Source organism: Leptosomus discolor, chromosome 3, assembly GCF_034619465.1.
Source record: "Leptosomus discolor isolate bLepDis1 chromosome 3, bLepDis1.hap2, whole genome shotgun sequence".
NCBI lineage: Eukaryota > Metazoa > Chordata > Aves > Leptosomiformes > Leptosomidae > Leptosomus > Leptosomus discolor.
In genome coordinates this window covers 62,315,761-62,892,476 of record NC_141393.1, presented here as the reverse complement: position 1 = coordinate 62,892,476, position 576,716 = coordinate 62,315,761, and the positions used below count along the sequence as shown (strand labels likewise).

At 43.2% G+C, this 576,716-nt stretch overlaps 2 protein-coding genes across 5 annotated transcripts in view; both read left to right on the top strand.

Moving 5' to 3' along the window:
• Positions 1-228,601: 228,601 nt before the first annotated feature.
• NEGR1 (neuronal growth regulator 1) lies at positions 228,602-498,225 on the top strand. Of its 2 annotated transcripts, none has more exons than XM_086462209.1 (8): positions 228,602-228,644; positions 228,710-228,902; positions 354,538-354,770; positions 397,917-398,042; positions 414,380-414,511; positions 440,019-440,139; positions 445,587-445,738; positions 498,101-498,225. In XM_086462209.1, the coding sequence occupies exons 1-8, from the start codon at positions 228,602-228,604 to the stop codon at positions 498,223-498,225; spliced, it is 1,125 nt and encodes a 374-aa protein (XP_086318335.1). The 2 variants fall into 2 exon arrangements, with proteins under 2 accessions (XP_086318335.1, XP_086318336.1); XM_086462210.1 differs by lacking the exon at positions 228,602-228,644 and adding an exon at positions 470,103-470,144 and having other exon boundaries at positions 228,733-228,902.
• Positions 498,226-567,132: 68,907 nt separating this feature from the next.
• Positions 567,133-576,716, top strand: part of ZRANB2 (zinc finger RANBP2-type containing 2) — an 11,206-nt gene continuing 1,622 nt past the window's right edge. Inside the window, exons 1-9 of one of the 3 annotated variants that reach the window (XM_086463360.1) lie at positions 567,133-567,219; positions 567,621-567,673; positions 567,822-567,930; positions 569,198-569,280; positions 570,819-570,895; positions 572,103-572,240; positions 573,094-573,266; positions 575,257-575,336; positions 575,431-575,517. In XM_086463360.1, the coding sequence (XP_086319486.1) occupies positions 567,164-567,219; positions 567,621-567,673; positions 567,822-567,930; positions 569,198-569,280; positions 570,819-570,895; positions 572,103-572,240; positions 573,094-573,266; positions 575,257-575,336; positions 575,431-575,517 (856 nt within the window). In that variant the 5' untranslated portion in view covers positions 567,133-567,163. Of the gene's footprint in view, positions 567,220-567,620; positions 567,674-567,821; positions 567,931-569,197; positions 569,281-570,818; positions 570,896-572,102; positions 572,241-573,093; positions 573,267-575,256; positions 575,337-575,430; positions 576,488-576,716 lie in introns of those variants that run through there. The other 2 variants (XM_086463362.1, XM_086463361.1) reach the window with 2 other exon arrangements.

Here is a 576,716-nt window from a genome sequence, read left to right as displayed (position 1 = left end):
AGACCTTTTACTGAAATGGACTAATACAATATTTATATCCTCTGCAGCCCAGCTTCCTCTAAAACTTTGGCTTCAGCTGTCTCTTGGGTACTATTTATCTGTTGCTGGTGATGTCTTACCAAAGGAGAAGCAAAAGAGCAAGCAGGCAAAAAGTTTAAGAAAATGATCTAAGGAAAAGAAAAACAATATAAGACTTTTTCATTTGTAGGGTAATATTTATACGTTATGCTGCAGTAATTTCTCTCCTGATGCTGTCATTTGATCCCAGAGACATTTAGGTTTGATGGTTTAGATGCTATGGGAGCTTAATTAAAGTCAGTTACATACATGCACAAAGAGGAGGACAAGAAAAGAGAAATAAATCTGGTTTTGGTGTTTGGGGCCCAGATTGACATCTCCTGGTCTCAGCAGAGGGGATACCCAGGGTTTCTCTCTTAGCCAATGATGCTGCCTCTGGTCTGCAGAAATCCCCCTACCCAGGTAGCGCTGGGGCATCCCAAAGGACTCGCTTTAGTACCTACAAGCAGGGGCTTTTTCCAGATAGTAAAGTAATAATTTTCTGTACCAATCAGATGGTGCACCTTTAGCACCATAGTTCCTTGATAAAGAGAAACGTGTTTGCAAGTGGCACAGGTTGCACAGAGAAGCAGTGACTGCCCCCTTCCTGGCAGTGTTCAAGGGCAGGTTGGGTGGGACTTGAAGCAACCTGGTCTAGTGGAAGGGGGTTGGAGCCTTTAAGGTCCCTTCCAACCCAAATAATTCTGTTCTTATATTGTGCTATCCTTATGCACTGTCCCTGTCGGCAGCACCTCCCTTGCAGTGACAACGCCATCTCAGGTCCCTGACCACTCCTGGTGAGATGCAGCAGCCTCAGCCAATCTCCACTCGGCATCTCAAACCCACCAGTTGGTACGTCACTGTGCACCTTTCACACAGGCTTAACCCCATCTCAATAGAGAGTATCGTCATTTTAGGCACTTCATCCATCAGCAGCTCTAATTTTCTTGTCTAAAGCCACAGACATCACGTGAGAGACAGCAGCTAAGCTGTTACCTGGCTGTTCAGCTGCTGTCTGCTCGTTCATTTTAATGGGGAATATTTGGGGGTCTGTTAGTGAATGCAGCCCAGAGCTCCCTCTCAGTGCAAGCCCGCTTCCATCAACAGTATGTCCGAGTCAGCTTGTGAAATGATTGCTGCAGCACTCCCCATACAGAACATTTCACAGACTGGTATGAAAATCCTGTGGCTGTATTTGTGTGCCGTGAACCTTTGTGCAAGCAGAGAGTTGTGAGGGATGGCCGCTGTTTGTCATAAACAGTTGTGAACATTTGCATACAGTTGAGAATATTTAACATGTCACCAGAAGGTGTTTTTATGATTGGTCATTCGCTAACTACTCCTATGTAAGGGTCTGACCCAAAGCCCATTAAAACTAATGGAAAGACCCTCAGTGACACCGATGGATCAGCTGACTGATCTGCCCAGAACATTAACACAGCCCAAAGCTGTTCAGCAAGATGATGATGTGTTGCTGAAGCCAAGAGAGAGTCTGAGTGCGTTTTTTCGGCCTGCAGCCCAGTGATTTCTCTCTTGGCGATGCTGGCCACTGCAGCCAGGACAGCTGTAGGCTATCCGGCCTTGGAAGCCAATGCAAGGATCATTAAAGTCGACTTTCAAACTAAAGTTCAAAAATCGGGCAGCACAGTGGATTCTGATTGGGATTTTCAGCACGCTCAAGGCTGCTCAGCAGAGCACTGAAATAAATAAAAGGAGAATTAGAAAAGAAAGGAGAGTTTGAGGAAAATACTGTTGTCTAATGTTGCAGATTACTTACTTAGATGCTGGAAGGTCCTGGTGTTTGGAAACTACCTACTGAGCAGGAATTTTGGCATGTGGTTAGTTGCTTTTTATGTTAACTTGATGAAGAAAAACTTTCCACTGTTTTGTACCGATTTTTGTTTGGCGACATTTCATCATTTTAAAGGTGAAGCATATATTTCAGCAAGTTTAGGAAGAGGAAACAAGCAAATATTTCAGTAGCGTTACAAAGATATTTCAGTTCTTGTCAATACTGTACTATTGCCCTACGCCCTGTGAGCATAATTGCAAGTTAATACATATATGAGAGATGGAGCTGAAAAATTGTTGGACTATTGATCATGTTATGAGACTTAAAATGAGCAAAGAGACTCTTTCATGGCAGAAGACACTGGTTAATTTTAAAATATAATATATAAATGGTTCCCTGGCTTCTCTCTCTGAAAACTGGTTTCCTAAAGCAAAGCTAAGGGCAGTGCTCTGGATGGTTTCCTGTAATGACAGAGAAAGGGCAAAACACTGGTATGAATCCTAGCAAGACTAAGAGGTGTCACTGTTGGTGCTACTTGGTGTGTAGCTCACCTACCAAAACATTGTCACCTGGGGGCATTTCTCCCATCCTAGGGTGTTTGAGACATTGTGAGAGGCTGGTAGGTAATTCCCCACTCCAGCAGTATCTTAGACATGGAGAAAGATCCTCAGGTGACCAAACCAGCACCAAATACCTCTGTGAGGGTGACTGAATCCCTCATCATCCGAAACACAGCTTCCTGCAGCCTACCCGAAGTTGCCCACTTCTGCTGGTGCACAGAGAGCTGCATTCGGAGGCAACGCGTGGGCCGGCTACTGCTGGATTCCCAGGGAGAACTTGCCTGAACTCTGCTGACATCCATGATGGTTGAGTTACCAACTGAGGAGTCAGAGGAAGAAGTAACTTACAGTAACCTCACCCCTTTTAATTCACTGTTTTCCTTCAGTTACTCCTTCTTTCACTCATGCAGACTTGGCATGAATGCACTTTAAAGACCTCTCTGGCTGAGCATGGTGAGTGCGTGAGATGATGAGAGATGGTAGAAGGAAAAAGGGCAAGAGCCAGCACATGTAGAATGAATTTGGATTAATGCCTTTTCCATAGCAAGCTTGTACAATACTTTGCCTGAAGGGTAATTCTTTTTGACCTGAGATGCTAGCATGTGAGTCAATTTTATTTTGTCATGAGTGGGATGTATTTCCTCCTTCAGTTCTTGGAAGCTTTTGCTTATTAAGTAACAAAAATGAGTTTCTCAAAGAGTCTGTCAGGAAATTTCTTACTTCCACCCTTGCTTTTTAGCCATTCCTGCTACCCACCTGGGGTTTGAAAGGCAGATGCTGGCCAAGGCAGACCTTTCCGGGAGGACGTGCATCAGGCTGTGGTGCTAGTGGGGAGAAACATTTGTCCACATTGTCTGCTGTGTGAAAATGATTCAAGGGTTGATTTACTGCATAAGCATTATTGTAGTTGGTCTTTTGAAGAGTAAGCCAAAATAGCTTTTAATTTGTGGTAACCTGGGAAGCACACAGTGCCAGAAACCTTGACAATGCATTTAGAAAAAGTAGCAATAACCACGAATTCATGTTCACTACTACGATTTTTACAACCAGATCATTTAAACGTATTCTGAGCAAAAAGATGGCATGTGAACATCGTTAGCAAGCACATTAGTCATCTGAAACTGCCAAGCAAAAGCCATCAGTGGTAAGAACCATATTTGATAAGAATAGTATTTGCAAAAGCAATCTTTTGAGGACTTGGAAAATGTGAGCATTTAGATGGGGTTAGTTTCACCGATTGACCATAAAATTCTTACAGATGATGCACTTACATCAGCTGTGTCTCTGCATCTGGCACTTGCTGTGCTCCTGCATGGTTTTTGCTGGATGAGCACAGTGCTGTTTGCATTTCTTTGGGTGTCTCTTTAGTAGGTCAGCAGTGAATGAGGCACTCGACATAAATAAATATATAAATAAGTGCTGATTTGTGCCTGTCTGTCCTTCCACTATTTATTTTCCATCCTATTTTTATTAACCTTACTCTATAAATTTCCCTGGGCCCATACTGGCTGGGTGTGATAAAATTTTTGCTGCTACTTCTGTCACTTCATTCTTCACTTTTACAGGTTGCTGTTATTTCTGCAGAGGGCTTTCTCCTCCAGTGCAATTTTGCTTTTAGTGGGTCTTGTACGAATTGTGCTGGGATCTCCACCTAAAGGTAAAGGGATTTTCCAGAAACTCTTTGTCGGGAACGTGAAACTACACCTCATGGGAAGTACACAAAGCCAAATACATGAGCATGGCATAATTTATTTGGTGCGGACGTATGGGAGGTCTTGTTTAAATAAATATGGCCTTATTGTGAAATACAACGTGTATCTGGAGAGTCTCGGGGCACTCACAGTTGGTTTCCACGTCCATTGCACAGCCAAGCCCTGGAGGGAAGGAGCTCCAGAGCAGAGGTGCATGCAGAAAGCCCCTTTACCACAAATACAATACACTATGATGCGTACAATAAACATCAAGAAGTGATACTTACCCTAGGAAGGAAAAAAAGGGCAGGCAAAGCAAACAGCATTTGATGGCTCATTTTCTCTTTCTCCGTGTTATAACTCCTTTTCATGGTCTTAAACAAAACAGTATAGGCTTTTTTTTTTTCCCCAGAAAAATGCACCCTAATAAGTAAGTGGCGGCTCAGCCTGAAAGTAACGTTCAGCCTTGAAAGTAATACGTTTAAATGATTTCCATCATTTAATATTTATTCTATTTGCACAGGGCCATTGTTATTAATGACACAAGGGTGTGATCAAGCACGAAAATGATTACTAAAATTACATAAAATTTTATGAGCAATATGGTGATAAGAGACTGCATATCTAACGCCAGAATTGGGGCCCCAGACACAGAAAACAACAGTCATTTGTATTTATTTATTTACAGTGAAACTGACTGTTTCTCTTTCAGTGGCACAGGAAGTAACATCCCCCCTTATGCTCAACCCAGACCCTGTTTCTCCTTCTGTTAAATCTGAAGTCCTTTTTTGTTTAATTTCTTAAACAGAAGAGCTACTCGCTCTTGCCTCTGCTGCAGTGACACACAGACTTTCCACAGCTAATGCTGAGCACTCTCACTGCTGACTGACGTGCCCGTCCCATTGCCAAGATCTATTTGGCAGCGAGAAATCAGAGCAGTGAGCATTGGCACGGTGGCTCGCTCCAGCTCCTTGTGGCTGTGGCATCCACAGTGTCACTGTGCTACAATACGCACCTGCCCGAATTTGCATAGTAAGAAATGTTTGCTTTAGGTTCTGTATATTCCTGTGCACACAGCCTGTATTGTTTGTTTTGAGGCTGGGGAGGGGCTGTGTAATACCAGTTCCAGGCTGATAACGCTGTCAGGTCTCATCCAGGCAAATTGTGGAAGTGAAGCCATAAACCTTTAAAAACATAGGTTTATAACACAATTTTCTACAGACCCCGAACCAGAGGGTAGTGGCAGATACTGCTGTAAACCATTATACCTGTTTCTGTGCACATACACAAATGCCCATCATAGATATAAACCAATTCAAAGGGCTTTTGACGTTGGCTCTTAGAACTTAGGAGTACTGAAATTAGGAGAATTTCTCCATGTTGGGATGAGTGAAAGGTGATGCATGCTCTGCCTCGCTTGTTGTGGGGATTTAATACCAAGGTGTAATTTGTCCATAACTCCAATGCGTACCTCCTGTGGCATGGCTATATTTGCTGCTCACGGCTATGAGTGTGTTTGCGACAAGGCAATGCTATGCAAAGTGCCTTGGAGGGGTTTCTGCAGGTGCTTCCTCCCCTGTGGTCTCGGGGTGACACTGAGATCTGTGTACACCACCAGGCCAAGGGTCTTCCTCTGGCTCTAGCATCTACCAGGTATCCATGTTTTCCACACTGAGACCATGAAACATGATGCAATGCTGGTTTTACATCCCACATCCTATTTTGAGTGTAACAAAATAAGGTGCAAAATTTAAAAATCTAAAATGTTAAAAAAAAAAAGGTAAGTCTGGTTGTAATATTGAAATTTTCAGAAGAGGGGGTTGACTTTATAGATACCCCTTCTGCAACCTGGACCTCTGCCCTGAAACTGGGAGAGGGGAGGAAAACCAGAGGGTCTCAGTTTGTAGAAGCACTTTGCATCACACTTGTCTCTGCTACTGCCCGTTCTGTGTCTGACATCTCCTCTTCAGTGCTCAGCCTTCGCAGCGGGCCAAGTGGGGCTGTTGTGAGCTTTGCTCTTGAAATTATCAGCACTCAGACAGAGCGGTATGTTGCACTAAGCTCCCTGACCTCATGGCATTATCATAAAATAATCTTTATGCAGAATCCAGCTGCCTCAGCAGTTCCTGCAGGATGTCGTACTCAAGGTATCTGGGCTTTTAGTGTTGTTTATAATCACTTTCCCTTAAACTCTTGCAAATTTGGGTCATTTTTTGCTTCTGGTGTGAGTTGGTGTGTCAGGTTTGAGCAGAGGTGGGTAGCACCTGAGCTGCACTGATTTCGGACTTTTTCCCCTGAGGTTCTGTCTGTGCTTTCAGAGGAGACCGAAATGAGGTCTGCCTGCCAGCTGAAGCCCCTTCCTCTTCACAATTTTTGGGTGCGAGCCTGCCCTCCTGCAGCTGCCTGGTGGCTCCCTGCCTTGGGGAGCTCATGGACCCCCTGCAGCAGCGGCTGCCCTCAGGGACAGGGAGCGCCCTGAGACCAGTATCCTCAGGTCCCTTAGGGAGTGCATCTGTCCCCAGGGAGAGTGGAGCACACGCCGGGAGTCCACCTTCCCTGTCCCCTCTGCCTTCATGCTGTCTTGGTGCTGCTGGTGCCACTTGTAGGGATCGTCACGGCCAAGACATGTGGATGAGCTGTGTGCAAAATCTCATGGATAAAAAAGAAGCGTTCTAGTGAATTATATTTGATTCATTCTCTTTTTCAAAACTGGAGATAAAAGATGTTGAGCTACCACCACAGTGAGACGCTGCAGGCCAGAATGACATTTCAGAAGCCTGTGACCTCTTGAGAAGTGGGATAAGGTCTGTAACTGCCAGATCAGTTGCCGGCAGCCTCACCACCTCACCAGTTCAACAACTTTCTTGCAGGGTATGGTCTGTGGCCAAATTCACCATGGCACGTGCCGGCCTTTTCTGCGCCTGTCCCTGGCCCAGCACTGGGAGCCCTAGGGAGCCCTGGCCTGGGGAAGCCCCAGGAGGGGGCTCACCTCCCTGCAGCCACCCTGGTGGCTCTGGGGCATATATTGGTATAATCCACAGCTGGGATAACCCATGGCTGATCTCACTGGTGGAGCAGGAGGGGATTTTCTTTAGATGCACGGGCTGATGAGCAGATTCATTTCATTCAGGGATTTTATATACTTTGCGGTATGTGTACTGATGTCTTTAGATGTCAGTGTGGTGCCTTTCTCTTTGCTTCCCACTTGCAGTGGTTTAAAGCATCCTTTCAGGAGGGGAAACAAACAAAATTTGGCAGCAACACACGGATTTGATCGCAGGGGTGTTCTGAGTTTTTAGCAAAGCTTTGGAGAAATCAGCCAATCTTGCAGCCATCACCTCACAAAAATCAAGTTTTCCCCGCTGTATGCTGGGTAACTGGAAGATTTACTTAAATAATCTTTATGGCCAGTACTTCAGGTGGCATAATGGTCTACAGCATTCCTCAGCAAAATTCTGATTTTAACAGTACTAATGCAACTAATTGCACTCTTAATTATTCTTATTTGTAGTTTCTGGTGCTGCTAGCTACAAAGTCCCAAGCAAAATTTTGTTGTATTAGCTACTGTATGACTTAATCCTTATTTTGAGGAATTTACAGACTAAATCCATACTTTATGTCTTGATTGTTTTTAAAAAAATGTAGAAATGTCAGCCCCATTTATAAGAATGTAAATGTTATGACGTGCTGTCCTGCCTAGCCTCCGTGGTCTCCCACTGCTGTGAGTGGACTTTGCTGCTATGGCTCTTTGATTATTTATTCAAGTAACACATGATAAAATAAACAAGACATCTGCTATGAGTACAGCATGGCTAACACTCCAGAAGGCTCCAGCCTTCATCTTTTTTCACTCATCATGCATAAATTGGAGGATGAAGGGCATCCAGATTTTATTTTCCTATTTCCACATTTTGAAGAAATGAAAGCTGATGGTTGTGTTTTCTGTGATGACACCAAGACATGGACTCCACCCCAGAAACCAGCTTTGCTGATGCTGCGGTGCTGCTCGGCACTGGGGCTGCCCTTGCATGCTCTGCTCCCTATGTGTGCAGAAAGGCTAGGAAAAAAATCTTCGGATTTCAGTGTTGAATGTGAAACCTGAAATCAATACGCTGTTCAGGTTAAGAGATTGAAACTGGGAAACTTCAGGAGCTGGAAGGTATTTTCAACATCTATTCATCTGCATTGCATGAAGCTGCAAGAAATAATAGTTTTGTTCTGCTAAAACTTTCAAGGTTTTGGACTTTGTTGTAATTTCACTTTTGAACAAAAACTGAATAAAATATATGAACCAGCACCTTGCCCAGGGGCTCTGACATTCCTTTCGAAGGAGCCTTCTCTGTCTCCAAACTGACAACACACCAGCTTAGCAAGGTTGGTGTATCATTGCTGATGCCTTGGTGAGGTTTCTAAAATTAAGTGGCATAAACATTCCAGTAGCAGTTTTGATGCTTCTATAAGCATCATTTTCTGCCTTAAATCGCTCGTGTATCTCAGTTATCTTTCTCTGAAATGAGTGGAGACACGTAATGCTTGCTTACGAATTTTGCTATCTACCTTGTGTATCAATGAAACTCATTGGCTTTGATAAAGCAACATATTTGTTGGAAACTGTTTCATCGCAGGTGTTCCAAGCAGTTCTGCAGAAGGGACTCACCTGGTTTTGTGGGTTTTTTTTTTGTTTTGTTTGCAATTTTTTGATACTATTCCTACTTTTTATATTTGCTTTAGATATCACTAGTGGCATTTTGAGAGCCTACAGTACGTGCTTTCCCTCACAGAGGTGTGGTACCAGTGGAAGAAGTGGAGAAGGACTGGAATATTAGGAAACCCGAGACTAGGTCTTCTTTAGAGTCAAGTGCACAAGCGGGCCCAAAAGCAGTGCTGGCAGGGAGGGTGGGATCAGCCCTTGCCGGGCAGCGCACACACAGGTGCACACACACACACACACACACGCACATGCAGTGTGAGGGGACTGCTGGAGCTGCTCAGCGCACCCTCATTGACACCGCCTCACACCATTTAAGAGCTGAGAAATTGTGAGCGTATTGAACACTGAATTTTCACAGCACAAAGTTAGCAGAGATGCTTCTGTAACCGATAAAGTGGGAAACTTCACAGCATTGAATGGTCCTCAGACTCACACTTCCACGTGTGTCACAGTCTGGTGTTAATGTACTTTGAGCAATAACATAAAACGTGCAAGAGTACTGGCTGGGCAACAAAACCTGCCAGTTTTTCCTGTGCTGTCCACACTGTTTGCTTGCCCTGGGGGTTCTCAGCTCACTGACGGTGATGGAGGGCTTTGTAACAACAGGGAACCTGGGAATAAATCAGGGACAGTCGGGTTTGTGATGTGGGTGCCTGAGGTTTTCCATATGGGAACCAGATCTTGCTAACCAGGAGCAATGTCCAGTCTGGACAGCCTTGGTGGCATTTCCAGAGAGAGGAGGTGGCATTTAAAAATATTGGTGGGTAATACGTTGAAGATGGAATAATTATTTTAAAAATCATGGACTAATATACCAGGATTGAATAACTGTGAAAAGCAAAGCAGATCCAGTAGAAATGAAGAATGGGATAAATTAAACTTAAAGCTGACTCAAAAGTCATGAAATATCAGTGTCCTCTTTAAGATCTAGTTTGAAGTAAACGTATTTGAAAAATTTTTAAGGTTACCCTAAGAGCAGCACTTGATAAAGGAAATATGTGGAAAACATTATTTATTTTCATCTGATATTCATGCTAAGGTGCTAAGGGAGTCAGTAAATTAAGTTTCTGAACATCATGATAGCAGATTTTGAAAACTTGTAGGAAAAAGTGTGGGAGCCAGCAAGCCAATGAATGTAGAACTAATATTTCCAGAGGAAAAGACAACTGATCCCAAACAGGTGGGTAACTGGTTTCACTCTCAGGAGACTGGGCATATAGTGGGAGGAGACCCCCGTCGCCCCAGCTCCCCGGCTGCTGACACCTGGCTGCGGCTGGAGCATCCTCCTGTAGAGCAAAGCCTTCGGGAGAGAGCCCAGTGAGCACCGGTGCTCAGGGCAGCTGCTGAACACACTCCACCAGGAATGCTGGGGAGAGGCTGGTCAGTGCGGCCACCCCAGCAAAAGCCCTAGGAGCCCATTTGTGCCAGAGTGTCCTGGGAAAATAAATATTTATGAGGACAAGCCACCAATTGCCAACTTATCCTGCAAATTATCAGAGAATTGAAATATATTGTGGAAGGAAAAGGTATTTTCTGAAGACCTTTCAAGCACAATGCCTCATTCTCTGCAATGTTCATCTTCAAAAACTAAGAATGGGGAAGGATTAATGGTCCAGGAGCCTGAGAATTCACACTTCCCAGAACAAAGAACAAAGACGTTAAGCTTGTCTTCAAATGTCCCTGTTTTCTACAAAGGAATATAATTTTGCTTCTGTCATCATTTCAAGAAATACTTTCTCCACAACGATTTCGTTTCCAAAGTCAAAGAGTTGAAATCTTGCAAAAAAAGGAGGAAGAAAAAACCCTCGCATTTTCTGAAAAAATAAACCAGCAACACAGGCTCTTATTTTGCTGGCAGAGGCAGAACTTGTTTGAAACAAGAAGAAAGAAGGAGAAGCCGAACATGTTTCAATTAAAAAAACATTATTAGCTCACAAAGGAAGAGATAAAAAAAGGGTTGCTTTTCAGGAGAGAGACGGGGCTGCCTGCTGCAAGCATGCGAGGGATGTTGTGGGGGTCCAGAGGGGAGCGGTGCCTGCTGCCCAGCTGGGACACTGCTGGCTCAGCGATGGGGCTGCTCCGGGCTCTGTCCCGGCCCTTCCCAGGTATCGCTCTCTGCCCAGCCAGGCTCAAGCAGGGCTGCCCCAGCCTGGAGGATGTGGCTGTGCATCCCGCCTGTGGCTGCAAACTGGGGAAGGGAAATAACATGAGGACCCTGAAATGCCCTTATTTTCTTTATTTTCTTGGTCATTACTGCAGCATCTGTGGCACTGAGCCTGCTGCTGGCTGTAGCCTGTCATGCTGCTTGGACTGTGAATAAAATTGTTTGTCTGCATTTGGAGTTTGTTTCCAAATGCCTTTTGCCTGGCAGTGGCCAGAGGGCTTGAGAAGAGCTGTGGTGGTTCTCAGGCTGCCGTGGAGAGGACACTGAGGGGTGGCCTCGGCGGCCCCACCGCAATCGCTCCGACCAAGCCCTGTGGTGGGGCAGAGGCAAAGGAGGGTCTCTGCAATAGGTGCCTTACTGTACACAAATGTATGAGCTTTTAACCCACGTGGCATAGATTTGTGGACAAAGCAAGGTCTCACTCTCAGGCAGAGCCCCTGTTGATCGCTTAGCGCGTGTTCAGGCAGCTCATCATGCAGAATTATTTGGACCAAAGGGAAATTCAAGTGAATCATGTGGAGCCATGTAAGAAATGAATCAAAATTGTACTTACTGCTCATATTAAGAGCAAACAAAATGTAAGGAAGATGCGCTGGCAGCATCATGCACTTGATGGTCACCAGACATCTCACTTCTGTGAATATCTCATAATTTCCAGGCACATGTTGTGGGCATATAAATAAGTAATAATATCTCATCTGGAAATAGACACTTAGGAAAGAGCACTTCTCAAGCTGTAACACTGTTATGCAGAAAAAATATTTTGGAGATAACAGCCTGACAAGTAAAATGCTCATAGATGTCCTGGGCAGGCCAATGAACTCTGTGGCTTTTGAACTTTATTTATTATGAATAAAAAAATGAATCTGACTCTTCTGAAATAGCAAGTTACCACTGAACATAACGAACACCAGAGCATCTAACAGGTGGTGACAAGCTTGACTACCGAGCCGTCATTGTTTAAACTCTTGCCATGCAAGAGCCACCATGTTAATTTATCATTTTGGACAGCAGTACTTGCAAGAATGACACCGTTACAGTGTCATATGATACTAATCAGCTGTCACTCATTACTCTTAGAGTTGTCATCTCATGGAGGTGGCACATCCAGGAGGACATGAAGTGTCAGCAGTCAGAGCACCCTTGTTCTCAGGAAAGTGTGGATGTGTGCAGAAGCACTTGAGAAGGCACCAGCTCAAGAGGAACACCTTGTTTCTGCTGTTGTACCACTGAAAGGTTTGGCTGCGCTGGAGGAGAGATAAGCTGTGCGACTTGCTTGCCTTTGGTTGCTTTTCTCCCCAGAAGGCCTCCTCCTTCACAGGTCAGCATGTACGGTCCTTTTATCCTGTTGTGAGTTGTGAGTCCACATGCCACGTGTGCTCCATGGACCGCTGTGTCTGGATAACGAATGAGTAATGGCTGGCTGCTGACTGGCATGAGCAAAGCAACACAGTGCTGGTGGCATCAAGGAGGATTTGTCTGTAGCGGGCTTCTGCGGAAGATGTGGGCAGAAACTGTGGCTCTTAGTGTAATAAACATGACTTTAATTCCCCTTTCCCTGTTCCTTTCCAACCTGAAGTCTTCTGGCATTTTACCCAAACAACATTTTAACCAGAGTTCTGCATATTTCCCCTAGACCAGAAATGCTTAAAATAATTACTTAATGTGTAGTCAGAGTTAAATATTTATAATCGAGGCTGTGAACTTCTCTAATCCCACAAATTAAGCAGACACAATGCTAGTGAGTGCTTGAATGAGTGGTCACCAGGAAGGCAGCGATCAGGCTGACCTGAAAACTGTATGTTGTTTGACCAAGAGTTCCCACGGCCTTGCATAGTTTTTGCAGGCACTGGGTTTCCAGTGACAAGTGAAATGTTCTTCTAATCCACTTGAGCAAGTCTTTTGAGAAGACCCATCTGCCCCCTGTCCTCAGGGCAGAGAAAGTCTTTGCAGTGCCTTCTTGTCACAAACTTCGGTTCTTTTTAGATAGAGTTTTTATGATTTTACACAGTTTTGGGGTTGTAATAGGGTCATTATGAACTTTATGCCTCGAGTTATAAGATAAAGAGATGATTACATAGAGCTGAACCTCCCTCCCTTCCTGTCTCATATAACTGACCTGGCACGTTAATTTTAATGCTCTTCTCAAAAAAATATTGATGGGTTTTGCTCAACTTTTGGAAATGGCAATGCTCTTTAGGGCAAGAAAGGTGGAACCGGCTCCTGTCTAGACAATAAACAGGAGTTTTTGTCTGCTGCCCCAGTACTTGTGTATAAATTAGTCATTAGCCTGTGGTGGTGGAAATGTTCCCATTTGCTTGGCAGCAGAGGGATTCAACCCTTGCTTCATGAATTCTTTATCGCTAAAACTTATATATCATGTAAATTAACGACCAGTGCCTGCAGCTTACAAATGAGAACGGTTCATGTGTTTCATGGACACCTTTGAGAGCCTGTGGTCAACAGCCAGGTGAGGAAATTAAGACACCTTTTGAAATTTCAGTTGGGAATACTTGTTCTTCCTGAGGCTTCTCCAGAATTTCATCCAGCTGTGACCTATTCAGACCTCTGGAGATCATCTAGTCCAGCCAGACTCTGGGGTACAGAGCAGGAGTGGCACACACACCTGGGGCCCCTGTCAGACCCTGGTGCAGGCGGGGTGCTCAGGCTTCAGAGGCTCTGGTTCTGCTGCCCTGCACCTGAGGCCAGGGATGGTGTCTCTGTCCTCATCCTCATGGTACCGAACCTCCTACGGGTCCTTCTGCCCTCTGTGGCAGGAGATTGCTCAGACCCACATGGACAGCTCCTGTTCATGCTCCATTCTCATGCTGCCCACCACTAGTATCTTGTCCCTGAGCTGCTTGGAGAGTTGACTGTTCACATAGAAGAGCTCCAATAGCGGGTTAGAAATAGTTGCCTTACTGAAATATGGCATGCAATGTGCTGTATGCAGTTACATTAGCAGGTCCCTACGTCATTAGAAAGTTGAGACACCTACGGATTCTGACAAGGAAAAATTTTAAATGGCTAAGTCCATGAGAAGTGGCAAAACTACCCTAGATTTGGCTCTCCTCTCAAGGAGGACTTGCAGGTGCCTGCTGTGAGCATCACAGGGCTCAATGGAATTAATAAGTTGTCTGTTCAGGCAAGTACTTCACTGAGACATGGCATGCTGTGCATCCAGGTGTGATGCTGCTGTTGGTTTTGGAGTAGAATTCACCTTCAAGAAGTCTTGGAGCGTTTGTTGATGCAGAGAGGTAACTCTGCCTGCTTGCTTGCTGTTAACCCACTGCTTCTTCAGATCCACCTGTTATCCTCTTGTGCACTTGAACATGTGTTCTGTGTGCGCTGTTGTAGTCCAGCTGAGGGATTCCACACTCAACATTCATCACTAATGTTGGCTTTATGGATTTCTTTCCATGCTGGATTTTAACCTCTTGATCTTTACCTATCCTGTTCCATCTTAAACTGTAGATTACAAGTGTTGTTTATATGAATCCCAGCAGATATGTTCTTTGCAACATACCATCAGGCACTAAAAACCAGACTTGATCGTGCTCTCCTGGACCCTCAGCTTGAGTTTGGGAGCACCATTCTCTCTCCTGTTTTGCAATAGTTTCTTTTATACTATTCTCAGCCACTTTGGGGCTCATTTGTCCTCTTTTTGTGAGGAGCCTTTCTTTTCCTCAGAGTACCTGGTGAAGCAGGGGAGAGGTTCTCCACTTGAACCTGATTTCAGCCATAGCAACTTCTTATCTCCTTCTCCCATTGAGGTTCTGAAGAAGTAGGAACAATCCAGAATCCTGCTCAGCCAGACTGGGAACAGGAGAGCGTTGCCCACATCCCTCTCAAAGACCCTCTCCCCTGTCTCTGCCTCGTAACTGCTGACACCCCTGGCTCCCCACTCTGCCTGTGGGCACGGCATTCCTTCTCACACAAACTGTTCTGTCACTGCCGGCACTGTGTTTATGGAGCATGTATTTACCAGAGCGGAGTGCTGATGACAGGGAAAACTGCAGAAGATTCACCACCTTTAAATATGCTAACTACAAGTATTTACTTAATTACTAGAAAAGCTGCTATTTGTACATACAATCAAATACAAACTGGGCATGGCAGTTGCATATTTTGTCAGCCCGTAGGCTGCAGCTTACCTTCTCTTCGGCAGCTGTTAACCTCTGTGTTGTAAACTGAGTCCCACACTGCTGGTGCTTTTATTTTACTGCCATAATCTGGATGGATTCTCACTGATAGCCATTGACTTGTTCATGGCAATGGAAGAAAATACAGGTACAGACCACCAAGATTCATTGTGCCTGTGTGCCCTCCCAGTCTAGAATCTGTTATATTAGTTGCTCTGAAGGTGGGTTTGAGGAAAAGCACAGTGTGACTCTTTTTGCATCATCAGACGTTTTGCCATCTTCTCAAAACCTCATCTCACCATGTTTGGATTCAGCTCCCAGCTCTGTAGTAGGAGGACAGCTTCTAGGATACAGGTAATAATCTCCCTCCTTTTCTCTCTTGCTTATTGTAGGGTTGTTTTTTTTTTAACCACCAACTCAAATTCCCTCTTTGTACACGTATTTTCTCTACAATAAGCCTTGTGGAGGTAGCATCTTCGAGTGTTTAGTTTAATGATGGGAGCACTGAGGCAGCTCTGTGGATAACTTATTTGATTTCAAAATGATGCCACATTTATACGTGGAAAACTTTAAAGAAAATTAAACTCATTAAAAAAACCAACATAAATTGTTTTTGCAACAAAGCAATTAAGAAATCTCGCCTCTCCAGCACGGTGGGCAACATTCTAAATAAAATAAAGCCCAAATTACCTTTTGCTGGAAACAAAGTAAGAGCTATCTCTTGTCACTTAATAAGAAGTGGAGGTTTTTAGAATTAACACAAAGATTTAGCAGCTTCCTTCTATATGTGTTGCTAAGCATTTTGCTGAAATTGCCTCAGAAAAAAAGCAAACAATTCAAAAGAATCACATCTATGAGAGGGTTTGTTTTTTTTTCCCCCCAACTAAATTACCCTGCTTTACAGAATGCAGGAAGGAGTCAAGGATTTTATTTTCTTCCCCCAATGCATGTGTATACAAAGGTTTGATAGGGTTTGGTTTTGTTTTATTTTATTTTCATTGTCTTAGCTTCAAACTACTCCTTAAAACCCCCACGTTTCTATGGGAACAAAGGAATAATACTGAATCAATGGACTGCAAAATATGGGGCCTGTCCTATAAATCCCGAGAAGCAGGTTTTATTCATACCAACAGTCCCTTTGAACACTGCAATTACTCCCATAGATAAGAGCTTTCAGGACCGGCCCCGACATGAGAGAACGACACCATGGCTTTGCCTGATGGAGAGCTGATGTTTCTGCGATGCTGGCATGCCGGAGGGGAAGGCGATGCCAAGGAGGATGCAGGACCCAGTTGGATGAAGGGGCAGGGAGGAATGCCGGTACCCAGGGATCACTGCTGACCTGCTGTCTCCTGCCCTCCTGCCTCCCCAGGATGCGCTGCTGTCTCACCCTGCTCCCCCCTGGGGGTATGCTGGAAGCTGAAGGGCTCTGCCATGGCTGCACCCTGGGATGGGCCGTTCCCATCCCCTCTCTCGCATGGGGGGTGAGTGCTGTGGAGGGACAGGGTGTCACTGCCCAGTGTAGTGGCACCATTAGATCATTTCCCCGGGCTCTAACAGCAAAGTCAGAGTGGTCTTTCCCAGGATGTTGAGCGTATCATTTATGAACTGTAGGTACATAGAGAAAATGTGGATCTACTGAGATTTTTCTATCAGATCAAGCTGTTCCTGCCCCACCTTGGGAAGAACCTGACACAGCTCTTCTCGCTTCTTGGCAGGGCCTCTGATGCTCCAGAAAGAGCTGAAAAAGGGTGTAACACATTTAATTCCTCTCAGATCTCCACCGCCAGCCCTGCCACACATGCTGTCTGTCTCACGTGTCGCCCCTGCTGTCGAGGGGACAGTGCTGAGTCCAGCCGGCCATCACAGAGCAGGCTGGCCAGCCCATGCAGCAGACCAGCCCTGCAGTCCCGCAAACCCGATCCGTGCAGAAAACCCCTTCATTTGGCTCCATGTGTCAAGAAAAACAACTCCACATGAAAGGGCGATCAGCTCCGGAGTGGGAAGCTGTGCAGCTTGGGCTGTGCAAGCCTTTGGAAGATGGCCAGTCCCATAGGGTCCCTCCCGGGCCTACTTAATTGCATGAAATAAGATGAAAAGACAGGCTAATGAGAAACCCCATCTGCCAGCCAGCTAAAATTAAGGCTGCCTTCTTTAGCAAAATGTGCTCAGATATCTGTATTCTTTTAATATCTCTTTATATGGCCGAGTAGGTTTCAGACATGTAGCGGTGCCTGTCTCAACTCTGATTTTTCCTTTAGCTTTCCTAGTCTGCCCCTGAACAGTAGGGCAGGTGGAAAAAAAATGGCTAAAGGATTCTGTTTCAGCATGAACTGATTTAAGAGAGCATCAGCTAATAAACACTGCAGTCCAGCCTGCTTATTATTACATTATATTACATGATTCAATGATTCATGATATCACATTGGTTATGGATGCGATATAGCAGGTGGTCTCATGGCACTTTTGAACTTTCTGGAAGAAACTAGGACAGAAATGCAAAAGAAGAAAATTCTCAGAACAACCCTAAGGGCATTTATATAGGGAAACGATATATATAAGGAAAGGTCTTTTATTTTACTTGGTCTGCCCTGCACTCCCATGCAACTTCTGTGCCCCTAAGTTGCTTACTTGTTTAGTTTAACTTACTAATTGCTCTACTGATGTTCAAGGAAAGATGCTTCTTGCTGCAAAGATTTGACAACCAAATGCCCATATCCTGAAGGCTTCAGTCTGAGGCTGGAGTCCGGCAGCAACTGATCTGTATGCAAACTACATCCATGCAAACTACAGCCTCTCTGAATGCATATGCTAGCAAGAACAACAGCAGCAAAAGGCTGCGTAGAGGCGTAAGGACCTGGGCATATCATTTGCAAGAAGGATGCAACATATTATGCTAAAGCCTGACATGAGCCTAGGCTTGCCACCTACGTAGCTGGATACTGATCTAAGTTGGAGTCATTATTATGCGTGCACCATTTGTCTTTCTATTAAAGTCAAACCCAGCTGATGAATAGAGTGGCATCTTAATTTTCCTTTAGCCATCCATTGTTGTAAATCAGGAATCACTTCAGTAAGTCAGCAGAAGTTATAGCAGCTAAAGTCATGGACAAGAAAGGAGAATCTATAAAACCTTAGAAATAAATAATTACCAAACAACTCATAGTACTTCAAGATCATGCAAGTACAAATTCTTAAAGCAAATTGCACACATCTTTGGAAAACATATATTGATTTTTACCAGGCCAATTGAGAAATAAATGTCTAATAACTTTTTCATGGATTAAGACTGAGGGAAAATATATTTATTCTCTCTCCACAACCTATCGTTCAAACAAAGTAGTGTAAGTTAATCAATCTTGTGATAATAGTTTTCAGGATAACTGCTTTATTGAAACCCAGCTTTCTTTATTTTTCCATACAGCAATGCAAAAGAGTCAGGTATGACAAAAATAAAATTACACTGTTCTATTTTTAGATTGTAATTTTTTTAGGGCCAGGATTTTGGAGGTTTTGGTGGTTCTCTTTAAGAATACAAATTTTCTGCAAATTGAAAATGTTTCTTTGAAAGTGATTAAGCCAAATTACTAACTGCAGACCTTACATCAAAGGTTTTATCAGCCCTGGTGAATGACTAAAGTGATGAATGAGTGTATATGAGTGAACGGTGAATGACGTATCTGCATGCCCAAGCAGTATAAACTTCACTTGAACATTCCAGTTCACTTTGTCTCAAAGCAGGATCAGAAGCAGGGAGGGACTTTAAGTCATGGCAAACAGCTGAGTTACCAGATTTTTCTGGGGCTAATGCTTTTGTTCCCTTTCCTTTGCCCCAGGAGGACCCGTGCAAATGAACCCCCCTACGCTAACATAAGGAATTCATCCTTCAGGAGGGGTTGTGTGCAGAAAAGGGAGAAAACTTGGCCCTGGCCGCTGCAGATGGAGAGAAAGGCTGAAAAAAACCCCAAAGACCCACTTAAAAATTAAAGCTGAGATTAAAGTGAAGAACACTGGTACAGCTGAAAGAGCCTGCACGATATGATAAGAGCACGCTTTTAAGGAGTTCTCATTTTTGTGAAAATTAGTTTTGGATCCTCATCAGTGTATTCAGGAGAAAAATATTACTCTTATGTCTATAGAACAGAGATAAAAAGGAGATCTACTGAAGGAGAAATAATGAATTTACACTTTTAACATTCACTCTGAGGTGCAGAAGACGCATTACTCCACATTATGCCTATATTAGACTTAAATAAATTTCATTATGAAAACAAGATTAGAGGAGAGCAATGCAATTTGAAAACATCCCGTACTTATATGATTGCTTAAAATAAAGAGCTTTGAGGGTGGTAATACATGGTCATACTTTTGGATAATTATATATAAAACATATATCAAAATGATGTAAAGGGACAGCATTTAACTACACAACAGCAGGAGGATTCAGAGCTGCCTTTAACTCCTACTGTCCCTAGCTCTGCTGTATTACACTGGCAGCCCTGGGGTTCCTGAGCTGTTTGCAGTCCTGCTGCCTCACGAGAAACAAGGAGGACGAAGCCCAAAGGCCACTGCTGCCCACCCTGCTACCCTGGGCTCCAGTTGTAGTGTGAGTTAAAGGGAGCGTTTGGTTATGTCAAGCTGCGTAGCTTGGTGGAATGTTGTCCTTATCTCATACATGGTGATATTAAAGCCATTTTTACTGCTGTCCCACCCTTCCGTGTGAACTGTCAAGCTGTGTGCTTTTTAATGAAAATGCTGAAAAAGTCAGTGGAGGTAGTGTACCATCCCATTACTGAGCAAAAGATGTGATACATAGCAGAAAGGCTTAGTGCGGTGACAGATGTTGTGATTGTATACGATGCACCATCAGAGAAGCGATGTGCTATCATTCTGTGCTCAGTACTCTTACAGTGCTCATACAGTGCTCATCAATAATTTTTATTATACCAAGGCCCATCCACCCACAGCAATAGAACCTTCTGCAGTCAAAATAATGAGCAGCCGCAACTGCTCACGTATAGATAATCTCATAATGCAAACACAGCAGCCATTTTCTTCTCCCAAAATGTGTTGCTTTGCAAAATTAATTCACATTCTTATTATACAATGTCACTTGGTACCAGCATTGCAAAAAGCTGTCTGCTTTCTGGTTGAGATCCTTGCTTATTGAAAAATATTTGGAATCATGTGGCAAAACATCTTCCATAGGATGTGCACTTGTTAGAAGTACACTGCTAAGTTTTTAGCTAATTTTTAGTAGCCATTTTATGCAACCTGTGTGTACGAGCAGGATGGAAAATGTAACCTGCTGATTCTTAAAATGTTGCTTCTGGAATTTTACATGTCTCAGATAACCAGCGAAACAGACTACCAGCCATTATTAAATACCAGGAAAGGAGAAGGGTGGAAGCTAGGCTGGAGCAGGGAAGGACCCAGCAGTGCCAGGGCAGGGTCTGCCCCGCCTCTGGGGATGGGGACACGTGTCTCCATGGGGCGAGGAGGGTCCCAGCCGTGGGGTGAAGAGGGTGTCCCCAGCTCTGGCTCTGCGGGGCTCGCTGTGCGCCAGGGACCTGCCAGAGTCCTTCAGAAACTCTTTCTGCCCAAAATCTGTGAGGAGCTGTCACGAATGAGCCTGATCAGCTTTTGTAATTAGTGTGCTTTTACAGGACCTAAGTACAACTCTAAACATCTAAGTTTAAATGTATGCATCTTTCAAGTGCAGTAACTTCAGCATGCTAAAGTTAGACCTTCTTTAATTAAACGTAAATTCTTATTTCCTCAGTTTTATTCAGGGAAATTCTGGTTAGGAATACAGCAAAATTTAGCACTTCAGAGAAACAGCGGAAAATAATTTAGAAAGAAGAAATAAAAACTAATTGCGCTTTAATAAAAATGAAGCAACATCCTGTTTCAGCAAGATATGAAGGGGCTGTATATTTGCATTAAGTACTGAGCTGCCTCAGGACCATGAGGAGACTAATTCTGTGTGAAGTGGACACGCTTCAGAAAGGATGCATTCCTAGCATCCTCCTTCACATCACTTGTGATTCTAAACTGATAATTAAAAGTTTATAAATGCAATTTATTTATCACTTGGTATTTTCCTACATGAGAGGCTTCAAAATAAGTTTTCACTTTGCTAATATTCCTACTTTTTCTTCTTTGGCTCCTCTTGTGCCATGCTTCCCTGGCCTGAAGATGAGCAGAAGCATAAAAATATGATGCTGCAGTAAAATGCCAATGCAATATTATCTGAGTTCATCTGGCTTAGGGGTTTCAAGCTGATCAAAGCCTTTAAAAATAATTTTATTGAGACAACCTATAATAAAATTTGCAAGTTGCGATCTGGGCTTGGGAGAAAACCTGTGCTGCAGCAGGGCAGGAGCAGGAGGCGTGGGGCGGTGCCGCCGGAGAGATGCACAAAGTGACTTGGGGTGGGTTCTGCTGCGACCTACTTACAGCTCCTCCAGCGTGATGCTTGGTGCACGAGTTGTGACATGCCAAAGAGTAAAATTACATGACAGCAGTAGATCTTAAGCTCACACTGAATAATTTAACTATGAAAAAGTGAAATCAACCTTCCTCTCCTGGAAGTCTATAGTGAAGAGAGAGAGTGGTACAAGAGAGAAGGGGGAGGAAAAATTTGGTCTTGAGAAAACACAAGCCGCTATTTGAGGAATTTGAAGTATGTAGAATAGGTTATTTTTATAGCTTATTTAAGTTTCCAGAATCTTTCAATCAATTAGTGACACACTGATGTTTTCAGAACAAGAATATTTCAAATACGTCTTTTTAACTATTTTGGCTACAACATACTAAGGTATTTTATTTTCACTGCCAACTCCAAAGAGTGGCACAAAAGACAATAGGCACCTCTCCGAGTGCAGCATTATCAGAAAAACGAATTTTGGTGTTTAAGGAGTCAAAACTAAAGTCAGCTCACTCCTTCATTTCCATGCCAAAAGGAATGTGTATGTCTTTACACACACATGAAGGTATAATGGCAAAAGGCTTTAAGAGAGTACATCGGGTAAATTAACTGAATGTTCTTCTTGAGTACCTAATATGCATGCTGTGATGTAGATGGCTTACTAGGAAAGCAAACTGCATTTAATTGAAGGTACAGAATGGCCACTGACAGTGTGGTGGAAGCTTGGAGGCTGGTTTAGACAGACCCTGCACTCCCCTCCAGATACCAGTTTGATAAAGCCCTGGTTTGAGATGGAAAATTCTTACAAGCTGGAGGAACTACGTTGTGGTTCAAAGTGTATCAAAGGCCTCCAGACTCACATAACCTACCTTGTTTTGCTAAAAGCCTGTTTTCACCCTGTGGCCCTTCCATCCGACATTGCTGACAGGTGTGTCTACCCTGCCATATTGTTTCCCTAGGCAAAGACGAGGACAAAACGGTGCTGCATGCAGACATTCACACTGCATCGCCAGGGCGGCGGGACGCAGGGCACGCTTGGCACTGCCTCAGCTGCCCGACACAGCCCCTCTTTCTGAAACTCGGTCCGGAGAGCATCCTGCTTCCCCAGAGCCGGGTCCGAGCCAGGGTTCAGTGGGAAGGGAAGGAGCAGCAGAGCAGCGCTGTGCTTGGGCACAAACAAGTGACCCAACCGTAAGAGCTCTGTGCCGTCTTAAAACTTGAGCAAGGTCTCAAATTGAGCTTGGGCTAAAAGAGTTTTTTCCCAGTCTGGTTCCTCAGTGAGCCAGGATAAATATGGGCAACTAGCATGGAAATCTTAAAAAATTCCATTTATTCTTTGGAGTACTTGATGCAAAATGCTTATAAAGAGCCCATTATCCCAAATACACTTATAAACTATACTCATGCCACGATGAACAAATACAGAAGACTGTAAAATTACCCAAATGTGCAAAACTTATGAAAGTCCCAAAGAAATGAAAGAAAGATCTGACTGCAATAACTGCTTCAGCCAGCTCTTCTAAGTGCACTGGCTGCAGCAAATAGGCAGTTGCCAATATTTATGATATTGCTCTATCTCTTTCTTATTCTTCTGGATAAGCCTACCTATCATTTGAGACTAACATCAGTAGTAAAGCCCCAAAATCTGTGTGAAACTGAAAATCACTGCAGCCAGCTCTATTTATTACTGCCGGCTGTTAACAAATCACCTGCTCGATGCTTTGATTCACTGTCTGTGTAGGCACTGAATGTGGATTGACTGGTTTGTAATTCCCTTGGCCCCTCTTTTTAAAAATAAATACTCTTGTTCCTTTCCCAGTCTGCTGGGACAGCCGTGAGCTCTTGAAGATAATCACAAACGTAAGTGATTGCTTCCCCGAGTTCCCCAGGTTTGCCTGGGTAAATGTCACAAGCCTTCCTGCCTTTGATTAACATCTCATTTGATTTAAATATTTATTGATCTTTTATCTCCCTATTTTGGTGTAGATTCTTACCATCTTGCTGTAAAGACGTGACTGGCCACCAGCAGAGCAGTCAGTCAAAGTCAGGTAAAGCCGTGTGTACACGAACATGTCCTCTCCCCATTTCTGAAATTCATTCTTTTGTGCAATAAACAGGTGCTCGTGTGTTTCTGGTGAGAGCTGAGAAGGTCATCGGTATCAAGTCAGTTAAGCTCAATTATGTTTTTAATTCCCTGAATGTTACAAATCTTTTCTAATTGCAACAACTCTTCAATTAAACATAAAATACGCTCTTTTAGGCAGTACTTTCCAAACATTCAAACATGACTGTTATTTCTTTTCAGCTATGCCATCCATGTGTGATGCAGAATTTCTGTCCAACAGTGTTTCCAGAAGCGGTCTCCAGGTCTTTTTTCCTTCACATTACACACTAAGTTAGGAAGTTACTGGCGTGCAGTTGTAAATAGCTTATTTTTAGTTCATTTTAACAAGGAAATAGTTTTAATGCACTTTGGTATTTATGCAAGGGTTATCTAACAAGCAAAATAATTCATTTTTCTATGCAGGCTTTCAGCCTATGGCTGTTAGACAGCCAAATGAAAAGCATCCCATCTGGCAGGTGAGCTGAGTGAGTAATTTGCAGTGAGTTTTTGCCTTGATGACTTTACCTTCTTTTGGTTCAAGAAATGTCTTCAGACAAACTACAGATTTCATAAGTGTCCAGAATGAGCACAGACACTATGTGCATGGCTAGCTTTAATTGTGTAAGTAGCTGAGTGACATTTATCGGCCCAGATGTGTCTTTGATTTCCTTCTGCCATAGCTTAAGGCAGAAATAGAGAAATATCATGGTCGAATCCAGAACATTATTTGCATACACTTGGACAACGGATTTTCCTATTTACTGTCCATTTAAATTTAAAGACAATTTAATTAATGAGGATTAAAGAAATGTTTTTTTATTATCTACATGTAGATAATTTCAGATATATAAAAATATTTGCACATATGTGAAGCAAGAGTGGAAGTAAGATGAGATCTTGAGCTATTGCACTTCAATTGCCAAAGCACTAGGAGAGGAAAATAATTAATATCTGCAATATATATGGGCTGACAAAATCTGAGCTAAATGTAATGAACAACATAATGATATAAATAATATAATTACTACAGTACAGTAATATAAATTGTATAAATAATTTAAACATAAGTAATATGGTAGGGTAAATGGTATAAAGAAAGGAGAGCAGTAAGGTATTGCTGTCATGTGTTCAGTAGCAAACCCTCCGTATTTGAAATACACAAGAAAGCCTTCTCAGGCAAGGAGCATTTTCCTTTCCTCTTGCCCATGCCCCTGTGAACCGTCGGGCCAGCCTGACCTGCTTTGTGAAGGGGTTTCCCAACCTGGCAGAGCCAGGGCAGCCATCCCAGGGAGCACCCAGGTACCTGTCCCCCCAACCCATGCCGCCCCATTGGGGAACGCTCCCGGGCAGCCCTGGGCGTGGTGCTGGGGCGGCTCCTTGGGGAGACAGCCAAGGACATGAAGACATCTCCCCATTACCCAGAAGGACCATCCCCGTGCAGGGTTGTTGCTGCGGTGGTGCTGGTGCTTCATTGCCTTGCAGGACACTGGGTAAAGAGTAAGTGTTTATAAGTTTGGAGCCATATTCTCTTGCCTGGTTACTGAGTCTTTTCTTAACCTTCTGAGTTGGGAAATATCAAGGAACAGCGTTATTTCCTTGCCAAATAGGCCATATATTTTGGAGGCTAGACTGCATTTTCAACGCTATTAAGAAGAAATAGTTCTTCGACAGTTGTATTAAAAATGGTGACTAGTGCAGCTCCTCCAGGGTTATAATACTGTGGGGTTGGTTGAAGGAAAAGGGTAGGTGAGGACAAAAGGTCAAATTTGTCACGCATTTTCAATGTCAAAATTCTTCTTCAGTTTTGTACAGGGAGCTATAGCATTTATTTGGTTTATTGCAATCATCTGACTTTTCTTTCTGTTATGCCAGCAAATACTAAGGAATGAAAACTTTTCCCATCATTCGGTTCACATTGCTTTTTATATTCACCAGACAACCATAATACAGGGCTATCTCTTAACAAACAGGGGGATTTTGAAACCCAGATTACATGTCCATGAGAAGCATCCAATACTGTGTTATCCTAACACTGAATGTACAATTAGGACATAACACTGTGTCCTTTTTCTTCATACTCACTGATGTTTTAATTATCGAGAATCACTAATGTAAGATCTGCATGAGCAAGGTCAGTGTTACGGTCCTTAGGTCTCCAGATAATTTTCCTTAAACTTGGCATTATCTGTGAGAATGTAAATGGACTCAGCTCCAGATCAAAGCAGAGTTAAAGAGCTTTTTTTTCCCACTTTCTCTGAGAATTAAAAATAAAAGAAAACTTGATGTTTCCTCTTAAGAGAGGAAAGCATTTCCCCTCTCAGATCTTTCTCCCCGTGCAATCCCACATCTGCAGACCTTGCACCTCGATGGGCCGTTCTGCAAGGCACGTCCAACGGGTCATGAGTAACACCGCTTGTCTCTTCACCGGGGCAAGCCATGGTGGAAGATGTCCTCTCTTCAGCTACACACTGCTGTCACTTTAATTATTTTTGTCCTTTCCTGGTGGTATGCATTATTTTGACTTAGCAACAATACCTTTCTGCCCCGTTCTGAGCTGAGACCTGCTCTCTAATGAAGAAGATGAGAGCAGGCTGTCCAGGGGGGCTGCGTGAGCTCTGTCCTCGCAGATGCCCAGAACTCGACAGAGGCAGCCCCCAGTGCCCAGGTCTAGCTGGACCCACTTGAGTGGAGGCTGTGCTGGGGACCTCCGGACACTCTGTCCCACGTGAGATCTGCTGTGACTCTGTATCCGCCTGCCTGGCTTCCATCTCCAGTGCCATGGGCAGTGGATGCCCGGTTGGTCAAGGAGATGTTAAGGCTCCCTGCTAGAAAGGACTTCTCAAGCCCAGAAAAGGCTGCTAGTGTCAAAGGAGGAAAGAATAATCCATAAATGCCAGTGGACATGACTGACCAGTGCCAGTTTGGGGTGATATACTCAGTTTTCTGTTTCATTACAGCGCTCTGACCACTACACCTTCTCTGCAGCTACCATTTCAAAAGATGTAGCTCTAAAACCGTGGAGGAATGATTACATACACAGCTTCATTTGTATGTAGATGGGTACCATATGTCTTGTTGATTTGATAGTGTAGCTGTTTCCAATAAATTGCATTTATTTAGACAAAAATAGGGAAATAAATGTCAATAGCCATGTGTGGGAGTGCTGGCATGAAGAAATGAACCTTAAAAGTGCATGGTCCAAGAACCTAGGCAAATCTGGTCTGAAAAGAGAGTGGAAGCACAGTGACATTTCAGTGCTCCTTTTAACACTGCGACAGCAACAGGCAGCGATTACTTTTGGCATTTTCCTGCAAAATGATGTATTGGTGATAAAACATTGAAGTATCTTAGATTTTCTGCTTTTTTGCAGAGATTGTTAAAGCACCAAGGAGCTTTTGCTGACTTTCCTTCAAGAAGAAAACCAAAAGTGATAATAGACCATGCCTTTTAAAATAGGAAGTATATTCTTGGCTCATTTGACCAGTACAAAACCAGAAGAGCAAGTTTCCATGACACATAAAGGGTAATAGTTTTGAAAACAGGTCACAGGTGAAAATATGAACATGGAAAAGAAAACTACCACCATCCAAAAAAAAAAAAAATCGTTATTCACACTCTTAGCAGAGGGAAGTAAGCAAACAGGTAACTTAATCACACTGTATTGAGATTTGCAGCAACTAACACCAATTTCCATCTCTTCTGTTGAATTTGCTCTCCATTGCATGGATCTTCATTGCTGAAATCTGGTGTCTCTTACCCTGCTCTCACATGTCGAAAGCTCTGTTATTTTCACTGGAATTAATCTGGATTTGTGATCTTGTATCTGAAAAGTAAATAGGTGGTAGATCTTATTTGTTGTCGTAGATACAGTAGGATATTTTGAGATGAAAAATGATAAATAGTCAACACATCTAACATGCAAGCTGTACCTGCACCAGAAACCTAGCTGGAAGAGTTCTTTCCATTCCAGTTAAACGGCATGAAGATACAATGCCATTTTTGTATCTGCAAATTCTGAACATCAGCCTTGCAGGCAGAGGGATTACTACTAAATTTCATTTGAAAAATGCACAAATGAACCAAATAATTCAGAGAATAATTTCAAAGGGATCATTGCATTCAAGAGAAGTGACCCCAAACAATATATAAAGCAAAAAGGGGTGAAAGTCATTGGTTTTATGATTCACTCTGAATTATCCACACATATACTGCCCTAATAAAAATAACAGCTTTCATCAAATTTAAGACTTAAGAAGGATGATAATAGTTTTGCAGTCTGCTTTTCTTTATCACAGACCATGGAGTGTCACCTAGGACACTTTGCTGTACACAGTTTTGATGTATAACACTTTACATGTTATCTGAGGCTGAGCACTGGAGATCTGATAGTCCTGCAAATTTCTCCAGGTGTATAATCAACAGGGATATTTTCAGTGATAGCCTTTATTAGATTATTGTGATGGCCTTGTGCTGATTTTTTTCCTGCGTGGGTTTCTCATACACATTTGTTGTTGAATATGTAGTGACTCCAAACAATGTCAAAAAAGGAAAGCAAGAGCATAGATCTCTGCTGGCAATTTTTCTAAGCTTTGCTTGAAACCACCAAATATAGCGACATAAATTTACTTAGGTGCTGTTTAGCGAAATTTCAAGTGTGGCCAACAGTGATTTGGGATATGACTTGATTTTCTGCATCATATTCTTCTGCTTCAAAAGCAGCAGCGACTGGAAAGCAAGCTGGGTTGTTTTGGCATGCCTGAAATAGCTCATTCTCTCGCCTAGCATGCAAAAAATTTAAATCAAACTCAGGAAGGAATTTAAGTTAATATTATAATGCATTTTAAAATATGTCTCCATCCTTTAAACGTTCACTGACAACAATATTGCTCTATTGCTCATAAGACCACAGCAGAGTCTTCTTTCCACTAAAACCCTTGACAAGGTTCCCTCTGATTTCAGCAGAAACAGTAAGAGCAGGGTAAGCCCTTTAGTACATTCTTTTTGGTTGTCTCAAGTATTAAATGCCTGGAATCAAAATAACTCCATATTTAGGGGTGCAGCCCCCCAGGTTTCACCACGATACTGTGGGTGTTTCCAACTAGAGCCGAATTCAGCCTTCCTGTATGCCAGCACTCCACAGACACCTGCACGCAGATGCGAGCAAGGAAAACCAGCTCTACGCTGGTGGGCTCTGCTGCCCCAAGTGCTCCTGCATGCAGGGAGACCTGATGATCAGAGCAAAGCCCTGCAGCAAAACCAGAGGTGTGGTCAGGCTGCAGTTGGCTCAGTTTGTTTTCTATCATAAATGCAATGCAATTTCTATTTTATTATTGTTTTCTGTGTAAATGCAAGTATCCTCCATAGTAAAGAACACAAACTTCTTTTTTTCTCCTTAAATTCCCACAACAGTATTACTGCATTTTAATAAAATCATAATGAATACTGATGTTCTTAGAACCTGTAGTTCCCAGGCACATGTTTCTGCATTCAACGGAGTCAAAAAATAAAATAAAAATCCAAGCCAAAGGTGCCCCCAGCCCCAGAACACCAAGCTTCAGAGAAGGAAATTTAAAATGATAGCTGTTCTCTACATAGACAGATACATTTTCTAATTCAGACCAACAAAAGATTCTTTTATGATTTATTTAGATGCTATAACTGTAGAAGTCACTGGCAAATTAAGCATAAAAGCGCAGAGGTGTGGGGAAAAGTCTTTATATTGGAGAAATACTACAATAAGTGATCTACCTGAAGTGCAGTCTGGGTTCTTTTTAATAGAGTATTTACCATTAACTTTATCCCAAGTGGCCAATTACTGTCCTTTTTATGTCCTTTTATTGTGAGACTCAGAGAACACTCTGCAAGCAAACCCCTTCTGATATTCCTTAGCAATTATTTCTGTGATTACATGCTTTTCTTTTCTTCCATGTTTGCAGTGTCCATGGAACCTCAGAAAGGTAGAGCTGTCACTCCCTGAAGCATCCCCATCAGCAGCAGCACTGGTGCTACATCAACATGCTCTGGAAGTAGCGTAGGAGCTGCTGGTACCCATGGGGAGCAGCTCTGCTCAGCACTGGCCTTATTCTAAAGAGGGCAGAAGCCCTTCATCTCCACTAGATTATCCCAGCCTGAACCTGGTCCAGCTGGAGTGCATTAAGCCTAGCCCAGGGTGGGTTGGTCTGTGCCTCCCTACCTGCAGCTGAGAGCACCTTCCTGGATTTGGGCTATAAAAGTGTTTTTCATCAGTCATTTTTCCCCTCATGTTGTTATCTGGAGGTAGGACAGTCTTAGCTGGAGGTTTAAAGTAGGTAGCACATCCTCCCTCTCTAGATCAGTTTCCCCTAACTGATGGGGAAGTTACTGGAGTAGTATGGGCTAAACAAAAGTTTCTGATATCAATGGCTGTTCACTATGGAGAAAAGAAGATCCATAAGACCTTGAAAAACTTTTCTGATACATAGTAAATAATAATTAAAAAATCCTTTTACTTAGTGCCATCTTGACCTTTCTGCTTGGCTAAGCTGCTGTTTTAATCTATATGTAAGTTGCTATTTCTGTGTGTGCCTGGATGAGCAGTGTTCTGAAACAGTATGTGTGCCTTCATCTGAGAAAAGTCCACAGTGTCCTCAAGCAGGTGTTGGACGGCAGGAGAGCCAGGATGTTGAATGTTAGAGGGAAGGAAATAACAATCTAAGTGTGGTATTAGCAAAGATATTCATCTTCAAGGCACCATGTAGTTGTACTCAGTAAATAGATATTATGTGTTAGCAGTCATTGCATTACAAAACCCTTGCAGCAGCTTCATTATTGCTTTTTGTTTTGCTGATTGCACATTAACTGTCTCTGTTCAACCACCTGGGTGTCTGGGCACTCACTCATTCTGCCTGTGAGAATGGTGTCTGGGTTAGAGGGAAGGGTGCCAAGTAGGTTCTTGACCATGACAGACATGTTCAATAAAGTGGATCACCCTGTTGAAATGACCTCTCTACCCCGATCCATCCGATAACAAAGTTAAAGCACATCACATCCGCATTCAGGAAACCGCTCTATGGGAATGTGTTGATGTTTGGCTCTTCTCAGAAAACAAGTAGAGATCTCGTGCTTGGGGTTCTCTCGCAGCCGATGCAGCTAGCTGGAGTGTTCATCAGGTATTCATCGTTTATGGTGATGATCACTGCTACCAGAGGGATATCCCATCTTTAGTAGTTTGTCCTGTGCAATCTCCAAAGGCTGCACAAGAAATGAGCCACACAGGGCTGTGAGATGTGTGTGTTGGAGAACATTTATCTGAAATTTGTGTTCTTGTAAAAAGCAAAACTACAAAATACAGGAGAGCAGCAGGAGAACACCTTACTCTAAGTGATGTGGCTTAAATACGAGCAGCTTAAATACACATGTTCAAGAGCTGGTTTGGCAAATCCACTCTGACCTCATTCTGTTCTATATTCATGTATGTTATTTTCTGATTCCAAATTTTGACCTTGGTGGCAATATGGTTTGCATAAATACTATGTAAAGACAAATGCATATACATGAAGACAAATACGAAGTGCTGCAGCTGTTTGTCAGTCTACTTTAGCTTTTGACACACAGTGTTTATCTACAGCTATTCTTGTCTTTTTATTTATATTATCTTAGCAAAAAAGACTTTTTTATTAACCAGGACTCCAACACAGATTAAAAAAAGACAGTGCCCAGCCTAAAAAACCCAACAACAAACCCACAAAAAAAAAAATCCCAACCCTGCATATCACCATAGTTACCTGACAAAAAACCCTTCATGTGCTCAGTAGGACTCAGTTACTGATGGGGAGGTGATAATATATTAAGAGATACCTTCTGTTTTTAATATGCACTTATGAACTATTCAGTTCAAAACAAAAAAATACATACAATGAAAAATGCTTTCATGTATCTGTTACGGAGTGTTCAGATTTTAAGAAGCATGCCTGTAATTTCATGTGCTTGCAGATAGCAGGAGGTCTGTGATTTACAATAGCAAATGGAATTTAGAAAACATGCCAGAAGAAAACGTGTCATTTGCAGTCTATTGTTCTAAAATTATCAATTACTAAGCTATGTTTCAAGTTTGTTAGCTTATTTTATTGTTGTCTTTAAAAGCTCTTGAAGATGGACCAGGAAAAGTAATCCACATGCTTGTGTCTGTACCCTATAGGGTGACTTTGAGGTGCAAGGAAAGTCCCCTATGGCTCATAAACCTCTATAAGTTGTCAGATTCATTAGCACAGTTAATCTTCATCTTATTTCTGTGCAGACAGAGGAAGTAAGCAACAGGTATAACAATTATATCATCAAGTCTTTAGTATGTTCTTACATTTTGAGGTGCGGAAGCCAGCAGCTGCTCACTCCAGGGGAGGAACTGCAGTTACCTGGGGCAGGGAAAGCACTGGAGGAAATGGTCTGTAGGGATACACGGGGTTTGACTGGGGCTGGTATTTGTTGTGTGTGCAGGCTTCGTATTCCTGTGCTCACAGGTGACGAGGCAATGCTGCCTATGTTGACCCTCCTTCGGGGCTTCTCCTGTGGTTAAGTCCACCTCCCCATTGGGGCGTGCCCTCTGCAGCAGTCCCAGCCCTCTCTGCATTTGGCCAGCTTACAAGTTGTTGGGTCAAAACAATTAGGGAAATTTTGGAGACTGCATTCAAAAAGAAAGGGAGGAAACAAATGTCTATTTAGGAAGGGGAGCCCCATGGATGGGTCTAAAAGCTTTTCAGTTTGGGTTTGTTCTGGTCCGTTACCAGCATATTCTTTAAAGCAGCTGAAGCTCCTGACCTCCTCCACCCTGACTACAGGGCTAGTGAGCAGTCTGACTTCATCCCAAAGGGAGGTAGACCTTTGCCTGGATAACCAGGTGTGTAGATATGCATGCACAAGTCTGTCTGCACAGCCCATCTCGTCAGAGTCTGTCCTTCTCTGATCATGTACCTCCTACACAACGCACCAGTTTAGTTCAGCTAACTGTCCAAACACGTGCTTTAGGAACTTTTAGCACAAGAACATTATTCATGCGTCTTTCCCTCAGCTCACAGCAGCTAAGCAACATATTGTCTGTCCAGAGCCTGTTTTGTCTTTAGTTTTTCATATTGTGACTAAGGGAAATATCTGATCTTGCTTCCATTACAAATAAATTTAAAGTGACTTTAGATAATGATGCTAAAACCCTGGCTATACCTTTTTTTTTTGTGGGGAGGGGCAAGAATTAGGGGAGAAATTGGTGTCTAGAGACCCTGTAGGCTGCACCAGTAAGGAAGTTTCTGAAGACTCTACTCTCTGCCTCCCTCTGGAGCACAGACCTTGGGTGGTCTCTGCTGGCATCACTGCTGCTCCTGGCTGTAGTGGCCATGGGAGTACCCTGAATCCCCAATGGGCCTGCTCTCAGTCTCCTGCGGCAGGGTCAGAATGCTGGTGCTACTGGCCGTGGGGATGTGGAGTGCTGGTGGGCCAGCAGCCCCCCCCAGGGATGTCTCCTTAGTGCTACCCCATGCCTGGCACCTGGTGCTCCAGTTCTGATCATTTCTTAAGGTCCTTGTTGTGAGTTCCTGTCCCCTTTGCCCAGACCCACCACTGAAAAATTTGCTTGGGCCTTTGTAATGTAGAAGCAGCTACCACATTGTAACGTGGCTCTCGTACAGGCATTTCACATCAATTGGTTTGAAGTTCAGCTTTGAAGTGTAGCCATGTAATGAAGCCCTGTTCTTACGTGTGTATCACAAGCTTGCTGCAAACTTGGGGTGTTATCTCTGCTTCACAAAAATGTAAACAGCAGGAAGTCAACAAATCTCTAACAAAACAGGATTCTCCTGAGCTGAACCTGAAATCTCTGTGCTGGAGCAGAATGTTTTCTGAAGTGTTTAACATGAGGAAATGTTTTTAAAGATGAGCAAAACCAGAAGCTCACTTTAAGGTAAATCATTTGGGGGGGGGGGGGGGTGTAACATGTATCCCCTTGTGAGGATGTTTTCTGGGGCCATAGGCCAACAGAGAGGACGCTCGGGGAGAAGGGAAGACTGCAAAGAAAAAATTCCCTGGAGGTTCCCAGGCGAGTACCTGAAATTACCACGGTTCCCCGATCCCTGGCTGAGAAATCCTGTGTAATGTCATTATAAAGGAAGAGGATTCTGCTTGTCCTCTTCTTCCTTACAGAACAAATACCGAATTGGTCCTGCTGGAGAGCTTGTGCAGACAAAAAAAAAGGAAACCATTCTTGATTCAAGTGTTTTCAGAGCGATTCCTCCAGAGCACAGTGAATCAGTGTGGAGCCGCAGCAGTCTTGTCCCTGCAATGCTCCTCAGGACTTGTACTAGGAACTCATCTTCTAAAGATCAGATTCTATTTCTCAGCAAAAGATGTCCCATCTGCCACATCAAATTTTACTAATGGTGCTATTATGACTGTGAGCATCACTCTACATGCCCAGAATCCTGTTGTGAACTTCTTCTCCTTGATCTCCAGGCATGAGAGGATTTGCTGCCTCTTTGGTCTCCATCAGCAGTCACGCTGCCAGCTCCCTAGGCGCTGAGACATCACACTCACATCGCTGTTCAGGGGGCCTGGGATTGTGCTGCCTTCGTTGCCTGCCACGGCAGTATAAAAGCACTTGTAGTTCTTCCCGCATTCACATCTAAAACTTGGGAGGAAGGGTAAATGCCCTTTGCTTACACGGTTTTGATTCCAGGCACTCAATGTCTGACTTTAATCTCTCAGTTTTTCTTCTTGGAAAAAAGAAAAAAAAGAAATCCCAGCTCTAATGTACCCACTGCTGGGGGTGGGGGGAAGTGGTTTTTGCCATTTCAATTTTATTTTAAATTAGTGTCTCTGTGCCCTGGAAAAAGTAATGCTTTTCTGAAGTGTTCCTTACACAATCCTGGGACTGGGCAGCATGGCTTGGCATCTTACAGTGGACAATACGAATGCAAATAATCGACCAGAAGAGCTGCATGTGACCAGGGATGGGATGTGAACCTGCACCTGCATCGCCTCCTTCGCCCCTCTCTGTGCGCAACCCACGCTTGGGGCATAACATGGCAGAAATACTGCAGGAATGAGCAAATAGTTGACAGGTCTGGTTCTTTTTCCTGAATCGAGCAGGGCGAGGGGGGGTGTGTGTGTGTGAAGCTTGATGCTGTGGCTATCCTTGGCTGGTGTACATTGCCTTTCCCCTCCAGGGAGAGGCCCACAGGGAAAAGCTATTTGGGGTGGGGCGAGCATCCCCTGTCAGACACGCAGGGCTCAATTTCACGTGCTGTTGAAGTAGTGATGTGGAAGCATGCAGCCGGGTTCAGGCAGGACAAGGATCTCCATGGCTGGGACAAGGTGGCAGGCCAGCTGCTCCCTGTGAAGCATCAGGAGGGTGCAGCGAGCCAGGAGAAGCAGGTTTGGGTCAGGGCTCCCACATCACTGGTCCCCATGTTCCGCACCAGCCTCGGTTCCCGCTGGGGTGGGTTTGCTCATGAGGAGGTGCTTCCCAGAGAGTGCTGGCTGTGCGCAAGTCACAACTTTCAAATGTAAACCTTTTTGCATTTACTTTTATTTACCAACGCCTGAGAACATATTATACCTTATCCCACTGCAAATGGTAATTATCCATGGAAGGCCATTTTTAGTTATCACAATTAAAAAATAAAAGCCATCTCAAATGTCTAAATATTGACTTTAATTTCAGCCTGTGACATTAGGAGACATTCTCTCCCACCTCCAAGCAGAGGACTGTGATTTAAGGTGCATATGAAGATGCATATTTGAAGTGCATTCTCCTACAAGGACAGGCTGAGAGAGTTGGGGTTGTTCAGCCTGGAGAAGACAAGGCTCCAGGGAGACCTTAGACCGGCCTTCTGGGACTTAAAGGGGGTTACAAGAAAGGTGAGGACAGACTTTTTAGCAGGGCCTATTATGATGGGACAAGGAGTAACGTTTTTAAACTAAAAGAGGGTATATTTAGATTAGATATTAGGAAGAGATTCTTCACCGTGAGGGTGGTGAGACACTGGAACAGGTTGCCCAGAGAAGCTGTGGGTGCCTACTTCCTGGCAGTGTTCAAGGCCAGGTTGGATGGGGCTTGGAGCAACCTGATCTAGTGGAAGGTGTCCCTGCCTGTGGCAGAGGGGGTGGAACTAGGTGGTCTCGAAGGTCCCTTCCAACCCAAATCTTTCTGTGAATCTGTGATCTACAGCACAACTCCGGTAATTAAAAACGGCATTACTGCTAGAGCTCTTGTAACTGAGAAATACTTAAAAGGATCTAAAAATCAGACTGAAGCTGTTTCATTATTTTCCTTCTCATGTTGATGCTGAAAATCTGGCAAGCTATTAAAGGTAACAGGATGTTGTAGCAACGCCATTATCTATTGCTAGCTGAATCTATTGAAAAACAAAGCATACATTAAACAGTTTTAACTTTATTCTAGGAAAAAAGTAATCCTTATTTTGCTAGTGTGAAAAAAGTGTTCATGGTTCAAATGTAGCCTTTAACCTTTTCCCCTCTTTTACTTAATCAACATTGCAATAGCTGTTGGTGGCATAAATGCCCCATACAGTGAAAGAGTATGCAAATCTCTTAGTGATCAATACTTTTACTGTAATCAAAATCTTTAAAGCTTACAATCAATTTTAAAAATTAAATCAAATCCCTTTATTTTGATAGAGACCTTTTCCCCCCTTCATGTACGTACCCATTCCTGGTGTTCCAGTAAAGACTGATCAGCTCTAGGCACCTCCATGCAGGGTAAAACTTCCCATAAAAGCACCACCTGTAATGGGGTGAGGTGCTTTTCAAAACCACGTCATCTCATGTAACCTCTCAAACACAAGTATAAAGGTCTCTGTGCTCTTCCCCTGCCTTTCAGGACAGTAGGAACACCTTTCCTGGTCTTATCCAAACATCAGTGGGACCTTTGAAACAAATTTATAGTGGTTGAAAAGTCTAGAAGTCAAGTGGTGGTAAACCTCTGTTCATAATTTATTCATTATTTAAAACAAACATCGTGAGGACTGTTTATAGGTTTCATTAAATATTTGTGCCTCATCTAGATGTGAACGCTTGCGCAGTGTATTCATTGAAGGAATGGGAATGGAGCACAGAGGCACACAGATAGTTTTGCAGATGAGTTTCTCTGACTGCTGTGTGCTTCTGTGTCCCATATTTTCCCATAATTGAATCACAAATTCCTTATATCATCTACACGGGTGATTCTGGATCACCTCCACCAGTTCCACCTTCCCCCTTTTTGCTCTCAATGCTCTTTGCACTCTCCAAAGTATACACAATTTCATGCTTAACAACTCCTGCCGTTAGAAATTATTTATAATAGGATGTACATATTTATGAGATACTCTCAGGGCACTGCCTGAGAAAGCTTTCCAGCTGTGAACGCTTGTCCACCCTCATGTAGGCTGGAGTCTGGCCATCCTCTGCCAGGAACCACGAACACAGTGTGGCAATTGTGGCGCACTAGCTGGGAGCTTGCTGCTAGAGTCCAGGGTCAGCGTGCATGGTGGCTCACCTCCTTCCAGCAGGATTCAGGGTGAAAGTCCTGAGGCATCCCATCTTTAGCAAAGACCTGCCCTGCAGAGCACCATGTGGACTTTGAGCAGCACAGGCTCTGTCCTCAGGGCATGCGTTTTGTTCAGCAAGCAATTGTAAAAGATTATCAATGACCGAACTGCAGAAGAATCTTTCTAAAAGAAAAAAAATGAGACTAATTAGTAGCCCACTTGACCTTGAAAAAGATCTGGCTTGGTCCAGCAGCTGCTGGCCCACAGGTTCACTGTGACCACATCGTGCTGCTGGCTTCCTTCTGGGTTTGTAAAACTTCATGACTGCGGGTGACTGCAAAACCCTGAAGCCTGTCTTCCTGCCCATGCATGCACTTATCTAGCAGATTCATAGGGATTCCTGCTGACAAACTTCCAAAAAAAGTATTTCCATGGTGCACATGGTCATTATTTTTTTCCTCTTAATATCTAAGCTGAGGATTGCATCTAAACTGGAGTTTGAGCTCTTCTCCATGGACTTGAGCAAATTACCCCACCTTTGTTACAGAAACCTTGTATGTATTTCAAGACTGCTGTACCCCTTCTCCTCTTTCAGTTAAATGATCCTTTTCAATCTTAATAAACAATCTTCTTCTAGATCTCACTATTCAATGTTCAGTGCCCAGAAATGACTGGACTGCTTCAAAAGCCTACAGTATGTGGGTACTCCGCTGCTCTTCAGGCTATATTGCTTTGCTTGCCTTCTGCGTGTTTCATGCTATAATTTCTTCCAAGGGAAATGTATTTTTGGCCATTTCTGAAATTTGAGTGTGTTACCTGGCCTCTGTTAATAGCTCCTAACATACTAGCTTTGCAATTCCCACAACCTACTAGCCCATAGTTTGCAGATTTAAAACAAAAAGATTAAAGAAACTGATGTAGGATGCATGGCTGCCAAGATCTGCCCTGTCTGTTCTTCTGTTTGGATAACGATTGTTATTCTCCCAGACAGGTTTCCAAGGTCTTTCCCATCTGCAGTGCAATGGCTTCATCTGAGCGGTGTCTGCCTCGCTCAGGAGAGCACCCCGCTCAAGGCACAGCCACTTCTCACCACGAGGTACGCCACTCTGCCTTGGAAAAATATTAGAGTGAATTCACGCTTGCTCTTGACAAATCGATGTTGACTTTTTATTTTCCCTTTTTTTCTTTGCAAGGACTTACAGTTGGTGCAGTTGTTTATTCCAGCATTTTTCTGGTAACTAAAGTTAACTTTCTGCAGGTTATGGCTCTTCTGTTGACCTTTTGTGTCTGTGCAAGGCTTCTTTCCCATGGAAAGTATAAGAGGGGAATTAAATCTCAGCACGAATCAGGATGACTTAACATCTTACTCACTGTTCTTACTGACCGACAGTCACGTAGAGTAGGAAGGAAAATTTTCAGTAACTTTAAACTTCTCAGTCAATCTTAGACTTGAAATTTGATGAGGTCAAATGGGGTCTCTTATAAAACACCAGATTAAGGATTAAACAAGTCAGAATTATTTACTTCAGATAAGTGGAGATGTGAAAGAAATGTAAGAATGATCTTGCCAAAGTTTGACTTGTGAACTGAATTCAGCGGAAACACATTTCTGCAAAACAAGCAACACAAAAATGAGTTGAAAAATCTACTGCCATACTAAATTACAGTTATGTGTTCTAAGCAGCCTGGGAATCCAGTTTTGAGCGTGCAGTGGGGGGAGGATTTTAATGCAAAACCTGGAAACTCCATCATCAAATTCAGACTGTTTTCAAATAAACCTGAATACTGGAATTTAAGAATGATTTTTCCTCCTGCAGCCAACGCTGCCAGTCTGTCCCAGACAGGCAGAAGAGCTGTTTGGTTTCCCTGGGGGTTCACATGCTGGTTTGTGCTTGTTATGAACATGTGGCCAGAGAACAGCAGTGGTGTTGGACACTTTGAGGAGGTGGGAAATGGGGAGGTTTGAGTGCGCGGCTGAGATGGTTGGAGTACTGAAAGACCAGTGTCCCCTCAACAGCCACACCCTGGTTAGTGCAGGCATTGGGGCTGGTAGTGCAACACTGGAGAACAGCCCCAACGGGAACAAGCACAGCCCTTCCCCGGGGAGCTCTGCTCCCATCAGACCAGCTCAGCAGTGCCTGGCATCACCCCTGCTGGTCTGCTACCCGCATCCATGTCTATCACGAGATTGGAACAGCTTTGTCCACAGAGCAAGCCTCAGAAGCCAAGTAAGGTGGTGTTCCCAGACCTGCTGAAGGCAGGCGATGGCAGGAATCTTCTGGACCCTAAGATTTTGTCGAGCATGGTGGGTCTGAGGGGCCTGTGAGCAGCTTGTCCATACAGCCCTAAACTGCCCTAAAACAGTACGCAGCTGCTCGGGTCATCCAGCGCCTCCAAATCTGCTGTAGGAACTTGTTTCTCTGAGACCTGCGGGACTGGAGTCTTGCTCTGGAGAGCTTCTCAGGATCAGTCCCTCTCCTCCAAAGGCCCCCACAGCCACCTCTCTCCTCCTCAGCTCCCACCTGCTACTTGCAGCAGCTTTACAAATGAGAGAATTACGCAGCCGTGTGCAAATGCTCGTAAAAGCATCACACATAAGGAAATTCATGTCATTAATCAATTGCATAAACATTCATGTCAGAAAATGCAGTGAAATATATGCAGAACCCATTGCTGCAGATTGCCTTCCACGCAATTAGAAGTGCAGAAAAATGTGTAATAAGTATCAAATGTGTTTCCAAACAATTAAGGAGAGAATGAAACTTCAGTGTACTCTCAACAGGTTTATAAAAAATGTGCAGTGTTATGAATGTTAAAAACGATGCACGCATCAATTTGCATACATCCATACATGCTATTATCTACATTAGTATGGTCAATAAATGGACTGCAATCTTCTGTGTAGCATGAGCAAATAACCGACTCTTGCATCTACACCTTCTCTTAATGTTTATTCCTCTTTGTCCCTCATTTGTGCATGAAGGCAGTTTGCTGCTCTCTCTTGAAACTCTATTAGATGTGCTGGGAACAAGGTTAACTGGGTGAATTTGTGTGTCCTCATCCAGGCATTCCTAGGCAATTGAATCACAAAGTTTGCTGGATGTTTTGCAAGTGAGAAAAAAATACCATTGTGTAACGCGTAAGATGACTACATTTAAGTGCTCTTACCTGTTCTATAACTCTTCCCTTTCTCTAATAATAGAAACACATTTAAGAGTCCTGAAGAGACTTAACTAAATTTCTTTTTTTGTTATCATAGGCACTTCAATCACTTTATTATTTTTTCACAAAGAGCTATATGGAAGAATTATACTAGAATTGCAATCGATAGTGCTGTGGGAAATATACATTGGCTTGGAGTCCAGGGTTCACTAGCTGGACCTGAGAAAGAAGTTATATGCTTGTTGTAAAGAGCCTGCATAGAGAAGGTGCAGAATCCTATCTCTTATTTAGAATTTCATTCAAGAATTTAGTGATGGGTTTCCTCACAGGCATGGACACGTTTTGCAACTCAAGCTAGGTAACGCTAGAGCTATAGCATCATCCTCACACTGCTGGCAGTAAGGGGTGCTCGGGGTGCTGGGCGCATTAATTCCCAGGACATTTCTGATGCACGTCTTTCTTTCAGATCAGCATTTGCTGCCCTGTATTTTGTCAATAGATGTATCGATGATGTTCTGGGTACAGCAAGTAAGGTAAGTGTTGCCAGGAAAATATAAACTCCTAGTTGGAAAAGCATAGACAAACATTTAGGTATATATGAAGGTTTCGTTCAACTCCTAATTATTTATTCAGAGAGTTTGGTTCCTTCTCCAGAGCAGAAAGCAGCTTGCTCTGGTTATTTATGGCTCTGACTCTGCAGCTTGACCCTTGTGGGTGAACCTTGTCCCCCACGTTGCTCAACGGGAGCCCTCACTGCATGGGCTCAGGAGCCCTTCTAGTATAAATATGTATGTCTGAGAACTGAAAATACATCTTCAGGGAGTACTTGGGTGTGTGACTGGGAAATCTGCTCACTGTTAATATTTTCACAGCAAGAGTTGACCTGTAGATCATAAGAAGAAGAAACAAAAGGGATGCAAAATATGGCTTTACTTATTTACAAATGTGATTAATTATCTGCAAGCAAATTTTGTTGTCGCAGATCTTATTTCCGTTTCTCCCCAGACACGCTGAGCCTTTTTGTGTTCACACTGGCAAACACATAAACCCTCCAGTCAGATGACATGTGTCACTTAAACCCACCCCAGATCTGGATTTGATGTATGTCAACACATTTAAAGTTGTTAAATTTAAAAGGAGTTTCTCTGCCTTCTCCTCAGTTGCCAAGGGAATACAGAGTATGTAATTTGGCTTTTAAAGCCAAACCCAAACATCACCGGGTTATCCATCTGATGGTACAAACATATCTGAATATTCATTTGATGTGTGTTAGCAGACCAATATTGATGTTTTACCAAAAGTTCTGTGACTGTGGACGAGGGTTTAGGGAGCTGCGGAGGTAAAAACACTGTGCTGGCTGCCAGGGGAGTGAGTTGGATGTGCCTGTGCCTCTCGGGTAACTCCTGCTGTACCTCCTTCGGTCTCAGCACCCTTAAGTGGTTTCAACCTCATCTGCAGCCCAGTCCTGGCATTCCCGAGCGTTTTGGGCTGAGGTACACAGGTCCCACCAGGCACCTTCTCTCCATGGGGTGCCTGCTGCAGGGATGTCAGTGCCTTAGCCTGGGTCTCCACACTCGCCGCGGAGCTGGGCACAGTCATGGGGCTCTGCCTTCCCCGGGAGGGTGCAGGGCTGCTCCTGTTGTCAGGTGAGATGAAGAGCCATGTCAGCAGGGCATGGTGGTGTCCCTGCCTGGGAGAGGGAGAAGAGACATGCAGACAGTAGGGAATGAGATTCACAGGTGGTGCCCTCTCCCTTTGCAAAGTCTACACGAAAGCTAATGAAATCTGTGCTTTTGCCATTATCTTGCAGTTTATAACACTGCATTTAGAGCAGATTAAATCAAAGCATTTGCAATCTGTCACTAATTTTGGAAAGAGGAGGGACAACTGAAGAAGGGTAAGCCTGAACACTTCGCTCCGAGCAGTATCACAGGATGTTCAGGTGCAGGTGGCCAGACTGACTGATACCCACCAGTGCTGCCTGCAGGGACCAAGGGCTGGAGGATCAGTCCTCTCCTTCTAAACTCCGTCCTTCTGTTTTCTGGCAAACACTGAGCTCTGTACAGCCCTGCAGTCTGGTAGACGTAGCTTAGTCACTGCTTTATTTTTGGTTCAGGAGAAGAAAAGCAGAGCATCTTGCATATAACAATCGCCCTAACCAAAAGCTATCTTTTGGAAAGCAGACTATTAGGTTAGATCAAATTAATAGTGAAATTAAAACATTGACCAAATCAGTACTTTGTCTGCCATTAACAACACACTGCAGAACCACATAGTCTGCACCGTCAGATATAATGCTTTGGCAGTGCAGAAATTTGCAAGACCTATTCAATCAAAACACCACTTCAGCTGCCTTTTTGCCATCCAGAGCTAAAATATAGATAATCTAGAACAAGGTATTTGGGCTGCAGCAAACCATAAAAGCCTTTGGTGGAGGCAATGGGATTTGAGCGGATCAGCTGTGTTTCTCGTTTCCACCATCTTGCTGCACCCACACAGACCCACCATGTCGGCCATTGCACTTCTAACAGAGGAGGGTTGAACACTCTTAAATAGATACATACAGTTTCTTAGCTGTGAGTAAATTATTGTAACTGTTTTCAGGTGTACCTCATAGAATAAGGAACAGATTAAAACTAAATCAGGAAAAAAAGTTTTTATGTAACATGCAAACAGGCTTTACCAGACGAGAGAGTTGCTCTTTGCAGTGGGGGTGCTTGTACCGGCTTTAGCCTCTCCTGAGCGCCTGTAGAGATGTAACAGCTTTGTGCTTTAAGTCTTGAGGAACAACTTTCATCTGAAGTTTCTATACTTCAATGTCAATATTAACGCATGGGGAAATTATAATTTTTATTCAAGTTTATTTCATTTGATGTATTTCTTCGGATATATTTTATTTGCTGTGTTTTCAAGCATTTCATCTGTCAGACTTCTGCCTCCTCCTAATTTATCAGCCTGATACTGGGGAAAGGCAGAGCCAGAGACCCGGCTGGGGCAGCAGGGAGGGACCAACATAAAATTTTTCTTTGGTTCCTCCCTTGGTGCAGAAGGAAATACTGATTCATTTTTCATACATGTGTGATTTCTGGCCTCCTATTCCGTATTTTACCATTGCTCGTGCATGTGATTTTACCATTGCTTGTGCATGTGATTTTACCATTGCTCGTGCATGTGTTTGCTTTTATTTCAATGTATATTTTTAAAAGAGAACCATGGAAACTAAATGAAGAAGAAAAAGACATCAGTGCCACATTATGGCTGAGATTTTACACACATAAAAGCCCTTAAGTAGAGCTGTGTAAAACTCATTGGTTTCACTTCACAGGGGCTTGTGACAAGATTTGCTCTGGCTTTTGAACTACCTCAGCCTGCACCCTCTGAGTGCTGCTGTGAGATTCAGGGCTGAACTCATTCACTATCTCAAGGCCAAATTTAATCAGGATCAGTTAGTTGAGACACCTCTGTCATCAGCCCTCTCTCAGACTGCCCTTTTCACATGTTTTCTTCACAAAAACATATTGGTTTCTTTCAACAATAACAATACCTAATTTTTCTAGATATTTTATGGACCTTAATGAATAATTTAAAGAATTGTGAATTTATAGCAAAAGATAAAGGTCATTTGCATGATACTGTTGCTAGTGCTTCAGTCTCCTGTGAGTGCAATTTAGTCACAGATTATGTTTGTACCAAGGGGGCAAATAATTCTCAGTGGATCAGTTGATAGCTAGAAAATCAAGCCAAAAAAGCCACAGGAATATCTAAATTTCCTGATTGTAAGTATGCAGTATAACCCCTAATGTTATGTTTATAGTATAGGGCGTTAGTTGGTAGGTTGGGTGCTGCTGGGCATGTAAATCCCATATGATTTTCCTCTCTGTTCCCCCCTTCTCTGCAAGGTGAGCTGTCGTGCTGCTTGGCTGGAGCAAACATGCCTGCTATGGGAGGTGATGAGTCGGCACCCTGATCTCTGTTTTTCCTCTTCTATTTTGCCAGCTTAATCCATTGGTAAGTCACTTTACAGTGGCTAGTAAGTAAGGTGTAACTCAAACCACGTAACCCTCCATGGAGAGCATCGTGGTGGGGCACGGGGTTGCCCAGGATCCTGGTCTGGGTGACGCTGCTGTCTCCACCTGAGACTCCGGCAAAGTGGGATAGGTGGGAGCTGCTTCTGGGAAGTTTCCAACTAGTTACCTGCTCTCTGGTCTGGCTGCCAGAAAAGGTGATGCTGAAGAAAAACTTCTGGAAAAGGATAAAGAAGATTTTAAGTTGAAGATGTCAAAGGGGACAGAACATATCAGCAGGCAGCAACTGGGCATTTTCCAGCCAGAATGAGTTTGTAGCACTCAGCAGGCAGCCTGAGTGCAGCTTTTAGTGAGAAATTCATATTGTTTTCCAGAGAAAATGTTTTTTCTTTCTTCTGAGTTTTTGTTTGCTTTCTAAGATATTATCTACAGATATACTTAATCACCTTTCTAGCAAAACGTATTGACAACGAGGTGCATTGTGGTGCTGTTCCATCCTATCTGCTGCAAGGAAAAGCAAAGATGTGGAGGGGGTAAACATGGTGCATATGCTCAGACATGGCTGAGACACAACACAGCTGAACACAGAGAAATAAGGCTTCAAGACACATAAGAAGAGAAGGATCCTCAGTACACAGATGACAATATTACACTCTTGGAAAATAACAAGAAAGCTTTAGCAATCACACTGAAAAGAAACAAGGCTTCTTTCTTAGAGAAACTGTGACAAGTTTGGGAAAAAAGAGAAGAGAGTGGCACCAGAGTGCAAGACAGCAGGGGCACTTGGCACGGTGTGCCTTGCAGCCACGAGGAACGAGGAGGAAAAGGTGCCTTTGTGCATAGCAGAAATGGCAATGGGGGTACAGACAGCAGTGAGAGCAAACCTGTCCTGAGGGAATGCAGAAGAGCATGGGAGCTAAATGTGCTGAAGAGGCTGTAAGTAAAATTAAGAACAAGGGAAAGAAATTATCTACATGTCTCGGTAACAATCAAAATCCTGTCGTACCTACTTAGGGACAGTAATGCTTAGAAACACTTGCATTGACATGATCAGATAGCTTGTACATAGGAGAATTAAATTAACCTAGTTGAATACTCTGAGCTGTTAATAATAATTTTTAACATACCCCAGAACAATGGGTCGATTCCTAAGAAGAAGAAATTATATTAGTATCTGTGCTTAAAAAAGGGTAAATCTAAAAGTTCTGGTAACCGAAGACTGGTTGTCAAGCCCAGAAATAATAATGGAAAAACTCGTGTGAGATGTCATCACTAACGAATCCTTCAGTTCTATTGTACAATTAATGCCAAGGAAAGTGGTTTTATGAAGCATAAGTCTTACAGAAAATTGCCATGGGAGATGATAACTTTGCTGACTGAAGGTAACTGTCACAAAACAGGTTTCCTAAAATAATTCAATTTACTGCCCCAGGCACCTTGAAAAAATTGCCTTATACTCGGTAATGCCTCAGAAATTAAATGGATTAAAAACAGTTAAATGATCCAAAAATGTAATCAAAAGCAGGAAGCCATCATTCTCCAGTGTGTTTCTAGCAAGTTGCCATAGGGATCTCATCTTAACACAATACTGTGTTGCAGAGCTGATACATCAGTGAGTGCTAGTAGTCTGGGTGGCAATAGCTCAGCCATGCGGATTAGCTGTAGTGGGGGGCTCTCATGTGGGCATCTCACTCAGTGGAGCCCAGTCTGGGGCATAAGTGTGGAAAAGATGAGGAAAGTTCTGGTAGGAAGGAGGAGGTGTCCAGGAATGCAGCAGAAGTGAGAATTTACAAGAAGGGCATGAGGAAGACCCAGGAAACTGCAGACCTGTTAGTCTGACCTCAGCACCAGGAAAAGCTATGGAGAAGGTCCCGCTGGGTGCTCCTGAGAGACATTTAAGGGACAATGTAATCGTCAGGCACAGCCAACACGGGCTCACAAATGGAAAGCAGTCCAACTACTTGGATATCCTTCTACGAGAATGTCACCCATCTCACGGATGAAGGGCAGGCGGTGGTTGTAGTCTTTCTGGTATGAACCTCCATTGCTGAAGTAGTTGAGAGGGTAAACAAGACCTGTGGAAACACAGGCAGGATGATATTGGGCAGGAAGAGTGAGGCAGCACTGCCTGTCACTGTGGCGAGCGAGGCAACGCTGCTGGACTCCACGGAGCATATTGTTGCCCAGCTGTTTGGAGAGAGATGCCAGATGAGGTAGGACCTGTAATGTCCTCCCATGATGAAATGCCCGATGGAGGTCTTCCAGGGATGTCTGACAGGCAGTAGGGAAGCATCACCATCGTCTGCAGGTGCCCCACGGAGCCTCGGGCACCGGCACAGTCAGCTGCAATAGCTAAAAACCAAAAGCAGCAAACTTATACCAGGAACAAGAATATTCTCATTACCAAAAGCAATTAGCAGCCAGAAGAGCTAACCAGGGGACCCAGGGACTGCACACTATAAGGATCCTCCAAATGAAAACTGGGGACTTATTTGGAAGCAGTGCAGAAGCTGGAACAAACAGTCATGTGTTATGAAGAAATTAGTAGATGAAGTGCAGATCACATTAGATTATCCTAATGGTCCCTTCTGGGTATGAGTTTAATGAAAGAATATGTGGGGTTTATTCCTTTATTAAAAACAACAGATTCATCTAATTTGATTAATTTTTCACCATCTTTTGCATTTAGCGCAGTATCTCCCTGGCAGATTTAGCCACAAGCCAGCTCTTTGCTAGAGGACACCAGCAGAGCTTTGCTATCTTCAGCTCTGGACAGAGCTCCTCATTTTGCTCATGCCATGGCTATGGCTGAGTGAAGAGCTGCATTTCTGCTCCCTCGAAGTTTGGAGGTTTCCAAAGAAAAGAACAACACCCCCCACCCCCCACCTCCCCCATGTGAGGGGGTGAAGGTGGTGAAGCAGAGGTGGCTGCCCTAGTGCAAGCCACACCAAGAGCACGGTGGGGGCCCTGGGATGGGGTCCACCTCATACCTGGCATGCTGTACACTAATACATCGCTTCCCACCCCAAGTCCTGACCGAAACCAGCACCTAGACACTGCCACAGTCATTGTTATTTGCACTAAACTGGCCCCACAGGTGAGATTCCATTGCTGTCACTAAATTATCCTTTTACACTTCGGTTGTCGTTCTGTTTTTATTTTCACGGGTTACTTCCTGCTCCAGTAAAAAAATTATCTTTCCTCTGACGATTCAAAGTGCTCAACCCCAAACCTATAAATTGATGATCATTACTAATGGAAATGGCAAACACCACCCTGAAGGTTAGATTTAATTTTATGGTTATATAGACAATGGTTAGATAATGCAATCTGGGAAAATATACCGAGATTAACAGTATGCTCTATGCAAGATTGAAGAGAAAAAGCTAAAAAGCAGTGAACACTGGCCATTTACTGTGGAAGTGTCTGTAAATGGCAGGCTGGCAAGGGCAAGGGATTGCATGGAGGCTTGGGGATGCACCGGCCACTGTGGCAGGAGCCAAAGCTGGAGATGTCCCATGGAGAGCTGTCCAGCTGCTTTGGTACCATGGCATAGCTGAGAGCAGAGGAGCCCTGGCCCATGCCCTCTGTGCCTTTGCAAGCCTAAGCTGGTTTTCACCACATCCAGGAGCACCAACAGCCAGCACCATCCCGGGAACTTTGCCTCTGCTGCTGCAGCCTGTGAGAGCCGCCTGGCAAATCTGTCTGCGGCGGTGGAAGTCCCTGCTGAGGAGTGATGGATTACCTCGACCTCATCACACACCACCCGTCACGGAGTGATGAATGGCCTTTTATCTGCTAATTAGGCAAAGGGGACAATACAGGGTATTAGTTCTCTTGTGAGTATCGAATTAAGAAATCTGTCAAACAAAACGACACATATAACAATTACGTGGTGCATTTTGAGTTATTTACTTGACAGTAACATTAATGGAGGTATCACATATAAGTTCTCTGAATCTTTCAAGAAGCCATCTACATGAGGTCTGCTGAGTGCAGTTCGCTATGATTCACTCAGCATCCCCTCTGACATGGCGAAGGGAGGAGGAGCTGTGCCCTTGTTCTGTGCTCTCCGCATCTCCTCTCTCCTGCCAGGCATGGACTTCAAGTCCTTTTACATTAGCTGCTGTCACGTGCATTGGTGACATCGTGCCCATTTCTCAGCAGAGTGAGAGAGGAGAGACTGGTCCCATCTATTGCATTTGATGTGTGAGTTTGTCACGTGCTGGTCACAGAAAAAAGATGTTTGAGAGAGGGAGTGCCATCCTGGGCACTGCGTTCAGACTGACCTGCCAGTCCTTGGCTTGACAGGAAAACTTGGCAATAAAGAGTCATCATCAAAAATCATTATAATCCCATCCAGCTTCCTGACTGAAAACTTTTTCCCTCTTATGCTATTCTGGGAAAATCATCTTTGAAAAAGACAGGCCCATCTGCAAAGGCAGCCCAGTGCGTATAACCACTGCAGTGCAAAGGAATGAAGCACATCACAGCCTGAGTGAAAGCTCTAATAAGAAAATAATCTTGCTGAGCTAACATTGGCACGCTGGGCTGGCATCGCTGATGTTGCCGGGTGGGGAAGCTTGGCATTTGGCTTGCCTTTTTCAGCACCCGGGTGCGGTCCATCTGTTGGTGTGTGGGTGTGTAGGATGCACCCACCAGCACTCGGCCGGAGCTTGGCTCTGCTACAGTGTTGTGCCAGTCCCGGTCGGTGAAGCTGCCGGAGATGCTTCTCACCCGTATCCTACCCAGCATTGGGTGTGCCGGGCTGGGAACCTCTGGGGCCGGGCTCCCCCTTGGTGCCTACGACCTCGGCACCATGGGGGCTGTGTCCAGGGCCATGGGGGCTGTGCCTAGCACCTCCTGAGAGCACGGGGGAGGCGTTGGAGGGCACCACCAGCCAGGGTCTCCTTGTAACCTTGCCGTGCACCAGCGGTGGCTGGGATGCTGAAACTTAGAAGGACGCAGTGCAGAGCTAGAGCTCTTTAAACAGTGGGGGTTATTTTTCTAAGGGTGTGCTCCAGCGTTGATTTATTCTGAATCACCGCACCCAGCTGCACCTTCCTCTTCATCAAACATCCCAGCCACCACATTTCAATGATCTGACTCCAGTCTTACTCTTCCCGAAAGCTGAGTGCCAGCATTTTCTCCAGGTTCACTGGCAGGAACCAGGCATGACCTCTTTGTACACCAGTTCTGGTTTCAGGAAGCCACGTGGCATTTGCTTGCTTGAGAATTGTTGTAAACCAGGTTGTTGTAAACCATTGCCAGACCTAGACCAGGAAAGCTGAGAAGTTTCTCACAGGCAGTGCAGGGACTGCTCCTGGGGTGTACCTCCTGGCAGCAGTGGCCTCACAGGGAGACCCCCTGCCTGGCCGGGGCACTCCCAGCTCTCTCAGCCAATGGTTTTGCTGTCTGAAATATTTTTATTTTCTTTTCTTTCTTTTTTTTTTTTTTTTTTTTTAAAAGAAACAATATCATATTCAAATAGAAAAATGAAACCAGAAGAGAAACATTTTTTTATTATTTTTTTCTGTGCTCCTGCTTTTCATCTATAATTATTTTCACAGCCTGGAATAAATTCACACTGGATTCATGGGAAAGCACCTCCTCATTTGTAAAAAGAGTGATAATGGCTGAAGATCAAAAGAGCAAAAAGGTTCAACCTGGGACACTCTCCTGCTGTGAGAAAACCCAGTGCTCTCCTTACTGGAGTATACACCAATTTACAGACTTTTCTGTCTTGTCAACAAAAAATGTCTAATAGGGCCACATAGGAAATTTGTGCCAACGCAATCAAATTCTCTTTGTAAAAAGAAACCAGAAAAGGAACTTTCAATAAAAGCCTGCCAGAGAACACTTCAGTATTGAAAGATAAATGCAGCTTGCTTCGGACTGCATTTACCCTGGCTGGTTTTGCGTCTGCAGGGTTGCCAGCCCGCTCTCGGGTGGCAGTGCCGTGCTGCTGCCCGTGCTGGTGCCGGTGACGTGGTCACCCTGCAGCCATTCAAAACCTGGGAGACGTAGGTTACTCGTTTAATATTCTCATGCCAAATCCGGCTCCTTGGACGATGTGTCCTGCTATTCAGTGTCTGACCCAGCTACTCCAGAGTGCTCGTGAAAAAAGTCTTGAACAGTAGTTTTGTGGGTCACACACACGAGCTTTCAGGAATTCCTTCAGAGGTTTTCATTACCACTTGCGTACACTCAAATAAAATATATTTTGTTTGTTTAAAGTCTCAGTCATTTGAATTTTGAAAATATTATTAAAAAAAATTTTCCAAGCCAGATTTCTTTTGACAATTGTATCAAGAGGATTCGGATGGTGCCAAGTTTTAGGTTTTTGTACGCTAATTCTCAATTGTGCTTTGCAGACACTGATTTGCTGACAACCATCTGTTTCAGCCCAACTTTCTTCCTTAAAGTCAGCACAAGAGAAATTAAAATATCAAAAAGAAATATTTCAGAGGGAGTGGGAAGGAAGCAAAAAACAAGGGTGCTGAAGCTGTAAACAGCTTTTGAATTTAAGTTTAGCTTAAGTCCCTTTTTATAGCCAATTTGCCTGTGGGCAAGCTGGAGACGGCTCCACCGTAAGCATCGCCCGCATCGCCCGCATCGCCGCACACAGGGTGCAGCAGCTTGCAGCGGGCACGAGCATTTAGCAAGAGGTATGGAAACGCTGCTTGAGTTTCCCAGCGGTCTTCCCAAGGGCTTGGGGAAGTTCACTTTCTCTCAAATGGCCTCCATCCCAAGGTGGCTTCATTGCCTTTCCAGGTTTCCATGTATCCCCCCCCCAAACCCTGTTAGGAAGCACTGCTCCACTGGGCGTAGGTGAGATCTCAAAGGTAGAGAAGCCTCGTCGCCGGAAGAGACCCCTGTGTTGCTTTTGGGATGTACGGAGCTCTGGCCGGCTTCTCTGCCTATGATCAACTTACCCCATGACTAAATTAACCATTTATAATTAAAACATTGCTAAAAAACAGATGGAACATATTAATTAAATGTCACGGTTGGCTTCCCGTAGCCTTTTCATATTGAATTCTAAGTTGAATACGTAAATTAGAAGAAGGAAAAGGCCTTTTTACAGGCTTCACAGTACCCCCCATCCCGAGGCACTGGAGAAATCGTCTGTGCTGGCAGTGGAATGGGCGATGTCCATCCGGCGTGGGTACGGTGCTGCGCAGGCGAGCGTCAAGCTGTGGTGCTCAGCACACTCCCTCCGTGCTGTCATCAGGGACGAGTGGGAACCGGGGCACAAACACCAGCCCTAGCCTCTTTATTTCAGCTTTATTTCAGCTTTGGTAGTGCTTTTGCTTGAAAAGTGATAAATAGCGTGGCTCAGACCTTTTGCTAAGAAAAAAACATGAAGAAAGAACAATGAAATTCATTCATAAAGTGTTATTTTATCCAATTGCTCTCTCTCTTTGGAATAATTTTGTGAAAGACAGAATTACTGTCACTGTGTCAAAGCATTATTTCCCTTGTTAAAACAAGGTGCATTATGCCCCATCTTTATGAAACAACAAAACAGAGTTAAAGGGGTTTATACATGTATAGTATATGTTTAAGTATATGTAATCATTGATTTTTGCTGTTGCTGGAAAATACTTGTGTGAGCACAGGTGACCCCTATGCCGGGAGCAGAAGGGAGCAGTTGGGGTGCTGGGGGTGGAGCAGTGGGGCTGCAGGTCCCGGCACGGGGCTGCACCGAGGGGCAGCTGGGGTGGGATGTGCAGCGGAGTGCTGTGCCTGCCCCCCGGCAGATCTGTGCATGCCGCCCACCCCCCTGCCGCCACCCTCCCCCTGGATTTTTTCCAGGAAATGCAGAGCTTCTGTCACCTTTCAAGATTGACCTTTTCAGATTTATTAATACACACTGTGAAAAATATGTGAGAATATGGATTCAAATGAATGAGCAAATGATGGAAATATCAGCTATATTTTTTCTTTTTGCAGAACTATATTGCTGTAAGCATTAAGACTTGCTGGTATCTACGTAGGTCAGGTAATAGCCTGACTCAGATAGCCCTGAAAATCTGTCACACTTATTTTCCCCATGAATTCCCAGTGGTCCATTGATGCTGAATGCTGCGTAACAGCTACAGAAGTTGGTTCCCATGGTGTCTGGGTTTGATTTACCACCTTCTGGAGTGCTGGTAAATGCCATCATTAATACACTTATCTGGTTTTATTTTTGTTTGTTTCAGCAGCCACTTTTGCAAAGGGGGCACGAAGCAGCCCTGGGGCAGGGCTCCCCCCGGCTCTCCGCAGCCAGGACAGCCCCCAGCCTCGCAGGGCACTGGGCCAGCACTGCCAGTGCAGGCCCGAACTGGGGCTAAACATGGGGAACCAGCAGGAGAGGGAGCAGAGCGCTGTGTCGTCCCTTCAAACAGACCCTCCGCCTTGCCGCTTCCCAGATGAGGGCATCACCCACCGACTTTCAAGTGGATGTTTAAGGCTTTCTGTGCACAAACAGTGTGTGTACGTATGAACTGTTAGTCGTGCAAATATGGACCGATCTGTCCTTAAAATAGGAAAGCCAAGGTTGCCATCCCTGTTGCATTCAACGCTCTAATTCAATATTCTTTATATCCCTAATATAATTTTACTGCCGTGGTTTGGATTTTTCGTGAAAACAAAATATCAATACATAACAATAATAAAAACAAACAGAGAACACTTCATCATCAATAAAACGAAACAAAGACTCCTGTGCTTCATGCAAGAAGAAAATAAATGATGGTAGGGAATACAGAGTCTCACAAAAATGAAGTCTGTGGGAGAAAACTGCTCAGAGACATATCGGATGAGGACGAAGAAGGACCCTTGCAAATGGAAGGTGCCCTCCCGACATACAAAGCTGAAACCTTTGTCAGCATCCCCATCAAATAGCTTAACCTCATTACAAACAGTATGCCGCTCCATTTAGAAAAACAAAAGCATGGAAAGATGAATAACGCTGTCACTAATCAGTGTGAAACTGTTAATTTTAATTGAATTACAGCAAACTTCAAGTCAAACAGATAAGTCCTAATCCTGTAATGCGTTAATTCTCTTTCTAATATTTTTCTAATATTCTAAACCACCATGTTACTTACACTGCTTAATCAATTTCATGATAAATTTGTGAAACTTTGATAGTGTATTGTTGTTTTAAAACAAATAAGGGGATTGCAATTTCAAAGGCTGTTGTAAATGCAGCAGTCAGTAAGCGAAGCCCAGCTATGCCTGGGGAGGGACAGCGGCCGAGTTCATCGCAGAACTGGGCGCCCAATATGCTGATTTGGTGTGAAATCCCTTATGCATTCCTAGCAGGGCTTTATCCTCATGCTAGCACAGCCGCGGAGCAGCCTGGTCACAAACCAGAACACACTGAAAATGTGTTAAATGGTTCCTACCCCATGCTTCTATCTGCAGGAATGCCAGTGTTGTCCTCCAGCTGGGGTCTGGGCATGTGTTACTGGGGTCTAAGCATGCGTTAATGAGGTCTGAGTACATATAACTGGGAGCTGAGCAGGTGTTACTGGGGGCTGGGCACCGTTGCTGTAGGTCGGTATCACATCTCCATCCTCCATAGTTGGATGAGTTTCTGTTCCTCTTCAGTCAATTCACAAGTGGACTCTGAGCCTGCAAAGTCTTCGTAAAACAAACAACTCCACACTTCAGCAGATGTTTCTTCTTTTTAGATCTTGGATAAACGTCGTGGCAAGCCCTTTCCTGGCATCCTCTGCAACAGGGATCACAATCAAACTGTAGAACTCATGACTTGGTCCTACATCCACAAAAAACATATGCTGTAAAAAAAAAAAATTAAAAAATATGTGCTGCAAATCGGATGGAAAACATCTTTGTGTAAAACATTTTCCCTTGCTTTCCTTCACACTTCCCACAGCCAGGAGTGTGAGCACAACTGCCTGCAGACCACTGGCAGCAGGTGCTCTGCTACCCCTTTGTGCTGGTGCTCCTGGAGCAGATGCTCCCTGAATTAAGTCCTAAGCACAGAGGATTTTGGTGCTCCTTAATTGGTGTGGGACCGTGTGTCTGCCATCCTCCTGCTGGTGCGGAGCTGGGAGAGCTGTAGCAGGGGTCCCACAGCACTGCCGGCGCCAGCCCCCGCATATGGCCCGTCTGGGTGGCTCGTCAGGTGCAGAGAGTACAGCTTAGGAGGGCATCGTGCCCAGCTTCTGAGGACAGAAACCTCGAGCGCCTCAGCATGGGCCTGCGAAAGCTAACCAGCTCCGGATGCTTTTCTAAAAGGCTAACAGGAAGCCACAGATATGCCTAAAGCTGTTCTTAATCCTTCCATGGAAGACGAAAACAGGATTTCTGCTGTAAGAACAAAAATAAAGATGATCTGGGTTTCCCAGGTGGGTTTTATTCCAAGTTCTTGCAGGTAGTTTTTCCTTGAGAAAAAAATACAGACTGCTGGATTTCCCAATATTTCTTTTGGAGGAGGTTCTGCGTATTTGCTACATGCAGAATTGTTGCCCACAGGGCAGGCGAATGTCCCGGTGGCATGGCATGCTCGGTTCCAGTGCTGCCGTGCGTGGCAGTCAGTGGATGCGACGGGGGGGACTCAGGGCTGTTTGACCCACTGCTGGTGTCACTGGGCCGTGCCAGGGCTCCGTGCGTTACCAGCACTTCGCCTGCTGAGCTTGGGAGCTGCACTGGAGGCTGAGACCCCACTCGGCACTGTGGACCCCCGTGGCACTGGGAGGGCTGGTGGCTTTGCTGGGGGGCTCTCGGTGACTGGGATTACCGGGACGTGTACGCTTATCCTGGGTTGTTCTTGGTAATGAAGCATTGAGCTTTCTTATTCAATATCAGCTCATCTGCTATTTGCAAGGGAGGATTTAAAATCTTTTGAGGCGCTAAGGCATGAATGTAAGCTACTGCAACAGGATTTTTATGGTGATAAGGCACAACTTGCAGGCAGAGGCATCCAGTGCTCTGGACTCCTCAGACCTTTATTCCCTGCGGGCTTGTGCAAAACTTAACAGATTTCTAGAAAAGGCAAAGCTTGCAAGAAACAAAAAGACTCAATTAAATCCCTCTCTTCCAATTTATTATGCCCCGCCAAAGATGAAAACAAGAGTGTAGAGTACAACCAGAGGTGCACACAGAAAGCTGATTTATGCCCCAGACTTGGGAGCAGCAAGTGCCTGAGAAACAGCAGACATTCATAAGGAGTGAGTAATCTCTGGGAGAGCTTATCCAATAACTCAAACAAGATAAAATAATAATGCCTGCAACAGGCATTGGGATTTTTTTTAATGAATTTATTTTATGCACTGTTCATAATCCGTGTTCATTCCATCTTCTAAAATTAGGTTTATCTGAACCAAGTTCAGACGAATATGTTTATAAGACTTGTTTATAGGCCTTTAGAAAAACTAAATGTTTAGTATTAAATTATAAACTTGAGCTTTACAGTCACGAGGAGAAAGATGCCTGTCATTCCTGCCGGCAGGGCCAGACCCTTCTCAGGATGGGTGGCTGCTGCTCCGCTGCCTGACCCATCATGGCCTCCCAGCCCTGGGCACCAGCCACCACTTGCCCAGGCATACACACCACACGTGCACACACCATGCATGCACACATGGAAACATGCACACACGGAAGCGTGCACATGCACACACACACTTACACATGCACAGGTACACAAGGACACGTGCATGCACACACCTCTACACACCTGCATCTCACACTTGTACACGCACACACACACACACACGCATACATGCACACAGGTGTGCACACACACGCCCCAGCTAGTCTCACACAAGATGAGTTTTGGGCTGCTTTGTTGCCTTCATTATCAAATGCTTATCAGTTGGTGTCTCCTTTCCTTATTACCTTCCCTGTTAATTACTATTCCCTTTGAACCAAAATGCCTCAGACGCTTTCATACCCTCACGTGAACCTAGGTGGATAAATAAATGTACCCGCTCCGGTGCTCTACTTTAGCAATGCATTCATAGGAATAAATAAAGGAACATAGGTGGAAGAATTACAAGTCCAAGTGTCCTTCACCCAGCTGCTCCAGAGACAGCTTATTTGTGCATTACGCCTTACTAAGGCTAAATGTAATGACAGTCAATCCCTAAATTTTCTTTCCAAAATGTGTGTGTGAGAAATGCCTTCATACCTCATTCAGAAAGGGAAGCCAAAATGGGTGAGTTATTTGACCTGTATTAATTTTGACTATTTATGATCAAGCCCATGACTGAATATTTTGAGATTTTTCAAATACATTTGTGCATAGGATAAATACCAGGGAACTCGTATTTCCTTCCAAATAACCTCCGCAGAGTAAGATGTTAAATTTAGTGATTAAATTATTCATGGTATGATATTCTCTTGATCTTAATCTTTGACTTTTTTATGCCATGCAGCAGAATACACGCTGAAGACAAAAATTTTTCAAGGCTGCTAAAAAATGTACCTTCAGGGGCAGATTAGACCAGGAGAACATGGAGTACGTGAAGTGAGGCCCCAATAGCACCCACCAGTGGTGCAGTTAGTTCCTCCCTCCACATACAGTGGCTCAAGGCTGCTGTCTATACCAGTGTAGATGGGGTTCTCAGGGCATTTGTGGGTCTTAAGTCCCATAAGAAGCCTCATGACATTTTTTGTTGACTTCCTTGGCACTAGCTTTCACCTCATTGGTATGATTTAGCGTGTGGACGTGCCTCGAGGTCTACAGAGGAGGCTTTTGCTGTGGCTGCCCCATGTCCTGCAAGCAGCTGGTTTGCTGGGGCTGGGAGGCAGCAGACACACCAATGCTGCCTTCAAGACAGGCAAGAACCTGGTGGGCAGGTCAGGTAGGATCAAAGGAGCTCCACTGCATGCTGTGCTGCTACCTTCGTTCCAGGAGAGCTGATTTCAAACTAGTTTAAATATCTCCATCCAATATTGCAGTCAAAGACCTGTCCCAGATGATTATCTGGAGGCCTGCAGCTTTCAGACTTCTCCTGACCCTTGACTCTGCACTAGATGGCATGGTCTGGTGCTGAGGACAATTTCCCTCGTACGTGACTCCAGCCTGGATGGCAGCTATAAACCTCATCGCCACAACACAAGTGCTAGTCTCTGCCAGGGGAAACACCATCTGCATGATTTCATTAAAGCCAGTGCTGATCACTGGTGAGAAATGTGTCTCTTTTTGGATTAAGGCAATATTAACACTCAAAGCCAGTTAAGGACACTGTATATGTGTCTCTGGAATGTTATAGAAGACTGCCTGTGTCGGGAGTGGCAGCTAATTCACCTGGGGAGATAATTTCCAACCTAGCTCTCAGCAGACAGATCACACTAATAAAACAGTTTCTTACCATTGCTCCCAAGAGGCTGCTCTAGCACACTGCTGCTTGGGGGTCCCCAGCTGTGGTGCTGGCAGCAGCAGCCTCATGTCTCTCTTCCCATGCCGCGAAAGACAGGTAACACTGGGTAGAAACAGCATCTTGAGGGTGTGCGTCCATTTCCCACAGGGAATAGCAAGGCTCTGGTGCAAAAGTTCAGCTGGCGCCTGAGTTGCCCGTACGTTTCCCTCCCTGCAAGTCAACACGCGCAGGAGCCTAGGTCTGTTCCCGGTGAGTATGAGGAGCGCCGTGGATGCAAGGCTAACAGTACACTATTTTTATTTTTTCTGTGGGATATCTGCATTAGCATAAGGCAATTCGGCCACTTGGTCTCACACATGGGCTGGGCTGTGGCTTTCCATTTGGCTTCTGGGTACATGCTCGGTCCTGCAACCCCCTTTTTGTGTCTCTTCTTTATTTCACATGCATGATGGGAAGGGAGCCTTGCATAGAAGGGGATTTGCAATACTGAGCACTAAGCTTCTGACTAACCCATTTTGTGATAAATGAATGGGGGGAAAAAAGGAATCCCTCTCCACAGCCCTTCTGTATGAGGCTGAAAGAGGGTTTTCCAGGAAGCCTTTTGCAAGTCTGTCACCTATCAAGTGCAAAGTCCAGCAACAGCAGAGTTCATCACAAAAGGTAATACATTTCTCTCACATTTTTCTCCAGGCTCCTCCAGCCCATAGCCATCCCATTCATCTCCTCGCAGTGTTTGCCCCTCTGCAGGGCTCCCCAGATGACTGCATTTGGCTACTGGAGTTTGATTTACAGACCGCATTCCCCTGTCCCGCCAACACATAAGTGTCAAAAACTTGCAACTAGCAGATACAGGCATTTTGCAAAATGCATTCGGGCATATCTCTTTAGAAATTAGCTTGTGCTGGGAAAGACCATAACACGTCTGTTCGGGCACCGTCATGGGCTTTGCTTTTCTGACAGGTAGAAGTTCATCTTTGAAAAGTTGGCTACCTACATAGGGGGAAGATTCATTTTATGCAACACAGTGAGAAACAGGAGTGTGCATCCAGAATTTATGCTTTTAAATAGCAGACAACTCTCATCTTGAGTCAGCTCACCACCTATTCAGCTGCAGACCAAAGATCTTCCTTTTCTCCTGACATCCTGCCTCTGCTGCTGTTGAGTTGAGCAGTTTTGTTGAGTTTTGTTTGTTTGTTTGCTTATTTTTGTGCTAAAAGCTTTGAAAGAACTCTGTGGAGAATCTGTGCACTCCAGTTATGATATTATCTCATGATTTAGGATGTGGCACAACTTTTCTGGCAATATGGAAATCATGTCTTGTTAAATTGAGGGTTTAGTTGTGTGAGTCAACAGATTTAATTTCTTGGGTAATAAACTGCTCTGAAATGATTTCTGACTCATCCTTTTCTTGCTTTAGAAGATGTACAAGGATTGCAGGAAGCCCATGTTGGTGAGGATCCTGCACTCTGCACGGAGGAACACCCACTGTGCTCAGCCACTCGCCCCAAAGCACTTCATGTTACTCATCCTCAGGGGCAAGCAATATTTGCACATGAAATTGAAGCAGCTGAAGCCTGAGGTGAGTATATTCATTGCTCACGTGGTGTCTGATCAATTGTATCAGTGACTTCAGGTCTCTGCTCCTTGTTTAACTTCTCCAGGAGTCTTCAAGGCTCTTTCAGCCATTCTGGCGGCCCTCTTTCAGCTTGCTCCATCAGGAAAACATTTCCTTATGGCTCAGAAGAGACACCCATTTGTGGGGACAGTGTACAGTGCTCATCGGAGGCCAGCGCAGGATTGCCCTGCCCAGGTTTGACACTGGATGATGCACTGGACGGTGCCATGTGAAGCTTTTCAAGCAGAAGTGAGAGAAGTGTGACAGACAGTCAGCATTTTTAAAACATAGCTCTAATACCCTGAGTTTTTATTTCTCTTCCTGGTTTTAGTTTGGGTTTTTTTTCCCACCATTTTCTAGCTGCCTGAAAAAAAAAATGTTTCTCGTACAAGGCAGCTATGCCATCTTTCTCCCTGTGCAAGGCTGATTTAGATGCAGATGGAGGCCCACTCCTAACTTCCCAAGGATAACACAAAAAGTTTCATTTGAAATCCAAACTGCCACCTAATTTTCACAGGTTTTGCTTTTTCCCGTTTCTCTCTCTGCTTTGCACATGTGTACATACACACCCATGCAGGTACTAAGGTAATTTAATCATCTGCTTCAAAGTACACTATGCTGATTTTTTCAGCATACCTGTGTTCTCCTTTCAGGATACGAGATGGTTGTTGATGCAAGAGGAAGAAAAAAATCCTCCATGGACATGCAAAGAGAATTCAAACAGAAAAGTGTGATTCTGAGGCACATTCAGCTTCCCTAATGAAGCTGACCCTAATGAAGAGCCATCACCTTGCAGAGTCTGACCTCTAACCAAGAACTTTCCATCCCAAGGTTCTTTAAACTGATAAGATGTAACAGCATTAAGAACACATTTATCATCTCGTATTTTCTCTCCCACCTTCACAGACATCCCAGATAAGGCAACGCACTGACGAGTTATTTATGGTCAGTGTGACCATTAGCTGTACATGTGCGTGTAACGTATAGTTTCTGTAATGGGACTATAAATTGTTTCAATTATTCATCTTTGCTATATTTACAGCAGTGACACTTTTTAATATTGCAACTTCTTATTCATCTTTGCTAAATTTACAGTAGTGACATTTTTTAATATTGCAATTTCTTTTCCTGCAATAGGCAGCTACGGGTGTCTGTCTGACCGAGATGAAATTCTTTGGGAAGTGATGAGAAAAGCTCAGTTCAGTTAACTGACAAAGAGATCTTTATGCAAGGAGCTTCCCAAAGTAGATAATGAAGAAATATGTGCCTGTTTATGTATGCAGCTAAACCAGCACAGATGACTCACCCTTTGATCAAGAGTCATTTGAAGTAAGGAGCCGCCTTTAAATGAAGCAAAGTATCAATGTAAATTAAAACAGGGAAAGAAGCATGACATGTTGGTCCCAGACCTACTATTGACTCCACTAAGAACAAGATCAGACTCATTATGTACCCAATTAGCCAGACCCAGCACCAGGAGTCCACGCAGGGTGGAGGGAGGGTGGGGGGTGGCAGCGCTCACCCTTGGCGACGGGCACTGGCAGTTTGAGTGCAGCCCCTCTGCAGCCCAACCAGCCGAAGGCGGCGAGTGATGCTAGCCCAGCAAGGTGACTGCTTGCCATGCCACTTGCCAGGGCTTTCCCATGTCCCCTTGGGAAAGGCTTACCCCAGACTTATCCTCACCTGTCAGCTGGGAACGAGATTAACCTTTATCTGAGTTTTAAATGTATATCCTCTTGCACAGGATTAATTTAACCATAATTCATTCTAACACAGTGTATGGAGAGGCTAATGGACAATGATGTTTAGAGCAAGAAGGGTGAAACAGAACGTTGATGGTTGCACAGCCAGAAGACTAACCATCTACTTAAGTTTCTTTTTTGCTTCCTAAATGCTCACACTTTCTCCTATCAGACATGTACTTCACATGTTCCTCTGCCCACATCAGTCTGTCTTGGCCAAAACTTTACTGATCATATCTATTACCAAGAAACTATTACGGAATTATTCCGTATAGCTCATTTCCAACACAGAACACCCAAAGCTTGGAGGGCTTACGTGACTCTTCTGCCTACTGTGGATTTGCCATTTTGATTTCAAAATAGCAGCACAGAAATGTAGCACTGGTCCTACCTAGTCACCCTAAAGGTTAATTTCAACAGTAATTTTAAGAAAAGAATTGCACCAAGGTCTCTTGCAAAGCAGTGATAGAATTGGAAGCAGGTTCTCGCCAGCAGAATAATCCCAAACACGGGCTTCGGTGCCATGGGTTAATATGAATGCCAGAGAGGGACGAGTCTTTTATGATCATCCTCATTTTTCTGTCCAATTTTATAACCATTCCTAACGAGCTCTGAAGCTCAGGCAGCAACACAGTTACATAATGACAAAGACAGCTCATAAACAAATAGGTTTGAAACTCCTGAGGGGAAAAAAGGGAACGTGCTCTGTGCTGGCCTGATCTCCAACTTTCTGAAGTAGTTCTGAGTTTTTCTTCTATCTTTAATTAGCTCTGCATCAAAAGGAACGCTCCAGAATAAGCCTCAGTATTCAGGAGTTATATTTATTAATAAAAAAACAAGTGATAAATATCTTGTCAATTAATCCGAGATGTATTAGGGCATACAAAGAAGTGACTGATGGTTGAATATCAAATCTACCAGTACTATCAGCCCTCTGTCTCGCATGGTGACAAATGAAGGTACCAGAACTGGTGAGATATGATCACATTTTTATTTATTGTTTGCTACCGTATCCTGTCCCGGTAATGGAGTTTTAAACAAACGGCAGCATGCTTATCGGCATCCCCGCCAGCCTGCACAAGCAGGGCTCTGCGCCATCCAGCCTGGAGGGGACAAGGGAGCAGCAAGGCGCCAGCCCTGGGGAGCCCAGCCCAGCCCAGTGGAGGAGTGGGTCGCGGGCAGGAGGCATGGAGCTGGCATCCCTTCCCGCAGTGGGACCAGCAGCAGGGCGGAATGGAGATGCAGCTCAGCGCCCTCCACTTTCCTGCAAACCTGCCACTTTTCTAACTCGAGATTTGCAGTTTTTCTGAGGCACGGAACAAATCCTTCTCATTATTTTCAACAGACATTTCCGCTCTCTCAGCAGGGTTTGTTTCTGCCAGCACGTTTCTGAGAGCACGGATGGTTAGAAACTCAGAGAGTACCACAGGCGTTCAAATAAAAGAAAATAAGAAAATGGGGCACGATGCTAGGAACTTTCTTTAGAGGGAAAGCTTCTAAAGCTTAACAAGAGAGAGGGAAATCAGGAAGGACCTGGTCCCGCAGTGTGGTCCTGGGGGAGAGCTCCAGCTCCAATGTTGCAGAGCTGGCAGGAAATTTGACTTGAAATTTCATCCTCTGGTGAAAAAAAGTTGTAGCAACAACCCAATTGGCACTGGCAAACAGTGAAATACAGTGAAATTGCGCTTTGTGTTGCAGACCGTGGGTAGGTGGGTGTAACTGCAGGAGCAGCACGCGGCTGAGCACTGCAGTGCTTCTTCCCCTCGGCTCTACCTGCCCGCACGCTCCGTTCCGCGATGGCTCCTCTCACGTGCAGGTGCATGTGTGTATGTGTGTATGACATCCACAAAAAAGTAACACAGTAGCCAAGTCCTGCAAAAGCAGTAAGAGCTTGGAAAGCGGCGGAACAGACTATTTACAGTGTTCTCTATTTTAATGTCAAAAAGACATCCCCAGCACGGTATTGGAGAATAGGAATTTCTGCAGGATTTGAAACACTAACAGAGATTGTAATTCTGATCAAGATGAATGACCTGTACTGATGAAATATTTTTTTAAAAAACTAGTGAAGAAACACAATGTCCTAGAATTTGGGAAACTTGAGATAAATAGGGTGCTCAGGCAGAAATTATTTCTATGGAAAATACAGTAAACAGACAGATCTTTTTACCAGAAAAAAAAGTGAATGAAAATATTTTTTTAGTTCAGAAACACACAGAGGTATCCTTAAATACTCAGTCTAAAACAGAAATGCTGAAAATATTTGGGAATATCAAATGAAATAAACTGGAAGGTTAAAAAATGTATTTATTGTGCTAATGAAAGTACCATCAGGTAAATGCATTCAGCTGAGACACTTGAAAGTTTCAAGGACAAGTTCAGGTTGGGTTTGTGGAGTTCTTGTTTTGAATTTAATCTCTCTAATTATTTTAATAATTAAAAATGTTCTGCTAAAGCAGGTTGTAATTAGCTAATTATTTACACTGTTTATGTTTCCTGTTTACTTATGCATTTTTATTATTCTCCTAAACTTGAAAAGAAACTCTTCAAAAGTTGATGTTTCCATTTTGAGGTGTCTGGCCTGGAGGGCTCGGGGCACTCGCGGTTTCTCTTTTGGGGACAGAGTCCTGTCCTGCTGTGGGACACCCTGCACAGCCGCGGCCACGGCCACAGTGTTTGCCCATGCAGCATCGTGGTCCTGCCCGTGGTGCCTGCTCCTGCAGCAAGACTTTGGGCTGGTGCCATGGGAAGGATCAGACCCGCATCGAGTCTGTCATTAACGCGATAGCTATATGAAATTACGCAGCTCCTCATTTGTCTGTGCTAAAAATAAACACTGAATAGATGTTTTAGTTAATGGGTAAATATAACTAATTGATATAATTACAGTTAGGGAAAGTGGTGAGAACTTGGGGCAGTGTGAACCTCATTCATGACCTTTGCTCGGGGTGATGAAGACCCTCATTTCCCCTGCCTCCTGCCAGCCCCAGGCTGCTGCTCCCTCCCCACTGGCAGGGATCGATGCCCTTGCAAGGCAACGGTACAAGATGGTACAACAGGAGGAGAACCAGGCCGAAACACAGTGTTCTCCTTGGGTGTCAGCTGCGGAAGCAGAAACAGCCACCAGCCCCCCCTGGCTGCACAGATCCAGAGGGAATCGATGCTTTGTAGCAGCCGTCCGAATGTCCCACAGTGGCCACGGGCTTTCCTGGCTCTCCGGTCTCAAAGGATGAGCTGAGACCACAGATCTTCCACTGGGCACCTTCTCCATCCAGGGCAGGAGACTTTTCCTCACTGAGCATGCTGCTCCCTTCCAGTCCAGCAGAAAAGTCTCACTGACATTATCTGTCCCACGCACATTGTAATGGCTTTTTCCCTCCCTCTGTGCCAGGAAGCTGGGCATTGCCTTGATAAAGAAGATAAACAGAGAAAAACTGGCTATCCGGCTTTTTTCCTTATCTACATCCCTGCTGATGCTGTTCCGCAGCACTTATCACTGCAGTACCCAAGTGCGGGAGCAGGGGCACGGTGCGGAGGAGCTCCCACAGCCCCCACTGCTTGTGAGACCCCCAGGCTGGCACCTGGTTGGGGTGTTCGAGCTGACGCTGTGATCCGACACTGGTCAGAAAGCAGAGGTGCTCCTTCTCTTCAGGCCCCGTCCTGGCCTCCCGATGTAAGGTTTGCACAAAGACATCAGGAAACTGCTTCTCTCCGTCCATGTTAAACTCTTGAGGAAGGGTTAGATCAAATGGTGTATCCCACCTCAGGCCAGCTGTGCATCTCACACAGCAGTGTCAAAGATCAGAGAAGGAAGACTGGAAAAAAGGATACAAGAATGAATTTCTGGAGAAAACAACATGAAATAATGAGGAGAAATGTATCCATATACAGAAAGCTTTAGGACATTTATTACTAATATATAACAAAGACAGTTAAACATAGATAAATGACAGCTTTGATGAGCCTTTATTGCACAGTTCTTTGCGCCTCATTAAATATGAAGAATAAAAGAAGAATAGAGGACTCGAAAGACAAATCTGCACACACTGCTAGTGAATGATGAGGAATCTGAAGACAAAGAACAGGATTTGTCACATTTGAGTCGCCACTGTTACAACAAGTGTTTGTGCTTACTGGGAAGTGAGCACAAATGCAAAGGACGAAGTACAGACAGGAGGTAAGTTTCTTGGTCGTTGCCTGGGGGAAAGGAGCCCTGGGCAAAGACAGACATAGGACACTCACTACTGGGCAAAGACAGACATAGGACACCTTCCAGCACTGGAGGAGAAAAAAAAATGGCTCATTGTTATAATTCCCCTAAGCCATAAGATTGCCGTGTGCTCATCGGCGTTCAGCCTAACATTCTCAGTCTCATCAGTGCCGTAATGAGAGAGACTGTGAGGAGAAAAGCTAGTTAGGAGCAGCCAGATGAAAGGAAAGGTCTGCCTTTCCACGTCACTGTGTCCGCTTTAGAGCCCATTCACTGCCCCGAACTGTCCTCTCCCGAGTGATGGCACGTATCACGTTGATCAGCGTGCTTATTGCGAGGCTCAGAGCATCTAACTGCGTGTGTTGCTTCTGCGTCATACACCAGGGGCCTCACAGATGACAGTGTCGCTGGTGACAGCACTCTGCTATGACCTTGCAGGCTGCAGCCCCCAGCAGCACCTCTGTTTCTGATCCCCCTGCTGAAAGGGCAGCCGGTTAATTGGGATGTTTTCTAGCTTCATTTTGAGAGCGGCGAAATGCTCCATTTTGCTGGCAGTCCAGCCGGTCGCAGCATCACCAGGATGGCTCCTGCTCGGGGACGCTTAGCACAAGCCCTCTGCGCCAGGGCGTGCTGGAGATGTTACAAGCAGCCTGCAGAATGCCGGGGTGCCAGGCCAGGCACAACAACGGTACCAGCAGTACAGGAGATTCCCATGGCACCTTGCAGGAGGGATGGCCCACATCACTTCCCTGGCACATGACACCAGAGAGACCTTCCACTGCCTTTCTGATTTGCACCCCTTCGCAAGGGAACGGTCCCCGTTATCACCCCTGCAGGATATTTCCCTAGCTACAACTTCTCTAGCTGCTCCTAAAGGTTTTTGGTTTTAATGCGGGATTTTTATTTTTCTTTTGCATGTGGAGTTCATTTATTTATTTGCTTGAGAAGATTAGAAAAGTCCCAAGGGAGTGCATGTTCTTACTCATACCCATTTCCTACCTAGAATTACATTACCAGCAGTTTCTGTAGCCTTCCTGGGGTTTAAAATTAAAACAGAAGATGAATATTGATACCAGTATCCTTCTCCTTCGTGCTCAAACAGCACACACGTCACTGTCACCTATAGGGACAAGGAGGAGGGAGGCAGCCCGTCTGAGTCGGGCATGGCTGGTTGTGTCTCCCCTGCTGCGTCTGCGCACGGACTGTGCCGCAGCCGAGCAGGCATTGACTGTGCCAGCGCCATGCCATGCTGCAGGTTTCTGTTGCACCAGCCCACCATGCACCCAGACCTGCCTCTCCTCAGCCCCCACCATAGGCTTGTGCCCATCCTGGAGAGGTTCACTGGCCTGAGTTGGACCAGCTGAAAGGGGGAAGATGCACAGCAGGGTGAAAGGATGGCAGGACTCACGGGTGCTCTCCCTGGCTGATGTCTGCTTTCCCTGATACTGTGGTTTCTATCCTGTGCTCCATACCAGTCTGGATCACCTGTGTTAAATAATTCACTGACTCCCAGACCCTACAGCAGCTTAAGAGCTGTATCACTTGCCAGGGTCACCGCATTACTGTCTCCATTGCTTTCAGATTCAGGCACTATCCTCACGTGGCCAAGTGCCACCCAGGTGAGCAGGGCTGCAGGTGGCTGCCACTGAAAGTCCCAGTAGATGTCTGTCTTAGGGCATGAAGATGACTTTAAAAAGCCAGAAGTAAGTGAGCAGTAGCACAAGCCGCATCATACAAAGAAGTGCAGGTCAATGCCAGTCTACAGAGGAGATGCTGTGCCACAGGGGCAATGGGCAGTGGTGTTCACCCTGCAGAGAGGTGGGGAAGGGGCTGAACCCTGGGCAAAGCCCCGGTACCAAGCTGGGAACGGGAGCAGTGCTGCTCTGCTCTTGTCCTATGTTCCCTCTTGAGCAGACAGAGAGCTGATTTGGCTTCAGGACTGCAAATACACACCACCAGCATACATACAACCCTGGGGAAAAGTATGCACAGCAGAGTAAACACAGCCAATACCTCTGGAAAGCAGAGGGACTCATATTCCTTCATGGGTACAGTCTGCTGCTCTTCAGAGAGGGTTAAACTGCTAATTGACTGAATGTCTTGAAAACGACACTTTGGTTCCTGACGCAATCAGCCACCCTCAAAATGTTACCCTGGTCAATTAGGGACATGCTTCCCATAATGCTTATGAGCAACACAGTGCAGCAAATCACTCTGAGTGATTAAAATCAAACCAACAAACAAAACAGACCGGCTAATGCCCATTGAAATAACTGACATTGCACTTGAACTGCACTACTGGACATCCCCCTGACTACCATAAGCACCTTTACACATTAAATATCTTTGAAACTTGGTGCCCAGGCTCCTGCCCAGGGCAGGGTCCCTGCTGCCAATGCTCTCTGGGCTGGGGTACAGACTGCTCTGTTGATGTGGTTGTGACTGTCCTTTCAGAGACAGGGTGAGTGCAGTATTTGACATCATCTGACTCTCACACTCACCAGAATTCACTGGTTGCTCTCTATACCAGCAAGCACTTTCCTTGCGTGAACCCAGCATCACCTGTACCTGCAGTTCTGCGCCATGTCCCCACGAGAACCGTCGGCGAGCAGAGCAGCCTCCAAACCCAGCACTCCCTAAAGAGTCCAAACCTGTGGGAAAAACAAAGGGCCTAGATGAGCTACCCAAGACTTGAGTAATAAATTAAGGGCAAGAGACGCACTTGTGACAGAGACACAGGGAACTGTAATTGCTGCTACCCACACAACTGAAACTATGCAACTATTCAGAAGCAAAACACGTGCTCAGCCCTGTCCTCTTGCAGCTAATTTTGAGGACTCATTACGTAGGAAAACGTGCCACTAGCTCATAGCTGCATTTCAATGGAGCAGCGTCGATTTTTTGCCAGAGAGAAGAATTCTCCTTTGGAGTGCTGCTCCTTTGAAGGATCCACGGCAGTATATTATCTCTGCATATGACTGCACCAAGTCAGGTCTTCAGTGTCACCCTGAGCTTGTCCGGTTCCAATTTTCACAGACAGTAATGACAGGGCAATGGAGTGGTGCTATTTGAGATGAATTGAGACTGTTCTGGAAAATCCCAAAGTCGGTGGTGAGATCTAGCCAGAGGGGATGACCCTGGATCTTTGCAGTGAGGTGGGTATCAGCCAGCGTGGGGGTCCCCGGCAGACTCCACCTGCCAGTGCCATGAGGCGGGGGCTGGCCCCTGCAGGCATGCTGCTGCAGTGCTGGGAGCAGGGAAGAGCCCCTGGTCCAGGGTCCGAATGAGGACAGTTGGCTTCGGGACGGTGCACACACAAGGGAGCAGTGATCAGCTGGGGCGGGTAGCTCTTCTGTGGATGAAGCAGCACCCTGTGCACTGCTACTGCCAGAGCCAGGCAGCAACAGGCAACGCTTCCGATGGTGGCAACACTGCCGATGGCAGCAACACAGCCATGGGCAGAGAAACGCACACACGCCGCCCTACCCCTCTGTGCACTGAGGTGAATCTGCACGATGAGAAAGGAAAGTGATACTCCAGCCCAGCAGGGTGGCTTTCTGCAGGATCAGTGCATGGGAAGGGAGAGAAAATCTAGACACTTGAGAAGCTGTCACTGCCCGCCAGAGGCAGGATTTCCTGCAATGCTTCTGGGAGTTTGGTCCCTTTCACAGCCCTACCCTGGCTCCTCACCAGCCAGACACCAGCTGTTGGCACAACTCTTGTGTCCCTGAGCCTCAGGCACAGGTATAAGCGGGGATGCTGGTGTGGATGGGGATTCTGGGAGATTCGCAGCCTGCCTGCTGCTTCTGCAGCTCTCGTGCCCCACACGGAGCATGGTGGCTGCACCAGGCTCCTGCGCCTCACCCCATCCCATCCTGCTGAAGGGCTTTCATGCTGAGAGCACTGCCCGGGCTGTTTTGTCCTTGTAAATGAGAGAACAGTCACATGATCATTCGATCATTGCACTCGATTCCCTTGCAGTATCAAGGGAATGTTCTTGTTCCTAATTACTCAGGGACTTTGTTCACACGCTCCTCCCTGGCTCTCCAGCACCAGCCTGGCAAAAGCAAGGGTCATTAAAGTCTTGCCTCATTAAAGCAGCAGCCCTGCCACAGGTTCTACTTATCCTCATATGCATTTTGAATCTCACTTTTTTCCCCTTGTCCCCACTGTGATTAGTCACTTATTTCCCTACTGATTCTCTAATTTTCCTTAATCCAAACAATCCCTCCTGTAATATTTGGGCTGCGCATGTAACAAACACCTCCCTTCTGACGCTACCCCATTACCTCCCCATCTCCCAGCCAACGTGGCAGAACACCAACCTGCGGTGTTACTGGTGTTTCTGGCCTGTGGGTACCGCCTGCTGTTGGGGCTCTTCCCCACCACCTTGCAGCCCTTCGCACTCAGCCACACCGGCCAAGCGCACTTGCTGGATACCGCTGCGCTGGCCCTCTGGTACATCTTTCCCCTCAGGGTACAAAATTATCTCTGCCAATTATTTTCTTTTTTTATGAAGAGAGTCACAATAACAATGTTTCTGTGAATTGCTTTTGCAGATAAATAGAACAGGCACTGTTCCTGAGGCGAGGAAATAATTGTACACACCTAAATAGGTGCTTTCCCCTTTATCTCCCATGTTCTCTTTCTTCCCTCAGCTATCTGACGAGTTTCCTACTGCTCATTTCACACTCTTCCTCCTCATTCTGTTACCCAAGTTTGGTTTGCTCATTCTTCTGGTAATCCAGCGAAGCTCTCTCTACAAGGGACGGAAGAAAGGAACTTTTAATTTTTCGCAAACTGCTTGTGGACTCTGAACCCATTAGGGTAATTCTGCTCACTGAGCCTCTGCTTTTGTTCTCCAAACAGCAGGATAAGGGCTAGATTCCCCAAACATAAAGCTCTTCCAGGAGGACAGGCAATGCAGCATCCACCACATTGATGGCTTGGGGCTAGAGGAAAGACTCTCTTCAGCGTGAAAAAATGGAAAACACATAAATGCGCCAGGCATTTTGGGGTATCTCTACTAATTATGTCCCTTTGATAAGATGCATATTAGACCTCATCTCTGGTGAATGTATTCACCACTGCAAAGCAGTGGTCAGGTCAGAGTTAACGTTTCTGCCATAAACCGTAAGTCTTAATCCAGCCAAGTTTTTGGTGCTTTCAGCAGGGCCATGGTGAGGCTCAGTTGCTAGATGCTGAGCACCTGAGCATACCCCACTAGGTAGCCTGCTGGCATCCAGAGATTCAGGTGGCATCAGGAGGGAGGACAGGTTGTTTTAGAAGCTGCGGGAGAAACATTTAATTTAAAAAAAGATGGAATAACTTGTCACACGAGTTTTCGCCTGTGTGGTGGTCAGTCTGTTACCCCCACACAACAACCTGCTGTTCAGTTTCTGTTTTCACATGATTGCAATTTCTTTTGTACAGTCAGGCTGGCTTTTCTCCTCGTTTCATCCTTTTATTCTTTTTCTTTGTGCCTGTCATTTCTTTCTTTCCTTCAGGTTTCTTCCACTTGTCTAATGCAACACCTTTGCCATTTCTACCTCTTTACTGTCTGAACCCTGTGTGCCTGTAATTTCTGTTTTCGAAGCACTAATCTAGGGGAGGACGGGGTCTCCAGCTCTGCTGCATTTGCATTGCGCTGCAGCCATTGTGCTGCTGAAGTGGAGGCTGACCGGGGCAGTGACCCCACCATCATCTTCTGGCTGTTCAGTACCTTGGTGCACTTCAACAGCCTTCCACAAATAATCACATTAACCCTCGTGAAATGTGTTCTTGGGAGAAACCCTGTGCACTTTCTCACAGCAGAGCGCTGAATTCATTTATTCATGAATGGCATGGCAGCCATAGCTGTGCCCACGGGTTTTAGGCAGAAGTTTCTTTTGATTTCCTGTTTCATAAACAAATACTCAATATGATGGTCTCTATGTTAAAGCAGAATAATCTCATTTTATTTACCCTGTAGGCTTTCTGGATGGAGATTAAAGAGGAGAAGAGGTGTGGGAAGAGAAGTCTCTGCAGAGTTCAAAAAAAGAAAGAATGAAGACGTAGAGCATCTCTGGTCAGGAGGCTGTTCTGTATCTTCTAGTCATTGATATGCTGTATGCATAAATTGCATCATGTGGAGTACGCTCATCCTTTTGCTGTTTAAATTATGTATGGATATAGATATATAGATAAAATTCACTGTAAGCTGGAGATGCTGATTTAGGCTGGAAAAGCCTGAACACTCATTAAAGAAAAAAGAATGCTTATGATACATTTTTCTTCTAAAGGATGTTATTCAGTTAACGCTGGTGTGGGCTAAAGGCTCGTCATACACACATCATGAATACACAAAATTGCTGCGCTCTCTGTATTCAGTTTTGTCTCAATGGCGTAACTGCATCACGGTGCTCTTACATCCGAGTAGAGGAGTGTCGTCATTAGCATTCACCCTTCCTCCTGCCGAAGGAGCAGTTGATGTGCAGGCTACAAAATGATCCTGTAATTCAATTGCTGGCACATTAGGGTTTTTGACATTAAGACTTGCACTATAAATTCCAATTCTGTATTCTGTCAGTAACTAACAAATGCTGAATTATCTCCTTCCTTAGACATACACCATTGGAATCCATTTAAAGTGCTTAATGATGTATTAATAAAGCATGATTTTCCAGCAGAGTTTCTGAACTCCAGCCACTGGCGCCAGGACCAGCGCTGCCAATCAAATTAGAGTGTCATCACTCCTCCGTAAATAAAGGTTAATTGGATGTACGGTACGAAAGGATCAGGAACGTAAGACATATCTGTGGCAGGTTTGTTCTTACTTCAAAGTCTGATATTACATCCTGCTTCCCATGCACACTGCTCAGAGGCTGTTGCAGCTTTTGTGCCTGTTATTATGGATACTGCTGGGTAAGCGTATTCTTCACATTACTTAGGATCTTTGAAAGAGTTCACAGACAAAATCTTTAGTAGATTCAGCACCCTTGTGACCTCCAGATTTCTACAGAGGGTGGGGATCTGAAGAAACTCTCATCTTTAATTATTTTCCTACAAGACATCTACAAGAACGTTTTAACAGGGGCTGGTGAGCTCCAAGTTAGAGGTGTCAGCCATACTTCCATGGGCAACAGCATCCCCTCCCAGCCACAGCTCTCCCTATGCTGTCTGATATTCGTGCCTTGGCGTGGGACAGAGCGTACCCCTCCTCTGCAGACTGCCTCATGCTGTGCAGCGACGGCGGCTTCCCAGGGTCACCTCCTCTGCTGGAACTCTTAGGGCAGTGCCTGTGCCATGGCTCTGAGATGCTCCTCACCTCCCTGCTGCCACGCCACCTGACACTGCATCCCACTCCACTGCCTGGCGGGACAGGGCACAGGGCAGCCGCCTTGACAAGCCATCCTGGGATGGTTCATGTGTCTCTCCAAGGAGCCTGTTAAAAAAACATTAAGAAATCAGTAGCCCAATAAGCACAAACCTACATTTATGTTAAGTAACACACAGTGCAGCATGAGCTGGAATTTCATCTCAGTGCATCACGGGTTTTGTTATGGAAAAAGTCCATCCTGTTTTTCAAAACCCATTGATGTATCTTAAGTGCCTTTTCTCCTTCAGAGGCTCTCTTTCAAAATCCTGGCTTTTGTTTAGTCTTTCACTGCTAATTAACCCTCCTGAGCTATTTGCTCCCTGTTCTGCTCTGGAGGCCTGACCTTTCATTGAAGACATCTGATATTTTAAAGCTCTGATTAAAATATTTCCATTAAGTGCTTTTGCAATGAACAAAAGCCTTTTGACATGAACAAAAACATATTATCTGAAATATTTGGTTTTGCCAAAATGTATCAATTTGCCACAAAATTTTATCAACTGCAATTAACAAAAAATATCTTCAATTAAAAAAAATAACTCTGCAGTGGAAAACATTTATAAATGCTCATTTGAAATCTAGCAGCAATACCAGAAATTAAAAAATACAACTGAGTTAAAAATACCCATGTAACACAAACATTGGTTTTGAGCATCCTTACATTTCAATCGTACCTTTCAAAGGATTCACAGCTGAGGCAGACCCGTAGCTGGTGTTTATCACAACTCCCATTCTAGGAAAGCTGCCTGGATTTTTGCCCTTAACTCTGAGTCTTTGGGTTGCGAACCATCAGTGGGGGAGCTGCCCCTTCAAGGCTGCACATGCAGAAATGCTATGGGTTAATAACAACTTTGGTAGTCCTTCTCTCTTCTGCTTTCAAATGTGCATTTACTAAGCTGCTCTACAAATCTAATGAACTAATTTTTAGTAAAAGTAAGCCTTTGAAAATTGATTGGTTGATGCTAAAACATTTCCAGCTTTATAGTATCACATCGTTAAACAAAATGAGCAGAAGTCTGACAGTGGAACAAAAACAAAGGGATGACTCCAGTAACAAAGGACAAAGAGACAAGGAAGGCGCTGTCTCCTGGTTTGTAACACAATGCTGATGTGCACGGCTGTTGTGTGGTAACACCACACCATTGGTGCATCTCACTGTCGGTGCTTTTCTTGTGAGACACACAACGCTCATAGATGAGCAGGTTCATGGGCGACTGAGAGTACACACGAGTCTCCCACCCATTTTTAAGGAGAGATGTAATTTGTCCCGTGTTTTCTGCATCATTGATATATACAGCACACATTCTGCAAAGATAACGCAAATCAAATGCAACAGTTTCAGGTTGAATTCAGGTTGACTAAGTGAGATACACCTGCCTGGGAAGCCCACAGTTGAGTTTCTTGGTTTCCACAGATCATGGGTACCGCGCAAAGGCACGAGGTGAGCACATAATCAGCAGCCATGTATTTCAGATACTCTTACCATATTTCAAAGGGTCACCTCTTTTCCCCTAATATTTCAGGGCTAGTGATTGACAGGCATGCATGTGATGGAGCAGGGATGTTGGCACAGCAGGGTATTGGTCAGGCACCCACCTTGTGTTCTTTACCAAAAGCTTCCTCTTTCATCAGCTTTTTTCTCCATTTTCAAAATTTCCCTGCCCTCAGCCATGCCAGTTGGGTGTCTATCTCCTCTGACTCACTACTGTGAAAACTTCAGCATTTAGTCATGTGTCCAAAGTCTGAATTCTGGCTGCTCCTTGGGATGGCAGAATAGCCTGTGTGTGTGAGGGGTTTAGGGCTCAAGGATCCTTAGTGAGAAAAAGGCTTGTTCAGAGGAGAGGGTAAATTTCTGTTAGCTTCACAGATAAGGAACGTCTTTAGCAGCAAAGGTGACATGGTCTGGCACAACACAAAAACTTGGACAAGTCTGGCCTCATTTGCCTTCTTATCACACCACTTTCAATGGAAGAAAGGCAAGTACCAGTATTATCATACAGAGCTTTCTGCAAGAATGAAAAGTAAGTATTTTACCCCAGTTCCAGGAGCAGGCGGTGCTGTGGTAAAGTCACAATCTGGGATTTTGGCTGTCTGGACTCATTTCTGCCACAGTTTGACAATGCCTGACAACCAAAGCATGCAACCATCCTGTGTAGCGCTCTTGGTTACGTCCCTGAAAATAAAAAAAAGCAGTTGCATTGCCTTGCCATTCTTCAAATTTTGGTTAGTGCTACTTTTTAGACTGTTAACCTCTCAAGATCGAGGTTGCATCTTGCCAAATATTTGTGCAGCACTACCCTGACCTGCCTGGTAGCCACTGCTGCCTCTCCAATACAAATGGGTAACATCACCAACAGCCAAATCACTTTGTGAGGGTCATGGTGAGCCCTGACCACCGTACAGTGACCACTGCACACACAGCATTTGGGGAGATGTAGTAAGAATTAGCGAGCACCTGCCTCCTTGTCTCATCTTGGAGAGAGAAGCACCATGGGTAGAGCGGCAGAGGGCACAGGTCCTCGGGCTGGAGGATGCTCCCTGCCATGGTACGTGCCGTGCCACGCATGCTGTCTGTGCTGCAACGCTGGCTACTTTCCTGCAGAGCACTCGGAGATAGCAAGAAACATGTTAAATCCTCCAGCCATGCTGGGAATGAAAAAGGAGATAAGAAGAGTCAAGTAGAGTGGAGACATTTTCCCTTACCACAGACTCTTTGGAAGCTGAAAAATTGACTTCCATTTCATCCATTTTAATGTTGAAGGGTAGGCTAGCCACGGCCTGACTTTAAGATTGTCAGTGCTTTGTCATCCTGACACCGCAATTTCAGAATATATGATGGGAAAGTCACATCGATGCCAGATCCTCGGTGAGATTTCAATGACGCAAAACTCGCAGGGTTCGGAGCAAAGGTCCAGGGCATCCCTTCCTCGCTCCCCCACGCACATGCACTGTGGCAGGGCAGCAATATCAAAAGATATTCTAGTGAGTGCAGTTAATTTCAAAGAAAGCTGGTTTTAAAAGCACACACCCATCCTTACTGCAGCTTCTTTGTCAGTTCTGCTTAGAGCTCCTCTAGGGAAAGAAAACTGTCCATTTCTCTTACAGGGTATCTGAAGACAGGCTGAAGTGTCAACATTTAGGCCCCAAAAGTCACTCAAGTTTTATGCATCCAAATTTATGTTCCAGTTTGGACTGTTGCCAAGTTACCCAATTTAGAATAATTAACAATTTTCAGGACAGGCGCATTGCTGGTTGGACCACATCGTGATGCTAAGCAGCGCAGAGTGGCCCATCAGGACCTCTCCCACCAGACCCATACTCTGCCCACAGGCGTTTGCGTGGTAGCTCCAGCAGGCAGCGAGACCTGGAGGATTTTCCATAGCTGCCAACCCCAGAGGAGAAGCAGCACCCCACCATGTACATCCATAGGAGCCACGGGACTGTGCCCGTCCCAGAGCAGGTGGGCTGCAGGAGCACCAGGACCTTGACCCTGCTGCTGGCTGAAGCTCCAACATCCTCCGTAATGCTGAGAAACCCATCAGACTGGGGAACTGGGTCTCACTGGAAACGAAGGCAAGTTCCCTGCACTTCCCACTCCCAGCCAAATGGCTGAGGGGAAAAAAACAAAAACAAACGTGCCTGAGTAAGAGAAACGTGGCAGAAGTCTCCCTTTTTTCGGTTCTCCAGCTTTCCTACAAGACGGCCCAATTCTTGTTTAGTTGCAAAGTACGCCATACCATCTAACCCCAGAAGAAGCGTCTGCAGAGCAGTGCTTGCACGCAAGGCATAGAGGTTGCCGCAGTCACCATCTCTGGTCTTTCTGTGGCCTAAGGCTTTAAAGAAGCCTGACTAATCCTGAGCTGGGCCCTGGTGACAACCTCCATGGCAGGTTTGCTCACAAGCAGTGCCAGGATTTACACCAACAAACTACACAGCTCCTCTGCACATGGTTTTGTGTGGAAAGGGTCCCGAGACACCTGCAGGGTCTGAGGCAGAACTTGCCCTCCAGCATCAAAGCCTGACCTAACCAGTCACTCCAACGATGGTTATGGTGGGACTTTCACAAAGGCCCTGGGTGGAAGTAATGAGTCTCACTGCTCTCCTTGCACAAGGAATCAACGTGCTAATGATCTTCTGCTGGAGCCACCTTCTCATCTCCCTCATTTACTTTTGGCATCCTTCTCAGTAGTACATTTTGGCATGATCCTGTTGTCCCACTGTATGGTTTCTGCCTTTCCCCCAATATAACTTTATTTGTATCATATTCCCAAATCAACAGGATTTCCCTTACATATTTCAAAAATTACAGTTTGGTTAGAGGAGGGTGGTTTCAGTTACAATCTTTTTATGTATTTATTTTTTCTGCCTGTGATAGCATGAAAGACAGATAAGTAGCTGAAATTCTTTATGTTTTTTCCTATCATTAAAGTCCTACTATTCCAGAGAATATAAAGCACAGTCAACAGAATGTCATCTACTCTTTAACCATCATTTCAGGATCATAACACTATCATTAAGAACGTGTTTCAAGTGTATGTGTAACAGCTTAGGGATTGTCATCTGTAACAAATTCTTATCTGGGACTTGTTTAAAGACAACAATCTGCCGTCTTAGATCATATTAGATCAGTGAATACCCACTACTCTTTGGAATTAGATTTGTGTAAGGAAAGATTAGCCTTGTATAAGGTAATGTTACACTTTGTTGTTCTGAGCTATACTAAATGTAAATCATGTCTGAGATACAATAATAATTCAAACAGGAAATGCAAAAGAAAAGACATAAATATGAAAAAGAAAGATAGGATATATAGGAATATAGAGCATTTGAAAGTTGTTTTGAAAGTCAAATACATACCTTTATTTACAATGCTCTGATACTATTCAGGTACCCAATGAATTTCTGTGAAATAATATCGTATCTGTGCCTTTATGAACAGCACAGCTGGAGAAGAATGTGAATAAGACAGCAATAACTCAGAACTGTCAGAGAAGCACCCCTCAAAAAGAAGCACTACCTCTTACAATTGTACAGTGACACAGAAACCTAGAAGTTTTTGTAAGTTCCCTTTGGAGAACGAGCTGAAGAAAGGGTTCCAGAAATATAGCTGGCTAACATCTCAAAAAATAAATAATGCAACTCCATATTTAAATAGTGCTTTTATAAAAACTCAACTAAAACTTAATTAAAATACAACACAAAGACAGAACACTTTGATTGCAAGCTTGTTATCCGCAGCTGGTAGACAAGCCCTTCAAGCAAAGGATGCTTTCTCCAAACAGAAAGCCTACCTGCACCATGAAGACACAGACACAGTGCTCACCCGTAGATGGCTAAGGAACAACGTGCTTGAAAAACGGCATGTGACGCAGGCAAACGTAACCTATCTGTTCCGGCGAGGGGAAGTAGCAACGCCCCAGCCTGTCACTGAGGAAGGCAATGAGCTCCTGGCAAGAAAAGGAGCCTCTCCTGAGAGCAGAAATCAGTAAAGCAGCCCGGCTTGAGCCAGCTGTGGAGAATTAACTGTTTTCCTCGAGGAGGTTATAAAAGGGGTGTTGGCAGGAGGTGCTAGGGTGTGTGCTGTAGGAGCAGGCAGGGTGGCCTGGGGCACTTTGTATGGTTGTGCAGTTAACATCAATGCAGGTAGCACATGGTCATGTGAGGCTCTGATAAGTGCATGGTCTTAGTTCAACTTGACTTAAAGCTATTCTTCATTCAGCCTTAAAATGTACTTGAGACACCGTGAAGATATTTTAAATTCACCCTGTAAAGTTCTTGCTGTACTTCTTCTTGTACTATTGCTGATGCTGCTTGTCCTGTGCACACCTATTGTGTGTTGAGTCTTGCACCACGACCTATGTGGTGCTAGAAAAGCAATCTGCTAGAGCTTCAGCAGGCCTTGCTTCTGGAGAGCTCTGTACTGCTGGAGCTGGAGAGGCTCCTAGTACAACATGGGGAAGGAGGAATAGCAGGGAGCACTGGGTTATCATGAACTGCAGCACATCGCCTGCTTGCCTGGTCTGCAGTGGCACAGGAATGGTTTGTCAGCAAGGCTGGCCCATCTTCCTAGGCCTGTAGTGAAAGTCTTGTCCCTTTCTTCCTCACAGTGCCCTGCACAGCCTCCTCCCTCGCTGGTGGTGAGGGGGTCTTGCAACAGCCGGTAGGGTCCATGTTGCTCCCTCGCAGTCCTCTTTTCTCGGCCCTTGGGCTTGTCCCTTCCCAGCTTCGTTTTGTGGAGTGTGCAGCTTCCATGCCTCCAAGGAGCTGTAGCACCAAGTAAGAGCACAAAGGTCTGGGGAGGGTCGGTGGGTCTGCCTATGGAGTCGTATGTAAAGGATAAAGATGTCTCTAGCTCTTACTCTGACAAAGGGCCAAATGCTGCTTTTTAAAAACTATTTCTTGTAACACAAATTAATCCCTAATGATGTACAGTTTGGGTTAGTATAAGCACTAACCAATTCTCCTGTGTATCAAGCAAATCAGCCTTTCCCTCTCTAAACAACAGTTGGTACAGATGTGTAAATAGAAAATGTTGTTTTGCTTCTCAAGGGATCTATGTTTTGATAGAATAATACTAATAGTTTCCAAATGTATTTCAGCCTTAAAGCATGTGTATTTCTGGAAAGATCGGCTTTCTTTACAGGAACACAAAACCTCTCAGCAATTACCAAGAAAAGCTGACTCACTCTTTAGGACTTCTCCGTAAGAGCCAAGATGGAGCTCTGCAAGTCTCAGGCTGAGAAAGGCTGAGCTCTGATGCAGCAACCTCATTACTTACGGAGCTTTCTAGATCTGTGAAATCATCTCGGTATTCTTTAATATTTCATGGCAAGCACTGAGCATTCACATGTGCAATGCTGGAAGGACACTGCACTTGGTGCCGAGTGTTACAGGAATAATGGGGTAGACCAGCAAAATGGGATGATTAGAAAATGTTTCTATGCATCTAGGACAATCCGAGACGTAGAATTGATTTAGGAATTTAATATGATACTGGAGGAGTTGGGTGGGTTTTAAGTTATTGAAACCAAGGTTATTTAAGCTTGGGCAGGAGTTAGCACGTCCTGTAGTTAGCACGCAAAAAGGCTGATGATAGCATTCTGATAGTGATGATTTGGACATTGCAGCTTGTGTGATTTTGGCTCATAGTCAGGGTTTGAACCAGCTTGGGTATGTGTTGAGCTTCACTTCTAAGCTAGAGCCAATGGGATGGGGAGGGGGAAGTATCCACTAGTGGAGCTGCTTCTGCTGCGCTTGCTCAAGAGAGGCAAACACAAAAGCAGCTTAATGCTACCTACAGCTGTGAAATGATCGGAAGGGAGGAAACGGTAGCCGGGTCCTGAAGTTGGTTATCCTTTGACTCTTTGGAAAAGTCTAAAACTAAGAGTTATTATTTCCTGATCTAGTATACTATGCCATGTGTAATTAAGCCAAAATTTGAAGTGGATTGTTAATTTAGGATATGGCTAGGGTAGGTCATATAAACCCTTCCTACCAAGACCCAGGCTGTCTGTGTTCCCTGGGGTGACCTGGCCTCGCAGCAAGCAGATTACCTGCTGTGCTGGGACACAAACATCTAGCTAGGGTAGCTACAGAGAGCATCACCACATGCACAGTTGCTCTGTTTGTAATTCTGCTTGGTGGCCACCATCTCATGGTCTACTAGTGTCTTGCTGAATTTCTAAGAAACTACTGTGAGTGCAGGCTGTAACTGTGTCCATTGTGACCTTCTAGTCATAGGTGCCACCATCGCTCTGGTCTTGTGGTTTCATGGTCTCAGAGTCCTTTGAGAGCCCTGTTTTGGAGACTGCTTTCAAATAAGACTGGGATTACTCATCCCTAAATAGGTAATATCCATGCGCGCTTATGCGCAAACAAAGAAACTCTTGGTTTCTGTATTTCCCCACAGGGTGCTCAAGCGTGCTCTTGCTCATCCCATTCTGCGACATAGTACCAGGGTCTCATCCTGTCTCTATTGCCATCAGACGTGGTCAGGTGCTTTGCATCAGGGAACTCTGGATGGAAAACCTTTCTGTAGTGGGGTAGAGCAGCTTCAATTCTCCTCCATGAGAGCTGGCTAATCCTGTATCTTTAGCAGACCAAGGCCATCTATTAGGCTTCGAAAGAAGCCGATTGTTTTCCTGCAACTTGAAACAAAGGCATGGAGTGGTATTCCCATGTTTGCAGACAAAATCTTTCTGACCAGATGGCAGAGCAACAGGAGAGGCTTTGGGCAGCTGCTGCTCCCCTGTAAACCGGAGGGACAAACAGAGGGTGGGCGTCCGGAGAGCAAAGTCTGCACAGGACTCCAGGGTGGTAATAAATTAGAGGGAAGAGTTGGAGCAAGGCCATGAATGAGAATTTAATTGCTTACTTCTTGTGTTTCCTGAGACTGGATTATACCAGCCAGGAGTGCTTTCTGGAGGAAATGAAAAGCTGATACCTGGTGAAATATTGCTGTGAGAAACTGCATACGAGTCCTGTATTGAACAACTCCTCCATTAATAGAGGTATGTTGTCTGAATCTATGTTTTGAAATTTGGATGCCCTGAGTATTTGCTCAGTAATAATTTATCACTTGAAGAACACTGCATAGAAAAGTCTGGTCAGACTGTGACCACCTTCTACTGCTGATTAATAGAAGATCAGGTAGGCAGGGCGTGCTCAAGAATAGTCAGCCCAGATATCCAGGAGGGTATTAGGAGGTTTGTGTGTGTTTGACCCCCATGAAGTTAACAACAGACAGAGGTGACTACTTGTTCAGTCTGCTGAACACTACAGACCCATGATCCACAGTCCTTAATAACCAGCCCTCTCCAGCATGCATGCGGAGGTGAAACATAAGCCAAATGTTCACTCTGAAATGTCAGGGGTTTTCAGACTTTAGTGTGTTTTGGAAATGTTTGTCAACTGCCCACATTTTCTGGCTTTAGGGGCATCAGGAAGCAGAAGGACTGATGGAAATAGCTTGCCAGTGCTAAGAAGTACTGGATACTTGACTAAAAAGAGAACCTCTGTCAGTAGACAGGTTAAAGATAACATGCGATATTGGATCTGTCTTCTTACTGGTTAACTAATGAGTCGACTGGTATACTTGAGAGACAGTCAGCATTCTAACAAATGTCTTTGCCATGTCTGTGTCAATTCTCTCATAAGGTCTCTCAAAAACATCGTGCTCTCCTTTTCAGTAAACTTGGCTAAGCATTTAAGTCTATCTCTAATTTCTGTTTTATTTTGAAGGGTTAAAGCAAGTCAGAACTTCTGTTCAGGATGTACAGGAATTTTAGGGCACTGTGAAATATGATCTGTGTAAGGAGGCTTTTTATAACACATCTTTTCAGCACTTTGAATTTAATTGTGTAGCAGTGTTGCACACAGTGTCCAAATTTGATGCCAACTGATTTGGGTCGTTTGGCTGGACCATTTGAAATGCTGGTATGATTCTGGTGCTATTGCAACATGAAAATCTGCCTGGTGTTTTAAAACATATAAAAAGTAAATATTTTTATGGCTTTTCTCACCAGGCCTTTAGAGGTTTGAAATGCAAGCTATCTGGACCTATTCCTCCTACAAAGTCCTTCCTGTCAGGGATTTTGTGGTGATGTCTATATTTTTTCTTACCAATTAGAAATCAGTGTTAGAAGATAACATTTTCTTGTATTTCTTCTAGCTGGAAGCTTTCTTTCTTGATTACGGATTTTCAGGCCTTTAACAAACTAACTATAAAATAATTTTCTCTTGTATCTTCTCATAAGCATAGCTCATAACTGTCCTTAACTTTGGGCAATTATGCTTCTGACATTGTTGGAAACGCTTGCACAGAGAAGAAGTAGCCAATGGCAAGCTTAGGTGCCAGGGGTTTGGATTTCACACCAGCTCAGCATCTCATCCTTCAAGCTTGATTTCTGTGGTTGGCAGGGAGATGGGACCCCACTGGTGCCTTCCTGCACATGTGGAGGAGTGCTCCCTGTGAGGAAGGTCAGGCTGTGGTCTTGGCCATTGCAAGGCTGAGAACAAGGGGACACCCTCTCCTTCGCCCAAAGGCAGCACAGCTGTGCAAACTGATTTCTAGATATCAAAGATGAGAACATAAGTGGACTCACTTTAGTGCTATTTGTGTGAATTTTATTCTTTAATTGAAAAGAGTTGTAAAACCTTCATACAACCTTTTTCTGAGTTAGGTGCAGGCAAGTAGAAAATGTTCTGTATCATCGCTTAAAAGTATCCTACCTGCTGTACCTCGCTCCCACAAATAATTAGAGGAGAAAGTGGTAATTATATGAATATATGATAAGAGCATTTGGCTTAGACAACACTAGGAGAGAAACTATAATTTAAGCTTAATGTTTACTATAAAGCTGACCAAGAAAATGGAAATTTATGTAAATTCCAATATACAATTTATAAGGTTACAGAATATGTGGGATGCACATGTTTGCGACCAGCTCTTTAGGTTCGACTAGCTAGGTTGATTTTCCAGATTGAGCAGGTGCTTTCCTTTGGAGACCACCCTCTCAAAAAGAACCTTTATATTTTAGGAGAGTAAAAACAGTTACTTGTGACTTGATTGAAACTTCCCATATCTCCTACTACTTATCCCAAGAAGAGGAAGGGAGGAACACACTCAGTGGAGTGCTTTGTGGCACACAGAGTGACCAGGAAGACAGATGGGGTATATACATTGTGCAGGGGTCCTGTAGGTCCCCACTTCATCTTGCCTTTCCTCATAGTCATCTTGAGTGGCTGGGGGGTTGAGCAGATACTGATAGACTACAAAGCACATAATTCTGAGTCACTTGCGTAATTAAACACTAGGAGCCTTATCAGAAAACACAGGAGTTTCTAAGAGGCAGGGTAGCCAATGCATTCTGGGCCAAGATTTCATGAAAAAATGCACGTTTCTTCTCTTGTAGGCTATAGGTCAAAGTCCTGTATGATTTTGGGGTCAGATTGACAGTGACAAAGAACAAAAGTCTTTCCGCTGAGAGCACAGGTGATGGGAAGGTTTGCAGTGGGCTCGGACGTGATGGGAAGGGCTGGTGGGTCCAGGCTGGCACGGTGCTGCTTGTGCTGGTGCTGGTGGCGGGGGTATGATCCAAGCACCCACGCACCGGCAATGAGATGAGCAGTAGCAATGTGTGCTTTATTAGATTACCGCTGTGTAGGAAGCTAAGAGTTTCTCTCATTGTTTATTCCCTGTTATCATTTATTCTCAAATGCAAGAAGGATGTGTTTTGAAAATAAGGTGAAAACCAGCAAGTCACCTTCTGAAGCACGGTCTATTCCTTTGTGTTTTTAGCTGCACCTGCCGACTTCAGCAGAAAACATGAGTTTTCACTTGGTTTTATTCTTTTCAGGAGCAGCAGAAGCTTTGGAGGAGTGAGTGGGCTGTATTGTATGTTCCAAAACCCCCACAGGTTCACTCCTACTCTAATTCACATTTGCAGAAAACTTCAACTTATTTGAAAATAGTGTGATCAGGTTGTAAATTCCCAGTGTGGAGCTGGCTTTTGCCCCCGTTTACATCAGTATCTCAAGATCAAGGCAGAATTTAGCTCTGGGAAGCTTAACTTTTGGTTTGAACATGAGCCAGAAAAACATCACACATATTTTGACCCAACTTAAATTTTAACGGTGGTGACAAGGAAAAGCAGACTTAAAACTGTGTTTAAAAATCGCTGACCATCAATAACCATTGTATGGTTTGTATCTGCATTTAGAATCAATTCATAGAATATAACTGTGGGTTCAGCTAAATCCTGGTCCAAATGAGAATTTTGGTCTTGAGAACAAGACCTTGGCCCTTTAAGGGGTGATAGGAAAAGTAACTTCACGTGTTTTTAAAATAACTTTGTGTAACTCATTCTTTAATCTGCCAATTTCCATTTTCATAAAAGTCTTTTCTCCACAGTTATTAAACATCTTTAAAATATAATTTAAAAAATGTAATAACCTTTGTCATCTGTTCTACAGCTTGCCTTCAGCCAGTGCACTACTTGTGAATACAGAATTTCAAATTAAATTTACTAATCTCATGGAAGAAGGACACTTTAGAAAATATTGCATTCACAGTTTATACTGCCACAGCAAGCTAAGAACAACTAATTCTATCAAGTAACAAAATAAATTATACATTCTCTCTCCTGGTTGAGCTAAAATATTTCACAAAATTATTGAAAACCTTCTCATGTAAAACTGAAGGAAAATACCAATTAACCACCCAGTGTCTGGCTGCAGATGAAGCAGGGCTGGTTGAGAGTGTTTCGCTCTCGAGGTAATGGGACAGAGGCTGATTATTTCTTGGCAGACGAGGCCTGTCACAAGGCAATTGAGAGAGACAGGAGGAGTTCTTGCCCACCTTGGTGGACGTTGTAGATGCAGGTCTGCGATGTTCATCCCCTTGGGCACAGCAATGCACAAGTGTCCTCCCACTGGGTTCTGAGGCGGTGGTGTAGTCTCGACCAAGTGGAGCTCCCATGGTGGTAGCATGTGGGAACGTCTCCAGGGGCTGCTTAAGTGCTTCTGTTTCCAATACACAGCATTCATTCATGGATTACAGGCAAATTAAGTTGTGCTCTGCAAGAGGATTTCTGCAGATAAACACATAGACATAAAAAAGTGTATATGTATATACATTTATATATATAAAAATATATTGCATGACATATTTTTAGATATATAAATATGTCTTTGCATACTGCAAACCGACAAAATGTGTATTTGCCACAAGCAGGTGTGATTTAAAGACAATACCATTTGAACGTACTGTGATCAAAAGGACTGATTCCCTCCAATTGAGTTTAACATCATTCCAGTGATGCTGAAACCTCAAAATCTTCTATAAAGTCAGGGGTTTTTATTTCTTTTCTTGCTGTATAAACTTACAGCTATCTCAAATGCAAAGAAATGCACAGACCTGCCAGTGTGCTCTCCTCCCTGCAGGTCCTGTTGGCACATTGCTGGGTGCCCGAGGCCAGCTGGACCACGGCAACCCCCTCCCTGCCAACACATCCCCTGCATCCGGGACCAGCCGGTGCTCCGGGGGACTGCAGTCTTTGATTAGTATGATATGTGGTTCCTGTTAAAAGTTAAAGAGGTTTCCCAGGGACATCCCAAAATCTCTCTTTAGCATCAGAAATGTTCCCAAATGTTACAGGAGAAGTTGGTCCAAGAGACTACAGCTGCTAGTGTGGTGGCATGTGTGGGATCTGGTAGTGACTGGGGTAGAAAAGAGGTGAAACCCTGATTCCGATGAGTTCAGTGGTGACTAGAAAATTTAAAAAGTCATTTCGGGCTGTAAAGAGAGTTCAAGAAGGGAAATGGGTTCAAGACTGAGTGACACATTCCTTCCTTCTTCCTTGCTCTCTTCTAGCTATGGGGGGGGGGGGACTTTAACTTTTCAAGCTAATGCTCACTCTGTGTGCTCCTGGTGATCTGGAGTGTCCAGCTTGGATTTTCCTCCCCAAACAGACCCTTTCAAAATCAGAGTTTTAGATGGGTTGTCACCTAAAAAACTGGGGTAGTGTTTTTGAGCTCCAGTCAAATCTACCCAGCAACACACTGGATAAATTTATGTATGCTACAATGTCATTTAACAAAAATCTCAACATACATGCACATTTTGTCCATATAATAGGGGGGGAAAAAAGGCTTTTTGCAGGGGGAGCTTCATAGGAATGAAGTCAGAAAACGTAACCCAGCAATGTCAGCCTTTCCCGATACTGCTCTAAGAACTCCATTTTGATGTGGTTGTCTTTCTGTCCATGCTCAGAGTAAATTGCACAGAAACCAGACAGAAATAAATGGGGAGGAATCAGCATGCTGAAAACGGTGTGCTTTGATTTGTCTTCCCATTCAGCCTCTACCTGTCTGGCCTCTGGAGCTGACCTTTATTTAATTGGGACAAGGCTGGAAGGATCACTAGAAAGCATCAGGTTCCTGTGTCTATTCCACCATCTATTTGTGAGGAGAGGATTGTCCATGGGGTACAGCTACCGTTTACCAAAGCAGCTGCCTGCTCCTGTCAGGGCTCTAACCGGTGCTTCAGAAGAAGGTGAAATAAAACTCTCACACACCTAGAAAATTGAGCAGTGCTGCTCACTGAGGTGGCATTTGGAAGTGTAATCTTCAGGTGTTCTGTTTTGAAGGAGAAGATTTGTTAGAGGCAATTTCCTCGCTCATAGCCCTGTCCTGCAAGCTCCCTTTGCAGCGAGCTTGGAGAGATAAATTGTGAATGGAGGGAGGGAAGATCATGCATCAAGCAGGCACTAGACGTAAGCGAGCAGCTCTTTGGACAAACACTCTGGTGCTGGTTGTAGGCATCGCTTCCATCTGTGTGCTGGTGGCAATGCACGGCAGTGGATGCACAGGTGTGCATGCTTCACCTCACTTGGGCACGGGAGGAGGTCACCTTTCAAAATCAGCTTCTTTTGTGTTCCCCTGCTCTGGCTGTGGCTCTTGCAGAACAGATTTTTTTTTTCTTTTTCAGGAAAGATGCTTGAAAGAATTTCTTTAGTGAAATGCTTTGGGGTTTGTAATCAGAATTTTTTAATGATTCATGTCATAAGTGCAAAGAATTTTGGCTAAAGTAAAAGGTAACATTTTTTAATCATCAACATGCTCATTATTCGCTTCCCACTCTAACCAAGACAAGAAAAACAGTAGCTTTCTGATAAAAAGAAGAGGATCCATCAGGTCCCACTCACTTTTCATGAACTAAGAACTGATGTCAGTGACTGTCAGATTCAAGTGATTTTCTCCATAAATCTCCTCTTTACTTGCAAAAAGGAATCATTGTTCCCTAACACTGCACAAGCTTTTTGTTCAGGTTTGCTGTGTATAAAATTTAATGAGAACCGGCACAGAACACATCAAGAGCTGAGCATGTGTCAGTTAGGAAATGTGTGTGTTTGAAAACCTTTTCCTATAATTATCTACATTTCCAGTTACCTACTCGGGGATGATGAGGGGAAGGGGGCTGGGCGCTCACTGAAAACAATAGCTTCCCGAAAGTGCCTGGCTGCCAGAATTCTGTATGGCTGGGGAAAAAGGCAGAAAGGAGAAGGGGCTCGGATGACTCCAGAATCAAGTGTCCCCAAGGCAATCTTGCTGCAGCTATGTTTCAATTTGAAGTGTTTGGGTAGCGTTTCTTGACTGGCTGCTGTTGACTACACTAATTGTGATAATCTGTTTTGTTGCCTGTTGATCGTCCCCATCTGCTGTATCTCATTCTGTGCTCTGACCCTGTCCTGGGGAGCTTGTGCTCCATCATCTTTCCATCGCAGCACAGAGCACGCAGCACAGTGGGGTCCTGGGCGCAGCTGGGGGATCAAGGATGGCTGCAGGATGAATGATGATCCTGGTGAGGACTGGGAAAACAGTGGCATCACATGGGATGCTTACAGACAAGCCGATTACATATTAGTGAACGCACATGGAGTATCAGTGCCCTTATCCACCTATGCACCCAGCACACTGTACCCTTATGAAATACAGCATGTCTTAATCTGCCTGTTCCCTGAACAGTCTGTGGTGAACTCTTGTTGTGCACACGGAACTGCGATGCCTGCCGAGAGCCGCGTGTCTGTGCTCTCATGAGGCTCGCTGTTCTGGGGCACAACAGGTATTTTCGGAACCCTCGTTTGACCCTGCATAGACTGAGGTCTTCTGTGTTGGCTGCGACTCACCAGCCTGAGTAGTCTTTAGACCTGCACTGCCGTGAGGGGAGGAAAACAATCTCTGGTTTTGCCTTCATTTTGTGGAAGAAATAACCACTTTGGCTTTCATGGGTTTAAGCAGAAATGTATTTTTTTCTTTAGGGACATATCTTTTCTAAAATATCAGTAGCTGGGCTTTTAGATCATGGGAGGGATGGATGCAGCCAGGCTGGGAGCTGCTCCCACCATCCACCACCCCTCCATGCAAGGGAGAGAAGCTGTTATCGAGGGGTCCCTGGTGCTGGAGTCAGGCACAGGTTACAACAGCACCCTATGAAGAAAGTGTCAGCATCATTTATAGCCAGCAGACACCATTCTTAGCATTGCTGGCCTTAATCACGCAGGGATTATTTTACAGAGAAAAGTTCTCCTCTTTTCTCCCCGTTATTTGTCTCTGCCTTCAGTCATCTCTGACCTACTATTTTCTTCATGAAACTCAAGTACCTTCTCTCTGGGACATCAAGGGTGTGCCGATCACCTCCCATCCTGCCCACTGTCCTAAGTGCAGTCACACAGAATAACAGGGCTCTCTAGTTTCCGAGTGTTTCTGATCTTCCTAATCCTGCATAGATAGTAGTAAAGAGCAAAATTGTTCAAGATTAGCTGGAAAACGTTCATATGTGGCTTCTAAAAGGCTAAATGTTCTTTTGACGTTTATAGGTAACTACTCTCACTGCACAAGTCTTTTACAAGTATAAAATTCATCTTTTGTGATGTTGTGATTCATCATCTTAACTCTTATTTATGAATATTCTTTTAAAAATGTCAAGATTCCTCCGCTGTCTTAAAAGGCAGAAAGCAATCAAAAAGTGAAGATTACAAGCAAAAGGATGTATTGCAATTTTTTAATGACATTTGAAGCAATTTGAAGTTCATTTGACTCCTTGCTTCTACAAAACACTTGTCCTAGATCGTTACTGGGGAAAAAAAATTTGCATCTGCTTGAAAGCTGCTCTTCAAAACCCAGAGGTTTGGCCAGGCCTGCGGACAGAGATGGTGGTGTCTTGTGCCTGGGGTAGTAATCCGTCCTTTCCTTGAAGGGCCACCCAAAAGACATTGTGATTTTGAGGTTTCACCCTGTTCCTTGGGTATCACAGCACCCAGGGCTGAAAATGGTGGGGATGGAATGCATGAGGGCAATAAAGTGTTTTCTTCCCCACCTCCGGCCCCTAAAGGAAATGGTAAATATTTCATCTAGTTTGTGATTGGCTGCCACACTCCAGTAGTTCAGCAGGTACAAAAATAAAATGTATAAAAAGTGACCTAGGGACAATTAAAACACCAAATATGAAACTGGCACAAACCACATCGAGCCTGAGAGGTGCAGCGGCCGTTAGCTTTCTCAACTCTCACATCTATGCAGCCCACTTCGTATTTGCGTTGAAGTGACTTCTGAAATGTTTACCAGTATCGCGTTTTAAGCTTAATATTAAATTAATAGAAAGAGAAAGAGGTTGTGCCCATAATTTATGTTTGGCATTAGGGAACTTGCAGCTTGTCAATAGCATTTTGAATTTTTCTTTCCAATCTATTAACTTGTTTAATTTCATTTTAACCTTAAACAGTTAGGGTTGGTAGTCACCATCAACACTAAATTAATATTGCTGTTTTGCAGGTCATTAATTGCTATGGCTGAATTGCACCAGTAGCTCAACAAAATAAAATTCTGATTTTAACATCTCCCAGGCAGCCTATCTGGAGCAATGGGTTACGAAGCTGCGTGAGGTTGTCTGCAATTAGAACCAAGTGATCTTTATGAACTGGCCTGCTCCAAGCAAAGCACAGCCAGTGTCATTCTCAGGTCTCTGATTTACTACATTTAATTTGTTGAAGTGTGTACAACAAAGCAGAGGTAATTTCCCATACAGGGGTAGGGTGTGAGCACAGTGAAGCCTAGATCGTAAATAATTACAACCTCTTTGAGATGCTTTTGTGCAATGACGTTTTATTGATGTCTCTTCCTGATCACTCTCCATTGAGTACAAGAAAAATAAAATGGGCTACCAAATGCCTAGGAAACCATTTCAGAGAGATGAGCTGAACGTTTCCGTGTTCTCTAAATTTGACAGGGTGGTGAATGCGTAAGGGATTGTTGCTTCCAAAGGGAAGGCATCGCAGTAAATGATGCAAATTGGCAGGATTACAGAATATAATGAATCCAAAGAAGATTTTAAAATATAATTGGAAAGGGTGTCAAAGGGAAAAAAAATGGTTAGTCTGTTTTATCTGTTATTGGGACTTGAGCTTACATCTTATTAAGAAATTTACCCATGCCAGAGAAAAAGATGAAATGTATCACTGACTCCTGTGAGTGCTATTACTGAACGATAAACTGTGTGTAGGGGTGATTGCAGAATTGTTGTCGTGGGTTTTTTTATTGTTCTTTAATTCCTAAGGGAAGAGAAAATCTGTTTCTTAGAAAATTCTTCTCTGCGTTTTGATTTCTTCTGCATTTCCTTATGCTAATCAGCCTTGTGTGATGTGAAGTATGATTATGGAAAGTGAATTAACTGCTTCAAGCTGCTGTGTCTTCTGCCTGCAGAAATAACTGATAACGAGCATCACTGTGCGCTGAGTCTGGCCTTTCCAGGGGCAGGGAGCCCAGCACCTCCCTTCAGGGCAGCCTGGGATGGGGCTGGGGACGTGGCCGTGTGATCATCAGCGTGTCACTGTGACCAGAGAGCAACGCATCACCTTTTCTTTTGGTAGGGATATACAGAAACTGAGGATGCAGGTAGCTTCAGAAATCATCACATTAACTGATGTTGTGCTGCAGGAACTAGCCGAAGTGTGTGTTGCCCATCACAGATAGACCCTGTGGTCCCTGAGCCAGCTGGCGAAGCTCCCCTTCAACTTCGACTCTGGGAGTTGCAGATAGAACTGGCTTCCCAGATCACCTCTGCTGAAGAAAGAGACCCTGCATTTATTAATTTGAAAGGACAAGAGAAAAATAATTTTCTTGTAACAAGGAGATGTGGTAAAGGGTGACTAAATAGAAATGCTGAAGGCACTTAAATAATAAAATGAAAACAAAGATTAAAAAATGTGTCTTGGAGAGTTGTGTACTGAATCACTCAGGTGCATGCAGTGTACGTTGCTTCTTGCAGCACAAAAGTATTTTAACTGATTAACATGCTCCAGTGATTTTTTTTTAAACCTGTTGTTCTTTAGCTTGGGCCAGTTCTGCGATCTTGTCAGAAAAGAGGTAATAAATATGCAAGATTTTACAGACCATTAAAGAAAGTGCTGGGCTAGAGCAGAAAAATTGCAAAGTGTTCAAATAGGGTTTAATTGGCGGCTGTTGACAGCAGCAGTTCCTCTAGACACAAGTTCAGGTGCCTCATTCCCAGCTGGTTTGGAAATTGTGTTGGTAGTTCACAAAAGTGGTTGGTGATTGGCTCCAGTCGTGCCCACCATTTCCTTCAGCACCGTCCACACAACCTGTCAAAGGTTTGAATGTTCACTCTCATCCTTCTCCAGCTTTGGAGAAGGTGATTGGAGTTTCTTACTGGTGGTCATAAATAAACAGAATTATGGAACAGTGAGGCCTTCAGCATAAAAATTAAAATATTTCATAAGGCTTGAATTTATTCTCATTGGTTTTTTACCTCTTGAGTACAGACACAATGTTAAATGGACCTGTGGTGATCTCTACCTTTGTTACAATAACTATTGCATAGGAACCCTTATGGGAACTCTATATTTCACAGGCGCTTTCCAGAGTTTTATATTCCCTTTAATGTTATGTATTTTAATCCAAAACAAGCAGACAGACATGTTTCTGGTGTTAGAGCAGTAAGATCTTTGAAAACCAAGGCAACTTTATCAGAACTTATTACAAACTCTTAAACTCTCTTGCTTGGTGCCACAAATGCTCTAAAGCAGAGGAGCAGTTGCACAACAACAAGTTTCAGCTGTGCTTCACAAGGTCCCTCCTGCAGGGACCCTCCTGATGTGTCTCATGTTGCTGATGAGCTGTTTGGATGCTCCCCACTGCACACCGCAGGTGCTGACAGCACCGCAATCCCCTGTGGCTGGGCTGACCCCGCTCCGGCATGGGGCACGGCTCCCTGTGGGTGCCTGGCATCGCCCAGCACAGCCCCGTGGGGACCAGCCCTGGCCGTGTCCAGCTGAGCTGCCCGCCGATGCGGTGCTGCACTCTGGGCTTTAAAGATTTTATTGAAGTCTGTTTCCACTGGGAAATCCGGATGAGGCTGAGATTTGTTTCATTAGGAAAACACAAATGGAAATAAGATAAACCTTTACAATGTGGGTCTAAGAGAGAAATGAAGCACACCGTGGCTGCTGTGCCGGCAGCAGCTTTGACACGCAGGTCTCTTCGCTCTAGTCATTTGCAGTCATTGAAATGACAAGTGTAATTTATTTTTTAGGCCTGTAAAAATTAGCTATACCTTAGAAAATAAGCATACTATGTACTCAATATAGCAAGCCCCGTACAAGGAAATGACACAACCTTAAAACTGCCCTTCAGGGAGCTAATGCCTTTGCAATCCAGTTTTATTGGATAGCTGCATCTATTTAAACAGCTGATATATTAGTTCCTTATTGGGTTATTTTTAGAAAAAATTTCTGTCAAAGATTTGGTTTTATTCTGTCTGCTTACGGTGCATAATTCCTCTTCATTTCCAGCAAAATCTTGGGAAAACGAGGGAGGGGAGGAATAAAATCTGTCTGTAATATTTCTGCTATTTGGAGAGAAGCCGACTGGGCACGCTATAGAAAGGAAGATGTGGATGATGTTCATTGGCTTTGGGGGACATCGGACCTTTTGGCAAGCAAAAGTCTGAATAACGTTGGTGGCAGAGTAATAAGTAAGAGCTCAGTGTACGTAAAAGGATTTAACCGATAAAATTGGCTTCATGACAGCTTTGATGAAGTAAAAGGGGCGAGGGGAGGCATGGAATAGCCTGACACTGGTGACAGCGAACACCAGCACAGTCAGGGGTCAACAGCTCTTGGAGCAACTGCAGCCTGGTGCTGGTGAGGACGAGCGGTGGTGGGACAGCGGGGACTTGGTGGGACAGCGGGGACGTGGTGGGGTAGAGACGGTGGCACAGCCGGCACCTGTCGGGCTGGCGGGGCCCCTGGGAGCTCTGCCCTTGCACAGATGGGGATGTTGTGCCCTTGTGTCAAACAGGCAATTTTGACAAGAAAAGTTATTTGTTATAACACCAAATGAAGCTCACATTAAAGAATAATTTTTTCACTGTCTCTTGAACAGTTAGGTTAGAAATTGACTCGGGCCTGTTACTGCTGCTTAAGAGGCTGGAAAAATTGATGCCTTACAGCCCACTTTGCATTCAGGGCATAACTTCCGAAGGCAATGTGTGAACCAGTATGTGCATCAGCTATGTGAGGAAGGAAAAAAAATACAGTGAAATTTTACCTGGCTGTCATTTGTTATGAGTGACAGGTAATAGTATTGATAAACAAAGTTAAACAGTACTAATATTTATTCATTGTGTTCTAATTTTTAAGCCACCTACCACACCAGGGGTTTAACCCTGACTTGTCTTTGGCTGAGATCATTTCTACAGAGCGCAGTAAACTGCCTGGACCGTAACTATCATTGTAACCGCCACCTTGGAAAAGTTAAAGAAACAAGCAAACCTCATTGCTCTTTATCAAACAGATCTGGAAAAATGATGTGATCAAGTTCAACCAGCTCTGCTCTAAGTGATTTAAAAGTAAATGATGAATCAAAAGAGAATTGCAAGTATGCTGGCACACATTCTGTAGTACAGACCGTTAGCCACAGTGAGTTCCTGGTACTAATAGTGATGGTCCTGGATGTCATTAAACAATGATAAATTAAAGAATTGAAAACAAAATCTAGACCAAAGATGGAGATGGGGGGGCGGGGGGAGGGGAATGCTAAGTATGCTTTCAAACTTAAATTCCAAGTAACTTTTTAGAATCTTTTTTTTTTCCTGGAACCCTTAAGGCTAGCTTGAGAATACTGGGGGTGTCCATGAAGCACAAACCCTCACCTCTGATTAAGCGCTGAAGTAACAAGTGACTCAGCCAGGCCAGTCACCTTGCTAAGAGGCGCCTACACGAGCTGGGTCCACATGAAGCCGTCGTGTCTCAGTGAGGTCCAAAGTCACCCGTGCCCAAGCAATGCGTCCGCAGCGTGCCGTGGCTCAGCACGTTCCTGGCTCCGCCCAGCGCTGGGCTCCGAAGTGGCAACGGGTCAGGTTTGATTCACTCATTGCTGGGTCAGGTCTGCTTCACTCGTCGCTGTCTGCCTTCGCTCCCCTTCCCCGCACAGCAGCAGTGCTGAATGGCTAAATGGGGCTTAAATGTGCTGTTTATGCAGGGGACAATGAGTAGCAGATGCCCTTTGATAATGGTAATGTTGATGCAGACACTGCCTTGAAAATGTTCCTGAAGTTGCTGAAGAAGCAGAAAAATGTGTGTTTCTTATTTGAATGAGTTTTACCTTTTCTATCTAGAGACAGTGTATAGCTGAGGAGTCTCTCAAAAATGCCAGGATCCTGAACAGCACCATAAATAGATTCCCGAATCAAATGTAAATTAAGCTTTCTGCTACATTTCTGTAATAATCTATCCAAAGAGAAGCAGAAGCTAAAAACCGTAATAACAATAGGATAAATTATACAGTCCCACAATTTTTCTAGCACTGCTGTTAGTGTAACATCAGATTGACATTGTACCTATTTTTGTTTTTGCTGCTGGAACAGTCTTTGTCACAGAGAGGAGGCATCCGAATTTCAGTATCTAATATATTTTGTGAAATATATGGAGTGCTGCACTAATCTGACCTTTTCAGAATTTTTCATTTCAATTGGCTGGTCACCCCAGTCCTTTGCAACAGGTTAGGCTCCCCTTTTAATAGGAGGAGGAGGAGTGCAATGGTCAAGCATTCAAAATACTGAATATTAAAAAGGTCAACTGAGTATGGCATGGCAATGTGAAAATGAGACAATACAATCCCAGATACCTCATTGCAGTGACAAAAATTATAGCACGAAGAGAAAATGTCACAACATGAATCCATTTCCAGGAAGGGACGGGAGCATGGTGTAGAATGAATCCGTCCTTGCTGCAAAGTTAAGGCTGTGTTCCTGCAGACTGCGCAAGACCTTTAGCAAAATGAAGTTGCATGTGTAATAGTCGCAGATATTTCTTCACGATCAAATCATATTCGTGCAAATCATGCTCTGAAATGGCCACAGAAACATGGCAAATGTGCAAATTCCATATTATTCCATATTTCCTTTTTTCCATGTGTTGTGCTATCCTGGGGACCTCTCTTTCCTAAAGAACAGAGGCAGATGAGTTTAACCACTTGCTCTTTTCCTGTTTCCAGCCATAGGAGTGAAAATAAAAGAAGATATTAAAAAAAACAGAAAATAAATTTTTTAAAAATCTAGTTTTAGGGGGGAAAAGAACAAATCTGAATGGTTGTAAAATATATTTTTTTTATAGCAAATAAAGCATAAGCTTTTGCTTTCAGGGCACAGCTGGCACGGCGCTAGAGCCCGCTAGCCCCACACCATACAACACATCGCTCAGTCCAAGCACAGCAGAGCTGAAGGTGACTCCTCCGCTTGAAGAGGTGGCCAAGCCTTATGCCCGCAGGACTCTCCCGTTTAACGCCTTTCTTGGTTCACTCTCTCTTTTTCCTTATCAATATTCAGCAGCTCTTCACTTTCCATTTAAAACATTGGAGAACTCAAATGGTATTTATAAAAATTCACTTGTAAAATTTATTGGGCTGACTGTAACTGCACAACCACCGTTTCATGCATTTCCAGTGTCACAAAGAAGTACTTTGGTAACTATTTATTTTGCCTTGAAAAGATAAGTCGGTATACGATAAACATAGATCTGAGGTACCTGACTTGAGGCACCCTAGTTTGCAGATGCTAGCTGATGGCTACAAGGAATTGCTGTTTTAAAAAACCCAAACCCCAGAATTAACATAAATAACCTTCAACTGAAAATGGAATTTCTTCCCACCTGAGGCAGGAAGAATTAACTCACAGGAATCCTATCCAGCAATAAAAGTGCTTTTCTTTTGTACCCTCAGAGAAAGAACCAGCATTACAGAGAAGTTAAAAGAAGATGTCCCAGCCATGTGGTTTTATTACAACCTAATGGGATTGCACTGCCAGGCTGTGAGAGACCCAGCGTTTCTTTCAGAGCACTTTAAGCTTAGCAACGTATATTTTTGCTTGGACAATTACAGCTAGCAATCATTCTTGATGGAGGTCATATCTTGTCACCATTTGCATGTACAGCTCCTGCTGTCTTTGACAAGGTCTGAGTAAAATGGATGGAACATAAAGCCCCAAATTTGGCCTGACTACCCAGCAAACTGGCATAAGCATAGCTCAGTTCATGCTTCTGATCAAGCACCATGTGCAGCAGCCTCTTAACAAATAAAGCAACCAACAAAAAAGCAACACAAATTGCCTCTCTGCTCCCACCTCTGGAAGCAAACCTGCCTGTGCTCGCCCAGCACAGGAGCCGAGCGTGGACCGAAAGAAGGGCGACAGCAGCGTCGTTTGGCTAATCTGCTCTTCGTGCTCACAGAACGTTTTTACAAATGGTAAGATCAAAATTACTGGCAGAAGAGCTCCTAAAAGCGTCTTGGCTTTCCAAAGCCACACTTACCTGATATGCGACAAGGACCCCAGTGGGCTGTTGGTGGTGATGGTGGTGCCAAACCTGGGAAGTTTGAGCCAGATGTCAGGACGGAGCAGAGAAAGGGATTTCCTGAAGCAAAAGCAAGGGGAAAGCATGTTGGCAAATGGGAATAAAGTAGTTTTATAGAGATTTGGAATTTAAAATTATTCAGAAAAGGTGCGATAAAGGTAAAATTTATTCATGTCCCTCCTGCGGAGAGCTAAACTTCCTGTTGAACCGAGGGGCTGGAAGCGCTCTCTGGTTCACTGCCGTGTTGCCCAAGAGCTGCGGCTGCAGGGAAGAAGCAGCTCCCACTCTCCTTGAGTGGGAGGGAGTAACAGCAAGTAATTCTTGGCCCGTGCAGCTGTGGGGATAAAAAGCAGCAATTATACTTCAGAGTACAGCTAAACGGTGTCCTGCACCGTCATTAGCAATAGGTTAAAATTTTCCTCAAGCCTCTGATCCCCTTGCTGGTTTGGATATCATGAAAATTGGATCTGAAGTACTCTTGGTCATGGCTTTAAATAAGTAAAACTCCAACGAAGTGATTAGAGAAAGCAAAAATAAGATCTGAAACAGCCCATGCCTGCCTCTGCGCAACTGAAAAATATTTCGGATGGGACACGCGTGTCCTGCCTGCTCAGGGTGCAGAATAACCAGCACCAGGGGAGAGAGGCCAGTGTGAGCAGTGCCTCGGGGTAAATGGCGTGAGATGTTCTAGGAACAGTATTCCCAGCAAGTGCTGGTAAGCGCAGTAATGCTAATCCTTCTTGCTATCCCAGCCCATGTTAGAGCAGTTCAGGTGCTTTTATATTAAACACACTTACCAGGGACTATAGGTTCTTCAACACAGTGTTGATAAGTACCATAAAATCCCCAAAGCATTGAAATAATGACTGAAAGAGGAGCTCGGCTCATCACCTACTGACGCCTCTCTCCCTGAAGGCATGGAGGAGGTACTCCTCGTGCCCTCCTTGCAGGGCTGAGCAGGGACACGCTCCTCACCTAAATCTCTTCGGTCTATTTAGGTTTTTATGGGCCATAACCAACACTTCAGGGTCCATTTGCAAACTAATGTTCAGAAAATGGATGTCCTCAATCTCTCCCAGGCTGTGGTGAGGAGCCCTCCTGGAGAGCCAGACCCAGCCTGGGAGGGTAATGGCATGGGTGTTTCCAAAACGCAGTCCTGAGAATACAAACCAGAGAGGTTTACACCCAAAATAAAGCTAACTAAATATCTAACTAGATCCAGACACAAAAAAGCAGATGTATTGTGTTAATAAGGATTGCTGCATCACCCACGCAGCCATGGGGACATCCCTGGCTGAGGCAGGGTGTGTGCCGGCGGAGCAAAGTGCTGGGCTGTGCCTGTCCCCCCGCTGGGGCTGGCCCTGGCTGGCCCCGCACCCTGCTCCCCTCCTCACTGGCTGGGGGAGACAGAAACACACGCTGGTGGCACTGGGGCACTGGGCATCCCCGTTGTGTCTCCCTTGGTACCTCTGGTATCTCTCTCTTCCTGCACACACGTGTGTGCAGATACAGAAATACATGTACACATACATATATATATAGGAGCTGACCATCCCTCTCTCTGTCACGTCTGACACAACTTGCTACTTTGCTCTGTCTGTGATGGCACAACGTACCACACGTTGTGTGTTATAAGGGTATTTCGTTCACTTCTTACAGATCCTCTACTGTCCCAGGTGCTCCTTGATCCAGCTTCAATCCCATTTTCCAGACTTGGGGCTAATGTTAAACACAATTGCACTAAGTGACTCATTCTTCATTTCCTGCCATAATAATTTTTAATAGGTTTTTTTCTCTGTGATAAATGTTACATGGTAGGGTTTTTTTCTTCTCCCTTTTCAAATAAAGTATTTCTGGTTGCTTTTTTTAAACTTTAAAACTCCCAAAGCATCAGCCACCATTTGGCTCCCCTGAGAACACGCTATCAGTTCAAGTAGCTTTGGGCACCTGGGGGAGAATAAGGAAAGCCACAGGTATCCCCAGGGAGGGACGATGTTCGGGAGGAGGGAACAGGTCAGTGGGCAGAGCTGGGCTCCGCCAGGGCTGCAGGAGCACGGCTGGGGCTTGCAGTCCCACACAGCCCCTTGACACAAGGGGGAATGGCTGTCCTGGGGGAACCATCTCCCTGACCTTCTGCTGGCTCATTGTGAGACTGGGCCAAGCTCTCCACAACTCACTTTGTTTTAAAGTAGAATTTCCAGTAAGCCTGGTGATAGTGGGAGTTACTCATCACCTCTGAAAGGTGTAGCTGTAGGACCTCAGGTTTAGGAACCTACTTTGGAAAGGGTCATCTGGGTTGTAGTGCTAACTCTTACCTCTCGTTACCAACAAAAACTCCTTTGAATGTTGCAGGCTAGTGCTGTCTCACAAAGATGAGGATTGTTGACAGTGACAGCAGGGAGCATGGGACATGTGAGCTGGCCACACCACGGCCGTACCCTGGTACTGGTGGTGCAGGATGGCTCCTCTTCTCTGTCCTCCTCTGCCTTGGTTTGCCTTACATGCAAATTCTGCTGAGCAGATGCACGCTCCTTGCATTTTGGGTGGTTCCCAAATAATTGCTTGTGGTGGTGGCAGCCACAATATTTTGCAGAGACTTTATTGTTCTGCTTTTCAAAATGCAGGATGATAATAAGAATTTTTTTACAGGGTGGGTCTGATCCAAAGTCAAAAAAGAAAAAAAAGAGAGAGGCTTCCTAGCCCCGTGAGAAGACTTCAGATCAGGCCTTTCTAAACCATTCCCTCGCTTCTCTGCTGGATGTTAATTATTACAGCTTGCAACTCAAGAATTTTGTTCTCAGTCATATCCTGGTTTTATTCTCAGTATAGCTGAATGGCAAATTATTCCTTTGCTCTAATCACAGTGGGGTTAGGATCTTTGGTATGCAAGTGACAATATTAATTGCCTGGCGTGTGGTCTTCTGAAGAACAGAAGTTAGAAAGAATGATTCCACACCCCAAGTCATTAGAAGAACAGTGCGATTCATTATCTGTTTGTTATTATTACTAATGACATAGTAATTGACTCCATACTAACAATAAATATCTTTTTATAAGCTCAGTGTTTTACTTACCAGGCCTTTTAACTGGAAGGCAAAGGTTTGTGTCACCCTCAGCTGAAGCACGCTGGCACTGCCTCTCACAGGGAGCTGCCCAGAGCACCATCTCAGAGGCCAGTCCTCTACGTTGCAAGAGTGGCGCTCTCGACGCTGTGCATTGGTGTCAGCCCATGCCGTGTCTTTCTTGGCTGTTTCTGTGCTGCAAGCGTTTTGGCCAGTGGTGCATGCTCAGGCCCCGGCAGAACAAGGAGGTAAAGCAGCTGAGTCCAGGCTGGGCGGTGCCTTCCCAGCATCCTGTCCCCCGTCCTCCTGTCAGCTTGGTGACCAAGGACCAGCTCAGACATGCACGTACAGACAAGGGGAAGCCCTGTCTAGCCTTTCCCTCAGTGTCTCCAGGAACAAGACCTAGCAAATAAATTTCTTCATAAACATAGATATTAGATCTCCCTTGAAAACCCAGAGCATCGCTGGTCGATCGTCCCTTGGCACTGCCATTTGCAGCTAAGCTGTCTTGAAAGCGCTGGTGACCGCTGGCCAGAGTGGTGCTGTTAGATCTCAGGGAAGCAGGAAGCTCCTCTGCGTTCAACAGCGCTGAAAGGGACCAGCCATGGCTCCTGTGGGGGAGACAGCATGGGTCATTGCTTCGGAGTTGCTTCTCACCGACCCTGAAGGTTTTCTCCTGGTGGAGAGGATGCATGTCAAGATCTGGAGGGTGCAGCACTCACGTTGTGAACACAACAACTCACCAAGCAGCTTGTAAATCAAGAGTCATTTCTAGAGGGAGTCACAGCTTCTTCCACCTCTGGGCTACCCGAGGCTTATGCAAACAAGCTCCCAAGACGAGGCTTTTGTTGTTGGGCTTTTTTAAATGTCCAGGAGAGTGGGACACCGTCCTGCTGCTGAGAGCATTGAGAGAAGACCGCTGGATTCCACACCTCTGCCCTGATCTCAGTGGCAATCTGCTCTTGGAAAAACCATATTAAGAGACATTTCAGCACTATATCCTCTTGTTTCCAGTCACAGGTGTACCAAGACAATTCTGGTGGTGCAGTGGAATACAAAATGATTTATTAATGACTGGAAAATCTGCACCCTTGAGTATATCCCAAAGCAAGTTTGAAGTTATTGAGGCAGGGTCACTGCCATCCACTCTATTAGCAAGACCTGGAAAATAGGTATTTTAACTTTAATTGAATTTCATGTAAGTTGCAGCCTGGCCTTTAATAGAGAGGTTTCATTTTAATTTATCACAGACCCAGGCATTTGCTTTAGGCTCTTGGATTTAGTCTCCAATGCTGTTGAAGACGTTTCCAAACCGCTTTCCATGTACCTGTTTATTAACTGTGCTGAAAGCCAGATCAGGAGCATCCCTCCCTCCAGTTGGCAGTACCCTGCTCCTGGAGCCGGGATGAATCCTCACCGCATCGGCATCAGCTTCTGCTCAGCCCGAGCCCTGGGCTCCTCTATGGCAAGCCAACAAAAATGTCATGTCCAAACAAATTAACGGAGGAGAAAGGCATGATTGAAACTGAAACCACAGGTGGAATTACAGGAGCTGACCGTGCATTTTTAATACACATATTAAATTATGCTATAGAAAAGCAAGTTAACATCTTAAACATAGTGGAACTGTTTTTAACTTGTTTGTTTAGAAAACAAAGATCTACTTCATATTACATTACATTGTTGAATTATTTATTTACAGCTCAAAATACCTGTGTTATTTGTGCTAGCTGCTATTACAAATACCGAATTAATGTTCATTTATTCCTCCACTTATGTTGTGGAGATTGTATTATGACTTTATCAATTGGCTTCTTTTTTTTTCTAAAGAAACTTATTTCAATCCAATTTCTTATGTCATGTTACAGATAAATGAAAGCAAAGGCCCCCCCTATTGTATGTGAAATCTGTAATACCATGGCTCTAGAGTAATGCCTTAAACAATCAAGCTAAATATGTCAAGGGACTTTTTAATACGCTGCACTGATGAAGCAAGAGTATTAAATTTATTCAACCATGAAGAAGGCTTTGATTATCATACACCTCAGCTGTGCTGGTATGTGTTGACCATGAGAAAAAAAAATAAGAGAAAATGAAATGTGATTAGTTCCTGATGGGGTGAAATTCCTTTAATAGGCGTAACATGGAGGGAATTCATATTAACAGCTTCCATCAAGAATTTTTTTCATATCTACTCCACAACACAATGACTCAGCGTCTCCAAAGTGTGATAACGTTCTTATCAATACCTGAATGGAAACATATGGCATGGTGCAATTATTGCTATTTGATTGTTTGCTCAGTGAAGTGAGACAGGTATTGTGCACATCGCTGAAGCCCTGTAAACAGCCACACCAATTTTTACTCTGGAAAACAGAAGTGATGATTGCTTTGTGCCATTTTTTTGTTGTTGTTAGTGGATTTGATTGTGCAGATTTGGAAAATCGATTAAGTTACAAGATTTTAAGCTGAAGCTTAACAAAACCCTATTTTTAAGACCTTAGTAAAAAAAAAAAAAAAAAAAAGCAGTGAGTGAGACACAATTATAATATGCATAAGCCGTTGTCAGTAGATGGAAAAATTGTGAGAAAGTTTAAAAAACTCATTATTAATCACCTGGCTTTGGCAGCACCACAGTATTCATTTCCCTGTTTCCTGGGCAAAGGCTGGGTTTGCAGAGTACAGTGATGTAGCTGAACTACTTTTAAGAAAGGGTCTAGTGCCCACGTGCACCGTACAGACGTTTACAACTGAACTATTACAACTCCATGTTTTGCTTCCCGCTGCCTCCACAGTTATCTCACACATGCTCGTGGCGAGCACCTGTCAGCGAGGAAGCACAGAAATTTCACAGAATCCACAAAGAAGTGCAAAATCAAGTCTAAAATGTTCAGCATTGTTAATTTGCGTGCATCGCTGGCAGAGGCAGAAGCGGTACGATCGCAGTGGAAACGTGGAGCCGGAAGAGAAAATAAAATTCCCTTTGGGGGGCATCGTACCGAGGGCTGGCTGCCTGGGGGACAGCCGCCCCCATGGCCCTCAGCCCTTCTTCACCCGCATGGGGCAAAGAGCACCCGTGCCCACAGGGTTCGGGGCCTGCCTGGCCTGGAGCACACCCTCCCCAAGGCAGCAGTCGGGGAATGCTCCCCGAACCCGATGGAAGCGGAGGGGGAACAACTGGGTTTGCCTGGCTGCAAGATCCCTCGGCAGATACGACACTTCCCACAGCAGAGAAGGCTCCGTGGGGAAGGAGCCGTAATCACCCCCCGTTGCTTTGGCACTGCAGCTGCTTCTTACAAGCAGCTCCGCCCAACCCCACTGTCCCGTGCCAGAGCACAGGCGATGGCAGCGTTGGCTGGGATGGGCAGGGCGGCTGGCCAGCCAGCCTGCACGTCTCTGCAGCGATGCTCCGCTTCTGCTGGCACATCAGGCAAGAGCTGCAGTTTGTGAAGCCTGCTTGGACCCAAGGGCAGTACCGACAGCAGACTTCACCAGGCAGTCCAATTTCTTTGGTTTCACCACCAAAACATGTGCCTTTTGTGAAGAAGGCAATGTACCCCTAGCATGCTCTCCTATCGATATCGATGCCTTGGGCAGACTCTGGCAGAACTCCCCTGGAGCTGGGAGAAGCTGGGGCGGTGGGAAGAGCTGGGGGCTGCTGTGGAGGTGAGAAGAGCTGGGGGCTGCTGTGGCAGCGAGCAGGGTGCAGAGACAGTGGGGTTCACTGCCCCGGGGGGATAAGCAACTGCAAAGGGCAGAGGTCATGTGCCTGCAAATATGGGTTACATGTCAAGCTGACTTTAAATTTCTGACTCCAGCTAAAAGTCAGAAAGAGCATTTAAGACACAAAAACAAACGCAGCTTCACCAGCAGAAAGTCTGCTGAGTGGTTCGTGCAGAGTCTGCCTGGGAATCCTTCACCCAGGCTCTCAGCCGGGGTGAGCCAGGGCAGGTGGTGCATCGGCTGCCAGGACAGACCCGGGGCAGTGAAACAGGGGGTCCCGGCTGCGGGAGTCCCTCCTGCACCAGCAGAGCAGCACTGTGACCGCACCCAGGGTTTGCCAGCTGTGATGCAGCGCCCACCAAAACGTTGTTCCCGGGGGGTTTAGTGCTCTGGGGAATATGCGTGGTCAGTACAGTAAGGGTTTTTGAGGTCTTACATTAAAATGTGAAAGTCGAGCTGGATGGGTGATGGGGTTTATGCAAATCGAGTAACATCGAGCTGGCTGCTCTCTCCGAATCCCACGTATGACAGATGAGAGAGCTTGAGAACTTGTGTATTTTAATGGCACTTGTGCTGAAGATGATAAATGCAGTCTTCACCCAGCAACTTCAAAGTTCACTTTTTTTTTTATTATAGGAGGGACATGCATATGGTTAAAAACACCTGCAACATTAATAACACTTCCCTGCAAGAAAGATTGATATGCACAGCATAAATACTCACACAGCGTACATAGCTTCTGGCAGAGAAGTAGTGTTGCTTTTGCCTTCAATATTTGGGCTGAAGATTGAAGCCCAAGTGAGTATTTTTTTCTTTTATTTTCAGAGTGTGCTCCAAAGCTATTATTTCACTTGCACCTTGCTGATGACTGCACAGATACCACGTAGCCCTGCCAGCCCACGAGAACTGCGTCACGGTTTCAGGCACTACAGGGATAGAATCGTGGCACAAGCTGCTCTTTGCAACACTTGAGATGCTGAGAAGCTTGGAGGGGCTGTGTTCCCATCAGCAACAGTCCCACAAGTGCCCTTCACACACAGGCAGCACGGTTCAGCGGAGCACAGAAGAGGAGTGAGTTTTGCAGGACCTACACTGTAGGTACTTTATTTTCCAACAACAACAAAAACTTTCTTCCTTGTGCTTGTGAGGAAGTCATTTAGGATTTAATGAGGCTGCTGACCCCAGCACACCATTCTTGGTTAGCAGGGGAAGCCAGCACTTCTCTTACTGGTTCCCAGCGGGACCACAGGAAGGGCTCTGAGCTTTGGCCTGAAAGGGCTCACTATTCAGAGGCCCGTGAAACATTTCACAGCCTGTTCACTCATTTACCTCATCGCTCAGGTGTTGGACACCAGGTGAAAAATGGGAATCTCAGATTTTCACAGCTCTTCATGACATCCTTCCTCACTTTTGAAGATTTTTTTAAGTGAGGAAGAGCATCATCCTCAGTGACATTATGAAGATAAAAGCAGATGCAAAGGCAATGCAACTCGTAAGCATGGGAAGATCCGTATCAGTTCCCACCAAGCCCCTCCAGCTTGACACCTGCAGAGGAGTGTAAGAGCAGAGCCAGCCGCGCTGCCTTGGTGTGAACTCCCCACACATCAGGAACATGTAGCTTCGAGGTCCTCTAAACCTAGGTCTTTGGTCTACTTGTCAAGCACATCTACTTTCTTCTCTCTAAATGGTTTAATTGCTCCTGGAGAGCTCATAGCCTGTTGGTGTCCTCCATACTCCATGGCTGTTTGCCTCTGATCACGTTGCCCTCCCTCCTGTTGATACTGAAATGAAACAGAAATACAGATTTAAATCTGTTGGATTTAATATAGGATTTTTTCAGCTACATTTAAGAATTAGTCTTCATCTTCAGCTTTGTAACAACACAAGAGGAGGCAGAGATGCTTCTGAAGAGATGCTTATAGGTGTTTGCCTCTGTGAGAATGTTTCAAACAAGTACTTTTGAACAAAACCTTTGCAGATCGTCATTATGTAAAGCTGGATGGCCATGGTACTTAAGAGATGGACCTCTGATCAAGGACGACACAGCTTTATTTGCTTCACCATGCAGAGTCCTGGCAAGGGGATTGCACTTTGTCAGAAGCTCTCCCCTTGGGCAGAGGTAAAGTAGAAGGAATGAACTGGAGAAAAAACTGACAGAGAGAGGATCAGTAGGAAAAAGCCTCAAAGCAAAGGCTCAGGAATGGTCGTGGAGCTGTCCCCTATTTGAGTAGTATTTATATAGGTAGTAGAACAGCAGGAATCTCTTGATTCACAAGAGCGAAACCTCCATGATATTTCCTCCCAGTGCAACAGTAATTCAAGCTGGACGAAGCTGGGATGGCTGTGTCGGAAATCCTTCCAGTGGTTAGGAAGGGTCGGTGCAGGTGGGCGCAAGCGGGTGTCCTCGCAGGGCAGGTGCGGGAGCCTAGGGCAGGTGGTGGCTGCTCTCCTGGAGTCCCCTTGGAGTAAATACTAATGGCGATGTGCCGAGCAGACGCTGGATCTCATGTTATCTGTAAGGAACCCCGTTAATATTTCAGCAGGATTCAGACAAAAGCAGAGATGAAAAAATGAGAGATTTACAGTATCATGGAATAATATTTGCTGATTGAGAGGCATGCGGCTTTTTATAAAAAATATGGAGGACATCATTTGCAACTTGTTCTCGTGAAGAGAGAAGTCCCATGACAGATTTCAAATCTTTGGCACGGCTTTGTAACTTTATCAAAGAGAAGCATCAGAGTGAGAACTTTGTTCTGGAAAAAAAAAAAAAGGCAGAAAAACAATCAATAAAAACCACAACAAAATATAAGATCAGGATAATCATGTTTTACCATCAAAAAGGTACAGGTTTTGTGCCTTTTGTGATGTTTTCTTCATGACAGTTCGGTCTCAATGGCACAGTGAAAATAACTTGCCTGTCTTGTGATTGACAGGAAATTTAAATGCCAGCAAGCAAATGCCAGTAGGAAAAAAATCTTAGCTCACATATCATACACCTTAATGCAATACTGGATCCAACCGGTTTCCTTGTAAGTTAATGGGCAATTGGACCCATATGGCACCCAAAAAAATGCAAATTTGGGGTTTCAATATGTGGAGAAGTTACCTGGGAAACTGTCTACATTTAGTCACTTATCAATATTCAGTTCTATTGCCAAGACAAGATAAAAGAATGAAATGGCAACTTGAGAGCTTTAGATAAAACAGGCCAATAAATGCATCAAGAGAGAATCTAACTCTGCAGCACTTTCTCCTGATATTGAGCTTCAATCCTGACCAACGTTTCAAAAATAAATGTCAACTGTGTTTTCTGTAATAGCAGCACTGAACAGTCATATATAAACACTATTAATATCGTTGCCTTTCTCAGTCTTTTTTTTTCTCTCTACATGTTTGCTTAAAGAACTTATAAGTATTTATCTCCCCCCTCCCTCTTTTTTTTTTTTTTTTTGTGAACACCTTTCCATCAGTGTACCTCTGGATGAATTACCAATGAAGCAGCAAGGGCATCGTGGATGCTGCTGGGAGTTCAGCTGAAAATGCTTGGTACCATAAAGACACCAAAAGTGAAGTACGGGCACCTCTTCCTGGTTCAAGAGTCAGTGGCTCCAAGGAGACATCCAAGAACAAGAAACATCTGCTCAGAAACCAGTATATGGCCCGAGCACTATGTGGGGAGCATCACTGAACCAGCAAGGACTCAGTCAATGATAAGTCATGGAGGCTTGCACTCTGCAGTGTTCTTAAACTCCAATTTTTAGGCAGCAGTGATCCCCAAGGAGGGACTGCACTGTGAGGCATGCACTGGGGAGCTGCTGGTGTGTGGCACGGCCCGATGACCCCTGGGCTGAGTGCAGGGATGTTTCTCTTCCATCTGGCAGAGGGTCTTCAGTGCCCCTGGGAATGCCACATGGGGCTGGCTTTAAAGCAACTGGTGACGTTGCTGTTGTGACCAGAACAAGGTAGGGTCACCGGTAATCCTTAGTTTGCTGAACACCAGAAGGAAAGAGGAAAGGAACAATGCCAAAGGCAGAGTGATTATTAGCTCATTATCAGCACCTAGCTCGGTATTGATTTCTGCGGCACGCCTGTGAGTAACAGCCGAGATGGCACATTGCAACAGAGAACGTGTACTTATCCTGATTTCCTGAAAAACAATGTCATGCTTTAGCAAAGTGGAGCCAGATGCTCCTTTCCAGCTGCAGGAGTGGCCACAAGAGTCTTTGGTGCTGGACTACATCCTGGTCGCTGACTTAATGATGTGCATCTACAGGACCCTGCATTCAGGCAGGCAGACTTTCCAACGACAGAAAAATAATTGTTTTCCTTGTGTACATTTTGATGTGCTGCTTGTGTGTGCTGGCACAAGTCTCTCATTAGTGACAGACTGTCTGTGACTAAAGAATGGGCAAAAATACTTTCTTTCTGTCTACTTTATCTGTAAAACAATAAAAAAACTTTAATGATAAAAAAGGAAGGGCCAACAGCCTGCTTTTGCAACACAGACTTTTTTATTATGTCTGAGACTGAGAATGGCTCTTGTTAAGAAATACTGGTTTATTGCAGCAGGCTGGGAGATGAGATAAGAGCGAAATACCAAACACGCAGGGACAAACACAGAATGTGTGAAAAATTGGAATGATAAGGTCTTTGGAGCGGGTTCCTGCTAAGGTGATTGAGGTGCAACACTGCAGCATATTTGCTGGAGAAGTTGAGGGAAATTGCAGTATAATCAATTAAAATTGGTGCCACTGTGCCTGGACAGAGCTGTCAAAAAGCAAAATATAATAAATACAATTCTTCTCTACTTTTTGTCAAGGTTACATGACTTTGCAAACAGACAATGCAGCTGCAGAACACACCCTGCTGCCAGCACCCAGAGGGGTACAGCACCGGAACAGCCTTTGTGTGGATTAACTTTACAGGGGGACTGGAGAGGGACGGTGCTTCCTTGCAGGGAAGGGATTTGCTCCCCGGGGGATATTCTTGCAGCGTACACCTCCTCCCAGACAGGCTGAGGTTTTGGCTTGGGGGATTGACTTCCCGCCCAGCCCCATCCCAGCCCTGCAGGAGACTCTGTCCCCAGCCGGGTGGCAGTGACCGGGCCCCTGGAGCCGTGGGACAGCCACTGTCACAGGGACCTCCAACAGACCCCACTCTGCCAGCGAAGGAGTGCCTCACCTGAAGGTCTGTGGGCACAGCCGGGCCCACCGCGAGCCTGAGGGTGGACTGAAATATCTGCAATATGGCCTTTCTGGAGCTGATGTTGACGCTGGGCTGTGCTGGTGGTCTGTGGCTGAGCACAGGTGTGCACCCCGGCTTGTGCTCGCCCACCGAGCGTGGCCAAGGCACTTAAATGACGTCTTTTTTCCTCTCTCAGTCTCTCTCACCAAGTGAACTCTCATTATTACTCACGGTTTGGTGGCGAGATGAATTGGTACTTTAGTTAATGCTCCCATTATGCCCACACAGAAATGCTGAACAAAGCCTCCCCGTCCCTGGCACCACACTAATGTTATTTCTCAATTACTTTTTGTTAAGCAAATATGTAGTGTGCTTTAAGTACTGCATCCAGCAATTATGCTGAACTCTTCAGTGCGGCGTGATGGCTTTCCTACAAACCCTCTCATTACACCTGTCACATGAACTTCAAACACTCGGCAATGCTGTCGGATCGTGGCTGAGAAACACAGAGCTGCCTTTTACACCCACCACCTGTTAGGGAACATTTGGGAGTACAAAATTGAATGAAATTGAGGCATCCCACATGGAAAAGATAGTATATGGAATGTCTGCATTAAATAACCTTGTTTGGTTTTGTTTAATGAGATGAAGTGCAAACGTTTGATACAGGTACGCACATGTGTCTTCTGGAAGGTTTTGTTGTTCACACACACAGCTGCAAGTTACATGCCAGGAGCTGTTGATGTTAGAAAAACAGTATCTTGGTTCTCCTTGTGTCAAAGCATGATTTTAGATAGAATTCTAACAAATAATGTCATTTCTCATTCTCATTTATTTTAGCAAATAATTTTAGGGATGACTGAATTCTTTCCGGAGAATGCTGCTGCTATATAATGGGACTAATTAAGAGATTTTGGATATAAAAAGTATTCAAATACTTTACAAGACCAACTTTAATTATGCACACGACTTCATGGAGAATTTTCTTCCCTTTTGCAGATACCCAGATTACTCAAGTGCAACACTTTCTCAGAACTCCCTTCCACCAAAGGAAAATCCTGGGGCAGTGGGGATGTAGCCCTTCCAAAGAGGATTATTTAAGTTTCTGCACTAATGGCAAGGCCAGGAGTTTCATTAATTCTCTCTCATTCCTTTTGACTGGTAGGCAAAGCCCAGTTCCTTAGATAGACATCGCCGATTTTTCTCTCTGCAGCATCTAAGTCCTCAGAAGAGCTGAGAGATGCAAGGTTCTGTTTATGCCTCAGCTACAGCTAACTCAGAGGGTTCGGATACTTCAAAGGTTGCAGCTGATTATTCTTTGTGCGTTAGTTACATTTCCAAGTCAGATGATTTTTTCAGTGAAAAATTCTATTGTCATTTAAATCAAGTTCATTTTAAAACATCAAATAAAGTTCAATAAAATTTTGTTTTTAAAACACTGAAATCAAGTATTTCAGTAGAGTTGACATATGTCATTTCAACAGTTTTAATGGAATGATTTTGATCTTCAGTTTCCAAATAGCTTGGCCAAGTGAAGACATTAGTGCTTACACTTAAAAAAATTAAGGCTTTTGAAGATTAACATCATCACAACATTTCAATTTCATTACAGCAAAATAGTTTTATTAATTCAGAATTACTTTTAAATGTCTTAGAATGTTTATTTCTTTTTATTCAAATTTTAAGATAGAAAATCAAGACACTAAAACAGCAAACACAGATCCTGCACAGATATTAAGTGAATTATCATTTATTAAGTCCAAACCAAATTTTGCTTTAAAGTCAGTGATGATTTAAAAGCATTAGCCTTAATTAGAGTAAAACACGGGTGATCCAAAACAAGCTGTGTTCAAATAATTTGCTTTAAGTTACGTCATTACTAAAACCATTATGCTGATGACAAATGGGAATCCAATGGGCATGCAAGCGGGAGCAGGGTGACTACTTTCTTTAGGTTTGCATAAACGCTCACAGGAAAGGCCATTCCTGTGCCGGCTCTGCCTCTTCCCAGTGTTGAACTGCTCACTGCTCACCAGAAAGAAACCTGCGGGAGGTCAGACCTTGCAGTGGAGGGGCAGGGATGCTCTGCTCCCTTACGGGGTGCACGGGCAAGGGCACCACACCACGGGGACAGCCCTACGTACAGCTGTAGAAAGCAAGGGAGCAGGAATAACAGCCCTTCAAGGCTGCTGGAATGAAAATGGATGGTGAAGCAGTCCAGGATGAGCAAAGCCCTTTTTTTCAGTCTGTATGTGTTGATCCCGCAGCCGAACCTCCTCCCTGTTGCTTGCAGCCTGCCGGCACCGTGGCCTCCAACTCCCTGGCATGCCGGGAAAGGGAATTCGGCCAACAGCTCCCAGTGCAAATCTGCCCGCACTGCTGTCCACAGACTTGATTTAAACAAGTGTTTCCAAGAAATTTCACAGCAGGAAGGGACATTCCTCCGGCTAAAGTGATTACATTGGCAGTGTCTGATATCAGTGAGGTGTTGCTTTGGGTCTTTACTGACCCTATCAACGATAAATCTGGCAAACGCTGGGCAGCGCTGGAGGCAGGCAGTGCTCAGCCTGCTCAACAGCTTTTCCCAGGTCTGCTCAGACGAGGGGTCTCTCACTAAGCCAAATATTTTAAGAGAAGCCTTGTGTACACCTCAGGAGAGCACATCTGACCGCAAGCAATGCCAGCACAGTGCACGAGCCGTCCTGGGGCGGTAAGATAGTAACAGTAAGTGAAATAATTCTGGCAATCTGGTACACAGAGTGCCATTTTATCTTGATCCTCAAAATCTTGTAGCTGCTTAAATGATAAAGAATTATTTTAAAATACTACCTCTGAAATTTTTAAATAGAGGTTACCAGTATAAGCAAGCTTTTTCAGGGTTTGGCCTGTGGTTTTTGATATTCACATGGTATATAAAGTTTATTGATAAAGACAAGTTGTAAAATTTCTGTCAAGAGTTTGTTCACCGAGGGACTGACGCTTCTAAATGAAATAGTAGACAGTGTTTATTAATCTGAAATATTTTTAAAACATTTTTTGTTTGAAATGACAGTAAATAGTTTCTCCAGCACTTTTTTCTATTGGAAATGTTGATAATGATTTTTTTTCTTTTTTCAGAGTCCCGCTTTCCCCGCAAGGGGAATGCAGTTTTTTAAAATGTATGCTGCGTTCCTGGTAAATACATTTTAGGAGCACTGTGTGCACATGAAAACCCCCCTCTGCATTCATATATGCCAGCGTATTATAATCAAGGAAAGGCCATAGTCTCTGAAGTACTAGAACTGGCAACTTCAAACCCTGTTTTTCCGTATTTTAATGCATGCCCTCACGTGCCTGGTAAAAAGGTCTGTGTAAGTGGTTGTTACCCCTACAGGAGGAAGGTGCACACGTGAATAGGACAGGAGCCAGGGCTGGCAATCGGCCGAGGAGGGTGGCTGTGCCATGGTGCTGTCAGCCGCTGGCCACGGGGGGCTGCGGCTCCCCATGGCCCGCGGAGGAGCTGCACCTGCTCCAGCCTCGGCAGAAGCGCTCGTCGGAGTCGGGCTGATAGTGGAAATTGATCGCCAGCTTTCCATTAAGGCATTTGTGCCATTATGTAGCTTCCTAACTTAATTAATGGCTTGAACTTTGAGTTCTCAGAACCTCATTGATTTGGGAAAATGTGCCCTCTCGGTTTACAGAATACAAATCACACCTGGCAGTGGTTTTTATTAGCTCTCTGCAACCTCGGAGTGTACCTTATGCCATGGGAAAGGGGAGGGATGTGCATGTATCTGGGCTAAGGAGGTGGAAAGGAGTGGAGATTTGGCCAGCAGAAGGGGGGCCTGGCCTTTCTCACATGCCTGCTGTGTTTGGACAGGTCCGCATCTCCTGCAGTAAGCAGGGTTTGAGAGATGTTGGAGGACCAGACCTCCTTGCCAACAGCAGCTCTCTGTTTTTCATGCTCAGCCGTTTTGAAAATAATAATAGTTATCTAAAACACACAAAGGAAAAAAGTGTCCTGAAAACCACTTCAGAGAGTGATGTCTGTCGGGGTTTTCAGAAAGCCTGAAATAGGCATGTATGGTCTGTTCCTGCTCACCTCCATATATAGAAGGCACCTCAGAGGCCCTGAGATCATGAGGGTCCCATAAATGCCAGTAAAGACCATGGAACGAGTTGAGTTTATGAGAAAAGAGGCAGAGACCTGTGCAAACAGCTGTGGAGGCATCACCCTTTGCTGCGCGTTAGGAGGGAACGTTGTCTGATGTGCTTGCTTTAGTACCTGAGTGGTGTGCTGTTTCCTATCAACTGCTTACCCACTTCTACATGTGCATGGGGGAAAATAATGAAATTTGCTGCTGCATTTAATGTCCTGTCTTTTTAGTATAATCTCACAGATGCCATTTGTGATGTTTGGCTGGAGCCTAATAGGTCAGGGGATTTTTTGGAACAATCCAGACCTTCAGCTTTTTCTTGCAGCTTGTTGCCAGTGTCCCTGAACCACATCTCCATCACTCTCTAGGACCACAACTCCATCACCTTCTGTCACAGTCCACTGAGTGGACTTGTGGTAGTGTGTTTGCTGTGATCTCGAAGCGCAAAATTAAGGCGAACCACGCCAAAGGGGTTTGCTTCAATCAAACAGTGAAACTTCATTGTTTGCCCGTAAAGCAGAGTGCGATAGGTAAAGAGGGTGAAAGGAAAGGAGAAAGTAAGTGAAAAGAGGAAAGAGATCGATAGCTACCACCATGGGTCCAAGGTGTCCCTATGGTCCCAGGTCCAGGCAGCGTCCCGTCGGTCCTAACGATTGCCATGATCCTTGGTGGGGAAAGCTTCCAAAGTTTGGGTACTGAGGAGCCCTTTTTTATGCCAAGTAGCACCCCTTGCTCCTCCTCTGTATCTACACCTCTTCTTGGCTCCATTGATGCTGATCGATCCTTCTTGATAACAGTTCTTAGGCTCGTCCCTGGCACCAGAAAACGGCACAGCACTCTTCAGCCAAAACAGAGCCGTCTTGCCTCCACGAGGCTCCCTCCTTCGGTTGTTATCTTCCCTCTCAAGGTTTTCTAGAAGGGCAAAGCAAATACCAGCACTCATCCTTTTGCTGTTTTCTGACAGATGAACAAGTTGCTCAGCTCTCATTCTTGCTCTGTCCAGGGCATAATGATCTTACAAGCCTGGCATTCCATTCTTGGGATCAGCAACTGCATCTCAGGCAGGCTGCTGCAGACTCATGTCAAGATGTTAGCCTAACTTTTGGGGTACCTTACTGTCCATATCCCTGATGACAAGGTTGAGACAATGCTGTTTTCGGACCGACTCTTACACCTTCTACTGCTGACCTCCAGCCCCTCTCATAACAGCTCCCTTCTCCTGCCCTCTGCCTTCGGCAGCCTCACACTGTTCTCTCCCAGCCCCAAACTTTTCCTCATTTGCAGTGGGTGACTGCTCAGATATGTCATACATATAGGCCAGCCACAGTGACCGAGGAACACCATAGATGCTGCAATGGAATACAAGATCACACTGGAGGTGATAATGTCTAGCTACCCATGACATAGTTATCACAGTCTGTTGCAAAGGTCTCTAACAACAGGGTTTACCCTGCTTCACTTTGCTGGAGGCATTGTAGGCTGACAAGTGACCTGAAAACATATTCTCTATTAATTTCACCCCATCACAACTAGTAATTTCTCTCTCCTATGAATGTAAACAAATCTCTCACATTCTTTGTGTTTATGCCCTTCCATTACATTTATATGCTGTTATGCCCCTTAAACATATTCTTCAAGTTGATGCAACTCTCAGGTTTTCCTGATTAAGTAAGAAGTGAATGATGAGCAAGAATAAAGCCTCCTATTATGAAGTAAACTGAAGCGTGCGCTAATTACCGCACACGGACATCCTGATGGAAGAGTGGTGTGCAGTGACACAAACACGGTCTCCTGCAGCCCCACACACACGGCAAAGGAAGAGAGACAAGGTGGGTGTCCTGGTGTCCCCTGCATGGAGGATGAGCACTCAGGCCAGTATGATTTAAAGGTGGTGATGAAGTATAAATGACGGGCAGTAAGACATGCACTTGAGATGTAGTAGACCAGCACAGCAAGGAAATAGAAAAAATGTGCCTTTTGTACAATTGCACAGCTATGAGAAAATATATTACTGCTTCCTCAATAGAGCACTCTGAGAAACAAATTTTCTCCTTCTCTAACAAGGTGTTTTCATGGCTAAAGCTACTGATGTCTCCAGCATCTTCTCTACTCACAGATGTGCTTGTTCCCCATCACCTCTTTCCTTAAAACTGGGGGCTCTGACCTGCCTGTCCTTCACCCCAGGGCATTGTGCCTGCAAAGAGAGAAAGAGCTCCAGTACCTGTTCCAATATAAAGAAACTTTTTATACTGAAATTTATTTGTTTGTGCATAGGATGGTGGTGCAGGGGGGCTGGAGCCAGCAGCCCCCAGCACCCACCACCACCAGCACCCCCAGCCCTCCCTCCACCCCTCTCCCTGCCCTGCCTGCCACGGCAGTGAGGGGCAGCCCCAGCCCACAGTACGCCCGCGCCCAGCGTTGGCAGGAATTTCCTCCTGTTTGTCAAATATTGACTCAGGCTTGAGTGAGCTCCCGTACACCTCCCCAGGCTGTGTGCATCCTCCAAGGAGGCGGAAGGTGAAGGAGGCAGAGACAGGCAGCGGCACCAGGGCAACGCCGAGAGAGCTGCAGAAAGCGAACAGGGAGGGCACAGACGAGGCCACATACCAAGGGCTCAGCTTTCTTTGCGCTTGCACAAGAACAAGCCTGTGTTCACCTGATGCACAGTCAGAAAGGACAAAAGAAGTAGAGCTTCAAAACTAAAATAGAGAAAACAACCTGCTCTTTTAAAGCAAGTGGCAAAATTACTGGGTGATGCAAAGGACTGAATGCATGCTGCATAACAACTGGGTTACCTTTTTAGTGAGTGACAGCAGCATACCAAATTATTAACGTTTCAAGTGAAACAGAACATTGCAGAGGAAAGAGAGGAAAGTATTCAGAGCTGTAGAAGAGAGGCTGTCTCCATTGCCAATGAAACGAAATCCCATCTCTGGGAAGGCTCTGAGGATCCTGTTTGATTTCCTGTTTTTTTGTAAAACTCCAGTACCAAACACAGCATGCGTCACCCAAGGGCGGATTTCTGAGGACTGCAGCACTAACGCACCAGTCATGTCAGGGTCTCCCAGCCATGGGGCAGCACCAGTCCTCAACCCCAGCCCCCCGTCAACGCAGGCTTCAGCAGGGGGAAAAAGAGGTGAGGAATGCCGTGAGCAATTGGAGGGCGAGCATTTTGGAGGAAAACACCCACAGACACCGGTCTGTTGTTTGCATATGCACTGGGAGTTATCTGTGAAAGGACTGGGGATGCCACCATGCTGACGAGCAAGGTGAAAGCAGGCTCCGTGCATGCCCTGCCAGCGCTGTGGGGGACGGCTGAGCCTCCTGGCACATCTGACAGAGCATGGTGCTCCAAAGGCCGGCTGTGCCGTGTCTGTAGTTGTGCTGCAGCCTGTCTCAGCCTCGCAGTACTTCAGCTCACCCCACCTGTTGCACACCCGCTTCCATCTCCGGAGAGCGCAGCAGCATGTGGCAACGTCCCAGGCGGGAGATGTGACCCTGGAGGGATGCTCTGTCTTCTGGTGGGATGTTCTGACCTCAGCCAAAGGCAGAACCATGGCTTCTGCTTCTCAATCACCAGCTCTGCCAGCTTGCTGCTGCCAATTCTTACCTTGTAATTTGTTTTTACTGGGCAGCTGCCAAGAAAAATAGTATCTTAAATGCTTTGTATAGCACTTCTTGGCTTTATTATTAGCATTACTATTTACCGGCTTTCAGTGCTCTGTCTGCATTTTTCCCCTAGGATATTACTGTCCTGGACACTGCTGCTTTGCATAAGCAGGAAAGAGCACTGACCTTATGAAATTTCTGTGGTGCCTAATTTATAGCACGTTATCGTGACCATTTCAGTGTTATATTTGCAGATCAACCTTTGCTCGCTTTTGATTTCTGTTCCTTGAGCTGGTTTTCTCAACTAATTCATCAAGAACAAAAAGCCCTTTAGTCAACAGCCTATTGACAAAAGATAAATTTCATTTTTAATGCAGGCAAGGTCTATAACCAAAAGTTACAGAATCATTGAATCACAGACCGGTTGAGGCTGGCAGAGACCTCTGCCGGGGCTGTCCGCAGGGCCCTACCCAGGGTGATGCTGATCAGCCCATGCCATGCACATCTGTCTCCCGCAGCCTCCGCTCCCTCTGGGGGGAAGTGACACCCCAACAGCAGACTGCAGAGTCCTGGTGGCCACGGTGAGGGGATTGGGGCGATCATTCCCTGAGTGGGTGAGCCCCAAGTGGGCTGACACCGATCTTTAGCAATAGGCGCATTCATAGCTTACTTGGCACATAAACATGATGTTCTCACTGTTGGATGGCTCGCTCTGGAGCCGTTCATAGAATCTCCCACTCTTTATATGTTTTTCCTTGACAAATAATGAGGCTGTCAAGCAAAATTTTGTTTTCAATATAACTAGTAGTTAAAATAATTTGGTCAAACTCTGCATTTATTATATCAGCAGAGATCTGATATAAATTTCCACCCATTGGTAGGCCTGACTTTTTTTTTTTCTGACAATATTCTGTCTTTTTATGTTATTCAGGAGACCCTTTCTAGCCATTGCAGGCAGTGCCCTTACTGCTGGGACAGAGCACCAGGCAGGTGTGCAGGATACACGATCTCAAAGGCTCAGGTTAGGGTATGACTGGTCCCCCATGCCCTGATGGATCTATAAACTGCTTTTTTCCTTCAAACACCTGAGGCTTATGTCAAGAGAGAATTCTTCCCTTAGCCTTTAAATCCTTCTACCTACAAAAAGTGACAGCTGCTGATGAAATGACAATATGAGCCAACCAGCGATGGCTGCAGGCTGTCAGTTGGGATAACTGGAGGGCTTGGAAGGTTTAATTTCCATTTGAAATTATTTTATATGGGAAAACCATGAGTGATAGGGTTATAACAGCAGCTGACAAATATGACCACACCACTTCACGTTTGTTTCCCGTTAACTAACTCTCTGCCTTTCTTCCTCTTAGTGTCACATACACTTTTGGAGTCATGTTTCAGTTTAGATCTTTAAACTTCCTGGTGAAGAAGTACTCCCAGTGTTCTCTTTCTGCAGAGCAACAAATACAGAGGGTCACCAGCTGACACTGCTATCTGAAAACTGTAATTCACTGTCTTGATTTAATCTCTGAGAAAATGGGTAAGCATGATTGCACATGACAGCCGGATTCCCTCTGTTGTCAAATGCATCCAGAATAAGGTGCAGTTTGAATTATCAGAAGGATAAAAATGTACCAGACTAGTCAACCTCACCATAAACTCTGTATTTTTCAAAGTTTAATAAAGTAGCCTTTTACGAAGTCTCATTCAAATGTCCAGGGATGCCTCTGGAAACCAGCAAGCACCTCTTCAGCAGGCAGCAATGGTTCCAGTAAAGCGCCTCTATTCCTAGTGGGGCTGGAGGTAAGGGGGAGGCTGCGCCAGTGAAGGACAGTGAGATGGTCTGGCCAGCCCGGCACGCAGCCCAGCTTCCAATTGCCAAAGGTCCTGCCCGTCCACCCCTGCCTGCAGCCACCCGGCAGGGTCAGGAAAGACCTCCAACTCCGGGGGTGTTTCCACAAGGCTGAGATGGCAACGACCCCCGGGAAAGTCACCTTTCTCAGCCAGTACTACTCTGGAAAGGGGTTTGGGTTTTGCTTTTGTTTTTTTCTATTTTATTTGAAAGTTTGGTACTAGATTTAAATATCACCTGTTTCTGCTTTCTTACAGCAAGCTTCTGGTTAGGAAAGGCCTGCAGATTTTAAGGGCATCTATCTATCTCGTTTCTTCCATTTTCCAAGAGAAGGATTTTGATTCTGTAGTAATCTGAGCTCAGGGGGCTTTGGAAATGAGCAATATTTGAGCCTTCATCTTATTTCTGTTGCTTAGAGTGAATATCCCTTTATTTTTTTCTTGTGATTCTGTAGCTAACGTGACGTTAATTGTGATTGGAAAATGATTGAGCCTGTGAATTGTGAGTCTGTTCTCTCTTAACAGCATAGCAAGTATTGCTTTGATTAGATTGCTCTCTTCTTTCATTACTTAACAACTCTAAGCTTAAAAAGAAGTTAGAAGTGAATAATATTTGTGTTGAGGGACTCTTTCCTGCACGCTAGTGAACAGATGTATGAAAGACAAACCTGCTTTTATGCACAGCCAGAGCACTGTCTCCTCTGCAATTGCTTTTCAAGAAATAAGAGTAAGGATCTGCTCTCGAGGACTAAGCACAGTGTTTCCTGTCAATCTGCCCATTAGGACTCTTCTGTTTGCAGACCCACTGTACAACATCTTCCTATTTGAAATTACTTCAATGGGAAGAATAATTTTTTTTTTAAAAAGTATTGCAGGAGAGAGGCCTTGTGGAGTTGCCATCCCTGGGGAGAAAGGTGGGGAGGAGACCTGCGACCTGGGGGTGGCAGATGGATATCTCCCTTGCTGGAAGAGAGCACTGGCTCCCCGTTTCTACTGGGCATCCAGGGAGAATAGTTCCTCTCTAGTGCAAAGTAACTTTCCCACTAAGAAGTACCATCTGTCAAGTAATAGCTGTGGAAATGTGTTGATTTAACTTCTTACCATTATCTTAACCCTTGCTCATGATAGAGCAGCCCATTTAAATTCCTACTAAAGCCGTGGTGTGAGAGGTAAGACAGGCTTTATGCTGCTACAGCTATCTCACCTTTTGGGGGATGCTCATCCCAAGCAGGCAACGGCCTTCTGGGGGTCCTCCTCATGTGAGAAGGCAGAATCAAAGAATGACTAAGAAAAATCAATTAGACAACTGTTTGTTCAATAATTTTCTTTCATAACTGTGCTACTTGCTTCTCTCTGTGCTCCTCACATTTTCAAGCAGCCACCAGTCAGTGCTGAAAGGGTGACCAAGCCTCTCCAGCTGGCCAGCATGGAAACATGCTCCCTGGGTGCCTCCTCTTACCGTACGTTAATTAGTGCAGATTCTGTGTCTTGATGTATGTTACAGGGAGTATGAGGGATCCACTGGAGGCATATTTTTGACACCATATGACAATCCTGTAGATCCATCCTATATTTTCTTTATCATGTGTAAATTAACAGTACTTGTGCACCTATGCATCACTCGCCCAGTGAGCGCTCTTTTAAAGCATGTATTTAAAAAGAAAGGTGACTTTGGATCAAGATCCCGTAGTCTTTTCTGTTTCTCCAGATACCATGAGAGTTAAATTATCACAAGCCCATTTGAAAAGACGAGGATCCACCTCCGCGTGCTGCAGAGAGGTCTATTTGCCAGCTCAGGGTTCATGGCTTTGTGCACTCAGCAAACACCCGGAAGGCTGAAAACTAGGTCTTGATTCCTGGGGGAACCTTAAAAACTCTTCCCACCTCATGCGGCTGAAGTGCAGGGTGGACACTGTTTGCCTTAGCACACCTGCAGCTATTGCAGTATGATTTATAAGGAATTGTTTTAAAACGCTCTGCTTAGAAAAATTAGTATCTTGCCTGTTAGGTTTTTTTTTCAGAGTCTGCACAAATGCAATTGAAATGATAATTTTAAGAATTTAAATACAGCAGAGAAACAGCAATGACATTATCAAATTATAAGTAAAGATCACTTATTTTGTTTCAACCTTTATAGTGAAAATAATTTTCTTATTAAAAAAAAAATCAAAGAGCTATGACTATTTTCCTGGGTTTTTAAAGAAGTAATGAGCAGTAAATTCAAGCAATTATTCACATACATTATTAAATGTCACTGTTAAACAACTGCACACTATGAAGAAGAAGAGACATCAATTCAGGGAGGAAACTTTGGGCCGATTTCATACTTGCCAAATTCTCCTTCTTCAATGTGATGTCTGAATAATTTTATGCACAGCATTTCAAACAAAGGTAGAATTTTCTTGATATGTATCTGACTATGAGTTTAATTGAAATGCTTCTTACAGCATCTTATGTGTTAATTCAACCAGCAAAACCCCCTTATGTGCTCCTAAATGATACAAAATTAGATCGCATATCACATTTTAAACATGATATATACTGACACTAAAAAAATTGTATCACTTTTACCAATTCACTACCTCAGAGTTTGCAGTCGTCTTTATACCCAACAACAATTACTCCAGCAAGGGCAGTTTTCATTAAATGTCTCTCTTTAAAACCAAGAAACAAGGTCAAATATCCAAGGTGGAACTGTCCAGATGTTTTGGAGGGGGAGGACAAAAGATGCCTTCAAAGTTTTCTGCCAAGTGCTTTATTACTTCTGATGATAGTACTTAAAGGTTAATCAGAGTGGCAACATGTTTTATATATTACATTTATTTCCTAGTTAATGTATTGTTATTAGTACTTAGAATTTAACATGTTAAACTCTACATTAACAGGAAACCAAAAATGCAGTAAATGTGATCCAGCACAAAATTTTAGAAATTACCACACAACCCTGTTTTTTTCAAATAAAAACATAGCATTTATTTTCCTTCCAGTTCCTGCTTTTCTGCTATTACAAGTCCATCCGTGCAAGAGGATGCAAACTGCCTCACCCTGGCACAGGCATAAGCTCAAAGCCAGACAGCTGTGGAGCTGATGGGGGAACACAGAAAGCCCCATAGGGTTCACAGGGGCCCTGACAGGGATTTCAAAATAATCAAGGAGAAGAATGGTTTCAAAGCTATGCAGCCTTCATCAAGGTGATGACACAAAATGTCCCCCCAAAATGAGGTAAGTTTTAGAAAATGAGTACTCCACGATCTATGGGTGCATTTGGTGTGGTTGCTGGTGATTCAGAGAGAGAGGAACTACCGAAGAAGGCGGCAGAACCAGAAGCCTCTGACAGCAGGAGAGGACAGAAAGCAGAAGAGTCTGGAATTGTTATTTCCTGAGGTCACTAATGGCTCTGAAAAAAATTATGGCCTGAGAGACCTCAGACCCCTACAAGTGTCTTCTGCTGGGGACACTGTGCTGGCATGAGGAACCTCAGTCTGAGGGACATAATTTGGAAATCTCCTGGTGCCAGTACAACTCTGGGCAACTCTGGTACCCCTGAGCAGAAGAGGAACTTTTCCAAGTAATACAGGGAAAGGTTGTATCTGGCCTCATTTATCAATTAAGGAGAAATTTATACCACCACGAGAATTTGGTGCTAGCTTAGATTCAAGCAATCACAGTCTGTTTGCAATAACAAATGTTATTAAAATGAAGTCCAGAATTCATAATGTAAACAAATCATTAAAATTTTGAAAACAGTTATGATCCATTTTATAAAAACACCCTGAAGTCCTCAAAAGGTCACTGGATAGTATGATCAAGAAAGGCTACACTGCCTTAAAAAATATCAGCAAAAGAAACTTCAACAGACCTACAGGAAAACTTCAGTTATTTGTATGAAAATAAAAATGGAATGATGGGAAAGTGAACAGTAATGAATATGCATGAGGGCTAGAAATCCAGAATAATATTAAGGACAGAAGAAAAATCAGTATCTAGCAGGAGTCAGAAGAGTAAAAATGGCTTTTCTAATGAATGTTATGAATAAAAATAATTCCAGTTATGGGATTAGTGTATTTTGAGATGGAAATGGAAACCTTTTCAAGTGTAAAAGGCAGGGGAACCCAATAGCTGTAGCAGATCTACACCTGGGAGAAAGCCATACCGTAGGAAGGTGAAGCACTTCTCAAGCCAGTATTAACTCCAGATGCACGTTAGAAAGATGCTACCAAGCCTGGACTTTAAAAGCCAGAAGCTCCAAATAAATCAAAATATTTTAATGGATTTGGCTACGGGGCTCTCTGGACCCTCGTTGCTCCCTCGGGACTGGCATGGCTCAGGTCGTGCCGGCATGCAAAGGGCACGCAGCACAGCAGTGCAGGGCTGCCAGACTGCCAGCGGTGCTGGGAAAAATAATAGGACAGCTGATAAGGGACTCAATTAATAAATTGAGGAAGGGTAATATAAATAATGCCAATCAAGTAGGGTGTACCGGTAATAGATCCTGTCAAACCAAATTGACATCTTCTTTTAATGAGATTATGAGCTTGGTTGATAAAGGTAATAGTGTTGTTGTAATAGATGTCTGTACAACATTTGAATTGGTACCACATAACATTTTAATTAAGAAACCAGAATAATATAGAGTGCACATAACAAACATGCCGTGCATTAACAACCAGCTAACTGGCGGTTCTCCACACATGATGGTGTGCTTTCCAAATGAGGTGCTCTGGTTCCAGGTGCTATGGCTTTGTTGGTACAACCGGTTGCATGAGCTGCTGCACATGGTCCTTCTTGGCCTTCTGATCTCCAGATCACACTGTTTGGAACATGTTTCTAAAGTTCTGATAGTTGGAGAAATTATTTAGAGAAGACTGTGCTCTTTCTATCTCAGATGTCATTATTGTACAGAGCTTTTTCTTTCTTTTTCAAAGAAGTGAGTGTTCTCTGCTTCTTCTTGTTTACATTATCCTGATCCAGTGGGATTTGTAATGTATATTACCTGTTGGTTTTAAGAGCAGAGGATCCACTTTTTTATTCTTCCAGCCTTTGCTCTGAAGATCATTTTCTGTCACGTCAGGCAAACTGGACCATCAGATGGTGCGGTGGAAGCAGAAATGGGATCTCAGAGGGAGGCTAGTGAACCAGGACAGGGGGTGTGAGCACTGTGCTCTAGGACTATGTTTGTGGTCTGCCTCCAGCATGATTTCTCCATGTTTTCTTTGATCTTGGTGCTTTACCACCTATCCTGACACCTGTACACATGGCTTTTCTCTGAACTCCTGCAGTCTGGAGTCTTCAGCATCCCAGTGTTCAGCATCTCAGTCCTCTCACAGACACCTTTGATTTGCTCTTTGGTCAGGAGCCAAGAATTGCCTTCTCCTCTTGCCAGCCTACAGCACTCTTCATGGAGACAGCAGTTACAGTGGGATTGTTAGGGTAGGAGGGCTAATGTCAGTTTAGGTACCAGTGCTGTAGGTCTGGTATCGGTAGCTTCCCACAACATAACTGTGGGATTATTGCTGGACACCAGAACATGTGCCTGAAAAACCCACAAATGCCAGACTGGTCGTAGCAATGATTACAGCCGTCAACTTGCTTTAGAAGTGTGAGATAGACATTAGTGCCGAACAGAGCATGGGCTCTGCAGGTTTCTGAGAAATGCATGTAAAAAGGGTGTTGTATTATTTTCCTCAAGAAAAATCTAGCACAGAATACCAAAAGAATACAACAGAGGGATGTGTGAGAAACGATGGCGTGCCTAATTTTTCTCTATTTGTTTTGTTTTGTTTTGTTTTAGGGAGTGACTCTTATCATACAACTTGATACCAACCATGAAAGGTGTTGAATGCAGAGAGCTCTTACACAGTTATTTTGATATTGTACAATAGCCTTAATAACATTAATTTAGAATTTTATTGCTCTAAAGTTGTTTCATCTTCTGGCTGGATGTTTCCAGATGATGAGTATGAATCTGGATCTATTATTATGGCAATGCATTAGACATACCACAGCCTTCTGTTTCTCCATTTCTGAATGCTTTTTTTAATATATATACACACACACATGCATATATAAATACACATATAGCCTCACACACAAATATTGATGCCAATGCTCAGTACCTGAGCAGCCCTATGGACTTAAGAGAAACACCCAAATAGCAAAGTTCATGGCAGAACTAACGCTTTTGTCTCCACCTAATGCACTATAGCAAACAGACAAGGATATATGGGAAGTCTTCCAAACATGTAGGAAGTTTTTGTTACAACTACAGCACAAGAGACTCTGCAATAAAATCACAGTGCTGTCACTTCATGCGGTGCTGCGAAAGGTGGTTATGAAACTGGAATGCACATTGCTGTAAAAGGCATTAAATACCTGTCATTTTTCGCCAAAATACAGTTTACAGCATTTTGCTGCAATAAAAATAATCAGCCCAGGATTTCTAAACAATGAGTAGCAATTCTACCTCGGTGTTTGACTGTCCACCTCAAATCTCCTTTACGGTGGCTGATTGCAGGGGCATTTCTGGAAATCTGAAGTCATTTCACGCTCAGCATCTACAAGCAGGAGTACCCCAAACCACAGCTTATCTTTGCAAATGTTGTCTTTAAGGACTGTGGTAAAAATTACGCACAGTGTGAAGGTCTAATTTTCTGAATGACAGCATAAATCATAACTGGAGGCAGTTGCTTAATTAAAGCTGTGCGAATAAATGACTTTTCAATGTTCTGGCAGTTCCAAGAAATCCAGAAGTCATTTCAGGTCAAACAAAATGGTTCATTTAACCCATTTAACCCTCTTTTGTATGTTTTGTTGCAGTTTTAAGCATTCCTTAAGCATTTACCTCTGAAATGAAAAGATATATTGAAAGACATTTCTTAATTAAAATAATGAAAATATAAGCTGAAATTACTTAAAATCAAAAAACACACATCTCTGAAAAGTAAGTTTTGAAGTTTTGGTCTAACTTTATAATTTCCTAATGTAAAAATTAAAAAAAGCTGGAGCAAGTTTATCACCCTTTCTTTGTCACCAATACTTTCTTCTCTGTCAAAACTCCAAATGTTCTGAATTCCAGCTACAAGTACGTGGAGCAGGATGGAGCGTGAGGCTGAACCAGCATCAGGATGAACCATGGCTTCTGTTCCACACTTGGGAAAGGGATGTCACAGACACTCACTGGGCAAACACATAAAAAGAAATAAGTTTAAACAATGACTTTTTAGGAAGAAAAATGTGTGAGGGCTTCTACTTGAAATATTGACAGTAATTAAAGAAAGAACTGACAACAAATTTTGGAATCCCTTAAGGAGACAGTGCTGCGGTCGACTCTAGCACACATCCACCCACCACCCCTCCATTCTCCACCACTGACAGCATGGCAGAAAATGGCGGCAACCAAAAATGATGTTCAACGTGCTCAGAAATGGCTTTATCAGGAAAAAAAGGAGAGACAAAACATGTTTTGTAAGTTTGAAACTGATTGGCAACTCCATTGCCCCTAATGCAGAGAATACTTGAAGTGGGAGTGAGGGCCCCAGTGCTCCTTCCTGAAGGTCCCCTTGCCTGGCAGACGGGACGAGGATGCCCAGGTCTGTGCCAAGACCCTCCTGGTGCACCCTGTCTTGCAGGGTCTAGACTTGCCTTTCAAACCTCTTCTTCCCATATAAGAGCATTTCTGTTGGTGTCAACTGTGACTACGCTGTAAAGAATAAAATGGAAACAAGGCAGATTGTCATATAAAAAATGAACAGATGGGGAACCTATACTTAGAAAGCAAACAAATAAAAAGGGTAGGGAAGGAGGTCCTTGAGTGTGAAAGGAGAGATTTTCGTGACGTCTGGCTCAGCAGTGGTTCTTATTCCTGGGCAAATACAGGTAGGTATACAAATGGTAGGTAATGCAAATTGCCTACACCAGATAAAATCTGGTTTTGAGATAAATGGTAAACCCTACACATCCCAGCGATGGCGATAACGCCTCCAGAGAGAGGCCAAAGTGGGAAAGACTCACGTGTGACCCCAATAAACGTCTTGTGATGAAAGTGTTGATTTAGAGTGGTCACATTTCCAGGCTCAGTCGAACATTTTACTGCCTCTCAGCTTCCCAATGTGCTGGAGGAGGCAGGAGGAATTCCCAAATAACATGCTATTCATTTCTTCCTGACATCGCAGCGCGATGTTTAGTGATCTATCAATCTCCTATTACAGAGCATTATTATATTCTACCCAGGCAGGCTTCCCCCCGCCTGTTATTTAGAGTGGACCTCTGTCCTCTGCTTCTCCTAAAAAAGCTTAAAAGAAGCGGCAGTGCTATATTTAGAGCCAGCCCGCCTCCCAGCACCATCTTCACACATGAAAGCACAGTATGATTTGAAGAAAAGTGTTTTCATTTTAAACAGTTTCAGAATCAGAATTACCAGAATGTGATATCATTTTACACTATAACAACAGCCCCGCGCCTGCTGCTCCTGCTGGTGTTTGTTATCTGGGTTTTATACCTCCATTGGACATGTTAAAAGCAAGGGGCTAACAGCCAGGCTTCTTGACATGTAACTGCTGCTGTATTGAAAAGAAGGAAGAGAGGAAGCAAACCAGAATTAGAAAAACAAGAAGTGCTCTGCTTGTGGAGAACTAGCTCTTACGCACCAAGTTGCTGCTAACTACAGAGTACTACTTAATATTTTTCCGATCAGTGATGTTGTATGATTGAGCTCATCTCCAAGAAACTATGCTCCATCAGAAAAGCAAACACATTTTCATTGACTTTTAAATAACTCTGAACATTTTACAAAAATTACATGCATTGCTATGAATAGATGTCATACATTTTTAAGATTCAAAGGCTCAATTTTTAGGAGGTTTACACTTTTCTTTTTCCAAAACCCAGTGATTTCAAGGTCAATTTTTTGTTTCCTGTACACACTAAACGAACTCATTCCCTATTGCATAGCTCATTCGTGGCTTTGGGGCTGACCACCATAATTCCATTTTCATCCTAATTCAGCAAACTCATTTTTCATACACTTAAGTCTCCTTGACTTCAGTGGACACTAAGCATTACCTTAAATTATTAATGCATTTAAGTCATAGACTGAAGTGAAACCCTAGTCAGTCAAAGGAGGACTACTGAGAGTCACCTGTATGAACCCCTCAGTTATGGCAGGATAAGTGCAACCCTGTGGATGTCATGGAAAAAAACCCTTTTTTTCCAGGTTGTTTTATAGGGGCAGGGATTTTAGTTCTTTTTGGAAAAAGAAGAATGGAGAAAAGTAAAAAGGGGTCTGAGAGATCAGGTCATGAGGCTAATTTTGCGAGATAGTCAACTAGTTTTGCAGAACAAAAAACTTTCAACAAAAAGTGCACGTAGAGCCAGGAAGCAGCCAAAAAGCTGAAAGCTGAATTTGTGGTACGTGACAGAAATGTGATTTCTCAATATAAGAACAAATAAAATTTCAGAAAATGTCAGTATTTCTGAAATGTATCATCATCATCTATGTACATTTTGCGTTTTCTGAAACCACATGTTGAATGTATATGCTTCGACAGCTAACACATGAACAGTTTTTACTATTTTAATTTTTTACATATTCACATGACAGCATTGAAATATAATTGCAAATTCATGTATCTTTACTACGTCTAACCTGAAATTGCACCGAAATGAATGACTGTGAAAGATTAATGGCACAAGCACTTGCGGTAGGATTATGAAAAGTGATATTTCTGCCTATACCTCATGTGCATATTTATATGGAGGATGCCATAAATATCCTTTGGAGAAGCTGGCATGTCTGCACAGGCTGCTGTTCCCAGGCCACACAAAATGGATTTACCGTATGTCCTGTTCACTCCCTCTCCCCCCGACCCGTGCAACAAAAGCTGACGAGACTGGGAGGCTGTGTCGCTGCACCCTGCTCCCAGAGATTACAGCTGCTCCCCGGGTTAGTGACTGTGATTGAGGTCTTGTGAACAATTCGTGGTTATTCAGGACAAATGACTAGAGTTGGAGAACCCCAGCTCTTGTGTTCTTCATGACCTCAAGACGGCAATGGTGAAATGCAACAGGAATTTAGCAGAAGTTATCTCACGTGGTGAGATCTTTCCTGAGATGAACTTACATATGATTGTGAAGAGCAAGACATACAATCTTGGTTAGCATGCAGTGTCAAGGCTTCTTGATAACACAGTCACAGTATGACACTCTGGACACCTCTCTTGCCTTTGGCCAAGACCCCTAATGAAATCTCAGTCTTCCTGTGGGTACACTTCTGGTGTACACTGCCTGCCATTATCAACATTTCACTGCAACAAAAGAAATCAGCAAGCTGACAAAGACATAATCGTAACATTTATAATTACATCTACATGCCCGGAAAATTGACACCAACGCCGAGAGTGGCTGCCTGCTGTAGGGGCGCCAGATTTTGTTCTGCCCCAGCTGAAGCCTAGAGCCTGGGCATCATCCCTCTCCTCTCTTGCCAGTTTTGTCGACAGGAACCATCACCAACAGGAGTGTTAGCAGGCTCTGGAGAAGATGACTGCAAGGAATACTGCTCGTGGCAATCAAACCCTTTTCAATCCATCAGTATAAGCTATTTTACTCTAAACCTCTTTAGAGCCTCTCAAGGAAGGAACTTCTCACTCATAGCACTTTTTTCCTCAAGATGCCTTAAGTTTCCGCATTCCCACAAGCACCCACTCCCTGATCACCCATCTGTAGTTTGCTCAGCCCATGCCCTGCTCCCGGAGGTCTGGGCGTCCTGCTGTCACCTGCACCCCGCACTGCCCGAGGACCGCACGGCCAGCAGAGCAGCCTTGGCATGGCTGTTGGCTTTCTCTTCCACTCAACAGGACCTAATAGTTAAAAATTGCGACTCTGGCCAGGGTGGACTAATTCAAGAATTACCAGTGCCACAGAAGGTGCTGCCTGATATAAATTCCAGGCAACTGACAGATTTGTCACCAAACTGAGCACCTTACAGGGCACTCAGTGCTAAATAGCTGTTTGTAGTGGCCTCTCCAGAGCCTGCTGCTAGTGCATCATCACAGCTTTTGCCTTTGGTCTCTAATATTTCATGCTCAAAGACATTACACAAATAAGGTAATGCTCCTGCTTTGCCCGGGGCTTACATTAAATCACAGTCTTCAAAGACACCTGGCAACTGATGTACGGGAAACACAAGGGGATCAACGGCCGGCTGGGCAGGGAGGTGACTGCCCTCTTGGGGTGCAGCTGTGATGTGGCTGTACGGAGCAGTGACCCTGCTTTCAGCGGAATGAATATCCACCCACACGGCTCTGTCATATGCACAGACTCTATTTTTTCATGCCATCCTTAGTTCTTCCCTCTTCCTCACTGATACAGGCTCATGCAGGAGGATATTAAGGACATTACATTTATTTGCTATTTCAGTGTCCATACACAATAGCCTAAACCCCCAAATGTTCACAATTTTTACCTTTTACGTGAAAAAAAAATGGGCTTCTAGCAAAAGGCAGAAAAAAATGGACTGCTCATCAACAGGCAGAAGAGAACCTCCATTTTTTTGCCGTACATGTTCTGGTCATATGTTCATATTGCAAGCAGCAGGATTTAGCCACAAACTCATTTTCCAAAGCATATGTTCACTCCCTATATATTACGCCATAAATTTAACCTGCTGAGTCTAAACCAGACTAATTTGATAAAATTAAGCACCCAAAAAAAGTGAAGTAGCATGAAAAATAGCTTCAAGGGGTGTGTGAGTTAACCTAAGCCATCTCCCACTTTAACTTACAACTTCATTTAGCTCCTAGACATGTGACATCAATTTGACCTCAATTAAACCCACTTGTTCCTATTATTCTTCACCTCTGCATTTGGCTCTTTGTTTTACAATGCAAGCTGATACATTATAAATAACACCAATTATTCTCTGTGTGTGCTGATGGATTGAAGATGACATATGGCCTGGTGGAGGGTGGTTGGAGGAAAAGGGCCAGATATGGGGAATCTGGAAAAACTCTCTATAGTTAAGCACCGTTATCTCTGCCAAGTTACGGAGCCCAGGCATGCTGCTCTGACTTTAAATGAGGGAAGTGACTGCCGCAAACTCAAACACAGTCTTAGAGACAAAGTTGGAACATTCATCACGGTGGTAAACATCTGCCAAGCCTCATGTCTTCAGTAGGTCACAGGACTAGACCTGCACTGGGCAGACATATGCCCAATGTTCTTGTTCAAACTGGTAGGGAAACCCAGCAGCACACTTTTATGAGGTTTCAGGGGCTGTGTTGCTTTAACACGTTTCACGTCGGTCTGCTTTCACAAACGTGGCAGCAGAAGAGTTTCAGTCTCTTTGCCTATCAAAAAACCCAGTGATCAAATGCAGTGTCTGTTAGCAGCACCAGATACAGAGCATACAGTCCGTGATACTTAATTTTTTTAACAGATTTTCTAAATAAATTTTTTTACTTCTAATAATGTATTTTTACATTGATTTCCTCATTAGGTCTTCTGAAATACAGTCGCTCTGATGTTGTCCTAGCTACAGAAGACATCTTAATAACACAAAAAGATGTAGATGGCTTTTAGAAAACCACCCCAAAGCAGCTTCTTTTGCATGATATAAAGCAGCACAGATCCACCAATAGAGTCATCTTGATTTATTCTGGCTGTAATTCTTGACCACAATATTTAATGGCTTTTATTAAATATTTAATTATGCTTTTCAATACTTTCCTTGATCTCTGCCCTTTTCTCCTGGGACGGGTTCCCAGGCAGCCAGCACTGACACTACTTCTATAAGAATATTAAAAGTTTATAGTGATTTTTATATCGGATGATCTCAAACTGCTTAACACAGTGGAAAGTATCAGTCACCTCGCCTTTGAAACGGAATACATCCTCCACTCTGCTCGGAAAACATTATCTGCTGCAAGTTTTTCAGGAGACAACTAAGAATCCAGGGAAAATGTGGACAGAGCCAGAGGTTAATTAATCAAGCATGAATCTCGCCAGGACAGCGAGACTAACCTCACTCCGTTCTTCAGGGAAGGTGCCATGTGATCCTTAAGTACTGCAACTCATCTGAGCTCCTGTTTTACTCCTCAGCTAAAGAGAGCCCTTTACATCATTATGGGTTGGACTCTGTCTGAGACTAAATGATGCAACAGGCTAAATGTGTGTTTATCCTCCTCCTTTTCCAGCCATAATTTGCTACTTTGAGTCTAACTAAGTGAGAAGCTTTATTTTTCTTATGATACAAGCCAATGTCTTAGAACAGCACCCAATTAAAAGAAGAAATATTTTTTTGCACTGCAGCACACGTGCATGAGTACAAATGGTGCCGGTGATTTTAAAGGCTGCAACAGGCTTCTCTTACCGATGGTGTCTCTGGCTGTCGAGGGGAAGCAGCCTGACACTCGAAGGCAAATAACCGAATGTGTTTCTGATAACGATGTGGTTCTGAAGCTGTGAATCAAGGAGGCAGTTTGGCATGCACTGCTCTTTCAATATGCATGAACTGAGGGACCTCATGTTAAAGTAGCGATTTGTTCTTGGCTTGTTTTAGGTAGCCCCTGTTTTCCATAGAGTGCTCCAGCATCCCAAGGAGTCTCTTTAGGAACTCAAATGCAATTTGGCACCTGGAATGTCCTCATATTTTATTTAAACAACAACATGCATCTTAATTTTTTTGATATGTGCAATGCACATTGATATGCCAGAATACTGAGGAGAAACTGCTTTCTGGTTTTCAGCAAGGAGATTTATGGGTAGGGTGTTTATGTGGCTGCCTTTTTGCGGGACCTTTTGAATGAGCACAAAACCCTCCCACTGCTTTCTTTCAGGTAGGAACAATTATTCATGGTGCCGTTGCCAGTTCACCAGAATTACCATGGCTGGCCCCTCACAGGGGCATGCTCATGAGACAAAAATCACCATAAGCACTTGTCCTTGTCCTTTGAGATCTCTAGAACATGCCACCACAAAATGTCACAAGCTTTTATTTTGAAAAAGCTCTTGTTTTAATATCTGTTGTAATTTGAAGCAGACGGGTGAAATCCCAGCTGAGCTGGAGCCTAAGAGCACGTGTATGTCTGGATGGAGCCCCTACCATCAGGTTACTATGGCATTACATGTTGACAACACAGAAATCAATTTTGACAAATGACTTGCTTTCCTAAACCTGTAGCAGTTCAACACTAAAAACGTGGGCAGACAACATGTGGCATGAGCCATGGAGCCCGACCAGGAGGAATCCAACCAGCTGTTGCTTCCTGCTCACAAGTAAACTGATGTTGAATAGAGTGAACAGGTCTTACTTCCAGATAGAAAACTCTGAAAGAATAAGAATCAGAGTTGCACAGTGAAGATCAATTGAAATATACTGATTTTCTTCCATGCAACCGTGAGTTTTGATTCTGTGTACATACATAAATAGATATTTAACTGCAAGAAACTATTAGTTATGAAATCATAGGAAAGTTATTAAATGGGACTGGCTAATGTTTACAGAATGTGCTCTTCTGTACCGGTCTGATGTATCGATACACAACATACTGATATTTAGGAATCATAATTTAAAAATTCTATGTGGATGACAGCACAGCTATTGGACTGAAGGATGAAGTTTAAACTTCACTCCAGTGTCACTGAAGGATGTTGATACACCTTTGATGACTAAACCAGAGCAAGCATGCCAATGAATGAAGGGTCTATCCGTCCCCTCAGTCAAAACTATTAGAACTACAGAGGAAATTAACTTCAATTTTCCCATCATTGAAAGGGATAGGACAATTTTCAGTAGTCCCCTAACCTGACCTCCAGAGGGCTGTGGTTCAGACCTGGCAAGGTGTCTGACTGCCCAGGCCTTGGCGCTGCACTACAAGCCTCAACTCTGTACACCTGGTGCAGAGCCCAGAGCACCCAGCTGGCCTGAAAATGGGTGGATGGTTCTACTTTTGAGGATGTGTTTCGGGTGAGGCTTCCAGAGTGCCTGGGGGCATCTTCATGCCCCAAGCCCCTCAGAAGGTACCCAGGATAGGGCTGCAGTGGCTGGGAAAATCCTACTCATCAGTGCTGCTGCCCAGCTTTATAAAAGTGGATTCTGAGTTTAAATTTACTTTGCGGTCATTACAATGCTGTTTCATGCGGTACGTTTGCCAAGTTTATACCAATAAATGACCTACACAAAGCCATACTATTCTAAGAGAAGTTTTACCAAATTATTTTTAAAATTTAGACTCTCCACACTGTGCATGTACATGTTGCGCAGCTCTTGGAGTCAATCAGGCGGGGAAAATACAGTTCAGTCAAGGACATGTTCTTGTGTTTTAACATCTCTCATTTTCCCAATTCCCATCCTCTCCTCATGTTCTCTATAATCTTTTTCCGGCTCTTATGCCTTTCACTTTCAGGAAGGGCTAATTTAGCTCAGTAACACTCTTGTAAAGTGAAGGAGAGGAAAAATGAGAAAGCCAGGCATAAAGATGGAGTTACATACATTCAATACATAATGACTATACTTAAGATGTACTTAAAGACAATGGGCAGCACCTTCATTACTGTGTTATTGCTTCCTACAGCAAAGTTACCCCATCACTGGCAAATAATCCCAGAATCTCACTGTATAGTGATTGTGATTTTTCTTTCATGAATATCACCAGCATACCATGAAAAGCTGTGAAAAATTTTGACCAAAACTGCAAATAGCAAAGAAATTCTACATCCAAGACCAGTAGCTTGTTCTTCTTGGAACAGCAAGAGATCTCGAAGGCTTTTACTCAGCACTAGAGTGACTGTCACAGGACAAGGAATTGGAGATGGAGCAGTGGCTTAAGGACTGAGCATTTTTCTTTGATCCATTCCAGTTCACCCCTGTCTCTTATTGCAGTTTCTTGTTCATTTTTAATTTAAATGTGTGCTTGACAGAAGTGTTAAAAATGTCACAGAAATAAATTGTCACTGATACATTTTTAAATTTATGTTTGCTTTAGAAGAATTGTTGGCAGGCTCTGAGATGTTCTAATGCTCGTCTCTCTCTTGAAATCAATCAGCTATCACAGCAAGAAGGTGGGACCTTCCACATCTTTAGGAATTATCTTAGTTCTGCTCTTGCTGGGGAAAAGCATGTGCATTGACTGCAGGGGCAGAGACAGGATATCAGTGGAGACCTGTGAAAACCTGAGCACTTGGGATTGTTACATGGTGTTTCCATGCAAGAAGCATCCATCCTTCTCTGGGTGCTGGTGGGGTTTTGCCAAAGCAGAAAGGGGTGCAAGGTCAGCACAGAGTGGGTCTGTGGCTGCTGCTCAGGACCAGAGCCCTGCTCAGCCCATGGCTGCAACTCAGGAGGAAGGTCCGTCCTTCCCAGTATTCTATACCTCCCGATATAATTTTCTTCATTGAATTTGCTGACTCACTTTCTGGACAAAAGCCTGTAACCACGACAGATCCTGCAGTGAGTTTAAACCTCCACTGAATACCACTGGGGATTTTCGCAGTAAAAGTTAAGTGCTGGGGGAATGAGTTGGACGTTGTGTACGTGCATTGTCCAAAAGGCACAAGAGCTTCATAGGTCATGTTTGGGTGTCAGTAGGAATTGCAAAGCTCAAGTTATGCCTTAAGTCAGACATCCCCACCTTGGCAATGAGGGATGAGGACAGCGGGCAAGCATGAGTATCTCTTCCCCTAGGGCAAATGCGGCTGGCCGCTGTCCCCTCGTCACTGCGGGGTATGCTGCCGAAAGCACTGGCACAGCACTGGGGCCCGCTCTGGTGATTAATGATCCAAAATCACTTCTCGTCACTCCTCTGCTGACATTACTTCACTCGCTGGTCACTAATCTTCCATGATATTGCAAAAGCTTGCAGATTTCAGAGCCAATTTGATATTAAAAAAAAAAAAAAAAGTGAGAAGGAAACTGATAAAAAAGCACAGCAGAGGAATGATGATATTTATGTTATGATGGATGAAATGAAGCTCCTATTTTCATTGCAAATGGCTGGACATATGGACTATAATTGGGGAACTTTTAAGCAGAGATTTCGGCTATATCTCACCACAGCAGTTAGTATAGCTGGAATGCCTGACAAATGAAAAATAGCATTGCTTCTCACAACTGCAAGGTCACCAGTAATTGATAGTTTGAATACATTTACATACACTTTTCTCCTTCTCAGTGAAGAAAACATATCAATACAGAGGTGATTTTTGTGAGAATCTGATGTGTGCTGCTCCCAGAGAGGGATGAGGCGCAGGCAGAGATGTCTTCAGCAGCAGGGTAAGGCAGCGGGGATGAATTCTGATGCTTTTGTCACAGACCAAAGGTGGAGCAAACCTTGGCCACAAAAACCTGGGCAAGGCCAAAAATCCAAAGGCAGAAGCAGAAGGCCCACCATGACAACCCCGGCAGGACCACCACCAGGGAAGACAGACTGTGAGGCTGCCCAAGGCAGTGAGCCGTGGGCATCAGCGGCTGAGCTGGGGCTCTCCTTCCAGCTTGATTCAAACGGTACCAAATCCTTCCCATCCCCGGGCTCTGTCTATTTCTGTTTATCTTACTGCCGCTGGGCCTGGCTTCAGTTACAGGTGAGGTGGGAAAAAGGACGAAAAGGGAGATGGGTTATGCCTTTGTTATCTAAGGACACGGGGTGGGAAGTCAAAACCCACAGCTTGGTCTCCTGTAACTCCAAGAGCTGCTCAACAGGACAAGAGGTGTGATGCTCTGTCTACTCCCTTCTAGACTTCATGAGGAACGAGAGAAAATGTGACTCACAAGAGTCTGTCCCTAGGTAGGATGTTATTTCACAGGCTTAAAACGTGTACATGTGTTCAGACTATGAAATCATGAAGAGTACGTGCACACTTGTCACGCAGCAATAGCTCTGCAGGTGTCAGGGGGGACGTGCTTTTGCTGGCAGGAGTGTAACCCACCGTATAGGCAGTGTCCCATTGTCAGCATCTGCATATTTTGACTTAACTAACACAAATATGAGAAGGGTCCATGTCAGAAACAAAACAAGCTTGCCAGGTCTTGGCAAACGTTCTAAAACCTGGCTCTAAACACACACACAGGGGAATGGTCTATCTGCAGTTCGTGCAAGTCTTGTAGGCCGGGCTCCTGTGATACGGGGTTGGGGCTATGCGCTGCGGTGGAGCTAGCTTCCGAAGCACCCCCTTCCAGCGCCTGCCCTCACAGACAGCTATTCCATCAAAAAGCTCTCAAATCTGCAGGCCCAGATATGAGATTCTTCCTGTTTGCATGGGATCACAGATGTGATACCTCCCTAAGCTGTAAAAACATACAAGCTGGCATTTTGAAAGGCAGATTGAATAAGAATTTTGAAAGTATTTGTACACCCAAACTCGTAAAGTGCCATGGGAAACTGCTGCCACAGTCTCTATCCAAACACTTTTTAGCCCAAATCATAATGAAATGCAAAAGAAAGGAAATGAGAAAATTTGAGGAGTGCAATTTGCCTATTGCTTTGTAGCTCATATCTACAAATTGCTTAGTACAATTTTGTTAGTTACACTGGGAATGTGAGTGTGCATGTATTTTGCTTAGTTATTATTATTTCTAGCAGAAGAGAGCCCTGTCACGTGTACAACCTGCAAGTCCCAACCGATAGCTATTAGTAGATCAAATCCCAGCACTATGAGGAGCATATTAACACCACAATTTTCAGGTACAGCTCTAATAACACTTACTGAAAGACAGCACAGTGCAGAGAGCTGTAAAGTGCTGCTGCTAATGCCCCGACAAACCGCTTCCCAAATTGTTTTATGGAATATTCATCACTCTGTGGAAATAATGCAGCTCTCTGAATTTTATTATCCACCTTTTCTTCTCGGCCTTCTCCAGGCAGGGTGGTTTGTTTACACTGGTCTAGATCTCAAGGCATCCCTATTGACCATAGACCAGCTGACCAGCTTTTGCAATATATAAAGCATCTCCTGGATATAGTGCCCTTGAGTTTTAATTGCATGCCAGCCGTCTAATCAAAGAATAACAGTTAAATGGCACCTTTCTATATTTGGACAGAGCTGCAAAGACAATGTACAGACAGCACACTAAAAAAAAAGTAAAAGAAAAAAGTGAAGTGGAGCAGATGTGGTAAAACAGGTTGTCTTAGATGCTATCTGACCTGGAAGCCGTTGAAGTCAGACTTCTGCCCACGTTCCCTCGCTGCAGAAGGGGAGAAGCTCTTTCCTTCCCCGCCCCCTCCCCTCGGCTGCCTCACCCACTCCATTCCCTGCCATGCTCACCCAGCTGTTGTCGGCTTTCATGGGTCAGGCCTGGCCCCAGGTGGTTGCTCATTCCTGCCATCCCTGCTGGGCACAGCGGGTGCTACTCCCCTGTCCCGTCTCCAACCCCTTCCCCATCCCACCCCTGCTCTGCAGCAGCACCCCGCCAGCAGCAGTTCAGGCACAGAAGGGATCCTCCTCCCACCCCTCGGCAGCTGCCAGCTGCTCTCTCATTTCCAAATCTTTCCCTGGGCAGGGTTTTGTGTGAACGCAGATTTCCTTTCCAGCTAACAAGGCCCACACAGTGCTGCGAGATGTCCTCGAGCTGTCATACCTTTCTCAGTGCCACAGATTGGTGTCCTCACAGTTTTCATACACCCACCACCAGCCCATGCACTATGCCTGTCCATAAGGCTGCATGTGGACCTTTGATACATGCCGTGATGCATTGCACTTCTTTTCTTTCCTCCTGAATTTCATTCACTTTGAAAGTTCAATTTCCTGGCAACTCTTTCAACTGCTGTGGATTTATGCTGTGGGTGAATTTAGTGCTAGCAGCAGAGACCTCTGAGCTCTGTTTGCGCCTGGGACACAATAGACAGGGGCCAGGAAGGCTTCCCCCGCACTTTTGTGTGACGGAGCTGCTGCAGGCCTGCAATTCAGCATCCACGGCTCGCTGGTGCAGGGGCTGCAGTTGGGCTGGTAGTGCCAAATGCTGACGGTGGATGTGTGCTTAATCTGAGCAAAGGGGAGGAGGATGAGGCCACCAAATGAATTTTCATTTGCAATCAAGATCAAGACCTGAACCCACCTCTTCAGAGACAAAGGACAATTGTCTTCAACCACTGTGGTATCCAGCCTCTATCGCTTGGTAATTAACATTGTCCAACCATCCATCAATTACTTGTTGCTAAATTGCTGTAGATTGTTTGCATTCCAAATCTAGTGACCTGCTGCCGTGCAGTTTCCATACTTACACCCATCAACATAAGTGCTCACAGAACTGGCAGAAAGGGCTAACTGACAGCCGTCCATCAAAGACATTGCCCATAATTTGTCTGTTGCAGCGAACAGCTCATCCTGGAGTTCTTAGCTAGAGGGTTTCATAACTCATGAAAGGACTTTATCTTACCAGGTGACTTTTATGTGACTATGGGAATAGCCGTCTAAAGTAATGAAAAGTCAGAACCGAAACAATTCACCGCCTTAGATCAACTTTGTGAAAAAATTGATTATTACTCTCTGAAGTCCTGGCACGCCACTGTGGAAAGCTGCAGTACTCACGGTATGATTGTCAAATACAGCTGTCGGTGGAGGGAGGGTTGTTTTTTTCTTGCAACGCTAGCTGCTAGTTGAAGTACAACATCTATGATTCTCTAGTTTTTGTTAAACAGCAACTGAAAAGCAGTGCCTCTGTGGCAATCAGTTTTTTCTTGAGCTTATTGAACATCTGAAGGGTTTTCCCATTAAACAGGATCAGTTTCCAGAGCTGTAAAATGACACAGCAGTATGCAAAACACGATGAGTATTTTTGGCAGGGTGTGTAATATTTTAGATATTATGAACCATCAGAGATAGCTTTATAGATAATAACTGCACATCTGGAGTGACAATGGGAGGAAGGATGCTCCGAATACTTGGGGTTTTACCTTCCCATTCCCACTGATTTATTCCAGTGTCTCTGGGCACACCACTGAGTACATTTTCCTTGACTTGTTGAACAAAATTCTGCCTTGATGGAAAACTTCGTATGAAAGGAAAGCTGGTACAATGTTAGCATATTTGTTCTCATATAAGCATTTGGAAACCCAAGAAATATTAATATAGAGACACTTTGAATTGTCTGGTTTGTTTTCTCTGGATGCAGAGGCAAAAAATTTAAATAGCAAATGTTTGAGTCCACTGAGGAATAATAAATCTACATGCTAGATGAAACCTCCCTTTCTTCCCAAAAGCTGTAGGTAGAGAAATTCATATGTTTTACACATCACTAGATGACACCCGTTGAAGTCATTCAGAATGACGTGGCTTTAGGCAACATACATTTTAATTTATTTATACGTATTTCCCTTGATGCTAAGTTTCATAAGAGCCTTTACATAAAGTCTTGATAGTGACTTAGGTAATAAAGCAAAAGATCATCTCTGGAGGAGTTGCTGTGGGCTTCCTGGAGGGCACTGCTGGCCTCCAGAGCAGGGAGGTGATTCCCTGGTACAACCACTGCTCACCCAGGCAGCTAAGAGATCAACCACAGAACTGCAGGGCAGTGGCAGGGAGGTTGGCCAAGGCCAAGATAAAGTGTGGTTGAGGTGGTTGTAAGGAAAATGCAAGTGAAAGAAGAAGACAAAAAGGTGCGTGCAGAGTGTGCAACAGAGCATGGAAGTCCCAAGTGCTCTGAGTCCTGGGGTGGTGGTGAGCCATGGTGCAGGGCATAGCAATCTCCTTGGCACTATGTAATGCCTGGAAATGCTAAACAGACCTTTGTGCCTCAGCTAGGCATCATTCTCTAGTGATCGGTGAGCCCGTAACTCAGTTCTGGGCCATTGCGGCTGCTCGTTATCCTGGCTGATCAGATCGTAACACAGACGATTTGAATGCTTGTCCAGTCCACGCCATTATATAAATTATTTTCCAATATTATCCCAGACAGAAATACAGCGGCATATAAGGAAACGTGGATGCTTTGTACAAGAGGGTCATGATAGATAAAAATGATAATGGGTACTGTAGTGCCATAATCAAAGTCTAATTGTCTCATTAATTAAGAGCAATATTCGGTTATGTATTGGGTTCTAGAGCGATTATGACTCAAATGCCTACTAAAACGTGTGGATTTATCTTCTGACTTGCAGTTTTCAGCCAGGCAAAGCATTTGGTGGAGGTCAAACAGTTCAATTGCTGCTTTAAAATGTAGTTGAACTTTAGGCATGAATAATCATTGATCTGCTGCTTAGCTCATCAGCCCTCGGACGCTGCTGCAGCGTGAGGGAGTCATCACAGAGGCTCTAATTGCTGTCAGCCAGCGCAGGGAAACCTCCTCGCTCCCACAGCCACATCCCAGCACCCAGCTGCCAAAAATCTGGGCCAGGGATGAACAACTGGGGCACCTCAAGGAGTCCCAGACCACTTGCTGCTCATTTATCCACCATTCACAAGCAGTTGTTTAAGTGCAAACACCTAAAATGTCTCCCTCCCCCTCTAGTTTTCTGACACTGATCCGGCCAATTTCAAAAGTTCCCTGCCAAATACGAACCGCTGGTAACACTGGCTGTTCTGGGGTAATTAGATCAAGATTCGAGCAATTTTGCTGTAGGGCCTGAACCCAGATCATCCTTCATACGTCTTTGTGCTAGATCTGTCTTTAAATTGGATTATAATGAGCTTGGAAGCACTATTAATAACATGGCAAATCATGGGAGAGCATGGTTTTATTTCATTGGTATAATGCGCACAATCGTGCTGCTTTCGCTCAGGCAAAGTAGGTGATTGCCACCAGTTTCAACCTTTTTTAATCATAAAAATCAAACAGTAGGATACATGAGTTTCTAAAAATTAAAAATACTTCAGCTCCTTTGCAGTAATAAAATGGGTTTAACACAGGAAGTTTAATAAACTATTTCGAGACGGCATTACTTAGTTTAAATATCATTAGGCTCCTGCCTCTGGAGGTTATTTTATTTAAATGTTGTAGTTTCTGGTTTTAATAAAAGATCATTCGCCTCACTTCAGGTGGGGCGAGGTGGGCCCGGGACACCCGGCCTGCTGGGGGGCGGGGGGAGCAGCCGGCGGGGCGGGCGCCACCATTTCCCTCCAGCGGGCCCCAGGGCGGCTGGGTGGCCTCCCCTGCCCCTCCGGCGGTGGGTCAGGGCTTGTGCCCCCAGGCCGGGGGAAGGCAATATCTGCCCGAACGAGCAGCTGCGGCCTGGCGGGCCCGGCCGGGCCGGGGCTGGGGATCGGGGCGCTGCGCCCCGGCTCTGCTGCCAGCCCTGCCCGAGGCCTCCGGCCCGGCGCGGCTGGGCCCTCACCTGGCCGCACAGCTGTGGTGTTATTCTTACTTATTTTCCCATGGTTCATCTCACACGAGGCAGAAAAAGGGGTTTGATTTACATCTGCCTTTCTGGGAGGTTTCCCCCACCGAGGGAGGAGGGGCAAAGAGAATAAACTCACTATTCTGTGGTTTGTGTCTGTTTCCACGCTTCATGTCATTTTAACCCCTACAAGGTGCGCAGAGGTGGCATTCGCCTGCGTGTGGCCATGTGTGGGGATACGCTGCCGCAAGGGTGAGGCTGGAGGGGATGGAGCTGGAAGTGCTTTTAATGAGAGGCATCAGCAGTTTTGGGAGGACATGTGCCAGGCTGTGCAGAGCTACCAGGGACCTTCCTCAAGGCTCGTTAAGGAGACTTCTTTAAACTTTTGATTAATGACTTTGGCATAGAAAGAGGGAGTACACTGAGGAAATTTGCTGACGATGCAAAGAGGAGAGATATTGTCAATGCAGGAAGGGGCCGGACTGTTGCACGGAATTAACAAGATGACCTTAAGCACTGGAGTAACGTAATTGGGATGAAGCTTAATAGTACGAGATGCAGGAACATGCACCTGGGGTCTCACCGCAGGCACCAGAGCTGCAAGTAGCTGGAGGAGCGGGGGAGGGTCACGCTGCCCCGCATGAGGCTCTCATCGCCCTCAAGGACCAGCGTCGCCCACACAGTGCACTGGCTCCAGGCTGCAGGAGCTTGCTGCTTCTGGAGGATGGGGGATGCAGAGCTTTATTGGGGATAAATATCTGCAGAGCCTTACTGGGAATAAATGTCTGTAGTTTGAAGAGGACAGGCTGCAGGCACGTTGTTTGCAACAAAGGGCTTTGTTAGTGATGATTGGCTTGACTAGCAAGCAGTGTAGGGTAAAGCACAGTGGTCAACTTCAAATCTGTAACCGATTCTGATTGGTATCATATTCTATAGATAGAAAAGAAACATATATGACATTTATTCTTCTTTTCTTATTTTATTTTAACTAAAACCTAAAAAGGTGTGAAGTTTCATTGCATTTCAACTTTCTGGAGCAGTTGAGAAGATGGTACCATTTCACAAGCTGTTTCAGTCAGCCTGAATCCAGGTTGCTGCTGGAGACTGAACCCTGCTTCTTAGTCCTTTTAGAGAATACCCATTTCTCATTGCTTTTCTTCTGATAAAAATGTCAAAAAGAGAAATAGAACATAAACAGAAATGCTCTTGGTTTTACCCTTCTGTAAAGAACAAATGTAAATCGAAAAATAAAGTATTTGGATGTCATGGAAGATAGAGATCACACATACTCTCTGTTTGTGCTAGGAGGTACGTGTGGAGCAGTGGTTTTCGGTTGGGTGGTGTGCCTGAACTGGGAGAGGCTGCAGAGGAGGAGCTGCAATTAGGTCTGAATTTTGAACCAGCAGATGAAGAGAGAGGCTGAAGATGATGGGCCTGTTAATCCTGCATTTCCAGTGATCAGTGAGGGTCACAGGAAAGGCTCCATCAGCCTTCGGAACATGTCCCTTGATGGTGCGTGTGTTGCAATCAGAAACCTCCTCCTAAGTGTCTGGAACGACATAAACACCAGCATAAGAGATTTTGCTGTTTGCTTTTTCTCACGTACAGGGATAAATATAGACTGAGGAGGGTGAGAGACAGTAAATTAAAATTCTAAAAGAAAATGTTTCTTTCCAAGTTGTGCCTCTTATTGCTGTGAAAAAACATTGAGAGCATCCAATACCAGAGACAGGGTGCTGATCCAGACAGATATGGACTGGTTGGAGAGCTAGGGTTATTTGGAAAATAGAAAAGCTTCTCACACCTAAGACACCATTCTGGGCCAAAGCAGGCAAAAGTCATCATCGACCCACTCCTCCGAGGAGTCGGGGGTTTGGGCCAGCACACAGGTCCAGCTGCCTTCACTCCCCATAGCAGCACAGCACTTGAATGAGGATGCAGTGGAGCGATGCCCTGATGCACACACAGGGCAGCTTTCAGCTCTGTCCCTGCTGTACTTTTATCTCACCTTTCATCATATAGCCAGTAAAAAGATAACTTGGTTTTTCACAGCTTGACCTGAATCTGCAAGACTGGCAGAAGTAAACATCTTCTGATTTCCACTCCGAACAATTTGATATGCAGCTCTGAGAGAGTCTAAAAAAAGAATCCTTTCATCTTCATTTCCTGAAGTCATTTTTTTACCATATTCTAAATTCATAGATAAAACCTCAGACAATTTTATTGGATTAAGAATGACCACAGACAGCACAGAGTGTCTCCCCATGACATGAATATGCTCGTAATTGACATATTCGTTCTGTTTTTTTCTCATGAGGCTGAGATCACTGTACTTACTCTGGTGCAGACTGTCTCTTTGTATCTCCCTACACGCATGTGTGCACAGGTATATGTTTATCTCTAGTGGCAAAATCTAGCAGAACAGTAAATTATACTTCTTACTAGGGAACAAATCCACCCATAGCGTTGTGTTCTCTGATTGCTTTCCTGCAAAAGTGAAATGTGGCCCAAGCCTAAGTTGCCAAGAGGATGCGAGACACCCCATCGCACGAGGTGTTGACTTAGCAGTCCTACCGCGTCCCCACAGCTGGTGCTGGCCGCAGTGCATGTGCTGGAATGCAGCTGGGGGTGGTTTTGGTGTTAACCCGAGTATTCTTACGTATTAATAGAAGCTGTTAACTGCTGTCCAGCCGCGTGAGATGTCTGTCAGCTCATTTTTGAAAAATCAACTGCTCTACTTAATTAAATGACAAACTAACCCATAACAGGGTACGTTTGTTGACTTATTTCTACTTTATTTTCAGAACTTTGAGAAAGCTCTGGTGCCCTTTCCCGACAGTACCAGACTCCTTGTCTACCCAAAATGGTCCTGAATGGCCTGTGATCCCTTGCCCAGCTAAAAAAATGTCATGTCCAGCCCCCTCAGAATAAATAAATTTCATATCTGAGGGAAAACTAAAACTCTGGGGAAAAGAGAAAGTATGATAAAAAGAAGGAAAGTATGATAAAAAAACTATGATAAAATCAGGATAAAAATTTCTTAATTCAACTCTGCCAGGCAGGAGGTGGATCTAATTTTCACTTTAAATAGACTCTGGCTCTAGCTTTTATTCTACTATTTAAGAATAAGAATAATTACTATAGTAACCTCACAGCCTAATAGTACTGACTGCCTGCAAAAGAAATCAACCCTACAATTGGATCTGGGCAGGCTGGGTTGATGGGCTGAGGCCTGCACTTCGGTCACAACAATCCCATGCAGCGCTACAGGCTTGGGGAGGAGTGGTTGGAGAGCTGTCCAGCAGAAAAGGACCAGGGGGTGGTGATTGACAGGTGGCTGAGCATGAGCCAGCAGTGTGCCCAGGTGGCCAATGTCATCCTGGCCTGTATCAGCAATAGCGTGGCCAGCAGCAGTAGGGAGGTGATCGTGCCCCTGAACTCAGCACTGGTGAGGCTGCACCTCGAATGCTGTGCGCAGCTTTGGGCCCCTCACTACAAGAAAGACATTGAGGTGCTGGAGTGTGTCCAGAGAAGGGCAATGAAGCTGGTGAAGGGCCTGGAGAACAGGTCTTATGAGGAGCAGCTGAGGGAACTGGGGTTGTTTAGTCTGGAGAAAAGGAGACTGAGGGGAGACCTTATCGCTGTGTGCAACTACCTGAAAGGAGGTTGTAGTGAGGTGGGGTCGGTCTCTTCTCCCAAGTAACAAGTGATAGGATGAATTGAAATGGCCTCGAGTTGCACCAGGGGAGATTTAGATTGCATATTGGGAAAAATTTCTTCACCAAAAGGGCTATCAAGCACTGGAACAGGCTGCCCAGGGCAGTGGTGGAGGCACCACCCCTGGAGGAATTTAAGGGATGAGTAGATGTGGTGCTGAGGGACATGGTGCCCCTGGCAGTGCTGGGCTAACAGTTGGACTTGATGGTCTTAAAGGTCTTTCCCAACCGAAACGATTCTATTCTATGATTCTAATGAGACTTGGGGTGGAGTAAGTAACAACTTCTTACAAGTAAGTGTGTCAATATTTTGTTCAATAAGTAGATTATTATCCCTATTTCAAGAAAAACTGGGAAAGAAAGAGTGGTTTTTAATCAGTGACACATCTAGCAGGGTATAAAAAGAACATTTTAAAAATACATTATTCCTGAGTTGCTTTGACATGACCTAACTTAATGGTGCATATGTCTTCTCAGTCATAACTCACAGTGTAACACTTTGAAATCAAACTTACCTTGCCTAGGGACTGTTCCTCCTTCTTTAGGGACTATTCCTCCTTCTTTTTCTCCCGCCAACACCAAGTGGAGCTCTGCACACTTAGGCGGACAGCAATACAATAACCTCATGAGTTTTCAGCATTATGCAAATGTTCTTTGAAGAACCAGAGAACATACTTCTCCAAAGCCGGTCTGATTCACACATCATCTGTCTCAATGAGGCAACTGGATTTTCTGCAGGTTGGGAGGATAGCTAGTGCTTCTCCTTTCACGTCAAGTCTGTGGCTCAAGTCTGGATCGAGAGTTCCTCAGGGTGGACAGAAATGCTCATGTTGACTGCACGGAGTTTTTGGGTCATCTCTTACTGTCTCTAATGAGGGGAGGATTTGGGGATTAATCGCAGTGCTTTCCCTTCCTTGTCAGCTGTAGAAAAAGGACTGAGAGCAGGGGAGGGGAAAGAGCTCCTTTCTGACCTTTGCTGGTAGTTAATCATGAAGTACAAGAATTTGTTTGCCCGCAACCTTGAACAGTGATTGCAAATGATCACCTAGAGATAGGCTTGGGGATTTTTTTTCCACTTTTCTTTTTTTTACTCAGTAGTAATTTTCCTGGCTAGCTCTGGCTGTCGAAATTACATTTGACTTGAGTTTCTTGGATCTCCGCAGTACTGAAAACCAAAGAAAATTATAGGATAGTGAATTTTGCATAATTTCGCTCATACTAAGAATTTCCAATTAGCAAGGCATAAATTGATCCTCTCTGCTTTAATATCTTGGGCTTTTTTCCCCTGCATACAGATAACAGCTGAGTTTTAATTTATTTTAATTCTATTACCATACATAACCATCATGCACTGTGATAAGTATCTCTCCTGTACATAAATGCCTTTGAGACCTACCCATCAAGTACTTATTTAACCTCATTGTCAATGGAAATAATAGCATTTACTGTATGTGTTTATTTTGCCTCATTTATAGGGCGAATTAACTTTTTTACACAAACACACCGGTACTTCTTTTTCTGTTGACATTCTTCCCAGTGAGGCTCCACTTTCTAGGTTGCATTCCCTAAAGGTTTTCTACGTCTCTGTTAGTGTACCACTCAGCTCATGTAACCAGATTTTTCTTCTTAGTATTATTATTAAACATCATTAAAATGTGACAGGAAGTTTTACTGAGGTGAATGGGATTGGATTCTTACAGGAAATGCAGCGTATTTAAACTATGATGTGAATGAAAATTCTGTCTTTTAGAAAAGAAATGCTAAGTTGCTACCTAAAAACATGTGTGCTGCGTTATCTATGGTATATAATGCTGAAAAGAATGAAAGATCTTTTGTTGTTATTTTCCAACTCCTTATGACAGCCTTTTTAGGTGTGTTTCTGAAAAATTATGCAAGTTAAACCGAACTACACTAAAAAATCCTCCAGTGTGAGTGGATATTTTTTACTATGAAGATAAATCTTATCAACTGCAGTTGATAGTAATTATAGACTAATGATAAAAACAAGACCAAATTTCTCAGGGTAGAGGACATTCTTACTGTGACACGCACTTGGGAATTCATCAGGCTGTAGGGAGGGCAGTGACCAAAGGTGTTGATGATATGATACGTCATCTCTAAAGGCAAAGGCATGGTCCTGAGCTGTGCCAGAGGCCGGTGGGATCCTGGTGGGGGTCCTGGCAGCGACCAGCCATCATCACGGATAGGGCTCACCACAGACGCCCCCTTGAGATACTGCCACGTCCAGCTGAGACTGGAGGTAATCAAATGGCTGAGCAGCAACCATCAGAAGATGGCCAGCCACCTAGGGTGTCCTGTGGGGACAATCATCATCCAGCACAGCCGGAAAGGTATTAGCTGGGAGATGGGAAAGAAAGGTCCTTCTGAGCCTTCTGTAACTGGGTGAAAACTGACGGGATGCTCCTCTGTCTGCCTGGCAGCAGTTGTTCCCTTCGGTGGCTTTTCAGGTGATGCTGCTCCCAGCCCATTTCTTGCAGCCAGGCAGGCTGACATCAGCGACCTGCGCTGTGCTGTGCAGCATTAAGGAAGGAGGGACCCTTTAGAAGGAAGTATGGGTTTCATTTACTGAGGTATTCCACTCGCATTCAGCAAAGTTTGTGTCTGTATTCAGGGAGATTGTCACCGATCGTTGTGACGAATACCTTGCAATCATGGCACTAGCCTTTCCTAGCTGCCCAAGGAGCCGAGGACAGCAAATTAGTTAATTATAGATCTAATTAAAATCTTCCATGTTGGTAGTGGATGCACTTGTGTTTTGTCTTCACCATTGTCGCCCCTGAGCCACGTGCAGCCCCGTGCATGCTCCGGCTGCCACAAACGGCACCTCTGAGGTCTGCGGCTGAAGGGCTTGGCCAGGGATGCACCACAAACGGACCATGGTTTATACCTTTTGGGAAAGAACATTTTCCCCACAGAGCTGGACTTTGCAGCTTGGGTCGTAAGGTGAAATGTGCATCTCTGGGATTTGGTCTGTAACAGGAAAAGTCTTAAGAAATAAAGATAGATTCTAGTTGTACTTGATATAACACCTATAAACGCTTAAATGCAGCTGAAGGAAGGTAGCCTGAATGCAAATGCTTGGAGCAGATACACATCCATGCAACAAGAGGTATAATACAACTGGCATCTTCTGCATGTGGAAATGGGAGAGATTGGCCAACCTGAATGTTTTCTTTTTTGGAGACCAAACACATTAAGCTTTGTCTTGGTGGTGTAATTTTTCCAGCTTTTTCTCTGAGTTGTCACTAAGGGAAGAGAGAGGAATAGAGGTAAGAATAAACCACACCGTTCCTACAATATGCGTTTTTACCTCTTTTGTTTCCCTACCCACTCTCCATGGCTTCTGAAAGAGAGTGGTTTTTTTCCCCTTTCCATTTAAAATCTAAAAGTTTGAGAAGTTTTTTTCTGCAAATAATTAAGCATGTTCATGCATTCCTGGGTCTTCACCTCTTGTCACAGAAAAAACAAAATGGAAAATATAACCATATGGAGGAGGCAGTAATAACAGGATAAAATACTGTTGACCTCTTATCACTTTCACTTGAAATTAGCATTTATTTTTTTTTCTCATTTGATGCACTGTCATTACAGGGTATGTGTGTGTTTTAGTATTTTTATTAATAAACATGGTAATTTAACAACCAGGTTAATGGCAGTTTTAATGAGAAAGAATGTTAATTGGACAGGCTGGGGGATCTTTAGGTGGCTGCGATTTTTTCCTTGGAATTTCACTCACCCTGTGCTCGAAAATACACAGCATATGTGCCAAGGGTTGGGGGTTTGTTTAAATGTTGACAGTTAATGCACACAGCTTGTACTATTTTGTTTCATTTCACAGAGCCTTTTGCACAAATGCGGATTCATGCCACCCCAGCCACGGGATTTACAGATTGCTAAATCTTAAAAGGTTTGCATAAACAGGCGTCTTGCTATTGATAAGACAGACAATGTGACCATCTGTCTGTCTTCTGCAGCCAAATGAAAATGACATAAAGTATGGGTCTTGTCATTTAAAAACTAGTAATTTCCCAGCTCTTGTTAGCATTAATTTAAGCTCTCATGCTGCAGTGGGCTGCTTGGCAGGCAGTTGCTGTCCCAGCATGGGCACGTCGAGTCCTGGCATGGCCGTGCACTGACTGTCCCAGGAGAAGGGCACTGGCACAGGGGCTCCGTCCCTCATCTGTCCCCTCCTGGGGCCGCCCCCACCTCTCATCCTTGGCCTCCTCCAGACAACTACTGCTCAGCAGCTTTCTCCTACCAGCACTAGCAGCATCTCCAAAATGCTCCAGAAGAGCGACTGCTCAGAGCAAACCAGAGCACAGCATGCAGTGGTAATTGGTTGGAGCCTGTGTTCTGACCGAAGGCTGAAGATCAGGCTGTGTCCGTCCCTGTCCTTTTCTGCAGACAACTTCTCTGCGCATTAGCCATGTTGCTTCATGAGCTCGTTTTTGACAGCATGTGCTAATTGCTCTGGCTGCTATTCAAGAGCAGATCAGTGTGGAGAGGAGGACCATGCTGGTCTCTGGGAGACTCAAGCCTTAGCCTGGCTTTAAGCTTGCTGAGCCAGCAGCCAGCCCATTTCATCCCGGAAAACTTTAGGTTCAAAAGGCAAATAAAACCAAACCAACTAAAAATTCCCCACAAAGCAGATTTATGGAGCTGTTTGTACTTAAGAGACGGTGAACAGACAGCAGCAAGTCAGATTTGTTGTGGAGATATGCCGACAGAAGACAGGTTTTCTCCAGTGGAACAGGAAATCACCAGCTCTTTAAACCAGCTTGCGAAATGAGCAGATTTATGGTGATTGTGTGATAACAGTCCACAGTTTATACTGTATAGCAGTTATTTCAATATTGTCTTAATGCTGCCATCAGAACATCACAAACAGTAATGGTGTTTTCCGGCTCACCATAAATCTTGCATGGCTAACAAAGCGAAACTGAAAGTTTACCACACACACAGACAGCAATTCCAAGCTTACCTCCAAACTGGTAAGGGCTTTTTATTATCCAAGTATTGCTGTGCACATGAAATACCAAGGACCTGTGTTCAGATTACCTGTCATCATGCAGGGGACATGGAAAGACAATCCTTGTCATCGTCGTCCTCCTCCTCTCCTCCTTCATTATTAGCTGATCTATGTACTTTGATGTATAATTGCAGTAGGAGCACTGTGCTGACACGTTAGCTGAACACTAACTACACCATTGCACGAGACATCAGGAGTCTTCAAATTGTAGTAATAATAATAACGATAGAACTTTCTACAGGTCCTCTCTCATTCAGACCCATGATATCAGTGCTGGGGCCAGCCAAGCGTGTGCAGGTCCCACCTGAGTCTAACTCCCGCACACACCGAGCACCTATAGCCCCTGCAATTAAGGGACAGTTACAGGGTCTTGGAGGCAAAACTCCACAAAACTATTGTTATCTCCAGCTCCAAATGTTGAGAGCAATTGCTTCCCTGTATGGCTGGTGGTGTGCCACAGCTATGCCATAACTCCCCTGATGGGAGTGAGCAGCAGACCTCTCCATAAAGCTGCAGATGAGCGGTCTCTCATGACAGCAGTACATGAGGCTTTGACTCTGAGTGGCACCAGGCACTCCCTTCCAGACACCTGATTTATATCTTTAAAACCAGCCTCAAACAGTTTGCTAACACATCTTTTATCTCACAAAGGAAACATCGCACACTGTTTTACTTGCTGCACCGCACGGGTGGCCACTTAGTGATTTGTTCATGTGCCAGCTCCATCGGTTGCGTTACGAAGGAAAGGTGCTTATCCCTGACACCACGCCCTGCGGGCACTAGTCACTGCCCTGTGCCTCCCACCACGGTGAGTCCCACGGGCCCCAGGATGGATGGAGGGTTTCTACAACAAGCGTTTGCATTTTGACTGACCAGCCCCAAGAAATGAGGCTAGCACCATGCTCTCTGGGTGTCTCGTGCTCTTTGAGATGCTCACGGAGCTTAGTGTGGCCAATAGCCCTTCAAAGGCACATTTTCAGCTTCAGTGTTGGTGTTTTTCTTGTTAAGTTCAAAGTAAATCTTATTTTCCTGTTTTTAAATGGTGATGTAACTTCTTGCTGGCAGCGTCTGGTCTCCTGATTATCTTCTAGTACAAAATTCCTTTGTGCTGAAAATCCTTAGTGTAGCAGCTTTATAAAGCTGTAATAAGTATGCAGGCGATTACATCTTTGGGTAAGCAAGAGTGAGTGAGTGGAACACGTGGACTTCTACACAGACAGCAAAATAAATAAATTAATAAGTACAGAATCTTTGAATATGAAAAAAAATTGTTATAAATGCAGTAAGGTTCCCCAATGACCAAACTTAAAGTGGAAGGATCGGGCTTATCCATGCCATACCAAGAATTATTTCAAAATGGCGAATTCCAGCGGTGAGAAAACCCAGTCTGAGGCAATGCTGAGGGATGGACACACTTCCAACCTTGCAGGGTCACAGAGTTTCAAGGCAGTGATGAATAAGGCTACTAGTTTTCATCCAAGTTTTGTTGAGACCAGTTTCTAGGGATTAATAGTTTTGCAAATCTGATCAAGCTCTGTGATTGCAGACAAGGCGATGAGAAGACACCCTGGAGGTCAGCCTTCTGCCAGGAGAGGCAGAATGTATGAGTTTTCTTCCCTTGGTCTCATGGGCTTTCCCTGAAAATGTGCGTAGTCCATGCCCAACTCTTGCTGATAGGAAATATTAAATAATAAAAAAAAGATTTATCTTGAACTCCACCTCTTTCCTGAGCTAAGGTGCTGTCATTGCTTTGGGTTACAGAGAACAGACCCAGGCAGAGCGTGCACCACTCCTCTAAGGCCGGCACCTTTGCTGTGGTCCTAGCACTGTGTTACCACCTTCCTTCACCTTTCAGCCCAATTAGAAAATTTGGTCTAAAAACGGATCTCTTAGTTTAACATCCATCGGTCTGAAGCTCAGGCACTGTGCATGCAATGGGTCAAGATGTGGGTCAGGTGCCTCCGGGTCCCGGGCAGCAGTGTCTTCCCTCACCTCCAAAGCCTTGTGCTCTGCTAGCATGAGTTGTGCACAGAGGAATAATGCAGAGGACTTGGAAGACATCCACTCATACCCTGATACCTGCCTCTCCACGCCGAGGGGGTACGAAGATTTCAGTGTTCAAAGGCACCTGCTGTCTTGCATGTCTTTGTTTCTTTACACGCCCTTACTTTTTCACTTTGAAATTTGTGTCTTTATAGCATCCCACTTTGTGTTTCTTCCCTGCTGGTTTCAGTCAGGTTTTAGAAGTGGCCGTATGCTACGATGTGTTTCCCTTAACTGATTTTAAAAGTAATATATGACTTTAATTGCCTCAGTCATTCCAAATGGCATAAGACTAAAGGCAATTGTGAATGCAATCAGCTGGAATAATTTAGTTCACTTCAACCTTTTCTTAATCTTCCATTTTTAACCTATTGTCTTCCCTCTTGAAAAAGAAAACGGTAGATTATATTAACAAAAAGCTGTATGGCACCGCAAAGGTAAGATAAGCACTGTCTCCATCCCAGCCACTCTCTGAACAACCAGGTCCTGTTAGCTGCACTAGGTACAACTGATTTTTTTCAAAACTAAGAGCTTAGGCAAACTATTCAGTCAGTAAGTTGTGAGCCGGGAGGGTAAAGAAAGGATAGGAAAAAGTTTGAAACCTTGGAAAGTATTTCCAGATACCACATGCAACGTCTTGAATGGCAGTTCATGTTCTCAGTGGGCAGTCCTGTGTTTTTCAGTTCCTGCAGAAAGTGGTCCTGCTTGGGAAAGGGGCGATGTGTCGGCCAAGTTCCTAGTTCAATGCCGACAGGACAGTAGTAGGCCCATTTTTCACCCTGAAAAAAAGTTATCTGTCAAATGCCCCTTCAGAGCCAGCAAACTGGCACCAAAAATAGCAAAACAGGATCCAGTGCTTTGTAGGGCAAGCGCTAGGCCAGGGTCTCCATGAAAACACACAAAATGGAGACAGAGGAGGGACCCCTCACCCCTGGGCCAGGTAGGGACATGCTGTGTCAGCTGCACCTCAGTGACAATGAAAGACAAAAGTGCTAAATGTTTGCAGTATTTTCTGCCCTTAAACCAATGACTGGGGGGGGAGGGGAAGACACATATTTTTTTCTTCCTGAATAGATTTCTGTGCTCTGGAGGAAATTCTCCATGGCTGTGCTGATCGAAACTCGGGGTGTTGTGGCAGCCTCAGGGAAAGCCCCCAAACCCCTACAAGTGCCACAAAGGCAGAGTTTGGCTGCTTTTCCAGGACTTCTGCTCCAGCAAGCCCCTGGGCAGTGCAAAGACAAAAGACGTGGGACATCACCCAGTTACTCTGAGCGGGATCTGGTCATTTTAGGACAAGCAGTGCAGAAAATGCCAGTTCATGTCCACAACCTCTACAATCCCTGTACTCTGCGCTGAGAGAAGGGCATGAGGGAAACCATGGGTACAAACCCACCTCCTGTGCACTGTGGGAGATGCCTGTAATCAGGTAATCTGTCAAGTTTTATGTTACAAGTGAGTCTTTCTTTTTCATCGTGGAAGATTTTTGCTGACTTTTTGTTGTGAATTAAAGTAAAAGAATATTATTTAATCAAGCAGTAAATGATACAAAGTTTTCCGAATTCATCCAGACTGAAGCAGATCTGTTTCACTTCAACTAAACCAGGTTTTGTTTGGCTACAGAGCTGAAAAAAACTATCGTTTGCTCAAAAATATTTTAAACCTGTTTCTGTTTTCCACCTCTGTTGAAGACTGCCTCCATAGCACCCTATGTATCTCCCAGGCAACCCAGCCATTCTAAAGGAAATATGGAGAAAGAAACTTACTTCTCCAAGACACATTTACACTAGTTCACAAATAAGTGACTTCTTTTCTTCTTACAGGTAGCAATCCCACACTCAGCATCTGGCATGTTTTCCCAGCCAGAGCCTCCCCAGCAACCCAGCCCCGGAGAATCTGCAGGTGACCTCCTGACCGCACAAACAGACCCGCAGCTCAAACAGGAGTCTTGGAAGATGCATGAGCACTTCACCAGCAGAAGCACTGGAAATCTTCATAGCAACAGAAAGTCTTTAGGACACATAAAAAAGACATGAGAAGAAGAGGCAACTGTTGAAAAGAAGTTGGTTTTCTTTTTAGCAGGTTCAAATGGGACTTTCTCAGAAATCTGCATTTTAATCCAATAGAGGATCCCCTTCAAAGCTTGGCTTTCTTCTGAGCTATGTTGTCAAAGCAAACTCACAATTTCAGCTGATCAGAAGGCAAGAAAGAAACTTCAAGTGAAATGCCCAGAAAATTAGATTAATCAGACTTGATAAGAATCAAGTGAGACAATTCTGCAGTGTGAACATGACTGAAAATTGTAAGATAACTGATAAAGTATTCCAATGACAATATCTGATTAAAATAAACAAGTTATTATTTTCACAATAATTTGTTTAGCAGTGTCACACTATGCTCTGAATGAGAAAAGACAAAAGCATCTTTGTGATCTAATTACTTTAAAAAATCCTATTACCATAACAATTTGATCCAACTGTTTTTGAGGTGTCCCTGTTTAGAGCATTCATCCCTATGACAACAGAACTCTTTTTAAATGCTTCAATTATTTTGGGACAGAACATCTTTTGAAGGAGATGTCCTGGTATGATATGCAAAAATTTCAAGAATAATTTAGGAGAAACATAAAGTTCAGAAAAATCCTCTAAAAATAGCCCTGAGCCTGGAACACAAATGTGAAAAATTCCTTCAAGTCTCAGTTACAAAATATGATAGCATGAGGTCCCAAAAAAATCTAGTTTTAGCAAAATGTCAAGTGGAAATGTGTCTTTGGGCACTGCCCAATAGTAAATGATGTGACTTCACTATTTAAGTACACGCAAATTAAAGATGCCTAACATTTCCTATTCTTACGATTTTTTTTCGTGGATCATGGATAGATATTCCATTGGAATAATCTCTAATACATTGATTTAACACTTTATTTTGAGGATTTCTGAAGTAAAAGTTCAATTTTCAGCTAAAGATTAATCATGCCAACTCTTTTTTCCAGAAAGACAGAAGAAAAGGCCAAAGCAACAAAATGCAATTTCCAGCCCTTCAAGTACAAATCCTAAAGCTCGTCAGCTTTGCAAAGTGGTACCATAAAATATAATTTACTATGGAATAAAATTAAGCTAAACTAGACATGGACCACTTGCATGCTGAACAGGACTCCACGCAGAATTTAAATGACCACTAGTTTGGGATAAGAGTTAATTTGAATCAATATTTCTGTGCATTTCTGTATGGAGCAGGCTTTAAGAACCCCCTCCCCTGGGGCAAGGCCAGAGGGCAGAGCACTGAGGGGATGAAGGCTGTGTCCCCTAGCAGCCTGACCCTGGAGCGTGTTGTGGAGCTGGAGGGTTTCTGACCGTAGCTCTGGCAGCAAGGGCAGGAGAGGCTGAGATTGGCTATTCCTGTCCTCATTCCAGCTGAGAAGCAACTGATGCTTCTCGCACTGCTGTGACCAACCTCTCCCTAACTCTCACGTTTTCAGGTGCACAGCTGACAGGGAGTGAGAGCAGCACACAAATGTCTTCATTTTATTCCCGAAGCAGTCACCTTCATAATACTGAAGATGTTCACATGTTCTTCCTGTGAAATGTCTTCTTTCTCCTCATGACCTTTTCCACAAATCAACTCTCATTAATTACCCTGAGTTATGATGTGATACGATCATTATTTGCTGTTTAGGTTCATGCAGCATATTTATTGCCTGGTCTGTTTTACCCACTAATAGCAAAAGACAGCTCAACGCTTTGCAGCCGAGTGTGGCGTGGCATTTTCACATGCAGGAAAGAGGGTATGAGGGGAAAAAGAGAGATGACAAGCAGTATGTGAACCTTGGTTTTGCATTCAGATTGGGATATTGGATCCATGTGAATTAAAAATAAAAATGGTTTGATTGTTCTTCAAAGTAGGGAAAGACTTGTGAAGAAAAAAACATAAAATGAACTGTGAAAATACCCGTAAAATGACCAGGGAAACACCAGAACATGCTAAAGGAAATTCACCAAGCACAGGGGACTGAGTGACAGGGGACAGGGGACAGCCACCCCAGCGCCCTGTTTCTGCACCTCCTCCCTCCGCGCTGCACAGCCTGAACAAGCAGCCGGACAGCAGCAGGACCTGCATTTCTCCCCCGCCATGTTCACTTGATGAGCATCTCTGAAATCCTGATGATTTCACTGTCATTTTGGGAGGTGAACACAGCTGAATCCCTGTTGCAAGTTTAAAGACCAGCACTACGGATTCACTTTTGCCAGATTAGGTTGATTTACAATGTGCTTTAATGAAGTGTGTTGCTATGGTGAGGGTAGTTTCAAGGGCGTCTGTTAAAAAAAAAAAAAAAAGGCAGCAGAAGTGTAAATTGTCCAAATCACATCAATGAGAAACCAATTTCTAGTGTTGCACCATTTTTTTGCCAGTTTTGGCTTAGCTGAATTAAGAGCAGCTCAAGCTGGGAGAGCAGAGAGGAAGCCCTTCATGAATTGCAGCAGAGGAAACGCAATGCTCATGTCCAACTTTTTGTCCACCAATACCCCCATGTCCTTTTCCACAGGGCTGCTTTCAATCCCTTCATCCCCCAGCCTGTATTGTACCAGGGATTGCCCTGACCCAGGCACAGCACCTTGCACTTGGTATTGTTGAACCTCATGATGTTTACACGGGCCCACTTCTCGAGCTTTTCCAGGTCCCTCTGGTTGACAGCCCATCCCTCAGGCATGTCAACCACACCACTCAACTTGGCGTCACCTGCAAACTTGCTGAGGTTGCACTCGATCCCACCATGTCATTGATGAAGATATTAAACAGCACTGGTCCTGGTACAGACCCCTGAGGGACACCACTTGTCACCGATCTCTGTCTGGACATTGAGTCATTGGTCACTACCTTCTGGATGCAACCATTTAACCAATTCCTCACCCACCGAACAGTCCACCCATCAAATCCTTATCTCTCTAATTTAGAGAGAAGGATGTTGCAGGGGTCCATGTCAAAGGCTTTGCAGAATCCCAGATGACAGATGACATCCATAGCTCTTCCCTTGTCCATGATGTAGGCACTCTATCATAGAAGGCCACTAGGCCCAAGGCTCCTTAATTAACTTTTCTATTGTGTACCTTGATTAGATTACTTTTCTGCCTCTAGGCTACTTCTCCCGCTTTATAACCTCCTTAAAATGCAGTTGCATAGCTTTCTAAGTCATATAGCATGATAAAAATGAGTTTTAACAGTTTCTTTCAAGATTTATAATATCTATCTTGCTATACATGACATAAGCAGAGGAAAAACAAGACTGATTTGCAAAACATGGTCAGGTCCCAAACACACTCCTGCAGTTTTGAGCCTAGGAACTGTGTTTTAGCGAACAATGATTTTTTCACTGAAAGAGTTGTCAGGCATTGGAACAGGCTGCCCAGGGAGGTGATTGAGTCACCATCCCTTAATGTGTTTAAAGGTTGTTCAGATGTGGTGCTTGGAGATACGGTTTTGGGGTGTACTTGGTAGAGTAGGGTTGATGGTTGGACTCAATGATCTCAAAGGTCTTTTACAACCTGAATTATTCTATGATTCTATGACACTTCAGGGAAAATATGGGTGTAACAAATAAACAGAGCTGAAATAAGAAACAGACATTTAGGCATCAAATGTTTTTGTGATGTGATTGGCTTGTTTATTTAGTGATTCTTTGTGGGAAACTCCAGCCTCTCTTCCTGGAGCCACTGGGGTCACAGCATGTGCCATGAATTTGGCAAGGCTGATAGCAGCAATGCGGTGCTGTTGTGAAGCCAGCCCTGCTCTCCTTCTGATGCAGATCTGCTTTTTTTGCAGATATTTATGCCACTCTTTGATTCAGTGTTCAAACTTCCAGCAGAACTTTGTCACGTGATCAAACTCATTATAAAGGTCAAGGCATTTGCAACATAAAAGAGCAAACATAAAGGTCCTTTTCTTCCTGTCACCGCTGTCAGGTAGAGGTCACAGTGCTGCCAAAGGGATGCTGAGATTTCAATGAAAGTGATGCAGCTTTGGTACGGCCGGGCTGAGGCATCTTCCCTGTGCGCTTGAAGAAAAGGAAAAGAAAGTCCCCAATCCCCTGAATAGTTTCCTTGATGGCTTTTGCTGTGTTGCAGACTTAACACACCACTCATACCATCAACAGCCTGGTTTAACCTGTGCAGGGAGCAGCATTCAGTCATCGCTTTGGGGTATTTCTGTTATTAACGCTCACTCCTTTTGCTGTCATTGAGACTTCAGTAATAGTCATATCCTTGACCAACTAATTTGGAAAGGTCAAGCCCAAACTCAGAAACACTCATTAAGGTTTTATTGGCTATACACTCAGAGCAAAGACCAGGACAAAGCCAAAGAATTTCTCTTGAATGTGGGCACTTGCATGCTTCAGTTCAACCAGCCTCTCGCCTAGAGGCATTTGTTCTCTTCCAGCAATGTATGCAATTTCATCAGGTAAAATTGAAAATCCCACTGATGCATTTGCTACCTTGACAGTATAATTTCTCACTGTTTGACCACAAATTCCATTTAATTCATTCTAGGCTCATGATGGCATGTAGCACACCATAAGAGGGGCTGTTTCCAAGTGTGCCCTTAATACTTTTTTTCCCTTGCCCCTCTGAAAAACTCTGATAATTTTTACATGTTCCCTCTTGTGCTTTCTTGCATAATGGAAGCATTCAAATGGGGGGATCTGCCCCCCTCCAACCTGAGCCTGCCTGGGTCCTCCAAATGTAACTGGGACACTTCTCCAAGTCCTCAGCCTTTGCCCACCAGGTTTGTTCAGCAGGCGGAAGGTTTCATAAGGCATGCCTGGCTCCTGGAGCAGGAGCTCCCTTGGCCGTCTTCCTGACAGCCCCTTGATGCTCTCGCTCTTGCCCTCCAGAATGCCCCTCGCTCCCCACTCCAGCTGCCAGTGCCTGCCTCCCAGCAGAGCATGCCACCCCTGCCATTGGCACTCTTCCCTGGGCACCCCTCCCCACGTCTCTCCTTGCCCCGGCTGCCCTTCTCAGCTAAAAGCCCCTGGGCTGAGCTGCTTCCAGATGGGTCCCAGGTGCAGCTGGGACTGGGAAGGGACAAATTCTCATGGCAAAAACTTTCTGGGAGAAGAACAGGTTTCCTCCCAATAACAGAAACATCCACATGAAAGCAAGCACATAGGACCCCTCTAACTTCTGTCCTTATTTACCTCTGTCATTTTACACGGTCGCACACACCTGCTTCAGTGTTTTCCTTCAGAACAAACGTCTAACACAGATAGAGACCTTGTTATCCTGAAGATGTGAAATAGCAAGGCTGCTTTAGCTGTTGGCTATCAAACTACTGGAATGAAAATCTGGAAGCTACAAATCTTGGAAAATACATCTCAAATTCACTAAGAGATCTGCGTTTCCATAAAGCACTATGATTCCACCACTTAGGGATAATAATCTACATTGTTCTCAGAAAGCAAGATGTCAGTAGCATAAACCAAATAGGTAATAGACACTTCTTAGGCATCATGAGGATAATGGCTCCCAAGACAAAATGAGGTGGGTTATTTTTGATCATTAAATACTCCCGAGAGTTAAGCAGTCACCTGGTTTTTAATCCAGACATTGCAGACCCAAAGGAATTTTGTTTGAGTGTGACAGGAGCGGGAAAGGTTTCTGTCTCATGAAAATTCATTGGAAATTACATTAGTACTGCTAGGAAGGCAATAGCATCTAGCAAGGGTGGATGCAGTGCCTCATCTGTATATGTCCTGTTTACTAAAGTCTCGGTCTATACCGTACTAATGCTCCTAACCAAAAGACCACGGTATGTCGAGGAGATAGTGACCCACACAGCAGGGACATGGGGGCCAGGGCGGTGCTTAGCACACTGCATGGTTGCAGGATGGATGCCCTTGGGTAATCCTGATAGAGGAGCCTGAAGCAGCTCCTGTTGGCACCGGCGCTTACACCACCTGCCCGGCTGTGGCGTTATCTTACAGCAAAGCAGCACGTTCTCTTGTGAACATCCTTTTGTTTGGCAGTAGAGATGATGGACAGGGTTGTTTTCTCCTAGGAAAATCCTGTAAGAGCTCTACAGACTAAAACGCCAAGGCACTTCTCCACTGATGGGATCTCGCAGCCTGCTGTGTCCAGGTGGGATGTCTGTCCAACACTGCCATGGGTCCCACCATCTGAAAGGACGTCAGATTACCATGCTATCTGCGTTTCCCTGCTAGTGTTTGCTCCAATAAATAGTATCTTAATCCATACATGATAGAGTCTGAGTACCTTTACCAACACTATCCTAATAAACCCCGGCACTGGCACATTACAGGGACTCACAATTATTAGCATGGGGTAACAGTAGAAAGCCTTGGAAAGCAGATAATCAATATCAGTAAACTAGTATTTGAAAAATAGCTTGTACGTGCTCAACTCATGTAATAGACCAATTAGACTAATTTTAAAAATGCTTGTAGTGTTTGATTTGCTCTGTTTTCAGGAGAACAGAAGGGAAGGTGGGATTCTCTTCAGCCTGGAGGACACAGCCTTTCCTCATCTTCTCTGACGTGATTCATGGCTGTGTGCTTGCTATGCTCTGCCTTCCCTCTGTGTTACTTTGACCTATGCATTTCCAGTCCTTCATCAGCCACACATGCTCCAGGCACATCCATGCCTGGCAGCAGAGCGGCTATGATCCATCACTCGGTAAATGCACAGCTCTCGCAGGAAAGAAAAGAGAAATCTTCCTGGTGTGCAGGTCTTGGTGGACGTATAGTTGGGGTCAACATCCTTTCAAATCGCTCACCACCTCCTTTTATACCAGCCCTTTCTGAGCCCTGCTAGTCTAGCAGAGGTGAAGAGCTTCCTTTTCTTTTCAGGAAGGAACCACAGAAAAAACCCGCAGACATACATTAAACTGCAATTCTTCCCTATCATGATAGTTTATTCTGAACTGACATAAGGAATTAAAGCAACACTTCTTTTCTTTTTTTTTCTTTTTTTATCTGCATTTCTTCATAAAAGAATTGTTTATACCAGACTTTGCTGATCAGATATAGAAAACAATAATCTATTTTTAATCAATGAATTTAAAATTGTATTTGCAACATTCCGCTTAATTACTAACTTTGCGCCTACCTTAAAAGAAATCTGAACACTGTCTGCATATTTAAAGCACAAGCTGGGCAGCATTCCCATCACACATCGCCACTGATGACCACTGGTGACAACTGATGATCAGTAGCAGCTCCTTCCCTGACCCCAGGGCCGGGAAAGCAGCAGCACTGGCCCATGTGGGCTCGGTCCCCAGGTTAGTGTCACTGCTGGTGTTCCCCCTTTCTCTGACCACATGCTCCAGCTGCTGCATCACCCAGCGAAGGGTAACTCATCTTTACTGCTCCCCCCATCGGTATACGGTGCAAACGAACAATATGGTGACAAAATCAGCTTTTTTAAAGTAGTTATCTTTTTCTCTCGAGAGTATGAACAAGTGTAAGAAGCGAGGAGTTTTGCCAAAGCCGTGCGTGCATCTCCCTACCTCACCCTTTCCCGTAGGTCGGTTTATGGTAGCGCAGGTGCCTTGGCCTCTGCTGAGTGGGCGCCATGTCCCCCAGAACCATGCAGCCTGCAGGAGGCTGCCAGCTCTCAGTGTGACGCCCTGCAGGCAGGCTATTCGCCTGGACACGGGTCCCAGCCAGCTGAGACAGGGCTTGAAGGTCTCATCTTAGTTTATTTTTCCTATGCTTTTTAATAGAAAAAAACAAAATTCTACTGTATGAGAATACATACTTTATTTAAATCAGTACATATTTTTTTATATAAAGGAAGATAGAAAATTGGGGGGCTGTACTGCAGAAGTCAAGTAAAAACAGTCACTAAGTCAAATGCCTTCCAAACGTGCAGTGACTGATAGTGGTAAGTACCAGCATCTCCTGATCTCTTGATAAACGAGGCCAATCTCCAAGTGCAGCAGTTTCCAAAAGCAGTGGGCCCACCCAGCCGTGCAGCCAGCTGGGGACAGCCCCAGCACAGCATCCAAGGGCTGCACCAGTGCGGCAGGGCGGGCGCCGTCCCCACCCAAACCTTCGTCACAGCGTATTAACTCCAGTGATGAGTAACACGTATTGGCAAGAGGTTCAAGGGAATTCTCATTGCTGATGCCCAGGCTGTATTTATTCTGTTGGTAAAGATGAGTCTTCATCCCTTCAGGACTATCCATTTGACATCTGTTATGTCTACAAGAACTTCTTCCTTCAGTGCTGCAATAAAGAGCAGCTTTATAATTGACTTGAGTCGAAGTCAGATCACCCTATATCCGCACACATGAATAAAAGATTGAAAAGAGAAGCAATGACCTCAATCTATTCTCCAAACTTTCATCATTACTCTCCACAGCTCGGGTCCTCTTCTTTCAAAGCTTACCCTGAATTTAAAATTCACAGCATGTGCACAGAAAAAACCCCACAAAACCCTAAATGGCACAAATCAACAAATACGTTGATGCATTATCAAATTAAAGATTAGAAATAGAAACGTTTCTTGTAAAGTATAATCCTTGCCTTGATCCACGCATTTAAAAAAATCAATAAAATAATGTGCAACAACCATGCAAGGCTTCTTTTAATGACTTGTGTCTTAATAAATACCATATTCATTACAAACCTCCATCAAAATATATTATCTGCACTTGCCCATGCTACTTTTCCTTGATTAGAAAGCTTCACCTTGCTAAAGCATGAAAAATGGATAAGAATGGGACGGAATACAAAAGGGCCACTTATTATTTGTCAGCTGGCAAAGTTTGCCCTTTTAAAGCAGATATCAAAATTTTAAATGTGATCTTATAATAGCAGCAGATTTCTTCTGGAGCCATCTGTGACAGATGCTGGGGAACTGCAGAATATTTGGACACTATTGTATTAATATTAGAAATGTTGCATCTGTCTTTCTGGGCTGAGCAGCGATTGCACTGCTGGCTCAAGACAATGAGGAACACATTTGTGGGAGCTAAAGCCGAGAGGGGGTAATTAATGCCTTTCTCCAGACCTTTAAAGGTGCAGGCAACAAATCACTTGAAATTACAAATGACACACATATGCTTCTACCCTTGGAGAAAACAACAAAGCAGCTATGATGGGAGACGTGGGCTGGAAGTGCTGAGGTTCTTGCCGGGGGAACACTGGGGACCCCCCAGCCATATGGATCCTGTTAAATCTCATCCTTGGGGATCCTGTTAACTTAAGGGAAGAGCTCGTAGTACTTACTGCCTCATGGCCAGACTTGGTGCATGCATCTGTTCCCCGTGCCCCATGCCTAGGCGCCGTGCCCGCTGCCATTGCACCCACATGGCACAATGTGCAGACCCGTCCTTGCACAGCAGCTGCATTGGGAGTCAGGTGTGAACCAGAGGGGTCTGCGTGCAGGTGTGCTGGAGTCCCCGCGAGGCCGCGAGAGGGCACAAAGCTGCCAACCTGACTATGCCCTAATGTGCTCCACCACATTTAGTGTCCCCAGGGGACATCCTCTCCTGGCACCTCTCCCAACACATATTGAGGATCCCTGAAGGTCTCACCATGTTTAAGGTGCTGCACAGATAAGCTGAGACAGACATGGCCATATCCAGCAGAAATTCCTGTGGGACTGCAATATTTTGCAATTGTACTGCTCTACCATCCTCAGTATCATCTTCAACTGTCAGTCTCGAAGCTTGATTGCAGAGCAGAGCATCCAGGATTTAAACAAGTCTCCCAAGGGGTGTCCTGGTCATGTCTGGAAGGGAAACAGTGCCCTGTATTTACCCTGTGCGGCCCCTTGTGCCAGGGCTGGCACATGCTTTCCCCGTAAAGCTGAACTTCCCAGTGGCAGCAGAAAGTTGTCCCGAAGGGCTGGACACTGCAGGCATGGGGCGCAGCCTCCATCCCATGTGAGCACTGATGTGATGGTCCTGTCTGCCCTGTGCCCCAGCGAGGAGGGTGACGGTGCTGTGTCCCCATGCCCCAGTGAGGAGGGCGGCTGTCCCAGGTGAGCACTCCCTCCCCGCCGCAGCATGGCTCCAATCCAGCGCCTTCACGCAAGGTGATGATAAATCACCAGGTTTGTGTTTTCACACTGTGCACGAAGTGTTTCTGCTGGTTTCTGCACAGCTCCAGGAGTGCCTGGAGCATTTCTTGTTAGTGTGATACCTGGGAAAAATATGTGTGCATGGCTTCTCTTTATATTGTTTTATTCAACTTCAGGTAGCACTCTATCCATTACTTGAAATAAGAAACTCTCCCTGTTTGCTTACCTGAAAATCATCTGACTCCATCTTTCCCTCCTTGATCCACAAGCACAAACACTAGGAGACCTAATTTCGTCAAGATATTTACCAAAAGATTTAGTAATGGTTGGATTGGATTTATTGAAGAGAGACGGCATTTTTTATCTTAAACAATACCAGAACCCCTTCTCTCCAGCTGCCTAAACCAATTGATCTGATAATAAATTCCACAAAATGAGCAAGCTGCCAGTATCAGCTATGTAAAAAACCCAAACTGCCCTCCTGAAATTAAACTAAAAGTAAACATTGTTGCTACCCACATGATTTTACTGCCTTCATCAGCAAGGTCTTTTGGATAAATTCTTCTCATCTCTGCTCGAAGGACTGCTCACTTTCTCCAGAGAAAGAAAATGCCCAAGTTTACTATTTGGTGTCAAGTCCCTGCATGACAGCTGAGCCTGGATCGAGGCACCGGACATTGCTGCTTTGACCATCGCGTCTTGACCACCGCAGGGATGGGGGCCTGTTTTCTCGCCGCGGTACAAGTTAGCTGAAATTTCTTGAGAATCAACAAATGGCTATTTCCCTGATGCTTCATCCCAAGGAGATGAATTTACATGAATAAATTAGCAGAATATGCATGTTTCAGAGAAAGCACAAAGTTGGCCATTTGCAGGGAACTACATGCAAATTCAGTGGAGAATACAGAATTTAGCCTTCAGCCTGCTTCTCCCTTTGAGCAGATTACCACTTTCATCGGCAGATTACCGCTCCCCTATCACAGACAGCTGCCGAAGCGTGGCCGACAGCATGCCGGGGCAGCGTTATCTGCGCCGCAAGGTGAGCAGCTCCACCAGCAGTGCCAGCCTGCGTGGCCCAGGCAGCCAGCGGGGAGGCTTTGATCCAGTCGGGTCTCCCTCAGATTCCCGAATGAAAAGCCTCCTGTCACTGCCTCCGAGACGGCAGATAACCCGCTCAGATCTGTGAGGATGCACTTTCGATAAGTATCTGGCTTAAACCTTCTCTAAAGCATTTTTGAAAAATTTGAAGAAGTCTCCAAAAAAGAAAACGCAAATAAATAAAGGGTTTTTTTAAAGGCAGTGAAGGGGATTAGTGTGAGTCACACCCCTTCTGCTTGTATTTGCATTCAGCATTCTGATGGCACTTGACTCTGAAATCATTCCAGTAAAGCGGAAAATTAATATTCTAATATGTCTGCTTCTCCAGCAACTACAAATAAGTTAAGTGGAAGTAGTAGAGAAGAAATGTTTTGGTATTAACTACGTATATGAATATTTATTGTAACTTGCCATCAGACATCTGCCTATCAGGGTGCCTGTTCACTCGTAGGTACTGTGAAACACTGTGGGAGCCACAGCAGCAATTATTTTCATGTTGTATAGAAAAGAGATGAACAACTAATTTCTGATAGTCTTTTGATTAGCTTTTACCACCATTTTTTACCTGAATATTTTTACCTTTGACCCCCCAGAGCCACAGCCCGGACAAAGCAGGGGGTTTCGCAGGCTGTGGGTGCCCAGAGCCAGGCCCCCATGGAAGCAGAGCCTCCGTGCCCCCAGCCAAGGCACAGTCGTGGAGACAGGTGGTCAGGGGGACAGTCACAGGGACAGCCACAGAGATGCAGAAAGCCACAGGGACAGCTGTGGTGACAGGAATGGGGACAGCCATGGGAATGATTATGGCAATGGCCATGGAGATGGAGACAAGCCATGAGGACAGCCTCAGGGATGGGGATGGCCACAGGGGTGACCACAGGGATGGTCATGGAGAAAGCCACAGACATGGGAAAGGAGACGGGGGCAGGAGTGGGGATGGCCATGGGAACAGGGACAGCCATAGGGAAGGCCATGGGGTTGGCAAAAGAGATGGGGATGGCCACAGGGATGGCCATGGTTCTGGGGACAGCTGTGAGGATGGCCACAGGGATGCCACAGGCAGTGTGTCCAGGCTCCCAGCTGCCAACTGCCCCAACATCCTGCACTACCATGTCTCTTTGGGCTGCGCTTAACTTTAACTTCTGCTCTTTGTGAAATTAAATGCCTCCAAGTGCCAACAGCAGAGACATAAACAGAGCAACAAGACCCACCTGCACCGTGTTGGTGGTTGCTCAGACAGGAAACCCTGGTAGAGGTCTTCAAACTGCAGTGTGCTACTTGGAAACTTAGTTGCTTGGAAAATGCATGAAGCCTCACTTTTCTGCACGAAAAACAGATGCTTATAAATTAATAAGAATGCATAAGTTTATATTTTCACTGGTATTTATAAATATTTATGTTTGTTTAGAGCAGTCCCTTTTCTATAACTTTGCCTGCTACTCTTTCTGTAAACCTGAAAGCCTAAATATTTATAGTGCCAGTTTGTGTCTTTAAAATTAAGTTTAATATTCACTTAATGATTTATGGTAAACATGCTGTGGGTGTAAATGCTTTCCTGGTCATTATGTTTTAGAGTATTGATTCTGCCTACCTGGAGTCCAGCTAAGATCACAGACATGTTTCCACACTGGTCTAGTCGGCCACGGTTCCACGCAGCCCCTTCTCCACTGGGATGGTGCTAGGGGTGTTCCCTGGTGTGGCCAGGGATCGGAGCCAGCTCTGATGCGGGGGGCACTGCTCCTCCGTGGGTAGCCTGTCCCCATTGTGTTGTAAGAGAGGAAAGAAAGGGAGAAGTGGAAGAAATATTGGGTATGGTTCATAAAATATCCGTGATGGTGGTGATGGTCAGACTCCAGCAGGTGCCAGAACCAGCATCGTCAGCTGGATGGTGGAGTACCACGGTGCTGCTGTGCGCTGCCATCCTTTCAGCTCCCTCTCTGCACTTTTTGGAAGGCAATAGCAGTATGGGATGAGTCTTCAGCAGATGGTGGGAACACTGACAGGCACCGGTGCCCAGTGTGCAAGCTGTGGGCTCGGGCACCTTTGCAGCACCAGAGAGAGTGCTGCATGGGAGCAGGGGTCTGCAGAGCACTGCCGCTGGGCCCGCTCCTCCGAAATTAGTTATGCAGCTCATCAGCTAGAAGTTAACTCAGCATAAATGCTTCAGCGTAGTTCACCTATGTCCATATTTTTGTGTGTTTAGAGGGAGAATTTCATAAGTAAACCAAAGCAGGGTTTCAGGCAAAAGGAGGTCTGCCCTCCAAGACACACAGGGTAGATTGCAGTGGAGGAGCTGAGCCCCAGGTAACCCCACAGCACTGCAGCCTCCTTCAGAGCCTGTGGGGCGCTGGCGTGAGGTCTCTCTTATTCATAACATTAAAATCGCTGAGGTGTAAAATTACAGGTGTCGTTTCAAGCACAATGTATTATCTCTCTTCTCACAAAAGACAAAACCCACTGGGCGTACCAAGGTGTCTATGTGCTTTTCCTCGTCTGGCTGGGGTGGGCGCTGGGCCAGCGGCTCTCTCAGCCACCCTGCAGCCCATCTCCCTCGGTGGCCAGGGACCTCCTGCAGCACAAACCTCGGTTGCCCTCAGTGCCCCAGCCCCAAACCGCATGCAGGCGTTCTCATCACAGGACAAAGGCGGAAATTCAGAAGTTACAGAAGCAAAAGGAATTGTACAAAATCTAGAAAATGCTGGAATCTAACGAGGTTTTGAAGCAGACTTACACCACTGGGTCAATAAGGCAAGAGAGGAAATTTTCATGCTTTTTTGTTTCCCCAGAGGTTTCAGAGAGCATGGAGCAATGCCGATGCCGGCAAGCGAAGCAGCAGTGCCTCCAGTGGGTCCTGTCCCCACCTTGGTGGCAGCGGAGTCGGGCACCTGACCTCCAGCAGAGACGAACACCTCGAGTGCCACTGGCAGCCTGTCTGCTTCACCCACCGAGCGGACACAGACCGCCTGCTTTGTTCTTATGCTGGAACGAGCTGACCCCACTGGAAGCCGCCGCCCAGCAGGCAGCGCCCGACCCCCAGCCCGGCAGCGAGGAATGCTTGCGCAGCCCCTCTGAGAGCCGTGACCCACTGCAGGCAAACTGGCACACACAGCGAGCTGGCACCAGGCGCTCTCTTGTTATGAAGTAAGCTGGCACTGTAAGGTTCTTTATAATTAAAACACAATCTAAAAAATTCTCATCTTACGATGCCATTAAATAATTATGGCTTATTCACATTTTTTTCCATATTTTAATGTTTGCACTTTGTGATGACTGAATATACAGTAGGAGTGAATCACTCATTTCCATGTATAAAACTTGCATATTGTAAGGCTGAATTATTCATATTATTCCTGTTCGGCCCTATTTCTATTTACATTCTTGATACTGAAAAATATTCTTCAAAGATGAATTTTAGCAATTAAAATTTAAAGACAGAATTTGACAATGCACATTATTAAATCATCACAAACCAGGACAGTAAAAATTAAAAATGTGATTGGTGTCAGCTGGCGGTGATGTTGTGAGCTGTTTCGAAGTGGGTCACGGTTTTCCAAAGTAGATTTAATACAAAGTTTGGCTTTTTTTTTTTTTTCATTTTTTTCTTTTTTTTATAGTATCGATTAGGGTTCTTGAGCCCATGCATTCACCGGTGCTTGCTGAGATCCGCGTCCTGACACCTACCTGTGCCCTTGGGGGTGCCCTGCCAGTGCCCTGCCTGCCCTTGTTGGCTGTCTCAGAGCTGCTGCAAGCACGGCGTGTGCTCCCAACCCAGTGCACTTCTTACATACGCGTTTGCCCCTTGTTTTTCCTGTCCATTTGGATACACATTCCTGCAATAAATCCAGGAGAAAGAGTGAAATTCTGTTAGTGAGCAGAATGGAATCGCTCTCTGCTGCATTGCCCTGCATTTGTAACAAGAAAATGCCTGAAATAATGAAGGCATTCCTGTTTAAATGTGCATCATAATGTGTGAATAGGTTATTTTAAAGGCATCCTGGACTATGTAAAACGTTTAAAGTCAAAAACTATCTTTGAAGGCAAAGACTCGAGGAATGTGTCAGTGTTGCGCTGTAGCTCTTGTTCCAGGCAGAGCGACGCAGCGTGCTGAGCGAGCGCGGTGCTTTGGCCAGTCTTGCACCCCCGTGTTCAGACACTCGCAGTCCCTGGCACTGCGGTACCATCCAAATCTCCCCAGCGAGGCTCCTCTGTCTTTACCAAGTCTATGCCAACTGCAGCCATAGCTTCATTTTTAAAGCTGAAGGGCTAAAAAAAGCAGGGTTTGATTTTCACAAAACAGGCAAGCTGACACCCAGACTCCAAAATTCATCTTTTGCCCAGAAAGCACGTTTACACGGGGCTGACGCAGAGCTGTGAAAGTCAACATATACATGTTCAGCGGTGATGGAACCAGCCCTGCCGAGGAGCTGGGTGCTGATCAGATGGATTTTGAGGCTAGAAGGGCTCGTTATGCTCATGTATTCAGACACCCTGATTAACACGGGCGTAATAGAATAGTGGGATTAAAAATGATGGGAAATGATTATATTATGTAAATTCAATCTATATTTAAATTGTGAATGCACAGTTTAAAAAAAAAGTGGAAAACAGTAAAGCAGAGCCTGTGACAAGCAGGTTATGTTTTGTTTGTTAGCTGCAGGGCTGTGCACTCTCTAGGGTAACAGCTCCTCATAGGAGCAAGTGTTCTGACTGGGAACAGGCGCTGGTGAGGAGGGAGGACTGTGGGTCTCCTCTCCTGTAGAGCTCTGCTCACAGCGTTGGGGTCAGAGCTCTGCTCTTTCACTTCTGATATACTTCCCCTGTTTCATAGTACTGAAAAATCTTTTCTATATGAACTTTCCTACTGCCGTGGGGAAAACAGTGCTGCAGAGCTTCCTTTACGTCGGTATTTCTGCCCTGACAATGCAGAGGTGGTTTAACCAGCTCTCACCCCTCAGTGCCTCCACGCAATCTTGCAGGCTCATGCAAACCTCTCTGTCTCACTTCAGCTTTGAGCACCAGGGCTCAACCTGTCTCAGGACCCTGCCCAGGCCCACCAGCCTGAGACCTGACATGCGACATCATCGGGCTTGGAAGGAAACCAGGACTCAGACACCGAGCAGCAGCAGGATCTTGCAACGTCCGTGTGATGAGCAGGCGTACGTGAACCTGCCGAAATTTTACACAGATCTCCAAATCCTGCCAGCGTGCCTCGCTCTAGCTTTGATTTCTTCTTTCAAAGAGGAATGAAGCCATTCAGAAGTTAAGTGCCTTGAAAACAACAATAGCAATGGTTCACTGCAAAGACTGTGACCTCTAAATCCACTTGGATGAGGGGAAACCTGGGACCTTGCCATCCTCAGGTGCTTTCTCATGGGCTTTCCAAAGGCTTGCTGGAGGAAGGGCGAGTTCCTCCGCAGCTGGAGATCACCCCTGCTCCCAGAAAGGGTTGTGCAAGAAATAGTGATAATACAGCAGCCATAACAAGCCATAGAGGGAGGGAGGGTGCATTTTATGTAAATTTAATCAAAAACTCCTCAGAAGTAATTGGCTGAAGTGATTGGGAAAATTGATGGTGCATAATAACGCTGGAGACTTTCTGCCCACTCCTCCCCAGGCACGAGTGGCTGGCATGCCGGTGGTGCAGCCGTGCTGGGTGCCGGTGCGGGGATGGCGCGCTGCCCGCTAGCACACCGAAACACCCCATCTCCCCTCCTGCGAGGCAGCGCTGAGGGAGGGCTGTGTAATTAGTCCCCCCCAAGGTGAGCCTTACATTTGCCCAGTTCCTGGCTCATCTCTTACTGTGCAGGTGAGCAGCAATGAGGTGTTGCAGCTTTTAACCCAAAGCTGTAGCTCCTGTAGCAAGCTCCGTGTGCAGGCTCTGTGCAGGGGATTGGTGCTTTGTGGACACCACTAACCTCTCTGGGTTTGGAAGTGCCCAGCGCTTTCCGGGAGCACAGACAGTTCGATGTGCGAGTCTGCCTTTTAACTGAAGATGGGATTCTGAAAACAGATCAACTTTTGGTTCTGTGTGTTTCATAAGTGGATGTGCAGAACCAGGGAAGAAACTGAGCTTTCTGCAAGCTGAACAGAGATCTGAGATGGTGCTTCTCAAGAAGGCCATGTACATCTCTGCAGACCCTCTGTTGCTCTTATAATACAGCAAAACAAAGCTTGCCACACACTTTATCTCAACAGCAGATACACTTCTCCTTAATACACTTACAGAGTGAGTTTTTCCCATGTTTTATGCATGCTTTTATTTTATCTGCACCCCCAGTGAGCCTGTGACCATTGTTATATCCTGAGTATTATTAATCTGCAGTCTCTGTGACCCTAGCTTTTCTTTCACTGCTGACACTAGTACTTTGGATGCTTTTCTATGTTCATAAAATCTAAACTGCCCATTCTGTTTCGGTTTGGCCACAACTGGATAATTTTCCTTGACTGACAGTAGCTTGTCAAGGGTTGATGCAGCGTCTTCCACCAGGTTGAGTCTCTGTCAGCACTAGTTTTTTTGCAGGCCGCAGTTACGAGCAGATCTAGTACCAAACCTGGGCAGCCAGAGCTGCACCGCAGCCTCCTTCGACAGCTCTTCCCATGCCGTATGTCAGCTCCTCTCTGCGAGATTTAACTGCCAGTTTTTACCACCAGTAAGTGTTTGCGAACCAACACATATTGGCACAGTACAGGTGCTCTTCCTGCCCATCCCCACAGGAGCTTCTGCCTCACAGGGGTCCTCACTGGGTGCAAGTGCCAGCGGGGCAGTGCCAGGCTCTTCCATGCAGCTCTGCCTATCTCCTGGTTTTCTCCTGCATCCTGACCAGGTTTTCCTGGGGCCTGCGCCCAAAAGGAATGGGGTGAAATGAATAAAAGTGGATTTCCTTTACCTGTGACGTGCAGTACCCAAGTGAGCCAACACCACTGCTGGTGTGGACGTGGCTGCTTTCACTCCATTGTCTCGCTTCATCTGCCAGACTGGCCTTAATAGGAAGTGAAGGCTGGGGTTTTCTCTCTCTTTTTTTTTTTTTTTTCCAGAAGTTCAGATCTGAAAAACCCCACTGACAATGTCCCCGCTGTTCTGGCAGGGATGGGAACAGGGTGCAGAGGAGGATGGTGTGTGGGGACCAGAGAGTGGGAGCCCTGCATCTGGCAGCCAGGCTGTGAGGGGGATCAGCTCAGGGCTGCCCTCATGGTATATAAACACACGTGTGTATGTGTAGGTAGGTATATAGCATACACATATATCTATACACATGCTTAATTATGCTTCTCTCCACAAAATTGGTCAACATCACGGTTAACTCTGTTAACCTTTCCAGTTGCTGTGAAATCAATGTGTTCATGCAAGGACAGATCCCAACCAGGAGTGCAGACGGGATTGGGGCAGCTGGCTGCAGCACTGGGTGGCAGAGCCCAAAGCCCTGGGTGTGCCACAAGTGGGATACTGCAAACCTGTCCCTGGGCTTTTCTAGTCTCCTCCTTTTCTCACCCAGATAGACTCTGACATGATCCACCTGGTTATTAGCAGCAGGTATTTGCTGCTAATGTTTTTTTACGTCTCCATAATAATGTTAAGAAATACTGAAATCTCTATATTTAAATTGCCGTGGTAAAGTATAATACATTAATCATAAATAATTTATATGATTCTGTCCTTTTTTTGTCAGCACATCTCAGCAGAGTCATAGTAACATCCTTTCCACATATTACTCTGTATTCTCTTATAAAAGAAAAACGAAGAAAAAAAAAAGAAAAAGAAAACTGGGCGAATATTTCTTTTCTCTCTCCTACTCGATAGGAACAATCCCCTGTAGATTTCCTCAAGCCAGTCTTTTAATTTTACGTAACACTACCAGGTGAAGTAGGGAGAGCTGCTGCGGGCAATTTCAGCTGCTGTCAGAAGCGTTGCCATTAGTGTATCTTGTTTTATGCTGTTCAGCTTACAAGAATAATGACAGCAAATGCACTCCTGCTTTCAAGCGCAGGGTTGTATCATCCATAGCATTCTACTCCATTTCATGGAAACAGCCAGGTGTAATTTTAATTCATTTTCTGCCATTATACCTTTTTTGCTGGATTGTTTATAATTCACTCCTTCTCTACCCCTTGTCTGCCCTCCCACACGAATGAGGCTTTGCTAGCCCTCGGGAACCCAGCTGGTCAAGCAGTGGACACCGCTATCAGCTTTGACGCTGATTCTCTTGCTATATAAACACCCGTTTTCTCGGCGTGCCACGTTAAAGTGCTCACAGCGAGGTCAGTGATAGCCTTTAGCTCCCATCCTGGGAGGCAGAGCCCTCGATGTGCATAAGCAGTGGCCGGGAGCTCTAGCCACGGCTGCACAGGCAGAGCTGCCGGGAGAGCTGAGACGGGGAGCCCTGCTGCCCCCAGCACCCACAAAAAGACACTCCCTGTCCTGGAGAAAAAGTCAGGTATTACCCCCCCACACATCCGACATTCCCTTTGCCTCAAATGGAAATGAAAACGTTTCAGAAAGCTAGCCCTTCCTTCGGAGTGAAAATGCAGGTTTGGCGAGCTGTAATTGCAGAGCGTCTACTGCCTTTGTTCCACAAAACCTTTGGTGACGATAAGCCCCCGTAGAGAAGACAGGGATGGAAATTTCCAGCAGAGCTGTGGGAAGAGCTGTTTTTTTGTGCTTGTGACTTTCAGAGGCACTTTGACAGACCCTAAGTTGGAAAGCTAAAGTTTGTTTTCTTTTTATACTACCCACAGTACCAAAAAAAAAAAAAAAAAATAAAAAATCCAGTCTTCAAATCTTAGGAACTTCTTTTTTACCAGCAATAGTGGGAGTTGCATGCCGGGGTGAAGAATAGTGTATGATCTTACAGTACATTTTAAATAGCTTTTGAAACATAAGCAACCTTAATTAACATTCTTATGGTGCTGGAATTATAACAAGAAAAGCAATTTAATCTGTAAAACTCTATTTGTCACAATGACAATGATGAACAGAGGAAGAAAATGTTAAGGGGAAAATAGAAGAAGGAATGAAAAAGAAAGGTAGAGGAGACACATCTCCAACGGTTATTAAGTGGGTGATAATAATATTTTTGGAGAATGATGAAGACAAAGTGAAAACAACTGACCGTTGAACTAAGCCAGACAATTGGGGAATTCCTCTTTCTCCAAGTCCTTTCTTCTGTGAAATGCTTTAATTCCAGTCTGCTTTCCTGTAATCTTCACACAAACCGAAGTAGATAAGAGAACAATAACGTCGCGATGAAAGCCAACTAAAACAATTCTTTAATCTTCTGGCTCACCTAAATTAATGAACATCTTTGTGTGTCTGTTTATGGAGTGGCAGAGTTCACAGCAAAGATTTCCTTTATTGGTTTTGAATAGCTTCAAGGACACCGATGGCACTCAAAAATAGGGAACTGTATCTAAATAGTGATCGTTTCTTCCAACCTCTATCAAGCTTGGCTCCAGTCAGAAAGCCCCGGAGGCGGAAGATGCTGAGCAGTGGGCTGCAATGATCAAAGCAGCAATCTGAGGGAGGCACGGGCGATTGGAGATCAATTTTTCAACTCCAAGAAGCAGGAATTATGCTATTTAAAAAGAGTTTCTTATTTTTATTTTTTTTTTCCCCACTGAACATGGCTTCAATTACTTTTTACTCTCAGGCTTCTCTGTCTTGAACTTTTTCTCACCTGACAGTTGACTCCAAAATGAAAAATAGGGACTCCTACATAGATTTTGGAACATTTCTCTTAAGTCCAGTTGTAAAAATATGCTGAAATGAGATACTGCCTTGGCAGGCTTGCAACAACAGATATAGAAAGGCAAGCAGCTATGGCAGTGCTTTCTTTTCAAGGGGGTTCAAAATGCACTTAATAAGGTGCAGATGGCACATGGTACCTGAAACTAGGGCAGTTTGTCTTATTCTTTGCTGATTTTATGGGTCCATAAACTGGACATCAGTGTCCAAAAGTTTCAATTTCTATTGCGCTGTTACGGCCAGCATAGGGAGCTGTTATTGACTTGGAGAGTTTTGCGGACCCTGAAGTTCTGCAGCAAAAGAGAAAAGCTGTAATTGCACCCAAAGGGACCAAGCTGCCATGCCCACAAGCTGCCTGCTACCCACCTCTGCGGAGCCCCGCTCACTGAGAGCTCCTCGGCGGTGGGGCTTGGCTCACACACCCCAGCTACTTTGGTTTTCTCCTGCTTTCAGCTTCTTCAGGCGGTGTGTTTGTACCACCCCCGCTTCCTGTACGTGCTCAGTTCGTGTCGCAGCTGCTCAGAGACAGTGCCTTGCTTGGCGGCTTTCTTTTCCTGCCCCCATGAAGCAAAACCCCTCCAGCAGCAGGCTGCGGCCCTGTGCTCCCACACTGCCGGGCTGCGTCAGGCATCGGACTGGGAGGCCTTTCCCAGGTGATGAGAACACGTCACCGGAGTGCCTGGCTCTGGCGTTCCATCGCGTGCTTATTTACTTGACTGCTCTCAGTTTGTGTTCTGTGCATCAAGGTATGCTGCTTCGTTAATGCAGCTCCCCAGGGGCTCAGCTCAGGGCTCTGTAGCATCTCTACGACCCCAACGGCCTCAGTTTTGCCAGCAACAGGGGCTCAGTTGTCACTGCTTGCTGGTACTGATCCTGACTGCCCGTCTTTATTTATTTATCTGATTCTGGTTAGCCTGTCTGATGGAAATGCACGGATGTAAACGTCCCAATATTTATTTTTAAACTTAATGCTCCACAGAAGGATTTCTTATTAACGGGAGCACCTGGCCATAGCGGCATTGCTCACTCTTCTGAAATACAGATTGATGATGATCGCGTTGCTTTTGCAGATGCTGCCGCAATGTTTATTCGAGTGATGTCTTCCATGCACCATGCATCATCTCTAGCTAGAAAACTAAATTACTCTTTAATAAATATTTTGCCTCTAATGTCTTGGTGTGAGGAGATTTATGCACTGATTACTTCTTTCATCTTATTTGTTTAAGGAGCTCTTGTTTACAGAGCCCCTGACAGAGCTTCTTGAATTGCAAACTGTGCCAGACTCTCCAGGCTCTTTTATCTCCTGCACCAGACGTCACCTGCACCCACTCCCTGTGCTCCACAGCGACATCCGACATCCGAGTGCAAAGGGGGCTCCTGTCCCTGGGAAACCTCCTCTGTGCCCTTGCGGCACTGGAGAGCTTCCCTTCCCTTCCCTTCCCTTCCCTTCCCTTCCCTTCCCTTCCCTTCCCTTCCCTTCCCTTCCCTTCCCTTCCCTTCCCTTCCCTTCCCTTCCCTTCCCTTCCCTTCCCTTCCCTTCCCTTCCCTTCCCTTCCCTTCCCTTCCCTTCCCTTCCCTTCCCTTCCCTTCCCTTCCCTTCCCTTCCCTTCCCTTCCCTTCCCTTCCCTTCCCTTCCCTTCCCTTCCCTTCCCTTCCCTTCCCTTCCCTTCCCTTCCCTTCCCTTCCCTTCCCTTCCCTTCCCTTCCCTTCCCTTCCCTTCCCTTCCCTTCCCTTCCCTTCCCTTCCCTTCCCTTCCCTTCCCTTCCCTTCCCTTCCCTTCCCTTCCCTTCCCTTCCCTTCCCTTCCCTTCCCTTCCCTTCCCTTCCCTTCCCTTCCCTTCCCTTCCCTTCCCTTCCCTTCCCTTCCCTCACTCTGTGACTTGCGGAACAGCCGGTGACAGGGAGCACACGTTACTCAACAGGCAGCTCCTCGCCCTGCCTGCCCTGCACCCGGTCCTCTGAGCACGGGCATTAACTGCCGTATTGCTCCTCTGTGGTGGGTTGACCCTGGCCAAAATGCCAGGTGCCCACCAAAGCCGCTCTATCACTCCCCCTCCTTAACTGGACGGGGGAGAGGAAAAAATATAACAGGCTTGTGGGGTTGAGATAAGGATAGGGAGATCACTCAACATTTACTGTCACAGGCAAAACAGACTTGACTAAAGGAAAATATAATTTATTACCAATTAACTCAGAGAGGAGTAATGAGAAATAAAACAAAATCTTAAAACACCTTCCCCCTACCCCTCCCTCCTTTCCTGGGCTTAACTTTGATCCCGATTTTTCTCCCTCCTCCCCCCCAGCGGCACAGGAGGGAAAAGAGGGAATGAGGGTTGGGGTCAGTTCATCACTCTCTTGTTTGCTGTCACTTTGTCCTCCTCAGGGGGAGGATTCCTCACATGTTTCCCCTGCTCCAATGTGGGGTCACCCTCATGGGAGAAGGTCCTCCATGACTTCTCCAGCGTGTCTTCCCACAGGTTCAGTCCTTCATGAACTGCTCCAATGTGGGTCTCCTTCATGGGGTGCAGTCCTTCAGGAACCGACTGCTCCAGCGTGAGCCCCCCTCACGGGGTCACTAGCAGCAAACCTGCTCTAGCGTGGGCTTCTCTCTCTCCACGGGCCACAGGTCCTGCCAGAAGCCTGCTCCGGTGCAGGCTTCCCACGGGGTCACAGCTTCCTTCAGGTATCCACCTACTCCAGCGTGGGGGCCCTCCATGGGGTGTAGGCAGTCATCTGCTCCACCGCCCACGGGCTGCAGGGGGACAGCCTGCCTCACCATGGTCTTCACCACAGGCCACAGGGGAATCGCTGCTCCGGCGCCTGGAGCATCTCCTCCCCCTCCTTCTTCACTCACCTTGGTGTCTGCAGAGTTGTTTCTCTCACATGTTCTCACTCTTCTCACTCGCTGCAATTACTGCTGCGCAACAACCTTTTTTACTCTCTTAAATACGTTACCACAGAGGCGAAAAATGCTGTTGCTGATTGGCTCAGCCTTGGCCAGCGGCAGGTCCGTCTTAAAGCCGGCTGGCATTGGCTGCATCTGACATAGGGGAAACTTCTAGCAACTTCATACAGAAGCCTCCCCTGTAACCTCTCACTACCAAAACCTTGCCCCGCAGACCCATTACATCCACAGACAGAAATTGCTTTTAACAGCTGCCCTCATCTGAAAAATACCTTCCTGTCCACCAGTGCTGTGCTCATGGTGACGCTGGTCTCCCACATGTAGATGCCATTATTTCAGCACTTTGTTGATTTTACTGTGGATTCTGAAACCTGTTTATTCTTCAATACCGAAGCTTTCCAGACTTTGCAAAGGGGTTTAGCCTAAATAAGGAGCAGGGAGCTGGATTTGGAGAGCGACTCCAAAGATGCAGTCCTGTCATCTGTATGATTTCCTTGAACATTTGACCTGCTGATTTCACACAAGTACATGAGATTAGTTTCTGAAATGGCAGTCTTTAAACTTCTTAATTAAATTGAGTAAGCTGAAGTGTTTAATTAGCACAGAAACTTTATACCATGTTAGTCTCCATTATATCCTGTTGTGTTTTTTTTTTCAATAATGGAACAGATATTGTATTTCATATATTAGATATAATTAAATAGCAAATGCTATATCTTCTTAAGGAATGTAAAGCAGAGACTATACTTATGACATGGCATGAAATACGGAAGAATTTATTATCAATATTTTTAAATACATTCTCACATTTAGAGAATTTTTTTAATCCTAACCAGTGAAAATTGTTTCAAAGTACAGCAAAAAGAAAATGTGGTACTCTGATTATAGGGACTGCAATGACGAGAAATAAGTTTGTCTTCCCTTTTCTGTCACCTGCACGTGCCTTCATGGTCTTTGTTGTCTCCTACAACAACTGCTGTCCCGACCTTTTAAACAACCAGATGCGATGCACGGGGCAGGGATATGGACCTTGAAGCTGCCATCATGATTGTGTGTGAAAAATGAACCAGGACCTTTAAAGGCAACAAGCGACATGGCAGACTGCTGGGACACGGTGCGTGCAACGGGTTTGTGGGTGGTCACACCTTCCAAAGTAGGTCTTTGATCTCCAGCTGCAAGGCACGGGACATGAAACAGCAGCCTGGGCTGCGCACTGGCCGTCAGAGGCTCCAGGGACCAGACAGCACTGTGCCAGGCTGAGACACCCTGCGCAGGGCAGGGGACAGTGCTGCTGACATCTGTCCTCATCAGCTCTAATTAAGCACAGCGCCCGCGTGGGCTTTCTGCAGCCAGTTACCAGCACTAGCTCTGCCTTTGATGGTTGACTGCATTCAAGCCATAAACGCTGCATTTTGGCGGATGAAACACCCCTCTCCGCTCGGGCTGTGCAGTGCTGGCAGTGAGGTCTTGGGGATGAGTGGGAGTGGGACCAGCTCGGCCATGAAGTGCCCTGGGGAGAAAGAAACCCACCTTGATTTGTCCACCCCTTTTAGGTCTTCGCTGTCCAGTGAGGTTTGTGCTCCCCACTGCTTGCAAGCCGGGGAACACCGCAGCCAGACTGCTGTCTTTGGGGAAAGCTGTTCTGACTGAAGCAGCCCAATGTGCCGTTTAGCCAAAAGGATGCTGGGGAGCCTGGGGTCCTGTTTAAGCTAAGCCCCAGCTCCTTCCACATACTGTGGTGCCTGTTTTCTGCAAAACCCATGGGAGGTGGGATCTTGAGCTCCCCGAGGCTCAGTAACAACCAGGATCTGCATCCCTGGGCAGTTCATCTTTGGCTGCATCCTCGTGTGATGTCCCCAAGGCACAGGACATCTTTCTGCCCCCTCCCCAGGCCTGTCCCCTCCAGCAGGGACCTCCCCGGGCTGGGCAACCAGTGCCCGAGGGTGCTGCTCTGAGGAGGGGCAGGGTGAGGCAGTGGGTTGCTGGTGCTCAGGCTCAGCTTGCTTCTCCTCCCCTCACTGCTTGACCAAGGAGATCACATGTATTTCTAGGAGCTTTTCAAAGGGTATCGTGGCACCCTTTTTTAATGGGGTGAAGCAGACAGGGTAAATCCTGTGCATCGACCACCTGCAAGCAACAGCCCAACCCCAGCTGATGCCACGGCTCTCATCTGAAGCGCAGTGAACGCCACAGCTACACCGGTAAGGAAAAATAATCCACTTTCCCGCTTCGGCTGGGCAGGCCGTGTATCTGATAAGGCAGCGGATGGTGGGGCTGCAGATCGACTGGCCAAGGCTGTCTCTGGTTTTCTGTCCCTGTGTGTTTGCAGCAGAATGCGACTATGGGACTTGTGCTTTGAAAAACATGGACAAATTTTAAGTGTCTGTTATTAAAAGGATGTTTGTTTCAAAAAGCACTGCATTAGTTTGATGATTCCATCACGGGATATGGTTTGGCGCTCTGTGGGTTAATTACTCAGAGTTTCAGGTTTGATTGATTTTTCTTTCTAATTTACATGTATAGAATAATGTTTGTCAGAGTAAATTTAAAAGGAAAATGAAAAATTTGGGATATTTTTAGTTTGGCTAACAAGGCACTACAGGCATGATGAGAGCTCTAAACATGCAAGTAATCCCAGGTTAATGATCTCATTCTCACCTTCAGGTTAATCATATAGACAAATAGCAAGACAAATCCTGGAATACTTATTTGCTGCTGAAACAGCAGAGGAGCGACAGAGTTGGCTTCCCAGAAAGCCACAGCACAAACTAAAACCTTCCATGGTGGCACTTTAAGGTGGCACTGCTTTTTTGTGTTGGTTTTTCATTATTTATATTTTACTGTAGAATAGGTATCTTACAAGATTCTTACATTATTTATTGTTTTGTAGGATGGAAATTAATTTACATATATTACTGGAAGGAAGTCCCCATTGGTAAGACTCTTGCTAGGAAAAGGTTATTTGTAATGACCAAATTTGTCACTGTTTGGAATCTCATAAAGGTCACAATAGAAGGTTTTCACTTGCTTGAAATAAAATTCTGTATTTTAAAAAGAAATGTGCTTAACTTTCATTTCATAGAAATATCAAACCTGTTTGCACTATAATTTACTTTTTGAGCTCTTGACATTTACCCAGCTGCCCGTCTCTGGAGAACAATCTCTTGATTTGGCTGGGAAGTGCTCACAAGAAAACTGCCAGCCACAAATTAGAGTGTGACTCTGTGTGAAGCACCCAGGTCCTGCCCCTCACACAGTGACCCCAGAAAGCGCCGCGCTGGTCATGTGTGCCCCAGGCTGGGGCTGCTCCCTGTATCGACCAGCCCTGGACGGGGCGAACACGGGGACCCCGGGCGGGCACTGCCTTCCTCATCGTTAAATGTTACCGGGGGAGCGGAGTGGGACAGCGTGCTGGTCCGTGTGGTGGTCCTATTCGGTGTATGAGGAAGGGAGAAAAGGGTGTAAATGGGTAAAAAGCCTGGAAGACCTCCTGTTTTATTCCATCCAGGGAGCAGCAGCTTTTGACCATCCCCCAGTGCCAGAGGGACACCTTTGGGAGGGACGCAAGCCACTATCAGCTCCCACTGCCTGAGAAGTCATTGGCCTGGGGAAGGCTTTTAAAATAATATTTTCTTTTCATGACAGACACAACATGCAACGCATCTGACACCCTGTACCGGGTGGAGCTCAGTCCTCTACAAAGTCATAAATTTTTGAGACTGTTTGCTGTTTTTGTTAATCAGCTGTTAGGGTCAAGTTTAAATTATAGCTTTTTGTGATAACCGGTGGGTTTACAGCAGATGAAGCATTTTATTTACCTGTCATCATTATCCTAACAGGATGCTCACACCCTTTGACAGGCCTCCTGCTGTGGGTGGCTCTCGGCAGTGGAGCCAGGTGCCTCTGGGGGGGATGGCACCAGCTTCCCACCAAGGGGATCGGGCCAGCAACTGCTGAGGTGACTGCAGCTCTGCAGCAGCGCTTTGCTGTTGGTGAATATTGTCTTCGTCTGATGATGGAATTATTTTTCCAGCAACCTGAGCCTTTTAAATAACAGCCTTTCGAACTGTGTATCAGGGTATCGGAGGCAGATGCGTCAGGGCTCAAATTGCATTACCGATACAGTAGCATGCCCAGGGAGCAGAGCCACTCACAGTGGTGTGTGAGGAGTAACAGCATTTAAAAGTCTAGTGCTGGGTTAAGAAAAAAACTGAGTTAATGTGAGGCTTATTTAAACCGCACAAGCAAGCTGGGAAAATGGGATCAGACCCATGAATTCCACAAGTGCATCCATGTGAGGTCCCATCAGCTAAGGAAGGAGAAGACAGAAGCTTTATGCCACCACCCTACATCCTCAGTGCCAAAACAATAGCTGTTTTCTCAGGTTACTTATTGGAGGGTAACTACCAGCACCTGCTAATTAAGCAGTTCACTCTCAATTTGTTCCCAGCCTGCCCTCCACAAACATACCCTGCTGCTGCCTGGGTGGGCCTTTGCCTTTCCTCCTCAGGAAAGCCACTGGCCCAGGGCCACCACACCAGGCACTTGCTCCTGTGAGAGGTGGTGGCATCTCCTGGCCATTGCTCTCGCCTTCTGCTCACCTGCCCGCTGGGACCCCCATCTGCAGGGTGGTACACAAGAAATGGGTGGAAAGAGCAGGAAAATGTCCCAGCCCCGGCAGCAGCAGGGACCGTCCTCCCCACGACAGGCAGCAGCCAGGCAGACCTCCCCCATGCCCCGCTCCTCCCTCCGCCCGTCAGCCCCGGTCCGCCGAGGAGGTGGCGGCTGCGGGAGGGCCAGTCGCCTCCTTGCCCTGGGCCAGCTCCAGGTGCTGCCCAGCAATCACCACCACCCGGTCGGGGGTGTGTCGGAGCTCTGCTCGACCCCTCGGCAGCGCAGCCCCCAGCGGGCCGCAGCTGCGGGCTGTCAGCGCCCCCCAAGCGCCATAACCCGGGGTTTCTGGGGCAGAGCGGGGGTGGCTGTGGAAGGCGCGAAGTTGCAGAGTGGCCTTGGAGCTTCCGGAGACTTCGGGAGGATGAGTTCTGTGTGTATTTATTTATTTATTTTTTTTTTTAATGCTGGCTGGATTGGTCTGGGGGCTCAGAAGGGTTCTAAATAATGAATAATGTTCAAACTGCCTTTTCCTTGTCTGAATAATGAATAAACAAAAAGTGAATAAATGCTTGAGCTGCCTTTTCCTTGCTTAGAGGAAACTTTTGCCAACATGCACGAATGAGAGGTGTTAAGTAAAATGAAAGCTTTCAAGTTTTATTTAAAAAAAAAGTAAGGTTGAAAACTATGACCTTTTATTAAAAAAAAAAAAAAAGTAGGATTGAGGCTGTGTTTTAAAATTTAACTGTATTGCTTAAATACGTGAGGGATGTGTGCACGCTGGCTGATCTGTTGTTCGTTTTGCTGGGAAGATGATAAAATGCCGGTTTGCTCCTCTCCTGGTTTAACCTGGTGGCACTCAGAAAGGTGTACTGGCTTGAGTTTAGGTCAGGTATAGTCCAGGAATCACACCCACGTGCGCTAGAACCTCATTCAGCCGTCACTGTGAGCGTAGGGTAAATAACTACGCCAGGCAGGTGTTTTCAGAGCTGCCCGGGAGCCGGGTGCAGCAAGCGGCCCCCCCTGGCCCTGTGCCCGCGGCTGCTGGGGGGTCTCAGGACGGGGCCAGTGAGCTGGAGTGAAACTGCTGGGCACGGACCGATTTTCTGCCCGTACTTTCATGGCTTCAAATGATGCAGTGTTTTTTTTTTTTTTTTCCCTGTTCATTGATACGAGTGGAACTCGGGTAGCTCCTCCGAGGAGCCCCAGGGGCAGGAGGGAGCCGGGGCCCGGCCGCCGTTGCCTTCCTGGGGTGACCCCGGGCTCGGGGAGTGGTGCCGGGTGGGGGGTGGTGGGGGGGGTGGTGGGGTGTTCAGCCTTTCTGCTGCAAAGGTGTCTTTCTCAGCTGGGTCTAATTCTCCCCACGGACTTTCCGAAGGGCCCGTGTCTGGGTGGAGGGGACGGGGGGCTGCAGGTGCGGGAGTCGCTGCGAGGGCGGTGCTGTGCCCGCTGGCCAGGTGTTACTGGGGGCGCTTGGTGGTCCGGGGGCCAGGCAGGGCTGGAGGCACTTGGTGCTGCTGCTGGAACCGCCGGGGGTGCAGTGAGCCCTTCCCCAGCAGCTCTGCCCACCTCCCTCCTGGACGGGGCTGTGAAAATAATAACTAAACCCGTCAAGAGCTTGCCTTTCAGCAAGGTGGCTCCACAAATAAGCACCTGTGACGCACCTGGGAGGTAGGAGCTACATCCAAAGGGGGCTCAGGGTAGCGTCTTGAAGGTACACCCAATTAGGTTAGTCTTTTCCCTAAAATGCTCCTATTGGGTGTGGGAGAGAGACGCTTTGAGTCATTTGTGTGGGAAATACGAAACAATGTCTCTCATGAAAGACTCGGGTCAGACTCTGCAGTGAAGCACTTTATTCAACGTTCTTGCAAGAGCGGGTGTCCTAGCTAGTAGGCACACCTGGTGAGCACAAAATGGTCCCTTTCTATTTTCCCTGCGGATTAGGAACTCCAAGGTTCACAATCTGTCTGAATCGGCTCAGGTAAAGTTCTGCCCCTGTCTGCATCTCCCACTATTCTATTGTTACCTCCTAACCCCATTTATTTGTTTATTCCCCTCTATGGTAAAATTTCAACCCTACTCGGCAGCTACTCAGCGGTTCATCCTAATCATTGACTACAAAGCCAATTCTCACTAATTTTAATGCTGAGGCTCTTTGTTTTATTTCCTGCCGCATCAGCTTTATACTGCAAAAACAACATTGATATTTTCCACATTTGCTATTTGTTAATTCTGGGTGTCTTCTGCCTCTTGCAGGTGGGGGAAGACCCCTTCCCTGGCTGGATGGGGGTCCCTGGGTCAGCCGGGGCTGGGAGGTTAGAGCTCGGTCTGCTCTGCCCAGCGCACGAGAGGGGACTGCTGCTCCTGGGGAGGAGGGTGGGCTGCCCATGCTGGTCTGCCATGAGCAGAAAAGGGTTAAACAGCCCCAAAACTAGCTGATGGGGGCTGGGGGGATCTGAGCTTGGCTGTGACAAAGTGGTCTCAAACAAAGGCAGCAGGAGCCTGGAGACAAGGGAGTGGTAACCTTCTGCATTCATATGTAGAGTTTGTGAGGAATGCCTAAGGGATCTCTCACCTCTCTGCAGTTTCTTCTTTGTCCTGGTTTTGTGTGTGACCTGGCTCCTCTCTCAAAAAGAGTGCGAGCTGCAATTCTCCACCTGGCACCCTGTTCTGCCCCAAGCTGGAGCAAACCCAGGATCTCGCCTCTCTGTGCTGGTTGGTTTGTGCACACCGGGTCATGAACCCGGATTTGGGACAACTGGGCTGATAGAAGAGAGGGGAGTGAGAACTGTTGGCTGAACTTGTTGCTTTTAGCTGAGTTTATGGGAAAACTTTCATATGTTGGCAGATACGTGCCATGCTGGCTGTTACAAAGCCTGGGAGATGTCAGAAGACTGTAAAGCCTCCTTTGTGAGAGAGGAAACTCCTGTTCCTGGATTTCGAATGTGTGTTGTCCGTTTCTTGTTTGTGTTTGCTCCCTGGGTCTCTGGCCCTGCCATCACTGTGAGCGGGTCAGGCCTAGCATTGCCCAAAAGATCTCACTTTAAAGCCTTATGGATGGTGTCTCTGCTTGCCTCGGCAGGAAGCTATCAAGCATAGGCGCTTGGCCTAGAAAAAAAGTCTGGGTGTGTATAAATAACATACATACTGTGTGTTTGTGTGTATTGGAATTATGGCCCCAAAGTTCTTCAGGCACTTGAGAATTTCAATATAAATATTTAGCAAGTATTTTTCCACTTGGAGAAAAACCACAAGGCTATTCCTACCCCACCTTGCATGTGCTGTTATTCTATGTGAGCTGTTGAGCATCCTTTTGAATATAAGGAAAACTCTTTTGGAAAAGGTGGGTTTGCTTATTTTACAGCAAATAGCTACGGTGTTCACCTTGATACCAGAAAAAAAAGCAAAACCAAGCTGGCTTCTAACCAAGGAGCATGGCAAGGGTTTCACCAGTAGTTTTGCTTCTGCACACCATAAGCTCTTAAACTGGAGGGGGAATCAGAGACCAAGCCCCCAGCTAGTCTCCAGCGTCTGAAGCACTGGAGGAGCACAGCCAGTCTGTCACAAGCCCCTGCAGTGCCTGTCCCATGGCCCTGCTTCATCCCTTGTGAAAGCAGCATTTTTAACAACCCACAATGGACTCATACAGGGCTGTCAAACCCAGTGTGAATTTTATCCTCTAATTGATGTGAAAATCTGGTCTGTTTTTAACTGCCAAACTATACCTACAAAAAGTCTTGACAATTCTTTAGTGACATCCTTAATCTAATATTTGTAGGAACAAAGCCAATAAAAAAGAACTTGTTGTTGTTTGGAACAACGCAAATTGAATATATTGGGTGTTAAAGTTTGAGCTTAATGAAGAAAAATAATTTAGTGTAAACAAGTGGTTTGAGTCAAAAGCCTGGGGATTTCAACAGGCCATTGTACATCAGTGAATGATTTTAAAAGTGACTGAGTTGTCTGAAGGCTTTGCAGCAGTTTCCCAAAGGGCTGATCTGCTCCAGACTGTGCACTTCAGCACGGGGAAACAGAGCGTGGCCTTCCCAAAAGACACCATGTGCTCCTATCTTCAAGCTTTCACCTGGTAAACTTCGTGGGCTACTTTATTTAATTAGTATAATTAATGTGCTATATATGTAGGTATAAATATTCATGACAGGCAAATATAATGTGTTGCTATATTTATAGATCCCTTCCATTTTGAAGCGGCCTGTCAAGTGATGGAATCAGCTATTAGTGCTTGAGCAGCTCCACTTTCCTCTCACCTTCCAATGAGGCCTCCTGTACAGAGTGCTGACTGATGAGGGGGATGAAGGAAAGCCTAGTATTTTCCTACAAAACAGTTAAAGCAATAGCAAGGTGAAGGGCCAATGTTCTGTGCTTAGTTACTGGGGGCTGGCCCAGGGCTTGTTCAGAGCTGGTTTGAGGTCGCTGCTGCTGAGTTCCTACTTCTCTTCACGCGATTGCATCCTGAAGGTACTGCACGAGCAGCGATGCTGTTCGGTTGCCTGCAGCTTTCAAGTCCTCTGCTGTGGGATGGCATCACAGCCTGCCTTGGGAGGCTGCTCTTATGTGAGCATGCCAGGCTTAAACTGAGCTGTCCCAGGCACCCGTGGTGGAAAACACTGCAAACTCTCTAATTCACACTGGCTTCTCAAATTCCTGGTCCACAAATGCAGGAGACCTGCTGTACGGCCAGCAGCCTGACCAAGGTTATCCAGGAGATCTTTGCTAGCCCTTCTGTCAGTCCAGCAGTTTTTCCATCTGTGTATCTCACTATTTTGGAATGGGAAGTTTAGAGCAAATTATGTGCTAATTATAGCACTGCTTAACATCTATGTCTTCAGACTGTTGCACTCAGGAATAAGACTGTCAAAATTATGTTAACAAATGAGAACGTGTCACGGAAAAAGAGCTCTTCCTTGCACATGTTTTATATAATATGTGTATCTTCGAAGTCATTATTTTGGCTAAGAAAATGATTCCTTAATACTTTACCCTGAGGAAAAATATGTAAAGATTTATGGTTGAAGTCAGTAACAAAAATCTGGATGCCAGGGCGAGATGCATGGTTTCATTAAGTGCAATTCACTGCTGCATGAATAGCCATCATAAAGCCCTTTTAAATAACAGTTTCAGGAAGAAAGGTATGAAAACCTTGTGTTAATAGTTAAGCGGCTCAAGCTGAACTCATGGTCAACCATATATTATTCTCCTGGTTACATACGGTCGTAATTGAGGTCAAGGGAGACTGGGTCCTGGCATGATGAGGTGGGTTTTTTTATTCTTTGCTATAAAGGTTGTTTTCTTCCCATCTAGTCAATTGGTTTTAAATTACAAGGTAATCTAGCAAAGAATTTGGCATGAAGATATTAAGATATCTTCAGAATGAGTTAAACTTCTTTTGTCAAAGTATTTAGATGCTGCCGTGAAGCGCAGAATTAAATGAGAAATGTTTAGTGTCACTTGTGCTTTGTGCTCTCAATAACTGGCTCTGACTATGGCTGGTACCTGCCCTGGCAGAGAGCCTGTTAGCCCTAGGGCAGGTCCCCTAGCTGGAGTGGCTGTGTTTGGGGCTGGATGGCAACTGGCCCTGCGACTTGTGCTCGAGTCTCTTCCATGGGCAAGAGTCTGCTTGAGGGTTGTTAAAAGTTGCTTTTGGATGAGTGACGTGCTGGTTAGGTGGAAGTTCAGTTGATCCTGTTTACTACTTGCTTTCCCCCAGCCCGTACGAGAGCGATGCAGGTGAGACCTCCAATGCCCCCCTTTGGAGCGAAGCTGGAAGGTGAGAGGTGGAGGGAGGTTGGGGAAGGCGGCAGCAGCAGCTCACCCCTGTATAGATTCTGTGGTCACGGCTGAGTCTCTGCCTGTGATCTGTGGAGCGAGGACCTGCAAGCTTTGTGTGGGTGCCAGCACATTAGGCACAAGGGGACGCGATTTGCCTGCTTGCGTGGGACACACCGAACTGTAATTCCTTCACTTGTACTGCTGTCTTGCACACAAAACACAGAAACTGCCCTGTGAACCTCTGCGATTATTTTGAGCACTGAACGACGGCATCCAGGGGAGAAGGAGAGGTGCTGTGCAGCAGTGCTGAGCTGGGAGGCTTGCCTTTGGTCCAGCACAGGCGTTTCCCACTGGGAGAATGCGGCAAGGTAGAGCTTCGTACAGTTAAACACTATAGTGGGGAAGTTGGTTGCTAGTGGTCAGAGAGGTGTGAAAAATGTGGCTGTTGTAGGCCAGCCTGCCTAAACTTGCTTCCAAAGCATGCTCTTAGCTGGATTGTGGGCTTCTTGGAGTAAAGGCTTTATTTTTTAATGGGCTCTGAGCCCTGTCAGGGCACTACAATAAAAAGTAATAGAAAAATGTAATGGTGATGCTGTGCTGAATATCTCAACTTCTGTAGGCTTAAAGTTATGAATTAATATGAAGATGGAAGTTTGCCAGTTGTCTTGAGTTTTAATGGAGTTTACTTTTAAATTTTTATTTTTTTTTAAATGGGGCGTGTGTGTATAATTCCTTCTCTTGCAAACTGAGCATTTGACCAAGAATCGGTCAGGTCGACTAAATTTCTGTTTGTGTTACCGAGAGAGAATACTATTGGATCGCATAAGCTTTACATAAACACAGGAAAATAAACGTGAAGTCACCTAGTCTAGCCCTAAGGCATGATCAAATACAACAGAGCTGTTGTGGAGTGGTGTCTCTTTAAAAATCTCCAGATATTATACAAAATCCTTCAGTCCTCCATACCCTTGCAATTTATGCTAGCTAGCTTGAGAGGGCTTTGGAAAGGCAGGTATATATTTGAACATTTTCATGTACTTTTGGGGCTGGCTTTTGTAAATGCTTCCTTGGTATAAAAGTATATTTATAATTTGCACACATTATCGGTATTTTCTATGAATACGTATATATGCTCTTCTCTATGCCTGCATAATTCCCACCACTGTCGCAGGAAGTGGAGGGTTTCAATTTCCAGTTTAGTGTTCATGGATCAGTATATGGCTTTCCAGGGGACTGTTTTTATGTAAGTAGAATAAATACATACAAATGAGAGCTCTAAATACTTGAAAGGCTAAAATATCTTACTCTTAATTTCCAAGAGTCATTTCTCTCTCTGCAAATGCTTTTTTAGCGTGCACGTATCCTCCTGTTGGCTCTCATCGTGTGGCAGACGTCTCCATTTGCACAGGGAAAGAGAAGGGTTAATGCCCCAGAACACTGCTTGCATAATGCAACTGGGAGCTCACTTAAGATATAAGTTGTGGGCTTTTTTTTTCCAAAGGTAAAGTAAGTGCTGCAAAAGGCCTTTATGACTCAATCCCTAGCTCAGCAATCTCATTGCGCACTTAATATTAGTTTACAAGCTGCAGGTAGTGGGTAAGTGCTGGAGGTGAAACAAGCAGGTGCTGCATTAGAGCAGGTGGGAGGGAGCAAGAGCTGAAACAGCTTCTGCAAGCCACAGAGAGCTGCCCTAAAATCAGCATTAGCTGGGCACAGCCCCACACCCAGAGTCTCTGGAAGCTCAGCTGCTGGTGAGTGATGAAATGAATGATTTTTCTAAGCAAGTTCACATCTCCCCTTCTCTATGTGAATTTAAAAGCAGATTTCTATCAGTTTTGTTGCATCTGATGATAACAGAGAAACTTATTCGAATCAACTCCATGAATTCTTGCAGCAATCCTTACTTATTTTGTAAGACAGGGCTTTGGCACATGCAAGACTTTGGGTTTAGTCCTCTTGAATATATAGCGCTGGCTGCTGTACAAACATCTTGCAACTGCCGCTCAAAAGGATGTTAAAACCCAAAGCCCACCCCTCCAAAGCAGGACTGGTTAGCTGGGGCTGCCCAGTCGGCCCCAGGAAGACCCTTGGTTGGTGGTGGGGTGCTCCATGTGTCCACCCTTTCCCTCCCATGCTGCCTGTGGAGAGCAGGATGCTCAGCCTGAAGGATGTGGTGTCCATCAAGCTTGTGGATACCCTGTGTCATGCTCCAAAACAAGAAGTAAGGGGGTTTTCTATGTAAAGTGATCATCTGAGCATCTGCCTTTTCCGACCTGACATGCCCTGTGAGTTTTGCCATGGTCTGTTTAACTTATTAAAAGCTCATTGCTTTTCATTGGTTTGTTTAAGGCTGCAGCAGTCTTCAGCCGCTGGGCAGAGAGAACTGATGTGGTATTGGCTCATTTTCCTGAGAGGTGTTAAAGTGCCTTTTAGATACTAAATAAATTCCTTCTGGAGGACAACACTGCATGTTCCCCAAAGCACGTGTGCAGCCTGGGAAGAGAGGAGCTCCAGGAGTGACACAGGTGGGCAAAGCTGCTTTTCCTTCAGATGTGTCACTCCTGGTGTTTCTAATGCCCAGACTGCAGAAAAATGGGGATCACTGCTCAAGAGAGTCACGATATGTTGTGGCAGTACCCTGAAGGGTGCTGGGGAGTACAGGGTTGGCACGGGCCAAGCGTTGTTGGTTGGTTAGCCCTGGTTGAAGCCATTGCGATCCACAGCACCAAACCTGCAGAGAAGTTTAAAACGCAGTCAAGCATCCAGCAAATGACAAAACGTACAAATTAAACCTTGGGAAAAGCGATGTACTTGGAGCTGTTGGCCTAATTCCACAGGCTTTGTTCACAGATGGTTTTATTTAGATCTACGAGTTAGTGTAAAGTGATAAAAGAGAAACACTTGCTGGATAAATAGCAGCACCAGAGCTGGGACTGTGTGAACTCTCCAATTAAACTTGACAACTCCTTAAAAAATTTAATCCCACAGATGCAATATGACAATTCCCAAAGTGTAGAATGAACATGGTATGTTATATTCAGCTGTTTCTTCATAGGACTGTGCCGGTCGGCATTGTGCTTAAGTAGTAGAAGGTGGAAAAAAAATCAGTCGACACGTTGACACCATATGTGAAAGCCCGTTTGTGACACTAGGGTGTAAATCAAAATAATTTGGAACTTAAATGTTTACCAGTGGGCTTTATTCTCCTTCTATTTTACTGCTCAATAAGGGCAGCATCACCAAGACTCAAAGAGCCTTGCAGTAACTGACAAAATGTCTCATCAGAAAATTTCGAGACAAAAAGAATAAGCCAGGAGATTGGTTCTTACCTGCTATGGGACAACTGCCACTGTTTTATAAAGTACGCCTTAATTTACCTCAAGTGTTTAATTTAAACTTTCCAGTAGCTCTGGTTTTGTGTTCTCCCCAGGTGTTCAGCTGTTCAGTATAGTGATTAATTGGGCAGGCATGATTTCTTGTATTTAGACACCGCTTGAAAGTGGAAGTGAGAAAGGGATTGTGCCAGAAGGGTTTTGTCTATCATTAATAGAGCAGATTAGATGGATCATGAAAACAATCTTCTCATTTCTGAGAGTCATTCTGGTCTCTTGCTCACTGGGAGCTATGACTGTGGTGCTCAAAGCCCTGAGGTACGGTGTCCCCAGGGCCGCTCTCGGCAGTGGAACACCATGGGCTTCCAGAAATGCAGGTGGAGGCTTCTGACGCTGTTCTTGTGCTAGCATGGGTGGTAGTGACACTAGTTCCAGTTCATTTCTACACAGACAGAAACCAAAAATGGGAAAAGGTACAAAATGCTGATACGATTACACCATTTGTATGATGAAACCACTTCTGCTGTGCTTGGCAGCATGTTTTAGTACAAATTCTATGGGAAAGCTTTTTTATTCTGCATAATACTTGAAAATATGTAAAAATAACATAACCAGTCCTCCCCTCTCCTTCATCCTGTGTCTGTAGGTCTTGCTTAATGGGAAAAATTGGAGAGGAGGTGAAACAAAGTGTTAAAAAAAAAAAGGGGGGGGAGAGGGTAGTGGTAAGCTAGTTTCCTGTTATCTAAGCATTATTAACAGGAAGGGATTTGACTCTTTCATGAGAGCTGTTCCAGATGTCTGAAAGGGATGACATTGTGAAGGGGTCAGCGTGCTTCTGGTCTGAAAAGCAAAGTGGTACCAAAGGCAGGAAAAAGGACTATAGTTTGTTTGTTTGTTTATTTTGTAATGGTCAAGCTACTTCATCTGAAATTCAAGTATGACAATAAATTACCCAAAAATCATGTATTCAATAGGCAAAAGCCTCTCTCTCCTTGTTACATCTCTTCTACACTCATCAAGTGACTTGGACTTAAATATAAATGTCTTCCAGTTGTTGTGAGAATGGTGTGAGGTCTATTACAAATGCAGGGGAGTTAAGCAAGCAGCACTGCAATCTGTATTCAGATTAACATCTCATTTACAGTTAGAAGTGGTATGAAATACCTGGAGTCCTTAGTCTTTTTTTCCCTGTATGTTTATTTTAAACCTTGTTTGTGTTAAATGCTAAGGATATACTTGCTACTGAAAGTTAAGCATAGCAACCGTGTGACAAAATGAGGCATCAAATAACAATTATGATTCTGCATACTGCTGCAAACTCAGAAATAGGTGCCGAATGCATATCACAACCTGCCCTTCACGTTTTCTGAAACAGCCACTGCTCCATAAAGTAAATACATGTAACTTGGAGAGTATTAGCTTGTTCATCCATCTCCTTATTATAATTTAATTGGTGTAGCAATGTTTTACATATCTTGGACTTAATGACTTAGTAGTAATCAGGATAATTTGCATATTTGGCATAGAGAAACTAAGCTGGAGAATTTTCAAGGTATCCTGGGTTTAAAAAAGTTGTAGTGTTTCTGGGCCCACCTTCTGCAGTAAGTGGAGGCTGACTCCTTGTCTCCCAGTTGCAGTTTGGGTTGATTAAAATGAGCCAGATGTTATTTACGTCTGACAGATCATGCTTGGTACATGACCCACTTTCTGTGGGTCTGGATCAGAGCATCATCTAAAGTCCAGGCATTGGGGCAAGGCTTCATCTGGTTTTAACTCTTGCAGTGCACTAATCCTCTTGCTGAGAGAGCCCCAAGGGAGGAAATGCCTGCTGCTGTTGTGCTTTCTGTGGGTTTTTGAAACTTAACTTCCCGTGCCAAAGCAGACCTGTGATTTGGGTTGTCTTTGGTAATGGGACACTTATCCTCTGGCCAGATAGACTGTTTATTGTAACCAACGCCATGTCTTAAAATGAGGCCATGAAGTAATAAATCACATTAATGTGAGGTAGTTATGACATCCAAGAGTGCTCTGCAATTTTTCATACGTATTAATTATCCACAAGAAGTGTAGCTTTAAAATTAGTTGTTTATCAGTACTTGCCAACTCTTTCAAATAACAGCAACTAGAGTGTTGTTTTCATTGGAATAAGACATGCATGTTGTTTTAGGTAGGGTTTGACATCACTAGGAAGGTGTCCAGAAGTTTGCTTTATTCCTTTCCCTATGGTGATATTTGGGGCGTGGTGGTGGAACTTCTGCTATGGAGAGGTGACACGGCCGAAGTGCTCGGTGACATTGAGAAGGGCAGATCTGGGTATGGGTCTGCCTTGCTGGTAGATGCGCCGTAGCCACTGGCATCAGGAGGCAGCGTGCTGCGGCAGGGCACGGCGCTGGTGACGTGGACCCCACTGCTGCTTCCCTCTTTCACCTCCCCCAAAGGGGCCAGAAGGGTCTCACTGAGCACTGGCAGCAGACGCCAGGTAGGTATTGGACCTTGTTGGGGAAGCTCCTGAGAAGCTGCTGCTCATGTGATTGGTTTCTTTCAAGCACTTATTGAACTTGCTGGAAGGCTCTTGGGCTTTGAGGTCTGGATGGGGGACCTTCTGCAGAAGGTTGCTATGGCAGGCATGGCTGCTCCACAGATGGCTGAGCTCAGCCTCCAGCAATGGCTAGTTTTCCTCACAGGTGTTTGTGTGTGTTCGTATCTTGTATTCCTTAAGGGTGCCGTGCAGCGCTCACGGGACAAATGTCATTGTACCTTGTTTCAAACTTTTAAACCTAACTGTGAGGTTCCACATTAACCTTTCTCTAAAATCTCCTTGCGTCTTCCCACGGCACACTTGAGAGCGCACTGACACACTCTGCATCACCGGGACGTTTTCATGTCTACACTCAGAGTGATTAATTGCTGTAACCTACACTTTTAAAATGCAAAGGCAATTAAATAAATCTTTTTATGTACACTCCTTTCCATATGAATCAATAGATGTTAAAGTGTCTCTAAAGCCTTATTTATCTTGCATTAAATCAACTGTAATTGTAAAAACATTCCACAGCATCTGTGATCCAACTGTTGTTGCCTGTTTGATCCTTTTCAGTCACTGTTAGGGTGTGAGGCTCTCATTCAGGCATAGTTCTAGTTTTCATTAACTTCTTGGATGTATAGCTGTAATAGCTGCATATGCAACCATTAGCCAATAAACTAGTTGAACAGGAAAGAGTAAAGTCTGAAAATACGCTTTCCTCATTGCATTTTTAAGACCTGATGAAATTTAATTTGTTTGGACCACTGATTGAAGTTTTGAGCCTTGCTTCCAGATCCCTCCATTTGTATTACCCAGCTACCTGGAGCATGAGTAAGACTGACAGCTCTCATTGAACTGGAGGGTCCTGCTGGGGTCCAGCAGCTTCTCTGAAATGCCTGTATGTTGTACTTCACAACACATTAAGATGATGAGGCTGAAAAAAAAACCCCAAAAAGCTAATTCTCATGGCCTTAGGGCAGGAGGGTGGGTTCATCTCCTATTAAAACTGTTTAACAGTGCACAACTGCCAGAGATGCTGAAAAGGGTGAAATGTCCATGTCTGTGAGCTCTTAGCAGCTGCATTAAAAGTATACAGACGCATTTCTTTCCCTGAAGGAGCATGTACTGAAAAGCCACAGCTTATGCGATAGTTTTTTAGAATACTTTCAGCTGTTTTGCAAAAGAGAGACTATGCGTTGGCTTTGACAGTGTTAATTGCTATTGGAAGGAAAAATAAACTCTTTGAGTAATTACAGTTAACCCCTCCATTACAGCCAGCTTGGTGCAGAACATGCAGAAAGGAAGGGAGAGCCAAAACCTGCTCTGACGGGAGGAGGGGTTGGGAAGGAAACAAGAACTGGTGTCCTTGATCCTATGAAAAATGAAAATGGGGTCGTTGTCTTGGCTGTTTTTTGTTTTCCCAGAATACTGTGCACGCGCTAATATGCAGGTACCTCACAGGAGGGTGAACAAGCTCTAAGCCTGGGGGGGAAAATCGGGAACAGTGTGTGGAAGGTGCCGCATAACAGTGCCTGTGGGCTGTTGGGCTGCAGGACTGTCTGGCAGCACAGGCTGCCCCTTCCCTCCGAGCGTGTCTGCTGGGGCCAGGCAGGTGTGTAAGATTGGGGTGCAGATGAGGCTCCCCAGGAGCACAGCCAGCAAGGGTTTGTTTTGGCAATCCCTTGAAGTTGTACGCATTAGGATGTAAAGGGTGATATACAGCACCATCAGCTGTCCCTGCTCTCCTGCTGCCTCCGAAAGCAATGTGTGGAAGTTGGTGAAGATGGTATTGCCCTCAAGACAGAAATGCAAGAGATTTCATGTGGCCTGAGAGATTTGTGTCCAGTCAGCTGATTTAAATAAGGGTTCAGTCTATGAACCCATATGACAACTCTTTGGAAAATAAACACAAGAAGTAATGAGTCATCCTCTACTTTCCATCCCTCTTTCTTCAGAGGGAGGGCTGGGGTTTCAGAAACAAGCATAACAGTATTGAATCCATTCGCCAAACTTTGCTGATGACTCCCTGTTGCTGCTTATCAAGAACTGGCGAGTGTTTCTGAACCAATTGATGAGCTCCTGGCCTCCTTCCAGTGTTGAGTGTTGGTCTGACTGGTCTCTAGCTTTCTAGAGTCCCCTTTCTCCACTCCTTAATCACAGATATTTTTATCTTTGAGTCCTTTATGATCTTCCTTGTCCCCTGCAATTTCTTGTCTACTTTGTGACTCTCTTGGAATGAATATCATTAGATTCCAAAAGGTGCTTAGTGTGTTTCAAACCTCCTTATTTCCCCACGTTAGCCTAAGGGCCAAACCTATGCAGTTAAAATTAATTGCATTATGCATCTGGTCATGATCCACAATTTTTTTTCTATGAAGTTTTACCTTTTAAAAAAAAGTACAGATTATTTTAGATTATTTTGACCCTCTCTGGGCAATCATTCAGTAAACAGTGAACCTACATTTTGCTTCATCGTCCTTTTCTAATATGTACATAGGTCCCAGATAGGTGAGTTTAGGCACCAGGAGGAAAACATGCCCAGCAGCATGGAGCTTAGTGCAAGCTAACCTGCTTCCCAGTGCAGGCACACTGCTCAGACATGATGCTTGCTTATACACACCCCCTATTGTTAAGAGGTAACAAAGAATACTATCTGATATTATGGTTATTTTAGGAAAAAATATTTCTTAGATAGAAAATACATGGCACTTCCTAAGTCTTAGCAATGATTGACTTCTTCATGTGACACCTACAAATTGAAGCATTAAAGATTTTTATGAAGATGAGACACAAATAAGGGCTTTGAGGAGAAAACTGATGGGTTTATTTTATGTGTGGCTTTCAAATTCAGACTCATTCATGCCTGTCTGCTCCCTCCCAGTGAGCGCTTTGAGGCAGGAGGTTTGAGCTTCTGCTGGGCTCTAGAGCAGAGGCTGGTGTTTAGAAACTGGTATACACAATTTTATATCTATACAGCTAATAACCTGAAATGTTAGAGGAATGTGGTTATCGCTTTGACATCTTTGCTGATGTTCTCTTGATGAAGGCACGTAGGAAGCTTAGTGAATGAATTATATAAAAATCTGTTAAAATTTGTGTAGGCTGACTCATCGAATGCTTCATTTCTTTACTAGTGAAAACACTTTGTGTTTCCATGAAAAATAAAGAACTCTAATCCAGCTCAGCCAGACAGTCTAAATGGCCTTCTTATTAAGCAATTAATGAGCAAATAATTTGTGGTTAACAATTTCCTCAATTTAACGTGAACAAATGATACCAGTGGAACTTAAATGCCCCTCTGAAAATGACCACTGATATGAGTTACTCAGATCCTTTCTACAAGTAACTGCCTGTCTGACAAATGAAGAGTTAGCCTGGTTACTGGAATGTACTGTATGATTTTTTTCATTTTGATTCAAAGAGAACCATCTGGAAAAAAAATCAAAACAACCCAGTGAGGAGAGAACAGAATGCTGTGGCTACTGTTCCCTTGGCAGACACCAGCTGCCTGGTAAGGGACAATTTTTGGACGTATGGTCTTCAGTGCCTTAACTTGCCTTCACCCAAGCTTGCATGACTGGGCTGAAGCTCATAAAAAAAGAGGGGAAAATGACACTAGCTGGACTAACATGCTGTGCTGGCTTCCTCCCTCCTTGGGGGAGGACCTTCACATGATGGGAAGAAGCTGGTTAAGGAAACCAGGCTGAAATATCTAGGATGCTGCTGCGGAACTGCCCAAGCTTTACTGCAGCTGCTAACACACAGTAAACTTGCCTGGGTTACCCTACTCTGATGAAAAGTCTCTACGGAAAAGATAACTCCTTACACAGAACATTTTTAAATAGCTCCTCCATGTTGCTGTCGTGTTGCTTTGATAAATACACATTTGTTTTTAAGAAAGAGTCCAATAACTTTTTATCTCTAATTTTTAATTCCTGCTGGAGCAGGCTGTGAATTCCTAAGGTTATTGGAAATGGGTTTAACAATCTAGACCCAACCAAGATCTTAAGTCTAAGAGTGGGTGAATTTACTCCATGACAATAAGATGTTGTGTCTTACAGCTTTAGGAGTAATGTCAGAGAAAGAGGACTGAGCTACAGAATAGGAACATACTATGCAATTTTTCCATGTCTAACTTGCATGGACATGTGATGAGACCATAAATTATCTGGGCATGACTTGTAAATGTATGGTTTATGGAATTTAGATCACGAATTCAGCAAGAAACTCAGAAAGCGTTAGTTTCTTTGCAGTTCAAACTCTTGTGATACTTCTGCTTTGCATTATCACATGCAATTGTGTACTTGAGGCAGCTGAGTCTGCACTCCCAATACACAGCAAAAATCCTTCAAGTCTGAAATTGGAACTGATAGAAATATCAATGGCTTAAAAAAGCTGCTTATTTGTCTGCACTTCTCTGTCCTAGATAATAAGTAGACTCTTGGTAGCAAGAGAGGAATACATGAATATCATGTTCATATATGCTTTAAAAACACAGAACCAAGAGACAGAAGAGCCCTTTGGGTCTCCACCTCTGTTGTGAACAGGCCTAGGCTGTACAATAGCTGCCTGGATTTCTCCAGTTTATCGGGGATTATGAGAAATCCTACTGGATTTCAACCCTCAAGTCCTCCCTGTACATCAATATAAGCATTCCTGGAGCAGGATGCTTCTCTGCAGTGTTTGCTAGAATGCTAGGTTTGCTTACATATGGGTGAAAGGATTTGTATCTGATCTTAATGTCATCTTCCCGGCTAATAAAATTCCAGTTGTTGTTTTTCCCTATGTAGTAACCCATAGCTGTGTTTACCATACGCAGTGTCTATTGATCTGTAGCCCGGTGTCCCTGGGAATATCCCAGGGTCCCTCTGTACATACCAGCTAGTGCTATCTGCGTTCATCAGATGGAGGCTTCTTTCTCCTACATGTGAAAGCAGCAGTGTGACGGGGAGGAAGGATGCGTGGTCCTGCTGGTGTTCCAACAGAAACGGGGTTTAGGCTGTTGAGGTCCCTGCGAGCGCTGACGGAGGTGGCTGGGGAGCAGTGTTGCGCAGGTCCTGGCTGCTGGGAGGGCTGGGCAGGGGGAACGGTGGTGGTGTACAGCTCTTCGGTTGGCCTGACCGGCGCATGGACAAGGAAAGGTGTCCGAGGCTGCCTGTACCTCTGCCTGCCTGTGCTCAGTGTTTCGGGTGGAACAAGCCATGCGTGTGCTGTGCCCAGCTTGGACAGGAGCATTTCTGCTGCTGGAGAGCCAGTCCTTGGAGCTCTGCTCTGCTTGCGCCACCCCTGCTCGGTCACAGCAAGGCACGTAGCTGGGTTGGAGGCCTGTGCCAGAAGGAGCAATGCCGTACCAAATACCTCATGGTGTTAGCATCAGCCTTCCAACAGCTCCTGTGTCCTCTGTCATGGCACACTTCCTGCAGGAGTGAACGCAACTCCCTTACCCTTTGCTGTCCTGCCAAAGCACTTGTAAGACCAGAACTTGATCCTTCAGAATTCAGCAGTTTTTGATGCCTTGAGCCGTGTTTTTTCCTATGGACAATAAAGAATGGTTTACCTGCATGAAGTTTATCTGGGAGGTAAGATCTGCCTGCCAAGAGAAGATTTTCAGGTCCTTATTTTTATTTTTTTTTTTAATGACATAGCTTATTAAAAAGCTCATTTTGGTCATTTCAATTGGCCTTCACAGGTTTAAAAAAAAAAATAATAAAAATTTACGTGCTTTAAGTACTGGAGAGCATGAAAACTTTTCCAAAAGTTATTGTATTTAACTGAAGACTCTCATCTGTATTGATGGTCATATTATACCATTTTTTTCTAACAAGTTATGTAAATGTAACAAGTTTCAAGTTGTTGCCTTACAGTGCCGATATAATTCTACTGTATTTCCCTGATTGCATGTTATTCTATACTCTTTTAGAATATTTTTGTTTGATCTCTTGAATGATAATTACTATCACTTCTTCATATGGTGTTCTTAATTTGTATCTCTTTCTTCTTCAAATCTATTTCAGGCTGCAGAAGGAAAAGGGTATTTTTCCCTCCAAAGCTGATGTTAACTAAAAGCCTTATTTGGCTGTCTAAAGCTAAATCGCATTCCGTCAACAAGTTAAAAACTTTTTTTCTTTTTAAACTTCTTTTAAGAAATAAATAATACTTATTGCTAGATATTTTTTCAAACAAACTTGCCAGCTTGCTGCTTTTAAGATGTGTTTTCCTCAGCTGAAAATTCTGGAGGATGCTCAGATGATTCTGCTGATGTTGTCTTAAACACTCTCGTTCAAAGCTCACTTCATATCATGAAAGTGAAAAGGCAAGTTCATCTTGCTAACAGGGTAATGTGAAACGGAAGTATTTTGCATTTTACTGAAATTGTATGCAACTCTGCAAAACAGTATATGAAAATAACTGCTCACATTTGAAGAATTGGTTCCTTTCAGCTACTTTGATTCCAAGCCATGAGTCCAAATGTGTAGTGGAATTGGTTGTATTTTTGACAGGAGGCACAACAGCTTGCTGGGTGTCATCCCTCTTGCCTCGACTGCTTCCCCTTTGCCTCACCCTGCTGAGAAGTCCTTAGCAGCCTCCTGCAGGGTTGGGATGCAGGAGTCCTGTCTGTGTCGTTGGCGTTGACAAGCCCTGCTCAACTTCTGTGCAAGCTGGAAACAATTTTTTTTTTTTTCCTGAAGTGCTATGAAGCTAACTTCAATGAGCATAGACTGTCCTCGGTTCTCAGAAAAACAAAGCCACATTTTGCACTGAAGTGCCTTTTCTTCATCTGCGGTAGGGAGATTGCAGATTAATGAAGTTGAATCCAGACCAAATCCATCCTGCCTTCGTGGTCTGATTGTACCTCAGCCTCTACACTTATCTCTGTAGATACAGCTAGCAGCCTGGTGTTTCAGAGGAGGTAGTAAATCTAGCAGGTCTGTCACAACACTAAATCAATTCTGCATTTGGTAAAATAGATCAAACTCTCCGTTGCCTTTTCAAGACTGTGCAATGTGGCTCTGGGCTGTGTTTTGGTACTTGCTGTCCTCTGTTCCTCCAAGTTTCCTGTCTCTGGCGTTTGCTGTGCTGGATCTATTACTGGCTTTAGGTGTTGCAAAGGCGCCTCCTTGTCACTTCTGCTCTGCCTTAAACCACATCCTTTGAGGATGCTCTGTGGCCCTGCTGCCAGTGCTGTGTTTCCAAAGAGGTTATTGCCAATGGTTTTGTGTGTTTAACAAAGCAGTGCATCTGATGGAAAAGACATGATGGGTTTAAGGTGGGTTGTGTTGAGGTCATCTTTTTTTTTTTTTTTAACCACAGCTCAAGCCAGCACACTTAACTGCAAATTCAGACACCCAGTTCGTTGTCACCCTGTTTCATTATGCTCCATGTAACCCTCACTATCGCTGAAGTAGAGTTGTTATGTGAAGTAGTGTGATGTTTCTGTCACCCCTGAGCCTTCCAAAGGACCTGTTGATATTGTGTTGGGCAGGCAGGGAGCTGGCTGCCTTTTCCTTCCTGTGTACCCCCTCTTGCTTCCCGTATTCCCCCCCACACACACATGGCAGCATCATTGGTGGTTGGAGTACACTGGCTGCTATGCTGTCAGCAGGAAGATGGGGAGAAAAATAGGTGCGAGTGGGCTGCTACTTCTCTCTGGTATAATAGTGGCATTGCAGGAGTGCACACGGATGCAGAACCGGGCATGGGTAATGGAGTGACACTTGGGTGCAGCGAAGGGTGTGGAAAACAGGTTGGTGGTGATGTGCTACAGTTGAGCTGGCCAGCACCAGCATACCAGACATGTGGGGAGGGTCAGAACGAAATGCTGTAATAAACGAAGACGAGATCAGGAAGGAGAAAATTGTGTTTGTAAGATAAACAGAGGAACAAAACAGCTCAGGAACAATCTTATTAGTAAGCGAGGACTTCTGCAAACAGCCCTTCTTGAAGGGGGATCTGCACAAGGCAGACTCCCCAGCCTATTTGAAGGCTGCAGCTCGGACAGCCTGTCTCAGTGCTGGGGCTGGGCAGGTCAAAACTGCCTGCACTCCTTCCCAGGGAGCGTTGTTGCCCCCAGCCCTGATCTCTAAACCGCTGAGCTCCTCCCTGTGTTAGTTTTCTCTTCCACTCTGCTGTTTTGGAATCTTGCTTTTCTGATGATTTTAAAAAAATCTCCTAATTCTCAGCCTGAATATGTTCTTGTCTACCTATGGCCAACATGCTGGTGTCAGTGATATCTCCTCAGTCGTCCTTTTCCCTGGGGCTACCTCTGCTGCATCTCAAGAGAGCACAACCATCCTCTCTTCCATACCTCACGTTTTTGTTTGATTGCCTAAAGAGAGAGATGTTTTTCTTCCTTGTATACCAGTTGATCCCAGTCACTCCATCCCTGTGACCAGGGTCAGGATCTGGCACGGGCGGGTGCACCCCTGGGCTTTGCACCTTATGAAGTTGGGGCAGCACCTGCTTCCCCTGCTCTGGACGTGCATTTCTACAAGTCCTATCTTAAAATGCCCATAAGGGGTGTTTCTAACAGCCCAGCTGTGAAGGAGTCCCTGGCATAGAGAAATGCACGAGGAGCATGTGATTCCTTTTAAAGATATACGTTAGTCACTGAGCAAACCCACAGATGGATCAGTAGAAAACAAAAGCAGGTTTGTACTTGCCTGTATAAGTGTAGATCACTTATGAATCTTAATCCGTGTGAGAGGGAAGATATAAAACAAAACAAGACAAAACAAAACACCCAGAAAGGCATAGCAGTCAATCAGGTAGTAAATAATAAATTTACTCCTTTTAGATTTATTTTTTTTAAATTACTTTTAATCTTGCTTTCAATAAGAGAAACTAATGCTAACAGTATATGATGTCTGCTGCTCAAAATCCAGACTTGGGGGCATGGGTGGGAGAAAGCCATTCCTGGGCTTATGTTTTATGTTTAAAATATCTCTTGCTGCTGTTAACAATTAAGCCAAATTACAGCCTCAACCAGCTGAAGGAATATTCTGAGGAATACGAGTTTCTCTGCCCTGTACGCATTCTTTGGGCTTTATTTCAAACACAGAGCAAGGCAGTAGCAAGCTAACTCTGTTTCCTCCTACAAATCTTTACTCTGAGTCATTCTTGTTTGCTCCCTCCTGAATATTTTGTATGACATCGTATTTACTTAGTTTTACTTCTCATATCCCCGTGATTGTTTTGTAGGGCAGCATTTAACCCTTGAACGTGAATAGCCGAATTATGTAAATTGGGTAGCACAGTTGCACTCTGGCTCTTCTATTCATGTGTCGCAGAAAAGCAGACTGTCTTCAGCTGAAAATACTGTTCCAAACTTTCATGTATTTAAATGTTTTTATTTTTCTTAGCTGGCATGCTAATTTTTTGTGGCCACGGACACAACTTATTTTAGTGTGGATCTTTGCTTTGTTTATTTCTTGGCCGTTTTAGGTCAGTAACCGTTATCAGAGTCTATCAGTGGTTATTTGGCTTTTTAAAAAATGCATATTGTAAAAGTGCATTTTCGTGTCTGTGCCAGGTAGCCTTTGTGATTTTGCTATGAAGTACTAAACGTGAAGATGAAATTTATGAGCAACCACCTCAAGTCTGGAGGCTAATAGCAAGACAGAGCTGTCACAGTAGAAATGGTGTGAATAAACTTGCTGAACATGGCAGTGGGCTTATTGCATCTGTTTCAGACATTGACCACAAGTAAGGGACAGAGCAATTCTTTTCAGAGATATTTGGGTTCTTTTTCTCTAATTAAAATGATTAAATGGTATTTAATTACAAGACTTCAACTGAGTCTTTGTTACATCTGACCAACCAACTTACCTGGATTATCACCTGTTTCCACCTATGATACCATGCATACGGGAGCAGACCTGGTTCCTGAATTTCAGTGTGCAGTGTATGGTTGAGCTTGCAGAGTTATTTTATGTGCACTGCACCTCTGCTATTGCTTTCCTGTTGCTCATGGAGCACCTCTTCATCAGGGAAGAATTTAAAGTATTAGTGGTTGAGATCAAATGACCTTTTCTGGGGTTTGCTTGTGTGCGTTAGGTTGAGAAATGAGTCGGTATTTGATTTCTGCCCACCCCTCCCACTGCGAAACCTGAGGACAGTCTGTTGGTACCTCAGCCCCACTGGTGCTGGAGCCAGTGTTTCTGGGTGGAACCTTGTGCTCCCCCTGGTACGGGAGCTAGCTACCTGCAATTATGCACTTGTAAATTGGAGGTGTGCTACTAAGCTACGCCTTTCTCCTCAGTGTAAAAAGTCCTCAGAAATGTTTTTCAATATCTGTATTTAAGATAAAATCTAAATATAGGTAGGGGTGTGTATATATACATATGTATACCTACACACATGAAAATAGGTAGATCAAAGTTTAAAAAACTATTGCAAATAGATAATGAATGAAGACTGCTAGAAAAAGGATATATTCTGATCCTTTAAGTCTAGACTAGAGTTCATGAAGCGGGAAGGAGTTGAAAGACACATGTCACAGGAAAAGTGTAACTACGCTCAGGGCTTTAAATGATCAAAGCACTCTCTTGAAAAGCCTGTTGTCAAATTTTGATGCTGTGTCACAGCTCTGTGTCAGTCCTGAACTGAAAACAAAATATTGATGGTACGAAAATTTTGGAAGTACGAACAAAATCATCCAAATTTAGAAGGTAGAAACACAGCTGCTTATTAGGAGTTCTTTTCCCTTAAAGTATGCATTTTATCTGTCTAGATAGTGTTCACTACTGCAGGTAAAATGAAATCTGTGCATATTGAATTGCCTCTGGCTAGCAAATGTACTTCTGGGTTACATAATATTTTAAGCAGGTAGCACAGAACAAGTCTGCTAGTCAATCTGTCTACAACTAATCAAGCATTTGAAACATACTTCTGACAAACTGATTTTAAAGGAAAAGTCACTTGCCAGTCACTAACAAGCATACAGACAAATTAAAGAAGTGATGTCTAGAGCAAAAATAAGAGGTTTACAGTGTGATTTCTAATAAAAAAATCAAAGCTAGCTTGTTAAAAAAGATCGCTAGTCCATGCACCCGCTTGCTAAAAAATCCATCTATTGAGTATATTTTTAATGAGGCTATGGATTTCATGACTAAGAACTACAGTTTGTGAAGAGTTTTAGTTTCAACATCTGGATTTGGTCAAGGTAAGCATTTTGTCTCATTTTGCTATCTGCAGAGTGGGCTTGGTGAAAAATGCTTCCCTTCTGTCAAGTGTCTTAAGATTTTAACAAGAAAAGTGTTAACTAGTACACCTGTGTTCAAGGACTGAGCTTTAAATAATAGTTTCTTTAGTACTTCACAGTGGCCTTCTTTGAAATTTGCTGCACCACACAGAACAATAGAGATTAATCTTGCTGTAGCGTGCAGTCGTTTTGCAAGTGCAAATAATCTTCACCTGTTGTTACAAATCTTTTTTTTTTTTTTTTTTTTTTTTTTTTTTTCCACAGTGCTTTAGTCGGCATGACTTTGTGCCAGAAATACAGTTGTATGTCCTGGTAACTTCAGAAAAGCTCTTGTTTTCCCTCCTTGGGATGTGAACCTGACCTGTCATGTCTGAATATCATTTGTAAGGTTGAAGAGCAACCTCAATAAACATGGGAGATATTTGTAAACTCATAGAGAGTAGAAGATTAGGTGGGAGAAAAGGGAGCGAATATACAGTGTCTGCTATTGCCTGTGGAGGCATCTCTTCATTCCCTGATGTTCAGATTTGTAAGCTCAGCTCATGGTTCCTTTTCTTGAATGATCATATAGCAGTGTCTAAAAAGACTTTCTTAAATATTTAACATAGTAAGAAGGTCTCATCTTCATGGATGGCTGTTGTTTGCAAACTCAATTATACAACTCCTACAAACTTGTATTTTTAAGGCTGTTTGACTGCAGCACCCACTGCTGTTGGGCTGGAGGTTGCAGGAGGAACGTAGATGATGTTGGAGCGTCTTCTGCTCTTAATTGCGTAATTTATTCCAGCCACTGACCTGATGCAGGAGGCTGCAGATGCGGTAATCTTCAAGGTTTGCTCTAGAAAGCAGCAACTTGCTGTTGAAACACTTCTCCTTCACAAACTCCTTCTGCAAGAAGTTTGGATGTATCAAGCAAAGCCTCATTTAATTTGTTTTCAAACCACTAGAGATCAGGGTTATTGCTACGATTCACGTGCTACGGTGGTTATTTGGCATAAACTGAAGGAAGCCATCAATTACTCCTCTCTGAATACAGGTGCGTTTGGATGTCAGGACAGAGCTCCTTTTCTAGCTTTGTCCTCTAGCAAATTTCTTAGGTTCAACAGGGAGCTAAAATCTGGAATGAATGAGAACATCTAGAACCACTGGTGCTGAAAATCAACTTTTTTATTCCTCCCATCCAACCTTTAATATACTCATATGTTTCTTGTGACTCCTCATTTATTCCAGACCTCAAGTGGGGGTCACTAGAGAGTTGAGCTGCAGAGGCATCTCTGTGATTTACTTTCTCCTTGAAGGGAAGCTGGTGTCCACCTCCAGCTCACACCGCGCACACACCCCGGTGGTCCCCTTGCAGCTGCACCGTGGGCAGCTCTGTCTCCTGTGAGCCCTTGCTGGAGGTGCTTGGGCACTGAAATAGTAAGAGCATAACTTGGCAACATAGGGGCTATCATACTAGCTGTAGCCATGAATGTTTCAAAATACTCAAAGTACTTTGGGCTTGAAAACAAGCCATTATTGTTACCATCTGTTATCCAGCTGCATGAAGGCAGTTGAAAAATGTGTACATTTCTGTTCATTTTAATAAAGATATATTAAAATACTCAGAGGAGACATGCCTTTAACCTGGAGCAATGCAATAAGCTGTGGAGAGAGTTTGTTTTTATATTTAATTGATGTGGCTTCAGTATTATAATGGATCAACATTAAAGGCATCTAGAGTTATTAATGTTTCTGGTAAATATGTAAGCTATTCTGCTTTTATCCACACAGACACCTAATATGAAGGCAATCCATTTTCTATTGCTCTCTTCACCTGATCTGTAGCACTCTGCTAAGTACTGATAGCATCAGAGCAGATAATGAACTCCCCTTCTGAGAGATAATACTTTTTATCATATTGACAAATGCAGAGACTTTATGAATAGGTTTTTGTATTACTGCACAACAACAAAAACATCTTGTGGAAGATCTTGTGGATTTTATACCTGACAGCAGAAACAGATGAGTACTAGGGCAGTGGGGATGGCAGGCTCATTAGTATTTTGGGAGGGTTAGAAATGGAGAAAAGCAGAGACACGGAGACACAGCGGTTGCTGGGACACACCCCACAGCTCCAACTCTCCCAAACCTGTGAAAGTATTATTGCGCGGCCGTATTATTCTTGTGAAAGTATTATTGACTTGTGAACAGCCACACACAAAGTTGGTGGGCTTTACTGTACGCAATCCGTGACCAGCAATACACGCCACAGTGTTTTGTCTGAACCTTCAGTGAGATACCAGGACATCTAGGTATCTAAATACTGGTGCAATGTAGTGTCACCAAGTATGTCTCTATACTCCTTTAATAATAACCTATCCTTTCACAGTAAACTAAACTGTTAAACTGGTTAATTACAATTTAAAGGTGTTATTGCCAGTATAAATCTGGCTATTATCTAGGCAGTACCTTGCCAAGAGATTATTATCTTTTTTTGGCAATGCCTCTAGTATAGATAAGGAGATGTTTGTTGCCTCGTTGGCTTCTGAAAGATGGTATTACTGTCAAGAAGTCAGTTGTGCAACACTCCACTAACACAGAATTGTTGATCAATAAAAACCAACAAGCCGGATTTGAATTTTATGGGATTAATTTTTAACAGCTAATATTAGCTGTGCTACCAGATCAGGTCCCAGCTTGATTGTTCTGACTGTATCCAAGCTGCTTCTATGGAAAACAATCTGCAACAGTATTGTGAAGTGAGCTTATTTAGTTTATCTGTCTCTTTTTAACTGTGAAAAGTGTTTTTCTGTTCTTTCTACATTGTTTTCCCCTGTGCAGCTGCAGAACTTGCCCTGATCTCTTTGTATGGTTTCTGCAAAGATTCTCTTAATGCTCCACAAAGCAGTGTGATTTCTACAGCGTCCCTTAGAAAGACTGTCCTGTTACTGTTGAAAACAATACTCAAAATACAACAAAGTGGGTTGTAGAAAGCTAAGATTAGGGTTAGAGTGTAACCAGTGAGAGATCCCTGGTCTACATGATAAGTTTCTGGTGTTAGCAATGTGGTGCCTAGTACTAGGAAGCTAGTGGTTTGCGTTTTCTCTGCTGTTTGTGAGCTCCAGACGGCCCAGGTCTCCCTAGCCCTGCTGCTGTGGGTGGAAGAGATGCTCAAGAGCTGATGTCCCTCCCTGCTCTGCCTCAGGACTGATGCTGCTGCTCTTCTGGCAGGCCAGCGTGGCGACGAAAGGCACAGCAGTTAGGAGTGTGCAGCACTAATCTGATCTAATTGGAGGCTGTTGCCCATGTTTGCCTCCCTGCAGTTGTGCATAGCCTCCTGAAGAAGACTTTGGGAATTTTGATGGAGCTACCGCCTGTCACAAGTTGTGTGCTAGGCGCTGGGCAAGGGACGTGGCTGTGTGCGAAGGTGGACTTGTCTCTTCAAAGGTGATCCCTTCCAAACAAAAAATAAATGGGAAAAAAAAAAAAGTTACAATTGCATATTGATTGCTTTCACTTTGTTGCATGTCCCTGCAATGAAAACATGATCAGTCTGTGCTGCACTGACTGTAGAGTTGGGCTTAATGCTGCTATTTTTATTTTTGTCTTATTGGATACTTCCTGGGTAAGGTGGTGCATAGTGTTACTGAAAAGTTGCTCTAACTCTTTCCTAGCTTTTATAGAAATAATCCAAAACACTGGATCAGATTCTTTTACTATTTCTAAAACACTTTTCCTGTATAAGTTCTCCATCAAAAGAAATGAAGTAACTTGTCACTTAGCTTGTTAAAGGACAGATTTTTAAAATAGTTTTTGCCACTTATTCATGTTTGAAATACATATTGACACCAAAGATCAAAATCTTTCTGGAATTTGAGGGGGGAAAAAAATCCACTTTGAAATTCACCTGTCAAGCATTCATACCTTGTGGGATCTTGAAGACTTATGAAATTTTCATTTGATATTAACCTAAATGGTACCTGAGAGAGGAAGGAGCAACCCACACCCCCTTGGCTCCCAGGGGCATTTGGCCATCTCTCCTTCTAGATTTCGAGGGCTGTGGGGTTTTATCCAGGTATCCTGTATCATGATGTTGACATCCAAAGGGATATTCAAAAGGATAATAATATACTTGTGTTTCAGATAGAAAACACGTGTGGCCTATTCTGGAACATTTTCTTTATGTCAATCCTGAATTAATGAAAATGAGAAGATAGTTATAGCAAGATTTTCCAAAAAAGCGTGTTTTTTCCTGTTTAGAAACCTCTGGCAAGGGTCTCTTGCAAGAAGAGAAATAAGACTGATGGAGCGTAAAGCCAGAAAAATATAACATTGACTGTACGGACAAAACCCCTATCCACAGGTTCATAATACAGCTTAGTAAATAAATTACAGCCAAAAAATATTCAGGATCTGAATAAAATTAAATAAATAACATTTGTGCTGCGAGCTGATAACCTACAGCAAATTAAATTGGCCAACAGAAATCATAATGTATCAAACAAGTTGAAATTCTGTCCGTAGCCAAATGCCACTAAAATTTTGCACAACCTTCATCAAAATGTCTTTTTTTGTTAAAAATAGTTTTCCGTAAAAGTGCAAGCCACCTCTATATGATGTTGGACCTGCCTTTCATTTCTGTAAATCATTCCCATTGATTTACTCTCTGTGCTCTTTGGAAAAGAGATTTCACTTTTTGTATATCTGTATGTCTTAGGTTACAGTGTAAAATGTGCCAAAAGGAAAAAAAAAAGTATTCTATTACCATCTTCAGGAGCTGTTGAGACCAGGTGGGGCGGTGCTCCCTGCCTCCCCCCTCTGGACTATCTCCTGTTACTGGGCACAACAATGCCTTATCGCCTGACCCATCGATAACTCGCTCCTGGGCTATCTCCTGTTAATGGCCCACCAAGGAACTGCCTCACGACTCCCCATCGCATTGTGAGATGCTCCACCCGGGGGGAAGGAGCCAAGCAGTCCATGCTAAATAAAAACTGAGATCTCAAACACCCTAGCAGCCTTCTTCCACTGTATTCCCAGAGGAGCTTTTCCCCCCACTGGAGTTCCAGAGGACAAGAGCTACCTACCTACCACTGGACCTTCGGAGGAAGACCAGACTCTTTTACCTGATTGCTGCTTCCACAGAACTGCATCCATCACTTCAGGAGGACTGCAGCCAGCATCTTATCGGACTGCTACTGCCACCCTAACAGGGTGTCAGGTTGTATTCCTGACTCTGTCAGTGTAAACCAGTGGGTGGTTTGTTTTTTCCCTGCCTTGTGTTATATATATATATATTAGTGTGATAGGTAGAGACACGGACAATTTAAAGTGTCAAAATCCAATGCAAATTTTATTATATTAGCAAGCGAACAAGAGCAAAGGCAGCGCTGGGCGGCCGGGGAGTCTGCGCTCTGCCAACGGCTCGCAACTTCCCGCCTCGTGTAAGCACATTATATACAGTCTCATTTCCTGCATTCGTGATGTCGCAATCAGGTCGATACTCTGCGCATGTTCCTTCTGTTGCTGGGGGGTCTTTCTCTGCCTCCTGGTGATCCTAAGGATGAAGGCTGAAGGTCTTCCTCGTTGCCCTGTGGGTGGACTTATGCAAGAATGTGACTACTCAACCCCCTCAGCTACGGGTCCTGTTGACTTATGCAAGAATGTCCTTCTGTTGGGCTATCAAGCCTTGCGGGCACATAAATCTTCCATCCATACCTTCCCATACAGGTTTAATGAACAAAGCACAATATGTTACTTATTACATTAGTAAAGAACTGTTATTCCTATTCCCCATATCTTTGCCTGAAGGCCCGTTAATTTCAAAATTATAATAATTTGGAGGGAAGGGGGTTGCACTTTCCATTTCAAGGGAGGCTCCTGCCTTCCTCCACAGACACCTGTCTTTCAAACCAAGACACTCTAACATTGGCTGCTGGTAGTCGTAATTGGAGTTGGTATTTCATAAACATATTGCAGTGGTTATGTTGTGCTGAGGGTTAGCTACACATTCACAAATGGTAGATTTAAATGTCTTGTATCAAATATGCTTGAGACTTACTTAGCTATTAAACCACAAAATTTCAGTTTTTAACTGGAATAATGAGAGAAGTAAGAGGTCTAGGTTTCCTCTGGCCACAAAAATCACAGTTAGACCTCTTTTCTTTTTTCCTGTCACTTTGCCCTGGTATTTATATTTGCCTTTTTTAAGTAGTACAACACCCCAAATTAAGGGTTGACAACTTAATTATATGTGATTGATATGCTTATTTTGCGTGAATCATTACCAGAATGCAAAGTGCACATGCTGTTCTCTTTTGCATTTGCCATTTGCAAGCAGAGGCAGGAAAGGAACGCGCTCGGCTTCCAGAGCATCTGCCAGGCTCCTACAGTGAAAAAAGGTGAGGTAGTCTTCCTGCGGCAAGGCCAGAAATGTGCCTGGTGAAGTGGCCAACCTGGAGACCTCTTCACCCAGCAGAGTCTCTGAACATGAGTTGCTCTGAGCCCTGTACTTCCAAGGAATGAAAGTGAATTGGCCTCATAGATGTGGGTGTGGGAACTGGGCACAAGGAATTTGCTGCGTTCCCTCGCAGATGCAAACCAGAGCAGAAGGAACGATGCGGGTGTTGGTCCTCTGGCAGGGTCTGGGAGCAGCTTTTGCTGCTTTCTGAAAGATAAACCCAACCCAGCCACAAACCTGCACCACTTCAGAGAAGCTGCGCACAGCGAGTGCCAACAGTCCCAAACAGATAAAAACCCCAAAACTCATCCACAAACTTCTTCTGACTTGAGTTGTCTGAGCTTCACTCAAACTCACTTCACCTCCTGCCTTTCAGTGAATTCATCCTGTCTGCCTGGATTTGCTCAGCTCATAACTTTTGTTATATGGTGTTTGTCAGCAGGAGGTTTTTCTCAAATGGCTGGAACGTTGTCTGTAAGCAAAACCAGTAAAGACAATACTTTTGCTGAAGGAGAAATGCCACTTTCAGAGAAGGGCTGTAACATAATTCGGTAACAAGCTGCATAATGTCTACAGAGCTTTTCTTAGTGTTGCTGCTTTAAATGTTTAACAGTTTGGAGGAGGGTGAAGCTATTTGGTTGCTTTAAACTTCACTCATGTCTGCTTTAAAATGAACGGATGGAATGTGTGCAGTGGTTGCTGCAGCAGAGTTAGAGGGAGGGAGTTTAGTTTTAAAGCTGGTTTGAATGCTTAGTCCGCTCTGAAGGCATGTCACTCCTTATCCATCTGATGTCACACATGGGATATCGGTTGTGACACGGGCTTTATCTTCTCCTGGGAGCAGAGCAGCTAACACTGAAATTTTAGGCATTGTTCCTTCTAATAAATGAAGCAGTCCATAAAAAATTAAGTAACTGCCGCTAAATTGTCAAGACTTTCATGCTTTTTCTAAGCCTTTCAAAAGGCCTGGAACAAATTCTGGTACCCTGTTTGATCTTCCTTCCAGCCACCACAACCAGAAGAATGAAACGTGTGCCTTTCTCAATAATTCAGGGCAGAATTATTATGTTTCTCACTAAAGATGTACATCACTATGCAGAGCTGCTGCAGTGTAAAGGGTCACACAACTGCTGAGACCAAACAAAGTGTGTGTTGCCAGAAAAAGGCTGTGCTAAGTATGCTGTCGCTGTGGCTGACAAACTTAAATCTACTCTAAAATTGTCTATGAAACATCTTTTGCACTAAGGAGTGTTTTGAATAATATGATTCTTCGAACAAAATGGCAAGCACTTGTTAGAAAAAGAATTCTGACCAAAAATGCTCAAACACCAAAGTTTGATAAAAATGCTCTACCAAAGTTGTCAAACAATGTCTTGGATTTCTTTTTTAAAAGAACATCTTCCTTTCATAAATACAAGCACCACCACTTACCTGCTAAATAAACTACTACAGGTATAAAGTTAGAGTTCTCTGCTTCAGCCTGTTTGAATAAAATCGGTAACAGTATTCTGATTTCTAGACCTCGAGAACCATGTGCAGGCTGGAGTGGTACTTCCAGAGTTTACAGTTCTTGTGTTCTTTGTAATGATTAATTCAAGCTTCATTTCAGGTGTGTGTGCACCTCACTTTTCTGATGAAAACATGATAAAAGGTGTCTGATTCCTCTGCCTCCTTTAGGCAGTGTGGCTGCCGTGTGCTCTTACTTTCAGTGGGACTTAGGGCAGCAAGGGAGGAGCTTTCCCTTTGGCATTTTCTGACTCTCAGCAAGTAGAAATGAGACTCCTTTTTATCATAATGCAACAAAGGTTAGTCTGTTCTAGGATTAAGTGAACAGAAATTTCTAGTTGATCAATTTTCATTCATCACATAACTGGCTAGCCACTGACTGTTCGGAGGAGGCTAGAACATTAGCCTAAATTCCTCTCCTTGCTCAGCTGTCGGTTGTGTGCCAAAAGCAGAGCTATATTTACATATGCTGCTTAAACTCCCTGTGAAGATGAAACACCCCTTCCATGTGTTTACTCACTAGGAGGCTTGAAGCACAGACTGTGGGTAAAGTTTCGTCAATTCAACGTAAGAAAATACGGTGACTGTACAGCTACAAGCACATTCCTCTTCTGATTTGTTTTTGGTTTTTTTTTTTTTTTTTCACCAACATTTGTTTAATTATAAGTTTTGGAAGTAACTGGAAACAAATTTGATGGACAAGAGGTAGTGTTTTCTTGAAGCAACATACAACTAAATTAGCATATTTTAGATTTCTGGTTGGTTTAGGGTCAGTATTCTTCTAGTGATATGTGCCTCTATACATACAGCTATATTAACAAAGGCTTCTTAAAGAGGTCTGGGTAACAGCTTACTCTATCACTTCTTGATTTCCAGACACTGAAAATAAACTTTGAAAACATTTCCTACTCAATATTGCTTATATGACTAAGACAGTAGAAATTTAAGAATTGTACTGATCTTCAAGTACATATGAAAACATAAGCAAAGGTGAATGTTTGCCAGGGAGAGTGGAGGAGAACATAATCAGGTAACAAGGTTTCTCTAAAAACTGAAATAAACCAATATGTATATTGGAAACTCTGGTGTTTAAGACAACTTCTGAAAATATATTAATGAAATTGTATGTCTGTTGAAATTGTTTTCTTGAGCTAGTTTCTATTGAAATGCGGCTTTTTTTTGCTTTTGATTTTGGTAAACACCAAAGATCTAGTTTGTATGCAGTCATTACAGGAACACCTGTATCCTATGTAACCTAATAGGCTTTGTTTTCTTTCCTAGGTGGCCCAGCATATTTTAAATCTGGAAGTGCTTCAGTATTCCTTTCCCGATTTAATTACCTGCTTTCCCTTGAGGATAACCTGTAGTGGGGGATGTAAGAAGTGACCCTCTACTGAGCAAAGGAGGAAATGTTCAATGGATGTTTTCCAGTACTGGCTCCAAAGAGGGACACTTGTTCTCAGGGGACGCAGGGTGCTCCTCATGACCCCTTGTTGGAGAAGCTATTGATAGCCAACAGCTCTGGGCATGGGCGAGCTCTTGCATGTGCATGGTCGTGTTCCTGGCAAGGTCTGGCACTCTGTGCCTGTCTGCAGCGTGGAAGGAGCTGATGGACCGAGACTTTCCATCCCCGCTCATCAAGAACCCAAGGCGTGCTGCGGCACATATCTCTAGAGCGCACTGGGGTGCACCAGTGTCCTCCTGGCTTAATCTGGGAAGGGCATTGGGTTTCTTTGATGAGAGAGCAAACACCCTTGGAGGAACAGACTGGGGAGGGGAATGTACGTGGCCCGTTAACAAGCAGAAAGTGGAAGTGCATGGGCCCTTCCTCCATGGATGTCTCTTGCACAGGTAAGAGGGACAGGAGTGAGCTGGTCCTTCTCGGCCTGTACAGTTTGGGATGGTGTTGCTCTGTGCAGATGACATAAGAACACCAAATCTGCTGCCAGAGGACCACTGTCTGATGGACTGGCCAGTGTCCCACTGGGAAGGCTACTGAATGGGATGTGCAATGGCAAAAAATGTTCAGCCCTACAGCGAAGAGAGAAAGACCAGTTCCTGGCTCCAGAGAGGCTCCTGTCCTCTGCTTCGCTTCTTGTGCCACCTGAATGGAGACAACAGTCACTGCGACTAGCGTTCTGGTAAGGAGGCTTATTTTGCTTTTACAAATGTATTTCAGTAAAACATAGTCACTGCACAGCAGGAAAGCACTGGCAGTACTTCCAGGGAACGCTTTTCTATCCATGTGCTACTCATGGGAAAACCTTTGGGGTTGTGTGGCTGGTGTAACCCGTCATTGTGTCATTGAACCTCTCCGGGCTCTGCTGAAGCCAGCAGCTCTCTGGAGGCTTCAGCCAAGGCTTTGATGCAGCAGTTTCATGACTCCTGCTGCAGACCAATATTACTCTGTGAACAGCGCTGTCTTCCATATGGTGCCTTCTGGGTTTGTTAAGGAGTTAGTCCACTATACCCTGAGGAAAGGTTGTGTTGCTCCATGGTAGTCACACAGCATGAAGCTACTGAATAATGTGTCCCTCAAAAGAAACAGTCCCTTTGCATGAGTAGAAAAGTGATGATGTGATTATGTAGTAGGCCTTTGCTGTAGGAAAAAATGAAATTTGTTGTTCAAGATAATCGCCCTTTTAGATTTTTTTTTTTTTAACCTTTGAAGAAAACGGAGAGGGAACAACTTGGCTCATAACAAAACTGTAAAAAAGGAACAAATATGCAGACAACTGGTATACTTTCCTAGCATGAACGAATGAGTGTTTTTATGGATTTTTTCTGGAATTGTGAAAGGGGATTCTGTGTTTTGATCAAAATACAGGTGTGATAGTAAATGTCAACTACAAGTTTTTTGGCCATACTCATATCCAAGCCTGATCTGCTTCTGAGACCTCATAACAAGCAACAATTTGTGCATTATTGTATTTGTTTACGAAGGGAAATATTTTGTGATATTTTACGTCACCTATTTTACATTGTTGTGTGTTGAGGCAGGGGTTTTGTAACCTCTGTGTTTTATTGGTATGTACAGTTAACTTCTTTGTGTTTCCATTGTTGAAACTTGTTATTTCCTGGGTTTGTGAGTTAAATAATTTTGGTAGCATTATTTAGTAGCATGATGTATTTATTCTAGTGTCTAACACTCCTGTTTAGATGTTCTTTGCTGTCCCCCACGGTTTTGTACCCCACTTCATTACTATCCTTTCTTGGTCCACTGGTGCACCTGGGTACTTCAGATGTTTTGATTATGCATTAATACAGAATGATTCTTTTGCATAAGAGTAGAAGTTCCGTCTACCAGCTGAGTCAGTTGTTCATTACTTTTTAAATCTGCAAATTCGCTGCAATCCCAAGTTTGGTTTGTTGCATTAACTTCACTCGATCCACCATTCTAGGCGGAACTGAGTACTCTGATGCCAGCATAGATAAATCTTGTTTAATATTTCTAGTTTGCCTGTATGTGATGCATTGAGCTGCAGACAGCTGTGTGTGAGCTTTCTGTCAGGAGCCAGGGCTGCTCCCATCGTCTCTCCTGGTTTTCGTGTTTTCCCTTGCCACATGCATTAATTTCTCTTCTCCACCAGCACAGTAGTTTGTAGGTTTCTTGGTGATGTGGTACTTTCCATTTGAATTTCGCTAACAAACATCTTTAGACTTTGTACCAATACATTAGGATTCCTGTATTCTGGTGCATCATAACCTCTGGGAATTGTGTGTGAATGACACATCATTACTCTTGTACTAGAGGTGTTATTTCAAACTGCTATGACTGATTACTAACAAATGATGAGAATTTGAACATCAATTACCAGTTTTTGCTCTGGGCAAACCCACTTTTCATAAATCTTCTGTGGTTTGTTTCCTGGAGGGGGTCAAATGCTGCTGACATTCGTCATAGTTGCTCATTTTTCTGCCTTTCTGGGTACACCGATGAGCCACAATTGGTTCTAGAATTTCAATTAAGCATTGAAATTATGTCCCAGATTATTTAAAATAATAATTTTTACTTTGTTTAAAATGGTTCTTTTCTTGTTGATCCATCAGACTCAAACATTTTAACCTTGTGCACATACATAAGTACGAGTAGAATGTCTCTGCCCATACACCAAAAAATTGTATTGCTGCTTAAAGTTTACCATCATTGTTGTGATTTGTTCTTGTCTAGAACTTGGTTTACTTCTGTATTAGTCAACTATACATGCTGTAAGTTCATCTTCCTATTGTGATGCTTTCCAAAAACACTAGTCATGAAAGCCAGTAATTATTTTCTAGAGACAAATAGGTTAAGTGAATGCTGGATTTGAATATCTAATTTAAGTTCATAAATCTATGAAAAAAGGAAGTTGCTGTTGGTTTTGTGCCTGGAAACATCCGTTCTCTGAATGCATGGGTGAGAAATACAAAGCACCAAGACGCGATGTAGCAGTACTGAGGTGGCTGCTATAGTACCAGTCGGCATGCCACATTGTGGGTTTTTGTACTTCAAAATAGGTACCAAAAAATTGGAAAGATTAAGAAAAATTATGACAAAGAATGGTTCAATGTCTGAAAAACACACCTTTACAATTATAAGCTTAAAGGTAAAGGGTGAAGAGTTGATTCTTGCCTACCAGCACCCATGTGGGAAAGATTTCTGATGGTACCATGAATCTTTAATGCAAGGCATACCAGGAACAATGGCAGCAGCAAAGATGCCTCAGAAAAATTTTGAAGATGTTTGATGTTTCCCATATGAGTGACCTACCTAGGGTCATCTTCGATTCTCAGACGTGCAAATTTTGTTCATTTACTTTAAATCAAGGTGTAATTTCTCTGTAGAGGCAAGTGCAGTTTCCCATGACTTTGCATTTCGAGATCAAATTCTTAGTGTCTAATAAAGGATAAGCTCCTGTTGCATTTTCTCTCTCAAGTGAAGCACTATAGAGTGTCTCTGGTTACTTCATTTCATAATGTTGGTAGGAACATAGTATCATTTAGATCTTTGTCTTTATGTCAAATCTGATTGAAATCAGTCAGCCAGTTTCAAAGCTGTTCACGGTAGATAAGCACACAAATACAAAAGTATCTGGTGACATAACCCTCATTTTTTAAAAAAAAAACTCGAACAGGATAAAATATGCCAAAGCTTAAACAGGTTTATGCTTGATGAAAAATGTTTTGTGGTGCTATGGTCAGGCATTTTATTGATATTTTGGTTCAAAAAAATAGTAATTTTAAAAACTCTGGGTAAGTTAACAGAGATGTTAACTTCTAGGACAATAATATCTGACTCGGCCTTTTAAAGTTCCTATGATTTGGATTTAGATTTACTGTTTAAAAATGTGCAAATGCGTCTGTTTCATTGGCAGGTGTTATAGAGGTGATCTTTGAGGGGTTTTTGGAATGCCTAAAAATTATTATTTTTAATTGATGTTGAAAAGCTTCTCTCCAAAATTTAGCCTTTCAGAGTGCTTTATCTATACTGCCTTCAGTAGTAGTTCCCATGTTACATTGGAACAAAATTTAAGATTACACCTTTTGAGTCCCTCTGCACAAAGCGTGTGTTTATGTGTGTAAGCATGTGTTTATGTGTGTAAGCATGTGTATACAGATAAGTTCTGTAGGAGAAATAAGAAGTATGTGCACTGGCAAAGGTATACTTTTTTTATGAATTAGCATATTTTGTAAGTCTACCGTATCCTAGCAGGTTGTGGTTCGTTTCTTGTGGCTATTTCAATTTGACAGACACAGTTTATTTTTAAAATGCCATGCTGAGGATGTAGTGTGAATATTCAAAATATGAGCCATGCTGCTTGCTTGAGAACGGTGGGATAAATTATTTTCTGTAGCAATTAGTTTGTAGCTCTGTTTGTTCTGCTGTTACATCTCCTCTCATACAAATTCCTTACTGTTCAGAGGGATAATTGGTCTCTGATAATGTGACCATAAAATTCCATTTCCATTCTTGACCATAAGCATGGCCAAAGTTGACTTTATTTTCATTGTTTTATTCATGTGTTTTTCCTAATAATGTCATAACTCGATTCTTATTATTGAATCCAGACAGCGCAGGTGCATTTCACTTAACACCCCTGTGAGAAGCAGAGATTGATTTTTCAGGAAAGCGATCAACCTTTCTGATGGCTGGTTTACATCCACCACAGCCACTCCTCGCAGGTTCCGAAACCCCTGTTGCTAGTCAAAAGGAATGACTGATATGCAAATATTGTTTCCTATAGACTCCAGCAGTGCTGTGACTCAAGCATCAATTATGGAAATGCTATAAGGCATTTCTTTGTACCATCGCTCGGAGATTTACAAAGCTGCTATCTGGAGATTCCTCAGGTTTTTAATCTTAACACCTGGGGAGAAAACATGCAATCCACACAGACTCCCAATCTGATATTTTATTAACAAGATTAAATGAGTAAGCTAAATTATACATGTAAATCAAATAGAGAACAGAGTCAGATAATATGAAGTCAGCACATTAATCAGTTTATCAGGTTGGTTTATTTGATAATGCAGTGATCAGTGGTCTTCATATGCTCTATCCAGCATGCTGCATACCACAAAAAGTTAAACTCCTCCCTCCCCTCCCTTTAAAAACTAATTTCATATCATATCAGTTCTCCTTTTACTACAGGATAACAGATCTTGTGAATGAGGAAAGAGCATTATGGAAATCTGCTTGATTTTAGGAAGCTTTATATTTTCCTGCAAAACATTTTTGTAAAGAAAGCTATTACGAAAGCTGGGGAGATAAAGCTGCTCTGGAATGGATGTATGATGGTTCAGAAAATCCTATTCGGTGCCATTACTGGTGGTCACTGTCAAAATAGCATGATGCACTGACTGGTGCTGTGCCTTTGGGGTCTGCCTTGCAGTAGTACCGGGTTGAATTTTAGAGACACAGAATGGTGATGGCTCAGAGGAGCTTTTCCAGGGTGTGTAGTACAACCTGCTGCTCAGAGCAGGGCCGGGCCTGGAGTTGGATGGGGTTGCTTAGGTCTGTGGCCTTGCCGAGGTTTCCGTGGTGGAGTGAGACAGACCCAAGTGACTCCATGCTAGCAGGTGCGGTGAGCACTGCCGAGCAGCTAGAGATGTTCCAGAAGGCATCAATGAGAACGATTGGTGGGGTATCAGCATAGACTGGAAGAATTTGGTTGGATTAGCCTAAAGAGTCAAAGAATAACGCTTTTAGATGAGCAATTTGAACATGACAAGGTCTCATGTATCGAGTCGACTAGTGTGTATGCTTTAGCATGCTTTAAAAAGAAAAACAAACAAACAAGAGGTCCCATAATATTATGCGGGAGATGACTATGTCCCAAAGGAAAGTGTGTGAGTCATACCCTGGGGCAGGAATAAATCAAATTTTTTTCTTTTTTCTTTTATTTTCTTGATCATAAAATAGGGCGTGGGGTCCCCTTTTTGTAGTAGGAAAGGCTGGGTTGATGACTGTAATACTGTTGGAGGCTTTTTGCCCTGCCATCAGGTCCAGAACAGGGGTGGTGATCATCAGGCAGGAGAAGGAGTGTCTAGACTCTTCTAGTCCCTCCTGCTTTGCATACACAGTGCCCGTCCTTCCACCCTGCAAGGCACATGAGTGTGCAGCGCTTCTCTCCCAAGGTCAAAACGTTTGCGTGAGATGTCAGAGGTTGTTTAGACAAAACACTCCCTGATGAATAAATAAAATCCTAACATGGAAGAATGATCGTGGGCTGTTGCGTGCAGATTCGCAGGTTGTCCACACTTGTTAAGTTCTGACACGTAGCACATCCTGTCATGTCCAAGTCTGACTGTAACAGTGAGAGATTCCCATACAAGCCTTTGTAAACCAGGAATGTCTCGGTTAGGAAATGTGATTTAAAATCTGGTAGTTTTGGTAATGACTATTCTGCACATCTCCAGTCTGAAAAATACCAATGGAACAACTATGGGGTTTTTTATAAGTTTGAAATACACTCCATTATATAATCCTTAGGCTCATAAAACAGTCTTATATTTGCAGCAAGGATACTTGAAAAAATGTTTGTGCACTTCCTTAACACGAAAAAAGCTTTTTGTTTATAAGCACTACACCACATTATTAAAGTAAGTGTCTTGACTTGTCTCTAGCGTGGAGAGTTGCAGATTGTTGCACCACAGACTCCAGATTTCCTTCCGCTGCTCTGCGTCCGACCCAACAAGGGGAATATTTCCTCACTGTAGAAGAGTAGCCACAAGATGTTATTTCTAGTAAGGCAGGATGCTTGTGTCTTGTCACTTGCTGCTTTTTTTCTGAAGTTCATTTAAAGCTACCTCTTTGCTTAGCAAACTCCATTCTTTGCCCTTGTGAATCAAAGAGTTCTGAACAATTAAAACCCCCAATATTTTCCGTGTACGTTGGGAATCTGTGTCTTTGCAGAGTTCTTCAGTCTGAAGCTTCTTGTGGATGTTTTCAAACTGCATTCGCTTGTGTGTCTTAAAATAGGAAAATGTAGGCTGATCACAAGTTGACAGTATTATCTATGTATTTGGCATCAATATTAGTGAGCTTCTGTCATTGGGCAATTATTTCCATAGTATACCATATGGTGAAGAAAATGTTTTCATTCACCCACACATGACTAAAGTTTTATTGATAGCCTTGTACTGTGTGCAGTCTTATCCCACTGAGGGTTGGTTAAGCCAACCAAGAACCTAAAGACGCACGTATGCTTCTGTCAAGCAGGAGGGCCTAGATTTCAGAAGGAGTATTTTGAGTAAGTGTAGCGTTTTTGTGCTTCCCTTGGGTTAAGAAAGCTGATTTACGAAGTGCTGGATCAGCACTGCTCTTCCTGATGTCTCTGTAGATGCTAAAGAAGAAATTGTTCCACTTCTTTTTTTTCTTTCCCCCCCCTGCACTGTTGAGTCTTCCTGCTGGAATGATGGACAGAAGATGGAAATGACTTCTGCCTCATGGCTTTCAGTGCGTATCACTGCACGTGTAGCATGGCTGTCTTCCCACTGCAGCAGGGGAATGCAGCACAAGTCAAGTCGTCTCAGACATGAGAAAATCCAGAGAAGTGACATTAGGAATGTCACGTGTCTGAGAGAGGTATAATTAGAGCTTGTGTTTTATAAATAGGCACCCATGGATTCACTCCTCCTTGGAGAATTCTTTATTATATGCGTTTTCTGGTGTCTCATATAGGCTGAGCTTGTTCTGCAGCCTTGTTCTGTCGATTTAAAAACTCAAATAAGATGATGACTCGAATCTATGGAAATTAGAATTCATTTGTTCTGGTGCTAATAGAACTACTGGCTTACAGCTCGTAGGTGCTAGCTTAGATGATGGCACACCAGCGTTCTCCTAGTTTTTTGAAGTATGGGAAATAATTTCGTAGAGTATTTTACTGAGCACTTCTCTACTTAGTCACGTATTAGACTGTGTGGAAAATGGAAAATGCATTTTATGGAGATTTCAGCATTTGCTTTCAATTCTATTAGCAAAAAACTCCACCGTGGTGCCATGAATTCTGAAGTTATCTGTGAAAGAGATACTTATTTAAAAGGAAATTTCTGTTGATTTCAATACTTGACAAAATCACTATTTCCAGTTTTCATGTGTAAGAGATTTAAAAAATAAAAACTATATATCGGAAAGGAGATGTACTCTATTTAAAGATGCGAAAGCCCTGTGTCTGTGTTTGCTGATATTTATCCCTTCCTCACCTTTCTCTGCACCCCCCCTTCTCAAATGAATTTTCAGGGAATGCAGTTATGTGAAGCCTTTTCACGCAGTAATGGATGATCCAGTGGGATTGATCTAGATAGCTCTTTTACATAGCGGTTCTGCAGAAACATCAGAAATTGCTCTTTGAAAACTAAAGCCGACAAATTATTTGGATGCCTTGGGTTGTTTGTTCAAATTTTAGGCAACTCAAGACACTTTTTAAGAACATAGAGCAATGGCTGGTTGCTTCTTGGAAGGGTTTGCGCTACAGCATAGTAATAACTTGTTGTCCTTGTTTTCATGATGTTTTTGCTGCAGGAGAGAAGAGCAAAAAAGCAGATATCTGAAAGAATATTCTCTGAGAATGTTAATTACCTGAAAAATCCTAAACTAACAGAAATTATTATTTTTTCTGTTAAAGATTTTCAACTAAAATTAAAAAACTAGTTTTGCCTCCAGAAATGCTTTATTCCTTACCTGTAAGTTTCTGCAGTTCTTAGGCCAGTGTAAAAATGTTTCAAAATTCCAAAGTTTGTCAGAAAGTATTTGTGACAAAACATGACTAAAAATTCAGTGTAGGGGTGTTTTGTTTGTTTGGGACTTTTTTTTACATCCTATACGCATCCCATCATCCTATATGCATCATGTGACCATCTCCCCCCCCCCCCCCCCCCCCCATTTACAATGCCTATCATCTGTTTAGGAAGCAGAAACAGGTTTTATTACCTGGGACCATATCATGACAAACCTCAGAGGGCTATTCAGATGCTGTGGATGATGCTAACCAAAGTTGTTTGGCTTTTTCCATAGATGGAAACACTTTTAGAAATACGTCTCTCAAAAGCAAACAAATGTATATATGGAAATTGCCCGTTTGATTCTTACAGCTCTGTAAAAGGATTTTGATTAGAGCCATTAACAAAATGACAGGACAGGAGGCCTTCCATCACCTCAGGGCGATTGTTTTGGAAGGTGACGCCTAAGTTGAAAATGCTGCTGCCATGGACATTGTTGGGAACTCAAAACATGACATGCACACCTGAGCAGATCATTCCAGCAGGGTCCTGCATGGACAAGCAGCGTATGGTGGGGCTTTGCCCGCAGGCTGCCGGTGACCCATGGTGTGTTGGGTCTGCTGCCCATGAGCTTTTCCCCTGTGACTGCGGGCTCTGTAACACTGATCAAGAGCACCGGTTCTCTTGGGGTTTATTCCAGTCATGCATCTTCCATATTTTGTCTCTAGCATGAAGGAGTGGTTACAGGAGAGTTAAACACACAGAAGGAAACGAAGCAAAAAGCCAAGTGTGAAGTTTGTTGAATCAGTCTTGAATATTTGTGCAAACTGTTAAACGAATACTTGCAAACAACAAATAAATTTAGCTTTTCTAAATGGCTCTAAACAAAAATAAGCAGTTGAATCACAAGAAATATCATATGTCCTTACCACTGCTGTGTTTGATATACCTAGCTCTTTGAGGTGAAACCAACAAGCTAAATTAGCCAGATGCAGTTCACACTAAGCTAGCTAATGTACAGGAGTTCTGCCCTCCCTCCTTGGAAATAATTTTTCTGTGTGTGTATACATCTGGTGTGAGATTTTTTCTTTTTCTTTTTTTCTGCAAGCTTCCTAGACTTGGGAGGAGGTGGGGAAGATTCAGATGAAAGAATTCAGTCTCTAGAGCAACACTGATTGGCATAACTGCTATTGACTCCTGACCTGCTCTTTTTTTTCCATTGATCTGCAAATAGCATGAAAGCCAGGGATATGAATCTAAAAATGAACAAAACAAAATAAAAAGCTTCATCCTGGCTGTTGTTGACTGAGATTTATACGAACTTTTGCAAAATTAATAGGATGTTGCTGAGGAAATGTCTTTTGTCCTTCTTATTCAAAGAGGAGCAAATTATTTGATTGTTTGTTAATGTTGAGGAAAAACAACATCATGTGACTCATTAAAGGTTACAGAGCTCTCCTTAAAATTAGATCTCGACTATTATATCACATATCCCTCTGGATGATCTGAGTACTTAATGTACCAGAACATTCAAAGGGCTTCTTACACTAGACAACTGGGTGAAGTTTTTCACATATGAAAACCGACTCCCAGGTGGTTACATGTCTTCCTCCTCTTGATACCAACATACCATACTTGCAAAAATTGCATCATAGCTTGGAAAGGTATTTCCCTCAAGGTCAAAAAAATGGCACTGAGGATCACAAACATTCGTAAATGTTCTGTCTCAAAAAATAATTGATTTGGCAAATGTTGGCTGACCTGCTGTAATAGAAATATTTCCCATGCCTGTTACAGAAGGAACCATGTTTCACTCTAAATTGTAAGTTTGGAAGATGAGAGATTGAGCTGATGCATCTGAACTCTATTTTTTTTTTTCCTGTTATAAAAAGAATGGCATCATCTAGTTCGGGTATGTAGCATGGCTAAGATAAAAGGAAGAGCAGAAAGCCTTGAGAAACAGGTGTGGGATTTTTTTTAATTGTTTTGTTTTGTTTTAACTTTCCTACCCAGGAAGTTTAACGTGAAAAATAGTGATGCATGGACTGTTTTGGGAAGTAGTGGAAGGGTCTATTTTTGCAGCAGAGAGGAAGGATTACATTGCTCAGTAGCTGGTCTAAGCCAGTCTGCTGTTATCAGAGGGAAGGGAAAGCAATTACCAGTTGTTTTGGCAAATGGAAAAAAACAAAACAAACCAAAACCAAAAAAAAAAACCCAAAACAACAGGAAAAAAAAAAAAAAAAAGGAAGATGAAGCCCTTGAGATGCTCTTCTCAGAGCAATGGAATGGAAGCCATGCAAAGGAGAGGTGGCTGTTTAATTGAGTGCAGCCTTGGAAGGAAGAAGTGTGGGGAACAGTCATAGAAAGGTCTCCAGGACTCACTGAAGTAGTTTGGTGCTGGGGTTTGTCATCTATCTTGCATACAAAACCTTCACAATATTTCTCCGTACTTTACTCTTTTGAATTGCTGCCATTGTGACAAGGGCATGCTGATGCGTCAGCATAGTCCTGGGCAATTGGCTCTAGATGGCCCTCTTTGAGCAGGGGGATTGGGCAAGGTGACCTCTGGAGGTCCCTGTCAGCCTCAGCTCTACTGTGATTGTGGACAGTTATGCAGAAGACAAAGTGGCTCTTGGAGCTGAGATATTGCACAGGTGAAATATTAGAGAAGAAATTAAGACCAAAAATGGGTTACTGCAGTTCCTCTGGAAACAAGCATCATGAGGATGCAGTGTTTGAAGAGCTGCTCTGATGCCGCTGACAACAGAACTTGATGTGTGATGGTAAAACTCATACCAGAGAGCTAGGCTGGCAGGACACTTACAACTGTTTGTCATGTGACATTTTGTGGTTGCTAACTGCAAGAACATACGTGTCTGAAAAGGTCCTACAGGAGATTATTGTATGTGATTGAATGTGGGATGGTGACAATGTGAGATGTGGGAGGGCTCCACCCGTTACAACTCCCTGTTGGTGAAAGCCACTAAGGCTTGCAACTGGTCTGTCCTGTGAGCAGGCCCGCTTCAAAATGCATGGTGTTGCCTAAAAAATATTCCTAACGAAGTTTTTGGTACAGGATGTTTGACTTCTGCTTGCAGGAAGTTCCTGCTGGCGTGGTCCCAAGGGATGGGTATTGCATCCCACGGCAGTTGCACGTATGCTGGCAGAGAAGATTGTCTCACTTTGGAGTTGCATTTAACATGAAAAAGGCGTTACTGTATTGCAGCGATAGTACTGACAGTGAGTCTTCCACATCCAAGGTTTGTGAGCCAATCTCTCTCTCTTCCCCCCTCTCTTTCCTTATCAAGGAAACTCTGTAGTATAGTGCGCCGCAGAAGTAGAGGAAGAATTCCCTTTTGTGTACAGTAGCAGTTCTTTTGGCAGCTGGAAAGATGTAATGCAATGGGATGCAGTAAAGAAGGGTAAAGCTTCTAGGAGAAGGAATACAGGTTTATCAAAAGAGCAAGCATTACAAGTATCATGATTCTTCCAGATTTCTTCACTTGGAATATTCTACTCTCAAATCCTTCTGATGCAAGTTGCAAGTAGGAAAAAATGGTGCACCAGAAAAATACATACTCTGGCAGCTGATGAAAGGGGGAAGCTCCGCGGAAAAATCAGTGTGTGTTGTACCACGGACTGGCAGCATGGGGTGTCAGAGCCGCTGTGAAGGAACAATTACAGCATTATATGGGCCAGATGTGCATGAATTAGTGTGAGAATGCTTCAAAACTGCCCTTAATGTCATAGCAGTTGTGCAATTCCGTTACATAACAGTGCATCACTTATGCAACTTCTGTCAGACTGGCGGGAGTGATTCTGGTGTGAGATCGGCCTCATCGTGGAGAGGTGCAGCCTTGTGTCCGGAGATGAACGGTCAGGCTGGAAAAGGGGGCATTGGGGTGAAGCAGCCAAGCAAACAGGAGTTCCTCACTCAGTGGTGCTGACAATGTTTTGAGCGTGCGTTTAACACGCTGGAGAAGACCACGGAGCCGGGGAAAGGCTGCTGATTGTCGTGTGTCTGTAGGGAAATAACCTGTCAACGTTTTTTTGCTCCTTTTTTCCTGCCCTTGCCGCATGTCTCTAGCTATCCCGACAGAATTTTAAGAAATGCAACGCCGGAGCGGCCGCCCCCATATTCCAGAAAGGCCTGGATGGTTTCTTTGGCAATTTTAGCAACTCCCGAGGGGGGGTGGGGAGAGAAGGAAGCCTCACGGCGGAGCTGCTGGGGCCATTTCCAGCGCCGCTGCCTTCAAGCCGACTTTGCTGGCGTTTGGCAAAGCGGTACATTTGGTACCGAGGAGCGTTTTGGGATGGGGAGGGGGGGATGTCCTGGCGAGGGGGCGGGACGGCGGATCCCGGGGAGAGGGAAGCTGGGGGTGGGGGGGTGGACCGGGGAGGGCGGCGCGCATCCCTCCGCCGCCGGGACGGTTGCCAGGGCGACGGCTGCGTGGCAACGGGTTGGCAGCGGGGGCCGCCCGCCGCCGCCGCTGCCGCCGCCACCGAAGCCGCCGCCGCCGCGGCGCGCAGAGCGGGCGCGCTGCCCTTCTCGCTAGATGCTGCGGCGGCCGCCCGGGAGCAGCCGCGCTCCGTTCACCGGTACCATCCAGGGACCTCCGCTACCCGGGGGGGCAACGTTCAGTCTCCGCCGCCGCCGGGCCCAGGGGAAGCGCGGAGCGGTGCGGAGATGGTACCGCTGGTGCGGAGCGCCGGGGGCTCCCACCAGTGGCTGGCGATCGTCATCCTCGGCCTTTGCTGGTTCCTAAGCCCCGGGCGATTTGCGGCTCCCGGTGGAGATTTCCCCGGGGCGACCGTGGACAATCTGGTGGTCAGGAAGGGGGACACGGCGGTGCTTAGGTAGGAAGACGATCGCGGTGGGCGAGCCGGGATTTTTGGGGCGGGGGGGAATTAAGGAGTCGCCGGACCTCCGCCGCAGCATCCCCGAGAGCGGTCGGGGCTCCCGGTGGAGCGGGCTCCGCCGGGAGCCCCGACCGCTCTCGGGGATGCTGCGGCGGCGTGAGTCCCGCTGCGGTGCTGGAAGTCCTATTTTTTTCCCCCATTTTTAACTCTAGGGAAGCACGAGCTTGATGGATAGAAGTTTGGAAAATCGCTTTGCTGGCTTGCAAGGATGCAGTTTGGGCTGCCGGGATCAGTTTGGGGTTCTGCGGTCCGAGCATTGAGGGGCTGAGGATTCCGCCCTGTCAGAAGTAGTCGCGTTGTTGGGTTGTTTTTGGTGGTTTTTTTTTTGTTTTATTTTGTTGTTGTTATTTTTTTTTTTTTCCTTTTTACGTTTTCATATTTCTTAACGTGGGGAAAGCTAGCTTTCCGCCATCAGGAGATTACGTGCTCACCATAGCCCTGTGATTGCTTCTCCTCGTGAACCTTGCTCGCAGCATCTTCTCTTCAGTCGGGTTGACTGGAGCAAAATTTGTTTACCAGTAGTGGCACACCATACTTAATCTACTTGAAATCCTTCTTTCTGATTTGTGTTCATTAATCCTCTGGCTTGATGTGATTATTTCACCCCCCCTGCCCAGGTCCTAACTTTTTATTTGTGCTTTGCACTTTTGTCATGGTCTTGGCTATAGTTCAAGAAAAATACGTTTTCTTGTTAGCTGGACTATGATTACAGTGGGTTGAACCTCCTTGCTCGTGATAAATCTCTGATTTAATTGGCAGTAGTTTTAAGCTATGAAGTATCTGACTATTATTTTTTGTTGGGCTGTCACTCACTTCGGTCTCCATATCACAAAGTATTTTAGCCATATGGATTTTTAACGATCTACAGTCTGCTGTAAAATGTTGCATGAGGTGCTTTCAGTAGGAATTTGGAATTGCTTTATAGCAAGTCAGCCTGCTTCTGGTGTAGTAGCTACTGAAAATACAGTAGATGTCTGTGTAGGGCAGCTGACAAGTATTTTTCATGTATACTGTGTATTTTGAGATGTCCTAAAGTCCTGTGCTTTCTGTCTGCAGAATTGGAGCATCAAAAGAAAATTTTAAAAAAAGGTCTTTTTTTATGCGTACTGTTTCAGACTTAAAGATTCCAGACAAAGTAACTTGGTGAGTTCGTGGGCCCTTAAGACAGATGGTCAGCCAGGACTAGGCATTACTAGGACCTAAACAAATACATGTTTAGAACTACCTTATTAAAAATTGTGGAATTACTGTAAGGGTTACCTCCTGATGGGTTTCAGCTGGAACACATTCAGTTTTCTAGGCCTAAGATTGTGTTTGAAACTTGGTGTCTGTGCAGCTGGGTAGGTTCCTGAAATGAAAGGAGAGCTTTAAGATTACCACATTACTTTTGTCTCACAAGGGAGGGAGAGTGTCTGTTCTGTAAGGAGATGCTGCTAAAGGAAATGGTAACATCACTACTGAAGTCTGGAACAAAGCAATTAGATGGTGAAATAACATACATTACATCCACTTCTTCATTCTGCTTGCTCTGTTATTAACTTTTTTGGTTTCATATGCCTTTTGTAGGCTTCCTTGCAAATCGGAGTTTATTTTGTTTTCAGCTGTTGCAACTTGAAAGGGGAAGTGTAGGATCACTACAGGAGAGAGCGCTTTCAGAAGAGTATGCAGAAGACAGGTAGAGCTGTTTATCTTGGGTCTCTCACTGCACATTGTCACTGTTCCTCCTGAATTTTTCCTTACTGGATATTTATGACATAAGTGTATTTCAGTATACATTAAAATAATTGCTATTAGTAGCCTAAGTACTGGAAGCCAGCTATTTATTTAAATATGAATTCCAGTGAGCTGGATGAAGCAATTTGGGTGTTAGAAAAGGCGCTTTTCTCCTTCCAGCTCTGTAGCCCTCTGAATTTAGCTCTTCTCAGTCACTGTACATTGCAGCATCCAAAGTTGGCTGCGCACTGTAGTTCCCAGCCTCTCATGTCAAGATGGCCATCAGCTCCCTTCTGCTGGCACATGTTGATTCACCTCCCAGCTCAGGCTTCTCTGGTGTTATCTGTTCTCCAGCAATGAGGGCTTCAAAATTTACCTCCTTACTTTGTTATGAGGACAGCACCATGCCTAAAGCATCTAGCGTTCTTTTTTTAACTAATTAATACTAGAATATGGGAGTAATTCCCCTGGCTTTGAGTCGGCGTTTTCGTGGCTGCAGAAAGGCCAGGGTGATGTCTGTGATGTGCATTCAGGTGAAGGCATCCCCGAAGGAGCGGGCACTGCAGGGTCGCTCGGTGCACGCCCTGCACCAGCTCCCAGAGCTGCTGTGCCGCTTCTCAGGGCTTTCCCTCAGCTCTGCAGCTTGCTTACACATACGCTGGTGCTCCAAGGTCTGTGTGGAGTGGGAACAAATGGGGTTACCTGCGTTGAGCTGAGGCTAAGCTTTTCCTTGTGAGGTAAAATATTAGAGAAGAAAGCACAGTCTACCCCAATGAAGAAGGTGGCAGAATGAGCGAGCCAAGTTCCAGCCCCCGTTCCCACATTAAGTTTTCATTGTCTTGACTAAAGATGAGGAAGAAAGCCTCCTTTAACTGATTGAGCTTTCCAGTAAAAGCCTCTAAGTGTCAACAAGAAGTAAAATAAGTAGCACGGCCATCTTGTTTTAAAATGGTTAATTCCTGTGAAAATGTAATGAGTCAATTTAGCACTGGATGCACACAGCGTTTTTCTAGTGCTGTAGGAGCAAAGCTGCGAGTGCTGCTCCCTGTCCAGTGCCCTCACTTGGCCAGGCCCCTGCCACACACTGCAGGGCGGGTGCTCTCCCCGTCCCCCCACCGGACTACCGCAGGGCTGGGCCAGGCATCCCTGGTGCCCAGGCAGCACCAGGTGCCCCTGGGTCCCCCCTGGCCAGCGCTCCCCAACTTGGCAAAGGGCACGGCACCCCGCACCTGCAGGTTGACTGACCAAAGGAGCAGTTTGCCAAGAATGTCACTGTTTTGGTACAGAAAACAGCTTAGCGATTATTTTTAAAAGAAAATCTCTCATTAGCCAAGGTGTTCTTTCTGACAATGAGTTATTTCTGTAGTCTTGATAACACCCGGTACTTTCTGCTTGTTTTCAGTCAGTGGTTGATCCATGCAGTCCCAGCACTGTTTGTTTATTGAAGTTATGAGAAAGGGTATCAGTAATGCAGTTGTTTTGTGTGGCAAAATAATTCTGGGACACCATTTCTTTTCAGGAGTATAATTCTTTGCTACATTTTTTTCTATATCCTTCCCAGGGAACCAGTTAAGATTTAATGAGGATGCACGAGGAAGGAGAGAGCAAGTTATAAAAACATTGTTTTATTAAAAGAATAAATTGCCACAATGTAAACTGCTAGAAATACAGGAAACAGACTTCATTTTCAGAACTGGGTTTCTCTAGTGACCCTTTCTGAGACCTTCTGTACAGAGAGGAATTGCCGTAGGGTTGCAGCATATCCATAACGCCAACAGCAGGAGTGGCAGTTTTGGAGCAGGAGGGTTTTAAGAGGGGTGAGAAATGCAGAGCAATTTGCTCGGAGCAGGTAACCTGTTCCGCTTCCATCAGTGCTGATGCTGGAGGGTTGGATGCTCAGGGAGGATGAGGTCCACCTCCACTTGGGTGGGGGCTGCTCTGTCCCCTTCCTGCTGGCCTTGCGTGGAGGACGTGGGGAGGGCAACCAGAGAGCCGGGATTGCAGCGAGCGGCGTTTCTGCTTCTGTGAGAAATAAAAAAGAATTTCTCTCTGACTTTCTGTGCCGATGCTTATCTGGGTTATGGCTAATTTGTGTGTGTGGCCCTCTTGGCTTCATGTATCCAAGAAAACCGGTATATCTCTCATACATACCTCATCTGCAATTTGTAAACAAAATCCCCTGAGGTATCTAAATGTACAAATCTGAGGATGATCAAAACACCTTTCTCTAGAGGCAAAGTTTTTTATCCTGCATTTTATTTTTCTTAAAGCTCATAGATAATAAAAGCCAGTTTACCCGCAAGTACTTTTACGTTGTGTGATCATGGTAAATTAAGTTTTAGAAGCTGACGCTTTTTTAGGAAAAGCAAAAGCTTTTTTTACCACTATGTGATTATAGAGTCATTTATGAAATATATGCTCTTCAATATGTAACATAATGTGAATTCTTCACTGCAAAGAGTTAAACCTCGAGCTGAGATCCATTGGATTGAGGTTCCCAGGGGCTGCCAGTGAAGAGCAGGAGCAGTGGAAAAGCAGATAACCGTGTCTGGTTGTGATTACAGAGCGTACGTTGGTTCTTGTCAAATGTGGCTGGGAAAAGCAGGGATTGGTTCTAGGCCAGCCTTGTTAACAGGTAGATTGAACTTCATCCACGTGTTTTTACTCACAGCAGTCTCTTTTATTCATCCGCTGTGAATTTTGTCTGAGGTTTAGGGCAGCCAACAGTCATCTGGGAAGGGTGATTATAGGAGAAGATTGGTTTTGGTTTTGGTCAGAGGTCAGGAGGTTTGGGGTTTTCTGGTTTGTTTTCTAAATTTGAAATTCTTCACACATAGCCTGGCTGCTTCTCTTTCCACCTCGGAGAGTTTCAGGTCTGTCGTGTGCAGTCATGCTCTCCCCTGCCTCGGAGACTTGAGGTAGTCATCAAAAGCTTCGTGTGAACCAACAGGTAACACGGGACGGGCTGTGCTGAGCAGCTGCAGATGAGCACTATCTAGGAGTCTGTTTTACTGGAATGGTTTCACCAGTATTAAAGGGTTTGGGCACGTGGCAGACAGCTGATCTGAAACACCGTCCATCTCCTTCGGTGGCTTCATTTAGAGATACTCTGCTGCTTCTTTTCCATAAGTTTTTCCGCTGGTGGAAGAAGTTGCCATCTGGGGAATGGGAAGAGCAGCTCCTGGCATCCTCCGTGTCTCTCAGTGCCCTTGTCTGGGAGAGCTGGTGCTTCAGCCTCAAAGGCAGCGAGCGTGACTTCTGCCTCCCCCGAGAGGTACCGAGCTTTTTGACCACGACACCCCTGGAGTGGCACAGGAGGCATGCAGGGCAGGGTGTCAGAGAGATGCTGTTTCTTTTGTGGCACTGATGACTGTGCTTCGCTATGGCTCCCTCGAGCTTCGCAGAGGTCACAGTTCTCGCCATCTACTGAAAACGTCTTTCCCAGCTGTGTGTCTTCTCCTTTGCTCATATTGGAAAATGGGATGCTGCCTGTTCTCCATCACATGGATGTTGATGGTTTAGGGGAGAGATGTCCACCTAACGTTATTTTTCTAAACTAGGTCCCTTTAGGGGTACCAAATGCAGGGTCTCGGAAATCAGAGATGAAAATCTGGTTTGAAACAAGTTTAGCAGCAGCAGCCAAAGCCACATCTCCTGCTTCTCTGGCTTTCAAAACATGCTGATTTTTCAGTCTGGACTTCCCCTTTCCCAGTAAAGTAAATCACTGCCTTACCATGGGTGCAGGGGAGTCCTGGCCAAACAAAACCTTGCTGGGACCATTTCCAGTTCTTGCTTATGCTTCCCCTGACTACAGGTGCTCAGGAATGAGATGACAGCATTATGGTCATCCTCATGTATTTTGTTTTGTGGAGGCTCCTTGCCAACTCTTCTTGAGCTATGAAATCTCTGAGGAACATCCAGCTGCTGTGGTCACTGAAGGTGCCTGTGTGTCTTGAGCACCTGTGTCGTGCTGAAGGTCAAGCAGGCTTCGACTCCAAAGCTGTTCAGGTCCTCAGGGGAATGTAGGTACCTAATTCATATTTAAATTGCTGTAGGGGGCGAGTGACTTCTGGGGATTGGGACTTACTTTCCAGTTTTGCCTTCTCTTCCAAGAAGAGCTGCCTGTTATAGCCAAGAGTCTTTGCCAAAGGAGCAACAGCAGTCATGGAAAGCCAATGAGACATCTGCTAAACGTCCTCTGTCTGTTGACATTTGTATTACTGAGAATTGGGTATTAGGAATGAAAGTTTTGCAGTATGAATAACAGGAGAATATCAAGTGTATACAGCATATTTAAATTTTAAGACACTATATATATTCTAGCATTACAGTCCCTCTGATGTGTGTCCACATGCCGGTGCAGGTACAGTTGGGTGCACCCATATATAAACGCGGATATGTCTATGGGGGGGAATGGGTGGTGTAACAAATATAAGAATTTTCTTCTTTCCTTTATGATTTTAAAAGGTGTATTTCTTGACTTCCATACTCTTTTGGTATTCCTGTGCTGTTCAGGGTCATAAATTATTTGGCTATGTGAAGCTTTGTTCCTATCTCTCTGAAATGTGACACTGGTACGTGTAGACATATGTGCACACTCCCCCAGAAAATGAAGTTGTTGTTTGGCTAAGACTTTCACGTTTCAAATCCCTGCCAATTATTAAACAAGCACATTATGGCTTGCCTCTTCTCTGTGAAGTAATAATAAATAAATTCAGAGTAAATTAAAATAATTTATCATTTTAAGTGATCACAAATGTTTTGGATGTTATGCAGAGGAGCTAACAAAACAAGGAATTGGTAAGGAATGAAAACCAGCGTTTGTTCCAAAGGGCTGTTCTGTTGAGGAAGAAACAGAGACTTAAATTACTTTCTTCTTGTCATCTTGCACAAGAGTTGGCTGCAGCCGATATCCCAGGGAAACAAGTCTTGGGGGCTCAGGCTGACGCGCTGCACAGGCCAATCAGCGACATGCAGTACTGGCTTACCCCGTCTCTCCTGGCAGAAGTCTGACCCAATGCTGTGCTCAGAAACTGAAGTCTGTGCTGCAGCAGGCTCAGGGAATCAATCTGGAGACACTTCGGAGCTTTTGGAGACTTGCAGAGTGGGGTGGGTACTGGGAGGCTTGCGCTCCTCTGAGGAAGGCAGGCAGGTCCCCGCCGTAGGCTGGCATGTCCTGTCTTGGCCAAGCAGGCCGGGGAGCACTCATGTGCTGGCAGGCTGTTGCCAACCTTGTTCCTTCTCCCTAGCATGGCTTTGGCTGATGCCAACTGCTGGTCCTGCCTGTGTACAATAGTACTTCAATATCACAGGCCATCCTTTCAAAGGATCCTCCCTGGTGCCCCTCTGCAGTGGGGCTGTCGCTTTTTGTGGTAAGGGAATGAGAAGAATGAACTAGGTGATGCACAGCATCCTTCCTGCCACTCTGGCTGCTGAGCAAGCACCGCCCCGCTGCTGGCAGCCACCCCCTTCAGAGACCCTGGTGCGGGGCAAGGAGCAGTGCAGTCTGAGGAGAAATGTGATTTTTTTTTTTTTCCCAGGACTAGAGGTATTCAGTGAGATTTTGCAGGTGGCAGCGGCAGCAGCGGACTCACCCGCGATGAGGTAACGCTGCCTTGATCGATCAGGTAATTGATTGTATCCATCCACAGGCTGCTGGTACCAGAGCTGCTGGCTCCTTTATCCTGCTTCTTCTGCGAGCCGAAAGGATCCACAAAGATAAGGTTGAAAGACAAACTTTTGTCTCGCTGTGAGGATGCTGTTCCTCAAAAGCAACATGGGGAGAAATGTTTGTTAAATACCCCTCTGCCCTGTTGGCAGGGGAAGGGGTTCAGAGTCCTCTGCAGCCTCTGAGCAGAGACAGTACATAATCCACGTGATTGCGTGAACAGAAAGGTCCCACGTGGAAAGAGGAAGGAACTCATCAAATTTACAAAATATTTATTTCCACCAACACGACCCAGGCACCAGTTCAAGGTTCATGGTAACCCAGTGATGTGCTGGCCGAAGTTTGTAATCACTGGGGTGGTTCCTGCTCTGCATTCTATCAGTAGTTGTGCCTCCACTGTGTTGTCGGCATGGTGCAGCCGTCCGAAGTCCTCGCTGCCAAGCCAGCCCTGGAGCAAAGACTGTGTAGTGGGGCCACAGTGACCCTTTTCTGGGGCTGAACCATTATGCTGCTGGGTACGGGGGTGCCATCGCACCCTGCGCTGCTGGGTACGGGGGTACCATCGCACCCTGCATGCAGCGTGGCAGAGTACAGCCGGAGCAGACCCTCACTCTTGGTGCTGGCTGAGGTTGTGGTGCTCTGGTGTTCTGTGCAGTCGTGCCAAATGCCACTCACCTTTATCCTACCGTATCAGAAACTATCAGGCTATCTTCTTTTAACTTTTTTTCAGATGTTTTTCAACTTGGCAGAAAAAATATTTCTTCCTCTGACTGGATGCATGGTTTTTTTCCCAAGATTGCAGCTGCCAGACACCCCAGAGCAGACTGGATTCGTTAGTGCACCTGCATATGCATGTAGGTAGATATGTAAAATAAGCCAAATAAAATGTTCAGCTGTCGCGGTAGTTTTTCTCGTACCCTTTCTGTAATACTTTCTGTGTATGCAGCAGCATAGGGAGCCAGCAGGTGCCTGCAGGAGCTCTGGCTGTAGCTCTGGGCTACTGTGGTGTGTTACTTGCAATGCCAGTAGAGATTTAGTGGTGACTTACGCACAAGAATGGCCCACCAGTGAGTTCAACTCAAGTTTTGATTTTTATACTTGCAAAACTGTTAACCAAATCTAAGGTGGAGTAGAACATGCTCTGTTTTATAACAGAAAAACAGTCAATCTATTTAAAAAGCTTTTCCCTTGGCAACAGCAGACAATCTGGTGGTCAGACAGCCAAACAGCTATCATCAGTCATGCATAATTAAAACAAAGAGAGTATCCAACTGTTAGCAGTAAGAGTTTTGTCTTGGAAAAAAATCTCATTAGCATACAATACTTCTTGCAGAAATCTCCAGTAGCTTTTCTCATGCAAATGTCAATGTAAATGAAGGAAATTCTATATATTTATCTACATATACTGTATTTTTTCTGTCCTTATGTAAATACACAGGAATCCGATAACTGTCCAGTTTAATATAGCATCTGTGATATGCGTGCTAAATTTACATAATGCAATTCTGTCAAAAGTAGGCAGGAACCTTATTCCCCTTACAAAACATAGGCATACATAATTTACTGTACAGTTGTATGCCTTTGCTATTTCACTGGCTTCATGTTAAAAAATGTTTTTAAACTGAATATAATTCACCATCATAAAACAGTTCTGGAGACTGAAGTCCTCCCTTTTTGACTACCTGGTTTTCACTTGATGCAAGTGCTCCTGTTAAATTCATTCTGGGTGTGAAGAAGACGATGCAGACCTCTGTCCTTTGTCTCCCTGGAAAGGACTGGCTGACAGGTTTGCTGTGTTGCACCACGCAACTGTCCAGGCTTGCTTGAGGTACTGCTAAGTACGGAGGAGATATGTTCCTGTAGAGCACAGTCCCAGTAAGGGGCTCCAGAGCCACTGATGTCGGTGGCACGGTCCTGCTGTCAGTGGAGAGCTCAGAGGCTCTCAGGCAGGTTAGCGATAGGAACTGGTGGGGAGTGGACCAGGAAGGAGTTATAACTGACTAGTGAAAGAAGAAAACAAGGCTTTGAAACCACGCTCCCGTGTCTTACTGGCTGGAAAGGGGAGCATCTGTACAGCACAGGTCTGGAGGCAAAAGGGGCTTTGCTACTAGCTACAGACTCGGTGGACTTATTAAAGAAAGAATGACACAGAGGACAGTTCTCTCCACGGAAACAGGCTTGAAGAAGGGAAGGGGAAGCTTCAAATGAAGTTCTGGTTGATTTAGTGTGGTTAAGGTGTATGTGATTATGCGAAAATAAATAGCGGTTCCATCCCGCCTGGCCTCAGCAGCAAACATCTCTCAGCTCCTTGGGGAGGCTGGGCTGGGTGCCTGCTGAGGATCCTGCCCTAACCTGCTGTGCAGATGGGCCCTTGTTAGGTGTCCGGGAGCATCCACCAAGCAGCAGGAGGCTCGTGATTCAGGGTGTTTATTTTGTTACATTTCTGATACATAGTGAAAAAGGGTACTTCGTCCACCCATCTGTCCGTCCATCCATCCAGCCGCCTAGTAGCTATTGGCTTGCAGCAAAATCATTACTTTTTCTTCATCACAGTAGTTGAATTTCTGACTAAAATAATTTATATATAGGCATACATATGTATTTTTTTATAGACTTACTTCTGGGGTGTTTTTTTATATTAAAGCTGTTCATTTTATGTAGAAGTTGTAGAATAACTTTTAAAATAGAACTGACTCCTCACTCCAGCACGCTGGCATGCCTCCTCAGAGGTACCGTCGGTGCCTGCTCTGGAAAGGTGCTTCCTTCGGGTTTGGTGGTGGCTGCACACTGCCTGTGAGAAGCAATACTCCTGGCAGCTACAGATAACTCCAGTAGCCTCGGGGTTATGATGAGGGTAGATACCATGTGAAAACAGGAAAATGTTACAGAAGAAATGGTTTTGTGCTGCTGTGGAACAAAAAATCTGCTGGAGTAAATGAAGCAGGATTTTTCTAAACCATGGAATGGGGCTCTGAGCAACCCGGTCTAGTGGAAGGTGTCCCTGACTGTGGTGGGGGGCTTGGAGTAGGTGATCTTTAAGGTCCCTTCCCTATCCATTCTGTGATTTATTTTTTTTTTCCACTCCCTTTCTGCTTGGCCATGCTGGTTGCCTAGAACTTTCTCTTCCACTTGTCTTACTATCCTGTTGTAAAAAAGATGACCCATGTGCCAGTAGGCTTTATATGTGGAAGAATAAAATTCATCAGGACAGATGAATGTATTTAAAGTCTGAGCAGGTAGTCCAGTACAACCCTTGTGTGAAAACTCCAATAATTTTTTTTATCAGGTTTTAATAAGCTACCAGCTTAAGCACTGAAATATCTATGAGGAGGTTTTACTTCCATTTTACCAGCTCTGGGGTTTAATAACAAATGTGGAAGTTTGCAGAGACATGTTAGAGCACTTCATTCACTCAGGATCAGGAGCACAGGAACAAGCGGCAGGTGCTTGTTCTCTGCAATTTCTGGTTTGTTTTAATTCAGGAAAGTTTACTCTTTTATTTTGAAGTAAGAGACCTGGTAGCAACAGAAGCACTCCCAGGAATGCTGCACCAGCCCAAAGGGTAATGGCTCTGAAGCAGCCAGTCCCACTGCTTCACTGTCCCCAGCACATGTGCTGGTCTGAACTTGGGGCTGCTCCTTCAGGGAGTCAGAATGAGGGCAACAGCCTTCAAAACTGGTGCAGAGCTTTTTCAGCCTTGGGACGGGCTCTGACCAGAGCAGGCAGGTCCCATCACCTGTGTACGCTGCAGGAGTGTGGGTGGCTGGGTGGGCACAGCGTGGGCTTTGCAGGGCATTGCTGCAGGGCGGTGCCCAGGCGCCAAAATTCTGCCCCAAGCACTTGCTTCCTCCGGTCATTTTGGCGTGTGTGCCCGAAACTTTAGCCTGGACTCTAGATGTTTATGCGCATTATGTGAAGTCACGAAGGCGTCTGGTCTGGGACATTCAGCTGGGCAGCTCTGGCCTCTGCGTCTTCTGGTGTTTCGTCATGGTCTCTCACTAGTCTGGAAAGCTCTTCGTGGCTGTGAATCACCAGCTGGTGGGCACTTAGCCACTGGGAGGGGAAACCCTGTGTAAGAGGTGTAGTGTGTGACAAGGAGGTGGCCAGCAGTGCTGCCGAGAGCAGGGTGTGAGGAGCTGGCTGGGACACAGCCTTCAGGGGAAACGGTGCTTCTGCAGGCAGGCTTCCTGATAGTGAAATACCAATTTAGTAGTTATAATTACCAGAAATAAGTTTAATGGGGGAGGCTGTAACCAGATGCATTGTGCTTGCCCATTCTCTGTGATGGCGATGCTAGCCACTAGAAATGTTCAACTTGACACAGGAGCTCCAGACATAACCTTGGCTTTCAGTAAATTGTGGTGTCACTTAATTTTAAAATAGAGCTGTAAAGGCATGATGGAAAAATGAAAATGTTAAATATTGCAGCCAATACTTTTGATAAGTGGAACATTGTGGTGTTGGAATCAACACATTTTATGTTTGTGACACAGTTCAAAATAAAGTGTATATTATTACTGATGTAATTTAACATCAGATCAGATTCTCTGTATCGTGTGTTACAGAGCAGCACGATGGTGAGAAGTTCCCATGATCGGCTGTGGGTGTGAGAGCAGGGGAGGGTGCCTGCGTGTGTGCAGAGAGCGAGGTCTGTGCCAAGAGCACTGCTGTGCTTGATGACAAATGGAAATTGTCATTGTGGCTGTGTACTGCATTTTGGAATCACAATACGCGTCTCGGCACCTTCCCAGTGGAGGACTGGGGTGGTTAATGCCTCTGCAGTTGCTGCTTCTGCTTTTCTAGCCCTGGACCTGCCAATACCGAGACTCCTCTGAGAGACCATGTGTCTGTGGTGCTTCTCCTGAGTCTGCGACGCATTGCCCAGCCGGTGTCCTGGCTCAATGTCCTTTACATCAGTGGTTCCTGGCTCATGAATGGGCTCACAGGTTCTCTGATGAGGCTTCAGAAAGGTGCAGGTGAAGCAGACCGTGAAGTCCAAATTAATGGGCTGTACTGCACTGAAGACTCGGCAAGATGTGGAACTGCTAATTTTCTCCAAATAGACTGAATAAAGGTCAAGAACTTCTTCCTGACAGCAGGGGAGATGAGGAGAATAACTCCTATGCCATGACCCATGGAAGCATACATGAGAATAGCAGAGGTTTGGGTGCCTTGGAGGAAGTGTGAAAGGATGGATAATTTTCCATATAGCTTTTCTGGCAGTTCCAGGAAACCCGGAACTGAAGATGTCAGAAGCCAGCGATCGCACCGAGCTGTTGGGTTATCCAGGAAACCCGGAACAGAAGTGAAGATGGCAGAAGCCAGTGAACACACCAAGCTGTTGGGTTATATGCCGTGAGGGGACGGCAGCCCGCAGGGCTCTGATCCGTCTGGGCTACAGAGTGTGCGTGGAAGCATCATCCACTGCCAACGTGATGTTCACCCAATGACTGCTGCAGGAGCTGGAATACCCTTTTTTGGTACCCTGTGCTTCGTGGCGGCACTGGTGCTTTGATACTGAAAGGAAAATGTGGAGTTTAACCAAAGATGAACATTTAAGTAGCACAGCTTTCAAAGAGTTGGTCGTTTGTTTTCTTTTTTTTTAAATTCTAGAAGTTGTGTTGACTCATCATTGTGTCAGTCCCCCAAATCATGCCTGTGTAAGCATTTCCTAATGATTTTTTGGTTTCTTGCATATAAGTGAAGGTAAACTTAAGGAGCAGAAGGCAACTTGTTCTACCAGATTTTTCAATTGGTAAGATGCTTTTAGTTTAGTTACAACAGAAATTGGGAAATGGTCCTAAAAGAGGTTGAAGAGTGTCAACACACGTTGTAATAAGTTACAGGCGAGGTTTCCCAGGCTTTGAATGCTTAAAGTCTTTAGGAGATTGAATGCAAGTCTCGGTGAAATCCCAAAATAATTCCATGTCCTGAGCTGAGGCCGTGAGAAGTTTCCAAAGGTGGTGAGAAGAATGGATGTCTTTGCAAAAATAAACAGATAAATAAAAGCGTTGTCTTTTGTGTTTGTCTACTGTGTTGTAAAATCTGAAAGGCTGAGGTCTTTTCTGCAAGATAAATGAACCCAGCTTTACTGAAAGCATGGTATCAATAGGTAACTCTGTCAGGTCTAAAAGCAATTATTTCAGTGACTCTGTTCCTAACGATCATAATACAGCAGTTTTTAATGAGGGATTTGGATCAGATGAACTAAATTAGTTAAAAAATGAGCACAACTGTATATGAAGGTCTCAGAAAGGACTCACATTATTAAATAGACTTTATTTTAGGATCTGTGCTTATGAAGTATTGAGTTAGCTTAGTTACGTATTTTAATAGATGTAATGAAAATCTCAGTGGGAGTTAAAAATGCAGTAGTTTTCCAGGTATTGTGTTGCATCCAGAATAATGGCAATAATTAAAACATTTATTTGTATAACATTTGTGCTTAATATTTTTGTTTATAAATTTAATATGGTGGTACAATATCTACAAAATTATTGGTTAATTCGTTAGAAGTATGTATGCATTTATCTTGGTAAGTTTTGTCATAATTATCTTGAATTTATCATAGGAATTAAATCAGTAAACTGGCAAAATCATGTACTTTTAAATGTATTACATAGAGAGAAGGGTTAGTGTTTCACTGACTAGCTACCACTTCAGGTTGTCTCGATATAAGTTAAGTCGTATTGCAGCACTTGGGGCAACCTGCTATGGTTGGACTCACCAGGCCACTTCTGATCACACTCCCACTTCAGCAGTGCAATGCTCTTATAATTCTTGTTCAAGACAGTTATTAAGTAAATTTAAAATATTTAAAATGTCATTGAAATGCTAATATAAACAGTGGGAAAAAAAGACTGATTAGTCTAAAGTTTTCATGTAGGTATTGGGGGGGTCTCTCATATTGCAGTTCTTGTTTTATGATGTGTAAATAGACTTTTAGGTGCTGTGGGAAGCCACCGTGACCTTCAAAATCTTAAGTGTGCTATAACAACATGTGAAAGCTGACTTGTGTGTCTCTGCTATAGAAATGATCATTATGTTCCTCTTGACAAAGAAAATCCCAGCCTTTACCATCCAAGTTACTTTAATTCTTCAGGAGGTTTTTTTGTGAGGCATTTTAGAGTGTGAATTTACATCATGTCTTGAGAAATGTAGCGTACACTGTCCAAATAATCCTGAAAAATTCTTCAGAAGATGTTGGTGTGTTGAATTACACCATGCTCCATTAACTCTGGAAGTCCTTTAGGGCTGTTTGTGGAGAAAGAGGGGCCGTGAAGTGAACTGTGGGTTGACAATTTGACTAGAAATTGGAAGATTAGCATCCTGACCCCACCTGAACAAGACTATCGCCCTCCAGCAGTCTGCAAACCCACGCTGCTCGGTAGAGAAGCCCGAGAACTTACCTACTAGTGAGACACTTACTCGGCACTTGCCTGGCCTTTCCTGAGAGGGGCTGTTTGTTCTTTTTTCATTCGATAACCCTGCGGTTAAAAGACCACTGGGCTGGGACACGAGCAAGGGGCTGGTGTGGCTCTGGGTGGGAGTGAGCCAGCAGCACTGGGTCCAGCTGCTGTAGGGGTAGAAGTCAGATGAGAGAAGACGATGGGAAAATGACCAGTGGTGGAGGGGCTGGTCACCACAGCTTTGGTCACATCCACAGGAGACCGGGTGATGAGTAAATATGTTATGAAAGTGGCCTGATTATGACAAGCTTGCCCCTGGCTGGAACAATTGGACTAGAAAATTGTACTAGACTTTTCATTCTGAAACTATTAAACAGCAGAGGAAGAGAGAACAAAATATATCTTTTGTCACAACTGCTTTTTTTTTAGTACAGTCTCGCACATGGCTGGAAATTAGTTTACAATTGATTTAATTAGTTGCATTTAATTTGTGACTGTTTTTTTTACCTGCGTAACCCTTCTTTATGTTACGTTTCTGGTGGAGTGAAGGTGTACGTGCTAAAGATAAAACCCAGCCTGCGAATTAAATTTGGATCACGTGGTTGTTTAGGGTGGGCCACAGCTCGGAGCTGCCCCAGGCTGGGGGTACATGTTGAGCTAAGCGTCCCACGGGAGCTTTTGGGGGAGCCCCCAGCGCAGCACCTGGCCCCGGCAGTGACAGAGGGTGGGGGGTTCACACAAAGCAAAGCGGGAGGAATTTTGCTTATAATCCCCAAGAAGAGGTGGAGCAGTCCGTGGTGCCTGCAGGGAGTGCGAAGGCGTGAAGGGGTTAGGCACTGCAGGTGCCCTGGAGCCTGCACATGAGTATCTGTGACACACCAAAAGCTGTTCAAAATTTAAAGTTGAACTTGGGGCGCGGGTGTGGAGTGGAGAAGACCTGAGAGTCTTTGCCATAGATGCTGTAGTTGAATTTTTTTGATATTTTTTTTTTTTCTACACAATGCTGCTTGCTGTTGTCAGGAGATTATAAACCCAGCAGCCCTTGCCCAGGCTGCAGTGGCGAGGGGGAGTGTGGGCAAAGCCACGGTGCTGGTGCAGCCGCGTTGGGCAGCCTGGCGTGGCCAAGCCCCGCGTGCAGGCGATGGTCTGGTGACCTGGGCAATGCTGGGGTCATCTCCTACACATGGCAGAGCTGGTTTTGGATTTATTTTCCTCTTTCATGCATTACATCCAAATATCTGATTGTGATTTTGTTTTTTTTTCCTAACACATTTGTGATTCCTTCGTACTGATTTTATGGATGGGTAATGGACTTAAAATGCATCTTGGTTTTGGAGGTGTAAAGTGCACTTTCTGTGATACCCATCTCATCAAGTGCAGTAGTTTCGTGTAAATATTTCAAGTTAACATGCATTCTTTGATAAATACCAATAAGGCTTAAATGGTGTTATAAATAATTAATACCTTGGGATGCCCGGCCTTTCTAAATAGATGTAACTGGCATACCAGGGTAGATTTACTACCTGCATGCTATTTTTTCCTGTACCTATGGCCTTCTCTCCCCAGCAGTAGTGCACCTTTCCCTCCCTGCCATCTATTTTAGCATTAATCTTTGCTGCAGTGAAGCTATTCATGCCTAGGGAACACATTATTCTGTTTATGAAAATAGTTATAGCCCTGAACACTGAATATGTATTTGGGACTTAATTCAAATAACTCTCAAAACATCACATTTCCAATGGACTATGCTGATACCTGCTTTTTTTTATATTAGCTAGGTAAAGTGAACAGGGAAGGAGAAAATTTCATATAACGAAATTTATTTTTAATTCAAATATGATACTTCTGGAATGACTGCCTGGAAAAGCATACCTTTTAGTATTTTAAACACATCCAAATACATTTTCTTTTTACGAGATTAACCAGGTGAAGGATCAGAAGGAATATTGTTTTGAAGTGTTAATGAAAATAATGCTTGTGTTAGAAAAGTGAGATATGACGTTAAGGATGGTTTAGTGCATTTACTTCTGTGAATTGAGGAAACGCTAGCTCACAAGAGGCAAGTCCATCCAGAAGCCAAGACCCAAGCACTAAGTGGGAGGAGATACTCAGATAGTCGTCCATAGAGCCTGAATGGTATTTTGATGTCAAATGTACAGATAGTTGACCTACTTGTTAGAGCTACACTAAATCACGAGGGGAATCCATTGTCTCACTAAGATTACAGCTCATGATAGAATATTTTTAGGGTGCAATGTTTAGAATTGTAAGTGCGTAAACCAAACCTGACCACCAAACAAAACTCAGGCATAAAGTTTCAGGTGTTCACTAAATACACATATGTTTGAAACTCCTGTGATTCTTTTTGGGGAGGCAAGGGGGAAGTGGAATAAGCTGAGATTCTTAACATTTTTTGCAAACTTTTTGAATTCTTAGATGGAAGGTAATACGTTGTAATAGTACAAAGTAATATTATTTTTTGTAGTAGCAAATGATGTGTAGTGTTTACTGGTGATCAAAGTTTATGTTACCTAGAATAGAGTCTCTTTGCAAGTGTTTGCTGTCTTTGGAGAGGCCTTGGCACATCATTTGTAAGTTAGAAGCAGATAAATTACAATATCCAAAGCACATCTGCTAGTAAAAAGTTTGGGTGCAGAAAAGCAATACAAATATATTCATAGCAGAATAAAGGATTCCTTTTTCTATTTAAGAATATTAATTTGACTACATATGTATGCTGTTTCATAATATACATCTATACCTGTGTGATGCCAGAATCAAGAATGTTCTTTCTTGTGCTTCATCTCGATGAGAATCAGTGATCTTCATCTAAAATAACAACAGGCATTCAGCAGGCTGATTATTGAAGTTGTCAACCCTTTTATAAAGTTACAGCATCTTGTACATCAGTTACTGTAATCAGTGGATAATAAAGAGCACCACTCAATTAACAAATAAGTGCTGTTGGTGGTACTGAAGTATAATTTTGGCCATTTTTAATAGATGATGCCTTCGTAGGGCTGGCTGTAGTTATTAGAAGATAATAAGTCTTGGGAAGGAACAGTATTGGCAATGTGCAGCTCGAGTGCCTACTGCTGCTGATTCACTGCTGGCGCTTGTCGAGCACCCAACTGGGCAGCAGACAGTGCCCCAGGGTGGCTGGGTCCGGGCCAGGGAGCCCAGGCTGATGGGCGGGTGAAGGCGTAGTACCGGGGGGGGACTTGTCCTTTGCACAGCCTCACCTCGTGCAGAAAGGGACCTTCCCTGCCTTCTCTTCCTCTAGGAATCATGTGCTTATATAAGTTTTGTTGAGTGGTTTGCTGTTTGGGTTTTTTGGGGGGTTTTTGTTTGCTATATGTTTGGGGGTTTTTTGTGTTTGTTCTGGCAGCAGCGGACACCACTGCAGATTAAGAGTTATTTTCTGAAAATATTTACTGTCGGCAACCCCCTGCCCCCAGCAGGCTGAGGTGGAGTTTTCCTGTCTCGCAAAGCTTTACAATATTGTCATTATGAAGCTGGTACTGGGGGAGCTGTACTTTTAGCGTTCACCTGTCCTTAACAGAAAGTAGATAGTTCCTGTACTGTCTCCAAAAACATTTTTGCTAGCAAAGAAGTTCTTTAAATAGTACTCACTGAGCGGAGCTGCTAATTTGTGTGACAGCTTGATTAAACGTAACCTGGTTCCACACTTAATTTATTTTGAAACTGTCCAACATTTTCATTCTATCCCATTCATTTTAAATTAGTAGACTAGCTTGATTAGATTATTTAAGAAAAAAGGTAATTTTATTATCTTCAGTTGTGTAAGTTCAAATCCATACTGTAACGTTTTCTGAAAGTGGTTGTAAATAACAAAACTGTTTGCACCAGCATAAAGATCTATTGAACCTGTTAGTGTGATGCATAAGAAAATGAAGAATTAGGTCTTCTAATTATCATCTTTAACTTCAGCAGAAGCTGGGTTGCAAATTTGGCTCCATATTACAATCTATGTTCCTGAGTGTGTGGTTTCCAGGAGAAATTAACCTGAAAAGATAATATTGAAGAGTGCCTTTTACACGGACCTTCAGGAAGACTCCATTTCCAACAGAAAGTGATTTTTTTCAGCTACAGGAAGTGCTTTTGGAGCGGGTTTTGAATTGCACATGAGATGGCAAGAAGGAATCGTTTTGACCAACTGATGACGCTGATACAAGTTAGTGTCTTTATGACGATATATGAAAAGCAAAAAAGAAACAGTCACAGTAAGACACAAAGACTGGTGTTCATTATTCTGTTTGCTGTCGTCTTAATACCGAGTTTTGTGAAGGCAAATCAATTTGTCTGTGTCTGTTCTGTGTGAAGGCTTAGTGGAAGGCATGCTCTTCATCCTACAGTTTCCAACCTGAGGTTTTCAAATACGTCCATGTCTTTGCTGCCCCGTGAGTGTTGTGTGGATGAAGCATACGCAGGTGTAGAAGGGAGAGTCTCAGGTACACTTTCAGAGGTGTAGAACTCTCTTTCGCCATGGATCTGTTGGAGAAATTGGCCACAGCTCTTTGCTTTCCCTTACGCTGGGGGTGGGATGCACCACGGTCGTACCAAGTCCTGCAGGAAAGTGTCCAGGCAAGATCTTTTAAAATTTGTTTCTACATTCATATAACTAGCTTCGCTTTCCCAAGCAAGACTTGTATAGCAGTTAACAGAATATTTCAGTTTTCTTGTGAAAATGGACCCAATAGTTTAGGTTATCTGACATCTGTTCCACAAAGATGTTTTCATGAGTATGGCTGTGAATCCTTTTCTTCGGTAAAGATTATATTTGACATCATGAAATATATTCTGATCACTGGTTAGAGTGCTATTGTCATTATTAGTGTCTCAGCACAAGAACAAGAAAGTGTTATAAATAATACTTTCAGAGTATTGGAAACCATAGAGAAGTTTCAGTTTGCAGTACAGAGAAGGATTCATGGACAGCGCTGAATACTTCTTTTTTATTTCTTAGTCTATACTAAAATTGTTTTGATTATTCATTGACTATACTAATTAATTTTAAAGGCTTTTTAAAAACTGTCTTTTGGTAATATCTTGAAAATAATCAAAGTGCCACGGGAGCCTATGGGTTATTTGCCAAAGTAATTTTAGCAATTAGAGCCTAAATATTTTTTATTTTCCTGTGCCTGAGTATTTCTGAAAACAGGGAAGAAGGCTTTTGAAACTTGTGACCTGCTGATCAGTCAAACATGCCGAGACTTTGGCATTGCCGTGGAGCTGTAGATTGAGCAGGAAGGAAGAACATCACTCCAACGCCAGTGACGGCACTCCAGTTTTTGTCCAGTTTCTTTGCAGTTCTTCAAGGCAGCAATGATTTTTAGATTGGTTAAAGTAAACTTGGTATGTTGAGTGCTGATTGTTGGCTTTGGGGTTTTTTTCTTTGCGTAGAGAAATCAGAGAGAATACTGTTCTGTCTGAAAGAGTAAAAGTAACAACAAAACATAAAGACCAGATGTGCTGCGAAATATGATTGATACTTGCACTAATGTTTTATATGAAATATTTGACCAGGGTGGGTTCACCTTGCTTAACTGCTGGAGTTTAATTAAATTTCCTAGATTAGGACCCTAATCTACTGTTTGAGCTTTTCTAAAAGAGAAAAAGAGCAGGAAATGCTTTCAGAGGATGACCTGGCTACCTGAAATGTGACTGTGAATGTCTTGCGATGGGTGGGATGGTCTGTGTCATTGTGGTAACCCAAGAAAGTCTTTGTTAATTTGTGGCCTCTGAGACTGATGGGCTAAACAAGGTGAACCAATCCTAAACCCGTAAAAACACTTCAGAGACAATCACATCCTCCTGGCGTGATATATGGCAGGCATGAAAATCTCAGATCTGCTGAATATTATGTGAGCAAGTAGTTCAATATAGTTCATGGTAACATTAAACCTGAACATGTAGAGGGGAGACAGGAGTTTTGCCAGAACATAGACAGTTTTCATTTTTTATGGTCTATCACCCTGCTGTAATGCCACTAGCTGCATTAGTCTTGAAATCTTCTTCACTTGTGAGTCTCTGTCCTCTTTTGGTTGTTTTTAAATTATTTTTATTTTTTCCTTTTGAAGAGTGCTGTTCCACACTTCTGCTGTGTGGGCAGGCCTTGGATCCCCTCAGTTACTCCCTCATTTCCTGTTTCTCTGCTCATGAAAACTGAACTTGCTGTCTCTGTGAGGATGGCACGCAGACACATTCTCATTTCGGATTTGCGTCCTAGATTTGAAAACTGAAATCTCCATTTTATCTTCTGAAATGTCCCTGTAGATACCTACCGAGGAGCTCAAGCATTACATTTTTTAAAAAAGATCACAACTTTTCATTTCTGCCTGTCTCCAGTAAATGCCTTTTCAACAAACCATCCTGCTGCTGAACCAGTAGCCTGGCTGTCTGCTACCTCTCTCTTGCTTCTCCTGTCCATGGTCGCTCCAAACCTTGCTGATCTTTCCTGCATAATATTCCCATGAAATGAAAACTCCTATTTGGGCTTTTTCATCTTGATTAACAACTTGTTTTTCCTTCTGATTTTAAGAAATGCCATCTTGCATTCTGACGTTTCTCTAGAGCTCTGTGACAAATACTTTTTCAGACCATCCCCTTGGTATCCTGCTTCAGTTTCCTCTAGTTCCCGCTCTCCATCTCATCAGAAGTAACGTAGTTGCCTTAACATTCAGGTTATCAGGTAGTAATAACCAGCCATGAAAATGAATGTCTTTAATTTGGCCACTGCCCTGGATGTGGCAGTGACAAAGACAGCTGATTGTCTGTGCTGGAGAGTAAGGCACTCCATAGGTCTTCATTTGCTGCTCTGACTGTGAGGTTTATGGTTACGGAAGGGAAAAAAATGAAGACAGAGAGGAGAACGTTTTACGTTTGCATGAGAGGACAAAGACATGCGGCACTAAATATACTTCTAAAAGATAATTTATTTCCTAAATCACTTTCACTTTTGGATTTGAATAGTAGTTAAGAATGAGAACCACCTGCATTTAGTCAGGAAGTGAGCAAGTGTTGAAGAAAATACTAAGGGCATTTTAGTAAATATTTATTTGTGATAGATGTGCATAAGTGAAAGAGAGAATTCAGCATTCACTAGGGCTGAAACCATCTCATGATGTAATTTACAATTTCCAAATTTATGAATATATGTATGAATGGCTGATACAGACTCTACTCTGAATACTAGTAGTTGAAGGTCATGCCACATTTCATGGGAAAGCTAATTTTCCTGACGTAGATGATAAGGTTTCACATTTGATCTTTATGTAATGATTACTGGAGCATTTTAATATTCTATTATTGTGTAAATAAATGTAAATATGTAAATATTTTTCTTACACTTGATGAAGTAAGTCTGTCTCTGTTATGTATCTGAAAGCAGAAGATGTGCTGATCCCAGTCATGTCTATGAAACCATAACAATGGGACAGGCCCATGCTGGAAAGAAATGGTAAGCTGCCTGTCTTTGCAGCATTGTTCAGGTTTTTCAATCAATTCTCCACTTTTGGGAGGAAGTGTACTGATGTCACTCGGGAATCATTAAATGGTTTCTGAGGCAGATGTTGTACATTTAGTTATGGAGGGTGACCACCTGTGAGCCAGCAGATCTGGATGCTCTGAACCTTGGAGTGAAGACTTGGTTGAGAAGATCACCAGTCCGTAGATGTTATTCCATAGTTACATACAACAAAATAATACTTCAGTGAATAATCCAGCAGATTCAAGTAGTTAACAAAACCGTTTCCATACATTTTTTACCTTTTTTTTTTTTTTTTTTTTTTTTTTTTTTTTTTTTTTTGTGAGCAAGGAACTATTTCAAATCTGCCACAGTCTTTTGAGATTTGTCACAAGGCTACCTATTCCTACTGGTTGGTTTAGTACTCTAAAAACACTTGTTTCTTAAAAAAAACCCAAAGGGCAAGCTGCAACTTTCATAAGGCTGTGCTGAGTGGATTGAGGTCTGGATAGTTAACAGACCTGAAAAAACCCCATCAATGTGGAGTCAGCATTGAGTAAGGGCTGAAAGGGTATTTCTGGTGGGGTCCTTCAGTAATGAGCAAAGGGAGCAGTTCTGCTTCATGTTTGTGTGAATATTTTGCAATTTGATGACAGAATTTGAAAATGACAGAGTGAGGAATGGAATAGGATATAATGAAGGGGAAAGCTGCTCAAAGGGAACATCTCAATAAGCTGGATCCATTCTAAAACCAGAGTTTATGCTGGGTCCTAATATAACACTGTGGCAAAACCCACCCCAGCAGGATCCAGAGGTGTGCGCGTTTGGAGTAAGGAATAGGAGTGCAGGTGCCTGGCTGAGACAGATGGCAAGATGAGATCTACAGTTCTGGTGCATGTTTTCTCAAAGATGCTGAAATAGCAGAAAGATGGCAGAAGAGAGAGAAAAACATTATATGCGAAATAAAAAATATTTACAGGGAGAAGCTTAAAGAACTCAGTCTAATTAGTTTAGTGGAACAGAAATAGGCAACCTCATTGTGTTGAAGAATGTTTTTATGTCAAAAAAACCTCAGAAAATTCAATCTTGGCAAAAAAATGTAATGAAAACTAATGACTAAAAGCTGAAATGGAACAATTTCAACATAAATGCAAAGCAAGTGTTTTATAGGCAATTAGCTACTGAAATCGAGAACTATGAAAGAAATCGAGGACTTGCCTATTGTGGCTGGTGGCCTCTCCAGAAGATGCATTCAGACCCTTTGTTGAGCTGAATAACGTCAGAAAGGTGGATCTTTCCTTTGACATAGTTACAGGAGATACTGCCTTTTACCCAGGCAAAAGGAGTGAGGTGTTCTGTTGAACCTCAGCTCCCCTTGGCAGCACCGTTGTCTATCAGTCAGAGCAGAGAACTACCATTTGCTCATTTGAAAATTTCCTGTATCTAGACATTTTTTCAGAGTGCTGCTGGGCGTCTCTGGAATTAATTCAGTTCTTTAAGATATATTAAATTAATATTTATTTTTAATGTTAAAAATCTAATTTCTTTAATGACCTAAATAAAATCTGTTGTGTGTAGGAGTGTGACTGAGAATATTCTAATGTAGGTTGTGAGCATGGAAAAAACACAGAACGTGTTCAAGAGCTACTTGACCTTTGCCTTGTCCTTGTCACACCTGTGGGTTGCACAGTGCAACTGTGCTGATTTGAGCTACCTGTGGAGTCTACCTAGTAAATGAAAAGCATTTCTGTGCCTTTCCCCCCCAGTTATTTAGCAAACAATTTATTCACGTGTCCTCTGTTCACAAACCCATAAATCTTTTCTATAAGTAAACAGTTCAATTTATCTTTAATAGTCAATTTTATTTTTAGATTGTGACATCTAGTACTTTTTAGAACCGGTGATTTCTGTCAGCAAAAAAAATGATGCCTTTATATTCCCGTGTGATGGGTTCCTGTTTCATTCCAGAAAACCTGGCAGTGTGGATGTTTCCCTGCTCCACCAATACAGCTTCCTGAAGAGTGTTTGTATAAATTATTTCACTGACAGCTTTCAATCCCCTAAGCATATTAAAATATTGCAAGTAAAAAAAAAATGCCTTGAGCAGCAACCACTGTTCTGTTCTTATATTATTTTGGGGGCTTTTTTAGCTAGGCTTTGACTTTGTCGCCTACCTGGATAATGAACACCAGGAGAGCAGGCTGCTGCTGCCGGTTAGCTGAGCGGGCTAATTGGATGGGACTGCATTGGTGACAATTAGGAGGAAGAACAGCAGAGCAGATCAATATCCTTGAGAGCAGACTTGATGTCCTTTGGGAATCTGTGCCATAACAGGGCTGCCATCTTACCGAGAGATTAAGATACAGGCGATTGCTGTTGGTAATTTATTTGCTTTAACTTCTGTAACTATCAAGTATCAGATGTATAGTTCATAAAGTAAACTGCTTTAAAGGTTCAAGTGCCAAATTTTGACTGATCGTCTGCCAGCAGTTTCAAGATGCTGCAGCGATTGTGTATTTGTATTGTTTTTCTCTGTAAGAGCCCAACGTTACAGGCTGGATGTGCTGCTGAGTGTTGCCGTTGTGGCGAAGGTATAGCTGCTTTCTGCGCTTTGAGGGTGCCCAGTGTGCTGATGTGAGATGGCACATTCTCGATGCCTAATGGGGCTGAGAGGAACCTCCCAGCCTGTGCCATCGCACCAGGCACAGGGATGCCTGCCACAGGTCCAGGGCAGGAGGGGGTGTCCTGGCAGGCAGCGCAGGCCAGTGCTGTGCCTTTGTTCGGGCAGAGTGGTGCTGGTGGGAGGCAGTGGTGGCTCGGGGCAGGACGCAGCCTGATAGCCCTGGCCCTGGGAAGACATGGCTGATAGCCACCCCGCAGATGAGGCACGCAGGTCCCTGTCCTTGGCTCCAGGCCCCAGAGAGGTCTTGCAGCAGCTCCACGCTGTGCTCCGCTCCATCTCTTGCAGCTTAGAGAGAGGGAGCCCTTTGACTTCTGCATAAGATGTCCGTGTGTCTTTTCCTGTTTTCACGTGGAGCTAGCTCACTTGGGACCCCTTTTTCCCCATGGTACCATCTCGCAGTAGCTAACTGCAGTCCTTTGTTATGGTAGCCAATACGTAAAATTAGTTTGTGTAAAATTATGTAGTCTGTTCGGGCAGAGACTGCAGGAATGCTCATCTTTCTGCTCACTCCATTGTGATGGATTCACTGTCTTTGGGGCTGCCGGAGGTGTATATGAAGTTCTGTTTTTACTGATCTGGTCTTGTTAAGATACTGGTCAAGAACCCATTTTCCTGACTAGCAAATGGCTGCTGTGAAGTTGAACTGTCTGGGCTGATGGAGGGTCGATCTGTACATAGTCTGGCACAGGATGAGTCAGGTAAAACAGGCTTGAAGATTTCTGCATATTTTCAGAGTTAAAAATATTGTTAGAAGTTTTCAGAAAGTTTCAGCTGATGTTCCAAAGAGCCTGCAGTGGTAGTGATAAATCACATTGTGGGATCCTGACAAGCAGCACTGGGGTATTTCGAGGGTGATACAAATCTGCCTGCTTAACTGTTCCTAGCATTACCCAGGTTTAATGAAGATATCCTATAATCTTGAGGATCCAATTTACTAACTGTCACTGTTAATGTAATCTCTATAGAAGTAAAACTCCAGGTTTGACATTAACATGGACATAGACAGAATTCATTTCAGGTGAGTGTAAAAATTCAGTCTGTGAGGTACCTGCGACTGTCACAGGTGAAAATATTTGCTAATGAGGTGTGTATTAGTTTTGGACAGGTAGAGAACTCCCTTAGTCTCTTAATTTACTTTGAATAATTCATTAGATAGCACTCTTCACCCATGACAGTCATAGGTAAATCCCAGACTGGAGCTGCTAATTAAAGTTGCAAGACGAAGGGAAGCTACTAACGAGATGCTAGACAAGTCCTCGAACAATACAGAGGCAATTTTGAGCGCATAAAGTTTTATTGTTGGGTTTTACATGAGGACAAGGAAATGCTGAAGAATTTACACTTGTTACAACAAATAATTAGAAATGTGTGTGGATGTGATACGGGGCTGAATGAGGGGACCACTCTTCCACAAGACCAGCAGGTACCTGCAGCACATGGATGGGTCCTTAGGGATCATCAACATATTGGTATGAAACATTATAGGATATTTCACATTTAGTTGTTTTTTTTTTTAAGGAACAATGAATCTATGTGGATTTTGTTAGACGCATTTATGGATAAATATATCGCTAAGATATGATCCATGCCTGCTTAACAAAAACTTGTTCCCCATGTGATGATCTGTATGTGCACTGTTGTTAGGTGTAAATAAATCGTGAACTTTTGAAATGAAAACATATAGATACAGTCTTTGATAGCAGAAATTAATTTTTCTTGTTATTTCTTCTACAATGTGAAATTTAGATGTTTCCAAATTAATGTTTTGTTGAAGAGCATAGAAGATTGCATCTGTCTTGTTCTTGTTGTCTGGCTGGTTCAGCACACAGAAGTATTTGATGTTGCAGTACATTTAAATATGTTTTATGTTAAGAATGAGATATCTAGAAATCTGTATGGTGATATGGAGGATAACGTTTAATTATTATTTTCCATATATAAAATACAGCACACTATTCAGACAAAATCAAATGTGTTAAAGCCGTTTATTTTATTAAAGAAAATGTCTCATAGGAAAATCTGTATAGCAGAACTTCACTGAACATGGGAAGAGTGTGTGTGCGGAGAGCAGTGTCTAAAGGGAAAATACCCATAATCTGTTAGATGCCAATCCTGCTTACAGCATGGCTGTAGCAGCAGCTCTGGCCTTGCCAGTGGTGGGGCAGGAGTCTGCAGAGACCCTCTGCAGCCCAGCTGGTTCCAGTCACTGCAGAACGAGGTACTGGGTGTACTTGGGTTGTCACCTCACCAGGGTCTGTCTCTGACTGCAAACCCCATGGAAGGCAATCCTAGTCCCTCCAGTTGCTTCTCGCCCTACACAGCTGGTGCAGCCACGCGGGGGGTTGAAGTGGGAGCCCATCTGGCTTCAGAGAACAAGCAGCGTGCGACACCTTCCCTGCTAGGTTCTTCCTAAACTGGTTGTTTCTCCAATTCACTGTTCAGCCATCCAAGACGTGAGGGCTGGCTTGCAATAAAGCAAGAGTGAGACAAAGCCTTGGACTTCGTGCAAGGACAGGACCGCATTCGGATGCTGCTGTGGCTGAGGACTGTGTTTCAAAACACCATGCCTGTTTGTAAGGGTGTGAGATCAAAGAGCAACATGCTAGAAGGGCCGTACACAAAGTGTTTGACGTAGGAAAAGTGCAGTGGCAGTGGTAAGGATGTTAAGGTTACCAAAAAATTCATCTTGTCTTGGTGAAATACTTGGTAAAGCAAAGAGTTTTAAAGAGCTTCAGTTTACCAGCCACAGCAAACCGAGTGTTTGGGGGAGAAAAAAGAAACATAAACTGCTGTATAACTACACTTAGATCGTATGCATTAAAATGTAAACCTCTGCATGAATTCTGCATAAATGCTTACCTGTGCAAAGCCCTGTCATGGGTCTGAGTGCAGAACTATGACATTAAAACCATTTGTTTAGTGCAAGTTTCCATGCCTAAGGCCTGAAGTGGTGACGAAGCAAACTTCCCTGCAGATCCCCTTTGGCTTGATGACTACATTCCCTTTCAAGAGAGACATGTTGTGGAAACATTTAAATAACAGAATTGATAGCAATTTGTTCGGGGTTTTTATAGCCTTCTTGGATCTCCTGAAAGATGCTGAAATGTTTTCTTTCACTTCAGTCTTACTTTGACTTTGAAGCAGATGAGATGGGGCTGTATGCTTCAGCGGTGACACTATTTAAAAAGAATCTGTGTATGTAAAGTACTTAACATACAGGGAAGGGAGGAATAGTAAAGGGTCTATGAGCGTTTGATGCTGCCTGTTCTTCTAAGCTGGGATCAGAGGTGTTAGGAAGCAGCCTCCAGGAGAACATCCCGTCCAGCCACTGCGCTGGGCAAAGACACTTCCCATCCGCTTCCCATGGCGCGGAGGGGCAAGCCAGCAGCAGAGCCAGCCGGTGTGCGGGGTCCTGGGCACAGCTAGCAAAATGCCCCCTTCTCAGTCTTGGGAGATAAAGGCTTCCCATTCAAACCCATACAATACATTTAGCACGTCTTACTCTGAGCTCAAAACATGTGGATATTAAGTACAGTGGTGAATGATTCCTTATAGCATCCCCTTGATGCTGACAGAATAACTATTAGTTTTCTCTTGTTAATGAAGAGGTTGACAAAGGTGAGGTATATTACTATATTTCAAGGCCTGTTTTAATTCTTCTAGAACTCTTATTTTCCAAAAGTAATCTTTAGAAGACATATAAACTCATTGCCTTTTCACCCCACAGCATTACTTTCCATTTAAACGATGTCTCATCTGCTGAGCTGCAGTATTAATGTCTAGCTCCACTTAAGTTGCACAAATTATGGTGTTGAACAGTGAAGTAATTTCAACGAGTGGGCAGTGCGGTGGTTCTTCATGGTACAGCCTTATGGTACAGACCATGCCCACTGCTTTTAAAGGTCAGTTTGTAACTCACCAGTTTAAACTGTGCTGTCCCCTGGCAGACAGGGCTTGGGGTAGCAAACTGGGGAAAGATCTTGTGCGGTAGCTTATTTCCTGTGAAAATGAGAAAACATTAGTGTTGCACCTTTGTAATAAAATATGTTGAATTGCAAATGAAAAACACATAGTTGTGATTTATAATGCAAGCAGCTCCTGCAAATCAATACTGGCTATATAAAAAGAGTTCAAAATGATAATACAAATTAATCCTAGAGAGAAATATTCATAATAGTCATGATACACTGGTTTCTGCCAGTCACAGCTTGATTGCATTTACAGTTACATTTGTGGTACTCTTGGTAAATCCATGATTGGAAGATAATGCTCACATTTGAATCAGGTACATCTCTGAAAAAGCCTTAAGACCATGCAATGCAAAATAAACCCCACACCTTGCCTTTTTGCTCAGTTCCAGTTTTAGGGATGAGGGGTTTTCCAGGCTTGGCCCAGCAGGGACTTTGCACTCTAGCAGTGTGCTTCAGCAAATCAATTCCAGTCCAGGGGGAGGGGCTGGACCTCCAGCTTCACCTCCTCCAGGGCTTTTAGCCTCCTTTGACCTCAGCAATCCATAAGCGTCTGCTTCAGTTTCCCAGCAGTATATTAAAAAATAATAAAGTCGATAGCTGGAGCTGTCGATGGGAAGGCACTCTGGTGCCAGGAGCTGGGTGAGCTCCTCCGGCCAACATCCTTGGCTGGGGGAAGCAGCAGGGCTGGGGTGGAGGGAGGGGGCAGCATCCCGAGGAGCCGGGGGTCCTGGTGGCAGCATCCCACAGGGTACCAAATGGTACCAGAGGAGAGCAGCTGCGGGAGCGCTTTGGGTTCCCATCTCCAGAGCTACACAAGCTGTATTTCACCAATACTCTGTGATGGCAATCTATTTACCTAGGGCTCATCTGAACTGAAACTTCATCAGAGAGAAGATCCTTTCCGTAGGGCTCCTAAACCAGCACATAAATAAGCACAGGCAAGAGGGGCAGCATATACATTCCTTTTCCACGCCAAAATGCAGTAAGGCAGCGTTTTGATGTGCAGGCACTTCATGAGGCGCTCTCTGCAGTCTGAAAGAAGCAGGGCTGCTTGTTGTAATCAGCCGGCTGCACTACATTGCCACCAATAAGAGCCTTTCAAGGACTGTGCAATCATTTGCCTTTCTCCTTGGAAGACGGACTGGTTTGGTTTGTGATCTGCTGCTCTCACATGTGAAAAGGGACAGATCTCTGCCCATGGTATCCCAAGAAGAAACAGTTTGCCTTAATCTGAAATTGAGATCTTGGAGATTGTGCCTTTCCCTTTCCACAGGCTGTGGCCCTCCTGTTTTTTTCATATTACCTAGAAAAGGAGGTTTTCTGTTGGTACTCGTGCATCAGGGGTACGTATTTTCTGCACATTCCTCGGGATGGCCCATGCATCGAGGAGAGGTAATGCTTTCAACAGGTACACGTTCTCAGTTTTCACCAAACTGGCATTATTTATGATAGCAGAAGCAATTTTTAACTTCCCTGCTCCCCTCTGGTATCCCTGCAAGAGCACAAGCAGAGTTTCAGCCCATGGGAGCCCTTCCGCCGGCTGCAGCCTGTGGAGCGGGGCCATGGAGAAGGCATTTCTGACAGCTCAGTATTATGCAGTTTCTTCTTTCCTCACCGTATTTGTTTCATGTTGGTTTTAGAAATTTGAACTATTCCATGTGGAAGCTACTCTCATCCCAAAGGTCCACTCTCGTCAGCTGTCCATGTACACCTGGATGGGCTGAGTTAGTGTTTATGATTTCTAAATTACTATTGAAGAATAGATTTTAAACAACAAAATTCCTTCTTTTTCTTTCTTTAAAGCAAGCAAATGATGTTTGGACAATGAATTAAATACTTGCAGAAACCCTACAAAAGCGTATGAACGTTTGCAGATGTTTCCTTACAGGGGCTTTTTTGACATATGTTTTGATATGTGACACATTACTAAATTTACACAACAACCTCAAGCGATTTCTAAATCTAGGCTTTGCTGCAAAACATGAGCCTATGCCAGCACCTCTACAAAATTCAACCTCTAGTGAATATTTTATGTCACCTTCTCTTTTTATCACATGCTTCTGAATTACTTTAGCTTACCTCTTACTATGGTCTCCATTGAGATCTGAGCTACCATGCTTCACCTACATGGTTTTCTAGGGGTGTATTTTACTTTTTTCTCGAGGTCGGTGTGTGGGGGCAGTGGATCTCGGCTGGCCTTAGCTGTGGGCAGCAGGATGCTCCATGGCATGAGCCCCTGGTCCACAGGCTGCAGGGCACTGTGCTTGGCAGGGTGAGCGCGTCCCCGTGCTGGGGGTGAAGCAGGGACACCCTTGCCTGGACCGGGTGCATTGGCCTTTGGTCCTGCCCATGAGGGCAGGGGCACAGTGGGGCTCGGCATCCATCCAAAGGGAAAGCTTGGGAAAGAGCTTCTCCTGTCTAAGTGCTGCTAATAGTTTTGAAAAGATGAAGTTGGTATCTTCTCCTTCTTTTTCTTCAATTCTTCTTCTTAATATGAGGACTTTTATTTTCTTGATTCATAGGTTATCTAAATATGAATAGGTTCACATCAATCAGCACTACTAGTACCACAAAATGAATATAAATGTTGTGTTCAGTACTTTGCTAAAAGGATGAATGTGTGTCTGAAATGTAAATCTGCCTTCTGCAGTCTTTTCTTGTGACTCCTTGAAGCCTAACTCCTTAGGTTTGGGTTTTTTTAGACATTAATCAGTTGTTTTGGCCTAGACTTCTAAATCGGTTTGCAAAAACTTATCTGTGGTGTTATGTTAATTTCCAGCGGATGGAAACAATCAAGAATTATACAAAGTATACAAGTTAGAAATGAGCAGTCTTTGATTGTTCCCTCAGATGAATGTTGGAAATGGATACAGCCTGTTAAGATTTTCTATTTGTTCAGTGACCAAGCATTAAATTGCACATGGCAATTTCTTGGTGTTCCTCATACTAGCATATTCTGGAGCACTGGGGGAAAATTATGGTGCGCTCTTGGTAGTTTTAGAAAATGAACTGAAGAAAGATCCAGTACCATTTTGCACCGTGCGGAGGCTCCAGGGAGAAAAAGAGCCTGCATGCTGGTGCACATACAGAAAAAAAGAAAGCCTGCTGATTTCTGGCAGCCACCATTGTCATTAAGGTACCAAAGGTGAAATTAAAAGTTTCCTGTAACTCCTAGTTGTAAAAACAGAAAAAAATGACTTTTTGAACCTAGAAACCTCCCCCTACAAATCAGGGCCCGTAAGTGCTCATTCAAAAGAAAAAAACAACCTCTAGTTCCAGTTTGGCCCAAAGTAGCCCCAGAGTTACCCCCTCCTGCTCAGACATTTGCTGTGGTGTCAGTGGGAGATCTCCCTCATTGACCAGTTGGGGCATAGACCCGTGTTTTGTCACCTGGGAACCAACCCAGCTTCGGTTGTGGGGTCACGCCTGTGCCTGGGGTGTGCCCTGGCGTAGATGCCCCCTCCTGCCTGGGCAGAACCATGGTCTTGACTTCCCAAGACGTGCTGCGTGTGCGTACTGTTGTGCTAGGAGCGCTACTGACTGATGAGAATCATCTCGCTCCAGCATCTTGGTTTTTTTTTGCGATATCTTTACAAATATTTGTATTTAAAGGTTTCTCATTAGAACTAATGACAAGTGTGCAAGGAATCATTAGCAGAAAATGTGATTATTGCATCCTACATTTATAATTATTTAAGTCTGTATTCTTGACAAATAAAGCAGCTGACCTTTTATTTAAAGGGATGACTGGTGTTAGTAATTAAAGTAAGATACACTAAATATAATGCATCTTCAAAGTATTCCTGTGTAATTTGTCTTTTCTTGCCTCATTTGAAAACCTTTCTTGCTGTTTTTAAGGTTAGTCTTCTAAGGGTTCTGAGTAACTGAAATATTTTACTTCTATTGAATTGAAAAAATAATTTCCTAACCATAATCATAAAAGTTCTTGGAGATATATATGGTACCTTTACAACATGGGAAATCCACTTTATTGCAGCACCGTTATAAATTAATTTTTTTTTCCCTAGATGATGTTGGAAAGAAAAGTGACCATAGACGGTACTCTAGAAGTCCAAGAGCTGACACACTGGACTTCCACCACTGTAAAAAAAAAAGTGCATTTTCATCTCTCTTGAGCTGTCCCTTCTCCCCAGGACACAGCAGCTGTGTGTGTACGTGGGCAACTGAGATGCTGCAGAAATTCCTATTTCAAATCAAAGAAGAAAATACATCTGAATAAGCTGCATGCAGTCTTCAACAAGGAGCCGTACAGCTGATACTGTAGCTTCAAGGATGTTTGCTCATTATAGTTACAAAGCTGTAATGTATTTTTAATCAAATTGACAGTTTGAAAATCTGGAGTGTTTTGACTTCCACTTCCAAAAGACAGAAAGTCACTGCAATGATTTTACCCTCACAATATTTGTACGTAAACTTATTTTTTCCCGTTCAGTAATTTAACTTGTCATAGGTAAAAGACAGTATTGTTGATACACACTGATTTTGCTGATTTTCATGTTGTAAACCAAATACACTTAAACATGTTTGTGTTCATGAATTAATTCATTTCTGTCATAGGCTTATGACAGTTATAAAATCAGTATTCCATAATCAAAGTCTTCTCCCTTTCTGAAGTTTAAGATAGTGAAATCTTTATGCCATAGAAATCAGAGGGGACAGGATTCTGATATCTGATTTTATAAGTAGTGGATGTCTTTGTTACTTGATTAGGAACCCACGGTCTTTCAGTCTTTAAAGAAAAAGGAGAAGTTTTTCCCTCCTCCTTGTCATCCTTGCTGTCAATACACAAAAGCAACACAATCCATGTGAAGTATATAACAAAACCACAAAACTTTCCTGCCTTCTTTGAGAAAAAAAGAAAAATAAAACGATGCAGCATTAATGCAGACCAATAATTTTCTTCACATACCGAGTATTTCTTTTCAGCTGGCTGAAATTGTGCTTCAACACTCCCTGCTCTGGTGATCGAGAAGGTAACAGCGATGAAATCCTGTATCACCAGGTGCTTGCTGTAGTTCTGGTGCAGTTTTCCCAGGAGATTTTTGACACTGCTTTTGCCTCCACGATGGGCAGGAGATGGTTGCATGTTTGCTGGCATGTCTGATCAACTCTGGGCTTGCTCGGGAACCAGGGTCAGAGCTCCAGCCATAACTCTCTGGCTTTTTAAGGCTCTTCAACTCCTCTGCCCTTCATGGATGAAGGCTGATCTCCAGTGGTGTCCTCCATTCTCTCCTCTCTGCCTTCACTTTCATATAGAACTAATTGTCATGGGCATTGATTTAGTCTGTATGAAGGGAAGGTTGGACTAGATGACCTGCAGAGCTCCTTTCCAAGCTAGTGGTCCTAATCCATACAGCTATGTATTCCAGCGAACTCCAGCAAATTATTTAGTTTTATTTTCATGCAGTAGATGCTTATCAAGGTGTTAGAAGTGTGAATTCATGTTCTGGTTTCATGCTGATGTCCAAGCCTGCTCAGGGTCAGTCACAACATCTGTAGAGTATTTTATCAACTGAGATCAAATGTTGTTGCTACCCTTGGTTAAGTGTTAAAATTCACAGTGCTTTTTTCCAAGAAATGTCCAGAAGATGTTGTTGAGTGCTCTGCCTTGCTGGAAGAGGCCAGACCTTACTGTGGGCGGCAGGAGAGCTCCAGCTGGTGTCAGCAGAGCTGGAAGGCACTTCTCAGAGTTACTGTCAGTGGAAATATTAAGCAGGTCAAGAACAGAAAGAAAATACCATATTTCTTTGAGAGAATCTAAGACTAGGTTGGTTTGCAATGTTTTGGAAATCAAATTACTTCTCTCATCATATGAAGAGAATTGCACTCTTCCTTCTCCAAAAGATATGTGTGATATCGAAAAAGTGTAATGGCATTAAAGTTTTCACAGTTAGTATTGCATATTGCAGTTAGCAGCAGGGTGTGCTTATCAAAGTACACATCCTGGCTTACTTTGACGCTCTTAATAAGAAAAGCATTCGTTTTGCTGTGCTGAGCCGTAACAGAGCATACCTAAAGGAGGACAAGCTTTTTGCCATGAACAAGAAATGATGATACAGCAATGTTAGGGCGGCGCATTTCATGTAAAGATCCAGTTGGGTCTTGTGTGCTGTGTCTGCTGCAGCAGTGCCCGGCTGTGTAACACAACTCTGTCCTGCAGACCAGGCTTCTCAAAACCACGTGTGGAAGTGCCTAATTTTCCGGCAGTTCAGTCCTGAACTGGGTGTTGACTTAATTGTGAAATTTATTAATCCAGCACCACAGATACCTTTATAATCTTTTATATACTTCCTGACTGAATCTGGAGAGGATTTTTTTAAAAAATAATTTCAGTTCTTCACGAGGTTCCTGCTAAGTCTATCAACTAACTCAGAGTACTGGGAAACTTTGGGCATTTTCCTGTAACCAGATCTTGGCTCTAAAATGCTGCAATACTGTTGAACTTCTGGTCTTCTCTCTCTGTGCAGCATCTCCCTTGGCTGTGGACAGGGACTGTCCTAAGGACTCTCCATTGATGACTCATTGGATGGGAATGTTGAGCATTCCCACCGTGCAAATTCGACTCCTTCCTGAATAGAATTTGATCAGGAAAAGAAAATGTCACGTTTCTCTGTAGCACAAAGTCTTCGGTGACTGTTGTTTACAAAACAGTTCAGAAATTATTAGTAACTGTTCATGTTGGGTGACTAGCTGTACTTGTACTGCCTTGTGAATGCACTCGGGAAACAAATACCTCAATAAATGATGAAGCACTGAATTTTCTGCAGTGAAGGCTTCCCATAAGTATTTTGTGAGATCTTGCATTTGTTTTCTTCTTTAATTTTTCCCCACTTAGGCACAAATACTTATGATGAGTAAAGGGAGGAGAGCAAGTGATAGCAAGACTATTAATGAGAAAATAGATTTACTTCTGTAACTCTTGCAGAAGTGACAGTAGAAACAGAGCAGTGGGGCCACAGCAATCAACAAGGAAGGGCTGAAGTGGAACCATCTCGCACCTAGGTGAGTGCATGAGGAAGCGCAGGTGGGATGGCCCTGTGGAAAGGTCCCTTTGCCTCTCTGGGATGTCAGTATGCTGGGCGCCTCTCCGAAATGCCTCAACACTAACCAACACAGGACGGGTATCAGACAGGAGGAGCTGGAAGTCTGTGCTGGTGCAGGGCTATGACTTTGCTGGGGTCGCAGAGATGTGGTGGGATGTCTCTCACAACTGGGGTGCCACTGTGGGGATCCTTCCCCTCTACCCAGCACTGGTGAGGCCACACCTGCAGTCCTGGGTCTAGTGCTGGGCTCACTGGTACAAGAGAGACATGGACATACTGGGGAGAGTCCAGCAAAGGGCCGCTGAGATGATAAAGGGACTGAAGCATCATCTACTATGAGGAAAATAAAATATGTGAGACAATGTCTATCTTCACTTGCATTGCAGTCAGTGAAACTGCAGCGGTTTAAAAGACACAAATTTGTTTATATTGCTGGATATTATTTACACAGAGCACAAAGCCATGCATTATATATTACACCAGGGCAAACCATCCTTTTCCTGGGCAGAAATCTGGATAATTTTCGCCAAGTCCATCTGTATCAGAACTTAAGAAAAAAATGCAGTAAGACACACATCCTTGTGAAAGGCATGCGCCGTGAAGCTTGGAGCATGAACGAATGTTTTTTCTAGTTGTAGAAAACACTGTTTTTCCTCACTCCATCTTAGCTCTCTGCCTCTGACAACTTTTGTCTTTTCCCGTCACATGGTGTTTGCAGCGAGTGAGAATTCAGATGGTGAAGCATGCTGTGAGACAGCCACAGTCCTTGTCTTTTTCAGCTGGCAGGAACAGGAGCGTGCTCAAGAATGATTTGCCTTAACAGCGAGTTTTTAAAATAGCTTTTGTATTTTCAGCCCTTCATCCATCTGAATCTTGTGGGTTTGAGGTGTTGCCCATTTCTCGTGCCCATTAGTGGGGCAGCAGCAGGGCGCTGGTGGGAGCATTGTGCATGGGCAGGCGTGATGCGGACCCCGATATAAGGATTTTGGCTCACACAATGCTTTTTTCACTGTATTGTTGCATCTTTTTCTTCATGAATATGATTAGTAGATTTCCCAGAGCCTTTCAGATTATTAACATGGTTTGGATCAGTTTTCCTTTTCTGATGGTCAGTCTTATTTTTCATACCTCCTACTTTGATCCAGGTTTTCACTTATTGCCTAATCATTATTAAGAGATGACAACAAAAACATCTTGTGTTATCTTCCTCCTCTCAGTGTGAGCTCTCTTTAGCTTTGAAATATTATATAAAAAATAAGATAAGCTTATGATTGGGCAGCTTTTCTCTATGCAAGACCTTTTTTCTCTTAACAAAATGGGCTCTGCAGTTGTTAGGCATTTCTAGATCCTTTCTATTTAAACTGCTGATGTTTTCTGGTAGTAACCTCTGGATACCAAAGCTGTTTGCTTCCTATGCTGTCACGTATACAACCAAGATGAAAGGCAGAAATTCAGTATCTCATAACTTGTCAGTATTGCTACGTGCTTTAAAACTCTCTGAAGCTGAGTCATCTTACATCAACATTACATGATTGCTCTGGGACTTCCATAAGAAACAGTGGAACTAAGGCCACTGGAGATGTTTATGGTCAGGGTTCGGTGGAATGCAGGTGGAGGTGACCCCAAAGCAAGCAGAACAAGCCTCTGAGACTAGGGCTTCTCATTCTTGAGAAAATCAAAATGAAGCGAAGTCATACTCCTTGTTACAGGGGGGTTGCAGCACTAAGAAAACAACAGGGATGCATCAAAGAGGAGACGGGAAAGGAGAAGCACGAGGGGTGAAGTTGTGGCTCACAGTCATCGGAAGATGGGAGGGAGAAGCCCCAAGCAGAGCGCACTGCAGGGTCCCTGCAGCGGCTGTGGGCAGAGGAGAGCAGAGCTGGGGACACAGTGGGAGAGCAGAGCCAGGGACACGGTGGTGGGTGGGTGGGCTGTGTCCTGCCCACAGCGGGGTGCAGGGAGGGGGCAGCTGCCAGGGGCTGGGCTGAGCAGCTCCCTGGCGGTGGCTGCGGTAGGTAGCCACAGGGCTTCGGTTTTCCTTCTTCTCTGTTGTCGTGCTCTTTGGCTCATTGAGATACAGCGGTGCTCACAATTGCTCATTTAATAAGAATATAGTGGGCAAATTCCTTTAAAGAGAGAGGGTCGGGCCGCTGTAAGGCTCTGTGCTCGACTACCCCTCCCACCGTCTGACAGGCATGTTGCTGGGACATTGATTATGCACAAATGTGTCTATTTAGCTGCAATTTCTAGCTGCTTTCAGTGGTGGGATCCATGGGGAAGGCAGGAGTGCAAACATTATTTGCTCTCCACAGGGTAGATACCTTTTGTGTTGCAGGCAGTGGTGGAAAGTTTGTGTGTGCGTTGCGCTTACTGGCGAGCGCTTGGATCATGAATGTGGTTAGATTGCCTCTAATTGCCTCAGAGATGCCGTGACTCGTCTCGTTACTGCCAGCTCCTGTTTCCATGGGAGACGGTGACTTCTGATCCCGAGAACTTGAGCTTAGACATATTAATGGTGTTTGCTTATCGTGCGGTAACAACTCCATTAACGCACGCCAGTGCAGAGCGGGTGCACGTGCCGGCCAGCTGCGACAGGCTCAGGGCCCTGCAGGACCCACACTACCCTGAGACAGTGCTGCATCAGGAGATCAGCAATGGGAAAGGGAATACATGCCCTGAGAGAGAGAGGTTGCAGCATATTTTTGGGGAAAAAATGGTGGGTTTGTTTAATTTCCACAGCAAAGAAACACAAATAGTTTAAAAAACTGTCCAACACTTTCCATGACCTTTCCATAGTTACGTTTGGAAAATCTGTTTTCTTGGTAGTAGGTTCCAAACATCACAAGCTTTCCTGCACTAGTTAGCGGCACTTTGTTTCCAGCAGACAGTTAAATAGCCTTTTTCTTCAAAATTGCTGGCCCAGAAAAGGAGGTCTGCAGGTACCTGTCTGTAATGATGTGTTGGATTTGTCAAGTTTTAATGTACTGAAATTCAGAATTAAAAAGCGCTCATAGACCAGCTTTCTGTAAGGAATCTTGTCTCAACTAACAAATAAATTGTATATTTTTAGAAGAAATTGAAATTTATCTTTTCTCCATATCTTTTTTTTTTTCCTTTGCTTAAAGCATGATTGGTTTTTAAAAACAAAATAATTTTCCTAGCCTTTTTTTTTTTTTTTTTTTTTTAATGAAGGCATATGAAAGGGTTGTATTTGGGAAAGCAAAGCTCCTAATTTATCTTCATGTTTAACCAATCTTCTCCTTCATAAGGTATGTGAACTGCTTATCTGTAATTGTTCCACTATAAGTAAAAGAAAGAAATCAAGGAATAAACCAAACAAATTGTATGCTGAGGCTGTAGGAGCAGAAATCCTATGATCATCCCAGTGGTACACAAACCCTTGGTTTCTGGGGGGGTCTCGTGCAGCAGCTGTTTATAGATGGGGTGGGATGTCAGGCTTCAGGAATGGACCAGAGAAAGAGATTTTCTCTATTGCAGATGACAAAAATCAAGTTATCCCCACACCCAGGGACAATGTTGTGGATAAAATTACATTTTCTGGTTTGTAATAGCAGGCGTTACATTTTTGTTGTGACTTTGCGAGACCCCAGCATCGCTGAGAAATGCCATGTGAGCAGCCACGGGGTGATTTGGGGTCACTGCTCGCCTCCACTGCCTGTGGCAGACACTCCCTTTCGCGGGGCCCTGGTTCCGTGTACCCCTGTGGCAAGTCATGTTTGAGCATTGCAGGTGCCACGTGAAGGCAAACCAGCCTGATTTCTGGTGATTTTCTTTCTTCTTGGCAAATATACTCAGCTGAAGGAAGTCTTTGACAATGCAACTCTCGGAGGCTTTCTGGATCCTTCTCTCCCTCCTTCTTTTTCTTGCTGCCAGCACAGGGAAGCCTATGCCAAGTGGGTGCTTGTGGCCTTCACCATCCCGTCTGTTTCCTTTTTCATCATTAGGCATTATCATTTCTAGGCAAAACCTGCACCTACCGTCCCTAGTGCTGCTGGGTTTGGTCCAGTTACAATCTTGTCCCAGTGAAAAACTTCAGAAAAGTTTGAACTTCCCAAGCATCCTGAATCCTTAATTAAGGCGGGTGGTGGTTTTACATGAAACGTGGCGTAAGGTCAGATGTGTTTTGGTGGTCGTGTCTGAGTTCCACTTTGCTAGCCAGAATTTGATGGGTTCTGAATGTTGGTTTAAAACCATGAGTGAGAAGTATCCATGCAAACCCCTCCAACACCACGGTGGAGACACAAGCATGTCTGCTGAGCATGGTTCTGTAGCCAGCCATGTGCCTGGCACTGCTTTGGTGATGCTCATGGAGACATTTGGTGCTCGTGTTTGCTCTTAGATACACACAGCAGGGAGGTCTTTATCAGATGAAGTCTGTACAAGCAAGAACAGAGATATCTAATAAATAAAAAAAACAAAGGTCTAAAAGCTAAATGTGCCACTGAGCTTTTCCATATGGTTATTTTCTTCTACAAGACTCGTATTTGACCCGTGATTGTCAGAGTGCTTACAGCTTCACCAGGAGATGCTGTGATGCTGCCGCTCCTGTCCTCATTTTTTAATCTTTATAATGCACAGTCTCATTTCCAAAGGTATTTCCAAATCTGTTACCAAAACAAAGTGAAGAACTATTCGAGCCTGGGTTCCTCTTGGATGTGCAGATGCTACAGAGCCCAGACCCAGGCACGGGGGGGGGGTGGGGGGGTGGGGCTGAAGCCCATGGGAACATTGCAGCTTCTCTCGCTTCTGGTTTGTGCCATTAGGAGACGGGTTTCTGACTCTCAAACCACCCGGGAGAACAGCTGTGCTGTTGTCGTCCAGCCTGGTGTCAAGTAAAACAGTTCCTTTGCTTCCACATGCACCCCAAATTAGTTACAGCTTTGGGGAAAAAAGTAGTGGAATGAAGACAAGCAAGAAAAACATTTCTTTCTCTCCTCTTCTGTCTCAAAATATGTATGTTTTTTTTTTTTGTTTAACTTCCTTTCCCAGCTGAACACTTTAGGAAATTTAAAGGTATTTTTGATACAGTATTCTAGTGAGAAAAGTTATCACCAAATGGCCTGTTCTTTCAGCAGTAATATCGTTCATGCATCAGCATCTGCCTCTCCATCCGTGGTAGCAGCTGTTTGAGTTGAAAACAGGAATGAAACCTTGATGGTTTTGTGCCCCGTACCATTGCACCTCACACTAGCACAGCCGCTGCGCCTGGCCTGGCTCTCAGGGGCAGCTCCGAGTGCAGGGTGACTCTCCAGAGGTGGGGTAGCCTGCGCTCGTGAGGACTTTGAGCTGCTTTTGCTTGGAAAAAGCAAAGGTGGGTGGTTTTTATGTAAATATTTCCGTGTAAGATGTCTCTAAAATGAATGAGCTCTCCAGCTGTGATGGGATAGCATCATGGAGGGCTGGAGGCGAGGCATCAGTCTGGCGCGGGGCACTGCGCAGGCAGCGGGCGCTGCAGGGGTTTGTCTCCCAGCCCCACATGAGGTGAGCAAGGTGCAGAAGTCCCTCATCTGCAGTGCATTTCAAGATCATCACGTCCCTGTTCGTAACAGGCTATCGAAGTACAGTTAAACACTCCCCTGAAAGGCTTTACAACTTTATTTTCCCTCCTAAACCCCTGTAGTTTTATTCTGAAAGAACTCTGATGTTCACAGAGGTAGCCAAAGTGATTTTTCCTTGTTAGAGTGAAACCTCATTCTTCTTTTGTGGCTTTTTCATGCTAATTTTGATCACTTGCTTTGAGAAGATTCAGTTATTTTTATTCATACTCTATTAAAAAAATTAAATGGTGCAGGCTAAATATTATTTTGAAAAATAAGGTGTGAGGAATTGACTGTGATTGCACAGCAGTGAAAAAATCCACTGTTTCATTGGAAAAATAATACGTATGTTTCAGTTCTGCTGTAAGTAGCAAGCTAGTCTTATTAAAGCAATCTAACTGCGTATATAAAAAGGGCAAATATTAGTTGAAATTCTGCAAAGAGGAACTGGGCTTACATTGCCCATCGCTGGCAAAATGTAGTTTTTAAGCTTAATCTGAATTCTCTTTCTCTCTCTGAAAAGTGTTTAGTATTCCTTGGAAGCTCAATTGATCAAGGAACTCAGAGTTTAAAACCATCTGAGCTGTTTTTACGAACGGGTTTTGCAGATGACAGATGAAGTCGGGATGTTGGCTCCCGCCACAGCCCTGTGTCAGCCCGGCTGCACCGTTATGGATCTTCCTTTCCTTCGCTTCTGCGTTTGCTCACTTACTCATCGTGTGCTGGGGTGCGGGAATGAACAAAATCAATGGGAGTCATCAGGATAGTACAGTTCTTTATGTGCATAGCAAAGAATGAAATCTGGTTTGCTGACAAAGATTTTGATTTTTTTTGACACAGATTTCTCCTGTTTGCTGTTGGTGTTGGGCAGCAGCTGTGCTCCCCATGCCCTGTTTTTAGAATGTGGAGAAGTGGTCATTGCGAACAATAAATGACAGTCAAAGGGCGCTGAGCCTCAGAGCTGCATTCCTGCATGGCGGGTTCCAGCGGTGCCCTGGGGGAGCATGGGAGAGCCCAGCCTCGACCCATGCTCGGAGCCAGCAACGTGGAGCAGCTCTGCAGTGGGGCTTTGCCACCTGCCCACGTCGCTTGTATGTAGTGCTAGTAGTGATGGTAGAGATGCGGTTGTGAATGAGCCATACAGCTCTTCTGGCGGTTTGTCAAACTCCCTCAGTATAAAATATACAAGTTTTAAAGTCTAGTGTATTTGCCAAGTGTTAATTGTTAAAAATAAAATCTGTCTTTGGATTATTGACTAAGCCACCAATTACTGATTCAGTTGCTCTTGAAATAATGTCCTTCAAATAAATGGTGGTTTGGATGTATTCAATAAATTATTGTCCTTTATTGAAAGGTATTATTAGTCTCCCAACACCATTTAAATATCAAAATTTGTAATGAGCCATTCTTAGTATTAAAGATACTGTTCACTTAGTTAAATCTTAAAGCAGGATTTTCTGTTGTGGATACCTAATGTATATATCAATATTTCTGTAGTATGCAGCATTGAAGAACAAAAGCTTATTGGTGCACATCTTCCATGTATCCTCTACAAACCCATGACTCTGTATCTTTTTGGAATTAAGTTGTTAGAAATTTGAGAGAAATAGGGAACGTAGACAGAAATGAGCCCTTGAGAGCATCGTACTTTGAGAATCTATGAAAGGAAAAAGAGAAGTTTGACAGTGAGGAGTCAAATTTATTAGGCAGATATTAAAATAAATTGAGACATCTTCTTTGACACAGAAAAGTGTCTGAAGTGTGAAACAGATTATCAGATGCAAGGGCTAAATCTGCCGAGTGTTGATGATGGTATTAAGGTCCCGTCCGTCTGAAAGTGAAAACACAACGCGGTGGGAAACCCAGATAGCTACAAGCTGAAATTTCCAATCTGGGCTCACACTGAATCCTCTTCGAATTGTGTTCAGTGTTTAGATTTGTCTTAATATAGAATATTTTGCCCTTTTATTTTTTAACTTCTGCTCGCCTAAGGAATATGGGCTTTTTCTGCTCTTGCTATACTGTTTATACTACCCTTGACGATGCACGCTACGGATAACCTACCCCATCTCTCCATATTCTACCCATGTGAAAGACATACAGCTGCTAATATAGAGATAGACTAGTCTTCAGTTTAGAAATGGTATTATGTTACCAGAAATGGGGAAGGATCCAGCAATGTGATAAATTAAAAAATTGCACATTATCTAGGGGAATTGCTTTATCGTTTCTGTACAACTTACAACCATTTTGAGTGGAGTTACTTGTGTGCTGCATTTGAGGATTTGGACCTATGTAAGTTTGATTGTGGCACTAAGATTATGATAATTAAAATACAATGGCTTATTCCTTTAATTTAGAATATTAAAAAGACAACAATAACTTTCTTGATAGACCACATCATTTCATGAAAAGTAACTTTTTAATATGTTTCCATGCTATGTATTTTTAAACCCAAGATTCCTGAAGAAGTTAAATTGTGATGTTGATCTCATGTTGACATGCTTAACAATACCTCTTCAGACATGTTGCAAGACATGGGCTGAATGGAATCATGTTGTCTCAGAGCCAGTTTTTACTCTACATCTTGACCACAGTTGTATCTTGTTCTTATTTGCGCATGCTCTGATAAAAGCAAATTTAGAACTGCTCAATATTTAGGTACTTTCCAAAGCTCCACGGAATTTCTCATGTAAGTCTAAAATACAATGTATGTGCTTTGAAGCATTGTATTTAACACCAGAATAAGAAATTCTGGACTGGGAAATTTGCAATGATCAAAGAGCTCACTCAAATGTGACCCAAAATTTACCTCATATAGTCTTAGAAAATTCTATCTTTTTAATCCAGTTCCCTTTCTCTGCAATTACTTTTAAACATGGTTAGTGCAAAGATTTTCTATTCCAATCACTTAAACCACCATCATTAATGGAGAAAGCTCAGCCAGGATTCTTTTTTCATTATACATTCCTTTAAAAAAAAATAATAAATTGCTTTTTCTTCCCAAGTCAAAGTGTGTCAGTTACAAATTCATGGTATCTTTCCAGGTTGAAAGGCTTGTTCTTCCTGACAGGTGTCAGGTTCACTGGTGATGCAAATTAATATTAAAGGACAATAAATGAATGACAGAGGAAATCTTGAAAATCTTCTCAACCTAAGACACTCAGCTGTGGGCTTTTAATGCCTATAAAATATGAATTGCAACTAGGCAAATTATTGAAGAATTCAGAGCATTGATATGCAAGGAGAACAAGAAGATCCAGCTGACAGGCTCATATGAGACAGACCAAAGCATTTGAGATGCCACCTGGACATATAAATAGCTCCCTTAAAAGAGTGGTACTTGGGTAGTTTAGTGTAAGTAATAAAATTTCAGTCTTTATTACTCGGTTATTACTTATTACACTTCACAGCTAAATTATTTTACAAATATGTACCTCTGAATGCTACTGTTTGAAAAGACAACTTTTATCATAAAAAACATGGATGTGTATTTGGGATTGAAATTAAACAGAGAAAACTGTGCTTATTACCCAGGGCAATCTAGCATTTTGAGGGTGTTCCTGTGGCTCAAACAAGTTTTAGCGTTATTTTTTATGTTTAACATTGCATTTTTATTTTAGCTCAATGGTTTCCTTTACTGTGCTGAGATGAGAGTGTGTCATGGGCTTCAAACCCCCTTGGCCTGCGAGAGGAGTCTTTGCTAGTTGGTCCCAGAGGAGTGTGCTCCCGCAGGAGCAGTCTTTTGCTGTGAAGGCAATGTTTCCTTCATGTGAAATGATTCCCTCGTGTATGACGCCTGATGCATTATTGCTTCAGGAGTGTAATAAATGTAGAGGGTGAATCAGGTTGCATATGCATGCAGGTTATAAATGTGACAGTAAGTGACTCTTCATGATAACTGTGAGACAAGACAGAGGAAAGTACTCATTATTGGCCGTTATTGTACCTGTTGAATTGCCAAGCTCTTATTCGTGTTTTCTGAAACGTCTTTCCAAGCGGTGCTGAAGACAGGAGTCATTCCCTGCGTACATGCGTACCTGAAACATGGAAGCAGATTCGTAGGGCTCCCAGGTTTCTGCATGAGCCATCATGCAGAGAAACTCAGGAAGGGATTCAGAGAGGCGATGCACAATGCCTGATGCCATCGGGATACAGGTTGCAGTGTGGAGGTGCTGGGCTCATTAGAGACGTGCACAACTCGCCCTATCAAAGCGTGTTTCTTTGGGACTTCCAGGCATCTGGTCTTCTGTCTGACATGAGAAACTTTCAGACATCCACATAATCAAATTTTGGATTTGTTCGTATTTATTCAAGGCAGATTTTTCCAAGCCCAAAAGAGAAATTTGTCCATGGAAATTCACATTTGTGATGGTTTTAAGACATGCTCATATATCCCATCTTCAACAGTTTCTTTTCTATATGTTCGTAACGAGGATGGAGGTGGATGCTGTACAGACAGATCTTGTGCCTGGCCACAAGGTGTTTTAAGAAGATTATGAGCCAGGAGTATTGATGATGATATTTGTGTCATGTCCATAACTGCTGAGCTTTTAGTTCAGTTTAGTGACAATGGTAACATGACCTGTTAGGTCTTTGCAGTTACCTGAATGCTGACACCTAAAGCAACTTAAAAACCGACATGTATCTTGCTACATTTCCCTCTATGCCATCCCAGTAAACACAATTGCAAGTCACAGGAGTGACACGGTCAACAGGCTGTGTCATTTTTCATAAGAAGGGAAGCGTTCATCATCTAGCGTCATCATACCTTGTTTGATGAATAAATTCAGAAGATCCTCTTAAAACTCCAATAATATTTCCTGTATGACCACACCATCTCATAAACAGTGTTTGCTTGCACTGCCTCTGGGCTGTCTTGCCTGTGTCTCTCCATATTGCCCTGCTCAGTTTCCCCAGGGCTAAAGGAAACCAGTGCAACCCAGAGGGTTGCAAAAAGCTTTTTGACACTGCCTTTTTTTTTGGGCTACGATCCTCAGTGTCCTGCACAGGGAAGCGAAGGCCAGTTCGAGGAGTGCCAACTGCTACTGGCACAGCTTTTCTTTAAAGCAGAGATGCTTTAAAAAGATGACTCTGTATTTCTTACAAAGATGGCTGTCTGAAGCCCATTCATAGAGTTAGTTGGTACAGAGTCTTTACATTGATTCATCCTTTTTTTTGTTGTTTTTTTTTGGGGGGTGGGGGCACTGGCTTTTTTATGGTTCCATTCACCCTTTTTTTTTCTTTTTCTGTGAATTTTTAATTATTACCTCAGCAGCACTGGGAAAAGCTGTAATTGTCTGAGTATTGCTTACAAAGATTTGCCTTTGTTTGAGTCCTGTGGTACTTTACTGCTATAAAGTCCAGTATTGTAGAATAGCACAGGAAAATTTAGGTTGAGTAATTTTTTTAGAATCAATAAATGCATACACGACTGCAGCTGCAGAATTGTTTGAAGGTTTACGTACCACATCCATCATTTATACTGAAACTCAGATATACAGAGCTTTGTTATCTCAGCTCTCATTCTGGGGCCAGGACTGGTCTTGCTTACAGAAAATAAATTTATTGACATTTTAGTCTGTATCGATTAAAGCACAGCTCTTCTCTGGGCATGCGTTTTCCTGTATTTTAACAAGAAAATACAATGGATAATAACCTGAAACAGTGGAGAGATTTATTTAAGTGACAGCCCTGGGCACCTTGCAAATTCATAGGTCCGTAGCACGCTTGCAGGTTTTAATTTATCTTACACTATATGGGTGAGAGCAATAAATAATAAATAATGGGGGAAGTCCCTGCCCGCTGACGGGCTCTGTAACCTGTCCATGGCTGTTCCCATACTCTTCCCATGCAACAGCCCCTTGTTACCGTGCAGCCCTGTGAAAAAGAATATTAGATCGGTCCATAAATTTCTGTTTCTGTTCTCAAAAGTAATCAATTTTCAAGGTTTTACATCATATTACCTTTGAGTGTTCTGTTTAGTTTTTCCTTATATATTTTTAGTGGCGTAACTCTTAAATGGCTTCTGGTCAATACTCCCTTTTCGTTGTTGTTTATCTTTTCTATGAAATACAATTAATTAATTATAGCAGGGAAAAAGTCCTCTGAAATACAGTTTCTGTGTGTGTTTCTCAAACATATCTCTTTAGTGAGACAAAACAAAATAAAGTAAAACCTAATATACAAGAAAATCAAGCCTCATGGAGGGGAGTGCTTTGTTTCCTTGGAATTTCAACGTAAGCATGCACACAACTAATCCCAAATGATAAGAAATAAACAAAAGTAAACATTGTGCCTATTTACCATAGCCCTCATTCTGCTTTGACAGGATGATGCCAGCTGGACCACGTTTTGCTCTGGCAATAGTAAAGACCGTGGTGGTGAAGCATGAGGTGCTGCTGCGTGGGCTGTCTCGTCAGTCTTCTAATTGGGACGGGTGGGTTGGACTCTTGTTACATTCAGGGTCCTTGAGGGGTTTAGGGTGCACAAGGGGTATTTGGTGCCCACCGGGCAAGCAGTTTGGCTTAGGAAGGCTTCCAAAAGACATCTTGGCTCTGCCTGTTTGTCACCCCTCCTGGTACAAAAATGAGTTATTTTCTCATCCTTATGTGTTAATCACACCCAATTTAAAAAGCATGAGGTCTGGATTGCAAGAGGTGAGAGATCAGGACATTTTATAAGCCACGTTTTTTCAGCAGTAAACTGGTATTCCCAGTCAGGATGGCGCAAGTGTCACTGGGACGTGCACGGCTCCTGCCCAGGTGTCGAATAAATGTTTGGTCTCCCCAGCTTTCTTGTCGGACCACTGCATTAATGTTAAACGTTGAGGAGATGAGAGCCTTGCGTCCCTTCCCTTTCTGCCATGGACAGACCCTTCAAAACGACACTGAAATTCTTACTGAAGTGATGGCCCCATATTTCATTACATATGCAAATCAGGTAATTACTTGGTGGTATGCAATCGCATGCACATTTTTGCATGGGTAATTCTGAAAATTGTACCTCAGGTGCTAAATGTTAATCTTTTTCCACACATGGCACTCAATTATTTATTTTAATACACTTTTTTCACATACAAATCTATGTGTGCCTAGACACAAGCAAAAAATTATATCCCTTGAAAATTCAACACTGTTAGATTGCAATTTCCCATAGGAGGGAAGAATAGTTACTTTTATTTTTGATCCATGGTTTGTTTTATAATAGGAATAATCACTTGGAAGAATATTTGCAATAAAAAAGCTTTGAGATTGATTAAATGCCTTAGGTTCCTCTTGGCCATTAACCAAACTTGGCAGCCATTTATTGCTTTGAACAGTGCAAGGCAGAAGAGATAATCCTTTAAATATAATAAGTCCCTTCAATATAATGAACTGTAAATACTAGTGCGGTGATGTAAAAGTTATGTCATGTAGTAATGATACATTGGTAGTAACCAATGCTCCTAGTTTTTGAATTTCTTACAAGCATAAATTGTTTACTATTTATGTGCAAACAATTTTTAGTCAAAAAAGATCAACCCTTTTATTTTGTACTTAACATAAAAAAAAAAAAAAAAAAAGAAAGAAGTGATTGGAAAAAAAGGAAAGGAAAAACCTAATCTGCTGGTATGGGGCCTCCCACCCCACACCCCCAGGACAGCGCTTTTATTCAGATCACTGCAAATCTTCTTACAACATTGTTTCCCTCACCAATTTCAGAGAACAGCTCTTTAGTTAAATACTGCAGAGTCTCTGGGATTAGTCATAATTTCCTTTCTGAGCGCAGAGTTGCAGCTCAGCAGCTGACTGGATTCTGGTCCCTTGGTAATGGCCAAGACCTATAGTCCTACAATCAAAAGGTGCCAAGAAACACCAATCAGCGAGCGTGCAGTAACGAACCTCTGTGATTCATGTGGATGAGTGGTATTTTGTGTTATATTGTATTGCATTACAGCAAAAGGCTACAAAATGTTTTGAACGATGTGTGAGGCTGCGTAAGAAACAAATTTAAATGCAAACAACCCCAGAAGCTGTTCCCATCACGGTGTGGCAGTGGACCACATTCTGGGCTCCCCAGGTACCTGTGCAGCATCTCGCCTTCCTGTTCCAAACTGCCCCAAACTGACTGTTTTCTTTTTAATTGCAGACGAAAAAGACCTTTTCGGAACATGCACCAGAATTTGTTTATTAGAGCTTTGGATTTTTCTAGGCCACTTGCTTACCCTAAATATTTTTCCTTTCTAGTCTCTGCCTGTTTACTGATAGACCCAATTAGTCAGATTTCAATCAGCGCTGAGCTTTCGCCCCCAGGTTTAATGATGGCTTTCTTTGAAGCCTGCGTTGTTACATCTGAGAATCAGGCAACCGGTCTCTGTTGCCTGCTTGAGAGAGCTATACAAATTGCTTTATGCAAGCGTTTGTTCCCTGTCATGCTTTATTTGACATCTGAAGGGTCCTGCTTCTTGTTCAAGGCATTGGTATGGGGGCTGGAGTCTTGGTGTTGGAGCTCCGATAGAGTTCAGAGTAAGGGGTAGTTCATGATGTTATCAGACAGAAGTCATCCATGACAGCAATTTAATCTGCTTCCGAATGCCTGAAGCGTGCTGCACTTCCCAGCGTGACCTCTTCTTCTTTTGTACATAGTGTTCCTAAAACTTTGCCCCTGGAGTTCCGCTAATTTTTTTATTATTATTATTTTTGGTGTAGACCCTAGCCATATGTCTATTGATAAGTACGTTTTTCATTCTACTCAAACAGGGCCTAAAAATACAAAATTTTGCCCACTTCCCAAGCATCCTTCTATGTATGGACACAGGCCTTTGAGGACAAAGCACCCTGCTGTTCATGTTATTGCAGAAGCACACATTCCCTTTTTCTGATTGTGGGAGTTGCTGCTCCCACAGAACCCCTGGAGCCAGCAGAAGAGCTGCTGTGCTCGCCACCCCCTGTGCTCCACTACTCATCCATGAGTGCAAGCTAAAAAAAAACCAACAACCGAAAGTGGCAGGTAAGAGGATGTAAGGATCTGTTTTATGTAAATTCAGTCCCAAAGTTCACCACTAATTTCTTGCGGTGGTCAGCAATGCCAGCAGAGTGTAATGGCCAAGGAGACTTTGCTGCTACTGCTTGGTGAATGCAGCACTGGCTGGCTGTCGCTTCTCGGTGACAGATTATCTCTTGTCCCATAGCTGGGCTAGTCATGGACTAAGTGACTTGCAGGAACCTAAATCTGGTATGCTCAGCAGCCCAGAGCAGGCTCAAGGGAGAGTCTGCCCAGAGGAGCCAGCCTGCAAGCTGTTCCCTCAGTGCGATGTACCGCATTGTTCTTAGAAGGCACTATAACTGAAAATATTCAGGCTGAGGAATGAAACAAACAAGCAAACAAGTAAAAAATGGCCTCCTGTTCCCTGTTGTGTAAACATTGTGAATCAGGGTGAACAAGCAGTGGGGTGAGCGTCATGGCCCTGGCTCCACAGGAGGTGGGCACCGTTGGTTGACCAGGCTGGCAGGGAGGTTTCTGGGGTATGTGGTTGTGTCCCTGTATGCAGCGCCGCGCCCCTTGCTGGAGGCTGGAGCAGAGCTGCAGCCTCTGGTACCAGCCGTGCACAACTTGTTTGGGCCTCTCAGGTAAGGTCACTTGCTTTAGGCACAGTGTAAAATCCTTAATGTAATATTTAGATAATCTGGACAGAGCGAGGGATTAACTCTCCAGTAAGTGCCTCTGCCCTTGCGTCAAACTGGGGACTCCCTGACACCCCCACGCTTGCTGAGAGATCCCTGTAGCAGCACGAAAAGGGCTGTATCTCTAAGCTTGTTTCTCCTTGACTTGCGGGTTTGTTTGGCCACCCAGTGCCTCCTGAGCTGTGTGTTACCCATTCCTTGACTGGTGTCACTTTCCAGCACCAAGGGTACGTGCAGCACTGCTGCGGCGCCGCCGGTGAGCGCTGTCTGCCTCCTCCGGCGAGACACCTGTCTCCACCTGTCCAAAATATCCACCTTGCCCCTCCCTGCACCTCATTCTCAGTGCTTTGTCTCATGGCTCAATCTTTTTTTTCATGTTATATTTGTCTTGACAATCTTGATTATTTATGGTAGCAGACTGACTGCCGGAACTGAACGTTCCAGATGTGCAGCACTTTCAGTGCAGATACATTCCTGCTCTATGCAGAGACAATTTTGCACATTTAACATAAAACATTATTAAAATATCTACAATGCTACCAATGAAATTCAAGTATGAATAATAATAATTAGGCTAGAAAAAATCATAGCTCTGTGGCATAGGTAATGTTACCTGTATTGAATCAACTTGAAAAGCAAGATCTATCAAAGTGATGTTTTATTTCTTTTATATATTGACAATGGTTGAAATAATGGATAAAATTCTACATGTAGTAGTTCAGTTTCGCATATGGCAATCTGGGTTCCTCCCTGAAGCTTCTTGTATAAACTAAAATTACTGGATTTAAGACAAATATCACCTTCAGGAGGAACAGTGAGAAGCTTTGTTTTCTGAACACATTGTGTTCAGGCTTCCTTCATTGTTGGCCATTACGGTGCCACTGCAAGATTTCAGTCAGCACAGCCCTCTTACAAGGATCCATCGACCGTTGAAGATGGTACGTGCTCCATCCTCTTCCCCCAAACCAGAGATGAGTTGCCTGCACACAGGCCTGCTCTGGTCCAGGGGACAGAGGTGCTCGGCCGCAGCGCCGGCATCCCTTTCTCCCTCTGAGCAGATGCAGGGTGTGCAGTGTGGGTTTGCCATCGATTTGGCAGGAGGAGTGATGGATGGGATGGGGCAGACTGGGATTTTTCCAGCAGCAAGGTCTTCACTGGTGTGGGACTTGATGTGGCTGGGCCGTCACAGCCAGCTCTGGGCCAGCAGCTGCCTCTGCTCTCAGGAGGGCTTTCACTTGCCTATGGCTTTCTTCGCCAACCTTTAACATGGGAAAGCCTGTCCTTTCTAGATAAGTTTTCATAATTAATTTTTTACTTGTTACTTCATTGTCAAATATGTTGTTCCCTTCAAGACTTAGTGGTGACCACTGGCTGGAAGCGTTTGTGTTATTTTGAAACTTTGGAGATAGAAAATGTATTGATTCCGGGTCCAGAAAATACATGGGAAGCCTTAGAAGTTGTTTGTCTGAGAAATTAAAGTCATCACCCAGAATGGACAATATTTACAGTATCTCTCTAGTTTTATTTCACAGCCTCAGTGTAAATCCTTACTTCTACACAAATTTATTATTTACCTTTGTCACTGGAGACCTTGTCTCACGTTATTTATCATATATATTGTGTGTGATTATATTTCAACTTCAAATTATTACTGGCAGATATGACTATTTCTTGGCACCCCTCTTTATTACACTTTGTACTTGGCAATTCATTTTTCCTGATCAAGTCAGTGTGTCAGACATGCAGGTTTCATGATTTATTACTACACTTCAATATTTTTTGTCTTGAGTATACAGCTGTTCCCCAGCTGTTATTTTAGCATGTATCTTACTTTTAGAAGGTTTTAACTGTACTGTAAAAGCTCTAATGTAATTCATCTTCATAATCCAATGTGATTATATTATGTACTGTAATCACTGCTGGTAGTCCTTTTGCTCTTCTTTTTTGTTTTGAATATGCGTATAACAGATCAAATGGCAAATATTTCTTGCTCTACTTAGTTGGAACATCAAAGAAAACTCTAATTTGAGTTCAGGTAGTTCAGAGGTCAAACAACCAGTACTTAAATATATAGTAAACGGTGAGCAATAGCATTGTGGCTGTCATCAGGGAGATTATGTTCACACACAGCACTAGTGCCTGTAGTTTAATAGCAATTGTTTAAAGGCGTGTTAATTGCTATAAGCATTATCAGATATGTTTATTTAAGTACATCTATTTAATTTGGGATATAATTTTTAAATTTGACTATACCTTTAGCTGGTCATCCCACTTCAACCTGTGACACATTCACGGAAATTCTTCTGTGAGAGGAAGGGTGGTTTTCCCCTCTCTAAGTGTTTAATAATTCTGATTACGTTATTCCACATACAGTCAAATGCTGCTTGATTTGTGCCTTCAGTGAAAATATCGGATCCAACCAGTTGCAAATGTCAGTTTTTCTGCCATATTTGATCTTAATCCAGGGGCTTTCTGTTTGTTTGTCCCCATGATGCTGTTTGGTGTGGGGTTTTTTCAGGACAGTGGGCTTCCCTTAGCAAGAAAAGAAAACAGACTGTTTGACGATGAGGATGCCTGAACAGCGGGACAAGCATCCTAGGCTGCAGTGACTGTTAATGGTTTTGGTATTTGCTTTACACCGACTGCATGTAGAAAGAAAGGATTTCTGTCAAGTTATCTCTTCATCTTCATAACTTTTTCTGCTTTTCTGTTTATAACATTAATGCTAATTGTTTTCAACCATACAGTCTTAAAAAAAAAAAACCAAAAAACAAACAAAGTGAGGTTTTTCAGATGGTTTTAGGGCTTGTTGTGAGCCAATAGGTCCACGACGGTGCATCCTGCCGGGCAGGCGCCAGCCTGGCTGTAGTTCTTCATTTTTGTGTAGTCCCGTCCTGGTCATTGAGTGGTGGGGAGCGATGTGAGCTGAGCCCCAGCCTGTTGTCAGGGGCGCAGCCCTTCAGAATGATATCTGGTCTCGAAGCAGGTATAATGGCTTCGCTCACGTTTTGGGAAATGGGCTCAAATGCAAATTTATTACATTTTCTATTAGGCAGTAAATGTGATCTTGTCCCTTTTTGCATCTCATGCAGAATACTTCATATTTAACGAAGGTGTTTTCTGAAGACTGTCGTCAAAGTTCCCATTGTTGTTTTAAAATATTTTCTTTATAATAGTTACTACTGACAGGTTTTATTTCCACAGCTGGCATGAAAAACCATTGCATGAGGGTGGGGCTGGTGTGGGGGCGAGTGGCAAGCTGTGCCGACAGGTACTGCAAAAGCCAGCAAAGCCCGTGCCCCTGGGGCGGATTTTGGGGGAAACGTTAATGGGGGGGGGGGGGGGGGGGCCCAATACTGATTGGCCGAGTTGCATCTGTTGCCACTGGCCTGAGGATCTGCGCCACAGAGCCTGGTCTCAGAAGAGCCAGAGCTCCCTCTACTTGCAGGCAGTTTATAGATCGTGTGAATTACAGCTGCGTTGGTATGTAAAGGCATTGCACGTGAAATGTGTTTAGATCGGCGTCTGTTTTAAAGATGGTAACTCTGAATAACGGTAAGAGCAGTGAGAAAGCAGGATAAATGTCATCTTTGGAACTGGACATAAGTTTGAAAGTTTCCAATGTATGGTAAATGTTTCCAGTAAATTTGAAAAAAATATGGAAAGGTACTTACCTTTATCTTCATTGAGAATTAAAAATAATTTATAGTTTGTAAAAATAGTAATATATTACTTTGATCAATTTAAATTAGTAGGTGGACCAAATTCTAGTCTAATGTTGATTAATTTGGTGATGCTTAATGTCAGTTCAGGGTACTGTCCGAATTTCTTAAGTTAGTTTTTTCTCTACCTCAAAGTATGAGAGAAATATCGTGTGGAAACAATCTTGTTGTACCAGATTGGAACTGACTCATGTGTTAAACTTAGAAGAGGAGTCTTTCTTGTGCTTTAATTATACAAAGACAGTATGTCTGCAGTGCTGTCACATTGTGTTCGGTGCAATGACTTGTCTGGGTTGCTATTCCAGTAAATCGGAAGTAATTGAGCAGGGATTATCCCATGGCAGTGGAAACACAGCCGCTCCCTTTGTTAAGCCAGCTCTACAAAGACTTTTTTTGTGAATAAGCACAAAGTTTTTTAAAAGAACTGAGACTCAAACCCGCAGCCTCTCTGCTGAGCGCTCAATCAGCGTAGTTATGCATGTGCATGCAAAGGCCCGTTCGGTGAAAACCAGCTCCTAAGGGCTGGTGAGCTGGAGAGGAAGATTTCGGTGTATGCATCAACTCTGGGATTTCCCATTTGCCAACACTGCGAGAGTGGTGTATTATAAATGCGAACAGCTTGCCGAGAGCTGGGGGGGTTCTTGTCTGGAAACAAATGAAGTCAACGTGTTCTGATAAATTTGCAATGATACCTAAGAGCGGGTTTATTTCAAACACAATGCAGCTTCCACGGGGAGAGGGATACTTTTTTAATTATTACTTTCTTCATGAGGTAGAGAGATTTGTAAATGGGTTCTTGTGAGATTCTTTGCAGCAACTTGTCGACGTCTGATTTTTGAAACATTTTTCTGGGGGTGTGTGACAGCTTCAGCAAGTTACTAAAAAAGTGCACCTGTGTTCACAATAACCAGCCACTTTCTTTATTTTGAGAAAAATTAAATAAAATCCATATAGTTATGTCATTCTGTACTTTCCCATGCTGGGACTGTTTGGGAGTGGCAGCTTCTCCAAAGATACAGGTCTGTAGAACACCAGTCATCCACTGGGAGAAAAACGATGTCCCTTGTTATTACAAGCAAAAAAAAAAACCAAACCCTGAAAGAAAACAAACAAAACCCAACCAAAACCCTAAAACATACCAAACCAACCAACTAAACAAACAAACAAACAAACAAAGAGAGAGACAGCATTCTGTATGCGTTTTCAGGAAATACTATATGTAAACTCATATTTTCAGGCTTAGGAAATAAATACTGTTGAGTTAAACGTATACTTGTTTTTCAAAATATGCAGTAAGAATTTAAAATACTGGTAGATGGTTATGTAAAAGATTTGTGTGATCTCAATAGATATTTGTCATAAAAGCTGAAACCAGCAGCCAGTGTACTGGTAGTGAACTGAAGGGAAACGCCGTGACATACCGGTAGGCAGCAGTTCCCTTTCCCATCAGAATTCAGGTCAGGACTCCGCAAAATAACAGGAATGGGGCACGGTCCAGCACTGCCGAGCACCGCAGGATGGGAGAGCCACTCCCCAGACAGAAAGGAGGAGAGGGGTTGCCGGCAACTCACACCAAACTGTGGAGTGCCAATTCATATTCGTATTTATAATGGTTATTAATTGCTCAGTTTATAACCCAATTTACAAAATCTCAGTGGAATGGTCAGCTTAATTAATCAATTTATAACTGCTCTGCACTGAGAAAGATTAAAAAGGGAAAGACATAGAAGAAAAGAAAAGAAGATGAACACAAAGATGTGTCTTTCAAAAGTTGCTGCCCCTAAGTATTTGAATATTCAGGTTAATAGTGTTATGCAGCCACAGTGAGTGAGGGCTGTAAGGATGCTTGTCGGAGTGGCAGTATCTTAATGAGAGACCTGACAATAAACCTCCACAAGGGGCAAGCTTCCTGAGTCATCATCCCTTCCAGTTAGAAACAAATACACATACCAGTATATAAGATTAAATAAATACGTGTATTTGAGGTAAAAGATTACCTCTCCTTTTATCACCGAATATTCAAAATTTAGTTTGGTGTACTCTAATTGACGGGCTTTTGCAGGGCATTTGGTGAAGTTTAAATGCACCAAAATTTTGAGAAATCCATCTGGTCTTTGCTCTCCACAGCTCATGGCTCGCGCGTGGCTGCCCAGCCCAAGGTGGGGCTGGGGCTGTACCCCCGCCCTCTGCAGAGCCTCTGGGAGGTCTGCAGCGCAGGGCCCAGAGCCCCCTGTGTTCCAGGGTGCCGGAGCAGCCTGACCTCGGCAGGGCTCGTTGCGTGCGGTGCCGCCGCCAGGCCACTTGCGGGCTGTGGGGTGATGAGCCTTTGATACCTTAGCCGTGTCTCACTCTACCTGCAGGAGGGCAGCTGCGGGAGTAAAGGCTGAGGGGGGATGTGAGCTCCACTGTCCCCGTGCCACTTTGTTGGGTGAAAGCCAGATCGGTATGCCTGCTTGTGTTGGACTATTTTCAGGCAGCGAACACTATATGCTTTCTAATTTCTGTGGTCCGTGTACCCGAGAGCCACACTGTCTTTCTACATCCAACTGTTGGTTTCTTCCGTCTGAAATACATTTACATGCCGGTAGAAACATGCTGTTAGGTTTATTGTTGGCTTTTTGCCATCATGCTAGAAGTGACATACGTAACAGTAGAAAATAGAAGTCTCTTGGAAATGCTGTTTAATACCCAGCCACTCTATTGTGACTTCTGCATATTGCATAGATGATTGTCCTTTGCTGTGGTGGATTACAAGAGGGCTTTACGAAGGCTTGCTCACCCAGAGGAGCCCGGGCAACCCTTCAAGGCAAAGCACATCTCCTTCAGGAACTTCATCTTACTTAACCGCTGAGGCTTTAAGAAAATCAAGTAATAAAATGCGAGTGCCCTTAGCCTTTTTTGTGGATATAGTGGCTTTTGACCTCAAGGTGCTTTTCTCCTTGTCATATAACGTTGCTGTATTTTAAGGAGAGCTCCAAGAGTTGCATATGGCAGGTCTGCAGGAGGACTGTAAGTGTATTATGCATGGTACTACTCTCCCAATGAATGACCTCAAGGGCACTGTGCACCATCCGTATGTCCTCAGCAGACTAGTAGAGATCTCGCTGATAATCATGAAGAAGATCTGATGTGTATCATTCTGCTGCTGTTCCCTTGCACTTCTCTTGAGCATGTGGGTTCCTGTGCCCAGGCAAACTGTCACTAGGTTTCAGAGTTGCCTGTAGCTGCCGATGGAGCACACGGCAGGCAGGGGCAGAGCGGGGGCTTCCAGGCAAGCATGCTTGGTCATCTGATGAGGAGTAAGGTACAATAACCTAACTAGAGCTGGTTTTAGGATACAAAGTCAAAATTGCTGGTAGAATGTCAGTATATAGAAGAGTGGGAGCGGAAAGAAATGCCTCGCCTTCAGTTTCAAAGTTTCGGGCCACTGGCTTTGCAGGCATTTCTGATCAGCTCCATGTCTGTTGATTTGCTCAGTTCAGCCAATAAGGATTCTCCCCCACTCACCTCCTGCCAGGGTGTAGGATGCCGTGGTGCTGCTCACCCACGTAAAAGCAACCGGTATTCCTCTGTTCAGGAAAGGATGAGAGAAAATGCCATCTACACAGCCTTGGCTGCACTCAGGAAGTATGAGAGTCAGGAAACAACGTAGTGCCATGCTGGAACATTCACATTTTCAATATTTGTAGAAGAACTTAGGGAATTTGTTTCCTGTTGTGAAGTGAGGAGTGTATAACCTAAGGCAGTGCCACCTCAGATTTTTATGTTTGAAATTGCAGCAAAAAATTGAAACAGGGAAGAAAACAATCAGAAAAGGAACTTCCACGAAGCTGACCCAGCTCTGGTGGATGGGTTACTGATCCACCTTCAGTGAATCTTCTCGATAAATCATCCCTTCTCCTAATTTTCCTTATCCATTAAACACAGTTTTCCAAGAATAGAGGAGTGTTGCAAGGAGAAATATTAATGGCTTGATATTTCTTAGACAAAAAGAGTTTTGGAAGGTAAAATACCTGATATGTTTTTTCCATTTTACAATTATTTTTCAGTAAATTACCAAAATAATTTTTTTCTGCTTTCAGTTCTCAGATATCTCTGCATGCATTATGTAGAATTCAACTGTATATATTAAAAGATATAGCCTTTGTGTTTATGACCCTTTTGTAGTTTAGCTTTGTTTTTCAAAAGTGAAAATATGCAACACAGTATGCTGCTCAGTGTGCATCTTATTTTCAGGTGGTTTGTGTCCTCTGTAACTTCAGTCTGGTAAATCCATCCTGATTGCCACCGGGGTTTTCGTTTCCATGTTGTGCTGCACAAATTTAGATGTGTGGTGCTGAAGGATGCAGGTATCACTTTTTTTTTTTTTTCAGATTTAGATAGGCCTATGAGAGTCATTTGTGACGTGCAATTTAAATTGGGAAGTAACTTGTTTTGGGTGACGTGAGATACAGTTTTCTCCCATATCGTACAAATTATGAAGGAAACGAGCTTGAACAATGAAACCCAGCAACAACAAAGTCAGAAAAGTTTATTATATCTGTTGCTTTCACAGAAGTCAAAGCTTTCCTTGCATAAAAGCAGCATATTCTAGAGAGAATTAGTATGCCCTGACAGTGGTATGGTGTCTGCACAAATACAGAGTGTGATTATGGCATGATTTGTCATTCTGGAGCTATAAACAGTCTTCCTGCATGCATGCAGCAGTGATAAAAAAATCAGGGTTTTTTTATATACGTATTTTTAAAATATATATACATATATATATTTAAAATCCTGCTGCAAGATAAATCTGCTGTGAGGAAGCAAACGGAAGGCCGTCCCTGCAGAGCCGCTAGCCTCTTGCCCGATACGCTTGGCAATGGTGCTATGCCCATATTCCCACAAGCTGGAGCTGCTCGGGTACCGCTGCCACGGGGTGGCACCAGGGGCAGGAGGACTTTACTCAACTTGCCAAAAACTGTCTGATTTGTTGGACGCATTTAAAAAATTACCAGGGAGTGTGGATTTTCTAACCAGTTTTTGATTTGATAACAAAAAGCACAGTTAGGAGCAGGCTCCTGCAACTCTGCATTCATTAAGCTTCTCGGGATCTGATTTCACCAGTTTCCTGCCTTTTCTTTGCAATAAAGGGGGAAAGTCCCATGTCTGGGAGAGTTCATTTCTAAACACAGGAAAGCAGTTTTGGCGAGAACTGTTTGGGTGGATGGCATCTTCTGGTGACCACAGGCCTGACCTGCTGCCCCTATTTCATCACGCCCTTGCTGAATGGGTCAACCTGCCTTGTACCTGGCATTGGTTTTTCTTCTGTCGTTGGATGTAATTTTAATAAAATATGATTTTGTGTGAGTAGTGCTGACCACTGGTATTTTCTGCACAAGCAAAGAAAGGATTCCTGGGAAAATTTAAAAAATGTCGTGATGGCGCCGTATCCCAAAGCTTTCTGAGGAGAAAAATCCCGTTTTTATGGTAGTTTAATTGTTTGCAAACTGGTTGTTTGTGGAAAGGTAATTCAGCATCAAGAATGACTAATGTGAGTGAATTGCTGTGCTGAGCACAGAGCAGTTATTTACCATGGTTACCCTGGGAGACGAAGAAAGGTACAATTATTCTGAGAGGTACTGTAGATCCTGTTTACTTTTTATTCTTACCGTCTTTCAAATATGCTTTTCCCCCATTTTTGTACAAAAAAAAGAACAAAACAATTCTGGAGCATAGTGTTGGTCATTAAAAGGCTTGCTGGTGGCCCGGGGCTCAGCCAGAGAGGGCTGGCAAGTGATATCTGTGGCCGGTGCAGTGTCATCCAGGAAAGCCACCTTCTCCCTGGCTCTAGGTCTGCGTCAAAGCTCTTCTGGTTTGACCCCGCATGTTCTGCTAAACTGAGGAGGATGCAGGCTCTGATCTGGTACCACAATCTGCATCCTCTCACCAGTTTGCACACTTTGGTTCCCGCAACACACAGTGTATTTCAGTGGCAGAGGAACCTTTGGGGTGTTTGGCTGAGAGCGTGCTTTGAAAAATAGCAGGGGGGAAACACGTCTTAACACATTAATAAAAAAGGCATAATGACACGATTCCAAACTGCTGTTGTAAGTGATGATAATAGGTATTTTTGCTGGGACACTTTCTCAATTTATTCTGTGTTTCAGAGACCCCAGCACCAATTCTTGTATGTTTTCGTGTCTTCCTTTTTGTGTCCAGCCCTTCCACAGGGAGGCTTATCATCTTCTGCTGGAAAGAGCAACATTTCTCTTCCTTATGCCTTCTCCTTGGTGTTACCTGGCAGCCTGCATTTCTCCTGTCTTGTGTCTGTGGTCCCTCCCCTTTCTCTCTCCCTTTCCCTTTCCATTCCCTGTGCCACTAATATTTGCAGACACTTGCCTGGTTCTTCTGGAGAAGAGCAGTCTGTCACCACTGACTGCTCACAGCTGCCGTGACAGGGGCAGGGATGGATGCAGGGATCCCCTAAAAGCTCTCCTGCGTGGCCTGTGAACTTCTTGCTGCTGAATGTACAGCCTTCATTCTGGGCAACCCTTCATAGGCTTTGGCCTTCTTTGTCTTGCATCCTCATTTAGCAGGCATGGGTTTGATCAGTCTCACTAAACATACAGAAATAAAAGGGTGCTTTTTTCCCTGAAAGAGGAAAAAAAAAAAAAGTCACTGCATAGGAGCAGGTTCGTGGCAGAATTTCAAAGGAGTTGCTCTCTTTGGTGGCCCTTCTTGTTTGTCCTGAGCATGTTATAGACATCAGAACAGAGAAAAGGAAGATTAGTTTGTCAAGCAAATAAAAATTACTGGGTCCTGTCCTCTCTTCTGCCAGCAGGAAGTCAATGGTTAATGCTGTAATTAAGTGACAGTTATGATCCTTTGGTTTTTCATAAGTGCCTGGGCCATTTCTGTTACAAAATACTCTGAGACAGAATAGAATAAAATAAAAGAATGGGTTATGACTTTTGCTTCGCTTTTATCTTTTAGAAGTTTTGTTTTAATATTTAACAATATTTTAATATTTAATATAACTAGAGCTTTTAGATAAACTTGTTATTGTAGACCCTCTGGTGTGATGCTGAGAAGCTGCCCAGCTAATGGGATTATTAAAATGCTTGATATGTTGTTGTTTGGCTGGTTAGTGATAGACCTGTCAGTGAAGAAGGTGAGTCAGACACAACCAGGTGTCTGCTCTTGCTTCACAAAGCTCCTTTGTCAGCCACTCTTTGAAAAGTTTGGGCTTTGGACAAGAGTTGTTTAGCTAGTTATTGTGAATAAGGATAGAGGATATTCTTTTATCAAAGGCCAATGATGAAATATGCTTTCAGTCACCCTGTAAAAACTGTAGGTACGTGTGGATATTTTCTGCCTGCAAAATGATGAGGACTTGTTCTTCCAAATATTTTTCTGAGCTGTATTTCTTCCTGTGCAAAACTCAGACCTGCATATGGAGTTCTACCATCTTTTCCTTCTTAGGAAAAAAAAACCCAAGCCATTTCCCAAAAAACAAATTTATGTAACAGGAATAAACGAATTATTAGTAGTTTTATACCAGTTTGCTGCTCTGGGTGTTTGCTGGAGTCATGAGATACAGTTCTGTGGTGCCAAGCTACACACAGCTTAGGAGAAGCTGATCTCCAGCTGCTTGTTTTTGTGGTGGTAAATTTATGGATGAAAGTAACTGTGCAGTCAAGAAACAGAGTTGAATGAAAATCTCCTTGGCTTTCTTAGTGCAACATCTTCTATCAGGTTGTGATCATGCTGATAGGCCTGGTTTGGGGGCTTGTGGATTTTTTGTGGCTCTTTGCAAGCCAGGATTTCACACTCCTACTGATTGCATTTCTCTGACCTAGTGCTGCGGTGGTTTGAAAGCCTGTGCAGACACAGCGAGAGAAAAAAAAACTGTGAAATAAAAGCAAATCATGAAACTCAACCCAGATTTTGTGAAGGATCTATACATCCCACAAATATTCTCACATTTGCATTTTATTGAGGTATTTAAGTCACTGAGGCATTGAACATATCTTCAGCTGTACATTTGAAGGACAATGAGTATGGGCAGCAAGTAGATGTTAGCGTCTGTATTCTCTGCTCTTCCGCCACCTGTACTCTGAGCCAAGCACAACTGGGGTATCCCTCACCCACACGGGCAAGCACAGACACAGCAAGGTGCAGGATGCGAAGAGGGAACTTGGTTTCTCTCCCTCCACACACTCTGGGCTGCTCCTGTCCTTCTTCTCCAGAGGGTCTTCATGAGGGTCTGTCCTGGCTGCCCCACCACCTCCCCCTGTCCCTTGTTCCTGTTTTGTTTTCAGTAGCTGCAGGGAGGAGTGAGTGGTTGTTCCTTCGGAGACAGACTTTCTAAAAATTGCACCTCCAGGACTTCGAGTACAGGTTTTGGTCCTATTATTTCATGTTTGGTGGAAACAAAAGAAACCAGAGCCAATGTGAGTATATGTTAGATGAGTATGTATGGGGACACTTCCTGAGTACCCATCATAACATGGCCCATCAGTAGAGCCTTCTAGAGAATTGTAGAGTGAAAAAGTCACATTGGATGTATTTGCATCACTGCTTGCTGAAATTGAATTTGAGTGGCTGAGCACATTTCTGCTTTTTACTGTGATAGAGCACAACATTTGAAAAAATGTGATATAAAAGTCTTCAGGCCTGTTACAGTATATAAAAGATGCATTTTTCTCCTATGCCAGACCAGCTTTGATTTTTTCATAGCCTTTCTAATAAGTATTTTTTCCTATTAGTTTATAGCTACTGGAATTCATTCTTTCAAGTGCTGTTGGTCCTTACACTGCCTCCAGTCTAGTGTTAGCAAAGTTGTGAGTGATTTAACTGTAATTTACTATGACAAACTCCAGGACTGATCTCTGTCTGACATTTTCAGGCTTAAGGAATTTCGAATAGTTTTAAGCATATATTTTATTCCCCAGGTATGGAAAACAGAGAAAACTACAAACAGTTGTTATTTAAAATGCAATTGAAAACAAAGCTAAAAATAAAAGAAAAAGATAATAGTTACTGTTCACTCTTTGTAAGCGAACGTGAAATGAATATGAACATTATGTGCATAGTGGCAAAATACATCTTCCTTTTGAGATAGTTTGCTCTTCTTTTCTCCCTTAATGTTTTTGATACTTGGAACAGTACATACACATGTATACAGGTACATGCATAAGACAGCATGTATAAAAACACAGGTATGTGTTCGTATGTTCCCCTTAGACTAAGCCCAGATGCTGGAGGCAGAGCTCAGCATGGGCTGATGTGGTTTTCCACATGGCAGCAATCGGGTGGCTTCTCATCCCGAGGCGAGTGTGCTCTCCAGCAGGACACTGCAGCACGTTGCGTCCCGTGCAGCAGGCAGACTCCCTCACGATATTACATCAGTATACCCAGGCAGGTTGTAAAAAGGCTGATGTCTACTGATGACATGAAGGCGGCCGATCTGGACTCAGGAAGGAGTAACAATATCAATTCCCACCGATTCTGGAAAAAGAGCTTAAAGACCAAGAAGGTCCCTTAAGAGCTCTGTGTCCCTGGACATCATCAGCTCCCCACCAGTTTCCAGAGGCTGAGCATGCCAGCTTCAGGGCTGCTCGGGACCCTGGCAGACATACAAAGGTGCTCTTCTTATCTGAAGAACTGTTTCCAAGATTTGAATCTGTCCAGTTTTGTTAGAATTCCCCTTATTTTGCATATCTTACTGGTTTTAATTTTGATAATTTTTTCTTGGTGAAAATTACATTAGTTAATGACTCTCCTATATCTTTTTCAGGTTTAGGCACCAGCTACAGATCGATAGTGGCTCCACCCCAGTGCTTTCCATTGCATACTCTCTTTGCTTCTCCTCTCCTAAATATCAGACAGTTTTCCTACTTGTCTTGTAAAGAGCCATTCTTAAATCTCCCTTCCAGTCAATTAAATTCATTAATTAAAAGAAGATAAAGATCAGTGAGTAAAGGCTGAGCTAATATATGCTTAATGCATTGTTATATCGTGCTTTGTCAAACACACTAGTAATTGCTCATTTAATTTATTCATTTCAGCATTACTGATTTTTGGAGGCAGTTGTCATTTTTTTAACGTCTGCTAGTTGCATATCAAGATGTCAGTTTATTATGCTCAATACATTATCTATGACTTCAGTTTCATCAAAACCTCTAATTGATATGACAGTTCTCACAAAAATTTGGTCCTGATCTGAGAATTATTTCAATCTTAATATGAAAAGGCAGCTCTTTTTGCCTAAGGGTTTTATTTATATGTCACCTTTGCATAACTGCAATGTCATGGGGACTCTTCCTCTCTCAGCTACTTCACTTTTCAAAGCATTGTTGAAGAAAGTCACAGCCTTTATAACAGGAGGTCAAGTTGCGAAGTCCTTCAGATAACTTCTCCTGGCATGTTGTATCAAGTCATTTGCTTCTTTTCCTCATTATTTGTGTGCAAAGGAACATGAATCACCACACTGCAAAGCAACCTAGTGTCTTCAACAGCTCCTGTATCCTCCAGAGCAGCTAATAAATCTCAAGGGCTATATATGTTTGGCCATGGGGGAGAAAAATAGAACATTTCATGAATGATTTGAGTCCTCATGAAACCTAAAAGCAAACAGAATTGCACTGGCAACCGTTGAATAGTAACGATTTGAAAAGCTTTAATAAATGTATAAATTGAGGAAGGCCTGCCTAGTGCTGGAAGAAGAATGTAGGCTACTGAAGAACAAATTAACTCAAATGCCAGATCTTATCCCATCTTCAGAAAATATCTAGCAAAAGCCTAGTCCGCAACTTTACATAAAATGTTAAAACAATTAGTTTTACAGGAGATTAAAAAATATTAAATGTATGGCAAAAATGTCAGTTTCTTGAAGGTCTTTGGACAAATTGATTGTTGGAGACCAGTGAATTCAACATTAGGATCCAATGGTGAGGAAAGCTGGGAAGGAGGTTTATAGCTAGAGTCATTCTAAATTAGATATTTTCTCATAAGGTTTTCATAAAAGGATTTGATTATAAACTTCCAGCAATAGGTTACGGAAATTGAATGTGTATGCACATACATGTGTGTATATACATATACACAAATATACACAGACATTATGCTTCCACCCTACTTTTTTCTTTAAGTGGATCTAGGATGCTCAGAGGTCTGTACACAGGAAGTTTTGCTGTAAATGTTAATGCACCATGTTGGAGATTATGCAGAGAATTTAATCACTTTTGTGTGCATGGGGCAGCTGTAGAACGCTTTCTTGTTTGGCATCTGTGAATTCATTGTTTTCTTAGCCTCCTTTGTCCAGATCTTTAAGGAAGATCCAAACCCAAGTGTTAACTAGCATTCCCTTTGACAAACCAACCAGTTCTTTCAATTGTTTCTCACTGGTCGGGTTTCTAGTCATTTTTGCTGTCCTCCAGGTTCTCTCTACTTTGTTTTCCTGGTAGCATGGTGATGCTGGGGCAGGGCAGGCATGAGCTGGCTCATCGTCAGCCCACTGCAGCTGGTGGGCAGCTTGCAGCAGCTGCAGAGCCGCACATCTGCCCAGAGTCTGCCTGGTCTGGAACAAAAGTCTTGATCCCAGGATAACCATGTTATTGACACGTATCGGCTTTTTTTATAATGAGGACTCAGACTGTCATGTAGTCTTTAATTTCCATTATGATACGTGCACGTACTGCAATACATGTGTAACAAGAAACCGGTACGAGCCTTCCCTCTCGTTCTTAACAAAACAGCAGCAAAACTGGACAGGACCTTCGTTTGCAGGCAGTAGAAATGGCACGCAAACCAACCCACCTGCTGGTTTGCAAGGGGAAACCAGGAAAGTCTTCTGAACTTGTCTTATTGGTGCTCTCACACTTGCTTAACATAATTTTGGGGGTTATGTGAACATGCACGAGCTCCTGTTCAGTACAGCCTGGAAGGGTGGAATGGGGACAGAGGGGTCAGTTTGGGTGTAATTCAGAAAGCTAGAGAAAGCAAAGGGCAGTGAATCAGAAGACATAAAAAAAGGAGAAATAAACATAAACTGAATTAAAAGACAGTCAAAGGGAAGATACTTGTATCTCATCTTCATTTCTGTTAATCTGTTTTTTCTTCTGTAATTTATATAGTCTGTCTCTAGAGCTTTACATTATTATTTAGATACTGATTTTGGCCTAGAAACTTACCTGTCTGATGTTTTGTATGGCTGTAAGAAGCTGTAAACCACCCTTCGAAATACCTGATATTCAGTCATTAGGCATGACTAAATATTTAATATTTGGAACTAGTTAACTGTTGAACAAGGGATTTTTTTAATAGTGAATGTTGCTGGTTTATTCATTCTCCTTTTTTAAAAAAGAATTTTTTTTTTCCAAATTACCAAACAAGTCTGGGTAAAACAGTTACCAATAAAGACACATATGGGTAACAGTTTGGAAGACTGCCAGTTTTGCTAAAATGCCATATGCCTAGTTGGCTGTTCCTTGTAATTCTCTCTAGCTTTCATCAAAAATTATTTGAGCTGAGCTACCTTGTTTTGGATATTTACTGATGAATGGACTTCATTTTGCTTATAACTGGCAATGGTAGCAATCAAGACAGAGACGATGGTCCAGTGCAGATGATGCTATCCCAAGAATAAGAATTATTTCACAAATGTTTATGACAGAAAAACAAGAAAATGCGTGTTAAAAGTAGTCTGTGGTGGTGAGAGAAGTACTTGAAATAATCTTAACCTTAGGTTACCGTGCATAAGAGCATCATGTTTCATTAGAGAACAGCAACGTGTAACGATGCTGTAAGAGAAGGAACAAAGCAGTGTCCTGCAGGAGTTATCACCAGCATCTCCTGCTCCATGCACTGACCGAAGCAGGGACCCCGTGAGATGTCCTGAGACAAGAGCTTTTTGGATGAGGAATCGCTGTGTGTTGTCCCTTCATGGAACCTATTGTAGTTGTAAGAAGCTGATATTTTTACCCTTATTCTTAACAAATATAAAAATCCTTTCCCTTATCTGTGTACCTTCCCTTTCTCCTCAAGCCAAGGAAGCTGCTCGCAGCAGACGGCGAGCTGCAGCTGGGGTGGGCTGTGGGGCTTCTCTTCTGCTGCACCTGCCTTGGTCTGCTAATACAGCTGACAGCCTGGCAGAAAGGAGCATGAGATAACCATCAAGTGTTATGAAGGTCCATGATACTAGAGGAGGGTCTATGTATTGATGAAGATCAACAGCAAAATTGCTTCTGCTTTTGCTGTTTCTTGTAATGTATTTCTGTGTGATGTCAGGGTATGAACAAAAGCAAATCTTATCCGAATTTTATATGAAATTTAAGCGAAAAGTTAAGAAGGGGTCACAGGCATATCTAAAAATAGATTGTTTCATGATTGCCTTTGGTTGGACTCCATTAACTTCATCAATTTTAGGTTTTTTCTTTGAAATTAATTCTCAGTTCACTTCTAAGTTTATCAGCATTGATAGGCTTTTAAAGGAAAGAGAACAGTAAGAGTAAAGTGTTATGAATAATAATGGTAAAAGTAGTATAATAAGTTTTGAAAAAACATTGGCTAGAAATGAGGGCTTGCATTACAGGTAAAATGCAGGCGTCGCTGCTGGTGTCTTCAAGAAAGTACAGAGTCTAATTGCTGTGGCTGTAACTCAGGCTGGTGAAGAGACTGTCCCTGTCAAGGTCACTGATGTTGTGCTCTGAGTGTCAGGCTTTGATTTATCTTGCACTGCAATATTACTCGAACCTGGGATTGTACACAATAATTACAGCCCGTCCACTTGGCTGGTGTCACGGTGCTCTATGCATATTGGCGTCTTGCAGATTCTTGAGCCATGTTTGATCCACCTCCCGTAGCTTTCCATAGTTTGTTTTGTAACAAAAATGATTGATACGCCACCTCTGTACATAGTTTTTTATATCTTGGAGGTGGATTACATCCAAGGTCACCCTAGCACTGAAGACTTCATTCTGTGAGCTTGTTTTCTTTTCCTGTTTTACCATTGGTTGTCTTAATCTGTTTTCTATTAAACCAAAGCGTGCTGCCTTTATTGTTGCTTTTTGGGGGGGGGAATAGGTACTAAACTGCTGCTGGAAAAATAAGAACATTCAAACATCAGCTTAGAAATGTGTACATTTTGTTTGGTCTCTCATCTGCAAACACAATGTGTTTTTTTGTTCTAATTCTCACTTCCTTTCTATTAAGAAACAATTTAAGTGCTATCGCTTTATATTGCTGCCAGTTTTCATGGCTTTAAAAAAAAAAAACGCAAACAGGTGCAAAACCTTGCAGGAGCCATCATAGTTGTCTAGTGGTTCACATAAGCTACATGCAGCCCCTGCATATTTCTGGAAATTTTACTAGTCTTAGAAACTTCGAGAGGCATCCTTCTGACATATGGGGAACCTTTCCTTTTACAGTATTATATTTCTATTGTGATCATGCATTACTGGAGTTGAGCTAATAGTGAACGTGGGAGAAAGCTGGTTTTCTGACACTGAATTTGCAGGGAATGGCAAATGGAGTACTTTCACACTTCTTACCTATTTCAGGGACACATTTTAGCAAGTAAGGCTGGTAAGTGGTGTCCTGTGTCTTCTGCACCTTTTTCCCACCTGTTGAAACATTCTCATTTTCCTCCTTACCCCCCTTCCCATGAGGCTTGCCCACTGGGAGGAGATGCTGGGGTCAGGAGATGCTGGGACCAGCCTGGAGCTGCCTACCTGCTTTGAGTTTTCAGAAAGCCTGACCGTGTTTTTAGCCAGATGCCACCTGTCCAAAGGAGATGGCAAGGGCTGAGTTGCTCCTGGCTTTTGCAGCTTGGAAACACTGACAGGGTCTCTTTTCTCCTTTCCATGGAGTTCTTCTCTTCATTGAACCTCCCATCCTTCAGTCAGATTTGATGCAGATGGGCAGGTGGGTTCAAAGGTAACTGAAAGGGACAGGTAGATGGGAAAGGGACAGGTAGATGGGTTTAGCACAATTCCTGTGCCTGGTTTTGTCAGGAAATGAGGTGGAAATGATTTCTACAGTCAGTTTATGTGAACACTATGAAAAAAAAAAAACAATTTCTGTGGAAATTGGGAAAGTTGCAGCATTTCTCCTTTGAGTTTCAGAAAGCTCTTTAATTTGTGTGGCAAATTTTTCCACTTGCAGGGTAATGCTCTTCCTTAGTCCACATCTGTGCACAGAAGGACTTGTGCCAGTTTGTGGAAAGAAGAAACGGAGGTCTGACAGTCACTAGATTTGGCTTTTATCTGAAGCCAAGCCATGCAATCCTCCATTTCCATTCCTTAAAACAGGGAAAATTTTATTGTCCGAACATGAAGCACCTGAAGAAAGATGCTTCTTAGTGCAATAATGCTTCTGTTGCTATAGAGGCGTGGCAAGCCCTAACCCCTTAAAGTGGTGCTTCAGCAGTCTGAGATGCTCTGCTAACCTGCACTGATTGCTGGTAACCACTGTTCTTCTGATTTGTTTACTGATACTGGATTTATAAGGCAGATTGTCTTTGGTCCCCATAATGAATTGTAAAGTGATGCCAATGTAAGATGTGAGGTTGCTAATTATATTTACCCAGTGAATTGAAATTACTGGAGTGTCTGTTTGGGACCATTTTGGCAAATTGATTATTTGTAAGTAATGAGAAATGTGTATTACCGGAATTTTTCTTTTAAATTATTCCATTACAAGGAGGAGTTGTTATAGGATGAAGTTGTCGTTATGTAGGAAAAAAATGAACATGACAGCAGTGCTGCAAGCTTAGTGATTGGAGTAGATTAAAGAAATGATAAATGATAGGATGCAGAGTAGCAATTCAAACATTTGACAGTTTTTATATAAAAAAAAAAGGCAGTTAATCTTACATTGAAATCTCTGGTAGAATTTTCAAAAGTTCTGGAAGCAAGCCAGGTGGCATCCTTAAAAAGGAGTGAAGTACCCAATTCGTTTGGACAAGGGCAGCCATGAAATAAAAGATGGATGCTGAGAGGTCTCTAACACTGCCTGCTGCAGATGACATTTTCGTAATGTGAGCCCAGAGCGCTGGGTTTGATGGACCGAGACTGAGATTGATGGGGAAAGAGGGCAGTATTCAGGGAGACAGACAAAGGGCTGCTGCAAGGGATATTTTAATTCTCACTGAAATGAATGTTGGCCAGTTTGGGTCCGTGCTCTGCCACGGAGACCATGACTGTGCAATTGGTTATGTCTTGCTGCAGCACAGGTACAGGGTCTGATGGCGGGTGGTTGTGAGCCTCGGAGGAGCACGGATGGCTTTCGTTGCCATCTGTCTCTTGACTAGAGAAGAGGACTGCATTTATTAAGTGGAGCAAGAGTCGTCTAAGACGCCACAAGCCAGCAAGGGTGGCACTGCAGAAGCAGCAACCTGGGGGCAGCAGCTGCTGGACCAGCAGAGCCTGGGGCAGCACCTTTGCGTGCTCTGCAGCTGGGCCAGCCCCCCGGCCCCAGGGTCACAGGTGGGAGCGGGTTTGTGCAGCGTGCGTTTTGGGCACTGGTTAAGGCACGCGTGGTTAATGAGACAGGCATGGAAAGGCCAGGTGTGGATTCATCTTGGTCTCCATTTCTGGATAAGCGAATGTTTGGGAGCGTGACCAAAACACTGTCAATATTTTCTGTTGTTGTTTCTGTACTGAGAGAAAAATATCACATAAGTGCAACAATATACTTCCATAAGCCACAATGTGATTTCTGTAGATATTTTGCAAGGTACGTTTGGATTAAATCCTGATCAAATAAAACCTGTTGTAATTTCAGTGAAATATATATGACTAGTGAGTGACATGTTACATGCTCACATGGAAAAATTGATCTGCAATCCATGAGTTTAAATTGCCATGCCAAAGACCTGAATAGATTGCAAGTTTTTAAACATTACAGCTTGCTCATGGGTCATTCATAACCACAGAGTAATTGTGGAATACATTGTCTGGATTGAAATATTTGCCTAGTTAGCCACATAGTGACTGAAGTTTAGTATTTCAGATTAAACCTTCTGGAGGAATGAAAGATTTAATCCAAAGTAGTATGAAGAATCACGTTTATTTTGCCAGACTAGTTAGCTAAATGGCTTTCCTTCAGTGTTGCATGTGGTCAAATACCACAGTAACTACTCATTTTTAAATTAATTACTCTTGATTGAAAATGTGTATTTTTTGTATTGCACTAAAACAACAAAACACTGCATGAGTCTAGTTAGTGGAGAGTTTGGATTCCTCATAGCTGTTTGTTCTGTAATCCCTAATTATAGCATTACGGTTATCTTCTCAGGGAACAAAAGCATCCCTGTGACCAGAGTGCACAGTCCCAACAGCCTGGCAATCGAAACAGGGACATCCTTTGATGTTGTGAGTTACTTGGTTCTGGAGAGGAGATCATTCTGTGTCAGCCCTTCATGAGAGCTAACAGAGGCTTAACAAGTTAATCTTTTATACCCTTATTCTTGAAGTGTGTCTAAATCCTTTTCTTTTGTCTTTGTACTGCATCTAGTGGTTTAAAAATACCTGAAATTTCTTTATTACAAAGGCACAAGACTTTTTGATTTTTTATGTTCTTAGATGATTCCTTTAGAAATGTCATTCTCACCTTCAAGAGGTACAATGAATGGCGTGTATATCTCAATTTAGGAAACAATCCTCAAAAAAGGAGAAGGGCAGACTGAAAAAAATAAGCTTATGATGAACTTGCACAAGTCTTTGCAAAAGAAAATGCCTGATTTGATTCCACACCAAACATGCCTTTAGTCTCAAAGTTGGAAACACACAAAGGGATTGTTGGTAGATGGACAGAAATATGTGTGATGGTGACAGTCGAGGTTTTAAAAGAGAAGTGATGAAAATGTGATAGCCCCGGGCCTGGTAGAGGTTTGAGTATGAGACACTGGAAGTAGCCTTAGAGAAAAACTAGTTGGAAAATAGGGGTTTGGATACGATTTGATGACTGTTCTTTCTGGAAAAAAAAAAAAAACAAAACACAAAACCAAAGAGAAAAGCAGCCCCAAAACCAGTAGTGCAGTGGTGCAATACGAAACCAGATTCACCAGATTTGTAAGAATTTAATCTGTTTATAGGGGGGCAGTATAGGCCAACACAGTTATTTCCTGCAACACTGGACTGTACTATGGCAAACTCCTGAATCCTGGAAACATCAGTGTGCAATTCATTAACAGCTGTGTAAATGTAGTGTGATTGCTTTTATTTAATTTCAGTGAGAGAACATGCTCAGGCCTGGCCCGAACATAGGGAAATTATGCTAATGACATACATTAGAAACTAATTTAAAACATAAATAATGTATTATTGACCATAAGATTACACTCAAGCTTAGATTTGTTTCTTTCTTCATCATTTTGCTGCCGGGGCAAATTAGCCTCGTGGGAGGTTTAATTTGGGTCCCTTTGGGATCCTGGACTCTGGCAACAGAAATGAGTCGGGTTCCTCAAAGCCACATTCCCATGCAACTTCATGCATATTTTGAGTGACATAAAGTTTTAGACAAGTGTCTGAGCCTGCTTGCTAGCCTCAGCAGGTAAGTGATTGCCAAGAGATGCTGAGCTCCTTCTCTGCCGCGGCGTGCCCGCACCTCTGTAATGAAGTGGGTGCTTCCGAGCCAGGTTCGGTGAAAACCATTCTTGATTCCACGTCCTCTGGGCTTGTGCACCCCAGGGCTGTGACAGGTGAAACAGGGGTTGAAATTCTCTGATAATAAGGTTGATGCACCAGCTCCATGTGATGGGCGGACCTTGAGACATCGATGCAGACAGGTGACAAATCCGGCACCCAGGAGGTGGGAATTGCAAATTTAGAATTGACCTAATATCCAGACTTTGAGAACAAGAAGTCTTGGGGTAAATATCAGGAGTTTGTAGATTTAAGTTACCTAACAGCCTTGTAGGATGTTATTTCATTTTTATTATTAGAGCCTCAGTGATTTCTATTGCTTTTGATGGAAAAGTGATGTTTCGGCACTAGCGGTCCCCATTGGTGGTCAGACTTTTGTCCTGGGCGTTGCTTGCCAACTAGGTGAAACCACTCTCCTGCTCATGCTAGCATCGCCCGCAGCAGGTAATGGCTGATGATGACCCTTATCACGGGCCAATGCTCATAGCGTCCGATGCCGTGGCCATGAGCCCGCAGTGGCAGCAGGGACAGGACCCTGACCCAGCCCCAGCCCACTGCTGCCTGGCACAGACAGCCTGTCTTTCAGCTGATGAGGAAAGCACAAGACCTTTTTTCTGCTCTCTTTTAGTTGCCTCCTGATGACAAGACCAGATTCCCCACTGTTCCTTTGCTTAAGAGTATTAAAGCAGCACCAAAACTTAACAGGGGGCGCTCGCTGAGCATCTGGCAACGGGAGATGCTTTGCTTTGGACCATACAAAATGTTGGTTTTCTGTGTAGGAAATATTTTTTTGAATAACTGATAGGGGAAAAAGTATTATGTTCATGCACACGCACCACTGTTTTGTTTTGTATAAAAATGTTTGTGGGGTGGTGTTTCGGTGGTTTCTGTCCTGAGAACAGCACACCTGCTGTGCATTGCCTCAGGATGTAAAATTGATGTTCCTTCCTCACTTAACATTTATTCTTTATTCATTACTATTGATGACTTGCTGTAAATGAGATGAATAATTTGGTGCTCTTGCCCTGCTGCACAATGTGAGAAGGGCACATGAAGTGTTTTACTTTGCCATGACAAGGAAGTTAAGTGTCCATTGTGCAGAGTCAAAAGTTTAAAACTAAAAAGAGGGAGTCCCTTGGTTTTCAGGAAACAGGGAATTAAAATGCTTGTGTGGCTGTGGCTTTGTGCAACACTTATCCCCCACTCGTATCGCAGTGTCTACATGCCAGCGGCTCTTACAGCCAACAGCTTTACAGTACGTAATTTTTAATTGTAGTTAATAATAAATTAGTCGTTGTGGTTGAACTCAGGAGTGAGGAACAGCCAATTAATGGACAAGATTGTCAGTGTAATCCTCCCAGAACTGGTGCTTTCTTAGTTCCAAGGTAATGAACACAGAAAGTACATCCCTGCTGCATTGTATTGTTTGTTAGAATTATAATGGTTTTTGCTAATAATTGTAATTGTTTATCACAGCTATTCACTTGTGCTATGTAGAAATGCACAGACAACCAACTAATTACTTCAGCCGATGAGCCAGAGCGAAAGAGAGAGTGCTTAGGGCGCTGGGTTCCCCTTTCCAGCAATCTGTGTAATTCTATTTCATTTCATAACATGCCGGGCAGGTGCCACGTCAGAGTGTATAATTGCATTACGAAGTCCACTGCTGAAGTGGGGCTTGTAACTTAGCCCTGGTGTAGACACCTTTAATTTCAGAGTTCTTTGAAAGTGGAAGATCATGGCTGGCTAATTCAGCATGGCAGTCTTTACAAGGCTTCTCCCAGTCTCCTGCATCAAGGACTATCTCAGTTGACATTGGTCAAGTCACCACATCAGCATTGCTGTCTCATTAAACCCACAACAACGCTAAATATTCTGCCAGGAGTATTGGAAATATAAATTGCTAATTTGCGTCAGAAGCACAGAATAAATCCAGGCTGTTGTTGTTTCTGCCGTGGTGGCTTCAGAACAGAGTTCACGTGATTTCTCCAAGAGGCTTTCTTGGAATGGGAGCACAGGTTTAGGTCCTATATTTCTGCATCTGAGGAATATTTCAACTTTTCTTGACTTTCTGAAACTTCTGCTAGTAATCTGAAAAGACTAGCCAATCTTTTAAAGTTGTTTGATAACTTCTCCCTACCAAATTGCTTGCTAACAGTATGACCAATTGAAAGAAAAAGATTAAATTGCACAAAGATAATTTTCAAAGGTGGTGATAATTTACCCCATCTCTTCCAGGTCTGGCTGGAAATCAGATTGTCAGCTGCCATCAACATGCATAGTCTTCAGGCTGTAGAGCTCATGTGCTGGAATTTGTGCATTTGAAATCAAAGCTTTGCAGTGCTAGAAATGTCATTCTAAACTCGTCTTTTTTGATATTTTCTTTAGGAAAGAATCCATTCAAACAGAAATGTACCAGAGAACAGAAATGAAATGTCATCTTTTATATTTTTAAAACCTTATATTGTGGGGATGTACTACAGTTGGTATAACCCCTTAGACCGAGAAAGTTTCTGGACGTCAAGAATTTTGCCATGGAACATTGTATATTGTCTTCCGTAAATGTCACTCTTTGTGCACTCTTGCTGGACTGAACATCGAAATATGAACTCACATGACAACTCCTGCATATTAATATTTCATTTGATGTTCATAGTACTTATAATCAGGATTAATTCGTTCAGTCTGAGAGCAGATACTATGCACTATGGGAATTCTGAATTATTGATTTTTGAGTGTGAGAATGAATGTAGCTGTGCCATAGTGCTTCAGTAAAACCCAGAAAGGGGGTGAAGGTGAGGAAGGACATCTCCAGTCCCAGCATCTGGAAGGACATCTCCAGTCCCAGTATTGGGACCCTGCACGTTTCCAGTGCCACTTCCCAGCACAGGGTGCATCCTCCTCCTCCCGCCCAGGGTTGCTTATTAGAGCAGTTTGGACCTTGCTAACTCTTCTCAGCCCTCCAGCCTCCTGGGACCTCCAAAGCTGTGTGTCTCTAGTCCCAAGGGAGAGGGCAAAGAAAATGAAATGAAATGAATGCAGCCTCCTCCTCAGGCAGGGCAGGAGCCTGTGAAAATGTTTTGGCTCTCCAGCAGATGCCTTTTTCCACTGATTAAGTAGCAGAGGCTGGACTCCCAGCTGGGGCACACAAATGTAGATGTCTGGAATAGGTCACGAGAACATTTTCTTAGCAGGTCTGCGCTTTGGAAAGAAATCAGGAAAATGTTACATTGCACAAAACTCTTCCTTCTCGAGTCGTGGCTGATGAGCTGCAACTTCACGGCTTTCTGTGAGTGTCTTGGGGAAAAAAGAAAGACTGAATATGAAATACAGCCATTACAAGAGAAATTTCAATTTTGCAAGGGCTAGAAAACAGCATTAAGCTATAATTAAAAAGTTATTGGAAACCTCCACAAGGCTCCAATTCAATTTAATTAATGCAGCTCTACCTCCATCCGAAAGGCAGTAATCATTACAGTGGCATTTCAGAGGTTGCACAAATCTGGATTTTACCTATTTTGAATGCTAAATGTAATTATAATTTTCTCATATCCATCCCGCTTTTCTTAGCAGAAGTTAAAATTCTGAAAAACTGGACTTTATAATGGGTTCCTCACTACTCATCTTTGCGCTAGCCTGGTGGTATCAGGGAAGAAAATTTTAAAGCTTTATGCAGAAAATTTCTGCTTAAAAACAGGAGACAACCAACTTGTGCCGGTCTGCATATTAATAAAAAGAAGAAAATGGGCTGTTGAAGCCAAGAATTAAAAACCACTGTTGATTAGCTTCTTCATTAACAATCAGTGTGTGTTATTTTTCTGTCAGACCTCTTTCTTCTACAGGCTTTCAGAGACTGTGTCATAATTAGAAGAGCAGAGATGGAAAGAGCTTTGAAGGTCTTTGGGCAGAAGCACTGTAGTTTTCATGTTGCACGTACTTTTCACATTTACCTTTGGGCTGTGATTCTCAAAGTGGTCCTTGAGCAGACTTAGCATCTTCTTTATGCTTAAGTAAAGAAGGTTTTTTTAGGATGAGTGCGTGAAATTCAGAGGGGCCGCAGTGGTCAGTCGGAAGGCTGGGGAGCTCCCCCTTTTGGGCAATAAGGGTTTGTTTCTCTTTTGTAAAGACACGGGGGTGAATTCTTACCATATCATGGGCTGCAGATGGAGAAGAGCATTCTAAAATAAAGCATGCGTTTTTGCATTTGTATTTTTTTATAAACCCAGAAGACCTTATGGCATTTTCCTCCTACAGCTTGCCAAGTTACCAAACTGGAAATATGATCGTAACTTATAAACAGTGTAAAGTATATTTGTAGTGATATGTTTACACAAGTAATAGGTTTGCCAAGTTGCATATATTTTGGATTTCACATCTTAGTTTTTTAGCTTAGCACATGTCTCAGAGTCATATCCTACTGCTGGAATGTATAAGTTAAGATAGAAGTATGCAATAGTCAATATGTTTTCATAAAAAAAAAATATTCACTTAATGCAGGCATCATTTCCTGGAGCTGTAACTTTTCTTTCCCTTTGCAGATTTTGTTTTAAAATGGTACGTTTAGAATAGTTTGCATTCAGCTCACCTCACTTCAGTATAACACAGAGCATCAGTTATCTGGGGTTGATACTTGCTGTCATTTTCTTCCTGTCTAGATTCTAAATTACAAGAAAAACACTTTTCAATTCAGCATGATTTTTTAAATCTGGCAAAATAACCCTAGCTGTAATTTCCACCCCCCAAGTAAAAGCATATCAGCATAATAGGAATTTGCAGTATGTTCAGTCTGTAGTATATCGGTTGGTATATCTCAGTGTAATCAGGAGAAATTTGCGGCTTTGCAAACTGACGTTCTCTCCTCCGCTGACCGACGTACAGCATTACCTTCCTCCCTGAGCCCTCTCCCGCGCGGCGGGGCCGTGGGCAGGAGCAGCACCAGCCTGGTGCTGGCAGAGCAGAAGCTGCAGCAGCTGGTTGTGAGGGACTAGTCTGCAGTTTGTCAGCATCAAAGCGAAGGAAGCTGCTGGGGGTGTCAATTCCTATCGCGATTCCGTACCAAAATCCCTTGTGTTAGTAAGGAAACACAAACAGCTTTTATCGTTACCACATAAAGACGATCAATAAGCAGCTCTTGGGTCACATTTCCCAACGTAATACAGACAGATGTGTGCTGTTGCCGGCCTCTGGGTACTGGTATAGACTTTCCTAATTGGCAAACCTGAACTACTGAAGGTTCATCCAAGGTCAGTAACAGTCAGTAAAGGTTTTCTGGTTTTTCCAAGTATTGATATTTCCCAAGCCTAGCACTGCTGGTATTTCCAGTATTATTTTATGTGTGTGTGCAATTAATGTATAGGTATTTTGGTGCTTTGCTGAAGGTTTTAGTTTCTTCTATGGTGAAGCCCTACTCTGCTAGCAAGCAGAAGATCTCTCTGGGAGAGGGGAGGAGAGCCCTGTGCCTGGCCCTGCTGGCGCTGGGCTGAGCTGCAGAGGAGGTGCTGCTGCCTTCGCTGCCGGGGCTGGGAAATGACATTTGCGAGATAAACGTAGTAGGAAAGAAGTGCTGTGTGACTGATGATGAATGTTGTGTCAATAGTTATATCCACGTCTTCGTGTTTAATAGGCTTTGATGGACTTTTCTTCTATTAATTTGTTTAATTGCTTTTCAAATCCATTTATGCGTTTGGCTCCCACAACATCCTGTAGTAATGAGTTCCACAGTTTAATTATACTATGTGAAAAAATTCTTTATTTTCTTTGTTCTGCACCTACTGTTTAATTCTTTTCTAACGACCCTTTGTTCTTGCATTTTGAGAAACAACAAATAGTTGTTTGCCATTTTGTGCTTTTGCTGCCGTACATGGTTTTCTATATGTCTGCTACGCTGTCCGCTCTTTCCCAAACTGAATAGTGCTTTATCTTTCTTTGAATAGAATCTCTTCCAATAAGTTAGCCATTCCTGTCACATTTTTCATAGCTTTTCTAGATCTTCTAAATCCTTTTTGAGGTAGGACACCAGGTATGGGAACTGAGGCTCTCCCGTGGAGTTTTATTGGTATAACGACATTTTCCATTGTCATCTGTGCCTTTCTGGATAATTCTTGCCTGTACCTTTGCTTTCCTTCCCAGCTCCTGAGTGCTAAGCTGATGTTTAAAAGCACCTATAAAGATTCTGTCATCTGGGGAAGTTTTCTGAGTGCCACTATCTAATTTGGTGACCTCTCACTTTGCATGTTCTGTTAGGGCTGGCTGGATTGTTTTTTCAAAATGTTTAATTGGTTGCTGTTGAGCATGTGTCTGTCACCGTTTGGTCTGGCACCCCTCAGCAGCACGCTTGCCCTGCTGCTGGAACACGTCGTTCCCCTCCGAGCTCAGCGGTCGCAGGTGATGTCCTCACAGTGGCCGGAGTCCCGATCTCCAGATGACTGTGTCTTCACTGCTCTGTTATCTTATTAGCTAAACTGATCAGGGCTCTTCATTAGCGTACAGATGTGGTGGAAATACTGTCACCGTCTGAATTTAAGTGTATAACTAAATTAGGCACATGTTTAAATAGATAATCCTGTAACCTGAGATAAGCAACATTCAAAGCATGGAGAAGTATGGCCAACATGTGTGCAACCATCCCTTCCCCAGTGTTACATGGTTTTGCTGTGATATACGTGGGGAACCCACATGGGCCCGAGGACCTAGCAACGATGCTTCAGCATTAAGTACTCTGGTAGTGAGTGTAGGCTACAAGGTGGATGGCTGTGTCACCTGCTCTCAAACGGTTAAGCATATCAAACTCAAATTATGAGTAATAATTTGTAATACTTTAAACTACGGGGGGGTTCAAATCGATGATGGCAAAATGTATTTTCAGTGCCTGTATGGAAGGAAAGTAGTGGGACTGTGACAAATGAGGCAATGTCTCGAGGCAGCAGCACAGGAAGGGGAGTCCCACAGTGATGGGCTCTGCTCTGCGCGCCCTCGGGGGGTTCCCCATCCCTCTCTCCTGCACAGCTCCGCTGCTCCAGACCTCTTCTCCTCCTCCTCCTTCGGGATGGCGTCTGTTTGGGTTTGCGTCCTGCTGAAAAAAGGTGTTTGTGTGACGGTCGGTCACGACTGTCTCTGCTTCATGGTGAGCTGCTTTGCCATGGGTCTTGGCTGGATGGCTGAAAAGAAACAAATCCTCATCGGGTGCATTGTGTGCCCAGTACGAGCAGCAGATTCAGCTGTGAGAGTATGTGCAATGTAACAGTGTGGCTTTTTCTAGATAAATGTAACCCTGCGTGTTCATCAGTGCAAATCCACCCCTTTATTCTATGTTATCATTGGTGAAACGGGACCTAAGGGAAGAAAAAAAGAAACTGGTAGCTGCTGTGAGAGTCAGTTTAGGGGAAGAGGCTCAAAGGGAACGATCAGGGGAGGCAAAGGGCTGGAGGATGCAGGGGTGCCCAGGGTACCACAGAGCTGCCACCAGCCGGGCCAGCCTACACCCTGCTGCAGCAGCACCCGTGGCCTCCCTCCCATTACGTCCCGTGAAAAGAGAAGGGAAGGATGACTTGAAACCCGCCTGCGTTGAATGAGATTGTAATCCCTTCAGTTACACACCTCTTCAGCAGAGAGGGTTTTTCAGAAAATACTGCCTTATATCACAGGGAAAACAAATCATGACAACAATTACTTGCTAACAGAATAAACTGTCTGTGTTCGTATATATACATACGTACATATATCCTGACAGATAAAATAATAACTGTCTATTGTAAGAAATAAAAGTAATGCAAAATCTTTAACAGAAATTAATCCTTTCAGATGACAAAGAAATTAAGATCAGGCCACCTAAATTGATGGGATTTCTGCCAAAGCCCTTTAAATGCAGTGTACTGTCCCTAATGCACAGGCAGGGTGAGTAGGTGGCTCTTAGTAAGTGCTAAGAGGTAAGAGATACCTCTTATGACTGATAAATGTTGAAATTATTGTAATGCGATTCATAATGAAATAATTGGAGGTTTTCTTCTTTCCCGTCACTGCTTAGGTGAAAAGTACTTTGGAGAGTCTCCTGTCCATTTTCTAGGGTTAACAGATGGAGTGGCAAACCAAAAGTCTCAAAGCATGGCTCTGAGGCTCTGCATCCAGTTAAAATATTTCAGCATGATGAACTTCAGAGCCTTTTTTATATTTTTCAAGAAATGTCAATATTTCTATATATTCTGAAACTAAGTTCCTTTAATTTGGTGAGCTTTCTGCATAATGACAATTGTGAATTTGGTTGAAAATTCTCATCAGTTTAATGACTCACCAAAAAGGGCATGATTATCTTAGGAAACCACATACTGGTTATTTTAACTCAATGGTGCCTTTAGGTGATTTGTTCCTAAACCTGTTTTCTCTTACTCATTTATTACATCTTCACATGTTCCAGCTAATCTAAAAGAAACCATAAAGATCGTTAAGATTCCTGTTTGTGCTTTGAATACAAAAGGAAGCATGGTAAAAGCGGGCTGGGTGGCAGGGGACCACCTTCCTTCCCCCTCCCATCCTTCACTGCAGCCAGTGGAGCTCCTGGGAGGGTGGCTCTGGAAGAGCAGGTGTGAGGGTGTCCTTCATCCCATTTTTTAACTCTTGCATGAGCTGGAATACGTCTCCGTTTCATAGTGAAATCATAGGTGTCCCCAGTTCTGGAGGGCTGCTGCAAGTGAAGAGTTAACTGGATCAACTCCTGTTCCTGACTAGACAACTATAAATAAAAGTTTATTAAAACTGACTGTAAATGATGCAAATCTCTCATTAAATGTTCCCAGGCAGGCAGCAATATGTAGGCTTACCTCATGAAGATTAGAGGCCAAGTTAGAGGGCAATTGTGTTTTGCATCCAAATGTAATAAGCTTTGGCTGCTGGGGTAGGTGCAGACTGCTGAGCTGTGTGGAAAAGGCAACTGTTTCTTCTTCCTGCTGTAGCTGAAATGCTTGGATTTACCTAAACATCCTATCAGCTAGCCTTAGTTTAAAGCCTGAACTTCTTTGTTGCCCAACTAGTATGAAACACAGCAAACAACCGCCCCAGCTGCACTGTGGGTGCTGATGGCTGGCGTCTGCAAGTCACTTCTGACATCTGCACCACTAAAAAACCTTACTCTATTTTGTGTTTCCTCTGTTTTTATTTTCTGGTTTTCATAGTTCTTTTTCATTCAAGTTAAACCCAAGATAGTGAATTTTGAGAGAGAGAGGTGGGACAAGGCAATAGGACTCTGAACTAACTTTTCCTTCCCATCCTTTCTTCTCACAATGGTGCAGAGAGAAGGTGGCAGACATACAGGTCACTTCCAACTGTTTGCCTTGAAATCTGAAGTTTCAAAAGGACATTGAGCCTGTTAAGGTTCATATTGTAAAAAATAATTAGTAAAGTAAACCGCATTCTATAACCTAGTCAACATAGGGAAATTTTTTTTGCCTTATACCTGCAGAGGGACAGGGTGTCCTTTTGTTTCTAATCACTACTTTAATCCTTTGCTACATTTGATCCTAATGAGATTAGAGACTTAAAGTGATGCAGTATAACATTATTTAACATAGATTCTGTAACCATGGTTTCATTTGCATGCCTTTTTCACAAGACAAGCTTTCTCTTCAATAGGGATAAATATATTTGTCAGGAAGTTCTGACAAAGCCTGAATCTCGTCTTGTTTATATTAGTGTAGAAACAACACAAATCCATTAACAAAGCCAACAGACTTTATGTATTCCAGTGTCAGTTTGAAGTACTCTTTGTTCCATACTGAAGGCTGAGAAGTATTATCCAGAGGGTTTTTACAAAAATGGCATATCCACTGTCACTGAGGGTTTTAGATGTTTAGTACCATTTCTCAAGACAACTATGCAGCATGCGCAGATGCGCTGAACTTTGGAAATACTTTCACTAGATGCAAGCCTCCAGCGCCAAATGCAGATGAGGGCATGAACGTGGCTTTGGCAGGCTGAGGATCAGAGGGCTGGAGGTCAGCAGAGAGCGCCCTGGCCCCGCTCCTGGGAGCACGCACTGTCTTCTGCCCTGGGGTCTTTCTCAGATGATGGGGCAGATGCCACCCAGTACAAAGGTGTCATAATCTGCTCTTCAGTGATTAAAGGGCCTTGCAATCCAAGTAGGTAGGTTTAAGCCAGGATTAAAAGGCAAGCAGAAGCACACAGAAGCAAAGAATACCATTTTCAAAAAGTCCTGTTGACTTAAAAGGTAAATGCATCGGTGCATGAAAATTTTCTCTGTCAACACCAGGAAGAGAAGCAAGCCTTGTGCTTTGGCTGCCTGCTTCAGGCTGCCTGCTCAGCTAACACGCTCATGGAAATTAATGCCATTGTACCTTTTGTGGTGACGGTGGTTTGCTCTTCATCTTTCATTCTTCTGTGTTAATAGAATTGCCATTTTCACATTTAATGCATATTTTTACAACCAGAAAAGCACTTCTGGTCATTTCAGAGTAACTTTATTTTGCTCTGCTATTGCAGAGAAGAAAAACATTGCAACTTCTTCCCTTCTAAATTTAAGATCAAGTCACAGTGAAATTGTCTTTTATATTGTTTTCAGCTGTTTATGTACAGTCTATATAGCACAACATAATAGCCTGTTTATCAGCCTGGGAAGCAGGAGGGAGAATAGAGAACACATTTATCTTGCAGAATTCAGACCAGCAAACCGAAGAAGTTATTTCAACCATACGGGAGGAGGTTTAAAAGCACTGGAGAAGATAGGCGAGCAATTCTTTTCCAGTGCCCGCAAAAGTACTTCATCCCATCAGATTATGTGAGACAAGCAGAACCTGCCACGGGCTTGTAAAAGCTTAGCTAAGCCTGTTAAGGACAAGGATAGCGCCTTTGCCAAAATCTTAAGTAAATATGGTTGGAAGCTGCACAGCTCAGCAAAGGCAGCGTCGGGTAAAAGCTCCCTGACTGCTGTGCCCCTGTGCAAACAAAGGGTCCCTGGTGCTACAAACCTCGTTAGCCTACGGGCATCTCCAAATGGTAGTTCTGTCTGATCTATGAAGTGCCCATTTGATTTGTAGTGCTTTGATAACCAAGTTTTAATACGTGAATTTGCTGAAAGGCAAAAATATATTTTTTTGTGTTTTAGAGTAATCTTTGACAGTGGCTATCCATGGGTGTTAACAGATCATTTACTCAAACTTGGGTGTTTCCCTTAATAGTACAGAGCTTTCAGGTGCACTGACTGCAGTTGGAGCCTGCTCTAACAAAATGACTGGCTTCAGAGACATTTGTAGTATACATATTTTCAATTAGTGAAAGAAATACTGGTTAAAAAGGCAAGAAAAGCCCAACCCGAAAAAAAAAATCCAAGCAAACCAAAAAGCCTAAAAAACCTGCAGTATATTCTATATGTAAGCTTGAGCTGGAAAATCAACAGATGTAATTAAGTGAAGTAGAATGGGAAATGCCCATCGACATAAAAGGGTATGTATGGGTGAGCTGGTGGTCGTGTGGCTACATGGTGGTGTTGAGGCAGCACTCACACAGTGCCATGGTACCTGCTGCTGCTGTTCGTTTACTCAGGACACGAAAACCTGAACTCATGATCTCTCTGGTTGCTGCAGCTGCTAAGCCACTTCTGCTACATACTTAAGATCAATGAGGAGTTCGACCTGTTGCCTTCACAGAAATCAACCCGGGCATTTTACTGGGTTTATGTGTATTTACTTATTATAGCAGTATTTTTAGACTGCAGCTGATGCCTTATTCCTGCTTCTTTTCAGTTTATTTATTTATTGAGGGATGTTCAGATGAGAAATACATACACTTGAACTCTGTCAAATATTTCCCTCCTAGATCTGGGTATTTCAGTGTCTGCTGTTGCAGTCCTGGTGGCTGCTCGGTGGTCTCAGGTTGGTAGGATATTGTGAGAAAGGCACCCAAAGGCATCCTCTCAAACAGCCACCACCACACCCAGCTGCCACTCTTCCCTTATGTCCCATAAGGAGCACCGCTGCCCCCTCTTCAGGTTAACCATTAATCATCTCAATGGAGTAAATGATATTTCCTTCAGCAAGAAGGAGAGAAAAAATTACCTGTAGATTAAAATCTGCAGTCATAGTACTGTGGTTACTGCTGTTGACCTCTGTTTGGAAGACTTCATCTTTCAAATGAAACACCAGGAGGCATAATTTTTTCGCCCCTTATTATCCACAGAGTTCCCATGTTTATGGTTGATACCCTAGGAAGTTTTAAAAGCTTTACGTGTTTATTCTGTAATTTTCTCTACTTCTCTCATTTCATTTTTTTATCTAGAAAATAAAATTTCACTTGGCTAAGCCAGAATACCCTTTCTTATCTAGGTTGTTGTCCTGCTATGGCTGGGTATCACTTCATTTCAATTATTGCTTCTCTTTAGAAGTCTTTTTAAACTGTTTTTAGTCTCCAGCTATTGCTCTTAAAAATGAACTAATCTCCCTGGAGATTTCAGGACTCTCAACTCCTATTGGCTTGGGGCTCTCCGCATGAAGTTGTTTATTTGTTCGTAGTGCAGCATAATTTAAGAAAAACAACAGATTCTGAAATATTTACATGGAGACATTTTCTGAAGATGAAAATACGTAACGAAGATTGATCATCCATGTATCTGACAACTTTCTATTCCTAAAGCATATATTAGAATAAGAGAACATGGTAGATCTGGCCAGAGCTGTCAGATGCTATAGTCTTTGTTAATGAATTTTTCATCACTGACATGTCAGCCAAACATGAGGGCTGGATTTCTGAAATAATTAGTTGCAGTTTCTCTCCAATGCACTTCAGGATGCTCTCTTGTATTCTCCTTGTCGTTCCTGGGTCCATACTGCTGTTTCTGCCCATGGGAGTCCACAATTTCTATTTCAGCTAAACCACAACTTTTAGAAAAGAAATCACATCCATCTTTACCTGAAGACCCGCATATGACACAGGTAACCTAGGATGAACTCTTCCAGTGTTAATTTAAACTGAGTCTGTCTTGAAATTTACCTCACTGGATCTGTATGTATTTTGGTGGTTTAAAGAGTCATCTGCTTTCAAAAATATTTTCCCTCAAGTGGGTACTTTTTAGGTCAAGTTGTGTCAACCTATTTTAATGACAGGTTGGGTAAAAGCCGACATATCCATTTTAGATAGCAGATTGTAGGGGTGCTTTTATCAGTGTGATACCACCTTAGCTTAGTAGTCCATCCAAATATACCTAATAACTTTGTGTTTTACCATGATATTCTTATCTGTATACTTGAAAAGAAAGAAAAATCGTGGATTAACTGAAGAAAAGTTAAGATAGAGCAAAAATACTACTAATAAATTTGAAGATTTAAAGTTCTTGGACTTAGTCTTTAGCCTTATCAAAACAAAAGAAAAAAATCTGTCTTGGTGTGTTGACAGTCCTGAGTGGAAGTCTTGGGCCTCTAAGGGTTTGGCTGGCTCAGGCCAGGAGAGAGAAGTAGTTGAGGCATAGTGTCCATTCAGATTGGAATGGGTACTGCCCACCTTTTTTTTACATTGCAAACATTAAATGAAAAATGACAACCTTGGGATAATAGCTGTAAGGTAATTGAATAGAAAAATCAGGATAATGTGCAGGGCATTTGAGCTTCTGGAGGAGCAGGTAAGGCCAGGTGGTTTCCTGCAGACTCCTCCTGTTCTTGGTGTTGGCAAGGCACAGGTGGGAAAACTGAGTGGGTCTTTTGTGGATGTGTTGTGTGAGCTCTTCCCAAAGTTGTTTTGGGCTCCCTGAAGAACACAGCTTCTAATGCAAGGGATGGTAAAACCTAGAAGATGAGTTAAAGGCAGAGAGCAGGCAGGAGATCGTGTGCTTTGGTCTTTGTTAAGAATTAGTGGTTATAAGGTGGTCACTCCTAGTTACTGAGAAATTTTCAGCACAGTTAGAAACAGGAACTCTGGCCGTGTGCTATAGGGGCCGTACTTACACTGCTGGACGTTAGTTTGATTACCTAATCCAATCAAGTCATTTGCGTAGCTACCTAATTTCTACTATTCTAATAGCATTAATATAAGAGAGTAAATATGCATAAATAAAAAACTATGTTAAAATAAAATGAAGACAGCAACTATTCTTTCCCAGTGATCAAAACCAATTAAAAAGTTAGTCACATCTATTGCTGTTTTTCCGTACAAGAACTATCTAAAATACCTTTAAAATCTATTTAAATTCCAGTTCATATATTATATTAATTCATTAAAAAGCCTTTTAGTTAATTCCCTTTATCCTTAAAGGTTTATGACTTTGCAATTTTAATTAATTTTCGTTTCATATACTACATTCATTAGTATGTTCCTTTAAAAGAATTTATAATTCATTGTCTTTATCCTTTTTACTATTAAAAATGTTTGTATCTCAACAATAAGCAGCAGCTGCCTCTCCAAGCAACACTAAAAAGACACTGAAAAACCTCCAACTTTATCTTAACATTCCTTTTTACTTCTCCTACCCTAATCCGTGCTTCCAGAGTTATCTGTGACTCAACAAAAGAGACTTTTCAAGGCAGGCAGCATCCCTGACCTTGCTAATTCTTCCCATTACCACAGGCTGAAGTACATCTGGTAAAGCTGTCAGTAGTCATGCAGCAATGGGAGGCTCAAGTTCTTTCCAGGCAAAGAATTTATTTAGAGGATTACTTCAAAAGTCTGGGGTTTTTTTCTGATACAGTAGTGCCTATTTTCAAACTAGGTACATCCATGGGAAACTGCTGTGTTTGAGGTGGTTGTACACTTGGTCAGGTCCTTACTAGGACTTTATTTGCATTATTAATGTATTTTTAACAACCGATGTATGAAGAGCAAGCTGAGAATATTTAGTACAATTACCATTCGAATGAGAGTCATAAAATTTCAGCATCTGGTAGTATTGCCAGTGGCCAGCTAAAGACCTCCCACTAAGGCAAATCTGTGCAGACAACCAGAATTCTTTGGTTGGAAAATTAAGTAGAAAAGAAAGAAAGGATGTGCAAGTCACATGTTTGGTATAGAAACAAACAGCAGAATTTATAGGTGAATGTAAATACAGAAGGCTTTGTGGCCAGGTAAAAATATTCTGGTTTTAATTCAAAGTTTCAGGTTCAAAGAAGAGAGGAAACAATCATGCTTGTTTTAGTTTGTCTAAGGGGTGCCTAAAACCTCTGCACACATGTTCCCAGTAGACGAGTTATGCCAAGATGGAAAGGCTGATTGACGTCTTTGGAAGATAAAGGAAGTATGAACTACAGAACATAATTAATACCTCCAAATCCCATTTGAGATTGCCCCTGCATATCAGTTTTATTGAGGGAGTGTGAAGGATGAGCTCCTGCGTTACAGACCAGGCCATGGTGCAACGTTATGGTCGGGGTTCACACTGCCAAGCAAAGGACAGGGTTTAAGGCATCGCTACTCAGATTTGCCATCAGCAGCGCAATCAAGACCTGTACATTTGTATCCCTGTACTTGAGGGTAAGTGGGCAAGACGGATTTCCCACAGCCTTTGGAGGAGAGGTTCTGGGCTGTGCCCCACTTTGCTGGCACCCCCTCTCCCCAGGGCTCAGGCAGCATCTGGGTTGACAGCTCTGCAGGAGCCTCTCCCACGCTGGGTTCCTCATCCCCTCCAGGATCCCGTTTGGCACAGGGACCCCGCTCCCTGCCTGGGGATGTAAACTCCCTCTGCTCTGCTGTGACCAGCAGTCTCCGTCCCCACTGCAGGGCTTTCACTTAGCCTTTCCTTTCCCAGCAGTTCATTTGTTTCTGATAGTCTAGGACAAGCTTTGATATTGACAGATGGGGATTAATCTTGATTAATCTTTATGTCTTTCATGATGTTTACAATCTCACGTCTCGCTGCTGTGGAGGTACAAAGCTGGGCGTTTCCATGGCTTACAGCAGTGCTCACCAAACTCTTTTCCGCTGCAGAGCCAAGGGACACGGGCTCATTGGACATGATCCCCATGAAGGCGGCAGACACTGGTCTTGGTGGTGGGAAACTGGGTACACTATTCTCAGATGTCCCTGAGAAGATATATTCAGCAAACAGAACCATTTTAAGGCAGTCCTTTTTCAAAAAAGATTCACTTTCTTGTCACTTCTGATTATCTCAGCATATAAACAAATGTTGATGTCGTGTTAGACACACGCATTGCCTTAGGTTGCAGTGCAGAAAACCTAAGAAGATAATTGAATTTCAACAGTGGCATCAATTTGATCAGTGCTCTAAATGGACATTCAAATTAGCATCTTTCCTAACATAGAATAATTATGCCAGAAATTAGAGATGAGATGCTGGGGTGTATTTGCATGGTATTTTCAGCCTGAAGGGCATAGCTTTTCTAATGCTAATATTCTACCTTGTTGAGTTTGTAAAGGTTTTGTTTCTTACAAGTTTTGGGTATCAATGTACACATACTCTGGCTGTGAATACTCAGCAGATCCCAGCTGGGTATTGAGTAGGACCACTCCACTCCGTCAGCAGTGGGAGCACTATGCTGATTTACATCACTGAGAATCTGTTTTCTTAGATTTCCACTCTATCTTTTATTTCTGAAAAGCCACAAGATCTTCATAAGCTGTTTTTCTTTCCCATATCTATCTAGGTAACACTTTCATCGTTGCACTTTAGAATGTAATTTCTGTGTTTCCCTTTGTATTCATGTACCTGCAGAGGAGGATCTACACCCCGGTATAGTGTAGGTACTCCTAGCATATGCTCATAATTGCCCTCATCTGGGTCTCATTGATGCTGAGGACCACCTCAGTCAGCATCAGAATTCATGCAGACATGGATGATCTGGTCTTCAACACTCCTGCATTCCTGTCCCCATGGGAGTGGAGTAAAATGAGCAGGTTTAGTTTTCAACAGCAGTTAGGGTCGGCTGTGTCAGACAACATGCATGGATGGCTGTGCCTCTTCATGGGCTTGTAGGGTCTGTGGTGTTTAGGGACAGCAATTACACTAAAACCTTTCAAGAGGGAATAGTATTCACTCACACTCGCCCACTGGCCATGAAGAAGTCATCTCACACACAGCTTGATCTTTTAATATAGAATTGCAATCAATATTGAACAAGCAGTTCTGGTTTGTGTTACTGTTGGTAAATTCTTTAATGTTAGTGAAAGTGCTATTAAATAGGTTAATGTGTTTGTCCTGTAATAAGATGTTTAATAGCAAACTGGAGTAGCAACGAAGTAAATTTATTTGTTGTGTGTCTCCAGCTGCCTCTCAGTGTTCTACTCAAAACTGATAAACAGTTTTCTGAGTTACGTTGGCTTTTCAGCATTATTATGCCTGTAAAATTTTAAGCTGATTGTGTTAGCTAACCCTCTTCCTTCTTTGCATTTAGGTACTGGGAGCTAAGGGATCTATTTTTACAGAAAGAAATTCACAGAACTGAGAAATAAAGAGAGATCAGAATTCTGAATGTCAAAATTCCATATACCACAAAATATGTAGTCTTTGTTTTTTTATATTTGTAGCTGTAAACATGTGATAGTGACTATGAAAGGAAGTGGATTTTGAGGTATAAAAAGGCTAGCGTTGCAATGTTCTTGCTGAAAGTAAAAAGTTACAATTATGATGGCAATTTTTAATTTTTTTTTAACTTTGGTTTGAGTTGATGATATTGGACAAGTCTGATTGACTTCATCTGCTTCTGAAAAGTGTAATAATCCCATGAAAATTCATTGGCTGGCATGTCTTACTGGTGTTATGTAATGGAATATATGAATAAAATTATGTGGTGAACTATAGGAATAAATGTAGGAAGAATGTGTCTCTGTCATCATAGATACCATCATGAGAGCAGTGACGGATCACGGAAAGCTCTAGCTGTGCCTGCAGCTCAGAGGACATTTCGTTATCGTGCAGCGTTGCCAGAGGTGCCAACGCGCTCGTTGTTGGGTGGTGCTGGGGTTGCCCTTGGCTCACGTAAAAATAGCAGCTGCTTCTGGGAAATCATGATCCTTACTTTTTTGAACAAATCATTTGTTTGTCCTTCATGCTTGATGTTTTAAAATATTGTTTACCTTTTCACAGCCTGTTAATTTTCCTTTGTTAAAGAACCAAGGCTCTTTCAAGCTCTGCAAATATTATTTTATTAGGGTGCCTAACATTCACCTGATTTGAATATGAAAGTAGGCTGGAGGGTGTTCAGTAAAATATATGATTGCAGGAGAAAGGCAGTACATCCTGTGGTCTTGCAGATTTGCTCTGTAATAGACTAGTAACTAAGTCAGAGACAGTTTTTAGACTTGACACTTCAGGAAATAACGTTTCCCCACCTTGGTGCTCTACTCCTCCATTGTTCAGCCTCTGCTTGGTAAAAACCTGGACTAAGTCTCTGTTGGCTTGGGGTTGCTACAGTATCTTCAAACTATTGAAAATAATTGTCTTCCTTTTTTAAACTCTATTATTGATCAAATTCATTCATGGTTATTGCTACCAACACTGTCTTGGGCGGGAGCAGGACCAAAGGGTGCATCCCTGGAGGTGCCCATGGCACTGTGAGCCAGGAGCTCCCAGGCGGCGGAGACTGGAGCTCTTGGCGCACAGTGAAGCCAGCAGTCAGGGACAGCCACCTCCAGCGCATCCTGTCCTCTGACCCCTTGAGTGCACTGCATCTTTAACGCTGTGCCTTACCTTGCAGGTTAGCTGGTTATTTCTGTGCATCATTGCAAATGTTTTATATTTTACCATGCAGAGCGAAGCTGTATGACTTTAGTCCAAGGTGTCCCCCTGGTACCTTGCTCTTGAAGCCAGACACCCAAAAGGAAAATTTGAAAAAGGTCCATATTGTTAAGGTCAGCTAAGGAAAACCTCTCCCTTTCTTTAAAATGAGTTTGCAGTTCAACTGTTCCTGTATATCTAATTGGAGAAAATGTCCACTAAAACGTGATGTCACCTTACGGGTGATGTCTGTGGTTTTGTTTATGTGGGGGAGTCATGTGCGATTGTGAGTACTGCCTGCTGCCTGCACTGTTGGGCTCAGCTTCACTTCCTTGCATAATTGCCTTTCACATAGCTAGTTCCATGAATCCAACCGTACTTACAAAAATGGGCAACTCACATAAACAGGATTGCGCAGCCCAGGCTCCCTGCTGCAAACCGGGAGAGTGGAGAACATGGAGCAGGTTGTCTTCTCAGACTGTCGAGTATGTGCTGGAAGATTGATAGGCTTTGTGTTTCTGACAATCCCTTTTGTAACAAAGCAGAATTGAATTGTTTTACTGTAACTCTCAAGTGGCAAATTATTTCAACAACTGCATGAACAACCACATTTTTGCAGTCTGATTGGCTACCCTAAAGGCAGAACCAATTTAATTATGCTAATACGCTAATATGCACAGAAATACAGACTCACCTTTCAAGACATCAGAGTACGTAGACCTTTTAAAGCAATGAGGTCGATGTGGTCAGATTTTATGTTAAAAGTGATGGGTGACAGGTCTGTAATTGTTAGATTTAGCAAGTTAGCAGCATTCAGATGTTTCCTAATAGTGACAAAGCATTTCATGTGACAATAAATACCGTGCTGAGTATAGTGATCACCATGATGGAGTGCAGTGTGGCTCTGGAAACCTTCCACAAGATCAGGTTTTGCATCATTACGTTACAATTCCTAGTAACCTACAGAAAATTGTCTGAAAATATGTTCATTAGAAATTCAGTATAAAAACATCTTGCATTGGTAATAAAATGTACCTGTGAATATACACTTTTTCCTGGGCAATGTATTTTAGAGCTTAAAATGTTTTGGTAGCTTTGTGGCATACCTTGCTGAGCCATTATTTTATGTCACAATGTTCTGGTCAAAAGGAAGATTTGCTCCTAAGATCAAGGGAAGAACTATGAGTGCAGGAGTGATGAGAAATCACTTCAATTGTTCAATGGTTTTATTTAAAGTAAAATGGATCACTCTCATTTATTATCATATACAAGTGCTTTAGAGTTCTTGAGTGTTCGCTGAAAAATTGCTTAGCTATTAACTTTGGAATTTACATGCCTGAGCAGGATTACCCCATTGCCTCTGACACACGTGCACACATATGCCTCCCCTGTAATTAGTGCTTTTGCTGATTGAGGTTTGAAGACAGACCATAAGAATTGAGATGTATATATTTAAATGCACTGCTATGGAAGGAGTGGCCAGTGTGTATTCGTGCTACAGCTACCTATTTCTTGCGTAACCTCAGCTGTGGGCAAATCATTGCGCCTCTGTTCTGCTAGTGGTGGAAGGACAGGAGAGGCTGTAAAGTGGAGTTGTATTAGTGTGTGTCACGTTTCTCAGCAAACCTGTACCATCCACTAAACCCTAATAGCCCTGACTAAATTCTGCAGTGTGCAGAATAATATTTTATTACAATTTTTATTTTCACATGAAGCATTTTAAGAAAATAGTGGGCTGCGCTATCCCCGGGCACACTTAGGGTTTTGCAACTCTCAAGCAAACAATTCAGAACTGCTTCTGTGAAGCCTGTTCTGAAGTTCATGGTGTTGCCCATGGCAGTGACCTGGCTGGACAGCTACCTCCTCAGCTTAGCCTTTATCCTGCTCAGAGGCAGTCTTATCTTCTCTCTCCAAAAAGTAGACATGGTGGCGTTCATGTCCTTTGCAAGCTGCCAACCTCTTTATATGGAAAATGAAGTGGTTCAGATTATTGGTAACAACAACGGTGGCACGGCGAGAAGTCGTGCTCGTGCACATTCAGTGTGCTTGTACTGCTCCTTTTGCTGTAAACGTGACCTTGGGCTGCCTTCACTATCCCTCATAATGGAGACTAGTCCAGTGCCTTTAATCTTTCTATTTCTATGGGTTTGGGTTTTTCTAAATTTTCTGCTTCCCCTTCCTATATTCCCTTTGCATATCTGCAGCCAGCTGGTGAGCGGAACCAGCTATGGTATTCTGCGGCATAGGAGTTGATAATGAAAGAGAAGCCGTAGCATCCATGAAAATGCCCCTTTTCAAACACATCACCTGCTTAATAGTTAACATCTGGAGGATGAGAGGCAGCCCCAATGGACTCCTGCTTTCCATTAAATCCTGTCTGACAAGTCCCTGTTTTTTCTTCGTTATCTCTCTGCTCATCTTTCTCTGTGCTCTAAGGAAGTGCTGCTCGTGGAGTGCTATCCGCTCATTCACCCGCTGAGCAGCATTTCTGTTTGAAGACCCCAAAAATGGCCATGGGTGTTTTCTGCAATCTCAGCACTTTTCCTCCCTCCCCTTGCCCATGAACTCCCATGAACAGCCCATACTCCTGCTGGCTGCTGGCTCACTGGCTGTCTGGCACCGTGTGCGGGGCTGGCTAGCAGTAGCCCTTGAAGACATACTGTGCACACCAGTATTTCCTTCAGCTCTTGTGTTATTTCTTGTCCCAGTCTTCTTTGTGTCATCTGAATTCTCATCAGTACCTGCTGAGCCAGGGTTGGTGTTTGCTGAGTTGATCTGGATCACCTGAAGGGTATTTGTGACATAGCAGTAGACTTATTGGTAGAAAATGGCATCTCTTTACCACCTTTGTTTTCCTTTTAAAGCCCACTGTTTTGCAAGATGTGTGACACATCTTCCATTGTTTTAATCTGTCTGCTTTTCGTGTACTTAGGAAAGACTTAGCATAATTGCTATCCAAAATTTGGAGTTGAAGCAATTGTACTAAACCCATCTCTACCAGACCTCCCACACCTTCATTAGAGATGACTCCTCAAAGGATCCAAGGGAAAAGGGTCAGAACAATTAAATAGGAGATTTCTTTTGTGCAGAAGTCACACCATGGCAAATGCCAGCAGCAGTGGACCCTGCAAGAAGCCCTTCCCAAGGATGCGCTCCGAACAAATGCATCTTTGTGGAAAAGCTGTGAAGTTGACGTGTGAGCTCTCTTAGATCCTAAACCCCTTACAAGAGAGATTTCGGATTTATAAAGACTCTCTGACCAGAAGTGAATTGGTATTCATTGCTGAAGGGTTATACAATGATCTTGTCTCTCTGCCCATGCTAAAAGATAAGGTAAATACGAGCAGTCTGCGAGTGAAGGAGCAGAGCAGCTTGCAGAAGACTGTCTGTCAGAGTGACAAGGTTATTGATGACTTTGAGCAAGTCCGGACGTCAAACAAAAGCATCCAGTCTCTTGATTACTCAAACATGAAAAACATACTTCTGCCAACTGCAGCTAGAGGCATTTCCATAATTAGAGAGTCATCTTAAATAAATATTTCCATATTTATTCTTATCGTCCCCCCTGGGGACGACTGTATTGGCCAACTGAGGTGTTACTTGTTCATCAGTGATGGGCAGTCTGTCCTTTCCTGAGAAGGCTACGTGTGGGAACAAACGCATTTTGTGTGACTGAATCTAATCCTTTGCTGCCAGAGCTGACCACACTGGAGAATCCTTTTCTAAAAGAGGTCAAATTTCCATTTCGTTCTCTTGTTTGCAAACAGATGCAGAACTTTACTCCCTGCTCTGGCTGGATACATCTCACCTGAGTTTGTAGTCTTCCCTGGAAGTTGTGCAAGCTTCACTGGTGATATTTCCTCTGAGTTGTTTTCATGACCCTAACCTAGCCCAGGGCCTCAGGCTTTTGGTGCACCACGTTTTCCAAAACTGGCTTGCATTGTGTGGCTCTCTTTTTCTTGAAACCAGCTACTTTATCCTTGCAGTGGAAACCTGTGATAATGTCACATGTAGGAAAAATCCTCAGAACAAGCTGGGTACAAAGAAGAGCAGCTAGAAATAATGTTATTTTTCTTAGCTTAGTAATGTTCTGGGTGGCACTTATGGTGTTGGAGATGTGTGTGCATATATTTAGTGAGCCCATCTGCAAATAAGTCCTGGAGATTTTGGCTGAATAAGGAATGCAGGCTTTGGCAATCTTACCTACCTTTGTTTTTAGCCTGGTATGAGTGATTTCAGTGTCTCTGGGTTTTTTTCTTGCCTTTTTTTTTCTTTTTTTTTTGGGTGTGGGTTTGGTTTTTTTTTTTGTCACCGCCCCTCCCATTTTGTTTTGGTTTGTTTTTTGTTTTAACTATTGTCAAACCTCCAGTTTTATAACACTTTTCCCCAGTCTTTTTTGTTATTTTCTCCTTTGCTGCATTAAGATGCAATTATGTACTTTAGCTAATTGCTAGTTACTTAACGTCAAAATGCATAATGTGTCTGAAATGTCCTCTATTTTTCTCTGTCAAAATCATATGTAGCACAGGAAAAAATGCACGCCATTAAGGTTATGTCTTGTCAAGAATTTACCTAAAAAGCTAATTTTTTCCGGATGGAACATATATCACTTCTTTGGGTACAGAATTATGATTATAGGCATTTAAAATGTATAAACTTGTTTTTATTACGTGCTCTTTGTTCTTGAGGGACTTTATGTGTAGGGCTTATTTACTCAGAATTACAAATCCACGTTTGGTTTGGCACATACTTAGGGGCTGATAAAGCTAAAAACATTTTTACAGACTAATGTAACTGGACAGCAGCAAGTGCCAAAGAGCATTAGGAAAATGGAAATCTGTTCTGTTTCACAGCTGAATTTACCCTTTTATAGACGCTGAACGTATTTGAATATTTTATTTCAAATATGTGTGAGGAAGGTGGAGAAAGGTTTGAAGTAATGAATGGCATAATTATTGGCAGACATAATAATGGCACACCTGGTCAGAGTATGTTTTCTTCTAAAAAAAAGATTTTTTTATCAGTTCACCATGGAAGACCATTGTATTTTTATTTAAGAGCTCTTAAGTAACATTATTTCTGGCACATAAAAAATGATTCTAAAAGAAAATGAAGAAAGATATAGAGGTGAGGGAATGCTGGAAAGAGTGATCCTGGAGCAGTCTGCTAGGGGCTATTGTGCCAAGAATAAATGAAGAATAGTTCTGAGCTTAAGTGGAAAAATATTAGTTCATTATTTAAATAAACTCTGTTTCATCGTCCAGGTAACAGGAGGCCAGTTTAAGACTGTGAGGACAAAACCAGCTTAATTCTTAATTTTCCTCATTTTTGTCAACATGACTTCAAACTTCAGTAATGCGTGCTAAATATTTTTGTGGGAGAACTCAGTGTCTAGACTGAATAGCTCAAACAGCAGGTTGAGGAGCTCCTGCTCTCAGGGGGGGTCACCTGCATGATGTTTTGAGGAAAAACATCAGAGATGGGCAAAAAAGCATCATTAAGAGCCTGTGCACCTGCTGTTCCTCCAGCGCCATCTTGAGAGGCTGATGCAGTTTGCTCAAGCTTTCAGTTTCAGCATCTTTGTGAGGACAGTGAAATTCATACTGGTGATATGCCCGAGCTGCCTCTTTAGACAATTTCTTTGATGGTTTTGTGGTGGGAAGAGGTGGCTTTGGGTTGGTGCTCAGCCTTGCAGAGGGGCTGCTTTTGAGAAGGACCAAAAGCTTCTTTCTCCATGGGTTGGAGTTCAGCAACTTGTGGGACTTTGGAATATGGGAGAATTCCCATTTCTGGCTGTTTGCTTCCCACCAGCTGTAAAATCTGGGTCTCAGAAAGACAGTACAGCTGGCAACAGGTAGTATTTGTTCTGTTCTTTGACTTAGTTCCTCTATAGAAAGAGCAGTCCCTCAGAGAAGATCTGTTTAACTCTATGGCTTAATAAAAAATTACAGGAAATTCTCAGAATTTGGCATTCCACAGTTTTTTCCATCTGAGTTACTAGTTCATGAAAATTTTAATGAGCCACCTACCTAAAAACATAAACTAAATTAAAAGCACTCAGGGGGTATATTGTGCCTCATACCTCCCTCCATTCAGCTGTACAATATTTACTAATTTTGATAATGTTTGGCATCAGAAAATAATAGTAAAATGTAGTTTTGTCTTTAGCTTTCTGTTATAACCACTATGTAAAGGAATTACTGAAAGTACAATAAGTAGTAACTTGAGAGAAAATACTAAAAATATTCACAGATCTTGCAATTTGCCTCCTCCACTTGGCTTCCTCTCACTAAACGTGTCAGCAGGACTGTTTCTGTCCCCTCTTCAGTTTCGTGAACTCTCACCACAGAGGGAAGCCATCCACACAGGGTATGACAAACCTCTGGTCTGTAAGGGCACATTTCAAGGCTGGTGTATCATGGGCACAGTGCAGCACCTTCCTGGCTCTGAAAGGTTCAGGAAGTCCTGAGACCTCTTGAACCTCCCTGCAAAGTACTTGGCCAACCCACTCCACCACAGGACAGGGTCAGCCCACCATGGGCTTCGGCTCTGTCCTGAACCGTTCCATTTAATGTTCACTTTTTACAGCGAGATAGTGGCCAGTTAACTTCCACTGAAGTCCACATCTGAGCCAGGTTGAGGAAGATGATGACTCCATGTCCATCGGAGTAAAGGGCAACCATGAAATAAATAGCACACCAATTTCTTCAGTTTTGTAGGGTTTTTCAGTCTTACAAAATCACAAAACATTACTCAATTAGACTAACATATGCACTTTGTCATAGACAGGCAAGAAGGGTTTAGTTAAATTAATCATAAAATGAGGAAACCAAGCAGCCTGCTTCTGCAGTCCTGGTGGCTCTCCCTGCCGTCCCTACGTCTGTCTTCTCTGTTTTCCCTATCTTACTTATTTCTATTCTACGCTTGGCATGCCCCCAAAGTGTGTTTGCAGTTTCTCTGCCTACCTTTCCTCTATTTCACTTGAGCTCTCATCTTGTCCTCCACAGCTTATTTTTTATTTCCAAGCTCTTTTTCTTCCTGTCTGTTTTACTTTCTCATTAAACTTGTCTTGGCTCTCTCCAGACTGACCCGGCATGTTTGGTTGGCAGGGTACGTTTCACTATGCTGCTTTTCGTCTGCTTGAAGTACAAAAATATTGATATTTACAGAGCTTGTTGTAAAAATCAATATTGCACTAGGCAGAGCAGAACAGCTGCTGTGTTGTAAAGCTAGTCCTGTCAGCCTCAAAAACTGATAGGGTTTTAAGAAATCAGAAAAAAAGAGTGAGCAAACCTATGTTTATGAGAGTTTGGTCTGAAAGCACTGTGGTAGCATGATGCGATTTCTGGTCTTGCTTGCAAAGAGACGTGTTTATTATGAAAAAAAACCCCACCATTCTGCAAGCATTGTTGTTGGCTAATGTGAGAGCACTGGTGTCTGTCACCTTCGGTTCAAACTTCCTCAGTATAGATTCTCTTGCCATCGTGGATATTAACTGTCTGGTAATTCACGTGGGAGAAAATATTAGAAAATGAATTAGCTCATAGGTGAAGCCGGTAGTAGCTACTTTGCTTCAGGGAATAAAAATTTTCACTTCTATTATTTTGAAAGCAGAAGTATTGGCTCTTGCAGGGCACATCTGGACCTTGTACTACCAGCAGTCTAAAGGATTGTTAGTATTATCAACAGGGATAATATTAACAGCTTGGAAACCACTGGCTAAAATAATTCAAAGTGATATTTTGCCAAACAGAACAAGACAAGAACTAGGAGCTGCTGGTCAGTTCCTTGGGCAGTGCCAAGCCCTTTCTCCAGCTGCTGCCTTCGATAGCCATGAAGTTCCCCTTGGCACTTTGGAGCACCCTGGGGATGACGAAACAGCTGAATCAGTTGGCATTCGGTTCACAAGAAATGAACTAGGTGTTTCTGGTTGCACACGAGCTGCCCTTGCGAAAGGGATTTGTCTCTTCTCTCCCACATCAAAAGTGGTGCTTTCCAGTTCACACGGGAGTTTAGGCATTCGTTTGGCCCCACGTAGCTGAACAGTCTCTAAATCAAACTACGTGTAATTAAGCACCTTAATGAAATGTAATACTGAAACTGAAGTGATTTCATATAATTTTGAAATATTAAATAGCTTAAAAATTCATCTGGGGAGAGGGCTCTTCTGCCTCTAAGCAGTATTTCTTAAACAATTTTCTAACTTCAGGACTCTGTTTTCAAATGCATTCTTTTTGCATGCCAGAGGAAAAAAGCCAGTAGTAAACAAATCTGTGAATTGATACTAATGTGAATTCCTCATGAATTTCACAGCCTTGTGAACCTCTCAGCTCTTAGAAGCCTTTGGAAACTTCTTCATCCCGGTTTTATATGGCAAATTGCAGTCAATTGTATTTCATGAATTTCTATTTTCCTAGCTCTAGCTTGCTGTTCACAAACGTAATTATACTAACTCCCCTTCCTTTGAAATTGGAAAACACTTTTTCCACCATTTCTGTTGCTTTCAAAATGTTTTGAAGTTTTCAACAGAATATGGGTTTTGGTCTTTAAGCCTAAGTTTACTCAAAAATATAAAAATACTGTATTTCTTCTGCTTCTGTATTATTAATAATCATCTAGTTTTTTGTTTCCTCTAGTAGCTTTTTTGTTAGTTAGTGAGGAAATTAATGGAGGCTTTTTTCCTAAATATCATTTAATAAAACTTAGTAAGTGAATTCCTAAGACACAGGAGGGTCCCTCTGCACATCAGGAGACATCTTTTCACTGTCAGAGTGACGGAGCACCACCAGGGAGCTGGTGGAGTCTCCCTCCCTGGAGATACCCAGAACCCAACCATACGTGGTCCTAGGCCACAGGCTCTAGAGGGCTGGACCAGCTGAGCTCCAGAGATCCTTGCCAACCTCCAGCAGCTGGTGATTCTGTGAAACTTCTTTACAAGATTTTTGGCTCATGATGAGATCAGGAGTGGATGAGAGCAGAGTCCCATTAGTAGAAACTTGATTACTAGCTTCAGTGATATTGATTTTTCCAGTTTATTTTAACAGAAGGATTGATAATAGGAGCTAAGAATTTACATGGACAATGATTCATTCATTTTTCACCCATATGGGAAAAGGTTAATTGTTGATGAAACGTGCTTTTTTATTTTTCCTATTCCTATCCTAGAATTTAAAAGCGGCGTGCAAGCCTGGCCTCTGAGCAAATCCTTAATAATTGCTAGTATCACAGTATATGTGAAATTCAACCTTCATAATTTGCTAAATAAGTCTGTATTTCTCCACTTGAAGCTGCCTTAGGGAAGCTTGAACTAAGACTTTTTTTTCCTTAATTTTTCTGAAATATCTATATTCAGGGATTGGGTTTCTTACTCATTTTCGATGCTTTATGAAAATTAAATGAAACTGCTCTAGCCACACTTTCCAGACTACATTATGAAAATATGATTTATATAGAACCGTTCCCTTAGGAATCGCGTCTTTAAAGTAACGGAAACTTTTTTAGCATTTTACCTTTCTAGACACGCCGTCACCGTGTGATTGGAGCTTGTTAATGCAGGAGCCTCTCAGATATGTCACTAATTCCCTTGATTAATCTGTCACTGCAGCCTTGTTGGGTATTAGATAGGGTCATAACTATAAAAATATTTGCAAGATCCAGAGCGAGTTGGCCCAGTGTTGAAGTCACCCCTGCTCTGAGCAGGAAGGTGTTCTGGGGAGCTCCAGTCCCCTCCAGCCCAAGTTACTCTCTGGCTCTGGGACTCTGGGATTCTGTGAAGCAGGATCTCTCTGTTTAACACTTGCTGGCCGTGGGGCTGCTCTGGGCAGATGCGTGCAACAAAAGCAGACACTCATGCAGGCAAAGTTCTGTTTCCTCCCTCTCACTTGAGGTTGCTCACTCTTCCTCTTGCCTTACATTGTGTAGCGTGAGCACTGCTTCTGCTTCAGATGGCTCTGCTGTGAGAACTGGATGGGTCCAAAAGTGTAGCTTTTGCTCCTTGCCAGTTTTCACCACCCCCTTGTTAACTTCAGAAATGCCCTGAGGTCCCTCTGCAGCTGTCCTTCACCTTTGCCCTGTGGTCCGTCCTGTAAGTTTTGAGTGCCAGGAACAGCAGCATCTCTTCCCTTCTTAGAGCAGTTTGAGGCAGCTGGTGTGAGAAGTCGAGCGAGTCTCAGCCAAGGAGCTGCCAGCTCATAGGCTGGTGTGGCTAGGGGAGCTAAATGGGACTTGCTTGCAAAAACTGTTTAAATTGTGAACTGGCAGCGTTCTCTGCAGAAAACTCCTGGAAATGGAGAATCTATTGGTCCTTTTGGCTTGAAAGGGCTTTTAGTTTGTGAGAAAGGCAGGTAAATACTACTATTTTAGTGGAAATGGGTGACAGGAGGAAATAAGGTTTTGTGACAGTTCAGGTAAAGAAGTTCAACATTTGTACAGTTTTATGCAGAGAAAAGTTTTTGATGTGCTGGTGCTGTTTGAGAATTTGTTGAATTGCATTTTTAATTATTTGTCAAGGGCACCTAGAGTCTTGGAAATGTATTATTTTATGTTTTATAGTTTGAAATCTAAATAAATAAATGTGGTTGAGAGCTCAAATGACTGTCTGCACAGTGTGCAACAGCAGTTAAAATGCTTTGGTGCATTAAAACTATGGAATATATTACAGCAGCATATTGAACAATGGTACATCTCATCTGGAGCAATGCATTCAATTTTGTTTGCCTACCCTAAGCTATAATTAAGATTGACAAGGTTATCCAGAGGAGGAGAATAAATATTACAGGAATTTTAGATATGTTGACACATGACTAAAGAAGTATAAGAAATTAAATTTCTGGGCAACAAAAATGAACACAATTAAGCCAAGGCTACTTCAGAAAATGTAGGGAATATTAGTGAAGGAATACTTGGACTGTAAACTCTTCAGCTGATTTTTGTGCCAGTTTGGTGGAGTCTTTGTCATGCTAGTTCAGCGGCTTCTGCAGCAGAGCAAGGTCCTGAGGAGCAGCCCCAGTGCTGATACCAGCAGCAGCAATAATGGAACTGGTGCCAACTGGGATGGGAGAGCAGATAGACAAGTTCTATGAATAGGCTGTAGAAGGGCTGGATTTTTTTATTTGTTGCTCTCAATGAGAAAGAACACTTTTTTGTCACAAATACTACTATTATAAATGCTTCAGATGTTCGCAGGTGCCTCCCTTGCCACTGTGCAGCCATGGGTACGCGACAGCGCGTCCCAGAGCCCGTTATCAGTCCTGCTGGCACCATGGTCCAGCAGGCACAGGGACAGATAATTGTGGGATAAAGTATGCTCCAGCTGCAGCAATTTCAGTCTCTGCTCCTCCTGGCGCTCTCTCGGCAGAGCAGTATGTTTCTGTTGTGTTTTGCACTAGCCACCTCTGCAGCCATGCTAGGGATTCCCCAGACTTCTGTGGCAGGTATTCCCAGGGGCACCTACATGGGCTGATACTTGATACTGCCCAGCCTTTTAGACAGCGACTGGCACTTATCAGATGGATGTGGAAAGGTAGCTCCCCATAGAACTACAGCTTTGCTTTTCCCCATCTGCTCCTGTATTTCCCTCTAGCTTATCTTCTGCTGGGGTTTTTTTGAACATAGCCAGCATCGCAGATGAAATCTTTCATTCCTCTTTTTCCCTGGGGCTAACTACCTACATCCTATTTTAAGATCTATTTTCATCACACTCTAGCAATTAACATGTGATATTGCAATAAGCCCGGGCAGCAAAATTATTGGGTCATTTCACTGAAATGTCCGTTACAGATAAATATGCAGTCAAGCATCTGTGGTGGTGCATGAAGTCAGCCCTCCGTTATCCTCCAGTACATGGACAGCCATAAACAGACTTCTATACACACAAACAGAATTTGTATTAAAAATACTGGAAATAATTAAGTAAAATTCTTCCCTACATATAAACACAGGGCTTTCGCTGGAGTTAATTTGAGTGGAGTATGTGTAACAGTTAAAAGCTAGGTCATTATTTTTTTACAATGGTCTGCGAATACGTGATTTATGTGCAATTATGTATGTAAATTCTTTATCTTCTACTAACAAAACCAACAAAGGCTAAAGACGCTTACTGTTAAAAACTATGAGGATCGAAATCTCCACTCATTTTTCAAGTGATGCCATCCCTTTAAATTGATAACGTAAATCTTTGTAATCTGGCCCATTGATCTTATTCCCACAATATCTGTAAATTTATTGTTGCCGTGTGTTAGTGTCCCATCAACACTCACAGCTCCTTCCCATCCAACACGAGCGGTGATCTGCATGGTTGTCGCTTGGACAGCTAAAGCAGGAGGATGTGAAGTGAGGTTAAATCCTCTCCCACGTGGCCCCTGGGCTGAAGTGAGCCCCCCTGCGCCCTGATCAGCCGTGCAGGACTGCCGCCAGCCCTCCCTCCTCCTGCACACCTGGCCAGCGCAAAGCCTGGAACACAGACACTCCCGAAGCTTGATTGTCCTGTCAAAACACAGCATCCCCAAAACACTGCTCTGCTGCTCTGTGTTTTGTGGTTTCTGTCTCTTCCTCTTATTCATGGTTTTTCCTTCAACTCCTCCCTATAACTGAACCCAAGAGGAAATGGGACTGACTTACATTTTTACCTAGAGAAGTCAAGCAAGCTCCGAAATTTGCAGGATACCAGTTTGTTTTGATGAATCAGTTTTTACATAATATTATTTATTTAATAAATGAAAAAAAAAAAAAACCAAACCAAACACAAAAACCTTGTTGCAGGTACCTTGATATCATCACAGTGAAATTACTAGAGATTTTGATCTGCGTTGTCCAGCAGAGCACCATCCTGAAAATGTGTGTAGCTAAATGAAAACAAATTTTGTATACAGTAGTAACAAGTGGGTTTGGCCCATTTTGTTGGTGTTTTCTGTTCTTTTAGGCAAAAGAAATACAGTTGTGAGGATAACTGTGGCAGCTTTTAAGTCGCCAGCTGAGGCAGCAGCGGCAGGGTAGCTGTGGGAGCTTGGAGCTCGGCACAGGCAACCTTCCCCTGTTTCAGAACAGGCTGGGTTTCCCCAGGGGGCTGTGCAGAGCCGCGTTCCACATGGCCACTGTCCCAGTCTAAAGCTCCCTTGGGTGCCCTGACACTCTGCAGCACAGGGGCAGCAACATAGACCTCTCCCCACTCGCTTTTCTGTTCATAGGCTCTTTCTTAATAAGCCAGTAAATTTCAGTTAATTATCCCTCCTAGCTTGTAAATCAGGCTAAATTATTGATGTTTGCCTAGTTGTGTTAAAAAAGAAATTGTATTTAAAAATGTTGTGGTGAAGATGTGACTTTAAGACACGGAAAAGAGGTTAATGCCTCTGTGTGTTCTTTATGGAAATGTTTTTTATTTTGGAGTTACAGATACTGCTTATGAGAGACAAGCTGATTAATCTCGGTTGTATGTGGCTCTCAAAGATTATTAACTCCATTCCGATTCATGCTATTTATGGTTTGGCTCAAACGTTAGGGTTTTTTTTTTTTTTAAATACTGGAAAGATGTAGAGCGAATGTTTTCCAGCCATCCCACCTCACCTCCTAGACTGACCGTATTCCACCTGTTTGTGGAATAGTTGCTTAAAACATTTATTGATTTCTAGCACTGAGTGCACACTCAGGTGTGTTATTGCCTGCGAGGATCACTCTTTTTTCCCTGTTTTTTTTATGCCATTGCTAGAGTAAGGTCTGTGACCCTAGCTCTTATATAAAAACCTGTTTGCTTATGATATATTGCATATAATAGGGTGAAGTCTTTGTTCCTATTCAGCCGAAGCAAAGCTGTGAGCTGATGCGAGTCTCCCGGAGGACGAGTTGTGATGTGGGACTAATGTTGGTGCTTCTCCCGCGTCTGTGTGTGCCTGAGGACAACCCTTCCTCCATGGCTCCATGTCTCACTATTCGTGTGTCAGCCACGTGAGGCGGCTGTGTTAATGGAACAAACAAAAAAAAAAGGAAACCCAGAAATCTAAAAATGGCTCCAAGTGGGCGAGCAGATGAAACCTCTCTAAGCTCTCTGGCAAGCAGCATTTAAAGTATTTGTCTGGGAGGGAGTAGGAGAGGTGGATTAGCAGTCATAGGTAATGTTGTTGTGTTTAATGGAGTCACTCTGCCAATGTCATGGTGAGGTTGCACCTACAGTTTCAATTATTTCTGCCCAAAACATGGTCAGGTTTGGGGCTGGTTTGTTTGATTTCTTCTCTTTCCCAGCATTCTGAATTCAGCTTACCTCTGAGAGTCAAGCTGCATTCTTTCCAGTTACATTTAATAAAAAAAAGTAGTTGCTTTTTATGCTCTGAAGGGCTCAGCAAACAGCACAATGTTCAGCAAACCCTTTTGCTCGCGCTCAGAGTGTAGCAGAGCTGTGCGACTCTTGCCTGGCTCAGGGAATTGGAGAAGGCACGTATTTCTGATGTTAATTTAAATAAACGCTGATAAATAGATGTGTTAGTGTGCGTGGGGTGAACTATTAAACAAGGTGACGTTGCTGTATAGTTCTTTTCAGAGCAGTATTCCCTTTTCCAATCTGAGCTGTTCAAAGCCAGGTTGGGGGGTTTAGAGGATGACAAGCTTTGCAGCCACGGAATTCCCGTTCCCAGCTGCCTTGCCTTCCCTCCCACCCTGACCTGATTTTGCTGGCTGCTCCTTCGCGGGCGGCGGAGCTCCAGCAGTGTGCTGCTGAGCTAGCCAGGGCTGTGTTCCGGGCAAGGCACGGCGTTCATCTCTGCTCTGGGCAGGCGGGGAAAACAGTGAGCGGTGCCGGCACTGCGGAGGGACGGGCAGCTGTGCCTAGAGCCTGGGGACAGCTCAGGCATCCCATCCCATTGGTCACTTCTTGTGGTAGGGTTCAGCACCCGCCTCTCCATCATCCACAGTATATCACCCTTTAATGTCTGTGCTTTGGCCGTAACTGATTTTAGCCTTAATTTAACCACCTTTCTGAAAAGGCATGTGGGGCATACCTGTTTCTAGATAACGATTATACAGTGATGGATATACAGAACATACAGTGACATAGTTATCAAATGAGTTACAATTTTATATGTGCAACCATATATGTAATGATATGGTGGTACAAACTGAATAGCCACACCCTGGTTGTATAGCAGATCATTTTATTTTGTTTTGCGTAACTCCATATTGATTGGAGTGGAGAAGGGTAGGAAATAGGTGGTGCAGTTTTTCGGCTAACCTATCTAATTATTTATTATAGACTTTTTCTGTGCCATCCAAACACCTCCCGATATTGGTGAATGCAAGTGCTTACATCAACTGTGAGGAACCAGCTCTCCCCGCTCCATCCAGGGGAAAGTGGGGTGCAGAGGGCTGCCCCCAGCCCTGTTCAGCCCCCCTCATCTTCCCAGGACCTTCAGCATCTTCTTCATTGGTCCCAAAGGCCCTTCACTGTGAAACAAGCTACACTTCATGGGTGTCATATAGGCCCAATGTAAATACTTTTAATACTATTCCTTTAGGTGCTGTTTATAAAACGTGTGTGTGCTCGCCTGTTCTCTGGTCAACAATTGTTTTACTTGTCAAAACTGCATAATAAGACATCATTCAGTCTAAAAACATATGGAGAAAAGTTTGCAGCTATTCTATTGAAATATGAATTTTAATGTGCATTGTACGTTTTCCAGTGTGATTACCTCACCTGTTAATACACCCAGAATCTTAATATACCTTAATATACAGAGTTTACCAACAATTGATTCATTTTATAAAAGTATGTTTGTTCTGATGTGAAACTGTTAACTTCCGAAAGATGTGATTCTACCTTTCTGCCTCTTTTACAAGTAAAATGAATGTGAATAAGAAGGCTGGATTTTTTTTCAAAGGGAAAACATAAAGGGAAAAGAAAAAAGGAATTCCCACTAGTTGTTACTCTTAAAAAGCTTGTTTATAGGTGATGTGCTAAGGGAAACTACTCAAGAACAGTTCCTTGCTACACACAGATTGTACGAATGTTGTCAGGCTGTATAAAACCTTGCCTTAGAGCAGTCGTGCAAAATGAAGTCATCTCTGAAGAGATTCAAATGGCACAAATAGATTTCCCTGTAATTACAAAAATAGTTGCACATAGGTAGTCAGTGAGTATTTGTTTGGATAGGTTGTCCATCCTTCCTCTGTGTGCACTGTCACTTCTTTCTTCAGAAAACCACCTGAGAGAGGCCATTTTTCTGCACCCAGTAAAGGGTACATTTAACTTCTCTGCAATTAAAAAACTGAAACTTCTAATCTAGGCTCCCTTTCCCACAGAAGGTTGGACCAGGTGATCTTTCGAGGTCCCTTCGCACCTGGGCTGTTCTATGAAATGACTTAGAGCATCATTATTTCAGCTGGCTCAGGACTATGTGTTAAGACAGGCATCCCTTCAAGGACCTGACCCTGCACATGGGCATTGGGCCATGTAGCGTTCCGAGGATGGGTTTCGCTCTCCCTGTAGGCAAGGTTGTTGTAGATCTGGGGTGAAATCCTGTCCTTGCTGAAGCCAACTGGAGCCTAGGAAGACAGGAAGGAAGATTACATCTTTTGTTATTTCCCTTCCAGCAGAAGAGTAATGTAATCCCGGCGTTCCCCCGTGCAGGAGCGCCAGACGGTGCTGATGTGATACTGCCCACTGCCGTCTATGTTGGGGTTTTGGTTGAGAACAGGCCAGGTGAACAACTGCATGTTCAAAAGTAATCATCATTCACATCTGCTACAATTGCTTGCTATAAATTGCATCACCATTTCAGAGACGGGATTTGAACACAGTCAGCGCAAGGTAATTATTTACGATGTGTGCCAGCTACGCCTGTCTGACAGAGCAGGCCTGTGGAGTGTGCAGCCACAGGCACGTCGGGTTCTGTGCCACTTTCCCCAAAGCTAGTCCGATGCGAGGTAGTTTCCACTTGGTTCTTTTTATGTTGTAAATAAGGAGCCACAGCAACAATTAGGAACAAACAAAAACTTGGCCGCGTGCTGGTTCAGTGGATGTGCTCTGGGACCGGCTCCGCAATATAGTGGAAGATAGAGTGGGAGATTTTGCAGAAAAATCAGCATGTCGGAATCAATAGCTGCGATTATCCTGCAGTAACTGCGCTTAATGGTCGTGGGCCATGTTCTTCAGGCTGGATTACAGAGGCAAGCGTGTGAGTGTCTGCTGCGAGAAGATAAAGAGCACCAGTTGAGTGGAGATGGCGGTTTTGCTAAGCAATCGACGTCCTTGGCTGCTTTCTGTAAAAAGCTGAATTCCTGCAGTAAAACTCCTTTTCACAATGAGTGAGTCAAGTGGAAATACAGCATGAGAAGCAAGAACAGGCTTCTAAGGTGCTCAGAAAAAATGTTCATCCTATTAGCAGTACAGGGACAAAAAACAAGTCTAGGCACAACATTTGAAGATGTACAATATATTTAAGGCGTCCTCTCAGATTTATAATAACCTGTTCGTATATTAAACTCAGTCCAGTTTAAGAGATGCCCATAGGCCAGTTCTTAGTGTTTTATTTTGTGACAGTGAAGAGTTTCACGTTGCTGTTAGTCTTCCTTAGCTGTCCATGTTGGTCAGGTATGGCACACTGCATGTACATATGGCAACACATCTCTCAGGCTCAATCCAAAAATACTGAAGATGCTGCTTTTGCTGAGGTAATTGCACATAGAATTGTCCTTACATTTTGCACCACTAAATTAAGCATAGGAAGACTGTTTCAGATTATACACGGTTTTCTTCTATAAAAATTTGAAAGCTAAGCACCACAAGAACCAAGAACTCAGTCAGGTTTATTATCTTGTGGTGATTTCAAAACCTTTTTTTTTAACTTAGTATTCTAAAAGCAAACACTTTATCTGAATCCTTTCCATTATTTTGTCCGGTGAGACTTACTTAAATCTTAAATGTGAGTAATATGAAGGGATTTGATTCAGGATATCGTCTTCAAATGTTGGAAATATAGAATATATGAAATTAAATATAAACACATGAAATTCTTTGGAGTGCCACTGAAGTGAAGTGGCAATTATCTGCCTTTTCCTCACCTCTCCATTGGTACTAGTACATAAGCAGAGAGACCAGGGCCACCAAGAGGGACCTGTCAAATGCAGGATGCCTTGGAGTGGTTATCTAAAATTATTCCATTAGCTGCTGTTACGAAATACTTGAGACCTCAGCGCGTCACATGACATGCGAAGGTTTCCACCACCTGGCAGTGTCTGGTGTGGCCGAGCGCCAGCGTGGAGCAACCCCTTTGCATTTCAGTCAAGATGTGCAGGTCTTGTTCCTGGAGAGCTCCAGTGGGGACTGGGTGGATTTTACAGTCCAGTCGAGCGATAAACACAGCCCAGCATCAGCAGTAGTGTTTCCTGAACTACGAGCTCTTTTCCCAAGGCAGAGCTCGTTTTCTGGCTGCACCAGCACCACACAGGCAGCGTGAGGAAAAGCTATCACATGGAAGGATGGTGCCAGCCTCCCATGGCCCCTCTCAGGTGCTGCGCTCATGAAGTGGCCTGGAGGGGCTACACCATGCCAAGATCTCCCCCCCCCCCCCCCCCCCCCGGGAGATGTTTAATAATATTGTTAATAATGTATTAGTAGTGGTACTATGGAGCAAGCAGCTGTGAGGCACATCCAAAAATCTGGCTATTGCTGGCAACTGCAACCTGAGATATCTGTGTGCCAAGTTCGGGTATTTACATCAGTCAGCGCAGCTCCATCTACAACCTTTCATTCCTCTTTTATATGAAGAGGTCATTATTATTTCTCCTGGAAGTTTCATTGTAGTGAAGGACTGCAGTACAATTACATTTGCCTTTTTTTTTTTTTTTTTTAATTTATTACTAATATTCAACAGTAGGATATCAACAATCTAAATGTTCGAGGAGGTAAGCACAGATAAAACCATGTATCAACCCTAGGAGAAGTCATGTGAATTGAGTTATTTGAGTTATTTAGTTATTCTTTTTGGTGGACAATTAAATTTCATAAAAGCCTTTGAGATTTTTAAATTTTATTTTCATTCTGCAGAAGGATGAAGATGACTTCTCAAGTATTTTCACAAAAATGAAATTGTTGAAATGGCCTCATCTGCCAGCTGCATTTCCTGAATGTGTATGTACTGACCTGAAATGTAGTATACCTCCGTGTCATCTCTGTTCTGCCTGACAAAGAGCAGAGATCTCAGTCATAGATAGGTCTGAGTGGGAACTAAACCTGGGTCTAAGGTAATGTCAGAAACTTCAGAGAAACTGGAGGCTTCTCTTGTTCTGCCTTTTGGCTTATTTTCATCGTGAAGAAAAAAGCAATGGTGGCTGGGCACACACACAGCACGCTGCCAGGCTGCAGAGAAATTGCTGCAAGGAAATATGTTGTTTGTAAAAATGCCAAAATATATTACAGAATGCCAGAATATTTTCTTTCAGATTTTTTTATAAATTTTAACATACTTGCTTTATTTAAGAAAGCAAGGGAGTACTCAAATTCTTCCAAACACAGAAATACTAACATGTTGCACCAGCCTGCTGACCAAGGCAGGGTGCAAGGCAGCAGCTCAAGGACCAAAGGGGAATGACACAGACATCAGAATGTGCAAAGGCCACGGTTGCGGGGGTGGAGGGTAGTTGAAGGCAGCCGCTCACCAGCCCCCAGGACACAACTGGCCCAGGGCAGGGGGGCTGCCGGGGGGTGCAGGTGCGCAGAGCGTGCTGCGGCTCGGCCCTGAGCCCTGTTCGGCTGATGAGCCATTGGTTTATGCTCTTGAGTTACAGAAACATTTTTGTTTGATTTTGACTTGTTTTCTCCTTGCTCTTTTACATGCATTTTCTTTCTCTGTCTTTAGCGTGTGAAGAAAAGCAAATCCAAACAAAACCAGGTCAAATGTGTGGGGCTCTAAGCCCATACAGAAGTATTTGAGCTGGTGCTCATGAAACGCTTCTCTACAGGGAACAGGAGGCTGGGCACAGTTGGCCTCTACTGCATTCACTGAAAAAGCTCATTTGCACCAGCAAGTGCAGGTCTGATCTTTCTCCATCCATGTCTTCATCCTCAGTGTTCACTGGTTTGTGCTGGGTGACTGTGGGAGGAGGTGAGTCCCCAGAAACTCAACACCAACAGTGCCCCCTTCGCTCCTCTGCCATCAGTCCTCCTGCCCTGGAGAGGAGGAAGCCCCAAAGGGATGTGGCTATTTTTCATTGTGATATCAAAGCATTTTCCAGTCATGAGCGTTGCAGAGGAAGAAGGTTTTGGCTGGGTTCTGCAACAAGGGGAGGCTCAGGGCAGGGCAGTGCAGGCTCTGCCAGATCTACTCCCTGCGGTGCCGCTGGCTCTGGCTGCTGCGACGCCTGATCCTACCCAGTGGCGCAGACAGGGCTCCTTACTTTGGGCAGCACCTTGCTTATACCGTAACGGAGCATTGGCACTTTTAATTATGTGGTGTGTGTGTGAGCTTTTCCGTGAGAAACGATGCAAAAGAGTGTGATAAGAATACTCCAACAGTGCATCTTGTGCAAGCGGTGGCAAAATGGCGTGTGTGGATACCTGTGGCTGCAGGTGTTTGGGTTGGGGTTCTTTTTTCTTTGTTTCGCTTTGCTTTGCTTTCACCAAGCTTTAAAATGTTTTTGTGTAAGAGCCTGGTTAAACTGCAGGCTAATAACTTAGTTGTCTTGGTTAGCTGTGCAGGTACCTCTGTGGCTGGTTATTTATTTATAAACTTGCCATCTCTGCTATAAAAAGATTTGTAATACCCCAATAATAAATGCATTCATCACCACATCTTCTGTAATCACTACAGTTCCTGAGCTGCTATTTGGCACTCATTAGCTGAAACTCCCATTCACCTATAATTTATGAGAAGCATACAATTATGTGTTATCACTACTTCAAGTGATTACTACACTGTATGTTTTTAAGATAATGGCATGAAACACTCTGTGATGAATTACACCTCTCTAGGTAGCTTTGCTTCTGTCATTAACTCTATTATTTTACTTAAACCAACCTGGAGAGAATTGCGTTGCAGGGTTGGTATTACCTTCTCGGAGAAGAGTCCCAGGTCAATACTGATCCAATAAAGGACATGACACAGCACACAATTATCTCCTGCCTTGTGTGTCCTATCTACTCACAGCGTAGATACTATTATAAGGAAATCCTAAAATCCAACTTGTTCGCACTTGGAAAGAATGCTTTTTTCATTAAGCCTTGTTAGTAAAAAAAGCCTATTCAGGAAGAACACGTGAAACATAAACCCTGAATATTAAGAAATCCCTGGAGTCTGGGCAGCTGTGGCCAGTGTCACTGCCTGGAGAAAGGAGGGATGAAGGTATTACAGCTCTGCTGTGAAGCAGGAGCACCCACACCTTGCCTATAGACATTTTTTTCTGACTATGTTTGATGCATTTTATACTTAACAGCTGAGCGGGTAGAGAGGACCTCACCATCGCATTGGGTCCTTCTCCCAGGCTGGGAGCTCAAACTTGGGCAAATATTTATGTTCGGTGTGCTGATTCTCCAGGTTTCTCCTAGACGAAGCTGGTCAGGGCTGCTCTCCGCTCCCCAGGCACCAGCAATGTCCTCTGCCCACAAGTCTGTCTCACTCTTCCTGGTAAAGCGCTGCAGCTGGTGTGAGCCCCGCATCGCTGTCATGCTGTATTCATCATCAAATTATGGCATTTCTGTGCATGTTGAGTCTAACAGCCATCCAACACTCATTATTTTGTCCTGAGCACACGTTACTGCAATAACCTCGTGTTGTAAGCCCTCATTTTTTTGTCAGAGCTCATTGCGTCGGTGAAGAAACCTTTGTTTCATTTTAGCATTAAAAATAGAGACTAATGTAACTGTTCTGAAATGGAAATAAATGCATTTAATTAGTATCATGGCTGTTTTAATTCAGTTATACATTTCTGGATGCTAAAATCCTTCAATGACATGCTGTGATATTGAAAATTTGGAAAGTAACACGGTCTGTTTACGGAGCCGATGTTTTGTCATTCTCTAGGCACGGTCCTTTGCCTTGCAATGGTCTCAGAGCTTATGTTGCTTTTTATTCCTTTAATTTGTGTTGCAGTGCTGGGTAGCAAAAAAGCAGGGGGAAAAAAACTGCCATCTGGGTTGGCTTTCACCATCAGAAGAAACAGCTGAGTTAACTATTCCTATAAAATGAACACGATTGGCTCTCGAATTTTCAAAGAACCCCTCTCCCTTAAGAAAAGTGCAAAATAATAAAGATAAAACCACACAGTGGATTGTTCCTTGCTTTTCTGCATTGGCAGTGTTTTCTTCGTAATTTCTGAAAGTCAGTGTTTCTATATCATAAATCTGTAGGAATTAATAAATATCAAATGCAGCAGCCAGCCCCTTTTTAATATTTCAAATAATACAGTTAAGCTGGGAGTTACTCTCTGACAATGAAACCAAGATGATCAGAAAAAATAATATTGTGTGATATTGTTTCTGAGCCTTCGAAGAGAAAATACTACATGCTTCTGTGAAATAATTAAAAAATAATAGTTCTTAGCTTTACACAATACTGTTTTGTTCATTTTAATATGAAAATATAACTGAGAAGAGGGGTGGGAATATTTTTGTATAAATTTGAAAAAAAAAAAATAATTATTGCAGTTGTGGTAGTAACAGTTTTTCTGTCCTTGCAATGGAAAAAAGCCATTTCTTCATGGCAGGAGGGAAATGCACATTATGGTCATGGCTGGTGGTTATGGTGAACATTAGAGACCAGGGAAGCCCTGTGAAAGTGGTCTTTCACCTGGCTTGGATGGATTGGCAGGTATTGAGGCTGAAACCTGTACAGATTCAAATTCAAATAACACCAGCTGTAGAGCAAATTATATTTAAAATCTTGTAGAAGAGCAAACAGGTTTGCTATTAATTACTAATATTCTGCTGATTTTCTAGTTAAAATGTTTCAGACTTAGGGATTAATCCATCTTTTATCTGCAGACAGATTTCCTGCAGTATCTTAAACTCCTCTGCCTTGAGATGCTTTATAAAATCAAGAAGCTGGAGATGTGTCATGAAGAAGATATGTTCTGCTTTCTCTCCCAGTTGTTTTGTCCTACATTCTCTCTCCGCCTTGTCTTTTGTTTCATCCGCAGGCTGGCAGGTACCTGGCAACTTTGTCATGGCCAGCTATGGACCCAAAAGTCTGACGAGTTCTCATGGTTAATAAACTATACGCTGATTCTCTGGAGCAGTGGATGTGGCACAGGAGCAGAGCAGGGAGGTTAATTATGCTAATTACTCATGAAAATTCAGGTAGCACATATCCCCATTTATTTCAGGCAGTTTGCCAGGTGAAAAGCTCATAGTCTTATCTTCTCCTTTTGGAAAAGTCCACGGGTCAGCAAATATTTAAAGAATTATCTCGGTTTCTCCCTAAGGTTGCAGATCTCCAGTTCTGGGCTGATATTTTAGAAAGCAGTGTAATGGACCGCTGAGATTCGCAGAAAATGGAGGGTAGTAGGTTTGGAAGAATGTCTTTATTTGCAGGAGGTAATTGCAAGTAAGTGTGTTGATATGGTGCTAAATGAATTATTTGACCACAAACACTGGGTAAAATGTCTCAGACACGTCTAGTCTGTTCAGCGTGGAAGGGGAGGAGATGCTACGACATTGTTAGCTCCTTTGCTGTCAGTGCAAGAGATCAGTCTGCTGTTTACCCAAAGAAACTCTGGAGCAGAGGCTGTGGGAGGGACAAGGTGAGGCTGGAGACTCAGTCACTCCCCTGCATTGTGCTGATTAGAGCAAGGAAAGTTTTACTGGAGGGTTCCCCCTGGGCAGCTTTCTGCTGCCAGAGCTGCTGCGGAGGGACCAACTTCCTGTAGCATCTCCTTCCTGATGCTTGGAGGGAGACTGGCTTTGGAGAGTCGCCATCCTCTGTAGGGGAGACACACTGCATCTTTTGAACCTGAAGAGAGAACTTGCTCTAAAAAAGGATTTGGTACCAACTACAGTTTCTAGTGCTTAAAAAGCAGAACACATGCATAGCAGAGATCAAAGGGAAATGGCTCATTTGTGCGTGTTAACACCCCAATGTATGATCAGAGCTCTTTCTGCCACTGATGGGAAAATACAAAGAACAATGAAGACATTGGGATTTGCTGGTTGCAGAGAAGGAAAACTTGTACTGGGGTGGGAGGAAGGAGGAAGGGTTTGTCAGCCCGGCGGATGACGAGGTAGTGAGAGCAGAAGCTGCAGTGGTCATGGTGGTGTGGTGGGGTCAGGGCATGTGCAGAGAAGAAGCAGGACGCTGGTGGGGGGAGCAAAGCGGAGTTTGCAGCATTTGCAGGACCTATGTTAAATACTGCAAAGTTCACGAATGTTTGTGTCAGCTGGTGGCTGCATGGCAAGGAAGGAACCGCAATCTATATTCAATCCGTCAGCACCACTTTTCTTTGATCCTGACTCGTCTGGTGCTGTTTCAGAAACGCAGCACACGAGAATTTCTAGCAGGTTGGTATTTGGTGTGAGCAGGAGAGGGCAGGTGGCTCAACACAGGGGTGTGAACTGGTGCGGGAAAGGTGCCCGTTTCTGCAAAGAGACCTCATCGCATCTCAGTTGAGTGCTGCTGTCGTTCTTTAACCAGAGAGCACTTGTAATGGTAGGTTTAAGGACTTTGGCATAGAATGGGGATGCCAGGTGAAGCAAAGCCAGCTGTGTGTTATGGATCTGTTTTGGCTGCTGTGAGACCGACTTTTGGGGTTTTGATTTTGAACTCTGCTTGAAAACAACAGCCCATCTCCCCTGTTTTACATAACTCCTATTTATCAGACCTCCCAGAAACCACCTGTGCATGTTTCTGTCCCGTTCACGACAGAACAGTCTCCCTCTGCAGGATAATTCAACATTTGCATGTTTTGTAAATAAATAGTGTTACTTCTTGCAAGGAGGAGAGTCTTCCTAAGATTAAGAGTTTTAAACTCTATTAAAGTTTTTCTTGTTATTAGTATCTTGTACGCCTTGCTTCCTGGGTGCGATTCCTCTGTAATATTTAATGCTTGCAACACTTCAGAGATAATTTAGCTCCAGCAGTTGCAGGTGAGCGCTGGCCAAGTCTTTCTCCAAGTGACCTCCTGGTCCTTGTGTTCACTCTTCTAGGCCCGGCAGCGCAGGTTAACTCCCTGAGAAAATGGTGAAATTGGGGCTGCGGCATCTTCACGCTCCGGATACGCTGAGCTTGCACGCGCTGTTGGGAGGAGCTGGGGTGCATCTCAAGCTTTGGGCACGGAGGCAGACGGGGGTCGGTGTGTACCAGCCCCATCACTGGCCATCAGTGCATCAGCTCCCTGACAGCCTGAGCAGTCAAGCAGCTGTGCAGTTTTTTATGTAGAATTGCATGCTTTGAGCTATAGTAGATGTAAGAAAACCAGTTTTGATCACAGAAGTAAAAGGATCACCTGTAATTGTACTAGAGTTATTTTTGTTATGCAGAGAAGTTACTTTACCGTGACAAACTTTCAAGACGTTATTCGTAAGATTCCATGGAGAACCCAAAGAAGACATTTATCAGATCGTCAGTAAAAGGACTTTGTAAAAGTTCTTAGCAGGTTTCTGGTGTGATTTTCTGGTTCTGGAGTTTGGGTATATCATTTCATTTTTTGAGCTTCTGGGTGGTTTTCTAGGCTGAACCCTGACCCTCATGTTTCTCTCTCCCCTCGCTGCTTAGCTCAAAGCCAATCTCCTTTAAAGCAGAAAAAAAATGAGCAACACTGTTTTTTGCAAAGATTTTCAATGTTCTGGGGGAAGTGGCTGTAACTCAATGACAAAACCAATTTCACTGGAATAAAAAGATGCTGTAGTAAGCAATAATGACTCTATTAAGTCCTTCATATCTGTGTTGGTGAACACTCACCCACCGTGGGGCGATGGGAAGGGGATGCTGTCATCCCTTGTGGGCGTTACAGCCAGCTCCTCCAGCACCCAAAGCACCAGTTATGTAAAACCATAAACATTTTCAAGTTAAATTCTTCTGGGTTTTCAGGAAAAAGAAAGGATTCCAGGACTTTCTGTAAAGAGTTAGAGCTTATAACCTGAATTGCAACAGGATTACTGGTTTTAGAGGCACAGCCTACACAGCAATGAGTCATCTTCTGACCTGGGATATGTGCCTTAGCATTTAGGGGGGTGTTTTACGGAGGAAGCGTCTCGCTCTGTGTCACTTGATGTCTCCTGCAAGTCAGAGATGCGGTTTGGGTGACTGCAGCTGGGCCGTGCAACAGCCCCCAGGTGGGATTTACCAGCTTTCCCGCGTCTCGTCGTGCTCACCTCCCACAGCCCTGCCTGAGGAGGGAGTGGAGCAGAAATGAGTGAGGTGGGAGCACTAAAAGGAGGCCCATGGCGCTGGATGGGTGTATTTACAGGATTGCATGCATTGAATTTACCTACAGGTTCATGTGACAGGTTTTAACTTATCCCTTTAGCTTTGCAATCCAGGTCAAGTCAGGAGTTGCACAAGAAGTGGCTTTTGGTCCTGCTTGAATGAAGGATTTTATCATTCTAAGCTCTGCCCAAGTACCATCCAGGTGCAACTCCGTGGAGTCTATTGATGGCCGGTTGGAGATGGGCATGTGTCAGACATTCATGTGACACACAGAATGTGGGAAAGCTTCGGGTGCGATGCCACGGGGTGTATTTCAAGGGCAGAGAGGTGCGAGCTCCAACCCCGGCTGCTCTACAAAGGCTCTTGTAAAAAAGAGACCGCGTGCAGTTTTAATTAAGCAACTAGAAGAACTGTTTTTTACAAAGATTAATAGGTCTATGTTTTAATTATGGGGAAATAATAGACTAGAGAGCTAGCAAAGTGGGAGGTATCAAAAAGAGAGGATTAAAAACTTTAAGGAAGCTGGGTGAGACTATATTTTTCTGTTCTTACAAATTACAGAAGATCATCCCCATTAATAACGATCAGAAAAATAATAAAATACCTTCAGCTGTGTATGACAGCTAAAATTAAAATCTATTTTTTACGTTGTTGAGTAGAGAATTTCTGATTACAATCATCAGTTAAAAAATAAATTGTTCTTTTTTCCAATCTTATAAGTTTAAAAATAGAATAATTATCTTCTGAGTTCAGCTATAGTTTAATCAATACTTTTCCAAGCAAAGTAAATGTAAAAAGAGCAAAAGTCGCTTTTATTTAATGATTGTTATGCTTTCTTTAATTGTGCTACAGTTAATAACTTCTAAAAATAATTGGTCCTATACATAGATTTTAAAAATTACATTGCAGAAAGTGCTGCCACAATGTGTAGGAATTCTAAAAATAAACAAACTTTGAGGAAAGAGAGGAAGGGGGGAAGAGAGGGAAGGCCACTAATATTTGCAGGTTTTACTGTTTGTCATCTTTTCAATAAACTGTTTCCCATATATTGCTTTAAGAAATGTTTATTGCTGGACGCTGTTAAACATCAGCATGCTTTAGCTTGAATTGTCCACCAGCAACTGGCAGTGACCGACCACGGCTCCCTCAGGAGACCTCTGGCAGGAGCAGCTTTGCACCTTCAGCAATGTGACCCCACGGGGATTTGTGTGTGCTCATCTAGAGGTGAGCATTGATCTGGTGTCATTCTTCGACGGCTTTATGGCACTTCAGACTAGGAGAAGTTGAAGAGGACCTGGGCTCTCAGCTTGAGGCTCAGATTCATCCTGAGGGCGCTGCAGCGGAAGGCTGACAGCTCTTCATAGGTTCACCTGAAATCAAAATTCTGCTCAAACTCACTTCTCGGGTTTGCTGAAAACTTGTGTTGAAGTTCCCTGAAACATTTGCAAGACTTAATGGGCAAATCGTTCCAGAGTGCAAAGCCAAATGTTAAGTTTTTATTAAAACTTAGCTTGGTGGCTCCTGTTTTAGGATCTGTAACATATATTTCTCAAATATGCTGCTGTGGTCTTAAGGAAATAGAGGTTCTCATGGAGGTCTTTGGTCAACATTGCTCTGTGCACGTGCACGCCAGGCATGGGCATTGCACTGTCCGGCTGAGCTCCACACCAGCACGTGCACGGTGGGGGGCAGCCCGCATGGCTGGTTCCCAGCTGTTGTCATTGAGTTCCTTTGTCAGGTCTTGTCTCTTCGTAGCTGCCTTCCCCCCAGTTCTCACTCATGAGATGCCCAAGTTGTCACTGAGTGTGTCCCGATCCCTGCTGGCACAGCAGTGTGGAGAGAGAGGCACAGGCAGGGAGGGCACGCACGTGCAGCGAGGCAATTCATCTTCTTGTAGGAGCTGAACTGACGTGGGATTTCAGGCAAAAGAGCCATCATATTTCCAGATACGTTCATGTTTGTGCAATGAAAATAATATGGAGTTATTGCTTATTGTCTGCAGCTTAAAAAAATAATGTTAAAATACTGTTCGTTAAAACGAAGAAGTGCATCCACAGATCAAGTGTGTGAGAAATGCAATTGTAGGGATAAATGCAGAGGTTGCGTACAATGTCAGCTGTAGTGTTGCAGTCTGAGTCCATGCGCACTGGTCGGATCCTGTGGGCTTGCTTGGGGTTGGTGCTTTTGTTGTTCTTCGTGTTTATTCTTTACAAATGTTCATCCATACAAAACTGGTTGGTTAAGTCACACAAAGTATATATGGAATGACAGCTGTTTTGTAGAAAATTATAAAGTTATGGGGGAGAAAAAGACCAAGCCTCATTTAGAGGGGAAAAAACCCACCCTTATTTGCCCTTGTTTCTGTTCCCCTGCAGAAGCTACAGTGCAGCAGCATTCCCTCCAACAGCCAGTCACACACGTGGGTGACCGCGTAGTCCAAGTTGCCTGCAGAATACTTTTAAGCAATAACTGTGTTTTCAGAAATGAGAAGTGATTTGCAAAGACAATGGGATAAATCTGTTCGATTAGAAAACATTTCTGTGGTGAATCATTTGATCGCTTCCTCCATGGAGTAAATAGGCACTTCACCCACAGCATCTCACACATGCGGTGGGAAAACACAGCGTCTTGGCTGCTGTTTCGTTTGAATGCTATCCTGTGCAGAATATTTTAGCCAAATTCTGTGACATTTTCAAATCAGTCACTCCTGCAGGGTTTGGGAGCTTGCGTGGGTTTTGAGTAAATGTAGAGAAGAGTGCTTTTATTGGAGGAGCCTGTCTGAGGCAAAATATTGAACCTGTTTTCAAAGAACTTTATTTGGAACATCGTTTTTAGTTTGAAGACAATGTGCTTCCGCAATGCAACATACCCGTCAGGGGCTGAACAAGACTGAAATGTTTTCTTCTGGTTATATTTTTAGAAATACCTTCTCTGATTTATTTTTTCATCAGACTTGAAAATCGTGCTCAACAACTAAACATCTGTTCCATTTTTAGTCTTTGGTTTTCATGTTTTATGCGGCAATTGTATACTGCATGGTTTTTGTTAATTAGTGGGGTATAGAAGAATTTCGGGTTTAGCAGGTTTTCATCTCTACCCATGATAACCATGCACCTGTGAGTTAATAAAGCAAAATTTTCTATTTGTTTTAGAAAGTTATTTTGAGAAAATACCTTTGTATGTCAAGCAAAACAGCAAGAGGTCTGATGTTCCTTTCTGCACTGCTGTACTTTGCCTTTTCTCAGCAGGAAAGCCTTGATATCAAAAGGGCTGTGTTTATACGAGGAGTTTTTGGGAACCTTTGGGGCTTTCGGAGCAGGCGCCCTGAGGAGATTGTGAGGATGCTGCTGCGACAACAGCCCTGAGCACTGCCCTTCATGTGCTTTGCTTTGCATCTCATGAGAATTCCACTTCTGTCTTTAATTAATAACCCAAAATTTCAACTTTTTTTTTTTTTTTTTTTTTTTTTTTTTTTAAGCAAGGCTGATTTTTTTTTCTTACAAAGCTCTACAGACAGCAGGGAATTTGAGGCTGGTTTTGTGTGCTGGAAGAATAAGAGGCTGGTTTTCTCTTTTGTGGGAAGAAGCCATAGTGTAACGCTTTCTTGCATGTTTTTGGATGCGTGTGTGCGTATAAATGAGGGAGTTAAGTAAAATGGTAAATGATCACTGAAACTACAGGCTGCCTTCAAAAATACTGATTTATAACTGACTGTATCCAGCTGCTGCAGAAATAACAGTAGAAAAGAAACACATTCTGGAAAAACATCAGTGAATCTGAGATTTCTTTGCTTTTCCCCAGTCTTCTGTTCATTAGAATCAGTTTGAAAATGTTCATAGGAGTTTGAAAGCGGCTCCTTGCCTTCTCCAACTGGGACCATACCCCACAGAACTCCTCCTGCAGGGATTCACAGACGTCAACTGCGCTTTCCATCCTCAAAGTGATGCTTCCCCATGACATCCCAATTCTCTGCTATATAAACTGTGATTTTTTAATCCTGTATCATATGCAGCTTCTCTCAGAACACTTTCAGATTTCATGTTGAGACCATTAATTAAATGAATGGTTATATTCATGATCCATTTCTGAAGAATTTCAGCCTGGTGCTTCTAGTTTCTTATTCCTAAAGGGAATGTAATTTTTCCCCTTAAACAATACCACCATATGCCTAAGCTACGCAGTCACCATTTTTCTCCCACCTAACAGTTTCCATAGTTGTGCTATTTTAATGTTTTAGCAAAGAAATGAGATCTATTGCATTCTCTTCTTCTGCTGGATTTCCTGCATGTGAAAAACCTCTTTATCAAATAAAAATGTCCCATTAGTCTGTTGCACTTTGCATTACCTTCCTTCAACTTTTGAAGTTCTTTTAAAGCCTTAAGTTGCATTGTGGGCATGGTGGTTAGCCTAAAATTTACCTGATTCACTCTCTGTGTTTCCTTAAGTGTAGGCAATACATTCATGATTTCCCAGTCACATTGCATTGCTTTCGGCATGTTTTAAAAACCCCACACACTCCTGGATTTGCAGTTTCATGCTCTCAAACGTGGCTCCATTAAGGTTTTTCTCTGCCCTTGACTCCATTAGCTGCTCTGCCTTTTCCCACGTGCTGGGTGTCACCTTCTTTATGGAAAACTGGAGTATAATTCTCATTTAGTTTTTGAGCCGTAGTTAAATATCCTTAACCCTACTCCAGGCAGGCCCAGACTTTTTTATCAGCTCAGAGAAATAAAGCCCCTTCTGCATGCTCTCTCTGTTCTTTCATCCCCTCACTTCTCAGCCACGCAGAGGGACTCTGCTTGCTGGTCATTCCTTCTTCTCCCAGCCCTGATTTCCCATGCTCTATACCCCAGCTATCACCATTTTCTTTTGCTCAGGTCTCCTCTTCTGTCTCCAGCCCTCCTCTTCGCATGACAAATATTTCTTTATCTATGGCAAGGTGGTATCTGAAGTATCCCCAGTGTTTGCATTCTCATTGTATTCTCATACTTCACACAGTCCTGTGCTCTGCTGGTTTTAACTGGTTTTCTTCCCATCGTTATGTTTTCCTTCCTCACTTGCTGTCTTTCATGCATTTTCCTGGCTGCTCACAATCATCGCTCTGGCTGAAGTTCAGGAGAGCATCCCTAGGCTGTCATGCCTCAAGTAGCATATAGTTTATATAGAAGTAGAATACAGACTGCATTGTCCGAACATCCATCGAACACACGATTAAAATGCCTGTGGGATTGAGGTGTGTTCTTCAGTGTCCCTTCTGTCTCCTCTCTTCCATCTGTCACCAGTGTCACTCACCTGTGACAGAAAGTTTGATGGCTGCTCCAATGCCATTATAGCACCTCCTGGGACCATCCTTACCCTACCAGCCTGCATGCGGCTGAGCGACCACTCCTTCAGCTCTGCCAGGGCTGGCACAGCTTCGCATCCTCCGGCATCACCCCGCTCTGCCCAGCCGCAGTTGAGGAGCGCTGCACTCTCACAGCAGTGTCGGCTCGCCTCTGCAGGGATCTCGCCCCAGCAGAAATCTGCTTTCATTCTTGTTTACTTCATTGTGCTGAGAAGCCCTGTCATAATTATTCACTGGCTTCTGACCACTTTTCCCACAAAGTTTTAGCAGTTTGCGTTCGATGCCGTGCTATTCTTAGGACTTGTCAGTGACATTTACGGTATCCATCACAGTGCAGTTCCCCTCATCCCAGTGTGCAAGTCAGCCACCTAAGATGGAAGGCTATTTTAGAGAGAAATTACAAATATTTGCTAATACACAACAGAGACTGTTGACAACAGCAGCATATTGCAGTGCCGAATTACCTCAGCAGAAGGTTACGCTTCGGTTATGCCTGGGTGGTGGTTTTTTTTTTTTGGTTGCATATCTACAGAGAAGATTTTCAATTAGCGTTGACCTTTAATACTTCTACTGGGTTTTTTGATTCTACAGATGGTGAAACGCACTACAAATTAGATTTTGCAATATACCTTGTTCTTTATATTTCTCAACTGATTAGTTTCAGACAGTTTGCAGTACCTACACCAGTGCATTCAGCTTGCAATTCCCTCGCAATCTCTGGTGGCATGTTCAAACCCTCAAGAAGTTGTGTAGAAAGGCTATCAAACTCTTCAGATATACGTATTTTCATTCTCCAGCTGTACTTTTTACTCATTTTAAAAAACCAAAGTCTCCATGGAGGAATATTTTTGAACTAAAATTTAGAAGGAGAGGAACCTGGCTGGGGTATATCTGCTTCTGGTTGAAGCGGGGTTGTTTTTTACCAAGCTCCCATTAAGGTGACTGTTACACCCCAAAGAGCGCTATTTTCACTTATTGTTCTGATAACAACTGAAAAAAAAGCTTAAGTATAGCATAATAAACAAATCACATTCGTTTAAGTCACTACCATACCGAAGATGTCTCAAAAAATATTTAGTAGAACTATGCTGTATATTTTATGGTTGTTGTCAGCAGGGAAATCCTGGTTAATTGAATCTATGTTTGCTTTAAGCAAGATGCCTTGAATATAAGATTAGTAATAACAAATCTAAAAACCTTTTGAAAAGAAAAAAATACTGGTTTGGATACCAAGATGTCATTGTAGGTTTTGGTGGAAAAAGTCTCTTGGTTCCTTAACTAAGCAAGCAGAAGTTTATTGTGTCTTAGGAAAAGGACAGTAAGTTTGCACAGGAGCACATGCCGACTCCTGATCCTTATGGGCTGAAACTGGAGAAGAAAGGGCTGCTTTTCTGGTTCAGAAATAGCTGAGACTTTCTACCTACTGCTCCACTGACCGCTCACAGCAGGAAAATCAGAAAGGGCAAACATAGCAGCAGAATATATTTGTGTTTATTGTGTGTTTGTAAGATAGGCTTTTGGTTTAATGGTGATTGGTGAGTTAATAAATGACTCATGTTTTGAGGTTCGAGTCTAATATAGTATAGCTGTAGTCCACCTAAAAATTAATAGCAAGTTAATGGTATTTAAAAGCTTCTACGATTTCATACAGTTTCACCTTCTTTCCCAGGTGTTACTTGGAAGATGGAGCTTCAAAAGGTGCCTGGCTGAATCGGTCGAGTATTATTTTTGCTGGAAGCGATAAGTGGTCAGTAGATCCTCGAGTTTCGATCGCAACAGCAAATAGAAGAGAGTATAGCCTGCAGATACAGGACGTAGATGTGACAGATGACGGTCCATACACTTGTTCTGTGCAAACTCAACACACTCCTAGGACGATGCAGGTGCACTTAACTGTACAAGGTATGTGTTTAAACCAATTGCAAATTGTTATTGCAGATGTACTAGAAAAATCTGTATCTGTAGATGGGAAACATCAGCTGAGCATATTTTAAATCCTTGCTTACTTCTTTCTTTCTTTCTTTTTTCTTTCTTTTTTCTCAGTTGTATGTAGCCAGAGACTGTATATGCCACTGACTCTGGGCCCCCGCAAACAGATAATTAGTCCAGAAGTGTCTCTAACTTGCCAAAATCAGGTTTAAATGCTCACTCCTACTCTGCTGGCAATGGAACAAGATGTAAAAATCTAAGAGGAAAATACCAGTACAATAGCCTGGGTATAGTTCCCTGCAGCGGTACTGTGGAGGTATCTGTTGTTTTGGTACGGGTCTCCTGCACAGCTCAAATTTGGTTGATGTGCATGGTGTTCAGCCTAGTCACCACCTAAAGGTGTATACTCAGGTGCAGAGTTCACAGCAAGTTTGCAGCCTTTGCATTTTAGCATTGATACCAAATACCACCAGGAACATCCTCATTTGCTTTGTGATGTCAGGATGTGTTCAGAAGTAGCCAGTGCCGCCGCTGCAGCACGCCATGGAGGGGTCACTGTGGATCAGGATCCAGCTGTCCCTGGGCCACAGGGCATGCTGTGATGATTGTGTAATAAAAGTATGAAATGAAAGATGATGGATGGATGTGGCAAGACAGATGCCAGAGCGCAGTCTGTCCTGCAGAGTTTTCAGGTGGCACCCCAACAGCCCAGCTCCAACTTTCCTCTGGGTCTGCTTTGATGAGAGTTTTAGAGGAGGAAAATGAATTGGTTTGCGGGCTCCTTCACAGGCAGTTCCTCAGGGGCAGCCTGGGAGGAAGCTCAAAAATGCTTGATCCCGCAGAGCTCCCCCATTGGCAGGCAGGGCAGCAGGACGCTACTTAGGCAGCTCATCCCCTTCCCAGCATGGCTGAACTGCGAGGAAGGATTCATCAGGGCGCTGCATACCCCATCGGCAGCACCACAGCCCCGGAGGTGGTCTTGCTGTGCCCATAGCACTCACCTTACCTGCCCCCAGGGATGCGTCCTACCCCCATAAGGTTTTCAGGATGAAGTTGTCTGTAAATTTTATGGGCATTTGAAAGATGCAGTATTTTGTTTGAGCACCTCAAGTGTCTTCTCTAGTGTGTGCCATCGCAAGCATTGTTATAAAAACAGGAATTAACTCATCGGGTTAAAGCAAAGCTAGACTGCACAAAGCAATTTTTCAAAAATAGGAATAGAAATTCTGTTAGATTTAGGAATTTAATATAAATTCATTAAAACCAAAATAAACAAGTGTAGACAAAATAAGCTGATTTTGCATCAAAATCTGTAGTTTTTGTTTCTTCTAGACTGGTTTTCTCACAGAATTCCTAAGCTACTCATATTGTTAATAAGAACAGTCCATTTATTTCCATGAGACAGCTCTCTGTTATAAGTGCTGCAGAGAAATGTGTGGAGGTAATATTTATTGTATTGTTCCAGGGTGAACACTGCTTAGTTTTGATTATCTTTGTAATAGTTAAAGCCCTTGTGCAAGGGGCTAAAAAAAAAAGTTGGAAATTAATTGCATATATAAAACACATAAACAGGAGCTTAAAATTAATTAGGCTAACTACAAGCATATAGAGAAATAATAACTCAATAGTTAAAAATATGCATAATTATTAAGCGATTGCATTTATATCTTCAGAAATGCAAAGTATAACCTAAGGCTTTAACTTATTAGTCTTTGGTGTAATCATCATTAACATTTTCTTTTGCATTTTTATGAGTAATAAAGCAATGAATATAAAACAGAAGAATTTAAATGGCAATTTCTATTAATCCATATGGCACAGCAAAATCCCTTACAAATAACGTGTATGAAATGCTTCTCAAACTAATTATTCTTAACCGCTGCACCTTTAGACCTTGATGGTTTGTAAGAATGTTAGACTGTTGCTTTTAAGAGCTGGGTGTATTGGTTGCATAAAGAACATTATTTTATTAATACAGCCAAACAGCCACCCTTTAGTCATTTTTACAGCCTTCCTCAGAGGCAGCTGCTGCATGAAGACCTGTAAATGTACTGTCTACATGGGGGGGTTGTTCAGGGGTTACAGAAGTATTTGTATGTTATGGGGCAGGGGAACTGGAACAGAATCTGTGACAGTATCAATTATTATTTCAACTGTGTGTATATATATACTCAGTTATTACAATACTATTTCAGTATATTTTATGTAGGAAGCAGGGACCAGCTCCATGAAGCATAGCCAGAACAAGTGAGCCATTTTCAAGATAAAGTTAAAAATTCCCCGTCCCTGTGATTTTCCCTGTGTAGTTCACTTAGCACAAAGGGAAAGCTGCTGAGCTCCCTGCTTGTGAAGAGAAGTCCTGCTCTCACAGAGCCACAGAGCAGGGTCAGCAGCTCTGGAGCCCCAGCCCGTCTCAGTGATGACTGTGGCTGTTTCTTTCTGTCCCAGCTCATATCTTTACATACCTGTTACTATAGATATTAATAATGATCAGTCATGCACTGGATGCCCAGTGGATCAGATGTGAGTCACACCAATCGCTCATCCCACACGGGTGGGATCCCACCTTGAACCGACTGGGTTTTGCATGGTAATTTAGAGACACCTGCATCACATTTACTGCTGTCGTTATCTATCCAGGGGAGGGGACTTGTGCATGTAAGCACTTTTAATCAGGTCATTTTGCACTTACGCTGCTAATAAAGCCATTGCTTCACCTTCCATGTGCTGAGACACAGGAGATAAAGATGCAGGCTTCATGCATCCTTTGAGCTGGAGATTGACCCATCAGAAAGGAACCGAGACTGTAAAGGAGACATCAAACAGCTAATTGATGCCATAAGCTTATATATCCTTTCCTGCTGTACAGGGTTCACAGGGATGGTATCATAACGTTTTAGGGAAGCAGTTTTGTGCTTGCTTTTAATATTGCTCATGGCTTTGCATTTCAAGATTAGAAACAACTTCTGATATTGGGGAGAAATAAATGAAGGGAAAAGCAGGTCTTTTGCCAAAGTAAAATAATTCAGTCAGAGGGCTGGGTTTCCTTTTGCATTGCAAATAAATGATCAGCAGTGCACCCAGAGCAGCACATGGAATAACAGGAGAAAAAGAAAATTCAAAAGCAAAGTCTTAGCGCTTTAAAATTCCTCTGCGCTACAGTCTGTATTCTGTCAAGTAACATTGAAAGAAGACATTCTCCTGCTGAAAACAGCAGAGCTGGAAGACCAGGGGTGTGTGCATTGTGTCACTAATTAAACGAATAAATACTTATGTCTGATCATAAGCTCCCAAATAAACTCCAGATTGCAAAATTATTTGCTGTGAAACTCCACCTTAAAAGCCATGTAAATCCAACTCACTCTCTTTTTTTTTTTTTTCTTGGGGGTTGTGTGTGCGTGTGTGAGGTCTTTCTGTACACACAGACCCAGCAGCTGTCATTTTGAATATCCTCTGCTCTGCTATTTGGGCTGACAATTTCTGAACATAGTCATGTGTTTCAGAGAATAAATACATTTTAATGGGTTAAAAATGCCTAGATTTCCATGAGTAAAGCTTAGAACAGTAATGTGATCAGTAAACAACCAAGGCTGAAGGGAAGCAGCAGCCTCCCTCTCCATTGCTGTCCCACGTGCAGGTACAGGGAGCAGCGAAACCTGGTGGGGTTTGGTCAGTCACTCAGGAATCTCTGGCAGAGCTTGAAGTTGAACATCAGTCTCCCAAATCCCTGCTCAATACCTTAACAAGACCACCAAGTCAAGTCTAGGTCGCTGTTACTTATCACTTAGTTACAACTTTTTGTACCAAGAAAATTAATCAACATACTTAAAAAAGAAAAAAGCCTAATGTGTCTTTAGCCCACATTTACATCAGTGAAAGAAAAATCACATGAAGGAGAGGAAGATAATCCAGTTAACTTTATTTCAGTGATCTTATTAAGAAGAAGTGAGAATAATGAAGTAGTTAATTAAAAGTTTAGAAGGCAATAGTTTGTAATCAACTCTGTCTACCTCAGTGCCAGATGCTTGATCTGCAAAGTCATGAACTGCAGATGATTTAAACATCAGATGTTTGCCACAGTAAAGTAAAAAAATGAAATACCTCTTACCACACTATATTGCTCATATTTTTTCTAGCAAAAGGTTGCAATTTCTGCCATTTCTTATCTGACATTTATTCTACTAAAGTTTAAATTTTGTCCTCCAAGATGTGTTTCCCTTTCAATTTGCAAAAAATATTAAGACATGTTTACCAATGTCCTTGAGAATTAATTTTTGCAGAGCATCAGGTCACAGCCCAAAGTCTCAGGTTCTCTCCATGTGTCAGGACACAGTAATGATGCTGTTTCTCCATGTGGGGAAAGGTCAAGTCAGGCTTCTTGTTTGTGACTCCAGGGAGACAAAGGCCAGAACAAGGTGTTCAAAAGGACCTCGGCCACTGAGGGATAGCTACCAGGATGATCAGGAGAATAAAGAACACATCTGAAAGAGATTGCTTTGTTTAACCCACCGAAATGAGGGCACGGGGAGAATTTTGTTACGCTTTATTAATACACTTGGTGCAGACCCCAGGAAGGGAGGACAAACATAGTGGCTACAAGGGAGACCTTTCACAAGACTAGACGTATACAACTTCACCATCTGTGGATTTTAATGTGAGATGAGGGGAAGGTGCTGGTCCCCATCGTGTTGTGGATGGGCTGTCCAGGGAGAGTGGCCAGGGTTCGGGATGGCTGGTGGGGCAGGGGTGACAACGACATTGGCAAGTGAGGTTTGTGACCAGGATTAAGGATCTGGCAGCTCTATTTGTCTCCTTGAATGTGAACGAGGAGCCTGGCCATTCTCCTGGTGAGAGCAGTGCCAGTATCCTCTGGCATGGTCTGGATCGAGGGGGGTTTTCTCAAGGCTGTATTTTGGTTTGTCACGGATATATAGCTTGAATAGGCTTTGATGTGTACATAATAGGTCTCTCTCTCCCTTTGCTGCCCCCTCTCTCCAGCTCCCCACGGTCTCTGCTGCCCTTCCTGACCCCCACTGCACCTCCTGCCTTCCCCATCCTGCAGGAGTCCCTTGCCTGGTTACCTCAGTGCTTTCCACCACTACCAAAGTGATAATGCTGGGGAATCAGTGACACTAAAGCTTTATGTTAGTTACTTGTCTTAATTTTTATATTAATCTAGCCTGTGCTGGGCATGTTTGGGGCTCCTCCTAGGACAGATCCTGTGTGTGTCAGTTGTGGCACTTGCTCCCATCCTGCCCTCTCAACTCATTTCTGTACGTGTCTGCACTTGAGACGGTGTGCATGTAAATAATTCAGTTATCTGTGTAAATGAGGTTTATACATTCAGTCAGAAAATGCAGCCTATATTTTTTATTTAAATATGGATAATATTTCCAAAGTAACACTCAAGGCCTTTTTTCTGTTTAATAAACCTCCTTAATGTCCCCTAAATATTAATGTATTGATTTAGTCTTTACAATGTTTGCAAAGTCTAATTTGTTTCCTCAATCAGGCCAAGAGGGACTTGCATTTGGAGCTAACGAGATAAATCTTACCCAAATTTATTTAAAGTGGGACAAAATAAATATGCAAAAGACTTCTAAAATCATATAACAACCACTTTCCAGCTAAAACTGACAATCCATTACTCTTTTAAATTGCTAGCACTCGAGTAGGATGTCAGTTTTTGTTACAGAATTAACTCGCTAGTGCCAGCCACTGTTATCATCTTGTCCCTGCTCAGCACAAGAAGAAAAAGACTTAGAAAAATTGTTCTGGAGGTGGAGGTAGCTGAGTGTGGTTTGCTCAATGACAGGTGCCCCCCAGTCAAACAAACCACCCGCTCCAGCAAACAGCATATATGTACTTGCCGATTACCAGGGGCTGCGTCCGTGATCATTAATGCGTCATTAATGACTGATCAGAATGTTTCCTCCAGGATTTCTCTTTTTTTATCCATTCATTAAATTCCTCCCACATCTGTACCTCTCAGCACTCAAATGAGCTGCAGGGGCTCGCTCTCTCTGAAGTATGTATGAATGGCTTTTCCCCTTCTTTGAAAGACTTAATGGAAAATGTTTGCGTTAGCAGGTGATCTCATTTACAAGGATGTAAATCAGGAGTATTTTATCAGAAGTAGAACAGGACTGTACTCATCTGAAACTCATAATTCTGCAGTGCTGGAGGTGCTTTACAGTCATGGCTGCAACTGATTTTCCATTATAAGCCTGAAATTTCCATCTCCTGAAATCTGCAGGCAAAGGATAATCTACACAAAATAATCATTTGCTCTCTGGTCTGAAGTATATTAGTTCTGTTACATTTGAATTAAGTCAAACGAGTTGTTTTTTGATCTGTGAGAGTCTTGCAGAAGGTGTGTTCAGCAGAGTCCGCAGCGTCTTTCAGCAACTTCTTGCATTACACAGCAATGGCAGAAGCAGAAGTAAGGAGGAAGGAATAAAGGGCAAAGCAAAAAATCCCAACATTTTAGGTTAAAGGCCATAATGCTAAGGGCAAAAATGTAGATTATTAAATTCTGAGCTTTGCGTTTGGTAGATTAGTTAGGTTCTTCATCCCCTCCTCTATCACACTAGGGAGGTGCTGGGCACAGCATCTCTCGTACTTTCTAAAACGTTTGTCTGGAAAGCTCCCACCCTACAAACAGGAGAGCTCCCTCGGATAAACCAAAACCAACCAGTTGGGAATGTTGTGTGGAACCCAAGTTGTAAAAAGGATGATAAAACTTTCAGAGAGAAAAATTTTAAAAATTATTTTGGAAAGAAAGCCATTTCAGAATGAGAATTTATCAGAGAGTGAGCTGGTGGCTGTGTCTACTCTGCAGGGTAGGTCTCTTCTGGGTCTCACTGGTGTTGAGGCAAACACAAGTCAAATCTGTTGCTCTGCATTAGAATGAGGTAAAGTGGATGATGTGAACAAAAACTGTTGGGAGAGCTTTTTTTTTTTTTTTTTCTTTTTTGGTTAAAAGTGCAGATAACCTACATAGACACCCACACCTCAACAAAAAGGCTTTTGTTAAGGACTTTACAATCACAAGTGTTGAAAATGTGAAAATAATTTCATGGTTGGTTCCACTCGGTAAGGATTGTGGGCAGCCTTACTAAGATTTTCTAGACAGCATTCCTCTCCAGCTTTAGTGCTGCACTGGCCACTAGCAGAGGAGAGGTGCTGCCTCCACAACGGCGTGTGTCTGGGTGTGTTTATGGAGCTATGGGAGTCTGTTAGCAGAAGGCACTCATGGCAGAACGGGATGTTTGATTGAATCGTGTAACACAGGGAATTATCAAGGCTGCCAAACCTGCTCCTTTTTAAAGATTTTGTGTCTATTGAAAAAGTCTTTTTTAAGATTTCGTATTTATTGAATGTGCTGCTCCTACTGAACTCAATGGCAAAAATCCTGATGGTTTCACTGAAGAAAGAGTCAACTCTTGCGAGACTTGCTCGGTTGATAAGGTGGGGGTTTTTTTCCATTGTACTAGCTCAGAAATACAACTGTCATCTCAAAATAGATATTTTAATTACAACTACTTTATCCAAATGCAATTTCATTTGAACAGATCCTCCAAAATATTATTTTGTAACCTTAACAAACTGCAGGAGTGCTATTTCAGAGACATAACATTTGGTTTATAACACTTCCATGGGTTTGGTTACAGTAAGTACATGTTCCTCTGACCACCCTTCCTGTGGGCTCTATTGCTCCCTCTCTGAATGTTCTTTGCCGTCCTGTTGATTCAGTTAAAGGCAATTGGGCTGGCCTGGAAAAGCTGAGACAGTAATCATTTTGTTATTCATTGCCATCATGTCCACATTGCAAGTGGTTTAGGAACTCTGTACCCTGAGTAAGCGGTACAACATTTTATTGAGCTTTCTGCTGCCTGTCACTGTGATCACTGTGATTACTGTGATTTGTCTGATTTTTTTCGTTGTATTTCCTGTTATTTCAACTTCTGTAGTATTAGGCTGTCAGTTGTCAGGAGAAAAAAGGTGTCCTGTGTTTAAAAGTTCAATTTTTGCTTCGAGTGTTGTTAACAAAGACAGTTGAATAGCCTTGGAGTGCATTGGAGACCAATCTCTGAGACTCTTACTCAGAGTATCATCTTTTCCATCATCTAGATTTGAGAGAGGATGTAAAAAATATCCCACCTAATGCAAGGTAGATCTAGAACATGCTGGTTTTATCTTGCAAAAAGAGTTTTAATCTAAATATTTAGTGAAGTCTTGCTAAGGAGGTGCAAAATCACTGATTATTGTGAAATGAATTCCCAACATTTTTGAAAATATTTTAGGGTCAAAACTTTGTCATGGTAAGATTTTTAGTAAATTCTTCCTCAAAAGATTCTAATTAAGGCCATTAAAACACACCATATCAGGAATTCTGTTCATTGTAATCAACGAAAAAATAGATCAGTCCATGAAAACCATTGCTATAAAAACAGAATGGAAAGGAACTGGGGAACAAAACAAAAGAGACACATCAAACGTTTTTAAGTGGCACGGCCGTGTCACCTCATCACCTGACTGAAAGCAGCGGGTCTCTGCCATGTCTCTGCATTGAGAGACTGAGGTCAGCATCTTGCTTTTAGCCTGATTAAAACGTACAACACTTGACATACTAAATGTCCTAGTTGAAATACTATAATCTGATAAAAACCTTTTGTCAAGCCCAGTTAACGTTTAAAAGGTGAGACAAACAGAAGCTATGCTGAACTCACAGGTTTCCCAGAGTGAAACTCTCCATGCAGCACCCCTTGTGTTCTGATGCCACCACAGAGGCGGCATCGTAACCATGTGCTTTTAGAGTCCATCTCTTATTTAAAGTAATAGATATCTTATCCAAGGTTTCAGGGTGGCAACGATAAATGATTTTACTGTCCATAGAATTAAATGCCACCTCAATAGTATTACGATTTGAATTTACACATTTGTTCGCTGCAATAATGAAATTCCAAATTACTTTTAAGCTGCTTGTCTGGCTATATTGCAGGTTAAGTAACTGTAATGATAAACACTGGAAATATTGTTCCAAGTATCAGGACAGGCAATTGTAAGTATGAATATAACAAAAATTACTCTATTTATAAAAACAATAAATATAACACTTTGCGTTTTTAAATTATTAAAAATAAATGCAAGTTTTCACAAACATAGAATTTTATTGAAAAGGGAGGTGGAATTAGAACGATGTCCTGCAAACTGAGGGTATGAAAATCCAGCCAGTAAGGCGTTAGTGGGAAGTAAAACTGGTGGTGGTTTCACCCACATTTATTTTTAAGTGAAATGTCCACAGCCATATAGCAGATAACTGGCAGGAATAGAAGAAAGAGACTTCAGAGTTCTTGTCTGATTATACTGGCTATCAGAAACGTATATTAGGGGGCACAAGCACATGCATGTGGATGTGTGTATCCTAGTTCCTTGTATATATTCATATTATGGGACAAACTGTGGCATATTTCAGTATGAATGTGGAGGCTGAATCTGGAGACATATTTGATAGATTTGCCTTTTCTTGCAGATGACAGCATTCTGTAATTGCAGAGAAGCATGATGTTAGCAGTGTAGATCTGTAAATGAACAACTGTTTCTAGCCGGTAGGAAAAAGATCTGTGTCTGTTCACTACTCTCCTTTTTTTTTTTTTTTTGAAGGTAATTCTCCACATATGTTGAACTTTATCTAACAGGTAAAAACTCTGTGCCATAAATCCATCCAGTTGTAAATGTCAGTATTACATACTTAAAAAAACTTTAAACATTGAAATTGGCGTCCAGAATTTTGAAACCGTATTAAGCATTAGCCTTATTGGAATAATTAGATAGTAGCATCTGTAAAAGTGTGAAACGTCATTTGAGCTCTTCAGAAACCTGTTGACAAATCTGTTCTAGATTTTCCTTTCAATGAAATTTAAACAATCGAGCTGTCTTCTTTGGGTACAGTGCTGTAATTGCTCTCTAACATTTTATTCTCCCGTGTACAGTCTTTGCCTATGTACTTTGCTTTGCTTCTCTTCCTGTGCACTCCAACAGAAGCAGAATTATGCAGTAAATGGTACTAAAGCAAGGAAAAGTGAAGGCTGCGTATGACAGAAAAATGGGACTGGGCAATCTGCTTGCTTTTGAGGGAATGGTGTTCCCCACTCCCGTGATGGTCTAAACCACTTCTGATGATTCCTCCCTTCTGATTCCATAGGGGATTCTCAAATCCACTGTGGCAACAGCATGCTGTAGCTTGTCAAGGGCTTACATTATATATTGCACACTCTCCTGTGTGCTTTGTACCACAAGCTCTGAGGGGAAAGCCACGCACATCTCCCTGAGCCCTGGGTAAATTTGGGCAAGCCGTACACAATACATAGAGAAACTCTGGGGAGTGTTGTTTGATGTGATCACCAGAGGCTAAAAGGGTCTGTCACCCAAAAATGCAAATTGAAAACATCGTGCAATTCATCCTGTAACTGTCTGGATTGTCCAGGGTGCCTTGATGAAGTATTAGCAAAGCTCTTACTTTGAATGAGTTAGATTTGCATTAGCAGTGTTCTTTTTTAAACCAAACTGTTGTTTAAAACCACCATTGTCAGCTTTTTCATGTCTCAGATGCATCAACCCAGATTTTACTGTTTGAAAAATATTTATCTATCCCTTCCTACCTCTCCTCCCCACCCCGGTGTCAAGTTGGGAGCTTGATGCTCTCCAGGTGAGAGCAGCAAGACCAGCTCTTCCTGGCTCATGCCATGCCACCGGGGACGGGGACCTCAGAGGCCAGCTGCTGCCTTTCTCCCTTCCCATCACTGCCATTTGGTGGTGGCAGGAGCCCACCAGCAGCAGAGCAGACCCGCCTTTTGGGTGTGTGTTTGCAGTGTTGCTGGTGATGAATACCAAGGCTAACGGTTGTGTCAGCTCTGCGTGCCAGTGGGCATAAATCCTCCGACAGGCTCTTTGTCTCTAAGGTGTAAGTAAGATGCTCCTTTTCCATATGGTGTGAAGCCAAACATCAGGTCTTATTTTGCTTCCGTGCCTATGCTCTAACATAACCTCACTCTAGAAAAGGGAGAGAAGAAAGCAGAAACCCGACCAAGCTTCACCCCTTCTGTCCATCTCTTTCTGCTCCCACTGGAAGTTTTGGAAGGCTTTGTTTTTAGTATTGAGTACACAAAAATCAGCCCACTTTCAGATCACCTGCAGTGTTTTCTGTGTGTTCTTAGCCAGTCTGGGCTAAGAACTGACTGGCCCAATAAATGAAAACAAGATGAGCGAGACAGAAAATGCAAGATTATTTGGCTTCTTTATGGTTCATCACAGGGAAAAGATGTCTATTTTCATAGATGAGAGAAGGCGTTGGGAGAAGTCAGTGGGAAAATGTCAGTTATCATCAGTGGAGGCTAAATCAAGTCCATAGTTTACCAAACGTCATTATGTGAAACAGGGTGGTTAAATGTAAGTTTGAAGTATCAAGCAGAGAAGAAAATCTCTATCCAATGAAGGGAAATAGTATATAGGCAATATTTTACGTTGCTTTTTAACCGCTAAGGGAATTATTTCTGTCTGCATGATGGATCTCCATGTCTGGTCCATTCATTCGGTATTTTTGGACAGTCATTCAACATGAATGTCCCCAAAATGAGTGTCCTGTTCAAGCATTCCATTCTGCCAGCATTTTTTTTATCCCACGAAATAGCAGGAAGGGGAAAAAAGCCCACTCCAGACTGGAATTGCAACTTTACCAGCCTTGGCCTTTTGTTTTATTGCTCATGTTTAAAAGGAAAGAAATCCTGAGCACTGGTGTAGTCAGTCAGAGGCGCAGAGTCCTGGGGGAAGCCAAGCTGGGGCGTGTTAAAAAAGTTCTCAAAAGAGTTGAGAGTTAATAGAGAAACAAAGCAGTTCTGTTCCACGTTAAATATATATATATATATATATATAAATATTTGGTGACAGCTAATGCAAACGGTTTTCTATATGTTTAGCAGGCAATTGATGGACATTTCTAAAGAAAATAAAAAGCATTTTAAGCAAGATGGAGCGGACACATTCCCGATTACTATTTAAGAATGCATTTTCATTTACAATATGACATTTGTCACTGAAGATGTCCCAGGATGCAACATGAAGAACTGGTGACTGAAAAGCTAAACACAAAAGCAAATGAAGTAAAATTAAATGAGAAGGAAGATGTAAGGAACATTCCCTATATGTCTTTTTACCAGAAAGAAATGGCTAAGTATAATAATGAAATATAAAATGGCATTAATGCAGAGCATTTCCCTTTTTTTGGTTTTGTTTTAAATGCTTTGCTATTCATTTTTTCTGTGTCAGCTTCATCCCACACTTCGTTTTTCTTTGAAGAAGCATCAGCTGTAGGAGTGAAACTAGGCCAAGCACAAGTAGGAATGAAGTTGGAGTTACAAGCAGAGAGAATAGTAAACTTTGGAGGACTTGATAGAATATTTGCAATAAAACCAGCTGTACACTTCATGCTACATTTCCATATTTAATGCTAGGGAAGCTGATAGCATAGAGAATATGTTTTGTCTTTTATTCCCTTGTATGATGCATCATATTTACATCGGCATTGCATGCTCCTACTTTGCTCCTAGTCGTAGTCTGCTCTGAAGAAATTGTGAAAGCTGCTTTTAAATTAATGACATCCTTGAGATGTGGCATTATTATTCAGAACAGTGTAAAGGACTGTGATTTATAGCTTTTACAGCTAGCTCTGCTTTAGCAAAAGCTGATGCATAACCTCTTACCATGCCAGACTTTTTCATAAAGCTTACTAAATTATACATAGGCAGAAATATTCCACCTCCCAGTGACCAGTACATTAATAAAAATCCATAAACAGGAAGGCGTAGAACTATCTCGTTAGGAAAACCAGATGAAAGTGTGAAATGCACAGACTTGAAGTACTTTAACAACTGGAGACTCCATCAGAGAAACTGCATATTCAGGCTAAGAAGCGGAGATCCCTTCGCCTCAGAAGCAGCCACAGGTTGTTGTCCTGGTTTGCATTCTGGAAAAAATGCAGCAATCTTCTGGAAATACATAGGACTCTCAATCCATCTCTTTTATAGTTTACCAACTAAGTGAATATATACACGCACAAAATATTAAATGAAGATGGGACCTTTTTCCGTTCACACCAGGGGCAGCATCTCTAGATATTTGTGGAAGATTTTGTTACAAGATAATTGACCTTGAAATAAATACATGTATTCGCTATACTCCTCCTTGTAAGGTTTTTATATTGAAACTGTTGCTTCTATCACCAATGCCCAAGGGTAATTCCCATTCAGTGAAGCCCATTAGGAGAAAAAAAATTTCCCGTGCAAGAACAACTCGCAAGTAGGACAGTTCATTGCCAATTATTTTACTGTGTCTGGGTACTGTTTCACATTGCCCTGTCTTCTACTGAGATATGGCAATCTTTATTTGCACTGCATAGGTGATTTAATTAAATGAAAAATAAGAATTGTGCATCAGCTCTTTAAATCCCACCTCCAGTGTATGAAGAGGTGATTCTTCCCTTCAAATTTATTAGCTAGTACATCTTGTCCTGTTTTTATGAGCTGGGAACTTGCAGAAGAAAAATATTTTGTACTATGAGCTGTGTTGGATTCACGGTTATGGAAGAATTACCAAGAATGAAGAAGCATGGGGATGGATTTATTAAAGCAGTTCTTTCTCATGTACTATCTTCATTTTTGGAGTCCTCTAGAGCTTAGTTTTGATTTTATAGTGTAAGAGAGAGTAAGAGAGGATGATGACAGTATCTGGTATTCGCAAGCAGCAAAACCCACCAGTTGGAAAGAGCAAAATCAAATGCATATTTTTAAAAAGAATTCATAGTGCTAATTTAGGAAAATTTCTGGAAAGGGGTGAAAACAACTAAAAAATCAAGTTGCTAGTTCATACTGTAATACTGAATTGTAAGATATTTGAAAAAAAGGCTTTAACAGATATGGGTTAAATGTTCCCTGCCAGGAAAATCTCCATTTGAAAAAGTTCATCTTTGATGATACAGGTTTCATAAAGACGTAAAGAAAACTTTTCCAGTTGTTATATATCAAAAGATTGTAGGACAGGAAATGCAGAGGTTATCTAACCTGAGACATCTGGCAAGGATGCAGGGCTGCATTCTCTGTAGGAGAAATAAAGATGCTGCTGTTCCCGTGTTACATTTGCAATGCCTTCATATTGAGGTTACATTTAGGAGGATTTAGTTTTCTAAATTGGGCTTTCAAAAGAGGAAGCTTCTGCTCCTGCCCTCTCCAGCTGGCAGGAGTCAGAGGATGCCACCATCTGACCCTGAAGCACGGCAGTCTGGGTAGGCTGTGGCCCTGACCATCCCCCTCCTCTCCAGGCTGCGCACTCTGGCCTCCCCTGCCTCTTCCCCTGTGTCGGATGCTTGGATATCTTCATCATCCATCATCTTCATGGCCCGGGATATGGGTTATTCTACAGTAGCTTATATGAATATATCTGAGTAGCAGCTATATGAGTAGTGAATTATTTCAGGGAACTATGTCATTGTTTGGGCATGTCTCAGTGTTCAGGTAGCACGGGACCCATTAGGTGTAGAATAGTGGCCAGAATGTCCGATTTCTGGTGGCTGACCTGGTGTGATCAAATAGCTGCAAATTTGATCTGGAAATTGCCTGTGTGTGTTATATGGAGCAAAAATTACAATACCATTAACAACTATGTAAAAAACACTTAAGTAGTGACTGAAAGTGTGATTCAATTTGAAATCTCTTAAGAGAAAGAACAAAGGAAAAAAAATTAATACGTAACTACGTATTAACATCTGTTAATACTTGGATTTCATTATATCCCATCTAGTAGGCATGAGCAACAAAAACCTATAAAATGGGTCTCATTGGTCAGGAGTCACTGGTCTTTGATAATCAGATTCATCAGTGGTTTATTAATATCAATAGACTAGATTCAATTAGCCCTTGTTTTGTGAGTAAAACCAAAAAAATAAATCACCCAAGCCTTTCTCATTTTGATGGCATGGCTTTAAGCAACTCTTGGAGCCATCCTAGAACTATGCTCCTCTCTTCGCTTTTAGAAAAACACATTTATGGTACAGGGTAATCCAAATTATTTTTCTCTTTTCTATTTGATAATTACAGAGATGATTCAGATTTTTAGGATACATCAACTAAGAAAATATTTCCTGCCAGGAGATGTGATTATGTCAAAGGCCCGTATGTCTAAGTCTTCATCCTAGTGCAAGGTATTGAGTCCAATCTACAGAGGCATAAACCACCTCACACAAGGAACTGCGTGAATGAATTTCAGAGGAAGAGCTCAACGAGCCCCCAACATCACCCATACTCAAACACAGCTGCAGACTCACAGGATAAACTAAATTAGAATACTGTTTGTAGCAAACAGTAAATCGAAGCCCTCTTTGAGGCAATTAGCAAAATCAGAGCATCCTTTGATACAAACAGGCATGAAAATGCTGTTCTTGCACTGATTTTTCAAATGCTTAATTTTACAACTTTCTTGAGTGCTTTACAGTTTGTTCAAGGGGCAGCAGAACCAAGTGTCTAACACAGCAATGAATTTCGCGAGTTGGTGGTGGTTTGGGTTTTTCTATGAGCTATGCACCCAGCTATACAAGCATATTTTCATTAACAGCAGTGACGAATTAGAACTATTAGAATAACTCCCACTTATGTGAGTTATAATTGCAGCCAGACACCCTCTTGGATTTCCACCTTGCATCCAGCGAGGAGTGATGATGACAAGTGGAAATCACCATGGGGAGCAGGGAGGAACTGCCAACCAGGAATAAAGGGGGGAAAGGCAGAAGGATAAAACCATGGGTTTCATCCAGATCCGAAGAAGTATGTATGTTGTTGTTATTCTTCTGTGATACTTCCATTTAAAATACCCAATAAAACATCTGGTTACAAAGTGAAAATTCAGATAGTGTGTTTTTTCTTACGTCATGGCTCACATGTTCATCCCTCAACACTTTAGCAGAACTTTTTATTTTTTAAAGGGTTTGTCTTCACTTTTATGTTTTTATCAGACGGTGCTCAGGATTTGAATATACTCAAGTCTTATGAGGAGTGGTTGAGGGAACTGGGAGTGTTCAGTCTGGAGAAAAGGAGGCTGAGGGGAGACCTTATTGCTCTCTACAGCTACGTGAAAGGAGGGTGTAGCAAGGTGGAGGTCAGTTCTTCTCCCAGGTAACAAGCAATAGGACAAGAGGAAACAGCTAGGGGAGGTTTAGATTGGATACTGGGAAAAATTTCTTCATCGAAAGAGCTGTTAAGCACTGGAACAGGCTGCCCAGAGAAGTGGTGGAGTCACCTCCCCTGGAGGTATTTAAGAGGTGTATAGATGTGGTGTTGAGGGTCATGATTTAGTGGTGGGCTGGGCAGTGCTGGGTTAATGGCTGGACTCGATGGTCTTAAAGGTCTTTTCCAACCAAAACGATTCTGCGATTCTATGATTTTTATCTCCCTTTATCCACTGTGACTAGGAGATAGTTGTTTCCTGTTAAGAATGAGTCATGTAAGAGTAACTGTTCATTTGTAGGAACAAATCTTTCACAGAAACATTCTGAAGAGTTTCCATAAAGGAACCATACAGTGAAAACTGTATGACTTAAACTACCAGGGCTGTATTTCTTGCATATTATAATTTATGATGGAGTAACAAGGGTAACAAATAGTACAAGATCTTTTGCACCATACAAGAAAACTCTATAGCAAAATGAAAACATATAGCATTGATTCTTAATACAATCCTGTAATATGACTCTAACTTCTATTATACCTACATACCACAGATCTTTTATCCTAGCTGTTCAGATAAAAGCTTAGGAATTTTTGCAAACAGAATAGCCTAGCCCCATGGGTAAATGTTGAAAACTGTGCTCAAGTAGATGCACGTACAAAATCTGTTCATTTACCATGTTTTTTGGCATTCTTTTTTTCAGCGTGATGTTTTGAATGTTTATCCCTCCAGGTTAATATGTTCATTTTAAAAGGAAAAAATTAAACAAAAACCTCACGAGAGAGATGTGAACTTGCATTTGAGTGCCCAGATTTGAATGGATAAAAAGGCACTTCAGGAGCTGGATAAAACAGTCACATTCATAAGCCTGTGATTTTCAAATGTGCCTCAAGGCCAACAGTGCTGAAGACATTTCAGTGAGACAAAAGAAATAGTTAAATTTTTGCTTATTTGTAAGGCTTTATAAAACTAAGGGCTAAAGTACAGAATTGTGAGATAGTTATTGTATTATCCCTAGCAGATTACTCGTTTTGTTTTCTTTAGGATACAGAAATGTTCTTATTTTATTTAGACTGAAATTTTAATCATCCCCACTTTGCATTTAAAATATGATATTATTTCCCCTTCTATCATCTGTAAGAGAAAACTGGAAAATTTCCTTAATAGTTGGCAGATTTGCTTTGTTATGTAAAACAGATCCTTGGCAAAAAAAATTATAATTAACACAACAGTTCCATTATACAATAAAAGGGTTGTTCTATATAAAAAAAAAATCTTTCTATTTGAAATGCTTCAAAGGAAAGACATTGTTTTGTTTTCGTATTGAATTGAATGTAGTTAGCATGCTAAAATATTTTGCCCATAAATATTCCAAAATCTCTCTACGTGATAGCAGCAATCGCTAGGTGTATTGTGCCTCTCCGCTTGTTCACAGGCAATTGCCCAGGCTCTGCAGCTTAAAAGTATTTGCCATAAGTCTCCTCCTGTATCTCTTTTCAGCTGATGACCTGTCTTGTAGTTAAACCATTTTCTGCAGAGACACTTTTGTATTGCTAAAATGCAAACACTGCATTAAATAACGTGGCTCTAATCGCTTCTGCCTTTCGGACTTCTCTACTGACTTTCAGAGTGCTGATTTGCAGGAGTCCAATTGACTCAGTCTGTTCCAGTGAGGGATATTTCAAGTGTAAGACCACGGTAGTATTGTCCTAAACCAGCTTATTCTCTTTATTGTGAAAAAGGTTAAACAGAGTTGAGAAATAGAATCAGAACGTAAACATTATAATTAATATTTAATACAGTAATATCAATATTATTACACTATAATTAACATGGATTTTCAATGCAAGTCAGTTGAAGAATGCCTACAATTCTAGGTTTGCAATAACTGCGCTCTATCATACATACAGTCTTTAAGTGCTACTGTAGTTTACTTCCTGACATCATATTTAACTCAAGCTTTGTAAGGTGCTAATTTTCTTCTAATTCATTGTAGACTGTACAATTTGCTTAGACAAATACACTCTTTTCTCACCATGACTTAAAACCCAGGAATATTAGAGACTGCAAATTTCAGTTAGTTCTAGTATAAGACTTCCTCAGCTTATAGAATCTTGGTTTAAAATAAAAATGAATGTATGTGGTATATATCTTTTATCTAACAAGCTTTCCTAACAAAACCAGCTTTGTAGGTTAAATGATTTTAAAAAATTAAATGACTGTCTTAGGGAATATTTTAATAATGTTGGTGACAAAAATACAGGTGTGTCTTTTAACCCAAATTAGGGAGATGGAAAGATAAGAACTAAGTTTGGAGTTCACACAAATATGACGAATCCAGGAAGGTTTCACCCGTAGCTGTTTGGTCCTTTTTGTCAAGAGCAATGCAGTTTTAAAGCAGTTTCTGAAACCGAGTCAGGGCCAAGATTTAAAAGCTGTCATGTGAATAGGATCTTACTCATCATTTACTCATCACACGATGTAGCCCCGAGGCATGTATCAGGAATAACAGACCCCCTAAATGACACACAAAAACAGATAATTAGAGTAACTCTTTAGAAATCAGTGTCTTGCACCTTCAGCTTTTCAGCCGTCCTTTCCTAAACAGCGTTTTTTTGAGCTAGACAGGATACTGTAACCTGGAAAAGAAGTACAGGGGTTTGGATTAGATGGAACAAAACATTTATATTTCCCCAAAGAAATTTTATTGTTTTTCATTTCAATCCTCAAAACCAAAACTTTCCTTTCTATGTGAACTGATTTATTTTTTTCAAATTTAGGAATTCAGCTACTCATACAAAAATTCCATTATTCATCCAGACTTACCGTATGAGTTTCCAGATCTATAACGCAATGTTCAGACAGGGTTCAGATGAGATAAAATGTGACGACAGTGCAAATTCTCAACCTGCTTTGTGTTCTGACATTGCATATTTTTAATAAAAATTTACAGAAAACTTAAATTAAAGCAGTAAGATGCATCCAATGTAACATTGTTGTTAAATTTTCAGCAGAGTTCCTTGACTATGTCTGAAGTGTTTGAATGCACACTGAGTTTGTGAGCCCCAAATGAATAACCACACACGTAAACACTGGGTTTGTGCCTCTGCATTCACCTATGCATGCACCCATTTTATAATTACCTACAGCAGGGATGTTTATATGTATAAGTCTGATTTCAGCAAGCAGATGCAAAAATATTTAGTTTTATAGTAGAATTTCAGTGATAATTTTTTCCAAGGTGTTTCCATGTGTGCAGATTTCAAAGGACTCTGGTTTATGCTTCACAGTTGTGGTTTGGCCTGTTTGTTGGGGGAGTTGCACCATTTCTGATCAGCTCTCCAAAATGTATCTGTTCGGTTCCTCTCATCTGACTTTTCCTTTTTAATTTCCATTCCTAATAGCGACTGAGGCGCTACGGGAAGTGTGTGCCCAGCAGATTGCTGCACTTCACCGATGTTTGAGAGCTCTTGGAGCAACCTCCAGAAACACACTGCCTGTCGTGTTTTATGGCTTAATTTTCTGGACTTCTTTAAATCCCGTTTCAGTGATAGTGCATGAGCTATGGTGAATTATTTCCTTCATAACTCTACTTAGAACAGATATACTGAGTCTGTTATGAACAAGAAGTAATTTCTTATTCAAAGTTAACATTAATTTATGTAAACAAGCAGTTAACTGCTCACTTTCTGTATGGAGATATTCCTCTCTCATCACAAAAGGCAACATTTTCTCTCCTGTCCCTGGGGCGCTCAGAAGGAGCTCTTTACACCCCAGCGACAGCTCAGCAAGCAGGATTTGCATTTTACATTAGAAAGGCATAATGTGAGTGGAAACTATCTTCCTTCCTGTGGTGATCTTTGGGAAAGCTGTATGAACTGACATGGGGAGCAACTTCGCCACAGGGAAAATGGTGAAGTTTCCTTCTTAAGACAGGTCAGGTGCTGTTTGGTTTGTGATTCAAGTGTTTCCCTCTTCTTTTGTAGTCCAGTGCGATGGGAAACCACAGCCAATATGCGTTCCTGGCATCTGTGAGATCTTGTGGAAATAACTGTTTATGTGCTGCATGTTTTTAACTTCATCTTAAACACATTTTGATTGGCTTTATTGTTTGGGGGGATTTTTTTTGTCATGTTACTATGACATTATAAAAAAAGATAAACAGTAAAACTATCTGCCTTTCTCTATGTTAGGTACTAGTTCATATATTTCCTCAAAACTTTCTTTCCTGTAGTAATCGGTTCTGGACCTTTTAAAGTTAACTTGTCTGTCTTTCTGTTCTTTATCACTGTTGTTAGAAAACAAATCACTTCATTATTATTTTATATCTCATTCTTTATTTGACTGAGCCAAGGTTTCCCTGGGCCATCCTCACTGGTGTCTGATCCTGTACTTCTTAGCACTGATCTCATCAGTAACACAGCGATATTTACTCTTTCAAAGTTTCCTCTGGCTGTAACTAGACACTTTTGTTATTTTGCCATGTGTTGATTTGGAAACACCACTTGTAATCCCTTATGCTTCTGTGGCTAGAAGAATAATCCATTTATATGGTGTTTGAGTCTTCTCCACCTGCAAACGTGACTCCCCTTGGTGCCACGTGCGAGTCCAGCACTTCCCTGCCACAATGCTGGTTATCAGCCTGACTTACTGCATTTACGACTGACCACTGGAGCCAGCAGTATCAGAACTTGACTGCTGCATCACACACTCAAAAATCAAATATTGATTTATTCCCCGTTCCTCACAGGAAGCTATTCAGAGTCTGAGGGAGGTCAACTGATTTCTTCATGTGCTTCATTTAGCACAGACCCTTTGTGCCAGGAGCAAGGAGCCAAGGAGCTCAAAACTGTGGTTAACATACTGTCTTTTGCTTTAGCCATCATTCCATGCTCTTTCCTAAATGAGTTTTAAAAATTAATTTAGTCATAGATAAAAAGTTCCCTAACTAATTCACAAATTTATTTCTGCTCCTGAACGGCAGTTGTTTGGATAACAAGACCTCAACTGGTGAAGTGCTTTTAACTCTGTCAGTCTAGTATTTCCAGCACAGAGAAATTCATTAACATGGAGTCCCAAAACTAATATTTCACAGGATGCTCTTAATAACCTCCGTTGCTATGCAGTGGAAAGAATAAAACCGATGTTGAGTAAATCCTCAAACCTCACATTGCAAATACCTATTTCATCCTGACAGAAGTATCCATTGATGATAATGTTTTGTCACAAGGCTTTCACATTGCAAAGGCACCTTTTAACAGCTGGGAAAATCTTGCAATGGCTCATCACTGAGTAAAATTGAAAATTATCATAGCAACCTCCCAACTCTGAAGTGTCCGAATTCTGCAAGGCTTCCTCAGGTACTAGCATCTCCACTGCTAAGTTTTATTTTCATAGGAACAGGCAGGTTTATGGGTAGGAGAAACAAGAGGTTTGCCCACTCCACGTTGTTTATCTTTTGCTAAAAAAAAAAAGGTGAGTGGCGTAGACATGAGTAAACTGAATATCATGAATGGCCACACGGATTTCATTCTACGCACTCCCGATGATTTCCCTTCAAAATACCATTGAGCGAGACGTTTTCCAGAGAGTACTTCCAAGGCTGTAGAACATCAGCAAATATTTTCTGACTGCATGCCTACCATGAGTGTGCCCACTTACATTTCTCCAGCTCCAGTATTCTTCTTGCTCCCAGTGCTTGCTTTCTTCTGTCTCTTCCACATGCCAGCTGCCCTGGATGACCCTGCTGTGAGCAGGGGTTGGTCCGGACCATCTCCAGAGGTGCCTGCCAGCCCAGCCCTTCTGAGTTCCTGTCATCCTGTGATGTGCTTGCTCTGCTCTTTGGCTTCCCTCCTGCTCCCCTACGAGTACTTCACTGGCTCCTGCCAGCATACCTATTCTCTCTGTGGTACAGTGGGCTCCATTACAGTGTCCAGAGCAGCACCCGGGGCAAATGCAGGCTTGCACGGAGTGCGTGACCCATGTTCTTGCTGGTCATCTCATGAGAGTCCCAAGAGAGGTCTTCATATGTTCTTTGGTTGAACATCAAAGACTTGCTCCAGCGCCAGTCTGAGACATGCTGCCAACATCGCTCATTGTAAACCTGTGATGGGCGTTGGACACTGATGGGCATGCAGTGAAATTTCAAGCAGCACAACCGCACTGCTGGAGACAAGTGTCAAGCTGGTAACGGCAAGTGTAATTTCAGATTGTTTCAAATTTCCCGTCTCTTCTGAGTCAAGTTTATGCATTTCTCAGCCTGGGCTAACCAGGTACATGGTGGTGGAAAGCTGTTTTGGCACACCTCCCAAAACACTGTGTGCCTTCTCTTCCGCCTTTGGCAAAAAGTTAGCTTGAAAAAACCAAACACACAAACAAACCACCCACTTTCCCAGTTCTCAAATCCATGCTAAGCCCTGAGCTGGGTTTATTTCCAGGGAGCTGTGTGAGGCAGCAGATCAGTGTGCCTGGCTGGGTCCGTCCAGGCACTGTAAAGGGCTCTCAGGGCTTTTTTGGGGTGCTCTCCTTACAGAAGCACACTGGTCTCCCATTGGAAATACTGTCCAAATAGGGTAGCGAAAGACATCATTGGAGTTTAACCATTTCTGCTGATGCTTCTGCCATTCTACCACTGTGCCTCCTCCCAAAGGGAAACCGGCCTTGCCTTCATCATTGGCTATGCCAGCAGAATACACTTAGTCTTCTTTAAGTTCGAAGTAGTATAAATTAATCTAGATGCTCGTTCACACTGAGAAATAGTTATTTATTTATGAATCTGTTACCTAGCATTGACAAGCTACCGCTGTAATTTCAACCTAAAGGTTGAAATTATGACCTGAGGTGGTGTTCTGTATTATCAAAGAAAAGTTTTTAACTGGATGTTGAAATCCTAATTAAACTGGATTTTGAGTACTCAGCTCTGGAAGTCCATATTAACTGGAGTAAGCTACCTGCTTTGAATGGTTATGATCCTTGTGATACTTTTACATAGTAGGACAGATTTCATTTGTTCGTTGTTATTGGACTGTCTAATAATCAGTGTAATTTTTAGGGACAAGTGCACAGAATCCTTTGACATTTTTCATTTGTATTGACTTCTGTAAGCAGAGATGTTCAGGATGGTAATTTTGTATTGTATCACAGTATATATGTAACTAGCAGTGGAAACAGAAATTTAATCTATTGCTGTGATTCCATGGCTGAAATTATAGTAAAATTTCCACTTGGACCTTTCTTAGTCAAATTAAATACTCTAAGAGGGAGCTGGCATTCATTTGGCACTCAAATACTTGCTGGCCCAGAGGTGACACTTGAGGCAATACCGTAGAACTTTGCTTTAAAACATTATAAATTGAATTATTAGGACAATGCTCCTTTGAAAGTGCTGTTTCTGTTAATGAAAAGGCACAGGGTGATCCTGTCACCATCTCAGGGTTATGCTGGGCTGAGCGTGTCAATAAAGCAGAAAAACTCACTGCATTTTGCTAAGAAGAAATCGCTTCGTTTACAGGTAATAGCAAAGGGTAAAAGGCTCAGTACATGAATACTTGAGAACCTCAAATGCCGTATAAAGCAGCTGTGTAACCGTTTCAGAAATAAAACCTCACCTTCCTACATTTAGGTTGAACAAACACTGTTTTTGTTGGCTGAAGCCTTATAAGACCCTTTGGAGTTGGAATACTTCTAGCTATAGGGTCAAAACACTTTTGTTGTTGATACTGTTTTCAAAAGCTGTATCGAAATAATACTAAAGTTGGAAATTTAGGAACCTAGGGCAAACTTACTTTTCCCTTTTTGTGCGTAAATGTCAAAATAATCTCGAACCCCACGGCAGCAGCCGGCGCTGCAAGCAGGAGCCTGTTCTAGGCAGAGTGGCAGCCGGCAGCACACATCTGTCGCTCCTCCCCGGCCTCTCCTGCGGCAGCTGGGAACTGAAATTCTGTTAGAAGATGCTGCGTGCACTGTCTCTGGTTGGGTATCCAAAACTATTGGGCAGGTAACAGTTTGATTTTAATTTGGTGTTAACTGTCTGTAAAATACGAATATTAATAATCCCATTAATCCCCATTAATACTAATGCTTCCCATGTCATTGGAACATCATGAAGATTAAATCATATCTCTCGCAACGCATTTACATGAGATGGGGCAGTTCTGCAGAAACTCGAGAGAAGAAATTAATAATGTGGAATGCAATTCCAAGTTTAAATGTTAGATAATCATTACTAATTTCTACATAGTGAGAACAAAAATAAATATTGGATACCTACCAACTGACTTAATCCAGGGAACATTCATTCATTTGAATTGAGTCAGTTCATTTGAAACCTGCTCAGTATATATTTGCATTCAGTATCACTAGAGAACCATTTTCCTGTGTAAAAATAGTGTGTGGTCAGGTATCAAGAGGCATCCCTCGGTGTACAGAAACAAACATATGAGTCAGGATGGTGATCTAGCCTGTCCCAGAGCTGCAGGAAGAAATGTGTATGAGTTGAGCATGACGCTTGAATGAGGCACCTGGGGGTTACCTCTCTTGTGAGTCCCCCATCCTTCCTCTGATCCCTCTATGGTGGTGCATCCTCCTCCTCCTCCATCCATGGAGACTGGAGTCCAGAGCAAAGCAGATGTTTCCCTGACTGGTCCATGTGTGCAAAGACCAGACCTCCCTCTGACCCACCTCCATCAGGAGCTGGAGAGCATTATTTATCAGAAGGGGGAGCCAAAACAGGGCAAGGTCAAACTGAATGCTGAGGTTCATCACACAAGCTGGTATAATCACAAAATGGCAGCATTCATCCTCGGATTGCTGAAAGGGGTCTCTGAATCCTGACAAATTTTTTAGGAAATCTGGGGGGAAGGTGAAACCCAGCATTTAGTTTTTAAAAAGCAATCAACAGAAGACCCCCGAAAATATAAAAAAGTGAGCTTAACTTTTGACCTGAAAAACATCTGGAATTAACACATTAAAAAAAGGGAATCTCATAAACAATCAAATGGTATATAGATGATAAACAAGCAACACTAACTTTTAAAGCAGGCACTATGGAAGACCAGTGTAATTTCCTTCTCTGAGAAGGTAACTCACCTCCTGGAAAAGGTCAGACAGTAGATGGGTGTCACGTCTTAACGATAGAATGATGTTCACACCATCAGTCCTGGCTTTCTCTTCCAAAAATTAAAGAAAGACAGCCCAGATCAAATTGCTGTAAGGTGGGTACACAGCTTGTTAAAAATAATACTGAAGGGATGGTTGTCAGTAATTCACTGTCTAGCGGGAAGGATGTATTGAATGGGTCTGTCGTGATTCCGGAAGGATTTAATACGGGTCTCAGTAGATGAATGAGGTGATACACTAGAGAATATGTCTGTATAATTTGCAGGTGATATCAAAGTGCAAGTACTTGTGACAATATGCTTCAAATTCAAAATGATGGATTTCAGAAATGGTCTGGAATCAATAAGATGAAATTCAATAAGGACAGTGCAAGACAGCAGTCTTGGGGAGAAATCAAATATACAAATGAGTGAAAACTACATAGGCAGCAGTGCTTCAGAAGAGTTATAGTGGGCCATGTATCACATCCGAGACAGCAACATGAATACTGCAGGGAAAGGGCAGATGTCATCTGGAGATGCAGTACTTGGACTGGAAATGGTTGGTACCTGTTCTGCGTTATCTGTCCCCGTTGAAGCCTTAGCTGGAGTGCGATGCCCAGTTTGGGGAAGAATAATTTTTAAAAAGGTTTAGACAAGGTAAAGAAAGTTCAAAGGACAATAAAACCAAAATGCATAAAAATAAATAATAGTAGGAAATATAACACCCAATGAAAATGTGAAAGATTTCATACCTTTAGACAGGGAATTTTACCAGGTTAAAATAAATTTTCAAATACTTGCACAGTTGTTACAAAGAGGACACAAAGGTCAGGACAAGCGTTCAAGAAAATCTCCCAGCAAGAAGGTTCAGAGTAGGAGGAAATTTCCAGTTCTGTGGGCAGACAAGAGCCAGAGTAGGTTGCCTGGGGAGATCTCTGCCATAAGACACCAACCCAAGGTGAGACTGGCACATGTCAGAGATGTCTCCAATACTCTTGATCTTCTCTTGGAGCAAAGGGTTGAAGTCGTTGATTGAATCTGTTCTTTTCAACCCCATTTTTAACATGTCGTTTGACAAGGTACAAAAGCTTTTCTTAAGCACCACTGGCCCGTGTCACTTTTCAAGTCACCCTGACCTTTGAAAAATTTGACTTTCAGCTTCCCAAGAGCTAACACTCGACAGCGTCTTTGAAGTGACATGACTATGGATGCTGGTGTTTGTTATCACAAGGCGAGGTACATCAGCCCTGCGGGCAGCATGGTTCAGCTGCTTCAGTGTGGAAATCACATCAGCGGTGGGTCCCAAGGGGTCACGAGGATGGCGTGGTCCTTTCCATGGGGCTCTCCGGTGTGGATGGAGGTGTGGATGCAGGGAAGGGGAAGGTGATGCCATCCAAGCGGGTGGCTGTGAACACAATCACACAACACTGTGAACTGCACCTTCATGTCGTAACGGATGAGGGTGGATAAGTTCTGAGGAGCAAAAGGACAATTAACTGCTTTTCAGATAAGAACAAGATACTTAAAATGCAAAGTAAGCAGAGACATATGGTTGGGATTCAAAGAAGGGGGAGTGATGCAGTCAGAGAACTGTCAAGGGAGATTATTTTAATAACTATATTGGGAATACAATATAAATCTGTCATCCAGCCTTACTGGAGAAAAATCGAACCCATATAGTTCTTCAGAAGAAAAAACTGCATTGTTAGAAGAAAGCATCTTGAATCATTACAGTTTTTTTATATAATTTATGTGGTAGCAAGAGTGGCAACAAATACGTTATTGTTTATCTGCCAAAAACTTCAAATATTCACATTTTGCCTGTAAGGATTACTGATGGTATTTACCTCTAATTTTATATTCTATTTTTTTTTTCTTGCTATTTAGTATGTTGCATAAGATATTTCAGTGAAAAGCTCTGTGCCCACTTAGGTTTTACTTCATCCTCAAAATCTGTGTACACTAAAGTTCTGCAATTTACCTCTTTCATGCTTCCCTGTGTCGCCTGTTCCTATTCATACGTGCATATATAAGTGTGCACAGCAACTTCAGCAGCGTGCAGCTGGCACACCCCCTCCATTTTGCTAAGGTTGAACAGAACTGTTGCTTTATCTACAGTGATATGGAATGGGAAATATAAGTTTACTCTGAATTGTTACATTACATTGCTTTTCTGGCTTGACCAAACCATGATTTTCTCTCTGTTGGTTTTAAATTGAACCTCATAGGTTTTAGCTTATTGTCTGAAAAGAAATGAGGAATAGTTTTTAAGGGGTTTTAAGGGAATAATACGTGTGCTTCCTCGTATCATAACTAGCAGCTTATTGACACCTTCTGGAGAAACGAGGACAGTGTAGCTTCTATCTAATGGCATAGAAAGAAAAAAGAATTGAGAATGTTTTTGGCAGGCTGTAATGACCAGAAAAGAGGGTGCATGGAGGTAACGTGTTGAGCCGTCACACCTTGCACTGCGATCGCAGGGGAGCGAGCGGAGGGCAGCACCCACATCAACTGGCCCCGTGCTGGCCAAGTGAAGCCCTCTAACCAGGCTGGCTTCAGGCTGGCAAGTAACTGCTTGTTTAGAAAGCCTTGGCAGGCACAGAGGTCGGATGGTACCTCACAGGCAGAAGAGATCTGTAGGCAGATCTATTTATACATTTTTGCTTGTGTGTTATTGTCCTCTGCCAGTCTGAGTCTGCTTAATCACAGAGAGAGGTCTTCAGAAGTTACCTATGGACCATGAGATGTTTGAAGCATTCTGACTGTTCTATGCAAATTTATTTAGGCTCTTATTTTAACTGACAAGTGTTTATCCTGTTCCACCTAGTTGTTCCTTTCTTACCCTGTATAAACATTTTTCTTCTTGTCTTTTCGTAGTGATCATTCACCTGAAATGCTGGCATATAGAATTAATACAGAGGAGTAATTTTTTTAACCAGATTTGACCATTTTCATACTTTTAATCAATCTTCTCTTTTGGGGATATCTATTTTCTGTAGCAATATACCATTAAAATCACATTATATTCCAGTTGTGTATATATTAGATGTTTTAATTCACTAAATTGGAAAGGATTTTCAAGACTAACCTTTGTGTATAATTTTTATTTACATTTTTAATGAATTGGAATAACTGCCTTAATCAAACAATATCACTGCTACTGCATACAAGACTTTTGCATTGATTATCTGAGATAATGCTTCCCAGAACCCCTTCTGAGATTATATTTAGTTCTTGCACAGAAGCAGTTGTGGAGGCATGACACGAGTCTCCAGTGCCAGACAGAGGGTTGGGGGTGCTGAGACGTGCAGGAGGATCTGGAGTGGAGAAGAATCCCTCTTAGGATCAAAATGAAAAGTAAATTTGACATATTTTGCCTAGGAAATAATTAAATAAACCACACATTTAGTGGTCTGTAAGATACACAGAAAGAAACTCTGATTTTCCAGACTACTTTTGTATCAGTGTGTGCTAAATTAGCTTAAACAATGCAACTAAAATAGAATATCGTCTGTGGCTCCGACCTTTTACTTAGACAGCAATCAGTCACCAGCTGGGAAAACTTGAGTTTTAGCCAGTAGATTACTGCTTTTTTCTTTTTTGCTTTTTGGGGTTTTTTTTCCTACATTTACATGATTAAATCCTTAGCAGCAATTTGATTGAAGAGGGTTGCTTACTGAAAGTAGCTAGTGATATGTCCGAAAGCTTTTCCAGGTAGTGGGAAAAGCAGTGTGAAAGACTGAAGATGGGAGTCCTGCTCCGCATCTTCTGTTTGCCCAGGGGACATTTCACCGAGACAGTTCACCTTTGCTGTAAGAAGAAAAGACCATAAAGGCATAATCCCACAGACACGCAAATCTCATCCCCATTTGCACAGAAAGAATTTCCAAAGAAAATAATGCTTTTTCTAGCCATACTCTGCCAATCTTTATTTTGGATGAGGGATTCTCTCTGGAGTGTCCCAGTCACACCTGCACGAGGCACACGTAAATGCTGGTTTACAGGACATGATTGTTTTGAGGACTTTATGGCTTGCAGGAACATATTTTTCTCATTTCCTTTTATTTCAGTTTTTCATACCAAAAAGACACAACGCTGCATCATCCCATTACAGTGCTATTAGTAGCAGGAGTCAGTAACGGGTCTTTTTGTAAATCGAGTGATTTACTTTTCATTTTAACCAGTTTCAGTTGTGCTTAAAAAAGTTGAGAAGAATTATTAAACAGTCAACAAAAAACCACCTAATAGCTCCTAGCTCTATAAGCACAGCTGAAATTTGGGTTAAAAACCAAAATGTGCTGGTGTTGCAAGAAAATGTATTCAGCCAAGATCAGCACCAATTACACCGGCTGTGCAACTGGGTAAACACTGAACCACTCTGGAAGAGGCTGCAGTCGCTGTTAGACTGTGTGGTGGGAGCCGGCACCACAGCACCTCGACTGCTCTCCCCCAGCCTAATCGGGTCTTAGCCTGCAGGATAGATGGTCAGCATTTCTTTAGCAGCAGGATTAGGGTGGGTTTGCTCCTCCTGAGTGTTCCCTGTACTGGAAACCAAAGACCTGTCAAAGGGGAATACGCTGTTTGGAGCCCCAGTGACCTGACGACATAAACGCGCCTGGCAATGGCTTTCCACTTAGGTGACAAAGGTGGAAAGATTTGAAGGAAAAATGAAATATTGCTAGATTTTTCATTCAGTAAGGTTTTTTCTGATTTAAAACCAGATTTTTGCAAATCAATTAGCAGAAATGGCAATTTTATTTTCTACATTTCTTCTGCTTTACAAAGCATCAAACAGCTGATAACAAATCCATCTCAAGGCAAAGAATATAGCTTTTCTATTTCTGTATTTTCTCAGTGATAAATTGAGTACAGTAATGAAAAAATGTAGGAGAGTGATGAAAGGGCTGCAGAGAGAACAAGTGCTTGTCCTTTCCCTTCTCTCTGCATTTACCAAGTGAACAATATGAGTCACAGAAAATAGGGAAAATCTATGGCATCAGAAATTGAAGAATGATTATCTGCAGAGAGTCTGCTTCTTCATTGATGGAGAAATGGTTGCATGACAAAATAACTGTGGGTAAGAGATGAAGATCCTTCGATTTGCTTGGAAAAAAAAGAAAGCTGTCATGTTCGTCTTTCAAAGAACTTTCAGCATCATAACACATTTTGCCCATCAGCCTTCATTCAGAGCGCGTCCTTCCCGCCTTGCAGAGCAGGCTCTGGCTGCAAGGTGAAACCTGGGGGCTGCTATCTATCTCCCCTCCTGCAGGAACGTTGGGGTTTAGGCCAATGTGCTTGTTCCAGAAGCACTGTACTAGGAGACGCATCTTCATCCCACCTCAGAGATGTGGTGGTTTGCTTCCAGTTTGGGGCCAGCCTCTCTCCTACATGATCTATGCATTATTTTGCTGAGGTCTTTTACTTGGAGTCTTCAAAGAGCACAGATGGACCATAAGCATCGGAGGTGTTAGCATAACAGAGTAAAAATGATCCCTGAAAATCACTGTTAGTATTTAAGGACAGAAAAAATTAACCTGATATTTTAGCCTATTTTTCTTAAAGTTTCTAGATTTTACTAAAATATTTATGGAAAAAAAATCAATTTAAGTAGTTCTTAGTTAAATGTTTAGTATTCTAGTGAAGATCAATCACAGTGATACAATTGATACATAGGTGGTAAGTTTTTCTGAATCTTTTCTGCTCATTAATTTTAGGAATAAATTTAGCCCTTTTGTAGTGGCCTCCATTACTTGAAGTTTTACGCAGTGGTACTCTCTGAATTTATAAATTTATTCCAGTGCACATGTTGTGGACAGCTTCTTGGCTTGGTAAGAGTCCTGCAGATATGATGGAAGCAGTCTCCCCACTGCCTGCCTCTGCTCACGTGCGGCTCTGCCTGTGCTGGGGCCATTGCTTATAAAACTAGGGTGAGTCTGAATCTCCAAGAAGGGGCGCGTGGTGAGCACGTAGCCAAAAGCCACTGAGTGTTTTTGGTTTAGTGATGCAGAGAAAACTCCTTGCTTCAATGAATCAATAGCAAAACTCCTGCTGACTTCAGCAAACCTCTCAAGTTTAAATTCACTTTTTGTTCAATTCCAGTATGCGAGGCATGGCTCATTTTAAATTGGTTTTGACAAATCCGAATAGATTTACTTACTTGAGATGTTGCTGCTGAAGATAAATAAACTATTTTGAAGTGACCCTGCCAGAGTTCGAAGACAGTCGGTGCACACCACCGTCGTTTGCAGCTCAGCGGGCAACAAGGCAGTAGGAGGGACGGCACCCATGTAGGCGACACATCTGACACGGCCAACATCGTTCCAAGACTCTCGTGCCGTCAGAAACTGTCAGTGAGGTTAAAACAGGTCATTACCTTTGAGAAGTGGCTCTGCCACAAGTAGAGCAGGTGAAGACCAATATTTCTGTGCTGAAATGAACGATTTAGGAAGAATCTTGTAGATGTGAATCCAGCTGTGTCAGCCTTTAAGCAGCCAGTGTCCACTTCCAGGAAACCTTCCTGCCCCTGTGGCTCCAGGAGGCTGGTGATAGAAATGCAGTAGATAGCACAGATAGAACACTTGCTTACACATTTTTAATTTGATTTTTCCTTCCAATTCTGCATTAGCCTGTTCCTGTGGCAATGCAGGTTTTTTTCTGTAATTTAAGACTGATATTCAAGTTTGTCTAAAATAAATTGATCACTGATAACAGATAATACGTGATGATAACTTTCTAGTTAAAACATAAAGGATATTACGTTAATTTATACAAATTATGGTTATACTGACAGTGATATGGAAGAGGTAAGAAGAAAAGAGATCAATCAAAAACTTACAAAAGTACTACTTTTATGAGGTTTTCCTCATGCTTTAGCATTGACATGAACTGGAAACAAATGAAGAATCAAGATATAGCCATTTTTCTTCACAGCCCACCCATAATTTATTTTATCAGAACCAGTGTGCCAATGCTGCCTCTGCATACAAGACAAAGTGTGTTTAATAAGCAAGAGGTGGGGACCTTTAGGCAATGCTCTTCAATCAAACTGCTGTTAAGGAACTAATCATGTAAATGCAAAGAAGAAAAAAAAAATATTCTTAGTTTTCCCAGTTGGTGACTGATTGCCGTGTAAATGAAGATTTGTGCCAGACTAGCACGGGCTGTTGTCTGCTTCTTTATATTGTTTACTTTACTGATTTAAAACCTGTATTAACTATACTCTAAAAACCATATATGTTTTGGGGGTATTTTACAGCTGACTAAATATGGAGCTCATCTTACTATTTTATTTTGTCAAACATGAAAAATGTCTTTGTGCAATATTTGGTTACAATGTGGGGGCTTCAGCTGGACAAAATCTGATGCTACATGGAGAGTCATCTAGATGGCTACCTGCTTTCATATGCGTTCATAAACAGCTAAATTAACCATGGTGGGTGCAGACAGGGTGGGAGGAGCTTGGACTTTTCAGGTTATTTCTACTGGGCTGGGCTGAGCTGCTACAGGCAGGGAGCCAGCACTGCCACCTATGCCATCTGGGGAGACTGTGCCACGATCTCAGGTCAAGCGTGTCACCAGGGTTAACAACCTGCGAGCGTAACCTTGGAGTTATGCTTACCACGCATGTCTGAAACTCACCTGAAAAACTCTTTTTCTTCCTTCCATTAACTCTTTTCAGCAGCCTTAAGGAGGGGAGATACTGTGGGTCGAGACTGGCGCAGTAATACAGTTCACAGGCATTGATGTTTAGGAGTAGTAGAATTTTGCTGGGCACATGGGCAGCTAACTGATTTCCGTAGATGAATATGGCTTGAAAAATTCCGAACTTTCATTTTTCTGTAACTTGCAGCTTCCATGTATCCTGGTTTTCGAGGTATTTCCTTCCCAAAGAAAAACCTTATTTGCCCTTGTCTCAAGCTGGGAATTTGGGATGGGACTTCACCCGTGAAGGGTTTCTTCTCTGAAACCCAGACCCTTTAAAATGCAGCAATTTAAATTTTGTTTCGGACTCAACAAACTGCATAAAAATTTCAACCTTTGCTGTTGATTCACTCTTGCTCACCTATTCCTGTTTGACAATCCTGACATTAGTGGCTGCTGTTTCCTGGGATGTGCCCTTCACTGCCTCCATGGCCCTTGCCTGGACTCACTCCACTCTCTCTGTGCTTCTCTTTTCCCGAGGGACCCAGCCCTGGACCTAGCCCTCCAGATGTGTCTCACCAGGGCTGAGCAGAGGAGGATATAATAGTATGTCTTGTGTGGCAACTCTAATGCATTTGGAAAACCAAAACAAAAAAAAAGATAGAAAAATGGAGCAAGGGTTTGTTATGGTTTTTTTAAGTGTTGACAAACGATTTTACAACTCTAAAAAGCACAATTATCTTTTTTATGATAGACACTGTGGTGCAAAATGTGTAACTACAAAAACGACTTTGTTGGAAAATTTTTTTGGTGAAGTTTACGGTTGTCTTTTTTTTTTAAATAAGGTATTTTAGATGTGGCATTTAGAGGTGTTTAGGGGATCAAAATTGTTTAGAGGTCTGAGGATGAAAACGGCATATATGTTTGCCAGAGAGGTGGAGGATTTATGTAGATATAAATAATGTAAAAATCTTGACAAAATTAAGGGTGTTTTAAAGCAGTGAAATAGTTTCTTGCTTCTTGGAGCATTTGAAGCACATTGATTTATGATAACTTATGAATTTTGCATTGTAATACTGTGACTTTCGTTCACTAACCACTTGGCTGATCGTAATCTGTGCAAAGTCTAGCCTTTAAGGGCATCCTTTGCAAACCTGCCCTTTTTAGTTTGGGGTCACAACTATTTGGTATCATCTGTTTTCTACATGAAGTCACTGGCTGGAGGGTGTCCTCTTCCAAACCGTGTGGAAGCAGACTTGTGTTTGTGGCTGGGGGTCAAGAGCAAGTGCTGAAGCTTCACAAGCACATACAGATTTGTCACCAGCTAATTAGCCCCTGCGCTGGATTAGCAGCACTAGCCGCTGCGTGGGACATCAGCCAGCGTAATCTCCTGGAAATAAGTTACATCTGTTTCTGCTAATTAATACACCTCACAGTAGTCACAGCGGTCTGCGGCTGGCAATATTATTACTTTTTTGTTGCTTCATGATGGTTATTGATGAGCTCTGCAGATGGTCCAAAGGCCCGTTGAAGACCCTGCTAGCTGCTAATGCAGTACCCTTCTTTTCATTCACATATGCCTCAAACGTATTACTGATTCCTAATAACCACATTTCAACCTGGGATTTTGTTTTCCATCAAATATTTCCTTTGATTAACTGTCCTCCTCTTTTTTTTTTTTTTTCCCTAAATTTCAGTGTTATGGTTGCTTCTGTTTATTCAGTCAGAAGTTGCTTCGCCCTTCTGACTAAGATGGGAAGGGTAAGAGAAGGAAAGAATAGGAAATTAGGGTTTTCTTACAAGCAATCTTCATGCAAGTGCATATGCTAAAATTTATGGAAACTTTTGGAACAGAATCATTTGTAAATCGGAAGGTTTTCCAGATGCTGGGGTATCTGATGATTGCAAACTGAAAAGTCGTATAGATTCTCAATTAGTGGCAAATGGAGTTCATCACTGGTTTTAATAACCCTCATAAGCACATTTTAATTTTTCTATGCTTTTGTCATAAAAACTAATTATTATGTCCAAGCTGTAAAAAGAAGAACAATAATCTGTTTCTTATGTCATGTTAGTGATTTCTAGATATTATACAAATTAATGAAATCAATATGCATATTAGGAAAGCAAAGCAATCAATTACTCTGTCTGCAGAGAGATTCCAAAGTTTCACCTTATTTTTTCCAGTGTCTACAGTAGACAGGTCAGGTCATGAAGGTCCCCAACCTGCCACTGCAGCAAGGTGAGGTTCAGAGTGGCAGCCGTCAGTGACCCCCAGTGAAATGCAGCATCCTTGCCTGCTGCGGGCAAGCTGTCCCATCGCCAAAGGTGTGAGAAGCCTCGGGTGGCTGAACCGCTGGCCCTGGCTCCGTTGGCCACCTCCGAGGAAAGGTTTTGGGTAGCACCCAGGTCTGTCCCGTGCTCCCATCACTGCCAGGCCTGGGAGAGAGTGAGGAACCGAGCCAGGGACCTGCTGCCATCTGTCTGTGGAATGGATCGCTGGAGATTGTTAGCTAAGGTCAAGACCTGATGACTTTCTGTATCTGAGTGAAAAACACCCAACCACGTATTTTGCATTTTCACAGCTAAATTGAGAAAATTTTTTTAAATTTTAAAAGGCAGATGTACAGAAAATACTACAAAATCTGTGCATACATGAAAAAAAATTGTATATTCAGAGATAGGCTCTAGGAAGGTCTGGAGATGGTCACGCTGCCTCAGTGCCCCTCATCAAGGGGTGGTGTGTGCTGGTGGGAGGAGGAGCGTGGTGTCTCCACCACCTCCTGCTGAGGACATGCCACCTGCGCTGCCGCTATGTTCAGCACCTGCCATGCCTGCACTGCCAGAGGGGTGGGAAGGGGCATGCAGGGTCCAGGAGCCTGGTGGGATTCATCGGGTTGGTGGAATCAGAGAGTCATCTGCTCCCAAATGCCAGAGAGAAACATCCAATCAGGAAATTAAAATGCAGGGAGCCTGAGAAGATCATAATCCCCTCCTCTTCTGAGCTCTTTTTATAGATTTTGGCTGCGCGTGCAGCTCAGCTAGTGTTTCCTGACTACTAATGGTAGCAAATTACATTGAGATGGCCGTTTTTATTACTACCAAGGAGTCCCCAGTGCTTTACAAGCTCGTCTGTACATCATGAACAATCATTTCACTCCCGTGACGATGTGCAATGAGGCCTCGGCGGCTCAGAGCAACATCACACCGTCAGGGCAGGGGGGCACCGAACAGGGTGGGAGGACAAGGGCCAAGCCCACGTGGTTGCAGAAGCCCGTTGGGGTGGTGTTCTGCAGCTCACAGCGGTCTTTGCGGAGATAGCTGTGGGGCCCTTTGTGATGGCAAATGCCGCATGCCTCTGTTTTATTTGTCTTCAAGGCATCGAGATTTGGGCAGTGGGTTGTTACCATTTACAAGCTGGCTTAGAGCTGGTGGACTGGTTCCAATGAATTGTGCTTTAGTAGCATCAGGGTGGAATAAAATGATGATTGTTATTATTAACGTTATCATTATTATTGCATGCTTGGTTTTATAGTAGCTTGCTATTAAGGCTTGTCTGAACTTCATCTTCATGCCATTTGTTTTAATTGCTTTTGGAAACAGAAACAAATTTATTTCTCTCTGTTATAAACAGCCCAAGGGAAAATAAACATGTCGCTGTGTCCCTCATGCCACATTCTGTTGGTATGCACTTCTAATAAAGGTGATTCATTTATTTAACACTGTAGTGGATATAAGCTTTGATAAATATTTAAACAAAATACTGTGCAAACGGACTAGGTAAACAACTTTTTTGAGTCTGCTCCCTGTTTCTTTTGCTGTCATATAATGTTGACAAATTACTTGTTAAAGCTGAGTACGGCAACTATTCTCAACAAAGAACTGGAGAAAGGAAATAATGGAAAATGCTGAAATTTTCCTATTATTGATCATTTACAGAAACCTTTTAGAGAATGCGTTCATGCAGATGCAATAAGGAAGGGGATGGTGGAGATTTAAAACTGCATGAGGATGGGTTTGCACACTGGGATCACACCATAAAACTGCACGACTACCTGGGAGGCTGAATTATCCTCTGCTCCTCCATGTTCCTCTTTTGCTCCGTATTTTTCTCTCAATTAATCAAATTTAAGTAGTGAAATGTAATAGACTGCTTTTTGGACAGAAGATGAAGCTTTGCTGAACTGGAACTCTTTTTCCAGAATGTTTAGCATCACCTTAAATTTCATCAGCAAAACAAAAAATACTCATTCCAATTTTTGCATTTTTTTAGATAACAGAAATCTCTGGCTTTGATTTTGATTTATTTTGATTCCCAGAAAATGACCAAAGGCTAAAGTGCATTTAATATTTGATGTGGCATGGGCAACTCTTTAATTTGAAATTTGCAAATGGGGAATTGGTCCCAAATCACTTAAAATATTTAATTGGAGAATCAGACCGTCAGGTGAGTTATAGCAAATCAGTTCTGCGAACTCGCAGGTGCTTGGCCGTCACTTAGCAATGACTCTTCAGCCACTCCAGGTACCGGCAGTGGTTTCCATCCATTTCTCTCACGCCGCACTGATGCTCTGGACCTGTCACCAGCGTTTGGCAGTGTCAGGGATACTGCACCAGGCTGTATCTTGCGTTACCACCGTGGCACCCGCTGTGAGTTGCACGACTGCACTTGCAGCCCTGTTTGTGCTGCTGCCTCTCCAGGAAGGGGTTCACCTTCGGGGCAATCCCTCCAGGCTCTTCGCCCAGTCCCTTTGCCCCACTGCCCCCCCCCGGTAGGGCCATTTGGTAAACTGTAGGAAATAGAAGATCAGTTTTTATTGCCACCTCTATTTAATGTCTACAAAGTCCCTATACCTTGTCCTAAATGGGAAGGTTTTAATTTAAAAGCATTTTAAGAAAAAATGTCAGATCACTGTAAAATGCTTTCCATTTTGGACCCCTGTACAAAATTTACTTGGAATTTTAATTTGTCTTTCATCCTAGCTTGTTAACTTGTCTCTTATGTATTTCTTTAATCCACATACTGCATAAATGTTTATTTGTTGCTATATTTAATTTTTTTCCTGACCTTCACAGTTGCCATGTGGGATGGGTGAAAGACTGTAGTTGCTGAAATGGATAGTAGCTCTGCAGAGGATTTAATCTTCACTTGAAGCTCGTCATAGCAGATATTACAATCTGCTCATAGGTCGGAGTCTGTAGAAGTATCATAAGAAATACATAGGCAAAATAAACATTTTAAAATTATTATTAATATGATTATGCATATATATTATACTCATAATTAATAAATTCCACAGATTTTAGTGATCTGAATGTAATGATCCCTATCAGTCAGTAAATAGCAGAAAAATTAGCAGCATACCAATATACCAGAAATCATTATTTGACTCAAACTGTGACGTTCCAGAAATACTACAGAAGTCAATTTCTATCATGGGAAAGAAGATCTTCCTAGGAAATTATTGCATAAACGATGCAACCTGCTCAGTGTCATTGTAATAAGTTACAGACATCTTCTATTAGATTTTATTTAATTTCCCCACTATAAAACCTAGATTAAAGAAGAACCCAGACAATTAGAAAATGAACAAAGCATGTACTTAAGAGAAAATCACTTAATCTGCGTTCTGTAAATCTCTAAAATTCTCCATCTTCTACCACGTCATAGTTCAAATCTTCCCTTAGAAAGACTGCAAAATTCCTGATAATAAGACTCAAAAAGAAACAAAAACGTGCACACGTCTTCTGAACCAGACCTTCCAGTCTTTAGCAAAATCTGGAGAGGATTTGTCCACTAGGATCTTGGCAAGGACGATGGGATCTGTGTTCTGTACAATGCTGAGCACACAAAATCACTGGGTGTAAAAACAGGGCTCAAACATGGTGCTGTACCCACAGAGCTCCCAGCCCACCATTTCCTTTTTTCATAAAGCTCATTTGTAGTTCTGTAATAGATCATCTAACAGGGCATGGGGGGAAAGAGCTCACTGAGATACAGGCACAAATAATGAAGTCAGAGAGGAAAGTGCTGTGGTAGGCAGCTGGCGATGACATCAGGAGTCCCGGTGGTGCCATCGTGAGACGCGGTGACTTGTGGCGGGTGCACTGCACCTGCTTGCTGTTGGAAGAACCATCAGGGAGGAACCGTTATACCAGAGAGTTTCTGTTTCCCCGATAAAAATGCAACAGACCTTACGTGTTTATAACCCTGGTCTCATATATAGCATAGATGCTATTATGAAATATGGTACATTTAAAAATCATATACAGCTGTGGCGTATTTTGGATATAATGGATGGGGGCATGACATACTGCCAGCAAGGACTGTGCGCGCTTGTGTCCCGTAGGCTCCAAAGGCAGGAAGAGAATTGACAGTGTTGATTTGCCCTTTGAGTGACAACGTCCAAATCTGAGATCCATAGGAAGGAGCGCGAAACATTATCTGGAGGCGCAAATTCCTTCTGTGTGCACGGGAATGCCAAAAGCTGTTATATACTGACTGTACCGATGGCTGCAGGCAGGCAGAGAGATCAGAAAATCTGTAAAAGAGCAGAGACCTGCCAGGGCTGGGCCATGAAGGCACTGCATTGCCCTCGCCCCTGGGACCCCAGCAGGGGCTGCTCCTGGGGAGGCAAACGCTCTGCTGAAATCCCAATGCTCAAAGGGTGTTTGTGCGTCCTTGAGGGGAGGATTTTGCCTCCTGAAGTTTGTGTGGCTTTTGAAAATAAGTGTTTGATTGAACGTTAATGCTTCTGCAGAAGCAAAGGCTGAATCACAACAGACCATGGCACTTTGGTGACGTGCTGCTTTGCCATGAGCGTCCCTTGTGTCGCACACTTATGCTGCCTTTCACTGCAGCTCGGACCCGAAACAACATCTTGTGTGCTCCAATACCGCAGTTCAGCAGAGCTGCACTGCGTAGTAGCGTGGGAGGGCTCCAAGGTGTGCTGGACAGAGCATTGCAGGCTCCTGGGCTCACTGCCGTTTGCCCGTTTGCAGTTAGAGATGCCTAAGTGTTTGCACAGATTGGTCAACAAATTAATTCCAGTCCAAAAGGAACAGTCAGTTAAGCTGCTGAAAGCAGCATCTTTCCCACCCCACCCCACCCCCCCCCGCCCCTGCCCCCGTCGTGTCTATTGCTTAGTTATGAAATTAAAATCAGGAAAGAAGTCAAATCATTGTTGCAGACAGAGAGGTGGGTATGCAGCCCAGCGTTTGGATGAAGAGCTTAAGGCTATCGGGGATGCTGGAAAAGAGGCTATGTAATACTTCTCTTTCACCAAAAAAGTCACTCTGTTGAAAAGCAAGCATACAAAGCTTCAGCTAAGGGAATACAAGTAAAAAAGCTGTACTTGCAACACCTGGGAGGGATGAAGCAGGTGATTCCTTAGAATCTGGTGGTAAAATCTTTCTTGCCAAACTCCCAGATGTAGCACTTCTGTACTTATGGTCCAATTCCTCTCACAGTTTTTATATGTTCTGTTGGAATTGTCCGTATTGTGTCTAAAATGGGATTGATTACATTAAAATCTGAAAAGGGAGCTGGCTACCATATGATTTAATAAATGTTACTATAAAAAATATAATTCATGACTTGTCGTCACCTTTATCTGGGCAGAATATATTTGGAAGAAGCAGACCTGTATGTCCAGCTACATACATTGTAATCCTGATACTCATAGACTTTGATTGGACATTTCAAAGGGGGAAACAGTAAGGCAGCACATATTTTAAGAAACAAGATGGATGCACTTATGCTGAGGCCCCAGATTTTTTACCTGATAATTCTAAATTGTGATGAAAATAAGACATCCTTTCCCACATTCAAAAAAGCCATAGCAATGAAAAAAGCAGCTCTCAAGTTAAAGGAGGTCTCCTGGTGCTCAGGCTGTGCCAGGGTCAGGATCAGGTTTAGTCCAGTCCCTTCCCTGCATCCGTCACCAGCAAATGGGTGGCTGAAATATCCACTTGTTGTTCAGTATACTGAGCAGGTTACAATTGCTTATATGATCCACCTTTTCTACTGGATCCTTATGCCACTCTGCTCACTGGATCTACAGTAGCTGAGCTGAAGGACCAGCAATAGTGTGCCAAAAGCTCCTCATTCCCACTGAAATTAATGTTACCATATTTCTAATCTGTTTTTATCAGTGATACTCATTAAATCAGTATACTGAACAACGAGAGGATATTTCAGCCACCCATTTTCTGGTGACGGATGCAGGGAAGGGACTGGACTAAACCTGATCCCGACCCTGGCACAGCCTGAGCATCAGGAGACCTCCTTTAACTTGGTTTAGTTTGTACTGTCCCCCCAGGTGCCATTGTGGCAGCACAGCAGGCTCTAGCCACATCCTCTGTGTTTAGTGACAAGTTTAAGGCAAATAAAAATCACCTGAATAAATAACATCAGGTATCAGGTGTGAAAAATCCCTCTATGATACTGCTTCAGTAATGCCAGAACATGAGCAGATCTCTCTCTTTTTCTACCTTCAAAGGTGCAGAACCTTGAATGAGAAGTTTCATGCTGTTGGAAATATTACACCATAACATTTACTTAATCTGGAAGATATTTCCACAGTTCCAAATAGATATTGCATCAGTCAATTGTATGTATTTACTTGTGAGAAGAACTGTTTTGAGTTATTTGATTCCTTTACTTGACTTTCTGGAAGTACATTCTTTCTTGAAGGATAAAGGAATAAGTAGCTCAGATTTAGGAAGATACTTTTAAAATATTATAGACTGAATAAAGCCATTGCATATGCCCCATTACTCATGATATCCTACTCTCAGATGAATATCTACATTTCTGATAGAATGATCCATCGCCAGTTGTCTTTAGGAAGTAGATTTATTTTTCATACTCTGTACATATAAGTAAGAATTCCTTTCAATGTTTTGTCTACTGCCAAGCCGTAATGTTAATGGCAGTTAACTTGATCTGGGACGGGAGAGTGGGGGAGACCTGTATGGGTTTCAGGGTATGGGGGACCCCAAGGAAGGGGCATGGCATGGCATAGCTGGCATGGGGTGGACATGTTGGTGGTGGCCGTTAGCGGTCTCCTTGAGGACAGGAGAGGTTTGTGCAGAAGGAAGTTGAGTGCTGGGTTCCCATTGGTACCCATGTACCTTGCAGAGCACTTTGGTTTGAAAGCAGTCATAACAGAAGGTTCTGAAACACCCACATGGAAGATCTGTATCTTTTACAGTTGTTTGTACAAAATTTGTTATTTACCATATAAAGAATAGTGCTTTTTAGAAACATCAATAAGGGTGTGCCTTGTTCCCATATTGATTTGATTTCTATATCAAATGTAATAATAAGACATGTAAAGAAATACATAAATCTTTAGAAAGAAAGCTTCATTCTGAAATCCAGAATTCTTGCCTTCATGGCTGGGACCCTGAGTTCTTTTCCTCGCAATGTAACATAACAAGAAGTAAAGTATTCCCTCGAGGGTAGGCCATCTGATGTTTTCCATCATCTTCCGTCCATGTGGAACTCTGTTCTTTTATTCCCAGATGTATAAGTAGTACAGAAAATGTCATTCGGTGAAGAATTTTGCTGATGAAATGAAAGAAAACAATCTAGCTTTTTTTTTCTTAGCCATGTTGCTACTGCAAGGCTAAAAGCAATGCAAAGCAACAGAAGTAAATGCATTTTAGTCTTCTCCATGAACAGATGTGACTCTCCAAGTACACATGGAGTAGCTGTAATTGGCACTATTATTTTTAAAAGTACAAGAAAAAATTTAATTTCGTCTTCTTTGCAAATTGTCACAAGCAAGCTCAACCTTCTCTTAAACAAGAGCATCCATCAGTAGCAGTTTACTGGGAACTTGATAACAATACCATGCTTGGCACAAAATCGAGGAATCTGTTGCTTTCTTACTCGTAGCATTTCAAATCCATGGCTGAGCTTCTGCAAATGTGCTGGAAATAGCTGTGGTCACACCTAAACAAGGGTTTTGCATAGTTCTGCAAGTATTTTTATCAGTAATGGCAATATGGGTACCGCAGCGCTCCTCAGCTCATAGTGCTCTGGCAGGATTGTGCTGATTCTACAGCTTTCCTTGACAACTTTCTCCTTGTTTCGTTCCAGTTTCTCCGAAGATATTTCGTATTTCGAGCGACATCGTAGTGAACGAAGGAAGTAATGTCACTCTGGTATGCCTGGCCACGGGGAAGCCAGAGCCTTCCATTTCCTGGAGACACATCTCTCCTTCTGGTAAGCACGACTACCTCTCACCTGGAGCTTTCTGCAGTGTTTCACCAGTAACAGGCTTCGCGTTTTCAGTTTTGGCAGTGTGACAGCATCACTTCTGGATGCCTTAAAAACTGTGTGCCTAACTAGACCTTTAGAAAATCAAAGCTTCTGCAGATTTCAGCTGAGATTGGTGAAAACTATAATGCTGCTGTAATAGAGGAATGTAGAAATACAGGCACCCTGAATATAGCTGTATTTTTAAGCCCATTTTAACAGGTAAATGCAGACATTTACCAAACAATTCCAGTTGAAAGCAAAACAAAAAAATAATCAAGAACACACGGGGCTCTCTAGAAGCAGGACCAAAAGATAAAACATGGAGACATCATGCAATAGATTTAATTTAATGTAGCTACCATTGAACCATTAGTCCATGGTACACCATAGCTTGTTAGAATGGTTTTATTGAACAAATGGAATTATATATATGAAAAGTTGCAAAAAAAATGGCATCTAAAAACACAGTTTCTATTTAATATTTGCATTTATACTTTTAATCCTCGTAACACACTTAAAGAAAAACTTTTAGCTAACGTTCCAGGCATATCTGCACTGGTTGACATGGTGTGGAGCCACTGACGTGAGCTCCCCGCGAGCAAAGCAGGGTCTGTCTTGCTCGGAGGTGGGGGGATCACCGCTCCTTATCTCAGAGCTACTGCCTCTGGAAATCCCGACGGGGTTTGTGTTTCTGAAAGGAGACACCGCCCACTTCCAGCTGGCTCTTGCATGCAAGACTGGTGTTGTGCTGGTTCTTTTATAGGGACTCTACAATGATAATTGGTTTTACAGTGAAGGTCTTTCTGTTTGCTCACACAACTTTCACGAAATCCATGTAATCGCAGGGAAGAATGGTTTCATGGACTGTCACAGCTTACCGTAGTGTCTCATAATCCTGAGTAACAGTTTGCTTTACAAAAGAAGATCTGAGAAAAAAAAATACCCAAAACCACTTTTGACCTTTAAGACAATGACAATGAATTCTGCTTGAAGTGTCCATCAAGGGACTAGGGAAAAAAATTCAGTTGTAGCAAAAAATGGATTTTAACTAAATGTCAAATAAAATTTTATTGGAAACTGTGGTGATACTTTGCTGTAATAGCTTAAAGCATTAGATTGTCTACAGAAAGGAGCTGTTACAATTTTCGTGGAGAGGAAAAAAGCATAAAAGGAGAATTAGTGCACTCAGGCTGGAGAAGGGTTCTGAGGAGGAATTAGATCCTCTTCGTCTTGATTTCAGACAAAATTAATGCACGTAATCACAAGGGCTTTCAGTGAACCCACTGATTTTGTGTCTTGACCAAAGGACCGAGAATGAGGACTGAGAGGAAAAATGTGATCATTCAGTGCAGACCCATTACACCTACCACAATGAGAACTGAAAATGGAATTCGAGGAAAAGACTAATCAAAGGTATCACGGTGCAGGGAGAGTAAATCAGAGTGCTCACGGTGCAGTGATGATGAGCTCTCACCAAGCATCCAGCACATCAAAGTGCAGGCAGACGGGTATGTTTTCTCACTGCTGAAGACTTAAGGGCAGGCAGTCACAGCCTGTGCTTTGTTTCTCTTCCTTTGCCCAATACCCGCTTCGTTCTGCCTCCTCAGCCCTTCTTGGGTATAGCACCTGTAGCAGACAGCAACACACATTTACCACATGCTTCCTATTTCATCCTCTCTGCTGGAGCATCTTGACCAAGTAGCTGGCAGGTGATTCTGCGAATCCCATACCCTTCTTCTTTTAGGATTTTCTTTGGGAAAGGGCAGCATGTTGGATTGGTTTTACCTCACTTACTCTCTCGCCAGGTAGTGATCAGTTAGATGAAACACCAACATGGGCTTAACATACTTGATACTTAAAAAAAATGGAAAACCACAGACGGTCTGAGGTGGGCAGGGACCTCGGGAGATCAGCTGGACCAGCTCCTGCTCAGAATGTGTCCAGTTGGATTTGAGTATCTCCAAAAATGGAGACACCACAGACTCTCTGGGCAACCTGTGCTGGTGTTTGATCATGCTCACAGGTAAAAAAAAACTTTTTTCATGTTTAAATGGAAGTTTCTGTGTCCCAGTGAGAGACAATTGCCTCTTGTCCTGTCACCAGCACCTCTGAGGAGAGTCTGGGTCCATCAGGTACAGGACCCCCAAGCCCTCCCCTCCCCAGGCTGAGACCCCACCTGCCTCAGCTACTCCCCGGTTCAGATGCTCTGGCCCCTTCATCACCCTCATGTCCCTCTGCTGGGATCCTTCCAGGATGTCCGTGTCTCCCTTGTCTGGAGGGGCCCTTCAGGACAAGCACGTATAATTAATTACGAAAACAGTGAGGTATGCACCCAACTCAAGAACCACCATTAGCCTGGATCTAATATTCCCTTCCCGTGGCAGGGGGATGGCCTAAATGATCTTTGAAGGTCCCTTCTAACCCAAACCATTCAGTGACTCTGTGATTTACCAAAAGCAAAGAACATTAACACAGTTAAAGTTGTTACAGACACGCTTGGTTTCTGCCCCTTTTCCCGATGATTAGTGCAACTTTCCCTCTCCACGGGGGCTGAAGGCTGGTGGCTTCATTGTGGTGGGGGGTTGTTATGGTGAGTTGTCAGCACCCAGGATCCTTCGCGGGGAGGAATACAGATTAGCCGGGGATGCCTGCTCTGTTGGAGGAGATGCTGCACCAGCTGAACCAGGCAGGACAAAGCTGCAGGCAGGGCAGGACAAGTCCAGGCAGAGATGCTCTGACAAGCCTTAGTGCTGAGGCCTGGCAAACTTGCTGCAAATGCTACATTACAGGGATGAATCGTCACAAACCCCATTTCTTCCAAGAGGCAAGCACCAATGAGGCCTTGGCTGTCCCCTGGTTGATTAATGGACAGAACTCTGTCTGGAGTGGGACAACACAGGATCCAAATTACTTTTTGCTCAAAAATCTTATAAAATGTGATGGAAGCAAACATGTAATTTACAGAATATGTTCTGCCCACTAGTCTACCAAACAAAGAAGAATTTCCCCATTTCAGTAAGGCTGGACCACTTTTGTGGTCAGGTGTATGTTCTAGTGTACAGACAGTTATAAATGGCACTCAAATCCAATTACCAGTCTGGCAAACAAGAAGCCTGGATTTATTAGAAAATAAAATGCAAGAGAGTTGAAAACGTCAGATTTCTGTAACGGTTTATATTCTGTTTGCCGCAAATTACCTTTATCTAAATGTAAGCTTCATCTGCACTTTATAATTTCTACCAGTTTTCTCCTGTAATTCCCAATGGCACTAATGAGGCTTACATGCAAGCATTGCATCTAAAATGCAACACTAAATTATATTAACAAATCATATTTAGAGTATTCTGAAATTTTTTGTCAAAGCTGCTACTAAAAGATAAGAAACTGAAATCTCTGAATACAAATGATTCAATGTAGACTAATTCCAACATACTATCCTGATTTGCATCAATGCAGCCTTTACTTGGATAAGGTCGGATTCAATTTTTTTGAACAAGAGATAAAATGAACCCTTAGTAGGAATAAATATAAAACGTATTTAGAGATGATTTTTAACTTAGTACATAAATTATTGGCCTGGAATCTTTATTGTGCATGTTTAACTTGCAGTCATTATGCAAATGCTTTCATTATATAAATATTCATTACACAAACCCATTATGTAAATCCACAAAATCTACACATTCAGTGTAACACCATGAGAAACAGGGGGCTGTAGTTTGTAATCTGAAAATCTCGTATTGTTGAAATGTCATCTGAATAAATTGCAGGTATTACTTATTTTGTACTGACATTTAAGAACAAAGTGCAGCATCAATAGTTTAAGAATGAAACCAGAATTTTAAAGAATTAAGGTCTGCCTGAAACAGAATTCCAGCTCTTAACACCTGTACGCACACTGGGTGTGTTACACTGCTGGTTCAGAAAGGCGAGCTCTGCCAGCGTCGCCAGGAGCAGTAACAACACAAGCCATTCAGAAATCGTTTGATAAACTGTTACTACTTTGCAAAGTTCAGGCGGTGCGTGTCGAAACTCGTTTCCACTTTGGTTTTGACAAAACTTTCCAAAGGTGAGTTGTCCCAGCCGCAGTGGGACTGATGCCCCGGGACATGCGGGTGACACAGCAGAGCGGCCATGCTCAGGTCCCTGAGCCGAGCAGGGGCCAGCAGCAGAAGCAGACACCGCCTGAGCTCTTTGCTGCTTAGGACAGGCTAACTAGGAAAACCTGGCATTGCCTGCCTGAATCGAAATAGGTTAAATTCCATAGTTTCAGAAAGACTTCTGGAAAAATCAAAGTTTTTTCTACCTAACTCCCTTAAAATGACGCTTTTTGAAAATACACACCATACTCTAATGTTCAGGATAGAGAAGTATTTCATTTGCTTGAATTAAGCAAAGGGAGAAAAGTGGGCCATCTCTCTACATCCCAGCAGGTTGTTTTGGCAGTTGCCACCACAGCACGTGCACGGAGGCACCGGAGGGGCTGCTCTCTCTCCGGGGACGGATGCAGTGAGAGCTAGCAGAGCAGATGAGGCGGTTGGTCAGACGTTTACGGTTATGTTTTGCCAAATTAGCTAAATATCTGGGTGGATGCTGGGGGAAACAAGGTGCTTCAAAGAAGCACAGCTGCTTTTAGACAACAGTGACCAGGATGGGTCTATATCAAATGCAAAGAGAGAGAGGGGCGTAAAAAGTTTGCAAGAGTAGCCGCACTCTTGACTTTGCTGTCGTGATATTTAGCACAAGTGTTGTTAGAGGAAGTTCATGTGTTTCAGACACACGTTTTCACTAGTCGGTTCATGTTGGCATCACACTGTTACCCCGTGGATTCAAGCGCAAGGCTGGGCTTCACACACAGACTCTGCAGCACCAAGTGTGGTGCGAGAAGTGAGGGCAACCAAGAGGTTCACCTCAGAAGTGCGCTCCTGGTCCAAACTAAAATGCTGATATGGATGCACCCAAAGTGCACGAACTCCATCCCCTGAAATGGAGGAAATCTGGTGGATGCTGTCCTGGAGTGAGCTATGCATGGTCCTGCCACGAGCAGGAGTTGAGCCCATGCAGCCTGGACAGATCTGCTCCAAAGCAAAGCCACCCCAGATCCCCACACAGTGCTCATTAGGTCCTCAGCACTGTGTTAATCTCCACAACCACTCCTATCATGCTGCATTACCCGCTAGCGTAGACTGAGCATTGTTGCATCGCTAGCTCAACAAGGAGTCAGACATGTTGATGTACATTTTGCTAGCGGGTTTCACAGCCACTGTCTGCAGGCGAAAAAAAGAAGAAAAATAAGATTGAGACATAGGAATCTCCTGTTTTATTTGTAGTTGTGTGGAGTGTGTGGAGTGCTTGCTGACCATAGCATCCTGGCTTCTCTGCCTTGTTCATATTGAATGGTCCCCCTCTGCCTTTGTAACAGCTCAGCCTGCATCCCTGGTGACTTCTAGTTTCATAATTCCCAGTTCTTCCCTGATCTCTTGCCCTTTTCTCAGTGTTTTATCCCCATTGTCTAATTTCTAGTTCTTTTCCTGCAATATGAGGGTAAACTGGACATGCGGATATGCATGCATTTGGGAAAGCAGATTTTCAGAAATTGTCAGTTTAGTTGAATGAAGACAGTTTTCCCATGTCAAGCGAAAGGAAATTCCTAGCACCAGGACACTCTCATCATTCATTCAGTCCTGTTTCCAGAGAACAGCAACGCTTAAGCGTTTCCAAAATAACCCAACAACCCCCCCAAAAACCCTGTAAGGACTGTTTAGCACATGCAAAATAACAGATTTTTCACTAACACTGAGGAAAGCTACACTTATTCAGAAATTAGCCTGAATTTAGACTTGAACACATTCACAAGATGACTCCTCTCCTTCTCTAACACATTTCATTTGCTGTTGGGGCATGTGTGCATGAGTGTGATATGACTGAACTGAATCTAATGCCCATCCTATTGTTTCTGGACAGCCCTGAAGCTGTGAAGATGTATTGTATTAATGTATCATCACAGCAATGTCGTTCTGACGATATATTAGTGTAATACATCTTCGGAGCACTCAAATGATAGGGCTGTCTGGGAAGACTGAGTCTGAGAGCCGATCCAATTCAATTACAGGACAAAAGGCAATGCTAGTGCCTGAACAGGCAGTGTGATTCCTACAAGACTCTTCCTGAAGCAGACTGCTACAGAAAGGTGGTATTGGGAGTGGGGGGAGAAGCAAAGAGGCTTTTTTAATACTTCTAGCTAAATCCTAAGAAACAAACAAAGCTCGATAGGAGCACAGATAATGTCAAATATTTCGTTCCACTTGCACTTCTGCTAGAGAACCACCGTTTCTCAGATGTTATCCACACGTGACAGAAATAAGTATTTTGTTGAAGTGCAAGTACTCTGAACCTGGTTTTTCAGGCTGAAAATACTTAACTGACATGAATTATTATCAGATTTCCAAGGCTTTATGTGCGTACAGTCTGAGCTCTTCTTTTAAAATGCTCCATCTCTTGCCTGAAAATGGTTTTAAAACTGAAAGTTTTAGGAACAAAAGTTTCTGGCTTGTGTCTTTTGTCCTACTAGATTCTAAAAATCTAACAGGTATCATTGCTGGTGAGGGTTATTTCACACCACTCTTTCCCTTTAATATATCTGCAGTTGTGCATTATGTAATTCCTGATCTACGAGAAATTGCTCCCATCCACACCCCACTTACCCTTGCACAGCGAAGATACTCCCAGTAGTAATCAAGTTGTGTGAAGGATCTCGCCACTGAACCACACTTTCCCAACTCCGTAATTCAAAGTCCAGTTAGCAAGTCCTTCAAACAGCCTGGCAATGCTGCCATCCGAAAAGACCTCTTTGGCTTGAGCTGCTTTGTCCCTGATATCTTAAAATTGGTGATGATTGTTTCCTGTTTCATGGGTTTGGGTTTGCAATGCCTGGAGTCTCTGTTCCATCGTCTCACTCTCGAAGTGATCCCATCTCACTCCCCCAGCTGCTTGGTAAGAGCCCTAAAGGTAATGAAGGGTTTTCTCACAGAGCCATCACTTCATCAAGGTGATGTCCTGCAGGAGACAAACCTTTGAGGCTGGAGGCGATGACGTGCTCACGGGCTGCAGGGTGGAGCAAGCTCCTGCCCCACTCGAGATGTTGTGTCCTGAGCCACCATAGCGTGCAGCCACCTTTCCTAAATGGAAGTGGATTTATTGCTGCATTAGACCAAAAGTGAAGCAAGTTCCCTTTAGGTGTCTAAGAGAAGAATGCAGAATAATTCAGTGATTTAACCTGATCAGCAATGGCAGTGATATGCATCCCTTATGCCATCATTACTCATCTTGCAGGCAACAGCTTCATTACGGCGCTAGCGCTGTGCTCCTCGTTCAGGTGAAGCATTACCAGACTGAGCTGAAACATCTGTTCCTTGCAAGCGAGCTGGAAGTGTTTGGAGGTGAGCCAGCAAACCTTCAGAGATAGACCAGGGCAGGGATGATCAGCAGTGACAGGCCAAGATTGACTGTGATCAGGGAGGTTTTACTTGTGTGGTGGATGAGAGGAGCCAAGCAGGGGAGTCCTGCACATAGGTGTCTGCTCCTCTGCCTCTCCACTTAGCCCCTGGCACCTGCCAGCATTGTCTGTCCAAGCTTCGGGAGGAAGCAAGGACAGACAAGAATCTGCTCTCAGCTGTCCTGAGCCACCAGAGAAACCTGCAGATTGCCTGTTGGCTGTGTGTTGTACATGTTGGCATCAGCTCATTGCAGAAGTAATGACTTCAACACCAGCATATTATGCTGACAAAGATAACGTTAGTTTGGGGCTCAGATGCCTTGGGGCTTTACAAAGCCTTTGTGTCCTGCTCCTGGACTGGGTTTATGGAGAACACCCCTTCTTTTCCTGTCTTGACATAAACTCCTCATTTTTTGCCACTTGAGGAAGCGGCTTGGCTCAGCTCTAGGTTTACAGCTCCATGTTGCACTACTTTCAGCAACCCCATTGCTTTGCATTTTTTATTGAACGTGGATGCCTGCTTCTCCCAATCATCAGCTCCAGCCAGGACCCCCAGCAGCGAGGAAATCTTCCAGCCTGGTGGCCTGACATGTTTCCCTGTCACTGAACAGGGCTTTGGGCTGCTGCTGACACCAGCTGGGACTGGGCGCCTGAGCAATTCGTTCAGTTGCAGAAATTTGCAGTATTCATGCGGTACAGGATGAGCTATTGTGACGCACCCCTCTTGGCATACAATACCTAGTTGGGTGGTCGTACACCCTAAATGCAACCACTTGCACTGCTGACTCCTACCCGAGTGCTTCCTCAGCTGCAGACGTGCTGCAAGAAGCTGCTGCTTACATGGATGAGCAAGACCTCCCTGGAAGACACCCGAAGCGTGCATCCCCTGGGATGTGGGATGGCTCGTGGGGGAGTCAGGGTCTTTCATCAGCCCTTACATGAGAAAAACTATGTGCATGGGACAGCTAAATATCACACCAGTGGGCACATGGTGGTGACGTAGATGGTTCATGCTACAACCCTTTGGGGACTTGAAGTTCTGTGATTAATATTTTATATGAATTTAATGGCCTGGCTCATGGTCCCAAAGGGAAGTTTTTCAGTTCGTGAAGGCATCGCATGTCATTGAATCATTGGTTCCCTGATGTCAAACACGCGGCTGGCCGCTTCCCAAGACCTCAAGGGGGAACAGTGTGGAGCTCTACGCAGAGTAAATGAGGGGATTAATTAACAGTTTAAAGACAGCAGTGCAAACACTAGTACCCAACACAAACTGATAGTTTATAGGATTCTTTCCTTTGACTTTGGATAAACAAAAATCACACCCCTCCCATACAAAAGACGGTTCCTTTTGGTTTCAAGTTATGGGACTTTTGTCCTTATTTTTTTTTTTAACAATACTTGTAAGTACCATTCATGGGATATTTGGTATTAAGTTCCAATTAAGTGACAGTCAGTATCGTGATCCATTGCTCTGGGATCAAGTAACATTACACTGTCTGTGGTCAGGGGGTTTCTGAGGAAGGCTTCTCAGAAAAATATCATTTTTATCAGGACCATTCCAGAAGTCTGAGTATCCCTTCAGGAACAATTAAAGGTATTCCTAGAAGTCCTCATGTCTTCTTAAGGTCTTTTAAAAGGCTGAAAAAAAAATTCTTGTTAAAATACAGTTGTCAGGAGAAGAATATTGAAACTAAGATGGTCAAATAATTGGGTCTTTGTGAAGGAACTGAGAAATGAGAGTAAGATTACAATCTTGGTGAAATACAGAGGTTCAAACTAAAACTGTACAAAAGCATTGCACAGAAATAAGTATGAATTTTTTGATGACTTTATAACAAATAGAAAGTATTTCTTGCTTTTCAATAAAAGCAGAACTTATTAATGAATCATAAAATGCTATGAAAATTAGGATTTTAATACATGCTTAGTTTATTCCCTCAGATATTAGTTCATTTTTACTTGAGAAATACTGCACTTTCGAGTGAGCAATTTATGAGTCACAGAAGATGTTTCAGTGAAACAAAATCTTTAATGTTCAAAACCAAATCAAGCAACCCAAGCACCTGTAGATTTCACCTTCTTTCTCCTTCCTTTGGTGCAGTGTCCCTCGTGGCTATTTTGGGAGATCCTGGTCTTTTGAAGCGAGTGTGCTAATTTTGGAGCTTGCACAAATTTTTAGAGAAAAGTAACAGGTAATCTCAAAAATCCAACGAGATGCTCCTTTTTCTGTCTTACTTTTCAAATACTTTTTTATTATTATTATTGGGTACTATTATTTCTGTCTTGCCCCGCTCTCCTGGTGGGTGTTGGTGGCTGGAGCACTTTGTGCCGAGGGTGTTTCAGTCTCGGGGCACGTCCCTGCCGGGAGGGCGGCAGGCAGGCAGAACGCCCAGGCTGGTGAAGGCAGGCGCTCCAGGGGGTTGGCAGCACACGGTCATCCCAACCGTACCTGCAGTACCTCCTCTTTTATTTCCCAGAATCGTTTCTTCTGGGCATTTTTATGAATAAATCATATTTTAGACATAAAAAAGAACTCTCTTTAAAATGCACGTTTACGAAATAGTGGTGTAGCTTTTGAGGGGTATGAAGAAATATGAAAAAAATAGTAATTAAGGAGTCATTTAACTCTAGCAATTCCTCCGTTTTCAACAAACTGCAGACAGAAGAGTCATAGAAAATGGGAGGGATCAACAAATGTATTTGAGCCAAATAGATAGTCAGTAGATAAATTACAGGCTATCATTTGCAGTGTGTCATTTTGATATAGCAGTGGGAATGTTATGAAGCCATCAGACAAGCTGTGACCAGCCCTTTACCCCAGGGTGAATGCCCGGTTTCTGCTCACCATCCCTCCTGCTCCCCAGCCCCGGGGCTCCCACATGCTCCGGCTGACAGACAGACCAAGTCTCTTCCAAAAGCCACCACAGGCGTGGGGCTTAGTTGGGAATAATTAGCCCCTTCCTAAGAGCTAAGTCCCCACATTAAGCACTCTGAATTATAAATAAGCTCAAGTGAGATTTAAACATGTAGCTTCCTTATTAAAAAGATTATTGCCCTGTTCTTCCCTACACAGTTTTAATTTTTTGTTTTGCAGAGAAAGGTTTTTCAGGCCATTTTCAGACTGAAGGTGTTCATGTTTAGCTATTTGCCACAGAACACCCAGTGGCCTCAGTGTAAGAGGATCTTTTGCAAGCCCCTCTCCTGCCAAAGGGTGCTTTGTGTGTCACGATGCAGAGAGATGATCTCCCTGCTGCAGGCTGTGGTCTTCCTGTGAAAAAAACCTGGCATTTGCAGCAGACTGCACTTACACCTCTGCCTTCTGCAGGCAGCACAGAGTTTTTAACAGATCTGCAAAAATCAGAGTGCAGTCTGATATACATGATACTAAATATCCAGAAGACAGAACATGCAGACAAACCTACTATCTCATGTGGGGTTTTTTCTGCCAAAGTAACATCTGATTGACCATATCTTCTTCGCCAGTGTTAAAATGGAGCTCCTTTATATTAATACTCAGCTGCTAAGGCAGAAAAGTCAGTCCATATTTCGGAGTATGAGCTGACCATATGTTCCCTGGTATGAAGTCTGCAGAGCGAAAATTCGAACGGCCTCCAAAACATCGTAACTCCATGAATCTCGGACACATAGTGCAGCATGTCAGTGGTTCTGTGCCAGGACAGAAATGGATGTAACTTTAGAGAATGAGGAAAACTAACTGTGATGACTTCTCCTGTAGGACCAGCCTCTACCCTCTACACACAACATCTCTTGATAGCTGGCTGAGATTTAGGTTGCCCACACTATCAGCGTGCACACAGCTGGCTCTCCAAATGGTTCTCTCTGTTCTCGCTATGTATTTCACCTATAGATGTAACCTTGTTAGTCCCTACCTCTGAAACTTTCAGCTGTGTCAAACTATGTTCACGTCTCTTTTCTTTTAACAGCATGCCTTTCTTACAAAATTGCTGTACTTGCTTTTCTCATTTCGTGTCGTCAGCTGGGAGATCTGCCCCAGCCCTCAACTTACCTGTCAGTTTTGGATATTTTTTTCTTTACATTTTATCTGATTTTTCTTTTCAGATGTGGAGCATGTCTTCTCTAAACCTAAATGGCCTTCAACAATCAATGTTTCAATGGTCCCTAATGTGATGGGGCCATTCTCCTCGCAGACAGCGAGCTGTTCAGGTTACTTGTAGCTCCTTGGAGAGGACTGTCCGATTACAGAAAACCCAGAATCCATAATGAGTAGTAGAAATGGCTTCAGATCATTTTTCTGAGTGAATACAATTGTTTAGACTTTAGATTGTTCTCAGCATCCCACAGCAACTCATCTCCAGGGAAGAAAGGTGCCTCCTTGCGCCCTAGGTCCTGTATCTCCTCCACCCAGCCTCTGAGATCAAGAAGGACCTTACAGATTACTTAAAGTCTCTGGTGATAATCAGGTGGCATTGTCATTGGAGACCACCTTCTGGTCTCTCACAGTGAGCCCAGTTCTCATTGTTGTGGCAGCATACATAAGGACGAGCTGGTGTCTCCGTGCCTCCTCTCTTTTGCGGAGCCTCTCAAAATGCCTGGAGTCTGTGATGAACCAGAACTAGCATCAGCTCAGCCTTGTACTCTCCACGCTCCCAGCCCTATGAGGGCCTACACTGTCCGCTGGAGGATGAGGTGTCTCAAGACTGGGTGGTCAAAGCCAGTCCTGAGCACTGAGCAGGTTTTACAGTTCATAAACTGGGGATGTATTGTAGTTATATAATATCTGAGTGAATAAGGGGAAAAAAAATAATCCCCCTTGGCTCAGATCAACTTTACAGAGTTTTTCAGAGCTACCCTGGACTTGCACCAGATTTTTCCTCTTACTGACTTGTATTTAACACCAGGGGAGGAAAACACTACCCTTGCAAAACTCATCCATCCAAGCCTTTGAGAAATGGTCCATATGGCAATGTGTACGTGTGCTACACCTGATGCCAGATACCATATGCGTGGTAAGAAAACACAGTTTTAATTGTGTACTTTCCTGAGGAATAGCAAGCGTGATGATTTATTGGGCATCCTATCACACAGCAGTAGCAGAAAACAGGCATTCAAGGTTAGCTTCGCAGGCATTTCCTTCCTGGCTACAGAACCTGCTCTTATAATCTAAGATGTCCAAAGTAGATTACGTACATATTGTTATGTGTATCAGTAAGTCTAGTTAAGAGATCTTCTGAAAAACCGATCAGGAATGGCCCTGGACATGAGGCACTCTCATGTTTATGTTTATTTTACTTCAACTATCATTTTTTTCCCATCTTTAATCAAAGATCTTGTCTGACACAACCTTATGCTGATGGACTGGTGCTAACAATCCTTCCAGATTTCTTTCTCTCCAATACAGTCTAAGTCTTTTGGCTCTATGGCCAGAAAATCCATCCAGGCATGTTCCTGATGTCTTGATAGGTCCATAAAATGCACGTGGTGCACAGAAGGGCAGAGCGAGGTGTGGTTACCCCAGGCTCTGAGACATGATGGCAACAAACACTGAGAAAACTGAGTTGTCTCCTGAAACTCATCTTCATTCACTGATGTCTTCATACACAATTTTTTCTCCCTGCTGCTTATGAATATCCTTTTTTGAGCTGGATGTGCATGCAATGTAACATAAATACGCTTACATATACTTATGCACATATCTTTCACGTAACACGATTTATGTTCTCCCACACAGCTGTGGGAAATCTCTAGAACTAAAAACAAGCTGAAGAAGATGAAATACTGTGCAGGCAAGTAGGAAAGATGAAATGTGGTATCTATGTATTCCCTAAGAAAAATATTTATCTCTAGTATTTACTAAAAGCTTTCTTTTGTGAGCCGGATGCGGAATTTCTGGGGACATGAGGGTTTAAAAACGACTTAAATTTAGTATTTTCAAAAGTGCATGTGAGTTGCATAAAACACGTGGGGTTTACAGAACTATAAAAATGTATGCATAGCTTGCAGCATAAATTAGGTTAATAGCTCACCGTAAGATCCCTACAAATTCAAGGAATTACTGTGGGAACTCCCACCAAGTTCCCCACCAGCGGTGCTGATGCACATGAGCTGCAGTGATCCGTTGTGCTGCCCTCCCCACCCACAACAACACCCCGATGCTGGCTGGTGGCAGCGCCCGAGCACGCCTTTTCTTTCCTTGCAGGTCTTGACCCTCCTGACATACTTTCAGCCAGCCAGCCAGCTGCTTGCCAGGCCTGGGCCACGGCTGCCCGTGCCGTGGCAGAGTTGTGCCCAGCACGTCAGCCTGCCGCTTCTGTCAGCTCAGGGCGCGGCTGTGGTGACCTTGGCTGAGCTGAGCTCCGTCCCTTGGAGGTGGCAGAGCAGCGCCAGAAGCACAGCTCCAAGCCAGGCATCGTTAAGAAAGCAAAAGCTGAGAGGCAGGAAACTATGTTATTGCCTGATGTGCTATGTTTGCATCAAAACAAAAGCTTAAAGCAGAGAGCGTTTATTTTAACTTAACTCCAAACCACAAATAAATATTAGGAAATTCTGGGGACTTGGAAATACTTTTTTTTCTTTTTTCCATATTGATGCTGGGAATTGGGATAGGATACATCATAAATAATTCCCAGGTGCATAGAGTGTACCCAGGGAAGGACTGACATTGAAGAACATTACAATCTCATAATTCAATAGTAACTTTTAACCTGACACACAGAAGAATTTTACATTTTATATCATTTCTTTGGTACCAGAATCAAAGCAGAAGCCTCGTTGGACAGCCTCTCCTCTACCCAGGCAGATGCTGCTGTGCAGGCAGGGGCTTTGCATCCTTTGCTGCTGCTCAAAGCAACAGTAAATAAAATTTTCCTAGAAATTGATTTAGCCTGGCCAAAGCGGGGCAGGACGAGGGCCACAACGTGAACAGTAATAGCTGGGTTGTTTGTGGAAGGGTTTTTTTGTCATTTATTCCTACAAACAACATGGGAGAGAAAAAAATTCATTCTTATGCAATTTCTCGTATCCCATAAATTATTTCATTGCATTTTATGAATGTTCACTTCAATTCACAGTAATTTTCCAATTTCAGTCTTATCTTTCTACTTTATATAACCAGTGCTTACTTGGGCTTTTCCCCGTGACAGGCATGGTATATTGCAGTTCTTAATGAGTGCTATCTTGCTAAGCGATGCACTGGTATAATTGATGTTTTGAACCTTGCATGCTTCAAAACATTAATCCGTGAACAGATAAGCAAATGAAATTCACTGCCATGATGGACATGCATGTACTACTTCTGCTTAGTTCTCACTACCCAGTTTAGACTGTTGTCATTGCTCCAGAAGTTGCGAAGTTATTAACAGTCAATTAAAAGCTTGTCTGTCTGGGAAAACACTTGCAGCAAGTCTTTTTAACCTCTAGGCCTGTAATTTCCAGTGTCTGTAGTCATGACTGCTATGATATATTCTTTTAAGATAAAAATTATATTTAACATTTTTTGGTTTATATGAGGTGAATGTGAGGAATCTAAAACAATTGATTTGCTCCCCACCTGGAGCACGCTGCTCAAAAGACTTAGAAAGATGAGCTTTGAACCAAGGAGCAGTTTTCATCTGAAGGATGTATCAAAGTGTTCACTGCAAGGTGGGAGCCACGACAGGGAAAAGCTGGGAGGTGCTGGGATTTAGAAAAAGACAAAAATTTCTGTGTGTGCTATGGCTCCATGTCAAGTGGAGATAAATTAGCTTTTGAATCATATAACTGTTCTTGCTCTCTAAAACAATTAATGTTTTCAGTTACGGTGCTCTAAGGAGTTATATACACAAATATTTCAGTTTGGTCTTTGGGTTGTTTTACAGCAGACGGGCCTCTGCCTGTTTTCACAAGTGCTCACACTGACTAAATGTATTTCTGAACGCTGAGGATATAATTTCCTGCATTTGGGTTGCTTGGGAAAGGAGACTTATGATTTAATTTTAAATTAATATGATGACATTTATTGAAGTTTATTAATGAAGTTTGTTAGGGCACAGTATGTAAGCACCCAGTGGTGTGGTGAGCAAGCCTGAAAGGGATTTTTCCCTGGAGGCAGGATGTGGGGTGACCCACCCATTTTGCACCCATGGCCACCCATTAGAGGTGGTCAGCCACTGGTTCTCTCCAGGACACCTCTGGCTTTGGCAGCTCTCGGGGTACAAGGGGCCTGAGCCCTCCAGTGATGAGGTTTATCATCCTTATATATCTATATGCAGCTGGTTGATGTATAGCTACAAGGTCAGCTGGTCCCTGAAAAGCAAGGGGTGCCTGTGACGGGAAGGTGGTGCTGGGGCCACTGGCAGCAAGGGAGGATCGGCTGCACAGCTAGGCTGTTTGTCCCTTTTGCCCTGATCCCTGGCTTTGGTTCTGATTCCTGGGGCGGGGCATTGGGGGGGGGGGGGGGGTGGGGGTGTCTCCCATAAGCCCTAATGGTTGCTGAAACTCTTAAGCCAAGAGTTTGACCCAGGAGCACACCTTATGTTCTGTGAAGCCCATCAGGTGCAGAGCTGCATTAGCACATTGCTCTCATGGGTCTGGAGGCTGCTGAGCTCGGCTGTGGGGCACGGTAGGTGAGGACCCTTGGCCAGCCCCAGGAGCTCAGTGGGGATTGAAGCCTGGCTTAGAGCTGAGGTTTCTGAGCAAGAGCTGTAGAGGCCGCCTGGCTTCCCTTGGACGTGTGTTATCTGCAGCACTGAGCAAAGCTCTCCAGCTGCTGTTTAGATGTCATTGAACGTTCAGGTGTTTTGTTCTCTGCTTCCAGTGATTTCTTTCTCCGATTATTTCATTTCAGCAAAACCCTTTGAGAGCGGACAGTACCTGGACATCTATGGAATTACAAGAGACCAGGCTGGGGAATATGAATGCAGTGCAGAAAATGATGTCTCAGTCCCAGATGTGAGAAAAGTAAAAGTCACAGTAAACTGTAAGTCATGTTGCTTTTTATTCACTAAATGCAATGGAGAAGAGGGATGTGGCTGAGAAGAAAAGTCTAATGCAAAGAACTGCTGCTTGTGGTGAAATTGTAGTTTGTTGGGGTTTTGTGTTACAGCAGCAAAATGACCTGTGCGGTTTGATGTATGAGTTAGCCTTGTCAGAGGAAGGTAAAACCAGCTTAAGGTTCAAATCCTCCTTTTGTCTTCTGGGGGACAATAGCACTGGCATACTGTCATAAGCTTTATAGCAGGTGCTCTTGCTGGGCTGTGATGTTGAGGTGGAGTTTTTGGAGTAATTTTTTGAGTAATTTTCTGAGTAACCCTGATGACTGCTGTGGTTGTTGAGCCGAGGTGTTTCTGATTTAATTTCCCATGGTTGTGCAAATACAAGATGAGAAACTTTCAAAATTTGTTGGACGCTTAGCTGGTGATCAGTCTCTGTGGAAATTTGAGGTGCTCCCAGTAGAGGCAGCAAGTTGTTTCGTGCGGTTGCCCTGGTGCGAAGGCAAGGAGGACCTGGCTGCTGCACAGTTCTGCTGTGGTGATCTCTGTGGATGCTAGGTCACACCGGGAACCACCAAGGCAGCCTGTTACCTGTCCCGGCAGTCTGTCGGGTCTAACCACCTGAGATTTTCACACCAAGGAGGTGTTTCCACCTTGGGACTGAATTTGGTTTAGCATTTGGTATGGTGTGAAGCATTCAGAACAAGGTTGTTTCTCCCTCCAAGATGTTAAAAAAAATATTTAAAGAAAATTAGAATAATTACTTTTACTCTGGATTTTCTTAGGTTAAGCGCAATTACACAGCTTGTAATTTGTAATGGTTTCTGGCCTGAAAATTGCTGTGGCATCTTTATTGGCCACAAAGTTTTGAGACGTCAGCTTTGTGTCCCCCACAAGAGCTATTGTCCCTGTTGGTGAGCCCCTTGTCCCCAGGTTGCTGCAAAGCCGGAGGTGGGAGCGGGGAAGGTGGGTTGCTGTGGACGGGATGCTGATGGGGCTAACTGGGCGTTTATGGGCTGTTCCCATGTTCAAAAGTGGACCCAGTGCTCCTTGTTTACGTGACAATGGGATACTCGTTCTGTACATCCTGGAACATGGTGGGTCAATGTACTAATGCTTATAGAATAGCCTGATCGTGCACAGGCAACAGGTCTCACAGGCAACCTTCTGTACTGCCTGGTCCCGCAGGTGAGTGATGCTGGCTGCAGGTCCTGTTTTCCCTCTGCTCCTCAGGCTTCCACACTGAGGCTGCGGTATAACATGCCATGACCGTTAGTCCTTGCTTTACAAGCCACAAGAGCAGGTGTCAACCACAGAGCAGATTCATGTGGAGTCCGTCGCTGCTCTCACTGCTGCTTTGCCCTCATTAACATGTTTCCACCTACATCAGCTTTGCTGAATTCCCAAAAGCAAGCAGTGCACTAAATCTACAGGCTCTGTGGGAGCAAACACCACAGTGGGTGGTGTCCCATGGAACAAGTGACCCTTATTTTTTGTGCAGTATGTTACTGGAAGATTGTCTGTAAGAGCAATTGTGCAGTTATTAGCAGAGGCATGTCCTGGGTGTTTTGGGGTGACACCTTTCACACAAGCTGTACTTCAAAATGGCCTGTGGTTTTAAATCAATAACTTGCAACAAGGAGCAGAAAGAATGGTGAGCTCAGTCTAATTTCAGGAAAACAAATATTGCATCTGTGTTACTAAAATCCCCATGATATGAAACAAAGGTGGATTTGGCTGTCTCAGGAGCATACTAAGTGCTTATAGAAAGGGAAAAGTTGGTAAGTCTGCTTAGTGTTAGGTCTTTTTAAAATTAAAACAAAAAAAGCTCACAGTAAATGTGGTTAACTCATGGAATCTCTGTTGCCTTTGAGCCAGGATCTAGGTGTGCATGAGTCCTAGTTTGGATAAAAGCATCAGCTTAGCTGGCCAAAGCCAAAACTCAAGTTTAAATGAGATGTGAGGCTGACATGCTAGTTGGTGTGTGCCCTGCACCCTGAGTTGTGTCAAAGCCAGAACTATTTCTGACCTCAGTTCGCTGTTTTCTTAACATGAGTTTTGAGTCTGTCAGATGCATTCGTGGGTGTGAAAGATCAACTCTGACAGTGTCAGGAAGGTAAAGCTGAGCAGCGGTGGTTTGTTCCTGCACCAGCTAGCACTGCTGGGTCTGCACGTCCAGCAAAGGTCTCGCTACAGCAGCTGGGAGTGGGACCAATGACTCCAGCGGCAGCAGCTGGGTTGCAGGTGGGATGGAACTTGCTCTCCCTGAACAGGGAGCCAAAGGAGCAATGGGAGAAACTGTGTGTCTATGTTGAAGGATGTGCAGGCTCAGGAGGTCCTGCTCCTCTTCGGTCCATACCACAATCAAGAGGTGCTCTGGTGGGACTGCAGCACATGGTTTAAGGGTACCTCTGTCTGCAGTGAGAAATGTGTTACGGACTGATAAATCAGCCAATAAATACAAGTGTCCAAGCTTTCTTGTCCTGATTCGGTAACCTGGGCTAAGCTGGAAGTGTCCTTGGCCGTATTGTGGATGCACGTGGCATTATGTCAGATTCAGGCAAACTTCTAAGTCTGTACTGGGGATGTGCAGAGTATTTATTTTTTTTTTTTTTATTACTTCTTGCAACTGAAGAAAAAAATGGAGGGAGAGGAAAACAAAACTGAAGCAATGTAAAACTAGGATCTGTCTACAGCATTAAACAGTTTGCATACATGAATGACTTGTCGTAGTCAGCTAATTGCTAACACACTTCTGTTTGGATTCGTACGCTGTCCCCTAGCCAGTTAAGCACAATGCAAAATCTCTCTGAACATCTGCTCCCTGATGCTGATGCTCATCTGTTCTGACCAGGCAGAAAAATGGCTCATTCTGTTCAGAAGAGGGTCGCGCCAGAGCTTGGCGATGCTGGGGGCGGTCGCCCTGCCGTGATCAGCCCCCCATGGTGAGTGGGACGTGCTGTGGTGGTGGATGCTCTTGGGGTGAGCTTCACTTCCCGGCACCTCGGTGTGGGCAGCCCTGTTCAAAAAGGGATGTTGTGCAATCAAACTGGCAGGACGATGCCCGTTTGCTGTCTGCCGAGCTGGCCTGGCAGGGCAGCTTTCTGTCAATAAGAGCTAAATATTTCATTCAGGAGAGCTGTGGTTTGTCTACTAGTCACTATTTATAAGAAATCTGTGTCAAATTTATTTTTGAGTTTAAATCTGGAAAGGTCTTTAGTAAAGAAATACAGAAGAAGAGTGGAAGCCTTCAGGTCCTCTTGTTACCCTGGGCTGGGCAGGGTTTCCTCAGTCAAATGTTCTTCAGCCCTGTTTCTTCTTTTAAGATGTCTGTTCATTTGTCTAACAAACTAATAAAGGGTGTCTCCCTGCACCCCCCCCCCCCCAAAAAAAATCCCATTTTTTATTTTCTCTGGGTTTGCAAGCTCATTTAATTCTCCTGCTGCCACCCCCACGTGGGCTCAGCACCAGCTCTTCAGCCTTTATTGCTTCTTACCCCCCTGGTGTTGTTTGGTGATTGAACTTCTGGTGCAGGGATGTTGTGCCCGTCTGCTAGGTACCCCCACCATGGCTTTAACACCACTAGCTGTGACTTGGTTCCTCAGTGAGCATCACTGTAGCCATGACCAGTGCACCAAACTCTCCTCCTTTAGTTTTACAGGGATCCTGTAATTCCACAAAATGTCCATCACCTTTCCCACCTGTAGTGCTTATGATAGGAAATACTCTTGGAAGTAACGTGTGCAGCTTATGCTTCAGCTCCTGCTTTTGCACCCTTACGGTCTAATGGGGTATGAATGGCCGCGTGCTGCAGAAGCATCGCTTCATCTCAGGTCATCTCTGTGTCCCTCCACCATGTCTTGTACAGTGGCGTCTTGACATATGATCTCCAGCACACAGAATGATGACGGTACAGCACTACATTTGCATGAATATGATCGCTTCACCTCTGCTTCTGACAATTTCTAATACTGTTTCACTGTTATTAAAAGGAATGTTCTTTACTGCAGACCTGATAACTGTAGAATAAATCAAGGTTTTATTGTGCCCCATTAATAGGATGTATCAGTGAGCCCTGAGCAGTTACAGAGGATATAAGCATAATTTTGAATATGGATATTCATCGCATATAGCGGTTGTTCAGTCATCCAAGCATGTACAAGAAAATTACCAGGTTTAAATTACTTTCTGAATTTCAAGTTTCTTGGCTGGGCAACTTTCAACCATACATAAACAACCAGCTTGCTATCTGCCTTACAGCACATATATTATAACTCTAATGACTTTACAGTGTTGTTTTCTTTCTTTATGCTGCTTTATATTGCATAATCTACGTTTTCTACTTAATTTATGTCTGTCCTCCGTAATTTCTCTGTTAAGAAAAAATGGTGGCCAGAGAATCTGTGGTGCATTTGCCTGAATTCTGAGGGATGGGGGAGAAACTGGAGCTGCTGTTTTATGAAGAAGGAATACTATATCAAATCAAGTTAAAATAGATAAGATATAATCCAATTTCATTTCACAAGTAAATCTTATTAGCATTTTCCATTACATTTTATAAAGCAAATACTGATTTATAGATGATAATATTGAACCCCACTTTGAACCAACCAGTGTCTGGATTAGCGAGACTTTAATATGTCATCTGAAAGCTGCTCTGAAACTGTCCATGTGGTACTGTAGCATTGCTGACTCTCTTCTGGTTTATCAGTGCCATACTTAAAAAATATTAAAGGCAGCTGCTAAGTGTGAGAATCTCTGGAAGTGTTGAGGCCATGCTGAGATGATGAAGAAGGGGATGCGTGCATCAGGAAACTGGCTTTTATTTTAATTTATATAGAAGTGTCACTACCTAAATAAAAAGCAAATGTAGACTTTCAAACTGGAGCTGTATTGCGGCATTCCTTTTTTCAGATAATATGTACTAAGGGTCTGGTTTTCTGTAATTGTATCTTGAACGGCTCTGTTAGAGCTGGATCTTGCAGACGTTACTGAATTAAGATCCGGTGGCTTTGGAGAGGAGAAAAGCCATTCAGTTGAAATTAAAAGACAGTAATTTAATTCCAGCCTTTATGAACCCCATCATGCTGCAAATTGAAGGCCAGATTCATTGGTGCTTACTGAGGAGGTGAAAATTACAGTTCCTGTGCTGAGGAAGTCCAGCTGGCACAGGGCAGTGCTGGTGGGGTCTGGTCCTGCAGAGTCTGTTGGTCTGGCTGTCTTGGGGTCTTCCTGGCAGCGCAGGAGGGAGAACAGGTCTTCGTTTCTAAGCCAGGGCTCCTGAGCAGATTTTCTGGTGTAAGTTGCTTTGAAGGAAATGATGCCTAGTGCAGCCTGGGCTCAACCTGCAGCAGTTCTCCTGCCTCTGATGTGCTACAGACCTCAGAAGAAAAAGCTCATCCACCTAATTTTGTAGACAGTAAAAACAAACCATATAAAGAAAACTCAAAACATTCTAGATACTGAGCCTCATCTGCTTGCAACAATATCTCTTTGTACAGATATTTTCCATTAGATCTTGCAAATATTGAAAAAGTAAAACGGAAGTGAATAGGCTATATCATAACCTGTGAAAACCGGATTAACATTGTAAGCGTTGGCAATAGACGTTTGCCCAGTCTCTCCGTAAGGCATCTCCAGTGATGGCAGCTCCATGGGCAACATACTCTACTTTATCACAGTCCTTAACTGAACATTTTTCACTGTATCTAATGTGAGCCTTCCTTTCAGGATTACAACCCCATTTCTCATCTGTCCTCTGAGAAACCAAGAACAGATCAGTCTCACCTTTTGATTTCTCTGGAGACAGGGGACTTGTGTTCCTCCTCTTTACCTCCTTATGTTCACCGGCCCTCATTCATCTCATCTTTATTCTTAGATGATGTTTTCTAAGGGATTGACTGAATGTTTCTTTTCTGGAGATCGGTTGGTGCTAGGCAAGGGCTTTCTTGAATAAGGTATTTAAAACTTGGTGTTGGATTGCCAAGGATGTGGAAGGATGATTTTTGATGCCTCTTGGTATACCTGGCTAGGGGACTTGCCTCCCCTGTGACAGCAGGACACCTGGGGGCGGGGAGTGGTTACCCCCAGCAGCTGTGGTCACTCTGCAGAACGGCTGTCTCACCTCCTCACCATGTTCATCCAGCTGATGAATCCTAAGTATTGAACTCATTCCTGTTTGGTGTTGTCCAGTTTTCAGGCCACTTCTACAATTTATCAGGGTTGTTTCAGGGTTCTCATCTCTGATAATGGTGTTAATGAAAACCCCCACCAGTAGCCAGCCCAGGACTGATGCCCAACTGAGCAGGCTGGACAGCAGACCCATGAGCACAGCCTTCCAGACAATGCCTGCCCATGTGAAGATAGCATTTAGCCAAGCCCAGCTTGCTAAAGTGTAGGAGAAGTGGTCAAATACTTGCTGCAGTTGAGTTGTGGCATCCACTGCTGTTCCCTGAAGGAACTGGTAACCCAACACAATCTGTTCTTAATAAACCTGTTGGCCATTGCTCATCTTCTTGTTATCTTCCAGGTGCTTTCACATCTTTGATTGCTTGAACATCATTTTTAGGGAGATTTGAGGTAGATGGACTGGCTTGTAATTCCCTGGCTCCTGTTGCGCTCTCCTTTTCTGAAAAAGGTTCATGGAGGCTGCATTGGGCACTGGCCCTGCACCTCAGAAATAACATTTTAGCTCTGCATGTGCTTCATCCAGCTCTGGAATCTATTTTTTGAGTTTGTTAGGCCAATTGGTTTTGTATCAGTTTGGTTTATTCAAGTATTTGCTGCATTATTCTTTCCCTGTCTTGACCTGAAATACGAAACAACTAATTGTGGTCATTGAATTGGTCGTATGCTGTGTTGAAATGATTTTACCCTTTCCTTTTTGTGCATGTGTTTCATGTTCTTCAGTAAATCATAGAAGTCAGGGGTTTTTTGTTTGTTTGTTTTGTTTGGTGGTTTGGGTTGGGGTTTTTTTCCCTTTCGTTACGTTTTCCTCTGCATCTGGACCCCGAGGGTGTGCTCAGAGCAGGCACTGCATCACCTGGGTTGCAGTGGTCCTGTTCAAGCCCAGGGCAGAGGGACCCTGGGCTGCTGCCCGCCCTCCCAGGCTCCGGCATCTGAGTTCTGCCACCAGTTTGAGCCGGAGCAGCGTCAGGCATGCAGGGCTGGCTTTTCAGGGGGCAGTGAGCCAGTTACAAAAGGTGTTTGCTGTGCAGACCTTGTGCCCCCTTCCTGCTCATGTCCTTCCTGCTGTGATGGTTTGATAAGATATTTTATGCTGTGGAGTGTGTGTGTGGGGGTGTTATAGAAGGAACGCGTGAGTTTCTTGTATGAATTTTAAGTAATGTGTTTGTTTTTTGCTTGGACAGGTTAGGGTTTTTGCCGAACAGCTTATCTCATTAGCATTTCTTAGAAGTCTGCCTTACTGTTGCTATGGTGCTTTGCATAATATTATGCATAATACTCTGATTTTACTTTGAAATCAGACATACTGTACAAGCCACTCTAACCTAATTATATCTGTAACCTTAAACCTACTGGGGAAAAACATTATAGGACTTCAGTGTTGTTTGGGGCTCCTAATACCTGGATGTGTTGCTGTGACAAGAAAGCATCTTGCTGTGAACCGTTGCTGACCTACCAAAAACACTTCCTTGGCAAGGTTTTTTACTTCGAATTCAAGAAAGAAAACTCCCTCAATCAAGGTGAATGAATTATTAAATAAAAATGCAAGGCCCAAATATTTTTGAAGCTCTCTGTCCTCCTCTGCTTTGGTACGAAGTATAACATTTGCAGTTTCAGTTTCAAATTTCTTCTAATATAAGAGAGGGGAGGAGGGGAGGGTCTGTTTAAGCATAAATGAATAACACTGATTATTTCAATTTTGAATAGCTACAGATGTGCAGTTTCATGTTTATAACCCTGACTAAATTTAGGACTTGCGGGTTATGGTCAGCTTTGGCTTTAGCAGACCAGGAGTCATTTCATGGGAGAAACCAGTGAGTCTACATAAGTGCAACTTCTTTTTTTTTTTTTTTTAATTAAACATGGGCAATGTATTGAACAGTTGTACGCCTGTGAGTCTTTGTTTTTGAAATATTGTTTGTTTGTAAGCCAGCCTGAGAAGGAACAGCCTTCTCATCTGTGTACCAGAAGTTTGCAATAGCAACTGCAGTCAAGGGTGCTGCATCTCACAGCCTTAGAGGATCTGAAACTTAATCACACACGTTTCCTCTTGATTGAGGACACTTCCATCCAATTAAAGTTATTTCTTTTAGCCAGCTAAAACCAGTTCTCTGAAAGAACAAAACTGGAGGAGAAGTTACTGCTTTTCTTTACGGTGTTGTTCATACCAAGTAAATTCAGTCATGTCAACTCTTCAAACAGAATTGCACCCACATGAGATGAAGTCATATATTCATATTTGACCGTGGAACAGAAAGACCTTATCTTGATGTTGCAGTGGTTGATGTTATCCATCTGGCTGAAATTCACACGTTTAAAGCTGCATCATGTAGGTCGATCTCTCTTGGATCATGGAATATTTCCCGATGTCGTAATGATGGAGAGCAATTTGCAGGTACTGAACAGCCACAGTTCTCACTGACTGTTTTGAGAGGTATGTGTGTGCAGTGCCTTGGAAGATTGAACTTTGCAATACCCTTCTGAAGCATCACAATTGCATTCTGAAATGCTAAAAGCACTCCAGAGTGCGGTTTCACTGGCTTCTGTGACACATGTTTTCCTAAATTCTCCGGTTACTATTCAAAAATGGGATTTTGACTTCTAAGTCACACTGAGGACCCCTGGAAATCTGAATACAGGTTCATATTTAATTCTGTTAATTGATCAGTGGGGCTTATTGCAGCGTCAGCTTTCCAGAATGTGACTCTGCTCTATTCAAGCCTTCTTGTTCTCAGACCTGAGGGTGAGGGTAATGCTGGTGCACACCACGGACTCACACAGTGGGTCAGAGTTTGCATGCGTAAGAGATGACCCTGGCCAGGTATAAGCTGTGTCCAAAGCACAACTTCAAGCTGCCCCGTTTTCCACAAATTTTCTGATTTCATTGGGAAGAAGGATCGGTCCCCTTTTGTTTTGCCCTACTTGCCACAGACCTAGGCAATGGATGGTGTCCTCCCTTTGCTTTTTTCATCTGAAAACTGTTGTGAAAGATCAAAGTTAGAGTTGTGCTGACATTTTGAATAGTGAGGATAGTGCTACTCCACAATGTGCTGCTGGGGGACAGCGACCTGACTTGTCGAAGGACACATTGGCGGTCTGCAACACAGGCAGGTCAGGAGTGACACGGGCATGGAGGTTTGTATATTAGTCCATCAAGACCATCTCTTGACTTGTTTTTCCTGTTGTTGTTATATATTAACCTAATTCTAAAAGTTGGATTCTCTGTGTTGTTAAAGTTATAACTACTGAACTAGAACATCTGTACATCTAAGTGGCTATTTCAATTAGAGAGGTGTAGGAAGGCCTTCGGAGGAATGATGGAGAGGATGTCTTTGTTGCAGCACATAATACACATCTGAGAGCAGAGAAGTAACAGTGTAATTAGTTTCTGTATCGGTGGGTCAAATATATGAGAAGCCACCCACTCTAGCTAAAGGAAATTAGGTGCTAGCACAGCTGAGATGAAAACTTTGACCATGGTTTAAGTCAATAATAGCAGAGCTTGTCTTTGGGTCCAGCCATCCAGACAAGGAGCTGCTGACAAAATATTTAAGGTGAGACTAGGGCAAATAAGAACAGGGAGGGTTTTGTGTAAGATTAAAGATCACTGAAGAATTATTGTTATCCTGTAAAATTGAGCTTTTGCTCATTCACAATGTAATCACAGTTGAGGTTTTCTTACTTTGTGGGTTTTTTGTTATTTTTGGTCAACATTAGGACTAAATTCCTATTTGCTCAATTTGCAAGGTATCACTGAGATCACTTGTAGGAGTTCTATGATGTCCTATCTCATAGTAACACTTGATGAAAAATAACTTGGTGGGGTGGGGAAAGAATGTTGTTGATTTGAAGAAAATATTTCTCCTCACTGGTGGGGAAAGAAGCTTCTTATGAAAGTGATGTTTGTAATTTTATGTCCTTCAAGTATTTTTATTAACATTTCAGAAGCCAGATTAAAACAATATAGTTTAAATGTCTGACTCAAGTGCAGTGTGGCTCCTAAATTAACATTGATTTCTTTCTGCAGTGTAACAGTTTACTATTAGGTTCTGCAAACCGCTGCGCAGTTACTGCATATTTCTGAAAAATGTTGCCCATATTGAAGCGTGACAAAACTGATTATAATGTTCCTTCATGTAGATGGCATTCTGCTGCCACAGCACATAATCGAGGGCTTTGGCAACATGAAATGAGGTCTTGTATTTGAAGAAGTTGGAGTATTAGTACTCAAGATATCCCTCCAACAGAAAAGCAGTATGTTTTTCATCTTCTTAAAGAAAATCTGTGTTTAACTCTGCCAAGAGATTTTATTTTGTTTGGGGGAAGGAGGCTACTTTGGGGAAGTGGGGAGCTGCACCGTGGGTTTGCTAGTGGTGCGGTGCAGATGTGTAAGGACAGCAGCCTGTTGAGTGGGCTGCCTTTTCTCTCCATAAAATCTCAGGTTGACCAGTGGCATATGAGGCTGCAAGTCAAGGATGCAGCTTGGCTCCTTCAGTGGAAAGAGGAAGTGATGCTCCAGCGTAACACCAGCATTTCTGCTGCAAGGGCCCAGCTTCTGGCTGCAAAGGCAAATTAAGAGTTTAAGACACAAAAAAATAATTAAAAAAAAAAGATTATTTGCCATTTCTGCAGTGGTTAGTTCTGAAGCCTGCCATGATGACCCATTGAAAGTAATCTCTGCTCCTTGTCCCTGGGAAAACTTGTCCTTGAAACAAAAATAACTGTACTAATTTGCACATATTTATAGTCTGCCAGTAGCTACAGGTCCACATACTGTATAATTATGGTAGAGCAATAAATGCTGTTCATTATGTTTATGCATCTCTGGAAGACTGTGCTGTAACAAATAATGGAGCATTCATGACACGGTCTCCTAATATCAATGAAAAATATTGTCAATGATATATTGTTGATGGTTGTTGCAAAGGCACAATGTAGCTTCAGGCCATTGTTGGTGAAAGTGTGAGAAGCAGCTCATGGAAAAAAAAAATTAATGGGGGGGGGGGGGGGTTTATAGCTTTTGTGTACTTTTCCACTTGTGCTGTCATTTTAAAGTCAAAATAAGGTTACAGTAAGATTCTAGACACCTCTATGCATCCACGTCTGGTGAAGTGCCTCTTGCAGCTCTGTCTCCTGGCATCAGCAGGAGCAGGACTGTGCTCCTCACACAGGGCTGGCTTCCCAGGGCAAAGGGCTGGCTCTGTCACCTTTGGAGGTGCTTAAATTTCACACCTGCAGGTGGGATGTTAACCCCCTTGAACCTGAGAGGTTGTAAAGTGAGGAAGCGTTTGTAGGGACTGAGGAAAAGCCCTCCTGGGAAGTCAGTCCTGCCTGGAGTGAATGCTTTCTCCAGCTCTGAACCACTGCTGGCTCTTCAGCCTCCAGGTGATCCCACTTTAAATATCAGCTGAAATATAGTTCAGGAGAATTGAAGTCTTAATAGAAGATGATTCATCTCTAAAGAGCTTATGCATTTCAAGAAGCAATTTGAAGCATACAGCAGGCTGTATTAGACTCCAAACTAGAGCCAAAATTAATGGAGAGCTCTTCAGCTTCCAGGAGTGTTCAGTTGCCCAGATTGCTCTTCAGCAGAAACAATTACTTCAAATATTTCTTGTAATAGTCAACATGTTCTAAAGCAATATTTCTCCTAGTAATTGTAGTATTCCTTGTTGCTGTTGGTCTAAGACTTAGTCTTCCCTGATGCTTGAAAGCACAGAGCCTTTGGGGCCGTAGTCCAAAGGGGTTTTGGATGCAGCTGGTGACACCAACTGGGGTCATTAAAATACAAGTCTGAAGAGTGTGTCAGTCTTGCAAAATTCTCCATCCCTTGCTTTTATTTTAATTTTTTTCCCCAGCAGCAGTAATTGCTGCTTTGAAATGGTTCCACAGGAGAAATGTGTTTTGCATAACTTGTGAGTGTATGGGTACGGCTGTGGCACCACACAGTGATCGTCCCCGTTGTCTCCTACCCTGACTACACTCAGCATTTCAACAAGACATCCAGTCCCTAATAAGACTGTAATGATATTGTTACAACTTGTTTGTCCCTGGTGAGATTGCTAAATTAGGTTTTAATAACTTCTGCAGTTTGGCTGGTATTAGCAAGTGTGTGGTGCAGGCACTAGACCTGAGCTAGGGGAGCTTTGAGAAGTAATATTTCTGCTTTTATAGCTTGAAACAAAGCAGCGATGTTGACACGAAAGAAGGGAAAAATTGCCAGCATCATTCTTCAGGCATTGTAATTTATAAAGCTGGTTCTCATATTTTCTACCTCTTCTCAAAAAAAAAACCAAAAAAAAAAAACCCAAACAAAAAAAAACAAACCACCAAACAACTATTTTGAGACTGATGTGACCTTTTTTGGACCTTAGAGTTGTAGAGCAAATGCAAGCTCTTGCGATGAAAGCTCTGGCGCCTTGCAGGCGTGGCGCGCTCAGGGCCACTTCCCAACGAAAAGCAACGTTACAGACCATATTGCTTTGGCTGCTTTGATACCTGTGGCACGCTGTGCAAAAGATCGTGATAGTCAATTTCTAGAGTGAAAGAACTCAGTTCAAGAATTCAGAAAAATTCACTTCAAAATACGCGCTGTCTCCAGTGTATTTTGAACAAAATTCTGTTTAATATCAAATGTCTCAAAGTTCAGGTGCTCACTGCTCCTGCACCTGCTATTATGAATGCCAAAAGAGAATCTGAATAAAAAGAGCGAATTGGGAATTACCTTCCAATGCAGCAATTACATGTTTAAGTGGGGAAATACCAGTATTCCAGGCTTCTCCTGTAGATTTAGGTCTGCGTCCAAGTGTTGACTTGCAATCTATCGTCTCTTCTTGAGAAATACGTGACATTCTTCAGAAATAAGCAGTTGTAACAGGAATATTAAGTGATTATCAGGAACAAAGTGCAAAGCCCTGGAGGTTTCTGGTGTTTATAAATGGCCCTCAGTTTCTGGCTTTGGATTTCCTTAGCACAGCAACATGTGTGCTTTGTTTTAAGCAATGATCTTGGAATCAAAGGTGACATCCATTGTACCCAGTTCATTGGCTTTTATCTGTTGAAATACCACAAAACTGAGGAGGAAGAAATTACTTTATATGGACAATGTTACAACTAAATATAAATAGTTGGGGAGAAGACAGTGAGAGACCCCCGAGATGCATTTGCTTCAATATAATGCCTCCTGTACCACAGGCAGCTAATTTTTTGGTGCCACAAGTTCGCAGCTCAGATGTCCAGGGCACTGCAAAGGGCAGGCTGTGTTAAGCGAGGTGTGCAAGGAAGCCTGTGCTGTGCTTGGCCGTGGCAGGAGTTGGTGTATTTGCACAAGTATTTAGAGTGTGCTGCCAAAGCAAAGCCAGCGCTCACTGTCTGTGGAGCTGTGAGTCGAAACTATTGACATGGATGGGGTGTGTAAGAGAAAAGTAAAATGTGACTCAAAGTAAATGGGTTCTTTTTTGAATTAACAGGGATGTATCTGCTCCAACAGATCCCCCTCTTCAGGCTAGCAGGAGGTCTGGGAGACCTTGTCAGAGTTGCACTGAGCTTTGTTTCTATGATTTTTTTTTTCTAAACTTTGTTTTCAATTACACAAACTTTTCCTGACTGTTTGAAAGTGAGTAGTGTTTCTGTGGATTTATTGCTTTTAGCCAGAAAACCCACTTTGGATTTGACTCTGCATGTGTGCTTGTCACATACCGGTATCGATCGTCCTGCTTCTATCAACTTGCATCTGCCACAGATTACTGGGGAGGGGGGGAGAAACCAAAAAACCCTTTATGTAAACTTCACTTGTTTTTAATACAGAGCAATAGCTTCTAGACCTTTTACGGCTCTTTCTCATTCTTCATGAGGTACATATGTATATCAGCTATAACACACTGTCAGCGAACAGTGGTTTTCAATCAAAAAGACTGTCAGTAAAGCTGATTCACTAACAAGAAAGCTGTCAAGCTGTGACAGCTGCTGTCTTTGCAACCCCAAACAATCTGTTCAGTGCTAACTCTGACTTATGCTTCCATTTATTATACAGTAGTAATGAGTTCTGTCCTTAGAAATATCATTTTGGTGAGTACACCTAGCTGCTTTGTTATGTATGTAGAATATATCAAATCATATCTAAGGTGTACAAGAACTTTCATGCAAAAAAAGTTCTACTTCTGTCTTTGGGATTATTTTTTTGATTTCCAAATCTAGTTTCAGTGCTTATCTCATTTTGTAGTTAAGCTTGAACCTGGTGATTTCATTACTATTGTAAGCTGAGAAGAGAATAATTTCTTTTTTTCCCATTGTGTTGAAAAATGGCATATAACCTTAAACACAACACTAATATCTACAGAAATGAGTACAGGATTTTTCCATTATAGGAGCTGTTGTGGTGTTTAATAATCCCAGAAACCACAAATTCAACCCAGAGGAGGAACAGAGGAGTCAGGCTGACGCTGCTGTCCAGATGCAGATGCTGGTATTTGAATCATCAACCTTTTATTTTAAAATAAAAAGAGAGAAAGAGCATATTGACAGTCACTAAGCAATCTCTTCCAGCAGTAGCTTACCAGACCTAAATCTCCCTTGCTTCAATTTTGCTTGCTGGCCTGTAAAGGAGATAGGGAAGAGCTGATTCCTTTGTTCTTCTCTTGCTTGTTTAGTGATGTAACGTATCTCTAGGAAATTGTCTTTTCCAGCTCCACTAATCCAAATTCCTTCTACTTTTCTGAACTTTTGGTACTTTAGCTGAGACCTCACTAGTGCCCCATAAAGCAGGTGGTTTGCACTGGATAATTCATCTGTTCACTATCTCTGGGAGGTACTGGCCTCTCTTCCCAGCACTGCACACTGTCAGCTGCTTCCCCCTGTTTTTCTGCTGCACCATCTCAGAAGAAGGGAAGGTTGGTCACCTGCAAGGCACCAGGACCATGAGTAGACATATAAAGCTGAAGCTACAATAGACAGAGAACAGTATTCTATAAGCTGATAGCTGTCTCAAGTCATCAGATGAGGATAATAAACTTCAAAGATCTACCTAAAACAAATGATGATGAAACTGTTACTTCTGAGACCTTAGGCTGGGCGAGGTCCTGGGACTGAGGCCCCAGGCGCCTGTCATTCAGAGGGAATTGGCGCTCTCCTGGCATGTCTCCAGTCCCCAGACACATGCTGGAACTGTAACAAGGTGTGTTTGTACCTGGGAAATAACCTGAGGAGGGTAACAGCTACCATGGATTCATCAACAACAAATCATGTTGTCTTACTAATTCCCATTTATCACCGGGGAAGGCAGAAGATGTCATGTGTTGATGTTCATAAACTTTTGATATGTGGCACTTACAGGTGCGAGTGTGGGAAACATGGACGAGAAAAAATGTCCATGGTGAGGACGCAGACTTGTTGAGAAAATTGTCATCAAAAGGCTCCTTTCCTGGCCAGAGGGATGTGGGTCCCCAGGATTTGATCTGGCTCCAGTACTCAGGTTTTTGATCATTGACTGCATTTTCAGGTAGGGTTGAACTGCAAGAGTGGTGGTGCAGAAATACACCACCACCAGTGTTTTGGTGGTCTGGGCACCACACAGGGTAGTACTGAGCAACAGGGTAACTTTTTTCTTTAATACTAATAATGCACATATGGTAGGATTTCTCATTGCCCTTTATGTCTTGTGCCTGCCTTATCTGCTTTTGTGCTTTGGCTTCCTGGATGTGCTCTGGTGGGACTTGAGAAGGTCTCTTGGTGTACTTTTGACCTACACCAAGATATTTTGCATTTTTGTTCCAAACATTATTTCCTTGGAAAACTACTAGCTTTAATTCACTTTCTCCTCAGCTTTACTGCCAAAACATCTACTTAGTAATTCTTGGAATTTGTTGAAGTCCATTGCTTTTATCTTCCTTAGAGGGAGAGAAATAGCAAAGCAAACGTGCTTATGTTTGTTCGCACCCAGGCTCCCAGCCAACTCTTCCAGAAGGATTGGCATCAGATGTATGAAAGCATCCCCTCTCCTTCTCCTTGTTCCTTAGTGCCACTCCGGGATGATGATGCCCATTTTTCCCCTTTCACCTCCACTCACACGTTCGAATAAATTGCTGAGATAAAGGAATCACAGCAGAGTGCAAGGGCACGATAATGGCGCGGAAGCTTTTCCAGTAAGAACTGCTGAGGGAGGGAGGTTTGCTGATGCAAGTGCCTGGTGGGGCAGCTGGTGAGCCCAGCTTGGGTAGGATGCCCGTCTCCCCCAGGCAAACAGATAGGACAGCACATCATCCTTCTTCCCCCCTCATCCTGCCATGTTCGTGCTCCTGTCCCATATGGAAACATCCGTTTCCCAAGCCAGCTCTAGTCCTCTGGTCCTAGCCCTAGATGTACATTTGCTCCTGTACGTGAAGCACTGCAATATTTAACAGCAAGCTTGCATGGAGTAAAATAACTTTTATCTTTCCCACTGCTGAAGCCTCACAGTTGTTAGCTGAGGAGATGCTGCCCTGCCTTTCAGCACAAAGCTCCCCATCACTGGGCTTTCCTCACTGCCTGCTTGGGGCCATGTAGTGCCTCTCAACACATGGAGAAATGTAACTTAGTAGAGTGAATGCAAAAGGGGACTAGAAATTAGAGCAGTGTGCATGCCGTGTGGGAAAAGCTAACCCCAGCTGTTCCCGAGATGCCTTCTCCAGGGGGAGATGCTCTCTTGAATGTCAGAGAAATGCCCTTCACCCTGAAGTGGCCCAGCCAGCACTTGCAAACGACTCATTAGGGGTGTCATGCTCTGTTATACGTTGCCAAGGCTCTGCAATGTTCTGCTTGGGCTCTGCTGCCTCTCCTCTAGCAAGAGACCTGCACCCCATTAGAGACCCACGCACCCTCCTCGGCAGCCACTGCCCATCAGTGCCTCAGTGCCTGGGTGGCACCTGCGTCCCAGCAAACACTCTTTTCTCCTCTCTACAGCAGGTGCAGTGTCAGGACTCAGAAGCTGTGCTTCTCAATCTTCCTACGTACCATTCTGAAAGTTTTAAACCCTTTTCTGATAGATCCCCTTCATATATTTCAAAAGAGACTATCAGCAGTTCTACAGGGTGCTATCGATACCCATATTTTATGCCATGGGACATAAAAGGTTGTTCTTTTGACTCAGGTAATTAAACATGCTCGACCATTCTTTGCTGATGAGAAAGTATCGATGACAACTTTTCCCTCAAATTACAGCAGTAAGAGCAGTAGCATCTAAAAAGAGGGATTACATATTACATGACAAGAGCTCTCTTTGTGATACTAGTGCTCTTTCAAGTTGTGGGGTGTTTTACTTTTTCTGTTTTGAAAACTGTGAAATTCTCTTTTATTGCAGCTCTTTCTGGGCCTCATTCAAAGCCCACTGAAGTCAATATAAAGACTTTGATTTCAGTTATATTTGAATCAAGCTGCGCTGGCCAATGAAAGATTAAAACCAACTCCACTGTATCAAAAAACGCCAAACACCGAGCGTTTATATCCCTATTTATGTTTTGTGCATCTGTTCCTTCTAAATTACCAACAAGTCTTGTATGCAAATGCAGGATTTGTTATTTGTTTCTTGTTTCTTCACCATGGTTTCGGTGGCACCGGCGGAAAGTGCGAGCGTGATGCTGTTGGGCAAATGCAGCTTCAAGATGCCCCTGGCCCGGCTGTCATCCCCCTGCTGCTCAGACATATGCTATGAGGTCCTGGCTGCGGGGAGCATGCGGGGCTGAAGGCTGTGAGTTCATCTATGGTGGTGAGATTGTTCTATCAAATGGGACATCAGTGTTTGCAAAAAGATGGAGAGTCCTACCTGGGCTGAGTGGCAGGGGCTAAAGAGAGCAGAGAGGCATGCCCCCAGGCCAGTGCCCAGCTGGCGGTGCAGGGGCTGTTTCCACTCAGGCCTGCGGCCAAAGGGGGTTTGATGTGATGCTGTCAATGCTCATGCACAAATGTTTGTCTGTGTAGTAACCGCAGGGAACCCAGGGATGTGGAGCAGACCCTGGTGTGAGTCTGGAGCTGACGCCCCTCGGACGCTGTCACCCGCAGCACAAGCTGCTTGGGAAAAGGGCTTTGGCTCCCATGTGAGAGCAACTCTGTCGTCGCGGGGTAGAATTACATCTACTGAGTTACCTCAAAGGGAATGTGATTAGAAAGATGCTTTGTTGGAAAATTGAAGGATTAAATAGATGAAGTGGTAAGATAAAATCTGATGGACAGAAAACCAAAGCAATCCTTCCACCTGCATGCTAACTTGCGTTTTCTTATGCAGCTCCCTAGAGGTCTTTATTTGCTTTGCTGGTTTGGGGGGTTTTGTTAAGTTTCTTTCTTTTTCTTGTCACTCAAATACTGATAAAACACATTGTTAAGAATTCCTGCCTGCTGACCTATTATTTATTAAGTATTATTTTGTGTTGCTGATGTGGCGCTTTTTTTTTTCTCCCACATTACAATTACTTGCAGATTTTAAGCTTTCCTCTCAGCACTGGGAGGTTTTATATTCAAAACCATAAATTGCACAGCAGCCAGTGATTTTGATGGCCTGCTATAATGCAATCCATTAGGTGTAGCTGAGGGAGATGCACGTTTCAGGAAATCCCGATGTGCTCTGTGACTTTCCAGATCACATGCAGGGAACACCTGAGAACCCGCACGCTCTCCAACAGCTAGCATGAGGTATTTACACACTTGTTTAATTAATCAACGTTTAAAGTATACTGGTTTGTGAAGTTAAATCTCGAGCAGGAAAGGGAAAAGCACAAAAGAGATACTGGCTTACATCTGGAGATGCAGGAGCTGGACTGAATTCTTACTGGTACCTTGTACTTTTGCCCATGAAATTTACCTGTACGTACATGTCAAGAGCTTGCTGAATTCAGTGGGTTTTGATAAGTTGTTGAGAGGGGAAAAAATAAGCTTATTAGTTATTCAGCCCAGTGATTGTTGCAGGCATGTCTCAAATGTTGCCACACACTGGAGAAATTTCTGATATGAAGAGGCATTTATTAAACCACTCAATTAATTTGGGAATGGGTAGGGCTGCAGCCCTGAATAAGTTAGAAAAATTGAATAAACTAGACTATCAGAAGACCATCTTAATTATATAAAGTACAAGTAATACTGCTTCACTTGTAAAGATTTGATACTTTATTGTACATTCATGTATGTATATATATCAGTTAATATGTTTGAATATTGCTAGTATCTGTTTTTCTGAGGTAGAAAACAGATCTCAGAAAACCTGTCCTCTTACCTGAATGTCTCTATCTTAACACACTGGAGAGCGATTTCACTAACAAAAGACTGTTAGGATGCCAAATTAAAATCTGATGAAAACTGGAAAAATAAAAGACTTTTTTGACATTTACAATTAATGCCACAAAAATATTAGTTTAATCAGACAATATGGTTAATCACAAAGGTGAAATTGGAAGATGCCAGCCCTGAATGCTGGTGTAAAAGTCAATAAATTCAGCTCATAATCATTATGCACATGCTAGTTATAATAATTTACTGTCCATACCAAATCTTTATAAGCATTGTAATTAAATATTAAATGCACATTAGAATTATAATGAGTAATTAGGGCAACATAACTAATATGCATAAAAGTCCCGAAGCTCATTAAAATGTTAAAAGATGAAACCTGTTCTAAAAAAAATCTGCAGTTTTTTGCACGCTTTCTATGCCTGTCTGAATGCCAGCGTACTGCATGCATTGTTTTAACTGTTCCTTTTGACATTTAAAAGCAAAGTGAAAATATTTGGATAGGAAACCAGATTCAGCAGTGCTTTGCATCATTTCTGGATGGAACATAAGTTGTAAAATTTGGTATCCCAGCACAAACCAAATGCCTGACTCATGCGAACATGTTGGTGGTATCAGATGAGCAGAAACTGAGCAGAAAGTAATTACGGAGCTCCTTTAGTGCAGGCGTGGGAGACGAAGATGATGGTTTTCACTTCTTTCTCATTAAGATGCTGGGAGAGCGATGGAGTGCAGCGAGTACTCAAAATCGTCCCATGAGGCTTTAATATGGGTATTTAGTGAAACTTCAATTGTTTCACTAGAATTCAAGAGGATGTGCACACATTGGAGTGTGCATCCGCACTTGATGTAGCGCACATCTACCCTGAAACCTCTACCAGGTCCCTCCAAGGCTCACACACTAAGCTGAGCAAATTGCCTAACAAACTCGCGTCGCATTTGGTTGTGGGACAGGAATAACTCAACCGTCGTGTTGGCGTTCTTGCTGATGCTGTGTTGTGCTCCTCTCCTGCATGGTGCGTTTTTCCCTTTACTCCTAAATAAGAAGGAAAGCAGGTAGCTGTACTTTTCCCGTGCTGTTTTAGCAGTAAGCAATAGGAGCTGGGTGTGTGGCAGTGCTGGGCGGTGCAGAGGCATGCCGTGCTTTGCTGGGTAAGACTGGTGTGACTCCCCTGGTGTGACACCAAACCTGTGGCACATAGCTGCCTGTCGGGTCTGGTTCTCCTCACTCACACGCTCCTCAGGTCAAATCCTTCTGGTGGGATACAGAAATATGTATTTTCTGGGGATCATAAATACGTATTTGAGGTCAAGAGCAGTCTTACCTCCTGAGCCATCTCATATAGGGACAAACGCAAAAGGGCATTAGTAAAACCCCAGTTAAGGTGAGTCTCTGAGCGCCCACTCAAAAAAGTCTTCCCCAGCAAAGCACTTACACATATTTGAGAAACTGATATTAAGTTCCAGTAATTTATTTTCAAGTCAGAAATGAAGCATTTATTTTAAGTGCTGTGCTTTGCAGGGGTCAACTGTGGGAGAGGATTGAACAAGGATCTGCCATAGGGAGAGTAAACTTACAAATATGAGTCACAAAAGCCCAGTACTGCTGACCAATTTATATAATCATATTCTTTTTTTTCTTTGTTATTTTATATAACCATTATTTAGGAGATATAAAACCGACAAATAGATTTAAAATTATTAGTCTTACCCAAGGTTTTCTTGTTAATGTCACTGTTACATTTCACTGCAGCATCTTCTGTCAGACCACTAACTTTTCTACGATATTCTCCCCCTTAGGAGCTCTGGCCATCACCTCCTTCCTTCTTCCGGTAGGCTCTGCCAGGTCAATGGTTTCACTCTGCTGGTGCTCTATACCTTTGAGACAAGTTATTATTTTTTTGCTAGCTTGTGTGTTTATTATTATTTATAACAAGGCCCTCTGCACACACTCAGAAGCATGTCTGTGTCTCTGCAACACAAGTGGAATCTCTTCCCATGTAACTTGTGGAGGGGAAAACCTGGTAAAGCCTTCAGCTGTGGAGGCTGCGGACTTAGGGAAGGCTTGCTGGAGCCTTGCCGACCCCCTGCCTCCCTTCAGCACTGGATTCTTTTGTGTAGAATCTTTAACCAAATTTTCTCTCGTTTTTCCACTATTTTTCCAGCTATAATTACTTTATTTAAAATTTATTGAAGCTGCTCGCTCTTTTTACCTTTTTAAAATTTCATCAGGTCTTTAAGCTTGTGTCCAGCTGTGTTTATCCCTGGCCTTCTATTGCCCATGCAGGACTTTCGCTGCCATCTTCTTGATCAATCAGCTGCATAGAGCAGGATTGCATCGATAACGATACTGAACAGTTTTCTGTAATAGCTTAAGTCATCGCTATTGAACTCCTGAATGGAAACATTTTCCTAGGTGGCTAATACTTATCCTTGCTGTTGGTTCCCTAAGCAACTGCCAAAAGCCAGTAGCAGCCACGTTGGGTGATGTTCCCTGCCACCATGAGGGCAGCGGTGCTGGGGGTGCTGGGAGTGCTCCTCGTGGCTTTGCAGAAAACCTGCTGGGGGTTTTGGAAGGCATCTAATGGCCTTTGGGATTGGGCAGGATTTACATCATCCCCCTCAGTAATTTAGAAGGCTCAGATCCCCCGGTCGCTCTGCAGGGAGGGGAGCATGCTGCAAGCCTCCCCACACTGTTCAAAACACCCTACGAAAGGGTGTCAGCAGAAGGCTGGCAAGTTTATCAGCAATGCAGAAGAAAACCAAGAGATCTGTAAAGAGCTGCAGGAGGATCTAATGAGGCGGAGGTGATCAGGAAGGGATGGTCACTGCTGCGAAACGTGGAGACCTGTCACAATGGAGAGGAACAGGTCAGGGAAGCATCACCGTGTCTGGTTCAGGAATTTTCTGAATTCTTGAGGTGCTGCCTGGGAGGAAAAATGGTGTTCTTTTCTGTATATTTATTATAACCACTCCCAAACACCTGCCTGGCAGCCCCGGGTGGAGGCAGGGTGTTGTCAGCCTCCGTCGCTCTCTTACCCTGGCTGATCTTGCCCATCTCCGCTGTACTGGGCAACTCTGGTGTTAGGGAGGTTCTTCATCAAAAAAACAATGTGTATTGGATAACAGTGAAGGCAGAACTGAATTGAACCTTGTGAGAACTTGTTAACGCAACATATGAGGTTTCCTCTTGCTAAATTACATGTATTTAGATCGATATAGTATTCCTTCTGATTGTTACAACCTCAAAATCTTTTATATAGCAGAAAGCACGCGCAGCCCCAGCAGCACAAGAACGCAGACAGCGACAGCATGATTGAGAGCAATTAGATCAAACCGTGAATGGCTTCTCAAAAATGAGTCATAGCTAACTACATAGAAAAACATTTAAAAAACAGACGAAATGGTGGGGGCCCGAGCATCTCTTCCTGAGTCTTTGTCTCTTTCCTCTCCAAAACAGACCTTGGCAACGGGATCAGTAGGTATTTTAGGTGTGTAATTTCATCTGGACTTATTCAGTCTTCCACACTGATGGGAGCAGTAGGGGCTGATGGATTTTTGGCTCAGCACATTACTAATCAGGGCACCAGAAATGTGCTGGCATCACATAGTTTGTCTTTATACTGAAAACGAGAAAAATAACGTGACAATGAAGTATCTAACAGAACAGTAGCTCTAAGCTGTCTTCAGTTTGTGTTTTCATACCAGTATTAACCGGGGATTTCCTAGAGCAGACAATATTGATTTTCACTTTTATTCTGAACAAACAGAAGCTGAAATCCTCCTGAAAGGGAGATCTAAGAAAACTTCCTTTTCAGAAATTTTCCAGACAGCAAAGCCCAGAATTGTGATTTGTAGCTGGGACCCAGCCGGCACCCCCTTCCCAGCTGCGCCAGGAGCACAGTGCCTGGGGCTCCTGCCTGAAAAAGCACTGGCAAGTTGTACCTTTTTATGGAATGTTTAATTTTAAAATTTATTACCAGTGATGTTCTGCATTTATTTAAAAACCAAACAGCCAAGAAAAACCAAACTAAAAAAACCCCACAGAACACCAAGCAGGAGGTAAGCAGGCCACGCTGAGAAGCGTGAAGGTGGTAGTTTTTAGAAAACGACTTTCTACATGACTCAGGCCTTTGCATCATTCAGATGATGCTTTTGTACGATTTTTCTCGCACAAGTTTTGCTTTTGTATGGTTTATCTTGCGCAATTTTAGGAGTATGCTTTTGAACTTTTCAGAAGCACAAGCTGAGCTCTGAGCTTTGTGATGCTCTGAGCAGCTGCTGGTGGGACACGGTGCTGTAGGAGCAGAGGCAAAATGTGACAGATTCACAGCTCTTTGTGGGATCAGTCTCACTCAAAATCATTTTTTATAAGTCTTGACTTTTAAAGCCACTTCGTTTCTCAGAAAGCAGTAAGCTTTGTATGGCCCTGCTATTTTTATTGAATAACAAAAAAAAAAATCTGACTTTTTTCCTTTGCAGATTGTAGAGAAGTAGTCATGCAAATTGGTTATACATTCATTATCCACTTGAAATTTTAATGTTACCAGTTGAAAGTTAATGAATTTATGGATTGATTTGATGTGATCATTGGGAAGAGAAAGTCGAAGGCAGAGGGTGTGTTTGCCAGCTGTGGGAAATCGTCATCTGCCCGCCTGACTCAGGGTCAGACATGAGCAATGGGTGAGAGAGAACCAGTTCTCTGGCTAATCCCAGCCAAAACGTCCTCGCACAGTTTTGTTTCGCTCAACATTGAGACTTGTGCCTAAGCGCTGAGAGGGTGCATTGGGGCTGTGACAGCTGGAATCCTGTGCAATGTCGCGCACATCCGGAAAAGCAGCCCTTGATGGTGTTGGTGAAGGACGAGCGTGTGACGGAGCTGACCTGCCCACATGGGAACCTGGCTGTCGCGCTGCTCTTTCATACACCTGATGCTTCTTTGTTGTGGCTGGGTCCTGTGAAAGATGATGGTCTCTTAACGTGGTGCGCCGAGCCGGGGAGGGAGATGGTGAAGCAGCAGAGGAGAGGCAGTCAGCATTTTACATGTACATAAACACCTTAAAGCAACATCTGGAAAACTGCTTGGGAAAAAGTAAGCAGGTTTTTATTTATAAGTTCTGTGGTTTGGTGTTTACAGCATTTTTATGATGCACATAAATTATTGTTTAAAAACAGAAAATGTAAAAGAAATTCCAGGGAGAAGGTGACTGTTGTGCACCCTTTCCTTTGATAGTCTCTTTCCTGAGGAGTTTGTTGTGTCTTATTTTCAGCTTTTGCTGGCAGCTGGAAAAACTGACAATCACTTTTGATCTTTACTTGTACCTGTAGTTCTAAGCTTAAAATGTTTATTGCTATTTACAATGTTTACTCTTTAAAAAGACAAAATATATTTACTGTAACAACCCTATACCCAGTATAACATTGGAAGAGTGATGCTGTCATATAGTGTTTACAGTTGGCTCATAATTGCGGAGGTAAGTTTGTTCTTTTAATGTGCCAAACGAGATCTCAAAGGCCATCTGAGCCTGTGGGGTTTACGGGGCATATGCAGAAGACATGACGCAGAAGATAAGTGGTGCTGGCCCTGTCTTTACTTCAGAACCTGCACCCCCGGCGCTGCCGTATCGCTCCCCAGCTGGGGTGGATCCCCCAGGCCAAGCCCAGCAGGACCCCCCAGCCACTCGGCTGGCACCACAGTTGGGGCTTCACATGCTTTGTTTTCCCATTCTCAGGTTTTAAATGCATCTTGTATGACACCAATGCTTATAAATAGTTATACTTTATGTTGAGTAACTGATCTGCAAAAACAGCTTTTTGAGCATGGGATTGATATTTCTTCATGTCTCAGCTGTGTTTTTTACACCAGATACGCAGAATATATATCAGAATCTGCTGTGTGGGATAATTTTTACACTGCTGGAAGAAAACGTGATTGAATGTGAATCAAGCTGGAAAACATGCACCAGGCTGAGAGTGACGTAGAGCGTGCTCAAGAGAAGCGGCGTTAAACAGTCTGCATATCTAGATGCAAATGTCCGTTTTACAATTCTTTTTTTTCAGTTGCCCCCACAATTCAGGAACTTAAATCCAGCGGTGTGATGCTTGGAGGGAATGGACTGATACGGTGCGAAGGTGCAGGAGTTCCTGCCCCAGTCTTTGAGTGGTACAAAGGAGAGAGGAAGTAAGTAGCTGGCGCTTGCCGACCCCCTTGTGCTGCCAGGGCTGCTGCCCGCCCGCGGGGACCCGGGTGGAAGAGAGAGGAGACCTCTGGGCTGGGTTTGTTCCCCGTGATGACAAGTCCAGCAGGCTGACCTGAAACTAATGCCGAACTTTAAACAGCAGATGCTCAAAGGTGTCGACTACCAACAGCCATGCCGCGTGGCTTTGGGGGAGTTTCCCCGTTTCCTTGTGGTCATGGTTTCTGTGCTCAAAAATGAGATGTAAGCAGATTGGCTGTGGCAGGGCTGTGATAGTGATAATTGCAATAATGAGCCTAACATTTAAACGTGCTTTAGTAATTACAACCTTTTAAGAATAATAACGAGAAGGGCACTGGAAAAATCTACTAAAAGGATTTTTTTTTTCTTTTAAATTTGTCTTCATAGGTTTCCCACTGAGGGTTTTGGAGGTAGGAAGGTTGGTTCGTGAACAAGACTTTCAACCAAAACTTAATGTGTACAAATTTTCACCCAGTTGTGCCATTGCTGGTCTGGACCACAGGTTTATAGTGCACAGACTTCAGCAGAGCTGCTGCACGTCACAGCACCCAAGAGGGGGTGAGGGGAGCACTGTCTGCTCGAATCCCAAAACCTGAGTGTGCTTTGGTTTTGTTTACAGTCAGCTTCACTTTCAGATCATTACTGCTTTGTAATGGTAACAGGCATCTCTGTAGGGTCATCTTTATTTTTAAAATCAGCTCATTAAACAGATATTTTGCTTTCTGAGCAGGAAACTTTGGTTTACAGCTCTTAGCTTATCTAAGAACTCGTTTCTGTTAAGTTTTCAAATTGGTGCAAAAGCAAGTGAATATTGTCCCTTGTAAGTGACTGTCCACACATGCCTTCTAGCTTCTGGAATTTCCTGGCTTTCAAGAGTTGGGTTTCTCAACTCAGACATCCCATTAAACCTGGGAGCTGACATGAGAATATTAATGACTGTTTTTCATAGAAAGCCATCTGTCAGCTTGTTTCTCACTGGCCAGATGCTCCCCTGCAGGAGCATTAGCTGCTCACCTTCCTTCCTGACTTCTTCAGAGCAGTTGTTAACTATAGCACTTTGACCATATCCTAAAGCGTTCTCTAAAACAATATAATTGGTCTTTACTATATAGAACAGTAAATGTTTTTCTTCTGTTTGTGAAATTCATCTGCATCCTATTTCCAAAGATGTGTATTATATCATACATACATTGGGGAGAGTTGCAGCAGAAATGTATTTCATGTAGAAAGCATTGTACCGCAGGTTTTAGCACTCTGGATTCAATTAGCCCTTTCCAGCGTGATAATCACCTTTCTATTGACCAATTCCTTTCTTCGTGAGCGCGTTCAGTGCCATGGCAGCAGCAGGAAAGGCTAAGCAGAGCGTTTCAGGACACCAAAGTTGTGCCTTCTGTTTTCTGTTTCAGTTGGTGTATCACCTGTGGCTTGCTATAATCAGCAAGAAATGTACTGTCCTATTGTGTCGTACTGCTCAAAAACTACTTTAAATCTAATGGTCTATCCTTTTTTCTTAAACTGTTGGTGGCAGATAGGCTAGACACATGTGACTACAAAGGTACTGGGGATCTCGGAACCTCCATCACTGGCAGGAAAGAGGAAAAGACATATACGTGGGATTTTTCCTCACCATATCCGCTTTACCTCTGGATGATGGAAAGCCAGCACAGAATGAGCATTGGACAGTTCAGTCATTGTTTTAATGCGAAACTGAGAAGAATCAGCTCTCATAGGTAGTTCAGAGAAGCATGTATGTTATCCTGCAGATAGTTTGTAGATATACTACAAGACTAAATTTATATATTGGGAGTGCACACCCTGCTATGTTTTCTGCTAATAGAATAGACAGAATCTTGTTTTCTTCAGTTAGTCTTGGATTGGGACCTTTTTTTTTTTTTAGCTGTGGATGAATTGTTGAATAAATGAACAGTGGGAGTTAGATCTGAAGCCCTAAGTATATGTTCAGTGTCTGAAACAAGCCTTTTGGGTATGTAAACTATATTGTTGTTACTTAGATTAATGTAAATCCAAACCCACAGTTTCCAGACTCCAGGGATCATATCATCATAAAATAGCCGTTAAAACTAAACATAAAAGCAGTTGCAGACTACATCCAGTTAAAACTACTGGTCTTCAAGGCAGAGTGCTTGTAAGACTAATTCTACCTAATCACCAAGCTCACAAGGGCTGCTGCTTGTTAACTTCCCATAAGCGCTGGTGCACAACCGTGCTTTGCAGTGGTCTTCCCCAAGCCAACTACAAGGTGAGGAACCCGAAGCCCAAGAGCTGCAGCCCATGGGAGGCTGGGTGGCTCCCCAAGGCAGGGAGCGGGTAGGCTGAACCCCTCTGGTCTCCCATTATAGCTGGGGAAATGCAAGGAGAGGTCTCACAGCCGGGTTTCAGCCCATTTAGCTCTTTATCTGTCAAAAGCAGTGCCTTGAACTCCACGCAGGAGCTGTCAGCTGGCTGCGCAAACCCCGAGCCTGCACGTGCTCTGCGTTGCCAGCCATGCCCAGGGACTGGGGCAGCAGCACCCGCTCCTGGGGACCGTACCCCAAGACAGGGAGGGTGGGGTGAGCCGTGACAGGCGTCATCACAGTGACTGCATGTGGGTGGGGTAAATCCCGATTAGAAACACAAAATGTGCAATTGCATCACATTAACGAGGGACTGGAAATTTGGGGGGAAAGGTAGTAAAAGCATCTTAAAATTATAAAAGTGTTTGGCTTCTAAAACTGTACGAGGATTCCCTGCAGAGAAGAAGGTGGCTTTGCTATGCTGCCTCCCAGCTTCTGAAACTCACAACAGTTCAATTATGTTATGTTACAGGGTTACGCAGAAATTAGATCAGACATTAAACAGCCACAGGGAAAAAGCCCAAAAGTCACCTATCTGAAGATATTAATTCCCTTATCCTTGACAAAGCAAACAAGACTTACATTTGAAATAGCAAAACTCATTATAATGGCTTAATATATTATAATAAGGTGAAGGTATTCAAATATGAAAGCAAAGGTAGGTACCCCTCGGGGCTGGCACTGGTGCATGATCTTCTTTGGGAGAGGCGTTGGCGTAATCTCTGGAATAAAAAGGAGATTGCTCTTCCCTTTACGACTAGTGGTACAACGCAGTAAGGTGAAGAAATGCGTAGGGTGGCTGCGCACAACTTAAAATGCCGTTCCAGTCTAAGAGTAACTTGGTAAAACCCAGAGGAGCCATGAGCGCTGTGCTCAGTCAATAAGCCAGGCAGAGCAGCACGCGGGAGTAATTAATTTAAAAGTAAAAGCAGCTGGTTCTTACAGCTGCAAATGGAAATCCTCAAAACCACTGAGTTTATGCTAACTAATGCCGACTCCTTGGTCCGTTATTTATGTGGCTCATTGGTATGCAGATCTATCTGGTTCCATTTACTTCCCTTCCAGTTCTGGCCCCTCAGTGTCCTCCACTTCCTAGCAGGGACGTGGAGGGACAATGATGCTGTCCAACCAGGCTGGCAGGAGTGGTGGGAGAAGAGGGAGGGCAAGCTGAGGAGGGGGAGGGGTCTGAGCTGGCATCCCCAGCGCTTCTTCTTTCGGCAGCCTGGGGAAGGCAGCAGATCACATCAGGCAGGCGCACTTAATTTTTTGATGTGAATGTCACCTCTGACAGAGCATTGGGACAGCAGAAACCCCAACCGCCCATTGTTTTCTGGATCAAAAAAAAAAATTTGAGTTAAACCTTACAGCTGTGGTTCAAGCTGCAGTTATCGGCCCAAAGGATGCAGGTGGCTTGGAAAGAGCTGGTAGGAATAAGCCTATCACCCTGGTACGCCAAGGTCCCCTGGGAGAGGGGTGGGAGAGGAGGTGGGGGGGTTCAAAGCCCAAAAGGTAGCGGGAAGGGATAGTGGCCATGGCTGCAGCTGGTGCCCTCCCCGAGGGAAGGGGGCATCCTCAGGGAAGCATCCGACCTGGGGCTGGAGCAAGCTTCTGAGCATCAGATGCTGCCACACTGGTAACGTCATCATCAGCTGCGAGCCGTGGCATGCTGGTGTGGGAGTGTTGCAGCAGGGTGTGTTTTGGAGCGGAGGAGGCTCTTGGGTTTTTCTGCAAGAGAGGTAGAAAGAGGAGGGACAGACATGGGCAGCTTTAGAATGAGAAGATCCATGTGCAGAAGCACATGCATAGGTTGAAAGGACAAACTTCTGCCTTTCACAAGTCTGGATAAAAAGTGAATCTGCAGCATTCACCACAAAGCAGGCATTTCAATCCCATTTTTTTATGTTTCTCACAAAACCGCCTGTGTCCACAGGATGTGCTATGTCCTCTGCCCGATGAGGGGCTATGCAGAACAGACCAGATCTTTACAGCAACATAAACTTCACAGGGAAGAGCAACCACCTGCGTGCGCAGCAGCATGTACTGATTAAATGGGAACAGAGGCACTCATGCAACAATGAGAAATATCCAATCCATGATATGCAGAAGTGCAATTAATGATAGACTTGAAACGTTTTTAGACAGAATGCTAAAAGACTGCATTCATTCCAGGGATATATATGTTTCAATATATCAAACAAAAATTGTATACTTAATCTGGAACTCTGCTCCTTATGTGAAGTATAGCGAATGATGAGTAACCGACCGTAGCTAGTATTTTAATAATGTGGTTACCCTTCTCATCTTGTTTGATCAGATGAGGTTTAGCTATAACAGCAATGTTTAAGGACGTCATCTTTCTTTGCCCCAGCGCAGCAGCAGCGCTTCTGACGTGCCTTCGAAAACCACATCAAAAGACCTGCACAGTTCCTATGAAATTTGGGGTGGGAAAAGAGCCCTTTCCCCTACGCTTTGTTACCTGATTTCTGTTCAATTTGCTGTCTCAGGAGGCAGTGTTGCTGTAGCACATCTTTCCTAATTGCAAGTCTAATTTGTAGCTGTAGGGGCCTCTAAGTTAAACTGTGGTCACAGTCCTACATAGTCACGTTTCTGGCTACCTAATCCTCATCTGCCATCAGTGTGTAAGGACGTGAGCAACCTCCAGAGTCTGAAAAAACACTCTCTGACTTACCTTAATACTTTTCTGCTGCAAATAGGGTATTTAAGTCTTTAGTTAGGCTTGTGCAGTTTAAAATCTAAGCTCTCCATCGGAGAGTTTATACCCTATCCTATGGCCAGGCAGGCAGGGACATGGATCTCGGTCTTTGTTTTCCTTTGACTGTGGGACGCACAGGCAGAAGCTGTTCCCCTCAGCACCCACAGCTCCAGTGTTGCCCATGGCCTCTTTGATCTGCCGCTATGATAATTTTGCTCAAGTGACTACGTCGGCAGCTTGCAAACAGCTTACTGTGCTACCAGTTATGTCTGTAAAAAAAAAGAAAAAAAAATATTATTGCTTATGATATATGAGTTACAGAAATTTTCTTTTTGCTTTCTAGACTGATCAATGGTCAACAAGGAATTACTATTAAAAATTATAGTACAAGATCACTTCTTACTGTTACCAATGTGACAGAAGAGCATTTTGGCAACTATACATGTGTCGCTGCCAACAAGCTAGGGACGACCAATGCCAGCCTGCCTCTCAACCGTAAGTAACGTGGACAAGTGGCAAATGTTCATGGTTGTTTGTTTCCACATACATGGATTCAAAAGCCAAAAAATAGTAGTGTGCTTTTTTCCCCCAGTTTCTTCACAAGGCATATAAATACCATTGCCTTCCTCAGTCCTGGGAAATAGTGCACCTGGTTATTTATTCTGTGCTGTAGAAGGGTTTCTCTTCTGAAAGTGATGGCGCATTTTGGGGATATCAGTGAGTTACGAATCTGCAAGAAACCCACAACTAGACCCAACCCACTGTCATGGTATAGAGACAGAAACCACATGACAAAATCTTTCTGCTCAGAACAGCAATAACAGATCACTAAGGTACCACCGTAAACAAAGCTAAACACTCTTTCAGCTAATTTCAAGGAATACACTGAGCTGACTATCTGGGTTTTATCGGTTTATCAGTTGTTGGCCTCTGGTACAGAGCAGTTGTGGAGGACTTGAGGTTAAGTCTTTTGGAAAAGGCAATAAGCATTGTGATAGGCAAAGCAGGGCTTTGAGGTTTTTAGCATGAAGGTTACCCAACGTGGGGCTCAGATGTCCTGCTTGAATACTTTTATCTGTGAATTTGTAGTATTTCACATTTGTTGAATATCTAGCCATCTGTCAGTGGCATCCGAAGATGTCTGTAGTTGAACTTCAATGCTATTCTGTTCTAATAGTGATAAAAGCGAAAGCCAAACTTAGAACATATACTACACACTTTTCTCTACATAACAATATTCCTTATTGAGTGTAAATGTAGATTTTTCAGTTACTTAAATCCCAGGGTTATTGCCTTTTAGCCATGAAACTTCCTTCTGAATATACTTCCTATACGATATGTATTGTCAGGATATTCTAAATTACTGCAGAAGAGACGTAATAAGCTGAAAATAGCATGAAGCCTTTGCTGCCATTTTATTTAATATTTGAGAAATCATTAACAAAGTGGAAACAATGTTACACTTCTTGCATTTTCTGTTGATAGTAAGTGAGAACAAAGGAATATTGTGCCAGAAGCAAATAGTATTTGGTGTGTTTGCAATTCAAAGAAGGTAAAATGAAGGTTTAGTTTAATTTTGAACAGAGCAGAGCTGAGTCTGTCTCTTAGTCGCTGCCAGTATTTTATCACTTTTGAATTGTTGAGGTACCATGTAGCCACCCTTAAAAAGCACTTTGAGATGCAGAGGTTGAAAATGTCATAGAAGTACCAAGTACGTTGCTACAAATCATAAAAGTAAATGTTCTCCATTATGAAAGAGATTGGATGTGTGGAGCAGAACGGTCTGAGAGAAAACACTGAAATCTGGGTCTGATCCTGCCCTCACGGAATAAAATATGGGATGATAGCTCAAAAGTTTGGCTGAAAGACCGAGAGGAAATGTCTTATTTTACACTATGATTTTTTCAATCTAGTCAAAATAAAACATCACTTTTCCAAAAAGCGGTGATCTAGATTTCAGTTGGGAATGAAACTCATTTGGTGGAGTTTTTTCCTTGCTCATAGTTTGCACTCATGTGATCTAGGAAGAATATCACTTTGGAAAAAAACCCGAACAAAACACCAAACAAACAAAAAAAACCCCAAAACTCACAGGGTAGCAATTTATTAAACATGAACACGTTAATCCTTCTGAAATAATTTTCTCTTGTGAAACGCTACTTAACATGTTATTTTGTTGGCAATGATAGCTGAACATATGCACTGGTTCAGGTATGTGTGGGGGAAGTGTTGGCAGTTAACGGTTGGTTGCAACATTTGATAGCCAAATATAGGGTTAAGTATAATTTGATCACCATGTTACTTGACAAATGTTAAAAATTAGATGTTGATGTCTTATTTTAGCATGTATTTTAAACTGTTAATTACACTGGTGCAATACAGTCTGAGATGTGCAGCAGCTGGAATATCATCACGAACGCAGCTGCCCATGACGGCCGCAATTCGGGAGCCCCATCTCACGCCCTGCTGCGTTCCCCTGCCCAACCACCACGGGCCACAGAGGCACTAGGGTTTTCATCAAAACGCTGTCACGGCGCACAGCTACAGAGGACGTGCTCCAAATCCTGAGCATGGGTGCCTGCACAGCTCCGCTCTTAGGCATTGGCGCCTTGCCCAGTATCGCTAAGTGATTGCTAATTGGCTGTTTCTGTCTGCTGTTGAGGTTTTGTTTTTTAAAGAAAAATGTGTATAGCAGAGTTAGAAAATCTGTATTTTCTTTCTTTGCGCATCCCTGCATACGTTATATATGTGCCATCGTAGCCATGCACAGCTGGGAGCCTTTCTCAGGGCCAGAGCTAAGCGTATTCTCCGTTATTGATGTCTGCATCCTATACAGATACAAAACCCAAGGATACCAGAAAAAAGGATTATTTCTTCTACTACTGAGAGGGCTCTAGTTTACTGTGATCCATAAAGGCCACCTTGAGCTAATAGAAAGTCATAAAGTGGGCAAAGTAATGTAAGGACAAGGTAGAAGCTGACTTTGTGTGGCTGCGACATGGACTGAGCAAAGGAGACGGTGGATTGATGGAGCTGTACTTGGTGGTGCCCGTGGCGGGGATGAGGCAGGAGAACTTGTCTGGGGTATGGCTGCTTACCCATGGCTAGAGGACAAACCCACCGCTGCTGTGAGCCGGGGACAGCCAGCAGAAGGTCACCCAGAGCCACTTCTCTCCCAGGGACAGCCAGCCAGATCAGTTTGTGGAAGAATCTCACATACAGGGATTCTGAAAATCCCAGATACTGCAAATGTAACAAAATTTATCATATCCCTAACTGAAGACTTGTTGGCCATGTCTAAGATCCAGCTATTAATAATAAATTCAGCAGCTGTAAAATAGAAAGACTGAGCCTTGCGGGAAAAATACAGAGAAGCAGTCGTTCCAGTAAATTAATAATGAATGGCAATTTGCTAATTATTCATGGCTAAGTCCTCTGTATCATCCAAATGTGTTTGTTTTTTCTGGGTAAGCGTATGAAGTACGTGATCCTCCCAGAGCACCTGCATGAGGAGTGTTTGTTGGAAAGTCCCATCCTGCCATCTATGGGCCTAATCAATCGGATGTTTAGCACAGCTTATGCTGGCTTTTCCCACAATTTCTGGTACTTGAGAAGGATGTAGTCCTTTCCTGTAAACAAAGCATGCACTTGCTGATTCATTAAACCCAGGAGATGAGGCGTTACGGCATGTACCCAGGGTAAGAGTTTCCATCTACAGGGGCACTAGGAGCCAATGGGGAATGGAATAGCCCTTTTGTAATTCAGCGGATTTTGCTTTTAAATCAGTGCAATCTTAATTCAGGACAAAAGACATTTTCCTCCAAATAAATTTGAAAAGCCACTGCAAGAGGAGGGAGTTATCATCAACCATTGGCACTGAGGCAGGTTTATTCAGCTGTTTTTCTTGAGCAGCCAAAACTGAGATGGTCTCTATCACTGCTAAAGCAGCAGCGGCCTTACTGTGATATCTCCTGTCCTTGTGCTGTCCTGGCCAGAAGCCACAGCTGGTAGTGGGTTTCTTACTTCCTCTTATTAAAGCTGAGTCATGGCAGAAGGTTTTTCCTACCTCTCATCGATGAGGATAAAGGTGCCTTATCACCCTCAGCCCTTGCTCCCTGCAGTGGGACATGAGGTGAGATGCTACCACCACAAGCCCTTAATGAGCTGCTGGAGATCCTGGGCCAGGCACAAGGCTCAGCTCTGCTCTGTGGCACCAGAGATCCAGGCTGCATAAGTCAGGTTGTAGGGTGCATCGTTTTAGTATCCTGGCTTGGTCAGGTGTGCAACGCTAACCCCATGCCTCTGCAAGCCCAGCAGGTACCACTGTCCTCATCTTCTCTGCCTCAGCACTTGTTAAATTAGGGCAGGAAACTGAGCAGCTGTTGAAATCTCACATTTTTAGTCTGTATGTAGATTTAATCTACACATCTACAGAAACCACAAATCTACTTAAGAGACTGTTCATAGAGGTGTTAAGTTCAGTGCTACCTGTGTGATCTCTGTGTGTCCCCTGAAGATACGTCATCCATAGAAGTCCAGATTCATGTAAGCCATCACCTCGTGGAAGAGGAAAATAACCATTACTTTTCTAGTAGATACGTGTGTGTTTATTCTTAAGTAAAGGTATTATTTTTATTTTCAAAAGAGCACCTCCTGTGTCTTCACTAGTATTTTTAGGAAAAAAAAATAGAATTTTTAGGAATCGTCTGGTAAGTGGTACCTTTCTTCAGAAAACTTGCAATACAGAGGAAACATCCCATGTCCGTGCCTAACAGCTGCCAAAGAAATTTCTTCTTCTAAATGGCTGGTTATATGGTCCACAGGTGGTACTGATGTCCAGGTTTATACAGAAATCTTAGGTGTAGTGTCAGTTATTATTTTAAAACATAAATACTTGTGAAGAGCTGCAGAAAAGGTCAGTAGTGACATTTGGAAGGAAAAGGAACATAGCAAGGTATGAGAGAGATGTGGAAGTATTTTCTGTGCTAATTTAATTGCTGCAGCTAAACAGAACTACTTTATTGAATAAGCATCCAACTGTGAACTTAAGGTTAGTGTCACTCTTCCTTCGTGTTTAAACTAACCATTTTCTTACTGCAGTCGAAGCCTATTTCCACCCGTCATTGTCACCGTGGGAAGAAGAGAGAGCAGGGTTTCTCAGGAGTAAGAAGAAATGAGATCTGGGTGGAGGGAGGGAAGGGCCATGGCAAAATATTTGGCTCCTAATCCATAAAAGCCTCTCCTAAAATGAGCAAAGGAATGATCCAAAATTAGTAACTTTATGTACCGATAAACAGATGCGTTTGCGCTACCATTGCTTTCTCTTTTTTTCCCCAAACGTACTGGGGAGCTGGGATGTGACCTTCTCAAACCCAGCCTCTCTGGAGCTGCATTTAGAGCAGAGGGACCACGCAGGGCAGCCGTGCTGCAGGGACTCAGTGGCAGCAGCTGCGCTGCTCTGGTTAGTGGTGGCAGCGGGTCTGTCACCGGGCACTTGGTTCAACGTGCTCCCCTTGTGCGTGGTGCGTGACTCTGCCTGCGTCCTGAGACCCCATTCGTGATGAGTATTTGTTACTCTGACTGGAATAAAATTCTCCTGATGCAGGCAAGTTTGGGGCTGCATTGCTGGCCATGCTCCCCTCTCCCTGGCAGTGACCTCTAGACCTTCCACAGGATCTCTCCCATTTCCCCCGGCTGCGTGGGGGCCCAGCAAGGCTGGCGCTGCTGCAGGTGGTCCTTATTATGAGTCATTTACATAGCTTTTAGTTACAGTGCAAAGGCTGCTTGGGTTATCTTCTGTTCATATCGTTTGGTGTCATCGTTAAACTCGGCAGTTTCATTTTATTGACTGAGAAATCGTATTTTAGTGTATTTGGATATGTGACAGGTTTCTGCTAGGTTTTAGCTCAATAACTTTGCCTGGCCTACCAAATTTGACATTTCTAGAAATAAATATATTCTCCAGGGAAATTGCCTCTGTGTCCATTGTTTCAGCTGTTGTCCAATTACTGAAGACAGATTTTACTATTTTATCTCTCAAATACCAGCCTACAAAGAAAATCAAACTTAAATTTGCATAGTTCTGTGTTATGTCTCAGCCAGGGGAGCTGCTCCGCACCAAAAAAAAAGTGTATAGATATATCTATATACATACAAAAATTTAAATGAAAATTCCTGTACTCATTAGGAGCCAATTCAAAGACTGCTGCCATCAGTGAAAAGACATTTATTGATGTAATAAGGTTTGGATCAAGCCCAAAGGTAGACCTCACTGTGCAGGGAACTGGTACCATGGACCTATTTTTTCACTGGGGATGTCCCTTCCAGTCCCGTCCCAGGGGTGCAGTCATTGCCCAGGTCTGCTCATCCAGCTTCTGCAGAGTGTGCAGGGCAAGTCTCTTCCTCCACGTCTCAGGAGGGGGGATGGACAGGGAAAAGATTTGAAATCCATTCTGGGAACTTCCAAATAATTTGTTAAGGGGTGGTCACATGCCTGAGCTGTCATGCTTTCTTATGGCTTCTGAGTGGCTGCAAGGGACATCCAGGTTGACACCTGTAGGGTTTCATGGTATACCCTTTATAAAGCCAAGCCAAATCTTTGCATGATACGGTGTCCCATCTGGAAGCTCATAAGGTCTGTGGTGTGCCTCTTCCATGGCAGCCTGAAGGTGATTTTGCTTTTTTTTCCCCTCTGTGTGTGCTCAGTCTTTACTGATGGGGTTTCTGGTCTAAGTCCTTGGTTTTGCTTTCCACGTCCAAGCTGGCTTAATAGGACTGGCTGCTACAGGAGAGATGATTCATCACAGAAAGGATCTGTCCTGGAGATGGAGACTGGGATGGACACCCAGCTCCTGATCAGCGTGTTGAGATTCAGTGAATTAGCGAAGCAGGGTTATAAATCTGGGAGTTGGTTTCTCTGGGACCTTTCTCAAAGATCAAAGTGTATTCATCCAGGGCATTTTAATTGAGCAATCATGTTCCCAATGGAAAACAACTCTGAAAACTTCCAGCCATCCGCAGTGGGATTCATGGGCAAGGTAAAAACCTTTCTTCTCTCCCTGTTCTCGCACAGGGTGAAATGCAGACATACACTGCAGCTGAACAGTGCACAACAGAAAGAGTTTTCTTTGCATCACATGTACACCTGGGGGACTAATTTCATAAGATATTGCTGAGACAAGGAGCCTGGCAGAGTTAAAAACTCAGCACCTTATATTCATATATTCATACAGAATAAGATAAATGGCCAAGTCCTCCATTTATGTAAGTCGTAATAATTCTGTTAGATATTGGGTTTGAGATCCTTCCATACAGATGCCAACGGCTGCTCCAGGTAACAATTGCTAAGAGTTAAGGAGAAATTTTCTTTAAATCTGTTTTCCAGCTTGAGCTTTATTATGAATTATATGACAGTAAGTGACTGAGATGGGACAAGGTAGAAATAACCTGTCTGAACAAGGCCAGTAACATGTGTTTCTCCTTGACATTTATAAGAAACTTAAAGGCTGAGAGCATACTGTATTTGAGGGGGGAAAAAACCAAAAAAAAAGGCCAGTGGTCTTTGCTATGCATCCTTACCAAAGCTGTCTTTATATAATGTTTTACTACATCTGTGTTTATATTGCAATTATAACCATAGCTAACAATGTTTAGACAAACATTCTTACTGAACTGGATAAATCAGGGAGATTGCAGCATGTCTAAATGTACATTTTAGGTATCAGTTAATTATGCTGATTAAAACATTCAAGGTCATCGGTGGAACTTATTTACAGCTCACCGCTGAAGCCAGCGGCTGCACATGCCCTGACCAGGACGAGGTGCCTCAACTGTCAGAGCTGCTCTTGAACTTGTGTTTCTTTTCAAGGGGTAGAAAACCTTGAAGTAGATTACTTTTTAGAAGAACAGAAAGTCCAAAGAATACCGTGCATAACAAACAGGATGAAAACTGGAAGTGCTATAATGTGAGGGCATTAATATATTTTACAACTCAATTTGGAACACAGACTTCAGCCTTGGCCTCAAAACTTTTGCAGAATGGAGGGGGAGGATCATAAAGGTATGACAAGAATAAAAGGATGAAAAAATTCCCAAGTCAAGGGACTAAGATGATTACTGTCTATCTTCTAAAGGACAAGAGGCTTATTGAGACATTGGCTAGTCTAGAGAAAAGGTGTATCAGGAAGTTTCACTTACATTAATCAGTGACAAATTTTAAACTTAATACGAAGCACTTCTTCATTAAAATAGTATTAAGTGTAGAACTTACTTTCATGACGAGTTGTTGAGACCAAAGCTCTTGGGGCTTTAACAAGGAATTAGCTATTGATCAAGGATATAAAGAATTTCAATGAAGATAATAGACTAGATTTTTAAAGCCAAGACTTAAGTATTTAAGCAAATAGTCCAACAGGTTGGAAAATGTCATAACTGAGGTAATTTACCAGAGAAATTCTAAGTTCTTTAACAAAAGCGGTTGTTTTGAAACCAAACAATGTTTATCTGAGAAGTGTGTACTTCTATCCTATCATGCATCCTCTAATTTAGAGATTATCAAAAATACAGATAGAGATGGTCTCCACAGCTTCTGTTTACATTTTCCTGAGAGCTGCTACATGTTCCTAAATGTCTGAACAGTGTGTGAACTGAAGGAAATTGAAAAGAAAAAAATATTATTTTTTGTTGGCTGCAAGAAAGTTAAAAATAGGTTCAGGGATTTTAAAATGAGAGTTATTTCAGTGATCCCACACTATAAACACTAATTAACCTCTGTACTAAACCACATAACAAAATGCCAAGGTATTTCAATAGGCGTCTAAAATGCAGAACTCAATGTGATCTTTAATTCCACCTACAGGTTATATGTTGAGATTTTAACTGGATTTTAAATAATAAATTAGGTGTAAAAGCTTGCTTTTGTCAGGGCTTTTGCAAACCTTAGGCAAAAAACATTAGCATCAGCTGCTTGGGTATTGCTTGCAATATTAAAAATACTCAGTGCAAAAGACCTGTGATAAATTTTTCAGAAATGTTGGTTTTTTCCAAAGATGTTATCACAAGTAACAAAGCTGATATCTTGACTTTGAAACCTTCTGCTATGAAGCATCTTCAATAACCTAAATTTTACTGTGGGGTAAGGTGCTGGTGCTGTTGCTGTTGTGGACCTTTTGTTATAGATTGGCCTGTAAAAGGATACTCAGATTTTTAGACTAGGAAATATTTAGATTTACTAACTTTATTCAAAGATAAGACACAAACCTGAGAACTTGGGTCATTTAAATTCTGTTAACTTACTCAGTTAAAACCTATTCTGATAAAAAGAATGAAATGTTTAAATTGCTGGGGATGTGAGGAAGAAAGCAACAAGTCTCATGAAGTAACCCCGCCATAAACCAGAGCACATCACACTAAAGAAGTGACATACAGCTTTTGTTTATTCGGGCAATAAATGTACATCTGGTACCAGCCCCTTTTCCCTGCTGATGCTGTTGCTGAGATTTCGAATGCTGCAAGTGTGTGAGGGAATGTCTGCCAAGCTTGAGAAAATAACTCCAGAGTCAGAATCCGACAATGTTTTATCTGAATTAATAGAGGCTTATGTGTTTTTAAAACAATGTTTTTACAGCTAAAGGTAGTTCTGTGCATTTCTTCATCTTCTTCAGCAAGGTAATTCACCTATCCTCTTAATCTAGAGCTGAGCTTAAAAAATAAGATTCCTGCTGATATCAGAGCAGTATGTTGTATAAAGTACTTTTAGTTAATACTAAGAGGTTGACATTTTGAAGCAAAATGGCACTTTTTGCAAAATACCAAATTGCCTTCCCTGAATGCAGGTTTCTAAATTAGGATGCAATGTGAAAAAAAAACGATTAAGGTTTCCCTGCACTGCTTGCCATCATCCTGGCTGAATTTCAGTGTGACACCCATCAGACACATGGTTCTCCTACTACAGAAATTTCGCAGCCAGGCCGTTTTTGTTTGCAAATGAAAGGCTTATTCTTGACCTTTCAGCATTCACCCTCCACCAGCAGTGGCTGAAACTGCTCCTGGGCTTTGTAAATATTGTTCCACAGTTCAGTGTGCAGCTTGAGCAGATAGATCATCCTGCTCACAACATGCAAGTGTCTATGCAAGCGAGAAAGGTACTTCAGCTCTTTATGGTCTCTGTTAATCGTTGTTATATAAAATACCCTACAAAATTTGCATTACTTTAAATAAAATTCCCAGTCCAGACACTGGAACCATCACTCCCCCATTTATAAAAAGTTTTTCCCAGAGTGCCTGGGACTTTTCTGGAACATAAAAATACTTCCACACGTTTTCTCTTAGCACATCTGTAGTCACTGACCCTGTTGCCTTGGAAGGAGGGGAGCGAGGAGGAACGTGGCATGTCTGACTTCATGGCCTTGGTCTGAGGAGCAGAGCTGCAGTCAAGCAGGAAGGAGCTCATTACAGAGCTGCTAACAACTCTTCGTTTTTGCTCAGTTTGCCCAGGGTTTTGGAAGTGGTATGTGGCTGTGGTGCTGTACGTGAGGACAGAGCGAAAGGAAATTGCTCCCCGAATAAACGTTTGCACGATACCGGTCAGGCAAAGCAAAGGCTGGGAAAGGGTTGGATCGACATATACAACAACGCAATAAAGTGCTGCTTGGGAAAATAACTGCTTAGGCTGAGGGATGAAGCTGGTTCCCAATTGAATGGGTATGAAGTTGTCATGCATAAATCCAGGATGAGAGGAGGGTTTCTAACCGTTAGAACAGCTGTGTTCTGCGGCAGTCTTCACTAGTGGGGCAAGTAACTGAAATTATTTCAGCAATGAAACTCAGCGAGTTTATCGAAGAGGTTTGTCCTCAGTGTTAAAGAAATGAATTGAAAGCCTCAGTCTGCGCCATACAAAAAAAAGTCAAGAAAGAAGATGCGGCTCTTGCGTAAAATTCCTTTTCCTCTGTTCCAATGAACACCTTAAAGCAAAGCAAAACCCAGTTTCACCCAGGGATTTGGCACTGGTTTGATTTTATTATCCTGTTTGACATGTGGGGTCTGTGGTTGGCGTTAATGACAATTGGTCTGGGTCTAACCCTGCCTAATGTCCTCTTTCTAGTTACTCTCACGTCTAGGTTTCTTTATGGTGATTTTTATTGTTTTGCATTTAAGAAAATAAGTCCTCTTTGCCTTTTTGCACATAAAGATTTGTTTAATTTTCAGTATATTAGAAGTAGCCAGTTTGTTGTGCATGTTATTAAAGCAGTGAAAGGATGATGTAGAGGGTCAGAGAAGGCATCCTGGGTGCTGAGGAGGGACTGCAAGAGGGGTGGGGGCCAGACCAGGGTTCTCAGCCAGGTTTAGGTGGATTTGGTATCTGGAAAAACAGAGAAGATATTTCCATTTCCAGAAATAATACGTTCAGTTCTTGCATGCTGATACTATGTTTATGATATGCTAATAGGAGTTCATCTGTGCAACAAGATTCTAAGCTGTAGCATGACACTTACCTTAACGAGTTGTGCTGATTCTGCATTGGAAGCAGCAGCAGCAAAGCCAGTCTGCCCCGATCTTGGCAGGGAGTCGTCCTTGGTTTGGGCATGATCTTCCGAGACAGGATCCCAACACATAAATAATAGGTGATCTAGTATTTTAGATTTCACAGCCTTGACCAGGAACAAGTGATCAGGTCTGACAGCAGCTGTTGCAGTCTGACACACTTAAATCTCTTGTGGGAGATGATGAGTGAGTCCTTTGAGAAGCGTATTTTGTTGTTTATTTTAACCCACTGATGTGTGTGCCTGAGTCCTCTGCTTTCTCGTAGGCAGTTTGCAAGAGACTTCTTTCATTGAGCTGAGCTTTTAATAACTCCCCAGGCGATAAATGCATTTCCTTCCTCTGAGTGTTTGGACGATGACTTGTGGTATAGATTAGCCAGGTCCTGTTCGTCTCCTGTTCCACCTATTTTCCAACACCCGTCTGTACCAAGTGAAAAACACTTGTACTTCTCTATGACTCATTTGTAACCAGAATAATCCACATTAAGGTTTACTGTTGTGTTCCTCTTTTTTTTTCTCTGACTTGAAGCATTGTGTGGCTCTCTATTTCTCTTGGAAGGTTTGAAGTCAAATCTTATAATGTGCTCCTACTTAAACTCTGGATAGAGATGTGTGGCCATAACTCCAGCTTAATTAAGTCTCCTTTTACAGAAATTGTGGACTATTTATGAATTTCATCATGACATTGGCACATTTCAGCATGTAATTTATAGAGATTTGTAATGATTCATTTGATGGGCATTGTCTGTGGATTTCAGTTCATCAAGGATCAGCAGAACTATAATTACGCAGTAATTATTAAATGGCTTATTCACAAATTGCTGTGCCAGTGAAAGCAAATATCGGAGCAGTTGAACAGCACCTAGTTCTTGTAGGCATGTGTTACATACATACAAGGACTGCAGAGATAGGGGTGCCTAAACACAGTAGTGGGACTTTTCCTTAACCTGAGGCAGCCCTGTGTGCCCATGGGACGTGGCAGTCCCGGCCCCTTGGCACTGCTTGGAGTTGGTGAGATGAAAATGGGTAGAAACGGGGCTCTCGTGTACCAGGACTTGCATCCTTACAGGTGGGCTCCCTGTCTGACCCCACATTAGTAAAATTTATTCAGAAATTGTGCTCTGCTCCAGTGAAATGAACTATTCGTGTTAGCCCATGCACAGATGCCTGATGCAGCTTTAGTATGTGTATGGCTGAGTGGTACCTCTGACTGCACCACAACAGTGTAATTGGCATTTCTGCATGTGCAGAGTTTCATAGAAAAAAACAGCTTTATCATGTAATTTAGCGTGGCAAGATATCCCATGGAAAAAAAACGGGAGAAAATAGAACTACTCTTGCTGGTTACAGAGCACAACATTTTATGGTGTTTCTAGCACACAGATCTTTTATACAGCCCAGATCAAATGTGCGTGTGTCAGAGCAAATGCTGCCGGGCATATTGATCAAAGGTCTTAAACACTGAGGTCAGCTGTCTCTCCTATAGATTGCATATAGCTTCCACTGTGTGCCAGGAAAACAGACAAGTCTACCTCTTTTCGATGGCCAGGTGAAGTGCAGTCAGCCAGCAAGCAGAAGCATTGTTATATGTCACTTGGTCTTCCCAAGAGCAGCTGAAGCATGGCTTAACAATGCACTCCAGCCTCACGCAGGATGGATGAATGAATGAATGAAAACACGCTGGTGCAGGAGAGGGTTTAACTGGGCTGCGGGGCTGTGTGGCAAAGGAAGGTGTCTCCTGGAAGATTCCCCTGCACCCAGGCTATTTTTAATGGAGTTGTGGGTATTCAGAAGTGGGAGAAAATTAACAAACCTGCCTATTATTATGAACCTGGCAAACGCACTTGTTTAACAGCATTAGGAGTTGCAGGCATACCGCTATACACATAGGAAGGAGGTAGTGCTGTGGCACGGGTCATATTGCATCTCTAATGTGTATTTTGCCTTATTTACTTCCAGAAATGCCGTCATTGTGCAGATTTAAAGAATGACCTCTGAGAACAAGAATATAATTATTAGGAGTCAGAGCATTGCTAATCGTATGTTTCTGAACAGCAAAAAAGTTAACAAATTTCTAGATCTACATTATTCATGAGCTTTCTATTTATACATATGAATGAAAGACTGAGCTAAAAGGATGCAGGCTACTTTGTCAATTTCTCTTCATTTTGCTATGGTCTCAACAGCTGTAAAAATCATTAAAGCAGCAGTTTTCTCTGGAAAAAATCTCAAACAGGAGCTAAGGACTAATGAGCAAATATTGTTTATCCTCTATAAGACTGTAAGTTGAACAACTAAATAAAAACATTGTATTTCTTGTAACTTTTGTGATGTAGACATCATCAAAATGTTGATAGGAAATAGAAATTCAGTAGGTTTTTCTGTTTGCTTCACCCTGGTTTTGTTGCTTACGGTTCCAACAGCACGGAAGTGACACAGCACCAGGACAGGGGCAGAACTCATGAGCAGCCTCATGTAGAAGCACAACGGGCTGGGGAAGGGCTAGTTAAGCATTTAGGATCACTTTCAGAAACCTCCCAAAACATTCTTTTTTCTCTCCCATGAAAAGAGCTATTCCTTTTCCTCCATCCTTTTTAATTAAAACCCTGCTATTTATTCTAAGGCTTTTCCTTTTATGAGAGTCTCCATTGCTGATTGCTGCGCACTGCTTGGTCATCCCTGGACGTTCGGGAGTGCTTTCTGCTCTGCGGAGAGCCTGTGCATCACATCAATCGTTGTACAGAATGATGGGGAAACCACAATGTGCACATTGAAATGGGTGGTCAGGCAACACAGGGACAGGTTAGATTACATCAGGAAGCTTTCAAAAAATTTCCCTTAACCGATTGTGGTTGAAACAACAGCTGCTTCTTTTCCTTTCTGGCAGACACCATGGGTCTGGCTGCAGCCGCTCATTGAGGTATTGAGATGCTTCAAATGTGTAGGGGAAGGGAATTTCATCAATCGTATCCTCAACAGTGCTTTTCCGATAAACATTACAGGAAAAAAATTGTGAACCATGTGGAAGGTTTCATAAACACGGGTCCTCAACAGAGACTGCAAATTGGTTGTGCCTTTTGTTACCTTTTATTTTTGATAATACTTGACAGTGTCTTGTAACAGGATACGCAGCACAGAGAGAAACGCTTTTTGATTTGACATCAAGTGAGCCCCACTGACGTGCCTCCTCGGAGTGCAAAAGTGCTGTCTGAGGTTTTCTTCATTTGCAGAAGTTACCGTTACATTTCATAAACTGTGATGGGTGTCCCGAGACTAGAAACACAATGCTTTAGGAGTCTTCTCTGCATCTGAAAGGGCCTCGGCTTCTTCGGACAAAAAAGCATCCTTGCGTGGCTTTACACAGAATAAGTACTGTGTCCCTAACACCGGGGTGGTCAGACTGTTTTGGTGTCGGTGGCGTTTTGGGCTAAAAACAGAGCTCCTCGCTGACCCACTGCTGCTGGTTCCTTCCCCTTGTGAAAGCACCTCTTTAAATGCAGCACATCCCTTCTCCCTCAGGTGCCATGCCTGCTGCTCCATGTCCCTTCCCACCCACAGGTGGCTCCGAAGGCTGTCAGCATATTTCTGCCAGATTTGGGAGTTCTTTGCCTTTACCCTATGCATAACCAACTTTGCCATCTGCAAACTACCCGTAACCATATTTTCTTTGCAATTAATGAATGAATTCTTGCAGTCCTGATGTGAGTGACCCTTTGCATGGTTTGCTTGATGTTTTTCTCTTAGACTTGCCTTGCAGGAGTTTATTCAGCCCCACGTTGTGCAGGCACGAAGGCTGCAAGTGCTGAGGGTTGTTCTGAAATCTGTAAGGATTTCATTGTTCAAATTTATTTTCCAAATCTGAAAAATTTCATTATTCATTTATTCAAATGTAGTTTTGTTCCTTGAAGATCCTTATACCTTACTTTTTCATTTTTGAATAGTTTAGTGCTTATAAATACTAGTGCAAAGATGTGCTAGTGATGGGACTGTAAGCTAGTGGGTATATTTTTGTGATGCTCAAAACGTAGACTGAAATACGAATGGGTGCTTTTGCCAAAATCCCTTTGCCTAGGATAAATTTCCCTGATGTATTAATTTCCTCAAAATACAGGCATTCCCATGAAAGGTAAAGCCTTGAGCTCATACCAACGTGTTACAGATGTGAAATTGTTATGATGATGGGGACAGAAAGTGTATACTTGTACTGGCAAGAATATCAAATGCGTGACACACTCCTCACCAATCAAATAAAATTTAAAACTTTTTTTCACACCATAGTTAATCCAACATAAAATATGATGAATCATTCTGGGACTTATTAGAAGTTAAATCAATAAAACAAGTTTAGTAGACTCCAGAGTTAAAACAATGTGTTATTTTAGTATCTTTCTTTGATTTTTCACAACAAAAATCAAATTCCATTAGAATTTTAAGTAAAACTTTAAATTAATCCCATTACTTTTTGTGTGCCAGCTAAGAACACGTGTGGTGCTCAGGCCTGGTACTCCACAGAAATAGAATGCAGTGAGTGCTCTTAAAATTTAGCTTTCGTTGGACTTCTTTTACAAGATTACACTAAAAGGTGTCGTTAATGTGGTTTTGTACAGGCTTCAAAATATTTCAATATTTCTTGAAAAACTCCAGCCATCAAGCAAAACTGAACTGCTGTAGGTGCAGAGCAGTGAGGACTGCCAAAGGATGGAGTGAGCTACCTGGCAATTCCAGGTCTCAAACTCAAGGTTAATAATTATTTAGTTGTTTTAATGTCTCATGGCCATTGAGCTATTAAATACTTATCATCCTGTAATAAAAGAACAAACTATTTAAATAAAATAAACCATTACTAGGCAATTAAGGTGTAATAACTCAAACTTGTAAAAGGGCTCAAATTGCAATTGCAAAATACTAATGGTGAGTAAAAGACACAGAATAAACTAAGGCCGTGTCTCTACCCAATCCACTTATGCTTTCCATCTAAAAGATTCATTATTAAATGTTTTTCCATTTGCTATTGTACTCAAACAATCTCTGGCTTACCTAGGCTTAAGGACCTTCATTTCAAAATAAATCATTAATCTTCAAAACAGCTGATAAAGCGCAGGGGAGATTAGATGAAATAGGCCTGGTTAGTTATAAAAGGTCATGAATGAAAATAGTTATGAGGGGGGTTTTAATTAATTAATGTGCTTGTATTAAATTGCCAGTTGTGTTATTGATTCCTCCAACACGCGGTAAGTCTAAATATTATTACAGCAAAACCCAACAATTTTACTGATGCAGACTGAAGTAAAATAGGCTTTTTTGTATTCTCCTGTTACAAAACGCTCTCCTTGTGATCTGTAGGTGTGCCGCTCTGCTGGCGTCATGTTCTGATGCTTTCTCAGATCTAGAAGTTGCACTCTCATTAGATAAGATATTACTGATCCCGAGTAAGCACCTACCCCCATCCCGTACTAAAATATACCATGAAATTGTGCCTTCTCTTACACAGTGCATGTAAATGCCCTTCTATAGTAAATATAAATATTTAATTGTACCTTTTCAAGTCATTTGTATTTATCCTAAGAAACTCGTGGTATTTTAACCCAAATATAAATAGGGAAACTGTTTAGAGTGTTGATGATTAATAACTAGACTGTGAAATATTAGAAAAAAAATAGAATAACATTAGAAGGAAAAAATTAGAGTATGTGCCAAAGCTATGATTTTGTCAAATTGTCTATCTTTTCTTGTCTCTGTATCCGACTTCTTAGTCTGCATAAGAAAATACTATTGAGCAGAATGGATTTCCGTTCTCTTGTGTGTGTCATTTCCTAAAATGAGATTTCAAGAAACAAAAGTTTTTAGCTAAAGTACCCTGATTTTGTTCCAGTAGTCATTTCACACTTGGGAGCAAAATACCTGAAGAATGGTGGAAACCGATGTTGCACTGACTTTCTGTCACTGTAATAGCGAAGAATACAAATAATTATATTATATCTCAGACTTGTAGAGCATTGCTTTTTATTCTGAAAACCAGAATTTGCGTGTGGCATGTGGCTTTACTCATAGTGAGGAATATTTTTCATTTTTAAAAACTGATATCCTCCTAACAGTATCAGTTGCACCAACCAAACCAGTTTCATTTTGGACCAGCTGCAGAGTGATAAAACAAGCTATCTTTCTGCTAGAAAATCGGGTTCATAGCTGTAACCCAAGACTTCTTCTGTAATGGTCCAAGAGATGGGCTGGTGCTGAGCTCATCCTGGGAGGGGGCTCCAGCGAACTGGAAAAGAGCATCATAATTTTTATATTGCTGAATTATCCTTCCCTAATGGATCAAAATGGTCTTTACGGTGGTGTCAACATCGCCTGTAAGCGACAGACCAACGTTGTTTGCCAGCTCCAGCATCAGCAGAAATGTGCTCCCGCATGTGGAGCAGAGGCGTGCAGGGAGAGGGTGGCTGCTGCGCACCTGCACAGGGATGCTGGTGAGTGGGAACAGAGCTGTGAAGCCACCAGCTGTTCACTGTGTTGACACAGAGCAGTATTGGCTTGGTTCTATGTTGATGAAAGTCTGTGGTTGTGATCTGTGGTTTTTAAAGACCTTGATTTGCAGAAGATATCCTTACTGTCTTAAACTGGGGGAAAAAATATACATAATATTTTAAATATTGTTAATACAAAACTAACTACAATATTTAGAGCAGAACTGTGCTTCAGAGGCGATATCTGCAGAGACACTTTATTTTCTGTTACCTTGAAGGGAGATCATTTTTGCAGGGGAAAAAGCATCTCAACGGACTAAGAATGCCAAGTGCCAAGTCCACTTGCTTGATGTGTTTTGTCATTTCAAATTTATTATTAGAAAAAACAGTAAATGTACTATATAGGACGCAGAAGCAGAAACCAGCAGATGAAGACTGAGGGGGTTGGCAAGGTACCAGATTTGGGAAAGTTGTGAAAAGTTCTGTATTGTTCGTAGATAAAACACAGAAAGCTGGAGCGGGGGAAGGAAGGGGAAGGGGAATAAATAATGAGCATGCTTCTCCCCTTTGTGTTCGTGCCCGGACAAGGCATGGAAAAAAGAGAGAAGAGAATGAAGGCGTGCATCTGGTGTGGTCCCATGGCACTCCAGATTTCTCCAAACTTCACATTTTTTGTATCTTCATCATTGCCTTTCCCTTCTTGGATTTAATAAATCTCAAGTCCTACCAATACGTGAGCTACAGCTCCATGGGGGCTGCATTATAGACCCTCGCCTGCAGCCTGGACCGTGACTGTGCTAGTGCTGTGCAAATAATAAATGAACTTGCAACACCGAAGAGGTTTCAGTTCTTACATCTTGATTAAACACTGTGAGCAACTTTTGCTTTTACCAAATTTCTTTTTCACTAGATTTTATCTTAAACTTGCAATGCAGGAAAATTTGCAGTATTTGCAAGTGCAGACTGAGATTTTGGTAGTTTTTCTCTTCTTTCCTTCATCAGCAGACCCCTCCATACAAGACTGCAGCGTTTTGTAACTGGGAGCATCACGCCCAGTTTGAGATCTGTTACATTTCTGAACTCTTTTTGCAGGCTGCAGTTTAGTATTGAATGGTTTGTGGTACTGAAGTAGTAAATTCCACAGCAGAAGCTGTGTTCTGGAAAACATTGATCACGCTCTTCTTTGTGAGATGCCATAACAATTATGTTTCAATATAATTGCACTGAGCTGTGTGAGTCACTGTACTCTGTCCCCAGTGGCTGATGAACTCGAGTCCATGAGCACTGGACAGGGAAACATGGCTTCATTAGCGGCGAAGAGTGAGGGACGGTCATAACTCATGAAAAAGGATGTTTGAAGTGAGGCATGCCAGTAGAAGCAGCAACCACGCACCCGTCGCTGTAATGCCTGTGCATTTTTAAATGGAAAGATAAGCAAAATTTCTGGTACATGCACCGTGGGCAATTCCGTGTCTGCTTTTGGGTGCTGGTGGCTTTGGGAGATGGGAAGAGGAGGTGGGGTGCTTGCCTCGGGGGATTGGTATCGTTTTTCTCTGAGAGTCAGAGGCTCATAGGCTGGTTTTCTGCAGGCTCAGACTGAAACAAAGTATTGTTTACTTTTGCTGAGTTTTTCTTTTTCTCTTGGAGGAAAAATGGTTGGGTTATGCTATTAAGACGCTGGGACTGGGAGGACGCCCGGGTCAGTGCATCTAATCCCCTTATACCGCAGGCTGCTCCGTCATGTAATCCCTTCCATAAACTAATCAAGTTCCCTCCTCGAAAGAATTGGTTTTCCTTTGCACAAGCTCTGATGAGGAGGCAGCGTGAGGACAGCAAGGCGATAAAGGCTGCTGACCCACTTCTGATTTCTGAATGCATTCGCTCTCAGTTTGTACCCGTTTGTTCAGGCAAACAGGGGCTGGGGAATTACTCAGTTCCTTTGCTAGGCAAATAATTATGAGTAATTGGACTCTAGTAAACTAATAGCCACTTTTTATTTACTTGCTTATTTTTCCCTGCCTATACCCATTAATAGCTCCTTCCACCTAATATTCTTCTAAAGCCTTGAATGCCATGAAGTTGTGGTTGGGTGTGCTTACCCTCCTTGAACATACCTTTAACTCTCAGTCCTGCTGTACCTGCTGACCTCCCCTCCCCATGAATTTACTGTTGTTTTGATAATTTTATGTGCAAACATATTTAAATCGCTCTGGCCTCAGTATCCTGAGCTGATTGAATTTTGCTTTAACCTCAGTCGAGCAATTCCCATTTTGTTGTTTGGAATGCCACCTTTTAAGCTTTTGCTAAAAGTGAAGGAAAAGAAAAAATTGTTAGGTCCATGCTGAGTTTCTCTGCCCTACCTTTTGAGCAGAGGTGCTTTCATTTTTCTTAAGGTATCTATGGGGCTCAAGAGTGTTTTGCAGCAGGTTTGCTGTGGTTTCGTTTCCAAGGTGCCGTTCAGCTGGGCACCTGGACAACTCCCGCTTCATCCCCACCTGGCTGGCTTTCCCAAACATTGCTTCTTTGTGGCCGATTCCTTTCGTTCCTTGTAGTTTTCCTCCTTTTGCTGTGTAGCCTTTCATGGGGTGGTTTCCCATTTTGTGAAGAGGTTTTTCTCTGCAAGCTTTTTCTGCCTGGGATCAGAAAGGAATTTCTAGGTACTATCTCTTTCCTTTTGGTAAAATGCAACGTTAAACATTCTTGACATTAAACTGCACTTTCTTGTCCCAGCTACCTTCAGTAGCTTATAGTTTCCAAAGATTTCTCTTTTGAGGATTAGAGCTGTAGTTACTAGTCTGTGGGGTTTATTACTCCCATGTTATTTGAACTCACTCAGCTGCTGATCCTCTAATGCCAGGTTCTTTCCAGCAGGCGGCTCTAGCATGTGCTCACCACTGCTAACCAAAATAGGATTTAAAAGAACATAAGGTCTTATTTCTTCCCAGAGTGATGTGGTACAGACACCTGCACACCTTGTCCCACATTTCCCCTTCCTTCAGCTCTGTGTGGTCGGGCTGTTACACACCAGGACATGTTGGTGCATTTCTCTGTTTAAAAGCTCTCTAGTCTTCATCAAAATCTGACTTTGCAGATAAATAGATTTTCTTGTGTTGTCCCTAGAAGACTCTTCTCTATCTTTCTCAAAGTAATATTGACCCAGATGGTTTGTTTTACGCTTGCTATCATCTCTTACTTCTCTCTACTCCCATCACAACTCTGGCATAGGATGCAGCACTCTTCTTGGAGTGCTCTCTACCCTCTGCCACCCCGGCTCCACGTTGTGCTGCATTTGGTCACACTTGCCCACTTCCAGGACTCTCTGCATTGCTTACAGGCAGTTTTGTTATCTCTCCCTGGCCGCGTTCGGTATCGGGCTGTGATTCGTACACCTTTTCTGACAGCATCGCTTAGCGGACTGCTGTTCTCAGCAGTCCATGTACTTAATCCATCTCCCATCAAATATTTTATTTGCTTTCCTGTCTACATTTACTTTGCTTTCTTTCTCCTCCTATGCACCATTCCAGAGATCTCTTGAGCTTCTCTCAACCTTCCCTGTTTTTCTTCTTAAAGCTGCCCGAGTCAGGGATGCAGCCTTGACCCCAGAGGGCATCTCTCACCAGGCCTTGGGTGTACCAACCCTTATCAAAATGTTGCTTTAGAGGTGCAGCACGTGGCAGCACCTCTAAAATGACCGGACAGGAGCTTCTAACTCCAGACTCACCTGTCCCAAACCATCACAGGGAAGTTCTGCTTTCCATGGTGACATCTGTGGCAGCATTCCCAAGCATTCACTATATGGTTGGTAGGGTATTTCTAAAAAGAGCTGAACCTTTAATAGCAGTAAAAGGTACATTGTAGACACTTTAGAAAATAAGTTGTAGTCTTTCATCAGCTTTCCGAAAGAGCACTACTCTGTTTTGGCTGAATCTGTTCTGACTCATCTTCCCAGAGGAGTCTGGGTTCCCAGAGGGGCTGAGCTCTGCTCCACGGCACAGTCACTGCAGAAGCCCTATTTGAGCATCCCTGGAGCCTTGTGGCACAGGAGAGATGCCCACTACAAGTTTTGACCTTCTTGCTTGCTCGTTCACCAGATGTTTGAAGTTGATGGTAGGAATTTGCCCCATTGCAGGCAACCTTCCCACCCAGGCAGTGAGGAAAAAGAGAGATGCGGCCAGCAGGTGACATTATGTGGTTTTGGGCATTCATACATTTAGACCTTTACAGAAATTACCAACTTTCCATTTATGTTTAGCAGCCAGTGATGCTATGCCAGTATCCCTATGCCCAGAACGCTCCTGTTTCTATCTTTTTGGTCCTAGCTTGAATTAAAGCTCTGCTTTAAAATAATGAGATGCTTTGGCTCATGCTTGCCTCACTTGAATAGATGATTCTGAAGATAACAGCAAGGATCCTGCACACAGCAATTTGGACAGCACCAAGTATATAAAGGGCAAACTAGGAGGTGGTGTGAAGATGTTGCTTTTCTTCTGGTTTATGAAACAAATCTAGAAAGTTCTGCTCAAGGAGAATTCTCCACTGAAAACACAGAAATGACACAGAATATCACATTTTTCCATTATACTTTCATGGGTTTTTTTTTAGAACCATCCCTGAAAATTTGAGCAGTCCTGATACTGTAGGATTGGGGTCCTAGCAAAATGAAATACAGATAGTACCGCTCTTTCCTACACAGCCCTGCCTCCCAGTGTTACTAAGAAGTCATTAATATATTTTAATTTTAATGAACCAGCCTAGCATGCTTATAGGAAAAGCAGCTGGTTTTGTTTTCTCTCTGCAGACCTGAACAATTTCATGAATAAAGATTTGCAAAGAGTTTTAGAACTTGAAACTAGAAATATATCCATCTCTCCAATTCCTTGATCTAATAATGTATTTAAAAATGAGAGTTTTGCAAGGATGATACATGATATTACCATCTTCACTTCCAGCCTCGATGATGCTACAGTTCTGTGACTTTATGCTGCCTTAAGCACCTATAATTAAGTCTAGATCCAATGTTTCCAAAAGAGGCACGATCCTAGTAAAATCCCTTCTGGTTTGGGTATGGTACTTTGACTTGTAATGAAATATTGTACTCATTGAGTATGTTAATTTACTTGATTGTTGCAAAGAACGTTGTTATTCTGCAGCAGGAGGAACCTTTTCCTTTATAGGAAGCCATAGCAACAAGAGGGATTGACTCCTAAATTCACAAGGAAAAGATCCTGTTATTTTAGGGCAGCCAGAAAAACAACTTTTGTAATCATTGCACAATGCATTTGAAGCAAAGCTGATAATTATATGTGAGAAGCAGGATGTAATTTCTCAGAACATAAAGATTTGGAAGAAATTAATGATGACTAAATCAAATTAGTATAAAACTTATAAAACAGTCATTAAAATACAAAATTGAGGAATTTTGATAATTCCTTGGGGTTTTTGTGAGTCTCTCTTTAACACAGTTTCTTTTCCTCTTGCTAAAATCATGTTTGCTCTGTGCAGGAGTACAGCCTTATTTCATAGAGGATGTCTGTTTTTCTAAACAGCTGGAAACATTTTGTTGTATTGCGTTTCCCTTTCTCCTCACTTCAAGCACACAGAGTGCTCCTCATCCGGGGATGTCCCCGACAGCCCAGCAGTGCTGCCCTGCAGCAGGCTCTCCCCTGGCAGGCTCTCACACATTCCCCACGCAATGAGACGTCAGCCAAGACCTTCACTGTGCCTCTCTCCTAAGAAAGCAGATTAATTCAAACCCCACAAATAGATTGCTGTGGCTATTGCAGAGTTTCCTGTGTCAATAATTTGAGAAATTTCATAACTTTTTCTTTGGGAAAATATTTGTCTATTATTTCACTTAGAATCATTTCTGCATCATATTAACCTGAAAGGTAATTGTAGGGGGAAAAATGCAAAATTGGATGAGAGTAGAGAGCGTGCTCAGCTATTACCTGCACATCCATTGTTATCAACTCACTCACATTTTTTTTCATTAGTTTCTTGTTATACTCAGGATATGGTCAATGATCTTTTGAGCTTGGTAATTTTCTTAAATCTTTTTTATTAAGAGTATTGAATTGCTGCATTGAGATGGGAGCTTGCTTCTGTGCAAGATTGATTGGGACTGGTATTTCATTTTGCATAGCACTATTCAAAGCTAATAAAAAGGCTCAGAATAATGAATTTTAAAGTAAAATTATAATGAAAAGCCACAGGTGATTGTTTCATTAGACCGAATGCTGGAGAATTGTGCTCTTCTCCTAAATTTTTCTGTTGTTTGTATCTGTTGCCCCAGGTGAAGTAAACATCTTCAAAATGTGTTTGATGTTTTTGAGAAATGTTTTCCTCTGGAAAGATTTAAATAATTAAAAAGATGTGCATTTTTAAAAGCTCACTAAAGCACAAAACTATTACTTAAAAATATTCTTTGTTCGAAATTGTTACCTTGACTTACATTCGTCACAGGAAATTACCTTCAATAAAGTGAGAAAAAAAACCTTTTTCTAGCCAGGTTTCAGTCATTCCCAGGAGAAATGTTTTTGAGCTTGAGAACTCCAAGGGTGGCTTTGCCAACGTGGCAGGCAAAAATATTTCTGTGATGGTCCCAAAGTTGTATACTGGTGACGCGTGAATGACGGAGCTGGGAAAAGACAGACACTGATGTATGATTCGTAGGCACAGAAGTCTGGTTGATGGCATGTTTGTCACAGGCTTGTGATGGCCAGCCCGATCTTTAAATAAAATTGTCGTGTCTGTTGCATGACTGTTTGCTGTCTCATTCTGTATTTGTCTTCCATGTGTGATTAACTCCCAAATGTTCTCTTTTTTTTTTTTTTCCTTTTCCCTTTTTTGTAGAAATTATTGAGCCTACTACCTCTAGTCCTGTCTCAAGCCCAGGTCAGTATCCACATACATTCACGAAGTATGTTTGGGTACTTTTTCTTAGGGACCCATATCTGATGCATTGTCATATCAATAACTGGAATTGATTACGGGCAGCTTTGTTGTGGTAGTGCTGGACCGTCTCCTTCCCGTCTTTGTGCATTCATTGGTTTGTCTTCCCTCCAGGCTTCATATGTCGTCCTCTTCTTAAATCTCCCCTTTTGAGAAAACCCCTCCCCGCATCTCTGTTCTTCTCCCATTCATTCTCTGCCCCAGGGTGATGCAGTGGATGCACACAGTGCAATGCGGCTACACGGTGTGATTGCTGTGCTTTCTCTTTGTGATAACCTGACTCTTCTCTGGTGTTGCTGTAAACGTTGGTTTGAGCCTTATTAATTTCTTGCTGTCTCATCACTGAATGACTCGGAGGATGGATCTAAGATCCCATTGTGGGTTCCTCCTCATTTTAGGGTGCCCAAAGGTGTTCCTGGAGAGCTGAAAAGCCTGCCCTTGTGCTGCAGGCAGGCGGTAAGAGGTCCTGCCCGTGTGTGGTGACTCACCATTTTCCTGGGGGTTTCCCGTTGCTGCTCCCCTGCAGCACACCCTCAGTGGAGCTGGGCAGCCTGGTGCAGGCTATCGAACAGGGTCTGCCCTGCCTGGAGCTTGTTAAGAGATGGCTTCAGGTCAGCCTGTAATAATATTCCAAACCACTTCCCAGAGGGTTTGGAAGGGGTAAGTCACGAGTCTCAAGTACCGTGCTCTGGCTCCCATTGCTCCACTTTAAACACCTTCCCGGGGATGCAGTGACAGTGTCAGACCCAAGAGGCTGACATCATTTCCATGTGCATAGATGTGGTAAGATGTGCAATGCCCAGGTCTCCTTCAAGGACAAGTCTAGGAAGCATTATCAGGATCATCTTGGAGACAACACAAGCAGAATATTCCTCTGGCAAAACCTATACATGGAGTATGCTTTTATTTCCAAATTAAGACAAAAAGATTAGAAAGGCTGTGCCAGAAAGCCATAGTGATTGAGGTAATCTACTTCCCAGTTAAAAATTCAGAATTAACAAAGAGTTATGAAAGAAAAAACTAGGCAGCAGACTGATCCACCTGCCTTAAAACTTACAGGAGTAGAAAGAAGACAAGTGTATAAATCTGCAGTGCTTTTAATTAAAGGGCTTAGGAAGGGCAGTCTCTAGCGTCCTCTGGGGAGACGCTAACTGTGCGCAGGCACTGCCTGCCTGCCTTCCCACGTGCCCTGCTTCAGCAGCAAGTTTTCCAAAGCACTCTGTCTTTTTTTACATGCAGCAGATCTACTATGTCTGCAGTGCAAAGTCGTTCACGAAAGTGACTGAGCAATTTATGTATGACCACCGTTCATCACAAAACACAGCAGCAGAAGGAGTAGGAGGGGAGGGTTGGACTTAACCTGCAAAAAGCCAATGGTATTTGTAATAAAAGTTCCTATTCTTGTGATCTTTCACAGTTCCTTTGGACTTCTAAGCAGTTGAAAACAAGTTAAGAAATAATTTTTACAGCTCTCACAAGCATGGAAGAAGAAAACAGTCATGGATGATGTGATAATTGTGCGAAGTATTGATAGGAGAACCTGAGTGTGTGTGTCGTTTAACGCTGGGTTTTTTGATTGGTTGAAAAGCCCCCTTAGCCTGATACTATTCCAAGCTCTGTTCAGGGAATGCTGGTTTGTGCTGTATGGTTATGGTTGGCATAGACTCTAGTAACATTTTGGGTTTTAATCTCCATAGGTAAGCACTACAGCCCAGTCTTTTCTCACTTTAAAAAATCAATGTTCAAGTAATACAGCTTCAAGATGTGTTAGAGTTCTTGCTGTTTGCAGAAATTTATGGAAAATGAGAAAAATTATATGTATTTTTTGGGAGCAAGATTGAGACGGAGGAATGGAAATGAATAGCATCCTTTCATCATGATCCCTGCCTTAATTCTGAGAGCATAGTGTTAAATAGAGAGGTCTTTTTCCAAAGTACAGTATGAAATTGCAATATGAAAGCCTTTGAACGCAACAGAGGAAAAATTTAGAAGCTAAAGTTACAATAGATATGAAACTACATGAGTTAATCCAACTTTAAATGACTGAGGAAAGGACCCTGAGGTCAGTTTCCAGATGAAAAACAACATCTGTTCCCCTGAAAGACAACAGGAAGGGCTTTTTTTTAAGAGAAAAGCTCTTAAAATGGATAAAAATTTAGGATTGAGTCCTTCCTCCTGGAAATCAGCACTGGTATCAGCAGTGGCATTGCTGTTGGAATGTTCTGTTTGCCTTACATAATTAAATAACGCTGCGATAGTGCCTCTACTTTTCTAATTTTAGTCTGGTAAATAACTAGATAATACCATCGCTGCTGCTACGAAGTTCTACAGCTGCAGAGGCAATTAAAAAGTTTCCAGAGTGTCAGAAACTGAGTCCCTCATGTGCTGTAGCATCAGCAGAGAAGACAGTAGGTTGGGGTGGGAGATCATAGCAGAAAACCCAGTTTATTTGTCCATAGCTGCTTATGACAGTAAAATAAGATTTGCTTCTTTGTTTAAAGTCAGCCCAGGAGGTTTTAGCTAGCAGCGCCCGTCAGATCTCCGTCTGTCTGCCCTGCTTTCCCTCACGCGGTGACAGGAATTCAAGATGTGGATAATCCTGTAGAAACCCATTTTTTCTTGTGTTTTGCATCAGTCAGAATACAGACCATCAGCCTCCTTCTTACTTAATCTAAGATTTGCAGTTAGTTAGTTAATTACTGCTGTCATTTACAACTTCACTTCCTTGCAGCTTCAATGGATGTTTTTCCTGGAGAAGGTTTTGCTGCTGGAAGGAGACAGATCCTTCTCCGGTGTTTCAGTATTGAGCCAAAAGTAATGCAAAAACCCGAAATGGAGCCAATGTTTAACTGCAGATAGATGGGAAAGAATTGCAGGCCAAGGATCTCCCATAAATCAAGGTAAATGACTGATCAGACGCTCAACACTCTCATCACTGGTAGAGTTTTCCAGGATTTTTCTGAAAGCCCAAACTAGAAAGTTACTTTTTGTAGGAAGCGAGGAATCTGTAGTAATCCTGAAGATACTGAAATCTCTGTTAAGATTTTAGTCCAACACTGAATACACAGTAATTGCCCTATTCTCAAAACATCTTTGAAAATTCTTTTTGTTGTTATTAGTGTGTATGAGTATGTGCATGTGCATTTTTGTATATGGAAGGAGCAGTGTAAAAGGAAAATGTCACTGACACCTTAAGATGCTTAAGCCTAGGATTGCTACTGCCTCTGACTCCTACAGGTCACTTTTCTGATCAGCCACCTGTTTTCTCAGTGTTGCTTAAGCACTAGTTAGCCAAAGAACAATATTAATAACTAAACAGGCGAAGTACTGCTCCAACGATGAGGTTCCAAAGTTTTCTACTCCTCTTACAGTGTGCAAACTCTGTCAGCATTGAAATTGGTACATACCAAAGACCTTTCATCTCACCGCTTTTTCTTCTCATATTCAGTATAATTATTCTAATCAATTGCTAAAAATTATTTATAAGGTGCGCGCGTAAAAATTCAGCACAGTTTTGTGACATTTTCTAGATGTTCATAAGCCATGTGACAACATCCCCAAAATGTCTTTCAATGATTACTTATAAAAAACATTTTCATTTAAAAAAAAAAAAGATCCTTGAGGATTCCTTACAGTTCCAAAGAACAGGAGACAAACCATTTAAAACATTTATAACTAATGCAAAACCAACACTGAGAGCCACAGTGATACACTTGCGCATGATACATTTGCACATTCCTCTGCTCGAGCCCCTTTTTTACATTTGGGAGTTTACTTTCTCAATTTTAAGCAACAGAGCTTAAAGCATGTAGAATTAGCTGGAAAAGTTAAAAAATTGGGGCCATAGTTGGTATCTATTTTGTCAGCCATTGCCAGGAGCTGTAGTTACTTACAAATCTTTCATCCTTTAGCATAATTAGTTCACAGGTGGTGTCTTGAAAAGCCTTTGAAGATGCTGCTGAATTCTTAACGCTGACTAAACAAGTAACAGTGACAGGTCAGAGAGAATAATTGAGGAATCTTCTTTAATTAATCATTTCACATGTTATGAGGCACTTTTCTAAAAATTGGAGTTGGAGAGAGAAGGACTTTTAACTTATTTAATTTTCTCAGGAACAAAAGCATATGCTTAAATGAGTACTCTGGGCAGGCTGGACAACTCCTTGAACTTCACTTACTTCTCCCTAACCTACCTTACTGCATACCTAATGCACTTAATAAGCCAGAATACCAAATAATACCTAATTTCAAGCAGGCTCTATTTATTTCATAGCAAACTGTCAAACTCCACATTTTTTCCTCTTATGCAGTTCCAGTTCCCGTTTGAATCAATAAATGATTTATGTAAGGAAAAACTACAGGGTTGGACTCTAAATCTCAGAATTTATGGCATTCCTTCTTGCCATTAATTTTGTCTTTATGTGATGAAAGCTAGAGATTTTTGCATGTGGGCAGGAGACAAATTTGGTACGGCAAATACCAGAGTAGAGATGAACCCTGAGGCACAAGAGGATGACCAGCTTTGAGAAACAGCTGGTCATTCGTCTTCATCAGCCAATGCTCAAACTGTTTTCTTTCTTTTCCCAGTTTGTGGAATTTCTGCCAAAAAACTAAACAAGTATGAAAAGATGATCAAGATCTAGGAGAGCAGATCCTAGATCATTGCAAGTTTAATTCCTAAATCACATTAGAAACAGATGTCTGTTTGTTCAAAGAGTTTTTGACCCTCAGTGGCCCCTTCACTGCCTCCCAGATAGTCCCACTCTGAGAAGGAAGGCAAGGTTTCCCAGACTGCCCTCCACCTCCTTCATTTGACAGTTGAATCACCCTCCAACACCCAGTAGAAGAACACTAAAGGTTCTTTAGTCCCATTTAACAGATAGAAGAGCATACATAAGGTTACCAAGACTTATTATGAGTAGGTTGTCATCAAACAGGTAAACAGTCTCTAAAGAAAAAAAGATCGGTATTTTAATCTTACTTGTTAATTATTTTAAAGCTTTATGTTTGTAGTGTATTATGGACATTTCTGTGGCATTTTAGAACTCCAGCCAGATGTGAAATTCCAGCATAGTTCTCTCTGCTGGAAAAAATTAGTTTATATATTCACCCAGCATTATGCATCTGCACACTTTATCCAGTGTAGAATGTGCTACTGTAGGAATGTGCAGCAGAGCAAGGCAGATTCTTAGAAGAGGGATGCTTAGAATTATATACTGGCTGCACTATGGGAAATAACTGCCTTTAAAGTATTATCTTCATCTGCTGCTTTAGGTTTCTAAATCACTCTCTGAAAGCTACATCCTTAAAGTAAAATGTGTGGAATTAGGTAAATGTTTCTATTTAAGTAAAATGCATGTTTCAAATAACTTACAGTGTGTGCTCAGTGACATTCTGCAATATTTAAAGACTGCCTCATTTCAGAAGACTGTTTGAACACAGTAAATCATATTATTCACCACTTGCTGAATAGACGCATCATTTAATATCAAAAGAGCTACTTTCTATCAGCTGAAAAATAGGATTAGAAATAGGTAAATTTTTGTCCATTGATTCCTACTCTCAAACCCAATATGTAAAATGCAAGAATATTTTTTCTGATACTGTATTGCCTACATGCCTTCTGTCATGGGGGATTTCAATATTAATGAGTGTTTCGACAAATATGAGAAGCCCACTGAGAAGCTGCTGCTCTGACACTCACTGATTTGTTTAACTAACAAAATCCAGGGTTTCATGAAGAAATGAGAATGCCTGAATATTTCAGGATATAATACATTGATCAGTTTGCTGAAATTTCACATTTTAACCAAGAAGTGCTCTTGAGAAATGCCAGGAAAGCAGCACAGGGACATCTGTGAAATAATTTCTGTAGTCTATGAAAAGGATAGAGGATGTGGAAGGTGGACAGAGGTGCTTGGCTGACTAGCTGTTGCTGCTTCAGTGTTGACCCCTTCTCCTGGCCAAGTGTTTCTGGTGACGAGCCGCATCACGCAGGCCTGCTCGGCGGTCTGAGCCTGAGGCTCCTTCGTGTTTCTGGGGGATGCTTGCTGCTGTATGTAACTTATCAGCTCCAAGGGATCTGTGGTGTTGGTCAGGATTTATCGTTACGCAAATTCATTTATGTTATTGTCAATGGCCTCAGCATTTGTCGTGTGTAAGTGCATACCGTGTAGGAACTACAGCATGGGAACCAGCACACCTCTGAGACACAGCGAAAGCTCTTGTCAGCGCAGCACTAACTGCCTGCAGTCAATAGATTTTTAAAAGATAGATATTGTTCTTTATAGCTCTGGCATCTGTTTATTAACTCTTAATATAGATAAAATGCATGATCATCTCAGTCCACGTCCTTGAGACATCTCCCCATCTGAGTCACACACTGGTACCCAATGCCATACAGGAACCCTGGCAGGCGATGGACTCCTCGGGTCGATGCAGAGGCGCATGGGCTGGAAGTGTTGGCTCTGAAGGCAGGCTGGGGGTAGTGAGCTATGTATCTAAATTTTGTTGTCTATAGACGTCATTTAGGCCTAAGCTCCCAAAGTATGTCAGGAAATCAGATGTTGGCCTATCTAGCTTGTAACACTGTCAGTGTGACTCCATTCATTCAGGCTAATCAGAACTGTGACCAAAGCCGTGTGTTACCATGCTCTTGCAGCAGTGTAGCGTGTCCTGTACGCAGGCAGCAGTGCCAGTCTGCAGTCCTGCACCAGCTCAGAAAGGGCAAGAAAAATGCATAGTGCAAATCCCATAGCCTGCAACAGTGCGAGACTTGGTAAAGCTGCTCTAAAAGACCAGGCATCCCAGAACATGTTCTGATTGAGAAAAGAGAAGCAGGAGATTCCAGAATGTGATTCATTAGCAGAAAGAGAGCAGTCTTTGTTTTTATTTATCGCATAAGGGTATGTTTTATGTGAAGGTTTTATCAGCCAGAATTGGCTGACTACAGTAATTCTTACAGGAATAAATATGCATATATCCATCTAGATGAGATGTGTAGCCATGTGCAGAAATTTAAAATGTATATATGACTATGTATCTATAACTTCAGGGAGGGTCCCAACTCCGCGTGGAATATAAAAGTGCCTACAGCTACAGCTGGGTGGAAAGGATCTGACTTGGGTTGTTAAGGGGGGGAAGGCTTGGGGGAATAGGGGACTTGTCAGAAAATGCCTATTTGAAATCTCCATGAATATGTCAGTTTTAAAGAAATTCAAATAAAAGCCTGTTGAGTTCTGAGTGGAAAAAAAAAAATACTGGCTTCCTTCCAGGCTACCCGTCTCATTCTAGGCAACGCTTCTTTTTTTTTTGTCTTTTCACCGTCTGAAATTCTCACCAAATGGAAATTTCACTTTCTTGCCAGCTGCATCTAGAGTATCTATGCAACATGGACATTTTGATGCAGTTGCCAGCAGTATCTCCAGCTAGGGATGAAAACCAACATCCAGAGATAATACAGGATCAGCCATTTCCTTACTCTGAGCCTAATGTTTAAAGGCAGATTTGTATTTTGTTTAAAGTATCTTTACATCTTTATCTTTTCTTTGCTATGTACCAGTAGCAAGGCCTGGTCTATCAAACGGGTTTTTAAATTGGTTCCAGTCCTTCTTTAAACTTTCCAGATGAGCTCTTAAGCATGCCATCAGGCAGCCGAAGGAAGACTGTACGATGTGATTTTTCTTACAGTAGTCTCTTCCGGGTTAAAGAAAATGCAATAAAAATTTGCAGGCAAAAACGTGACAGTTGGGCCAAGCCCATGTCCTTCAAAGAGTGCAGTCATAAAAGGTTTACACAGCAGCTCTGAACAATTCAACAAATATTGTTTTATCATGAGTTGTCACTGCTCCCAGGAGCAATGCTGTCTTTATTTTAGCCTGCTTTTGTGCAGGACTCCACGTTTATTGGAGACAAATCTTCATCAGACTAGGAGGTGCTTTTGAAGACACAGGTACACCAGCGAGGGCAATGCAGCAGTCCCTGGACATCCAGGGTGGCTTGAACAGACTTTGACCGTGAGCAGACAGAGGTGGTTTGCTTGTGGAGTTGAAAGTGATGAATAAAACAAAGGTGATTTGCTCAGAGCTGGATCAGAGCTCAGTCTAGGCTATATGCTTTGTGTTATACTCTCAAGCCACTTGCGCAGTGTCCTGATACACCATGACCTTTGCTTTCTTCCAGGCCCAGCTGCTAATGAGAATTTATGACCTGAATACCAAAATTTAAAAATAAACAATCACTTGTCAAGGACATAGGGCAATCCTCAATGTGAGTGTGGCAGAACCGGAAGTTTGCTTCTCTTGGACCTGTTCCTGTACATGATTTTCATGAAGTCCAGATTTTAACTGAGCCTCTGAATTTTATGGTACCACAAAAAACTGTGGAGCCATCTGGTTAAAGTTTTAAAGATGGTTTTGATTAAGATGAAAGTTTTACAAAATGTTTTACCGTTTTTCAGCTGCTAAGTCAGAGATTTCCATAAGAAAAAGCTGTTGGCATTAGGCAGCAGAAGACTAACCCAACGGATGAGTGGCAGGCTGCTGCCTCCCACCCACCCACCTCCATATTGTACCACACTGAGATCAGTGACGCTGGGTGATGCTGGGATATTCAGTGATGCCTGTCGTTCCAAACACTGAGACAAAATGATTGACCTTGACATCTTTTGTATGTCCTTCTTCTCATTTTTGAGGGACATGACTCAGCTTTCATTTCTCTCTCAATCATATTCCACAATGGCAGGGATGCATCTCTTTGACTGAAAAAAAATTGATAGAACTTATCCTTCTTAATATCTCTGATTGCAACAGAATTGATTGCCTACCATTCAGCCTCCTTATTCAACAAGCACAGTATATAAAACTACACTGAATGAGTTTTCTGCCAAACTGAGGCAATTCAGAGAACAACTCAGTTTTGAAAGCTCAAGAGCATGTTCACTTGAAAGAACGGGGTATGGATTTTATAATAAGAAAACAGCTAGCAATTTGAATAGTCTGCAGTAAATTGTCAAAGCAAAGCACTCTGGTTATAGAGACATTGCAGGAATAAGGAATGCCTGAGATGATGTTTGTAAGGTTTCCCTACCTACAGCCTCCTCCTATGTCTCCCCTTCCCACAACGTACAGTCCCATTTAGTGTTTCATTTCAAATGAAGAAGGAGCTGCGTTTTAGGGAAAGGTAGAAATCCTACCCTGTTAAGTGCAGATTATCACTATCCAGGTCTCATTCAGTTATTTGGACAGTTCCTTTTGTAGCAAGGATTTTAATAGTTCAGGGTTACACACAGTACAACCTAGGAAAAAAATTGATTGTTTTTGGAGCAAAGCATATCTTTCTCCCACGTGTCTCAAACACTATCAGAGGCAGTTTTAAAGGTATCCAAGCCTGTCTCAGTCTTCCCCAAACCACAGCTCTTTAGACAGTCATGACATAGGGTATGCACTCAAAACAAAGCACCCTTAATTCCCAGAGGGGCTAGAAAAAGGGAAAGGTGAAAAGCCTTCATCACCGACTGCCAAACTGCCTACCACCCGGAGGGGAATAGATATCATTTCCCCTTCTGTTACTATTTTAAGAGTATGACATCCATAACTACTTTGGAAGTTGCTAACATTCCTGCCAAGTGCCAAGTACCGTTTTCTGTCTTGTCTTTCTAAATCCTGATTTTGAGCCAAAATCAATGGCAGAAAGAAAATGCTCGTTGCCTGGCTGGGAAATGTTTCTGACAGTCTGTGTGTGCTGCTTTCTCACAGAGGGGCACACACTATGTCGAGTTTATCTGATTGCAACCCACAAATACAGTGCTACACTGAGAAGAGCTGAGCCGCAGCTCACCTACAGGGTCATTGCTGAGAATAACAAAAGGACCTTTTTTTTCGTGCGTTTTATTTTCTGTTTCGAAGTGCATGTTAATGGTGGGTGTAGTGTATTTCTACTGAAAATTTCAAATTCCTGACTTCATGAGAGTGATGAGAAAGGGGATGGAAAATAAAAGCAGAAGAGGCTTTTTGCAGCTGTCCCCACACCGTGGGTCAGTACGCCGTTGCAGTCAAGGGGCCCTTTGCGGCACGAGCTTGTGCAGCAGAGTGCAGTGCTTGAGTGTCTTCCCTGAATAGTCTCTCTGACCTTCTTGCACATATTGCTTAGAAATGCATCTGTTGAAATAAATTCATTTTTCACCAGCACTTTTCCTTGCCACCACGTCACGTCTTCTCCCGTCGGTACTGGTGGTCCTCCCCAGGCAAGGGATGGGGGAGGCATGGTGACGCTAAGCATCTGCATAGCAGAAGGTGTCAAAAGGTGTAGTTAGTAGGAGAGCCATCCTGAGGATAATGCACTCCATGCTCTCATCCCCTACCATTAACCAGCATTAACTGGGAAGGGGCCTTCCACAGAGGCACCAATGCTTTCTTTATTTTCTTTTTTTTGCTATCTCCACCAAAATATGGTACTAATTGATACAGATTTTCAAAGCCATGAGTCTTAACAGGAGTTTCATGCCTAAAGCTCCCCGTCAGCTTTGAAAAAATCTCAAATGTTGGGTGTTTTTCCTCTTCTGCATAATAGCATATGCAAAGCTGAGCCATAATGTCTCCAAAATCCTCTGGATTAAGCTGCAAAGCGGGTGGGGAAGGTTGGTGCACAAAAAGCCTCCTGATGCAAAATCCTCCACCGGCAGTAAAAGCTGCAGAGGAGAAGCAGCATCAGCCAGGGAGGGTGGGGGCTCTGCAAAGGGGCCCCCACCAGCCCCACCATTCAGGGAGCCCCAGAAGAATGCCAGCCCAAAGCCACTCTGGAGGCAAGGGGTTTAATTCCCCCTCACACATGCAGGAATCAGCCACAAAACTGAGTCCTCCCGAAATGGCCACACCAGCTCCTGCTGCAATCCTTCATCAGAAAAACCCCAGATAATTCATTATAGAGAACAGCACATAAGGATAGATTCAACGGCATATTTTAACACGATACCCTTGGTTAAAGGGTGGAAATCTGAAAGTGCTTTGGGAAAAAGAAGATCTGCACGTTAATGAAAAGTAACGAATACTTGATTAGATTTTACGCACTTTCTGTATATTTTGTGGATGGACTTTACATGCTGTTTGTTAAGTTCTCTTAGCTCACAAATGGTGGGGTCCAGAACTAAAGCAACAGCTTTAAAGCAACAGCTTGTGTCCCTGCACAAGCAAGAGGCCCTCTGCCTCAAGGGATTAAACCTTGTCACAGACAGAGGATGTATATGAAATTCATATGCTTCCGTCAGTGTTGTATAACATGCACTGCACAAGACCTATTTAAATGCATTGAAATGAGGACTTCATAGCTAGTCACGCAGCAAGGAGGGTAAGAGCTATACAATCACAAAAAACAATTATAATAAACCATCATTTCTAGAGTCATGGATTATAAGCCTCTCCGCTTTTTCCTAGGATCAACATCTTGCAAGTAAGGATAACTGTAGGCACAGAAAAGGTACCTGGGTAGCTGAATAAGAATAGCTACAGGAGTCATTTGTACATGAAAAAGGAAAAAGTTGTTGGAAGGAAAAAATCTGTTTTGCTAAGTGCTGCTGGGAAAAGAGTTTGTTAAACTCAGAAAGTCAGGCATGTCTTAACAACGAAAGGAAGAAATTGCATTTTTATAACTTGCATGAGGGACTTGTTCATAGGAGGCACAGTCCGTTTGACAGAGCCTCACATACTGCGCAGCAGCCAAATTATCTTAATGGGGGGCGAAGTGACAGAGGAGATGGATGCCTTCCCCTTGAGTCATTCTCTGATAAAGACACATCGCTTAGCTGCAAGATGACAAACTATATGTTCAAAGTGACAAATCATTTAATTAAAATTTACAAGCGGTTAAATACTGTTTGACCCAAATGGAGGCAGTTATCATGAATCAATTTTGGAGGAGGAACTCGACTTTTCAGAAAATCGATAGCTCATAGCTACAGCACCTGTAGGACACTCTCCGCATTTCTTATGTGTGGAGAGCCCTTCTGCTAGTTGCTGTAGAGTCTGGTTCAGAAAAGATCTCAATCAAGTTGAAAAGGAGTAACAATTTTACCTAGGCAGTGTTTGAACACTCTCAGGTTTCATGAATAGTTAATGTCACGTCAAGTGTTCAAGAAGAATGTTCTTGTATCTTAAGAGCAAATAACTCGGATTTTGATGAGTTATGTTTTTTCATTGCATATACAGGCCAGTGGAAATTGCAATCATCTTTCATGAAAAGGCTCAGCAGTTTTTATTATAGGAAAGTAAGGGTGGCCATTGCATTTACTAACTAATGTAGTAAATGTAAAATTGCCAGGGTAACATGCTTTTTTATTTATGCTGCTGAGCACATAATGCACTGGTAGTTTCATAAAAATATACATTAGAGGAATTTCAGATGCCAGCAAGCTGTAGATTTCTTTTATGTATATGACTTATCCCGTGTCCTTCTATTTAAGACGTACCCCATTACAAAGAACAAGATTAAGCAGTATTGACAGACAAGGCAAACTCAAGAGATAATGCTGGTCTAGTCAGTTATAATTCAAGGTGGCACTATACTTTAACTCTTCTGGAATTAGTAAACAGTTCGATTTTCTTACTTATTTCATCTGTCACCCTATTATAATAAAAGCACTATTAGTGATTAATTGATTGGCCATTAGCATGGTTCAACACTTGACTTCCATGGATTTTTTTTTTTTAATACACCTAGAAAAGGAGAGCAGTATATATGCTATGCAGAAATGTGACCAAGAGAAACCCCAAAGAAGTGCTTAAGAAAATCAACAGAATAGCTGAATAAAAAAAAAAAAAAAACGTATCTTTAGAAATCATCTGACAACCAGCTCAGTAGAAGATTTGTTTAAAGTTTGTCAGTTCCTCCAGCAAAACAGTTCCTTTCTCATACTCAGGCACCAAAAAAAAAGGCAAGAAATCATGTACTAACCTGCTTAACTCAATATCCTTTCTCAAGATCAGAAGAATGGTGTTGAAACTGTCCAGAAACTGCAAAGTTCAGTGTAAAAAAATTATCAGTCACAATGCTATATGACATTGCCTCAGTGTAGCAGAACCAACAAGGTCTTCATGATATATGAGAACTATCAAAGGTTGCCACTGAATACGTAGAGATAATATGCTGCTTAATTCAAGAGCTTATTTACAGTGTCACACTTCATTTTGAGGAAAATTATTCTGACAACCAATCATTTAAAATATAGAAAGAATGTTTTACAAAAGGTCATAAGTACAAATATTTTACATATTAACTACTAATAAATTCATTTCCCCTAAAAGTTAGAAAGATCAGCAAATGTCTTCAAAGCTATTTACAATATTTCAGCACAAGACCCAACCTCTAATTACCAACGTCAGTTGTAAATAATTGTCAAGTATGCAGATGAACCAAAAATTCTATCAAATTAAAGTAATTAGCTCCCAAGTCAAATTTTTCTGTCACATTAAAATGCTTTTCCTTTTCTCAAATGTGACACTTACAAATGAGGGCAACATTGTTAGAGAAGCATTATTGTAGGCTGCCAAAATTATGTGCATAAGTACCCAAAAGCGCACACCACGCATATTACTTCCAAAACAACCTGTTTTTCTCGGCAATTGACTTCATAACTCCATTGTTTCACTACAGCATCACATTTCTGAATTGGGCAGGTTTATCAAACTTGAACCCTTGCAGGCAACTCGAAAGTTACACACTTTGTATGGAAACCTGAGCATCGTTATCCATCATGGAGAGTCTCGGTTCTTGGCTCTTTGTGGTTCTTCTTCACTGAAGAACCTTTCCAGACCTCATGGTCTGGGATACGGTTGAGAGCTGGGCTACATGGGGATGAGGGAACAGGAATGGGCAGCTGGCTGCCTTGTCCCAGTGCTTTCTCCAGCACTTTATAGTCTTATTCTCAATGTCCTCTTAACTAAAGCTGTGTTTACCACGTCCAGTGGAAGATCATGACCCATTCTCCTCTGTTTAATTTTGGACTTCCATGCAGAACCTGGCGTCAGCCTGTTCTAGACTTGATGTCTTTTTCCTTTTTGTATTCTTTCCTGTTTAATTTCAAGCTAAACAAGCGATGGCTGTTTTTTGTTGGTTGCTATTGCTACAGGTAACAAAATCGAGGCTAGATGTGTACCATAAGTATGTAGGTAAGAAAGTAGTCCCAACCTTGAACACATCACATCCAAAACCAACAGTATGAGCACAAAACTGCATAATATCATGAGATAATACATTATTTATTTCTTCCTTGCCTACAAGTTTCCTTTAAAATGATCCCTTTCTATTGCTATCCCCCTCTGTCTCTACAGTTGTCACTATTCCACATCTCCCAGGCAAGACAGAAGGGTTTAGACTCAAAAATACAAGCTGGTTTTGTGGTTTCCTTTACCCTGACTATGCCAAGAGCAACGCAGGTGACACATGCCTGTCAACACGGAGCACACATGTGGGAGGGAAGGGTTTTTCTAGGGTGAGGGATACTCTGGTAAGAGCTGTAGTTGAAAGCTATAGTATGTCTCTAATGACACAGAAATGTGTTGTACTTATCATATAGCAGGCACATCTGTCTGCCAAGTACTTCTGCAAAATAAGTAAGAATTTTTTACTTTTGACTAATGAAAAATATGTACGCTCCAGCATTTTAATACATTTTTGCAAATTAAAATAGTCTAAAAAAAATTCAAAGTTTCAGATAGAAAACTCGTCAACAAAAAAAATTAGTATACGTATGTGCTTCAGAAGCAGTGTGTACATCACACTGCAGAGAGACAAAAAGTCATCGTTCTAGAAGCAAAGCTTGGAAGACAAATGTGAGATCCATATTTACTCACCGTAGTGTAGCTCCAGGGTTAGATAGCTGTACACATCATATAAGCCTACAGTATACGGGACCTGCAATTGCCTAAACTAAGGCAATTTAATTGCTAAGCTTTCCCATAAATAAGCTCAATAGAAATTCCTGTTGATATCAGTTACAAAGAAGCATTTTAAAGAAGTGGGGGGCTTCAGTAGCTACATCATTTAGAAGACTATCTAAAAGTGATTTCATGGTTCATTCTCAACAGAAGAGCTTCTTTTCTCTTTTCTACAAATTTTGAGGTTTTCCACATGCAAACTCAGGAAAAAATGGTTTTCTTAGGACAGGGCAGTTTGCGAGTTGTAATTTTGTCTTTTGGATTAGGGCTCAAAATACACCATAATTAAGAATAGCTCAAATTCCATGTCTATTTGGGACTTGTGTCTGAGTCCATGTATGCCTCAGAACTGGGATATCGTTATTGAAATCTTGGGAAATACGGTGAATCGTAGAATAGCCCAGGTTGGAAGGGACCTCAAAAGGTCACCTGGTTCCACTTTTCGTGGGAAGCTGCACTAGAGGAATTGTCAATCCTGTTTGCAATTACCATGTACCAGCCCTCAGGAATACAATGCGAAGTGTTCTTGTATCCAGCCGCTCAGACTCTGGTGCACGGTGGTGCAGTACCTCCCTACAGACATGTAACTAGCACATTTAAAACCTGAGGTCGTTATGTTTCACTGTATCCTTTCCTATCAGAGCTAGAAGATGCTACTCTGGGCGACGAACAGCCTTCTTGTAAGTGGGAGCAATCATAAGCTACATTTCCTGGCTTTGCTGACTACACTGGTGTTATTAAATTACTTTTCTGAAATCCAACGGAGAAAATAATCAGTCGTGTCCAATTCTCAGTTCAAGGAATTAATGCTTTAGCCAGTAAATTCAGCAGGCTTCAGATATCTACAGTAATGTCTTGATAGTGAAACTCAGGATATTTTTTCTAGGCTGCCTCTTCCTTTTTTTTTTAACTGGCAACGACCAGGAGGTCAGCCCCCCGGCGCACATCACTAGGTGGAAGAGGCTGGTTACACAGAACCAGCCCATTTAAGTAAAAAGATGCCACGCCATGTTATTTATTGCCACACCGTGTTATCTATCAGCCAGGTTATACAGATGTTATAATTTTTATTTCAGTATATGCAATTGCATTCCAGCCTTCTACGCACAGAATTAATGGAAACACCTGCAATTAGGCTAGAGTTTGGGGTTTTCAGCAGGGGGGTGGATTTTGGTTTTATTTGTTGCGGGTTTTTTTTTGCCTAGAGGGGCTTACAGACAGATTGCATTTCTGATACAACCTTGTAGTGTTGCCTGCATACTCAAGCTAGGGAGACAGCAATATGATCATCTCCCTTGACTTTTGTTAGAATTTTGAGTTGGAATTTTCACGATTTTGTGGACTAGTTTTATAAAATAGGCCTTACTTTGCTAATGAAATCCTAGATACTGTTTCTAGCTCATTAACACCTAGTAGTAGATGACGTAATTCTGACTATCAAGCTATGCTAGGTTTGCATTTTTTCAGCTTTTCTCATACGTGCTCCAAAGAGACAGAGTGGAACTGATTCCAGAAAGCACTCTTTGCTTGGCCTTTGGGCGAAGTAATAACTTTTATTTGAAGGCAAAGTTATTTGAGCCACTGAAGATAACCTTACCAAAGAGATTACTGCTGCAATAAAACATGAAATAATATTACAAAAACCCTTAACTTTTTTGCAATAATCCTTGGGTAAATTATTTTTAGCACATCTAAAGGAGAGGAAAGCTTAGCAAACTCAAAGAAAATGGAAGTCAGGTTTCTTTTCAAGCCATAGAAACAACATTGCCCTTTAACTTATTAATAGCTGTAATGTGGGAACATTCGTGACAGTTATAGCCCTTCAGGGTCTGATCCCACAAAGAAATGGGTTAAAACTGCAAGTTCATGTAAGGTATTTGAATCTGATGTTGTTCCTATTATGCGAAGAGAAAGAAGCGAAAGAGGAAGGAGACTAGAAGATGGTGCTTAGTCTAACGAAGTCAAACCACGCATGAGTGTGGAAACAGGGCAGTGAGATCCAGAGCTCATCCAAAGATAAATTTATCATGGGAATAAGAAAATTCCTACCCATTCAGAAGCGCAACTATAGAGAAACCTTCCACTGACAGCTTCCAGTGGAAGACAAGTAACTGCTTTTAAGATAGACCTTCAGATATTTATGAGGGAAATCACAAAACACGATGCCACAGCAGAGCTGGGTTTGATAAGCCAAGAGGCATATGCTAATTATAGGTTCCACAGCTGCGTTTGTTTTTGTATGAGAATTAAAGATCTGTTTAAAGTTTTCTGCACAGTTTGCATACAACAGGCTTGTCCTTAAGTCATTGGAAAGAACCAAGAGCCAGTTTCTAGGAGAGGGACATGGATTTGCAGCCTGGGCTGTGGACTGGGGAGTTGCCTGCAGGATCTGTGAGTTGAGGTGGCTGATCTTTGTTTCTGCCACGAGCTACCCTCTCTTTCTTCCCAGGGAACCTGCTGTATCTCTGCTTCCAGAAGGAAACTAAATGTTTCAGTCACTGCTAATTGTGATGCATTCCTGCATTATTTTTGGAAGGCCCAAAGAGAATACCTAGAAAGGTCTCTTCTCGCAGGCAAAAGAGGTGTTGTCTACTGTTATTTTTGACAGATGTTTGTACACACTGCTCTTAAAACTCTGCAATGATATGCAGATTCCTCATCCTTTCCATGCTACCCAGGGCTAACTTTGCCTTCACAGCTATTCTGGGTCCTACCTGCTGCAGGTCAGACCTGTTGATCTTGTTCTATCTGCTACAGACACAAGCAGATCATTCCCTTGCCTCCTCCAGGGGCAGTCTTTACGGTCAAGAGATTTCTCTTAGTCACTAAGTTTATTTTGAATTTTAATCTGCCCTTGGAAATGCATGCAGCTCCTCATTAAAGCACACCCAGCTTTGAGGTTCTTGCATTAAAATCCTAGCTCGGGTCACCTTGGGGAGGTCTCTGTATTGCTGGTCAATGCTCGAAGGCTTGGGGGAGATGGTTTGGGATTGTTGGTGACTGAGTGCACACTGCTGTTTGATCTGGACAGCTATGCTCAGGCTCAGTCTGCTTTGGCGGGCAGCAAGGCACCTGTTCAGTGCCATTGATCACCTGCTCTGCTTTACTCTCTGGACAAGGCGCTCGGCTGGTTTCTCCTGTCTCCTTTACGGGTTAAAGGGATCAGGTGATGGTCCGGTTAAGCACGGGTTCATCCCAGGGCTGGGGCTAGTATCTTCCCCATCTGTTAAGTCATCTCAGACCTCCGAGGATGGTACACATCTGCAGCTCTGAAGTTCCTAAAAGATACTTTATTTGTTCCGGTATGACTGCACTTCTCAGCTCTACGAAGAGATTTGAGGTAACCTGAGTATAAAGGGTGATATATAAAGCTAAATTTTATTCTATTCCCTCACAGTAATTTTCTCATAAATATTTCTTGGGATTATGAAACATTCCTTGCAGTAGAAACCAGCGATGTCAGGGCTGTACTATTTTATCCTGTTAAACACTAAGGCACTCTGTGTTCAGTGCCTGCTTCATTTATCCTATTAATGTATTAGAAGGATTCTCTTCCTTTGCATTATTTAAGGCAAGGGGGTTTTTATTTGATATGATGAAGTTTATCTGTGTCTAAATGAAATTCCATTAAAGATATAGGGTACAACAATGCATAAAGGTTTAAAATGGTTTTTGCTTTTGCAGCTGCAACAAAAGCACGTCTGCACTCTCTGAAAGATTAGAGTGAGCTGCCTTGTCTGAGCACCACTGTTTTTCTGATTTTATGATACCCAGAGACATTTGCTTGAAGAAATGAGTTGACAGACAGCAGCATGTGGGAAATCTATTATTTACACTGATTATCTACAGAACAGGCTTTTGTGTTAGAGCTGCTTTAAGAGTTTCTCCAAATCACCTTTCATGTTACCTGAATCCATTGTAAACACAGAAATATGGAGTAACAAAAACAGTGTGTGCCTGACCCCCACTGAAAAGCCCACACTTACAGACACTACTGAGTAAGAACGATGGCAAGAGCATATAATTAGACTGAGCAATAACTACAGGGACTTTTAGGTACCACTGTGTGATAATTGCCTGTAAATTGAGACTTCTCTATTGGCAACTGAATGCTAAAATTTAAAATGCAAGTTTGGAAACAAATCACACCTAGGTGATAAAGCTTTAACAATACCTTTTCATTGTGAAATCAGTAGCAATATAAAGTGCTTACATTCAAATGTATTCAAATGTGTTCAAATGCGGTAGTGTGGGTTATAGCATGTTTTTAACAATTCAAGGGTGTACATACACTGAATAGACAATGCTAATAGTGTCTGTGGGTCTCTAGCTTATCATATCACTAATAACGAGATGCTGAACTCCTTCAAAAAGCACACATTGACACTGAGGATCACAGCAATTCCTTTGGCACATAAAGTAGATAGGTCCAAAATCAAGGGTTTTGAGTTACCAGGATCTTGTGCCTAAGATAACCCACGTGCCTCTCTTCTTGGAGAGGATTTTTGTTCTGATACCTTAAATTCTCTTCAACAACTGCATCCATTTAGCTTACCCTCTCTCAATCGAGTTACCCAAATTTTGCCAAGCTATCTATAACTTTACATATGACCAAATTACCATGATTTTTTTAAGTATAAATTAGCTGGAAAATTTACTCACGATTTATAAGATTGAAAAAGTAGAGATGTTTGATTCTCTAAAATAATACCCCTTTTTTTACATCAAACGTTTGACTATGAACAACAACAAACAGATTTAAACTTGTGTTTCTATGAGAAGAGGCAATGACAATTTGGAAAACAAAACATTAGACTTCAGAAGCTGACAAGAAGCAGGAATGAATTTTAGGAAAATTCCCTGTAATTTTAGGGTTCGATTTGTGTTAGCACAGCTTTTGAAAGTGGAAGAGAGGCTGCTGAGAGGTGGTTGACCCAGACAGGTCTCAAACAAGGGAAACCATGGAAAAGCGAACAGGAGACAGCAAAAATGAGAAAAGTGACCCGATTTAACGACTCCTTGGCACCGCGAGCATCACCGGAGCACAGCTGATCCTTGCTGCTGCCCACCAAAGCCCTTCCCAGCCCCAGGAACACATTTCCAAACACAGCCCTGCCAAATTGATGGCTAGAGCTTTAACTGCAGCCTCTTCAGCCTGGGCATGGGGTGCTCTGATAGGAAAGGGAGCAGCAGTTCTGTTTGCAAGGTGACATATTGCTGGTGAGTCAGCCTAAGGGGGTTGGGGGTGCTTCCGTATCCATACCATATAGACTGAGACGCCTGCACTAAGTACTTTGGAGAAGTTGCTGACTTTGGAAATGCTTTGTTCCAGAGAGTTATTTGAGAACAGAAATTAAGACACTTAAAAACCTTTTGCATATAGTTAACAACCTCCATCAGTTATGGTTTTGCTTGCTCTATAAGCTTAATGAAATGCAGCTGTTAAGTGTTCACTAAGTAGGTCTAGTTTGAACAACTGCAAAATGTGTCTGGCATGCCCCATCACATTAATAAGCAAGCAAAAACCATCTTACTTAAAATTTACATTACTGTGTGTATTTTTAGCTGGTTTTAAATTAGTACTGTGCTGTTTACAATATTTAGCATGAATTATTCGTTGGCGTGTGAGTGGGTGGGATGGGAAGGGTGACTCTGACTGTTGCAGAGGGCAGGGAGGGAAAAGTGTCGCTTCTGCTGCCACCTTGGATGTGCATTTCCACAGACAGGGAACCCAAATGCACAGGGAAGGGTCCCCCCAACTATGAAATCACCATGCTGAGTGGCTGAGCTAGTTACCATGTTTTGATTGCTTGACTTTCTTTTTAGTCCTGTAGATATCATATTTTATATTTTAACTCATTCAGAATCAGTATCAAGAACCAGTTTCAAATTAGATGCAGAGCATACCACAACTGAGGTCTTCATGACTGAAACAAGAAATGCTTCTTTCTTATTTTCCATACGTACACAGAGATACACACAAACACACTCTGGGGTAATATTTCACTTTAAAACATGGCTGGTGGCATAGCTATCTCAAGTATTTAAAATACCAAGCTTTAATAGTTTAGTGCAACAAATAGTTGGTTTTTGCTTCTGCAGTTATAGCAATAATCTTTTATTCTCTGTATTCCTATTTTAAGACTAAAAAAATGCTATATTATTCATTTAAATTAGAAATAAGAAACAAATAAGCACAAGCCATTCATTTTACTGTTTCTGCCTCTCACAGCAGCCTTGTGTGAATGCCGATGAACAGGACCTGACAATACCCCTCTCTTATCAGTTCCACTCGCCATTGGAGGTTCATCTTCCAAATCTTTCTGCCAGCGCTTACGTTTCAGAGAGTGATAAAGTCACTCTTTTAAGAACCTCATCATTTTTGGCTTTATCCTCTACAGCTCTGTCTTATCCATCCAGGCAGAGTCAGCTCATGGACAACTTTTGCAGTATTTCCCATCTCCTTGCTCAAGGATTTTCAGATATATTTGTCCCAGTAGTGCCAAGCGACTCCTGGCTATAAAACCTACGAAAGCAGAATTCTACCCAAAATTATACCCACGCTACCCAGCAAATGACTACACTGGCATTAACGGAGCAAAATTTGGCTCTTCCCTATACTAACGTATTTGATGTAGATGATGCTATAGGGAGGCGGAGTCCCCTAGCGCATTCCACCTCCTTGTTCCTGGTGTAATCCTTGTACCTACAGTTTCATGAGCAAGGACTGGGGAGACAAATGAACACCGCACGCAAGTTCAGTGGCGTTGAGCTACCTCATCTAACCATTTGTTATACTCAGTGAAAATGGTTTTCACTGCCCCCTGAGCCATCATGCAAAAGGTGTTTCACTTTTCCAAAAGCCGGGGCTGCGTAGCTCTGCACTGATTTCTTCACTTGACTTTCTTCACTGGGGTAAGCAGAACATTTTGACCATACATCACTTATAAAATAATCTCTTGTGAATATATTCCTTTATTTAAAATGTAAGCATTTTGCATTTCAAATGCGCTCTGGGGATGTTGGCCTGGGCAGTGCGGTATGTTTCTCTTTCATTAAAAGGAATTTCAGTGATTCATACCAGTGACAGAGGCACATCAGACTGCAGAGGACCCTCTGAGTCGCCACATCCAGCTCTCAGCTATCACAGACTTGGCTGGAACGCATTTCAACATTACTTAAATTATCAGCATTTTCCAATTGTTGTTATGATGGTCAAAGCTCTGTTTAATCAAAGTCTCCATCTGGCACACACTTCAAAAGGACCTCCTCCTTCAGATTTATCTATTTAACTTCACCGGTGAATTTTCCATCACTGTAAATTTCCCGTCTCGGGCGCTTAGCCTTGAGGATGATTGCATTTGCATAAGACTAAACAAATCGGTGTCGTCGCTGATTCGTTTTTACACAAGATTTTAAGGTTTTCTTCTGCCAAGGTCAAGCTTTCTATAATCCCTGCCTGGCCTCCAAGGCACAGAGTGAGTTTTCTCTTCTTGACAAACTTTCCTTTGGTCAAAACACTCGTAAGCCTGTTCTAGCGCTCCCCAAGCAGATTACCTCTCCTATCACAAGCCATTGCTCTCTAATTCAGTCTTTTATATACTGTCGACCCGCTCCTCCAAAGCTATAAATCCTCAACTAACTTCAAGTGTAACAATATTTAGAGATGTTGTCTGTCGGACTCAACTGAGCTTTCAGAGTCCCATTATCTTACAATCTTTTCTTTTAAAAAAACATTTTTGACAGCCCAGTCTTTATCATTTTTTTTTCTTACTGCTTTGACCTTGAGTTAGTTTATTCCTCCCTTCTCTATATATTTTAAATGTCGCCCAAAAAATATTTATTAAGGCTTTCCTATAATAAATCATTAACTTGAATATAGTTAAATGAAATGCTTATTAACATTTCCCTGCATAATCCATTTAACAGAATTAGTCTTGCTTATTCAGACAACCTAAAGAGGTCCGTGCTTTTGTCTACAAGGCATCAGCATTAAAGCTTGTAATTATTTCTGGTTAATGCAGTCCTTGGTGTTAGGAAATGTTGGTTTGCACATTTCAGCACAGTACTTTTCCTAATCTCTTGTATTAATTAGAGATAGTGATATAATATTACTTTGTTCCTTTCTATTCACCACCAGGAAAGATGTCTGAATATAATCCTATCTGTGCTAAGAGTGTGCTTAAATATTTCACAACTGCTAACTATTATAAAACATTAAGATTATGTAGAATAATCACTAAATTAGAAAAAAAGAAGAGCTTGATAAGAACTCATGGACTTCAGAGGCGTGCACGCAGGGACCGTGGCTGGCGGCCGTGTTCTGAGGGCGGTGGAGGACACAGCAATTGCTGACCTTAACAGGGGTTCCTCCTTCCATGGGGATGTGACGCTGTGTGAGTGACTCCCAGGAAAGACGCTAGATGCAGTCTTGTCAAAAGCAAGAAATGGACCCACTTCTATCGATAATAACACTGGGAGTTACAAAGCAAAGGGGGGAATGAGAGCAGAAACTTCCTCCGCGTGTCTCCATTCCTGCTGCAACACAGCGCCGCTACAGATAATGTTAACGTATTAAGGGAGGTGAGACGAGCCTGATGGTGCTGATAAGGAAATGGTGCAACACCTGCACACAAACCCCGCTTCTGTAACCTCCTGCTGTATGTTGGCACTGAGGTCACTCACAGCGGGCAGGTGATGGTTGCAAATCCCGGCGAGCTCCACAGGCGAAGAACTGGATTCTGGGAGAGGGCATGCATAGGGACCAGCCAAACCCCATGGAGTCCCTACACGGCTCCGCAGTGACACTACAGTGTGCCCAGCTCAGCTGGATGCTCTGCCCTGCCTTAGCAGACAGGGCTCTGTGGAAGATTTAATGACTTACCCGTTAGCAGGAAGGTAAATTATTATCCCTTGATGACTGAAGCTGGCATATTTTAAACTTATTGCATCTTCTAAATCCTAGGTCATTTTACATTTCAAACATCAGACTTTTCATCAAGCTCATTTTAATCTTCTTCTAGATGGAAATTCACTTTCTTTTAAGGTGTCACTGCCACGGCTCTGAACTAAATTTGCACAGCCAGACCAGCACAAGGGGAGCCAAACAATTTGACCTTGGTTTCTATTTCAGGTAGTTAGCAAGACATTGTTCTGGGCGAGAACCTTTAGCCAGATAAATATCTCTCCATGGGCCAACCGCTGATCTCCTTCCCCTCCCTGTGTACCAAAAGCTTCACACGCTGTAAAATCAGTTATAAAAGAGTGCTCTGTTATAATGGTGGTGATGGGTATTATGGAAATGCCCAGGATAGCGGCAGATGTAATCAGAGTCAAATAATTCATGCTTTTATTCAGTGCCTAATCATACATACCCCTACCATCATCTTGGTGTACAAATACAAAGTGCAAGTGTGTGTGTGTGTGTGTATAAATCAATGGCATTTGATGCTAAGATCTTCATGGGGAAAAAAAAGCAGCTGTGACTTTTATGCTATTTTCAAACATTTAAATCTTTTCATTCATTCCTAAACTAAGTTTTTTAGTCTGACATAGAAAACTGTCAAAAAAGCTATGAAAATTAACCAGTCCAAGAACAAAACAACCTTGCCCAGCATTACCCAGCAATGATAATGAAAGCAAGGACTACTTAGCACTTACCAAAAGTAATTTTTCATTTTAGATGAATGACTAAGCAGACCCACACTAAGAATCTTTAAATTTTACAAGTAAGTTTGTTTACTTTTTAAAGCTCGTAAAACACCACAGAAGATCTACAGAATTTCATTAATATTTCGGAGCAACATTTTCTTTTGCCAGCAAAGCAATCAGGTAGCCACAGCAGAACTTAATCAAAATGCTGAGGTAAAAAAGAAAAGGAGTGCAGAAGCTTATTAATTTTAAAGATTTTTTAAGAGCCAAGCACAACACTTTGTACTGTATGCCATCCGGCAGAATTATCGTGACATTGTGATGGATGCAACCCATTTGCCACTAACAGTGAGAGAGGGACATCTGCTTATAAATTCACTTTGGAAACAAGGAACACTTGGAGATTTCCAGAAGTCAAATTAAAGTTAAGAGGCATAATGATCTGGCAAGACTTTCACAGTCATTAAGTCACCGTCCATCGTACCCAAGACAACCAGGTGTTCCCCAGCCAAACGCACATTTCTGCCAGCCGAGCTTCCCAAAGGGTGCTGAAATTCAGGCTGCTAGTTATAAAAGGAGGCTATTAAAGCAAACCAAAAAAGTTGGGCTCTTTCCACTGACAGATGAAGGGAGGGCTGAAGAAGCGCACTGCACGTGCTGCACTGCTGGTCCTGTGCAGGCATATAGCAAATGTTTTCTAGCTACAGGTTCCAGTATGAATTAAAATAGTGTGGCTTTTCAAACCTGCAGTATACAGTTCCAAAAAAAAAGCCCTTTGAAGCCAATTTCTCATCAATTTGCCTATTGGCACGCCATAGACTTTGGGGACATTTCCCTAATGATAGCAGTGTCTGTTCGGGGGTACTCCTGGGGCCATGTGGACACAGATGTGAATCGCTCCGGGTTTATTTTGGTTTTCTATAGCAAACACCACTGCAGGTCTCACTAAGTGAAACTATACCCAGCAGGTACTAATCAGCAGACCCTAATGACAGCAGGCTCGCACCAGTTTGCCCTCTTTGAAGGAATCTGAGGAAATGGAACAGGTATTAGAGGGGCTGGAGAATAATTTTACATTTTGGCTCAAGCTCTTTTAGAGCATCAGTCTCACTGAACCCAGGAGCCATGCGGCACAGCTGGATTTCATTCTTTATTGTAATGCCAAAGACAGGTTTAAAGAAACTCAGAGAGCTCATTAAATGCTTTTTGAACTGAAATCTTGTTTGTCAGACCCAGCCATAGCATCAACCCCCTAGCTCCTCAGGGGGATGAGGTGTGGGACAGGATGGGATTGAACAGGGCTGATATATGGCCCATGGATCAGCAAAACCAGCCCCTGTACTCGTTTGGCATCCTGCACCTCTCCGTACCACGGGAACTCAGCCCTCAGGGCGGTTTATTCAAACCCAGCAGAGAAGCTGAAACTTCTCCGGATTCGCTTCTCCTTCAGGTTTCTTTCACATCACATTCTTCTGGTTAGCCAGCTTTGGGAACCATCACTTTTCTGTTATCTACCCAAGTCTATGTATTTTTCCCCCATTAATTCACCTAGTACCTTTGTGCTGAAACAATCCAGATATAATTTAATAAGCTTTAGAAAGATAGTATTGGTTCATATGCAAGAAATCAGATTTACATAATTTTCCACTCGCTTTTATAGCCACCGTAGTTCAAACTATCTTTACGTTGGGGAAACTCTTTTAATAAAATGAAATACCACCTACGCTACACTTCAGCTTGCTAGCCTGGTTTTTGTAATAAATTAAATGTTGATTTGTCACACTGACTTATCACAGAAAGTTCCTTTTAAATGAGAAGAGAGTGCCCTGTCCTGCAGTTAGTCATGGTTGTAAGTCACTAAACTAAGATCCAAAATCAAGCTTCATCTTGTAATGTTTTTTTAATTACCTGAAGCTTTCTGCATGGGGGCAAAAATGAATGCTTTTTGGTTTTATCACAAACTCTGCGCCAAATAAAATGTCATATGTTGAAGATGGACCCAGTAGCACATAGTATAGATTTCTGTGTAGGAAGAAAAGGGATGTTTATGTTCCAGTATTTGGACTGAACAAGACTTGAAATTCAGGAGACCACATCCTGCAGAATGATCTTGGAAATGTCTGTTCCCCTCCTGCCTTTCCAACACCTCTGTCCTCTGTGAGGAAAAGGCCTTGAGCACCAGGACATGGGCACCAAGCTGGCTCAGTCTTGTTCAGCATCCACCAGCTAATCCCCGTCCATGTTTCTGGCAGATATTGGGTCAGTCTAGGCAAAAAAAGAAAATTCCGCAACTTGTATCTAAAGTGCCATTGACATAAGCGATGCCTGCTTGTAGAAATGGCATGCGGTACAAGACTTGCACGGATTTTATGTTTTAGAATAATCTATGGTATATTCCTATAGTCTGGAAAGCAAAACCTTTGCTACCAGTGTTCAACCAAAAAGCACAGGATGCTGCGTACCAATGTAAAAGGTCGGGGTTTCATACATCAGATAAAAGAAAAATATTTGATTTGTGAGAAATTTTGTACAGAAATCTGCCAGCCGAAGTGAGCCTGCAGTGTTTATTTAGTAGACAACCATCCCAACAGCCTCACCCTAATGGCTCTGGCTGTGTGCAGGGTGAGGTAGCAGGTCCTTTTCCTTCCTCCTGCCTGTGGCGTTAGGGGACCAAAACCGTCGGTTTCTGCCCCATCAGTTCCAGCACCACAGCCAGTGGAGCCTGCAGACAGCATGCTTGCCACTGCTGCAAACAGTGGTCTCCTCACTTGTTTCCTGATGCTGTTTACTTATATTTTAACTGTCTTTGCATGCACTTACTGTGATATTTACTTAGGAATTTGAGAAAGACTTTGTATTAAAGCAAGTACATACAATTTCGTCAGAGAGACTGAAAATAAATATGAATGCCTTTGGCTAAGCAAAATTGTCAAACTTTGGCTTCTGAACTTGGGCAGAAAATGAGTTGTTTTCCAACAGAGCTAAATATATTCACCTCTCATTGATTTCAGTGGAGAACTTAATGCTCAGTAACTTAAAAACAGATAAATTATTCAGATGTTTAAACATGAAGCGCTCATCTGATGCTAAGCACTCACATATTTAAATGCCTTAATAACGATTTATCCTCTTTAAACAAAAAGTAATATTCACTGAGCGGTGTAGTGGGAGGGTTTGGCTACTTTTGCAGCACTTTCTCCAGTTTTCAGGAGAATGTTTTTGCTGCCCTAACAGTTATCTGAAGAAGAATTACTGAAACCTAAGAATTTGGGTGTCTAAGAGTGGAAATTATCACTTAACCCCTTTTTCTTCTCTTTGCAGCTCCCAGTACAGCCCAGTACGGGATCACCGGTGACGCCGAAGTCCTCTTCTCCTGCTGGTACCTTGTGTTGACACTGTCCTCCCTCACCAGCATATTCTACCTGAAGAACATCATTCTGCACTAAATGTAAAGACCCATAAAAGGCTTTTAAGGATTCTCTGAAAGTGCTGATGACTGGATCCAATCTGGTAGAGTTTGTTAAAAGCAGCGTGGGATATAATCAGCAGTGCTTACATGGGGATGATCGCCTTCTGTAGAATTGCTCATTATGTAAATACTTTAATTCTACTCCTTTTTTTGATTAGCTGCATTACCTTGTGAAGCAGTACACATTGTCCTTTTTTAAGACGTGAAAGCTCTGAAATTACTTTTAGAGGATATTAATTGTGATTTCATGTTTGTAATCTACAAGTTTTCAAAAGCATTCAGTCATGGTCTGCTGAGTTGCAGACCGTAGTTTACAAAAAAAAAAAAAAAATATTGCAGTAAAAATGTGCTTCTTTAAGGCTGCAATACAAATATTCAGTTCCCTTCTCAAATAGCATTATATCCACATTTACACAGAAACATTTTTTTCTTTTTTGATAAAAATTCAAATAATATTGCCTTCAAAATATTTCTTCAAAATATGACACATATCTAGATTTTCTTCTAGCATGATATTCAGGTTTCAAGAATGAGCCTTGTATTATAACTGCATTGTGCAGTACTGCTTTCTGTTTTCTTTCCTTTTTCCTGCAAATTCAGCATGGGTGTGCCTTCATAAAACACTACTTTCCTCTTCCCCTCCAATAAATCTGGAATGTGTTTTGGGAAATGCTAAAGCATCCTTTTGAGCATAAGAAGTCCCTAGTCAAGGACGAAGGTGCTATTGGCCAAAAGGAAAACCTCCGCTCCCATCTCCAGGGGGTCATTGAGCCGCTTCAGACTTAGGGTTTTAGGCAGTCGGTCAAGGATAGCACCAACTCCTTTTTGTTTGCCACCCACCACCACTGACCAGCAGGCAATCTCGGTAAAGATCCACTTTCCCATTACAAAACAGAACACAAATTCTGTTGAGACACCTTTTGAATGTAGGAACGTTTCCCTTAGTCATTCTAAACCAAAATTCCTAAATGGCTGTAAATGTGAGAGGCTGAATAGTCACTTTTGTATTACTGGCAAAAACTATGTGAATTGGTATTTTTCTTGCACTTAATTTTGTACCGGTTTGGCTAACTTAGCAATGATAAAGGATGCTTTTAAATATTAGATATCTGAAAATACATGAAGTATCAAGCAGACTTTTATATATATACAGATATATATATTAAAACGAGGTTGCTCCAGTAACTGTACTGAAGCGCATGCTGCCTCCAGGATAGAATCACCTTTCCAGACAGGACTTCATTGCCGATGCACTAACACTGCACAAATACCTTGCTGCAGCAGTTAAGTCCTCGTACATGATTTCCTAGTACTACGGTCTATCGAGATAACACTCATTTCACTCAGTGAAGGATCAAGTTTCAGAATAGCATGTAATGCTACTAACTGGTTTTTAAAACAGCCCCGGACAGCATTAACACAAAACGTTGCTCACAGTTTGCAGCTGGATTTAAAAATGTCACCTGTGTGAATTGCTGGGGCATGACCATGGCCAACAGCCCATGAGTGCAGGATCTCCTGGTGACCCCAAGAGATCGTGACTTGCTTACAAAACAGCCGCTGATGGCAAAAATAATAAAACCATTATCGACGTTAGCATTCCTGTGTTTCACATACGAACCCTAGTAGGTGACTCAATTATTATAATACCGCATTTTTTCTCCTAACAGTAAGTTTTCGTAGCGAGCAATAGCAGATGAGCACTGTGCATACTCAGCAGTTCCAAATTCAGTTCACAGATGCCCCAGCTGTTGAAAAGGCAGACTCTGAGTTTCACTGCTCTCAATATACACTGTCCCATGCAAACGTGTAGGCAGAATATACGGTGAATCTGTTGCCGTCGCTGATAAAGGGTATACACAGAAACCTGTTGACTCCACAATATGGCAATAAAGTGTCCTGGGTCGCCCTGTGTATGTTCAGTGACAGATTGTACTACTTCTATCTTCTTATTTACAGTTGTGTGCTAAGCAGTTACTATTTTCAGAAATGTGGCATTTTTTAAAACCTTGAATAACATGACAAAATTCATTCTTTAAGGAAATAGTATAAACCCAATTCAAATTATACTATACACAGTCCTGATATGCTGATCTTTCTTGTATTGCAGCTTTAAAGTGCTATATTTTAGAATCCATTTGCTAGAAACAGTGGTGCTGCAGAAAGTGTCATGTCAGTACAGTTTTATGAAGAAAGAAAAAAGGATACGCATAGCCCAACTCGTATGCCTCATCTCACATAAAATTGAGAGATGTTTCTATACTGTGGCTGGATCAGATTAGGTATTTCCATGATATATTTCATTTCAGTGATTCCTGATATCTGGATCCTGATATTTCCAGCAACAGAATAGAATGAACAGCAGTTTTATTAAATACAACAAAAACTAAATGAAGTGTTGACTGTTTGCATTCGGACCAGGTAGAGCCACTGGATAACATGGACCAGATACTCAGTCCCATCTCTGAATTTTCACCTAAATTTGGGGGGAACATAATTATTGTCAAGTCCAAAAAGAAAAAAAAAAAACAACCCCCACAAATGTCTCTAGGTGCCAATGACGTTTCCTTAGATGAAATAGGTATTTGATATCCGTCAGACCTGCGTGGTCAGCAGTGGACGTGTGTGTGTGTGCGCGTGTGCGAGGCACAGTGCGAGGCGTGCTGGGACTGCGCACACGCTGCCGTGTGCCCTCGGTGTCGGTAGGGTTAGTCTCCTGAAGGCTGCTCACGGGACTCGGCCCGCTCAGCCCTCCAGTCCTACAAAGTGATACAGCTGTGCTTGACTTTGTGCACCGAGTAATTCAACAGACAGAGTACCTGCAGCAAAATGACATTAATTTTTGCAGGATTGGAGCTGTAGGCGGTGTTGATCAAATAAAGAAACTTGGTTCTTGGTGAATCTATTCCATGCGGTAAACTGGTAATTGTACAGACTGGGACTTACTGGGGCGTTCCTCCAAAACGGGCGGTGCAGACTGCTGCAAATTGAACACAACCACATTTTACCAAGACCTACCCACCCTGTAATTTCTGGGGTGCATTTGCTTTAGGCAACTGTTTTGAAGGTATGTTCTATGCTTCTTCAAAGGATTAACCCATACTGTTCATATCTGTCGGGCAAATACTATTATATTTATTCCCACCTTTCAAATGTGAAAAATAAATGGCTTGGCTCCGAGCAGTATAACTGAATATTGATATCCAGGTTGGTGTCCACATTGGAAAGCCCAAAGTCTGTAACACCGTAAGTTCCTACTTGTGCAATAACTCAGGTCTGCAATTACCGTTGCATCGGTGACATACATAGAAGCAATGATGCTCTAATTATACAGTTGCTGGTCGTGATATTATACTAATACTGAATTAAAGGATGTCTCACAACTTCTTGAACAAATGCAGTTTCTCAAGGGTTTATAACTTGGCAGGAAATGTATTCATAGCAAGAGAGCTTTTTTAAACTTTACAATATATATATTTTTTTTAGAAACTGTGGTGTTTTTAAGATACAGGAGTGTTAAAAATCATCACCAGTAAAAGCTGCTTTTTTGCACATTTTCAGAGCTAGTGTTCTAGACAAACAATGGTAAATTGTATGCCTACCAAAATCTCCGCTTAGTCCACATGACTGTGTTATAAAGAATGTGTATACCAAAATATGTATTTACATGGATAAACAATATGCCTTAAAGACTAAATATGCATTTACTTCTAAGGTTGGGTCAGATTTGTGCCCGGTCTGGAGGTAAATAATCCATATTTCATAGCCTGCCATAGGAGGCTTTGTTTCTTCGGAGAAAAAAACAAAAAGATAAAAAAAGCATTTCTTTTAAAAGAATCTTAAATAATTTCAGAATTCTTGCATAAACCGGCATATGTGAGGCAGTTTAGGAAAAGGATAAATTTTACCTTGACGCTCTAGCACTGGCGATGTGTCACCTTGCTCACGGGGTTTGCCGTGGGGGCTGGCAGTGCCACAGCGCTGCCAAAGGCTCGGCACATCCCTGTCCCCGTCCTCTCCTCCGCTTTACTCCCTCGTGTGGCCCTGAGCCAGTGCAGAGCGAGGTGCCGGGGTGCCCTGTCCTCCCACGGCACCAGGGGAAGAGGGGCCACAGCCCCTCAGCCATGCCATGGCTTCCAACACGGAATTCTTGAAAACAAGAAAATGTTTAAAAAAAAAAAAACTTAAAAAACTTAAAAAACAGGAATTAAAATTGCTCCATTCAGCCTTAATATTGAGAGTGGATAAATAAGCATTGTCATCAAAGGGAGGAATTTACTTTCAATGCGCCCGTCCTTAGGCAGCTCTGTTGCCCACACAGGGATGCTGCAAAGACATTTGGTTTGGCTTGGCTCCAGTTTTCAGTCCTGTTTTATGTTTCTCTGCTGGGCATTGAGGGCAAAGGAGGGAATTTTTTCTGTGGTCGGAAAAGCCCATAACCGGAGTGAAAGCAGATAGATCAAGGCAATGGCACAGAGGCCTCAGGATAATTTGGAAGGGATTGTCAATAAATCCTGCTCCAAAAATTTTGTAGCACCAAGGGCAGGGGAGATTTCTACCAGGGCACCTTCCACGTTGAGCACATCCCTACTTGTTCCTATCACTTTCTGACCACTTTATGCCTAATTCATGAAGAGCTCAAAGGTTCCTTTATATTAGGAAATTCCCGGGTTAAACAATGTCGAGATCAACATATTTGCCACCTCCTGTAAACTTAAGTTTTCAGTCATTCATATTTTAGGGCATATTAAGCTCTCCCGTTGCTTGGTAGGATGTAAACCTGCATTATAGGACAAGCTGGGGGGACGATGCCCACCTGCTCTGGCTGCTTTGTCCTCATCTCAGGAGGAGAACAGAGGTGTGGTGAGGCCGTCAGGTCTCTGCACGGGAGGCTCCCGCCAAGGGGGGTGCTGAGTGATGCATAATGGTCATGAGCTGCTCTGCATCACCTCCGTGCTGTCGTCTGCCTAAGTCCAGGCTGCCAGAATTATCCCTGAGGGTTTGCTTCAATTTCTGCTAACAGCCATCTGGGTGACTGGAGAAATGCAGGAGGGACTTTCTCCTTTGTTCTCACTCTGGGCACCCAGGCAAAGCAAAGGACTCAGTTCTCCCCTGCAACAAACTTTGAACCCACCTCCTGAACACTGCTGAAAACCAGTTGAAAGTCATTGTCCCAGGGCCCCCATTAGCAGGATAAATGACATCTGTGCAGCAAGCTGGAATGTAAAGATGGGGGCAGAGGAGATGGTGCTGTTCCGGACACTGCTGCCAGAGGACTTTCCCCTCCTATGTGCCAAATATGAAAGTGCTTATTATTCCTCCACTACCCTTTTTTTTAATGCTGCCAGATAAAAAAAAATGCCTGTAATGATGATATATATTGTATTTGGTATCTAGAGGGCGAAATCTGTTCTCTGCTAATGCGCATCCGTCCTTCTCTATTGTTTTTCAGCCAAAATCAAAACACAATTCGCACATTACACGATGCGATTTATGTGCAATAACATCAGCTTTTCCACTTACCAAGACCATTCTAGTCATAAGCACATAACTCCCATTAACCTCAACGACAGTGACTTAAATGTGAGCCACAAGTGAGAATAAACCTTAAAGATGTCACTGAACAGCAGCAGCCTTGTTTTCTGGTTGGTGGCTAATGGTGAGATGCCAGGGCCATTTCTTCCCTCCCTCCGCCTTATTTTTTTTCGTCTTACATGAAAATAGACTTTCCCCTTCTGTGGGGCAGGTAATTTAGGCTGGGAGGAGCAGACATTTAGATGTGCTTAATATTTTTGACGTGTCGCTGCAGGTAGAGATGCTACACCAGGGCGAGAGAGGCAAAGCCTCCCGGGGAGCCGCAGCGAGTGGCCAGGCTGCTCCTGCTTCATGCTAATGAGAGAGTTTCTTGCAGGAATTTCGACTCTGTAGGAGCTGCAGGAGGTAGCATGGTTCATTAGGCTATGAAAGCTTTAAAATGTTGAAGGAACTGGTTTTCCTCTCTCATTTAGCGAATTGCTAAAAGCACTGGGTTGTTCTTCCGCGGAACTTCGAATTCACTATTTTCTTCACTAACTTGACCTTTTTACATTTATTACAATAAGGAAAAAAGGAAGTTAATGTTGGAGTAAGCTACTACAAATTCATTCCCCCTAAAACAGAGACACTGGGATTTTGGGCCAGGGGAGCAATGGATCTTGTTTGCCACTAGTTTCTGTATAAAGAGGATTTAATATTTGCCAAAATTTAAGGATCTTAAGGATCCTAAGTCCCTATGAATTATTTCGAAGTTACTTTTAGCAAGCTAAGTGCACATATCCTTCCCAGCTATGCGTTTATTAGTAGCAGAAAGACAAACAGCGATGGGACGGGACACCTTCCTGTAACCTGCTTGCCAGAGCCTCAGCTGCCTTGGGCATCAAGCCACTTTGCTGAGGCCAGGCGAGGGTTGCCGTATTGCTCTCAGTGAGCTGGAAAATAAGCTAGCGAAGCATCCATGTGGAGTTAAAGGTGATGCGGGGCTACATTAAACAATGTGCTTGACACAGGCTTTGGAAGTTTAGTTCTGGGATAAGTGCATCAGTCTTTTGAAACCACTGCAGACTCAGCCTCGCACTGTAGCTGTCAGCAAGCAATGAGCCCGAATTAGGAAAGTGGTCATTTCATCCACCCTCCTCCAGGTATCCCTGGAAAAGTGAACAAGTAGCATCCTGTGCTGCAACTTGTGCATTTTCTAGTCTCGTCAGAGTTTTTTTCATGTATTAATTTATTTGCCAGGCTGCCAACTCTGCTCTTACAGCAGCAGCAGCTGTGCTGTTGTGTCTAAGAGGGAGGAGACACTCGGCCCTCAGACAGGCTCCACTGTCAGCAGAGAGCTGCTGTCCCCAGGCGTCAGCACACACACTTGGCACCATCTCCCCTCCCTGGGGAAGGGGCTGCAGCACGGTGAGGGGGCTGGCACACCACTGGTCCCTTCTCTTGGTCCCCTTCTCGCCCCAGCCATGGGGCAGGGGAAGGCAGGGGAGCAGGAGGAGGAGGTTGCAGCTCTCAGACTGAGCTCCTAATCCATAAGACAGACCTTAAAAAAGAAGCGTCAGACAAATAATCAGCTAAAACAACAAAGACGGGCTGTTACACCTTGCACCCTGAGGTCTGAGCTCCCATCTTCTGCTCTAGCAGGGCTCCGATTTCAACTTCAACAAACCTGAAAGCTCTGTGATGTTTTTCCAAGTCAGCAAAACTTTCCTCCCCAAGCCAGATGCGTACATGATGCTGTCCTTGAGCGTGGCGTACAGTGTTAGAGCCTTTCCAAGCAGGCATAGCTTCATACAGATGTAGCAGAGCAGCAGTGTCTGAATGCTGGTTTGCCCCCTCTGCTGATGAGACACGTAGTGGAAAAGATACCTGAGTTTTTACAGTCTATTCATTTTTGTCATGGGAGTTTCAGTAAGTATCTCGGTCCTTGTTTCAGTGTCTTAAGCACCTTTTTGCAAAAGGCCACAATGTAAAAGAGTACATTTAAAAAACTAATTTTTCAAAGTTAATCACCCTGAGTAACTTGGCTCCCCAGCACAGTCGCTCCCACATCAGATGTACCACTGGCTCCATGGGAAGCGAGATGGTGGCAGCGCCAGTCAAGAGGCACTGATGAGTGCTTCTGGTGTGGTATTTCTCTCCAGAAGATTTTAGATAAGACACTTAGTTCTTCTGAAAAAAAATCAGCTAAGGGCTTTGACCTTATATTTGAGTATGGAATTAGCACTCCGGTAAAGGTTAATGAACAGAAGAAGGGAGTAAAGAATTTTTGACTGAAATACTTCTGAAATGGGTTTAGACATGTGCAGGGCTCCAGGCAGGTCCACTGCTGCAGAAGTACTGGCTCCTCTTGGCCCCAGCGCTGCAGCCACTGGGAAAACCTGCTCAGAAAGGGGGAAGAAAAGGAGGAGGAGGAGAAGGAGGATCTGCTGGTGCTTGGTGTGCAAAGCCCTGCACTTGGTGTGCAAAGCCATGCCAGTGCTGAGGCATTAGGGTCACCTGGCTCCAAGGCTGAGACTGAAACTTGTTCCTCCGCAGCAGGGCTCCTTCTGGCTTTCCTGTCGTAGGATGGAAAAGGATGCGGTTTTGCTATGGGTCTTGCATGCGGCTGTCTTGGCTTGGTCCTTGCTGAGCCCCCTACGGAGAGCACGGGACCTTTCTTTGAGTGTTTAAAGCGTGGCCATTTTTCTGAGAAACTGCGATCTTAAAATACAATTTATTTCTTTGCTTCCCTATCAAGTTGAGGCTTGTGAAAAGTAATTATTTTACCATATGGTGAAATGTGTGATGATTGCTGTTAGGCTTTTCATCTAAGAGTAGCCCCTTTAGCATGGATCTCCTTCATGAGCGCTGACAACCAGGGATTTGGCCAATTCAGGCAAAAAACAAACCAACCTTCCCCTCCCTGCCCCAACACTTTCTCAATTTCTGATTCCTTTCCCACCCCAAAATCACGATGCCATTGCTTAAATGGCAAAGAATAATGGTAAATACTGAGACTGAGTCTTAAGATGAATTGCAATAATTAAGGCTATTATAATTTAATAATCACTTTAAATTACTGTGTCCATGACTTCTGTCATCAAAGGTGTTTTACCTGTATTCAATGTTCATGCTATTAGCAAAACGTAGGAGTTGTGAGTGCTTTAATATTCCAATAAATTAAAAATATTTTGGAAGGAAATCCCTTCCCCCTTCCACAGGCTGAGGCAGAAAGGCCAAAACCAAAACACAGCCCACCTGTTCATGGTGCGTGGACTGTTCAGCACCAGCTACTTAACACAGCGCCAGCACCTTTCCAGGGAAGGGTTAATGAGAATAAAACAAGTATAGGAAAACACACCCCCCCAGAGTCATTTGTTAACTGTAGAGAGGCACCATCTGAAAACAGAAGCCAAGGCTCGTGGAGGTAGTGAGCCAAATCTGTGTGTAATTATCCTTCTACTATTCAAAATATTGTTATTAAAATAACTCCCAGCTCGAATTCCAGCGCAGCTATCACACCCAGTGTAGAAGACTTTTAAAGAATATATGCTTGGTCTGTGGCGGAACATGGTTGCACCCCTCTGTGTGATAAGGGAGAGCTCCTCTGGCCCCAGGCATAGCTGTGGTGAGATCCCGCTCCGGAGCCTGGCAGGGGCTTGCTCTGTCCCTGCCCCTGCTCTTTGGGACCACGCCTGGGGGACACCATTTTTCCTGCAAACCCCCATCCCCTGGCAGAGCTTAGGTTTGAGCGTTGGTGACCAGGGTGTGAACAGCCCCACCTCAAGGATGGCTCAACCTGGGCCACAGGGAGCCTCAGGAAAATGCTGCCTGCCCACTGGGAAGGGCTGGGATTGCCCATGCGGCTCAGCTCCTGCCCTCCACCTCCGTCACCAGTGCTTCTTCCCCTTTTTTCCCCCCTCCAGGATAAGTTCCATCCTGTTACAGGGAAGATTCTGTATAGGAGTAACATCCTCGCATAGGGAATGACATCCGTGTGTCAAACCCATGTTTGAGGTCAGGTATCCCATGCCACTGGAGGCTGGCAATACCTCTGACGAATTTGCATGTCCCTCAAACTGACGGACTGAAGACCACCGGCTGCCCCTTCTGCCAGCACAGGTCTCTGCAGCAGCACGGTGTCCCTGCAAACACATCTTGTCTTGTCACTGACCTTCTTGAAGAGGAGGGGGTGCCTGCTCTCCAAGATAACAGCACCCAGCTCTAAGTCAATAATATATGCAAATGCACTTAGCAAAGCACTCCCGCAGATGTTCTTAATTAAACCAACCTAACCCAAGCCCACATAAAATAATAACCCCCAAAAATGCCTTCCCGCTCTCATATGTTCTGAATTGCTGCTGCAGAATGCTACAGGAATATTATTTTTATAAGAGTAAACCATTTGCTAAATAAGCCACCTGTTAAATAAACACTCCCACTCTCCAAATATTGTTATTTTGTTTTCCAGACTATGCACAATCTGGATTTATTTTAGATGAAAAAAGATAGTCACTAAAGGGAAAAAAAAAGAAAAAAAAAACAGTATTTTGACTATTTGAAACTATCCATCTTGTGTGCACATCTGCTCCTTTGCAAGCTGGCAGAGCTCTTACATTAAAAGAGAATCATAGTTACTTATTCAGCTGGAAGCTAATGAATTTCCATCATCAGACCTCAGCAGTCTTCACTTTTTTAACTTCCTCAAGCCTTGAATTGTTCCTATTCACCTGGCTTCACTTTCTCTGAGGTCTGTTCTTCTCACAGGGACAAATCCTGATCCAAGATCATTTCAGCAAAGTTGGTGCAGGATTAAGAATGGAGTTCGCCTCAAGTTTCATTATACAATCACTTTTTACATGCTTTGGAAGCTACGTTCATCATTTCCCCACCTCGAGCCTGTCTGCACAGGAACATCCTGCTGCACACCCCTAACGCACCCAGTTAAGTCTTTAGCTGCAGGTGAAGACCAGGCGCTTTGCTGCTGCACCTTCTGCCGTCCCAGACGAGCACTTTCACACCACACAGTGATGCTACAGAGTTGCTCATGCCGTTGCCCGGCCTGACACGAATGGTGGTGCTACAGACCCAGAGCTGACAGTTAGAGCGCAGATTTCTATGGCGTGTCACTTTTTAGAGTTGGGGCTGAAACAGGGTCCCCAACAACACACAAAACACTCCCACCAAACATTTCTTCGTCGATAAATGTGCAGGCCACAAGGAACGCTTAAAATCTATTGCCACTGCCGAGGACTGGTTAAAGGCAGCCACATACATCCCCTGAGTGTGTGTGCACAGCCATTTACCAGGGATTTAAAAGGGCTTTAGTGATTTTGTGTCCTCAGAGCTGAAAATAATATCTTGTTGTCACAAATAATTACGCAGCACAGGCAGCGGCTCGGAGATCAGTGGTGACATCCTCATCCATGCCAGGTTATACTTGTACATAGAGTCCGGTTAACTTGGGGAGACTGTGAATAACGGTACATGATCTCAGACCCATGGAAATCTAACTGATTGGCAGTAAAAGCCAAGCAGGTTATCATCTAAGTGCATAAAATGTGGCCATAAAGATGCACTGGCATTATGAGTTCATATAAAATTGCAGGCACAAAACTGGACAAAACTGCTTTTCACAATCAGCCCCATTATATCCCGTCCTCTTTCACAGAGAGCCTTTGTGATAATAATTTTTCATGCTGCTGTTTTACATGTTCACCCATACTTTCTTGCTCTTTGACACTCAACACCTAGCAACCTGGCTCCACCTTTAGCTGGTATTTTTCCCATGCCTCCTGAATATGGCAGCAGCAAAATCCTCCATGTAAGTCTCAGACTTTGGCCTTAAAAAGAACTTCTTTTTTCCCAAGACAAATTTAGTTTTCATCTAGCTTACAGGCTTGCCTATATCTTTTAGACACTAAACCCCATCAGCTTTTGGGGTTTTTTCCAAGTGCTTTTATGCATCTTCACTCTAAGGTAGCATCTTAGAAAATTCCATAAAGCCTGTATTACTCATTTTCCTTTAAATGCAGTCCACAAATTAATGGTGTCTGTTAAATAGCAGATACCCCCCCCAAAAAAAAAAAAAAAAAAAAAAGTTCGTAATGCTTCTCATTTGAGGGTACTGTGCTGTAAAACACGTTAAAGATATTTTAATAACTGAGAGGCTTTAATTAGATCTTTAATATGAATAGAGAGAGCCCTGCAATGCCCAGTATATTCACATACCATTAATACCTGTGTGTATGACGGGTTCTTTTCACACAAGCTGGAATTCATACATGAATTAGCCTTGTGGGTACCTTATGTCCTAGTGCAGGTAGGACCCAGACAGAGCCCTCGCCCCAGCAGCTCCCCATGACCCACCAGCGCACGCTGACTGGGGTGACACAGCAGTGACCTGTTTGGCGTCAGCTCAGTAAACAAAGCATGCAAGGGTGGTGTGCTCATTCTTCACCCGCAAAGCACCCGAGTAACACAGACTGCCGTCCACTTTTCTGCCCCGCTCTGTGTGTCTTTTGTGTTCTGTGGAGCTTCAAAGAGGACGCAGTGAGCGCCTCCTCAGCACCACATCTGGTGGAAAACCAGTAGAGCCTGGGATACAGCGCAGCCCTGGTAGTAACCTGAGGGACAAGCGTAATGCAGAAGACCCGCAACAGTCTGCTGCTTTGGAGAGACCGCGGTCTTTGATAATTAGCAGAGAGGAAAGAAAACTATTTGGTATACCTGAGTCTATGCTACTTTAAAAACACTAGTGCAAAAAGAACACTTTTATTCAGAAATATTGCAATGCCCAAACACCAATAGGAAAAGAGAGAGAGTTGCATCCTTTTAAGATAGACCCTTTCCTCACCTCTACAGCTCAGCCTTTTCCATAAAGAAATCCAGGACTCGTTTCATTCGAAGAATAGACTTTAGATTTCTATACTCATGTCAGGGTAGCATTAAATATTAAAGCAAGATATTAAAATTTCAAAGAACCTAAATTAAACCTGAGGTGTTCAAAAATAAGTGTTCCTGAATAATTAATACTAAAGATTTCATAATTAACTTTAGAAATCTCTCACATTAAGAAAATGAGGAGCTACCTAAAAAAAATGTGACCATCACAGTGACCTTCCAGAGGGCTGCAGCAGATGCTCTCAGGCCACAGAAAGACATAGGTTTCCTTTGTCCCCATTCTCCATTTTCACCCCACAGGGAAGGAGGACCCAGCCCAGCAGATGGGGCTGGCCAGGGGTGCTCCGTCCCCAGGACAGTGGCCACGGTGCCATCCCCCTCCCAACACCCTCCACCACCACCTCGGGCTGGGGACGAGCATCAGCATGAGCTGGGCAGCTGCTTTGCTGGGGCCAGAGGACCACGCTGTGTCTCCTCTGCCACTTGTCACTGGCAACTGGGGCCCTCTTGGGTAAAACTGATCAAGTTTCTTTCCTCCTCAGCTTTCTTGGAGTTTCTTGGGCTCTGTGACATCTTTGTGGCTTCCTGTAGAAGCATTGCCTGCCCTTCATCTCCTCCACCACCGCAGCATCACAACTGTCCTGTCCCTCATGTGATAAATAATAGACTTGCACGCAGGACCAAAAGGGCCATGATTAACTAGAGCAGTTCACTGGCCTGAGATTGAAGAAGTGTGATGAGATGTTATTTACGGTTCTTTTAACTTCAGATGTACTATGAATGACACACGGCTTTACTAGAGAAACAAACCAAAACAAACCAAAAGTTAGCCAAGCTCCATGCCTGGGGGCAGGGCGTTAGGGCATTTTTTCCTCCCTTTGCCCGCGTTCTCAGGGCTGTGAAACAGCTCTTGTTGTAATGTACTTCGTGGGAATTTAAAGGGTTACATAAGCCTTAGAATTTATTATTCTACTGACTCCACCCACATGCATTTTTATAAAGGGAAAGTTGCTTTAAATCGACAGTGGGCCAAATTTTTAGCTCTCTCAGAAGACTTGAGTGCAGCAAATAAGGCTGGTGATGTACAGCACAGTTTGTATGCAGCCAGAAGTCTCTAGGTACTGTCACAAGTAGCCAGCTGATAGTCTGCATGTGTTAAGGCTGTGGACTAAGCCTGAGCTACTGTTTAAAACTGCGTAAGTAATTGTACACAATTAGCCATGCTCTTCAAGAAGCCCGCTCCCTGGCTTATGAGCACGGTGTGCTGCCTCTGCTCAGCATACATCTACAGATAAGGCTGATCCTACAATTGATGCCTCTTATATCTGTGGAAATCAAATAGAGATCAGTGTAAATAGAATATAAATGGTTTGTCGTCACCTTCAATCACTGTGAAGAGGCTTAAATGCCTTCCCAAAGTAGGATATTGGTCTACAATAATGGGCAGAAGAAAAACAGCAGATTCAATGGTACAGACTGTAATTTAACATTCACATTTGTCTAATCAAAGTAAATATGCCTTTTTATATGCACATATAAAAGTCACTGAATTAATATGGTAAAGGGAAAGAAAGTCGTCAGCTTTGTCAATGGTGACACAAAATAATTACTCGCCTTCAGAAGTTCACAGGTATAACATTGCAACTTACCAGGGCTGGAAGCCATCTCTGAAGGGGATTGCGGTTTGAGCTGCAGCTCAGGGGACACTTGGGAGCATCCCGAGGCCCCAGGGAGAGGCCAGCACCTTTGCCCGCCTTTGTGCCATCTCTCTAACAGTGCCTTGAGGACACGGCTGCAACACTAGTAACCGCTCCCAGCCCTTTTCTGATATGCTTGTTCTCACGAAGTTCTCGTGGCTCCCACAGAAAAGGCTTAGCCAAGCTGAGAGCGGGAGGTGGGGCCCTGGGGAGTGCCAGATGTGGGGAAAGGGGAGCAGGCTCATCTGGCCAGGGCATGCTGTGCTTGCAGGCTTTTTACGATGTCTGCTAATTTGCAGGACTCATTCTTAGAGCTTTGCTCAGTAATGTACAATAGACATCGCAACACTCACTTCAGCAAAATGTCAGCTTACGGATGGCAGGGGAGAGAAGGGGGTTGAAGAGATAAAACCATATACTGACAAAACAATAAAAGAAAAATCAGTCTTTATGACAGATGAGCGAGTGAGATTTAGTGTAACCAGAAAGCACAGAGATTCACAGTTTGCCGGAAAGGGTATCCAGGCAGCATTATTCTATAGATGGAAACACAATCGTGTTTGCGGGATCCTTATTTCTGAGCAAATCTTCCAGCATGTTTTGTTGAAGTGGATAGCTATACCGCACAGATCTTAGCACTCCATCTGTATTGCTGCGCCTCTCCTTTCACCGAGCACCTGAACTTCTCAATCCTTTGGCTTTTCTGATGCGATCAGCCGCACAGAACATGCACTCAGAAAATTGCTGGAGATAAGATGCAGCCCCGGAGAAAGAGACAGTACTACGCAGTCCCTGCTTCCGCAGTTGGAGCAGCAATTAGAATAACAATCTAGGCAGATCTGCTCTAAGAATGAGCTTCTGGCTATCAAGTAATTGTATTAATTTCTGTTCAGTTTTATATAATGTCTTTTATATATGATCCAAATGACCAGCCAGCTAGAATTTAAAGAAATGCCCATCTATGAATTTAATATGATGTAAAGCTTAATATATACTTCAACACGAACCAGCTTAAATCACTTGGCTTGTTTTATCTAAAAAGCAAGAATCACACAGCAAGACCCTCAGGTGATTTAATCATCCATTTACTCCAGCGCAAAAACAAACTCTTTCTCTTTTTTTTTTTCTTTTTTTGTAAAGCCTCTTCTGTCCTGTGACGGCTACCCATTTCTCCTCCTCAACAAAATCAATGGCGATCATTTACAACGGGTAAATCTAATTGTCTCTGCGTAGCCCAACCCATGGAAAGGTCTGCAACACTTCAAGGGCCTGGGCTCAGACAACACAGGTTCAGAAGATCTATTACTGAGTTGGATAAGCTATTGTAGGAAATGTGATCAGATCTTTCCCCAGGGCATTGTTTAGTTTTATCGATGATTTTTACTTTGTTTTAAACCCAAGCCAAGCAAGGCAGAACAGCATCTCCTGCTGGATCCTGCCTTTCACTTTGGGGAGGTACCGTGGACTGGGCAGGTCTGCTTTCCTAATGATGCAAGAAATGTTGATTGAATGGAGAAATTAGTTCAGCCATATACCTCAGGATAGCTCCTGAAGACAGTCTTTCAGGATGTAAGGTTTCTCAGGGAGGTGCAGCTATCCCCCTCGCGTCCTAGGGACCTCGGCACCCTCAAGGCTGAGCGTTTTGGTGGAGCAGGGACGTGAAAGCTTTGCTTGGTCACAGTTGTGGTCCCCTGGGATATGGTCTTCTTCCTGCCTGTAGCATCCTGTGTGCTGTTGCTCACGGCTCCTTGCTCCACGTGTAACGTTGAACAGGCAGCCCAGATGTTACTGGCCCACACCTGGACGAAACCAGAGTAGAGCTCCCCAGCTCTGACCCAGGGGAAGGGAGACTCCTTCCCCTCTGCCTTCATGTGCTCTGTCCTCAGATTTCCTCAGCCCCAACTGCAGCACCTCCCACACCTCCAAATTAAATCCATTTCACAAACCTGCCCTTCACTCCTAACCCTTAAATCAGTGTCAGCAGGAGAAGATGGCAGTGTAGAATGTGAACTCAAGCTGGGAGTTTTCAGAAGTGGAGCAGATCCCCCATGAACCACCAGCCCTTTGTGTCCTCCCACAAGCTGCCAGGTTCCAGCCAGTGTGGGACTCGGTACCTTCTCCAAGCTCCACAGCTTGCTTCTCCTCGGTCACACAGAAAACCTTGGTGCTAAGGTCCCAACAGCACCTGACAGACCACCGTTGCCCACTGCACTAAACTATACTTTATGGCTTGCTTTGTTGTGGCTCTTGCTGTTGTGCCACCTAGACAAAACTCACAGTCAGCTCAGCATTTGTGGCAAAACCAACAAGATCAGAATTAGGAGTGAGCTCTGCAAAGACCAGCTCAGACTCAGCCAGGAGAAAACATGATGCAGAACCTTTTTTTCCCAACATCTCTCAAAAGATGCCAGAGGCAGGTTTCAACAACAGCCCTCTAGGGAATTTGCAAAGCCCCACACAAGAGTCCCCTGGCACATCCGATGCAAAACAAGGCACGCACAAGAGTTAACTACACAGACCAGTCTTGGCATGCATGTAGGTTTGCATAACACTATCACCCAGTCAATAGTTTAAAGATAAATTGATGTAGAACACCAGAGAAAATCAAAGTAAACCCAGGACACCCAGCAGGCTCATGGTGAATCTTCCAGACCATTCCCAGTTTGTCACCAATACCATCACTGCGGAGCCTTGGCTCTAATATAGTGACACGAATATTATGAATGCTAACGAAAGTTAGTGTAGCGCCGTGGCCAATGTACAGCACTGCATGGGACAGAAGTGACTGTGATATCCAACATGCCATTTACATACTGTGGGGAATTAATTCATCGTTCATGCGGGTCTGCGCCATGACAGCAATAAATCAGTTGTCTGATAAAGGCAGCAGCACAAAAAAATGTGTAATCTTTTGCCCTACTGACTCAGTCAAGAAAATGACACAGGCTGGAAAATGCATCGTGTGCTCTCAGTCTCTGTCTCCCTTCACTCCCCCGAAGCCCTGGTTAGTGGCTCCAGTGCTACCTTTAGAAAGGGTCAGGGGCAAAAATCAGAGCAGAGAAAAACCCTGAAGACATCATGTTTATGGTACGTTGTAACAAGCAATAGATGACTAAATATAATCCTTCATTTTCCTAAGATAGTTCCAAAACAATGAGTCTATCCTTTGCAAGCCAAGCCATTTGTTTATGCCCTTTTCTCCTTCATTCTCAGATGGTGGGCAATGATGGCTTTATTTTGCACAAAGTTCTTTGGCTAATATTCATCCATAATCATCAACAAAATAATATATGTAGGCGACTATAATGACAGTAAATGCTGTGTAGGAGGCATAATATATACTCCATTGTCAATGCTCGCATGCTGAATTAAATACCCTATTCTGGTCAAATGCTAATACATCCTATGAGCACTTTTCCATAAACAGGTTTTTAAAATGCAGTAGAATAAAAAGGTGATATGAATAAAATATTGAAATAATCTGGTAGGCACAAGTTTAAGAACCAGTGTTTTTCTGTAGCGTCTTGCTTGATATTGGCACTGAAATGATCCGCATGAAAAAAATATTCACGATAGTATCACTGACGCCCTAAATATGGAGAGGCCATCAGGACTGAAGTAGCATCAACCCTCGTTTGTAAAGAATATGTTCATTTTTTAAATGGACTTCGCCACAGCTGGCTGCCCTGGTGGAGCCAGAGTCAGGGACCACACCACATTTCAACTTCTGATGAAAAATTAGGTGAGGTACAAAACAGGTAGGACTTAACTTTCTGCAGATCCTTAGCATTTAAAGCAGCTTAGAGCCCCGCAGCACTTCTGTCTCAAAAACAGCCTTAAAATCAACAGCAGCCTCTGTGCCTAACTGCATTTTGTGTGGTTGGTGCTCTAGTGGTGTTCAGTGATGGAGCGTGGGACAATAAAAGAGGTGCCTGCAATAACATGGTTCATATAGAAAACAGCAGCTGTGAAGCCTTTGGATTTGCACATTGGCTACAGCAGCAGCAGCGGGGGTCATGCCAGGGAAAGGCTGTAGCTTCAGTGGACATGGAGCACCCAGTGTCTTCTGATTGCAGCTTGGAGTCATGCTTCCGCTTGCCTCAGCACTGCAGCAGCAATGTGGTGGTCTCCACAAATTTTATGTGGTGGCCAAGTGGTTTGACAGCACTTACCTCCATGAAAGACAACCCTTGTCCCAGAACCTAGGGGACAGGACAGGGGCAGTGGAGCAGGTCGCGTACCAACAGCAGATGTACATGCAGACTGGCCAGGGCATTGTCTGAAATGAGCGAGACATGGTTTGCCTTGGAGCAGTGCTAGTGAAGACCCCACCAGCTGTTTCACACCTTTTTCTGTCTGCAGGAGCAAGGTGTACCTCTCATCTGTCACCAGTCAGCTGGCCACCGCTTGCCTCAGAAGGATGCCAAGCATGCCAGCACTCTGGGTGCCTTCAGGTGTCCCAGCCACGCTCGGTCTGGGAAGCCTTTCACCACTAGTGTTTTAACTAGGGCTGAGGGAAGGCTTTAGCAGAGCTAATGGCAGTTCTTCCGGCATTACCGTTTTCTCTCCAGCCAGAAGAATGCTGGGTGCAGTACTGACAGCCGTACGACCCACGCCACAGACTGATAGCTTGGTTATTTATTTAATTCTTCTAGATCAGCAGTTGCAAGATAGATTGCTCCTCATTATAGATTCCAGCTTTTCAATTAAAATGTATAAAGCACTGAATTGGGAGTATACGTATTCCGCACATTCAAACCGGGTTCCCTGTGCAATAAAAGGTCAGCAGGGTTACCTGGGCTCAGCCAAATGTTCCTGCGGTTCCCATACAGCACGGCCCTGTCCTGGCTCAACAGGACACCGCAGTGCAGAACAGGGCTGAGCGTGCCCCGTGGGCTTAATAAGGGCTGCCTTGTCTTTGATAGCTTGTAGCTATTGGTTATCCCTCTGCCCCGATAGACTTTTGATTTTTCTCTCCTGTTTTACTTTGCAGCAATTGGGAAGCCTAGGGATACGGTATCATATTGAGCCCTGAGCAAAAATGCCCCAGGTACCAGTGCGTCTCACTTCTATTTTAATGACTCGACTACTACAGGGAGATTTTACAGAGCAGTACACAGCAGTACCCTGAATAACGCCTTCGTTCAGCGCCGTCTGTTCTTCATTCCACAAATATATTTTCCTTGGTGATCCAGAGCAAAAGGCTTAGTACATTATCATATGATAAGACAATTTAAGAGAATAAATAAGTCCTGCAACACAAAGGTCAGTATTAAAAAGCCAATAATACCTGAATGTTACTACACATATTAGAGCCAAAAATAGATTGGAAAAACAAAAATACTTCCAGACAAGCGATGAAAGTGTGTTTTTAAAGTCATTTGTTACGAACTATGAAGCAGTCCTGGCTTTGTGCTGAGCTGTGAACAGTGAAATTGGAATAAATAAAATAATCTTGCTGCATTAATAACTTGGTCCAAAATCCACACCTATGTATAATATGCTCACTGGTTGCCAAGTGAGGACCATGATTTAAGGGACAGATTTTGTTTAAAATCTTGATTTATCTAGAAAAAGAAATGAGTTAAGATACAGACCCTGACCCTATGGACAGGAAGGGAGAGGAAGGTGCCGCCATGGCTGCTCTGGGCTCCAGGCACGGTGCTCTGAGAGGCAGGAGTTGCCCTCCTGATCAGGAGAGGGGACAGTATTGCTGGGGTTACGATGGCAGTGGCAGGGAAGACTTTTCTGGAGGGCAAAATTATAAATCAGAACTTTCTACCACATGAAACAGACGCTATTTGCACAACTGAGGGAATAAAACTCCATTTTTCATCCTTCTCTTTTCAAGTAGATCCCTGCCCATCACACCATAGAAAGCCAAATTGTGGATGAGCAATCTGTAGCTTCAGCAGCTGTTAATGGAGCTGCTGTATGCAACAGAAGGGCCTGGCTTGTTGGTTTGAATAGAATAAAATAAGTGAAATTAAATGAAATAAAATATTAAAATAAAATAAAATAAAATAAAATAAAATAAAATAAAATAAAATAAAATAAAATAAAATAAGCAAAACCCCCCTCTCTGCCTCAGATTAGTTTTAATGTGCTGGTGGATTTCCACAGATCATATGGCCAATTCCCAAATAATGACACTTCAGAGTATTTCTGAGGTGTTTACTCTTAATTATAAGATTTTGCTTTACTTGCAAAGTATGCCATGCCTAATGACAGGTATTTCTAATACCTCTTGGTCAGAAAAATGAACCAGATGCTAAACTGCTAGACCTAAAACTTAGTGTTTTACTGGTGGAATTTAGAAACAGAAAGCAGGTATGGTGGAGGTCTGCTTCCTGGCTGAGGAGCCGCAGTCCAGCCCAGCCCGGAGGCTCAGCTGGGCGCCAGAGCCAAGCCAACAGTGTGAACAGGTGATGGCCCTAAATTTCCTCACTTGTTTCGGAATTAGCTTTCCTTTCAGTCTAATGTCAATACTTAATGTCTGAACTCTAATGGGCTGGTTTGCCAATTATCATCAGTGTCTTTTGTGAAGCAGCTTCCCCAGGCTTTCAAAGCCCGATTACAGGCATGTTTCAGCAGACAGGATGCCTGCTACATTTTTATATGCTGAAAATAAATACAGAAAATATGACAGAGTAAGACTTTGACTAGTAACATACTTTTAGGGAAGTGTATAAAACACCCATTAAAAATCCTGTTAACAGTATTGGTCATTATGGCAAGAGGGAAAACAGCTTTCTTGGGGATTTGATGTCTTTTTTTTTCTTCTTAATGGGTGCTACTCTTTCACCACCACCAGCAGACAATGTCATCTATAACATTTACTCAGCAGTTATCATTTTTATATTTCTTCATAATCATAGCGATTCAAATAATGTTGTTGTTCCACTCTTGTCTCTTTCCTTTGATAAACATGGCTCATGATCCAGCACCAAAGGAGCCCCTGCTCTCAATGACATTGCTAAAGCTGCCAGGTAGGGTAGTTTGCCTAATTCAATCCTGTGCCGTACTCAAGAAAAGCTATGTTTAAGCATCAGGAAACAGGGTTTTGCAAAATAGCTGTTTCTTAATTCTTCTTCAACAACACAGCCCAGTATTTTGAGGACCTCCACTGTGTTTGCACAGCGCAGCTCCTCCCCAAGAGCAGCACAGCCATGCCAAGAGCAGGCTCGGCTGAGCATGGCTGTTTCTCATGCAGTTTGATTCTATAAGGACAGAGCTGAAAGACAAAAGTTGTAGTGACAGGAGGCTCACATATATCCATCTAATACTTACATACTGTATTTCACTTAGCCCCTGTGTGCACAGCAACACCAATTACAGTGAAGTGCCAGATTTAAAGATGTCAGTCCAGCTATGCTATTGCAGTTTGATTTGACCTCTGGGAACCAGGGTCAAATTGTATGAGAGGGGATGAAGCAAGGACCAGCTTAGACGTTTCCAATTAAAACTGGACAGCTAATTATGAAAAAAGCTCTGAATTATTTTTACCTGTGCAAAACAAACAGCAGATAGGATGAGTTCCGTCAGAGACAGACTAAAGCTCATTTCTAGGATAAGAGGAATGAATTATCAACCTTCTGGACACAGTAAAGCCACTCTAACCTGCTTATTCTTTTTTCTCCCAGAGCAGGTCTAATATATAATAATACAGTATATTTTGTATCGCACCCAGGGAGTGGGGTGGGCTTGTAGATGTTCAACTTATTTGCATAAGGGGTTAGGGCATGAAGCCCATATCCAGAACCTAATCTCCCTGTTAGCTTCTAAAAGCTTAAAAAAGCTTGACAGATAAAGCCCAATCTTAGCTATCAAGCACCAGCTCCTGATTACACAGCTCGAAAAACAAGATCAAAGCAAATGTATCAGCAAAGCTACTGTGTGGTTAATGCCTCTCTCTCAAAACATTAATACATCCGAGAGTGGAATTGACACAGGTTGCAGAGCTAAAGCCTGTTTTAAGCCACGTGCATGAGCTTCATCACTGCAGCACACTCTCACGCAGTACATCTACAGCAGGTGATTTGCTTACCATGGAAGTCCTAACTTCTAAGCCAAGGAACGGGTACAGTATGTACACTGACTTTGGTCTTCAGTCTCCTGAGTCCCACACACGTGCGGCCTTTGTTTTGGCAGGTTTGATGCGTTTGACCTTTACGAGCATGAGTTTTCTATTTAATGATGAGATGGTACTAGCTGGGCTGCAAAATGGGATCACTCAGTGGTAAACCCTGCGTGTCATGCGATGCTGCACACTGAGACCTGGCCAGTGTTGCACAGTAGGGCTCCTCTTGTGTTTGGGAAATCACTCAGCAGAATTACAGCTTTTGATGGCAAAGCTACTTACAGGCAAATAAGGTCAAAAAATCATTAAGGAGCATGAAGGGAAAGCCTAGCATTATTCACTGGTGCAGAACATAAAGCTTCCATGTCAACTGCTAGCGGTTCGAGTAAACATTTGTACAATCCTTCACCCACGTAAAGCTCATCAGTGCTAGAGAATTATTGCTGGTTTGCAACACGATAACTTCTCTGCAAACAATGAAAGATGAACGGTCGCGGGGTGCCGTGCCTTCTCAGATTATGCTTTCCCATGTGGCAAAACAAGCCATAGTGCTGCTTCACCTGTTTGGGGCTGTATGGACTCGAGATTCCCAGTAGCACCATCTAATCCCCTGCAGGCAGATGACAGAGTTTTCTAGCGTTCATATTTGATAGACCACAGTGGCAGTCCCTGGCGCACTGACAGAGGGAGGCTTTAGCTTTCCTGTTAATGCAGCGTAGCCTGTGAGATACCCAGGTGGAAGAATCTCAGTAAATGTGAACTGAAATAGTGTTTATTAAAATAAGGCTTAAAAAAAAAGAAAAAAACATGCGGAAAGAGTTCAGTATGGGGAAGGCTGGAGTCTGTCCCCTTTGTTTTCTCACGACACCCCATCACATCTTCCTGCCTTTGAAAATCCGAGAGAGGGGTCCATTGTACATAGGGTTGATGAGCGAAAACAAATGTTTTTCCATTTGTTTTAATATCTTAAATGTTAAAAAAAAATGTTTTGCAAAAGACCGGTATTCTTTTTATTGCAGAATAAAGTACTGAGGTGAATCCTTGGTGTTATTTAGCAATTATAAAACTATTCTTTCAAAAAGAGTATTTTAAATGGAACTTGCCAGGTTTGACACATATGACGTAAGAACTAATGACCCACAATAACAAAATGCTCTTATTAAAATAAATTAAAAAGGTTTCATGAAGGTACAAACCCCTTTATCCTAAGACCAAAAGGAAGGAAGATCCAGCTTTGGGGATCGTACGTGTGAAATCACGACCCATATAGCAGAGAGGTTCTAGAGAGCATCCTCATGTGATAGTACAGCTCTTCTTCTGCAGCTCTGTATACAATGTACACAGCCTCTGGATTTTCCATGAGAAAGCAAATTTTGGCTTTACCATGTCAATGCTGATGACTTCCCCATGACAAATTTTGTCACCTTTGAGCTAGGTGCATGTATTTGAGCAGCGGGCTTTTTTACATGGCAGCATCCCCTGGTACCCCGCGGGGCTGTTCTGCAGAGCTGCTGCCCCACCCCGGTGCGTGCAGAGGAGCTGTGCACAACGGCTTTACAGCACGCGCCGCATTCTGCTGTGGCTTCAGCGCTGCAGTCAGGTAACCTCAGCGCCTTAAATGAAGCAAACTGTGCTGAGATTGCTATAACAGAAAGTGAAGGTTGGCCCACGGTATTTACTTATGAATCTCCAAAACTCATTCATGGTAAATACTGGACTTCCCTTCTCATTTCCACTCTACAGGAAGTGAGGTAGAACCATTACATCAAAATATGTGAAAGAACAAAAGTCAACCTGCAAATGGAGGCAGGGGCACAGCAAAATAGACAATTATAAAATGTTTCTGACAGTCAACCTTACTGAATGAAAGCCACATCAGCAATCCAAAGAAAACAAGTGTGCATTGCATATTCATGCACTCAGCCACAACACATGACTATAAAAAAGCTACAGAAATGATTATATGTACAAAGGATATCCCATACACACACCTTAACTGGAAAAGAAATCATTTTTATATAGTTCCTCAAACCTCAGTTTAATTTAGGTTAAGGAAATTGGTTCTGATTTTATTAATGATCAGATTGAACAAAAATCAACCATGACAACCTAGTTTTAATGAATTTCAGAACTGTAAACATTCAGATGAGTTACTGGCAAATGCTAGCAAATAATGCTGTATTTTATTCCAGGACAAATAAAGTAGTATATAGACAAAAGTCAGCTTCTGCCCCTGTTTGTGCACAGGCAGCTTTCTCACAAGTAAATCGTTGCCTAAATTACATAGCAAATCTCAGAATAACGCCAAGTGCAACTTGGAAGTGCTTCTGTATAATGTGCAACTCACATAATTTCAGAGCCAGATTTCACATTGTGGACAACACCCATCACACCTTTATCTGTTTTCTGCTGATGAAATTTCTGCTTGGAGCCTAATGTACAGTATCTGTGTCAAAAGATCAGATATTGTATTTGTTTGTTTTCTAGCTTGCTTATAGCTGATAACAGTACAAGCCAAGCGAGTCCAAGGAAATATAATTCATCACAGTACACTGGTCACCCTTGCACTGCTGTAGAAATCTATCCCATGACTAGTGTGAGTCCAACTGCATCAAATTCTGCTTAAACATCATCAATCAGCAGCACAGAAAGCACTTTCCTAAAGTTCCTACAAGGGTTGATGGAGTGAAACCAGACTGCCTACATTGGCTCAAGCAGCAGCCAGGTCAGTGAGTTTCTCAGCTCCCAAACCCAACGCCAAGAGCCCGTTCCTGTTGCATCCATCCACCTCTGACACGGTCATCATGCAGGTCCGCGGTTACCATAAGGATTTCGTCCTACAGCAGCATTGCAGCACTGTGGCGGGTGATGCAAAATCGCTGCCTTTCCCCTCTCTGCGTGATCGTTAGCCACAGAGAAGATAAAGCCATCTTAACACAGTAAATGCACAAATAATGGGAGATGGTTGAATTGCTCTTCCCTACGTTCATATTGCTTCTGTTAAGGATTGTATTTTAGTCCAGAATCAGGTTGCAGATTGTACATTGTGTTACGATTAGGAAAGGATACTTCTATATATCTATTACTCTTTTTTATTCATTTCTAAATAAATCATCTCAAGGTGACAGGATACGGTGAGGGTTTTAGATTTTAAAAAGTGGTTTACAGTAACTAAATTAAACAGATGCCTTATTTACGAGGATCGAATGATTTTTTTTTTAAGAGAAACAATCCCCTACCCAAAGGCACCTGAAGAAGTCCTGGCTGGGGATGTTCTCCCTGGCGATGAGCTGAGGTAGGAAGGGTGTTTCTGTGTAAAGGCGGCCTGGCAGCAGGACAGGAACAACCTGTGCAAACAGAGAAGCTGGTGTCTGAAAGGCGCCTTGAGAACCAGGCTTGGGTTGAGGTTTCCCAGAGCCTAGTGCTTCCCTGACTCCTCCGAAGCCTCGGGCACACCAGCCACGGCCGCGCCAGGGGCGGCTCAGCACCTCCACATCCCGCAGGAGCCGTGGTGCTCGGCACCGGGAAGCAGCCAGTGCCTTTTGTGAGGGATTCAAGCCAAGAAAGAACAAGACGAAAACAATGCCACAGTACATAGAGCATCTGTCTCAGTAACCAGGCAGATCTTCCTATTTGCAATTAAAGAAAAAGCCTCTTAAAAATATATGGAAAATTTTTTCCAAAGCCACTTGGTAACTTCCTTGTAAACTTGCTGCTATACAATGGGTGAGGAGAAAATAGCTTTTCCATAACTCGTTCGTTAGGTTAACTACAGAACTTCTCCCAGGATTAAAATATAGCGACATTTTCTTTTTCCATGTTTTTTTAATTAGTTTAACCTGAAGTTAAGAGCGTCTGTAATTCTTTCCAAATCTCAGCAAGAGCCTGTAGGGATGAGTGTATTTATTTCCTGCATCTGTTCTCCAAATTAAATCAGAAAATGATTATGAAAGAATGGTTCTTGGTAGTCCCCAGGGAAGCTCTTATGGAAACCTTACAGTACAGCCATGCTTGCTGCCAGTGATCTCTCTCTACTGCCGCATGGCTGAGGTCTTTCTTCACGGAACTTTTTTCCCCTCCTTTTGTATTGTACCAATTGCAAGGGAAACATAACACCACTGCAGGGTTAAAATCTGGTTCTGCTGAAGTCAATGGCAAGACTTCCGTTTCTGTCAATGGATCAAGGATTTCATTTCAGATGTTTACTGCACTGTCAGAAGACGGAGCAGACGGTGTGTCTGCAAGGCACACAGGGTAGCCAATGATCAGCCGTGGCGTTACACTGCAAAATCACTTGCGTTTGCTCTGGTATTAGAACATGGTTCGAGGGCTTTTTAATTGCAGATGTGAACACAAAGGAAGAGTCAGTGTGCCATTAATACAAAGTCGATGTTTAACACTCACTACAAAGTACCATGTGGAACTAGGATCAAACCTGACGAGTCCAAACTTCAGATGATGTACAGCATTTTATGATGCATGTAGTATTTTTAGTAGCAACAGACTATGACATTTGAGGGCTGCAGCCTAGTAGGATATACCAGTGTTTCTTGCTTCTATGTAATATTTTGTATGGGTTTAGAGAAGATGGCCTCTGTTGTGCATTGTTTGTGAAATGTTTCTTATCCCAGAGAGGTGTACGATGTAAAATACGTCAGTGAAAAGTGTATATTTTATGTGAGAGGAAAATACATTTTAATAAAGGTAAAGCTTTGTTAGCTGTAAAAATGGCAACTGGTCAAGTGTACAGTAACTTCTTACTAATGTATGAAAATCTGTGATATTTTTGATTTGATTGTATTTGTATTGCCCAAATAAAACATTTTGGCTGTATTGTTCCTAACTGTTACTTTTTTCTTAACAGGGAAAGTGCATTTACTTCACAAGAACATACCTAATTCAGAAAAAAAAAAAAAAGGAATTACCAGTTTTCTGGATGGTGCATGTAAAGAATTAGCCAGTTGCCCTGAGTGGAAGTCCATCTTGTATTGTAATGCGCAAAATGAACTTCTAGATGTATTTTTCTGCACATTGTTATTTAATGGTAAGAAAGAAATAATCCTTGTGCACAGGTTTTCAACAGAGAGCTATTGGTAGAATAAGGCTGTTCTCAGAGGACTCCGTGAAGTGACCCCTGCAGAGGCAGCACTTGAGAGGAGATGCAATATCTATGGTGATGGTGGCATTTAAGCCATCATGGCCTTTTTCACTTACATTTCTTTTCTCTAAGCAAAGACATAAATTAAAAACATTCAACTAGAAGGCCAGGCAGCACAAGTCACTGTATCCAAACCTAAAACCATGAAAATGCCCATGCCAGGGAAAGAAAAGACAAGAAAGGAAGGAGGTACCATTATCCTATTAGCATATATGAAAACTAAGCTCCTTTCAAAAAACATAAACCAAAATCTGATGCATCGCTTGCCTAGCATGTCTGTTGGGGTGCAAGTTTAATGCTGAGGTTTTGTTTGTCTGCCCGTCTCCTTGCGAACTTGAGCAGGGAGAGGGGAAGGAACAAAACGAGCTGCATCAGTTAAACGCTCCTGTGGTGTGTTGGGATGAGCGGCTACAAAACTGTGCTACATTTTTCAGCGTCCTTGAAAAAGCACCCTGTGAACTGCAATTGTGAAATGGTTGATGATGAGAATCAAGGTCCACCAGCAAATGCAAAGGGAAATATTTAGCAGTGCGCAGCAGGACAAGCACTGTCCGGGGAAAGAGTAGGCAGGTATAAAGAGTATAAAGAGTATAAGTATAAAGAAGTGCTGCTACTGAGCCAACCAGATTGCTAGCCCTGGCAGCTAGGTCAGCAAGCAAACGTAACTTGATCAAAGTTCAACAGAAAACTAGTTAACCCGAGGTTGCTGGCTTAGCAGTAAATCATAATAGGCCAGTTCTGGGAGGCAGTGGGGGGATCGAGGGAAGAGCAGCAGCAGGCTAAGGAAGATGGGAGCCCATGAGGAAGCAGCTGCTTTCCAAATGAGGCTGTGCTGACAAAGTGTCTCCTCTGGTAACCTACCAAATAGAGAACCGCAATCATCTAACACAAAGACACTTTTTTTAAAGCATCCACTACATCAACCATGTTTCCTAGCCAACCCTGCCAAGACAATACTCATGCTTTAAACGTTTCTGTGGAAGTAGAATAATAATATAATAATAGGTCTTATAAAGCCATTTTCATTTCAAAAGGGTCTAAAATCATTTTGGAAACATTTGCACGCTCAAGAATTGTTTCACCTGATGCTGAACTGCAGCTGCCTGTGGGGTGAAATACAGTGGCCAGAGAAGAGCACAGAGCACACAGTGGCAGTTCAGAAGATGAGATGAGGAATATCATAATAACTGCATGCTGCTTCAGTAGGGGCTTACAGCAGGGATGTGGGAATGAGGTTGCATGCTGAGATCTGTAAGACCCCAGGAGATGCAGAGCAGCTGCATCCCAAATGAGTCTGGCTTGATAAATTGACAGTTCAGAGGGAATTGAGGCAGACTGACTATAAAAACTCATAGGAATTAGCACAGGATCTGAAGATCCTGATGTTACACTTTCCCAAGCAGCTATACCTTTGATAGACTGCACAATACATCATAGCATTAATTATGGCCAGAAAATGCTACACAAAAATGGTGAGCATTGCTTTCTGCAGCATCTTTGGTCTTCCCATTGAAGGCTGTGGGGTTCCTGCATCAAGTCTGGCAGCAGCGCACCTCTGAATACGATGACTTTCCTACTGTCTTAAAGAGATTTATCAAAAGCTGAGTGAAATATTAATCATGGTGATGCCAGTGGGTGTCTCCTTAAAATTTTCTTGATCTGCTGAAAAGAATCTTCTGTGTATCAGATTGCATGGTCTCTGCCTGGACAAAGTCACCAAGGTAGAGGTGTGTGCATGAGCTTAGGTTATGTGCAACAGACAAGGGCTGGTATTAGCAGACAATTTTGGTCCCCACTGGACTCTTGTTTACCTGCCCTGCATTCCCACTGAAGACAGCGCAAGTTCATTCAGTCCCCACTGAGTGTGGCCACTACCAAAAGGAGAATTAAGCTTTAGAAGAGGATTAAAAAAAATCAGGCCAGGGACACATTTTCAAAGCAGGGGAGGTCGCCCCTGAAGTGCAGAGCTACTAATGGCACTTCAGAGTTTATCCCTCTGAAAGCCTCTCTGGGAAATGTGCCTGCTCCCACAGCCCCGCCTGCCGCGGCAGAGACCGAGGGTCCCGTCCCGGCGCAGCCAGAGGGGTCCCACGCCCCCGCTCTGCACCAGCAGTCTGCAGCGAGACAGCTTCCTCCTGGGACAAAGGCATCCTTGTGCGTGGGCACTATCGCTAAGTGTTGGGAAACAAATTGCACTGCGTACTGAACCTTAAAACACTCCTAGTAATGACATTACAGCATTCCCAAGAATTAATTTCTTTCTGTCTTCAGGTTAATGAGTTGAAAACAAATATATATGGTCTCAGGCAACAACAACAACAAAAAAAAATATTTATCTAAAACACCCAATCTTTCCAATTGTCAGATTAATTTTACTCTTTTTACAATGCTAATGTGTAACGTCAGGCTGCTTATTTCAGGGAGAAGCACACGGCCTATTTTTCCAGATCTGAATCGGATGATGTCTTCATTTAATTCTGTCTGTTTTTCCCCAAGCGCATTCACCCTTACCTGCTGAATGGAGTCTTTTCAACTATGGAAAGGGAAAACAAATTGAATTTTAATCAGAGGGTTTCTATTCTGATCACTGCCGGTCTACTTTCACTTTATAGTTACCAATAAAATGTTAAAGAGAGTATCACTGATGGATTTATTTTGATTGATTGCATCTGCCCACTCTCTCGCATTTTAAGGTACCTCATTACTGTACATTCAAGAATTTCATTTCTTAGCATGTGTAATAAGCCTTAAACTTTGGATAGCTAATTGGTTCAGCTGGTGTTTCTGTGCCTTAGCTGCAAAGCCAATAAAAAGCAGCACAAAAAAGAAGAATATTAACAGTACCTACTTTGTAAAGATAAGCTTAGCAGCCAGTTTATGCTTTAATTAATACATGGAAAGCAAAGAATGCTGCCTTAAAAATAGAGATTACCATCAGATTAAAGACTAGCTTGCAATATTTTGGGGTATTTTTGTATCACACGCACATTTAGCTATTCGTGTCCCTTACAGATGCTTTACCTCTGAGCTTGCGCTTTGTGAGAAAAAGACAACTTGTACATTAAATTCTGTAGGAGTGAAAAATGTACAAGAACACTTCAATCGTCATCTTTTACTGGAGGATCCTCTCTAACAATTATCTCCACTAAAAGTAAAATTTGTTTTTCTATTTCTCTCACCAAAGATATTCAGAAATGGATGGAAAAAAATAAAGAGGCAGTAAGGGTTTTGATGTTCCGAGGATTTTAGCAGCAATAAACAAAGTATAGTAGTTTGAATACCTTGGTCTACAGCGAGTTAAATGTTGGTAATATGCTGCCAAAATATAATAGAGAATTTTGCTGCAAGATACTTTTAGGAATTTTTTGCTTCTCACAGGTAATGATTCAAATGAGCATCTGGCCCAGAGTCAGCAGCTCTTCCTGCCACTTCTCCACACACCAGGAATTTCAGTCTGGGTATGGGCTCTGCAGCCAGAAATGCTACTGCACCCAAGCAAGTTAGGATAGTCTGAACGGGGTGTGTGGCTGGGCAGAAATCTGACCCCTGGTATTCACGGACTGTCTCACAAGAGACCGAGGGATAGACACAGACCTGTCAATCTCACACAGCACACAGACGGATCATATATCTGCCCCCTCTCTGATGCTCCTGTTTCATGCCACAGGCAATTTACACATTCCCAAACACGTTTTCTCTTTTCCTCCCCGGACACTCTGCCAGATAGAGACAGAAAGCCTGCTGACAGGTTCTATCTGGCACGTGGGCTCTGAAAGCAGGAGCCATCATCAGCTGTGCACCATTCCCTTGCTACAGCAGCGGCCACACGTCAAGTAGCCCAGGTGAGAGGAGATATACACCCCTCTGCATGACCAGACACGGAGGAGAACACTCTCTCAAAACACAACCCACATCACATTTGGGCTAGAACACAATTCCCACCTCCTTGCTCACCAGAAAAACGAACCAGCCCTGCCTCTGCTCGTTGGGTCCTGTCCTGCCCATAGGAACCATGTCCAGCACTCCGAAGGTACTGCCACCGCCTGCTGAAAGCCAGGGCAGATTTCTGCTGGGAGGCCTGCCTGGAGCACCTCTGAGGAGCTGAGATTTTGAGGAGGGAAGCATTTCTTCTTCTTTCCCTATTAGAGGTAAGAAAAACTTATTATCTGAATGGGAAGTGGTACAATGACCCATGCTAACTTATCTTTGAGTGGCTGAGGCCAGTGCTCCACACCCCGACCCCTCACATATGAGGCAGTCAGCTTCAGGAGCTTGCTGGTCAGGCCACCAGGGAAAAGCTTCTGTTAGATTTGTTTCTAACAACCCCTCTGGAAAATGTATTTTCTTGCTTTTGCTGCCTGGAAATGCCAACTAGGACTAATGGGATATTTGACTTGCTTGAACAAATGCAGGCTTCATTAGTTGTTGTTTTTTCCCAGTGATAGGCAGTGGTAAATCCCACACCAGACTTTTGTGACTGTGTCTGATAAATGTTGCCTAGAGCTCTAGTGCTATCTTTTAATAAGCACAAATCTTGCTACTACACTGTTTTCTTGTTCTTTCTTCCAAAAAGGAAAAATCTGATGATGTCTTATGCTTCCCCCCATCTTTCCTTTGGTGGTAGAAAGGCTCATTTTTCTGAGATACCTGAGCTGAACGGATGTTATTTTCTATGCTTTTAAAAAAGGAACCAAAACAACACAAAACAAACTTTGTCTTTATTAGCTGGCTCGTTTCTTAAGACACCATAAAGACAGTAACTGTAATACCGGTGTAGCCCAGACACCCTGCTATCACCAGAATAGGCATAAAATGTTGCTTTGAGGTGTCTGTGGATCATTATACCTTCTTACCTGCTGCAGGGTGGAAGTTACTGATCATTCCTGTCTACCACCTAACGTCAGAGATCACCTCTTGAAAGCACATTTCTTTCTCTAGTGCTCTATAGTTTTATGGACAGATACAGACTGGCAAAGTTCCAGAGGGCAAATCTGCAATATTGTACCACTTCACAACCTAACAAAAATGTGCCTTTTCCCCCTTCCTGCTATGGAAACGTTAGAGAACTGTCTTTTAAAAATGTGAGCTCTCTTGGGCAGGTTTATAGGACGAAGATGAGAAGGATGAAAGTTCATATTTACTGCAAATAGTCTTCTGGGTTCATTTTGCAAAGAACATGAATTTTTTGTACGTTTACATCATCCCTCAGAACACAAGACAGAAGTAAAATTTTGGAGAGAAGTGGCGAGTCCCATCCCTGTGGGCAACATTAGTGAGAGAGTCCTGACAGCAAACTGAGCATGCTCCTCGCCTCTCACTGGCCCTTGCACTTTGGCTTTTCAGTGGCCCTCAGTTATCCACAACAGTAGTGCCAGGCTTTTCCTTGGTTGGGAAAAAAAAGGTAAGCATATCTCCAAATGTCACTTACTCATGGGACTAAAATGAAGCATTTGTCAAATTCGACGATACAAGGATGGCCCTTGCTACAATTTAAATTATCACCACTTGGCACTTAAGTTGCCACCTGTCTGGGAGGTGAAAGGAGGCTCAGGCACTGTCTGCAGCCTTGTGGCAGCACTGGCATCCACATGCTGCAACTCCGCAGCACAAGCGAGACCCCACGGGGGTCTCAGCCGCACAGCTAGCCTGTCTGAGCTAGCTCAGGAATCACAACACCCAACAGCACCTGGGTCTGTGCCTATGCACCTGAGTGTGAATAACAACGTACACAGATTCCTCACCTTATGGCTTAGCATTGACTAAACAGAAAAGCAAACAATCGAGCTATCTGGGAATATCTAAGGAACAGAACTTTACAAATGGATTAGCTTTTGTACCTCAAGTATTGACATTTTGTTCTTCGTACTGGCACTACCAGATGTCAGCAGGTATTTCGGTGAAGTCTGAGGCAATGACGCACTGCCCCATGTCCACAAACCGGGTCAATAGGCCCAGAGGAGGTGAACGTTAACTCCCCACGTTAACAAATGTTTGCAGCTCATTTACAGCCAGCTTAGGTATCGCTGTACGACCCAACACTATGCTACACAGACATGCCCCCCATCTTCCCCAGGGCTCCTTTCCTAGCCCCTGGGCTTTACGCTGGCAGAGAGAGACAGAAGCCGTAGTCATTGCACTTCGCCAGGTACCAGTGCCTCTGCATCAAACTGTAACTAGAGTTACGCACTTTTTGCCACCTTATTTCCTAACAAAGGCTTGTTTACGTCATCAGAAGCAGGGTGCATGCCTGTCTTCATGCAACAAGTGAATACTCTGACTGCTTTCACGGAGCTACAGCAGAGGTTGGAGCCTCCCACCACGGCACCATGGCTGCGATAAACAGCGAGTCACACTGGTGTGACTGTTGTGATTCATGGAGCAGGGTAGTTTTATAACAGGTTTTAAATCATTACCTGTATTTTTAAAATTAAAACAAGACTATTACTGAGTAATCTGACTATTACTCACTGTTGATAGACTTTGAGAAATCTTTTTCTCTTGCTAGACTGAGGAACCTGATAGACTAGACCCTGTTTCAGATATGGTGAGCTGAGGTAAACACACACTGTGACCGTTCAGCACCTTTGGAAGAAATCAAGGTAAGTCGGGCTCTAGTACCCTCTGAGCAGCCACCCTGATCGCAGGTGTCTGCCCAGTGCTCACCTGCATTGCTTCTGGAAAAAGCCTTAATCACTTACCTATCCCCTATTAGTAACTATCCATAACAACTGCTCAGCTGAAGCTGGGAGGACTACAAAAGCTGTAGGTGTTCCCCACATGTCTTAAAGGAAGTAAAACTTGGAAGAAAGAAATCCATCCTCACATTGGCTTCAGCGGCCTCGTATCCTTCCATGAACGCACTTTATGCTCTTTCTTGCTTTTTATAAAACCTTTTTTTTTTTTTGAAAATAATCAAAGCTCAAACACAAGATCATCCAAGCAGCTGTCTATAAACATGTGCTCTGGACACACTGCAGCAAAAGCTATCTCCAGTGAAATCTAATTTAACTCATTAATGTGGGTCCATAAAACAAAGTCACACGATGTGCAAGCAAAGTTATTTATGGCACTGGACTCTTACTGATTACAGCAATAAATAACACCGTATGTATCACTGGGAAATAATATAAAACCGGTTAATCCACAGGAGCAATGAAGAGAATTGGAACAATTTTGCTATTACTCTAATGCAGTAATTTCGTGATGGCAGCCTTCACAGTTTCACTTTTCAAACTATTAAGTCTCTACTCATTTGGTAATAATTTGGGGAAGATTCCTTTCTGCTGTTTATCATGTGAGTGAAGCTGCCCCTTGCTAGTTCAAGCCAGAGGGATTATAACTCTTCAACAGTCCCACCATGACTATAGCACAATTTCAGCTTAATCCAGGGCCATGGCTCAGTCAGTATCAACTGCTGACATCTCCATTACAGTTTACTCAGGCTCAACACTGGCAAAGCGCCGCACCCTCGCTGCCCAAACCTGATTACATCACTTTCGCTGCACTATGTGGACAGCAAGATCCACAGCTCTCCCTCACATGACCGTTTTACATAACACAGGCATAAATCAGGAGGCACAAAAGAAAAAAAAGAAGAAAAAAAAACCCAACAAACCTCCCAGAGTGCTTGCTGGCCAGCTGATTTATCTCCACTGCAGCTACAGACATTTTCCTAAATGGGAGAGGAAAAACTCTCAAAATATATATTTATATGATTCCTGGGCACAGGCATGACTGGACCAGGTCCTCTGCCTCTCCCCAGCTACCGCCATTTATATGGGATCCAGGCTGTTTTCCCCTGATTTAGGGCTGGATTATGACACTGATGTGCAGGCAGGTTTTGGATTATCCTGGAAAAAACCTGCAAAACTTTAAGCTCAATGTGCTAATCACTTTCCCAGGATCTGCAATGCGCAGGTGAACAGTTCCCCCTGCTGCACTGAGCTGTGCTTATGCCTCCTCTAACCAAACGCTTTGGTTTAATAGGCTATCCAGTAGAAGTACTGGTCTGGGAATGTCTTTGCATTAACTTACGGCAGTCTACTCTGAAGATACAGCTGTACCTAGTGACATTTAGATAGTCAAGGGGATACTTTCCTTGCATTTATTTCCTTCAGCCCTGCATTGCTAGGCTAAGACCAAACATGACCTAGAAGATAGTATACACTATGCCGGCATTCAGGGTATCTTGCCAGGAAACCATCACATTTAAAAATAATCGCCAATGTTTTAGGAAGCTGTTCAATGAATACTAAATTTAGAATTTCTAGAAGCAGCTTTTGTGCTCACACTGAGGTGAGTGTAGCAACACGAAAAGATGTGGCTGCAGCTGTGCTATTCAGGTTCTGCAGTATCTGCCTCGAACTCAAATCAGTTTCGGAGCTCAAATGTGCAGCACTTGAATTGGGGAAATTTTCCCAATTGTCAAGCTCAGAATAATGGGACAACTGTTCCTAGCACTGGGTGCCTCGTCACTTCCAAGTATTCTGTACACCCATAGTGAACCGTGTTGTCATGGCAAGAGCTGCAGGACTGAAGTTACAGGTGAGCTACAGGTATGAAAATCAAGTTTGCTCTTCAGGCATAACTGTGCCGCAGCCGGTTATCAGGGCTGCACCCGTGTGCACACCCAGCACTCTTCTGCTGTCAAGCGGTCCAGGAACTCCCCAGCCAGGCACCTGCAGGATGTCCAAGCTTTTGTGCAACACAGTGAGGGGCAACGAGGAAAGAAAGGCAGACCTTCCCTTATCTCCTGGTACTCTGCATGCTCTTCCAGCGCTCAACTGACTCCTCTGTTCCTCTCTAAATTCAATGGCCACCTCCCACCGGTATTCCCTTGTGGAAGTAAAGCACTAAGCAGAACGATGTTTTAGAGTGGGCTCATGCTGTTATTTCTTTTTGTAATGGCTGGATATAAATTCAGTAGAGATATTAAGCAGATGTATAAACACTGCCACTCATTTTACACAAACGTGTGCAGTCTTGCCACTCTTGCTGGAGCAGTTACTATATGCAGTGATAGAAAACAAAGAGCTCTGTTTGCATTTGATGGTGGTTTATATCTCCTCTTTAAACAGTACCACTACAGAAGGGCTTTTCTAATGGCCATTGTTCCTAGTAAATCATACTGGTCTTGTTTTCACTCTCAGGACCACTGTCATTATGTGCTTCATTAATAGGATTTGCTTTAACCATCCTGATAAAGTTCCATAAAGTAATAAATGCAATTCTTGCAAATAACCAACCGACCTGAACTGTTCAGAAAGCAAACCTCTTCATGAACTGGAAGGACATAACCCAAAATATTCACCAGCACTTGTTAGCAGAATAATCAGACAACAGTAGTTTCAGAAGCCTGACTATTGCTGTCTCAAGTCCTCCTCCTTTTAACCTTCAGAACTCCCAATGTCAAAACCAGTCTCCGCTATTATCAGCATTTTTCGCTTTATCTGTATCACCTGCAACTGCCAGGGCCTTCTAATTTGTCTAATTGTCTTCAGCTGGGGGGAAGAGTAACCAGCTACTAAAAAGCCCGTTTGATCACAGCCTGCCTGTGCATCTCAGAGGTTTTTAGGCACCTTCTCTGACCATTCTAGTCCATTTAAGGAGCGTTCAGAGAGGGGTACTTAGGGAAATTGTGAGGCAAATGGGCACCTGTGGGAGGATGCTAATTTGGTTTTCTTCACTGGCTGAAAGAAGCTAGAACTGGTAAGTGAAAAGGCATCCCACTGAAGGCTTTGGATTAAGCAGTGGATTTGCCCTGTTGAGAAGACCTCACTTTGATCAGATCCTTATGCTTTCACCATATCTCCTGCCCTTCAGTGTCCCCATGTTGTGCTTGCTGTGGTTTGTGTGTTCCCTCAGCTTTAACAGCAAACTTCCAGTATGGAGTACAGCCACTCTGCTACAGTAGAAATATGAGGAGAGCATGTTTCATCTAAAAAGGTTAAAGTTCTGTTATCCAAATAAAAGTGTATTGTTTAGAAAAAGCTTTGAAAGCTTCAAGGAGAAAAATAACTGAAATTTTGCTCCTTCTCTCTCCCACTGTGGATTAAGTTTTATACTCTATAAATTGTCTAAGAATCAGGCAAAATAAAAATGCAGCTATTTCTGTTTGTACAGGACTGAGGATGAGGGGAATGCGTGGAAGGGAGCAGGGAGTGTGTACTGTATGAGAGCTACCTGCGCTTACAAAAGGAATGTACGTTAGCCAGGCTTTGTCAATGGAGTAAGGGAAATGGAGTGTGTTGGATGCACACCCGAGACCATGTGAGAATGAGTGTGGGTGCTGCGCACCTAGGTGTGCTTCTGAGCCCAGAAATGCGCAAGCAGAAGTGTGATTTGTTACTGTGGTTTGCAAGCTGATTTCAAAGGGGCTGCACGAGCTGCTGTTCCATAATCACATTAAACCAGCACCACCACCAAAAGAAACGTCCTTCCTTTCTGCCAGCACCGGATGTTTGCACCTGCTCTGTTTCTTACTTGTGGTGGTGTAACCATTTCTCTGGCTATCTAGGGAATCAATCTAGATAATTGTGGTTAAAACTCACCCTTTTCTTCTTCAGTAACTTTAATCAGTTCCTTTTGCTTAATCCAGTTTAGTACTACCAAAATACCGGTCTGTATCTGCATGATCAGTGTTTGCCTTTTGCAACGTAAAGTAATGGAAATGCTTCAATAATGGTGAGGTACTATTCAGGGAGTGAAATTGCAAAGGTGGAGGAATGTGACAGATGTTTGACTTTATGTCGGATTCTCAGGCTTCATCAGAGGGTTTTAGGTTGGGCTGCCACCATTAGAGAACCTAGAATCCTTCTGAAAAGGCAGAGTAAACTTTGCTTTACTATTACGTAAATTTATTTAAGTGCACACTTACAGTGTTCAAGGTTGGCAGTGGAGTCAAAAAGGAAGTTCACTGTCACTAAAGAGAATTTCAGGAGGAGACAAAAGCTGGATTCGGAGCTCATGCACACGTTTGTAACCCCACTGTCGTTGATTAAAAACCATCTCAAAGCTGTTTCTTGGCATAGTAGAGATTAAGGTGATCAGAGCGATGTTTACTTGCAACCCAAGATGAGAGCAGCAAGCAGCAGTCTCAGACTGATAAAGACTACAACTGCCTCTCGTCAGGAAATGTCTCCCACAATTAAGAATGCACATTTTATGCCCGGTTTATAACTTCAGAGGATTGTTTTAAGGCACAGGTATATGCTTTTCCTCCAATTATTTTTTCTTCTTTTTCTTTAGCAATACATTTTGCTTTAGATATCTGAAAATTCTATTTTTATCTTTTAAGAACAGCCTTACAGAGACATGCCAACTTCTGAGTGAAACTGATAAAACCAGAAATTCAGAGATAATGGTAAAATTTGCCTTATGTATTTTTATTCTCCTCCCTCTGCCAAGTTTGAAATGCAAATTATGGGAACCTGCACAGTGTAGTGCTTAAAGATAAACAAATGCAGTTTCAAGTCAAAAATCTCATAAGAGACAAAACACGCTACAAGGATTCCTGGGCTCAGTCCACACGTCTTGAGCTCTGAAATGCCATAGAAGGCACAGCTCTTGCATTTTGTCCAGAATGTAACATCTCAGAACAATCTATGCAGCAAATTAATGCACATACTCGCTATGTGACATTTATCTAAAGTGCCTAGTTGCTAACTGGCCCTTTCTCCCCCTTATTATTTTCTATATTCAGCATTAATAAAATTCCTGATGTTTTTGATATTATGCATCTCATTTCATTTCAGCCACCAGTCTAGGAATTTCCATTAGTGATTTTTTTTTTTCCTCAAGATTCCATATGCCAAAAGGTTAAAGGTGAAATGAAAGCCATCACTTTGCTTTTCAAACCACATCCACCACTTCATGAGAGGCAAGAGGAATTGCCTGGCTGGTCTGGGTCTACCTCTTTTGGCAGACTGTTGAGAAAGATTGAGTATTTTCTCATTCCAAAACTCTTCTGAGTTTGCTTCAGAGGAGCAATTCACACTTTTTTAATCTGTTGCTGAGTTCTCTGAATGATCTGCTGAATTTCCTTGAGGAAATTGCCAAGGACAATGCCTGCTGCAACAGGTAGGTCTCGCCTTATAGAGCCAGGATTTTTGCAGAGTGCAGAATCATTTTGTCCCTCTCCTGGCACATTCATGTCTTAAGACTGTGAAGATCTTGAGCGTGGCCTAGGATCACCTGGAAGTTATTGCCTCACTGAGCCCACTCTGGCAATCCCTCTGTTACAGGGGTGCTGCTCTCACCAGGGAAATGTGCTGAGGATTTCTATGGTCCCATCCATCCGCCCACTGCTTAGGCATCACTTGCACTGGCAGAGTCCCAAGTAGATTTCAGGCTTTTCTCTATAACGAAAGCCCCTGATATTGCCTGCCCTTCCGTCGCTCGCATCACCTGAAGTATGCAGCAAGCTGACCAGACAGCTGCTCATGAACTAGAGTGCGTAACCCAGCTCTCTCCTGGGCTGCATGCCTACGCCGTGCTCAGGGGTTGCAGCACATGCAGAGACAGTAACAAGGCTGGGGCAGCAAAAGTTTGTTGTGGTGTGTGGTGGATCAAATATGCCCTTCCTCGTGTTTTGCTGCTGACAGCAGGTGAGTGAGCTGATTGCCGAGTGCAGACGCCTCCCGTACACACGTTTTGGAGGATGGGCATACACAGCAGCCTGAGGCTTTTGAAAGCAGCTCTCTATCACAAACTGAAAGGATTCTGAAGCTGGCATTTACCTGCACCAGGAATACTCTGTATGTTAGTGAGTGACACACAAAGTGGAGTCTTTGGTTTAGGTCCCGCTGCTATACAAGGCATAAGGTCAATAATCTTGGCAACATGCCTTAGCTTTGGTTTTGTCCTCTTCCCCTCAGGTGGCTGTACCACCCTAAGGGCCCTCTTGGCTGGGTGGGGTTTTCGCAAGTACACAGGCTCTAAGTGTATGTTTGTGTTTTCAGAATGTTAATAGAATAGGTCAGGGACAACTGGTTTCATTTCATCTGAACAGCTACTTGATGCCTATTGGACTTGCTTTCTTTTTTGTGTGTGTTATATTTAGCTGTGACCTTGAATTTTGTTTTCTTTTGTTCAACTGTTCCAGAAAAGGATTTTCTCTCTCTCTTCCTATCTTGACAATGCCTAGAAATGGATTTTTTTTTTTTTAATTCAAACTCAGACATGAGTATAGTACATTTCCTAACAAAACGTTATGAGCGTACAGCACTGGGCTGTCCATCAGAGAATGTTATCCTCTTATACTGGCTACCTCATATTCACTTTTTCCTTTAGATGGGCTGGTCCTTGAACATGTTGTCGCGTTAAACAGAGTTTCTCTAAAATCCACAACTGAGAAAGTATAAAGAGTTCCCTTTTCCTTTATTGACTTTCCCTTATATTTTGCATTCTTTTTGTTAAGGACTCGCTAAGTGCAGCAAGAAGACAGACTTGTAGAGTCCCAGGCCTCAGCCATGAGACTGGCTCCACATCAGGAAACATCAGCCTGCTGAGGACTTGAAAGAGACTATTTCCCAGGGCGCGGGGCAGGCAGCAGCAGCTGCCACTGCCCCACTGTTCTGCCTGCCAGGAGGCTAAAATGCTTCTCAACACCGTAGAGTCATCTTCAGGTAGCAGCTCTACCTGAACACAGATGTTTACTCACTGTCCAGCTTTGCTCCTCAGACTTGCCCTGAAAGGTGGCTTCTTCTGTAAGGCACTCCAGGGTTGGCATCTGCTGAGGCCCTGCCAGGCTGAGCGGGCTGCAAGGGTTTTCTGCTCCCACCTGCTGTATATTGATCGGGTCAGACTCTAGCCATTGAGTCTCCAAACACAAGACAGCTCAGAGACCGTGGTCGAGGCGCAGAGCTCCTGCTGCTCTGCATCCCAGCTCCCCGTTGGCGAGGGAGCAGTCTTCACCCTGCACTCCCAGCTCACCTCCACCGCTGACCTCCCCAGCCACCAGTCTTGCACTGCACTCTGAGTCCCAAAGCTCTGCACAGACTTCCTGACCCAGGGGCATAAGTCAATATATTCTTGATTCAATAGACTCCAGAATTTTTATTTGAGTGAATGGGCTTAGTGAGTGCATCAATGACTACAATGGTCTATGAAATTAACTTCCAGTACTTTATTTCCACTAATGTAAATAAGAAATCATGTAAGGCATTCCAGAAGACAGAAGGAGAGCTCAGCTATGGTCTGCCTGCCCAGTCTGCTTGGGAGAATGCAGAGCAGACCCCAGATGTGACTGCAGACAACAGTGGTTGTCCTCCTTTGCTCCACAGAGAAGCGAGCATGTTAAGCTGCTGCTGGTCCTTCTTCAGCAGCCTGGTGGCTAATACTCGTCTGCTACTTGAACAAGCAAATTCAGGCACTGAAAACAACCTGGCTGTGGTGGCCAAAGCTCCACACGGGTTACATTTCCCTGCTAATTCTCTTGCTGCCAGCAGTCAGTCATCAGCAGCTCAGGTATCCCTGCACTGCCTTGCTGTGAAATACATCCCAAAACAAGCAGCCTGGAAACTCTAATATACACTACCATAGCATATGTATAAATACACACAGTAATAGTCTTTGATCCTTGATATTCTAAAGTTTGAGGTTTTGATAATCATCTATACACTCCAGAGGAAACCTCACTAATTTCCATCGCCAATTGCAAAGCTTTTTGTCACTGAACTTCGTATTTTCCTTAACAACTCTTACACGTATTTAACTTGTTGGTAGCCTATAAGCCCACTATGACCATATACGAAAAAGGCAAAGGATACAGTATGATTCTTTAGTCTTCTTTCCCTTCCTAGCATAGTGGAATAGGTATTGGGGATGTGCTTCAAAATCTCTGTAAATCCCAGGACACCTGTCACCCTCTACACTGAAGTGAGGAACAGGGGTGCAAACACTCAGCAAGAGGTGGTGATGCCTTGTTGCCTGCACGGATGAAACCAGAGCAAGCGCAGGTGGAGGCTGGGCAAGTAGGAGAGCTCGCCTGAGGCCGGAGAGATCAGCATGCTGCCAGTGCCCCAGGACGTGCTCTCCCTTCCCACTCCACAAGCAGACCAGGACCATGGGCCCAGACTTTAGCCACTGCTGCTTTGCTCAGGATGGGGAAATGTTTAACCTGCTGCTGCCAGGAAAATGCATGTAATGTCAGGCTAAATGACAGGGTTTGAACAAAAATTTACCTCCAACTTCTAATCCTGGATTCTCTCTCAGAATGGTGATGACATAAAGATCAAGAGATGCAGCTCTTATTTCCAGCAGACTTCCATTTTCCTTCAGAAATGTAATAGTTCAAACTTTAAGCTTTCCCCACACCTATACGATTCCATCTTTTTTTATAATGTGCATATACTTAAGTTTAAAAAAAGCAAATCAAATTTCTCTTAGGTTACAAGGTACTGCTATTTAGAAATACTTATGAAGAAAGGAATCATAAAATATTGAATGTATCACACAAAAACTGTGTGTAGGACTCCAATCATTCTGAAATATACTTAATTTTTTTCTCTTGAACAGAAATTCATAGCAAGCAATAAGAACATAAAAGGAGCAGCAATAGATAACACAGAGCTGAAAAATTGTTTCTCTGAATATTACAAGAATGTACTTGTGATAAATGATCCTTGCCTAGTACTGTCTGCCCCAGAAAAATAGTACTGAAGGCAGTTAAGTTACATCTAAGATTTTTCTTGTCCAGACCTTTTCTCTAAACCAGAGCTCCGTGGAGGTACTACCAGTCATGTTTCTCTGCGTTCTGTTTGCACTGCAAGGTATGGATACTTTGGTGGCACCTGCTGCTTTAAGATCTTTCAACAATGAAGCCTAACGGAAATGCAATGTCCACAGGTGCTGCTGTTAGACAGCGTAAGGGACTGCAGCAATGCTGACCTTCAGCCTCTCTGCTGGCTTCAGGCACAATGCTGGTCCTGGGCACCCACGCACAGCAGCTGTGAGGCATTTCACAAGAGGATGAGAGTCAATGTACCCAGACCAAGCAGCACAGCTGTGCCCGCACAGGGATGCTCTGCAATCCCCTAAATCCAGTAGTGCACCATCAACCACAGCAACGCCTGTCAGAGCAGCCATGGAAGTGCTGTGCTCTCGCACCCTCCTCCCACGAGCAGAGGCTTACAGCTGAGAGCTAGCCACAGCTATTAGTGTTTTCCTCTGGGTATCTTTGGCTCAGTTGTAACTGAAGAGAGCTGGAGGCAGACCCTGACAAAGAATCCCTGCAGCCCCGTGGCACCTGTTTATCTGACACGGTGCCATCAATGAATCTGCAAAAAGCATCATTTGTCTCCCATCACCATAGCAACCAGTAATTTTGATCCATGTGCATTCACACATGCATGTGTGTGTTTGCCACCCATGTTTCCATGGCAAGCCCACTGCCCCATGCAGCAGCAGGACGTGCCCTGCTCTGATCCCCTTCGCCTACTCTGCTGGGCTGCAGGTTTCTGGGAAACACGGCGCTGTCAGGCTCGTGAGAGCCCTTCAGATCTCCTGCATTATCTCGCCCAAAGCTGAGGAGTAGTTTGACATTTTACTAATCTTCGGGGCATGGTGCAAAAGATACGGAACAGAGGTCAGCAGAAAGTTGAGATTCTTCTTCAGTGCAAACACAAGTCCAGGAGAAAAAAAATAATGCATAAATCTCAGGATAAAGAAAAAATAATTCTAAAAAAATCAGACAATTCTTCCTTCTTTCTTTCCTTTTCTTGCTCATTTTATTTATGTAATGGAGAACAATAAAGCAAGCCAGATTTAGAAAACATTTTTTCCTGTCAAAGAGTAGAATGATTGATGCCGCACAAAACCAGTATCTAAGTTAAAAAACAAAAGCCTTCAAGGATGATTTACTGAAATCCACTGAAAGACTGGATTTGGATTCTGAAACATACCAACTATTCAGACTAAATTAATTAATTAAATATTTGGGAATGGCCTTGAATAGTTAGAACTGAACAGAAGAAAAAAAATGGCATAAGATTGTCTTCAATTTAGACCCACTCTCTGTATTATAAATAGAAATTATTTAAGAATAACAATGTAGCCCAAATATCTCAAGACAGAACAGAAGCCTTCAACTTAAACAGCGGAACTCTTATCAGGCTGCCGTGGTATTTGTATGACAATGTATTAGCACGGCACCAGAATAATAATTCTTTGCTGATTGTAAGCAAACCATTTTTCTAAGTCTTGTGTTCCATTCTCTTTTTAAGATAAAGCCCTGGTGAAGTACCGTACAATGAACATGTATTGCATGAAGTGTCTAATAGAATTTGGATTTATATAGTGCTTTTCGTACTCAGGTTGTCCCCAAGCACACTGCTTTAATGCAGTAAGTCAGCAACTGGTGGTGCCGTGAGCATGTAGGCAAGCATCGACTGTCATCATGCACCAGCTACGGCTCACACGGAGGACTGAGCGTCTTTTTAAAAATGAAAATGAATAAATAAACACCAGCTTTGGAGCGGCACTGGAAAGGTGCTTGTGAGTTGATATTTCCATATGAAGAATCACTTCTGTAGACAGTTACGCCCGAGCCAGCACTACTTGCATAGGCAAGGCTAGGCGGCATCAGACCCTGGGACTGGCACGTCTCGTCTCTGCTGAAGGACAGAGCTGGGTTCTAAGCTCTCATCTGCTGAGGGGCTGAAATGAAAATCTGAGCTTTCCCTTTAAACAATTTGTTCAACTACATTCACACCAGCTTTTGCCATACCAGTTTAGGGTCTTCCTGTGGTACAAGGATCACTTGGTCTGGCTTCAAAGCCAGAGCCAACCTGAGCTTAAGGTTTTTCCATCAGGGTGCAAAGCATGAAAGAGTGAGCGGGTAGCAGCAGTCAGCTACGTAATGAGGGACAAACCTGTGAAATGCCTTTTTCTGGCATTTCTTCCTTTCTTCATCAGGAATTTCTGAGTATATTTGCTACGTCCTTCACCCTGCCACCTGAGCATGTTGTAGTGTAGCAGTTTAAATGTGATAAATTAAATCCTGAACAGGATTAGATTGACTGTTGCTACTGTGATGGAGTGGAGACTTTCCTTAAAAAAGAAAAAAGAAAAAAAAAAGAGAGAGTGGTATTTTTATTTTAAGCACCAAGTCTTGTGCTCAAAGGTCTGTAACCCTGGCACTCGCTGGCAGCCTGGGCAAAAGGCACGGAGAGATGGAGGTGGGAGGGCTGGCCCGAAGCCGCATGCCCTGTGCCAGGGCAAAGCCTGTCCCTGCTCAGCCAGGCAAAGGGGAGAGGCAGTTCTGCCCTTCCTGCGAACGGGCAGGAATGCTCATTGAATTGAGATATTGGTGCTTGGCCAGTTGAAGTACAGATGAGAAATGTGTGCCTTGCTGCTTTGCTGTCAATATTTGGGGAGTTGCTTAGCCCAATTTTTTTTCTTTTCTAGCTCAGATTCGAAGCCTTGGCAACACACAGACACTGCATTTATTCAAAGCCTTTTCCAGAGATCTTGCCTAGTTGAAAATACGTTTCACAGGTTAAAACATAAACTAATGCAAAGTTGCCAGCTCTCTGTTTGTTGTGACCCAAATCATTCTGTGATGCTCCTACTGCAGAAGATCACACGGCTCAGCACACTTCCCACAGGAACAATGCAAGCACGCCTCTTCAGCATGTTGCTGCACGCTTCTTGCATTAAACCCAGTCCGTCCGTACTTTGTATCACCTGGCTGTGATCTTTGTATATTGCCTGCTTTGAATCCAGCCTCAGGGGTGGTGGCAACTCTGTCATGCCACACACAGAACATGGCAGAATGATTTCAGAAAAGTCTGGGTGAGTTGCAGGGTGGTGAAGTAAAATATTGTAAACGCGTTTTCCATTTTTCTCTGTTGTAAATCATCACATTGAATTATATCTCTGTGTGGAGTAAGGCACTCCTGTTCCTTGAGATACTCGGCTGTGCCTCATGCTAGTGAGAAAATAGACATGAGGCATGGATCAAATGCAACACTGTTGGTGAGGAACACAAAACTGAAGGGGCAAAGAGATGGTGGGTAGGCTTCTGTGTAGATAAACGTAAGGTAAAGGATACAAAGAAGATGTGGTGATAGGATAGTGCTGAGCTAGGAACTGGCAGTTACAATTAGGAATGAACCCTTAGGACATCTCTGCCATGCTCTAAAATCGCTGCCTGGCAATATCAGACCAAAAAGCCAATCAAACATTGAATGTCACCAGAACGGCTGGGCCAGACACGGCAAAGGTATCCTTTGCCATTATATGCCACCCTGGTGCACCCGCTTCTCGCACTCTACATGTGGTGCTCGTCTCTGCAGCTTGAGGACAAAGCAGACTTTGGGAAGGAAAAACGACGGGCAGCGGAGATCATCAGCAGAGTAGAGCAGCTGCCTTACGAGGAGACTAAAAGGCTGGGGCTCTTAGTCTGCCTTGGGAGGAAGCAGAAGGAGGACGGAGCTGAGGTTTACAAACACTGGCTGGCAGTGAATAAACTGAACATGGAGCTGTTGTTCAGTCCCACACAATGCGGACTCAGAAGCAGCCAGTGGGACTCGGAGGAGTTTGCTTTAAAACAGAAAAAAGAACATTTTTCTTCATGCAGCAGGTCATGAACCTCTGCAACCTGGTGCCACAGGAGGCTCCGGAGGTAAACAGGATCAGTTGACTCTGAAAAGGATTAGACAAATTCACAAACAGGTCAATGGCTACTAAAGATATTAGGAAGGGATTTGGCTTCTAACATCCCTAATACAGCTCTTCTATATGCTGGAGGAGTACAAGGCAAAGGGGCAGCAAAAATTGGCAAGATGCTCTTCTTGAACAGCATTGCCTATTACCACTCGATTGACAATACACTTGGCTAGACCAACCATTATGCTGACCCAGAAAGGCATTTCTAACGGTGTGATGTTTTTCTCTAATTGTTTCAGGATTGGCTGATCCTAAATTTTAAATGTGGGTCCATCCTACCCAACTCCAGACGCTAATCTTGGGTAAGAATGAATCACCTGCCACAAATACCTATTTCTCTTCACTGACTACAATGATAGTGCAGACTAGACAAACAACAAGTTGAATGAGATAAATTATACTAATTACACTAGTTCCAATGTATGTGAAGCCATGAATCAGTCCCTAAAGATCACAAGATTAGCTCCCAAACTGTCCTATACTTTTCCCAGCCATATACCTCCACCTCTTCCTGTCACCAAACATATTAAATCTCCTGCGCCAGGTTTTCTGGTGTTTCTCACATCAGATGACTTGACTTGCAGGAGTGAGGTGGGACAGCTCTGTGCCTTACTGCCTGCACCTTACTGCACATCTACCAGGACAGCACCCTTGCAGCCCTGCCTCTCGCATTCCCTCCCAGATAACACGTGAATTGTCAACAGACTTCAATTGTTCATGGAAAGCTCACACCTTGACTGGAGAAATTTTAGACATCCGCAAACTCAGAAAGTTTGAAAAGTTACTCTTGGTCATTGGTTGGGTAAAAAGGGATGGGACAGTGTCCTGGTGTGGCTGGGATGGAATCACAGCCCAGCCGTGCTAGGCAGGCCATTAGCAGCTCAAGTCAGCCAGGGCAGAAAAATCTGGTAGTCTCCTATTAAAAGGTTAAATAAAGAAGGGTATTTGCTGTTAAAAGCCATGTGTTTTTAAGCTCTTAATTGATTTTTTTTTTGGTAGGAGTTTCTAAAAGCTATAGGAACTATAGCCTTAAGGGAATGAGGCTTTTATTGGCGTAATCAAAACAATAGTTTCTGAGTGTCCATACCTCCTATGTTCACTCTATATAATTCAGAGAATTTGTTCAGAAAGAAACAGCTGAAGTTAATATGGGGCTGAATGCAGATTATTACTCAGCATTTCTATATGGAAAATGGATGTGGTAAACTGCTTCTAATGAACCAGGCTGTAAGAAGTAATGCAGATGGTAAACAATGTTGTTACAGCAATTTATAAATACCTTTTATAAACCATTAAAAGCAGCCCTTTAACGATAACATTATGAAGTGAGTTGAATGATGGGTTCATAGATTAGTTAGTTTGTGGCTTATCTTCTGAGGATCTTCCTGGGCATTCCAGAAAGCATAGCAGTGTGGAATTTCTTCAGGAAAAACTCTTCTCTCATCCTACATTAGCCTTAGAATCACAGAATGGTTTGGGTTGGAAGGGACCTTTGGAGATTATCTCATCCAAACCCCCTGCCAAGGGCTGGGACATACTTCACTAGAGCATCTTTTACTGTTCACCCTGGACAACTCTAAATATCTTCAAATTCCACTGTAACTTAGGCTCCATGCGATTCTAACAAATATCTCTGGGACTGCATGAGATAGATCTGAAGCTGCTGAGCAGTAACTTTGGTTTCTTTATAGCATAGTATGAGGAACCAGCAGACCTGGAAGTCACTGCATTGAGGGTAAGAGTGGAGAGAGCTCTGGCTCGCCTTCCTCATGTGTTACTTGAAGATCTTTAGAAGAATATGCTGTGGAAGATGTTACGTCTTACTGTTTCTGAGATAAACTCCCTACTCTGGCCCTTATGCGTTCACCCACTGGCCTCTCCTCTAGAGCACAGTTTTATACTCTACTTTGACTTTTGGCTGTCCAGGGAGGGGCTTTTCCTTAGCATGAACCCGTCACTTAGAAAAGCATCATGCTACTTCATGTGTGAAGAGGGAGGACTCTTCGGCAGGCCTGTCTTGGGCAGAAGGACATGTTGGTGAGCTCCAGCAAGCACACGGTTTGAACACCAATGATCCCCTCCCGCTGTTGGTGGCGGGGGACCATACCCCGGCACAGTGTGAGCCAGCCGACAGCCACTCGTGTCACCTTCTCGGCAGCAGCCAGGTCCTGGGGACCAGCTTTGGCACACACTGTGCTCTGCAGCGGCAACGCTGGGTCCCTGCCTGGGTCCTGGCTAGGCAGCAATTACAGAACTGCCTGTTGGCTTGACGCATGGCCAGCCCATCAGTGCCACACCTCTAGACACCATTTGTCACTCAATTCACCTTGGACTGCAAGACTTTTATTTGTCTCCCTAGTGTGTGTTTTAGAAAAGGATTATGTGCCGTTCTTCCACAAGATTTACACACAATCTCTCTCTCTCTTCTAGGTAAAAAGAAATAGCTTCACTTTACCCATATTAGTCTGATGTGGATATTAATCTCTGAAGTATCCAAACAGAGTCTATCGCCTCCAGGTATCTACTGTTAATATACACAGCATTGAATCATAAGCGGATAGAATCAAAACACACTGAAAATAATCCTCCTTTCTTTTCTTGTTCACTCCTTTTCTCCCCAAGATCAGAGCTTTGTAAGGTGTTGTGTCGTGCCTTCGAGGAGGACTCTTTTGTTTCTTATAGATCTTCAATTTTCAGATTTGTATCTTCTCTGACTTCTGTGACAATGAAGCTTGAAATATAACCATTTCTTAAAGGGAGGATTTATATTTTTTAACTAACACCCAAAGAATAAGATCTACAGTTTCTTAGGGATAAATGACCTCTACCTTAAATAATTTGTCAGGCTAGGTTTGAAGAACATGCAACTGTTTTCCAGAAAACTATTCCCATGGATAACTGCCACTCCTAGCAGAAGTCTTTGGGTTTTGTGGAAACACATCCATATTTCATTGCACAGATGCCCAGGCAGCTGTGTAGAAATCCATCAGTGGCTGAAGCTGTTGAAACATATCTGACAATCAGTCTGCTGGGAAAATAAAATAAAAAGAGCTAATCCTGGAATAAAGGATATGCAGATGACACTCATTTTAATGAAAAAATACGGATAAAATGAAACAACAAAAATATACATGGCAAAGAAAATTAATAAACATTCTGAAACATCTTTTCAGAAGTCCAAAGCAGTGGATTTAGCCTAGGAAATGGATTTACAACTGATTACTTGCTCTTCAGAGATGTTTTATCTGGTGAGATGAGGGGTTCTGTCTCAGCATGATAGGACAGGAGTATTCATTCTCCAGCAATCACCCGGGTTGACCACTGGCATTGCCTTAGCCTGAAACAATAACTTCCACACTTCCCTCTTCAGCGATGATACTCATGAGTACCCAAATGGAAAGAGAGGTTGGATTTGAAATAGTATATCAGCCTCAAAGATCCAAGTTGGACTAATCTGTTTGTATACAAATCGATCACTGACTGGGAATTTTCATGTTGGAAGTCTGTTCATCATCATTCTGACTTGATTTACTTCTAACAGCCCGAGCAGGAATGCCACCCCCTCAGTTCTGTGTTACACCATGCACCTCTCCTGGATGGAAACCATCTCACAGGAGGGCTGGGGTGGGCAGGGACCTCTGGGGACTGTCTGGTCCAACCCCATGCTCAGGCTGCCCAGCATTGCCTCCAGTCCAGCTTGAGTGTCTCCAACGAAGGAGACCCCACAGCTGATCTGGGCAACCAGTGTCTGATTACCTTCACTGTAAAAATGTACTTTCTAAAGTTTGTCTCATGTTTAAGCCACACGCACAGAGCCACACAACAGAATAATGCTTTATACGATGAAAAAAATACAGATTTTCTTCACGTATTTCTCATTCTTATATTTGCATACCCTCAGTTTGTGACAAATTTCAATGCATTATTTCAAAGCAGATTCACTATTCATTTTAGCTCTTTTCAACACATCCTGGGACATATTTTTATTAATTACTGAAACACTTCCCCTGCACGATTGAAATTTACTTGTATTTGAAGCTCACCCATAACACAATCAACATACAGCAGATTGTTGCAAGCAGCTTATACAAATGAAATGTGTTTGAGGCAGGACTGAGAATAATAAATTCACTGAGTTTTAAAAAACTAAGACGATTTGGCTGTGAAGGTAGCAGTACGGGTCTCATGTTGTGTGCATTCACGCACGCGCACAGCCGCGTGCGTGCTGCTAACGCTCGTACTGCACAGTCTTTTTCACACAGTTCTTAAACTTGACAGTTTATTTCTCAATTTTCACCCTTTCAGTTATGCTTCGGATCTTCTGGAAACAACATTTATTTTCTTTTTTTTTTTTTAATTAATTTCTAGGCAACATAATGTTTCCCAAAGTTAACACTAGCAGTAGCAACTGCAAATGATGATGCACAGCCAAAGTTCAGCCCATCTGATTCTAGTGTATTGACTCTATCTTCCTGTTCTCAGTTGTGACTCAGCCCATCACCGTCTTGACCATCATCGAGCAGCTCATGGATTAGCAATGCCATCACAGCCAGTTAGTGGAACATCAATATTTTCATGCTTTAAAATACCAGAGGTCACAGAGAAATGTATGTGCTTTTAAATCAAGGCTTTGATTGTTATCTCATTTGAAAGAGTAATTAAGTATCAGTATGTATTAACATACACAACAATAGTTAATTATGGTGTATACAGCTGTGAAACTGCTGCTCTATCAAGACAGTCCCCTTTAACCACGCAGCACTTTGCTAACTGCGATCTTTATGAAGAAGTGTAGGTAATACTGTGGTACATATTTATTGCTTCTGCAACAGCTACTGTATCATTTTCTGGTTTTATTTCTTAGTAACATAAATATTTCTGGGAGTTCTGCTCTAGCCATATGAGAATTATTTCTGAGATCCACTCCATTTGCACGATGTCTTACATCTGACAGCCCGCAATGAATAACAGACATTTCTTCTGCATAAACAACAGCAAGCTCACGGCAATTATTGCTGTCTTTATTGATACATGCCAGATCGTTTCCTCAAACATGCCAGAAAATACAAAGCCTTTAGTGAGGGATAAGAGGGACATATTTGCATTATTGATGAAAAGTGACAGTAATACAATAGGAATGTAAGTCAGCCTACAAAAAAAGTACCTAAATAATAGGTAAGCTTATCCATAAATCATGATTGTGCTCTTTGCCCACATTAGTATACTGAGCTGTGAAGAGAAAGACATAACCGGGTTTACTCCTCAAAAACCTACAGGGGATAAAAGAATTTTACACAGCAAAATATAAAACATAAAAAATAAAATTTACACAGCAAAAAGGCTGAGTATGTAGGACATTTCTAGCTGAAAATATTTTACTTAGACTAGAGTTATTCTCAAAATAACCCTTTTCAAATTTATTCAATGGCATTGAAGTCATTTTTGTATAAAGTTTGTAGAAAAATCTGTGAGGATTTGACTTCTAAATTGTCAGTTATTGTTGCTTGAGATCAGGTATACAGGGTTTGAAGAAGAAGGGTGGTCTGGGGAAATACTTTTGGGGGAATAGCTTTGGGGGAAAGCTCCTCCCAAATGCAAACAGTCAAAGTATTTCTCTGTCATTCCCAGTTCTTTGCCTCATCCGAGCCAGATCTTCCCTCGGTCATTTCAGAGATCTCCCACCGAGTCTCGTTCAGTACTCGTTGCAGTTTACGACAGATCTCCTGTTAATCACGGTGGAACTGGATCAGCCTCAAGAAATTGTCCAGCCACAGGAGATATGGGGGTCCCCACTGGAGTAGTACAAGAAAGCAATCCCACCCAACTGCCTTTTCTCCTGAGGCTCCCCAGTGGCGCTTGACTTAGGATAAATGGGGTAAGTTCATCTTCGCTTTCCAGTAAGTTTTGCCTATTCATCCTAGCTTTGACCTTGGAACGCTGCATTAGCTACAGATACAATTATTTCAGAGAGCAGCCAATTACATTACCTTTGTTAGTAGCTTTTGATCAAAACACGTTTGCTTATAAAATCTCAGTCATTACAAATGTGAAGGAGTAGAAGATCTGGTCAGCATGAAAGTTTCTGGTAGAAGCCAAGACATCCATTGATTTCATTGGTAATTGAATCAGATCTGTAAAGCACAAATTGATCTAAATATTGGAATTTCACTGTATAAATGTCAGGATTCCTACAAACAGTAGCCAATGAAAGATAAGATGAGCATGGGGGGGTGTTGTAAGGCATTATGGGGCAATAAATGGAAATACTTGGCACTGCCTTCCAGTAAACTACACTGAGGGAAGCTGATGAGGTACTTGGCTCACATGGTGATGTGGCAGCATTTCCCCTTGAAAGCAAGAGCTGCTCTTGAAGCATAAGGAGCTATAGGAGCTAGGGGAAAAGAGAAGGGGAAATGGAAAGAAAGGAAGAATGGGCCAAAAGAAAAAAGCGTAATTGCTAGCAAGAATTTTACCATGGAACATGAAGAACTGCACAGGACAAGTTTATTTGTTCTGAATGTACTCAGATGAAACCTAAAATTACTCAAATATTCACATTTTTATCAATGGCTTTAATCCATTTTGCCATTTAATTGTACAAAGCCATCTTCCACAACAAGAGTATCTACTTTGTAAAATAAATTGTGGTTTTAAATTTAAAAAAAAAAAAAAAAAAAACTCAACATCTCATAAAAAGCTACAGATGGAGTTTTTATACACAGTTGTTTGCTCAGTAGATAGAATATTGAATCCTTCACCCATTAAATGTATCCTCACCACAGATTTGCTGCACCTGCTATTTTACATCTCAGTGTATCCGGTACTGAATATTTATGGTCCATCCCCAAGGAAGTGCAGGCAGGGCTAGAGGGGACCGTCACAGCACAGCAATGACACCTGCTGGAAGTGGTCACCAGCACCTGCCTCAACCACGTCGCCTCCAGTGGAAACAACTCCATCCCACCCACAAGTGCAAAAGGGGCAACAGACATAAGGAAGAAATTTTTTACAATGAGGGTGATGACACACTGGCACAGGCTGCCCAGAGAGATGGTAGAAGCTCCATTCCTGGAAACACTCATTTCAGGTTGGACAGGGCTCTGAGCAACCTGATCCAGCTAAAGATGTCCCTGCTCACTGCAGGGGGTTGGACTAGACGGCCCCTAAAGGTCCCTTCCAACCCGAACTATTCTGCGACATACAGCAAGACATACTGCAGGCACTGTATTAATAAGTCTTTCTTTATTCGTAACACAACCAACCAAAGACACTTTGATGTTGTACCAAGAAGACACAAAGTCCTCCTGTGGAACCACTCAAACGCTGTGCTTTCACCTGATCTTCCCAGGATGGAAGCAAGGGACAAAAATGCAAACCTGTCATGTCCATGAGCTCGAATTGCTTAGAGCCCCTTGTTTCCAACAGACAGGAATTTCTCATGCCCACGTAGACATCAAGAGGTACAGGTCTGTCCCTCTGAGAGGCTGCTGGACTGACTGCCCTCGGCTAGCTGAGTCCATGAGGATGGTATCACCCAAACTGCATCTGTATATTCACCCTTGTCCCTCCCTGTTGTGGGACCAAGATCTGACTCCTGGATTCACACTTTCCCCTCGCTATGAGCCACTGTGTCTTCTTGCTGGAGGAGCAAACTGTAAAAGGACAATACTGGCATTTTTACAGTTGTTTACCCAAAGACAATCCCAAGTAGTAAGCAAAGATGATTCACAGTTCTTACACCTGGCAGCCTGCAGTGTCTCAAGCACCGGAGTCCTTTGTAGCAACAAAACCAGCTCACGTTTGTGCGAGGGCAGGTTCTTCTGTTTTCCTCACTGCAGTAACAAACCTGGCCTTGTTCTGAGAAGTGTGTTGGCATCAGCAGAGCCTGCAAGGCAAGGCCAATGCCCTGAGACTCCCGCTCCACAAGAACCACTTGAGGAATTGTTCTTCATCAAGTAAAACAATTTAGAATAAAAGAAGTTTAAAAAAAAAAAAAAAAAAAAAAAAACAGGATTTGGAAGAACAGCTTAAAAAAGGGAATTGTCAAGGTCAAAGCTGAGAAGGGGCTCACCAAGTGCAGAGCAGATGAAAAGGCAGTGGGAATGGGAGAGCCCATACACATTGGAATCCTTGAAAAATCAAAATTTGGTAACTTTTTCCAGTGTCACTGGACTTTCTCACTTTATTCAGGAGACTTTAACCACAAAAAAAGAAAAAAACTTATTTTACCTCGGAAATAAATCAGATTTTCAAAGACATATGGATGTTTTATTTTTGTCTTGAGTGTGTTGCCATGCAACTTAGAGAGGCATCAGCTCCCTCACAATGATTGCCATGAAACTTCCATCCAATTCACTTCATTGTGTTACTTGGTATGAGTTTTGAATGACCTCATATCCATCTGCCTATATTCTATTTAATTCTCTACTTTTAAACAAGCAAACCACAACATCTTGACCTTTCTTTTACAGTCACTTCTCCTCAGCAGTGCTATTAAAGACAGTGGAGTTAGACTAGTACTTGCAGCGGCTATTAAATCTCAAGAGTACTCTTGATTCTTATTTTATTGACATTACAGCACCCTTCCACAGAAACCAAAGAGACCAATAGGGTCTTTGGGTATAAAAATAAGTTTTCTGAGATATTTGGATGCAACAAACCAAGAATAAAGGCCCGATAATTAAAAAATATAAATGGCAGCATGCACTACTAGAAAAAAAAAAAAAAGACAAAACTATTGAAACAGCTTACAGGAGTTGTGGCATTCTCCACCCTCAGAGGCCCACAAGTCAAAACTGGCTATCTTTTTTACAAACAACTGCAGCCCTGAAGAAAGTGTTTAGATCAGATGCAGAAATCTGTGGACGTCTGTTTGAACCCTCTGGATCAGGAGTAAAGCTGGAGAACAGAGTGGTAGAGCAAGAGGGGTGAATAGCCATTAAAAAATCAAATTATATGCAGCATCCAGGCAAAGACAGACTATTAAAGTTTACATGAGAAAAATATTTGCAGGAAAAATATTCTTTAAAGTTAAAAATACAGGAGAAAAGGAAAGCTAATTCTGGTAAAGCCTTTTGCAATGATGTGGGATCAAATGGCAAACTGAGTGCATTAAGCCCTGCTGTTCGTTGCTATTCTGCTCCCGGATGGGATCTGTACCACATCATTCCACAGCTGTGAAGAGAAAGGCACAAGCAGTTACCAATTTGTTAATCGGAGCTTTAAACACACAGGTTCAAGCCCAGCATGTTTTGTTTCATAAAGGACTCATTGGGGACCTTCTATAACAATTTATGTTTGTGGTCCCACGCAGAATACTAATTCTTCTACAGAAAGCCCGTCTCTGTAAACAGGTACAACCAACACGTCCTTCCCCCCTGTATTCAAAGCTGTAGTCCTGCCGAAGGCAGAAAGCAGCTCCATGGTATCCCAACCACCCCACCCCACTGTCTTACCAGCCCTGGAGCAGTTGCCATAATTGAGCAGAACCATCGAATTTGGCAAAAAAAAGGGCTCACCAAAGAAGACACATGAAGGAAAAGGCACTTTTGCCTTGCAGTGAAGAGGTTTACTAAAATTAAGAGCAGGTTTTTGCTCACGAATCTGATGTCTTGGCTGTCTTACCATAGGGATATGGCATGAGATGCAGAACAAACTGTATCCCAGATGGTAAAAGCCAACGGAGGCTCAGGACTTCGCTGCTAGAGACAGTGCTGAACCAGAGGCCAGCTGCACAGCTGAGGCATCTCAAAGGAACTTCCCCCATGTCCCGGACTGAAACACGGGACCTCACAGCCATGCGGCCCATGGGCTCCTGTTTCCAGGCCATGCGATAATCGGTGGGTATAAGGGGGTGCCCCTTTGCCATGTTACTTCTGAGGTATAACAAAAGGCAACAAACATGCCACCAGCTCTTGGCACTGCCACTGCTCAGGGTTTGTTCCTTGGGTTTGTTTGAGCGCCTCTCCCCAAAAAAGCCTGGAGAGCATTGCTAGGTTTTCTGCTTCAGTTGCACCTTGGAAGAGCACGGTGTTATGCTTAATAACCAAACACTCCCAAGTTATTAAAAGCATGTCATGAATATACAGTGTGTAGTTCATAACTACACTGACTCGGTGATGATGCACTGCTGCTTTCTCAGTGGAGAGGAGTCACGGGTCACGCTGCTGAGACTACTGCTTTTGTCTTGTTTTAGGGAAGCAGGCACACGAACAATGCCACCTCCTGCAGCCGTCACTTTTTCTTCTTCTACTTCAGTATTTTTTTTAATATGAGATAAAAGTCACACTTAACTGTCTCTCTAAAATGCCTGTATGAGAGCAACATCCCAGAGTGATTTTAGGGATGGGGAGCAGCCAAGTGAAGCCTGTACACAAGAATGGTGCCTCTGCAGAAAGGACATGCATACAAGAGAATAAATCTCCAGGTTGTCATTTATTATAAATTCTAATGTAAATATAGAGAGGAATTTTTATTTCTTCCTTCTGAGCATATGTAGAATTTTAACATGAGCATTTATTAAAAAGCAGACGAGTTATGAATCATTCATAGCGAACGACTGACTCCCACACGTTGGCAGAATGACCCCTGGTTAGCTTATTCGCTGGCAACAAATAAAGTGGTTCTTAATGAACCCAGACAGGTTATTCTGAAAGCACCGAAGAAGCAAAATCAGGTGCATTTTTAGGATCCAAAAAAAGTTATATATTTTGTCAGGATCTCACTGGCTTTTTTTTTCTTTTTCTTTTTTGAATAATGAATGAAGTTGTTTTAACATAGTGTTAATGCTGGGAGTGCTGAGCGAAGAAATTCAATTGCAAGCCTGTCACAGGACTCTCTTGTTTCACTGACAAGAGTTGTCATGTTCCTGTGACACCTGATGTGCAGAGCACCAACTGATAAATAGCTTAAAGATGAAATTGTCAGTCTCCATTACCTCACACCAGCAATTACCCAGTGTGGTGGGCTGTGGCGCCGGGACAGAGACCCACAGGTCCTTCAGATGGAGAGGGAGGGTGGGAGCGGGTGGGTGCAGCATCTCCTCACCCAAGGGACCAGAGAGACAACTTCACAGCCTGCTGCAGAGGGACTCTTCACAGGTTTGTTGGTAACGGTGATTCTGGGGATCCTTCCTTCTGCTGTGCTTACAGCAGAGGAAGAGCCAGAGAGGACTATGAATGCGCAGGATAAAAACCAGCGAAGGAAAGAGGGGCAGTAAGAGAATGCATTCATAGCTTTAGCTTTGGGGGGAAAAAACTGCAAATGCTTGCAGAAATTAGCCCCAAAGTTTTAAGTTGGAAATCTCCTGGGAGGTAATTTAAATTGAAAAGTTTCCAGCTGTAAATGAAATTTAGATTACCTAGAACTAAGACGATGGCACTAACCTAGTTTGCCACCTTCATTCCCCATAGACAGTAGGAGAAACATCTGAAAACCCTGTGCTACTGGGAATTACTTTCATAGTGTCCCTTGGATTTTTCTCATTTCTAGCTACTTCGAGGAGACTCTGGGAATGGCTGTGCTATAACCATAGCAACGTGGAGACTTTGCACAGCACTCAAAATTTCTGTCGTTAACAAAACAGCACAGTTGCTAACACAATAAAGACAAAACTTGTTTCTGCTTGCACTGAATGGAGCTAGGTATGTTGTACCAGCACCATCTTGCTTTTGGGCGAGGCAGGGTTTGGAGCTGCAGGAGCAAGGAGAGGAGGCTGAGTGGGACCTGTGCAAGCCTGAGAGCGCGGCTCATACGCATGGCCAGGGCTCACTTTGAGGGGAAACACACTGAGGCTCTGGCAGCATCTGTAAGGCTAGGCTAGTGGTCTGTGGGGAGGATGGCACCTTCTCCAAGGCCCTCAGGAGGGACCAGTGGGGTTTTGCTTCTTCTGGGGGAAGAGGACGTACTAGACTCTGCTGTAGGGTTTGGGTTGAAGTTAGACAAAGCCATGGCTGGCCCGATCCCACACTGGTGATAGATGTGCTTCGGGTGGAAGACCCCCAGAGATCCCTTCCGCACACATAAACAAATATACACCTCTGCTTCACTCTATACTTGTGTTGTCTGCGCCCATCTATCCCAGCCAAAACCAGGACAGGGCTGAATTAAGGATCTGACCCGACCTCATGGAAAAGTGTGGTTATTACACTTCAGAAAGCTTTTAGGGAAAAGAGTTCTGTCTTGTGGAGGTGCAGAGCACTTATCTGTCAGGCTGTCAGCCCACTGACATGTCTCTAGCTTCTGACCAGGAGACCCAGCACCACTCTGGAGCAGGCTCTGAGTCTGGATTCACTGGACACTGTTCAGTTTGGTGTGGCATGTTGGTTTGAAGTGTGATGTGAACTGAAATGGTACTTCGAACTCCTTATTCTATTTGTAATTGCAATTTAAGGAAAAACTAAGCTTACTCAAGGGTTTCCTTCTGCAATAAAAGAAGAAAGAGAAAAAAGAATTCTCCTTTGTGGCCACTTATTTCTCTGTAAATAGGACACTTGTCAAAATGGCTTCATGTGTCTGATGTTACTGTAATTGACTGTTCTGGAAAAAGAGAGACTGTCTTCACTGAAATGTGCAAATTTGTAGCAGAATTGGCTGTAAAAATGAGGACATGAAAATTCCTTTTGCATTCTGGCTGGTAAGCAGCAACGTATGAGAACTCACAAATTCTCTGGCAGTGAAGGAACACTCATGGCTCTCCTTAGGTATCCTGCAAATCAGATGCGCCTCTAGGAAACAACACAACAAACCATGAAGGACCCTCCTGACAATTCGCTCTTTGTGTTTGTTCAGCTCCTTACCTAAAACAAATTGTTAAATTTTTTTTTTTTGAGTTTGTCAAAACAAAATTTGGAGAAGCAGCAAAACATTTCACGTCCATGAGATGCAAAAAGCAAAGCAACAGCAATGAACTACAGGTATAAGGACACCATTCAGAAACCAGAGGAGGGATCAGCAGCCTAATTCTGACTTCAGAGCGCTAAATGGGTATGATTCAATGTTCATGAACAAAAACATGGCTCAAAATAGTAATATTGTAGCTAAAATTAGTTCAAAAACTGTGAGGTACAGTTTCTTTCAGAATTGTTCCTCACCCTTTAAAGGTACTACTGGCACATTTCCATCAACTGGGATACGCACAAACGAACTATATGACTTGTTTTTAGAGACAGATTGCCAAAGTAAGCGATACTTTGCCAAATACATGTTATTTACACATACGCGGTAGAAAATAATGATTAAAATCAACTGGTATGAAGGTGTTCGTTATTTCTGTGACCAAGTTATACTTTTGTCTACTTAATGCCAAATTTCTAGGAGCAAATGCTGATCCGCAAAATCCTCCACGCGGTGCTGTTGTCTTCAACAAGGGCAGAATCCATGAAAAGACAAACGAAAGATTTTGACGAAGCACAGAAACATCCCTACAAAGAGCTGGAAACTTCTGAAGCCCTCCAGGTACGTCTGAGCGAAATATCCCTGCTGTGCTGCTGCAGCCGGGCGCTTTCACAGCAGCGAGGTGCTCAGATGCCATGGTGACGAACGTTCCTCGAGAGGGTGAGCAGAGGAAACCGAATAGATCCTCCCGCCGCACCAGTTCCAGCCACACGCTAATTAGTGGTGATACCACGCAGTGTAAGAAGAGCAGGGGAGAACAAGCATGGGAAAGGTTAATCACATCTTGTTTTGCTTGCAATGACTCCTTAAATGATGAACCTATTCCAACCAGGCTTTTAAAAAATATATATTTGATCTTCTTTTCACATGTCTCACCTTTATTTCTGCTGCACTTGCCCATTAAATGCTTTTGCTCAAACAAATTTGTATTCAAAATAAGCTTTTTTGAACCACAGTAATTGTAGCTGTCAATTGGGGCATTATTTATTCTACATCTCACCTACATAGTGTTCAAATATGCCTTTTGAAAATTAAAAATATTGACTTATTTATGTATATTTTTCTTAAACACATCACCTCTCTTTAAGCAGCAGGTTTAGAGAGTATGTCTTCTGCTTTTCCTGCTGGGAGTCTTATTCCCTCAGTGTCACGGGAGCTCAGAGCTCTTCAGACGTCACCCCCCTCAAACATCACACACAGGTCCTCATTATAACCAGTCCCCCTCTACCTACGCCCTCAGGTCTGAATACTGGAAATGCCTTCTGTGTTTTCCAGAAACACTGAGGTACCAGAGGAAGGAGGCCTTGGTGTCCTCACACAATGATCTGCAGAGATCATGGTGCACCAGCAACTTGCTGAAAAAAGCAACAAATGACAAGTCTTCAGGTTTTTCTTTTCTTGTCTGACAGACTCCTCTGATTCCAGAGAGGAATCCTGCAGTCCTTGCCTGAAAGGTGTCGCAGTGGCTCAGAAAAAAGAGGAGGGGAACAGAAGAGAAAGTGAGAGAAAACCAGCAACTAGCAATTGCAGAGCAGTTCCTTGGGTAACCTACCCTCGTGAGAAGCTGTTGCTGTCACGCAGCACGTGTCCTGCAGAAAACAGAGGGAGTCGTGTCAGGACGAAGTCAGTGGTGGACTTCTCGGTGCGTTGACTAAAGATTTCCTTATTACTCTAAACTTACATGCAAAATATGCAAAACACATGCTATGAAATACAAAGTTATGGAAGTTTTAAGAACTTTTGCAATTGATCCAAACCCAAGAAACCATAGGGGGAATATGGATACACTGGCCATCCAACCATGGCAAATCCTGAAGGCTTTACTCTGTGAAAGCAACCGAAGCAATCCACCAAAACCAAAGGTGAATTGAGCAACTTTTCCTCCTGACTCTAGATCTCACCATCATCAGATAGTTCTGCAGAGAAAGCTGAGAGAAGCAGCAGCCACGAAGCTCCTGCCAAGGAGTAAAAAATACTCCAGAACCTCCACAGGTGACCACGGGGAACTCTGAGCATCATGCTGGTGCAGCACAATGTAGTGAAAACAATGGTCCAGTCGCCTTTCAAATTCCCAGGATAAGCCAGTGTACGTGATGCTCAGAAACTCTCATACCACGGACAGAGCTTCCTCTCTTCAGCAAGCCCTCTATCAAACCAAATAACCCTCTCCATATGTCTAACAAGCTCCATCTTAACTTATTTCAAATCCTTCTTCCCCTATTTTATTTGGAAAACCATTACAGTCCTTTATTCCTGGATGGCTAGACTCTGTTTTCTAATTTCTATCTGAATGTATTCATGACCAATTCAGAACTATTTGTTCCTGTCATTTATCCTCCAAGTCCAAGAATCCTTATTCTTCATTGACATTTGCCATCTCTGAATGTATTAACAAGGAACCATCACCGCCCCTCTCAACCCGTACTCGGCTAGGGCACAGTCACTAGCGTTCTTCCAAACTGCCTCCTTTTCACAAGAAAATCTTGGGGAAAAAAATATCCATTTTAAATTTAAAGAACATCTACCTTAGTTACTCTTAGAAAAACCCTCTCTATCCCTGGATTATGTCAGCTATGACAGGTACTTGTCAGATCTAGCTAGCCACAGAATATTTAGTTGCTGCATTAAGTGATTCTTCCAATGTTTTGGAGATACAGTGTCAGTTCTTGGACAGTGTTGCTTTTAACTGTACCCTTTCATGTACCCAGAAATACCGCCTTGCTGGATAGGTTACCTCTCCTACGTGATAAGGAAAATGTTTTACATCTGCTTTGCAGATTAAGTTTAAAAATCTAAACCAGATCTCCTGTGGCTCTAAAAGGAAAGCTTAAACTGTACTGCAAACGTCAACTGAATTGTGGGCAAATACATGTTTGGACTTTCCTGTCAAAAGAGTGAAGCGTATCATGAGTCCTTATTTATTCCTGAGAAGGAGCACTAGAACTAAAACAACTGTCTGACAGGTAAAATTTGCTGGAGAAAATAATGCATCTGTATCGCAGTTCCGATTGCAGGAAAGGCTGTTGTCAACAGTAGTGAGAGCTCAGTTAGAGAATATATCGTTATCGTTTTGGAGTAAAAACGTAATGATGAAATACGACCCATTTTTATCACCCCTGCACGTTTGGCTATTGAAACTCCACATTATTTCTGGATTACATGTTGAGGGTGGATGTGAAGGCTCATACCCAAAGCACGTGGGCAAGGTGCCAAGGCAACGGACATGCACACTTTTCTTTTTAAAGCTGAGGTGGTTTCATGCGCTGTTTAGGCAAAGCATTTCCCATTACTGGCTTACTAATGACATGGAAAAACATCTGGTATACGGCAGAACAGCAAATAACCTACCTAGTACCAAAAAAGATACGAGGTTTGTGTGAAAACAAAACTTGCCTATCCAACCTTGCCTATCCTTCTTTCACTCCATTCAGCATCTCAGCCAAGCAGGAGGAACTACCCCGGTGCGATCTGCCTTCACTTGAGAACAGCCTGGGACCAAGGCTCTGTGCCACGCACATGGACAGGCTGAGGAAATGCAATCCAGATTGAATCAAACAGAAAATCAAAAGAAATTGGAAAGAGTGGTTCAGTTATTTGGAATTACTTTGGTATTTGGAGAACTGATCTGAAATTAATAAAAAAGAAATTCAACTCAGATCACATGCAAAGTATCAGACTTTGAAGGGAGAAATCAAAGAGACAAGTCTTAAACAGTGAACAACTGGAAAAGCAACAGTACTGCGAGAGGCATTGACCTACGGCGAATCATAAACCCAGCATGTATTCGTGAGGCAAGGCTCTTGGGATAAAAAAAGTAAGTATGATTTTAACACACACAAACAGCAGAATTGCACAAAAGCAGAATGAAATGGTCCTTCTACCGCATTCAGTCCCATCCTCAGCCACCAGGCGGTACATGCCCACCTGCCCACTCCACAAGGAAGGGGTCCCAGGCTGGGGACAGTCAAGAGCTGAGCAACAACAATGACCGAAGATCTAGACAATAAGGCCAAGGAGGAAAACTTCCAAAATCCTTGTTTTAAGTATAGAGAAGAGGCACGGTCCCATCACAGGCGCCAGAGGATGTTAATAAAAGAGAACAGTATCAGGGCGCCGGTGTACTGGCTGATAGAAAGACAAAAAGTAGTGCACTTCACCTGCAGAAAGGAAGATTTAGGTCAGAAGCAGTTCCGACTGCTGCTTGCTGCTTGGCTAGAAGTGCCAGAGGCTGGATCGGGGAGGGCTCACAGCACACGTGTGGGCAGGGCCCAGTCTGGGGTCAAACCAGCAGCTGCTGTGGCTGATCTCCAACTGCCTGCGCCCCTGAGCCAAGGCAGGGACCAAGCGACCTCTTCACGGCCCCATGTTGAAACGATCTAGCCGTGAATACCTGCCAACGCTACTCTTACTAAAACAAGCATATTTAAACTATTATTTATAACATTCATGTTGTGATTTTATGTACTCTCAGCCGGCTCACATCATGCTTTAATTATTAAACTACTAAACGGCAAGCAATGCTTAACCTTCTGCAGAGGTCACGTGCCAAAGAAAGCCTTTCCTCCAAGAGCACATCAGCTTGAGCGACACGTCAGTACCCATCACTCGCTTGAAAAACTCTATCACCAAACGTCTGTCACACTCGAAAATTGAAATAAACTTTGGAAGAGCAACTCTCCAAATGCTACAGTACATCCTAAAACTGCTTTCCAGCACAGGAGTCCTCAGATTTCATAGTACACTGCAAACCTGTGAGCGTCTTGAACGGTTTATAGCATTTGCACTTCCTAACACAGGCATCGCATTCTCACTAGTTTTTGTTTAAGCAAGTACCTGTCAAGTTGTGACGCGCTTTGAAAAATGAACAGTCAAGCACTATTTCACAGTATAATTTAGTGTATGTTCAATTACACCGACAGAAACAGGTTTTCATAATAGTTAGATTTCACCTGATGGAAGCACATTGCACTCCTTTAACTCATCATTCTGAAATTATTATTATTATTAATATTATTATTACCATATCTTGGAAAGCATCGACAATGTAAAAGCCTAGGTACCCCACACTGCTTAACAAAGGGCCCGGCATGCAGACGTCATACCAGGAAGGGACATGAAAACCAGGCTGAGCGAGCCATGAAGCACAGGCAACCTTCATTTAATTACCTGACTTTGATCTTGCTGCCCTTTGTACCATTTAGTTTTTCTTCAGGAAAACTGATTTTCAGGGCTTGCTGGTAGGAATTGGCTGTCTAGAGACAGGCCAATTAAACAGTTTTCTGTACATTTTTTCATTCTCAACTGTTCGGTTTCATTATGTTAAAGTGATGGGTGATGTATTTCTCATTTACTTGGTTATTATCAATTCCTTACCCACATTTGAAGCTAAAAATGTATTGTGATAGAAACAGGAATCCAATAAAATCTTCACAAGCTATTGTGAAATGGGGAGCAGACATTTAAATGAAACTTTGTGTAAGAAATGCAGGAAAAGAAGAACAGCATACCAAAACCCTTTAAGTAAAGCGAACTGTTTATCAAACACAGGCAATGTCCCATACAGTCCCTGAGCTGAACACCAGATCGTGTCTGGTCACAACATCCCTCCAGACTGTAGAAGATCTTGTCCACTCGGGCCTTGCTTTTAGTCATAAATTAAAAGATTTTTTTTTTTTTTTTTTCAGACCCCAGTTGGCTTTTCAGCTTTCAACAGCTCCGGTTTTTGAAATGACTTGAACAGACAGGAGGTCTGAAAGCACTCCCTCCGCACAGGCAGGGAAAGGTCCTGTTTACAAAATGCGGTTGATCACTTCAAACTTCTGGCTGCAGACACCTGCCCAGAGACTCCTCTGGGAAGGTTCCTTTAGCAGAAAGCAAACACTACTTAAATTTAGTAACTTTTAAAATACTGAAGCCTGAAATTACTATCAGGTGAACTGCAGTTTTTCCTGTGTTTATAAAACAATGCCTATTCTGTCACATCTCTTGAGGTAAAAAGTGAGTTTTGCATGCCTTGGTTTCCCTGAAGGGAAAGCCAGGGATTATGAACAAATCCCTGTCCTTGAAATCAACAATAAGGGTTTTTTTTCTGACCTGAACAGCATGAGGGTTTTACCATTCAAGACAAAGAGAGGTATCTGCCGAGCTCGTTTTAAATTTCGTCCTGCAGGAGTCAGCCCTTGTCTCAGCACAGAAGCCACGCGAAGGCCGTGAAATCTTCCGCACAGGCTCAGCCCCTCCTTCGGTGTTTCTTCAGCCACCAACACGAGAGACCCAAACTCTGAGAGTATTGAATTCACAAACCGTGACTTCAATAGCAATGTGGGATTTCAGAACCATGCCTCTTCTAAGCACGCTGAAGTTCAAGTCTCACTAAAGTCAACCGCTACCGATTTTCTCCTAACACACTAGCTTGGGATGGTATTTTTCAATAAGCAGGATACTACTGATGAAGAAAACCTTCCATAGCAGATGAATCTATTCTGTAGGTCCAGGTGGTTTTGTCTCCCCAGTATTACATTTTTTGATTGATATTCCTGTTACTTATGAACGGTCTTATGAAGGTTCACAGGAATTAATTAACTTCGAGGGGCCAACTTCTGGTTTCGGTTACTCCCTATAATCCTACAGACACAAGCAGAGCCTCCCCCAAGGAAAACAGGGGAGCACCTATTTTTCAGGAAAAGGCAGGTGATAGTGGAAAAATCCTGCTTGTAGGAGGTCTGAACAGAGACACATACTACAGCATCTTGATGCGCCTCGCCAGCACATCATGGGCAACTCAAAGACAACCTTACGTTCAATTTGCAGTGCCAATTGTGCACAGTGACAGTCATGCTTTTTAAAAATAAAATTGTATTACCAGTATGTAGATATTTAAACTATCTCCCCTGAATTCCATAAAAAAGCAGGCTTTTAATCACCAAGAACAACAATACCTGGAAAAATGTATGTTACTGAAGTGCCACCTGCTGTACTGACTAAAGTGTCATACGATGGCAGAAGTGAATCCTCCCAGGCACCCTGGGCTGCAACTGGATTCTCCAGATTTTTTCAAGCTCTTTTTTATTTATTTCATTTTAAAGACCGGCGCTGACAAAGTGACCAAAGATTTGTTGCCATCCACTGCAGCACTAAGACACTGATACCTCGTTTGAGCTTAGATTAATTATTCAGTGCCATAAAGGAATGTCGTTTGGAGAAAAAATTGCTAACGAAGGTTTTAAATTTTGCAGGCTGCACCGCCCGTCTGCGAAGCACCACTTCTATGACAGGCTGTGTCTGCAAACACAGGTGCAGGGCAGGACCCCCTGCGGTGGCACAGGCGGTCCCCATTGGTGAGCTCTGCAGCCCTGCCGCCGTCTCCTCTTCACCTGGTACTTCCCCTGGGATAGAGAAAAGCAAGATTTTTCACAGCCTTTGTTCAACATTCCAGCACAGCCTTTCACTTGGGACCTTCTCTGGCTGCAGGAAAATGCAGTTTTAGTCCTTCCTGATCTTATGGACATTTCGTAACTGGGAATTCACACACAGCCTTCTGCAGCAGAAAAAACAGATGCTCCAACACCTTTTTCCAGCACGCACACGCTGTTTTATACTTTTATAAATAAATAGCAATAACACTGTCACCTTCCCTCATGAACTGGAGAGTGGAAGTGATAAAAACCAGTCCTGCAATCAGATTCCAGATGATTTTTCCACAGGATGTGGCTACAGCACGAAAGAGAAAGGGAATAAAACCTACCAGAAAAGTAGCATTTGCCGTAAATAGAATCATTGGGTTGGAAAAGACCTCAAAGATCATCAAGTCCAACCGCCAATCCAACCCCACCATAACTACTAAACCATGTCCCAAAATGCCACATCTACCCGTTTTTTAAATACCTCCAGGGATGGTGACTCCACCACTTCCCTGGGCAGCCTGTTCTAGTGCTTGACAGTCCTTCCAGTGAAGAAATTTTTCCTAATATCCAATCTAAACCTTCTCTGGAGCATTCCACATACTTCATTAGGTAATGCTGCTCAACCTAAGTGCAGCAGATCTTGCCAGATCTTTACCAGCCCAAAAAGGAAAGGGGATCGGAGGCAGTTTGAAAGAGCTGCCAAGAGCACACCGTGCCAGCACAGCCCCAGGCACCCCGGTCACACATGGGACGTGGAGGCTGTCATCCCATCCCGCTGCTGGAGCAAACCTGCCAGCAAACCATGTTTTTTAAATTATAAAAAAAGGATGGTTTTAAATAATGGATTTACTTGAACACTCTAACATTAATATTTATACCGACACTCTTATTCATATTTAAGACCCTCTGTATGTTCTTATGGGCATTTTGTTAGGGCCATCACACTGAGAAACCTGTGTGAACCTTGCACATTCTCTCGTCTGTGAAAATGCGGCCTCTTTAATTTCTTTTTTTGTTATGTAGCAGCAGCCGCTGGTTTCTCTGTTTATTTTGCTGAAGAGAAGGTGCACACACAGGGATTCACACTCAGGGTCTCCTCCTGAGGAGCCTGGGGAGTTCTGTCCCACGGCAATTTGGGGTGACAAAGCCACAACAACAGATGGAGAAGAAACCGCCACGAATAAATGAGCTCCTGTACGAGCGAGCTTCCCACTGCCAGGGCTGACGAAGCCCTGCCCGCCCCGCCGGGCGGGCTCCCCGCTCCCCTGCCCTACGCCCGCCCTTTCCCCTCAGGCACACAGCCCGCCCATGGCGTCCGCCGGCACCGCCGGAGCGCACTGCGCATGCGCGCCCCGCCCCGCCCCGCTGCACACGGCCCTCCGCCCCACTGGGTGGCGCGCGTCCTTCGCGCCCTCTTCCAGCAGCCCGGCTTAGGCGTCTAAGCCGCTGCCTGACCAAAATCCCGCCCGACGGCGGCCCCGCTCGCTGCGGCAGTAGGACTCAGGCGCGGTGGGCAGCCCGCCCGCCCGGCGCAGGGCCCCGGTCGTCTTCCGGCGGCGGTGGCAGCGGCGGGGGCGCTCGGCTCGGCGGGGCCCAAGATGTCGACCAAGAATTTCCGCGTGAGCGACGGGGACTGGATCTGCCCCGACAAGAAGTGAGTGTGGGGGTTGTGGGGGACGCCCGCCTGCCGCGGGGCCCGGCCTGCGGCACGGCACAGCACCGGGCAGCCCCGTGGGGCAGCGCCAGGTCCGGGCGGCCCGGGGGAGCTGCGGCCGCCGGGTCTCGGGGGGCGGCGGCCGCCTTCCCGCCGACTTGGGCCTGCTCTGGGCGGGACTAGGGCGAGCTCCCCTCTGGGGTTTTGCAGCTCCTGGCCCCCGTCGTGCAGCCGGTCCGGCAGCTGCCCGGCCCGGCGTCGAGCTCGGCCTGAGCAGCTTTGCCTGTTAATTTGGAACAGATTCAGTTTGAAATATTAAGGCGGGGTTTTTTTGAAGTCTCGTGCGTGTGCATTTTCTAGCGTTTGGTTAACTAGCAGCTTCCTTCTGTTTTTATTTTCAGGTGTGGGAACGTTAACTTTGCCAGAAGAACCAGCTGTAACAGATGTGGAAGAGGTGAGTATCCTAGAGCATCCACCTCGTTCTCCTCGTCTGTTTTTGCCTTTTTTCTAAAGTCATTTAAAGTTTATTAAGTTTTTAAACTTAATTATAAAGATGTTTGAGAACTGTTTGTTTTCTTTCTTTGTTTCTTTGTCTTTTCCAGAAAAAACAACAGAAGCCAAAATGATGAAAGCTGGAGGGACAGAAATAGGAAAGACACTTGCTGAAAAGAGTCGTGGCCTCTTCAGTGCTAACGACTGGCAGTGTAAAACGTATGCCCTCTCCAAAAATGCACTTTGTTCTCTTAAGAGCTGCACAACACATCTACGATATGATACTTGATTTTGTCAGTATAAACTTACTTGTACTGATGAGAGAAGAGTGATCAAAACTCACAGCTATTCCACTAGCAGGGTTTTGCTGTGAGGATAGCATTCATTTTTGTTTGCTGGACAGCGGTTACTGAATTAACATAACTGGGAAAAGATTGGAAAAAAATTGAGACTAGACAGGTAAAAGTTCATGGTGTTTTCGGTAAACTGGGACGCTTCTCAAGTTTGGAGGAGGTGTATAGATGAAAGTAACACCTTCACTGCAGTGTGATATGTGCTTGCTAAAATTCACTAAATATTTAAGGAGTAAAGTTAAATTCTTAGATGTTTCTCCAAGCCATCAATTGAGGATATTGAGACTTACATTAGAAAAGGACTACTTTAATAAAGTGCTTTCGTTTTGGAAAGGTGCTTTCAGGTTTTCTGGAGCACTTTTAAGGATTTCCTGTGTTGGTGATTGAGCGAGCTCTCTGACCAATGGCACCTGGGGTTTGTTTGTCCGCTGTGTTCAGCCTGGGGGTTCCTGTTGGTGCGGCTGTGCAGTGCGAGGCAGGCAGGTTCCCTGGGCAGCGTGGTGGGTCCTAGTGCCTGTGGGAATCCCCGTGATGGCCCTTGTCAGGGTAGTCCTGTAGTCCTGTCTCCATGTTTGTAGCCTCACGTTTGGAGCCCCTCAGCACGGCACCCGTTACAGTGTTACGGGTGGGTGAAGAGCGCGTGGCATTTCAGGACACTGTAAGATAAAATCTGGCGACAGAAGGGTGTAAATACAGCCGCGCATCAGTGGGTGACATGACTGCTCATAAGCATTGGTCCCTTGGTGGCTTCTTCGTTAACTCCTCTGAGCTGTGAATGCCGCTAGTGGAGAGCAGTGGGGAATTTTAACACCTTTTGTGTGGCCTGACTTCTGTTAACTGGTCTGCCTACCTGCCTGCTGCTTGTATGTCTCTCCCTTTGATGTGAGCAGTGTGGCCTCTTGCTGTTGCCCTCGGGCTGGTGAAATGCCCGTGGGCTTTGGTGGAGTTCTTTGTGTGTTGGGGGACTGTTGGCCTTGGGGTTAGTTGTGTTGTGCTAGTGGCTGCAGATCACTGCAATACTTGGCAAATACACTTTTGTGGGGTTTTTTTGAAGTATTGCCTCAACGCTTAAGCTTTTTGATTCAAAATAAATGTTTCTTATTTGTTCTATTCTGTTCTTTTTGCCTCTGAAGATGTGGTAACGTGAACTGGGCCAGAAGATCAGAATGTAATATGTGTAATACTCCAAAGTACGCGAAATTGGAGGAAAGGACAGGTAAGGTGTATGTGGCTTTAAAATACCCAAATTATTGTAAGAAAACGTTTTATAAATCACAATGTAACTTCATTAAAGGGATTGTTTTCACAGAACAGGCAAAGTTGAATGGTCTTCCATATGTAAATAAATATGTAGGTTCTTAGACTTGATTGCTTTTAGTAAAGTATGTGATGGTTTTATATCGAAAGTCGCCCAATACTCTGCTTAAACTGCCTCTGTACTTGATTTTGATATGAAGACGTTTGGAAGGAGTGGTGCAGTAGTTTATTAAAAACTCCAGCATATATGTGGTGTCCGTCTGGGGGGGGCTCGACAGCCGCAGGAAGTGTTTGAAGACTGTGTAGGTTAGAGTGTTAGCTCTTCGTGAGGGTTGGTCATGCTGCGTTGCGTTTCAAGTTCCTCCTGCGTTAGCAGTGACCCTGGGGTAACCAGAACAGAGGGTGTCCTCGCGGTGTGGTCCTCATTGTTCATCGTGTTACCACTGCGGATGGAATCAGGCAGAGAGTTCAGCACATAGGACATAACCCTAATGCATGTCAAAAAAGTGTGGAGAAGAGCACAGGGCTTATTATTCAAAAGGAAAAGCAGTTTTAATATTCTTATTTAATACTATAAGAATATTAAAGAATAATATTTAATTATATTTCATTATTTTAATTTATTTTATTAAATTAATGTATTTTAAATATTTTTCTTATTTAATTAATTTTTCAAGTTCTGGTGTCCTTCAGAGTGAATTTGCAGTCATGTGCAGAACACCTAGCATGTTGCACACACTTGCAGTGAATTACAAAGTCACCTGAAATTAAAATGAGCCATTGAAGTTTTCCGCTCACATTATTATAAAAAAATAGAAAGATCCTTAAGGCAAATCTCTGCAGTTGTTCAGTTCAGTACAACTTTTATTCCTGTTACTCCCTGAGAACACATATGTGACTTCATGTCACCGAGTGGTTGCGACGGGAGCTGGCCAGCATGCGCAGAAGGCACCTAGGAGGCTGCCTGCACCTGGGGCCTGGCTGTGGCAGCAGTGCCAGCGGCTGGGAAGGCAGGGAGCCAGGGTCGCCCTCGCCTCCTGTTTCACTGCCCACTTCCCCCAGCTGGCTCTGGCTGCTCTCAGAGGTGAGGCTCTGGTCTTCAAGGACGGTAGCCTTTGGCCTCGCCCTGTGGAGACGTCTGTGTGTTCATCACACCGAGGTGCTGCTCGGGCGCTGCGGCCCTGCCAGGGCTCTGCTGAGAAGCTGCTCACTCAGCACAGCTGTAATCCTGACATGGGTTTTTTTGGCATTTATAGAAAAAATATTATTGTTTCTCAATCCATTTTCTCAATTGGGTTTCTGAGGATCTATATTTAATAAACATGTGTGGGAACAATTCGTGTTCCTCTTGGGCTCACGCTACGTTCCTACAGCATGTATTTATAAATCCACCAAAGGCTTCTGGAACTTCCGTGGAAGTTTAGAATAAACTTTGTGCTTAATGTGGCCAAATTTGATGCAGCTCAAGAGATTGTCTTGGTTTACCCCTTTTTAAAGGATACGGAGGAGGATTTAATGAACGAGAGAATGTTGAATATATAGAACGGGAAGAATCAGACGGGGAATATGATGAGGTAAGATGGTACACGCGTTACTCTGGAGAGACGTGTGTCGTGTGGTTGTGTTTAGGATCCGTACGCTTGCACTTGGTTTCCGTACGGGTAAAAGTGCCAGTCAGAAATACGTTGCCATGTGTCTTGTCAAGGGCTCAAGTGTGAAAGTTTTGGACTGAAAGTGAATGCATCTGTTTTGATTTTTTGGGGCTTAAAAAACTAAGAGTGAGTTCCAATTAAACTGCTACCAGCTGAGTTCATTCACCTTCTTAGGGAGCTGGCTTCAGTGTCACATGTGCTGTTTTCAGCCAGTGTTCAGTGCTGTGCTGTAAAGATAGCCCGTAGACACAGGTATAAAGCACTTGTTACAGTCCGGTTTCCATTAATCTTGTCCAGGCACTAGTTGTGTCTCTTGCTTCCAGTTTCTTGTTGCTAGTTGATGTTCCATGATACTTCTCGTTCCCTTTGAGTAATACCTTATTTGAAATTGATGTAGGTTTATTTTCTCACACTGTTATAATTGGGTCTGAATTTTGAATTAGCTAATTTGAATAGATAATTAGTTGTTTTTAATGAACAACTAACATATTTATTTCCTGATTCAATTAATTTACATTATGGTAAGAAATACACAAAACCTCACTTATGCTAAGAGACAGCAGATGCAGGCCTTACGAAGACGGCCAAAGCTAAAGCTGCTACGGATTGTGAAATTGGAGGCAGGGAGACAGGTACAAGGGATGAAGTTGTACATTCTTAGCTAGTTATCTTATGTGATGAAACCATAGAAACGAATGTTGCTATGAAGACTCTCGCATCCTCCCCGTCCTGATTTGTATATCAGGGGTTTTGATCAGTAAAATAACCAATGATAATATTAGTATAGGAATATTAATAAAGTTATGTAATAGGGTGGACCAATCATTGTAAATGTCAAAATTAATAGTGGGCATAACATGCGTGCTTATGTTAAAATATGTTAAAGATCATGACTTTGCAGAAGAAGGATATAAAAGTTTTGAATTTTTGATGTAACTTTGAAGCACGTGAGGTGGGGCTATCCCCTGTGCTTCCCAGCGCTGCAATAAAGAAGTGCCGACTTATCTGCAACTGTGTAGATAAGTTTGTCATGTTTGTGACCTTCCGTCAACAACAGAAGTTTTATCAAAAAACACAGTTGGAAATTACTTTTGGTTAAATCCTGTCCTAATGGAATACAATTTCTTAGTTTGGACGCAAAAAGAAAAAATACCGAGGGAAGCCGGTTGGTCCCGCATCTATCCTGAAGGAAGTAGAAGATAAGGAATCTGAAGGGGAAGATGAGGAGGATGAGGATGAAGATCTCTCCAAATATAAATTGGATGAGGTAGTGTGTTTTGTTGTTTGGTTTTTTCCTAGCAATTATTTTTTAATTATCACTGCAGTACTGTTTAATGTTGGTAGGTAAGGCTTGGTCTGGTTTTAGCTGCCTCTAGAGCAATGTAGAGGAGTAGCTTCGGAATAATGGTGCCTACACCTTCTGTAAAGTGCGTGCACAAGCTCTGTTTTGTTCTAAACACCTGCATTCAAAGATGTATGGTTTTTTAAACCATCAAAAATTAAAAGTTTGTCTGAGATCAGAATCAAAGATGGTTGAGGTCTTTATTTGGGACCTTTATGGTTACCACACAAAGGGAATGTTCTTGAATATTATTCTTAGCCTTTTAAAGTCACGTCAGATTTATTTTTTTGTAAGTGGAATAAAGTATTCTGAGGTTTGAGGGGTTTTTTTTCATCTTCCCTGAAATACATGATCATCACATATTGGATTGTTCACATCCTTGGACAACAGTCCTGCCCAGGCATGCGTGTATGCTTATTTTTAACACAGCAGTCACCAGATTCTGCAGATGAAACATGTCTCTGCAGAATTACACCATGGTTATAGATCCCGAGTCTGAAAATTCTTCCAGGCACTCACTTAAATTAACTGGTAAAAGTGAATGTCTGTATTTTCATTAAGTAACAGAAAATTGAACTTCAGATGGGGTTTTTGCAGGCTTTTTAACTTGGCTTTGAAGCACAGATTCTGTCACTCTTTCCTCTTCAGCTTTTTGGATCTCACTGAGTGCACTAACAACAGTATTTTCAAAGGTTGAAAAAAGCACAAAATAAACCACAGAAGTAAAAACCAGTCAGAATATTTCTTAAGTCTTTTTCGTGTATCTGCATTTTTTCAGGATGAGGATGAAGATGATGCTGATCTTTCAAAATACAATCTTGATGCCAGTGAAGAAGAGGACACTAATAAGAAAAAGAAATCCAATAGGCGCAGTCGTTCTAAGTCTCGATCTTCCCACTCACGATCTTCATCGCGCTCATCCTCTCATTCAAGCTCAAGGTCTAGGTCCAGGTAAACGGGTACAGGTCAAGGGTAACGCCAGGCAAAATGTCAGTATCTAACTTCTTTATTTACTTTTTTTTTCTTGATTGCCTTACAGTTTAATAGTGTTAACAATGTTATGTGCAGAATTTACACAGGCCAATGATGTTCTGTTCTGACCTTCTGTGGATCCTCAGTAGGGAGGCTTCGTATGTCTTGTTGCTTGTTTTAGTAAATCTAAGTTGATGTTTTGATTGAATCCTTCAAATTAAAAATAGAACTTATTTTCAATTTTATTTTTAGGCTTGTTGGCCATATGTGATTCAGTGGGATTAGCAATGTTGAGTAGAGTTGTTGAACAGAGGAGCAGAGGAGTGGTATTGTTCAGGTGGGAGGAGGTGGCAGAAGAGGGTAGTGACGGTGCAGTCCAGACAGAGTCAGTGAAAGGACAGGCTGGGAAATATCCTGGAAATAAAGACAAGAAATTTGAACTTAGTTTGGCAAGCGACAAAACTTTAACTATAGTGGCACTGTTAGCAGAATAACACTAGAGGGTTATATTGATCATGGGGCTGCAAAAAAAGTCTTCGGGATAGACTTAAGATCTCGCATTATTACTTAAATTCAGTAATGTATGAACAATTCAATAAATGTTTTGTAATCGTGTGATGTAAATCATGTGGTAGCTTTTTAGCTGCCTTATGACTAACACAAGGATGATACCGATGGGTTTAAGACCTCAAATCCGCACTAGCTTATAGGGTTATACGTGAAGTTCCTACACGTTAAGTTCAAGTTATTCTGCTCTTCCTGGCTTTGTAACCGTACCTCTCTGCTCTCACTGCTGTGGTCACTGCAGATTCTTTGGACCCTCATGCTAACCAGACATCAGCCACCGTCTGTTTTGTCTCTCTCCCCACTGCTGTCAGGCTTTTTTCCGTGCTGCCTCTTCTAGGAAAAGCTGTGTTCTTCACAGCGCCCATTGTCAGGCCTCACTCCTTCCAGGGCCGCCTTGAGACGTGCGTTTGCCCTGTGGCTCTGAGGAGCTACGTGAATGGGCTGTCAGCAGGTTTTGTAGACGAGGTGTGGAGCAAGGTCTTCGAGGAAGTGGCTGTGGTGAGGGTAGTATGCAGCTGGTATGGGCTGCGTTGGAGTGCGGTTCTTAGGTTTAGGGGTGAGAGGGTCAAAGAAGACAGGAGAAGTTCATCTGGCCATAACTTTGTTCCTTAATTCACAAATGTAAGCAGAGAAGTACAATGTAGGTTGTCATAACTGAAATTTGTGGGGATCTTTCAGCTTTGTTGACCTTTTTGCTTCCAGCTACAGATAATTAATTGGAAATATCAGTTGCTGTTTGTGGATACTTTGACTTCGTTGTGTGTTTTTTAAAACTTTAAATGTATTTTCTAGTTAGCATGTGTTCATGCTCCTTTTGCACGGTAAAATGAAAAAGATGTGGTAACAATATAAACTAGGGGGTTGACAGCGTGTATAATGTAACTTTCTTGAAAAGATTATTAGAATTTGATTGCAATGCCTTCTTTTTACAGTGGTTACTGCAAGCCCACTCCCATTTTTATGTATCTTTTGTGGTTTGTGCTTTAAAGAAAACCCATCAACATGAAAAAATTGAAAATAATTTTGACTAGGTGCAAGTAGCATTAGATATGTCCATGTTTCAGCCAAGAATGAGCTGCTACGTTATTTTTAGTTCAGGGGAAAATCTTTACGAAAACTTGAACTTGCTTACGAAATGCTTGTGAGAACCGACCTGGGGAAGATTTGAGCTACCTAGTCCTGATACTCTTACCTTCTCTGATTTTCAAAGAAACTGATGGCTTTCAAGTTAAGGCACAAATTAAAAGTTAAGGCATTGACTTCATGAAATAGCTGACAGATACGCAGTTGTTTCGTTTTGCCAAATGACTCTGATCCTGTTTGATTTTTGTGCTTTGTTTTAGGAAACATAATGAAAAGCTGACTATACATTTTTTTAATGCACCATCTTACTATGTTACAGTTTCTGTTTTAAAATGTACTGTGATGGCGCTGGGAGAGTAGGAGGAAATTGTCACTTCTTGAGTGACACTAGGCCAAATGGTATTGATGATCGTTGTCTTTGCTGCTAACAGTAGCAGTTATTCTGCTAAATACCAGTCAGACACTGGAAAAAAAATCTTCCATGTTGTTTCAGGTCCCACTCAAGAAGCTCTTCCAGTTCCAGATCAAGATCTCGTTCCAGTTCCAGAGAACACTCTAGATCTCGTGGGTCGAAATCAAGGTGAATGAGGTAGCACTCTCTCCTTGCAGAGAGAAAAAAGGGCAGAAGAACCAACCACTTGTTGATTTCATCGTAAAATTATGCCGGTCAAAAAACATTAACTCATTTTTATCTTGGAAGTCAGAATTCCTGGGGTCTCTGCACGAGGTTGTTACCACTACAGATGTATTTCTTGAGAATGCGAGGTTTTGGCTGAAGAGTTTAAGTCTGATCTAAGCTAGACGAGTGGACGCCACAGATCTTCACTTTGAAGGAAGAAGAATTTGAGTGCATGGTTACTTGCTTCAGGAATTATTGCTGGTTTTACTGTTTCCACTTTGGCTACTTGATGTGGAAGAACGTTAGAAAATACGCTATACTTCTGGGTTTGCGTGTAGTGATAACTTAATTTAACATATCTAACTTAACTAGGTAGTGCTGCCATTATCTTGATAAATGTGGGGAATGTATAGAAATGGTGCTAGTCAGTCACGGGAGAAGCTGTCAGGAGTCTGAGCTAGCCAACATGTTCTGCGTAGCAGTTACTGACCTGCGTGGGGAAGGGGGACAAGAGCAGATGAGTTCCTTGAGATGTCCTTGCACAGGCATCCTGTTGGCAGGGATTCCCTTTTGTGATGGAACGAAGAACCGTCCCATCTCCGTGTGTGCAGGGAACCTTAAAACTGTAAATAAGGCGGTTTGGGCTGGGAAGACCGGTCACAATTGGTGCCACTGCCCTTTGGTGGCAGAAACATGCTATGGATTATCCCGCGAGGGTCAGCGCGAGATAGAATGCGTGCTGTTAAGAAGAGACAAAGGGGGCCTGTGTCCACCTCGATGCTGCAGTGAGTCGTCAGCTGAGCTGCGTTGTTGGCTTGTGCCGTGCGGCATCCACCGAGCGTCCTCAGTGTATCAGCTTGTGTGAAGTAGGACTGCTGTAGTAGTTACAATGAGAACCCAGAAAATATTTTACCAACAACACTGTGTTGCTGGGGATTTTTAAATGTTTTATCCAGCTTTCTGGGGAAAAAAAAAAAAACACAAAAAAAAAACAAAAAAACAAACCAAATACACCCTGTTAAGTGTTTTTATATGATTTTGGAATTACAATTTAGGACTTTCTAGCTCTGCTACTTTTTCTACAAGTGGGGTTTTTTCTTGGTTTGGTGTGGGGGGTTTTTTGGGGTTTGGTTTGTTTTTTTTTTTTTTTTTTAGATAAC

What these genes read in the sequence shown, in the direction of transcription:
- NEGR1 (XM_086462209.1), top strand. Translation starts at nt 228,602, where the DNA reads ATGCTGCGGCGGCCGCCCGGGAGCAGCCGCGCTCCGTTCACCG. An exon ending in CAGCCGCGCTCCGTTCACCG is followed by an intron (nt 228,645 to 228,709) that starts GTACCATCCAGG and finishes CGCCGGGCCCAG; the next exon opens with GGGAAGCGCGGAGCGGTGCG. An exon ending in AGTAAAAGTCACAGTAAACT is followed by an intron (nt 414,512 to 440,018) that starts GTAAGTCATGTT and finishes CTTTTTTTTCAG; the next exon opens with TTGCCCCCACAATTCAGGAA.